This window comes from Aphidius gifuensis, linkage group LG5 (genome assembly GCF_014905175.1).
Source record: "Aphidius gifuensis isolate YNYX2018 linkage group LG5, ASM1490517v1, whole genome shotgun sequence".
NCBI lineage: Eukaryota > Metazoa > Arthropoda > Insecta > Hymenoptera > Braconidae > Aphidius > Aphidius gifuensis.
Genome location: NC_057792.1, coordinates 15404361 through 15923093, shown reverse-complemented (window position 1 = coordinate 15923093; position 518733 = coordinate 15404361). Strand labels below are relative to the sequence as shown.

The 518733-nt window shown below is 23.9% G+C and overlaps 23 protein-coding genes, 2 long non-coding RNA genes and 2 other non-coding genes across 61 annotated transcripts; 16 read left to right on the top strand and 11 right to left on the bottom strand.

The window, feature by feature from the left end:
* The first annotated feature begins 2032 nt into the window (after positions 1 to 2032).
* LOC122857857 (short coiled-coil protein B) lies at positions 2033 to 3229 on the top strand. Its single transcript, XM_044160300.1, has 4 exons — positions 2033 to 2565; positions 2709 to 2828; positions 2917 to 3003; positions 3069 to 3229. Exons 1-4 carry the CDS (start codon positions 2487 to 2489, stop codon positions 3209 to 3211), a joined length of 429 nt encoding a protein of 142 aa, XP_044016235.1. The 5' UTR covers positions 2033 to 2486; the 3' UTR covers positions 3212 to 3229.
* Positions 3230 to 3765: 536 nt separating this feature from the next.
* LOC122857856 (fibroblast growth factor 1-like) lies at positions 3766 to 5335 on the bottom strand. The gene is made up of 5 exons (XM_044160299.1): positions 5201 to 5335; positions 4714 to 4920; positions 4276 to 4466; positions 4111 to 4214; positions 3766 to 3968 (listed from the first exon to the last, which is right to left on the bottom strand). The coding sequence occupies exons 2-5, from the start codon at positions 4911 to 4913 to the stop codon at positions 3780 to 3782; spliced, it is 684 nt and encodes a 227-aa protein (XP_044016234.1). The 5' UTR covers positions 4914 to 4920; positions 5201 to 5335; the 3' UTR covers positions 3766 to 3779.
* Positions 5336 to 6078: 743 nt separating this feature from the next.
* On the bottom strand, positions 6079 to 52822 carry LOC122857855 (transcription factor SPT20 homolog). 7 transcript variants are annotated; one of them, XM_044160293.1, is made up of 17 exons: positions 52350 to 52822; positions 40781 to 40905; positions 15729 to 15880; positions 15453 to 15641; positions 13760 to 15367; positions 13243 to 13632; positions 10732 to 11037; positions 10169 to 10396; positions 9724 to 10073; positions 8840 to 9242; positions 8703 to 8756; positions 8284 to 8612; positions 7773 to 8028; positions 7358 to 7557; positions 7093 to 7268; positions 6865 to 7029; positions 6079 to 6727 (listed from the first exon to the last, which is right to left on the bottom strand). In XM_044160293.1, exons 3-17 carry the CDS (start codon positions 15777 to 15779, stop codon positions 6705 to 6707), a joined length of 4728 nt encoding a protein of 1575 aa, XP_044016228.1. In that variant the 5' UTR covers positions 15780 to 15880; positions 40781 to 40905; positions 52350 to 52822; the 3' UTR covers positions 6079 to 6704. The 7 variants fall into 7 exon arrangements, with proteins under 7 accessions (XP_044016228.1, XP_044016233.1, XP_044016226.1 ...); XM_044160298.1 differs by lacking the exon at positions 13243 to 13632 and having other exon boundaries at positions 8840 to 9218; XM_044160291.1 differs by lacking the exon at positions 40781 to 40905.
* A 2009-nt stretch (positions 52823 to 54831) lies between these two features.
* Positions 54832 to 54903, top strand: Trnam-cau. Its single transcript has one exon. It is a non-coding gene; the product is annotated as a tRNA-Met (tRNA).
* A 21251-nt stretch (positions 54904 to 76154) lies between these two features.
* Positions 76155 to 80093, bottom strand: LOC122857854 (transketolase-like protein 2). The gene is made up of 4 exons (XM_044160290.1): positions 79794 to 80093; positions 78284 to 78429; positions 78005 to 78194; positions 76155 to 77931 (listed from the first exon to the last, which is right to left on the bottom strand). The coding sequence occupies exons 1-4, from the start codon at positions 79898 to 79900 to the stop codon at positions 76491 to 76493; spliced, it is 1884 nt and encodes a 627-aa protein (XP_044016225.1). The 5' UTR covers positions 79901 to 80093; the 3' UTR covers positions 76155 to 76490.
* Positions 80094 to 80389: 296 nt separating this feature from the next.
* On the top strand, positions 80390 to 85013 carry LOC122857853 (cleavage and polyadenylation specificity factor subunit 1). Its single transcript, XM_044160289.1, has 3 exons — positions 80390 to 84484; positions 84555 to 84684; positions 84770 to 85013. The coding sequence occupies exons 1-3, from the start codon at positions 80473 to 80475 to the stop codon at positions 84954 to 84956; spliced, it is 4329 nt and encodes a 1442-aa protein (XP_044016224.1). The 5' UTR covers positions 80390 to 80472; the 3' UTR covers positions 84957 to 85013.
* Positions 85014 to 85405: 392 nt separating this feature from the next.
* Positions 85406 to 86534, top strand: LOC122857851 (dynein regulatory complex protein 8-like). 3 transcript variants are annotated; one of them, XM_044160288.1, is made up of 5 exons: positions 85406 to 85526; positions 85669 to 85788; positions 85852 to 85972; positions 86033 to 86243; positions 86516 to 86534. In XM_044160288.1, the coding sequence occupies exons 1-5, from the start codon at positions 85466 to 85468 to the stop codon at positions 86522 to 86524; spliced, it is 522 nt and encodes a 173-aa protein (XP_044016223.1). In that variant the 5' UTR covers positions 85406 to 85465; the 3' UTR covers positions 86525 to 86534. The 3 variants fall into 3 exon arrangements, with proteins under 3 accessions (XP_044016223.1, XP_044016221.1, XP_044016222.1); XM_044160286.1 differs by lacking the exon at positions 86516 to 86534 and having other exon boundaries at positions 86033 to 86349; XM_044160287.1 differs by lacking the exons at positions 85406 to 85526; positions 86516 to 86534 and adding an exon at positions 85571 to 85586 and having other exon boundaries at positions 86033 to 86349.
* A 19-nt stretch (positions 86535 to 86553) lies between these two features.
* LOC122857850 (delta(3,5)-Delta(2,4)-dienoyl-CoA isomerase, mitochondrial) lies at positions 86554 to 88198 on the bottom strand. Of its 2 annotated transcripts, none has more exons than XM_044160284.1 (6): positions 87969 to 88198; positions 87725 to 87866; positions 87413 to 87629; positions 87060 to 87340; positions 86866 to 86992; positions 86554 to 86796 (listed from the first exon to the last, which is right to left on the bottom strand). In XM_044160284.1, the coding sequence occupies exons 1-6, from the start codon at positions 88015 to 88017 to the stop codon at positions 86698 to 86700; spliced, it is 915 nt and encodes a 304-aa protein (XP_044016219.1). In that variant the 5' UTR covers positions 88018 to 88198; the 3' UTR covers positions 86554 to 86697. The 2 variants fall into 2 exon arrangements, with proteins under 2 accessions (XP_044016219.1, XP_044016220.1); XM_044160285.1 differs by having other exon boundaries at positions 87926 to 88023.
* A 738-nt stretch (positions 88199 to 88936) lies between these two features.
* LOC122857849 lies at positions 88937 to 90587 on the bottom strand. Its single transcript, XM_044160283.1, has 4 exons — positions 90540 to 90587; positions 90363 to 90459; positions 89788 to 90272; positions 88937 to 89683 (listed from the first exon to the last, which is right to left on the bottom strand). The coding sequence occupies exons 1-4, from the start codon at positions 90573 to 90575 to the stop codon at positions 88967 to 88969; spliced, it is 1335 nt and encodes a 444-aa protein (XP_044016218.1). The 5' UTR covers positions 90576 to 90587; the 3' UTR covers positions 88937 to 88966.
* A 1604-nt stretch (positions 90588 to 92191) lies between these two features.
* On the bottom strand, positions 92192 to 94647 carry LOC122857848. The gene is made up of 4 exons (XM_044160282.1): positions 94149 to 94647; positions 93937 to 94060; positions 93364 to 93848; positions 92192 to 93260 (listed from the first exon to the last, which is right to left on the bottom strand). The coding sequence occupies exons 1-4, from the start codon at positions 94284 to 94286 to the stop codon at positions 92556 to 92558; spliced, it is 1452 nt and encodes a 483-aa protein (XP_044016217.1). The 5' UTR covers positions 94287 to 94647; the 3' UTR covers positions 92192 to 92555.
* Positions 94648 to 94739: 92 nt separating this feature from the next.
* On the top strand, positions 94740 to 126993 carry LOC122857845 (serine-rich adhesin for platelets-like). Of its 3 annotated transcripts, XM_044160281.1 has the most exons (7): positions 95855 to 95953; positions 109993 to 110308; positions 111527 to 111658; positions 113520 to 113662; positions 114335 to 114779; positions 114853 to 115179; positions 115261 to 126993. In XM_044160281.1, the coding sequence occupies exons 3-7, from the start codon at positions 111641 to 111643 to the stop codon at positions 123691 to 123693; spliced, it is 9366 nt and encodes a 3121-aa protein (XP_044016216.1). In that variant the 5' UTR covers positions 95855 to 95953; positions 109993 to 110308; positions 111527 to 111640; the 3' UTR covers positions 123694 to 126993. The 3 variants fall into 3 exon arrangements, with proteins under 3 accessions (XP_044016214.1, XP_044016213.1, XP_044016216.1); XM_044160279.1 differs by lacking the exons at positions 95855 to 95953; positions 111527 to 111658 and adding an exon at positions 94740 to 95071; XM_044160278.1 differs by lacking the exon at positions 111527 to 111658 and having other exon boundaries at positions 95161 to 95953.
* Positions 126994 to 128083: 1090 nt separating this feature from the next.
* On the top strand, positions 128084 to 128999 carry LOC122857844. Its single transcript, XR_006374265.1, has 3 exons — positions 128084 to 128592; positions 128693 to 128802; positions 128898 to 128999. It is a non-coding gene; the product is annotated as an uncharacterized LOC122857844 (long non-coding RNA).
* A 41-nt stretch (positions 129000 to 129040) lies between these two features.
* On the top strand, positions 129041 to 130493 carry LOC122857843. Its single transcript, XM_044160277.1, has 3 exons — positions 129041 to 129177; positions 129273 to 129754; positions 129843 to 130493. Exons 1-3 carry the CDS (start codon positions 129129 to 129131, stop codon positions 130476 to 130478), a joined length of 1167 nt encoding a protein of 388 aa, XP_044016212.1. The 5' UTR covers positions 129041 to 129128; the 3' UTR covers positions 130479 to 130493.
* Positions 130494 to 132701: 2208 nt separating this feature from the next.
* On the bottom strand, positions 132702 to 134332 carry LOC122857842 (cell division cycle protein 123 homolog). The gene is made up of 6 exons (XM_044160276.1): positions 134045 to 134332; positions 133872 to 133976; positions 133567 to 133795; positions 133368 to 133490; positions 133044 to 133300; positions 132702 to 132971 (listed from the first exon to the last, which is right to left on the bottom strand). The coding sequence occupies exons 1-6, from the start codon at positions 134258 to 134260 to the stop codon at positions 132942 to 132944; spliced, it is 960 nt and encodes a 319-aa protein (XP_044016211.1). The 5' UTR covers positions 134261 to 134332; the 3' UTR covers positions 132702 to 132941.
* A 2383-nt stretch (positions 134333 to 136715) lies between these two features.
* LOC122856480 (PAN2-PAN3 deadenylation complex catalytic subunit PAN2-like) lies at positions 136716 to 141710 on the top strand. Its single transcript, XM_044158152.1, has 10 exons — positions 136716 to 136773; positions 136941 to 137571; positions 137651 to 137864; positions 137957 to 138090; positions 138994 to 139090; positions 139192 to 139414; positions 139550 to 139716; positions 139825 to 140029; positions 140116 to 141605; positions 141696 to 141710. The coding sequence occupies exons 1-10, from the start codon at positions 136716 to 136718 to the stop codon at positions 141708 to 141710; spliced, it is 3234 nt and encodes a 1077-aa protein (XP_044014087.1).
* Positions 141711 to 147637: 5927 nt separating this feature from the next.
* Positions 147638 to 191931, top strand: LOC122857841 (phosphatidylinositol 3-kinase regulatory subunit alpha). Of its 4 annotated transcripts, none has more exons than XM_044160274.1 (15): positions 147638 to 147815; positions 148363 to 149136; positions 149210 to 149326; positions 149461 to 149547; positions 149614 to 149661; positions 175154 to 175263; positions 180758 to 180892; positions 182080 to 182347; positions 183017 to 183115; positions 185376 to 185561; positions 185650 to 185775; positions 185959 to 186178; positions 186424 to 186666; positions 187333 to 188337; positions 188417 to 191931. In XM_044160274.1, the coding sequence occupies exons 3-15, from the start codon at positions 149242 to 149244 to the stop codon at positions 188694 to 188696; spliced, it is 2892 nt and encodes a 963-aa protein (XP_044016209.1). In that variant the 5' UTR covers positions 147638 to 147815; positions 148363 to 149136; positions 149210 to 149241; the 3' UTR covers positions 188697 to 191931. The 4 variants fall into 4 exon arrangements, with proteins under 4 accessions (XP_044016209.1, XP_044016208.1, XP_044016210.1 ...); XM_044160273.1 differs by having other exon boundaries at positions 147645 to 147815; positions 149213 to 149326; XM_044160275.1 differs by lacking the exon at positions 147638 to 147815 and adding an exon at positions 148112 to 148162.
* Positions 191932 to 195114: 3183 nt separating this feature from the next.
* On the top strand, positions 195115 to 319667 carry LOC122857839. 5 transcript variants are annotated; one of them, XM_044160268.1, is made up of 17 exons: positions 195115 to 196644; positions 240447 to 240569; positions 253642 to 253812; positions 256416 to 256560; positions 285401 to 285528; positions 289627 to 289734; positions 290951 to 291124; positions 295087 to 295183; positions 295549 to 295701; positions 297359 to 297496; positions 298417 to 298622; positions 299783 to 300124; positions 300976 to 301040; positions 301467 to 301671; positions 302098 to 302246; positions 302329 to 302457; positions 315268 to 319667. In XM_044160268.1, the coding sequence occupies exons 1-17, from the start codon at positions 196443 to 196445 to the stop codon at positions 315502 to 315504; spliced, it is 2772 nt and encodes a 923-aa protein (XP_044016203.1). In that variant the 5' UTR covers positions 195115 to 196442; the 3' UTR covers positions 315505 to 319667. The 5 variants fall into 5 exon arrangements, with proteins under 5 accessions (XP_044016203.1, XP_044016201.1, XP_044016205.1 ...); XM_044160266.1 differs by having other exon boundaries at positions 289627 to 290412; XM_044160267.1 differs by lacking the exon at positions 195115 to 196644 and adding an exon at positions 213504 to 213634 and having other exon boundaries at positions 289627 to 290412.
* Positions 220961 to 221032, bottom strand: Trnam-cau. Its single transcript has one exon. It is a non-coding gene; the product is annotated as a tRNA-Met (tRNA).
* A 3954-nt stretch (positions 319668 to 323621) lies between the features above and the next one.
* On the top strand, positions 323622 to 329012 carry LOC122857838 (glycine receptor subunit alpha-4). 3 transcript variants are annotated; one of them, XM_044160264.1, is made up of 9 exons: positions 323622 to 323938; positions 324076 to 324148; positions 324757 to 324888; positions 325590 to 325767; positions 326269 to 326495; positions 326855 to 326937; positions 327435 to 327746; positions 327832 to 328041; positions 328531 to 328703. In XM_044160264.1, exons 2-9 carry the CDS (start codon positions 324078 to 324080, stop codon positions 328590 to 328592), a joined length of 1275 nt encoding a protein of 424 aa, XP_044016199.1. In that variant the 5' UTR covers positions 323622 to 323938; positions 324076 to 324077; the 3' UTR covers positions 328593 to 328703. The 3 variants fall into 3 exon arrangements, with proteins under 3 accessions (XP_044016199.1, XP_044016198.1, XP_044016200.1); XM_044160263.1 differs by having other exon boundaries at positions 323623 to 323938; positions 327832 to 328037; positions 328531 to 329012; XM_044160265.1 differs by lacking the exon at positions 324757 to 324888 and having other exon boundaries at positions 323624 to 323938; positions 327832 to 328037; positions 328531 to 328770.
* Positions 329013 to 333730: 4718 nt separating this feature from the next.
* Positions 333731 to 396166, bottom strand: LOC122857836 (potassium voltage-gated channel protein Shal). 5 transcript variants are annotated; one of them, XM_044160262.1, is made up of 7 exons: positions 393610 to 395813; positions 369664 to 369826; positions 351617 to 351799; positions 346504 to 346656; positions 339287 to 339370; positions 336706 to 336962; positions 333731 to 333854 (listed from the first exon to the last, which is right to left on the bottom strand). In XM_044160262.1, exons 1-6 carry the CDS (start codon positions 394722 to 394724, stop codon positions 336831 to 336833), a joined length of 1830 nt encoding a protein of 609 aa, XP_044016197.1. In that variant the 5' UTR covers positions 394725 to 395813; the 3' UTR covers positions 333731 to 333854; positions 336706 to 336830. The 5 variants fall into 5 exon arrangements, with proteins under 5 accessions (XP_044016197.1, XP_044016192.1, XP_044016195.1 ...); XM_044160257.1 differs by lacking the exon at positions 339287 to 339370 and having other exon boundaries at positions 393610 to 396166; XM_044160260.1 differs by lacking the exons at positions 333731 to 333854; positions 336706 to 336962 and having other exon boundaries at positions 339287 to 340577; positions 393610 to 396166.
* On the top strand, positions 373934 to 374873 carry LOC122857837. The gene is made up of 4 exons (XR_006374264.1): positions 373934 to 374027; positions 374241 to 374322; positions 374410 to 374756; positions 374826 to 374873. It is a non-coding gene; the product is annotated as an uncharacterized LOC122857837 (long non-coding RNA).
* A 4065-nt stretch (positions 396167 to 400231) lies between the features above and the next one.
* LOC122857835 (rho GTPase-activating protein 190) lies at positions 400232 to 412647 on the bottom strand. 9 transcript variants are annotated; one of them, XM_044160255.1, is made up of 22 exons: positions 410848 to 411542; positions 409730 to 410640; positions 409455 to 409664; positions 409312 to 409323; positions 408899 to 409085; positions 408696 to 408811; positions 408410 to 408562; positions 408104 to 408342; positions 407262 to 407634; positions 406922 to 407173; positions 406651 to 406829; positions 406380 to 406563; positions 406057 to 406247; positions 405596 to 405802; positions 404922 to 405164; positions 403731 to 403910; positions 403325 to 403377; positions 402862 to 403252; positions 402634 to 402765; positions 402491 to 402541; positions 402319 to 402415; positions 400232 to 402242 (listed from the first exon to the last, which is right to left on the bottom strand). In XM_044160255.1, exons 1-22 carry the CDS (start codon positions 411016 to 411018, stop codon positions 402044 to 402046), a joined length of 4731 nt encoding a protein of 1576 aa, XP_044016190.1. In that variant the 5' UTR covers positions 411019 to 411542; the 3' UTR covers positions 400232 to 402043. The 9 variants fall into 9 exon arrangements, with proteins under 9 accessions (XP_044016190.1, XP_044016189.1, XP_044016191.1 ...); XM_044160254.1 differs by having other exon boundaries at positions 401692 to 402242; positions 406057 to 406265; XM_044160251.1 differs by lacking the exon at positions 409312 to 409323 and adding an exon at positions 412402 to 412647 and having other exon boundaries at positions 401693 to 402242; positions 405398 to 405802; positions 410848 to 411666.
* A 4376-nt stretch (positions 412648 to 417023) lies between these two features.
* LOC122857834 (kin of IRRE-like protein 2) lies at positions 417024 to 481601 on the top strand. 2 transcript variants are annotated; one of them, XM_044160245.1, is made up of 13 exons: positions 417024 to 417471; positions 459736 to 459863; positions 472621 to 472804; positions 473668 to 473803; positions 475308 to 475510; positions 477334 to 477600; positions 477674 to 477782; positions 477852 to 478038; positions 478242 to 478380; positions 478457 to 478644; positions 478723 to 478856; positions 478942 to 479173; positions 481387 to 481601. In XM_044160245.1, exons 1-13 carry the CDS (start codon positions 417426 to 417428, stop codon positions 481492 to 481494), a joined length of 2061 nt encoding a protein of 686 aa, XP_044016180.1. In that variant the 5' UTR covers positions 417024 to 417425; the 3' UTR covers positions 481495 to 481601. The 2 variants fall into 2 exon arrangements, with proteins under 2 accessions (XP_044016180.1, XP_044016181.1); XM_044160246.1 differs by lacking the exon at positions 481387 to 481601 and adding an exon at positions 479842 to 480241.
* Positions 481602 to 493311: 11710 nt separating this feature from the next.
* LOC122857833 (protein Hook homolog 3) lies at positions 493312 to 496211 on the top strand. Its single transcript, XM_044160244.1, has 2 exons — positions 493312 to 493528; positions 493617 to 496211. The coding sequence occupies exon 2, from the start codon at positions 493745 to 493747 to the stop codon at positions 495857 to 495859; it is 2115 nt and encodes a 704-aa protein (XP_044016179.1). The 5' UTR covers positions 493312 to 493528; positions 493617 to 493744; the 3' UTR covers positions 495860 to 496211.
* Positions 496212 to 497498, bottom strand: LOC122857831 (dehydrodolichyl diphosphate synthase complex subunit DHDDS). The gene is made up of 5 exons (XM_044160243.1): positions 497292 to 497498; positions 497067 to 497228; positions 496852 to 497000; positions 496592 to 496776; positions 496212 to 496527 (listed from the first exon to the last, which is right to left on the bottom strand). The coding sequence occupies exons 1-5, from the start codon at positions 497450 to 497452 to the stop codon at positions 496285 to 496287; spliced, it is 900 nt and encodes a 299-aa protein (XP_044016178.1). The 5' UTR covers positions 497453 to 497498; the 3' UTR covers positions 496212 to 496284.
* A 609-nt stretch (positions 497499 to 498107) lies between these two features.
* On the top strand, positions 498108 to 506201 carry LOC122857830 (bromodomain and WD repeat-containing protein 3). 2 transcript variants are annotated; one of them, XM_044160241.1, is made up of 9 exons: positions 498108 to 498588; positions 498730 to 498788; positions 498877 to 498906; positions 499150 to 499209; positions 499733 to 499883; positions 499971 to 503734; positions 503803 to 503977; positions 504078 to 504218; positions 504313 to 506201. In XM_044160241.1, the coding sequence occupies exons 1-9, from the start codon at positions 498546 to 498548 to the stop codon at positions 505293 to 505295; spliced, it is 5406 nt and encodes a 1801-aa protein (XP_044016176.1). In that variant the 5' UTR covers positions 498108 to 498545; the 3' UTR covers positions 505296 to 506201. The 2 variants fall into 2 exon arrangements, with proteins under 2 accessions (XP_044016176.1, XP_044016177.1); XM_044160242.1 differs by lacking the exons at positions 498108 to 498588; positions 498730 to 498788; positions 498877 to 498906 and having other exon boundaries at positions 499155 to 499538; positions 504313 to 505364.
* A 1888-nt stretch (positions 506202 to 508089) lies between these two features.
* LOC122856479 (neprilysin-2-like) lies at positions 508090 to 510751 on the top strand. The gene is made up of 6 exons (XM_044158151.1): positions 508090 to 508192; positions 508421 to 508492; positions 508664 to 509131; positions 510099 to 510224; positions 510318 to 510337; positions 510422 to 510751. The coding sequence occupies exons 1-6, from the start codon at positions 508132 to 508134 to the stop codon at positions 510749 to 510751; spliced, it is 1077 nt and encodes a 358-aa protein (XP_044014086.1). The 5' UTR covers positions 508090 to 508131.
* Positions 510752 to 518733: the final 7982 nt, after the last annotated feature.

The window sequence follows — 518733 nt, the reverse complement described above, 5'->3', positions numbered from 1 at the left end:
CCTGGGTAATGTCGGGAAAACTGTGCACATTTTTTTTTCCGGGATTCAACAAAATGAGTTAGTTTTTTATGCATGGATTGACGCCTCTACTTGGCTATTTGCTGAGAAAATTAACCGGATTCCATTGGATTATTGGAATATACCTTGACATTTTCTACATGGCTTTGCTGAGAAAATTTTATTGAATTATTGGAGACTACCTTATGACGTTTTCTACATGGCTTTGCTGAGATAAAATTTTATTGGATCATTGGGGTCCTTGACGATTTCTACATGGCTTAGCTGAAGTGAATTTTATTGGATTATTGGGGTCCACTTTGACGATTTCTACATGGCTTAGCTGAGAGGATTTAATTGGATTATTGGAGACTACCTGGACTACCTTTGAGAATTTTGCTGGTTGCTGTAATAAGGTAAGTTCCTCTAGATCGAAACTGACTAGTTGTAATTATTAACCTATCCCAGAAAAGTGCTTTAATATCCTTGAAGTTACAAAAAATGTATGCTATATTTTTTGAAGCTTCTTGTCGTTCCAAACTATATATTATTTGATTTGTTGTTTAAATTTATTTTGACTGATTTTTTTCATTAATTATATTTAATTTTTATTCCAAATTAAATGTCGTTAGTATAAAAGTCAAAATGAATTGACCCTGTCTTCCTCAAACAGAGTAGACGGGGGTGATTAGGATTTATTATTATCTATCGTGATAATTTATAATAGATAAATTATCACCCTTTTCCAATCCCGATGTATGTTAATATGTAAGGTTTTTTTATTTGATATTTTACGCACTTTTCCAATTACTAATGTTTTACTAATATTTCAGGATTTTGTTTTTCAGGATTTCAATTGTTTCAAGTTTTTTATGTTTGACATGATTTTAATATTTTGAAGATTTTATTTGTTTCAGAATTTTCAAGACTACGTCATCTGCTGTTCCTTGAGAATTATATTTCGAATACAAGAGGATCACTTATTCAAGATTGCATAGTAAACTGATGGCATACAGAAATCAAGCCTATAGAAATGTCTTATCACAGTGAGTGATAATGGCATAGTGAATTAAATTAAATTAAACTTGAAATGTCCTATCACAGTGAGCTGTGATAGTGGCATAGTGAATTAAATTAAATTAAACTTGAAATGTCCTATCACAGCAAGTGATAGTGGCATAGTGAATTAAATTAAATTAAACTTGAAATGCCCTATCACAGCGAGTGATAGTGGCATAGTGAATAAGCCGTCATTGTTTATATTTTTTTTTCGTTTTTTTATTTTAAATTTGCGTCGACTACTGATCAGTATTTGCTGCTATGCGAGCGCAATCGAAACATTTAAAACCGTTAATCGAAATAATTCTAGATACCGTGCGAAAAGCGTTTAATTAAAGTGGATTAGGTCTACTGGAGAAACCACTAATAAAAAAAAAACGAGTCAATGTCTTACCTCTTGGGTGGCTGGGAAAAGACACGCGGAAAATAATTAATAATTTATTTGTAATTTAATAATATTTAAAACCACATTTTATGGATTATATATATTTTTTTTTTACACTATTACCTGAGTAAACCTATTTGAATACATATATAATAAATCATTAACTAAAATTTGTTTTTATTTATTTTAGGCAAAAAAAAAAATTGAATAGAACATTTTATTTGATAAGAGAAATTAATGAGTTTGTTTTTTTCATAGCTGACATGATTTATCATTTATTTATTCCGGTTTTTCCAATTAGATTGTACAACATATGACGTATTAATATTTGATTTTTGACCTTTTTCCTTGATGATTTTTTGAATAATAGATATTATTTTTTTTTAAATGTTCTACTTATACTTCAAGTTCATTTGGAGTAAATATAAGACGGTCTTATTTATTTAACATTGCTGAACAATTTTAAAACATTAAATAATCTTTTTTTTTTCAGCACAAAATTCAAATAGAAAATTAATAATCCCGCTTTATTATACATCCAACATGGCGGCATTTCACAAAAAAACTTTTTTTCTATTTCAGCCATTTTGACATTTTAATTTACAAAAGGAAAACAAAAAAAATAACGAGTCATTTTTTTAATAGTAATCAGCAGATTATTGATATTAATTAACAAATTATTATTGATGCTAAAACAGTATTTATAAAGTAAAAAAAAAATAAAAAATTCAGTTGTAATTTGCGCCACTAGAGCCAAATGTCAGCCACTTTGGAGTCTTTGGAGTGTCATATTTGGAGCTGTCATAATATTTGGAGTGTCATATTTTTAATTTACAAATAAATAAATAAACATTAATTTATAAAACACAATAATTTACTACAATATATAATTATTAAACAAGTTATAAATTTAATATTAATTTTAGAAAAAAACAAAAAGGGAACAAAAGAATTTACCAAGTTGAAGAGAAAAAAATAATCAATAAAAATATTGTTAACAGTTTTACTGAATAATTGGAGTACTGAGAATATTATTGGCGACGTGATGTCTGCGTCAATGATGACTAACGATAAACTCCAGGAAGATATGAGCAGCATCCCCTTGGCTGATGATGATCCTCAAGGTAATTTAAATTTTAAAAATAAATAATAGCTGATGTTGATGTTAAAATAAATATGACCTACTTAGTTAATGATCCCACTATTATTAAAAATTATTTAATGAATCATTGTTTAATTATAAGCTAATATTGTTATTTTATTTCAGTGATTATTCCTGAGGAAGATATTCCAGACAATGACTCACATTTATCTGATCCATTTGGTCGAGGACGCAGTATGGATTCAATTCCATCAACTTTCACCAATGGAAGTTGTAGTCCAAATAGTATGTATTAATTATAAAATTAATCTTCAGTTATTTTCATAATGATAGTAACAATAATTTTAAACAATTTTTAAATATTTATCTTTAGGTTTAGATCCTGATATAAGCCCAGATGAACAAGAAGAAAAAGCAAGATTAATTACACAAGTTTTAGAATTACAAAATACACTTGATGGTAATGAAAATTATTATTTATTAAATACACATTATTTTTTATTAATTATTTTTTATTAATTTTAGATTTATCACAAAGAGTGGATAGTGTTAAAGAAGAAAATTTAAAATTACGTAGTGAAAATCAGGTTTTGGGACAATACATTGAAAATCTTATGTCTGCATCTAGTGTATTTCAATCAACAAGTCCAAAATCTAAAAAAAAGTAAATATATTTATTTGTTTATATTATCATATTTAATTTTATTATTTTTCTGTAATGAAATCATTTTTTTTTTTTTTTTAATGAAAATATTGAGCACTTATCCATGACAAATTGCTGATATTTAAATTGATATTTTAGCAATTACCAAAGATTTAAATTGCAATAAATAATTTACATATTTTTTACTGCCAGGTGTGCTTGATATTAATAAAAATAATAATTATATATTTATCTAATAATAAATCTCACAGTTGGATATAATTTTAAATTAAAAAATTATCTAAATGTTTGTAAATTTTATTTTAAATTTTACCATAAAAAAAAACGAAATAAATTCACTATTTTTTCTGTTTTTTAATAATTTTTTTTTTACTAAATTTAAAGATTTTAATTATAAATTTAATGTGAAATTATTATCATCATCAGCACAATACAGATAGCACAATTCCAAAAAGAATTAAATAAAAAAAAATGAATTCCATTGTAATTAAGTGACACAATGTTATAATTATTATAAATAAATAAATAATTTGTAAAACGACATGATCAATGAATTTTTACTGCTGATCTTATTAGCTTTTTCCAATAACTAAAAATTGGATTGCTTTTTGTCCCCAGACAGTTTTTCCTCCTGGTTTTGTTCTTCCATTTTTTTTTAGTCCAAGCCACCATCCTTCTGATGCATATTTGTGAGATCTAAATGCCTCATATGATCCAATACTCCACTGTTCCCACTCGGTGTTGTCTTTATCCTCCTTCATCTAGAAAAAACAATTTTCACTCAAATATTTTTGTTGATTGATGATCTTGTGATGAACAATCACAGCAATAAAATTATAATTTTTCAAAAAGCTATTTACAAATATATTTTGATGATAAATATTATTGTAATTTAAAATTTACCTCGCCATATAAATGTCCTTGTTTATTAAATGCCAAATAATGTCCAGTTTCTGGATTTTTAATTTTAATTATTCCAAGGGTAATATTAAATACTTGAAAATATCCTGAATAATAAAACAAATATATAAATTTTTTAAGCAATAAATTAGTAAATAAAAGAGTTACCAATTTGATCGTTGATATTGATAACACCACGAACACGACCAGCTGGTGAAATTGAAAGATGATAACCAGTTCGACAAAATAATTTAATTAATTCACATTTATATGCTGGATTTTGAATTGATTTACGAGGATCCCAAGCAACACAAGGACGTATTATTTCAAGAATGTCTTTTGTATCATAAACACCTTTCCTAAAAAATTAATATAAAGCCTTTACAATTTACACACTTGAAAATTGTACAGATAAATTAAATTACTATTATATTTTTAAGCATTTAAGCATTTAATAATTAATTTTATTTCTCTCAGTTAAATTTAATATTGAAATTATAATTGATTCATCAATTTAAACTGGGTCAATTAATTTTCTCATTGATCTAATTGACTGATAATTGAATAATTAATATTTATTAAAGTTTATTTTTAATTTTTACAAACCCATTTTCATCAAATGTCACTGTTGTTGTTGAGTGTCTTGTTGTATTACGTTTTATTCTTGTTTTTTTAATGTTATTATTTTTTTCATCACTTGATGAATTTGAATCATAACTATCATCAGTAGCTGAATCATCAATGTCACTTGATTCTTCATCACATGTTGGTGCTGTTTTATTTTCTTGTATCCAACGTAAACTCATATTGTCTCTGAAATTAATTATTTTTTAAACAAAATAAAACAAACTGTTTTTTTATATTTTATTTTTTGTTCTGCAGTGAGATCAAGTAGTGGTATATTGATGTTAATTTTTCGAAATAAAATATAACTGAGAATAATTAACAATTAGCGGTTGTTTCGGTCTGTTGATAAATACGGTAAAATATTTTAAATAGAAAGCAATGAATTTTCATTTTACTGTGTTTGTAATTTAAAAAAAAAAAAGATTAATTTTACGAATTTGGAAATTGCATTGTAATTTTAATTTACTTATTTATTTTGTTTATAATTTATAGATAAACAATTGTTGTTGTTATAATTGAATTATCACAATTTGAATAGAAAAACTTTTTTAATTGTTATAAAAATATTTATTGACGTTGGGTGAGATGAGACTGAATGTTAAATTAATACTGGACCTGATGTCTAGCTCGTTTTAAATACTCAATCGCCCACTCTGTAATTTTTTAATTCGTTCTGCACCGTTAAACTTTGTAATAAAGATGAATTTAAAAACGTGTAATAATAACTTCATCTATTTATAGATAAAATTGAAGCTTTTGTAAATATACAATACCAAAAACCAATAGATAAAATTAACTTGTATTGATCCCAAGTTCAATAACTCAATTATTTTTTTATTATTATTTTTCAAAATAGAATATAAATGCTTGCAAGTATCAAGGTCATCTGGTTAAAAATTCAATCAGTACTTGTTTTTATTCATCAATCAACTATCGAATATTTTGTTCATTATGAATTTTATTAATTCTCAGCAACATTGGGACAATGTAACTCATTCATTTCTTCATCAAACCATTAAGATAGCCTCTGAAATATTTAAAAAATTAATTATAAAATATAACTAAAATCATTGAAAATAAATTAATGCATATTTGGTTATTTTTTTGAAATACTATTGAACATTTATTTTTCAAATAATAATATAAAATTTCATTTTATTTATTTATTAACATGAAACATGACATTATACAATATATTTCACAAAATTATTTATCTATTTTTAATTAATTAACTTGACACTTTGATTTAAAACAATAAATTTTATTGTTTTTGCAATATTTTAAATTGCAAAAACAAATAAAGAAAAAAGAAAATTAATTTTTTCTATTGTAAATTATTTAACGTTATTATTCCCTCTTTTTACAACTAATAATTATATCAATAATATATTTAAAATAATATTACCTTTTATAAAATATTAATAATAAATCGTGATTTGAAATTATTCCAATAAACAACGAGTGTTAGAAACAAAATAATAATGAAAAAAACATTAAAATATATTTCTTCGTTTGACGTTTTTTTTTTTTGTTAATTTTAAAAAAATATCAACGAGAAAATATTTATTCTTGACCTTCTGTTAGTAGTTATAGTTGAGGCTTTTTTTTTTATAAATATCACAAATATATTTTACAGTAATATACACAATTGTTTTTTTTTTTTCGTTAAATTTATCAGCAATAAGATACTTTAATTGCCACTAAACTAATTACAATTTATTTACACGAAATATTGGAATATTTTGTATATTAATTTACATCAATAGAATATTATTTGTTTTCAATTTTAATTTTTGTTTATTTAACTAATTATGTACACGACATTGACATTTTCATTTTAAAAATGATAAAATTAAAATTTAAAACAAAAAAAGAACAATTATTATTTGATATATGAGCCTTAAAAAATATAGTTAAACTATATATTCAAGTATTTCAGCTTGGATCCCCCATAAGACTGGATATTTTATCTACACACAGCTAAACTTGACACCTGCAAGTTTAAATTGACTTTAATAACTTGAATAATAACTTTAATTAATAGAAAAAAAAAAGCTTTATATTGCTTTTAAATTGATTTATTTATTGTAATTAAATATTATAGTTAAATAAATATATTTTTTTTTGTACCGTCATCGCTTGAATAGCAATTATGGCAGTGAAGTTTGTGATTTCGTACGCGAACATCTGTTCCTATGAGTCCATCACCAAGTTTAATGTGACAAACACAACATTTAAAGCATTCCATGTGATAAAATAAACGAAGACTTTCAATAATCATTGCTGCACCTCGTCCTAAATTAATAAAAATAAAACTATATAAAGCTGTTTTTTTTTTATTATAAAATTATTATTTACCTAATTCATCACCACAATGTGAGCATTTTTTTTTTCCACTAACGCTGAGCATTTTTTCTTGTGAATCAATAGCAGAAGAATTTGTTGATTGATTAATTTTTTGATGCATCATTGCAACATGTTGAGGTCCATGATGAGCATTTGGCAAATGTTCTTGACTAACACTGTGCTCTAATCTTTATTATTAAAAAAAAAATAATTAGTTTAAAGTATTTTTTGGTTTATTTAATAATTTTTTTAAAAGTTTATAAATATATTTATTTACCTTCTACGTATTTGTGGTCGTTCTTGAGCTCTATTTTGCATTCTTTGAGTGAGTGTTTGAATGATAGAATCAGGTAACGGTTTACCATCAGACCTTGTTGGAGTTGCAATGTACGGAACAGATGTTCCCGTAACATGTTGTTGTGATTTTCTCACAGGTGAACGATGAATTTTCTCAGCAATTCTACGCTGTTCTGCTTCCTAAATAACAACATAATTATATAAAATTAAATAATAAATGCATCGTTGAATAATTTAAATATTATAACTACAAAAAAAATTGTAACTAAAATATTTAAAAATATAAAAAAAAATCATTCAACTAATTATTTAACAAATTAATTTAAAATATAACAATAAAATTTGTACAATGAAACCCAGTTTAGCATAAAAAAAAAACGAGATAACAAATTTACCTGAATAAGCCAATGCTGATAATTAAAATCCTGAACAACTCTTGGTCCATCACTTTTTCTTCTCTGTACCCACTGATCACTCTTGACAATTCTTGTTCTTGGAACAGCACTTAATGCTTGAAGTGTTTGTTTACTCATTTGTTGTTGCTGTTGTTGTTGGCCAGAATTAACAATTGATGCAACAGAAACACTGTGTCTCAATGTACAAGTGTCAACTTGTTGTGGAATATTATCAGCCGATGGAATTCTGCTATTTCTGTACATTTCAGAAGGCACAAGTTAACATAACTGATTTAAAAAAAAAAGCACATACAAGCAAAACGATGTCGAGTGTTATGCAAGTCACTTGTTAAATGAATGAACAGACCGGAAATTAAAGAGCAAATCTAATAGTACATATATTTCCTGGCTACACTCCATTGGAGGAGAACATTTTTACCAAATGACAATTAACTTTTTGCTTATATTTTATTATTTTTAATATTTAAAATTATTTTAAATAATAAAATACCTTATTGTTGCATCACGTTGAAGTTGATCAATCAATCTAAGTGGTTTTGCTGGTGGTGGTGGACGTCTACGTTGTTGCTGTTGTTGTTGAACATCTTGAAGTTGTAAATTTGGCATGGATGAACGATAATTCAAGGCAGATATATTCTGGTATGTTGGATTTGAATTATTTGGTGATGCATGAGCAACATCTTGCAATGATGCCCACTGTTCTTGTAGTTGTTCAGCAAGTTGTTGTTGTTTTTGTTCACGATATGCTAAATTTGTTTTTTGACGTTTTAATGCTTCTTGTTCAAGTTGTAGTAATTCACGCTCAACACGTAGTACTTCCTGAAAAAAAAATATTTAAAATATAAAATTATTTATTTACAAAATTATATTATATTTTTTAGAATAATTTTTAAAAATTAATCAACTTACCCCAGTTGCATAATCATCATCGTTATTATACTGAACTGCAGTTAAAATATTTTTCTATCAAAGAAAAAAATTAATTAATTAATACAATTGGTAAAATGTAATTTAATAATAAAAAATTAAATTATTAAAATACATACTTCTTGATCTTCCATTGATCTAGCTATTTCTTCTTGTCTAAGAATATCAACAGATCTTTTTTCTTGTTCAATAATCTCATCATGAATTCGTAACTGATCATTTTTAATTCTCAATTTTTGTTCTTCATCTCTTATTTTAATTTCTTCAATTTTTTGTATTTGCATTGTTATTTCTTGTTGTTGATGTTGATGTTGTTGTTCTTCCTCACGTAACATGTCTTCAGTATTTTCCATTATTCTTGTATTCTCATCATTCATTCGCATTGTCTCTTCTTCTTGACGATGTTGCATCTCAGTCTCATGTGCACGTTCACGTTCCAACTGCATTTTTTCCTCCTCAAGTTTACGAAGCTTGTGGGCTAGCTTCTCACCGATGTCACTGTGTTCCAAAATACTTTCACAACTTGTCCATCACCATACATAATTTTTTTTTTTTTTTTTTTTTCATTTATATTTAAACACTATTTTATTAACATTTATTTTATAATTTCAAAGTTTTTTTTTTTTGAAATAAATAGAAAAGTAATTACAGAAAAGTTTGTGGAAATTGGCAAAAAGTCAGTTTATTTTTTAAATAAGAAAGCAATTTTATCCTAAAAAGATAGCTTTATTTAACTGACAATTAAATTTTTTAACATTCTACAACAATATATATATTTTTCTACTTTAAAAATTTAAATAGCACCCATACACCGATAATAATAATAATAATATTATAAAGAAAATATTTTAATATTAATAAATAAATTTGTAGATAATATTTGGAATTTTAGCATGAAATAAACAGAATAGTAGAAGTGAAAAGATAGATATTCCAATAACTGTGATGATTTTAATATAATTTTGTTTGTTTGTTTTTTTGTTTTGTTGTTTTATAATTCTACCTGTTTTGTTCACGATCATTTCCATAACGCCATTGTTCTTCCTTCTCAAGTACTTCAATAATTTCACGTTCTTTTTTAGTTATTTCATCTTCTTCAGATGATGTTACACTTGCACCAAATGGTTCACTACTTTGACGACTATGTTGTGACATATCTGGACTAACTGGTTGTTTAACCCAATCTTGACCAAGTTCAACACCAGAATCTCTTTCATGACTTGAATCTTGTTCATAATTACTATCAGTATCATATGAACGACGATGTAATTGTTCGATTCTTCTTTCTTCAGCTAATATTGATGCCATATTTGGTGGTTTTGCCAAACTAAATTCCAAATCATCATCGTTTATCTGTTAAATTTAAATATTTTCATAAATATAATTTAATAAGACACATGTATTATGCTAAGTGGCTATTAATATTTAATTTTAAATGATTTATTTACCCCTTCAATACCAAGAAAATCAGAACGTCTTGTACGTAATTCTTTTTTAATTCGACGTGTTGAATTTAAACGTTTTAATGGTTCAATTTGTTGGTTTTCATCATCACTAAAATCAGTTGGTGGAGGTGGTGGTTTCTCTTTTGGTGGTTCAATTGTACTTGGTGGTCCCAGTGGAAATGACAAACTTGTTACTATTTCTTCATCACTGGTCATATTATATTGAGGTATCTGTTACGAAACAAAAAATAAATTTATAAAATATATATTTTATAATTAATTTCAAGAAAATAAAAAATTATATTTTTTATTTATAGATTTATCACTTTTTTTTTTTTTTTATTGTTATCTTACGTTGAATAAAAAAAAAAAAAAACCTTCATTGAGTTATAAAAAAAATTTCTTATCAGTTGGAAATATTAAAAATGATTTTGGATTTTTTTTTTTTCTTTTTCAACATTAAGTTGAGTTGTAAAAAAAATATATATATATAATGTAATATTATTTAGATGAATTTAATTAATTTTAAATAATGAAAATTAAATATATTTAAATAATCAACTCACTTGTTGAGACATTGACGTCAATGATTCATTAAAATTCATGATATTTGCTTGTAAAATTGGTGAATTAAAATTTAAATGATTAATTTCATTTTCACAAATTTTATCAATAATATTATCATGATTATTTGTTGATGAAATATCAATTGGCATGTTTATTGAAATTAATGATTCAACAGTATGACTTGAAACTGGCAGCTCACAAACTCGTGGTACTTCTTCTTGCTCGACTGACGACGTTATTTCAACTGGCAGCTCAACCAACGTTTCATCGACTTCCTTGTCCCCACAACCGATAACAATCGATTCCTACAAACGTAAAAAAAATATATAAAAAATATAGATTATCATCAAAATACATTTCTCATAAATTTCTTATTATTTACTTTTTTTTTCATTTCAAAACACAAATAATTTCGTAACGCTACATTCTATGCAAATTTTTATTTAAAAAAAAAAAAAAGTTATAAAAGTTTCTGGATTCATTCAATGGATCTAATCAAATTCCAGGTGTGTCAGATTTAAATCTCATACTAACAATTGCATGCAATTTGATTTATTGTCCAATTTCATGGCATTTTATTATTCAAAAAAATATTCAAACCAAAAAAATAATAAATAAATAAAAACATCATCTAAATTTCAACAAAACAAATTACTTTTTTTTTAAAAAAATAAACAATAATTTTTTTTTATTAAATTTATTAAGTGTCAAATGAAATGTTGACAATGTGTTGTATTTTTTTAAAATGACAAATGGAAGTTAATGAAGGTCGTGTGTCAATAAATTAGAAAAAAGCCAAACAATAAGATAAGCAGCACAAACATCTACATAAAAATTGTAAAAAAAAAAAATATATATTTATGACAATAGCAAGATTAAAGTATATATAAATTTAAAATTATGAATAAATAAATAAATAAATCATGCAAGTGTGAAACGCAGTATCATCACGTGCTGCAATTGAGCATATGCCGGAAAAATAATAGCTTGTTTATTTCAACATGTGATGATGATAATTATAAAAATATAAAAAAACATATCAACAACATCTGCTGTACCTTATTATTTCATAGATATCATAGTTTTGAATAATGATGACACTGATGATTATTAATTTCCTCGTTTTGTTTATTTATTTATGTAATTTTTTTTCTAAAAGCTGATTATATTGATTAATAAATCAATATTTTAATCAACAGATTATTCAGTAATCTCCATAGAGGTTTTATTTTTACAATAAAAAATTAATATGAATATTAAATCTTGATGTTAAATGATAAAATTAAACAAATTAAACAAAAAAAAATGTCGTTAAATAAAGACCAAAGTTTATCACTTGATAAGATAGTAAAAAACATAATTTTCATTATTTTTTTTTTTACTATTTTTATAGATCATTTAAATAACTTGTTATTATATTTTTTTTTGCATACAATTTTTTTTGCAATTTAAATTTAATTGTTAATTTAAAAAATAATAAATTAGTTTTATTAAAAATTATTATCAGGTTAATGAATAATTAAAGATGACAAAAAAAAAAAAAAAAAAACAATTTATTTTCTTTATATATAGAATATATTTTTTAGTAGTTATTATTATTTAATAAGGTTGCTACAATTTATGACAACAACCTACTAATATTATAATTTATGCTTTAAGCATTAATACACCTTGAAATAAATAAATAAAATACATTGGCAGATTTATATGTATATTAATTTCCTCTTTAACATATGTGAGGAAAGAAAGTAAATTATTAATTGAGGATTTGGAGGACAATTCCAGTATTTATCACAATATTATCCTGAATATAATCTACGTGGTTGTTTTTTTTTAATTTTTATTATTCTTCATGTCAGCAAGTTCTAAACAATTGCTCTATTTACATTTTTAATAATTATTTTTCAACTGGATAAATACGAGGTTTATCTACTATTGGCAGTTTTTAAATAATTATTTTACTGAATAATATAGGCCTGTATTTATTTACAAATAATCATGAGCAAAATTAAAGAAATAAAACACGGTTGTTCCAATTTAATATTGTAAATTTCGATTTAGAAAATTACACAAGAATATTTGCCAATTATTAAAACAAAAATTATCGATAGCTTTTTATATTTTTAACATGAAAAAATTAATAATTACGTTGTCAAGGAATAAACTAATTAAAAAAACGAAAAAGATAAACAAGAAAATATATATATTAGAATAATTTGATGAATATCAACAAATTGAGTTGTAGTTTAATCAAAAAAAAAAAAATTAGAAAAGGCGTTTAAACAAGAAAATCCAATTAAAAATCGATTAACAAATCTTGATTTATGAATTTTCATGTAATCTTGATAAATATAAATGGAACAACCGGTCTTGATGATAAAAATAAAAAATAATAATCAATGCAATCAAGATTTTTGTTGTTCATTGCTTCTAACATCATCAACCATGATAAATGGTGTGACAATTGTCGGTGATGTTTCACCCTGTGGTACAATAATTTTTTCGCATACCTCAATTATCGTACGTCTTCTTTCACAATAATTATCAACATTTTTTCTATCCATTTGTTTATCATCATCTTGTATTTTAATCGACGTACATTTATTTGTTAATTTTTGATTAAATATTTCTTGTAAATTATTTTTTTCACTTGTTGTTGATGTTGATAATAATGTCGTTGTTGTTGAATTATTATTATTTTTCGTTGATGTTGGTATTTTCGATGGTTTATTATCATTTAATTTAATACTATCATTAATTGGTGGATTTTTACGTGGTGGTATTCTTGGACTTTGATAAATAACTGTACGACCATTTGTTGTTTTATGACATGATGAAGATTTATATGAATAATCAAGATGAGATTTGTTAGTCGACATGATTCCAGTAACAGCAGTATCCTGGATAATAAATTTAAAAAAATACCAAGACCAAGTGTTAAACATTATACCCACAACCATTAAATAAATAATATATTTTAATATAAAAGCATTATTTAATAATAATAGTAATATTGAAAAAACTTACCTCATTTATAACTGCAAGTTGCATATCATTATCAACCTGTTGATCTTGTTTATTATCTTGATAATTATCATTTGTATCTGTTATTTCAGTTTCAGCAATTCCATAAAGATAATGTTGTTCAATTTTTTGTGTATTATTATCAATATGTTCATCATCAATTGGTTCATCAGCTTGACTAACTGAACAACTAACATCAGCAGTATGTATACCAGAATCTTCTCTATCAGTATCATTTAATAATTCACCAGATGATATTGAGCCAGGATATCTTCTAACATAATCAAGCTCTTCAAGACTTTGTACTCTTTCAAATGTATCAGGACCACTTGATGCATCAGCATCAAGTGAATCTAAACTTCTATGAAATGCTGTACGTGATGCACGATATTCAGAATCTGGTGATGAACTTCTTTCACTTGGTGTTAAATTATCATTATTAATATTATTATTATTATTAAAATTTATCATTTGTTTATCAATTGATTTTTTTTCATTATCATTTGTAATATTATTAACACATATATTTGATGATACACCAGATGATGTTGATTCATCACTACTTGTTGTATATTTTTCAAGTGTTGATAAACATTTACGTATTGGTATAACTGGTTCCATTAATAATTCATCAATATTTTTATTATTTAATAGATTATTTTCACGTTCACATGTTTTTATTTCTAAATTTGTTAAACGTTCACGTATTGAATTCATATCACCAGATAATCTATTTATTTTATTTATATTTTCATCATCTTCATCTTCATCGTCTTCATCTTCACCTTCATCTTCACCATCATCTTCATCATTATTATATTTTTGTTTTTCAAGAAATGATAATCTTTCTTTTATACTTTTTGAATTTGTTAAATCATTTGTTGTTCTATTGCTACTGCTATTATTGCTATTTATAATTTTTGTTGGTTTTTCAAATATTTCACGACGTTTATGTATATCAATTTTAATTATTGATGTTTTATCATCGTTATTTGATGAATTTTTATCATCAAATATATTTATTTTACCATTTTTTTTACTATCAAGCTGTGTATTAATATTAATAATTGAGTGTCTTGGTAAATTTGGTGGTACTCTTGATACATAACCACGTATTGCATTTTCATATGTATATTCTTCTGGTTCAGGTGAACTTATTGTTGCTGTTGTACCGGAATCATATTCACGTTGTTCATTATCATTATTAAAATCATTAATTGTTTCTGTTTGTGTATCATCAATAATTGTTGTTGATAATGTATTATTATTATTTTCAATAATTGTATTATCAAATGAATTATTTTTATCAATTTCACTGTCTCTATCACTTAATACACTTTGTGTATCATCATGTGTATCACCACTTATTGAACTTTTTCCACTACTTGTACCAATACCAAGATCACTTAAATCATTTGAATCTTCTTCATGATACATTGCCAAACTTAATTTTCTTCCTCTACTACCACGTTCTTCCATCATTTCAGAAAATGTTTTACTTCGTCTTCTTTGTCTATCATGTTCTTCAAGTTCAAGTTTTTTAACTTCAACAACTCTTTCAATAATATGCTCTTGTCTCTTCCTTCTGCTACTTTTCCAATTGTCCAAATTCTAATTTTTAGAAAAAATCAATAATATAATTTATATTTTTTACAATATAAATTATAAAGAAAAAAAAAAATTAATTATATCTTACCGATTGCCATTCTTCAGCTTCTTCACGTACTTCTTGTTTAACTTTTTTAACTTCATCAACTTTTGATAATTGTTCATGTGCTGAACGATACAATGAACATGGTCCAACTTTAACAAATTGTAATGGATTTGTAGCTTGTTTTGGTGGTGTTGTTAGGGTTGTTTTTAATTTTGGTGGTTCATGGGTCATCTAAAATAATTAAAAACGAAATTTAATAATAATTATTATTAATTAAAATATGCAATTTATATTTAATTGATAATTAAATATATATACCATTCGTTCGTTACGCCGTTCAGTGGCTTGTGGTACTTGTGAGGATGGCATTTTTACAAACCTCCTCCTCTTTTGCAAATAATTATTCTCCTCCTTCTCTTCAATGTATCAAGATTCTTTGGATTGACGTGTCCATCCTACACTTTCAGCCTCTGTAAAATATTAACAGGAAGTTTTAATAATAAAGCTAAACTTGTTTAATTTATTAAAAAAAATTTAATTAAATAATATTTAAACTATAAAGAAAATTAATAAATATATATATTAAAAATTGTAACTGTATTAGATAGTATAGAAAATATAAAGGCGTAGAAATTTTTCATTTATTGCAACATGTCATCACATTTCTGATATATTTTTTTAAAATCATAACACGTGTTAATGTCTAGTTTATATTAAAATATAAAAAATATCAATTTTACAATAATTTAAATCAATGATTGACGATGATGAAATATCTTTAGTGTATAAATAAATATACAATTATTTAAAATTAATGTTGTTGTTTTCGTATTAATTTAAATCAACAACTACACAACTTTCAAATTATTTTATAAAAACATATATTACAAATTGAATGACATTTATTAATTATTAAAATTACAAAAATTATTATTTCTAAAAGTAATATTTTATATTTTTTCTAATCGAAAAAGATAGTAATTATTATTTTTGTATATATCGGGGTATATTGCAACGAATTTACAAAGTTATTTTACTCAATACTTTTTTTAAAAAATACACAAGATCTACGTGTTTCTTTCCTCTTGTATTTATTTTTTAAAAAATATAAATTTTCTCGCCAACACTTGTTATCGTCAAGAGCTGCAATGAGAAAGATTCTCACTATGTACCAAAGAATTTTCATCGTGCAAGTAATCCTTATCAAAAAGAAAAAATAAAATTATCTTTTATCTTGAAAATGTTTGAGAGTGAATAATATGTTATTTGATTAAGTTTTTAAAATTAAAAAAAAAATTATTTTTAAGATAGTACTTAAAGACAATTGAAGGTGAATAATAAAGAAAAATTATTATTATTTTTTTAAATAAAAATATAAATACAGAGGTTTTTCTGTACTTTATCACGCAAAGGCATAAATTTTTTAACGTCCTTATATATTAATTAAAGAACCTTGAAAATAATAATGATATTTTTTTAATTTTTTTCATATTTACATACTGGTACTTTTTTATTTTATTTATTTTCAATTAAAACAACATGAAAATTGTGTAAATAATATTTTAAAACTTGAGACGAATAAAAAATAATATTAAAAATAGCTTTTACATTTTAATTTATAGAAATCAATGGATAACTGTCAAAATTAATTCAACTCATGATGAAATAAAATAATCAAAATAAAAAAATATAATCCAGTAGCAATTTTTATTAATTTACTATTCAATTTTTTATAATTTTATGCTCAAAAAAAAAAATTATAATTTAAAAAGAAATTTATTTAAAACTATCAATTATTTCATATTCATTTTTTTATAATTTTTTTTTTTTGTATGTCTGCTCATTGTCTGATGAAATCGTTGGATAAATTCGTGACTAATGAAAATTAAAAATAATATTATTATTGTGGTTGTAGATTTATTTTTAAAAAAATATTTAAAATACAAAAAATAAAAGAATTTTTTTAATGACTTTATGAATAAGTTTTTGAAAAAAAAAATATTTAACATTAATTTACAGGTGAGTTAATTACTGTGATTAATTTTTTTATTTCGTGATAATATTACATTGATGCTGGCGTGAATTGTTCTGTCAGAACTTTTTGCTTCCGTTATTTATTTTATTATTTTGTAAATGAAATTTTTTTCAATAGTGGTTATTCTAAATATCAAAAAAAAATTATTTTTATTGTTGTAAATAATTGTTATATAAGCAATGAAAAACTGACAATATTTAAAGTAGGTATCTTAAATTATATTATGGTAAAATTTAAAGCTCAGTGTGTCAATGATTTGAATAATATAAAAATAATATTAATTGAAGCGTGAAAATAGTAAAATTATTATTTTCTGGTCTCGCGATTTCTAGGTCTCTTCCAAGACAATTTAACGCCTCTTTTGCTCTTGCCAATAAATACACAATTCAAATATAATATAATACAATATAACAAGCAGTTGAGAGATTTTATTTATGTATTATTTTATAATACAGGTTATGCGTATTACTGCATCCATGACGAAAAAATATATATACACTATATAAAAAAGACAAGAAAAAAACGAGTATATATTCATCATGATTGAAATAATTTTCAGTATCTCAATTGGTCAATATATTTCGATTTGCTTGGTCGATTTGATTATCGATAAAACAGATACATCTATTTTTCATATTCACAATTGTTGACTATCAATGTCAAGCCATTAAAAAAATAATAAAAATAGAAAATAACGAATAAAAAAAATGAATTTATGTTAATAAATAGGCCAGTGATAAAAAAAAAAATTATTAGCTCCAATCATCAGTGACTTAAAAATATAATCAATATTTATTTCTAAAAAATTTTACATTTATTTATTAAAAAAATCCATAAAATATATTTTCAATAACTTGGCTATTTTTTTGAGATTATTTTCCTTTTTTTTTTTACTGTCTGACCATAATGTCATAATTCTACTTGATCTGGTTGTCACGGTCAGATCGCATCAACTGTAAATAATTTTTAAAAAATGATCAGGATCTATTAGAGCGACATATTTTGTTGATTTAACAAGCGAAATATAATACCTGTGAATAAAAATAAATGATAAAAAAAATATCATATGGATATGAAGATTAAGAGGTGTGTGTTTGATTCGCAAAAAGATATAAAGATATATTTTTTATTTTTGATTTGATTGGTTGTTAACATACCTGTCGAATGAGACAAACTAACGACTTGGTGTAAATCATAGCTGATATAGACAAGCCAATTGGCACCCTTATTAAAATAAAATAAAAAAAAATTTTATAACAAATATTTATCATCCATGTATTTTGAATTTTATTTGTAATTTTTTTTTTTCATTTTTTTATTAACGCATCGTATTAAACTGACGCACACAAATAAGCCTATTAAACACCAATGTCTTGTTGTTATTCAACACATGTGAGTTTGGTTGATTACAGCCCTTCACAACCGGCCCATCCTTCTACGTATATAATTCCTGTTCAGGACGTAATCGATTCCCACTAAATCTCTGTTCTCGAGGCTGTCTTGTTATTTCTTCAAGATAAAAAAAATTAAATTAAATAATAAAAAAAAAAATAAAAAATTCATTATTATTTTTATTATTTATTTTTTTTTTGTTTTAAATTTTACACGTGAATAAATTTCTTTATTCGTGATACATGATTATTGGAAAATAAAAGAAAAAAATTACGATGATCTGTGTGTGTTTGTCTGTCGATAGGGTCAAGGTATTTTAGTTTATAAAAAAAAATTTTTTGTAATACAAGTAAATTGATGAAATTACATTTACATTTTTTCTGGAAAAATATTATCATATTTTATTGAAATATTTTTGTTAATAATAATTATATAGGTGAGGATAAAAAAATATAAATTTTTATTTGACATTTTTATGAATTAATATGATAATAATTTTTTTTAATTAAGTTAGTTTGTCAAATTGATTTATTATCTAGAATTTTATTGTTATGTAAATATATATTCAACAGGTTTTGAAAATTTATTTTAAATTTAATTTGTCCTTGTGATTATTTAATTTAATTTCTACGATAGAGTGTAATCAATATATTTTGTATACATCATTTCGATTCAGCTAATTGTTACAATTAAAAAAATTTTTATTTAATTTATTTATTCCAGTTTTAAAGATAAAAATAAATAAACTGTCAGTTTATTACCAAGAAAATTGTTGATCTAAGAAGAAGCCTTGATAACAGTAAATCGATGGCCTCAGACTTGAGACATGATAAAAGTAGTCGCTTTAACGGTTTAGAACGATTTATCGCGTGTTTGCGTATATTTGTTTTTCTGTCATATTTTACACACAGTCATTCGAGTCACATCAAAGTCAACTTGCTAAAAAAAAAAAATAAACTTTTTTATTTTTTATAAATAATATATATTATCAATTTTTATATATTATTATTTTTTTTTATATTTAATTTTGAGTTTTCATCAAATACGTGTAATATTAATTTTTTTTTAATTTTATTTTTTTGTATTATTTGGACATCAAAATTATATTGGCAATAAAAAAATTTAAAAAAAAAGATTCATAAATGGACTGCCGGAATTTTAGCCAATGAATTTTTTTTATTTATTTTTATTATTGCTGTGTTATTGCCGGGGGAATATAAAATTCTCGGTTAATCATTTCAGCACAACGTAATATTTTTTAAAAAATTTTATTTTATTTTTTGATGATAATGCAACGAGTTGAAATATCCAATATGCCTGATTATTGAAACGTGCAATAATAATATTATTATTTTTTTTTGAGTTCTTTATTATTGAGTACTTTATACTCTTGAAATATATACTATAAATTATTATGTTTAATGCCCAAAAAATTTCAGCACGATGATCTCGCAAATAAAAAAAAAAAAATATTATTATGTAAAAAAAAATAAAAAAAATTTCGATCTTATCTTTTCTTCATCTTGTGCGCCCGTAAAAAATCAGATATTTTCTTGATTTTTTTATTTCTTATATATTTTATTATTAAAATTTGTATGTTTAATTTATATTTATTTTTGAATTGTATTATTTATCTACCACAACACCGCAATGAGTACCGATGGCATTACGGGATTTGTTTAACCGCAAATTTATAATGAAAATAATCAAATTACCGTGAATGAAAAAAAAAAAAAATAATAATTAATATTATTAAAATATATACAAATTAAAAAATAAAAATTATTTTGAAATATTTTATAATTTTTTTTTTTTCCTCTAAATAGATAATGTATATAAAATATTTCAACTTTTAATTTACTAAATAATTGTAATTTAAAAAAATATATTTTTTATAAAAAAAAAAAAAAAAAGAATTTTATGCTTATGATAAATAAAGACATGCCTTAAAATTTTTAAATACAAATCAGTAGCATAAAGTGTATAAATTATATTGCACAAAAGCTCGTAGTAAAATAATTTCGAAAAAATTAAAACATTTATATATTTTTCCAGGCGAATATAGTTGCATTTTTAAAATTTTTTTTTAAGTGAGCATATATATTTTTTATATGTCTACCTATGTATGTAGATTGCGTATGCATAATACAGTGTAAGTGAGAATAATAAAAATGTAAATATAAAAATAATAAAAGAAAAAAATAATTTTTAAAAAGAGCGAATAAGAAAAAATGAAAATAGCGAGACAAAAATGAAAAGAAAAAAGAAAAAAAAATGACAACAGATATAAAAGGATTAAAAAAGGATGTATATGTGCATTGAGGACCAAGAGGTGTATTTCGTTTTGCATCTTAGAGGGACAGAGAGAGAGTGTACATATACATAAAAGAGGAACGAGAAAAAAATAAAAAAAATAAAAAGTTGTACGAGAAGATGCGGTGGCTAGGTCACGGTCGGGGCGATGCCCTCTTCCCTCAGTTGGAAAAAATAATAAAAAAAAAAAAAAATTAAATATATATATATACTCATCCTCGTGATCGTCGTCCATGTCGTTTCATCTCTCTTTTATATATAAGCCTCACCAACAACCAACAACTTCATGACTATATTTTTTATTTTCCCTTTTACTATGCACTATACTCTCTCGCGGTTTTTTTTTATTTAAATTATTATTTTATTTATTTAATTTTAATATTCTCATGTTGTAGTGAGTAAAATTATCCTTTAAAAGTAATTTCAATGTCAATATTTAAAATTAATAATTATCATTGTGATAAATAATTATAAGATTTTTGTTTTTTAGATGAAACAAAAAAAAAAAGATCTATGCTTTATATTTAAAAAATTATTTACATGTCTATTATATTTATTTATAAAAAAAATATTTTATTATAGATTATTGTATTTATGATAATATTTAATTTGTCATATTGTTTATTTATTTATATTTTTTATTGATATCTTTATAATAATAATAATTATGATTTTAAATGCAACGGGAAAACGACGATAATTTGCAAGATCGTAAACCACAGGATACATGAGCTAAAGGTAAATTTTTCGTTGGATCGTTAGACGATATAACAAATGTGATCGTAAATGATATTACATACACTCTAATATAATAATAAAAATAAAAAAATAAATATGACATCAATGTCCGTAAGTTTGTTTCACAATTTGTTGATTTATAACTTTTCATTGTCAATCTTTATCATCAACTTGAATATTTTTTATTTCATATATTTATCATTTTTATTATTTGCAATTTATCAGTTAAAGTCTTAAATAATTTTATTTATTTCCTTCATCTATACATTTTTAAAATAAATATATATTTTTATATAGAGAGATCAAGATTATTCAAAGACATCTTGTAAACCACAATTTCGACGTAATCTTGATCATGAAGATTGACACATTGACTATTTAATTGCCTCATAAATAAAAAAAAAACAATATATATTTAATTTGTCATATTTAAACTTCAATAAATTAAATAAATAAATATTTCAACTGATTAGTAATATCAGTGATTCATACTTAGTCACAAAGTTACGATAAAAATTATTAAAAAAATCAATAATCAAATGACTCAGCTTCAAAGCCACCTGGACAATTTAAAAAACCTTAATTATTAAATTCATGTAAAAAAAAAAACAGCTATTAATTTATATTTATAAAATAATTTAATATCATTCACGACGTGTTAACTAATAGCCTTGATTAAATTGTCTAAAAAAGGTGCTTAACTTAAAAATAAAATATTAATATAAATTCATAGATAAATCTTTGTTTGCAATATTCAAATGGTATATACATGATTTTACGTGTGATTATAAAATATAAATACACATTGATATTGGCTTCAAGTAAGCATAATTTACTTCTATATATTCTAGCAACATGATACACTATTTAAAAAAAATAATAAAATATTAAACAAGATTATAATATAAAAATAAACATTGATCATGTTTAGTGTTTTTAATAAAAACATATATGGATGTCATGAATTGCGTATATTGAAAATTACTAGTTAAAGATGTATATATTTTTTAATTTTTTTTCATCATTATTAATAATTATTAAGATGATAAATATATATATAAATTTAATACAATGTTACATTATAATTTCTTGTGGTAGTATTGAAAATTAACACAAAAATATGCGACACAAATTTTCATAATTTATGATATTGTTTATTTCTTATTTCTTATCTTTTTTTTATATATAAATAATTATATTAAATAATTTTTAATTTAATTATCATGTTATGTTAATAATTTGTATTTAATTTTTTGCTAGTTTTGGTGACATTAAATTGAATATAATAAATTAGAAAGGTTATATTATATCAGTCTAGACGAATATAATTATTTATTTTAATTCAAGTTGTTGTTGTTTATTTATTTTTAATTTATATATGCAATTGCAAAATGAAAAAGAGAAATGTTTTATAACTCGCGTGAATCACATATATTTAATTTTCCATCCATTACTCATCATTATCAGATTTGATCATTTGCAAGGTCGTCACAATTTATATATGGTCATAATTAATGAGATCAATTTAATGATTTTCATTTATACATTGTATATTAATATATATGTATATAAAATAACGATTTCTTATAGGATCAGTTACGATGAGAGAGATTTTATAAAATATGTATATCTAGTTTTGCTATTTAACTTTCCAATTTATTATAACCAACTTTTAAAGGGCTTATCAAGATTTTTATTTTAATTTTTAAATTATTATATTATACATATATTAACTAAAATTATAATTTAAATAAAAATTTTTCATGTTAAAAATATTTAAAAACACATGATAAATAAATTTTTTATTTATTTTAAATATTTTCTGCAATTAATTTTCAATTTTTTATGTTTAATTAAAGAAAATAAAAATAATCAGTATGTATATTAACATCTTCCTAATTAACCCCAATATTATTTAACAATCAAAAATTAATTTTTTTTTTTTATCTCATTTATTTTTCAATTCGAGAACTTTGATCTTTGATGTGCAGCATTATTAGCATGCACACATATAAATTCCCACAAAATAAAAAAAATAAAAAATTCATATAAAAACAAGACAGAGTATTATACTGTCAATCTTTAATAAATGTACAGTAATACAAAAGCCGATTAACCCAGATTTCATACACTGAATTTAAAAAAAATAAATATATAAATATCATAAAAAAGGGTTGCTATATTTACATAAATATATTTAATCTTTATTTAATAATCCAACTTATATATATTCCGTTAATGCAATATTGATAAAGAAAAATATGCGTCGATTGCCAATATATAAATCAGTTTACATTTTTTTTTTTTTTAAATAAAAATTATCATTTAATATTTGCAAATGCATCCAAGTATTTTTTACTCATGCAAGATGTTCATATATTCATATGGATCCATTCCCATCAAGCCATACAAAATGAGTGCTCATATAATAATCCTGACTTCATATATACCCATTAATCGATACTGCATCATCACAGATTTCGCTGCATTTATTATCTATTTTTTTTCAATTAAAATAGAGAGTAAAAAATATTCAAAATAACTACATCATCACTTTGTAATTGTGGTTTAATCATGCTAATGTTTTAATGATTGTTCCATGTGAACATATTGCCCCTGAATTTTCTAAACTTTTTTTTAATAATAAAGAAAGCTCTTAATGTTGATAGCTAATATTATAAATTTTCTATTTAAAAATCAACCATTGAAAATAATTTATAATTAATTATAAAAATGTATATTTATTTTGGTATATTTGATGTCTTTAATGATGTTTTTTTTTCTCCACAGTCATGTGGTATTTTAATTTAAAATTAATTAACAATTTTATGTAAATTAAAAAAATATAATTAAAAAAAAATTATCTTCCATCGAGGATGAATTAAATAAAATATTTTAAAATGATAAAAATGTTTTAGTATTTTTTGTTGGAGATAAAAATATATTTTTCAGTGAACATCTTGATGATGGCTATACCGTCTCAAGCTCAATTTCAATGGAGATCAAAAAAATAAAAAAATATATTTATGGAATTTTTGACGCGTGTGCATTTACCACATGGCGTAACGTTTTTTTAAAATTATATTTTAAAAGTGTATTATTCAGTGATGTATTTTAACATGAAAAATGTTTAACAAGATAATATTTAAAATATATTTTTGTGTGTGTGATGCTTCGTGGTGGTCAACACGTATTAAATTCATCGACATAAAATACATATATATATACTGTCATGATCAATTATTTATTCCCGAGTTGGCAGAATAACCCCTCAAGGAATAAATAATAAAACGATGCTTGAAATAAAATGTAAAAAAAAATTCACTGTACATTAACCAGTCAATATATATTTTTCCTGATGTTATAAACCCTAATGTTTTAGCATTGTTTATTATTTTAACGATAATAACACGTGACGTTTGATTTAACATCAATGATTATACCGACGAAATTGTTTATATAAATTTAAAAACCATTTACTTTTTTGTTTATTATTTTGCCAAGATCTTGAGACAAAGAGACCTTGAATTGCACTACAGTCAACATGTGGCACAATTTTTTTTTGACATTGCTATAGGTTTCACGTCATTGACTAGATAATGAAATCATTACCAAGAATATTATTCAAAATTGTGTACATTACCTTGACAATAATAAACAAAAGAATAAAAATATTACAAAAAAAAAAATATTCAATTATTTACAACAGCTTTTGTGTTATTTTTTTTTTAAAAAAAACAAGAAAATGAATCAGATGTTGATAAAAAAAGTTTCAATAATTTTTTTACACTATTTATATTTTTTTTTTTAATTCAATTTTATAACGTCATCAATTTTATTAATTAACACACTACTGATTGTCGTATGAAAAAAAAAATTATCATAAAAATGAATCAATTGATAATAGAATTAATTTTAATAAAATAATTTTCTTGGTAATTTAATTTTTAAATACACTCATTGACATGCATGTTAATATATTGTTTTGAATATATAACAATAATGACTAGACAAATACGAAAAAAAAAAATATATAAATATATTAATAAACAAGCCTTTTTCTTGTCTAACAAATTATTCATAAAATGACCTGGCATTTTGCCTATCGTGAATTTCCTTTCATTCATACTTAATATTATGTAAAAAAAAAAAAAAAAAAACACTGTGTTATATTAAACACTAATAATAACAATAAACAATATACATTAAACTAAAGATATATATTATTGCCTGCGTTGAAAATAGACTCAATTTTATATGTATTATAATTTTCTTCTTGAGTATGTATATTTTATTCATTCGATAAAATCATTTGTCTTTTTAATGCCAAAGGGGTCATGTACCTTTCTTTTTTTTTTTCGTTCTTATAATAGTACAATAAGGGATATAAAAACATTTTATTTTCATCAATATTATTTCCTGTCTATCATTTTGATACAAAGCACAACTAGACCGTGAATTTTATTAAAATATGTATTTATTATTAAAATAAACCACGAGAACAAAATAGACAGGTGATTGTAATAAAAACATTAACCACAAATAGGTGAATTGTATTAAATTCTTTAAGAAATATATATGTTTATTTTATAAAAATAAAAAGAAAAAAAAATTAAGTTATGTGTGTCAATGTAATTGTAAAAATAATTTATTGATATATTAATTGATGAATTATGTCAATGATTATTTATTATTGTTTAATCAGCAATTGTTTATGACAATTGATAAATTTTTTTTTATTCAATTGACGGGTGATTTAATAATTTATAAATATAATTCACTTGTCTCTCACTGTGATACTTGTTGAGCTTTTTTTTTTTAATTTAATTTTCATAATTTTATCTTGCAAATTGTTGTTGAATTAATTTATTGTTATTTATATTAAATATATGGTTTTTTTTTTTATTGTCGCCTACGTTTGCTAATCGATATTCTTTGTACAAACTCAACTTTCAAATTGAATATTATTTATTTATACAGACTTGGTAGATGTTGCAATGAATTTAATTAACTGTAGCTGCTGTCTTGAATTAAGAGATCATTTTTAAAAGAGAAAATTAAAAGATTATAATTTTTTTTTTTTTTTCTTTTATTTTTGAACGGTACTCACATAGGAATTAAAAATATTTTAGAATATTCATCACAGGATGTGACTGAATAAAAGAGATAAGAAAAAAAAAAATTTTAATTTAAAAATTAAATGTGAAAGCTGCGTATTTATCAATAGAAAGCATTATGTATTTTTTTTTCTGTTTCATTTTATATTTTAATTATAACACTATGATTTAATATTAGTGTTTTTATTTGTTTTTTAAAATTATCAAATTTTCTTCGATAAGAAATATCGAAAAGTTTTGCTGAAAATGATTAATTTAATTTTTCATTTCTACAATTATTTAATTGTATACAAGAAACATCCGAGTAAAATTATATATATATTTTTATTCTACATTTGAATTAATTTTTTTATTTCACTACGTAGAATAAAAGCACATAAAAAGTACATATTTTTGATCAAGAGTTCAATAGGATAAGTTGATTATTAAAGAAGTTGTGTTAACTTAATATCAAGCTAGCACAACATTGTTACAAAAAAAAATTATTTAAATAAAAAATAATTGGAATAAAAAATTAATTTAAACCTATAATAAAAACACATAAAAAGCACATAATTTTGATCGAGAGTTCATAAGAATAAGTTGATTATTAAAGAAGTTGTGTTAACTTAATATTGAGGTGGCAAAACATTATGTAAAACACTATATTAGTTTGTGCTAACTTTTTAAAAGTATTATCAATTTCAATATAATTAAAAATAAAAACAACTATATTTAAAATTAATAATTAATTAAAAACATATATATATAATTTAAATAAAAAAATAATTTAATTTTAGAGATAAATTATTTATAAACTCAAGGACAACTGGTCAAGAAAATTATTATATAAATAATAAAAAGTATCATATAGTAATGTAGCAAATAATTTCAATATCAGTAGTAATTTATCTCGATCACACACACACACATTAATGAAGTGTCAAATGTTTGCCTCAAGCCTCAAAGATTTTGTACACACACACACGCATTTTATGATACAATCACCTCCAACAGGTGCGGCTCTGATTAATATTATACATTTTTATTTAAAAATATATATTTCTATATATTAAATATATTCAATATTCCTTTCTTATTTTATTTTATATTAAAAATAATTTTAAATAATATGAACAATAGCTATATATATTTATCATCAGTGTGTAAATTGAAGGTAAAAAAAAATTGAATGAGAAAAAAATAATAATAGAAAAAGTAAGTAGCCTGAATTTATTACAATCACTTGGGCGTATTCATGTTTTACTGACACGCCAAGTTGAATAAACACAAGGTAACATACGAAAGTAACTATCAACAACAACTCTTGTATGAAATATATTTTAATTTTTAATTTTTTTTCTATTTAATATATCTAGGTATATTTATTATACTATCATCGACATGCTTTGTTATTTTTTTTACTTAGTTAAATTAATGTTTAAATTGTTTTTTAAACCGGAAGTTTTGTTGACAAATCATCACGTCAAATAACACTAGTCGCACTTGTTGAATATAAATATATCAAACTACACAAGATATTTTTTTTATATAAATTAAATTATTTATTATTTTTATCATGAAAATATATATTATTGTTATACTGCTAATAGTGCAAAAAAATATATATTTAATAATTTTTTTTTTCCTCATTTCCGGTATTTTTTTTTGAACATGATAATTTTTATTTTTTGCTCTTACACAAAATTGAAGACGTAATCTTAGTGAGTGTATGTATACTTTGTTCTATTCTTAGGATAAATAATTCACGGTGTCTTTTGTGTCTTGAAAGAATTTTTTTTTTTTTTTTCTTTTTTTTTACGCCTCATCATTGTTGAGAGACGACACAAGATGACAAGATGAGAACAAAATACAGAGGTTGTGGCCTAAGAAAATAATAAAACAAATTTAAAGAGAAAAAAAAAAAAAATCATCAAGTTACACGCAAGATATTACGCAATTTTGAATATTCATTTCTCGGATAAAATAGCAATGATAATAATAAATAAATAATTAAATTATGTCTAGGTTTAAGTTGTGATAAAAAAGACAATTTAATTTTATTTGTGATTTGGTTTATCTATGTTGCAAGAATAAATATAAAAGAAACAATATCATTTGTTTTCATAAATCTAAACTCACATGATTATTGACCAATACAATTATTAATCTTCTCATTGTTTTAAATATTCACAGTGTATTGCAAAATTTATCATACAAGAAACTAGATATACATAAAAAAAGCGCATTAAAAATAAAAAATAAAATCACATGCAGATAAATATTTTCAGCTTTAAAACTAGGCTAAGTAATTTTATTTTATATTTTTTTTAAACAACTATTATTCTTACTTAATAATTCATTTCTTTTTTTACCTCAAATCACCTTGAATTTGATGCAATGTTTATCAACAAGTGCAAAAAACACATCACCAGTTTAAAAAAAAAATATATATCTATTGTTGATAGTAAAAAATCCTTGACACTAACCTGAAACATAAAATAAACATAAAAATTAAAAACAACGTTATATTATACTCATTAATAATAAAAATAAATAATATTTGTTTAAACATAAATTTTCATCAAGTCAATAAAGTAAGATTAACAATAAATATTGCTATTATGATTTTTAAAAATAATAGAAATAAAAAAAATAAAAAAAACATAACATGGTCAATTGTTGTTGATTTATTTCATTTGTTAAATGATCGTAAAAATATAAATACAATCATGTCAATAAATAAATACTGGATGGACATTAACAGACTCTTAATTATGCAATTTTTTTTTCATGTTAAAAAGAACATTTGAATTATGAAAAAAATTAAATTGAATAATTAAAATGAAAACAATTGTATATTCAATTTTTAAAAAAGCTTTTAATGTGTGTTATCCAACCAACACTTTATACGCATTTATTTTTTATTTTTAACTTTTTGTATTGTTTAACAAAAGGTGAATTGTCTTGTGTATGTTGTGGTTTTTATATTTGTGTATTATTATCTGTGAATTAAAAAAATTTTTTAAAATATTTTAATATGGTTCGTTGACCGCTTGTGTGTGTATTTTACAAGATGGTTTATCTCATGTGAGCTTCATCTCATCTCTCAGCATTTTTGTCTGGTTTTTTTAATGACAAAAAAAAAATAAAAAAAAAAAACAGAAACACCTTATACCTGTTAATGTCGTAATGACGAGATTCCTGATTTTTATATTTTTCAACTACTGGTAATTTTTTATTGAAAAATTTTTCTTGTTAATGATGATGATGGTGACACAGAGTAATGATTTTGAATATTTTTTTTATTTATTTATAAATATTTGTAGGGCTTGAGATTATTATTTTAATATAGCTTGTGTTTAGCTGTTTGAACATGAATTTTAAATTCCAATATAATGTCGTTTGTTGAAAGATACTCTACAAGGTACAAGTTTATCCAATTTAGATATGCATTTTTTTTTTTTTTAAATATTAATACATGTTACGTAAAAAAATAAAGCTTGAAGAATGATCGTGTGAAGTTGCTTACGAGTCGTATCGAAAAAATACATTAAACTTTTCCGAGGAAAAAAATTTCACCTGTGTTTTTTTGTAGAAAATGTAATTACCATTTTCACCGCTAGGATTCGCAGGTTTTTCACAAGAAATAATTGTCAACTGATTGTATAGATAGTCATGTGAAAGATCATTTCGTTACACTAGTACTCTTTGTACTCTTGTGTCCCTGATCTGCGTTGGATCGATAGCATCGATAGTGTTACCAGTGCGCTGTTTTAAAGACATCACACCATCCTTGACTACAAGGTACAGTACTAATTCGGCTAATTCGAATGGTACCTTGATGCTGGTTCGGTTGATCCGATAGCTGGTAGTCAAATGTACGTGAATACGTACGGGATGGGGCAACACGATCCAACGTGGACTTGTAAATATTAATCAAAAAATAAATACTTCTAGTCTTCTACTCAACTAGCAATGATCATGGATCCCATCAATGCTATCAAGTCAAAAAATTGATCAGGAAGATTGAATAATGAACCTAATGAACGCAAAACTTCAGTGGAATTTAGGCAGAAATTAGCTAAGTTTGATGATTGCTGATGAAATGATTTATAATATATATAAATAGTAAAATATAAAAAAATTGATTTCGCGGGCTTTCCAGGTGAAAGGACCGGAAAGTAACGGTGGAAGTTTATTATTATTATTTTTTCTTTTATATATTTTTAAACGTCCCTGACCCGTGTGTGCTTCACACGATGTTGTGTATGTGTGAATGTATATCATGTGCAATTGTAATTTGTACATGACTACTGTGTAAAAATATATAAAATAATTTTATTTCTATTTATTTGTTTATTTATTTTTTTTTTTTAACCGGAAATTTTAAATGGGACCGGAAGTATCACTGCACCATGACAATTAATTATCACCTTACAATATACAGATGATTTGTGAAAAATAAAAAAAATAATTATTTTCAAGTTACATTTCAGTTTCACTTATACTTGTGTTTCTAATTTTTATGAAATTATATTATATAGGACAACATGTGTGTCTTGAATGGTTTATTTTTTAAATAATATTTCAACGAAATAAAAAGTTTCTCTACTTTTTATAATAGAATTATAAATATTCATCAAAAATGATTTAAAAAATTTCACCTCTATTTTTAAATTTGTAGATCAAAAAAAAAATTATAATAAAATGATATTTAATTTTTTTTTTTTTTGAACAGTTTGAAATAGCTTTATCATTTTTTAAAAATTATTTAAAAATAATCATCTACAGATGTTGTTGGAACTTTTAGAAAAGTTTTGTGAATCATTGTTTATTAATTTTTTAAAATGAAATTAATTGAATTAAAAATTTAAATCTAAATTTAAATTATATACTATTAGTTATAAATAATTAATATTTTATTTTTGTTAATAATAATAACTACCGAAAAAAAATCTAGCGTAATTTAAAAATTGATAAAATTAAAAAAAATGAAATTATAAAATCAAAAATTCTTTATAAAAAAATAAAAACAGTTGAAATTAATTTAAAAAATATAATTCAAACCATCAAGTACTAATTATATCAAGTACTTTTTTGACAAAAGATAATTAAAAAAAATCTGCCACGAAAATATGAATTCAATTTAAAGAGAAAACCTCATAGAATCGTTTAAAAAAAATAATAATTTAAAAAATTTTTACCAAACAAAAAGTAGCAAAAACACAAACTTGCTTATAGTTTTTTTTAAAGCGGTAAAATACAGGAAAAAAAAAAAGACCAGCTATATATATAAGTAATAAAAAAAAATAAAATCTGGCCATGCCAACGATTTTCAACGGCAATGTACGCGAGGATCAGCATGCAAATTCGCTGATGGGTTATACATATTGAAACGGGAACGAGGATAGAATGTGATGATCCATACTACAACAACGACAATCATCCACATACACATGTAATGTATCAAAGCATATTTGTATATATATATATTTAATAATATACGTGCGGCAATCGTTAATCAAAGCAAGTAACATCAAGCTCTGATGCCAACGCGGAATCAAAAAACTTTACGAATTGCGTAATTGCAATTGGCAATAGTATCTATAAAAAGTATTTCTTTAAATTTTTTATTATCTGCATTATTTTTTTTTTTTTTTCGCTCTTTTATATTCGCAACTTAAAAAAATATATATCTTCAATTGCTATACGATCTTGACATGATTGCATTGTAAAATAAAAATAATAATAAAAAATAAAATTATAAATTTCCAATAAAACGCATATAATTTTAAAATACATTTTTTTTTTTTTGCTCTTTTTGTTCTTTTTATAGTTATATAAAAAAACAAATACGTGGAATTTTATTTATTTATTGATAGTAAATGAAAAATATATATTTAAAATAGAAAACTTGTTATTTTTTTTTTTGAATAAAATTTCAATATTTTTTTTTGATTTGCAAGTTAGATCACCAGGAGGTCTTCGGAAATCACAAAATTCCATCTTTTGTGAAGCCTTGGGGTAAAAAATAAAATAAATAAATATGGCCAAATGTGCATTGAAAAAATATACATTTAAAAAATCATATAAAAAATTAATAAAAAATAAAAAAAATTCATTTTCAAGCGTATATCGCGTTTTTGCGTTCTGCATGTATGATTTTATGATTTATCGATGACGCCATAAATTCCATTGGTATTTTTTTTTAAATTTATTTTTTATTTTGATTAAATCGTGAGCTACACGAGTGTTTTTTTTATTTTTTTATTATTATTTTCTATTCCTATCAGAGGAAAAGGAATTAAAAAAATTACTCTTGAATTATATTGGTTTTTTTTTCAGTGTGAGATATACTTGAGGTAATTTGAAATCATTGGCAAGTGTAGATGCATTGGTATTTTATTTTTTTTTATTTATTGTTCTAGGATAGTTTTATTCAGGTGTTGTTTGAATAATAGAATTATAATATTATGAAAATTCCATGCAGAAATATTTTTTAAAATACCAAATTTCGTCTGAAAATCATGGCAAATTATATAAAATTCAAAAAAAAAATAAAAATAATTAAAATTAAATTCTAAAAATTTCAGGATAATTATACTCGAGTATTGTTTAAATAATAGAAGCATAATTTCATGAAAATTTTATTTAGAAATATTTTTTTTTAACAAATATGACTTGCAGCAAAAAATGAATGAATTATTAATCTGCAACTCACGAGAATTATAAAATTGCAAAAAAAATAAAAATAATTGAAATTAAATTCTAAAACTTTCAGGATAATTTTATTGAAGTATTGTTTAAATAACAAAAGCATAATTTCATAAAAATTTCATTTAGAAATATTTTTTTGTTTGGGCTGTCTTTGAAAAAAAGTCTTTTAAAATGAAAACTTTTAATCATACTTTAGTTTTGTTATTAAAATTTTATGATTAATTTATTAAAAATGATGGTTTGAATTATTTTTTAAATAAACTCATCGATGTTGAGAATGATATAGATATAGTTGAATAAATAAATCAATTCTAACAAGAAAAAGATAGCAAAAAAAAAATAAAAATAAAAATGTTGAAATACATGGTCCAATTTGTTGGATTAAATTTCCAATATGCGATTAAAAAAAATATAGTGAAAGACAAACTATCGTATCACGTAATCAATAATATACAAACTGCTTATTTGATCGTGAATCTAACAATTGCCCCTTCGATTGAAATATAAGAGAGGAAAGTAAAATGAAAGAGTCTTTGTCTCGGCCTCGACCTTCCAAGGCCACGCACTTCATATACCGGACCAAAGCCGCACACAATATTAAATCATAAATTTATTTCTACATGTATATTCATATCGTGCTAATAAAAATATACATCTCCTGCTGTTTTAAAATTTTCCACACATGCAAATAATATTATTTATACACTTAAATATATATTTCACTTGAAGAAAAATTTTCAAAGTTATCGTCTACATGTGTTTAAAACATTTTTCGATTTAATTTTACAACCAGGATGTTGAAATTATTATTTTAAATAATAAAATAAATAACAACAATCAAAATTTTCCATATTAAAAAATTAATTATATATTCAAGTAATAAATTATTAATTAATTATGATTTTTTTTCCTAAATATTTCGAATTATTTAAACTTGCATTTGATTGATCATTTAGTTAGAGAATGTTTTTTATGGTGAAAAAATTTTTTAATCTACTTTTTAAATGTACAAAATATTTGTTTATTAATTTTTAAAATTTATAATTGTTTATAAATTTTACCCAGCTGTTAATTTGACTCCAATCCATTATAAAAATATTTTTTTTTCAACTTGGACTTTATGAAAATCGAATATTACTAAGGAAAATATTTTAAATACTGATATAAAATTAATGGTAAATTATTAGTATACAAATTCAAGTCAAATATGCATTTGGTTATACAAAATATATACCTGGATCGACATTGATTTGAGATCGATAAGCGTAACACAGTTTGACGTCAAAGCAAGATTGAAGGTCGAAAGTCGACTTTAATTTCCACCTGGGAAAACCTCAGAATAATATTATATAGGTATATATTTTTTTTTATTTTTTAAAAAGGATAATAATGTGAAGAACACGAAGAGCAATCTTGGTAGATATTCATGATGATGATGATGATGATGATGAGGAGATTCTTTAAGAATACCTTTCAAATTTTCGTGTAGTAAAATTAAAGCATCTCTCTCTTTTTCTTGACCACGTTATGCGGTTCCCCTTTCTTTCATCTCCCTTTCTTAATTTTATTTTATACTTTTTTCTTTTCTCCCTTTTTGATCTTTCGATTTTTATTTATTACTCCTTTTTTTTTTTTCATTTTAATTTAAACTTTACAACGGCCTTCAAATCGTTGAAGGTCGCTCCAAAAGTCTTCTTTCACGTGGTCCCCATTTTAACTCGTTTTTAAAAATGTTTTTAAACAAAAAAAAAAATATTTAAATATATTTAAATTAATTAATTAAATAATATTTACTCTTGACACAATTAATTTGATTAATTATTTGCATTTTTTTTCATTAATAATTAAAATTAAAAATGATTTTGCAGTATATTAATATAAATTTTGATTTTTGAATTGTTAAATTGAATAAATATTGTATATTATTATTAATATTGACATTAATATACAATTTAAATAAATTATACGGTTAATTATTTAACTCCAACACGAGGAGCATCATTTCTTTGGCTTTTTTTTCGAGTAATTTTATTATTTCTTCCCATTTTTATGGCGGCCTTCAAATGGCCGAATGGAAGGTCGGTCTGAGTCTTCTTATGGTCCGTCTTGCCTTTTTATTTTAAAAAATTTTTACTTGTCTTTCTACACCATGCAAACGAAAAGACGAATCACGCCAGGATATCTTGAAGCACCATTTCAAGCCATATGGCTCCAGGAGGGATTTAAAAAAAAAATAACAAAAAAAAAATCTTCCATTTATCCTTCACGCATATCATGACCTCCAAGAGATCTCTCTGTAAAGGCTAGTCTTGGTGCGTCTTTTTATCATCCCTTCAATCATTAAAGAAAGAAAAAAAAATTCAAATTCTTCTACACGAAGTACGAATAACTTTCAATTAAATATTTAAAAAAAAAACAAAGTACTTGCTATCAGATAAAGATGTACGAATTGCATTTGATCATGCGAATCATTCTTGTAGTTGCAACTCAACAATTAATCATTAATATATCGACAAGTAGAATTTTTTTTTTTTTGTTTATCAATTGAAATCAATGAATTAAATCTTTATTATCATTTTAATAATTAATTGTATTTAAATTATATTTAAAAAAAGAAATTTGTTAACAAGGGTAAATTCGACCTCGACGTGTCATCGTGATTCGTGACTGACGTGGATAAAGACACGCGATGTGGTAGGTAAAAGTGCATTCATATACACTTCATCAACAATAAATATACACTCACTATCAATACCATGCTAAATTTTTTATTCCCAATAATCAAAAAAAAATAAGAAAAATATAAATTCTTCGATGCAGATTGCAGAAAAAACACTGACAATTGATGGAAATAATTTATGATAATAATAAAAATGTAAAAGTAAATTTAAAAGTAAAAAAGTGGCAATTATTAAATACCCGACAGGCGCCAACTGATGAACCTGTTGAAGGACACAATGAATTTCATAAATATCATTACAACAAAAATAAAAGTCCAACACTCTGCATTCAATCACGATTACGAAAAAAAAAAATATAAATAATGGAGTAAAAGAGAGGAAAATTGTGTTTATTGGTTTTATGAGAAATTGCAAAATATATTGAATGGTTTGAGAGAGGAGGATCGATATCGTGGGAAAATAAATTGTCCAGCTACAAGAAAAATTTATCTAACGATAAAATGAACGACATTGTCGGAATTATTGCATTGAAAATAGCTAACAGGTGATATCATGAGAAAATTTTTATTTTTTTTAAAAATATATTTATATAAAACATGATTATTAAATATTAATAATTATGTACCTGCATTTTAATAAATTTTTTAAATTAAATTAAATTCCTTAGCTTGCAACTTTGTTTCTTTATATTTAAAAAAAAAAAAAAATACATTTGACAGGATGAAATTTGAGACATAATTTTATCGTGTTGTATAAACACAAGAGGATTATAGAATTAGCAAATGAATTTTTAACACATTTGCATGTATATCAAATTGAAAAAAGAACAAAAAAAAATAAAAATTCCAATGCTGAATATTATTTTATTTTTTGTTATATCAACCTTGGAAAATTTCAGAGTTTAATTTTTTAAATCACATATATTTTACGGTGTGTTTATTGCCAAACAATATATTGCAAAATAAATATATTAATTTGTATTTTAAGATGGCCTTAAATGTTGATTAATTAGTCACAATAATTTCGATTTAAATGACCATAAAATAAATTAAAAATTTAAATTTTATTTACCTTTTTTTAAAAAAGATAAAAATATATTAATTATGAAATAAAAATCTAATTGATTTGTTATAATTAATTAGCTTTGATAACTTGAACAAACATATTATTTATTTATTTATATAATCAATAAATAATATAACAAAAAATTATTACAAAATATATATTGTATTAATTTATGTGTATTTTTTTTTGAAGAGAATAATATGTTTTTGTCCTGTTTTACACGTCTCTCCATCTAAGGTAAATATTACAAAAGTGATATATACAAGATACAATGTCTAGTATGTGTATATACAATATGTCTGCAATGTTTGTGCTAACGAATACCATATAACGATATCTAAACGAGACGCCAATGATGATAATATTATGTACAAATACAAACACTATGTGACGCGATGCAACGTGTCTTTTATACCCAACGGCAGTATTTTTTTTTTATTCAACTTGATTTTTTTTTTTAAATTATATTTTCACATTGATTCTAATTATCGTGTGAGTTTATGAGTATTTGAAAATTTAATTGTTTTAATCAATTAACAAATTTATTTCATATTTTTTCGAAAAAATTTTTAGCTATTTCGATTGGTTTTTTTTTTCTATAGAAAAATTTCGACAAAAATCGGAATAATATTTTTTTGTCGTAAAGAAAAGCCATGTAATTTAAACGAAAAAAAAAAAAATTAATTATTCATTGCATGTAGCTTTAGTAAATTTAGAAAAATTGAAACTTTTTTTTTTTTTCTATCATCAAATTCGATTTCTAATATAGTATAATTAATCGGTGTTTATTTAATTATTTAGACCGGACAAAAATAAAATTAAACTAGTGAATAATTATTTATTATAGTTAACTATATATTTATGTAATTATTTGAGTTTATTATTGTAACCGTTCTCAACGACTAGACATACAAAATAAAACATTTACAGATACATCTTTTCACAAGAGAGTACATATACTAAAAGTTCAGACAACATCTAGTTTTCTTTCCGTTGAACGGTACGATTCAACTTTTATTTCCACAAAGTAACTTTCTTGGAAGGTAATATTGCAAAGTTTTGTTACTTTAGAAGTCATTTTAAAACCGTTAGAATTATTACGGTGAACAACAATCAGCCCGTCTCGTTGACGTTTTGAGACTAATTTTTTTTCTCATCCTTATTCTATTTGAGTAGTTTTTTTTTTTTCTTTTCATATATATTTTTCAAACATTTGAGTCATAAGAAAATAACATATATTAACTGTTAATATTTTTCAAAAAGACACAAATTATTGTATAAATATAAATTAAGTGAAATAGATGCAGAAAAATTAAAAGACATTTTGATAATATAAATGAAATGAAAAAAAAAATAGAAAAAAAATTGTTTTGAAAGGAGTTTATTGAACGGAAATGTTGGAAGCGATATAGGGCAATGACTGGTAGGCACTCGGGTGGTACTGAAGTTTGTATTTGCCGGTGAAAGTTAGCATGTATTTGATGAAGAATCAAAAGCGAGACGAGCAAGATGACGACGACGACGACAACAACAACGTTTGCAATGAGTATAGCCTCTTGCTGCACTTGTGTCATCTTTAATTTTTTCTCAAGTTAAATTTATTATTATATTATTTTTATTATTAATTACTATTTTTTTTAACCTTATCAACCTGCTCCGATTCAGTCGCTTTATGTTACGTTATTTAATACTCGCACATAATATCAAAAAATAAAATAATAAAAACAACAAAAGATATTTGTAGAAAAAAAAAATACACACTGCTTTCTCAAGTACGCACAAGACTTGAATTACAAAATAAATTATTATTACTATTATTTGCACTTAATTTTTCGAGTTAAAAAATTATCTAAAAAATTTAATTTGCAATTTTTAAAATTGATGATCAATCTAAGTGTATAAAATTTAATTTTTTTTTATTTTTTCAAATAGGAATAAAATAAATGTGCATTGCAATTATATAAATCTTCTGTAGGTACTTGCAAATTACAATATCGTATAATTAAAAAATAAATTTAATTTAAAAAAAAAAAAAAAAATCAATCGCATTTTGAACTTCCTGATTATTGCAACATAGTAAATTAATTAATATTAAAACTAAGCAATATATATGTTTATTTATTTTTTATATGGAATATAAACATATAAATAAATCGATTAAATTACAATTTAATATTGAATGAGTGATATTTAATTGATGGTCGATTTTAAAAGGCGTGAATTACGTAAGGGGCGTCTGCGAATGTAAATTGGATGCAACTGGATTTTAGCTGCACCCTAGTCGATAGTTATCCAATGTGTTTTATTCCCACGGCTATTCACCATACTTAGACTATAGACTATAAACAATTTCTTGCTTTTTTTTTCAAGATGAACACCAAAATCACTTGTATATCCAAAAAATATATAAAAATAAAAATTTAAAATGAAAAAAAAAAAAGGTTCACGCTGCTTGATGATGATGATGGTCGATGGGAAATTTTACCGGTCTAACTGGAATCTAATTCAACCCCCCAAAATCATTAAAAAATATAAAAGAAATTCAACATAAAGTTGAAATATAAAATTTACTTTTTTATGAGATTCTTTAGAATTCAAGATTGGAGACACATTGATTCCTATTTTTATATTTTTTATTATATTTTATTTTCATCTATTTTATTACTGTTGGAATGTTTTATTTATTTATTCATTTTGAGGGAGGTCTTTTAAAATAAAATTAAATTTAAAAAAAATAATACTGGCTGAGTATAAACGAGGCTATCCGCTATGCGACGCATCGCGAGACTCAGATATCCATTCGTTAGTATATAATTAGCTAGAAGTCGAGAAGATGAATTTACTAAATGCAATATTTTTTTCAACACTCGTGAGAATATATTATCTTGAAAAAAAAATATATATATTTAAGCTTAAAATTATTAATAAACGAAAAAAAAAAAAAAAAAATTTATTAGTAAAAAAAATGTATGAAAATTCATTAGAAATAATTTTTTTTTTTCGAAGTAAACGTTGTAATTTTCTATTGCAAATATTCATCTTTTTCAATATTTATATTTTAATGAAATTATAGATAGAAAATTATAGATTAATATTGACATAGAAAATAAATATGGGCGTATTAAATCACGAAAATGCCAAGGGGTTAATATTAAATATAAAATAAAAGAGAAAATATATAAATACTGTATCAAATTTATAGTGAAAAAAAAAAAAAGGAAAAATATGTATATTTATTTTTTCAATGTTCAATTATATTTTATTATAATCGAGACGCATTTTATTTGAGCTTCATTACAAGCTAAATAATATTCAAGATGTGTATTATACCTGATTATTGAGAGAAAATTCTATCGCGTGATGGTGTATAATCCAAACGAGGCCAACAAACTATCCACTAATATAGCATCCACACACAATTGCCAATAAAATTATTTAAAAATTTATTATTCTACCTGAAACAAAAGAAATATAAAAAAAAAAATTAAACAATAAATCATTGACAATTTAAATACATTTAAATTTATTCAAAATAAATAAAATCATTTTTTATCTGACGTTTCAATTTCGAAAAGAAAAAAAATATATAAAAATATATATTTGTATAAATGTTTTTTTGTGTGTGACACATTCTGAGTTAATCTTCCAAAAATAGAAATTACAATAATAAAAAAAATAAATAATATATAACTCACAAATGATTGCAACTTGATGTTTTTTTTTTTTTTAAATTGTAAAACTATCGAAAAAGTAAAATATGACTCGTCGCCTACACAGGTGTCCTATTTGACTTTTCATATAGGAAAAAAAATTAAAAGAAGAGATTTAAGTAAGAGAGAGAGAATATATTACCATTGCGATATATATTAAATACAATATTTATTATTATTAAAATGTCTAACACACTCCAGTAGCACACTTATCCACACCAACACACTTTAATATTTCTAGAAGAGACATTCTCTTATCTAAAACGCCTACTCAAACTATCCTGCAAATCCAACAAGGAGCGAATGTAACTATCAACATTTAAACTTCATTTTTCATATATATTATCAATTTTTATATTTTATATATCAACAAGTTGTTTGTAAATTTATATAATTTATCAAATAAATTAATTGACTAATTTTTATAATTTATTATTTGTCAAGGATTTGATCCTTGAGGAGAGAAAAAAAACAAAGTTAAACAATTTATATGTTAATTGTTGGAATGTTAGTATATATTACTTGACAATAATATATATTTTTTTTTATTATTATGTGAAAATTAGAGTGCATTATCAATGCCACAACATTAATCCATTTTATAAATTCCAATGTTGTACGCGTCATCATCAAACTTACATGTTATTATGACATACAAAAGTATTTTTTTTTTCTTTTTTTATTATTTACGTGAATTTTTTATTGTGTGCACCTTTCACCTAGCAGATTCCATTTACAAAATTTACGTAAACGTGTATGTGTATTTATCATACTTGTATGTGTTTTATATATTTTTTTATTTTTATTTTTGCAAACAACAAAGTGAATGATTTTAAAAAAATTAAAAAAAACTGTGTGAGGTCAAATTTACTTGATTTAAAATTACTATTATTAAACATTGAAAAATAATAATAATAATAATTGTATTTTATATAATTACTTGTAAAAAATTAAATTAAGAAAAAATTAATTTTAAAAAATTTTTCTTACAAATTAATTTTTGATTGTTTAATAAATTTTATAATTTTTTTTTTATATTTATTGTTTTATTATGAAAATAAGTGAATTCTATTATTATAATTTTTAATTAATAATGTAATAATTTGTATAAATTATTATGTAATAATTAAATTAAATAAATTTAATTTTTTTTTCTCTTTGTTGGATAATTTTTTTGTTTGATTTTATAATTGGAGTATTGTTATAATTGGAGTAAATTATTATCGACTATTTTAAGATTAATAGTGTATAAAATAAGAATTGAAATTGTAAATTGTATTATTGACAAACATTGTGGCACTAAATAAATATATAATTTTGATTGGATTAGTTATTAGATCAAGATTTAATTTGATGGCTTCACAATGGCACTTGGCACTCATCGATTGCATATTTCATAGGTCATTCTGTTGTTAAATATAGTGTCACAAACCACTACACACATACTAAACATAGTTTTAAAAAAATATATATATCATGAAGCTAGTGGGGAAGCCAGATTTTATCTACTGGCAATCTTCCACTTGACTGATTTCTAGCTGTTCTTATTCTTCTTTCATCAGAAATATTTTATTTATCATTGTGACTGTTGGTATTATTATTATTTTTGTTATACAATGTTGTTACATTCATGCTCATTGTTTTGATAAACATGGCTTTTTTTAATTTAACACAATACTCATGAGTCATGGAGAATTTTTAAAAAAATAAAAAAGAATAATACAATTCAAGTAGCTGTATTTTAAATTGTTCTTTTTTTAATTTAAAAAATTGTATTTATTTTTTTTTTTTGCAAGTTTTTATATTCAGTTTGTGTATATGTTATTTATTTTTATTTTTTTGAGTATTAGTTTGACATGTGGAAGAGCACACATGTGGATTTTTATGTCGTGGGAAAGTTGAACCTGTTAGATAATATATTGCATCAAAAATAAATTCAATTTGTAACTTGCAAGATTCACTTTTACATATTTCGATTGTAATAAATAATTATTTTAAAACGTGTTTATTTATTTTGTCTAATCTATAACTTGATTATCTCCGCAGATAAACTATATTTAAAATAATATATATAAATAGTCGAAAGAAGGAAAAAACTAATTATACATTTCAACAGAAAATTTATAATAACTTTAAATATTATAAATAAATAACTTGTTGATTTGTTTTAATACAAAAAAAATAATTAAATACAGCAATGTTGTTTTACATTGTTTTGTGACTGATTGCCCTGTTACAAATATATATATGTAAAGTAAAATATAATAATTATGAAATAAGAAAATGTAAAATTAATAATGAATTTTAAAAAAATCTAGATAATTATAATCAAGGTATTAAAATAAAACTGACGTGGCAATAAATATGATAAATAATTTATAAAATAATTTCATAATATTTTGCAATAAATATATAATTAAGTAAAATAAAAAATTTAAATTAAAATACAAAACTATTATTCAAAAAATATTAATTTTGTTAGAAAAAAATAAATAAAATACAACTTACTATATAGAAAAAAGTAAATTGATTGATCAATTTTAAAATTTATCAATTTTCATATAATATTTTTGTATTTTTCATTACAATTTTATAGTTTTTAAATTTATTTTTTTATTAAATCTATGTGTGTGTGTGTTTTAATACTTTGTCTCTCAATGCCGTTGAAAAATTGCATAACGGTTGAGCGCCCCTCAAAAGTACATACCGACATACACACAAGTACTTTAAACGTCTCGGTGGAATGATTTTTTTTTTACATGCGTAAAAGACATAATTTTCATGATGACTATCCTCACGCATCCTCAACTTTAATATTAATATGAATATAAAAGCAAAAATAGTTGGAAAAAAAAGCAAAAAAAAAAATCTAAAAATATTATAAATAAATAAATAAATAATAAAATTAATATTAATAAATTATAAAGAAAAAAAATATTTATTTATAAATATATTGTTGTCGATTGACATGAGAATATTAAATAATTTTTTTTTTAAATTATTTAAATAAAAAAGTAAGCATAAAGGTAGGATGCGAATATAAATTTTGAAAAGAAAAAAACAACAAAATTGATAGAAACAAATTGTACAAGTTTTGTTGTACGAGCATGTTTTACACTAGGTGTGTAAATTATAAAAATTTATATAGTCATGGTGTTGATTACATAATTTAAAAGGGCAAGAGGGGGGACATTACAAAGGGGGCGCGGACTTAATACACAAATACATTCACCAATAAATGTTGGATTTTATTATTATTATATTTTAAATTACACAGTTACTTTGCAAGTAAATTCACAAGAAAGTGGCAAAATTTTTTTACACTCTTATGTAATTTCATTACTCAAATTGTGGATGTTTATAAATATTTTTTTTTTTGTAATATATTAATAAAGATATTTTAAAAATAATAATTTTGATTAGGTGAATTAAATATTTGTTTATTTAATTTACACACAATCTCAATTTGTTTGTAATAATATTTTTTTGCTTTTTTTTTTAGTTAGTAAATGTATAATGTAATTTTAAAAAGTATAATTTTTAAAAAATTAAATACATTCATTTATTGTAATTTTAAATTACAAATTTATATATAATAATAAAATTTATTTTTATATAAAGCTTTAATTTTAATGTTGAGAAATATTACAAAATTACAAATTTAAAAAAAATAAAATGAATATAAAACAACAACATTGAGAAGGAGTATAATTACGCCGAAAATTACAGGGTTTGTATGAGATCTTTTTGAGAATTTTTTTTATTTATTTTTTTATTTCAAAATATTCTTATGTCAATTATTTGTTACTTTGAAGTACTGATGGATGGAATAAATAAAATAAGATATATTAAAAATTATATAAAAAATAGTATGGAAATTTTTGGAATTATTCAAATGCACAGCGGCAAAAAAAGAAAAAAAAAAATGAATAATACACACAGGTGCTTACGAGACTCGTGCCAACGATATCGCGTGCATTTTTTCTTCAAATATAATATTATATGATGAGGAACCAGGGTCAATGACCAGTCAACATGCACTTGCATTTCGTGAAATTAGAATTAAACTAAGTGCAATTGAAAATTCAAAGACAGACTATACAAAAAAAAAAGCGTTGAGATTTATTTTTTTGATGAATAGAAATGGCTCTTGAGCAATCTCAGGTATACAACTATTTTTTTTTAAATATATTTTTAGAATTGAAAAACATATATGAGAGAAATCTATCGAACATGTATGTAGGAGTATATAAAGAAAACAATAAACCCAAGAATTCGTGTGTTTGCCGTAGAAAATTGCAGGTGTCCGCCAAAAAATTTTAAAAGAACTCAAAGAAATAAATAAGAAAAAAACAGGTCAGTTTGAAATAGTTTGGGATATTTTCCCAGGCATAGAACAGCTGCCAAAGTGCATTCCCTGATCCGAACCTCATTTTCTTTTAAAAGTAAAAGGAGAAGAAAAAAAAAAAACACTTCAACCCCCAGATTTTTAAAATAAAAATTTACTAAATATATTTTTTTAAATTAAATTCCGGAAGTATTTAAAAATATTCATAATAATAATTTGAATAATATTTTAAATAATAAAATCACTTTCTCTAGTCAATAAAAGTATAAAAAAAATTTATTACCATTTAATAAAACTTGAATTTAATATCTCTCCTCGAAAATCATAATAAAAAAAAATAAAAATATATATAAATTTAGATTACGAGTTTTTATGATCGACAATAATTTTATTTAACTTCTAAAACATTTAACAAATGTACAAAGAAATCGTCACTGATTTTTCCTGCTAGTAATTTACTAAACGAGCAACGCAACAAAAATAAAAAGCGAATAAGTACATCAAATTACAATGATTTAAACAAATTAACAAATAAAATCCGCGTGTCTCGTTGTCGACTGTCTTGATACAGATGAGAAAAAAAAAAAGAGAATTTCTTCGTCTAGTTTATTACACAGCAGAAAAAAAACTACAGATAAATGTGCTTTTGTAATTTTTTTTTCACTATTAAATATTTTTTTTGCCATTATGTCTAAATAATATACGGAAATGAAATAAAATTTATATTTAATATATAAATGACAATAAAGTACATAGAATTAAAAAAAAAAAAACTGAACAATGGCTTGAAAAAAAGGGCAAAAAAAATGTATTTTTTCCCATTTTTTTTATAAAATAAAAAGGGCATTTAATCGAAGGTAGAAACGTGTTGTTCAAGAGGGAACTTTAGTCATCCATGTCGACGACTTCCGGTATCGCGTGTGCACACGAATAAAAACACAGTATTTGAATCCGGGTGGCCAACTGTTGTCCTCACTCTTTGACAATACAAACGGTATAGTATATAAAAAAAAATGTAATAAAAATATAAAATTTATACGTGAAAAATAAAATAAAAAAAAGGGATGAAAATAATAAATACAAGGTATAATACGAGAAGCTTGTTGTGAAGGCATGATGGGCTAGATATTTGATACTCTCCTCTCACATTTGCGATTCAGTCTGTGACTTTAAATCTCACATCGTCGTCTTTGTCGTCATGCTTATCGATTTACACATTTTTTTTTTTTTTTCAACTACATATAACCCTTCTATTTACATCAACTTTAAAACATATATTAACATTGCATTGTTAATTATTTCATATCAAGGACAAAAAAACAATTTAATTAACTCGAAAAAAAATAATTAGAACGTGTGATTAAAAAGGTGAAATTTATTATTCAAAAAAATATATAAAATTTTACTATAATTATCTGAGAATATTCTCGTAATTATATTTTTATTTTTTGAAATATTAATAACACTCTATTTTTGATTACTAAATGTTTTTTAAAAAATGAGATTTTTTTTTTTTTCTAATAAATTGTGCAATATGATTTATAATAATTTTTAAATTGATTTAAATTGAGCTGTATTAAATTTAAAATATTACGAAATAGCCTTTTAAACTATTGACAAATAAATGTCAATTTTTCATAAATAAAAATTGAAATAATATTTAATTAATAAAGCTATTTTTAGTTAGCTTTTCAATAAGAAAAATTATTATTTTACTATCGTTGATCTTATCAATGCGTGTACAGGTGGATTTTAAATATGAAAAAAAATAATATATATGTAAAAATACATGACCTTGAATAATATTATTGAGTAAAAAAAAAAATTAAACTGGTGAAAGTAGTGATGTATTTTTTATAAAAAAAAAATATAACCAACGCACAAAAACGAGTGATATTTTTTCACGCAATATATTATCATCGACATGATCATTCTTACAAAACACGAACGACATTTAATTTGTTATTTTATTTTTTTTTTAATGTCAACGACAAGCGTGAATAAAGAAAAAAAAAAAAGGTACGATTGTAAAGAAAAAATCACTTGATTAATGTGAATATTTGAAAGAGAAAAAAAAAAAACAGGTAGACCATCAGCACTGCCAGCTTTTGTGTTACCATACGGTGCTTTTTCTGACGAGCCTGACGAGAGCCATTTTCACTGAATAGTTCACGGTGTTTTCTTCTTCATGAATATAAAATTCACTTGTAAAAATTTTTTCTCATTTTTATTTTAAATGTATATTCGCATACACAAAAGCTAGATTTGATGTTTAATTTTTTTTTCTCTTTCATCTTGAATGAGAAACTGAATAATAAAAAATTGTACAACCCTGTTTTTTTTTTTTTTCTTTTTCTACTGTACAATTACACTTTTATCCCAGGATTATTTTTCCATCTTTGCGGTTTTCTCGGCTCGTAAAATTGCGCAAAAAATAAGAGAAAAAAAAAATGTAAAATAACCTCGAGAATTGTCTCTTTTTGGTACAAAACTTCAGAATGATAAAAAAGAAAAAAAATGTAGGTGAAAGGAAATAATAATTTTTTGGATATATAAAAGAAGGTTAAAGAAAAAAAAAACAAATAACCGCAAGTTTTAAAAATAATAATCAGACTGTGGTATCATTATTTTGAATGTGATGAAAAAATAAAAAAATGATGATGTTGAATTGAAATTTAAAGGAAGATTGAAAGTATATACAAACGAGTTGCATTGTACAAAAAAAAAAGAAATATTTACTTGGAAAATTGCTCGATATCTGCAGATGAAATATAAGGCTTTCTAAAATAGTATATCGATATATTCAAGAGAAGCTTCACTTTCACCCAATGATAAAATCGATATAAATTTTACTTTTTTTAAATCTCAATTTACTATAGTAAATTTAAAACGCGTACTAGTGATTTTGTAATATACTAACAAGTAAAATTTATAAAAATAAAATAAAGAATAAAATCATTGAGAGATATATTGAATAATAAAAATAGATAAAATATATAATCAACAATAAAAATCTTTCATGGATTATCTAGATCGCCCTTCATGATCAAACGTGACTCGTTAAAATATTTTATATCAATACTAAAAATCTTTTTTTTTATTTTTATTTTTTAAAATTGTTTTCCTTGACTTTAAATACTCCAAACAAGATAAATAAATAATAAATAACAAATGAGAATTTATTTAAATGATAATAATCATTTTATGGTTTTTTAAAATCTATGGAATTTTTTTTTTTAATATATTTATATCAAGCTCGATTCCAACTTTGAATTTACTAATAAATAGCTTTTATTTTAATCTAAATTATGGGCGAATTGATTAGCTGACAATTGGGTATTTAAAAATTCATAAAAATACATTAAAAATTCGGTTTAAAGTCAGAAGAACATAGTCCAGTTGACGTATCATTAAACTGTGCATATTTTTCAAGTTCATTTCGTCATCGAAACACATTTACAAATGAATATTTTTCAATTAATTTTTTTTCCATCTAGCCAGTTTAAATGTCAGCTTATTTTTACAATTAATTTTCATATAACTAATCTTAAAAATCAACAACAAAAAATTAAAATAAACTATAAAAATCATCTGCAAAATGAAAACAATCAGCTACTAAAATTTCAAATACAATTAATTTTTTTCTGTTGTTAATCATCAAGATCAATCACCAAAATTAATCACCCAATTAAGTTGACATCTCAACCAACCCATTGCAAAAAAAAATCAGTGAAAAATATTCATCCATAAACGTACGATCTAATGGTGAATTTGTAATTTTTTTTTTTATTTCGTCACCAAACGACAAATATTATTCAATAACTATTACATTCCCATTAAAATTAAATTATAACATTTATATTTCATTAAACTATAATTTCATACAGTTACGTTAAATATATTTAAATAAACCACATCGGCTAATCATCAAACAAAATTATATAAATATACATAATAATATTTGAAAAAAAAAAAAAAAAAAATGTTAAAACTCGTCATATATTTCAAGTCGTCAAATCGACCCTCTTATTAACCATCATATTTTTTTTTTTAATAAACATTTACCTATATTATTATTTATCCTGTGTTTTATATTAAAAAAAAAATTTTATAAAATTGTAGGTATATTATATTTATTGTATGTATGACTTGCAAATTGCTCCAACATTTCAAGTTTATATCGAGCTCTCTACCAACCGCACTCTGTGTCTAACCAAGAACTCAATAACGGAACTCTTATATATCCATCGACTTTTATTTTATTCTTCTCTCATAATACCTATGTACATTCTGTCCCTCTTAAACATACTCTACTCATTTTATTTTTTTTATTTTTTTGTCTTCTTGTCTCATCAGTGTGTACACACTCAGTACATTTGTGAAATAACTGGTGCTCACGCAACTCGATCGTCGTCAACAAAATGTTGACAAAAAAAAACAACATAAATATCTACAAACACGCATTGGTATTTTTATACTAGTATTTCTAATCATTCTAACCATTTCTGTGTGTGCAAAGGGGCTTTATGTGTCCCTGGAAATTCACAACCGGTCAACTAGAAAAAAATATATAAACTTTTGCAATATTTTCTACGAGAACTGCACACAACGGTATCACCCTTTAATTTAATTTTTTTTTTTTTTCATCATTGCTTTGTATGTCACTACGTTAATTTTCATTTACTCGGTAAAATTTGTTACTTTGTTTGTTATTAATTTATATATTTAATTGAACTTTAAAAAAGCGAAAAAAAAGTACAATTTTTCTTTGGATTTTAAATAATTAAAATAACAGGAACTTTCGGTCAAAATACCACAGAGTATTTATTACATTTTTATTTAAAAATAAAATAAGCCAATTGGCAGGATTTTTTTATTTTGGTGTCCAATTTTATCGTAAATATATACACGTGCTTCCTGGGCATTCAATTGGTTTCAATGAGAGACCGGTTTATTTATTATTTTTATTACCACAATGTTTTTTAAAATTAACACTTTGTTGGGTATTTTATTACTGCCAAAATAAAGGGGGTTAACAATTGTTACACCCTGAGATGTAAATGATAATAAGCAACATCTGGGTCGCACAAATTATTGTCTTAATGCTTTTCTTTTTTTTTTTTATAAATTTAAATTATTGATAAATATTTATTTTTAAATAATGATGATTGATTTTTTTGTCATAGATTTTTGTTATCATTTTTTCTATCATAGATTTTTGTCGTTTGTGGTAATTTAATTTTTAATAAGGTACAACAAATTTCATCTGATCGAACGGTACAAAATGCTACCGGTATTTTCGTTGAATCGAGACCCAATTAGAGACATTATGGAGTTTAAATTATTTTTTTTTTTTTACTCAACTTTTCTTTTTTTATTTATTTATTAACTGGTGAGAATAAGTAGGATTGAATTAGCATTGAATCGTGTGTACAACTGTGTTTATTATTTGAAAAAAAAATATACAAAAAAAAAATGATAAAACAATGCTTAAAGTGTCTGATGGAAAATATGTTGCACCAATTTATTGTGACTAAACGGTATTATGACCGAGCGAGATCGTTAGACACTGCTCTAAAAAAATAGTATAAATAAATTTTTTTTTTATATAAAACAAAAAAACATTTGTAATAAAAAAGAAAATGACACGTTCAAAATAGCTTGGAGGCAGAAAATTTTTTATTACGATAACGCCTTTGAGAGTTGTTTTGTATAAATAAAAAAAATAAAAAAAAAAAAAGGAAAGTTTTATAAGCATCAATGTTTTCCCTTGATTTAAAATAGTTAAATTTCATTAATTAATTACCAGTGTAAACAAAAAGATGAAGATAATATTGTATTTTATTTTCTTTTTCCCAATTGAGTTGGAAAAAAAAAAAATTCTGAGAATAAAGAAGAATAGGAAATTAAACTGCAGGGGTTTAAAGTGAGATTGGGATTTTTCATCTGTGCAAAATTGCTAAATTTAAAGAGAAAAACCATCCAAATTTCCCGAGGGTAAAAAAATATTCATTTGTTCAAATGGCGCCAGTTGAAATGTCTAGTCGTAAATATTTTTATCTTTTTTTTTTTTTTTTCGGCAAGGCCAAATCTCACAATAATCCTAAATTTTTCGAAAAAAAAAAAAGAAAAAATATTTTTGTATTTCGCTATAAAAACAGATAAAGCTCAAATTTCTCCATTTTTTTTTTTAAATTTAATTTTACAATAATCTAGGCCAGTTTTAAATAAAAAAAAAAAGTTAAATATTTTTTTATTCAGATGAAAAAAAAAGAGGAAGAGAAAAACCACAAACTTCAAGAAGGTCGATGAACTGTATTTTAAAATTGAAAAAATAAAAAAAATATTTTTTTATAAATAAATAAAACACTAGATATATTTTAACTTTTTTTTATCCCAATCTTGGATTCTATTAATTTATTCTAGCTAATATTATTTTTATATCGTTATAGCTATCAAAAAATAATTTTGACGTAGAAAAAAAAATAGATAAATTAAACAAACAATCGTGACATAACTCACTTTTTGTTATGAATAATTTTTCCAATAAAAAATCTATATCCACAATAAATTGCACAAATAGATATCAGTACGGTACGTATTCACGATAATAAAAAATACAACAAGACCTTACTCAATAAAGAAAAAAATGAGTAAAGAATTCAAAAAAAAAAAAAAAAAAATGGTTGACAAATGAATAAAAGTCGTGCGAATGCGCAAAGCATCCTCCATGATTTTAATCCGACTCCATTCCAATTTTAACATCTAGAAATTTACATCCCACTCTTAATCATAGACATAAATTAATAATAATAATAAATTACGGAAATAAATATATTACCTTCAAATAATATCCTCCAGACTCCGTAATATCCAAGGACTGTATAAATATTTTTTTTTTTAATTATAAATATTTTTCAACGATTAAAACAAACTTAAATATCAAGGATTAAATTTCCTTGATTAATTAATTAACAACAAAACTCACAAACAATATTAAAGTATATATTAACACTTAAATAAAAAGTACAAAAAACTATTTCACTTTGTCATTTCAAAGTGTGAATAAAAAATTACGACGAAAAAAAAAAAAAACAAAAGAAGTTTGTTGTTTTTTGTTATTTCGGAGGCGAATTTTGTAATTAATTTATGAATATTTTTAGGATAGATATATATTTATGATAAGAATTTAATTAATTATTTGTTTGTATATTTTAATTTAATAAATAATAAATAATAATAAATGTTGGGAGAGACGCGCAACAGACATTAAATTAACGTGACCGAACGAACCGGCTTGATGTTGCTGACTGCAGATGAAATTGTACGGGGGAATTTATTCCGACTACACTCGGCTATTTTCGGTAGAATACGATTTACTATTGGATAAAGTAGGGGAAATTATATGCTCTCTCTTTTTTCAATATAATAATAATCATAACATGACTAGAAAAAATAAAGCACTAAAACGAAACAGTAATTTTGGTAATTATGATTTTTTTTTTTTCTTTTCGAATTTTTTATTCTAGTCAAGATAGTTCTAGTTTCCCTAAATATTAAATGCTCAATTACATTTGTTATTTATTTTTTATTTTTGTTTATAAATGAGGTAATAAATTTAAATTAAATTAATTGAGATGCAAAGAGAGAAGACCGAAAGAAAATTTAAATTATTATTTATCTATTTTTTATTGTTGGTTGTTTTTTTTTTTTAAATATTTTATTTTTATTATTTTTTGATAAATAAGTAGCAATTAATTAAAATTATAAACTTTTATTTTTCATATAGTTTTTTGTTAATTTTCTATGTCTTTTCGTATTTATTCCAAAAATATTTCATCGGGATAATTTACTCTATTGTTGTTGTTATTTAATGGCAATAATAATAAAAAAAAAATAGACAAATGATGATTGGAAACAATTTAAATATATATTCAAAATTTAAAATTACTTTATCCGCAAATCCGCAATGTTATTTTTTTATACACAAATTACCCTAAGGATTTTATTCGTAATATATTTTTCATAATTTTAAATTTTTTTTTATTTATAGGTTCTTTGTTCTCTTGATATTATTTCCTCTCCAATTAATTGCTGTCGATCATCTGCAGGATGTACATCATTTCCGATTGAAATTTATAAATTTTACAATAACATATTATTATTATTATATAAAGTTGAATCAAATGTTTTCTTCAATCGACACTTGTAAGTTGTAGGTCATGATTCATTTTAGGCAATTTTTCTTGGCTAGAATTTTCTGATGGGAGTATTTAAATTTTAAACAATATATATAATAATGATAGTTGTCTTGTTCAAGTTTATTCATACTTTAAGGTTTATTAATAAATTCATGACGATTTAGAGATGGTTATATATATTGCCTGCAGTTGAAAGCACGCGTTTCACTTTTGTGTATTTTAATCATAGAGCTGCTGAAATGCATCATTTAAAACACAATTTAATAATTAATATTTATGGAATTTTGGTATGCAGATTAACAATAAATTTATTAAAATAGAAAGACTACTAAACATCGTGTTTGACGAAAATTATCTTGTGTTTTTTTTCTTTGTAGTTACTGACTTGGATGATTGAGAGGTCAGTGTTTATAATTTCAAAAAAAAAGTATGTTGCATTCTAGTAAAAATTCAGTCAAGAAAAATAATTGTCATATAAAGGGTCGTGAGATTTCTCTCATAAATTTATATTACAGTAGTTATAATTTTCCGGAAATATATGTACAATTATTTACATGATACAGACATCATCGTCGAGTTTATTGTCAAGTTTATAATAATTGATAATTAAATTTTCATTTTAAAATTAAAATAATAAATGAAACGTAAACTAGAATATTAAATAATCTGGATATATGAATACGTGAATAATCAACAATTCTGTCATTCAACTTTCTACAGTAGCAGTAGATAATAAAAAAAAAAAATTATAAAAGTGAAAAAATTATTTATCCAGAACACTTGCCAAAAGAAAGTTTTTTTTTTTTTAAAATATATAAAATTGTATAACATCACGTGTTTGTAATGAAAATTGTTGACAATACAATTTAATATTCGACTTATGCATTCAATATAACGAAAGTAATTTTATATTTCACGTATATTTGAATTTTAACAAAAAAAAAAACAAATAATTATTTTTAAAGTGAAACTTGTTGTTTTAGATAACAGGCAAAGCAAGCATGTAAAAATGATAAATTTTTAATGTTTAAATTTAATTGTATGTGGGATAATTAGGACTATTATGTTTGAAAATTATTCGTCTATTTTATAATAGACAAAATTTGCCTATTTTCCAACAATAGCAGAGTGGCGCAGTGGAAGCGTGCTGGGCCCATAACCCAGAGGTCCGTGGATCGAAACCATGCTCTGCTAAAAATATAATTAATTTTTTTTTTATTTTTTAATAATCCCTGTATTATAAATTAAATAACAATTTTAATACTCGTAAAATTTTATCAAATTAATTTAAATTATCTAGGCCAGTATTTTTAGAAAATAAAAATAAAATTTAATATTTTTTTTAAATGATAATTTATTTATTAATAACTACCAAATAAATCCAATGTCAAATGAAACAATATGACAAAAGAAAAAAAAAACAAATTAATATTAAAATAACAATGAAAAAAAAATCCAATGAATTGAAATTGAAAAAAAAAAAATGAAATAAAAATTTTTTAAATTATTCATAAAAAGCCAGATAAGTCAAGATAAAAAAAAAAAAAATTATCAATCATAAACGTGTAAATAAAGAGTAAATAATTGCACGTTATTGTAAATATTATTATTGTAGTTGACATTGGTACATTGGGAGTTCAGTAGAGTTCACGAGCATAAATACCACACAAAACCATATGGCATACCAAGCATTGTCCCTCACAAAAATTTGCCTCACCTTTATTATATCCCTCTACATGCATTACATCCACAAGTACATACTCCCTCGACATACATCAAGCACGCCCAAATAAAAAATATTTTCGAAACAAAATAATAAATAATAAAAAAAATCACAAATATAAACCTCTTGAACAATAAATTTAAACATCGCATATATCGTTGTATATTAAAAATTAAAAAAAAAAAAAAAAACAAAAATATATATAAATTTTAAATATATTTTTTAATATACAAAATATAATCGTACAGTAATTATATAATAATAATTTTCCCCAATGTAATAGTCGTTTGTTCAGGCACTTTAAAGTGTTTGCCAATTTTATACATATACATACAACTTTAACATCGTAAAATATTCACATATATATACCATGAGGGATAAAAAAATAACTGTTAATTCTTTACTGTTTTAGTTTAATTTTATTTATTTATTTATATATATATTTTTTTCTCCTTCTTTAGTGGTATAAAGGTTAATATTTTTAAATGATGGCACATCAAGTTTAGACCAGCGGTCTATCATTAGTCAAAAATTGATAGCCTCAAGTCAACTAAACACAACAAAGTGTCTAGTAATAAAAATAAAAAAATATAAATAAATTAATAAATCATCAATAATAATAATAATAACAAAATTGTAAAAATAGTATGAAAAAATAATTTAAAAAAAAAGTCTTTTAATAATTTTTAAATTTAAAATTATTAAAAGACTAAAAATTAATTTTCAATAGAGAAAAATTTAATTATAAAAAAAAAAAATTTTTTTTAAATAAAAATAAATTTTAAATTAATGATAAATATTATTATTATTATTATTGTTTTTAAAATTTAAACAATTTTGAATAAATAATATATGCAAATTAATAAAACAAAGATTTTTATTTTTCACCAAGTAAGTATATATATAAAAAATAAAAATATAAGAAAAAAAAAAGTTTATTTATTTTTTTTTAACAGTCTAAAATATACCGTTATAAATTTTAAGTTTGCTTGGACCAAACACACCCACAATATACATATATGCACTCATGTAGGTAGTGATTCTTCGTGACGTTTAAATGGAAACAAAAGTGTCTGCGACTACACATGCTTGAACGGGTGGATAATTAATTTTGGGATACCTCGAGGACCCGTCTGGCCTAGATATACAATTTTTTATTTTTTTATTTTTTTTATCCCTTTTTGCTATAAAAGATCATTGACCTAAACTATTATCTTCTTGGAAGCAAAACCATAGATCTATAAATTGTTTTTGCAAAACAATCAAATGACCTATATATTGTCAAAAAATAAAACAAAACTATTATTTCTATATAAAAATAAACTCCAGTAATTTGTCCTTGAATTTTTTAAATTTTTGACTACCTTTTAAACTACTGATTTTATAAACAAAAAAAAAAAATTCCACAGGGTCTATATTTGCAAAATGTCCAGGAATCTGCCTCCCGGTTTGAAATTTTTTTAAAAAATTTTTTCCTTTATTCAAATATACACACACAGCAAAACAAAAAAAAAAAAACCTAATTTATTGATCCCATTTATAAAATTACTTTGAATATCAAATTTTTTAAATTTTTTTTTAAAAAAGCACATTATTATACCTTAAATCCTTTTTTCCACTCAATTTAAAATTTAACAAAAAAAAAAAAATGATTATTAATCGCATAAACACGTATTTTTATATTAATAAAAAAGTAAATTTTATATATTTAATGTAAACTCACATAGTAGCATTCTGTAAACACGTTTTCAGCTTGATATTTATTTACATTTTTATTTATAAATAAATATAAATTTTTTTAAATTCAAAATAAAACAGAGTGTGGTAGTTGGCGTGTTAAGAGCAATTTTCTTATCGACATGTCCCAATCGGGCCGGCGGCAGGCGTGTACCTCGTGTTGGGGCCTCTTGGTCTAGCAAAAGAGACGAGAAAATATCGTCACGCCATGTTGAGAATTTATTTGTATATGTATAAATAAATAAAATGTTGATAATGGTGGTTGTGATGCGCGAGGAACGTGTCATGATGATAAAACAAAAAAATAAAAATCCTCAGGGTTGTATATGTTGGCTGTCGATGATGATGATGATGATGGTGATGGTTGTGGTGATGTTTGACCACATGAATATATTTATCCTGATAGTGATGATGATGATGAAGGCAGTCCAGGACATTGGATAGCTTGGATAATCCACAAGACCACAGAATGCTCCAACAAACTTCCTGGTTTTATTGATCTAAACACTTGTCAGCTCTGGTGACCCTCTCATCTACAATCAGGTATTATTTTTTTTATTTTTTTTTCATCTATGATTATTATTTTACTATCAATTCTATCCTATTTATATAAATTTATTTTTTTAAATCAACTGCTAACACAATGTCAACTGATAAATAAAAATATTTTTAAAATTAATTTTTAAAAAATTTGAAAGTTTAGAAATTTTGTATAAATTATTTTGCCATAATTAAGAATTTGTCAATTAATTATATTTATTTTTGCTTAATTTATTTATTTAATTGATGTTTTTATTTTTATTTGGCAATTTGTTATTTATAATGATTTTAAATAAGTACGTTAGATTGCAGAACTCACTGATGAGCCGTGGATTAAACGATATGTAATTCGTAACGATGTGAGCTTGGTAATAAATTTACTAATTTAGTCTCGAGATGAAAACACGCATATCTTTATATCCTTTTTTTTTTAACATTCATCTATCTTTATATTTCGTCACTGGTAAAAAAATTTTTATATAAACATAGTCATCTTCGTCATCGTCAACATTTTATGTGTAATAATATTTTTGTGATACTCGAAGATGACGAATGTCATGTGCTCACTTTTGAGCACGCTATAATAAATTTGCGCAAAAAAAAATATAAAAAAATATACACTTACTTTTTTGTTTATTGAAAATCTAAATTTTTATAAAATTATTTTAGCTCTTTTTTGTTGATTAATTATTAATTGAGAATTTTTCAAAAATTTTTTGGAAAATAATGACTTGTTTCTATATCGAAAAAAAATGAAATAAAAAAATTTTTTTGTGTTTGAAATATCAAAGTAATTATATTATTGAGAAATGTAATTTGATGGATATTATAATAAATTGATTTCTGTGGCCTTAAATATAGCAAGATGATTTACAAATAAATTATGGGTCAAAAAAATTTCTACAGCATAAAATTAGATGAACATTATTGCCACATTTTAAATCAATTAATTTTCGTTTTAAATTTTTCCATAAACAATGAAAAATAAATTATTTAAAAACTGTTAAAAATTCTGTTAAAAAAAATCTCAATTATCAAATTTCCATCACGTTATTATTCCAAAAATCTAGTTGAAAAAGAAAATAAAAAATTGATATTTATTGCGCAACTTGGTGAAAATTCAAAAAGCGTCACAACGAATGTTAGGAATGTCCGTTCAACTTACGCATTTATAAATATTGAAAAAAAAATTAGCAAGCTATATATATATTTCAAAGTGGGAAATACATCGACCCACTTCCCTCGAGGTAAATCCTCACGGCGCCTCAGCTCATCTCGCGAGATCTGGACTGCATCATCATAATCATCATCAACACAAGACCATAGCTAGGTCAATCAGTCAAGTTTGATTGCACATGTGTACACAAAAATACACATACTTGATGATAAAAAAATAAATAAAATTTATCATATACCTATATACATATAAACCAGTAGCTATATAGTGATACAACACACAAATCATTAACATGACGTGCTGAAGAATATTTTTATAAAAATGTACATAGAGACATTGGTTATTGCGCAATACTGTTGATGTTGATGATGATGTTGATGATGATGATGATGATGTTGATGACCAATGAGACTCTTATTTTATCTCTCTCCAGTGCGTGGCAAATCACTGCGTGTTAAATGCGTCTCGGTATTCGGTCTGCTTAGATGCTCATAGCATAAAATGACGCCCAAAATAATTTATTTCACCTCTTTTTATATATAAAAATACTTAAATGCCACACAACAGTTGCTATATATATATTGCATAAGCTGAAAATTTATCAACGAATTCATTGTATACATTTAAACTGCAACTTGACTATTATTTTAAATAACAAACAAATATACATTATAAATATTTGCATATTATGAAAATTATAATTTTCATATTATAAAATATTTTTAAATTTAAAATATCTTGAAATTTTAGTTTTATTTTAGTTTTTTTATGTTAATGTTAAATGAAATTGGGTAAATTTAAATTTTATATTTATAAATAATTAAATTGTTTATTTTTTTTTGAAATTTATTTAATAAATTGTTGTAGAAAATTTTACAATCGTTAACTAAAATAACGCCGGTGTTTGAAAGAGGGCTTCCAACTTGCCATACGTTTGCCAAGAATTTACCATCCCTGAGGGGAGTTACTGAGTGAAAAAAAAAAGAAATAAATATATATTCAAAAGCACGCCAAAATAGTTTTTTTTTTATTTTTTTTTATGTTTTTTAACTACGGGCTTGTGCCAAGGGCTTCATACAAAATCCATATGTTGGTGAAACTTCATTTTTTAAATTAAATATACTTTTTTTTTCTTATTATTTTTTGTCTAACATCCTACTTGAAAATAATAACTGATTCTATTGAAATTCAAATTTTTTAAATATATATTTTTCAAACAAAGAATTATTATCATTTTTTCTTTTATTTTTTTCAATTTCAAGTGTCATCACAAATGTGTTACAAAAATTTATGAAAGAAATATGTAATTAGCATTTTTTAAAAATAATTTAAATATGATAAATGATTTTTTTTTTTACAGAAGCAATTTGGTTTATTTGTTTTAATAATTTACATTTATTTTGTAATTCCTTTAAATATTTTTTAATGACAATTGACAATATCTCAATTGAAAAATTGTTTAAAATTTTCCAAAATTTATTCTAAAAAAATATTTTCACGTAAACCATTAACATATATATTTTTTTAAAAATATAATTATCCAATTTATATATTAAATTGTACTTGAAAACAAAAAAATAACTACAACAATTTAAAAATAATTGTATAAAAAAAAATTATTATCTTAATAGTTAGAAAAAATTAAAAAATTTTCTTTTTCTTAAAATACCAAACAACGTATTGTACAAAAAAAAAAAATATATATGTTGACTTTCTAAAAATTATTTGAAGTAACTATATATACTCTCATTTAAATATGAAAAAAAAAATCAGTTATTTTTTATTAAAATAGCAAAAAAAAAATGATAATTTCACAATGAATTTTCTCATATACAAATAATTTTTGTTTTTTTTTTTTTAAATACTTGTTTCTTTAATTTACTCAAAAGTATAACTAGAAATTTTTTCATTGTCATAAATCATATTGTTTTTAAATATGATGAAATTGACTGTGTAACCCAGATTTATTTATTTACTTCCTGGAAAAAATATATCTGTTTGCTAAATGAATGAAAATATATATCAATTTGATTTTTCCACTCACTGACAACTTATTTATTTAAATATATATGACACTTTCAATATTTAAATATTTAAATAAACAAAAAACATATATTTATTCATTTTTTAAATATGTATTTATATGTATTTATATTTAAAAAATAAAACTGGAATGCAGTTTAATAAATCAAATTGTTTCGAGATGTAACTGAGACACAGCAGAGTAACACAACTCCTGTCTGACTCTGATGGGCCTTATCTACTGTCCCCTTTTGCTCCATTTAAAATTTACTTGAAAATAAAAAAAAATAATAACATGAAAATATGAAAAATAATACTCATATCTTTTATGTGAATTGAGTCATATACTAAAAATGTCCTTTCAAACTTGATTTCAAACCCGTTACAATATTTTCATTTTTTTATTTTCAAAAGAATTTGCATTTTTTTTAAATTTCTCCGTATTAAGTTTATAAATAAATAATAAAATTTAAAAATGTATCTATTCTACAACAACGTGTAGAAAAATTTATACATACTTTCGATTAATTTTTTTTTTTTTTTCATAATATATACTTTCCCTTGTGTAAAATTATAAACATGAATTTTTTGTTTTTTTTTTTTTCAACTTGAGCTTTGTACTTCGATATTAAAATAAAATAAAAATATATATTTACTAAAAATATATCTATAAAATAAACAAACAAAAATTATAAATAAAATTGAATTATTTAAATTAAATAAACGTATTAGTTTGATTTTAAACATAAAAAACTCAAATAAAGGTATTTTCTTTGAATCGTGATTAAAAAAAAATATTAAATAATTATAATTATATTATTAAAAAAAAAAAATAACTGAAAAAATTATATCTACTGAATTAAATAACCAAATAAATAAAATATAATAATATAAAATATTATTTAAACAATAGCAAATATAAATTAAATTAAAGAAAACGATTAAAAAAAAATTTAATAAAATTATTATAACAATTGATTTATTCTAATAATTTTAATCAATTTAAAATATTAAATTTATCAAAATAATAAATTAAATTAAATACTCAAATAAATAATAATATTGTTTATTTATTTTTATTTTTTATTATAATTGAATTAAACATAGTAAATGTAAATAGCTCATGATTACTTCCTGAATTATTTTTCAAGTTGTAATGGCCATTGAATCGATACAATGTTTGTTTTCAATAATACAAACAAAAATAAAAAAACATATTTATATTATAAACAATGTATATATAAGTCTGAATGAGCCGAGTGTAATATAATTATCAGTGTGAAAGTAATGTGAACGAGGTCTATCTCGAGGTATATATCAATAAGAGTCTATGTGTGTTTAGACATTAAAATTTAAAACGAGCCACACAATTGCCTATCACCATCAACTGTGTCAGAATTTAAAATTAAATAAAAAATACATTAATACATAGCAAGACAATAAAATACACACAAAACAATGACTCTTAATCTTCTTTATAATTACAATTAATTACAAGTGTGTGAGTTGAATATGTTGACAATAGAAAATTCATTTAAATCATCTCAATTCAACAACTTATTTATATATTTAAATATAATTGTTTTTTTTTTTTTTAAATTATATTTTCACTTGTTAACAATGACTTACTTGTCTCATAAATTAATCAATTATTTTTATTATTATTATTCTAAAATTAGATAATATTTTTTTTCAACGTGAAAATTCATCAACAAATTTATTTTGAGGATTGAGATGATTTAATTATTGTATTTAATTTTTCAACAACAAACGTTACAGTTGGAAATTCATATAGCGGATAATATTCAGGGGCTTTTTGTGCTTTATATATATATACCCACAAATTTTTATGATTTTCCAGCTTTGCGTTTATTGTCAAATGAATTAATTAGAAACAAAAAAAATATGCGTTTGTTCTATATCGGCTGTACCAATTGTTGGCGTTAATGACCAAATTGTTGAATATTCTTTTTATTCAATTATAATTTATTTATTTATACAATCTATCAACACTCGGACAATATGCAATATTTTTTTATTTTAAATAATTCACTCAAGCAAAGCAACAACAACTTCCCTTCAAACAAAAAAAAAATCACTTTCTCCAATTGTCGATTACAATCGATTATTTCTCTCTTGTTTTCTATTAAACAAGATTGATATTGCGCAACAATACAAAAATAATATAAAGTAATATTTATAAAATAAACAAAAATAAAAAAAAATAAAATAGCCAAACGATATAAACTGTATAAATTGCTTGAGGTTAAATTTTATTTCATTTGTAAAATATACATCAAATACAAAAAGATACTTTGCTTTATTTTTTAATCAGGAAATAATTTATTTTCAATTTATTTTCATTTATCATTGGCTTAATTGACTCTCACGTTTTTCTTTTAAACGTAACGACAATTTTTTTTTTTCTTTATTTTTCTATAATTCAAGTTAATTTGTATAGCTGTATGATGATTTTTTATATATATAATTATAAAATCTCAGATTTATGTGAGAAAATATTGTCCTTCAAAAAAAATCATTGTTCCATGTTGAGATTTAATGGTTTATAAAAATACAATAATTATGGCAAAAAAAAAAAAATGAAAATAAAAATACTATTTCATCTTCAGCAGTCAAATTATAATAATTTTACTTTCACGTTATTTTTTAAACAATAATAATAATAATTTTATATAGTTTAAGAATTTATTTAAAATAACCACAACATTATTAATAAATTCTAATATTCGTCGACACGTTTTGACATTTTGTAGATTTATTGCTGATAATTCACTTTAACAGCATTAATAGTAACTTATCCTTGGAATTTATATACATTTACAAAAATGCTTTAAAAAATTTTTAATCTATTTATTATTTTATATTCATGTTTTATAAATTCATCTAATATAATTTATCAATTTTTTTTACATCTTCAAAACAAGACAATATATAAAAATAATTTTTCTAATTTTTATTTCTATACAGCCTTAAAAAAATATAGAAAATATTTATTTGAATATATTTATTTTTCATTGGACTACTTATGTATTTTTCTTGTGTCAATTTTTATATTTTGGATGAAACAACAATTGCATGTACCGGTCTAACCACCCACCCACCCAAGCGTACTACAATCGATAAGAGCTGCATAATATATATAAATAAATGAATAAGAGTAATAAGACGAACAACTCTTTTTAAAAAAAAAAAAAATAAATGCGTGGGTGAATAAATGTGACCTCTTTTATGCGGCAATCCATTTGAGGCTAATCTTTTTCAAGTCCAGCTGCAACACAACCATCAAAAATAAATAAAATAAAAATATTTATATACAGCTTTTCAATAAGATGAAAAATTCTACACGTTTACAGTGGCTCCATTAATATCTGATATCCTCTTCTCAATCATTTGGCTTCTTCAATATATTTCTAGATACATTAAGTATTTGAATTTTTATACTCCATCACTTATTTCTATTAAATTTATGAATTGCATTTCATTCATCAATAACCAAAAGATATCATGCTTGAAAGCTAATATACCCACACACTTTGATGTTAAAAATTTCATTAATATAATTCAACAAATGTATATATTTTTTTTTTATTAAAATAAATTTATATATGATGTGTGATATGTGGTTACAACTTACACGTATATGAATTGCGATCAAAGAGGTCCTCATCTATCATATCTTTGCAAAATACTATTCCGTTAGATCCGCCTTCTTTGATATAAAAAAAATTACATATACATACACACAAAGTGATAAATTTATATATATTTTTATGTTGGTTGTATATAAATAAAAGTGTTGATTTAAAAATTATTTTTTAAAAGGATATATATAAGTTGATCCCACGCAATTTCTCTTGATGGTGTCACAATCACGCTGAAAAAAATGGAACAAAAAAAAATAAATGATCGATATATATGAGGCTTGATCACATTTGACTCGGTCATCTACCAGTTTGTTGTAGGGTTGGATATATTTATTGAGCTTATTATTATTAAAAAAAATAAATAAAGAGAGGAGAAAATATTTAATCGACGGATCGGGCACGCGCGACTAACCACAATGAATAACCGTTATGAGACAGTAATGGAATACACGCGTCTTTGAAGGACGACATGATCAACCGGAAGGATAGTTCTTTGATTATATTATTTGATTTATTATATATATCGTTTGATACTTTATTGTTCATGTATATGAAATAAAAGACGGAAGTATTTTTATTGTATTGATTACATCGGTAGCTCAATAGACATCCTAATCAATCGATGAAATCATGATGTTCACTTTAGATTTTACTTGTGCTATATCAAGCATAGAAATATAATTTTATAGATCATGAAAAAATACATATAAGGTCTTAAAAAAATATATATATATTTGCTTAAAATAAATAAAATTATAGAATTGTATTTTTTTATTTTTAAAAATATTTCAAGTTTTTTTTAATTATTTGTAAATTAAATTAGGTAAATACCTAATTTAAAGAGCTTTTATTTTAAAATAGACAACAAACATTTTTGTATATTTTTAGGTATTTTCTTGATAAAAGGTTTGATTTAATCATGAAGAATTTTTAACGATTATTTTTATTTTTTTTTTGGCATCAAAAATTCATCAGTTACGCACTGATAAATATATTTTAATTATTTAAATTAAAATTTTTAACATACACATAAGGTCAAAATCAATTGCCAACATATTTTTAAAATAATTTTATAATTTATATTCATGACATCATTCAAAGGGCAATTGAAAAAGAAATTTTTTTTTTTATTTTTACGACGTCAAGAATGACTTGAAGTCAAATATATCCCTAAGCCCACGGATTAAATTCAAAAAAAAAAAAACTAATATACATAAAATATAAAATAATAAAAAATAATAAAATAAATAAATAAATATATATGCATAATAGAGTACTCCCTATTTAGTTGTTATTACAATCATATAAATATGTACACGACTAAATAAAATTTCATAAATATATATACATGTAATAAAATAAAAAATTTAGACATAAAAAATAAGTACTCTCCTAATACACTATAAAATTATTATAAATAAAATTTTTAAAATATTTAAGAATGTATAAATTACGCCCATGTGTGTATACGATGAACAACCAACAACAATATATTGTTAACTTTCACCCCTCGCACAAATGTCAAGGTACCTAATAACAGAAATAAAATAGAAAAAAAAAAAAAACAAATTTAAATTGTTAACAGTCCATTGTGGTTTGTTCATATTACGCAATCATTTAATTCTATTATATATCATTTTTTTTATATGCAATTTATAGTAATATATTTGCAACAAAACAATAAGACATAAAAAAAAAATTTGTGGTTTAAATTACGAGATTGCTCGATTTTCATTTAATCTGCCAATTGAGGTGTAATAATGTATAAAAAATATTATTCAATATAACAAGAGGGACAGTGAGAAAATTATTTACTTTTTTTTTTTTTTTATTTCTTTGGGAATTCAAGAGTAAAATTGATATACGTAATCGGTAGCATTACCAAGTCACGATTGCTATTTTTTTTTTATAAGAAATACAGAATGTTGTGAAGGGAGTGGCAAGGTAGAAGTTTGTTGTTAAATTGATGTTTATCATCAACAATTTTACACATCTTTCAGTGTAGCACAACCAACACCTTGCAGAAGAAAATAAAAATAGATTTTCAGGTTAATAATCAAGAGATAAATTAATATTATAATCAGATAATTATTCTCAACTTTGCGTCAAGTAAAATATTGAATTTTTAATTTAATAACAATCCCTGATATTAATTTTTTAAAAATACTTTCATATTATGCAAACAAAGTATATTTATATTTTGTATCTAAAATTTTTTTACTGCGTCAAGTATCAACAATACATTATGAACACATCATCAACAATGATGAATCTTTTACAGAGACAAAAGATTTTAAGTGAAAGGAGAAAAAAAAAATAATAACCTTTCACTCATATACATATAAATATTAAAAATGTATTTTAAAAAATTATAAAAATAAAAAAATTACAAGATTATATGAATAAATATTTAAATAAATAAAATAATATATTAATTAATTTTTTTTTTTATGTATTTATCATAAAATATATTTACACAATGACTTTGATTTGAATTTAAATAATAAAATATTTGCGCGAAAATTTTTAAATGAACGTAATTATAAATAGAAAAGGCGCGACAGCGTGGAACCATAAATGCCACTGAAATACATTGAATAGTTCCGTAATACTTATTTTATATATATACACCACTTGAGCACCGAAAAAAAATTACATTGAAATTTTAATTCAAGTATCATTTGTCTGTTTTATTTTATTTTTATTATATCAAATTGTTTTTTATGTATTTTTTAATTCAAGCTGAGTGACCAGTTAGTTGCTGATGATGGTCATAATGCTGTGAAGACACTTGGCCCATTTTTTTACTTTTAAATAAATTAAACTAGATCATCCCCGTAAACAATAATATACATCGATCCCCAGAATAATATTCTATCACAAAAAAATAACAGTAAAATGTACAAATATATTTTTAATATTTAAATTTAGAATCTAAAAAAATATATGCACACCCTTTTGATTTATTTTGATATAAAAAATAGCCAATTAGTTCAGTAAATACGTTAAATCTGTCGTGATGCTTCGTTACCTTTCACCACGACAATTTTCAACATTAAAAAAATACAAAAATAATAATAATAAAACTCGAATAATTCACGAAACATTTTTATATTTAGTATTTGGTGCAATTATAAAATAAATCAAATGATGAATCATCAATTTGACTTGTAAGAATTAATTCAATTGAGAAAAATCAATTAAGATATTTAAAAAAAAAAACTAATGAAATTTAATAAAATTAATATGGAATGATTCATTTTTAATTTATCAATTAATTTCATTTATTAATGTGAGCAGCAAATAATTTAATTAGGACAAAAAAAAATCGTTTGAATTTGTAATAAAAATTTTATTGGGATATATGTATATTAAGCGAATAATTAGGACAAAAAAAAGAAAATAAATGAAGGAATTTGTGCATATAAAAAGATTGAAATAATTTACAAATTCCGTGGGAAAATTTAGGCTCAATTTCACGTGACATTATGAAGACACACGATGTACAAAATATAATTATGATAATATTACTTTTGAGTAATAAAAAATATATTTAAATTTTATCTGTTTAATTTTGGTAATTTTTCACTCGTCAATTCCAAAAATATTTGTCGCCTACGCATTTGTTACGCTTGTCGACATAAACTAATACTTGCACAAAAACTAATCCAAGCATTTTCAAGCCAAGTTATTTAGAACACATTTAACTACAATTTTATTTATTTGTATTTTAAACAATTAATTTTTAAATTATTTACTTTGTCTAATTTTAATCATTGTGGTAATAAAAAATTTCAAATTAATAAATTATTTTTCTTGTTTTTTTTCTTTAACCGCACAAATAACAATTTTTTTATAATGATTTTTAGTTTAAAACACTTTAATTACTCGATATATTAATTGAGCAATTTTGCATACTTTGCAGACACCTATATTAATAAAGTAAAAGTTTTTCACTGTATAAATATAAAATTTTAATTGAACATGAGTTTTAGGAATTTTTCGTTGCGAGAAAGTTTACTTTCTCGTGACACTGTTGATAAATTTTTTTGAGGTATTTTTTTGTTATTTTTCTCATTATTTTGTTTAACAATTACATTAGATGATAATTAAGATCAAATTTTATTTTTGAATGATTTGGAAATTCGTTGACCTTTTAATGTTGTTTGTTTTTTTTATTTTTTTGGAAATGTTTGATGCACGCGGAAATTTCAAAATAACGTCACGATTGTGTGTTGCACGTGTGTTCGACATGTTGGAATTTATTGGCACAACTTTTATTTTCCTTTCAATTGATTATATGTATTTTTTAATTTTCTCGATATATGAAATTGTAAGTAAAAAATCACCCGCGGCATTATTTGAACCTAGGTCCGTTGATGCCCAAGTTTTTGAAGATAAAATACAAAGTAAGACACAAAACAAGTGATTATAATCAATTGAGAGTCAGACATTGAGTCATGCTTGGCGACAATCAATTATCATGACTCTTTGTGTCACCAATAATTTTCCAAAACTTGTTTCTCTCTCTATTAATCAAATGGCGGGAAAATAAAAATTTTAAAATTCATCATTTGCCAAGATTATGTAGCTAAGAAAAAGAGATTCAAATTGTCATCACATTCTTAAACAAAAATTTTGACAAAACAAAATCATAAATTATTCATACTAATTTTCATTTTGAAATAAAAAATTTTAAGCCTCAAGAATTAATGACTCTTGTCTTCAACTAATTTTCATTTTGTTTTTTTTTCAACATTTTTTTCTCATATAAGTATATTTATAGTTTGTACAAATTACTGAGAATATTTTCAGTTAAATTTTCAACTTGATTTACAATCTAGTTATCAAGTAATATTAATTACAAGAAAAAAAAAAAAAAAATTATACACTCTTTGCATAAAACACATGAAAAAAACATCAATATTCTTTGCTAATTTTTTTTGACCAAACATTGATCATTAAAATCAATGATTAAATTTTTTCCTTCCAAGTATTTAAATTTAAATAATTATAGGTTTAGAAAGTAAAAAAAAAAATTATTTTTCAAAGCAAATTTAAGTAGATAAATAAATAAATAAAAAATGATTATACTATTTTTTTTTTTTTCTAATTTTAACAATAAATATAGTTAGTCTTAAAGAATGTATTATTTCGCGGTGTTAAAGGACATATTTCAGGATAAAAGTAACCGTTAGAAACCATATTTGGAATGGCAAAGAAAAAAAAATATAAAAAAACCATATATCCCAGAGTAAATAACGAAACAATGCCTCGTTTAGCTGGATTATGTTAATTTGCTAATCCCTCACGATTCCTTCCAATCATGGACTTGTTTTTTCATTTACATTAAAACATTGTCAGAATATTTAAACAAAAAATACATTTAAATAATTAATATTCAAATAAATAAATAAATAAATATTAAGTTCATTAGCATCATCCAACAATGTTAATATTTATAAAAAGAAAAAATTTTAAAAAACTGTATTTTTACGTGGTTTAAAAGGACAAGAAGCAGCATGAGATTCATCATGACGCTGATGAACACGATGGTACCTTTAATGCAACATGATGTACGTTTCTGAAGCGTGGATTTCATTACACTCACATTTATATTTTAAAACAAAATATAATATTATACCGTGTGGTAGGTCTTTACTCTTTACTTGTAGCTTCAAATATAAACGATTATTATAACTGACTTGATGTTATTAATTTATTTATAAATTAATTTTTTTTTAATTTTGTTTGATTTTATATTTAAAACATATATTGACTATTGTTTTTTAAATTATTTTTTAAATCTTTAAATAATTTATGTAAATTATATTATTTTTTTTTTTTGTTTTTAAATAGCTAGGGATTTCAAGGAGGCATCCCAACTGTCGTGTTATTTTATACGTCGATAGTTGCATATTTTTTTAGTAATAATGTGCTTTGTGCTTTCAGCACAATTTATTCATCATGCACGTGCGTATAATATTAAGACACTTGCTTTATAAAATTTCCAAAACAATCTCAAATTACTAATGTTTTTTTATTTTTCTATTTTTATATTTTATATTGTTGGTTTTTATTTTTCGATACCAGAAATTCTTACTGAGTTAACCTTTTTTTTTTTTAATTTTTTTTTTACACAGATCCAGTTTGTAGACAAAGGTACACCACTTTCTGTAGGATTTTTATTTTTATTTTGTCAAGGGGAACTTTGCCAATGCCATCTTGGGCAATATATTGTTTTTTTATTTTTATTTTGTTCGTGTCGTAAATTGTATAGTCGAGTGTATATACTGTAAGTAACATGGACCGATACGCACAATGTTAAGTGTTAAGTACATGACATAAAAGACAGTACAACATTTTGCATTAATACCACAATATTTTTCTGCTGGAATAATTATTATTTATTTTTAATTAATTCATTTATCTTATTTTTGGTTTTTTAATTATTCTGTTATTATTTTTTGACTTTTTTTTTACTCCGATAATTGAATTTACTAAAAAAAAAAATTTGAAAAATTAATTTTTAAATAAAAATAAATATTACAATAACGTGTTTCGATGATTTTTTTTTTTATTATAAAATTTAAAAAATTCCAGAGCTATTGCAAAATAGCATGATAAAACATTATTTTTCTTTTTTTCTTCGAGAATTGTTGAGTGATCGAAAATTGAAGACGATTACGTGAAATCAAGCTCATAGTAAAATTCATTTTACCGGTGCATGTTGTTACAATACAAACACATTGTATTTTATTTTCTGCTTCCACTTTTATTTTCTATTTTTATTGTTTTTTATATATACAATATTTTTTTAGCCGATCTTTCAAGCAACACTTGTTTTATTTTTGTTATTTTTTTTCTTAAGAAATATACCGTTGCACGTTAAATCGATTGAAAAATATAGATAGTAAAAAGATCAGGCGTTGATGATCAGAAGAGAAAGTATACACTGATTAGACACCTAACACATCTCGTGAAATCTACAGATGGATCGCGTGTCGATCAGCAAAATAATTTTTTTTTTATTTATTTTTCATTTTACCAAAAAAAGAAAAATTGTATTTCGTTTTTGTAGTTTTAAATTGCCAATCCGGAAGTTATCAATTCATGAGTATATGTGTCCAAGTATACTACTCGATTTTTATAATTTTTAATTTTATTTAAAACACGGGGTGAATAAGACGCCGCGCGCGAGATCTATGACCGATGGGTGTTCGGGTCGACTCCGCCCATATTGCTGTTGGTATGCAATAAACGTGATTATATCATAGACACCCAACTATGAACATAGGTCTCATTGAAAATTAACAAATTGCTTTAAAATTGTTGTTTTTTTTTTATTTTTTTCATCACCTACGATAGAGAAATTTTATAAATATATAAAACATATATGTTATACAACTTCTGTATTTTATAAATTTGAAAAAAATATATATATCATGAAAATATTATCAATAGCAATTATAATTTTATATTAAAATATGAAATTTATATTTTTAACAATTTAATTATCAATTTTTTTATTTTATTCTATTTATTTTCTTTGGTGTTATTGTGTAATGGTTATAAACCCAAAATACAAGTATAAATTTTTTTAATGATTATTGTTAATTTTGCATTGTTATTTTTAAATTTTAATTATTAAAATTTTCCGTATAAATAAGTTGATATTTTAATTAACAAAATGCAAAAAAAATTAAATGAAAAAGTCAATTTTTTAACATAGAATTATTGAATTATTTTTGCAATGATAATCTGTAAAATGAAGGAAGTCATCGCGTAATGACACATACCCCAGATAGTAAATAAAAATAAAAAATAGATAATTCTAAAAATTTATGTATCATTTCAATAAAATTTAGAAGCTTTTTTTCTATTTTTTTTTTTCAACATTCCTCACAACTTGATTTTTATCAACAAAATGTGGCTGGTTAGAGGAGAGAACTCGTTCGAAGGTAGAGATATATAAATTTATATTTTTTTTTTCTTTCAAACATCACTGTGTTGCATAGAAAAGATATCAAGACGAATCAAGATTAAATAGATAGAAGAACTGATCAACCTCAAACTAGTTTATCCATATATTTTATAAAACTTTAAGATACAAAAATTTAAAAAACATAAACATGTGAAATAGACTACGTTAAACTCATTCAACTACTTGGTCCTGCCAATAAATAAATAAAAACATTTAAGATAATCAAGTAAATATATATATCTTCTCGTGCTTGCAATCTTCAAACGTCCCTTCACATCACGCCACGCGCTTAAAGTTCGCGTGACCAAAAACCGAAAGTTTTTTTTTTCCTTTTTTTTAAAAACCATCTTACATTGTTATGTTGTACTTTTGTTTTAAAAAAATAAAAAAAATACTTTATCCTCTTCATTTTAAAATTCTTCCGGTAATCGTGGGAAGATAATACCCCAAGAAATAAAATAAAACAATATATATTTAAAAAATAAATTTACATCTTAATTTTCAACCCTTTGAAAGAAAAAAAAAACAACTTAGCCTCATGACAAAAAAAAAAAAATACCTCCAACTCTTTTTAAACTCTTTATAAAAAAAATTAATAAATAATATGATAAAATGACATTTATTATTAATTATTTACAATAATGACTTACAAAACTCTTGTAAATCAATTTCTTGTTATTTTAGTTTTTTTTTTTTTTTTAAATATACGCGCGCGTGCCTGACTACTGTGCCAGGGTTGACCCCTTGGCAGTTTGCTGTGATTAAATCGGCTTTCTCTCCGACCCCCGTGTGTGCTTTTAAATTTCATATATATTATGTATATACCGTAAGATATTACACAGTATTATATACAAAACAATATATATATAAATAAACACGCGCCTTTACGCTAAAACGTTATACACCGCAATCGAAACAACGGTGTGTCTCTCCCGAGTCTCAACCGACCCGTTGTTCATATATTTACCCATAAGATTATTATATAAAAAAAAGACCATTTTCAAAGCAATGTTACAATGATACTTTAAACTTCCACACACAGACAAACTACTGAAAATTATCTAAATACTTTTGCAATTGTAATATTTTTTTTTTTTCATTCTCATTCTCATTCTTGTTTGGACATAACTGTTTTGTAAAAATTATAATAACAAAATTATCCTAACAATTGCATTGTTTTTATTATTAACCTATTAAGTAGAAAAAAAATTTATATATTTGTCATACATTAAACAATATGGTCACGAGTGTTTATTGAAAAATCTACACTTTATGCTTTTAATTTTAAAAATTAAAATTAGGCATTCTGATTAATTTTTAGAATTTAAATGTCAACTATTTCAAAATTTGAAAAAATATATAGTATAAATATTATCAAATAATTTTTTGTTTTTTTAATTATAAAAAAAAGTTTAAAAACCAGCAAATTTCATGAAATTGAGTTTCTGCGTTAATTAAATTATTTTATAATTTCAATGGACCACAAAAAATCTTGTCTATTTATTTATATATTAATATAGGTAATAATAATGTTAAAAAAAAAATAATATAAAAGTTTTGTTAAAAATAATTTAATAAATTTAAAAAAACAAAAAATTGGCCATCCAATATTTATTTTTTTTTTATTACTTTTTTTTGATGATGACAATATTAATATTACTATTATTATATAATAATTTTTTTTCTATTCAAAGACGTATACAGGGGCCTATATGCAAAATCCGCAGGTTCTCAGAAAACGCACGAAACTCAAACAAAAATAAAATTCTTGAAGATGATTTTAATAGTATTACAAGAGATATTGAATTGAGCGATATTTCTTGTAATACTATTAAAATCGTCTTCAAGAATTTTTCACCATCAGGAATTTTGGTCATTTTCCCTTTATTTATTTCGCAAAAATTATGATGGTTTCCACAGGATTGGGCAGTTGAGGAAATACCAAACTAAGCGATATTCTTTAAATTATTAATAACCATAAAGACAAGTTCCTTTCAACGAATGTTATCGCAAATAGCGAAATTTAGCGAGGGGCTATTCAACGCCAGAATAAGTGACACCACGACTACGAAATGTAGTCAAAAACACAAGTACTACACTTCCTACACCTTATACATATTTACAATGACTATACACCAACAAAATATGATGACTACACTATTTACTAAATTTCAACTATATTATTTAAGTTTTTTATTAAGTTTAACAATATTTTATTTTCACATTTCTCCACGTTAGTATTTTTCGGAGAAAAAAATTTTTCTCCTAATTTCTCCGCATGGGTCAACATGAGAAAAAATCGGAGTAATCACGGAGAAATTCAAAGTAATCGCGAAGAAATTCGGTAAAATATTTTCACAAAAGTTGTAGTAAAAAAAGTAAAAATACCGTATAGCTAAACGTGACTACACTTTGACTACATGCTACTGCACCATGACTACACTCAGAATGACACTATGACTACACCAATACATATAGCCCCTCGAAATTTATAGATATAAATTTGAAATTTGCAAGATTAATTAATTTATTATTTATAATTGTCAGAAGAACTCACCAATATTCTTTGGCTACTTTTTTCACAATTTGCATAATTTTTTTTCTATTCATAAATTGATTTAATATAAAAAAATATATATATATATACCTATAGTTTGTTTATTTTTTTTTCAACGTTTGGAGTGTATTTAAAAAAATTATTTATAAATTATTTTCATGTAAGATAAACTGATATTAGCATAATTAAAAAATTGAAATTATACAAATGGTGTATTTAAAATTACAGACGAGAGAAAATGAGTGAGATCTAATCTAAATTGCGCGTCTATGTGTATCTTGGTTATATTGATTTGCATATATGTTGTATAAGCACCGAGAATTTTATAATAAAAAAAATATATTAACAAGAAAGCGCGTGCTTAATTAACTAATGTAAATCATTAATTCAACATAGGAAAAGATCAAAGTCGCTTCTGTATACAATTAAGCATAGATTATTTCGATTCAAATTTCAAAGCGCATCAAAGAGATCAAAAAAAAAGTTTCTTTTTTTTTTTTTCATTATTTAAATGATATAATAAATTAGCAAATTTATAAATAATATAATTATTTTTGTTGATTTAAATTAATCATTTAATATATCAAATAATTGTTGAAAAAAAAATTATTTACTTTTCGATAATCATATGGTAAAAATACAAGTTTATTTTTATTTTTTTTTTAATCACCCAATTACTGTGTGGGGTTGATTCTCGCGAGTTATACCGCGAGAAGAATTCGGCCATGACCCGAGCAGAAAAGGGAAGGCCATGACCTACGCGACCCTTACTGAGGAATTAATTGGGATGAGAGTACCGATCCTGAGAGCGTCGGTACTTTAAGATATGTATAAAAAAAAAAAAAACACAAAAATTACTGTGAGAATAATACTTACATTAATGTTGAAAAATATATTTTTCATTTGTTAATAAATGGATGATAATTTATCATTATTAACAAAATAAAAATAAGCAGTATCAAGCTTGTTTTTTTTTAAATATATTATAAGAAAATTTGTATAATTTTCTAATTTTTTAAACTTAAAAAATTATAAAATTTCTTTTTTTTTTCTTGACATTAATTTCCTATCAATAAAAAAAATATAAAATTAATTTTAATCTGTAGGTTAATAGCTGGATTATATAATTTATAAATAAAAAATAATTTTATTTAAATTACAAGAGCTTTATTTATTATTACTGTTAATGAAAATAATTTTGTATTATATAAAAATATTGTAATAAAATTTTTCTGGAATGTTGTATTTCCGAAAATTTAATAATGATATTTATAAATTTTCATATGAAAAATATTTAATTACAAAAAGAAAAGTTGAATAAATGGGCAGTTGAATAGAAAAAGTGTTTAAACTGTTTTAACAATATTATAGATAAATTAGTATTTCAAAATTTCTTGAACAGCTGCAATAATAGAACGTGAACCGATACCAAAGGCATCAACAAGAACACTTGGTGGTCCAGAACGTGGTACTTTTGGTACAGCAAGTTTTTTAATAATAATATTACGTTCAAGTGCAACAGCAGATGCAACAGCTTCACCAAGACCACCCTCTGGATAATGATCTTCAACAGTAACAATTCTTCCACCACATTCTTTGGCATTACTAATAATACTTTCAGCATCAATTGGTTTAATTGTAAATGGATCAAGTACTCTAACATTAATACCACTTTTTTCAAGTTCTTCAGCAGCTTTTATTCCTTCATGAAGTGTTATACCAGCACCAATCACTAGCACTTTATCATCACTTGATGATTTGATAACTTTAGCTTTACCAATCATAATTTTTTCATCATTTTTATATAATATTGATGTATTTGGTCTTGATGTACGAATAAAGCAAATGCCTTTTGTGTTTGCAGCAAGTTCAACAGCACGTTCAGTTGATACAGCATCACTTGGATAAAATACAGTTGATCCAGGTATTGAACGGAATAATGCAATATCTTCAAGACCCATTTGTGATGGACCATCTTCACCAATTGATACACCACAATGTGAACCAACAAAATTAACATTTGATTGTGATATTGCTCCCATACGTATTTGATCAAATGCGCGTGTAAAGAATGTTGCAAATGCTGATACAAATGCAATTGTTCTATCACGACATGCAGCACCAGTTGCAACACCAACTAAATTTTGTTCAGCAATAAAACATTCAACAAAACGATTTGAATCAATTGTCTTTATTTTATCAGCAAATGTTGAATTTTTAGTATCACCATCAAATGCAACAACACGTGAATTATTTTTAGCAATTTTAGCAAGTGCAGTACCATATGCTAAACGTGTTGCAATTGAATCACCATCTTTATAATTTGGTGGTGTATCAAGTTTAACATTTGTTATATCAACAATTGGTGCATCATCAACAATTGGTTTTTGTGGACGAAGACCAAGTGGTCCATGATTTTTAATAAGTGATGTTAAATGTTTTATAACTTCATCTGATTTACCACCAAGTGCTTTACCATGCCAATTTTCAAGATCTTCAATATTTGGAAAATTTTTACCCTTAAATGTTTTTGCAATAATTGCTGTTGGACGATCTTTTGTTGATTGTGCTTCATGGAATGCTTTAACAAGTTCTTCAACATCATGTCCATCAACAACAATTGCATTAAAGCCAAATGCATCAAGACGTTTACGATAAACTTCCATATTATGTTGAATTGCTGTTGGCTCACTTTGACCAAGTCGATTAATATCAAAAATTGCACAAAGATTATCAAGTTTATAGTGTGATGCAAAGGAAAGAGCTTCCCAAATTGAACCTTCAGCAGATTCACCATCTCCAATCAAACAATAAGTTCTAAAAAAATTATGATAAATTAATTATTTTAATTAGTTGAATATTTATTTATTTTGTAGCTTTATGTACTAACCGGTAGCTTGCTTTGTCGAAATATTTTCCAACATAAGCCATACCAGCTGCTACTGATAGACCTTGTCCCAATGAACCAGTTCCAACATCAATAAAATTCAATCTTGGAGTTGGATGACCCTCTAAATCACTATCAAATTTTCTCAAATTTTGTAAATCAGATACTGGAAATAGGCCAGCCTCTGCCCAAGCTACAAAAAATAAATTACAATTGATTTAATAAATTATTATTTTGTTACAAGATGATAATGATGATGATGATAATTAATTTGACAATTACCGGAATAAAGAATTGGAGCAGCATGACCCTTGCTGAGAATAAAACGATCACTGCTTGCATCACGTGGCTCAGACAATTTGTATCTCATGGTATTGAAAAATAAAACAGAAACAATTTCTGCCATTGATGAACATGATGTTGGATGACTGTAATTAAAATAAATTAATTAACATAAATTATTTGTCATTATTTTTGGTAATTTAAATTGATTTTTTAAAATGTCATTTGCAATTTGATTATTTAAAAAGAAAAAAGTGCCTTAGTGACGATATCATGCTCACGCGATATCATGCCAATATCAAAAGGTCAAGTGTATGAAAATAAAATATAAAAATTACAATTCAGCATAAATTTATCACTAAAAAACATTGAGTTTAAAATTTTTAATTACAATGAATTTTTTAATTTTATTTTTACAATTTACCCGCTTTTCGAAAACTCAGTGGCTCTTATACTTAAAGTACGAAGATTATGTGCCATGTCTTGTAATTTTTGGACTCTATAATCTACCATGTTGATGATTTAATTAATAAATTTTAAAAGTTTAATTAAATTTGTAAATAAAAAAAATTTTTAATCACAGTAACTGGTTGACAACAAAGCTGAGAATAATGTTAATTGTCAAACGAGAAACTAAACTGTCTAAAGCTCTTCTCAACAAAACCTAGATTATAAAAAAATTATTAATAATAATATTTATCAAGTCACTAGGTCAAGATTAATTAGAAAAAATAAAAACTGATAATGTAGATATTATTTTTGAAATAACAAGCACTTATTTAATACAACAATAAAAAATAAAATTATTATTTATTTATGAAATAATTATCGTTGTTTAAAAATAAATTTTCTAGTTAAAAAAAAAATCATGATGAGATTGAAATTAGTTTAGATAGTTGATAAGAAAAGAGTGGAAGTAGAAAAAGAAAAAAAAAAAAAAAAAAAAACTGGTGATGTCGGATGATCTAGACAGCCAATCGAATTTGTGGAAATCATCAACCATTTGTGAGGCTTTCATGATAATTTCTAACTATAATAAAATTTCATGAATTAAAAAATAATACTAATTATGTAATTAACAATTTTTTAAATATATATTTTTAGTATTTATTATTTGTAAAATTATGGGGTTTTATGATTTTTTTTTTTTCTAGATAAATAGGCTTTTTTCTTTGACACCAAGGACATTGTCATTAAATATTGAGTCAGCAAATTTACAATCACTTTTATTTATCTAAAATAGAATAAAAGAAAATATTCAAAATATTATTTATTTATATTATTTAAAAAAAAGACAATCATCGTTGAATTTATTTTAAAATTAAATTAATTATTTAATCTTTTGTAATTTATTTTTGGAGCAAATTAATTGAAATAAAAGATAAAAATTAATCAACAAAATGCTGGATATTTAGATGAATAATTCAAGTATTTAATAAATAAAAATTGCAAGTTGTTAGACAAATTGTTGATCTAGTTTTTTTTAATTCCAGATAAATGAAACACTTACCCAGATTTACTGGCATCAGTAGCGGTGACTGAATCAATTCTCAACTTGTTGGCAATATCCTTAAGTTCTTGAATTGTCTTGGCTTCGGGTTTGTGATAGTTTGCCATGTTTATTAATTTTTTTATTAACAAAAATATATATCAATTGTTAATAATTAAAGTGATAATTGATAAACAATTAGATTACAAATAAATGACCGGCTAAATCAGGCAAAATTGTATGATCCACGCCAACTGAACAGTGAACACAAAACACAGTGACCTTTGATGATGATGATTATGATGATGAAAAAAAATATCTGTTAAATAGCGCCTCTATCACCAACTTTATAAAATGTGTGTTAATAAAATAGAATTCCTCAAATAAAATGGTCGCCCAATAAATAAAAAAAAAAAAAAACAGTCCGGCTTGGATTTTTTTTTTTTAATTCAACAACCAAATAACAACAACATAAATAAAACAGTGTATGGTTTTATTTATAAATAAATAATTGCTCAATAAAGTTACCAAAATAAATATAAAAAACTACAAAACTCCACAATTTTAATATGTAATTAAAAAAAAAAAAAAAAATATTAATTGTTTGTGTTTAACCTCAAAATAAAAACCATCAAGTTTGTTTATACAAAAAAGTAATTTACAATATTATTAATTAAAATAAATTATAAAAAAATAAAAAATGTATTCAATTTGTAAAACAACACATCCAGCAACTGGTGTTGAACATGCAATAACATGTTGTTTTTTTAATAGAGGTGAAAAATGTTTAGTTGTAGCTGGTGCAAATGTACTTCGTGTATTTCGTTTGATACCAAACATAGACCTGACAAAAAAAGAAAAATTTATTGATCCACGTACAACAAGAATGAAATTAGAATGTCTAGGTCAATATAGTCTTCATGGTAATGTTATGTCAATGCAATCAGTAAGTCTAGTTGGTTCACAAAGAGATTCATTACTACTAAGTTTTCGTGATGCAAAACTGTCAGTTGTTGAATATGATCAAGATACTCATGATTTACGTACAGTATCATTACATTATTTTGAAGAAGAAGAAATGCGTGATGGTTGGACAAATCATCATCATATACCAATTGTTAGAGTTGATCCAGAAGGACGTTGTGCTGTTATGCTTATTTATGGTAAAAAATTAGTTGTATTACCATTTAGAAAAGATCCAACACTTGATGATGGTGACATTGATATTAAACCAACAACAACAAATAAAACACCAATATTATCATCATACATGATTGTATTAAAAACATTAGAAGAAAAAATGGATAATATTATTGATTTACAATTTTTATATGGTTATTATGAGCCAACATTATTAATATTATATGAACCAGTTAGAACATTTCCTGGTAGAATTGCTGTACGTCAAGATACATCAGCAATGGTTGCAATATCACTTAATATACAACAAAAAGTACATCCAATAATTTGGTCTGTATCAAATTTACCATTTGATTGTTATCAAGCTGTACCAGTTAAAAAACCACTTGGTGGTACATTAATTATGTCAATTAATTCTTTGATTTATCTTAATCAAAGTATACCACCATATGGTGTATCATTAAATAGTTTAACTGATACAAGTACTGTATTTCCATTGAAACCACAAGATGGTGTTAAAATGAGTCTTGAAGGTGCACAAGTTGCATTTATATCATCAGATAGACTTGTTGTATCATTAAAAACTGGTGAATTATATGTATTATCATTATTTGCTGATAGTATGAGATCAGTACGTGGTTTTCATTTTGATAAAGCAGCAGCAAGTGTATTAACATCATGTGTATGTTTATGTGAAGATAATTTTTTATTTCTTGGTTCACGTCTTGGTAATTCATTGTTATTACGTTTTACAGAAAAAGAAGAACAAGAAGATTTATTACAAATTAAACAAAAAAAAATTAATAAAGAAAAACATGATAATGATATTGAAATAATTGATATGGATAATGATGATGATGATAATGATAATGGTGAAAAACCAGCTAAAAAAATAAAAAAAGATTATCTTGGTGATTGGATGGCATCAGATGTATTAGATATTAAAGATCCAGAAGAACTTGAAGTATATGGTAATGAAACACAAACATCAATGCAAATAACATCATATAAATTTGAAGTATGTGATAGTTTATTAAATATTGGACCATGTGGACAAATATCAATGGGTGAACCAGCATTTTTATCTGAAGAATTTTCACATGAAATTGATCCAGATATTGAGCTTGTAACAACATCTGGTTTTGGTAAAAATGGTGCATTATGTGTATTACAACGTACAATACGTCCACAAATAATAACGACATTTGAATTACCTGGTTGTCAAGATATGTGGACTGTTATTGGTCCACCAAATATAAATCAACAACAACAACAAAGTAATAGTAATAGTAATAGTAACAATAAAGATACTGATGGTACACATGGTTTTTTAATATTATGTGAACAAGATTCAACAATGATATTACAAACTGGTAAAGAAATAAATGAAGTTGATCATAGTGGTTTTAGTACACAAAGTAAAACAGTATATGCTGGTAATATTGGTAAAAATAAATACATCATACAAATAACTGAAAATTCAGTAATACTACTTAATGGAAAAGAAGAAATACAAAATTTATTAATTGATATTGATTGTCCAATAATACATGCAAGTGTTGCTGATCCACATATTGTATTATTAAGTAAAGATGGACAAGTTATATTATTAACACTACGTGAAGTACGTGGTACACCAAATCTTAATTTACAAATATTAGATTTATTACCAAGACCACAAATTGATAGATTATGTTTATATCGAGATGTTAGTGGTTTATTTACAACAACATTATATGAAGAATCAGATATTGATAAACAAGAAGAAGCTAAAATATTTGATGAACCATCAGTTGTTAATGATATTGATAATGAAGATGATTTATTATATGGTGATGGTACAAATTTTCAAATGCCATTACCAAAACCAATTAAAATACATGATGATTTACCAAAAAAAAATTCAACATGGTGGCATAAATATACACTTGAAATAAAGCCAACATTTTGGCTTTTAATATATCGTGAATCTGGTACATTAGAAATTTATTCAATACCCGATTTACATTTATCATATTTAATACGTAATTTTGGTTATGGACAACAAGTATTACATGACAGTATGGAATCAACAAATGTTAATATTAATCAAATAAATGAAATACCAAATTCTGAATTACAAGTACGTGAATTATTAATGGTTGCACTTGGTCATCATGGTAATCGTCCAATGTTACTTGTACGTATGGATAATGAATTACAAATATATCAAGCATATAAATATCCAAAAGGTAATATTAAGCTACGTTTTAAAAAATTAGAACATAATATAATACCTGGACAATTAAAAACAATAACAAAACAAGAAGATACACCAAATGATAATAATAAAAATGTATTATTAATGCGTTATTTTAGTAATATTGCTGGTTATAATGGTGTATTTATTTGTGGTGATTATCCACATTGGATATTTTTAACTGGACGTGGTGAATTACGTACACATCCAATGGCTATTGATGGACCAATTAAATCATTTGCATCATTTAATAATATTAATTGTTCACAAGGTTTTTTATATTTTAATAATAAAAATGAATTAAGAATTTGTATATTACCAACACATTTATCATATGATGCACCATGGCCAGTTAGAAAAGTACCATTACGTTGTACACCACATTTTGTAACTTATCATGTTGAGAGTAAAACATATTGTGTTGTAACAAGTACATCTGAACCATTTAAATCATATTATAGATTTAATGGTGAAGATAAAGAATTTACTGAAGAAGATAAATCAGAAAGATTTATTTATCCAATACAAGAACAATTTAGTATATGTTTATTTTCACCAGTATCATGGCAAACAATACCAAATACTAAAATTGAATTAGATGATTGGGAACATGTAACATGTTTAAAAAATGTATCATTAGCATATGAAGGAACAAGATCTGGCTTAAAAGGTTACATTGTTATTGGAACAAATTATAATTATGGTGAAGATATAACAAGTCGTGGTAGAATTATGATATTTGATATTATTGAAGTTGTACCAGAACCAGGACAGCCATTAACTAAAAATAGATTTAAACAAATTTATGCTAAAGAACAAAAAGGACCAATAACAGCAATAACACAAGTATCTGGATTTTTAGTATCAGCTGTTGGACAAAAAATATATATTTGGCAATTAAAAGATAATGATTTAATTGGTGTTGCATTTATTGATACACAAATTTATATACATCAAATGTTGAGTATTAAAAGTTTGATACTTGTTGCTGATGTTTATAAATCAATTAGTTTACTAAGATTTCAAGAAGAATATAGAACATTGTCATTAGTTAGTAGAGATTTTAGAGCATCTGAAGTTTATACTATTGAATATTTAATTGATAATACTAATATGGGATTTCTTGTTGCTGATGGAGAAAGTAATTTAGCATTATTTATGTATCAACCAGAATCAAGAGAAAGTCTTGGTGGACAAAAACTTATTCGTAAAGCTGATTTTCATCTTGGACAAAAAGTCAATAGTTTTTTTAGAATTAAATGTCGAACTGCTGATCCATCTGATTTTAGAAAACAATTTACTGGTGCTGATAGAAGACATGCTACTATGTTTGGTAAATTTATTTTATTTTTATTTATAAATTGTGATTTTTAATTTTGTTTTTATTTATTTATTTTGTTTAGCTACGTTGGATGGAAGTCTTGGATATGTTTTACCAGTTCCAGAAAAAACTTATCGACGTCTTTTAATGTTACAAAATGTTCTTGTTACACATTTATCACATACTGCTGGATTAAATCCAAAAGCATTTAGGTAAGCTTCATTTAATTATTATATGTTAACTTGATGATAATAATATTTTTTTTAATTATTTAATTATTGTTTTCTTTTTTTTAAGAACACACAAAAGCCATATTCGACTTCAGGGAAATCCAGCACGTGGAATTATCGATGGAGATTTGGTGTGGAAATATATTCAATTACCCAATATTGAGAAAACTGAAGTAGCCAAAAAAATTGGCACAAAAGTACAAGAAATTGTTGAGGATATTATAGAAATTGATAGACAAACAGCACATTTTTAATTTTTTTTTTAAACTAAAAAATTTTAAAATTAAAAACCAATTGAAATTTTTTTAAAATGTATATAGGTATATTTTTTAAATATTAAATTTAAAAAAAAATAAAAATTAAATTGTTGTACTTTTTTTAAAATTATTATTATTATTAATAATATTTCCATTATTTTTTTTGTTCTTTTAAAAAATAATAATTTTTGGTTATAGAAAAAAAATAGTAAATATTTAACAAACAAGCCAGGTACGAATCGAAAAATTTATTTAACATTAATCATCATATTTACTTTGTGGTAATTATTATTTTAATTAATTTTATTAATTTTTTTAAGTAAGAGACACGAGCAATCTATTGATGCTTGTCAAAAGTGTCAAAATTAAAACAATTTAAAGTTATGTTGTGATTTATTTTGACATAATATTAATTATTAAATTAATTTAAATATAAATTAAAAATTTTAATAGTAATCTATGTTTTTTTAAATATTAACTGGCGCTTTTTGTAAAGAAAGAGTTAAATGAATTTAACGTCATCACCAAGAGCAAGCAGAAAATCTAGAAGAAGTTCAATTCGACGATGTGAGTATTGATTAAACAAAGTCCATGTTATTTGTAATATTTTTTTGTAATCAGCCTAAAGTTTGTATTTAACATATTAATAAAAATTAAATATAATTATAATTGATGTATAAATAAATAATAAAATTATTTTTGTTTAAAGTGTCATCTCTAGAGCCTACTTTACTGGAAAAAAGAATTGCTGATGCATTTGACGTGTTTGATAATGCTCGAAGTCATGAAGTTGATGTTCGTGAACTTGGAACGATCATAAGATCACTTGGTGGGTTTTTTAAAATACAAAAATGTATTAAGTACTAAGAAAAATATTACTGATAAATTACAGGATGTGTAATAAGTGAAGCTGAGCTTCAGGAAATTCAAGTTGAAGTTGAAGATGTAGAAAATAATTGTGTTACTCAGGAAAGATTTGTTGAATACATGTCTAAAGCTATTCGTGAACAAAAGTATTTAAAAGATATAAATTAATTAATATCCTTTGATTTATGAAATTTTATTATTTAAAGATTTAAACCAGCTGAACCAGAGGATCTTCTTCGAGCTTTTCAAGTATTTGATCCTGAAAATCGAGGATACATTATGCGATCAGAATTAGAAAAAGCAATGATAGAAATTGGTGAACCATTTAGCGAAGAAGAAATTAAAGAAATGATGGCATTTGCAAGTGATCCATCATCTAATAAAATTAATTATGAACACTATATTAATTCTTTAATTGTAAGTATCATATTTTGTTGCTTTTTTAATACCAAAATTAGAAAATTATTCCTACTCCTTTCCATGTTAGAATAAAATTCCTGATGATGAAAATGTTTATAAAATATCTGAAAACATTGAAGCACGAAAATCCAGTAATCCATTTTCAAATAAATCCTCAATTTTTAGACATTTATCACAAAATTAAAGTAAATTATTTTATTTATATTTAAATAATTATTATTTATTTAATAATTAATAATTAATTAGTTGAATTATTTTTTTAATTTCAGGTTGATTAAAAAATTGCAGGAAATAATTAACAAAAATATTTTAATAATAAGAAAAAATTAATTTATTTAAAATATGTATAAAAAAATTTTTTCAAAATTTAATATAGTTCTAATTTAGTGGATAAATAAACATGTGAATAAATAACAAATTACATTTTTATCTTTTAAAAGATATAAATTTTTTACAGTTTAGAAAAAACAGGAGCATCACCTTTGGTTGCTTGTGCAACAGCAGCATTAACAAAATCATCACTCTGTATCATTGTTTGATTAATATTTCTCTGTAATAAATAATAAATAATAAACAATTATTATTTATCCATTAACAATAATTAATTTATGTGACTTACAATATACTCTAGACCATCTTCAACAGAATGATCTCTGGCATGAATCAAAGTTCTTTTAGTTCCCTGAACAGCAACTGGACTTTTAAGTGATATTTCTTCAGCAATTGACAATGTTTCAGTTAACAATCTGTCAAAATAAAATACCATATTATCAATAAATGAAAATATAAATTTTTATTAATATTTATATTTACGTTTGATTGTCATTGAATAATCTACTGATGAGACCACATGATAGTGCTTCTTCTGGTGTCATTTTTCTTGCAGTAAATGCCAATTCCCTGACGAGACTTTCTGATCCAATGATTTTTGGTAACCACTGTAAAGCACCAACATCAGCAGCCATTCCAATGTCAACTTCTTTCAATGAAAACCAAGCATCTTTTGATGCATAACGAATATCTGCTGCACAAATCATGTTAAATGCACCACCGATACAAAGTCCATTTACTGCTGCTATTACTGGCTTTCTACACTGAAAGTTTAATTTCATTATTGTAATTTTATTTTAATGCTAAAAAACTATTTTTAATATTTTTTAAAATACCTTTTCAATTGATAAAAATGCATCTTGATATATTTTAATTTTTTTTTCAATCATTCTACATCTTCTTGCAACATCATCTTCATCAACTAAATTTTGTCCAAGACTCATGGCATCTTGAAGATCAATACCAGCTGAAAATGCTTTACCAGCACCTGTCAAAATAACAACACGACAATCTGATGAATCTTCAAGTTCTTTAAAACATGCTCCAATTTCTCTATAAAACAAAAAAATTGATAACAACATATTTTTTTGTATTTATTTTCTTCAAATTATTAAAACAATTATTGAATTAATTTTCCATGTACTTACAGCCACATTGTATTGTTAAGAGCATTCAATTTTTTTGGCCTATTCAATTCAACTTGATAAACAAACTCTTTAGGTTTTGTTATTGATATTGTTTCAAATTTCATTGTTGACATACTGGATAATGACTGATACGTATTTGCGTCTGTAAAATAAATTTATATAAAAAAAAATTAAATACAATCATATAAATAATGAATTTACATTTAACAATTAATAATTTGTTTAATTTTAATTGTCTAGTTACACTTGGATGATTGTTGAAGCACCTTCAATGACTTGGCAATAATATTCATTTTTTTAATTTTATTTAATTTAAAATTGACAGGTGATAATTATAAATCTATGCAAAAAAAAACTATCAAAATATAATCACAACAAGTTGATAAATGATGATAATATTTACAAGTTGTTTTTTATCTCAAAACAACAACTCACAAGTGTCATCCGTGGATTTAGTCAACGAGATTTACAAATACTCCGTCAACATAGCCTAGTTCTCAATATCTAAAATATAAATTTGAGAATGATTATTAGCAAAGATGATTAATTAATTTTATATTAATAAATTTGAATAATTTTAACCTGGAGGATTCATTAAGCTGATAAACAAAATTTGTATTGTGGCAATAACTGCTTTTAATGTCGACTCTATTTTTACTACATTTGTTTCTATCTAATGTTTGTTTATTGCTAGTTATCAGCTTAAAAAATTAGCATTAGATTCATTATTAACACGTTCCTGGCTACGAGGTGAAACAATTGAAATGATTCATTAAAAATAATTGAAACTTGAAATTTATATAAAATATAATTTAAAAGATATAAAAGTGAATCTATAGTTTTTTTTTTTAAATAAAAATAAATTCAGTACTAAACCAAGGGTTGACTTTTTTATTATTGTTTATTTACTTTTATTTTTAATTCAAATTTTATCAAGTACAATATAATTTCTAGGTCTATTATTTAAATTGCAAACAGTTGTTATTTAATTTTCTTTTTTTTTAAGTCATTTTCAAAAAATATATATATATATATATATCATATGTATATTATATATATTATATATAATATAAATTTTTGAAAATTGATAAGGCATATCATAAAATTATAGAACCATAGAGTTATGCAATTGATTTTTTTTTCTTAATCTATTTAATGAATGGTATTTCGTGTTATATTTCAAAATGTAAATAGTAAATTTCGGAACCAGTGCCAAATGAGAAAACCCGCGATTATGAGATTTTATTGTGCTTGCCCTTTTGAACTCGCTGTGAGCCCACTATCTGCAGCGTGAGCACTTGTACCGACTTGTACCATTTTTTTTTTCATTATCTTACGAACCATACGCAATTCAAAATATGGTGATTTATATTGTTGTATATCTGGCATAGCTGCAACAACTATAGGTGCAACACACAAGATAAGACGTCTTTCTCGCTTATTTGATATTGCTACTGCTTTTTTTACTAACTCAGCAGTCACATTTACGCCGTAAACAGAAAGCACGTCTATCTTTGGTGAATTTTCAAGAACTGTTAAGACTGAATCATCAGTAACTTCATCGCTGGTTGGTAAGAATAATTTTACCATGTTTTTCAGCAGTTTGACTGAAGAATCAGTGATTTTAGTATTGCCGTAAAAAATTAAATATTGTAAATTATCCATCTTTGAAAGTGCTACTACACCATTATCAGTTACCACGGGACTTATCATCTTTAATAATGTTAAGTGCTTGAAAGTATTGGCAATAGTATACAATGTATCATCTGTTACTCGACATCCCATCATATTCAATACCTTGATATTTATGAATGGAATTGATACAGTAAGAGTCCTTCTAAGGTATATAGTATGGTTAGAATATACAATTTTATTGTCTGACAGATAATCGAATACATCAAGAGAAATTCCTATACCAGAAAGTTCCAACTTTTTCAGAGCCTTTAAGTCACGAATCACCTGCAAAAAAAATTATATAAGTATATTATAAATATGTGAAAAATAAAAAGAATACTTTTGATTTTATTTTATTTTTTTGCAATAAATATAAAGTTGTAACTTACATCATTGATTACTTCTGAAAAATCAGGGATATTTTCTAATTCATCAAGCCAATTTAACAGATTTAGATAAGTCAATGTATTAGCAACGTTTTTCAATGAATTGAATAAAGCAACAGTGGGATACTCCTTAAAAGTCTTTATATTTTGAAATATAATTGTTAATGATTTCAGTTTAGATAGACGTGTGAATGCATTGGCTAGTAATACTTTGTCCATGTTGGTGAATCTCAAGCGAAGTGTTACGAGGTTTGGACACGATGCATTGATAACTGGCACTATGTTACAATTACTATAAGCTGTCAAGTCTAATGTTGTTAAATAACAACCGTATTTATAAAGCAGCGATATTATAAGACAGAATCCTCCATCGCTTGCTGGATATTTAGCCAAACAATTTGGATACTCATCATATCGCCAATAAATTAGTTCAAGTTTTTGAAGTTGATAATCAGAATCATCAAAGCCTCCATTCCATTGTTTGCATACTAAAAAATAAAATAAATACAAATATATATTACTATTACGAAATAATTTTTAAATCAAATAAAATTGATATTGAATTTATAATATCATACTGAATGCAAGTTTTGGTCTTTCACATATTGACACATGTGACAATGTTTCATCCAGGCAATTATCATTAACTGACATTTCATCTTCAATTTTAATCATCTGAAAAAAATGAATAATATATTTATTTATAATATTTGATCTACGAGCATGTTTTGACTGCAATTATATTTTAGACTGACCTTCGGTACTTCAAATCGTGATATTAAAGCTTTCATTTCATCTGCATATTTTTCCCAAAAGTTTAACCCGTTGAACGGGAAAACCGCATGGTTTTCTGTGACCTTATCCATTTGGTAAATAACAGGAATTCCGCCGTCCAACACTTTTAGTTGGATATTTTTTTATCTCAATATATGTTTATTATAATGAAAGAGATTAAGATTTTTAAGCTTTATGTTTTTTTCCAAAGATAACCAAAAAAACTAGCATTGGCCACAAATTCTCATTCACTAATTGTTCTTTAATCACCTAAACTCACAGATCATCTGTGGACTATGTTTTTTTATGCAGAAATATTTTTTTTGCAACCAAACTGAACCAAACTGTTTGCAACTAAAGGCAAGAGGCAACAATCAAGACCAATTAAGATACCAATTCAAGACTCGAGAATGGAAATTTGAAAAAGACACCTTATAATAAAGGTAGATTCACACTCACTGTCGTCGAGCTGTTCTAAGGCAATGTGAATCTACCTTTAAAAAAGTGAGAAAAACAGAGAAAAACAGAGAAAAACAATCGTGCCACTTCGGTAATACTCGGTTATAAATCAACCAAAAAGACTAGAGAGTAGAGACCTAGCCAACGAGATTTACAAATACTCTGTCAACGTAGCCTAGCTGACAATTCCACTTCATGAATATATGAAAATTTTTGTATTCTTGGTTTAGATAAAATTTTGGTGCAATGCTAATTTTATTTTCCTGATTGTTCCTGATCAAATACAGCACAGCCTCTGTTATTTAATTAGGTGTATCATTGACATTTTTTCCTGTAGAATAATCGCTTGAAAAAAAAAAAACAAATATTTTTTAGAATCAAATTCCAGCAATATTTCTTTTAATATTGATAGTCCAAATTGAGCTATTAATTTCAACATTGAAATTAATAAATAATCCATTTTTTATAAATAACATCAAATGGTTTTCCAAGTTAACAGCAGCTTCTTCTTCATCAACATTCATCTCTCCTGATGTCTCATCGATTTTTCCATTATTAACAAATGTTTTTAATGATTTTAACTATTAAAAAAAAAATAATTAATTGTTACAAATAAAATTCTCAATTGATTATTGTTGATTTTATAATATCTAAAATAAATATAAATTTAAAATGATTATTAGCAAAGATGATTAATTAATTTTATATTAATAAATTTGAATAATTTTAACCTGGAGGATTCATTGTGCTGATAAACAAAATTTATATTGTGGCAACTGTTTTAAATTTCCACTCTATTTTTACCACATTTGTTTCTATCTAATTGTATTTGATGTTTGTTTTGCTAGTTAAGTAATTATAGATTTTAAATTTATTAAGCTGGCAAGGTTTACTTGGTGGTTATCAGCTTAAAAAATTAGCATTAAGTTCATTATTAAATAAATATCTTTTGGCTGGATTGAGAATATTTTCACCAGTTGATGCATTAAATAAAGCTAATATTGTTATGAGTACATTAACACGTGCCTGGCTAAAAGTTGAAACAATTGAAATGATTCAATAAAAATAATTAATACTTGAAATTTATATAAAAGATAATTTGAAAGATATAAAGGTGAATCTATAGTTTTTATTTTTTTTTTTAAATAAAAATAAATTCAGTACTAAACCAAGGGTTAACTTTTTTATTATTGTTTATTTACTTTTATTTTTAATTCAAATTTTATCAAGTACAATATATAATTTCTAGGTCTATTATTTCAATTGCCAACAGTTGTTATTCAACTTCTTTTTTTTTTTAAGTCATTTTCAAAGTTTATATATATATATATATATCATATGGATATTATATATTATATATAATATAAATTTTTGAAAATTGATAAGGCTTATTATAAAATTATAGAACCATAGAGTTATGCAATTGATTTTTTTTTTCTTAATCTATGATTATTATATTTAATGAATGGTATTTCGTGTTATATTTCAAAATGTAAATAGTAAATTTCGAAACCAGTGCCAAATGAGAAAACTCGCGATTATGAGATTTGTGCTTGCCCTCTTGCACTCGTTGTGAGCCCATTATCTCCATGAGCACTTGTACCGACATGTACCATTTTTTTTTCCATTATTTTACGAATCATACGCAATTCAAAATATGGTGATTCATATTGTTGTATATCTGGCATCGATGCAACACACAAGATAAGACGTCTTTCTCGCTTATTTGATATTGCTGCTGCTTTTTTTACTAACTCAGCAGTCACCTTGGTGCCGTAAACAGAGAGCACGTCTATCTTTGGTGAATTTTCAATAACTGTTAAGACTGAATCATCAGTAACTTTATCGCTGGTTGGTAAGCATAATCTTATCAGGTTTTTCAGCAGTTTGACTGAAGAATCAGTGATGTTAGTATTGCCACCAAAAATTAAATATTGTAAATTAATCATCTTTGAAAGTGCTACTACACCATCATCGGTTACCAGGTGACTTATTATCTTTAATAATGTCAAGTGCTTGAAAGTATTGGCAATAGTATACAATGTATCATCTGTTATTCGACATCCCATCATATTCAATACCTTGATATTTATGAATGGATCTGATACAAAAAGAGTCTTTTTAAGGAATATAGTATGGTTAGAATATACAATTCCATTTTCTGTCAGATAATTGAATATATCAACAGAAATTCCTATACCAGCAAGTTCCAACTTTTTCAGAGCCTTTAAGTCACGAATCACCTGCAAAAGAAATTATATATATATGTATTATATGTGAAAAATAAAAAGAATACTTTTGATTTTATTTATTTTTTTTTGCAATAAATATAAAGTTGTAACTTACATCATTGATTGCTCTTGTTAAATTAGGGATGTCTACTAATTCATCAAGCCAATTTAACAAATTTAGATTAGTCAATGTATTAGCAACGTTTCTCAATGAATTGAATAAAGCAACAGTGGGAAGCACCAGAAAAGTCTTTATATTTTGAAATATAATTGTTAATGATTTTAGTTTGGATAGACGTGTGAATGAATTGGCTAGTATTAGTTTGTCCATGTTGGTGAATCTCAAGCGAAGTGTTACGAGGTTTGGACACAATTCATTGATAACTGGCACTATGTTACAATTCCCATAAGCTGTCAAGTCTAATGTTGTTAAATAACAACCATATTTAATAAGCAGTGACTTTATAAGACAGAATCCTCCATCGCTTGTTGGATATTTATCTAAACAATTTGGATACTCATCATATCGCCAATAAATTATTTCAATTTTTTTGACTTTAAACCAAGAATCATCAAAGGTTTTTTTCCATTGTTTGCATACTAAAAAATAAAATACACACAAATATATTACTATTACCAAATAATTTTTAAATCAAATAAAATTGATATTGAATTTATAATATCATACCCAATGCAAGTTTTGGTCTTTCACATTTTGGCACATACGTGAATATTTTAGCTAGGTAATTATCATTAACTGGCACAACTGGCTCCACTATTTCATCTTTGGGATCGGAATGAATTTTAATCATCTAAAAAAAATGAATAAAATATATTTATATTTATAATATTCAATCTGGATATGAGCATGTTTTGACTGCAATTATATTTTAGACTGACCTTCATTATTTCAAATCGTGTTGTTGAAGCGTTCATTGCATCTTTATATTTTTCCGATAAGATTAGATTGTACGGGATAAGCGCACGTTTTTCTGTGACGTCAGTCAACTGGCGAATAACAACAATTCCACCTTTCATTATAATCACTATAAATACAACTTTTAGTTGGATATTTTTTTATCTCAATATATGTTTATTATAATGAAAGAGATTAAGATTTTATTAAGCTATTTATGTTTTTTTCCAAAGATAACCAAAAAAACTAGCATTGGCCACAAATTCACATTCACTAATTGTTCTTTAATCACCTAAACTCACAGATCATCTATGGACTATGTTTTTTTATGCAGAAATATTTTTTTTGCAACTGTTTGCAGCTAAAGGCATGAGACAACAATCAAGACCAATTCAGATACCAGTTCAAGACTCGAGAATGGAAATTTGAAAAAGACACCTTATAATAAAGGTAGATTCACACTCACTGTCGTCGAGCTGTTCTAACGCAATGTGAATCTACCTTTAAAAAAGTGAGAAAAACATAGAAAAACAGAGAAAAACAATCGTGCCACTTCGGTAATACTCGGTTATAATAATGAAAAAAAAAATGGCTGCCACGAGAGTGTACGATGGTGATGTTGACGTCGTTCGCCAAATACCCGCGTCCACTGTGTGTCATCGTGATATAAATTTTTTATAAGAAAAAAAAAAAAACAATTTGTTTATTAATAAATTTTGTGAATACATGTGAATTGTTATCGTGTTGATACTACATGTGGATTAATTGTGATAATAACAAGATATTAACAGGGAATAAATCAACACACACAAAATACAGTTTTTTTTTTTTTTTTTTTTTATCTTTTTTTTTATTTTATTATTTTTGTGTGTTATAACGTGAAGGTGAAGGAAAGCACGACAGCTAGGTGAGTGTGTGTGTGTTCATAAATTATAAAGATAGAAAGAGAGAGTATTTATTATTATTTTTATATATTTTCGTAATATTATAAACAATTAAAATACATTTAAGATTAGTTGTTGTACACAAGTTTTGGGTTTCATGAAACTTCGTGTCAATGGACGGCCATATTAATCTGGAACCCCGCCGTCATTGAAGTTTATATATTATCATTATTATTATCATTATATATTATTTATTATTTTTTATTTTTTCGTGTGTTATTGAGGGACTTTAATAACGAGTCAATTGTTACAATTGTTATTTTTTAATATTTAAATATACTTGGTGATATACAAGACTTAATTAATGCTTTTAAAAAAATATTATATTTTTTTATTCATTTTATCTTGGTGATTAATCTGGGGGCAAAAGGGCAAGGTTCCCCCTGCCGCTTTCTCCTTTTTTTTTATTTATTTTTTTTAATTATTTATTTATTTTGTTAATTGAATTTTTTTTTTTTTTATTGACATTATTTGTTATTGTTAATGTAGAGGAAAATTTAATTTGGCAATTATATCTATTTTTAATATTATTTTTATTATTTATTTTGGAGTTTTTTATTTTATTTTTTCGACGGCTACCAACGACTCCTACAGATGACGTTGCGGGAGGATGCCAGTGCGTGTTAAAAAAAAATATATAATAATCTACATCAAGTGAACATTAAATAATTATATTTTTAATAATTTTTTTTTACAACAAATTAATTATGCACTAGTAAAAAAAGTGTTTATATTATTTTTGTTTATTTTTTGTTGTTGTTTTTTTTTTTGTCGTTTGATCAAGTGATTGTTTCTATTTTTTTAATTATTTAATTGTGCAATTGATGGACATTTAAATGGACCTCGTGAGTAATAAATATATTTTCTACGTAATGAATTATGAAAGATAAATTTTTATTATTCTTGTTTGAATTATTATGATGGTTTTAAAATTTTTTATATATTTTTTTTTTCTGAGGCCCCTTTTTCTGGTTTTCCTGTACTATCAAAAATTCATTTTTTATTTTAAATTACATTTTATTATCACTCGAGCGTGTTTCCTGTTACCTGTTATATGTTTTTTTTTTTATTAAAAAATAAACGTATTTTCTTTAATTTCCCAGATGTCTTGAGAATGCAGCCAATCGTTAAATTTATCTTATCATTAACGTTCTAATATCGTTGAAAGATTGTTTATAAATTTTTTAATTTAATAAGAAATTATATTTTTAATGAGTTTATCTAACTTTAATTTGTGCTTTTATATTTTTGTGCAATTTTTTTATCTTTAATTTTGGGTAAAACACATTACGACCAAAAGATAATTTGAGTTATGGCCATCTTATGTAAGATGTATAATACTTTTACTACCAAAACTCAGTTGTTTGTGTGTTTTCGTGTGTATATGTTGATATTAGGATTTAAAAAATAAAAAATATCATTTCAAGTTTATGCTCTTGGATATTTTTTAACATGTTGGACAGGTCTTGAGTCATCATAATAACAATTACATTTTATTATTCTAACGTATACATTTTAAATGACTAACAAAAATTTATACTTTTTTTTTTTATTTTATTTTTCGTCAGAGGAAAATTAAAAATAATAATATATAGTATGTACATTGTGTTCACCCATATTTTGCATTTCTCATTTGCCTATTTTGTATATTTTTTTTTTTGTTATTTTTATTCTCTGTTATAAACGTCAATCAACATTCTCTCTCCCTCCCGCAATTACGAAAAAGTAATATCGTCAATTAATTGATTAATTAATATCCAACAAAAATATAAATATTAAAAAAAATATATATTTAAAATATTGTTTATTTTATATAAATAAATGAAATATTTAATACTTTTCTTTGTCAACATTATCAACTTTAATTTGAAAAAAGTTGAAAAAAGTTTTATGAAAAAAAAAAAATTGTATACACAAAACATTTGATTATAATATCTAAAAACAACAAATTATTATTTTTATCTATCGGCACTTTGTTGTTATTATCATCATTGATACATTTCAATTGAAATTTAAAATTTTTTTTTATTATAAAAAAATGAATATTGCAATGTAAAAGGATAGTAAAAAAAAAAAATAAAAATATAATACTGAAGAGCTTGGATTACGTGCTCCGATCCAATCACAAGGATTACAGTCATCTTGGTATTCACTGTCTTTTTTCATCCCATCATCTATCTGTCTATAGAATATAGAATTATTTGGTCCCTCTCTTCTATTCATTTATATTTCACAACGGGTCAGCCAAGGATTATTCATATACAAAAATATAAAATTAAAAAAAAAATTTACAATATTGCAGTAGATAAAATAATCAATTTTTGTTTATTTTTAATTTATTAAAATTAATTGTTTATCTTTTTTTTTTTTAATAACAAATTTAATCTATTTAAAAAAATTAAAAAAATACATTTTTTAAATATTTTATTATATCCCAAGATTTGTTAAATTCACATACATAACTTTTCTCATTTTGCAAGATTATTTTCCGGGTAATAAGTACCCTCATGAATTTATCTTTAAGACGAATAGTCTCTTTGGGCTGGTCTACAATTCAATAGACGTATATTATATTTTAATATCCTCATAAAAAAATTTTTTTTCCTCTATTCACAATGAATTTTTAACTTGCCTCTAATATTTAAAATTTTTTTTAAACTAATTTTTCATTTAACAAAAAAAAATACCTAATTAAATTACAAATTTTTATTTTTATAAAATTTATAATTGTATATGCAATTTATTTTATATAATTATATTTATAATATTCAACTTATTATTATTTTAAAAATATATTTTTAAGCTTATGCATTAACGTCAGCACACAGACACACATCGCGGGTCAGCATAATCCGTTTTATAATTAATCAGACAATATGTTGGATATAAAATTATTATTTTCTCTCATCCACATACATGTGTTCAAATGTACATACCCTAATATTGGGGTTTGAAATTCCTGACATAGTATTTGCCACCGCGTTAGTTCACATCCATATGCACCATTGTCCTGGCATGTGGTAATTAAATTATTATCATCATCATTATTATTTTTTTTTTTAAATGTCCCCATATTTTCTTCAAAAATCAATGCTAATAATATAGATTTTTATTAAACATTTATACAAAATTTTATTTGGAAATTGTGTGTCCCGTTACGCCTGAATACATATATAATTTTTTTTTTTTTTTTTGTAATTTTAAATTATTTTTCTCTTGGTTGACTTGGTACTTGTTTCTTCTTCTTCGTTCTGCACGCTTTGGTTATAAATAATGCACCGATGAGAAGCAACGACACACACAAAAATAAAGTAAAAAAAAAAAAAATGAAAATTTATAAAAAGAGAATACGTTAAAGGATAGAAATATATTTTTATTTTTCGAAAGAGATAGAAAATGAGAGAAATAAAAAATATAAAAATCGAAGATGAATCGTGGATGGAATGATGAAGTAGATGTGTATATAAAGAATAATATGTATTGAGATAAATATATATATATTTGTGTAAATAATACATACACGTATTGTCATGGGGGTCTTTTTGTTCTATGGCCTTGTCAAGATGAATGTGTGCATTGTTGAGGCAAATAAAATAACGGACGTTATTCAGACAATTTTCACTCACTATTTTGCATCTTATAATCTCTTATTCTCTCTTATACTTTTGCACATAAACCCATTCATTTTATTTAAATATATTAAACTTACTATAAATAAGTGATATTTAAATTTTTATATTTTAAATTTCAACAGACAAAATTCAAATAATTATTCAAAGAAATATTATTCTTTAATTTTTATTGTTGTCTGTAGAAAAGATTAAATTTATTGTTCAATTATTTTAATTGCTCAATGATAATCTATACTTGAAATAATAATTTTTTAATTACAACTAATTTTAGTTAGAAAAATTACAAAAAATAATCAAGAAATTATTTTAGAAATTTTTTGTAGAAATTTAAAGAGCCAAGTTGATTGCAAATTTGAAGAAATAATTTTTATATATATTTTTGGAGTAATAGACTACAAAAAAAAGAGTTGAATATTTTTTTAAACTATTTGTTGATGGGTTTTTTAATAAATATTTAGACCTCCTGGTTAAACAGTTGATTGTAAATTTTGAATAATAATAACAACAAATGAATGGTTTGGAAATTTAAATCCCCTTTTTCTAAATCTTTTATTCTTGATTCGATACGTTTTGGTATATTATTGCCTGAAGGCAATGATCCTTTTTTTTTTTTTTTTTTTTATATTTTGGATGTATATCTGTTTTGTACAGCAGTGGTTAAAATGTTCCCTCTTGTGACGCTTCGTATGGTTTGCTTGCTCGATGACGCCATGTGTTTCCAGCTGGACAGTAGGGGATTTTATATCAAAACTAGCCAAGTTCCGGGGGGATGAAAAGACAAAATTTATATATATATGTCTTCACTCTCTCTCTTGTTCAAAACTTATTTTTCCTCTTTATTTTAGCTGTCTGTTTAAAAAGCTAAAGGGTGCGACAAGGCAAAATCTTATCGAGGGCTTATAAATTTGAAAAAAAGAAAAACTTTTTCGTAACATTCACTGAAGAATTTAAAATTGGACAAATTTTTTTTGATTAGTTAAATATACTTGTTCATTGTTGTTGAAAGTGAACAACAAATATATAAAAATGAAAATATAAATTAAAATTTTATCTTAAAACAAATTAAATTTGAATATTTTATTGTTTTTTTTAAAAAATAAAATTATAATAATAATATATTTCAAGATGTATAAAACATTTGAGATGGATTTAAATTTATTTTTAATGTTATTTTTTTTAGAAAAATGTTGAATCATTTTTGTCGGTTTAGTGCCAAGCAGACCGCACACACAAAATACCATATTCTAGGGTTTTAGAATTTTGCAAACGTCAGCCTGGTAAAATACCGCAACGGTGCATGTTCAAAACGTGTCTATGTCAGTGTTTTGTATACATACATATAAAATTGAGAGTGAGTGGGTGGTTTGTTGGGTGGTTTGGTTGGTTTGTCTCATAGTATACCTGTAACACCACCAAAGCTTCGTACTGATACATTTTATATATATATATTTTTTGTCTTCTTACTTAACTCAGTTATTTTGAAATGTGGATAAACCATCTACTCTCTTATTTCACATCTCATATTTTGTTGGTTTTTTTTTAAAAACATCTCTCTGTTTTTCTCTTGATACTGTCCATAAGCATTTGATCATACTGCTGGGCTTATAATAATCCTACCTTGGTGTGACCTTAAAGGGGACATATCCCCCACGTGCTTCAATGTCTGGAATTTTATTTTCCTCTATTTTATATATTTTATTTTGTTATCACATCTTTTTTTTATTTTTCTTTGGTCAACCCCTCGTACACACACTCACACTAAAATTTTTTTTCGTGACATTGATGTGCCATTATACATGAAAAATAATTTTTTTAATGATAAAATTTAAATATATTTTTAATCTATGTTTATAATTTGTTTGTTTATTATATTTTTTATTTCATTTTTATTAACTTGGTTTTATTTTATTTTTTTTTTTCATGAATTGTAGGATTTTTTTGATATAAAAAAATATATATTTATTTGGGATTTAAAGTAATAAATTTATGAAAAATCGATAAAAGATTTATTTGAATTTGTATCTAGTATTTTAAATTTTCGTTTATCAATATCAATGTAAATTTTATGCAATAACTTGAAGATAAAAATAGTTGTATACATTGTAACATGTACGGTTTATTTTTTATTTGTATTTTTTTTTAGTCTGACCCTCAGTTGAGTTTTTCTTTTTTTAACCCTTGAGTGTCTTTATATAATCCATCTTGTAGTTGTTATAGTTGTTGGCATATTCATCTCGTCCGAGGTTTTTTCATTGTTTTTAAAGTCCTTGATGAAACCGTTTCTAGGTGGTGATATTTAACGACAGCAATGCCAAGGGGAGGTAAAATTTAAAGCAGATAGATGTCAATTTTATCTCTCCCTTAATATTATAACATATGAACAGTATTTTTTTTTTTTTTTTTTCATTTTATTTCCATGATATCCCCTATTTGATATTAACATAAATTTATGACAACTCATATATGCACTTTTTCTCATATGTAAAAAAATTTTTAACCTTAATTTTTTCAACTATTTTTTTAAATTTATTAAAAAAATTTTTCATGCATTATGATTTTTTTTTTTTTTTTCAACTAGAATTTACTTTGATATGTATCTAATTTTTTTTTTTATTTTAACTTTTGTATGCTGCTCTTTTTTTTTTAAATATATATTTTTTTTTGTGTTATTTTCCCTATTTTTATTTCGACAAATAAAAATAAAATTCATAAATCTGTCAATCGACCATTTTCACGTATTCAACTGCATTTATATTTTTTTTATCATAAAAAAAAAATATATAACACAAAAACGGAAATATAATATTTTGATATGAGCTTTTTTTTGTGATAGAAAATTATTTATTCCCATTTTTTTTTTCTATTATTTTTTATTTGATATTAAACAAAAAATAAATTTGTTTTTGACGATGTATTTTAGATGATATAAATTTATAAAATTATAACAAAAAAAAAATACTTTTATAATTAAAAAATTTGAAATAAAAAACTACTTGTTATTCAGTGAAAGAAAAAAAAAAAAAAAAAAACTTTTTCCATGTATTAATGTCACACAAGAAATGCAACCAGCAATGTTACAAAGTTTTACATGTTATTGTATATCTTTTAGATTTAACAACAAACTTTACAACACTCATGACACATTGCAAATGCGTGTGTGTGAAAATTTGTAATATACAGTACTTTGTTGTTTGTATTTTTTTACATTGTCTATTTTTTTTTTTTTGACAAATAAACAAGTGGCCCAGTCTTTGGTATAGAAAAGTTTCTAAAAACTTATTTATCTTCTTGACTTTTTGTATATAAATATTTTCTCTGTCATACATCTTCATCCCCTATTTAATATATGCACATGCATATGCATCGATGATCGACAAGAATGATCCAGTACAAACAATCATAAAAAATTAATAAAATATAAAAGAAAAATATAAATAAAAATATATACAAGACAGTGTTACTCGCCCTGGTTACGACTTTGTAAATGGGAATGAGTTTGAGAATGATAAAAGTATAGTAGCAGAAAAATTCACAAGAGTTGGAAAAATGCCGGAAAAGTAAAAAAAGAAAAATATAAAAAATAGTAAAAAAGAGATAGAGAAATAAAAAAAAAAATGAAATAGAATAAAAGAATAAAACGAGTAAAGAACTGAAGAAGCTTTCTGTGTGAAAAATAAGTAATGCGAGTGAGTGAGATAGGGTGGTAATGGGAAATTCGCTGGTACATGTACACAAGACATGTTGATGCTATGACGCTGAATTGAACGAAAAAGCAACCAGGGGAAGTTGCTCGAGGGACGGATAGAGAGAAATAAAAATAAAAAAAAAATAGAATAAAAATTGAGGGTAGTATAGGGTAGTATGTATATATATATACTGTAAAAAGAAGTAGTACTGGTAAGGGACATAGAAGGGAAAAAAAAAAAAAATGTGAAGAGGGTGAATTTGTGAAGCGTAGACTCGCTGTCGGGCGTTTCATGCATTCAAAATTGGACACGAAAATTCCAAACGTTTTTCGATGCAAAAGCACTCTATTATTTATTTTTATTATCAAATTTATATATGTGAATTATATAAACGTTGTAATTTATTTTTACAAACATTACAAATTATATATTTATTTTTATTAAACAATCAGAAATTTTATTTTATTTTCTGATAATTTTTTTTGTTTAAATTTTTATTTGATATTATTGCTGTGGTATAAAAATAGAAAGGATGTTAATTGAAAATTTATACAATCAGTATTTTTCAATTAATAAAATGATTTTTTTATTTTTTTTACTCAAAAAAATTGCTTTTTTTATATTAATTAAATAACTGAGTTTTTTTTTTTTTCATTGTTTTTATTTCAACACTTGTTTATAGAAAAAAAAAAAAATTTATTCATGTTCGATTTTATGAAATTTTATATATACACATATTATATATGTAAAATTTGTTTTATATATTTTTTTAAAAAAGTTTTTGTTGAAAAGTTACATCTCAGGAAACTCGTTAACATCCCTCGTGGTTCGTATCGTTTTATAGTTATTTTTTCGAAATATATACCACAATCGCATTCAGGGTTAATCGCATGCCCCCGATTTTCCAACAAATATATATAAAATATATTTTTTTTGATTGTGTATATGTATGCTTAAGCGAATTTTACTTCTGATTTTTTGAAGCGATAAATTTTCAACAATTCCGAGTTGTTTCTGCATGATTCACTTCTCTTTCGACAAAGTCAACGAAACATGTTCAACAATAAATTGCACGAAATAAATTTTTTCATTTTTACAAACTTAAATAAATAATCAAAAATATATAACATACCTTAGCTGTATTTAAAATTTTATAATTTATTTATTAAAATTTTCTCGACAAAATTACAAAAATTTAGTGCTGTTTTTTTTGTTATTTTTGTAAATCTGAAAAATTGACAATAAAGCAGTAAATAAAGTCAGATAAAATATAAAATAAATGTATAATTTTATACTCAATCATTTTGAACAATATTAAAAATAAATAAAAAAATATAAAAATGGTCTGACCCTCGCGTGTCACACGCAAACTCAAACTAGTGAAAGTCACAAACACCCTTTTTTTTTTTTATTTTTTTTTTCTTTTCTCTCTCGTTATCGTGTCGTTTTGTACCGTGTGTACGGTTACTAGGTTTTTACTGCAACGCATATTATGTACTTTTCTGCACGCATTTTCATTAATTTTATTTTATTTATAAATATACACACATATTTTTTTAAAAAACCTATTTACAATGAAACATTTATATTTCGTGATTTTACATGTTGATGATGAAAAATCGGGTCACCCTTTTTTTTTTTCCACCTCAAAAATGCCGACAGATCTACTTTAATATATAAATAATAATAATAAATTTAAAAAATATAAAAAGCTCTTTTATTTATTTTTTTTATTCTCCATTCTTTTTAACAGAAAATTCTCGTCTTTGTGGAATCTGGATTAAAAAATGTCGATAATGCTGAATATTATTTTTTTTTTTATTTTTTTTTCCCTCTTCATTTCTTCTTCATTTATACTGCAATGCCGTCATTATATGTATAATTATATGAATAGAAATTTTTTTTAAAAAAAGCACGTAATGACAAAATTAAAAAAATTAGAGTAATTTTTTTTTTTTTAAATTAATTTTATAATATAAAATTTGTAATTATACTAATAAACTAATTTACATAAAAATTTTTTAAATTAAAAGGTTTTTATTATTATTTATTTGTTTATTTAAAAATATTTTTTCATATAAAAAATAAATATAAATAAAGTCATAAAGTAAAAAAAAAAAAAACATAAAAAAGTTTTTTAGTTTTTTCATGTTTTTCTTAGACATTAGTTTTGGGTGAAATATAAAATATAGAAGGAATGAAATTACATTGAAATTTTGAGGGTTGAAAAAACTTTGTCTATTTTAATACATGTATTATTATAGATGGCGTTAGTATCATCTTGAGTGGCCTCGTGCCCTCATCAAAAAGCACGAAACTCGTCTGGTGCGCAAGCTCTCGTAATTTTTTTTTCCTCTCTATTTTATTTTTTTTTTTTTTCAACTTGCTATTGTTCTGGTATTACATCTCTCTCTTTCCACCCTTAAATGTAACACACACATATATAAAATACACTGACTCAGTGAGGTGGAAAAAGCAAGAAAGACGGATATCCGCAGTAGAGAGTTGCGATGTTGTATGAGGGTCGAATGTTAAAGGGCATGATTTAAATTGAAAAAAAAATTTAAAAAATATATATTTTTATATAAATGAACAGGTGAAATTGTTTATTTAAATTTGAGACAATGAAAATATTAAAAAAGTATTAATTCATTCGTTTGTTTTCATAAACAAAATAAATTATTGCTTTTTTTTTTTCGACCGCTAGATTTTTTTTTTTCTCTTTTAATCTATTTTTTTTAGATGAAATTACATACAAGAATAATTTTAAAAATACGAAAATTAAATTATTTTTGTTTATGAAAAAACAGACGGTATAATGAGGGTATTTTTTTATTAATTTTTAGAGCTAATTGAGATGGAGAAAATTTATTTGAAATTGTGTAAATTTTACATGTACATGAAAAATAATAATTGGCAATTACAAAGTGTTACTTGAAATAACGACATTTAATTCATCATGTGTTTAATATTTCTTGTATATTTTGTAAATTAAATTACACTTGAAAAACTTTAATAATTAAAAATAAAGTTTTTAAATTAATTTCTTTGAAAGATTTGTATTTTAAATATTTATTAAATACCATTTTAAATAGTATTTTTTTAAAAATATATTCTCTAGAATCGTTTAAAAAACATCAAAGAAATGTCCTTGTAAAAAAAATTTATAAAAGTTAAAAATAAATAAAATAATCTTTAATAAAAGAAATATCTACTTGTTCAACAATATAAAATACTAAAAATAACTAGAACAAGATTTTCCAAGATATTGTATTTCAAAAGAGAAACATTTTCCCCAAATAAAAAATACAATGAAAAATTCAAATTAACTTTATCAAAGAAAAAAGAATATTCCTAGAATATTCAATTCAACTGTTAATATTAAAAAATTAATTTTATATTTATCACAAAATTTTGATGTATATAATTTCGTAGAATCATGACGAATTCAATGATTCTCTTTCGTAAAAAAAATGACTAAATACCAGTAAAAAACTAAAAAGAAAAAAATTCAGTGCATTGATGCACTTGAGTTGGTTATTCGTAGAAGACGAGTAAATTTTTTATTTAATTTTTTTTGATAACATGATGTGCATGGTACAGAAATGCATTTGTGTAAAATAATATATACATATACAATACTTGAATGAAATATGTGTGGGTGTTGCATACAGTTAAAGGGCGTGCTCTTCTCACCCCTCGACATTTTCATTTCTCCATCTATTGGAACTTGGTGCTGCTGTTGTTGCTGATTTAACATATATATGTTTACATTTTACAAATTGCAAACGTTGCCAAGTTTAATGAGTAATCTAACATTGAGAAAATTTTAATTATCCATTTGCAATACATAATGTATATATTTATGTAATATTATAACATGTACATGATTTGGTAAATTCAATATTTGAAATATTGAATTTATTGAAGTTGCGTAACTTCAATAGTTACAATAATAATATATCAAATTATTAAACATATTTTTTATATCAAATAAATGCTTTTATATGTACAAAAAAAAATAATTAAATTTGATATTCAATTCAATGAAAAAAAAAATATTTAAAATTATTTTTTAATAATATTTAAAAGTAATTTTTTTATTTTTAAAATTTAATTTATTAAGTAATTTAATTTAATTTTGACAATTAAATTTATTTACTTTACATAAAATACCCACAGTTTGTATAATTAATTTTTATTTAAAAAAAAAAAATTCAATAGTTTATTATGATTTATTTTTCATAAAATTAAAAATAAAATTGTTCAATTGAATTTATTAAATTTTTTTAAATTCATAAAATACCAACAACTTGTATAATTATTTAAATTTTATAATTCAAATATAAATTATTAATTTTATTATTAAATTTAAATTTAAAAAAATTTTTAATATTTTATTTTCCAAGATCAATCAATCTTGATGGTTTTTTTTCTCAATATTACATCGTTTTTTTTCTTTTCATTATTACTACGAGAGTAAAAAAAAAAAGCTCAACATGATGAATGACGATATTAAATATAGACAAGAATAATAATTATTATTGAAAGTAAAAAATATTTAAAAAAAAAATTAATAATAATGACAGGCAATAGGTATTTTAAAAATGTAAAATTTTCGACGTTCAATTATTGGAAAAAATGTCTTTTCACTTTATTTCAGTTCAATTTTATTTAACGTTAGTGCTTACCCAGACGAAATAAGCAAACTAAGATGAAAATACTTATTATGATAATGATAATAATAAAATTTCAACGTATTGAAATAAAATTCAAAGTGTGACACCTCAAGACTTGTATAATTCAGTCTTCAGAGTGTATAGTTACTTTGATGATATTATTATTATTATTTATATTGCACTAGACCTGAAATGCAGTTGCATATATTTTTCCCTGAAATATAAAAGACAAAAGTATATATATATATTTTTATATATTATAAAATAAATAAGAAACTTTGTAAATTCAAGATGAAAGTTTGAGTACATATACAACTTTTTTTTCATGCTTGCGTTACTCGAAAAACTTTTATTTATTTATTTCTTTAATATAAAAAAAAAAAAAAGTTTACTTGTTTGTCGTTGTCGTCACTCAAGATTTCCCAGACAAAAAAAATTTACCAGCATCATTGCATGTTAAAAAAAAATTACATGCAATTATAAAAATTAAAACCACAAAAAAAAATTTGTTTTTTTTTTTTTCTTTAATAAATGATTAATTGTGTTTTTAATTATTTGTTAAAAAAAAATATTTATAAATTATAATTTTAAAATAGTGTACAATATTTATTTTATTATTTATTACTATTTTAATATTGTTTATTTATAAATAAATAAACAAGTTATAAATAAATTTGTTAAAATTTTTTTTTCTTAATTTCAAGATTTTTCTCTTTACATTTTTTTTTTCTAATTACATTATTAGTAGTATAGAAAAAAAAGCTAAATAAATTTAAAAAAAAAAAAAAATCAAATAATGATAAATTAAGATGGAAATTGTGTTATTTATTTTTTTTTTTCTATTTTTTTAATTATTTCATAGCGTGCTGGATCACATGATTCATTCCCGTCACGAGCATATGAGAAAATTTGTTAATTCTCTAGGATTTAAAGTTGGGGTGGTTGTTGAGAGAGAGAAAGAAAGAGAGAAAGAAAAAGAGAGAGAGATGAGGCTAGAGGGTGATTAGACAAGTCAGTTGCAAAAGTAAGAGAGACAGATGATATATACATTAGACCTCGAACATTCACCCGGACGTAACATTAATTAGTGCAATATTTTTATTTTCTCTCGTACGAAATTTCATATCTTAAAATAGTGAATGAATGAACAATGAAAGCTGCTTTTTCAACTATGATAATATATATATTGGCTTTAAAAATTTTTTAAATGTTCATTCCCCTGGATCGATTGAAACCACCCAAATGAATTTAATTAAATTTCATATATATAAATTATAATTATTCAAACAATTAATTTATTCAATATTTTTATTCAATTTACATATATTTTTTTTTTTTATTTATCTACAATTGTTGTACAGCTTGGGTAATTAACAAGCTAATTAATAATAATATTTACTTTTATAGAAATTTTATTTAAATAAAATTTGTAAAGTTGATAAAGTTTTTTTCTATTTCATTTTTTAATTATACAATTAACAAAGTAGCTTTTTTTTAAAAAGAATAAAATAAAACAGTTTGTATTAAGTGATTAAATGAAAAATAAAGTATGACAAAGTCAGAGGGTTGATTTAACTTAAGGGCGGTGGTTTATTGTATAAATTTTTTATTTTTACTTTGAAGATAGTTTAAGGCAGGCTGATCTTGTTGGTAATTTTTATGTTTTTATTGGAAAAAAAAAAATATTGTCTCCAAGAAAGGATCTTCTACATAGCCAATTAAAGAAGAAAAATGAAAAGAAAAAAAAAAAAATTGCAAACGTTGAGAAAAGTCATGAGTTTGGTAGTGGTAAAAGTTGGGTGAACGAAAAAGATATGACGTGAGGCTTTGAAAAGAACGCTGGAATATTCTAGGGGAAAAAAAAATAAAAAAAAAATAAACCCTCCGGGTATTTTATACTTGAAGGTTCACTTATAAATTGCTTAGAAAAGAAAATAATAATAATTGTGCTTGGTTATCATTTGTTGAAAAGTACAAAATAGAAAAGTCTCAATGTTAAAATATAATAAATGAAAATGAAAATAAAAAAAGTTTAAAGAAAATTGGATAAATAAATACACCAATAAATTTAACATGAATTGAGAAATATTGTTCTTCATTTTGCCAATTTCATTGGTACAAATAAACTAAAATTTATATTGATAAAAAAATATATAAATTTCAAACAAACAAAAAAAAAGATAATTAAAAATTTTATTTTATATCAAGTTGATAATTCAATTCCGTATTTACGGATAAATATTTTTGACTTTTTTTTTTTGCAAAAAGTTGGTTAGAATATGGACTTATTTGTGTGATAAATTTTGATAATTAATCTTAAAGAATAATAACGATAAAAAATTAACAATTAAAATAAAAAATGTCTGTATCTGCAATCGTATACAGCAAAAATAGATTTTTTTTTATTTTAAAATTGTTAATTTTTTGTTATTATTTTTCAAGGCCAGCTATAAAAAATTATTGGATAAATAAAGTTAGCTTTTTAACTGATCCACTGAAAAAAAAATCAATCAAAAAAGTCTATTTGTTAATGCAGAAATGAATTTTTAATTTTAATTTTTTTTTTTGCTACCGTGGTCTGCTGCGATATGTAAGCTGACTCCTCATTTATAAATTTAAATTTCGTTCCAACCTTTAAAAATATACTTTTTCATTTGATTTTTTTTGCAAAGCGTTGCTTACAATACGGACTTATTTACCTAATAAATTTTAATAACAAAAAAAAAGCTAACAATATTAAAATAAAAAATATAAAAAAAAAAAAAAAATAAAAAAAAACCAGTTACGTATTTTGACGATAAATGTTATGTAAATGTAATTAATAATAATTAAATAATATAAAATATATTTTATACTAATTAATTGTATTTTTTGTTTTTGTTTCCAGTGTAAATTGTCGGCGTCGACATTAGTGGATAGTTGCTGATGTCCGCCACGAGTCTTGCCCTATCATCACCTGGACGTTGCTCGTGGCCACGAGAAACGGCACGTCCTGATATTGTTGAAATTAAATTAACTAACCTGCCAAAACAACCAAAAAAACTGTGTAAATATCACAGTTATATCAATAATAATAAATTTTTCATAAACAAATATAAATTATTATTGAATAAAAATTATAAACAATATAAATTATCAAGCTTAACAAACAGCATCGTAAGACACAACTCTGAATGTCTTCGCACATCAAAAAAGTGTGCTCGGTAAATATATTAAATATTTTTTATTATTTAGTTTAAGTATTATCCTATTTAAATATAATAAATATTTTATTTTGTTTAATTTAATTTTATATCTTTTTTTAAACTTAAAATTTGTTTTGATAAAAAAATTTTAAAAACTAAATTAAACTCTTTACTTAAAATAATAATTATTGTAACATTTTTTTTTTATTTAAATTAATATATTTGATAAATGTTGTAAATATTTTTTATGATAAATAATATCAAACTGTCGAAAAAAAAAAAAAAAGTAGAGATGAAACTTTGAATTGAATTGGAAAAGTTATGTTAAATGTAGCCAGTTGGATCATCTCACGTATGTCCAATAGAAAACCAAGATTTTATTTTTATATATTTTTTTTAAACTTTAACTTGGTTTCAAACATCCCAGTACCATCATCATTCACCACATTTATTATTTATTTATTTTAAACAATTTATCCACTAACTGTTTTACACGATTTAAAAAAAAAAGTTTTTTATTTTTAAAAAACTTTTCACTCATTGACACAAAAAGCAACATTTAATTTTCATTCGTCAGTTTAATGATCTTTGAAAATACAAGCTCTTTAAAATTCAAGAAATAAAAAATAAATTAAATTCATAAAAAAAAATAGTACACATCATCTTTGGCAACTTTTCTTTTTCGTTTTATTTTTCATCTCGATAAAGGCAAAACGTTGTGTCTCTCTCTTCAAGTGCCCCAGATATTTTTTGAATTTATTATTCTCACTTTTTGCTAAAAAAATAACAACAATAGTATTTCTTTTTTTCAACAAAGGAAATATAAAAATATTATCCTTTATATAAATTTTTTTCATTCATTAAAAATACATTATTACACAAAAAATAATTATTTCTTTTTACTTATGTAGTATCATAATTAATTTACATAATATTTATGAAAAAATTCTATCAATTATCTTGACTTTATTTTATAATTTAAACAAAATAAATTATTAAGAATACTACAGGATGACAATATTTAAAATAATTTAAATTCAAAAAAAAAAAAAAAAAAAAAAGTGGCAGTGTGCCAGCACGTTGGAGCAACACTCTCGGTTTTTTTTTTTTCCACAAGTCACATTCTTCAATTACACCTTGTTTTTTCAAGTTTTTTTTTGTGCCTTAATCATCATTGCTGATAATGATACTTCATGAAGTAAAAAAAAAAAAATATATCGTCTATGTTTTTTTTAGCGTAAACTCGCGGGCGGATTGGATCACCCATACGATGGATTATCATTGTAAATTTACAAGGCTGCATTTACATCGACGGATTATTTCTACGTACACAATACAATCAACATTATAATGGTCTTTATACTCGTGGTAGGCATTTGTATTTTTTTTTTTTCTCAACTTGTTTTTTTCTCATTTAAAAAATATAAACAGTATTTTTTTTACAACAATTATTAAAATATTTTTTAAATATTGGTTTTTAAATTACCATTCTTTTTTTCCTCGTTATTTTTTTTTTTTTTCTATTATTGTTATTTCTATTAATTTAATTATCTTTTATTATTTGAAGGAGAGATTTTTATCTTATAATTAATTTATTGTTCAATTTTGAATGTTTTTTTTTTTCTATTTTATTTTACTATGAATTTTTATTTTAGAACAATGCAACTGAGATGTTTGTTTATGTCGAATTAATGTTTTATCAAACTTGTCAAATAACTGTATTCTCACAATGAAGTTTTGAAATTTCATGAGTGAGGTTTAATTTACAGTACACTAGGGAAATTGTTAATAGTTAAATAGCATGTTTCAAAATTGTATAAATTGTACAGAGATGTACCAAAACATATCAGATTAAATATTTCTATTCGACATTTTTATTTCTTTTTGTTGGAAAATATGAAAATTAAATTTATTATCTAATAGAATCTATTACGAGATATACTATTTATTTTATTTTTACACATAAATTGTTAATATTAAAATTTGAAAATTATTTATTTAACTCATATTTAATTTTTTTATCTAAAATTGTAAATAATTTAAATAAATTTAAAAAATTATATCAAATTTATAGTTAGATATTTCAATTAAATCATCATAATTATTAGAATTATAAAAAAAAAAATTTCTTTTTATTATTAATATTATTTTACATTTTTAAAAAAGTTTTATTTTTATCGTAAAAAGTTTTTTAATTATTTGGAGTTTAGTATCTGGCTTTTGAAAGTGAAAGTCATTTATGGTAATTCAGGATAATATCTTTTTTTTTTTTTTCTTTTATTTTTTGTATTATTTTATTTATGGATTATTTAAAATGATTTTTCAACTTTTCTTATTTTATTCAAGTTGATGAAAAGAAAAAAAAAAAAAATTGAAATTGTGTTGTTGCGTGATTTATTGCGTCAAGATTATTTTTAGATTTAAAAAAAAATAAAAAATATATTTTAGTTTGAAAAGTTTAATTTTGTAATGAATTGTTGTCGATGTTTATAATTGACATTTTGGCTGGTTATAATTTTCAAAGTCTGTATTGGAGATGAAAATGCTTGGTTAAACACATAATATTATTTGCATCAAGTGATGTTTGTATCTTAGGTCAGGATATAATTTTGTGCTTGTCAGTAATATTATTCTGGAAATGACAGTATTTGTAAACCGACACTTGTTACAATAGACATGAAATAATAAACTTTATTATTATCATTAAGATGCTACTACAAAATTCGCGCATATCCATTAAATAAAAAAAGTAATTTTCCATCAAATAAACAGCTTTCCTATTTAATTTTCAAAATCATTTTCACTCAAGTCAATTTAAAAATAAAAAAAGTACATATATATGTACATTATCAGACTAAAACTAGGCTTGGCAATTGTCCAATAAGTTTATTTTTATTATTTTTAGTGACAGAGTTGACATTGGCACTTGAAACTTACAAAAAAAAAAAAATTCGCCTCTTTTTTTTTTCTCTTTTTATTTATAAATATTATTTTTATTTTTGTCTATTATTATTTATCAATTTAAATTCAACCAAGTGATTTTACTTTGTTGTCAATTCAAGTTATATACACAATCTTATGGAAAATCATTTCCAGATGTTTGTGTAAATTAACTGAATAAAATTTCAATTAAAAAAAATAAAAATTATTTTTATGATTTTATCATGGCTTGCTTAATAAATTATGTAAATTTTATTTAATTTTAATAATTAATGTAATATTGTTTCAGGGGTTTGATGCGACATTGAGTGACAGCAGAAAAAAATACGGCGACAAGGTGAATATACTTCTGTCAGCCTGGGAGCATGTCACCAATCACATACCTGCAGCAGACTCCAATGAAATAGATGAACTCATAGAATGCGTCTACAAGTAAGTACTCATAATTATTTATAAATAACCATTTTTATTAATCATCATAAACACATTAAAATAATAATAATAAAATAGCAAAAACAAAAATATATATCACTGTAAACAAAAAAAATAAAAAGAGGTAAATTATCGTTCCATTTGATATGCAAATTTTTTTTGAATCCAATTAAATTATGCAAAAAAGGAGCCACATTCAGTACTCCAATTCAGCAATACACAGCGTGCTGAGAATCTTGACTAAAATAAGTTGCGACATAACTTTTTCCTTGTTTGCTATTTTTAATATTCAACTCGAGAGAGAATATCCTCTTATAACTACACAGCTAAATATATTTTTTGTTTTTTTATTTTTTTCATATTTTCATAACTATCTTTATTGTTATATATGATTTTTTTTTTTTATTTTTATAAAAATAATTTACCTTTGATTTACTGGTATTACTCTTGAGCAAATGATAAATTTTAATTTCCCCTTGGAATTGTTGTTGTGAATTTTATTTATAATTCAAACATTAACGAAAAAACAAAAATTTTTTTAGTTAAAAATAATATGATGATGATATAAATAATGATGAATAATTTTAGATTAATTTAATATAAATATTATTGTTTTTTAATGAAAATACATTAATGTATATTTTAATTTTGTTTATGTTTTTTTTTTTTTAGACACACCCTTACGTTGATACTGCGTGGGGAGTGGCCGCAGATAAAACCAGTTTCAAAAACTCATCTAACTGTAACATTACAAAGATGTATAAATCATTTGGGTGGTCATCCAGCAGTATCACGTTGTACAAAATTATTGACACTTGTACAAAATCCATGGGCAAATCCAGTACTTGTAAATATTATTGAACAAAAACCAGATTTAGATAATGAAGAAGAATTTTGTTGTATGGAAAAAGGTGAATTATTGATGATGAGACTTAAAATATTATGTGAAGATAAATGTGAGGATATTGCTGTTAACATTGCTGCAGCATGTGTTAGAACATTACAAAGAAATGATCGTTTAAGATCATTATCTGATCCTCATGATGTTACATTTATTATTGATATTTACATTGTTCTTTTGTACAAATTAAAACGCACTCATGATATATTCGCTCAAGTAAGTTGTTTTAAATAAATAAATAAATCGTTTATTTGTTTATTTATTTTACATTTTGTTCTTCTTGTTATAGTTAAAATTAATGGATTTAAGCGATGGTCTTGAATTAGTTCAAAGATTAAGTGGTGAAAAACCAACAAAATATGGTACTGCACGTGTTTGGAAAAATTCATTAAAAGCTGCTGAATTAGTAGCACAATATTTAGTTACAGCTGGTATGGTAAGACTTGTTGCTGAAACTGGTATAAATATATTAGAAGAAATATTTAATTCATGGGCACAGTTACATGTTAAAATTAAAGAAAATGATCCAGATTTACCTGGTATGATTAAAAAATTAATTGAACCAGCTGAAAGTGCACAACATATTTATATATTTTGTGGTGTACTTTTAAAACACGTAAGTTTTACAAAAATAGAAAAATAAAATCTAACAAATTTAATATGTAATGTAATATAATGTAATAAATTTAATTTACAGTTTGGTGATTATATTAAACCATTGACAATTGAACTTTATATAAAAGCATTGACAACTGATATGAATGAATTGGAAATTCAAAAAGCTAAATCAGATAAAGATAATGTACGTGAAACAGCAGTACGTTTGAGTTTACAATTTTTAAAATTAGCTGATATTGTTAGTGGTAATATTGGCATATCAAGAGAATGTGTATTAACATCATTTTCATTAAATCCAACACGTTCATGTTATGATAGAATATGTGAAATTGCTATTGAATGTGGTAAAGTTAAACCAAATGATGAACAACAACAACAGAAAATAAATACTGATCCAAATATCAAAATTGAACAAATAAAAAATGTAAAAATTGAAACAACATCATCAACAGCAACAACAACAACTACAACAACAACAGTATCAAATTCATATGATAATAAAAAAAATGTATTATTAAAAAGTTTATTAACAAGTCCACCAAAAAATGATATTAATATTTATCCAAAGATAATACAAAAAAATTATCAAAAAATTGATGATTTATGTTTTAATAATTGTAGTGATGTTGATGATAATGGTAAAAATAATAATACAAATAATGTTGATACTGAAATAGAAAATAAACCAATATATAATAATGATAAAAAAAAATTAATTGAAAGAAGTCTTGATGAATTAATTATGATTAAAAATGATGATATAAATTATTCATCAAATTATGATGAAAAATTTGTGCCAAATCAATCTCTTGATGCTGATAAACTTGGTTTATCACCACAATTATGTGATGATTTATCTGTTGTATTGAGTAGTCCACGTTATCATATGTTAAATTGGGTACTTGATTGGAATGAATTAAAGCTACGTTGTGAGGGTTATCTTGATAATGCTGAAGAAATGCGTAATACAAATAAAGAATTAAAATTTTTAAATATTGATTATTCACAATTTAAAGATTGGCCATCTGAAGAAGATAAGGATATATTTTATGGTATTGAAAAAGGTTATGAACAATGGGCTGATATACCATCTGATCATTCACAAAAATTTGATAATAATATTAGTCAAACAAGTGGTAATAAAAGAACAACATCAGCAAGACGTATTATTGATGATAGTAGTGATTCAGATGGTAGTTTACGACAAGTTAGAAGAACAAAACATAAAAAATTATCAAGATTAGTTATATCATCAGAGAGTGATTATGATAGTGATGATTGTAAAATAAATAATAAAAGTAAAAATAATAAATTAATAACAGCAACAACAGTACCAAATTCATCATCATCATCATCATCAACAACAACAGCAACAACAACACTATCATTAACAACAAATAAAAATCGTAATAATAATATTAATATTAATAATAATAAAAATAATAATAGTAATAGTTTAATATCAGATGATACAGAAGATACAAATACACAAGATAGTCAAACAGATAGTTTAGGAAGTGATGGTTGTCGTCAAGATAACAATAAAAAATTAAATAATAAATTGTGCAATAATAAAAAACAATTAATAAATAATAAAAAAAAAATTGGCATTGAAAGAGTATCAAGATTTCATATGATTGTTGATGATAATTTATTACGTAATAATGATGTTACAAATTCTGATATTAGTAATGATATTATAACATTATTTTCAGCAGATTTAGATGAAAATAAAAGAGAAACAATAAAAGCATCAGCATTTACAGCTGTTGCACCATTACTTATTGGTGAAAAAAAAAGTGATCCAAATGTTATAAAACGTTTACGTGAATGTCGTAAACCAACAAGAATTGGTGAAATATTACAAAAAAATATATTAAATGATAAATCTAAAAATGATAATAATACAACGGCACCACCACCACCAACACCACCACCAACAACAACAACAACTACAACAACAATAACAACAATAAATAATAATAATAACAATAACAATAAGAGCAACAATAATAATACCAATAATAATAATAATAATAACAATACGGGTAATAATGCAAAATTTGCACCAATGTTAAGTACATTAAATTTAAATCCAACAATTTTATTAACTCGAGCTGATCAAATTGATAAAAAAAAAATAATAAAAATTAAGAAAAAAAAATTAAGTACTGGTGATTTATCAAATGAATTAATAAATATACGAAAAACATTATCATTTACAACAACAAATAATAAAAATTCAATTGGTACATTTAATAATAATAATAATAATATCAATACTATTAATATTCATAATATTATTAATCATAATAAGCAACAACAACAACAGCAACAACAACATCAACAACAACAACAACAACAACCTAATAATGATAAAAAATTGATAAAAAATAATATTAAAAAACTTAAAATTAATAGCAATAATATAAATAAATTAAAAATTGGTAATAGAAAATTAATAAAAACAAATATTGGAAATAAACAAAATTACAATGATATTATAAAAGCTGTTAGAGATTCAGATATATTAGCTAAAAATGTTCCTGGTTTAACTACACTTGAAATGATTATACCACCAAGAGTTCAATCAACTGTTAATGTAGTACAATTATCACGTAACATTCCACAAAGTCCAAATACTGGTATAATAAATAGTGGTAATACACCACCAAGAAATAATAATAATAATATTAATCGTACAACAAGTATTATTGGTAATATACAATTACCTGGTACACCAATGTCTGGTGGACATGACAGTGGTGTTGGTTTGAGTCCAGCTGGTCATACACCACCATTATCATCATCATCATCATCGAGATTACATGATGTTGGTGATGAAGCAAATCAACCACCTGATACATCACCACTAAATGAAACAGATAATAATAGTCCACGACAAATTGTTATAAATCAACGATTAATAAGAAATAATTCACCAAATAAATCACCATCATCATCTTCATCATCATCGTCATCATCATTGTCATTGTCGACAGCAACAACAACAACTACACCATCACTGTCATCATCAACAACAACAACAGCAGTAACAACGACAACTACAATACCATTGGCAAATGAACAATTACAAATTGTTTGTAATCCAGATGGATCATATCAACTTGCATCAATTAATCAAAATTCAATTACAAATAGAGCTAATACATTGACATTACAAAATCTTGAAGATGGTACTATTGGTTTTACAAGACAACAAATTCATCAGAATAGTAATAGTGTTAGAAATGTATTAGAAAGAATAACAGCTGCTAAAGTTGCACAACAACAACAGCAACAACAGCAGCAGCAACAGCAACAACAACAACAGACAAGCCAAAGTTCGGGTTTGCCAAAATTTCAACAAGCATTTGGTAAAACAATATATACATTGTCAACAGATACAGCAACAACAACTCCTTCATCATCAGCATCTACGACAACAACAGCAGCAACAACAACAACAGCAACCACAAATGATACAATAACACAACAAAAAACAACAAATTTATCAAAAGCAGTACAAACATCAGTATCAAGTACACAAACAAATAGTGGTATTAATGTACAAACAATAACAAGCATTCCAAATTTACAATTACCTGGTGGTCGTCAAATATTAAATATTGTACCAAGTACAGCAAATAATTCTAATATTACAAATCAAAATGCTAGTCAAACATTGGCTCAACTTGTACAGAATGCATCATCTGGTGTAATATATACACATAAAATACCAGTTACAATATCAAATGCTAGTCAGTTAAATTTAATACCACATACAAATACAATAACTGGTAGTAGAACACCAGTTGTTAAATTAAATATTATTAGAACAGCTGGTGGTGGTAATACATTGAGAACAAATATTGGTGAAACATTACAAGCTGTATTGACACCACGTTTACAACAACAACAACAACAACAACAGCAACAGCAACAACAAAGACAGGTACAAGTACAAGCACAACAACAACAAACTCCATCACAATCAAATTCAGTTAGACAAAATATTTTAAATTCAACAATTGAATCACCAAATACTACTGTTAGTTCAACTACACTTGAACAATTACGTGAATTTGAAAGTGTACTTGAACAAGTTAAAGAAAGAAGTACAATACAACCACAACATCAAACAACACCAAATAATTTATCAACATCAACAACAGTACAAACACAAACACCAACACAACAACAACCAAAAATACTTGATGGTACATCAGCACTTGCTCAGCAATTGTTATTATCAACACAGTCATCATCATCATCATCGTCAAATGAATTTACAAGTAATGGAGGAAATACCGTATCATTTCAACAACAAGATGTTTTTCCTCAAAAAGTTGCACTGGCATATATCAATCAAAATACAGGACAAAAAATTGGTAATACAACACCAGTTGTTGTTGTTACAAGTTATTGTCAACCAGCAGCATCACCAGCATTATCAGTTACATCACAAAGTTCATCAAGTCCATGTGTAACACCAGCACCAACACCAATATTATCAATTGGTAAAACACAATCACCTAAAACAGGTAAAAAAACAATTCAAAAAAATATTAAAACATTAACATTGTCAACAACAGCAATCACAACAGCAACAGCTACAACCACAACAACAACAACAACTCCAACAACAGTTACATCATCAACATCAACAGCAACAAGTGCAGCAACAATAACAGCAGCCGGTGTAGTCGCGGCAGCTGCTGCAGTTGCAGCTGCAGCAGCAGCAGCAGCAGGAACAACAACAGCTACAACAACAACAACAACAACAAGTGCATCAAAATCATCACCAATACCAAAACCACAACAAAAACCACAAGAAGATGAACAAACAGCACAAAGAATATATACAATACTTGCTGAGTATGCTGAACAATTAAGAAATTCACCAGATTTAAATAATAAACCAGCACCAAGAAGACGATCAAATCCACCAACAAATCCAAGTCAAACATCATCAAAACGTAAAAAATCAAGTTCTGGTAAATCAAAATCTGGACAACAACAATTAGACATGAGTCCAAGTGCTGATGATCATGGTAGAACAATGGGTAGTGAAGATTCATCAAGTGGAATTGTACAAATACAAGATAGTCCATCTGGTTATTCACCACAAGATGAACCAGCAACACCATCTGGTACAATTGATTCATCAAATGATACAAGAAATATAACAAATGATTCAAATGATGATATTGAATTACCAATTAAAAGAAGAAATTTAATATTAACTGAACAAGGAAGTGGACAAACACGTGCTGTTATTTTACAAGATGGTGTACAAACATCTGGTGTATCAGTTAGTGAAGCAATTGCATCTGTAACTGGTAAATTAACAAGTACTGCTGTACTTGTACCTGGTACAAATTATATATTACCAATGAATTTAGTAAAAGGTACACAACAATTTACCATTGTATCTGGATCAAAATTATTAGCAACAGTACCAGGTGTTAGAACAACAAATAATAGTGGTGTATCAAATGCACTTGTATTACAATCATTTTTAAATCAAGCTAATAAAATAATAACACAACCTGGACAAATTAAACAAGTTAAAATTCCAAATTTACAATCATTAACAACAAATCAAACAACACAAATTATACAACAATCACAAAATACAATAACAACAATTGTACCACAAATAAGTACAAATACAAATACACAATTTACAACAACAACAACGACAACAGCATCAACAGCAAATGATGGTGTTAAACGTGAAATAAAAAATGATACAAAAGATGGACATGATGGTAAATTAATAAATAAACAAACAAATACAATATTAGTTAATAAAACACCAACAATAAATTTAATTCAACGTAATATTAATGATATTAGTGATAATAATCAACAAATATGTGGTGTTATAACAAGTTCACAAAATTTAACACTACAAAATACACGTTTATTTAATACAACTGTTGGAAAATTAACAAGTTGTATAAAAAATGAAACTATTAATTCATCATCATCATCAGCAGCATCAGCAACAACAACACTAACAACAACAACGATAGCAAATGAAACTACTACAACGAAAGCATCATCAACAACACCAACAACACCACCATCATCATCAGTTAATGCAAAACAAGAATTACAAAATGATGATAATAAAAAATTATCATTGCAAGGTGGATTAACACTGTCATTTTCAACTCAATCTGAAACACAAACAAATGGACAAAATAAAAAATTAAAAGAAACAACAATAGCTGAGTTAACAAATAGTGATAAAATAATAACACCAAAAGGTGTTAAAAGAAAACATGATGATACAGGTATTGATGAACAAATAAAAATAGCAAATAATAAAATAATACCAACAAGTAATATTCTTGTAACATCATTACAAAATAATATGACAAATAAAATACAAACAACAATTGTTAAAAAAATTGATACATCATTATCATCAAGTATGGATACAACGCCAAGTAATTATATTGTTTATAATGAACAAAATCAATCAGATAATCAAGATACATCATTAAAACAAACAAATTGTGATGATAATAATAGTAGTAGTGGTGGTGGTGATGGTGGTAAAATTGAAAATGGTAATGTTAGTGTTATATGTGGTAATGCTAGATTACAAGAAGCATGGCAAGATAAATCATCACCAGATCAACCATGGCGTTATAGTACATCAACACAAAATCAAATGACTATTGAGCCACATAAAGTATATACACGTGATGTTGAAACAAATCAAACAAATGATATACAAACAAATAAAAATGATAATAATATTGAATTAACAACAAGTGGACAAATATATCAAGCAAATAGTAAAAAGTTTTTCATCAATAATACACCAATGGATACATTTCAACAATATACTATTAAAACAAATATTATTAATAATAAAAATCAACAACAACAACAGCAACAACATCAACATCAACAACAGCAACAACAAAATAATATTAAAAATGAACAACAAAGATTAGCAATGGAACGTGAAATAACATTACAAAAAAGTTTATCTGAAGAGTGTGAAGATTTAGGTGTTGGTATACCAAGTACAAGTGATTTATTTCCAGAAGCTGATTTATTTTTTGATGCAAATAATTCACCTTATGATCATTTATCACAAGATGCATCATGTAGTCAATCAATTAAAGCATATAGCGGTTCGTATTTTCGGTCGGTGGATTCCTCTAGTGGCAGCAGAGATACGAGTCCAATTGCTGATGTCAAAAATCATGACAAACGCATAAACAATGCCAATAAAATAAATAAAAAAAATAAGAAAAATTTATTAAATTGTAATAAAATTGATGACTATAATGATTCTATATTAACAAATGAAAATATATGTTCAAGTATTGATGATAATATGAGTCAAGATGATGATGAAAATGATGAAGAAGAAGAAGAAGAAAATGAACAAGTATTAGAAAATGAAGAAGAATATGAAATACAACAACAACAACAAGATAATAATGATGAAGATGAAGATGAGGATGATAATAATCAGGATGACGATGATGCAACAAGTTCAGAAACATATAGATTATCACCATCACGTTTACCATTACTTGATAATGATTTTTCGAAAGATGATACAAATCATTTAAAAATATCAAGATCAAATGATTCAAAAATTGGCTCACCATGTTCCTTATCAAGTATACCATCAACAATGAAACTTGATGATATGGATTTAGATTGTGAAAGTTTACCACTTGATACAAGTATTAATAATCAATCATCTGGTAGTTATATTGATGATGATACAGAATTTATGGACACGACAAATACAACAGATGATAATAATATTGTAACAATGTCATCATCATTATCACCAATTGCTGGACCATTATTATCAAATCATAAATATACATATTCAAATAAAAAGCTATCACAACAAAAAGATTTACTTAGATCAGAAGAATATTTAGCATGGGAATGTCCAATGAATGACAGCGATGATGATGATAATGAAGATGATGATGTTGTTGTTGGTGGTGGTGATGGTGGTGATGGTCTTACTGATATTACTGATAATGTTGATGGAAATAATGATGAAGATGAAGAGGAAGCTGAAGGTGAAGACAATGATAATGTTGATTCAAGTTTAAATGAATCTTCAAGTAGTCAACTTGATGATAATATTATTACAAATGGCATTGAATCATCATCAACATGTAATTATATAAATTTGAATAATACAAATGAAACATTAAATGATACTGATAATAAAAATAATAAATTAATAAATTGTGTTAATAATAGTGAATTAAATGAATCTAGTATTTTATCAAGTGATAATAAAGATTCTGATAATTCAGATGATGAAAAAAATTGTCATACAACAATGAATGACAGTGGTGATTGTCTTGCTAGAAGATCAAGTTTACGTGGACATGTTAAAAAAGGTTGTACATGTTGTAATGGTTTACCAGATAAAAAAAAAAATAATCATACAAGTGAAAATAGTAAATTTAAAAAAAAACAAATTATTGGAAATAAAAAAAGATAGTCTTATTATATAACAATGTATTCTATTAATTTTAATTTTTTTTTTTTTTTTTATTATTGTGTAAATGATGATAAATAATTGTTTTTTTTTTTTTTTTTTTTTCCTTGAATTTATGTCATTTATATTTTGTGTTGAAAAATAAATAATTAGGTGTTGAGTAAAACAACAAATTACAGATTTTTAATTTTAAGATATTGATAATTTAATGTTAATTGAAAAAAAATTAAGTTTAATTAAAATTTATAGCTTGATTAATTTAAATCCAATGGATAAAAATTGTAAATAATTAGTAAGCTTGATCAGTGTATATCAGACTTTGCCATCAAAGGCGCAAAGAAATATTTACAATAAATAATTATGATTAACTCAATGCGCAACGGAGAGAGAAAAGAATAAAAAATAAATAAAAACAACAAAAAAAAAAATAAAACAATATAAATTTAACTAATGTTCTTCTTGATATTTAAATTTATTCAATAATTTAATAGCATGAAGATTTATTAGATGTTCTTCATAATGCGTAGTTAATCGTTTTACGTTTAGGTGTTATTGAAAAATAATAATAAATGATTGAATAAAAAAAGTTTAAATAAAAAAAATCGTAAAAACAAAAAAAAAAAAAAACAACAATAAAAAAAAAAAAACATTGTGAATTATTTTTTAGATTTAATTTTGATTAATGAATGGAAAATTAATAATTTTAATTTAATTTTTAAATGATTAATTAAAAAAAGACAAAATCACGTTTGAGAACCGTTAGAAGAAAAAAAAAAAAAATGCAATCTAGTCAGGCGGTGAGGCTCGGGTTGATTTAAAAAAAAAAAAAATTAAAGAGAATTAATTAAGTTATTGAAAGAAAATCAAATTAATTATTATCATCATAGATTAAAATGTATTTTCCCTCGGGCCAACCAGAGACTTTTCTTTTTTTTTTTTTTGTTTTTTAATACCATTTTAGTGTTAAATGATGAAAATTAAATTTTTTTAAAAAACCGTTCCTCCCTTGCTCTCGCCTTTGCAATTTATCAATGTGATTATCATTCACTGATTTATATTTTTTTTTAAAATAATTAAAATACAATTTTTAAATAAATAAAATTCGTTAATAATTATTATTTATCCTTTTATTATTCAATTTTATTTTGCAGCCATAAAAATACTTTTTTTCTTTTTTTTTTTTTTAAATTCATATTTATTTATTTATTTATATATTGTTTGCTTGTTTTTTTTTTTTCTTTTTTTTTCGACAAGTGGCTAAATTGTTGAGAGCAGTTTTACGTCATATTTTGTAAAAATTCATTGTGTACATTCAGTAGGTAAAATGATAATTTAAAAAAATATATAAAATTCATAAGATGTTATGTAAATGTATATCAATCATATATCGCTGCACTTTAGTACAAAAATATTTTGTTTTTTTTTTTTTTTATCAATTTTCATCGAGGAAAAAAATTTAAAAGAAAAAAATTAATTTGTCATGAATAGTAAATTTTTTTTCTAAATACTGCATTTTTTGTAAAAATATTGACTTCATGTGAATTAATTGTTTAATTCAATATGAAAAAAAAAGAAAACAATCTAATAATAAGTTTTTTTTATTTAATTTATTTTTTAATTAATAATAATTTATTTACTTTTTTTTTTTTAAAATAATTTTGGTGACGAGAAGGAAAGGAGCGGTGAAACCTGTTCCAAATTATCAGTCATTGAAAATAATATTTAAATAAAAAAAATTACTTTTGTTACTTAGTTTGATTATTATTGTCAAAATAAAAAAATTATTTGTAATATAAATTTAATAATAAAGATTAATAATATTGATAATAACGTGCAAATGTAGATACGCGATTTTGTGTTAACATATTTTTTATTTTTTATTATTTCCTATTATTTATAATTGAAAAAACATATTTAATTAATTTTAATTACTATTTTGTGTACTTTTATTATTCATTTTTATTTTTTAATCAATATTTTCATCATATGAAAAATATTAATTCAATAAACTTTCTATTTATCCATGACCTTGTTTTTTCTTTTTCTTTTTTTTTGATTTAATTATTTCTTTGTGCAATTTATAAAAATAATATTATTTCTTGCATTTGGTTATTTATTTTTTCTTTTTTAATTTTTAAAAATAGACTGATTATTATTTACTTATATAAATTATTATTGTTTTTTTCATTTATTTCTCTGTGGTTTCATCGCCAGTAAGTTTTTCGTTTTGTAGAAATTTAATTTAAAAATTGGAAAAACTTTTTATCATAAAAATAAAAAGTATATATATTAAATTAAAAAAAAAAAAACAAATCTTCTATCTTCCTGTACATTAAAAAAAATAGTTAGCAACATCTCTGAGTGTATAAAAATAAAAAAAACAAATTTAAAAAAATCATAATTTTGAATGTAATTATATTTGCAGTTATAGATTCATATTTTTCAACGACGTGATGAATGAGAAAAAAAAAAAAAAAACGTAATGCACAAATATTGAAAATGAATAATAATAAATAAAATAATATTAATTGAAAAAAGTGGTGAATGATAAAAGAGAGAAAAAAAAAAAAAAAACAATTTGATTTCAGTCGATGAAAAAGAAAAGTAAAAAAAATTTTTCGAAATCTATTTGTTTAGTTGTACCAAATGCATTTAATAAAAAATAAAAAAAATAAAAAAATTTGAATATTAAATAATTTAAAATAAAATAAAAAACAAGGTATATATAATTTATTTATTAAAAAATAAATAAATAAAAACAGAGTTTTCCAAGGCTAACTCCAGATACTTAAACTGCTTTAAGGCCAATAATATTAAGAAATTTTTTGTAATGTAATTTATAAAAGTTGATGAAATATATTGATAAATAAATATTAATAATAATATTGTGCATTTTTTTAGCACGAAAACAACAGTATTTCAAGTGTTTGTATTTGTCATCGTGACAATAAATAAATTGTCAAACTAAACGACAAAAAGAATTTAATAAATAATTAATTATAAAAACTAAAGAAAAAAAAAAAAACATTAAAACGCTTCTGAATAAGTCACGATGGACAATACAATAATCAAGCTATGATAATAATAATAATAAATTAATACAAATAAATAATAATAATATTAGATAATTAATATGTACGTCTGTATTTAAATAGGTTAATAATTAATTAGCACAAATGAGTAAGCGAAACCAGGTGAAAGTGGGTATGAACTTTTGCAGATGAAATAATTTTTTTTTTTTATTTCAATTTTTTTTCTTCTTGAATATGATTAAGAAAAAAATAATAAATGAGCACAAAATTGCGGTATGATGCTTTGTAATTGAAGATGAATAAAATGTTGATGAAAAAAAAAAATAAATATGAAATATTATTTGAATAATTAGACGACAATTTTAAATACTAATTGTAAAAAAACAAAAAAAAAAAATTATATATTATATATGAAAAAAAAAGGGTAGCAATGATGTATTGATTTAAAAAAAAAAAAATTATTATTAATGATTGATTTATTAACAATGTCATAGGACATAATCAACAAGACACAATGTTTATCTTATTTATTTATTTAAAAACTAAATAATCATAAAAAATTTAACATTTTGAAATACCAATGTGTATATAATATAAATATTTATTATATACAAATAAATAAAATATTCGTAGTAAAATAATAATAATGAAAAATTTAAATAATTTATCAAATGGTACCAAAATTGATTTAAAAGAAAAAAAAAAATATATAAATCGTAAACTTGTTTAACAGCCAGTAAAAAAAAATAATAAAAATTCAATTAAATTTTTAATTGACATAAAGACGTTAGTGAAATAAAAAAAATACTCGAAATTTAAAAAAATGACTGTACAGAATGCTAAACAAAAAAAAGGATGAAATTTAAAAAAAAAAAATACATGTCTGATATCATATATATCCTTTTTTTCAAATGGAAGTATTAAGGGTTGCATATTGTAAATAAATGAGACATATTTTCTATAATAAGACACGTTGTTCACTAAGATTAACGGTCTCGAAAAAAAAAAAAAAAAAAAAATTTAAATAATAATTATTATAATTAAAAACGTAATGCAATATTATGGTAATTCTTTCAAGACTGTAGGATAGTGTTTCATCAGTTTATGTAAACGTATCAATAGAAGAGGATCCAACAGAATATAAATGAAAAAAAAAAAAAAAACAATTGTGTATTTAAATAATTTTTTATGTTTAAATTTAATTATTAATTCCTATCCATTAATTAATTATCATTATTTGTTTATATGTTATTAATAGCTAGCATGAATTTTCGATGGAAAAAAAATTATTATTTTTGCAGTATACATATATTTCGACAACGAAATAATTTATAAATTTTTATTTCGATTTATGTATTTTTTGTTGTAAAAAGAGTTGAAATGTTATTTTTATTTTGGATTATTATTTATTTATAAAATATAATTTATTATCGTTCTGGAAATTCAATGACTGAATCATTAGCAGATGCAGCAAGATAGGTCTCTTCTTCTTGGTAGAGATAAAGCTGAGGTGAAGGACAAGCAGTACCACTCGTAAGCTACTAAGGATTCTTTCCATTTTATTCTGATTCTTTCATTGGTAGGTGGTGAATATGTAGCACTCAATAGCTGTTAAGTAGTGTTACCAGCAGTTACCAGCCCCATACACGTATATACACGTTCATATTACTAGTTGTAACAGCGTTACAGTTCAGTTGGATAGCAAAATACGATTTTAAAGAATTAAGGTTACACACCACGTGGCAATTGACTTCATCCCTGAACTAACTTTTTTAAAACGTTAATTACACAACAGCTTTATTAGACATTTCTATATATTAACGAGTTGTTGAGGTTGAATACTATTTTATTCACGTGAATCGGAAAAAAGGTATAAAGTGCAATCAATTTATCAAATTGTTTACATTAAATTTTTGAATTTAGTATTTGATGGTATAATAATTCATTGATTTTTTTTTTGTTTTTTAAAGTTAATCGAAAATAAAATATGAAGACTAATCCAAGTAAGATGGATATGGAGACTGCAGATTTAAGTCCTACCGAATGGCTTGAGGAATTCATTAAAATTTCGAAAGAAGAAGTAAGTTTTAAATTATATATATTATATTTTTGTAGCTACTGTTAATGTTTATTTTTAATTAAATTAAATAATAAACTAATTTTTTTTCTATACAGCTTGAGTTATCAAAAAAATCCTCAGATGATAGACTAATAATGGTATCTCATTATGGGCCTGTTGTATATAATAATGATAGTTATTATGATGATGATGATGATGATGATGATAATTATATTAATGATGATGATGCTGATGATGGTGATGATGATGATAATGATGATGATGATAATTATATTAATGTTGATGAAAATAGAAAAAAACTATTAGCACTGCAGTATGATTCGCGTATGATTCGTATGGCTTCTCTATTTGCTAGTCAACCACGACTCGAAAAAAGTAAGAAAATAACAACACTATAATTTTTAATGATAAAAAAAAAAACTTTGTATTACTCTAAATATACTAATGAAAATATTTAATTAATTTTTCAGTATGCAAAGATTGGAATAACGAGTTTCTTTCTTCATGCTTTACAAAATATTCCTTTATTAGCAATGATGAAGATTCAGTTAATGAATTACATGAAAAAGCAAATGATCTCGAGTATCTAATTAATCTCTGTGGGAGTAATTTAACTCGTCTAGATGTTATGCAATATCCTACTTCTCAAATAATGCCAATAATCAATGCTAATTGTCCAAATCTTGAGAAACTTAATTCAGCATTCAAAGAAATAATGAGTCAAGATTTTGAAAATGTTTTTTCTAATATGTCCCACCTTAGAGAGCTGACGATTGAATATAAATGTGAAACATCAACTCTACCAATGACTTTAGCCAAGTCATTAGAACAAATTGGTGGAACCTTGAAAAGTTTAAAACTTTCTTATGACTTTCAAGTTATTGGAACCTGGAAAACTTTAGAACTTTCATATGAACGAAAAAATATGTTCTTACCAGATTCATTGGCTTCGGTAAGTTTAAATTTTTAATGAACATTATATATGTATTACAATAAAAAATATTATTTAATTTTCAATAAATTATTTATTTATTTTTCAGGTATTTCCTCGACTAATTGCTTTGAAATATTTAGCAATATCTGGTTTTGGACTAAGTCAACTATTAGTCCAGTCGATAGGTGATATGAAAAATTTGGCTGAACTAAGTTTATTCTCTTATTGGCCGAAAAAACATCCAATGCTTGATACCCGAATCAATATGTATCCAATTGGGAATTTGAAAAATCTCGAGACGTTACATATTCTTTGTGATTATGGTGTTACAGATGAATTTTTGATTAATCTTTGTAATAATGCTAAAAAATTGGAGGATTTACATATAATTGGCACAAATATTACTGATATTGGTATGAGTGCAATTGATAATTTACAAGAATTAAAAAATTTCGATATTGGTTTGAATGGTACTCGTCCAGGATTAAGGCACAATGAATTTATCACTGATGAATCAATTCAATGTTTATTCAATCAAAAATTGTACTCCTTTAATATATCAAATTGCATTAAAATCACTGATAAAGCGGTAATTAAACTTGTTGACAATTTACCAAATTTAGAATATTTATACATTAGAAATACAAAGGTAACTCGTGAAGCTGTCAACAAAATGTACAAATTAACAGAACATCGTCTAAAACCATTACGCGTATTGGAAAATATTGAAAATGTCGATTGATTATTTTCAAATCATCGGTGGAATTAAATAATGTTTGGTTATTTATTTTTTTTTTGTAATTTTTAAAAATAGACTGATTATTATTTATATAAATTATATTGTTTTTTTTTTATTTATTCCTCTGTGGTTTCATCGCCAGTATTTTTTTTCATTTAAATAAATTTTCGTTTTGTAAAAATTTCGAAAAACTTTTTGATATAAAAAAACGTAAAAAAAAAAAAACTTTGTATTACTCTAAATATACTAATAAAAATATTTAATTAATTTTTCAGTATGCAAAGATTGGCATAACGAGTTTCTTTCTTCATGCTTTACAAAATATTCCTTTATTAGCAATGATGAAGATTCAGTTAATGAATTCCACGAAAAACCAAATGATCTAGAGTACCTACTTAATCTCTGTGGAAGTAATTTAACTCATCTCGATGTACACGGTTATCCTACTTCTCAAATAATGCCAATAACCAATGCTAATTGTCCAAATCTCGAGGAACTTGATTTAGAATTCAAAGAAATAATGAGTCAAGATTTTGAAAATGTTTTTTCTAATATGTCTCACCTTACAAAACTGTCGATTAAATGGCAATGTGAAACATCAACTCTACCAATGACTTTAGCCAAGTCATTAGAGCAAATTGGTGGAACCTTGAAAAGATTAACACATTCATTTCGCTTACAACAAAATGATATGTTCTTACCAGATTCATTGGCTTTGGTAAGTTTAAATTTTTAATGAACATTATATATGTATTACAATAAAAAATAATATTTAATTTTCAATAAATTATTTATTTATTTTTCAGGTATTTCCTCGACTAATCGCTTTGAATCATTTAAGTATAAATACTTTTAAGATAAGTCAACTATTAGTCCAGTCGATAGGTGAAATGAAAAATTTGGCTAATTTAAAATTATACTCTTATCAGCCAAAAAATCAGTCAACGTTTGATACCCGAATCAATATGTATCCAATTGGGAATTTGAAAAATCTCGAGTTGTTATGGATTGATTGTGATTATGGCGTTAGAGATGAATTTTTGATTAATCTTTGTAATAATGCTAAAAAATTGAGGAATTTAAAAATAATTGGCACAAATATAACTGATATTGGTATGAGTGCAATTGATAACTTACAAGAATTAGAAATTTTTAATATTGGTTTAAACGATTTTGGTCCTCGATCAGAAATCAATGAATTTATCACTGATGAATCAATTCAATGTTTATTCAATCAAAAATTGTACTCCTTTAATATATCAAATTGCATTAAAATCACTGATAAAGCGTTAATTAAACTTGTTGAAAATTTACCAAATTTAGATCGTTTATTCATTAGAAATATAACTGTAACTCGTGAAGCTGCCAAAAAAATATCTAAATTAACAGAACATCGTAAAAAACAATTATTGGTATATGAAAATACTAAAGTATCAATTTTCAAACCATCGGTGTAATCAAAAAATGTTTTTTTTTAGTCTAAAAAAAAACTGAAAATCAATCAACATATATAATCAATATATGTATTTTTAATCAATATATATGACGACAATTAGCATAGAATATGTATTAGTAATTACCCAACTGGCAGGACCAAATGTAGGGTCAATCATTATAAAATCATTTACATGATTCATTCAAATTATAAAAAGTTAGACGTTTTTAATATCAATTTTTAACATAATAATCTTATGAATCATCGAATGAATACACATTGGAATAATTGAGAGCTCTTCTTGATGATAAAATTAAACAAAAAATTCGAGCATCTACAATGCTATCAAGTGTCTTACAAAAAAAGTAAAAGATTAATATTTACATCGGATTTGTTTTTTTTTTTTTTTTTCGTCATATATAATTACATTTAAAACCCCGTTGAAATATTTTTAAATAAATAGATCATTAATATATACCATTATTATCAATAATTGTTATTATTATTATTATTTTTATTACAATAATTATCATTATTAATTTTGTATATGACTAAAACCATCGCAGAAAAGAAGCTTCGTCCAGAGGCCAAATCATTCAATCATTTTTTATTAATACTATAAACTTTTTATTTTAATTTCTATCATTTTTTTTTTTAATCAATCAATCGATTATTTATTTCTTTTTTTCAAATAAAATACACAATTTTACAATTCACATTTATACAAATTTACGATACTTTTCGGTTTTAAATTTGTAATGAATAGTGAATCTTTTTTTAAGTACTGCATTTTTTGTAAAAATATTAAGTTTCATGTGAATTAATTGTTTAATAATTTTTTAAATTTTCGATGGAAAAAAAATTATTATTTTAGCAGTATATACTTATTTCGACAACGAAAAAACTCACAAATTTTTATTTCGATTTATTTTATTTTTTTGTTGTAAAAAAATTGGAATTTATTACAAAATGATTTATAAATTGAATAAAAATTATCATTATATATGTACAAAATATTTCATTATTATTTTTTAGTCATCGATACGTTGATTTTGAACTTCCTGGAATAAAAATTGACAATATTATTATTTTTATTTTTGATTATTGTTTATTTATAAAGTATAATTTATTACCGTTCTTAGAAAATCAATGACTGAATCATTAGCAGATGCAGTGAGGTATTCTCTTACTTCTTGTGGTGCACAAAAATGATTACTTGTATTTGGTTGTATTCCCATTTCTTCACCAATAAAACGTAGCTCAGGTGGATTTTCAATCTTGTCAAGTTCATCAAAGGTAAATAATGTTTTTTTAACAGTTCCTTCATCAATTAAACCAAAGTCAATTATTTTAACTTTATCTTTTTTATATCTTATTACATCAAATGTATCTAAAAAAAATTATTTATAAAAAAATTGTTGATGTTTATAATTAATAAAAATAAAAATATTACTTACAAGTATTTAAGTCAAATTTATTTTTTATTTTTTCATTAAAAAAACTTGTTATGTCTGTTTGAATATTATATTTTTCAGTTTCCATGTATTTGTGATATTGTGAAAGATCTCTTTGAGAAATTCCTGATAAAAAAAAGAAACAATTACTCCAATTTTTACAATGCAAGTTTTAAATTATTAAAAAATTTATTTATTTTACCAATAAGCTGCTTGTTGATGACCAAACAACGAAATTCATTTCCTGGATTAATGTCTCTCCATTGTTTAATAACTAAACATGATTCAAGTGGTACATCATTATCATCATCATTTAAATTTCTAATGGCACTTATGTCATCAGACACTCTGTCTGAACTTTTTAAAAAAAGATATACTTCTTCTAGTGTTGTACATTTAAGAGTTTTTGTTGGTGCAACCCAAATTGCATCCTAAAAAAAAATTATTAATAAATATAAATTAATAAATCAACATTAACAAGTAGCTTGTTTTTTAAATTTAATTTACAGATGGTGTTCTCCAATTTGTTTTGATAAAAACAGCATCATAAAAATCAATAGCTTCTTGAATTTTTTTGCTAAACTCTGGAAATGTTGGACGTGTCTTTTCATCCTGAAAAATAATATTAAATATACTTTAGTTTATTATTTAAATTTTATTAATGTTTTGATTTATGTTACCTCTGATTCATCATCATCAACAGCTGATCCATCAACCCATTCTGTGTTATTTTCTGATGGATTTATTGCTTCAACCGGCAAAACAATTGTAGTGTCATTCTCAATGTAATTTATAACATCATTTGGCAAACATAATATTGTTGATTCTAATGAATCTTTTTCAAATTTCGAATACCATGATGTTATTGAACATTCAACTTTTGGGTTACCAATCATTTTAATTTAATTAAATATAAACAATGATTATTAAATGACTATTAATTATCATGTGAATTAAAAAATCACTTGTTATTTATAAAAAAAGTAAATAGATAAATTTTTAAGGTTATGTTATGAAATAATATAATAATAATAAAATATTTGATGGTGGATCACATATTCACATTACTACATTGCCGACAGCAATGTAGTGACTGTAAATTCCAACTTTATTATTTTTTTTTTTTTCTCATTATGAAATAGAATAAAAATAGAATAATAAATTATAAATAGGGTAAAAGGATAAAAAAAGGATAATAAATATTAACGTATAAATTATAGTAACACCCATTAATTACGTTGGCGTAAATAACATCAATTCAAGTTGTTAAATTTATTTATTTTTTTTATTTAGAATATAATTTATTTTTTTTTTCGAAATTTAATTTTTCTTACAATAATAAATAAATAAATTAATCTTCAAATAAATTGGAGTTTCCCCTGATGGAAATATTACTCCGGCATAAGACTGATGCCGGAATAATTTCGTCAGTATGAAATTAGTACCGGCAAAATTATTTCGGCATGGGATCAATGAAGAAGACAAAAATCCAGCAATAATCTCATGCCATACATTTTAATTTATATATGCCAAAAAAAATAGAAATTTCGTAATTTTTTCTTTTTTTTACTTTTACCTATAGTTTGTAACAATGGTGCCTCAAATATTAATTTTTGCCCTGTGGCGGTTGGACTGCAGATTAAGGAAAAGTGCCCCTCCCATATTTTTTTGAATACAAGCAACGAGTTTTTTTTCCAAAAATTGCAGATTATCGTCTCTTTCGAAGTCCATCTATCCAACAAATATGTATACAAACAAGTGTTCAATGTGACAAATTTATTCCAAAACAATATACTTGTTCGGAGATTAAAGACCAGCCCTCTTATACTGAAAAGTTCTTGCTGACATATTGCCTTCAATATCTTCTTATTGAAGGTTCTTTTGTCTATTTTTTTCTTTAGTTTTAAACCGCCAAAATATTTATTATATCAATAATATTTTATTGATTATTTATTTTTAATACATAGCTGATAATATTTTTAGCAGAGACAAAATAATTAATAATGAAAACTATCGAATTTTTGAAATAAATAAAAAATTAATTTATTGCGTTTTTTTAAAAAGATTATAAATTATTATTCATAAAAGTTGGTTCAATATCATACTGTTATTATTAAAATTTTTTTGAAAATTAATAAATGTAAATATAATAAACGAAGAAGCTACACAGAAGCAGATAAATGACTTTTTACAAAATGCAAAATAACATGCAATATATGGAAATCGGTAAATAAATTTTCTTCAAAGGGCCCCAGGAGCCTGTTGAAAAAAATATGAGGCTGGAAATTTATATTTTACTTCGTCAGTACAATCAAATTAAAAGAGTCCGACCATCGGCTCTCTTTGAATAGAGATAAAGAAAAGCACAATAGATTGCAATGGATGTATGTGATTTTTCATGTTTTTTCTTCAAAGACAAAAATGATATGAAAAAAAAAAAAATTCCTTAACCTTTATATCAATTTATTTTAAAATTTAAAATTATTGAACTATGATACATATAAGTTGACTTGACTTGATATACGCTATTGTATAATATGCTAAAAAATATACTATTTAAAAACTCATTTGTGAACTCGAAAAAACCACGTGATTTATTTTATCAAAATTTAATATTATTTTTTATATTTTTTCGATAACTAGATTGATGATTTAAATGATAATATTTTTGTTAATTTCAAGCATCCAATTGAAGTTAACTGACGAAGTATATCTTGGATTGTATTGGACTATCAAGTTTTAGCGATTGTCAAAAAAAAAAAATTCTTTTTCACTATTGGAGCGGGCCTTTTTTGACTACGCCCTAAAATTTAGTTTATCTTTTCCGCTGAATTTACAGCAGCCCTCTGCCCTGCAACACTACCCTCATTCGTACTGCAAACCTTGACTAGTCAGGTGCTCCTCCGTACTACTCAAATTTTTTTGCAAAAAAAAAAAAAAAGTTAATTAATAATAATAATTATTATTATCATTATTATTAAAATATAAAAATATATATACTTCAATAAAATTATAATTTTTAATTTTTAAACGTTAAAATTATCAAAATGAAAAGGTACAATATTAACATGTGAACGCGCATATTTTCTGAAAAAATTTTTTTTTACCCTTCCATAAATTAGCTATATAAAAGTGCTAGTGTTAATTTAATTTAATAAAATATTTTTTTTATTATTTAAAAAATGATTTACATTGTTAACTTTAATACCACTTTCTTGTACTTCTCAACTAAATATTAAAAACATAGTTTTTCAACAATTGTATTCAGAAGTGTATATTGTGAATATGATTTAATATAAAATTGCAATAAAAAAAAAAACAATCTAATTTATTATTATATATTTCAGAAATATGGTTTATTCAAATTCAAACATGGGACATTATAATGGTGCCGTTTATGCTAATGCTGGTAATGAGCAAAACTTGTTGTGTGAGTGAGACAAAAAATAATTATTACCAAGTGCCACGTGGTCCATCAATATTATCATTTTTTTTTTTAAATTTTTCAAAAATTATCATTTCAATTTTTTAATTAGTTTTCATGTTTAAATAATTTTTTATCTTTTTATTTTTCAGGGAAAAAAAAACGAATTGTTAATAGATATATGCCAGCAACTACAAGGCCTTCAGTACTTGGTAATGGTGGTCATCATTTTGGAGTATCAACAGTTACATTTGACACTGTTGAAGACTTAATGTGGACAGGAAATCAGCGTGGATATGTGACATCATACGATGGCTTTGATTTACAAACATGTACTGGATCTTTTCGTGTTCATCCAACACAAGAAATACGACAAATTAATCCAGTTAACGACGGAATATTATGTTTAACCCGAAAAACTTTGAGATATCAAATACGTGATCATGACATACCATTATTTACTCATAAATCAAAAAATATTATTGACATGCAATGTATGCTTCAGTATGACCAGCGATTATTAATGGGTGGTTATCAAGAAAAAATTGTTGATTTTGATTTAACAAGGAGTGAAGAAGTTGGTTCAATGTATTTTGATGTAAATGGTTGTACAATTATGAAAAAACATCATAAATTAATATGTGCTGGTAATGTTTTTGGAAAAATTGATTTACGTGATCAAAGTACATTATCAATTGAACATACAATTAAACCATATGGTCGCTCATTGAATGATTTTGATGTACAGGGAAATTATCTTGTAACATGTGGCTTTAACAACAGGTATTTTTTAATAATTAATTTTTTATATTATTATTTTATTAATATTTAATTAACATAATGTATTTTTTTTTTCTTTTAGTCCACGGGGGCTTTTGGCTCATCCTTATATAATTGTTTATGATTTGAGACAAATGAGAGCTCTTATACCAGTGCCAACAATGGTTGCCCCATATTTACTAAAATTTATGCCAAGCTATTCAAGTCGTCTTGCTGTTGTTTCACCTCTTGGACAAATGCAATTACTTGATACAATTCATGCTGAGGTACAATCACCTGTGGCTTGTCTTTATCAGGTAAATATACAAATATTATATGAAGATATATATTTATTGTCACAAAGCAATATTAAAAATTATAAAAATATTTATTTGATTTATTTTATCAGGTTGCAACAGGTGGTGCTACGGTTACATCTTTTGATGTATCACCAACATCAAAGAATCTGGCTTTTACTGATGTAGCTGGCTTATTACATTTGACATCAATTGCAGATAATCCACAGTTCGACACCTTCTCAAGGTACATTTAATTTTTTAATACTATATATTTTATCAATTTTTATTTTTCACATAAGTGGATTCTCTTGGGGTGCATGTAATATTCTTTATGTCACAAGGGCAGTGGGAATAATGTGTGAATTTCCAAAGCGTCGGAGGAGTAGTGCGTTTTTTGGAAATTCACACATTATTACCACTGTCCCTAGTAACATAATAGTATATTCTGATTTATGAAAATAAAAACGGCCATGATTCCTATAGTAATTAATAATAAGCGTAGAGTTTTCTGATAGAAACAAATGATAAATTTTTTTATTAAAGCAATTATTTACTTATTTATTATTATTATAATTTCAGCTGATTTTAACTTTGATATAGTTTTTTATTTTCATTTTTACTTACACCTATTTAAATGCAGCTGAGCATTATTATTTAAAAATTTAATTTGTTCATAAATAATTATTTAAAAAATGAATTTTTCTTTTTTTTTTTTTTTTTTAATCAAAAAGGCAAGGGTAAATGATATTTTTTTTTATTAAATAAGAGACAAGCGAAGAGCTGAGGGGCTATTCATTGGTGTAGTCACGTTTAATTATGTATAGTATTTCCACTTTTTTCACTACAACTTTTGTAAAAATATTTTTCCGACTTTTTTCGCGATGACTTTGAATTTCTCCAGAAATATTCTCAAACTTAATAAAAAACTTAAAAAATATAGTTGAAATGTAGTAAATAGTGTAGCCATTAAGATTATTTTTTTTTTCCAATAACTAATACTTGGCTCAGGTTAGGAATTTTTTTGAGAGTAGTTGGAACCTGTAACTAATTGCCTGATAAATTTAAAAATAAATTTTTATAAATTTGCGCCACCCACATATATTAATTTGAAAAAACCTAATGTAAAAACTTTTTTTAATTTATACAGCAAACGTCTGAAAATGAATTCAATGATTTCAAAGACGGGAAAGAACCTGGAAACAATTGGCTCTGGATTCAATCGACCGGCATTTCGACAAAACCAAGTAAGGAAAATATTCTCTTTTATAAGAATCCTTCTTTTATTTTATTTAAATTTTTAAAATTTCAGCTTTATAAAAATCAATTGTTTTTTTTTTTTTCATAGATACCTTATAATTTGGATCAACGTCGTGGAGTAGTGCCCAAGTTCCCCGGTGAAACAATATTAAAAACAGAGTCCGGCAATATTAGTGAAATTCCAGATAAATATGTAAAAAAAGAACACAATTTTACTAATTTTTCTGGACTTGACGCAAATTTGCCGAATAGTTATTGCAACCCAATGCTACAGGTGAGTTTATCAAACATTATTTTATTGTATAACCCTGGTGAAAATTTTTCTCCGATTTTGTAAAATCAGACAAAAATCGGAGAAATAATTTTCGCCAGAAGATAAATAATTTTCAATAAAAAAAAAAAAATGATATTTTTGTTGATTATTTAGTAACTAATAATATTGTAAGTGGGATTTTTGTTTCGGAATCTTGATGAATCCAGAGGTTCTCCATGTCAGACTGCCAATCTTCTTCGAGCATTCAAAAGTGTACCAGAGGCTGCGACACTTGGTCTTCTCCAGAATGATTTTCAAGCAGGTGCAAGTAGGAAAACCAGTCTCCTTACGCTTATTCAGGTAAATTTTATTATCCATATTTTTTTTATTTAATTCATATATTTTTCTATAACTGAGTGTATTTTAATTGTCTTGAAAAAAATTAATCTATTTTATTTCTTTGAACAGACCTGGAACAGATTTATCCTACACAAAATGCACTATGAAATACTGGAGAGTAAAGAATGCCAACTGGAGGAAGAAGACGAGACGGAAATTAGTCGTTTGTTTGGTGCTGAACAAGTGGCTATTTATCGCTGTCTCAAGTGCGCTCGACAAATTTCCAGGGAGTCAACTGTACTGCTCAGCGATTTGATATATCCAGAGCTAAAAAGTAAGTTCTTTAATTAAAAAACAATAATTATATAATGAATTGAATGTTTTTTTTATAACTTCTATAAAATTATATTTTTGTTACAGATGAGGAAATTGAATTTACCACAATATTGGCAAGATCATTAAACTTGGAAAAAAAAAAGCATTCGTGGTGTGATCATTGCCAAAAATTCAATCCGACATTGGAAAAACGGAGCACGACCAAACTTCCTCAAGTCCTTTCTCTAAATTGTGGTCTTGAGTCATCGCAAGGAAGAGATTTTTGGCAAGCTCAGATGGATATAGCTGCACAAAAAGTTATGAGCAGTAAAAATCCCAGTCGACTTCAGCCAACATCGATTGAAATGTGTCGATATGGTAAAAATTGTCAGAGAACGGATTGCAAATTTGGTCATACTGGAAAAAATCAAGATCCAGTAAGTCAACAGTCACTGAAAAATTTGTATTCTTCACATTCTTGGGTTCCACATTCTATTGAAATATCATTGGACGATTATGGTGAATTATCAATTGAAAAACTCGATGGAAATAACATTAAAATGGATAATGATAGTTTATTGAAAAATGAAAAAAAAATAGATAAACTACAGTATACATTGACAGCAGTTATTTGTTCAATTGAAGATCAAAAGAATGTGGAAAAAAACCATCTTATTTCATCAATAAGAGTTGGTCCAAATTATCATGAACGTTCAAATGGTAGTGCTGTTGCACAATGGTATATATTTAATGATAATAATATAACAGCAGTAGAACCACAAGAAGCTGTATGGTTTGATTTAAATTGGAAGATACCATGTGTATTATATTATACTGCTTTATCATCACAAAAAACAGCAGAAGAACCATTTGTAAGTCCATTAACACATGATGTATTTAGTAATGATAAATGTGTAGCACGTAATCCAACACGTGATGTAACATTTACAAAATTGACAAGTGATGAAATGCTAAAAAAAGGTGAACTCGTTGGTCTTGATTCTGAATTTGTAGCATTAACAGAAAAAGAAACAAAATTAGGAGATGATGGTAAAATGACAACAATAAAACCAAGTCATATGGCTGCTGCTAGAATAACATGTATACGTGGTCAGGGACCACTTAAAGGCACTCCATTTATTGATGATTATATTCATACGCAAGAACCAGTTGCTGATTATTTAACAAAATTTAGTGGTATATTACCTGGTGATCTTGATGCAAATTTTAGTAGTAAACATTTAACAACATTAAAATCAACTTATCAAAAATTAAGATATTTAGTTGATAATGGAGTAGTGTTTGTTGGTCATGGTCTTGAAAATGATTTTAAAGTTATTAATTTAGTTGTACCAGCAGAACAAATTATTGATACTGTAATATTATTCCATTTACCAAATCGTCGTATGGTATCATTACGTTTTTTAACATGGCATTTTTTTGGTAAAAAAATACAATCTGAAACACATGATTCAGCTGAAGATGCTCGGGCAGCACTTGAACTTTATCATAAATATTTAGAACTGCAAAAAAATGATACACTGGATAAGGCATTAATAGAACTTTATCAAGTTGGAAATAATCTTCAGTGGAAGGTAATTTTTTTATTCAATTAAATATTTTTTTATTTCTAATTAAATTTTGTAATTATATTCTTATAATTTATATTTTTTTTTTATTTCAAGGTTCCGGAAAACTGATCCACGGGTATGGACTTATTTGAGATCACATCAATTATTAAATGCAGATAATTAGCTCAACGTTGAGATATATCAACTTGCAATTTTATGGACTTGATTTGTTTATAGTTTTTATTGTTAAATATGTGAGGTTTAATTTATTTCATTTAAAAATATATTTTTTGTTTTGTATTGTGATATACACTAAGGTTAAAAATTTAATCTTGATTTTTAGTTTCAATCGTTACAATTATTTATAATTGTTCAAGTCAATAGTATTAATATCCATAAGCTTGGATTATAATTGTAAAATGAATTAACTATTGTAATAATTATTGTAAATATTGTGACATTTTTTTATATCACTAGTATTAATATTTTTAAATGTTTTTTATATTTTTGTATATAGGATTTTGTAAGTCTGTTTATATGTTGTATAGGGTATATATTTTTATTTAAGAAAATAATTGATGTGTCAGAAATAAAGAAATACGTACGTAGAAAATGAAATAGTTGTCGTGCACTGAATTAAATTATAATTAAGAAAAAAAAAAATAAAAAACATCTCATGTTTTATTACGCAAATTTTAAATAATTATTTCTACAAATAATTATGAGTTCTATTATATTTTCTTTATCGATTATAATTTTGTTTTTTATTAATTTATAAATTTAAATAATTTAATAAGATGAAAAAAATACTTATAAAACAAGTTGAAGAAAAATTCTATACAAATAAATAAATAAAATATTCGAAGTAAAATAACAATAATGGAAAATTTGAATAATTTATCAAATGGTAAGTAGCAAAATTTATTTTAAAGAAAAAAAAAATATATATTATATAAATCGTAAACTTGTTTAACAGCCAGTGAAATAAGAATAAAAATTTAATTAAAATTGAATTGAATTATTAAAATTTTCAATAGTTGAATATTATAATAATTTACTATTGTCATTATTAAAATTATTATTTAATATTCAGAGTAAAGACGAATAGTCGAATAGTAACGAATTATTTATCATTTGATTTATTGAATATTCGTATAAAGACGAAGAGTAGAAAGGTAACGAATCATTCGGCTATTCGACTGTATGTTTTTAATTTTTCGAATTAAAATGATTTAATGCATTTAACAATTGTTCTAAATGGAAGATAATTGTGAATGATTAACCCAAGCATGAGATAATTTTTTATTTATATTATTTTAATCAATTTATTGAATACTTATTAATAGAATACACAATATAGTATTAATCTTATACTTGGTTCCATTTAATAACAACAACAAAGTCATATTTACATTTATATTAATATTTATTGATTACATTTTTCACCTTATCAATCATGAATAAATAAGAATCAAGTTCAATTAATTAAAAGAAAGAAATAATTACAAAACAAAATCATTATTTATTTCATATTAGTGGTTTTAGGAGTAAATTTATTTGGATAAAAAAAAATAATCAAAATAATAAATTTTCAAGTTAATTTTTCTATTTTTTTACACTTCTCTTTGACATATATCATTCAATGATAAAAAATATATTAAATGACTATTAATACTATTCAACTACTATTCCGACATCTAAAAAGTTAGCACACCACAAATGTAAAGTTAGAATTAAAATTTTATGCTTTTTTGTGAAATTTTCGTGTAGGAAAATCGAGATTTTTAAATTATATATTTTATAATGTTGTGATAGTTTAATATTAAGTTAACAGTCTTAATAATTATTTAATTATAAAATCGATCAGTTATAAAGTACAGTGTCCTCAGTATGAATCAATTTATTTATTTCTATGATGATTATTGAAATAATTTTTTAGCACAACATTTTTAGGAAAAAAAAATATTTGAATAAAAAGTAATTTAAAAAAATTAATCAAACGTAGAATAAAACAATATAAAAGCACATAATTTGATCGAAAGTTTATTAGAATAAAATAATTATTAAAGAAGTTCTGTTAACTTAATATTAAGCTAACACAACATTGTATAAAAAAAAATATAAGAATAGAAAATATATAACATAAAAATTTTTCATTCTAACTATATATTAGTTTGTGTCCAAATGGTGTGCTAACCTTCTACAGGTTATTCTGACATGAAATATGAGAATATATTTTTTGAAAATTTAGTTTTTTCGATTATATATTCAAACGAGTTTATGAAATTACTATTAAAAAGAAATTACTTTAGCCAATATTAGCTAGTTTTAAAAGAGAAATTTTAATTCTTTCATATATTAAAAAATAAAAAAATGAATATTTTTACCAGACTTTTTATTTTTGAAGTACTAATTACTATAAATACTAAAGATATTAAACTAGAAAAATAATAAAAATTCAAAAAATTTTGATCCGAGAATGGCATTTAAAAAAAAAAAAAAATATCAGTTAATGGTTGAACTACTATCAAAAAATAATTCACTTATATCAATTACTATCATAAAAGAATCAAAAAAAAAAATTATAAATTTTTTATTCAAACTTGGGGTAAGTTCACAACCTGAAACCGAATCTTTTCTATATCCAAAAAATTAAGGATTTTGTTTTGTAATTATTTTTCTTTTCAATAAATTAAACGAAATCTTTTTGATTATTCCAAGATTGATAAGGTGATGAAAGAGTGCAATCAATAAATATAAATAAATGTAAAATATGGCTGTATTTGTTAATAAATGGAACCGTGTAAGATTAATACTATAATTTGTATTCTATTAATAAGTATTCAATAAATTCATTGAAATAATATAAATAAAAATTATCTCATGTTGAGTTCAAATTCTACAATTATTCTATTTGGAACAATTTTTGAATGCATTAAATCATTTCAATTCGAAAATTAAAATATAAAGTCGTTAATAGTCAAATAATGAATTATTCGTTACTATTCGACCATTCGTCTTTATACGAATATTCGAAAAACTCAATAGTGAATAATTCGTTACTATTCGATTATTCGTTTTTACACGAATATTCGAAAATTCGAATAATTCGACTATTCGAAATGTCGAATAATTCGATTCGAATTACAGTCGAATAGTACTATTCGATTCGATTCGATTCGAAGACTATTCGCACACCCCTAAAAAAAAATATATATTATATAAATCGTAAACTTGTTTAACAGCCAGTGAAATAAGAATAAAAATTTAATTAAACTTTTAATTGACATAAAGGCTTTAGTAAAATAATTATCATTATTTGTTTATATGTTATTATAATAGCTAGCATGAATTTTTGATGGTAAGAAAATCATTATTTTTGCAGTATATATTCAGACGATGAAAAAATTTATTAATTTTTATTTTGATTTATTTATTTTTTGTTGTAAAAGAAATTGAAATTCATTACAAAAGGGCTTATAAAATGATTATTTATTTATTAATTCCACTCGTAAGCTAGCTACTAAGGATTCTTTCCATTGATCATTCTGATTCCTCCATTGGTATAGCGAATAGCACTCGATAGCTGTTAAGTAGTGTTACCACCGTTTCCACCGTTACCACTTACCAGCCCCATACACACATACATAGTCATAAATTTATTTTATTCAGTTGGATAGCGAAATACGGTTTTAAAAAAGTAAGGTTACACACCACGTGGCAATCAACTTCATCTCTGGGCTAGCTTTTTTTAAAACGATATTTACACAACAACTTCATTAGACATTTCTATATATTAACGAGTTGTTGAAGTTGAATACTATTTCATTTACGTGGATCAGAAAAAAGGTATAAAGTGCAATCAATTTATCAAGTTGTTTCCATTAAATTTCTGAATTCAGTAGTTGACGGTATAATAACTCATTGATTTTTTTTTTTTGTTATTCAAAGTTAACTGAAAATAAAATATGGAGACTAATCCAAGTAAGATGGATATGAAGACTGCAGATTTAAGTCCTACTACCGAATGGCTTGAGGAATTCATGAAAATTTCGAAAGAAGTAAGTTTTAAATTATATATATCATATATTTTTGTAGCTACAGCTGTTTATGTATTTTTAATTAAATTAAATAATAAACTAATTTTTTTTTATACAGTTTCAGTTATCAAAAGAATCCTCAGATGATAGAAAAATAGTATCTATAGCAAATGATGATGATGATGATGATAATTATATTGATGATGATGATGATGATGATAATTATATTAATGTTGATGAAAATAGAAAAAAGCTGAAAGCACAATGTGATTTACGTATGATTCGCATGGCTCCTCTATTAGCTTGTCAACCACGACTTGAAAAAAGTAAGAAAATAACAACACTATAATTCTTAATGATAAAAACAAAATTAGGTATTACTCTAAATATATTAATGAAAATATTTAATTAATTTTTCAGTATGCAAAGATTTGAAGAACGGTTTTCTTCGTTCATGCTTTAAAACATATTATTTTATTGTTAATCGAAATGATTCAACAAATGAATTCCACGAAAAAGCAAATGATCTAGAGTACCTAATTAATCTCTGTGGAACTAATTTAACCTATCTAGATGTCGCAGATTATCCTTTTTCTCAAATAATGCCAATAATCAATTCTAATTGTCCAAATCTTGAGGAGCTTTATTTAGGATTTAATGAAATAATGAGTCAAGATTTTGAAAGTGTTTTTTGTAATATGTCTCACCTTACAACACTGTCGATTGAATGGCAATGTAAAAATTCAACTCTACCAATGACTTTAGCCAAGTCATTAGAAGAAATTGGTGGAACCTTGAAATGTTTAAATCTTTCATATAGTATCTCCCCACAAAATGATATGTTCTTACCAGACTCATTGGCTTCGGTAAGTTTAAATTTTTAATAAATCTATATATTACAATAAAAAATATTATTTAGTTTATAATAAATTATTTACTTATTTTTCAGGTATTTCCTCGACTAATCGCTTTGAATAGTTTAAGTATATGTACTTTTGGACTAAGTCAACTATTACTCCAGTCGATAGGTGAAATAAAAAACTTGGATGATCTAAGATTATATCAGCCAAAAAATCAGTCAACGTTTGATACAGGAATCAATATGTATCCAATTGGGAATTTAAAAAATCTCGAGAAGTTATATATTCTTTGTGATTATGGTGTTAGAGATGAATTTTTGATTAATCTTTGTAATAATGCTAAAAAATTAAGGCATTTACATATAATTGGTACATATATAACTGATATTGGTATGAGTGCAATTGATAATTTACAAGAATTAGAAGTTTTGGATCTTGGTTTACATGATCGTGATCCAAGATCGAAAAAAAACGAATTTATCACTGATGAATCAATTCAATGTTTATTCAATCAAAAATTGATCTCCTTGGATATATCAAATTGCATTAAAATCACTGATAAAGGGGTAATTGAACTTGTTGAAAATTTACCAAATTTAAATTGTTTACATATTGAAAATACAAAGGTAACTCCAAGAACTGTCAAAAAAGTACAGAAATTAACAGAACATCGTGAAAAGTCATTATGTGTAATTGAAAATATTGACAATGTTGATTGATTATTTTCAAATCATCGGTGGAATCAAATAATGTTTTTTTTTATTCTAAAAAAACTGAAAATTAATCAATTTTTCAATATATTGAAAAAAAAAAATTATCTATAAAAATCCTTCAGTTTATAAATGAATAAATAGAAGAAAATATTAATAATAAATAAACACTTGTTATGTATAAAAAAGTAAATAATTAAATAGATAAATAAAATAAACATAAAAAGTTATTAAAAAGAGATTTTTATTATTCAATTTGTCGCTGTTTTTAAATGACCTCACGTTTTGCGGTGTTCTGCTATTTTAAGGAGACTCTACATGTATAGTTTCATAAAATAACCGGTAGATGACATTACTTTGCCGGCAAAATAGCGTCATTTAATTTTTTTTTTTTCTGTGTCGTCACACAATGGCCGACAATCTGTAATATATTTATTTCTGTGTGTGTGTCTATCTCCCCCGTACTCTTGTTGTGATTACAAAAGTCAAAAAAGATTAAAAATAAACAATAATTACTGTCGTTTATATACTAGTATAATAATTATATAGTGCTATAATAAATTCAGGAAAAACTGTGCCTTTTTATTAATTTTCTTCATTATTCAACAAATTATTTTAATAATAGTAAGTAAAATAATATTTTTTTTGCTATCCCAAGCGTTTCAAGATTTTTTTTTTTTATTTTTTATTATCTTCTCTGTGTTCTCTCTTGATATTACTCTTTTTTTATTCCATGATTTTTTTTTTTTCTTCATTATTATCATTCAGTTGTTAATATCCAGTTTGATTTTTTTTTTTTTAAATAAATAAATTTATCTTCCATTTTACTTTGGCTTTGTTTCAATAGCATTTTCTTTTTTTATACCTGTATTTTTTTTTTCTTGTGATTATTGTTTGAGGTTAGTTTTTTTATTTTTTTTATTGTTGGCTTGATTTTTGTGTGATGCTGTAGCATCAATTTGATCATGCTTGTAATAAATTTGCAAATAAATTACAGTATAAAATTTACAAAAAAAAAAATAATATAAAATAATAATAGTATTATTTATAATTTTATTTTAAAATCAGTGTAAATTCTCTTTGTGTTTTTATTAATTTGACAGAAAGAAAAATAAATACTCAATTTTTTTTTTAGCTAAAAAACTAATTACAGTGTTTCAATTATTTTCAGATTTCAAAAAAAGAAAGATGCTCAATCCTTGTGATGATTAGAAAACGAAAAAAAAAAATCACAACAATAAAAAACAGTGACAATTGAAGATTAACAAAAAACCAGTGAAAAAAAAAAAAAGTTTTAAAAATAAAATCAAGCACTGACAATTACTTAAAGTCTGAAATAAAAAAAAGAAAAACATAATATTAAAACAGTTTATACGATAAACTGTAAATGCATTTAACAAATGACAAATTTCTTTTTAAAAAATTTTTATAAATAAATCTTGGCAGGAATTTGTTCAGGTCAATTATTGCGAATAAACATGCAATTAAATGAATAACATATTTGAAAATATACATAGTGAATGAAAAATATGTTGGAGTACTTCCAGAGGTCATTAAACTTTTCGATGATTAAGTATTTATAATACTTGAATAATATATCCAAAAAATAAAACATACAATGGATTATGAAATTTTGTGACGATCAAAAAATGACAAATTGATTAATCAAAAATAAAAAGCAAAATCATAAACAGAGATCTGACTGATAGTATATATTTTTTAAATAATAATATAAAAAAAAAAAGCAAACAAATATGCTTGCCCGGTGATTTTTTAAAATACAAATCAAGTATATTATTAATAATTAACTCAGGTTTATTTAAATCAAGATGTGCAATTAATCATTTCATTTTTAGTTTATACTTTTAACTTGAATTATACAAAAATCATTGTCAATATAATTAATCTGGAGTCGATAGTACTCATACATAATATTTTGTACCTGGTGAGTTTTTTTGTTTATATATTTTAACATAAAAAAATATTAAATTTGTAATTTTTTATTGAAATAATTACAGCAGTTTTGAGCGGTACATTTGAGAAATTCCTCATGCAAAAAGGAAACATATCATCGCATCCTGACGGAAACAAAAAAGATGAATCATCATATGTCACTATCACAAATGGACCATTTGGTAAATGTTTATTTTTTTATTTTTAATTACAATAATCACAAAAAAATGAAGGAAAAAAAAAGAGATAAAATTTCCACAAAAAACAATCATGTCTTAACAATAATTTTGATTAATTTTAAATTTTTTTTTAACAGTTCATGAGGAAAACAACAAAATATCCAAAGAATATCATCACAATCTCTTCAATGTATATTTTGTAACACCATTAATTTGTTTACATTGTAAGTAAAATTAAAAAACACGTTAATAAATGAACAAATTTAATGAATAATAATTTTCGATTACAGGTGATGATTATATATGGGGTACTGGCAATGTTGGCGTAACATGTACCGGTGAGTTATAAATAATAAAAATAATTAAATATATAAATAATCTAATCAAATACATATTGATTAAATTCAACAAGTTGTATGTCTCAATCGATAAAGTAAAAATAAAAATAATATTTCGAGAAGGACACTGGTTCAGTGATCTCTTGGGATTTCATTGTCTCATTCACAGACGTTAATTAACATTAACATTATAATCAGATAATATTTTAAAATACAATAAGACAAATAACAATATTCATTTTTTTTTTCATTTGATTAATATGTATTTGATTAAATTTAATCTCAAAATAACATCACACAATCAACTATTGCAATTGTCCGTTAAATAAAATTATACAAATTTAATTTTCAACAAAATTAAACCAATGAACACTCGTGTTAATTGTTCATTAATATTTTTGGATATGTTTTAAGACATTTAAATTATTACAATGTGGCTGTAAATTGACATATGCAATTGTATGCCAAAATAAGTGTCAACTTATATAACACAAATTATTTTCTAACATAACTCAAACTGTTTTGCTTATTTTGTCTAATTTTTTTTGGACTAAGTATATTTTTTTTTTGCTTAATAAATAGTTATTAAGCTGAATGAAGACACTTAATAAACAGTGATAAATTTGTTAATGTATTTAAATAGTACTTATACAATTAACAAATTTGTTGTCATTATTAAAATGTTATATATAGTAGTGGTTGTATTTAATTACAACATCTTGTCCTTGGACATTATATTTCGTTGCATTCTTGGCTTCCTTTGTGTGTAATGACTAAAGATATTACCGGAGACACGCTCAAAAAGCTGTATATCTTGACACGTGTATCTCATTCGTGCCAGATGTCGAGAGTCATTTTTGACTTGTACGTTTATCTACCCTGTCGTATTTTTTTTTATTCTTGACTTTTAATTATTTTTTTTCATTGCCTTTTTTTTTTCTTTTTCTGCAATAGTTATTATTTTTTTTTTAGGATGTCTAGATATATTTTTTTATATTTTTTTTATCAATCATAAAAATAGAAAAATAAGAAACGAAATTTCAATGGTTTTGCAAGTCAAATAAATATGTCATGTGTTCATTGGCTTAGACAATATTTAATCCAATTTTTTAACGCAACATCATGACCAGTTTTACAAATGATTATTCATCGAGTTTTCTAACTGCTATTTGAATATATATTTTTATTTTTCTTTGTTGGTTTTTTTTTTTTTCTTTTTGCTTTTTTCATTTTCTTAATTTTTCTTTTTATTTTAAATAGAGTTGGGAACAAATTTAAATAAGATGTTGTATGTATTCACTGTAGTCTTTTTTTTTTTTTTTTTTTTCGAAACTGTATTTAGTTTTTCTTTATTTTCTCATGGATTAACTTGACATTAATCACGTAACCAGTTGTATATGCTTCAAAGTAATTCTCGTCATTCAAGTTAATATACTCAACTGGTGTATTTGTCAAATTGCCAATATTTTAAATTATTTCATAGTTTTAAAAATTAAAAAACTTGGCAATACGTAAAAAAAAAAAAAGATCGTGTTTTTTATTTTTTTTTTAACTTGAAAAAAATATTTTTTTAAATTTCTCAAGTAAATTTTAAGAATTTTTTTTTAATATTCTAAAAAAACATAAAATCAGAGATAAGTTTTTATTTTAAAAAGTCGTAAAATAGGTATGGTATTTCATAATACACATACATACAAATACATATATATTATTTTTTTTTTTTTTAAATATATTTTACGTCTTTTCAACCCCGTCATTTGGCTGCCAAAAAACGGGTTATTTTCGTCGTCTGCGTAAAATGTGTATGCAAAAAAAAAAAAGTAAAAATTATGTAAAAAAAAAAATACAAATCACACTTATTTTACACCACACACACACACACAAATATATATTTTTTAAAACCGTCAAAAATAGCAGGGTAATTTTTGAGAACAAAAAAAGTAAAAAAAAAAATGCAAAAACCCCAGTAACATAAGTCTACACGAAGAAAAAGTAACAAAAAAAAAAAAGAAAAAACTAGCTAAAAAGTAAATTAAATTAAAAAAGTTAAATTTTTTAAAAAAACTTTATGGTTTTTCTTTGTTGAAGCATATTTTTGAATTAAAAATTATGATTTTTTTCATGCCATTGACGCTTGATGGATGGTTTTGCATATATATTTTAAAATATCAAAGAAAAAAAAAAAGTAAAACCAGGTTGCACTGGGTTATGCAGTTGTCCGTGTGGGTGGCGACACTGTAGCATGGTAACCCAAGACAAATCATCATCATCATCATCAAGCATCATCATAAAAAATAAACCATATAATAAACCAAAAAAAAAAAGGGAAAATATTCGCGAATAGTCAGACAATGAACCAAAAGTACTTTTGTGGTGTATTACAATTTTATGTCTGTTAATATTTTATTTTTTATTACATATTTATTTATTATTATTATAACATTGTTATTACTTTTTTAAAATATATATTTCTTCTTCTCATTATCTAGCTTTTTTTTAATTCGTGCCTAGACCACCAGTTTCTTTCAACTCTTAGCAACCCTCGTAATACCCTCTTTTTATTTTTTTCAACTCCTTCTACTATCATTCTCTCAACACTTATAAATTCCCCACCTCCCAACAACTCCCACTTTCCTCCCTGTTCTCGTTTGCCCACTCCCTCTTTTATTTTTATTTTCCTCTTTCTCCTCATCACCCTCAGTGCTTAACGCCTTGGCCCCACCGTCATCGTACGATCCAGAAACGCCTCGGGTCACCACAGCGGTCGAATGCAATTTCAAAAAGCCAAGTGCCCAACCATCAACCAACTAATGTTTATTTTCTTCTTCTTCTTTTTTTTTTATCTCTTCATTTTTTTTTTTTTTTTTTTTTTGCTCCATTCTAATAGAAAGAAATTCACTTGCTTCATCTTCTTTTTTTTTTTTTTTTTATTATTTTTTCTTTACTGAAACTTTTTTAAAATACTCTTTCTATTTTTCTATATAGATATATATTTTTTTTCTTTCATCTTTTTTTTTTTTTTTACAACGTTGATGGGTCATTAATTTTCAAAGAAGGAAATTTCAAGATGCCTATGTATACTTGCGTTTTGTGAGGCTTGTCGGCCTTGCTGTGATTTCGCCAAGATTATACATTGAAAATAATATAAAAAGAAAGAAATTAAAAATAATAAAATATGTGTTTGTTGTATGATGATGATGATGGTGTGTATTGCTTCATCAAAAGTTGTGTATTAATTAAAATTTACGGGTATTACAGTAGCTGTAAATATAGTATATATTTATTATTTATAGGCTTTTCATTTTTTTTATTATTTATTTTTTTTTCACTGATGAGATGTGAATTACTGCAATAATCGGGTTGATCTTGTCACACTGCGTGGGCAAGATTGCTTCCTGGTTATAATTTGTTTTATTAATAGGTCACTGAGAGGTGACTCAAGGTCGATTTGTCATGTCATGGAAAAATCACTAAAATGATAAAATTAAATTACAAGATAATAATAATAATAATAATAATAAAGCAAATAAATAGTAAAAATTATATTTAAAATATTTCGACACTCATTGTGCATGTGTAACTTACGCCCACGATGTAATAAAATCAAGGACAAACCAAGAGAATTTCACAAAAAAAAAAATATATATTTTTTTTAAAATTATATTTTATGTTTATTGCATGAGACAAGGTTTTTAACAATTCAAAAGAATGCATATATTAGTTGCTTGATTAATGACAATATGTGCAATCTTGTGGCATTGATATTGTCACTCAAATAAATATGCATATAGTTTTCTGAAAAAAAAAAATAATAGTAGCAATTTTGAGGTAGTTTTGTCCTTTCAATAACGTTATATGCAAGTTTCTTTAAAATTTTTTATTATATACATTTTTAAAATGATTAATTTGTTGTAATTAATTATCGAATGATTTATCGTTTAATTATGAAAATGAATTATTTTTAAAATCATCTTTTAGTGTGTTTATTAATGGCATACGAGTTTATGAGTATCAAATTTTTTTGCTTGGTATTTAAAATTTAGATTATATTGTTTTATTAAAAAAAAATTACTAGCTAAAAATTAGTGTACAATAATTGCTATTGATAGAAAAAACAGAAGGAAAATTGACTTAAAAATTTAGCTTAATTTGTTCAATTGATTAAAAGATTTAATAAATTTTTTAATAGCTAATATTAATTGGCATTTTATTAATTAGCACAGTGATAATAATGGCTAAATTAAATTTTAATTAATTTTTTTTTGAGGGATACAAACATACTTTAAATAATAATTTTGGTTCTTGCAAAAAATCAGTAAAATAGGGGTTACGCTCGTATATGGTCAGACAACTAAATTTTTATTAAAATAAAAAAAAAAAAAAAATACATCTTCAAGTAGAATAGAAATACATCCATAAATACATTTAAAATTTTCCGCTTTTTAAAAATCAGGAAACTAGGGGTTACCACCGTATATGGTCAGACAACCATCGTGTCTCTAAATTTCGATTTCGAAAGCTTCAAATGTCTCTCCAAGTAACATAAAAATACCATAAATAAATTGTAAAATTTTCCACCTTTTTAAAATCAGCACAGTAAAAATTGAATGTCAATTAAAAATATATATTATTTTATTTATTTATTTATTATATTAAATTGAAGAAAAAAAAAGGAAAAAAAGTTATTAAAAATTAAAAAATACATAGATATGAATTGGCTGGTTATCCTCGATGAAAAATTCTTGTATATTTACAATTTTATTTTCACAATGCCATTTACATATTGTTTTTTGTTTTATTATTATTTTTTTATTTATATCATACATTGATGTAAAATATGTAAATATGTTTTTATATATATATTTGAGTATTTCAATTCATATAATATTTTTTTATATGTATTTTTCATGTTGAATTGTCCAATCGAGGGCGCCAGATTGTCGCTAACGTCATCACACACAAAATGTTAAAAAATTTGCTACTGAACTTGCGCTCTCTTGGGACAATCTTTCGTTAAGTTATTGCCACGGGAGGCGTCCTGACATCGTATCTCGTTAATCTTGTTCCGTGGCGGTATACTCTTCTCCTCAAGGCGACCGAATTCCTACCCAAGTCTTATACTTTTCCTCTCTCATACATCTTTTTTATTTTCTTTTTTTTTTTTTTTTTATTCTTACGTATTTTTCATCAGTGCTTTTTCACTGATTTTTTTTTATTTTTCATTTTAAAGATTTTTCTTTTGTTTGTTTGTTTGTTGGAAGTTTTTTTTTTTTTTCTCTTCTTTCATTTTTAACAAGAGAGAAAAAGGAGTAAATTAAATTTCATCAAGATAATTATTTAAATACGATTAAAATATTATTATTATGAGTAGAAAAGTATCGTCATTGTGAAAAATGACACACCTGAAAATTTAACTTATGAAAATACAATTTGTGTCAAGTTTAAAGAGAACGATTTAATTTTCAACTCACTGAGCTTTCTCTTGAGTCTTGATGGAGATTTAAAATTATATTTAAGTATTAAAATTAACGCAAAAATCTCTTGAGACAATTTGCGATATGATTTTATTGTAAAATTAAAATTATCTTGATTAAAATTTTATGATTGCAATATTATTTTTTGAATACTTTTTAAACTATTGGCTATTTAAAATGTCATTTTTACTATTTTTTTCAATATTACTTTCTGACAATAAACCACGATTATTGAATCTTTAAAATTATTATTATTATTTCTACTGGCAAATGACAAAAGTTGAAATTGTCGCGTGATGAGTTCATAATTTATTAGCATAAATAATTGAACGCAGTCTGGCAATTTCCACGTTAAATATCATTTTTTTTTTTTTTTTCGAATTGAAAAATGCAGTTTTACATGGATAATTATGAATAATCAATTTATCTTTTGAATAACTAAAACTAAAATTATAAAATCTAAAAATTATCAAAAAAAAAAAAAAAACAAAAAATCAATATTTATTAATTTTAAATTAATCACAAATAAAACAAAAAATATCATCAACTTGATTTTCGTATTAAAAGCTAAATAATTAATATATCTAAAAAACCATTAAAAAATTTAACTATCATTGTAAATTTTTTTATATCCCTTAACATCAATCTAAAATCAAAAAATAAAAAAACAGTTCAAATAATATCATTAATCAAAATTATTATTATGCCTTTTTTTTTATTTTATCAATCATTTATTATGATATCATTATTTAAAAATAAAAAAAAAAACTTTTTTTTATCTTTTGTCATGTTGAATTTTCTTTGTCTCAATATTATTTTCATATACGCTTGCGCAGATTTACTATTGAGACAAAGTTCCCCGGATATTTGGTGTGATACAGCACAAAAGAGAATTGTAAAGGGGTGGAAAAGAGAGAAAGATAAAAAGGGTGGTTAAAAGAGAAGAAAGAAGAGTAGTGGGACAAGAGGTGAAGGGGGAGATGTAGGGGGGTGGGGGGTTGGTAAAACATAGTAGAGAGAGGGTGCAATGAGAAACAATCGAACAGGGTCGAAAGTCCCCTCTTGTTGCTACGTGAAACCCAGGAGAGCTGTCTCGGGGGTGAACATCGTCAAAAACCCCTCACTACCCTTAAACCACCCCTCATGACTCTACCACTTTATCCTTTATTTTTTATGATTATATATTATTATTATTATTATTTTTCTCTTCCTCATTTTAGCCTCTTGTATATAGTAAGCCTTGTTCGTCATTCTGTCGACTTGAAATCCCTCTTATTCCCTCTCTTATTCACCAAAAAACCTCATTTTCAAAATGGACTACACTCCATCCTTCCTATGATCTCAGGAAATTATACCACTTCCGTTTTTCCATCAAATCCCTCTTTTACTTTTTTACTATTTTTATTTATTTATTCTTTTTTTTTTTTTTACCCCCGTGTTTCTTAAACTCCATATTCTTTGGGTTTTTTTTTTCTTTTCTTTCTGACTCTCTTTCTCTCAATTCGTATTTCGTCCGACAAGGATCCATCTCTATTCTCGTATATATATCTCTACACAGTGATCTTTCTCGACAATCTTTTCGATTTGCTATTCCATTTCCGTTTACCGGTATATTTACTGTTTCATTCTTTTTCTCACTTTATTCTACTCAAATATATATCTAGTTATTTTTTTACCTTAAAAACTCTTAAATTCATTCGTCAGATCGATAAGCACAAAAAACAAAATTTAACTAACACCTAAAATTTTTAAATGACGAACTAATATTTCTATGAAATTTTGAAAAAAATTATAAAATAGCTTTTCATTTTTAAAATAATCATACCTGCTTTTTTAATATGCATTTAAAATTGTGATTTTTTTTTTTTAAAAAAAAGAAAGAAAGTTTTAATGTTAGATATGTATGCATTCTTGTGTAATATACCCACATTCATATAAAATAACTTGAATGTCTTTTTCTACATGAATATTTTGTATGTGTATTTGTAAATGTGTCGGAGCTTTTTGATATCCATATATATATTTTCATTTTTATAAAGGCAGTGTATATGAGTGGACACGTGACGTTTTTTTTTTTTTTGCTAAGAAATGAAAAGAGTATAAAAAAAAAAGTAAAAAATTCACAGACTTGAAAAAATTGTAAAGGTAGACAAGAGAGAATGACGATGAAGATAGGAAGCGAATATTTAGAGTCGTTGGGGATCGTCTCATCGTGAGGCGTGTTCCCCTTCCGCGGTTTGTTTCATTCTTTTTGATGTTTTTTATCATTTTTTTTGTCAAATATTTTTTTTTTTTTTTTACACAGTTCTTTAATTTTTTTTTTTTCAACGTTTTTGTCTTCAACAGAAGATAGAGAGTGAGAAACGAATATATACATGTACATTTAATATTTCTTTTTCTATCTTATTGTCGTGTCGTCGTGGACTTTCGTGTCTGCCGCGCTCGTGGCAATTACCGTGTCACGATGGCATCATGCCTTCTCCCCCTTGGCCTCTTGTTCAACTCGCCCCAAACCCGTCTCCCGCCACCCCTTTTTTTTTTTTTTTACATACATATATTCCTTTTTTAGAGTCTGCACGATGACGTTGTATGTATACCACACGCCTGGAATTACATACCTGGTTCATACGTTAAATTCTCAACTTGCAAACACCAAACTATACATCACCAGCTGTTTCTTTGTTGGGCACATATATGCACACAATAATTTTTTTTTTTTATTTCATATTTTTTTACTATATACATATATTTTTATTATTAATACTATTTTTTTTCTTTTTTTTTTTTGCAACATGGCATTATTTAAATTATTGATAATATTTTAGGGATGATTTTTTTTATTATATTATCCGAGGGTTAAATTTGCTGAGTTGTCGAATTTTATCGAGGATCATATTTTATGATTATATTCATTTTTTTTTTTTTTTTTTGGAAATTTAAAAATAATAATTTATTATTTTTTTTTTTTTTAACTTTGAGATTGACAGGAAAAGATATTTATATTTTTTTTTACAACAAATGAATGATTGATATTTTTAAAATTAATATTAATTGTTTTTGTTTTTTAAATGAAAAAAGAAGCAATAGGGTGTGTATTATTTTTTATTAATCAAGAAAATTAAATAATTTATTTTTTCCATTTTTATACTGGACCGTGACGCACTTGGACCTAATCAAAATGAGGTCGATTATTCGTACGGATCTTTTTTCTTGTAGATAGTATAAAATAAAAATAAAATAAATAAATATAAAAAGTATCGTCGTCTATGCTCATCGATGGCTCGATCTCTTGTGTCGATATAGCCTTACATATGGGCGCACTTATATTATGCATATAAATATACATAAATAAATATATGTTGATAATCCAGATGTGTTGTATACGAGTGTGTGTATTCTCATATACACATATATATGTTTGTATGAACCCGGGGCTCGTAACTTTTAACCTTAATCGATCGAATTAAATCCATCGACCTCGAGAAAACGTTTGCCTGCCTCCCCCGCATTTATACTGCCTCAAGTGTACATATATTTTAATGTATGTATTGTTGTTTGTTTGTGTTAAGCTTTAGTATATATACATGAGCTCAATGTTATTTTATGTATCCAAGAAGATAGGTGACCATCTTCTTCTGGATGTATATCTTTTGTAACTTTCTTATATTCTATATTCTTTATCATCTGCATCTTATAATATATTTATCTTTCGCAATCTGTTTCGGTATTTTACGGTATCACTCGGTCGCTTCGGGTCTCATATATTCTCTTACGGTCTCTTACGGTCTCTTTTGCTATAGCGTCGTTTCCCTTCTTTGCTGACAGAATTTAACATTTTTTTTTTTCTACTTTTTAATTCAACTTGAAATGATTTTTTATTTATTTATTTTTTTTTTATTATCTTGTGATGTCTTTTATATATCCCTTTTTTTTAGATCTTCTTTTACTTCTTTTTATTTTGCTAAAAAGATACGAGTTTTATATGATCGAGGACAAGCGGAGGCACTTTGAGATATACTCTCGATCAAATCAGGACATGGCTTTTTTTTTACTTTTATTTTTTTAATTCACTGACAATTGTACTTGCATTTTATGAGCTATGAAAAAACACTTTGCGTCCCTTCATTACAATGTTAATCGGAATTTATTTTATTTTAGTGGGTGTATTTACTTTAGTTGTATACACATTTTATTATTATTATTGTTTTTTTGTTTTTTGTATTTTATTGTTACTGTTTTTTTGGTGGGAAGAAGCTTGAAAACATGTTGGTGTAGTTTCAATTTTTATTACGGCGAGACATGTGCTCACAAAAAGAAAAAAAAAAACATTTCTTACTCTTTTTGTTTTCATTTTACAGGGGCACTTGTATAGTTGAAAACAACCGAGAAATTAAGTGAAATCATAATTTTTTTTTTTTACTGTCAAACAAGTTTTTTATATTTCAAAGATGATTATGATGATGAGTTTATTGAATTTTTATTTTTAATTGTGTAAAATTTTTTTTTAAAAAACGTGATAAAAGTATTTAACAAATTTCAAATGAAAAAATTAATACAATTTTTTTTTTTAATAATAATTAAATTTTTTAAGATGTTATTTAAAATAAAAAAAGTTAATTTAAAAACTGTTTGCTTTTTCAATCAGTAGTTGGAGTATTTCCAAATATGATGAATTCCACAGCTGCCAATTCAAAAATCACTATTGCCAAAAAAATATAAATTTATACAAAAAATAAAAAAACATTCCTCATCGGTTTTATATATATGCACATCATTCTTTGTAAAATTAAATTTTTCATATTTTAAAAGTAAAAAGAAAAAAAAAATAGAAATATTATTGATTTATTATTGTCCTTGAAAAATTTATATTTCCGGTTGAAAATTTTGAATAACTTTTAAATTATCAAAATCCGTTTAAAAATTATGCCATCTGTTTCTTTTTTTAAATAATTTTATTGTTCAATTGAATATATTTGATCCACACCCCCTGCAGATTTTAAAACCTCTAAAATAATCCAGGTGTTTTTTTTTTTATATATTGAAAATCAATTTTAACATACCTATCAAATAATTTTTTCAATCGAATACCTTTCAATAAACACGGTACTAAAAAAAAAAAATTCTATTCTAAAAAAAATACAATAGGTATTTATTAAGCCTTCAAAAAAAAAAAGAATCAATTTTTGTTCTTCAAAAAAACTATAAAATCTATTTTTTAAGTATTTAAAAGAAATAAATTTTTTTATCGTTAAACAATTTTTTTCTATAACTATCTAAAAATAATTGGCAGTTTTATTTTAATGATGTCTAGTCACGTTAACAATTTGACTAAATCTTTATTTAAAAAAATTTTAACGATTAAAAGAAAGTAAATTAAAAAAAAATATATATATATTGCGACTATCATAAAATCAGACATTTAAAAAATTCATATCACGACTGTCAACGCCTGAGATTCAATCTCGCCCCTTATTTCCTGGAAGGCTGGAAGCATCCAGAGGCGAGAAAATATTATCATTTTATCTCACCGTCAGAGTCCTTCCAAATCCTCATAAAAAAAAATAAACTAAAAGAGAAAAAACCACGATATAATACACAAAATTAAAAAATAAAAATTGTTTTTTTTTTTTTATATATAAAACTAATCTCAATTGAAACCCAACAAATCAACATAAAATTTTTTTAATATGTGATAAAAGTTGATGATTAAAAATTCTTTGACAGGTGTATAATACATAAATATATAAACGTAAAATTATTAAACACATTGACAAGAAAAAAAAAATAAATAAAAAAATTCACATTTCACTGCCAAGGCACACGTAATATGCAATGCCAGAAACACTGCTTGAATTTTTAAGTAGGCATCAATGTCTGTTTATATTTCGTGTTGTGAATTAATTATAAATAAAATGGTGACAATTTATTAATTCATATATTCAATATCTCCTGTCATTTTTACTTTGTTTAATTGACACTGATATTATTTAAAAATTTTAAAATCAAATCGTAATTATATTTAAATTAAAACAAAAAAAAAAAATTGAATCCATCAATTTTCCACGTCATTTCTCGATGATAAATAAAAATAGTTTTTTTATTTTACACTGGTTGTTAATTAATAGCACTTGAAAATATTAATTTTTTTTTTTAAATTGCATTTAGTAAATAAATTTGAGTATGCGCATTTTATATTTTGTATATTTTTTTTGTCTTCGACCGAGGACTCTACATTGCATCCTTTAATCGTCATGCTGGAATCATTATTCAAGGTCAAGGTCATGCGCACCATTGAGAATAATGAGCGTGTATTTATCATGTGTCTAGCAGTCTGATATATATTGTGTCAAATTTGAATGAGATGTAGACAAACGTCATTTAAACATATCGCGATGAGTTACGTTATTTTAATTTTTAATTTTTACTTGAATATCATTTTATAATTTATTTATAAAATAATAAAATTATAAATAAATAATAAATACCAATTAAATATAATATAACAACTCTTTTTATAAATATTATTTTTTATTCATCACTATCATTCAAATCTATGCTTAATTAAAAAATTATATGCAAATTAAAAAAAAAATTATACAATATAAAAATAACTTGAAATTATTCAATATATTAATTTTTTTTTATATGAAAATTATTATATAATTGAAAACTTATTTTATTAAATTAATTATTATTATTATTTATTTTTTTTCAATGAAATTCACATGTATTTTCTATCAATATTGATATCTCAATATCAAAATTTGCTATTCAAATTATTCTTGTATATAAAAATATAATTAATTTTTCCTTTTTTTTTTTTATCATATGTCAGTTGTGTTTTTTTTTACGACGTAATAATATTGAGTCATTATTTTTTTTTTTTATAAATAAATTCTGCTTTTGTAAATACATATACTATTATGTTGATTTTTAATTAAACACTGTGCATTTAATGTGCAAGATGTCACTGGTTGTGAAAAATTATTTTAATTAATAAAATAAAATCACCATTATATTTAACATGCTCTCAATTAAGTCAGACCATTGATTTATATATTTATTTTTCAAGGATGAACTTGAACTGCAGTATCATTATAACTTATCTCGTTGTATTATACTACAATTAAATATCGATTAATTAGAATTTAATAATAATGATATACAAATCTATCAAGAAAGTCACTTGATACATTATTATATAAATAAATAAATAAATAAATAAATAAAAAATCAAATCACCGTTTTAATTAAAACTTGAAATTAAATTTGAAAAATAAAAAAACTAATCTATATCTAAATAAAAAAAAAAATCATTTCATGTTTTTCAACTTGTACAAACCAAAAGAAATAAGAAAATTACATTTGCCGGAAATAAATGCGAATAAATGAATGTTAAAAAAAAATGAAAAATAAAAAAAAAAAGAGGAAAAGAGGGCGAAAGACGTTGTACAGAGAGAGAAGGGGTCAAAAGGAAATGAAAGTAATGAAAAAAAAGTTGCATAATCATAAAAATGAAATTAAAATTTGACCAAAATTTTACGTGGTTATATTTAAATTCTAGAAAAATTAAATGAAAAATATAAATAAGGAGTGGTTAAATAACAAAATAAAAAAAAAGAATTTGTTAATTAAGTTTGTACTCGGGTGTCTGTACATGTCGGCACTGATATTAGCTTTAAAATATATAATAAAATTTTATATAGCACAATGATGATGACCTTGATTGCGTAGACATTACTTTACCCATCAGTAGAGTATATAGTCTTATCATTACATCTCATACGCAACTTCATCATATACATACATCGTCATTACTTTAATGTTTCTATCCTTGTGACTGCCGCCAATTAATAATATTCAAAATTATCATAATAATCATTATAATAATTAGAAAAAAAATCAGAATAAATAAATACATATTAATCCCGCTGATCATGATGATCATGATGATGGAAAAACTAGTTTCATATATAAATTTTTTTTTCTTATTAATTTAATATATTTTTTTCATTTTTTTTTTTTTTTTGCTTTCATCTTTTCTTAACACACACTCATCAATCATTCAAATTTAAATTTGAATTCACAAACTTGGCGATGACTCAGAATATTATTATTTTTTTTTTTTTGCTCATTTTATTTTACATAAAAAAAAAATAAAAATTATTATTTTTTTTTATTTTATTTCTATTTGAACAAGTTGATAATTGTAAATTCCAATGTGCTCGTAAACTATAAATAAATAAAAAAAAAATTGTTGTCTCATGCCCTGGGAATTTATTGTATCGAAGAACAAAAGAAAAATATATTTTTAAATAATAATAATAGTGTATTAAAATATGGGGATGTGAAGTGTGTTTTTTTTTTCATTTTGAATATATTTTTTTGCGTTTTCAATTACATTATTATTAGTATTTTTAAAAAAGATGATAAGTCGAGTGGTTATCATCAACGCTCCACTGGTGTTAATTGTCTCGCATTATATTTTCTCAGTGTTTTATGCTGAATATGCCATCTAGAATAATATGTCGTCGAGAACAAAAAAGCGAGAAAGAAAAAAAATTTTAAAAGAACAAAATAATAATAATAAAACCAGAGGGAAAAAATATGTGATTATTTTTTTGTTAATCAGCACCAGTGCATCAAGATGTAATCCATATTGTGCGCGGTATTGTGCGTGTCAAAAAAAAAAAAAATAATAAATAAATAATGAAAAAAGCAAGGGTAAAACAAGTGCTAAATAAGTACAAGAGTATTATAAATATATAACATGAGAACTGGTGCAATAATTCACTTGTATTAATCATAAAACATTTTGAGAAAATTTGTTGCTGCATTAAGTCGGGTCGTGATCTGAGCAATAACATGGCTTTTATTTGTGAACAATATATACTTTGGTATTTGACTTTTGTGTGTCTCTCTATATATAAATTTAAAATAAAATCCAGCATAAATATTGTACTAAATCTTAATTAATTCGTATTTATATGCCTGTAGCAAAGTTTAACAGGCATAACGCGTAATTCGGTCGCACGTTTAATACCCCGCACATATATACACACAAATAACATTAATGAAATATATAAATTAATTTATAATTTAAACATAATACAATTTTTTTTTTTTTTTTACTTTGCAAACATGTTTTATCTTTTTTTTTTTTCCATATCATATCTTATATTTATTACTGACTTTGATTATCACCCTAGTTTACAACGGGAATTGTACTTGACTGCACTCAACTGGTATGACATTCTCTTGAATTTTTTTTTTCCCTTTTCTCTACATACCCTTAAAAATATTCCATTGTCTCAATCATCACACGAATTTTAAGCTTTTGAAATTCATATTTTTTAAAAAATAATAAAAATTTTATTATTACATTTAATATTAAACATAAAAAAAAATAAATATATTGATAATATATTTATTTTTTTAATGATAAATAATATTGTACGAGACATTTGAAAAAATAACTGAGCTTTTTTTAGTGTAAATTTTTATAGTATTAGTATATTACCTAATCATTCTAATTTTATTATACAAAATTTGTTTATTAATTATGGGATATATTTAGGCCTATGTACCTAAACACAAAGATATAGCCTTATGTACTCTTAATAATGTACATAGAGGTACATAGGCCTATATAAAGACTTGTACAGTGCTATGTACATTCCTCATTATTATTTTCTTTATTAACAATAGGATGTGTATATTATTATGTTATATATAATTCCATGTACTCGTACAGACAAAAATATAGACCTATGTACTATTAATTACATACATAAGAGTGCATAGTTCTATACATAGACTTATACAGAGCTATGTATTTTTTTTTATACATTAACATAAGCACATCTATTATGTAAATGTACATAGACTCTATATACATGTCTAAATATATTTTATATATTTTTTTTTTTATCTTTTTTTAATTACTTTTCAAATAATAAAAATAATGAAAAATAAAATAATAATGTATATGATATTAATTAAATGCTGATTAGGTATTAGATATATGTTATATGAATTTCACATTAAATTACGTAATACGTACAGTGATATACCCGCATTGAATTAAAATCCATTTGTGTCTTATTTTGTTGCGTGTGGATCTAGTGATCGATGTTGCTGGATTAAATCGTATATATGTTTAATAAACATTGTGAGAGAAGAGGGTCTATATCTGTCGATATTTATATATATAGGAAGTAGAGAGCAAGAGAGCCACATAGATAAAGAGATAAAGTGTGAGAGAGAAAAAGAGAGAGAGATAGAGAGAATCAGTGGCGGCTTAGGTACAACTCGTACCAAGTTAAGTATCGATCGACTGGAACTGCTTGTCTATGTGAGCAACAGAGATATTCTACTCGTTCCATTCTGATGTCTCGCCGGGCTCGTCGCCATAGTAATTAGCCCCCGGGTGCGTTTTCGCGAACTCACCTATTCCCGGGGCTGCAACGGTATATACTCAATCATATGATCATGTCACATACAAATGTCTCAAATTATTTATTGTTTTTATCTAAATCCATATATATTTTTTTTGATATTTTATTTTCTATTATTGTCAAAAAATAGTATTAAAAAAGTACGGTATATTTTATTAATATTAATAAAATGAATGAACGTTTATTTTTAATTTAATAAATTATAATTTTATTAGTTAATTAAAAGCTTTTAAAATTAATTATATTGTTTTAATGAGAATAAGGAATAAAATTAATTTTTAATTTATTTAATTAGTATTTTGCTAATTAATAAAATATATATTTGATTTTTTTTCAAATTTAGTATTCATTTTTCATTTATAATGCTTGATAGATAAATTGCGATTTAAATATATGGTAATTGTATAAATTGAAGGATTACAGTGTGAATCATCATCATGGTATATTAAATGTAACATATTTATTATCAAGGGTGAACCATATCACTCATCAAATTTTGAATTCAATGCTTATCGGATATGGCTATAATCAGTTGGCCTGTATAAACCAACAAAAACCCGATTTTTTGACTCTGTTAATACGTCTCCCTTATTTTTTTTTTTTTTATATATATACCCAGCTTGAATTTAATTCGTAATTTACGATTGTTCACAATAAAAGAAAATACACACTCTCGATAAAGTACTCGGGGGAAAAAAAAAAATAGGAAATAAGCCAGGATACACACACAAGGGTGAGGGGAAGAAAGAAATAATAATTATATTAAAAATTTCTTTGTTGTAAATCAAAACTGCCCATTTATTTATTGACTTGAAAATATTTTTTTACTTTTAAAATTTTTCTTTTTAGTATTTTTCGGTTAATTCCAATTTTAGTTTTGAATTTTTTTTTATTTTTTTAAATTTTATTTTATATATCTATTTTGCAGGTAGCCTGTATGCAGTTTAATAAATTTTTGTAATATTCCAATTTCGGTATAGACAACAACAACACGCGAGAAAAAAATATATATTTTTTTTTTCATTGGTTTTTATACATTGGTTGAACGTGATATATTTCATATCATAACATTTTTCCAATAACACTGATATCTACATAGATCCGAGTCGCATCTCTCGATAACTCGTTAATCTTTTTTTATTTATAAAAAAATTTTATTTATATTTAATTTATTTTTTTAATAATTTAAAAAACAATATATTTTTATTTGAAAATCAAATTTGTTTTGACTACAAATATGATAAGATGAAAATATGAAAATAAAAATTCTTTATGCTTAATTTAATATTTAAAAATAAAATTGATAATAATTTATTTTTAAATAAATGAAAAATCAGATGAGGCAATTGATGTGCAATTTTCAATTGACGCAGATGTTGTTTATTATGAATATGAAGAAATTATTGTTTTGATTATTGCAAGCTCATGCAAGCTCTCCATCACATTTTAAAAACAAACAAAAAAACACAAAGTATAAATTAACACACAATATATCACGTATGAAAACAAAAAAAAACAAAAAAATAATGTAAAAAGATTTTTAAAAAACCATAAACGGTGTGTGATTGAAAATTGTTTGTGCGCAAGTTATATTATAAAAACGGAAATATCCGAATGATATTCGAGTAAAATTCGTACTTGCATGTTGCTACTGGTGATGATGGTGCTGGTAATATTGCTGGTGGTGGTGATGGTGGTAATGGTGGTGCGGTCTCATCGAAAAGATCTCACTAGAATCGATCCAATACTCAACCCAACTACATTACAATATACATATCTATATTCTCATATTTTTTATTGACTCTATTTTTTTTATTTTTATATACTTTTTATTTTCTTTGTTCATTTGAGTATACTAGTTTGGTATTATTTATTTTTTCATTTTATTCAATCAACAAAATTGACTATTTTTATTTTCACAAAATTTTGTGGTTTAGAATTTATTGATGATCGTTTTAGTTGTTTGTCGATAAGAAAATATAGCATTGCCATCTTAAGAACAAAAGAGACAAATAAAATTTATATCTATACCCAATGAAAAAGAAAACAAATGGATTATAAAAAATATAAAAAAAGAGACATCATTTTGCTTCTGTACGTGATTCTTAAATCTATTAAATTTTATGATGTATTTATATATATTTTTTAAAGCTTTATTATTTTAATAAATAAAATATATATAAAAAATTATATGAAATAATAATAAAACGACCCTATCCAACTATGATATTTCGACCTTGATTGTAATATATATAAATATTTGGTGAAACGCATGCGCATTTTGTGTTTGATCATCTCTCAAACAAGGAGCAACCATACAACCCATTCCAACATCTTCAGCCGTGACCCCCTGGAAAGTTGCTTTTCACTTTCATGCCCTCAACACGTTTCACTTATTTTTTATTATTACTCTTTTTTTTTTTTATTCTATTTCGATATCGTTATACCTTTTGCAAATTACCAAAACGTTACAACAATCATCACATGATTTTTTATTTATTTTTAAATGTGATAAATTTAGCATGTAATATACAGTAGTTGAAAACAATCAGAGCGGAAAATATGATGATAATGTTTTTTAAATTTTTTTTTTAAACAAAAAAAAATAATAATTTAATGGAAAGATATATAAATTTATCTTTCACATGCATATGCTTGTCGACACTTTGAAGTTCTGCTCTGTCAAATTCAACTGTCCAGTACATATGAAATGAAAAAAAATATAATTAATTTTATTATATTTTAAAAATAATATTATTATATATAAATAAGAGAAAATTAAATTATTAATATAGAATTTTATTATAATTATTTTCAATTAGTTTTTATAAATTTCTTTTTTTATAGTTAGTCTCTTAAGTACATTTAATCATAGTAAATAAAAGTAGGTAAAATAAAGCAAATACTAAAATCCTCCCTGAGGGTGATTTGAAGAGAAAAAAAAAGTTGTTATTTAAAAAAAAAAATAATAATAATAAATTTCGTGAATTAAAAATACAAAAGGTCTGAATAAAATTTTAGAAAAAAAATGAATTTTGACATTATCAAAAGAGCTTGATTTTTCTATGAACAAGGTCACAGTAGATTATCGTAATCCTCAGGAAAGAAATATATAAGAGTAAAAATAGAAAAAAAAAAAATAATTTTGAAAAAAGAAAAATGTATATGTTGAGCCCTAGGGAGTGTATAAGATCGAGTGATGTCTCGATGGAAACTTCCAACGAAGAATTCACGAGTAGTGCATGTTGAAGTGCAAAAAAAGCAAAAAAAAATTACAAGAGAGAGCTTGAGAGAGCGAGAGAAAGAGAAAGAGGAGTAAAAAAGTGAGAAAAAGACTTTAGAATCTCGTGATTTCAAACAATCGATATGGTTGCCAGCTGGGCTTCGTTTTTCCCGGGGCACCAACCAAGCCCATCACGTTACTGTACGTAAAAGGCCACGATTTCAACCGAGAATATACGAATTTTCCACGATGTTATATGTTCGGTGGAATACGGTGAGTTAATTCGTTCGTTGATTCGCGGCACGAACTGGACTATTATCCGAACATCGCGAACCGGCCGGTCAGCTGTAAGTCGAGCTGACTCTACCGCAGAAGAACTGCTCCGAAACAAGCCGGGTGTACGTGGATATATAAAAAATTTAATAATTTAAAATATAAAAATTGTTTTATAATATATATTATTTATTTTTTATTTCAATTATAAATTATATAGTAGTGTTAACTCACATGAGCTTTAATGTAACACGCCAAATGTATTAAAACAAGTCTGATAACAAAAAAAAAATTATTAATACAATGGTAAATATATAAAATGCAAATATCTAATATAAAACATAACAATTATGATTAAAAAAAAGAAGAAAAAAAAGAAAATAAATTTAATTAATGAAAAATTTGCAGTAAAAAAAAAAAGAAAATCATTGCAAAGTGTTTTTTGACATGAAAATTAAATTTACATGATGATTTTTGTCTTGGGGGCCAAAATAACAATAAATACCTATTAAAATCATTGCTAATTTTGTGTGTATTTGAACAAAGAAAAAAAAAATATATACAGCTATCAATACACGTGAAAAATAATTTTGAAAAATAATAGAGAAATAGACAAAGGGCAATAGAACAAGAGAGATAAAATAAACGATAGAGTGATATAAAAGAGTGAGTAAGTGAATAAAATTAAAAAAAAAAAATTGAAATAAAGAAATAAAAAAGATTGGCAGCTAAAGAAATGCACATAGAGTATAAAGAGTGAGTGAGATATGAAAAAAAAATAAGCGGTATAAGAGAGCCAGCAGGCGAGTGCAAGTGAGATAATACAAACGAGTGCGAGCAGTGGGTCTGTTGGGTGGTAAGGTGGGGAATTAACGGGGCAAAAAGGGGGTTAGAGACGAAAGGAATAATAAAAAAAAAAAAAAACGATAGAGAGAGATTCGATGAGAGAGAAAAACGCTAGATTGTGAGATAGAGAGAAATAGAGAGAGCTGGCAGGCAGGCAGAGAGAAGACGACGACAACGGCTGTGCTTGTGAAGCTGGCAGTCCAACTCGCACGACCTCGCGACACGGATCGGAGCAATTTTGCTCGTAATACACTTACACAAACACACACAGACACACGAAAACGCGAGAGAGAATAAAAACGTAAAAAAAAAAAAGTGCACAGTGTCTATCCAGCAACAAAAGAAATTAACTAAAAAAAAATATATATAATTACTGTAACAAAGATAATAAATGATATGAAAAAAATTAATTTAATCAAGTTACATCAAATCCAGAAGAAATAAAAATATAATTACAATTTATATTTATATATTGAGAGCTAGAAAAAAAAAGGATTATTATTTATTATTTAAAAATCCTCATTGAGCGTGTATAACAAAATGTGCCTGGATTTTGGAGCATTCGCGGTGGTTGGTTGAAACATTCAAAAAAAAAAAATTACACATACATACACACCAATACAATATACACTCTGTGTTTCTAAGGGAAAAAATTGAAATAAAAAAAGTAGTATAATAAAGAACAGAAATATAAAAAATAAAAAAAATTACCGGTGAAATAAAAAATAAATTATTTAAACGTGTGAGAGTGCGTTATAATATATATATGTATATGAAAAGAGAGAGAGTTTTGCGTCAAGAAGACAAGTTTTTGTGTGTATATATATATATGTGATTAATACAGTAACACACAAGGGAACCGGCAATATTATACCTCGAAAACAGGCTGATCGGAAAAATTGAGTAAAGTACTTGCAGACACGATCCATATTAAACGCTCGTGACAAGCGTGAATAGCCTTGTTTTAAAATGAAATTATTATAAAAAATTTTTTAAAATAACTTGAGATTGACAAAAGAATGATATTTTAAATAAACATACTTGATATGATAATTGAGTATTGTAAATAGTCAGATAAATTGTGATGAAAATTTACAGATAATATTAATGGAATATTTGACCTGAAACAATGATAGAAGAAAGGATTTATTACAAAAAATTTGTGCTAAGTCTTATTAATAAAGACAAGTGTGTTTTTAAATGAAATAAAAATATTAGGTGAAGTTTTTTTTGAAAAATTATGTGATTAATCAATACATTGATTATATCATTGTTTTATTTAAATAAAAAAAAAATTATTTATATTTTTTTTACATTTTCCGACGAGTGCAAGTTTAAAGTGAATGTTTTTTTAATTTTCAATTTTATATTTTAAATAATTTTTAAAATTGTGAAGTTTTCATTCCATTGGATAATTGATTAAATACAACAATTGAAGATAATGTATGATTAAAATTATTATTTTAAAATTTATATATCAATGAAATTTTAGAATCGTCCAAAAAAATTTTTTGATATCACAGTTTCACTGTGTTACCGACCGGTCGTTGCATCGCGCGATCGACCGATAATTTTCTGGTTATATACAAGGCACATAACCCAGGGTGGCAACAAGCTTCCAACAATTTAAATGCATCTTAAAATTTCAAAAAATAAATTATTTATAAATTGTAAATATTTTTTTTTTTTGTAATTTAATTTTTAAATATTTACAAAAATAATAATTTCAAATATTACTGGAAATATTAAATTATACATAAAAGTGCATTAAGTTGTTGTGTGTTATCAGTGTACCACTTAATCAGTGTGAAATAATAATTAAAAAAAAAAAGATATATCACTCAATTTTAATAGCAGTTACAAAGTCGTACAAAAATAAATAATATAAATTCAAGAATCATCAAGGAATCAAGCAACTCTCTCAAGACTGGGCTTATATTTTTTTTCAAAATAATTTTTTCATCTTCATCTTGAATCCACTCCACTGTGTGTGTATGTGTGTTGTGTCGCGTTTTAAATATATTTTTTTCTTTCATAATTTATATATATTTCTCAAGATTTTTTTTTTTTTTTATGACTTTGTCTCGTCTCTCTGTTACGCACTCATCCTCAAGTCTGCCTCGTATCAAGACAATTTGACTGTGGAATTATTGCTACACACAAGAAATCGACTGTGAGTTAAATTTGTATATTTTTTTTTTAATTTTCGTTTCATCGTGTGTGTGTGTAAAAAGGGGATAGGCTGATATTAAAAAAAATCTAAAAAATCAGCAAAAATCAAGAAGAAGAAAGAAGAAGCAAGAGAAAATATTAAGGAGTGGAATGAAGAGGCTACTTTTTTTGAGGGACCCATAAGCGATGACCTTCGAAAAATACACGAGGCTGTTGGAAGAAGAAGTATCTTTCGGTTTCCGTGTCGAGCACGCGACCAAAGCGGCGCCAAACTCAAGAAAATAATATATATAAATATACGTGGCTCATTTGAGCCTTGAAACGGTATATCCTGTCACTAATTTCATCCATGCTTTAATGCTAAAATTGATAAAACCTATAAACATATATCAAATAAATAAAACACAATTTTTTTTACTTAAAATTTCTTTCATCTTTCTGCAATTTTAAAAAATATTCGAAATTAGCTATCAAATATATATTGTGTCCATATTTGTGATAAATTTAAAAGTTGAAGTAAAAAAAAAAACAATGATTTGTTTATCAATGATATTATTTGAAAATAAATATTTGCTAAAATAATAGATAAACAAAAATGAGATAAGATAAAAAGAATGAAAAAAAAAGTATATGCAGACCCTTTAACGTGCCTTGGAAACGAAGAGATTCCTCTCGCATATCATCTTGATCGAGACTGTTCCTCTTGTTACCTCTGTGGAACACTACGCAAGAAGAATTGTATGTACCCCGCCTTTATTAAACCGGTTTAACTTGGCTTCGTGAAACTCGCGTTAACATTGGTCGCGTTGTGGGAAGCATGAGTCCATAAAAAGAATGATATAAAAAAAAAAAAAATAATAAATAAATTATATATAAAATAATAATATTTAAAAAAAAAAAAAAATAAAGGTAATAAAAATTTACAAGAAAGAAACGGCGTTACACAAGAGTAATCGAGGAAGAAAAAATTAAAATATTACACCAAAAGTAGTGATACAACAACAAGACACAAGTGATGAATTTAATATTAAATTTTGCTGATTAAAGAAAATATTTAATTAAGAAGAAAGAGTCAAAATTTTAGTAGAAACGAAAAAAAAAAACATTGAACTGAATTAATTAATAAATTAATTAAAAAAAAAAGATAAAAATCATAATTAATAATGCAAATAAAGATAGAGATTTATTCAACAGTTAATAATTTGATAATAATGGATGAATTTGATGATGTTTATCATGATAAAACTGTTAAAATAGTTTGAAATAAATAAAAAACAAAAAAAAAAAAATAATAATACCTGATTAAATAATCTAATGACAAAAGTATTGTACGTAATTAGTAATGAAGCAGGCGAACGATTCGCCGAAAACTGCCCAACTGCAGTCAATGGTACTGACAGTAAGGCAAGGTCATCAAGAAATATACAATCGTCATCAGAATCAAATTGAAAATACAATAATTGATAATAATAATAAATCAATAATAATAACAAAATCACAACAACAAAAAAATTGTTCACCTAAAAAAGAAGAGCATGATTTGAAGAGTAAAACTTCAACTGTCATGTCACGGATGCTTGCAATTGATGCTGATAATTATATGCTACGTAAAAGTTCAAATAATAGCACAACAACAACAACATCAACAACATCGTCAACACCTACAACAACAACAACAAATAATAGTAATTTGCCAATGTCAACAGTTCCAGTAACTGTAGTATCATCATCTTCATCATCATCATCATCATCATCATCTCCAGCATCATCACCACCTTCAACATCAGCAATAACAATAAATTTATCATCACGTGGTTATACAAACAATAATTGTCAACAAATTAATAAAACAAAAAATATTCAAATAATTGATGAACAACAAAAAAATATATCATTTGATAACTTGTCATGCTCTTCATCACCTGGCAATGAATTTGCCCAATCATTTACTTCCTCAGTTGGTCTTTTACATACCCAACAAAACCAGTCAATATTGCATGGTAACAATGTCGACCAACAGCAACATCATCATCATCACCATCATAATCAACGCAATACTACAAAATCACGCAGTATTGCTGGTGGTTATCAACAAAATCGTCGTATAAATAATCAATCTCAAATGAATAATTTAAATACATCATCATCATCTTCTTCAAATGAAGCCAGCATTAATAATAATAATAATAATAAAATTTATAATAATAGTAATAATAACACCAATAGTAACAACAGCAATCATATTAATGAAGAAAATGGCTGTGTTTCACCCGTCCTGTTCACAAATGATAAAATCAACGACTCGTCCACTTCCTCTTCATCATCATCATCAGTATCAGTAGCAACAGCAACAACAACAGCAGCATCATTGACGTCTTTGTCATTTAACAATCAGAATAATAATATCAAGAATAATCAGCCATTGATTGGCAATAATCTTGATGAATTAAATACACTGACAAATAATAATAATATTGTTGTTAATGATAAATCATTAAAATTGGCCGGAATCCAATTTAACAATGATAATACATTTAATAAAAAAAATGATTATTCAAATAATGATATTGTTGATATAAACAATAAATATATACCAATATGTGCACGTTTATTATCATTTCATCATGATATATGCTGGTGTAAAAATAGTTTTAATAATAGTTATGAAAAAAGTGTTGTTAATAATAATAATAAATTAACTGATTTATCATCGTCATCATCATTATCATTGTTGAATATTGATGATAAAAAAATTGATAGGGATATTAATAATGATAATGATATACTTGTTAATTGTGAAAAAAAAATTAACAATGTTATTATTATTAATAATAGTAATAAAAATATTAATGATGATTTAATACCGAGGGATAATGGCAATTGCAATAGTCATAATGGTTTTATGAAAAATAAAATTTTTATAAATGACAATTTAAATGATGATAATAATATTAATATTAAAAAATTAACAATTTATAATAAAAGTGATTATTGTGATTATAATTATAATAATTGTTGTTGTATGTGTGGTACAATGTGTTCTGTAGACTGTCATGCCTGTTTTCACATCGTATGCACGGAATTCAGTGGTCAACATCTGTGCAAATGGGATACCAAGGGTCATGCGCTTCCCGGACAATTATTTGACAAGGACAAGGTCAGTAAAATAATATTATCTTTATATTTTTATAATTAATCAATTTTAGATATTATTATTTTTTATTTTTTTGATGAAAAATTGGAAAAAAAAAAATACAAAAATTTCAAGTAGATAAGGTCAGCTATGGTCAGCCAATATTGAGATTTTCGTTTTCGGAGAATTTATGAAAAATTTCGGAGGATTTTTTGTAAGGGATAGTTTAAATAAATTATAAACAATTGAATTATGTTTTTTTTTATAATATATTGAACGTGGAGGGGAGAGGGGGGGAGGAAGGTGGTTATAGAAGAAAAATTTAAAATTATAAAAATTTGTTTCTATGTTTTTTTTTTATTTGGTTTGGAGATTAAGAGTAGTAATAGAAAATTAAAACTATATTATGAAAAATAGGAAGGTAAATAATTTAATTGACTATAAAATGAATTAATTTTTTGCAAATTACACCTATAATTGTGGGTTTGAATATTTTTTCGTTACCCTCTTTATGATTGACTAGACCTCTGTATCATTGTTATATATTTAATCGCGTTCATTGAACTTTTTAGCCAGACCGAGGCCACATTATCCTTGGACTACGTTGTCGAGACAGTGACAAATATTTTCACTGTAATCAAACAGTGTCATTCACACTGCAATTAGAACACGATCAATGTTTTAAAACAGTTGTTGCAATCATTTATTAAATTGGTCACATAAATTCAATTTTTATTTTTTTCTATATTATTTTTTCATTGTCTTATCACATATGTGAGTCTACTATATATCCACAATTTTTTTATTTTCTATAAAAATACATTTAATAATTTATTATCACAATTTATAAAAAAAAAAAAAAAAAAATTCATTTTATCATTATCAGTGACAGCTGTTACACAAAGTGCGTTAAAAAAAGAAAAAAAAAAGTTTTAAATTTTTATTGATATTTTAAATACAATAAATATAAAAATATATATTTATATAAAAAGTAATTAAATTTATTGAATTTATTTTGTGAAATTATTATTCAAGTGAAAGAAAAAAAAAATAAATATACATATACTTTTGATAGATTTAAAATTTTATGAAGCATGCAAATTTTTTATTACGATAGAGATAAAATATACTCTCTTTTGATATTAATTTTGTGCTCATTTAAAAAAATAAAAAAAAAAAAAAAAAAAAACCAATAATAAATTTAACCAACCGGATTGATGATGAAGGAGAGAGATAGAAAATTGAGAAAATGAGTTTTTAAGAGAGTGATAGAGTTTTGGATTTTAACAGTTTTTACAGGTTGGTGCGTTCAAGCAGAAAATAGACGACGATCGTTACGAAACTAAATTGTGAACGAAGGGGGTTTTATATGTATTTTGTATATACACATAGTCAGAAAGCAGGGCAAAAGATGGCTAGTGCTTATAGTCCAGTTTTTTATTATTTTTTTTATTATCATTATCATTATTTTCACGTCCCTTGTGTTTGAGTTTTTTTTTTTTTATATACCCCCATAGCTTAAAAACACACACGTGTATTATTATTTTATTTTTTATATTTTTATATTTTTATTTTACCCATCAGACAATTTATGGACCGCCCTAGAAAGCTGTAAAACTAGTGTTGTCGTTAAAACTGATGATTTAGACCTTACTAAAATTCAGCTTCCATTCGATTGCAGTTATATATATCGTTGTTCAGAAGCATTATAAAATAAATAATAATAATAAATTAATATCCTGTAACAAACTGCTAGCGCGTGCAGACTATCGTACATGACACATGTTTTAATAATAAATAAATAAATAAAATACTGATGAAACACAAATAAATATTATAAATAAAAAAAGAGCTTTTTTTTCCAATTTTTAATAGCTCAAATTCATTTATGGTAGTTTTAATGAGATCGTTAAATTTTTAAATATATATATATAAATTAATAACTCGTTGGTTAACTTGATTTTTTGAAATTTTATTAATAAATTTTTAATTTAATGGGTTTTAATTATTTATTATAAAAAGTATTTATTTGCACTAGTCTTGTGAAATTGTTTTTTGTTAAAAATATAAATTTATTCATGTATTTATTTAAAGATTTATTTATTTATTTAAATATTTATCTATTTATTTATATGTATTTTTTTTTTTTTTTCAAATATAAAATGCAAGTTTTAGAGTTGTATTAATATTTAAAATAAAAATAATATAAAAAAGGACCTACTTATGAAGTTTAGATAAATTGAGAGAGACACATGTATTTATCCAGACGGGTATTATATGGATTATAATAATGGGTCTGTCCGACTCTGATGGAATTTATAAACTTGACTGTATAGGAAGAGAGTCGGTTTTCTAGCCTGATATTACTTTTACGATTTGCCAATTAGCATTTTCTTCGTGTATCAGCTATATACACTACTAAAATAAAATAATAAAAATAAAAAAAAAAGTCATAAATTTTGGATTAGTATTCCGGTGTTCTCGTCACATCGAACGGTTTGCTCTTTTATTATTTTTTAACTTCTATAAATATACTCTTCTTCTCTTCTTCCCCTTACAAAATTTTTTGTTTTTTTTTTTTTCTACTTTTTTTTTGGCAATAATTTTTTCGCCTTCGGGTTTCACTTATTTATTATTATTATTATTATTATTATTATTTTAAATATTAAAAAAAAAAAGAAACAACTTTCTTAAAAATGTTGAAAAAAAAATTTTTTTTAAATAAAAGAGGACAAATAAAAGATAGATAATTTATATTTTGAAATATAACAAAAAATTTTTTAATGATAAATTTTAAAAATTGAATAAATAAAATTTGATTTTTATATTTTTAATAATGCAAATATAGATATTGATTAATTTTGATACTTTCATGTACGCATTTACCATACAAACGAGTTTTAACTGATTTAAACATCACGTCTTAAAAACATTGAATCACGTACATTTATCGTTTGTGACTTGAAGGTATCATCTAAATTGCACAGTTGGGGATATAGATGGAGCTTGTGAGCTTTAAGCTTTCTCTATAAAATTTGATTGAGTTAAACATAGGTTTTGTTTGTTTGCTTTTACTACTGTGAGATATTTTAAATTTTCATTAACGTCTGCAAACGAAAATCTCATCAGCTAATTGTATTAATTTTAATTTGACGTTATTACTCAGCTTAATGAACATCAAATATTATTTATTTTAGCCATTTAATTTATGCAATTTTATTCAATTTAATTAAATCAATTATTAACTTGATGACTTGTCCAAAATTTCATCTACAAAAAAATAATTAAAAAGCTCAATTTTGATTGATGAACATTTTTTAATTACATTTATTATTAAAGTCAACTATTATCATCGAAAAAAAAAAATTAAATATTTATGAAAAATTTAGATAAATAATGGAAAATCTAAAACATACAATTGCTATGGAAATACAGTCTGTAATTTAAAGGTGTTATTAAATTTTTTTTCATTTTCTAAATACAAAATTAAATATAAAAAAAGAAAATGGTAATATCGTTTGTAAAGAAATAATTTAAATTTCCATGAATGCCACACTTGAGAGCTCTTCCCGCGATTGTTTTATCTGTTTCTTGGATGAGTGTCGTCACGGTCGTTGCATTTGAGGTTGCACCAGGGACAAAACGTGAAGAAAAAAAAAATAATTTATATACAATGTATATATAAAAAATCAAATTTAAAAAGTTGAATTATATTAATTCAGTAATATTTATAATAATATTTAATTTAATTATTATACAATTTAATAATTTATTAGAAAATTATTTAAAATTCAAATAAAAAATAGAATTAAAAATAGATAAATTTAATAAATTTAAATAATAATTAATCCAACTAATTAATCAATTGATTTATTAAACGGTTAATTTTTTTTTTTTATCTCAAATGAATAAATAAATGCGAATAAACAAAAAGAAAAAAAAAAAATTAAATTTCATTGTCAAGTTGCATATTGAGGTAGGAAGGAAAAAATTTTTTTTTTAATTTTTAATTATTATTTATTATTGTTTAAACATTAATGTTAACACTCGTTAACTCTTTCAGTCTGTTGCCAGTTGGCAATGAGTATAACCAGTATATTTAATGTCCGTAAATCCGTCATTCACATTAAACACAACTCCGATTATTATCAACCAAAAAAGGACCGTGATTATAAAAAAATTTAAAAAAATCCAGTAATTGTTTTTATTAAAATACCATAAATAAAATTATCATTTTCTTAAATTATTAATTATATTTTTCAAAAATAATTATCCTAATAACTATAATAATCATTCAAATTAAAGAAAAAAAAAAACAATTTATAATTTTTTAACACTTGTTCATAAAAAAAAACCAAAAAATATATAAATATTTATTGTAATTAAAAAAAAAAAATTTAATTTGTAATTTTATATACTCTCAAAAATATATATATATTTTTTAAAATTTTTTTTTAAATTTTATATTTATATATAATTTATTGACTAAAATAAAATTTTTATGTTTTTTTTATTTGATGATATTTATATATATTATTTAAAAAAAAAAAAAAAAAATTTGTAAATTTCAGTAGCTGAGAATAGTATATTTATGATGATAAAAAAAATAATTTTAAATCATTTAAAATATATATTCTCAATCCGTTATATAGCAAAGCCTTTCCAATTCTGTGACTTCGATATCTCACTGCAAACAATCGTGTTGTAAATATGTCACTGGCATTTGTGTATGGGTGGTAATGTGTGTGACCTCTCTTTTTTTATTCATTTTATATTTTTTTATTGGTATATTTTCTTGTCTTATTTGATGGTCTATCTAGTAGTAATATAAACTGAGATGAAACTGTATCGTATCTCAAAATACAAGCCACTTAATATCATTCACATTGCCAGAAAAGTGGACACGATTAGTGTCGTCCTTCACGAGGCAAATTTAATAGCCAAATAAATTATGTCCTCTTATACCAGTCTGTATTTCATCGTTATCGTTTGTCATTTACGATTTTTTTTTTTCAACATTTACTGTATACACATGTCTCTTTAACTCACAATCACTTATATACATATAGTGCTTTCCTTTTTTTTTTATATTTTTTTATTACTTTATCATAATTTTAAATTATTAACCAACACTCATCAACTGCACTTGATAATTTAATTTTTTTTTCTTTCAATTAAAGATCGTCAAGGCTGATACTACGAAGAAGCCTCGATGCTTAATCGATTTTTTTTTATTACTTATCAATATTCTCATATCATTCATATCATTTGGCTTCTTTTGTTTTATATACTTGAAATTTTTTTTTTTTTTAATCATTTTATCACTACTGATAATAACCAATCAAATTGATTTTTTGTTTTTTTTTTTTTTTTCTTTTGAGAAGAAAAAAAATTATAAAAAAAAATTTATTAATCACTTGAGACTAATGACACCAGTATAATAATTATTGAAAAAAAATATATTTGATAAGTAATATAATGACAATAATAAATAATTTGATTTTATATGTATTTTCAGCCTGTCAGTGAATGGACAAGTTTAAATGTTGTTGAGTGGATGTCTGCACTAAATCTTTATCGATATGCTGATGTATTTAAATCAAAGGACATTAAAGGTGCTGATCTTGTACACTTGGATAAGGATAAATTGATGGTAATAATAAAATCAATTAACTATTCTAAACTAATGATAATTTTTGAAAACTTAAAATATTTAAGGTCACATGATTAAAATTATATTCAAGGTTTTTTTATTGTCAATTTGATTATTATTTACATTGCGTATTATGAATACAGTATAAACAGTTATCCCACGCGATTTTTTTTTATCCCATACCTAGACCATTGCTCCAGAAGGAGAAAGAGACAATTTATAAAAAAAAACATTTAAAAAAAAAAATACAGAGGAGTGTAAGAGAACGGGATTGTTGGCCAATAATCTCGATTCAGCACGATGCTAAAGAGTATTTTTATTATCTTTTCTTTCTATTCACTTGGATGTGTTCTCCTCCTGAATGTTGATGTCACAAGTCCCATAGAATAAAAATATAAAAAAAAAAGGTTTTTTATTTAAATATTATTTGATGTATAAAATTGCAAGGCGACTGAGGTTTATTTTATTTTTTTTTCTTTCTTCCTTTTTCATCAGTGTAAAACTTGATTAACATACTAATCGTCTCGTAAATTGTCATCTTGAATTTGTATATATTTTCCGTGTGTGTTAAATAAAAAAATTGTCTACCTTCATCTTTCACATCCCTTCCTAATTTAAATTTTTTATTTATTTATTTTTTTTCTCTTTTTATCTTGAATAATTTTACCAAAGACTTGTCCTTTCACTTTATCTATATACTCTTTTACCTTCATTTGAAATAGTATTTTTTATTTTTATTTATTTATTTTATTCTTTTGTATCTAACCCCTTGGTACACTCGTCTCTTTGCGTTCACCGTGACTTCATTTTGTATCACGATCTTTTACCGGCGCAAGCGAATGTCACGTTTCGTTTGGTCACAGCAAGATATCTTTTATCCCATTTTACCTACTATCTCATCAAAAATTCTCTTTTCTTGTTATTCTTTTTTTTTTCTTTTGTTTTTTTTCATTTATTAGTTATTGTCAACCATCAGCGAGACTAGCAATTTTCTTTCTTTCAATTTTACATTTTTTCTTTTCTTTTTTTTTTCCATTTCATTATTTTATACAATGTATTTTATACAATCAATATAAATATATAATATATATATTTATACAATATTCAAACACCGTGTAATCTAATCGAAAAATAAAAATTTAAATATATAAATTAATTTGGTTGTTTGATTTTTTGTTTGCTTATAGAATATGGGAATTAAGGATGAGTTCCATCAGAAGAATATACTGTTGTGTATTGAAGAACTTTGTCGACCAACATCATCATCATCTACAATCGATCGTGGATCATTGGCGAGTGATGATGACACTAGTTCATGTGCTGATTCAGCAATTGGACTTGGTAACACTGGTGTTAAACATGATCTTGTGCCACAAAGTTTCAGTGTATTAGAAAAATGTGATAAATGCAATAAATATCTTCGTGGATTGTTGCATCAAGGATTTCTTTGTCAAGGTAATATTAATTTACATTATTTTGTAAAATTTTTAATACTCAAACAGTACATTGATTTTTTATTATTTTATTCATTTGTTTTTTAAATATATAGAAGATGAAAAATCGATAGAAATATTAATTTCAATTATTTCTAACAATAGAAAAATTTAAAAATATTTCTATTGCTCAATAACATGACAAAAGTAGATTTTTAATTTATAAAATTTGGACATATGATGTTTGCCTGAATACATTTTTATTCTATTCAAATTTATATATCAAAAAAAAGCAAAAATTTCAATGAGAAATTTAGGGATAGGATGTCTGACCACATATGTCTGCAACCACTGATTTACTTGTTTAATGCGGAAATTTAAAAATATATTTATCTTGCTTAAAAATATGTGAAAAAAATATTTTCAATTTAAATTTAATTAAAAATTTCGTAGTACAAATAGTAAAAGAGATAAGGAGAAAAAAAATAAAAATAAAAAACTAGTTAATATATCATTTAGAGTATAATTTGAAATAAAAAATAAAATTTATGTTTTTTGATCTAGTCGACAATAGATGTGCTTTTTGATATTTTTTTCATAGAATAATATATAAATATAGAAATTTATAATTATGTATTATTTTAAAATAGTTTTTTTGAATGTATTATTTATCTATTTTATTTTTTTTTAGTCTGCGGTTTGGTAGCCCACAGAACATGCTCAGCAACGGGTCTTCCTGCCTCTTGTCAACCACCAGACGGCGAAGGTCGACAAAGCCGAATAATTTCAGGTTCGAATAAAAAATAATAATTAAACAAAAAATATATATTAATTTTTATTTTCCACAATGTAAGATATATTAATTATTTTTTTTTTTAATTTTGTCAATTTTTATAATTTATTTTTTCATTCTTAAAAATCATATATTAGCTGCGCTTTTTTTTGGAGGGTAACCACAACAGATATTAAGTGTAATTCTACATTAATCACTATGACTAAAGCCACAAAAAAAAAAAAATTTAATTCTTCATTTAAACCACAAATATAAAATTGCAAAATTATAATTATCTTACATATTTATTTATATTTTTTCAACCAACAAAAACCACATTGCAAGTTTCTTAAATTTTTCCTCATTATTAAATTCATGTAAATAAAAATATGATTAAATCAAGATAAATTTAAAAAATAAATAAATATTAATTTTTATACATCTATTATGACCTTCACTTGAATAATGTTAGATAAGACCAGATAAAACTCGAATGAAATAAAAAACTATGTGATATTTGATCTCTCTTTAATTTAAAAAAAAAAATACAAAAAATTAATTTTTTAAATATAAATTTTAAATACTTAATAAATAATTTAAAAATAAATTATCTTTAGTTTTTTTTGTTAATTAAAAAAGAAAAACTAACGTGATGATTAAAAATTTTTATTTTTAAATTTAAAGTTAATAAATTTAATAATAGTTTTAATACTGTGCTAGTAATTTTGATAAATTAAAGAAAATATATTTTTTTATTTAACGAGAAAGAGAGAAGACAAGACTAATACAACAACTTTTAACGAGTAAATTACATAAACTTTATTGGGTTTTTAAAAAATTAAGAGGGTTAATACAATTCGCCTCTTGTAATATAATATGGAAGATTTTTTGAAGGACAAAAAAAAGAAAAATAATTGTTTTAATAAACGTTGCATGTATGTTTTATTCAAAAATAAATATATACAAGTTATAAATATAATTGACAAACAATGTATTCAACAAGTAAAAATAATACTTTAAACAAAAGAAAAAAAAAACATATTAAAATTTATAAAAACACGTGGTACATGAATGATAAAAGTTTATGTCATTTTCGAGTTAATTAACACACAAGTGGCGCCATAACTAGTGCACATAAATTATTACTTATTTATTATTTTAATAATCCTTTTTTATTGTCTCTAATAATTTATATATTTTTTTTTATCTTGTAATTTAATTTACGTGCAATTGACGACAAAAGCCATGGCATTTATTCAACTTATAATCAATGTAATGTGTTATATTTTGAGGCCAAAGTAACAATAATAAATAAAAGTTATGTTTTTTTTTTTTAACTTGGATTATCATTAGTTAACAACAATGCACATGTTAATTTAATTTGATATATAAAAGAAATACGGTGATAAAAAAAAGAGCCTTTTTATTTAAAAAAAAACATACGAGTTTTATTTTTATAAATTAAATATTATTATTTATATTTATCAGACATTGATGATTTTTTAAAAATAATATCACTCGTTTAATTTATAGTGAGATATTCAAATTGTCGTCATCATCATTTCGTCAAACGATGCATGCATTACTCTGTGTGCTAAATTTATATCTTTCTCTTTTTTTTTTTAAATATTTATTTATGTTTTTTTTTTTTTTATTTTAAACTCAACGAATGGCGCAGTCAAGTGCATATAACCGTAGCTGAAGGGGATATGTGGGTGTCGAGCTATAGAAATGAATTTTGTTTCTTTTTTTTTTTTTTTGCCTCGTTGATGTATCCAAACTGTCGGCTTGAACCGCATAATTCATGCAACTAACAATTGAAGTAATTCAGTGTATATTCATCATGCGACACAGATACACAAATGAAGATTAAATATTTATTTTTATTTTTTTTTATTGTTTAAATATGATAGGTTGTTTTAAATGGAAAAAAAAAAATAATCATCTGTAGTTTAGACAGATATGATTGAGGCCATGTGATTAACACAACTTTATCTTACTATTTTTAATATTTATTTTTATACTTTCTGTTATTTATTAGTAAACTTGAAAAGAATAAAAAAATTCATATGATTGATTACTTTGTATTTATTATTATAGTAAAAATTTAATTTACATATTTATTATGATTTCTAATTAATTTGTTCCATTTATTTATTTTTTTTATTACTTGATATTTTAATTATAAATTATAAAAAAATATATGACTTTGAAATATAAATTACAGCAAATTATTTTAAAAAATTTATTTTAATTATTATTATTTATTTTATTATAGTTTTTGGCCTTGCACTCTGTTCGCAATTTGACATTACAACAAGACAAGCACCATTTCTGGTTGAACGATGTACTCGAACTCTTGAAGAACGTGCAGAATATGATTCAACACTTGATCTTTACAAGGTCTATCATAACAGTCCACCGAATGAACAGATTATTGAATTACGAGAGAAACTTAATCAAGGTAAATTATCATTAATAAATAAATTTAAAAAAAAACAATATATTATATAATATTTGAATGCTAATTTATCATTATTTTTTCATTAAAGATATCAATGCTGACATCAGTTCATACAGTCCCCAGTGTGTTGCAAGTGTACTGAAAAAATTTTTACGTGAATTACCAGATCCAGTTATTCCTGTTCAGTGGTATGACAGATTTTTAAAAGCTGCTGGTAAGATAATACATGAAATATTATTTTAAAAAAATAATAATAATATTTAATTTAGTTAAAATATATTTGTAATAATTAAAATGTAAATTAATTCATGAATAATTTTTAATAATTAACTAGTACAATTGAATGACATTAATTGTGTGTGTGTATATACATTTGTTTTTTTTTTTTTTTATAAAGATAATCTTGCTGGTGCAAATACCGATGAACAATGTGCTGCAAAATTAAGTCAACTAGCAAGTGAACTTCCGGGGCATCATAAAACTACATTATATTATCTGATGACACATTTTTGTCGTATTTGTAAACTACAACATTCACGTGGATATACTGAACCACCAACATTACTTGTACAAGTACTTTGTCATATACTTCTTCGACCACCTTGGGAACAAATAATGTTAGTATTATTAATTATTTATTTTTACATCATGACATTAAGTAGCTTATATTATTTAATAATGTCAATACACTCTTGTGTAATATTAATTGTTTTATCGACAAACTTCTCATCATCCTCTTCAACAGCCCTTTTTTTTTCTATTGCTACTTGAATAATATAATTATTTAGTTTACCTTGTTATTATAATTAATTGGTTTTTGCTTTTTTTTTTTTAATATTAAAAATTTAATTATTTATTACAGAAAAGTTGTACATAATACAGAGGCACATATACGTATTATTGAACTGTTATTACTTTATGGTAATTGGGGTGAAAAACTGCCGGAATTTGCAAGTGCACCACAACCACCACCACGAAAAGTATCAAGACCACAATTTCCAGTTATTGAACGATCTATGTTGGTTGATGAAGATGGTGGTTATGGTGGTTCAATCAGTAGTGAAAGACCCATAAGTACTGATTCAAAAGATTTTCAACAACAAAAGTAATTATTATTTTTTTATTTAGTTAGAAAATGTTAGTTTATTTTTTAATACACATTTCTTTTTAAATGTTAAAACACTTTTATTTTTATGTATTGTTATCATTAACACTTGGAAAATTTATTAGTCTTTTAGCATGACTCATTTTGTCATTCATAATCACTTTTAGAATTTTTTTTTAATCGTGTGTGTGTGTGCTTGTGTATTGATAATGATATATCCAAAAGTTTTAGCTAGTGATAGATGATTAATTTTTATTACTAATATTACAACTACGCAGTTTAAATATTTATACGTGTGAAAAAAAATATAAATAAATAATGAAATTATATTTAAAGTTAGTTAAAAGTTAAATTAACAAAAAAAAAAATTTAAATAACTGATTAATTATTCAATATTATTATTTATTTATTTTGAAAATTGAAAAAAATATAACATTAAACGAATAAAAAAAAAAACAAATTATTGCATTGTTTAATGAAATTTAAATTTTGACCTAAAAATTTAGCATATGAAATATGAATTTTTAAAGAAATATTAAAATTTTCAAGTGTTTATGAATATATTCTTTAAAAAAAAAATATATATATCATTGTTTTATTTTTTTTCAACTAATAATCTTGATGTCAAATATGATATTAATATTGTTTAAATATATTTGTTTACAGACCTCGTACATTGCAAGAAGCTGAATGGTATTGGGGTGACATAACACGTGAAGAAGTTAATGATAAAATGATGAATGCACAAGATGGTACATTTTTAGTTCGTAATGCATCATCTGGAGGTGGTGAATATACTCTAACACTACGTAAAAGTGGATCAAATAAGCTAATAAAAATATGTCATAGAAATGGTAAATATGGTTTTTCCGAGCCATATAATTTTAATTCAGTTATTGATCTTGTTGATCATTATCGTAATTGTTCATTGGCACAATATAATTCAATACTTGATATAAAATTATTATATCCAATATCAAAATACCAAGTTGATGAAGATGTTGCATTAATAAGAGATGATGTACCAAATTTAGTACGTCGTTATCTTGAAATATTTGATGATTTAAATGTACTAGAAGCAATGATGCATAAATATAATGATGAATATAAAAGAATAACATATGAAATTGAAATAAAACGTCAAGCAACTGAAGCATTTACTGAAGTTATTAAAATGTTACAATTACAAAATACATTACAAGAACAATTTAAAGCTGAAGCACAACCACATGAAGAAGATAGATTAAAAAAAAATTCTGATGTATTATTATCACGTTTACATGGTATGAATATTAGTCAACAACAATTATCAATGGATTTAGAAGCACAAATAATTGAACATCGTAAATTTGAACGTGAAATACAACAAGCTAAATTTGAAATGAAACAAGTTATTAGACAAAAAGATATACTTTTAAATTGTTTATTACAAAATAATGTGTCATCAACAAAATTAGCAACATTAACATTACAACATGGAAAAAAATTATCAATTGATGAACTTGGTATACAAGATATACAAGAATTTGATTTAAGTATACATGAAGATGAATCAACATGGCAAAATTTTGATTGTTCAAGATTAGATGTTGATCGTGTATTAAAAGGACGTCCAGATGGTACATTTCTTGTTAGAAAAGCACAAACTGGTCAATTTGCATTATCAATTATGTAAGTTATCATAAATATATTTTTATTTTATTATTTATTAGTTATTAATAATAATTAATATTTATTTATTTAATTTTAGGTGTAATAGTACAATAAATCATTGTATTATTTACGCAACAGAACGTGGTTTTGGTTTCGCTGAACCATACAATATACACGAAAGTCTAGTGCATCTTGTAAAACATTATGCACAAAATTCACTAGAAGAGCATAATGATCAATTAAAAACAACACTTGCATATCCAGCATATGCAACTGAAGAACAACTTTCAAAATTATATGAACAACAAAGAATAATAAATGCGCTAAATGATAATCAATTTGAAATTGATACATTTGATTTACAAATGAATGATTAAATAAATTATTTAAATATAAATAAATATATTTAAAAATACATACATCACCATTGAATGATAGGCTACGTTTTTACAACAAAAAAAGAAAAGAAAATAAATACTGTGTGATTTTTTTTATTGATAAAAAGTGATTTTAAAAAAATGCTTAAAAAGTAATAACAACGTATGAAGTATATACGTTAACGTACGCTTTAGAAAAGCGTGAATTTAAAAAAAAAAAAATATAAATAATTACCCCGTCTGTCTTGCCACTTCAAGTCAGTACTTCCGTGAAAATTAAAACAAGTAAAATAAATATTTAAAGATAAGTTTATTCCCTATTAATTGCTAAGTATTATCCATCACATCCAGATGGATACAACAAATTTAAAAAACAGTCCAGTGCATTCACATTAGTGTAAAAAAAAAATATACTGTAACGTCTTTTAAAAGCTGAAAAGTTTGAAACAACTCATCGCCATCCTTTCAAATTCATTCTCCATTGGTACAACGAATTTTTTTCTGTAGAAAAAAAAGAAATTTATATTTAAAAAACACACAAGACGGAGAATTATTTATACGTAATCTAAGTGCTGTGCCAGCCCATGAAGTGCGCCCTGAGTGAGTTCGCAAAATGGGTTTTATTGATATACATATATAATTAAAAAAAAAACTTTTTTTTTTTTTTCATTTTTTTTTTTTCTCGTAGATTAACTATCTGTGATTTTCAATCGATAAGATGAATGATGGTTTTTTTTTTTTTTTTATTTTTTTCGAATATTTGTTGTTTCTTATATATGTTTCTTGCTATTAAACTTTTTAAATCACAAAATAATATTAATACTAGATAATAATAGGAAAAAAAAAAAAATATGTAAAGAAAAATTATAAAAAAACAAAAAAAATTAAGAAAAAATTTAAAAAAAAAAAAAACAATTGTCCTTGTGTTGAGCACAGGGGTTTTAGTCGTCGATATATTAATACTTAAAATATCGCTTCAAATGTCAAATAAAAAATAATATGAGAAACATAAAAAATTTAATTATAAAAAAGGAAAAAAAAAAAAAACAAAAAAAATTCTAAGCGTATAGTGATGGTAGAAAGATAAAAAAAAAATAGAGAAAGGAGACTCGTCTCGTATCTCTTGTAATCAGAGCAATTTTTGTATTCATTTAAATGATTAATCATGGACCCAACGTAATTGTTGTAAATGTCCAATTTTTTTATACGGTTAATCCGTGATAATAATATAGAAAAATGAGTGAATGTGTGTGTGTGATTGAATGCCTGTAAAATGACGAGAGAAAGAGAAAGATATTTGATGAATTTATATTCATATTATAAAACAAAAAAAATATATATATTAAAATGATATATTATATATTAATAATAAAACAAAGCATGCATGTTAGTACGCACGTAAATATTGCCCTAAATTATGTCATCAATTTTAAATAACAAGGGCTGGCGTTATTTTTTTTTTTTTAAATAATTATTATTGTAAAACGCCAATTGTGCTATTTACCTAATTGTTGTGCACGACGTAGAATAACAAATTGATTCCTTATCTATACTGGATTGATAATCTTGTCTTTTATGTTAAATTTTTTATACAAAAAAAACATTTTTCTAAAAATTTATAAAATATTTTTTTTTCTATTCATTTTCAATTATTTTGTCAATGTTTTTTTATTATTTAAAAAAATATTTTATTGACTTTGGTTTTTTTAATTTTAATCAATGATGAATGTTGTGAAATTTATTGTTTATCGAGCGGTCAATAAACTTTAAATTTACATTTACATACAACAAAGATTATAATTAAAAAAGTTTAACAAGTATTTTTTGTTTTATAAAAAAATTTTGACGACAAAATAAATCAATTAGATTATGTAAAAAGCTGAAAATTGTAAATAAAAAAATAACAATTAACATTATTTAAAAATGAAATATAATAACATGAAAGACATGGATTAATAATGAAGGCAATGATGATGAGATAAAATGAAGAAAATTGTAAAAAATATAAAAAAAATTATATAGACAATTAATTTTTAGAATTTAAAAGTAAAAAAAAATGAAATTAAATATAATAGAATCATGATTTAATATTGAACATGCTCGAAGAATTGTAATATATGTAACATTAATTAGATTTAGAAGCTCGTTTATTATTATTTTTCTTTTTTACAAAGTTACGTGCAAAAAAAAAAAAATATGAGGGGGGTGGGATTGGGGGAAAAAAAAAGAGATAAAAATTAACAGAGATTACACACAAACGTGCTGGATACAATTTAATAAATTTATGTAGTTGCAGGCAATCTGTTTTTTGACTCTTTTTTTTTCTTTTTTTTTTAACTGAAATATATAAATAAATAATAAAACGTATGAAAAAAAAAATAAACAAATAAATTAATTATATTAAATAAATAACAAATGATGTATTAGCGCCACTTTAAATAGTGCTGGTGACGACAGTGTTTCTCGAGCACAAAAAACGAGCGTACTACAATTTATAAATGCATGTGAGTCTCTTGAAGGTGCTCCTGTGATAATAATAAAAACAAAAATAAAAAGTGAAATTAAATAATGAAAGAAAACTTGAGTCAAATAAATTGAGATACATAATTTTAAATTTAATCACTTTGATGTAATAAGACAAAAAAAAAAAACTAAAAAAACAAAAAAAAAAAACAAAATGAATTATGAGTGTGTGTGTTTTTTATTATTGCTGGTGCAATCGTTCATGATGTTTCTCAAGTCAAGTTAATATTTTTCATCGGCTATCTGATTATTATAATATAAAAAAAAAAATAATAAAATAAAATGAATAATCTCAATAATTGATGTCGATTAAAAGACACATTAATAATTGAATATTAATTTTTCCTAAACTTTATTTTTTCCTAAACTTTATAAATATATATATATTTTTTAATTTAATAATATTATTAACATCGTCATTTTGTTAAATTTCGAAAACAAATGAGCAACATGAAAAACTCAATTATATTTTATAAGAAATTATTCATTTAAAAATTTACTCCGGCTGGTTCGGTGAGGATATTTTTTTTATTTTATTTTTTTTTTTTATTTTATCATTGAAAATTTTTGTGGAAGCTGGAGATATAATGAAAATTTAAAATTTTTATCAAAATGCTTGAGGCTAAAATTTAGATATACCATTGGGACATGTGTTGCCACAACTTGATCAAAAAAAAAAAATTTTTTTTACTTATTTTTGTGACTGGGGTTTTTTTTATTTTTCTTTTTTCAATTTTATACTTTTTTTTTTCTATTGAATGTGTTTATCGATGACGATGAAATATGCGAATTTTCGAAAATTTTTATTCACCTTATTATCATTTTAAATTTTATTTGAAATTTTTTTTTTTTTTCTATCTTGCCTTGGGTAATATCATAAATGTAAAATTTTTTTTGTAAGATTAGAAATTTTTTTCAAAAAAACTCAGTAGTTGCAGTAAAATTTTTAGTACAATAAATTGTCTGCTTAAATTGCAATATTTTAAATAACATCTTGATGTTGATTGCATAATAATAAAAAAAAAAAAAATGAAAATTAGATAATAAATAAAAAACAAAAAATTAAAATATAAATCCAGTTTATTGTAAGAGAAAGCTCTGGTGTGTTTGCATTAATAATAATTTGTTAAAAAATTAAATAAAATTTTCATAATAAAATGTAATATTCTGATAGATAATAATAATAATAAAAATAATTTTATTTGATTTTTAATAATTAATGTAAACAGAGCCGAGCTTTGAAAAATTAATTAAACTGGGGCCCAATTAAAATGAGAAAATAAAAAGTCACTATTCATTGAAATTTGTAATTGACAATATTATGTCAAATTTTAAAATTAAAAAATAAAAAACAAAAATGTATTTCATGACGAGAGTGTGGACTGATTGTCGACGGAAGAATGAGTAAACGTTGCCTTAGCTTTTTGTACAAGTTAAAAGTCGTGGAGAATAAATGTTTCTGTCTGCCCGAATGAACGATAGCTAAAGCAAGTGACACAAAAAAAAAAAATCATCAATTAAAAATAAACGGGCACTTTTTAAAAAAACCGCCGATAAAAAATCAGAAAATTACGTAAGCAATTGTGCATTTACATTTAAAAATAAAAAACCAACAGCAACAAAATAGAAATAATTAAATAAATAGACGATCAAATAATTACAAAAAAAAAAAAATAAAAAAATAAACAGTATCGTCAATTGACGAGACTAAATAAAATGTCGATAATTTTCTTTTTTCTCTGTATAGGTGTAATTTTTCAAAACAAAAAAATAAATAATAAAAACAAAAAAAAAAATATATATAATAAAAATATAAATAAGTAAATATGGGTAATCTCAATTATCAATGTGTACGAGAGCTCAGTGATAAAATGTATGTCGAACAAGAAGAGCCTTGCAAGAAAATTGTGTTAATAAATTGCATAAATATTGATTAATAAATAATCAAATCATGTTAATGTGAGGCGCAGAAAAATTACAAAAAAGATAACAAAAAAAATTACAAAATTATAATATAAAAAACAAAAAAAAAAAAACAATAAAAAAAATAATTAAATTAATTAAAAAAAAAACAAACAAAAAAATGATAACTGTAATCAACAAATAGCAATGAAGACGTCTAATTAATAATCATAGCTGAACAAAAAAGAAAAAAAAAATATATATATATTTAAATGTATTTAAATCCATGGGTGTGTACTGAAAATCATGGATGATATGCAAAATTTTTTATTTTTAAAATTGAAAATGTTCAAGCTATTCTAGTGATTATTTAATTTTATTTAAAAAAAAAAAACGAATGGGTTGTTTATTTTTCGTGTACACTTGATTCGGCGTATTTCATCATTTATAAAAAATAATTATAATAATAATAATAAACGGCAAGATGGTGAGATTTTGTGTCTCAAGGGATTAAATTTTGACACCATCGTTGCTTTGTATTTGCAATTCATACTGAAACAGAAATGAAAAAAAAAAAAAAGAAATGGATAAATGAAAAAAAAAAAAACAAGAAATAAATACTAATAAACGTCAAAAAAAAAAAAAATTAATTAATGGTTTTGTGTATTTATTTATATTCATTGTTCGTGTTTAAAAAAAAAATTATTTATTATTTTTTATTTAGGAGGATCAATAGTAATTGGCTTTGCAGATAAATGATTTCGACTGATTTTTTTCTGCAGTTTCTATTCTGATGAATTTCGATAGCTGATTTTAAAAATTAATAATCATTTTTTTTTGCATCTCTTTCTACAAATTCTGACAGTGAAAACTATGGAATAAAAAAAAAATTGTCGTAAAAATCATCTCTGTTTCTTAGATATACTTTTGACTGAACTTTTTATGAATTTTCTTTATGTTAAAGTTGGATTGTTGACCTTGAAAATTACCCAAGATGTTCTCAGCATTTCTTTGTGAGTTCTTCAAAAGTCTCAGATACACAAAAAGTTCCTATGAATTTTTTGTGTCAGGAAACTCAGAATGACCAAGAGAGTATTCGGAGCTTGGAGCAAACACCTCTTCCCAGTTGAATTAGGATATTTTTTGACAAACCTTTAAGTCGTATTAGGAACATAGGATGAGCAAGAAAGTGTCCAGAGTTTAGGGAATATATTTCTCCATATTCTATACTTCTAATAGACTTGAGATATTTTTCTAGATCTTGTCCAGGTTTTTTCATAACTTCTCGAGAATTTTCAGAATATTTGGCTTGTATATCTACAGACAGACGTTGTCAAATCTTTTTTTTTCCATCAGTCAGTGTTCAAAGTTTCTCGCATAAATAATTTTAAATATTGACCTTGAAAATTAACAATAAATAATCAACTACCACTAATTATACTAGTTGCTTTTTATGTTCACAGATAAACACTGTTTTTTTTTTATTTTTTATTAGTATATACATTGGGTCGATTAAAATGCAGACTTTCATATACGAATTAAATGAAATTTTCAATCAGTATTAATTTTTGATGACACTCGCTTCAGCCGCAGCGTAAAAAAAAAAAAAAATTGTATTTGTATAAGGTCAAAAGCAAGGGGGATAAAAAAACGTACGGATTTATAATGCGCTGATGATAATGCGCAAGAGTGGGAGAAAGAGGCGCGAAGGCATTGCCGAGGGTAGGTGAGTTGAGCACCTAACCGATTTTGAAACAGTAGTACAACACTATCGTTGGTCGGCCAATGTCATTGCTCACCGGTTCATGAAATTGCATCCTCAAAAATTTATAAATAAATGTGTATTTAAAAATTAAAAAATTATTAACAACTTGTAAATTAATTATCATTTATTTAATAAAAAAAATTCATTAATTTTAATAAAAATTAAATAATAAATTTTACAGTAAAAATAAAACAAAAATTTATTTAATTTTATTTATTTTAATATATTTATTTCAAGTGAGGATTGTTGAATAAAAAAAAAAAATTATAATAATGAAAAATAAATGCAAGAAGGTGTTCACAAGTGTTTAAGTGAAGTTGGGGGGGTTGATGTGTTGTATGTATCAGGTGAAGTGTGCTTCGTGGTAGTCAAAAAGATTCTCAGACTGGCACGAACAAGTACCATAGCTCAATTTTTTTTTTCTTTTATATTATTTTTTTTAATTTTATAACAAACTCCTGGAAAGCTTATACAGTGAACTTTGAGTTATTGTCTATCTTAATTTTTCATTCTCTAAAAAAGGAAAAAAAAATAGAAAAAAAAAAAAAAACTCCACATAGTTTTTTAGTCAAAACGTTTTTGCCATATTTTACTTTTCCATTTCTTAATTCATTTTTTTATCTTTTATATTTTATTTCCAGCTTTAGTTGTAATTTTACATTATTATTTTTTTTTTTTCACTGAAAGAAATTTTATATTTTGGCTCTTGACTATACCTCCGGGTGAATTTTTTAAAAGGGGGTCTCAGTGAATTTTGAGTAAGTGCCCTTCTCTGCAGCAGCATAATACTCACGTTCACATATATTTCTTGTCTACCATATATCGCATATTACTCAGACCCCCATCATTCCATTTTATTCACATACATGTGAACAAGCACCATACAAACTCAAGTGTCAATTTTCTTTTTTATATATATACATATATTTTTCCCTTTGAATTTCTACGCTCGAGGGAATCATGATGATCATACATGTACACACTTGAAACTCAGACGAATTATTTCGATCGTGCTTTCTTAACAAGTGAGTGAATTGTAAGTCATTCTAACGCTTTGCATTAATATTTTTTTTTTCTTTATCCCGTGCATATATCATGAAAAATAAAAAATAAATTTCAAGTGAATTTTTTCCGTGTGTAAAGAACGATGGTGTCAATAAAAAGACAAATGGAAATTTAAAAAATCAAGTAATTTATACACTTTTATTTTTTCTTCATGAGAAATAAAAATACAAGTTATCAATCGGGGAAATGAGTTTGACGTGGACGAACATGGACAAAATTGAAATTAAACGGAAGCTGAGGATATATTCGGAAACGAACTTTGCAATATCCTTAATTTATTAAAAATAATGAAAAAATAAAAATTAATTTCATTCAAAATAAAATAAATAAATATATTTTATATTTTAATGTGATAATTAAATATTTTATAAATTTTTTTTTTTTTATTTTATGCAACGTTGTGTTATAAGTTTGATTTTTTCTTTTTTTTCTTGGAAAAGTGTTTCTTTATTTTTATGATGTTAGAGCCTTGAATAGTGAGTGAACGAGTCATGTCACGTGCTGAAATTATCTTGGCACGCTTCGTGCAAGCGTTACAATATTTTTTATCATTTTTTTTGATAATTTTAATTGTAACAAAGTGTACAGTTAATGCCAGTGAATTTCCCGAGAGAGAATGTTGTGATCCAATATATCCAATACCAGAACCAACCAGTAAAGCACCCTCAGTACCAACACCAACTGGAAGAAGTGGTAAATTTATTTTTTCAAAATTAATTCATTATATTACTCTTCTTTTTTTTAAATTTTTTTTTAAACTTGTTATATTTTTTTCTTCTTCTTCTCCTCTATTTCTATCTCTATATCTTTTTTTTTTTTAAATGTATTTTCAAGTTTTAAACGATGCGAATTGTTTAAATTATTTTTTTTTCATTTTTTTTTTTTACCATTGGCGTTAAATGAGCTTTTTGATAACTTTAATAGAATCTACAAAAGCGTAGTTTAAATTAAGTTTATTCAAACTTAAACGATATTTTCTATAGTTTAAATGTATATTTTTTTAAATATTTTTTTTTACATTTAAAAAAAAAAAATGATATTAAATTATTTCATTATTAAATTTTGTCGAGAAAAAAATTAATTTTTACAAAGGATTTAATTAAAGTAAAAAATTTAGTAAAAAATAAAATAAAATTCTTAAATTAATGATAATAATTAATTGCTTTTTATTATTATGTTCATGAATTTTTTGTGAGGAAAAAAATGAATCGTCGATGAGACAGACATAATCGATGAATTTTTTCATTCACCACGTGTTATATGGCTGACCTAATTTAACAAATGATGTATAATATTGATATTGCAATTTAAAATGATGCTATGAATTGATAAATTGTGATATTTATGTCACAAAATAGTAATAATTTATTTGAAAAATAGAAATAAAAATATAATAAGTAAAATTAAATGAAAATAATAAATAGAAAAAAATTAAAGACTAATTTAACAAGTGTTTAACTTTAAATGTCAATGAGTTGTGCTCATTGACGTTGAATCATACGACACAAAAGTACATCATGTGAATTTTTAAATAAGTAGAGGGTATTTTAACATGACCTACATTCACAAACGTATCCTTTTAACCAGGTCACTTTAGGACAATTTTCAAACGCCTGTGGCTCGAGTCTTTTCATCTCGTTTTTATTTTTTTTCTGTGTTTAAAAATTATTTTATTTTTTATTTTTACTGACGTCAGAATACTCGAATAATTTACCTCGCTTTTGTATATTTTTTTTTTTTATTATTTCTAATAGTTTCCTTTTTTTTTTTTTGTTACTATTGTGTTTCTGAGATGATATTTAGATCAGCTGTATATTTTTTTATTTATACCTGTTAATTTTAATGGTTTTTAATTGGAAATTTTCATCAACGTTTGTGTCGATTTGTTAATTATAATTTTATTCAATGTATATATTAATTTTCATATTGAAATTGTCGTGTTAATTTTATTTAATTTATTTTAATTGAAGGTTGGTTCAATTGGCAAGAGACAAGTTACATTTTTAACAAGTTATATTTAATTTTATTTAAAAAAAATTAAATAATGTTAGATATATAATTTATTTTATGTAAATTAAATTATAAAATCAATTAAATATAATTTAAATATGTTTTAATAATAATTATAACATGATAAAATATTTTTTTTAAAACTTTTTTATAAATTTTTAATTATTTTCATCATCAGTTATAATCTAAAAACTTTGAAAGCTTCTATCGATATCCTTAATTTTCTTTGACAGTTATTTTTTTTTTCTTTTTAAATCTTTTTATCTTATTTGACTCAAAGTTTTCGTTGAAATTAGAGTATCCCAGAAACAAACAAAAAAAAAAAATTATTTTTCCCTGTCAGATTTTTAAAAGTTAGTTAAAAAAAAATCCAGTGTTTTTAAAAATTTCAGCTAAAGTGATTATAATAATTTACGTAATTTTTTTGTAATTAAAATTTTGAAAATTGAAAGAATTTTAAAAAATATTTTAATACGAAAAATTATTAAATTTTTTATAATTTTTCAATGGTTTTATTATGAAAAATATATTTTGTTTTCTTTATAAATTTTTATTATTAAATCGAGATAGGTGAATGTAAATGAGAAATATGAATAGACTGATTTCTAATTAAAAGTTTGAATTAAACTTTATTCTTACAGATAAAAATAATTTTCATTTTTTAGATACTTTCAACAGAAACTTTTAGATACTCGTTTGTTCTTAGAATGTGTCAATATCACCTTTTTTACATTCACCATTTTACAATCAATTTTTTTCTACACGTTATCTTTAGTAAAATAAAATTGTTATATTTTTTTGTCTTATAATCTCAAGGTTTTGTTTTCAAAGCAAAAGTTTTTCAACTGTAAATCGAAAACATGTTTTTGACACTATAAAAAATATATCTCTCCATGTAACTGTTATCTTTATATTTTTTTACTGTGAAATAAAAAAATATTACAACAATTATTTCAAACAATTTTTCTCAAGCGAGAATAAAAATAGAAAAAAAAAAAATTGTATAGAATTTGGGAAAATCGTTTTTATTTATTTAACAACAAAAAATATAAAACCAACTGATTTGTCGATCAGATTGAGAGGGATGTTGGAGTGTACATTGTGAAACCAGTAAAAAAATAAAAAAATAAAAAAAAAAGACAGTAGTATGAGTCGGAGTTCAGTCATACATCCAACTTTAATACCAACAAAGTGTCCAAGCCACGCGATGACTAGTTCAACTTGGCATGATGATTGTTGTCATTGTATAAATTGTTCTTGAGGGTAAATTACAAGTTGACAGATAAAAAAAATAATACAAAAGTATATACTCTCGTCATCATAATTTTTTATCTCGATAAACAAATTCAACCAAAAAGTATAACCATTTTTTTTTGTCGTCAGTTTTATATTATATATATTTTCATTTGAAATTATTTATTCAAATTACGAAATAACACACCGATAAAATTTAACCATTCGTAAAATAAATGAATATTGCAATAATAAAATAATTAATAAAATATAAAAACAAATAATTCATATAGCTTAGTGAAAAAGTATTTTTTAATTATTGATTTTTATTTTAATTGAGGATTTCAACCGAAAAAAAAATAAGTTGATTGAATTTTTTGACGTATTTTTCAGCCAAATTGTAGTAATTGATGGCGTGACATATTTTTTTTCTTTTTATATTGTTTTCATCGTTTGGCTCGTAATTTTTTTTTTTTTTTTGGTGGTGGTGTTATAGATATACTGTATTTACAAATTGTCAGTTGACGTGACAAAATTGTTGTGGGTATATAGGTGTCAGATTATAAAAAATAAAAAAAAATAAAAAACAAGGTGGTACTTGGTTGAGGTATACTTATGGCATTGTTTTTATATTTTTTTTTCCAAGTATAGATATTGAATTATCGAACAGTTTATGCGTCAATAAATTCTCAGAACATTAATCTTTAATGAGATTGTTTAGTTTTTATAAAATTATCAGCATATTAAAATTAAATTATTTATAAATTTGTTAACCATTTTGTTTTATTAATTTAATTGGGACACAAATTTACTTGTTGATAATACTAAAAATAATTCAAACAGAAAAATACGGGTTATAGCTGTTATTTTAACGTTTGAAGAGGTTTTTTTTTATTTATTTATTAAAAAGAGGAAAAAAAAAAAATTCTGTGATGATGGAAAATATGATCAATGCTTATGAAAGTTTATGAACATTGTTGAAACACGTTGCAATATTCTTACAACAAGTATGCTAACATTATTTATGAAAACATTGCTGGTGCATGAGTACAGTCGGGACAGTCTCAGTGGGTCGTGCTTTATGGCTCCTTCATTACCTCGACCTTATTAATTTATTCATTCATAGACAACTGCAAAGCATCACTCGACTGCCTGTAGAGAAATTTTTTTTATTTACTTATTTATTTTCAACCTGATTTTGTTATTAACCTCAACTGAAAAATTATATGTCATATGTATATATCTTTTATATTTTAAGACAAGTAAGATTTATTTTTTCGATTATTATTCCTCAATTCGTTATTTATTTGAAAAGAATTTAAATTCAAACTTTCAATTACATTTCTATATTTATATATATATTTTTTTAAATTTATTTTCAATTTATCGATGAGCTTTTGGCAATTTCAATGTGATTACTTAATTTATAGGCATTGTTTATTCATGTAATTATATGAAAAATATTTATTTATAGAAAAAAAAAACTTCACATATGAGTATTGTTGTGTTAGTTTGAAAACTCGAATATATCGATTTCACATATGACATTAAATTGAACACACAAATGGGTTGTTTATCTAAAGTGTCCCTTTGATTTTAATATGACCACAATTTCTGATGACAAATTGTTTTGTTAATAGATATATTTTTATCACAATTACATTGTAAAAATAAACCTGTTTATTCTTTTAGAAATAAAATAAAAATAGATAAATAATTATTTCAAAATATTTCATGTGTTTATTTATATAATACAAAAACAATACAATTATTTTATATTTATGCTTTTCCTATAAATATAATCATTTTTATGTCAGGTAAAGGGAAACTATAAATATTCAATTATAAATATTTTCATTCAAAACGATAAGAAGATAGATTAATTATTGATAAAAATATGAAACAAATTTTTCTATTTAATTTGATGGGAAAATTTTCCATCATTTATTTTTTTTTCGCATAAATAAATAATATTTATAAATTTATTTTTGACTTGAAAGGAGCAATGCAGGTTTGACCAGTAATAAATGAAAGTTTTAGTATCTTATAATCGATTGAAAAGAGTTGGGGATTTTATCTATTAGCACTTTGGGGCATCGATCCATTTTTATTTTTTATTTTTTTCTATTATCATTGAGTGTTTGTCAATGACCTTTTATTCTACTCATTTTTTCTACACTATGAATTATTAATCAACATTCAACATATCAACATAAATAAAATAAAAGTTTTTATTTATTTAATTTCTAGTTTATTTTTTTTTTCACCCCATCAAAACATCTCATTATACTTTTGACAACACTTATTAAATATTCAAGCAAAAACCATTTCAATTAATATGAATTTAATCGATATTTATTATCATAAATTGGAGGTTAAAATTTATTTTAAAAAATTTAATATTTAATATTCTCAATTATCTGTCTAGATGATGTTTTAAAAATTAAAATAGACACAATTTTATAAAAATCTAATTATATATTAAATTTCGATATTTATTATTACAACTTGATAAATTTTTCTTGGAAATTTTATTTCCATTTTCATTAATCTACATATATTCATTTCGAGAATTTTATTTTTGTTGTTTTCCCAGTTATTTTATTATTTGAAAAAGTTAACCAGTGTCAGTCGTCGAATTACAAGAGATACTTTCATCAAAAAGGGTAAAAGGCTAGTGAAGGAAATAAACTCATCACTATATTTTTTTTTTTTTTCTTGATGATTCACTGTACAAAAGAGGGATGCAATCGAAAGCTAAAAGTTTTTCTTCAACTTGATCGAATTAACTCAGCCTCAAGACACTGGGCTCGAGTAGAAACCAGAACATGATCTTTTTTCTTTAACCTTTTTTTTTCCCTTTTCTACTTTATTATTATTATGTTATTTTTTTTTTCTTATTTTACTGCTACAAAATTCGAAGATATAGAGGGTGCCAATACACTACATTGTCGAAAGTTCCAATGTCTTCATCTACACGTGGCTAAGCCAATTTCATTTCCGCTACAATTTATTTTTTTACTTCTCTCAATTTTCAATTTCAGTAAAACAAAATATCAGAATAATTTCATTTTCGAAATAATAATAAAATTGACAATATTTTCTACAAATAACTTGTCAATAAAAACACTTTTATATTCGACATATATATTTATTTTTTTTTTTATATTTTCACAATTACTTTGAGCTTGGAAAAACGTGATCACTTTTAATTTTTTTTTTTTTTTTTTATATCTATCTTAAAGAGCTTTTATATAAAAAAAAAAAAAAAAAAAAAGTGCATGATAGAAAAATATATAAAAGTCAAGAAAAACGAAAGACAGAAGCCACCTTACTATCAAAACAAAAAATAATAAAATAAATAAGATGTATAAAAATATAAAAAAAAAAAACAAGTCTCGAAGAGTAGATACTTGGTATATAACTATATAAAAAAATAAAAAAAATTTATATATATGTAGTTGTAGAATCTTCGGTTTCTTCGCGATTTACGAGTTTCGTGGTGTATTTTTGAGAGATTCTGTTGCTTTTTTCTCTCAGCACGTTCAGTTAGAAAAGAATAGAGTGATGTTCGGTCAGAAAAGCTAAAGTGAACCAATGATGAAAAGAAAAAAAATAAACTAACGTGTTAAAAAATATATATGTACATTTTTTTTTTTCATTATTTTTATAGGTTTTTTTTACCTCGTTTCGTTTTCTTGCCTGCTTATTTTACACACTTGCCATGACTCGAGTTACGATCGAAGAAATTTTTTTTTTTTCTTTTTTTTTCTCTCGTAGAAACGTTCCATCTTTTTCTGGGAGATCGAAAGGAACATACGTTCTATCAGCTAATCATGATACACTAGATTGTGGAGAGAAAAAAATTATTTATTTCCTAAATTTAAAAGGTATAAAAAATGGAAAACAATTTTTGGATAAATTTATTTTTTCTTATGTATAATATTGTCGTGAAATTTTTATAAGTGTTCTTGGAAAAAAAATTGACTTACTTTATGGTTGACTTACCTTTATATTGATTGAGAATAATTTTAAAAAATTCTGCGAATATATTAACTTACCTTGAAGTCAACTATTTGTAGAATAAAAGTGGCTTTGAGTTGGCCCACTAGTGGAAAACAAGAAACGATTATTGATTTAACGTCGACTACGGCCTCGTCAGGGTCAATGGAAATTTATATGTGAATTATTTATTTAAAGGATAAGAAAATTTTGATAACTGCGATTGTATTAAAAATATATTTAAAAAAAAAAACCCAATATTAAATAGTAAAATTTATTTTAATTTCATCGATAAATTTTCGGCGATATTTGCCTGTATATAGAGAAATTTTTTATTCACTTATTTATTTTTAACTAGTAAGGTTTATTTTTTTGATTATTATTTTTCAGCTTATTATAAAAAATAATAGAAGTATTTTTAAAAAATTGAAATTTAAACTTTCAATGTAATTTTCCATATTTATATATTTTTTTTTAAATTTATTTTCAATTTATCGATGAACTTTTGGCAATTTCAATGTGATTAATTAATTTATAGGCATTGTTTATTCATGTAATTATATGAAAAATATTTATTTATAGAAAAAAAAAACTTCACATATGAGTATTGTTGTGTTAGTTTGAAAACTCGAATATATCGATTTCACATATGACATTAAATTGAACACACAAATGGGTTGTTTATCTAAAGTGTCCCTTTGATTTTAATATGACCACAATTTTTGATGACAAATTGTTTTGTTAATAGATATATTTTTATCACAATTACATTGTAAAAATAAACCTATTTATTCTTTTAGAAATAAAATAAAAATAGATAAATAATTATTTCAAAATATTTCATGTGTTTATTTATATAATACAAAAACAATACAATTATTTTATGTTTATGCTTTTTCTATAAAATATAATCATTTTTATGTCAGGTGAAGGGAAAACAATCGATAACTATACGAAATAATTTTTTATATATTTTGATGGAAAACTTTTCTATTATTTATTTTTTAACTCATAAATTAATAATGATATTGATAAATATATTTTCGACGTAAGAGATGTAATACAAGTTTGACTAGAAATAAATAAAGCCAATAGTAAACCAAGTCTAATTTTCTACATAATATCATTACTAAGGAAAAATAAAATAAAGTTTAAATTAAAAAATTAAATTTATTAACATGGTGTATATTTATGAAGAGCTCTAGGTCTTATTTTCTATATTTTTACATGTGGTTTTACTTTGCTAATAATACGAGGTCATGTATACATTGAATTACATTGGCAAATAACATTGAGTCATGTTAAATAATAATTTAAAAAAAAGTAATATTTATATATCTAGAAAAACAAATGATAAAACTAAAATATGAGCTACATTTTCCAACAGTAATTTTCAACATAATAATTTTAAATGAATTATAATTTTCTACTCTTATGTATTTTATATTATTGTTTGATTTATCTTACGAGAAAATGTGTACACACATATCTAAAAATAATGCTCAGATTTTCTGTATATATATTTGTTATTAAACCCTTGGGAAAGTTGAGAGAATCGTAGAAAATCCACCAATAAATATCATTGAATTTTCCTTAGACATTTAAATAAAAATAATAAATAAAAATTTTCTACTTTAATAATAATTTATAATCTAATTAATATATAAATTATAAAATTCATACATAAAAAAAAAATCGACTTATTTCAATGAATAATAAATTATTAATTCTATAAAATTTAAATTAATTTATAAAAAATATAAAAATACCTAATTAGTTTTTAATTATATCAGAGTAAAATAAAAAAATAAAAAAATTTCATTTATATTAATATAAGTTTATTCAGGTGGAAAAAAATTTTTTTTTTAGTTTATTCAGCATTGATAATAATACTAAAAAACCATTAAATGAAAATGAGATAAAAAAAAAGTATATGTATAAAATGGTAATATAAAATTTTTTTTTAATTAAAAAAAAAATATAAATTAAAAATAAACATTAAAATAATTATGAGTAGGGTAAAATTCAAGTTGACAAAGACAATAGGAAGATGCAAAATTTGCATAATCTGAAATGCTTAACGAGGCTGATAAGTCAGTCTGAAACGAGTTCTCACTTGGCTGACGAAAGTCAACCGAACAAGTAAACCAAAAATGAAAGATGTTTGTTGATTTGCCGTTGGCATTCATTAACGATAAAATGAGATGAAATATATTTAAAATAATTGCATATATACATTGTACATCTCAAGATTTTCATGTGAATTTCATGATCTTCTTTACTTTGTTTGTATAATATACATTACATTTATATAATATTCACAAAATCGTATAGCTAGTTTGGTATTTTCAACAGGAGGAAGAACTAAGCAGCAAGGATTAATGTGAACTATGTATCTTACATATTTTAAAGTTTAATTTTTTTCTCCATTTACTTAAAACTTTGTCGTGTTTTACTAATAATAAACCACTGTATTCCCAAATGTATTGTACAAGCGGTTGTTGACGAATAAATTTACCAATTTTATAATAAATACTTTGCAAAATTCATAGATTATGTTTAATAATTTCATTTGAAAAAATATTAGAATAAAAAATTAACAGGTTAAATTTTCAGTAGTACAAGTCAAGCAATGTCAGACGCATTTTGAAATATATTTTTAATGTACGTTTATAATTAGAGATAAAATTTTATTAAATAACAAAAATAATTTATTTTAGCTATTTATTTATTATAATTTTATAAATATATTATATATAGTTAAAATATATTTGAGTATATTAAATATATAATAATATTAATTAAAAAATTTATCTAAAATTATATTATAAGTACAAATTTTAATTCATATTAATAAAATCATTATATACTTAAAATTTTTGTATTATATATATTAAAATTAATTATATTATGTTATTATAATATTATTGAGTAATAAATTTATACTTATTAAATATTTAAAAATTAATTAAATTAATTTATATAATATAAATATCATTATTAATAATTAAATTTACATCTAATGTATTATAATATTAAAAATATAAATAAATATATTATATAAAATCAAGAATTAATTAGAAAATAGTAGAGTATAAATGAACAATTTATATTAATTCATTTTTATTATTTATATAAACTTTTAATTGTTAGTTTATAATATAATGATTTATAAAATAATTCAATTAATTATATAATTGTATTAATCATATTAAATTTTGTATTTGAATATATACTGTATTCATGATAATAAATAAAAATTTTAGTAAATATCATTATTAATTATGATTATTATCAAATCTATAAATTATTAATATAAATAATATTATCATTGATATTAATTCATATATAATATTATTGATAAATTAAGTAAGATAAATTATCATTATAAAAATCTGATTATATATTAAATAAATATGAAATATTAATTGAACTTATTATTTTTAATTCTTTATTATATAAATAATTCAATAATTGAATCTGCATTTGTATGTATATCTGTAGAAAATGAAAATAAATAAAAATTAATATAAATTCTAATAAACTCGAGAAAAAAATAAAAAAAAATTATCCATCTGTTGTAATGAAAATTTTAAATCTATTCTTCCTAATATTGTTAAGGGATAACAAAGAGAGATAAAGAAAATAAATATATTAATATTGAAAGGGAGCTTAAATACGGTTACGGACAAAAACTTTTGATTGGATAAGTTCAGTTTTATCATGGGTATCTTATGTTTTTGAGTTTACGCTTGGAAAAATATAAAATGAGTTGATATCTGTATGATTGAGTCAGACCAAGGGGAAGAATATATTATATATATTATTTCAAACCCTACTTTTTATTTAAAAACTTACAAATTATTTTCACACAGTAATACAAAAAATGTCGGCTTGAAATACAAACAGGTAATTTTATTCTAAACGACGTTGTTTTAATAAATTATTTTTTCCTTTTTTTTTCATTCATTCCAAATTGAGATAAGAGTCATCTAAGTAATCATTTTAACCTAAATAATAATAATAAATTATGTAAAAAGAAAAATAATAATTAAACTTGTATTTTCAAAGTTTTAAAATTGAAAAAAAATATGAAAAACAAATTTATAATTACAAAATTCAATTTTTATTATTTTTTTATATTTTTGTTTTTTTTTTTTTGTTATAAGAACTGTGACAACTAATTAGTTGACTTGATAATTTATATAAAATTAATTTCTTGTTAATTTATAACGTTTTGGAATTCATTTAAAAAATATTTAGAATTTTTGTAATTTTTTTTTTCAAGTATTTATACTCTTCATATAATGATACTCGAAAGTTTTAATAGCTATATTTTTATTACATGATTTTTTTTATTAACTACAAAATTTTATATCATTTTTTAAACTTGAACACAGTATTACGAATACTCGAGATTTTTATTTACCTATTTTCTTCTTGTTCAGTCTGATTTGAAAAAAAAAATATTATTTTTTTTTTCAATTCAGTGCTGTCGTATTTTTCGGTATTCATTTCTCATGCTCTATATTTATATTTTTTTTTTCTTTTTTTGATCATCATTATTATCATTGTTTTTCTCTATTTGCCACCAAACATTTTCTAGTTGAGTGTGGCCATCGGAATTGCAAGCTTCTTCAATCGACTTTATTGCCTCGTTCACGAATGTTGCTTCTCTCGACAAAATTGCAAGTGCTTTTTATTATTTTTTCGTGTTTTTTTTTTCTTCTTCAAGTATAAATAAATGTAGGACAGCCATGACAGTTATTTATATACGTTTCGTATAATTTAAATTTATTAAATGACCTATTAAATTACTTTTCTCACGTCGAATTAAATAATCTAAAAAATCCTAGTCAAAAAAAATATAAAATATATTTATAAATATTTTAAAATAATTTTAAACTGAATAATTTGAAGCTTTATGAACTCGATAAAATTTATTATTTAATGAAGGGAATATAATAAATAGAAAAAAAATTAATCGAAGCCAAAAAAATTACTAAAAAGAATAATTAAAAATAAATGGAAAATTTTGTTTAAATAATTATAAACTTTAAACTTTTAAATAGTTTAAAAATTTTATAAATTTGAAATTAATTTATTAATAGATATATATTTTAATTAAAATTATAAATTGAATAGGAAATATAGAAAAATAAATTAAATTAAATAAAAAAGTAAATTTTATTTTTATTATATCGATTCTGGGTTAATTGGAGAGTTTCTTTTTGTCAGTTGAATTGAATTACGAGGATCTTGTTATAAAGTAAGAGTATAGAAAGCCAGTTGCGTTCGATGGGACTTGAGCAGAGATAAGAACCCAGTGATGCTGGTTGGCATGATGAATTCTACGGATTTAAAGAAAGAGATGACGAATGCATCCAACAGTATCAATTTGTATTGAAGCATAGCATAACAATAATAATAAAATAGATAAAAAAAAATATACATGGGAATTCAAGCTGAGTGATTTTATTTTACTGATGATGAATATTTGAAAAACTTGTTGGAGCACAATTCAAATGAAAATAAAAATAAATATAAAAAATATATTACATCAGTACATAGGAAAATTCAAGTCTAATATTTTTATTTATTTATTCATTTTTTTTTTCGAAGAGATTGTTGATAATAATATACCGAAAAAATTACTGTCAAAAAAAATTGATTGATAAAAATAATAGTAAAATAAAAAAATATATTATTAATGCTTTTTTTATACGTAAAAAAAAAAAAAGAAATATTTTCTTGACATTTTATTGAGACAGGATATTTGATACGGTCGTCAATAAATTTTTTTTATTTTTTATTTAACGTTTGACTATAGCAGTTTTATCATTTGATTGAATAAAGTAAAAAAATAACTGATTTTTTTTTCTGGTGTAATTTGAGATTGTCAATTTTATTTACCTACAATATAAACGTTATTGAATATCTCAAGTTTCAAAAATATCTCATTCTTTGTGTATATATACACGGAGCTTTTTTTTTTTCACCACAGACCGAAAGCTTTTCCGCACTTTATATAATCCTTCTGATTTTTTTTTTACTTTTGTCCTGTCATTATGATCACTCGTTATTTCGCATTTCCTCTGAAACTTCCTGATGGAGTTTCTTAAAGTCACTCAACTCGTTTCAAGCAGATTTTTTTTTATCCTTTGACAACAACAATAGAAAAAAAATTGAAGATTAAAAAAAAATTAAAACTGGTTGATACAGAAAAATAAATGAGAGTTTATTGTTTGAAATTTTTTATTTTTGTTTTATTTATTCATTTATTTTTACACACATTTAATATTAACAAAATTAACTGTAAACTTTTGAAGTAATCTCTTGAAAATATTTTATATAATATCAATTTATATCGTGCAATTAATTATTGGTATTTATTTTATTCTAAAGAATTGCTATGCTCGAAATTTATCCAACCATTTAGCTAATTAAACGATGTCACAAAGTCTTTCAACTTCTGTTTTTAATATAAAGATTTATTTTGATAATTATTTTCATTTAAAAAAATATATTTTTATATAATGCAAGTCTTGAAATTAATGTTAATATGTAGTGTATATTAATATCAAAATGCAAACAAGATAAAGTACATCCAGTAAAATTATAATTTTAATTTATAATTTTTTTCGTCCAGTGAATTCACAGTGCTTACGTGTTTTCACCTAATTAACATTGCTTAACATATATATGCCAGATAAAAGAATATATTATCTTTTTTTTAATTTAAATTATATGTAACTGCAATATCAATAATGCACCAAAATAAAAACATAATAAATAAAACAAAATATAACAATTAAAAATATTTATATTCATTTTAATTATTTTAATTTATTTTAACTAAAATAAAAAAAGATAAGAAAAAAGTAGCTTAGCATACACAATTTTATATAGATAAAATTTGAAAAGAAATATGTGAAAAAAAATTTTTTTTATATAATGAGAAATATTTGGAAAAGCGCCCGTTTTTTTTTATCTTTTTTTTTTGCAATGAATATAAAATAAATAGTGTCAACATGTGGTTTTACATCTCTTCTCTTTTCTCATTTTACATGTTTTATTATACAATTAAAAAAAAAAAAAAAATTCATATAAATTTATTTTTTATCTTTGTGTTATATCGGTTTATTTACTTTTTCTTTTTCGATAGCTTTTATATTTTTTATTTCGTTATTTTGATTGTCGTGAATTCTATGTAGAAAAAAAAAAGTTGTGATATAATATATGACGAGTTTATACATATGTCAGTGTGCTTAAAAATTTACAAGTGTCGTTGGTAAATATATAAACAATAATTTTGTGGTTTTAATGTTTTTTTATTTGTTTTTTCAACGAGTTAGATGGGTATTGTTGTGTTTTGATGTATGACAGGTGACTTATGCTCTTTAAGAATTAAAAAAGCCTTGTTAATTGTTGTTATTTTGATGTTAAAAAATTAAATGAGTTATTTTTTTTTAATTGTAGTATGTTGTTGTTAAAAATAATATTTATTTGTAATTAATATTGATTGCACTGTGTTTGTTGTTGATAATGATGAAGTGTATAATTATTAATAACAGAATAATTTTGAATAGATAATAAAAAAAAGAGAAAACTGAAGAAAAATTCAATTAACAATTTGATATTGTGAAAATGAAAAATTTTTTCAATGGAAGATGTATCATCGTTAGTATTTTTTTAATAAAAAAAAATGATGGAGTATGATAAAGCAACATTTAATTAATATTTTTTATAAAATGAAATTCTAAAATATTGTATTATTTTAGTTTTTAATTTTTTATAAAATTACAACTCTTATTTACTTGAGAATATAATTTTTTTTCTATATTTCCATTTGAAACAATATATTAAAATCAATATTTTTATGGTTGTTAAATTTGATAATTGGAATTAAATATTTTATTAAAAAAAAAAAAAAAAAAATTCGTATGATAATTAAAATTGAAAATTAGTAAATAATAATACTATAAAAAAAAAAAAAGAAAAATAGTATATAATTTTAATGAATATTATTGCACCCATAACTCTTTGTCAAAAATTTTAAAATAAAATACTTGAATATGCAACAAGTGGTTTGATTGCTGGAAAACAAATCGCTCGGTTATATCGGCTGTGCTGATCGAATGCAATATAAAATAATTTGTCAAAAGATATTTTTTATTCTGTCACATTGTATATTTTTTTTTCTATATCTCTATATGTTTTATCACTATTTCCATTTTATCTAATCAACAGAGCAAAAGAAAAAAAAACAGCTAATAAAAAAAAAATTTTTTTTATGATAAATTTTAATTTTTATTTGATTTAAATTTCTGTTTGACAATGTCTTGTGTTTTATGAATATTTAAATAGTTAAAAAAAATACTTATCTATCATTTATTAATTATAAATAATTGCTTTGAAGTATTAAAATTAAATATATTAATTGGACGATTGAATTAAATAATAAGTTGGGGCTTTAAAAATTGTTGTAAAACAACAATGGGATTTGTGAGTTATAAGGGTGATGATTATAGATGATAATTAACGCTTGTATGATGAATATAATATTATTGAGAAATACGCATGTCTGATTGATCATGCGTTTGATGTCAATATGACATTCCAAGCATCGTTACTCAATCGATTTAATCCTGGTTACAAATTCCATTCGTGCTTGAAATTGTTGTCCATCTGTATATATGTATTTCAAATTCATCCCTTTCAGATCAGTGGCTTATGAATAAATTTACATAAATAATAATATGCATTATTAAAATTCTCATCAATTATTTATTATCATATTTTTTTTATTCATTTATTTATTCAATTTGTTTATAATTATCTTGATGGACAAAAAAAGAAACATTCAAATTTTAATAAATATTCATTTATTTATTTAACTACAATTTCAATTTTTTTTCTGCTTAATTAAGTTGAACATAAGGTGTCTGCTTTTCTTGTTTTTTATTTTTGTAAATTTGTTTTTTCATTTTTATGTGTGGATAATAAATAATAAATAAAAAACAAGATGAAAATCATTTTGACATCACACACTAATGAGAATGAGTTTCACTTGTAAGTGCAATATAACATATATATTTTTTTTTTTTACATTTACTTTTATCTCTTGTCTTTAGTCACATACTTTTCAGGCTTGTGAACCCTTTCTATTCACAAGTCTGAAAACCACAAGTGGCTCATAGTCTAGGTGTTTCCACTTACTTTGTATATAGTTACATGTCACACATGTGGGGTGAATAAACTTCTTCATCAACTACATTTTATATATATATTCTATTTTTTCATTCAATTGAAATAACAACAACTTGCTAGAAATATTTTTAAATATTAAAAAAATTAACAACATTGAATTATTTGTAAATTAGAAATGAATCTAAATAATAAATATTTTTATATTAAAACATGTAAAATTATTTACATTTTTTTGTCTTTTTGATTTATATATTTTTCTGTATAAAAGTATTTTTTATTTGTATTTTTGTCTGACTGTATGGCTAAGAGGTGAACACTTTATAAACGTCTGGAAAAATATTTTTCTCGTTTCTGTATAAAAGTAATGTAGCGTGATAAAGAAAACTTGAATGTGCAAGTGTGCTGCTTGTGAGATTGTATACCGAAGAGATTCTTGATGAGTGGCTCATTAATTTACCATGATAATTAAAGCCACTAATTGCCTGAGACATCGACAATAGCTCAAGTGGTTTTTTTTACCCCTCAAAATCAATTCATGAATCAACATTGTTTTTTTTTTTTATTTACTTTGTGATCTTGAATCTTTTTTTTTTTTTATCTATTAACAATGAATGTAAAAAAAAAATTCTTTTATATTCATTTTATTTTTTTAAAAGTATTTATTCAAATAAATTTTATTGTTTAGATGGTTTTATTAAATTGTTTTTATTTTTTTTCTTTATAACTTTAAAATATTTATAAATTATTAATTGATTTTTAAAAATATGATAATAAGAGTATTCATTTAATTTTAAATTTCTCAATTCACTTTTTATTTTGTTAAAATTCAAATTTGAATTATTTTTACCGCTCTTTTTAAATTACTTCATTTAGTTTTTTTTTTCGTCACTACCAAACAGCGCTATTCTCAAAAAGTCGAAAATAAAATCGATAATGTCAGCCATCTTGAAGTTAGTGTTCGAGTCGTTGTCGCGTTCACGCGTTAAATATTTCGTCCTTATTTTTTGTCATTTTTGTGTTACTTTTAAGTGCGAATCAATTATAAAAATATAAAAAATCGATAGAAATAACATCAGTGATAATTATGAACATATATAAAAACTAATACAAAGTGATTTCAGTGTTTTTAATTATTATTTTTGTGAAATGCGTCGTTTGCCGGCTCACGATTGTCATCCGTGTACTTGACCAGCCTCACTGTTGCTCCTTTTTTGTGCCTGCTCACCATGTAATGTATTTTTTATTTTATTATTTATTTTATTTTATTTTCTATAAATTAATTTAATAACTTATATTCAATCACATACAATTTTTTTATCTACGTGTGTTGTCATCTCCCCATCGAGCGTCATGTTTTTTTTTTTTTTTTTATACATCGGTGGAACGCTCCGCTCCGCGGCACCTTTGTATTTTTTTAAGATATTTATTTATTTATTTAATTGTGCAAAAAATATTACTTAATATTACTTTTTCGGATGTGTGTGTAGTACAATTGATTTGATTAATTTGTATAAAATTATAAACAAATAATTCATCCAATAATTTTCATCTGATTTTTTTTTATTTGTAAAAAAAAAAAAACATTAAAATTTTTTGCTTTATGTTTTCGTTTGTGCGCATGTGTAGACCGGTGCCCCAGATGTTTTTATTTATTTTTTTTTTTTTTTTTACTCAAATTTGAATTATTTAAAAAAAATATATTTTTTCATCCTGTTTAGATGTTTAATTTAATATTCATTTGATAAGGTTTCACATGAAGTCTTAAAAATAATTTTTGATATATTTTTTAATTTCCTAGTTTTATCAAACTTTGACTTGCCATCCGAGTTTTTAGTTGATGTATATTATAAACATAGACATACATATACAACATTACATTTAGGTCGATGTTATAGCTCGTATAAGTACTACCAAAACTACCTACCAAGTAAACAAGTATCTTCTTGCATGCAACCTGAAAATAGTTAAGGTTGTCTTTGGAAAGTGAGCCTTGAACTTCTCTTGACCTCTTTTTATTTTTTCTTTAATATCATTTCTATCTAAAGCTCGTTTTTATTTTTTATTTATATCCTAAATTTACATCATTCTCAAATTTATCATGTCGCTTTTAATTCCACACGTATTTTTAAATAATATATATAAAACAAAAATATTTTCGATCGGTAATCTGACATTATCCCTTAAATTCTACTGACTTTTATCAGCATTAAAAAAGCGTATTCTAAAAATACTTATTAAATTTAAAAAACACAAATGATTATTCTTAATTTTGAAAATAAATCCATCCAGTTGTTTGATAAATAAATTCCATCAACTTTTTCATCATGATGTAGAATACAAAATATTTTTTCCTCCGAATAATATTTAAAAAAAAAAAATAAATCTTCATCATTTTAAATGTTCACTAAGGGACTTATGATGCCAACACTGGGTCAACTATTATATTGACCTTTTATATATATATATTTTAAAATTCCATCACGTTTTATTAGCATCAATCATTTATTTCACCAAAGATTTGTCTGATGCGTGTGCCATATTCACAGTGTATCTTGACTGAATATGAAAATGACAAAGTGGTATTCTCCCGAGACAAAAAAAAAAAAAAATAAAATACCCACTGACAAGCAAGTAGGTGTCGAGGGGAATAAAACTACAGATAAAACAAAAAAAAAAAGGGGGAGAAGATTGAGTGATTATGTAGACTTGCCCAAGGGTCTAGACTGCTTGAAATTGTATCTAAAACTTTTACTGCAGTGAGAGAAATTTGAGCTCTTCATATATCAAAAATATATATACATATAAATGATATATAAATGTGTCTATTGAGTGTCCTGTGAGGCTTTCATGCCACTAGCATTTTTCTCGTTGGCGATTATCTTATCGTACACCGGCGATCTGCCAAAAGTCAGGGAACTGCATATACCTCCAAATAAACCAACAGCTCCAACAGCTCAAAAAATAAAAGGGTGGGTTGTGGATATAGTGACGCTAGTATATAGTTTTTCAATGGTCGTGGTTACTTGGATTGGTTATAATGCCAAGAGTTAAATATATCAAGGACAAAAAAGAAAAAAAAAATTAAAATATATAAAAATAGAGCTGAGTGCATTTGTCGATGAGGACATCGTGTTGTATCGTCAATTTCGTTGAATTCACTGCTGCAGTATACTATATACATTTGTGTAAAATGTGCGCAGAATAATGTAGGCCAAGAGTGCACTGAGGCAGGTCGTTCTCCATTAGAACCCAAATAATATTTCACTCTCGGGAATTTTGAAAAAAAAAAATATATTAAATTTGTTTTGCAATATTTTTTTTTCTTTGGCCATTTTTTTTCATAATTGATTGATTAGTTTTTTTTAAATTAAAGTCATAACTAATTTATTTTATTTAATGATAGAAAATATAATTTTTTTTTTAATTTAAAAAATAATGTTTTAAATTATTTAAAATTTTTTGAAAAAATTAATTTTTATTAAATTATGAATTTAAACAATAGCTAATTTAAATTTTTAGTTGTGGGAAATTTTTATTTCTTATTTTTTCGAATTGTTTTTAGTTAGATACAGTGAGTTGATTTTATTTTTTTTTTTTTCGGTGTTGAATAAACACACTTGATACGCTTTTTTATGTTGATATAAAATAACAAATATATAATGTTTATTTTTGTCTTACACATGATATCATGTGTAAACAAAATATGCACAAAATGTTTGTTAATTAACAATGAAGGGTTAGCAACAGTAAAAGCCCCCAAACTTTTGGCTTCAAAATTTATATTTACAAATAAGTTTGTGTATGTTTTCGGTGGTCTCATTAAAGCTCTATTATTATAGCTTATTTTAAATAAATAATTTATTTTTTTTGTCTTGTAACTTTACCGTATATTATTTTATTTTTTTCTAATTTAAATAGTTGATTATACAGCTAGCTAAAAACATTAAATTTCATAAATAAAAAATTTATTTTTTTAAATCAAGCTTGACCAGTATTTCTATATATAATTTTTTTTTTTTTTAAATTCATTTTCGTGTTCTATCCACTTGCTTTTATTTTTAATTTTTATATGTTTTTGTATAGTGTATATAAAAAAATTAAAAACATTTCAAGATTTTAATTAACTCAAATTACACCTTTATGAAAAAATAAAAATACTAATGATTGAATTTTAAATGTCGTAATTATGCAACAACAATTAAATATAAATTTTGAAAAAAACAATTATAAATAGAAATAAATACCAAAAAAAAAAAAAAAAGCTTCAAATTTACGAGTTTATACAGTTTATATTTTATTTAAATTTTTTTTTGTGGTTTATAAGAGGGGTGGGTATTGGAGAAGGATAAGTTGAGGTTTGTTTAACCCTAAAGTCTCGACACTCGTGCTTATAGAGATTCCAAAAGAGGCCTGACAGCCACGTTAGCCACATGTACAAATATATATATATTCACATGAACAAACTAATGTTGGTCTCACGCGTGTATGCCTCCTTGAATTAGCCGCGTGGCTTTTAACAACAAGAAGATGGCTTAGTAGATGAAAGAGAGAGGGTATACAGGATGGTGGTGCCGCAAAATTAATTACCGTATTAATTAACAATTTGCCTTTAGCCCCCGACAAGGCTATCGAGGAGTTCGAGGTAGGTAAGGATTTTGTATAGAGAGAGAAAGCACAGATTTCTAGCTGTTGTTGTTGTTGTTGTTGCTGATGCTTCAAGGCTCATTGTGTTTATGCCACATACATACACAAACTCCATATCATATACCAAAGTCTTTTACTCTTTTGATTTTTTAATTTATTTTCAAGTTTAAAAGTATATTTGAATTTATTTATTCATCATGGCTTATATTATTAATTTTCTTTTGTCGTAATTTTTATTTAATTAAATACACACATACTGGGGTAGTTTTTTTTTTTTTTTTACATGACTGAATAAATATTCAAAAGAGTTATTTATAAATTGATTAAAAAATTGTTTTCAAAGTCAAAGAAATTTTTTTATTCCTCGTGGGGTTTTTTTCTGTAGCAGTGTAAAATAATTGTTTAATTTTATTAAATTTTATCTCCGTTAGAATATTATTTGGAATATTTTTTTAATTATTAAATTCGTTTTGTTATTTTTAAAAATATATCAAGAAAATATTGACTTATCTCTCTCGTTGTGATAAAAGATAATTTTCTTTGAGCTTTAAAGTTTTAATGATTTTTCTAAATTTTTAATCTCGATGATAAATTTCACTCAGGTTAAAACTCAAACTGAATTATTAGTAGATCAAAGACTATAAAAAAAATAAAAAAAATTGTGTATAATACTGAAGACACTATGAAGATGGATTATAAGTTTTGGGTGAATAGTTAACGGTGAATTTTAACAAGCTTTCGCGGATTATAAAAAAAGGATTACCAATAATTTTCAAACATAAAAGTTAACATTTCGGGGTTTCAGATTAGTTGTTTGTTTTTTGTCAAACACTAATATACTATTGTTGTAATTGTACAAACATGAAAATAATTTATAAACAACAATATTAATAATTTTTTTCCTCAAAAAATTATTTTAAAAACTTATTAGAAAAGAAAAAAAAAATTACAGTTAAAATTAGTAAAAAATATTATAAACATTTTTTTTTAATTCTCAAACAACATCAAATAATAATAATAATTTTAAATAAATTTTTCAACTGTCTTTAATTTTGGTATAAAATAATTTCTAAAAAAAAAAAATAATCTTTTTTTTATATTTGTTATACTTTGTATTCCATCGTACCAAAAAAATTTTCAATTTATTTATTATTTTATTATCATTATTATTAGTTTTTTTTTTAATCGAAAAAAGCAGATTGAAAATGTATAAAAGGTTTCAATCCATGATTCGGGTGAGCTTTATCATCCCTTTTTTTTTTTGTTTGTTTTTTTTTTTATTTTTTATGATCCAACTATTCGCTACACTGGTAGTATCCATTCCCTGAAAATCTAGTACTGTGTATAGATGACTAGTACATGCCGAAAAAAAAAGAAAAAAAAAGATTTTTGATTTTTTTCCGGTGCAGGATAACTCGCAGTCTTGAATTCTGGTTGACTGTATATTTTTCACAATGGCGAATGATCGTGGAGATATAAAATCGACGCCCAGTTTGTAGAATTGCACAATGGGGTCGCGAGTTTCTAGTAGATACTGAAGAAGTAAACTAAAGATAGCAGGTACATTGGATGAGTATATAGAAAAAAAAAAAAAAAAAAGGAGACGATTGCAGGGAGCAATGGAAAGCTTTAATGGCTCGAAACTCCGGTGGGTTCTAGATATAGGCAGGTTTTTATCCGCTTCGGTGATTCGGTAATTCGCGATTGCCTTTCTTTCTTTCTTTTATTCTTTCTTTGCCATATTATCTCTACATTTTTTTTTTCCCTTTTTTTCAGTTTTTTCGTTTTACTAGTCACCCTTTCCATCTTTTTTTTTTTTTTCGACGAACTCTAGCCGCCTAATTTGTCGTCTCTAATCCGTTCGGCAAACGACTCCAAGACCCATTGAATTTTCCACTCACTAAAAATATATATACATATATTTTTTTCGAATACTTTTATTATCATTTTTGATAATACATTTATTTTTTTTTTTCAACACTTTTTGTTTTATTTTGATTTTAGTTTTGACGTTAGTTTAATTATAGTTTTGACATGTATACAGTGTTATTTTTAAAATACAATTTTGACGTCTGTTGATGGTAAACAATATATGGCTGAAGGCAATAGTATAATACTGAGTTGATTTAATTATGCCAACGAAAATTTGTTATAATTGTTATATTTTGATGAGGCCTTTCGGCGATTTATCATTAATTCTGACCATTAATTATTTATCAACAAAAGTTACGAAATTTTCAACTAGACTTTTTCAAAACGTGACAGTAATTATGGTACTTACTTTGTTGATAATTACACTGGATATTGTATAAATTTAACGACTGTAAAATGTTCAATGTTTAATTATAAATTAAAATTACAATTTTAACGTGATACGTGGTTGTGTTTGAATCATGAATTTACATCTGTCTCCAAAGATAGACCACCAGATTACTTTACGTAAAATCTAAACTCAAATTCCAAAATCTAACAAAAGGTGCAAGTGAAAATTAGATAAATATAGATATAGAAGTATAGTACAGTTGAATGTATGCACAAATGCAAGCAGTGACTGGAAAATTGGCTCGTAAAGTACACAAAAAAAAAAAAAAAGAGTTATATTATTTGGTTTTATATCCTAAACTATAGTGAAATATATTCCAGCTTCTTGACAGAGCATTATCTATTTTTCACTTTATTCTATTTTTCTATTTTTTCATTTATTACGATAATTTTATTTCTATTTTTTAATTTCTATTTTCCAATTGTTAATTTTATACTGTCAATTGTCACAAAATTAATTTAGCAGTTTCAATAAAATTATTGGAAAAATAAAAAAAAAAATCGTATAGTAAATTTTAGTGTCAACGCGTGTCGTCATTATCCTAAATTCTAATTATAGAATAATATAATAATTTTTTTTTTTCAATTCTTTTATTGATTTATCATTACTCTACCTATCAAATAAATTGTTTTTATATATTTTTATTGTTATTTGATTTTACCAATTGAATTCTAAAATAAATTGAATTTTCTACTTTAATTTTATCGTTAAATAAATTATCATTATCACGTGAAGGAATTTAAAATAATAACCATAAAGTATTTTGGTTTTTTTTATTTTCTAAAAATATAAAATTATTCCATCCTTAACAAATATCTTTTTTCCAAATAAAAAATGAGAAAATGTCAGTCAATTATGCAAATAAAAAAAAAAAAAAGATAGATACTCGCAAAGTAATTATAATTTAATTCGTCATTCATTAAATATATTTCTATCAATTTACTTATTTATTTCTTATATATACATATAAAAATAAAATTTATATTTTAATATATTGTAAGTAAATAAGACGAAGATGAAGCCAGGAAACGAGCAAGCTGCCAGAGGGTGACGGCAATTCAAGCATCGGATATCTCGTTTCAGATTATTGCGTACCAAGAATCTATTTAACATCGTCAGTTTGCTCTAGTACATAGCTATATATATTTGAGTTGAGTAGTCGATAGAGCATGAAGCTGGTTTATATATATTACCATTGAAATGGCATTACAAAAAAAAAAAAGAATAGTATGTAACAGGGTTTGTCAGTTTGTGGGTATATCGTTGAATTGCACGTCGCATTTGTCTTTTTTTTTCAAATCATTTTACCAATCGAACCTGGAAAATCCACTATGTGCTGGATGCACATACATTCACATGCAGCTTTTGAGATAAAGATTCGATACTTTCTTGATAGATGACTCGGCTTAGTTTCCAGTTCAGCTCTTGGTGGATACCAACCGATTATTTTCTTTTTCTTTTTTTTTTTTTTTCTTTCATCTACTATGTCTTGTGGTGTTTTATTTTCAAATATATATATAGAATTTCGATTCAATAAATTTTTGGATTTAAAATGTTACCTTGAATGGAAACAAAAAAAAAAATTTCTAGCAGAGCATGGTTTCGATCCACGGACCTCTGGGTTATGGGCCCAGCACGCTTCCACTGCGCCACTCTGCTCTTGATGTTTGACTGGTCATTCGAAATAGGGGAAAAAAAAATTTAAGGGTTTGTAAATTTTTGCTGGTTAACAAAGCATGCTTGCTTATGGTTTATGGGGTTTAACACGATCGAGAAAAAAGTGAAATTGAAATGATTGTTTAGGGGATATAACTGTTAGACGTAAACTTGTTGTTGAGGGTTGGTTGTCTTGTGGTGTATTGACCACGGTGACTTGTTGTTGGGGTAGAAAATAAAAAAGTTATTTTTGCAAAACTTTATCACTTGTTTAAACAAGAGAAAATAAACTCAGAGACGACAGTTGACTAGTTTGGATTATCGTATCTATACTTGAAATGGTAGTGCACGCAAAGATTACAATCTGCAGACAAGTATACCAATCTAACTTACTGCGGAGATTTAAATGCCCGGGACTATATATACAAAGAAAAAATATATCTAAATTTTTTCATAATAACAGCTTAATTTTATTTATTTATTTATAACGTATTTTTTTATTTTTTTTATTTTAAACATTTGCTATTTATTTGATTGATAAACTAAAAATAATTTAATGAATTATTTTATTTATTTATTTATTTTTTTTTTTGTTTTATTTGAGGGATAAGAAAATAAACTTATCACTCAGTAATAAAAATAAAGTTTTATATATTTTATCTTGTTTTCAAGTGTGCTTGTATCATTGTACATCTTTCATCAATCTTCAAATTATATACATACATGTCCAGCTCCTCCCCTAATTTTTTTTTTTTTTTTTTTTTACAATCTCAAATAACTACTAAAAGCCCCTAGAAGTTTCGTTTATTCTCCCCTTTGTCTAACTCACTTTGATTCACTGCATGACACTTATTCGTCATCGAGAGGGTCACAACCCCACTTGAACTTTTTGTCAAGTGATTTTCAACAACGAACAACGTCACTCTTCTCACACTTACCTCTTTTTTTATTTGCCACAGTGTCTATTAACAAAAGACTATGAATTCTTTTCTTTTTTTAAATCTTCAAAAATTTCGAGAACAAGTTTTTTTCTATTTTAAATAGTTTTATTATTTTATTTAAAAAAATTAATAATAAATTTTTTAATATAAAACTATTCAATCCAAAAATACAACAATTTGTTATTGAAAAAAATGAATAGTCGTCATTATATTAATTTGAATATTAGAACCTTAGTAATTATTAATTTTCAATTACAAAAAAAATCTTAAATAATTGACAATAATTTAAATATTTTTATATACCATTATTGAGAACTAGATTGTTAAATAAATTTCAAGTTTGACTATCAATATAAAAACAAAAATAAACTAGGTTTTTTTTTTTTTTTGTTGAAAATTATTTATAAAAATTAAATTAATTTAATAAATTTGTAATTGAAATTATTCAAATCACAACTAATGTATATTATTGGCACTAGTGCAGACAATAAATAAATAATTGAATTATGAAAAGTTTTTTATAAATCATTAACTCAATGTATTGATTATATTATCTATTAAATATAATATTTAATAATATTTAATAATATTTAATATAATTAAAGTTTGTTGCAAAGTTTGACATGTATCTTTGGAAATATTTTATAATGATTCAGTATATCTTTCTTACATCTTGACAACTCCCAATTGAGACGTAAATATATACCATAGCCACAGAGAATATGTATATATAGTTTCAACTTGAAACTTATGATGCATCTCTAGGGAAAATTGAGTAGCAACTTTAAGAGTGTACAATAAATATGTATATAACACTATTTTTTTTTGATTATATTATTATACATTCAGAATAATTATAAAACAATAAAATGATTAAAATAATGATTATAATCATTAATGATTTAAATAAAGATTATAAATATTAATGATTTTTCAAAAATAAAATATTATTTTTACATTTAAAATCAATTTCGATAGGTGGTTTGTTTTGTTATCACTGTTCATTGTAAAATCAATCAAATTTCGAGTGCTTTTGATACACCCACTTGTCCCCACAATTCAACAACCCCCCTTGCTTTTTTTTTTTTTACTTTTTTTAAATTTCTATCACACAGTACAGAGGTCGCATGATTAATGGTTTTTATACGAGGGTGCCTGCATGAGCACGGAAACTATTGCTTCATTAGAAAGTCAAATGTTTTTTGTTGACCTCAATTTGTTTTCTTTTATGTTTTTTTATATTTTTACCTTCGTGTTTAAATAATAAAAAAAATTATGAAAAATAAAATTAAAAGCTAACACGGATTTTTAAATAATGAATATTATATTTCAATTTTTTTTTTTTTTTCTTCTTTTTAATTATTTTTCTATTCAATGACTAAGATCTTTTTTTTTTTTCTTTTTGTTTTGTCATGTGCATAGTTAATTTTTTTAATTACAAAAAAAATATTTAAAATGATAAAATTTGGAAAAAATAAATTAAAATGATGAAACATTTGTTTGTATAATAATTTTGTTGATAATTTTAGTCAAATGTAAATTGATGATTAATTAATGTTAATTGGACTTTGTTATTTTATTGAATTTAGTTTGAAACAAAAGCATCAAAATAATGAACAAATGTTTGAATTTTAACATTGTAATTCAAAAGCCAATTCTCTGTCTATGTTTCATTTGTTAAATTTAGGTCATTTCTAACTGCATTGCCAAAATCTCAGAGGAGTTTGTGTCTCTCTGTAATGAAGTGTCATGACTTGAATCATTAATTAGCATTCCAACAGTAAATTTAAACTTTGATTTATACATTTGTATATTTTTTTTCCTTCATAATAGACATCAATTCAATCACTTTTCATTTCAACTATTCCTTTTCCTCTGGAATGTTGCAAAATCAAAATAAAAAAAAGCTTTACATTGGCTATAACAGTTGGTAGTAAACATTTTTTTTTTCTTCTAATAATTTGTAACAAGAAAATTTTCATAGCTCAACAATTTACAATTTTTTACATGATTATTTTTTAAATTTTTATTTCTTTTAATTTACTTTTGTGTTCTACTTTTGATTATGTGATTGAGATTTTTTTATTCACTATATGAAAGTAAATAAAAAAAAAACAGATAGATAACTATAAAAGCTGAAAGTCCAAGAGAGAAAACTTTGTTTCATCGGTCGTCTGTGTGATGAAAACCTTCAGTAACTTGAAAAACTTTAAAAATAAAAAAAAAAAATAAAGCCAACTATATATATAGTAACAATTTTCCATCAACTTTTCTGTCCTTTAAATTTCAAATTGGGCGTGGAAGTTGTTAACCGTGGCATTCACAATTTAGACAACGAGAGAAAAATAAAATAAAGTCAAATACTCACCAACGACGATAACAAACTTTAACTTGATACTAAATAAATACAGCTTTTTTTTATTTTCTCGTAAAATAAAATTAAAAAAAAAAAAAAACATAAATAAACAATAAAAAAAAAGGTTATTTATAGATTACATGTTTTATTTTTTTTTCTAAAATTAAATGTAAGAAAAATAGAGTAAAACTAGTGGTTTAAAAATTTAAATTAACTATTTAAATTGTAACTATAATAATTTGAGTTAATAATAACAATATATATTTATGTTTTTGTTGGTGACAAACTCGTAAAGCTGTTAATTAAATTAAATTGTTGTGTTTATATATTAAAGCTGTTCCTTATAGTATAAAGTTGACATATCATCGACAGCAGTGTATATTAAAGCTCCTTTGTCATGTCCATTTTGTGAAAATAATTTTCAATTTAAACATGTCTTGGTATACATAAAATTTACCTTTCATAGTAACTGTAGTAGTGAGTTTCAAAAGATCATGTATTTAAGTTAATAGCAATGTAACTTGTTGAAAATTTACTTCATGGTCCACCTATATATTTCCTGACATTTCTAAGAATATCATGTTACTTTGGTGTCTCATTTAAACAAGATTCTTCGGATGCATTTGATTCAAGATTACCTGAAACTTGATAGCACTCTACTCAGTTGATATGTCTTGAAAAAAATAAATAAATACATCTACAACTTTTTGGTGAATTAAAATTGAAAACAAAAAAAGCTCAATAATTATTAAATCAATTATTAAATACTCTTATATATTTTTCTAACATAATTTACAATTCAGTAATATAAAAATTTGATCAAGATAATTTTTTGTCAAATAATTATTATAATTTAATTCATGATAAAATTTTTCTTTTAGATTTTTCTCTATTTTAAAAGTAAAAATAGGTCATTTGTTTTTTGATTGTTCAATTAATCGTCTATAGTGCCAAAATTAAGGGAGTTATTTTATGACAACCTTTTTCATTTTCACTCAAACCCTTGTCATTATTAATGATAAGAAATCAAGATTCAAGTGAAACGATTATGTCACGCATTGAGAAAACTTTGAGGGTTGTGTTGTTATATATTATTACAAGTCAACTTGATTCGTGCAACAATTTGTCCTCTACTTCTCTTCCATGTTTTGTTACCAACAATTTTTTTTTTTTTAATTTTTTTTCATTTCTTTATCAATTTTTGCAATCTTTGTATTTCACTTTTACTATATGTATATATTATTTTCGTTATTTTTACCCTCTTCTCTGTACTTTCTGTGAACAAACTAAAGCGCATCATTAAGACGCGAAAATTGCCTTTACGTGGGTTTGATAATAATCACGTTATAAAATTTTGCACGCAATATTTACTGATAAATTGTTGGTTGTAAATAAAACTTGTATAACTGTTTTTATTTTTTTTTTTTTTATATATATAATTTTAATATTTTTATAAAATAATAATGATAAAAGAAATAAAAAAATTTTTTATCGTTGAATTTTGAGAGGTAATTAACTTCGATGTCTTTTATTGTAATCATTTTTTATTTATGTTTTTTTGTTTAATGGCTTTCGTGATTTTGCAAAAATTAAATTGAGCCTTATTCTTATTTCTTGATAAAAAAAATAATAATAAAAACTAACATAATCAATATAAAAAGTTGGCTTTAAATTATATTTTTAACTATTCATAAAAAAAAAAAAAATTTCATAAGGTCGTTGGCAGTTTTTCTTTTTTTTATTCCTAAATATAAAAATTATTATTATTATTAACTAGTATTATATATATTTAATATACTCAGTTTATCATAATGCAGTTATACAGCAGTAATAAATTAAAAATTCACATAATTGCATTTCTCATAACAATAGAACAATGCTACTTTTGTAAATTTAGATATTTAGTATGAGATTATTTGAAACTAATTTTGCTCGTATATATTAAATGAATCAAAGATATCATTGTAATAATTTTACAATGATCTAGTTATTAATCCAGTCAAATAATAATGAAAAAATATTATTTATAAATAATTACATTGATGAATTAAAATTTATAATTATTTTACAAAATTTAATATTTTATTTTGGCACATTGTCAATAAAAAAACAACAAAAAAAAAATAATTGTAAAACCTTTTATTCACATTTAATTTAAAAGAATTAATAGATGAAAGTATTTTATTTTATTTTTTACTATTTTATTTTTATTGTAAAGAATTAAAGACGAGGGAAAAATTCTCGTTATGATCTTGATACTGCTGATACATTTGGACATCAAATTTTTGTTGTTTCAATTTTTTTTTTTCTTTTGATTTATAAAAAAAATAAATGTATGAATTTTTTTTTGTTCTTTTTTTATTGTTGTTAGGCTATATTTAATTTTTTTCAATTCGAATTTGGATATATTCAATAAGAATATAAATGGTATTTGTACAATCGTTGGGGGTTGATTGATAAGCCGATTGCGTGGTGGCTGCCAAAAGGTTTTCAAGTTATAGATCTTTGTCCGGTTGATCATTACTTGGCGAATTATATATACACACTTGGCTCGTGTTACTTGCAAATTGTTGGATGATATTATGAAAACGTGACCGACAAATTTTTTTTTTTTTTTTATCCTACAACAGTTGAATTTTCAAATCGAAATAATTTGTGATGTAAATTTTTGCAAATCACTTGGTGGTATCACTTGGTAGATTATAGATTTTTTTATTTTAAATTTTTTTCTATCATTAATTAGTTAACTGATAAAAATCAAATTTATGAATTTGGGGCTTGAGGTTATTACAGATAAATTATCGATAAATTCGGAAAAAAAAATCTAATATAACACCTGAGTTGTTTTAAAAAAAATTCATATGAGTAATTAACAAATTTTGTTCATTAAATTATTAATTTTTTTATTAATCAATTTACGGGTAAATGACGTCTTATAAAATTCCGGTCACAAGATTTAATCATATTTATTAATTAGCTCTTGTTATAATTTTGGAAATAAGCTCAAGTTATTTTTAAAATCTAAAAATAATTATTTAACACAATTATAAATTAATTATTGACAAAATATTGAATATCAAAATTAAATAACTATAATTTTTCCAATTTTCTTTAAGCTGGCAATTACAAAGTATTTATTTTTAATACTATAATTATCGCTAATTCATCTTTTTTTATTGATATTTATTTTCATTTTCGTTGGATGAAAAAACATGTCTAGCTTAAATTTAAAAATTCATCAGACAATTTATGATAAATTATATAATTTTAATGTAAATACTTTGTTATGTATTTTTCTCTCACCAAGGTTTATATTTTTTTATATTTAAATTATTATTTTTTTTTTTTTAACTTGAAAAACTTTTTCTATTCCATCGATCAACTGGTAGACTTTTATAAACCACCCTTTTACCACTGGTACACATATTTATCCTCCTCAACCAGCTCACTTGTCCTTGACGATCACCGTGAGTTCCTTCAAAAATAATGGAGGGTAAAATATATAATCATCATCATTATCCCTCGCAACATAATTTACCAGAATATTATACGAATCATTAACCGTCATTTGTTTAAATAGCTTCAATGATAAATTTATAATAAACGTTATCACTCATCCAATTAATGAAAAACCACCTTCAGTCATTTTTTTTTTTCATAGCAAAACAACTTCTTCATTATTTTTTTTTTTAATTATATTTTTATGACAATAATATGCAGATTTTATTTGAACTATTTGATGACATTTTTATAAATAAAAATTACAATTTAAATTTATTTTATCTACTTTGTTTTTTTTATTTTTTTTCTTCGCTGCTTTTATCCGCTATTTTTTACGGTTTATATATTTTTTTTTATTTGATAGTTTATGGGTATTTACTCACTAGAATATGTCGACGTGAAAAAAAAATCTAGTCAATTCTTTTTTGCGTTGAATCGTTATTCATATATCAAGTTTTTGTTATTTCAGTAAATTTAAAAAAGTAAAATAGCTTTTAGTAGAATTTTAAAATATTTATAATATATTTGTTTTTATGAAAGATTTTCTTTGAAATAAAATATATATATTCTTTGTTATTGTGGTTTTTTAAAAACTTCGTTTTAGTTTTATGGTATTATTTTTTTTTGTTTTTATATGGTTTTTTTAAATATATGAGAGGGTATTATTTGGTTTATTTTGTTATATACGATGTGATGCGAGTCATTTTCATCCACAAAATTAAAGAAATTGAAGTTAATTGTCTGTCTCTAGAATATTTCTTTGTTACGAATTTATCTATTTCACAACATTGAACTCGTTTATCATGTCTGACACGATTAAACTCGTATAAAACTTTTGTTGGTGTTTTTATATACATTTTTTTTCTTTGTTATAAAAATTTTCTAATGAAAACTTCATTGTGTATTTAATGATATATATTTTTTTATCATGTTATTTAATTTACTAATATTAGTTTCTTGTTAATTTCATTTTATTATAAATAAATTTTCAAATAATAAAAACTATTTGAAAATATATTTCACAATCAACGACTCAATCAAAATAAAAAAAATTGTTGAAATATTTTTTTTAAATAAATTAAAAAGAAACAATTTTTCAATCTATTTACATTATTATTTTATTTTTATTTTTAAATTCATTTAGATAACAATAATATAGGTAAAAAAAGTTGATAATAATTTTTTATATTTATGCTGAAAATAATCTTAAAAAAAAAATATTAATTCTTCTATTTTTATGTTCAATAAAAAATTTAAAATAATCTGATTTTACGTGACGTCATATTTATAGTTGATAATTCGTGAATATTGATTTTTTTTTTGTCTGAAAATATCGATTTAATTAACTGGATTATAATAGAAATAAAAAATATTTTACATCAAAATGAAATGGCGAGTTAATGTTAGTTTTTTTGAGATGAAAAAAAAATGTATATTTGAATAGTTACAGTGTTTTACAATATGAGCATACTTCAGTGATAATTTTCCAACCAAAAAATGTAATAAATGTTGAAAATGAAATCATAAAATATTTAACAAATTAATTTTATAATTTATGAAAATTTGAGTTAACATACTTGTCATTTTACTGAATAATGAGGTGATATAAATAATATCATAAAATTTTTAACGATCCTTCATATATTTACCAATATTTCATTTTCGCTTGTAACATCTATGACCATTTAGGGTTGCTTTACAGCTGAGATTAATTTTTCAAGTAAAAATTACCATAATATAAAATTATGCATGAAAAATTTTCTGGTCAGGTCTCTGCGCCAGCGTGTCGTGACATTATTGGCATCGGCATCTCGCAAACTCTTCCTCATCTCGCATAAATCTTTGAAAAAAAAAAGTCTTAAAAGAAAAAAAACAAAAAAAAATATATTCAAAAGAAAAAAGCTACTAAGATTGCAGTGTGAGACAAAATGATGAGAGTGCAGAGAAAAACCGATAAAATGAAAATGAATAAAACAAAATTAAAATTTAGGAATTTCGCCTGAGAAGAAAAGATATCAAAAAGTTTTCTTGGTGAGCCCGCATATGACAATTTTTTGTGCCGAAAAAAAAAATTTTCCATCGAATATGCGAAAGAAAGCATAGGCAATATAATTTAAGATAAAAAAAATAAAAATCTAGAGATGTGTTTAAAGTACCTGACAGCCCGAGAAATTCAAGTTTATATAGCCTTTCAAAAATCGACAGATTTTTCTTTCATTTTTCGTGAAAAATGAGCGATAAACTGGCCAAACTGTATCCAAGCCACAAATCGTTTTTTTCTTTGTTTTATTTTTTACTTTAAATCATGAAAATATATACCTATAGCTTCACAGTGTATCAACTAGTTTGTCAAACTTTTGAATATTTATAGCTTACAAATCTGATGGGTAAATTCACCGTAGTTTATAATATCGATTCTCAAGGCATCCAGAAAATTGGAATCACTTCAATTACATCAGTCCCGTTTCGAAACCAATATATACATCAACTATAATATAAAAAAAAAAATATATATACCCATAAAATTATTGAACTTGTTAAATTTTCAACAAGCCGAAAAACTTTTAGGGAATTTAAAAAAAAAAAAAGAAAAACCGAGTTATAATTTTTATTTTTTGATGGATATTTTTTTGTATTTTTTTCATGAATAATTGTCATTGAAACAATATATATCTATATGAATAAATTGTCAGCTAGTGTAGAAAATAAAAAAATAGAATTATATAAATCCCAAGGGTTTCATTCGCCTCTTTCACAAGAGCATTAGATCTTAAAGTTTCACTGCAATTTCAGGATATGTGGGTTGACAAGCACCTGAACGTCTTGAGGGAGTTCTTTCAAAATATCCTCATCTTCTTCTTCTTCTTCCTTTGCAATTCTTACATCAATGCATTCACTACAATACCTGTGACTTTTGTACAACTTACCTTGTCAAACTTGTAAAGCCACAGTTTGCCCTACAGCATCGTAAAGCGCAAGTCACTAACTTGTTCAAGTGTTTTTTTTTTCCCTCTTTCACACTGTTTTTTTTTTTCTTTTTTTTATTATTTTTTTTTCTACATAACGACGATGCATTGCCAACGATTATTGTTTTGTTTTTTGTCTGCAAAGTAGTGAGCACCCACTCATGCAATTTTTTTTTTTTCCTTTTATTTTTTTGGAACTGTGTGAGGTTCTGTTGTTGTTTTTTTTGAAGCTTTATATGTATGCCTACTTGTGGCTTTTTTTATTTTTGTAACAGATAGTATAAATTTTTGCATTAATTTTTAAAATTTATCTGACCACGTTGTTCTGGTTCTTGGTCATATCATTAGTGAATAAGCTTAGTAAAAGACTTAAGTTATAACGATACTAATCTTCTAGCACAATTACCCTAATTTTCTTTTGTTTCTATAAATTCAATGAATTTCAATTATCTCATTCTCATTTTGTATTCAATAAATTATTCATATTTTCATGTATGAATATTGAAATTTTAATTAGTTTTACATTTGATCTTGTGGCATTGTTTATTTTTTTTCTTTTTTTCTTTGAGAGAAATGTTAATTGATAAAATGTAATATTATTCTCAAGGTGTTAATTTATAATTTTAATGGTAATTTGATTATTATGGTTATGCAGAATTTATTATTAGACTGACACAAGATCAATTGGATAAATTTGAAATATTTTTTGACTATCTTTTTATTCGAGGTCACACATAAAATTTCAATGATTCTTCAAAGGTTTATTTTTTATTTTATTTTAGCTTTTTTTTATGTCTTTTGGATACTTGTCAATTCTCATTTCATTTGACCATTTTTAGTGGATATCTCTTTGAGCCCTTTTCTCTTTTGATATATTTTTATGGTTTGTTTTTGTTTAAAAATAAAAAAAGAAATACGTTTGAAAATATTGTTGGAAATCAAAACACGTTTGAAATATATGGAAAAAATTTATTCTCTAGATTTAGATAGACTTTTTTTTTTTATAGAAAAGTAAAAAATATTTTTCTCAAATTTAACTGTGCTTTGTCGTTTTGACACGTATGCAATTTGGATTTTTCAGAGCTACTGTATACATTTTTATTTTTTGTAGCCTTTTTCTTGACACATTGTGCATTGGTGTCAAGATGTCAATTCAAGAATGATGCTTTTTATATTTTACAAAATTGCCGAATAAAATTGAATGAAAGAAAAATATTTTAATAAAATATTTCCGGTACATCTATAATAAATTTTATATTTTAAAAACTAGTGTCAATTTGTGAAAAAGAAATTTTTAAATGAATATTTCCGGCACATTAATTATTACTTGATTTTTCAAATACTAAAAATGTCAATTACAATTTAATAATTAAATTATTTTTTCATAAATTATTTTTATCTGCAGTAAATTCATCGAAGTAAATTTATTCAATTTTACAATCACTCAATCATTAATTAACCGTAACACAAAAGTTATTTAAAAAAAAAAAAATAATAATAATATTAATGATAGATTTACATCTATCCATTTTCATTAAAATTTTCACTTCATTACAATTTTTATGCCACTCTATTGTTATAAAAATAAAATGAAAAAAATTTTCAATAATTATATAATATACTCATTGTTGATTTGACATAAAATTAATGCTGATAAGAGATCATTTGACATTTTCAAATGTTCAACACAGCTGGAGGCAATTGCAGCGATAAGCGATAAAAATTTACCAACATTTCCTAATTAATTTTTTTTGTTTGCTTTTTTTTAAACATTTTTTAACAAAATTTTTGATTCGGTTTTATTTCTTTAAAATGTATAGAAAAATAAGAACGTTTGCAAATTTTTGTAGGTATTATATTGAGTTATCTGTGTCAAAAAAAAGATGAGTAGTTATCGTAACCTTATCGAGTATTTTTTTCGTGCTTTTTCTCTCTTACCTAGTCTGTTTTTTGAATTTCTTAATTTTTTTTCATCTTATTTTTATTCTTCTCCACTGAAAAAGCATGCTAAAGCCAATTTGAATCTCGAAACTCGCATGGGGATACGATTGGAATAGTGTGTCTTGTAGATTCCAAAGTTGAATTGAGACAGTCGAGATTGCTTTATAGCTGAATGAAGAATAAAGAAATGGTCGTGTCGTCAATATCCACGGGACGTAAAAACTTTTCTTGCCATTTTGAGGTTGCAGATTTCTTCGAATCTTTTATTTTTTTTATTTAAAAAATGAAGTCTGAAAATCCAACAAAATAATGTGATGGAAAAAATTTGAATAACAAAAATGAATGAATAAATAATTTTCTTAAACAAAGAAAATAAAAAATATTATTTCAAGAGCAACTTGGGTCAATGTGTTTGTGAAAAGATTGATAGGCAAAAACGTTGGCCAGTTTAATTTACTTATCCGGTTTTAAAGTTAACGTCAAGATGCTTTCTTTTCGTGATTGAAAAGTCAAGTTTTTTTTTTCTTTTTCTCTTTTATTTCAAGACAATATCTCTACACATTATCTAAATTGGCTATTATACTTTATTTCACTAACATATTATAAAAACAAAAGCCCGTTAAATTTACTTGCTGATTTACGAAAGAAAAAAATTAAATAATATTAATTAATTTATCATGCTTTGTAAAAGCTGTGTACAATTTTTTTTCTATATCGTTATTCATCTTTCATGATTTATCAGATTATTGTAAAAAAAGTTTTGGAAAATTCAGGGAACAGAGAAAAAAAAATCAAGCAAATGAAAATATCGATTTCCCTACATCATCGAGTCTTCCTGACAATTTTCGACTAAGAAAGATAAGATTGATCTGACATCTGCTCTGATTTTAGAATTTCGTATATCTTTTCTCAGTATTTTTCTCCCTGAAAAATCAAACTTTTTTCTTCAAATTTTTTTTTTTTTTATATTATTTATATTCATCTTGATAAAAAGAGTATCCCCATTGATGAGCCAAGACGTTTCATCAATTGGCTAAAATATCAAATGAAATTCAAGCTAGCTGACAATTTTTTTATTTATTCATTTTCGTTTTTTTCTCAACGATAACTTGCTTAATCTTCTTTCAACTGTCTTTAAAAAATTAAACTTGTATTTAATCTTAAAGTATTGGTTTTTTTATTTTAATTTTTCATAGTCAATTAATATCTCAAGTAAAAAAATATATTCCTTGTTTTATAATTATCGTTAATTAAATCAATTGAATCTTGAAATTCATGCACGATTAAATTCATCTTTGCTCTTTTCTATCATTTTATTTTTTTGTTTTTTTATCGCTCAATTGAAGGACACAAATTCTCTCAGTATCTGATCGTACTTTTCAAACAGTTTGATTACGCTTCATTGAATTGAATCCTTTGATATAAAATTTACAGAACATAAAAGTAGGACAAAATACGGTTGTGCTCAATCAGTGGATAAAAAGAAAAACTATATATATTTTCTACTTTTTTTTTTTCCCATTGATTATGTACTACAAGTTTATTGAATTTTCTTCAAAGTGATTCAAGTTGAATGTTATGTATCGTGAAGATGATAACTCACTCGTAAAATAAAAAAAAATTTGTCGCAAGTCAAAAATATTTTATGTTTATTCAGACAACACATGCAAATATCAACAAAAATTATTCTGTTTATTTTCATTATTTACGTAAACTAGATTTTTTTTATGCTAAAAAAATTTTTCATTTATTATTTTTTCAAATAATTCTGTTTATTTATTTATATGATTTTTTTTTTATACATAATAACTTATTAGCATTCATCAAAAGAAAAAAAAAAAAAAAATACTTCAAGTTCGACTTTAAGGATATAAAGCTAGGAAAAAAAGCTACTAGTTTTTTTTTTTTTTCAACTTTATAATTTTTCTTCTTCACTCGACTATTTCAAGATGAAATAAAAGTTTTAAAATTTACGATATAGATTTATATATATATTTATATAAAAAAAAAAATAAAAAAATTCAATTCGATACAATCTCAATGGACTTTTCCATTACTATAATTTTTTTATTTTTTTACTTCTATATCCATGAGAGTACTTTAATGAGATTTTCATTTTTTTTTATTTTTCACATGGCTGCTTTTTAGTTGAAATCATTCGACAAGTAATTACGAAATGCTTCTCGTTTAGCCCCGAGTATACATAAGACAGTTTCATCTGTATATCTAGCAACACAGGTAAATCAAGGTAAATGCATATTTCAAAGTTCAAATCATCTTCATAACCGTATGATATTGAATCACATAAATTTAAAAATACTAATTAGATATTAAAATAAATTCAATGACATTATAAATTACTCTATAAATAATTTTAAAAAAGAAAAATTTATTTCTGCAATATTAAAATTTAATTGATATCCTCAAATTAAATTATATAAAAAACTTCTTGATGGTCGTGAAGTATGAAGGGCTCTCAAATTATAAATAAATTTATTCAAAAAAAAAAAAAAAATGATATTGAAATACTATATTGAACTTTGAATTAATAAAAATACGTTAATTAAATTAGCTATAAATATCCAACAATTTTTCATAATTATAATTTCAAATTCAATAAATATTTCAATGACTAAAATAATAACGTGATTAATATAAACTGTCTTATGCCAGGTGTTTAATTTTGAATTTTAATTTTACGGGATAATATATTTATGTCATCATGTGATATATTTTTTATGTATATGAAGTGGATTTAAAACCACACCAGTAATAAGGTATTTTAGTACGATCGTCATAAAGAACTTGTGATAAAATCGATCCTCGATATCGTTGTTGAAAACCTTCTGGTGCCCAATCATATACGCAAACTTTTATATACACTTTTGGCACCAAAGCAGCAGTAAATACATAAATACTTAAATATATATCATGACAATGCCTGTCGTGACTTGTGAATTAAAAATATAAATAAATAAAAATGTTGGCTAAAAGAGAAAAACGAAATTGTGCAGGAAAAAAAGTTAGTTAGAAAGAGAAACGTCAAGGGACCAAGTTAAAAAAATTAAATAAAAAATAAAATAATGCAAACGAAAGTAGAAACGGAAGGTGGTTGAATAGAGTGCGTGCACGAATTTTTATGTTGTCAAGTTGATTTTGTGTGGGCATTTATGAAGGGAGAGAGAAAAAAAAAATTAAAATACAAAAAAATTAAAGTCATTCTACTCTTGGATTATTGTGCCTTGAGACTTTACGACAAATCGATTCAGTGCTTTGCAATTAAAGTCAACCAGAAAGCGTAGCGTGTACACACGGCCTGTGTGATTCTTATCTACTATGTGATTGGCCGTTTGCGGTAGTATTTGCAATATAAGTACTTGCAAGCTCTTTGGGGAGAATTTTTTTTTATATTTTTTTTTCTTTATTACAGTAAAGTTACATTCTTTGCAATTTTCTGACAATGATGGCGTTTGAAAAGAAATTTGATAAAAGATTAAATTACACAAAATTGAAAGACATTGAAAAAATAATAAAAGTTTAAATTGAGAGAGAAAAAAAAATATATATTAAAAATTTTTAAAATATTATATATGTTATAAAATTATATTTTATATATTTAGAAATATAATTTTTCAAAATTTATATAGCACCTAGAATTTTGGTATGTCTAAAACGTAAATTGACGGTAATTTTATTACGTTAAATTTGGTTAAATATTTGTGCTTGAGCTATCACAATGTATTAAATGTCCTTGGATATAATACATTGCATTAGGGTAAATGACAGCATGCACCTTCTGTAATTTAACAATTTGCCAATTTTTAAATTTTAATTTTAAGATTAATACTTCGACTAAATTTTGAATAGAAAAAAAAACTACTGTGATACAAAAAAAATGATGAAAAAAAATACTAGCCCTGAATTATCACAAAAAAAAAAAATATTATAATTTAATTATTAGAAAAAAAATAGACATTTTTAAATATCAACAAAAATTTAGTTAATTGTTTATGTTATTTAATGATTTTTTTTCTTAATATACACGTAGATTAATAAATAAAAAAAAATTGCCTGACTTTTGCTTGACCTGTACTACTGAAATTGGTAAAAAAAAAATATAAAAGGACTTTAATTTTCATGATTTTCAAAAATGATTGACGATAAAAGATTAGACTGTGATATTTTATTTTTCGGATGATAATAACAGAAACATTATGTTGAAATAACCAGGTACAATGAGTAATTGTAAAGCCAAATCATCTGTACGCTTGATAACATTTTATCTAGATAAGCAATGCTTCAATAGTTCGCAAGTCTACACATTGAAATTTCATGATGAATCGATAATTGAAAATCAGTGTTCCATGTATCGACCTAAAATCGATATGTTAACATTCTATGACCTGGTGAATATATTCCTTTATTTTTCGTCTTTATATATATTTTTTTTTTTATTCACATTATTATTATGATATCGTACGTGGTCATTCAGCCGAGTTACAAGTCTCGTACAATTTGCACGTTGATATACTAGGCGTTTGATATTTTACGTTCGCGTGCATTAAGCAGATTTCATAATAACGGTAAATCACATGATATTTCACCCTTATAGCGTGACACTAGTTATCTTGAATATATATATTTTTATAAATATATTTTTTCTCTCTTAAAATAAGAACAAAAAATATTTACATGTATTTTTTTTTTCACACAAAAAAAAAATTAATTGGTAATTTTATTTTTTGCAAAATAAAATTGTTCTTTATATTTTAATTATTATGGGTAAAATTAAAAATTAGAAAAAAAATTTATCGCTATGATTTGTGAAGAAATTAAGAAACTATTTATTTTAGTATATATTTTTTTTTTTTGGACGGTGTATTTTATTGCTTTGTGAGCAAAATGGATTACACATTGTGTCAAGTTTTATCCAAATTAATTTACTCTGTAAATTTTTTATTTTAAGCCGGGTTTTTTTTTTGATAAATCTTTAATACGAAAATGGAAAAAACATGTCTAGAATTGCTGATAAACACAGTAAAAATTTATAAAATGTAATAATTTTTAAACAAGTTTGTTTTAAAATAGAAAAAAATATATCGATAAGTTTTGTCATGATTAATTTATAAACGAGTTTCAGTGTTAAATTGGTCAACATTTTACAGTAAAATAACAATTGAAAAAAATATAAAATAGATAAAAGCATGATGGAATGTTCAGTAACATGTCTCGTTGGCTTTATTTTTCAAAAAGAATTCAACATAAACTAAATGATAGAATTACAAAAACATTTTAGGTAACAAAATAACTTGTTATTATTTTATTGTTACTAAAAAAAGCTTTCATCAAGCTTTTAAATTGTATATTTTTTATATATATATACTCCAGAAATTCATGTGATATTGTTAGTTATTCCACGACAAAATTTATATATAAATTTCAGTAAATTTCACCGTAATCGAACTGACAATAAATTCCGAAAATACAATATATATATTTTTTTTTTTTTTACAATTATAATAAATTATTAATAATAAAGATGTACATGCGACTAAAATACAAAATTTGATTTTTTTGGTATTCCATTGGTTTTCTTGCCGCGTGTTTTTCGCATGATAAAAAAAAAATAAAATCAGGCCGAAGATGAAAACAAAATACAGATAAAAAAATGAGAGTAGAATGAGTAAACGAGGATGGATTTAGTGAGGGTCAGTTTGGGTCTAGTTATTGGAAAAAATTCACGTATAATAAATATATATACGAAAAGAGAGAAAAAGTGTTTTTTGAGCCAAGAAAATTGCTCAATGTTATAACAAAAAAAAAACCAGACAAGACTAACTAAACTGAGTTACGAATGACTCGTGATATCGGTTATCTCGTTTTGTCTTTTTCAAACAAGATTCACACCCTTCACTTTGTACATATATATTTTTTTTTTCTTCTCACCACATTTATAAAGCCCTGACCTTTTTTTTTTTTTTTTGTATTTTTTTCCGGCGTAACTCTTGCGACAAATGTTCTGCTTTTTTCTTGGTCGTCATGGTAAGCTCTATATTAACTGTGGCTATTCTGTGGATACCGATGACCTCAATCAATCACATACGATCTGGATAATTTTATTGAACAGATACACTTGTCGAAAATATGTTTAATGATTGTCGTCGTGGTGAAAAGAATTTCTAATATTTTTTTTCTATTTTTAATCCAATAAAACGTACAGTGATTAATTAATACTGACAAAATAAAAAATTTTATTAAATATTGATTAATAATATTATAAATAATTCAAAAAATAAATATACAAGTAATTTAAAAATAATATTTAAAATTCAAATATTTGTACAAGTTTTAATTGGAAAAATAATTAAAAAATGATTTTTTTTTTTAAATAATGTACTGTTAAAAATTCAGCTCATTAAAATTCTGACTGTATCAGTTGAAAATTTCCCTAAATGACTGAAATAAGTCAAAGTCAAACCAATATTGAAATAAAATTTATTCAAACCAAAGAGACAAATTGAATAAATCTCTGTTAATTTTTTTTTTTAATTTCATTCAATTAATGGTATACAATTTAATAAAAAGTTTGTCATTATCTCTCAATTTGTGAGCCAACAATATATCGATTTGTGCTTTTTTTTTTTTCTTTTTAAATTATAATTACAGGAGTATTATTATTTTTCAATTGAAACAGAAATAAAGAAACATTTCATTAACTGGATTTAGATGTTTTTCTTTTTTTTTTTTCTATTTATTTTTATTTTTTTGTTGTGCTTAAGTAGTCTCTTGATAATAAAACTTTTTGAGCTTTTGTGTGAGTTTACAGGTAAAAAATAATGTAGCTTATATTTTATGAATTTTTACTGTTAAAAAAAATTTATAATTAATTGCAGTTTTGAGAGCTTTTTTCATCGAACTTTCATTACTAACTTTGAAAAATTTACAAGGTTGTTCATTTTTTTTTTTCACTGTTTTTAAATATTTTAGTTTATAGTATACTACGAGAAGAGAAAAAAAATATATCTTGCATTAGTTATGAATTTTTTTTTTACATAAAGTTTTCGTCTGTGAATTATCATTTTATTTATTAAAAAATGAGAAAATTATTTAACAATTATAAAATAAATGCTTCTATTTTTCTATTCAATAAAATAATAAATTTTATATTGAAATTTTAAATGAAATATAGAGTACTAAATGAATTTTTAAGAATTTTTTATTTTTAATTTTTATATTTGAGTAATGAAGCAAAATTTTTTTCAATGCTGTATAATTTAACTGGTCAAAAGTTTTCAACGTTAATAAAAGAAATGCTTTATCACAAGCATCTTAAATCACAACAGACGGTTTCTTTTTATTATTTTTTTATTTTTTCTTCTATCTGCTACCCTTTATTCTCGGTTATTATACAGGGTATATTTTTCTTCGGTTTTTTTTATTCAACATTTCAACTCTACAACTGGTTTATTAAATCAAACAATTCTTTTCATTTACTCATCTGTTTTGGAAAAATAAAAAAAAGTTAATTTACTTTTTTTTTGTTGTTGTTAATTTATTTGTTGATTTAAATTTGTTGATTCAAATAGTAAATAGCTATTTTAATATTAATTTTCAATTTATATTTTATTTAATTGTTTTTTTCTTTTTTCATTGAGTCGTATAAATTTTTTTTAAATAAATTATATTAATATTTTTCATTTTAATTTTTACAGGATCAAATATAAAAACAGCTGTGGCAATATTAAATTGTCTTTTTGCTCGACAATTGTGCTTTGAAGATCCTTCTTGCAGTGCTATTTTGGAAATAATACCACGTGTTTGTGGTGCTGAACTTGGTGAGTTGATAATTTATTTTGTTCTAATATTTTATTAAAATTTAATTAACCAAACACTCAATTAACAAAAAGATATTCATTATAAAAAAGAGAAAGAAAATTGTAACGTTGAAAATTTACATTAGTTTATTAATTTATAATTATTACAAAAATATATTTGAGATCATTCATTCGAGTAAAACAAATAGACAAGAATAAAAATTTATTTGAATTTTTATAAAAAATATATAAATTTAAGTTTCTAACACAGTGATTTATAAAACAAAATTGGTATTTGTTATTTTCAAGACCGTAGACGGTATTTAAATACCTCTAAATAAAATTGTTAAAAAATTCAAATGATTTTATAATGTATATTGTAGCCAGAGTAGATAACTTTAAACTTGATTATTTAAAAATCTATCGTGCCTCAGTTGAATTATCCTTCAGACGATGAGAAACTCGGCAAAGTTTATTATACGTTTTTAAAAGTATACTAATAAGCACCGTTAAAATAAAATAATAAATAACAAAAAAAATTGCATCAAGTAAATTTGAGATAAAGAACAAGAAGAGTCAGTCAAAAAAAAAAAAAAGATAACGTAGTGGTAAAGTCTCTGACAGAGTTGCTCATCGAGATAAATTAATAAATAAAGTTAGACAAAAGTTCACAACGCTTCGGGGAAATCGACGTTGCATTCAAGTTATGTATTATTTTTATGTCTAAACATTGCTATGAATTTTCACAAAACATTATAAATATTATTTTTATTTTTTAACCGTCAAAGTGATAAAGTTACCGAGTATTCTTGATTGTTTAAAGAATAAAATAAAAAATAAAATACAAGTCTAAATAGTTATTTAAAAAACCTATTTTTTTTCTATTTTTTTCTAAACAAAATTGACCCATTAAAATGACAAAATAAAATATCTGATAAAAAATTTAATAAACCTTGTAAATAAAATATTGATAAAGAGAAAAAAATTTTTTTTTTAAACACTTTTATTTAGTATCAGTTAATCAAAAAGATTATTTATTAATACTGTGAATTTTCACACTATTATCGTATGTTTTGTAATCCTCAATGGTAATATCCGATATTTTAATTTTTTTTTTTTACTATCGTTGAATTTGCATTAGGGATATACGTGAATATCGATTAGTATTTTTTTTTTTTTTTATTCATCGTCATTATTATTTCTATTCAATACGATCCATCCAACTGAACGAGTTCAAATATCGATTTCTAAATTTCCGGCTCATTTCCGAAGAACTCGACCTTTATATATACACACATTGATAATTCTGTCTCACTTTATTTCTTTCTCACTCTATTTCGGTTTATTTTGAAAGCATTGAAAATGGCCTGAATTTTTATTTTTTATTTTTAGTAATGCAGGTCAACTGGAAGCAACTATTTTGAAATGCACACAGTTTGCTCTATGCTGTTTTCTCAAATTATTTTGTCTCTTTCTAGGGCATATACGATTCGGCTCGTTGAACTTATTGCCAATGGCAATCGATTGTACGCGTCTCTCGTAATTCGCGTTTTCCTGCTGTTTTAAATATATCATGAGCTATTTTGTTATTTATTTTTATTACATGTTTTTTTATATTTATTTTGTTTTTTCTTTATAAATTTTCATTCTTTTCACACATTAATAATTCTTTTTTTTTTTTTTAAATTATAATTTAGTTATTTATTTTTTGTGCTTTATATGGAAAAAGTTCTAACTTATATTTCGAATTTAATGGAAAAAATTGATTGCACATTTTTTTTTTAGAATATATTTTTTATTTGAGGAAATTTAAAAATTTTAATAAAAAAAAAATTACGATTTTTATTCAATTGTTTTATTTGGACACTGAAGGATATTAAAATTTTATTTTTTTCAAATTAATTTTTATCATATCGTATTTGAAATTTAAAAATAAAAAATTTTATATTTTTTCATATTTAATTTAAATAATTATTCCTGCTTTGCAATTTCTCTTTTAAATAAAATACTTTGAGTTTAAAATAAAAAATTTTATTTTTAGTCATTTGTATATGTAACTATTGAAGTTTCTGAAAACATGAAATATTATCTATAATCCAAACAGCAAACAGTAATATTATATATATGATACTTTTGGTTTAGTTTCTCTTTGCCAATTTCAACTTTAAATCCCAAAAAGACATTCGCAAGATTTTCAACTCTAAGTCGAGTAATAACGTCTTTCATAAATATTGATAAACCTTGGATTTTATAAAAATATAAAAAATAAAAAATTTAATTTCTGTCTGCAATGAGTTTGTGCATAATTAATGGTAAATTCAAAAAAACCATCAGACAAGAGATAAAAAAAAAAATATTAAATTAAACACAAACAAAGATGAAATGCGGGCATGATAAATAACAAATTGTGAAACTCATTAGGCAATCGTCTGGTTCTATTTGTATAAAATATTTTTTTATAATAAAATTTTAAAAGTTCACTACAAACTATTGCAGCTGTTGACAAAAATACAACCATCAATTTATAATCAATTCTTTATCAATCATAATTAAAAATGAAAAAAAAAAAAACAAAAAAAAAATGTTTTTTTTTTACTCTTCTAGTAAACAGAGACAACAACTTGTGCTATTTTTGGAATGATATTTTACGAGTTCATCTAAAAGTTATTTTAAATTGGTTGTAATTTTAAATGAATTGACATTTTTCTATTAATTGTTGCATCTTAGTAGTACAACTCAAAAAGCACGTGTCTGACTATATATTGGCTCATTCTACTTGTATTTTTTCCACTCCCTCACACTTTTTACAGTATTTAAAATTTTTTAAAAACAATTTAAATAAAATAAATGTAAAATATAATAAATTATTAATTAAATTTATTTTTCATCAAATTAAAATATAATTTATATGAAGTTTTTTCTTTTACTTTTATATTAAAGAAAAGTTTTTAAAGTTTATCATTTATGTTAAAGAGAGAGAGAGCGAAGTTTTAAAGCTGCTAATTTCTGGCCAATATTTTACTGTCCAATTATCCTTAACTGTTTTTTAATTAATTGTAATTTTCATAATAATTATAGCTCTGCAGAGCGATTAAAAAAATAATGCTTGCCTATATTTATTCATGTTTTCACATGTACGTGCTCATTCATGTATGATATTTTTTGTCATTGTTCTATTGAAATACTCAAAGCCCATGTCGACATTTCCAGTCAATGATAAATCATTGTTACAAAACAAAAAGAAGAATAAACACAATAGACTATAACATAGAAAAAAACAATATTTTTTAAACCAAAAAAAAAGATAAAAAAACATTTCTATAATCTTTAATTCTAGTTGAAGTATTTTTTAAAATTTTCCATCAAGTTTATTTTCTTCATAAACATCATCAAAAGCTGATTACTTCTTTAGTAAATATTAATTATTTATTTCAAAAAGAGCTTATTAAAAAAAAAAAGTTTTTTTGATGCATTAAGAGACATAAAATTGAAAGAAAAAAAAAAAAAATGTCAAGAAATTGTTTGTACATTTTATTTGCTAAAGATAGAATGAAAATAAACTTTTATGAAAATAAAAAAAAAAAAAAAACAAATAGCGAAATGATGGTTAGATGGAAACTATCCATCATGATATAACTTGTGTGTATACAAAGATTTCAAGAAACTTTGGATTCATCGAAGTGAAAGTGGCGTTGGTGAATTGGATAGAGAATGTTATATTACGAAAGATCCAAAGGATCGGACAGACAAAGTTTTTGATAGAGATGTGAGCAAGGTTTTGTACGTTTATTTGGATTTATGAATCACCGGGTATATGTTACGTATTTCCTATAAACTTTTTGGGGTCTTTGTGGACGAGTAAAATTGTAAGGCTAACCTTACTCTGACTCGTAGAGAGGATTTTCACGATACTTTAATTAATTATCATTTATTATTATTTGATGATCGCATTTATAATCCGTGTACAGAGATTTAATGCTTTTAAAATTCAACGAAATAACCATTTTTATTATCATAATATATTTTACTTCTTCAAAATGTCCTTTATTTAATGGATATTTTAGAAATACTGTGCAACAAATATTTATTGTAAAAAAAAATATTGAAAATAAAAAGACCAGTGGAAAATTATGAAGTTAAAATTTTTTAAAAGTTTAAACAATTTTTTTTACAATAAATATTCGTTGCACAGTATTTCTGAAATATCCATTAAATAGAAGACATCTTGAAGAAGTAAAATATATTTTTTGTGGGTTTCTACTGATGCATTTTTTTATAACAATAATAACAATAAACATCTGAGGTGTCGCGCGGTCTATCAAGAGCTCGTATATGTTACCGATTGTTTATTATTGTTATAAAACAATGACCAATCAAATGTTAAACCTTGTCAAACTAGTAACGAAAAAAAATTTACTATATGTGCTACATAAAAAAGTTTTTTCTTCAAAAAATATTTACCTAAACTTTTTTTTTTTCTTTTTATTTATTTATTTTTGTATTTTGTATAGCTTTTGTCAATTTTACTGTGCGAATAAAAAAAAAATTCATGAATAAATCAAAACGTAAAACACGAGTGTTGCAGAACGATGAAAAAAAAATTTATATATTTTTTTTTTACTGCTTACATGGAAATAGACATAGTTATAGTAAGGGTGTTTGAAAATTTCAATTTTAGAAACTCAAAAGAATTTTTACCCCTTGCTCGAATGTTATTTTATTATTATTTTTTTTTTTTCGTGAATTCCATTAAACAGCAGGACCTTGTGGTGGCACGAACTACACTTGGTGCATGGCAAAGAAAAAAAAAAAAAGAAACTTACCATGTGTAAAATAAAAAATAATTCATATTATAAAAAAGTAAAAAAGTCGGAAGGAATTGGTTAAGAACAGTCAGCCCGTTGGATTGTTTCACCTAAAATTTCACTTGAAAATTATTTCTCTCTTTCAGTGAGAGGTAAAAAGTCTGAATTTAAAAAAAAAAAAAATTCCAATACTTAAATATTTCATTGCTCTGCTCTCCCACTGCTTGAAATAAAAAAAAGTTTAAAAAATAAAAATAGAAAACAAATTCATATATTCATTAATTTAGTTTACAAAATATATACAACTGATTTTGGAAAATAAATTTTGAAAACTTGATAAATAAAAAAATAAATAAAATATATATGTTATTTTATTTTCTACGAGCTGGCTTGCTTTAAACTACACAACAAAAACAATCGTATAACTTTTCTCACTTTCGATAAAGAGCTAAAACTTTTCAAGATTTATATATTACACAAAAAAAAAAAATAGAAAACAAATAAAATAGATAACTATGCAAAGTTGGTGTTGACCAACAGTTGAGTTGTAAATCTTTGATTAAAATCTTGAGCATTTTTAAATAATAATAGTTTTTTATCAATTTATTTATTACATTTATTATCACCTTAAAAAAACATAAAGATAAATTAATAAAATATATAAATAAATATACAACAAAAAAATAAATAAATTAATAATAATTTAATTTCGCTTTTGTTTATAATTTTAAAGTGAAATTTTTTAAATCTACTTGTCAGAAATTTAAGTATAGTAATAATAATTTTTATTATTACAATTTAGTTGGATGAAAATAATAATAATTATTATTTAAATAATTGTATTGATAATTTGAATAATTTTAACCTAAATACATTGGTAAAATTATTATATTGACAGTGTTGATAATTAGATAAAGATTAAATTGTTGAGTAGTCATTTTTAATAATAAAAAATATCTACAAACAAGCTGATGAAGTTTCACATTACAATTGAAAATTAAATGTATACATTTCTAATGCACCACTGTATGTTATTGGTAAAAGATAGTTTTCCAAGTGCACTTCACTGTATACGAGTTAAATTCATACAGAATGAAGGGTTTAAATATCAAAATAATAATGAGAATAAAGTAGAAACCAGTTATATACATACGATAAAATGAAAACTTGAATATTTTCAATAAAACTTATTCATATACAATGAATCAATTGTAATCAAAGTTTAAATTAACTATTGATATTTTGCTTAAAACTTTGTATTATATCAGATTATTAAATTAATTAAAATTTATAGATTTATCAATTATTAAAAAATTATATTAATTAATTTTTATTCAAATTTATATAAAAAAAAAAATTAAGACTTAATTAAAAATATATATTTACCCTAATATTTATTTTTTAAATAATTAAATTTGTTATTTTTTGAATGACGAAAGTCTTTTATAAATATAACGAAAAAAAAATATAAAAAACCGATAAGAGTGGAAAATACATAGCACTATTGTTCTGCAAGCGTTGTTATATACAATGTGGATATTGTTGTTGCGGCAAAGCCTCTTCGCATCACAATGCTTTACGACAAAAAAAAAATGAAAAAATAAAATAAATAAAAACGACCCACAATAGTATACATCAGGTGTTTTTTTTTTTTTTTATATTTTAATTTTATTTTTATTTATTTTTTATTTATATTTTATTTTTTCTTTATCCTTGGTTTATACAAGGGTGTCTTTATTCATTCTATCTTTGTTGTTCATTCATGCAATATAGCTCGTGTGCTATGGCAGTAAATGAATAACGCCTCTAGCACTAGCATCCTCAGCACTTTACCATGAACGAGCAAGATGAGATGAAAAACGAGAAAATTATTTGCCACTCTCTTTTTCGTATGTGTATACATATATTCCCTTTTTTTTACCTATTTTATTTATATCGTTTCTATTTTTGTTTATCTTTTTTTTTTTTTTTTCTTTCATATCTTGTTTTCGATTTCTTCACTGTTTATTTATTATGCTATTCCATTTGTCATGGCTATCGAAATACGAAATTTCAACATTTCAAAATATGCTGAAATTTTCATAAATAAAAATTATTTTTTTTTTATTGTATTCATGCTCTGATCTCACGACTATATTTTTTTTACGTTTTATTCATTGTGATGTTGCGGTATATTTTTTTTTCGCGAAAGTTTTTTTTTTTTTTTCATTTTATTTGAAACGTGTTTGGGTTAGTGTGTTACCCCTCGGGATATGTTATCCACACGCGCACGTGATGAAAACGATTGGTTGAAAGTTTTATTTTTTTTATTTTTTTATTCTTTCCGGGTCACAAGATTTTTCGTGTATAATACGCGTTGCGAAAGAGCAACTGTTTGAATGTAGAGTTACAATAAATGGGATAAAAAAAAATTCATGGTGATTACAGAAGAAAAAAAAAAGAGGAAATAGGAGTGTTGAAAAATAGGGTAGTTGGTAGATTGCACAACTGCTGTGCACAATCCATGGCATCTGCGATTTTAAGATTTTATTTCATATCTTTCTTTTACTTTCCATTGAAGCAGTGCAATAGAACTTGAAAGCTTGTATTCCATTTTTCTCTTCTTTCGTTTATTTTGTAATTTTATTTTATTTTTTTTTATACTGTCGCTTTGTAAATGTCACATGACAAAAAGAAATGAAAAAATAATTTTGTCATTTTGTCCAAACGACTCTCTTATCGGTCGGCAATTTCCGAGGATGCGCGACACTTCTGTTGGGTGGTACCATTAAAGTGATCGTCTTGTTGCAAGACCTGATGTTTTCAAGAATACAACAACTACTATACACACTGTGTGTCTAAGGACATTTACCTTTAAGTGCATCAACTGAAAAATGTTTTTCTAGAGTATACAAACATTATGGTCTTGTTGGATATTGTCCTTGTTGATGTTAACATGGCTGACTAAAATTTTATCTACACAAAAAGTTTTCTAATAAGCAAAATTACTTGATTTTATCGTGGAAATATTTTATATCAGAGTAAATATTTTAAATATAAAAAATTAAGAATTGTGTGAATATCAGAATGCATGATTTAGCAACTCATTTTTTCCCTTTTTAATAAACAAAAGGTGTGAAATAAAAAATATAAATAAAAAAAAAATGAGGTGGTATAAAAAAGAAAAATTATAAATATTTATTTTATGAATTTATTTAATCAACTTTAATTAATTTTCAACTTGTTAATAATATTTAACGCTATTGTTATTTAAAGATTTCATGTGAAACAATGGTTTATCTTTTTTAGATATTGATTTTTTAAAAAATTTTAACTAAAAATATAGTTAGTCAGTATTTTTACAATAATATATTTTATTCAAATTGAATTTTCATCAATCAATAGTTGCTTCCAATTTAAATAATTAAAGAATTTTCAAAACTATTGCATCAAAAACTTTCCAATAATTATTTATAAAAAAAGCTGCACTAACTTTTCATTAGTTATTTAATCTGAAAAACAAAAATAAACCAATTCGTTAAATAAATTAAAATCTTTCAAAATCAACTTAGATATGAAAATAAAAATAATGGATTTAATTTATTAATAAAAAGTTAAATAAACAAACAAATAAATTTATAAATAAAAAGTTGGTAAAGTTGGTTACTTGTAAAGTTTGACAAGTTGCTAGCAACCGAGTCGAAAATAATTTTCATTTATTCAAATGTCCGTTGATATGGCTTGTCTTTAAACAATAATTAAGTAACAAGTTATAGATAAATGTACATTTCAAAACAATAAAGTTCGACAATAGTTTTAGTCCACACGGAGTTTAATGTTCGATCCAGAATTTGTCCCGTCAGTTTCATTTGGCCACGTTCGCTGACTGGGGAATCCTCTCCAAACTATCAACTACAGAGACAATCCATGCGATGTTTCAGTTATATCCAAAATCAAAATATATATGCACACAAAAAGCTTCGGCAAAAGTAGAGACGCCAAACGATTAAGTGTCTCAGGATGATAATTTTCCAGATACCTAATCACAAGTTATACTCAAAATCATTTCAAAACAATTGTTATCATTATAATGGTTATTTCACAAACAATTTAACAAAAACAAATAAAAAAAATTTATACACTTCATACTATCTGAATGATGACGATAATAATACATTCACATTATTTCAATGAATTTTGATAAAAACAATGTGTACGTATTTTGTGATATATATGTATGAATATTTATTGGGTCCAATGAAAATCGATGCTATATTTAGTTTGTATTTGTTTGTTTAACGTTTAACCCATTCATTTTAAAACCACTGATTGTACAGGATATTTAGTTTCGTCTATTTCAATGACTTTCCATGAGCATGCATCATGGTAAGCCACAAAAACAAACCACAATGCATGATCGTTCAACAGTGTTTGCCATTTTTAATTCTCATCAATTTTTTATTTATTTATTTGCTACTCTTTTTTTTTTTTTTTGTTATTGATAAACGTTTTTTTATTTTTTTTTATTTTTATAATTGTTGTATAGGTGTCAAACGGAATTCAAGTAGAACAAGTAAATACATAGTCAGGCGTATTTTTTTTCTGGATTATCTATGTGGCATTACAGTGCCACATGTGCAATTATTTAAAAAAATTTTTTTTTTGAATGTTAAACAGTACTCTCTGTACAACGTCAAAGAAATAAAATTTTTATTTTTATTTTTATTTTTTTTATATACACAATAAATGAAAGAAAAAAAATATAAAAATAATTATTTTATTATTTTTTATTGTGATAGTTTAATCGATCATTTATAATATCAATTAACTTTTTATTTTTTTTTATTTAATAGTATGAAATTTAATTTAAATCTTTAATAAAAGTTTTGATGGAAGATCCTGTCAAGATGTCTTGTTGATGGTTAGATCCCTCGTCCACAAATGTTTCTGTTTATGAATGGTGCATTGTATGTGTTATCAGTAGAAGGTTAGTCTGTTCATATCAAACAACCATATATGTACATTTATTATATGAGAAAATTCAACATGAGATGTGGTTAGATGATTTGTCCTACGATTGTTTCAAAATACCATCAACATATTCACATATAATTCTACAGTGGTTATGTCTTCTCACACAATGATTCCCAACTTTTACTGCATATATGCTTTCGGTTTATGGTTTTATTCACGTTAAATTGTAACTGTTATTTTCGTATAGCCATGTTTTATCCTTTTTTTTTTTTTCGAGTATTTTTAAAGACCAACTTGCACTGTTGAGTCACGTGTATCTCACTATTCCTGTCAACTTGAATTTCTCGATAAAATATTTTTATTTTTCTGTTTTTTTGGTGCGTTAGGTAGTTTTTTTTATTCTTCAGTTATCTATTATAATGATTGCTTCTGGAGAACAAAACTTCTATCTTAACGAAGACTAAATTTCTGGTAGAATTATTTTTAACCATGCTGTTTCGAATAATTAGTACCTTGTCGAATTCATTTTCAAACTTCATCCACAAAGAAATGACAAGATAACGATCTTATTGTTTTCTCATTTGATCTGTAAAATTTGTTCAGACTCGAGAAAATTTTTCCTTCAAAAAGTTATTTAGCCATAATTATTTAAGTCTATCAACAAAAAAATAATTTCAAAACTGCCTTTCAATCGATAAATGCATCCAAGAATATTCCTTCTTCTCATCACAGATCTCAGAATAGTCAAAAAAATAAAAAAGTTTTTTTTAAAAAAAAGGAAAAACCTAGCAAGTTGTAGAAAAAAAAAAAAGTCGGGATTTACATTGGTGAGTTTTCTTACAGTTCAATGGATTCTACAACGATTTATAGAGCTGAGCAAAGAAGATCCAAGAGATTAGTTGAAAAGAGAAAAGAAATACTAAACTTTGAAAAATAAAGTTTTATGAGACAGAAAAGTAAATAAAAAAAAAAAATAAGATCAACAATGTTTAAAAAAAAAACTACTGATTTTTAAATGATAAATTTCATTGAAAAAAATTCAATGATAATTTAAAAAACAAAAGAATAAAGACAATATTAATTATCAACAATAGAATAATTCAAAAAATTTTAATAATTTACATCAAAAAATTGATATTTAAATGAGATAAAAACCCAGTAAACAATAATTATTAATATAAATAAATAAAATAATTCAAAAAAAATAATAAGCAGTTCGATATTTTTTTTTGAAAATATAATAACGAGTTTTGCGATAGTCATGTCGAGATATAAGTAACGAGGCCAGATGTCGTTGAGGGTGGGTGGGTTAGTCGTTGCTGAATAAAAAAATATAAAAATAAAAAAAAAATGATAAAAGCGAGTATACTATGCTTTACAGTTCCCTTGCCTAACATTTTCAATTCTTGTTCACGTGCGATATTTATACATAATACACATACATTTGCTAAATAAATATATATGTGTGTGTATGAGGGGGGGGAGGTGTATGTGTGTGTGAGAGTCACAGCATATTTTAATTTCATAAAGCCCCGTGAACTCTATACATGTTGGATCCAATTTCGTACGGATCGTGCTCGTGTTTGATCCATGAAATCGACCTGAGCTTTTTTTCTTTTTTTCTCCTTATTCTTTTTCGTCTTCTGATTTATATTTCGGTTTTTTTTTTTTTTTTTTTCTGTGCTTTTTTTTTTACAACGTCATGCCTCAATGACAAGTACATCTCTACTCATTTTTCTTACTTGCTCTTTCAAATATTTTATCACAACAATTCGTATGTATTTTACGTTTTTATTATTCAACATATTTTTCATATTGTCTTTTCTACATTATGAATAATATTTATATTTTTATTTGATATACTCATATGTATTTCAAAAATTTTTAAATTACTTATATAATTTCTCCTTTTTTTGTTTGTACTCAATTATTTTTAAATTTAATATTTATACTTTTTAGTATTTTTTGTAATTAAGTTTGACTAGGGATTATTTTACTGCAGTTTTTTTTTTTTATTTTATAAACACAAATTGATCATTAAAAATAATTTTACATGGTTGTAATTAAAAAAAACAATCAAATATAAAATCAATTGATAGAAAAAAAAAAAAATGTATGTCTATTAATCCGCTTGATAAAAAAAAAAAAAAAAAAAACTTTATTAAACATGACATTCAATTAAAATTGAAAATAAATATATAAATAATAAAAATATTATAAAAAAAAAAATTAAATTGTTTGATTTTTTTAGCAACATGAAACGTCGTTAAATTTAAAAAATTCCAAGATATTTATTAGTTAAAAAATGACGTTTATAAAAAATCCAGTCACGCTATTGATATTATCATTTTATCTGCAAAATTAAAAATAAAAAAAAATACCCTAAAAGTTATATTGTTTATTAATTTTTAATGTTGACTTTTACTATTTCAATTTTTAAATGTTTTTTTTTATTTTTAATGTTCTTTTTTTTCTTCAAAGAAATGGTAATATGTTTTTTTTTTATTTATGCTTGTTTATATATTTCTGTTTCGTGATTGAATTTCATTTTCAAGTTGGAAAGAAACCAATTCAATTGTTAACTCTGGATTTTTCGCTTGAGGTCAACCAGGGATTCATCCAATATTCGATTGTGTGTTTATATGCGGAAACATTTCAATAGAAATACATGTATATTTATGTATATGTCGACATGTGATTGAACGTGCGTGCGATGAGTAACAATATTTTTTTTTTCATACTGCTGAAATCGCGTTTTTCCTTGCTGTGATTTTTTTTCAATCATTCATCAAACCGAAACTCATCAAGCATAACAATACTCACAGAGACAATGGATACATCTTGCTAATCAACATTGAAAGAAAAAAAAAAAACCCTTTTTTTAAAATTAATTTTATTAAGTAAAAATAAGTTAAATTTTAAAAACTTTTGTGTAATTATTATTTTGTAATAATTTAAACAATTATTATTTAAATGTAAAAATTAATAATGATAATTGATTCATTAAAATATAAAATAAATAGAGAAATGAAATTTTTACCGAAAATTTTATTGCAGTTAATGTTTAACTTGAGATAGAATGAACTTTCAATTTTCCTTCAAAATGAAAAGTTTTTCATCTATAGAATAAAGGTATAATAAAACAAAAGGATATAAAATTTGTTAGATAAATTTAAGTGAGACATTTGAATATTAACAATTGAATGAAATATAAAATTAATTTTTAGTATTTATTTTTAGAATAATTTATAGAATATAAATGAATAAATTTAATATTATGAGAGTTATATAATTATATGATAATTTCATTTGGATATATTATTTTTATTTTACAGTGGCATGTTCAACAGTGACTGTAGCAAAATGTCAAGCAGCATTAAAAACACTGCAAGCATTTTCATTTTTTCGACCAACATGTCTTTGCAAGGAGCCTCACATGGATCCAGAATGCAATAGTTTTCAAAATTTTCTATTTGATCATCCTTGTATATACGTCATGAAAAAAGGTAAGCAAAAAAAACAAATTAAATCTTTTTTTTTTCAAACAGAATTTATCATTTCAAATTTACAAATTTAAGAGTTTCTAGAAGATGTATTTCTGCATCAGTCAAATCTTTTTCTTTCAAAATTATTTATTAACAATTTCTAAAAATTTAAAAGCTTATTGATATAATTTTTTAAACAGAATTTATTACACAAATTTCCATTAGCAACGATAAATTTTTCTAGAATGAATTTATTATTTAAAAATTTGCAATTTAAAAAATAGTTTTGAAGGAGTATCTGTCAAACAGTCAAAATAATATTTTCTAAAATTATTAATTAGAAACTATTGAAGATTAAAATAAATTCTCAAAGTCATTTGGACTCTCTCATAAAATAAATTTAAAGTCATAAAATCATCAAGCCTCTTACAAGTCCCTTTGAATTTTTCCAAAAAGAATTTTATAATTTATAAAAAATTAAAGCTCTTTTTAATAAATATTTTTGCATGAAATTAATATAATTTAAAACTATGAATACTATTTTTAAACATAAAAAAATATATTCGATTAAGAACAGTAGATGATGTGTTTAATTAATACCAATAATATTGATGAACTGAATATAATCCGATATTCTAATACAATTATAACAAATTCAATGTGTTTTATACATAAAATTTACGATTCATGAAGCGAGTATATTACAAGTAACACAGAGTATATAATCAGTCGACTGATGAAAATCTGTGGAATATCACAATTTAAAGAGAAATAGAATATTCAGTGCAATAAGGATAAAGATAAAAATAGAGAGAGGGAGAGATAAATTCAGTACAAATAATGTGCATGAAATCTCTGAAGCCTTTAATCTGTTTTTCAATACAGATATACGATTTATTCAAAATACAACTATACTATACTGTGTCGTTGAATTTGTAGACTAACTAGTATTAAACACATTTATCCTTTTTTTTTTTTATCTTTATCACCTAGTACCTTTCATATCATCAATACCAAATGCATCAAATCGTTGAACCAATCAGTATCACTTCCGCTTTTATCTCATTTACATACAAGAATAATCCGAATTTTTATTTATTATTTAATATTTGATGTTTTCAAAGCACAGATTAACAACAACTAAAATAAATATTAATCAATAAAATAATGTAATTTAATTGTAAACTTAATTAATTTTATTTATTAATATTTATTTTTAAATTTTCTCTTTTTTTTTCTCTCGAAGAATGATACTTTTTATTCAGTCCAGAAAATTATAAAAATATAATTTTTTTATGAAATTGTATATTTAAATAATTGTTGAATTATCTCTCATTTAATTCATGGGTTTAAATACGAGTGGAAAATTTACTATATGCTTTATCAAATTAACGTTTCAATTACACTAATTTTACATACAACTTTTTAATATTCAATTTATTTTTCATCAATTTTTATGTCATATGTTAATTAATTTTTCAAAAAAAAAAAAAACTTTATTTTGTATTTTAAAATATCATTTAACCTTTAGCTTGAAAATTTTAGTTTAAATTTTTTATTTAATTTTATTTTCTTTTTCAAGAGTTTTGAATTTTTGTTTTCAAGTGTATTTATTATAATTTAATTTAATAAATTAATTAAATTTCTGTATTTGACTGACAATTTTATGAAATATTAATTTTATTTATTATAACCAGTATGTCGTTGATTATATTTGTCACCAATCAATAATAATAATGGTTCTGGTTTTAAAATTGCATTTAATTAATAATAGAAGGTCAATGTGGTTGTGTGCGTTGGCCCTTCAAAATATATGTATAGATATATTTAGCATCTCTTTTGTTTGTTTTCATTGGTTCAATATATGTGCACGCCACGTATTTTAATCCGCAATATGGAGCACTCATTGGTTGAACAATCGTGGTTCGTATTAATTAATTAAATCGTTCCAATTCAACTTGAAATCATGCGAATTGTTCAATTGAAAAAAAAAAAAACTATTGTAATATAAATTTTAAAAAATACTTAAAATATTTCAATTATCTTATTCTAATTTTTTTTCCAAAACGTTTGGACAAAACCAAAGGAACCTTAATATAATTTTCGTATCCATTAGTTATATTATTTTTATTTTTCAATTTAAGATTATGAAGAGAAGGATTCTGGTGTCTAAATAACTCCTCAGAGTCCAGGTAAAATTTTCGTACGAAAGAAAAACGGCTGAACATTGCCTGAGGAATTATTTTGACAACAGAAACCTTCTCATAAAATTTTAATTTACACTGGTTTCTATACGTTCAGTTGATAATTAACACTTGGGAAAAACATACGAATACTAGCGGTGAAATTAACAACTCAATTTTCTATACAAAATTATCTATGGAAAATTCTATTCAATATAATTTTCATTTAAAATATTTTATTTCAAATTCAAAACATTTACCTACACAAGCATACGTTGTATAGTATTTTGTGTACGACGTAAACTCTGTTTGGTAGTGTGTATGCGCTCACACGCTCACACGCAACTACCAAAGAACTTGATTGTCTCATCAGTAGCGCCTCTATAGAAATTACAGAACATGAGCAATGAGCTATAATATTTTTTTTTCGATTATTTACAGACAAAGATACATATCCAATTGATGCGTTGATGACTTGTAATCATGCACTGAGTGTATGCCAACGTGGGAAACCATGCTTCAAACTTTTTGAGGATTTTAAGTCAAGTTGCAAAACTCGTGATGGTAAATGCAGAATGGAGAGTCGGTGAGTTTAGAAATTTATTTTTTTTTTTTAAATATTATTTTGGTGATATCATATATCTTTGGATGAGTATCTTGAAAAGAAATATCAAAAGTCAGATTATCGTTTTGCCTTGGTGGGTTTATGACTTAAATAAAATTTATCCTTTTTTTTTTTTTTCTCTATGAATATATTTCAAGATTTGCACACACATTGTATACTTTTGTTAAATTTAAGTTTAACATTTTTATTTTATTCTTTCACTCAGTGGAATTGAATGTATTCATTTTGTTTGATAATATATATTCATTGTATATATGCTATACGTAAATGTTAAATAAAAAAAAATGCATATTTCTATGCTTCAAGTTATAGTGGCTTACTTACGGTCAATGCTTCGAAAGTTTTTTATTATTTTTGTACGGAAATTAAAATTTTGCATTGTCATTTTTATTTTTTTTATTTAAAAAATTTTGTTTTTATATTAAAATATTTTTGTTAAAACTATTAAAAAATTATTGTTTCTTTTTTTTCTTTTTTTTATATGGTTTATTAAAATTTATACAGGCTAATATTAAATTGAGATAAATTTTATTTTATATTTTTTTATAATTCATATTACTTTGAGCATTTAAATGTAACTTGGTACATTATTAATTTTTTTTTTTAAAACAAAATAAATGGGTTTTTTTATTTTCTTTAATTTTTCAATTTCGTTTATATATATTATTCAATTGACGGTAAAAGCATCGACGAAACAAACGGAAAAACTAAATATAAAAATAGATCAATTTTTAATAACTTTTAAAGTTTGACATTTATAAAATTTTAATATAAAAATGATATTTTTTTTTTTTTTATATTATGAATTATTAAATTTTAGATGACTTAATTCATTTGAATAAATTTATTTTGTCTAGATCATATGCCTTTTAATAATCAATAAATTTTCATTTCAATTTTTTTATGTATAAGTTCTTTTTCTATTTAATTTTGATTATAAATGTTTTTTTTTTTTTTCATTTATCGAAATTGAATTATTGACGTAGTTAAAATACTCGTTTCGATCGGGTCACGTTTGCTCATTCAAAAATCTTTTCATCACATTTTGCATAGTAAAAAATTTATGAAACAGCAAAAATACTGGTTAATGACCCTAGATTGGCTTTTCGAAATCGTTTTTTTTCTGTAAACTTTAGACAGTTGTATTTTATTTATTTTTTTTTGTTATATTTTCATTTTGTTACGATAAAAAAATATTTGAAATTTTGTGTTATTCGCTTTGCTTATTTTCAAGCAAATGATGATTGATGGACTCGTAAATTTTTATATTTTTCACTGTGTTTTTATTTTTTCATTTTTTTATTATGATTAACTTTTCGATTGTACTAATCACGAATAATATTCATTTCATTCTATCGCATCATAATTAGAAAATAATATTTAAAAAAATATTACAATATTAAATTAATAACATTAATTAAAAATGTTTAATAAATTATATCAATTAACGTATTATAATTTTTTCTGAACAAATACTTTTAATTATTATTTAATCATTAAAAATGACTCTTTATATTTTTTTAATTCGTCCATTATTGCTCCAAAGAAAATATATAACTTTTGAATTTCCCGTATGATGAAATAATTGAAAATAGAAATATGAAAACTCCATCAGCACAAAACGAATTCATGCTAATTGTTTTTTCAAAATCATTCTCTTGATATGTCCAAATTCACCACTTCTGTTTTATTCAAATGTCATTCTCATATTCTACATATATACTGTATTTTATCGTATAACACTATCAACTATCTATCTCTCATTTCTAGTTTATTCTACAACAATTTTCTCATTCCTATATTTTATGCTATTCTCTTGTTTAACCTCTTTCTCTTATCCGGCGAAATATAATAGTCTCTTCTCTCAAACGACCCTCGTCCACATGACGACACAATAGTCCGGTGATTAGCAAATTTGTCAACATATGATTCGAAATACAATGAATGAGAAAATTCAGTTTGCTCAATCGCTAAATGTTGAAAATTATTCTTTTATCATTATTTCAAATCATCAATAAAATTATAATTAAGCGAAATTAATATTAATATTCAATTTATTTTAAAATTTAAAAAATTTATTGAATTAATTTTTGTGATTGAAAAATAATTGTTTAAAGAATTAAGACACTTTTTTGATGAATAAATTTATTCAATATTTTTTTTTTAATTAATTCATTTTATTTACACTGTCTATATTCAAAAAATTTAAACTATTTTCTAAAGCCTCCGAGGTTTTTTAGTTATATTTGTTTACTGTGTAATTTTTTTGTTGTTTTTTAACAAAAATTCTTTGATAACTAAAGTGTTAATTAGTCAAAAAGTTTTACAAAATTTTATTTACTTAATTTGAGGTAATTATAAAAACTAATGTTTGGAAAAAATGAATAGTTATATATTGATACGCAAATAACTTGAAAGAAATATGAGTGGGTATGTGTTGAGTAAATATATTGAAGGAAAATTAATGGAGCGTTGTGATTCTATCCCGGGCCTTTGGTAGAACCTAGTGTTATATTTGTGGCTAACCCTCAACTGTTGAAATTGACAAATACCGATCAGTAGTATAGAGTTGTTACAATCAGCCCTCCAATCCAAACATCATGGGTCAATCCACTGGGTTTCAATTCCTCCCTGACCCCTTTACACTTCAACCAATTCAATGTACACATAGCCAACTATTGTCTACTTCAGACACAATGATCACGAGTTTCTGACAAACTGAGATACGTCTTGGATCCAAAGCAATTCTATATTTAACCTTTCAAGATATATCTTTAGTGAATTTTGTCATTTAGGAAATTTAATGATATTTGTTTATCAACATTATCAATTTGAGACAATTTTATTGATTTTCTTTTATCATTTATCAACAGAATTTGAATTTCCAAATGTTATTTCAAATAAACTTTAGCAATTTTTTTTCACCAATATTTAAACATTTCAAAAATAATATTATTATAAATAATCATAAATATACTAATTAAAATTATAAAAATGAGCTTTATTTTTTTTTTTAAATTTATTATTAATGACTGAATATAAAAAATAGAAACATTTACTTATAGAAAATATTTTTGGAAATTTAATGGAACTAAATTTGTTGATAATAAACATAAAGTGCAAATTAAGCATAAGTTTAACATACGTTTAAACATACAACGTGGCATTTGGTAACAAGTTGATTCAAATATTTACTAAAGTCAGTACAATCATAAAACTTTTGTACTTCCTATTATACATTTATAGTACATAGTTACACTTAAGAACCCTTTAGTGTTAGTTAAATAGTAATATGTGCGCTTATACAATTTTGTTAAGTATAGAACGATGTTTATACAAGTTTATTTTTGTAAAATGTCCTGTGAGATTTACCTTATGACATTAGAAACATGATATATCATTGTTCAATTATTAGATAAGTAATGCTCCAATTTAAATTTGAAATCAATCACAATTTTTGCATTGCAATTTTAATATTATCGAAAATATTTTATTAATATTTTAGAAATTATAATTAATACTGTTTCAAAATATTATTCCTGTTTTGAATATGTGTTTTCTAAATTTTACTTGAGATAAATTTCATATTTCCTTGTGTGCATATATGTGCTCAATCAGGATTTCAATATTTGTCTGATTTTGAAACAGCTTACTCTGTGTTTACATATAATTATAGTTATTATTATTTTTTCTATTTAATTCTGCATTTTTTAATCATTTTTACTATGTTTACTAAATTTATATCTCAGGTTTTCTCGTGAAATTTTAATTTTCCATCAATGCTTATGTTTATTTATAATTTCTTTGATCATAAAAAAAATAAAAAATGAATTCGTAAAAGAAAATTCATTCATAAATATATATTTTATTTTTAAAAATAAATTCTACTTGATGATAATATTTTTTTTTTTAATAATCACTCGGTTTTTCCACTGGTTGAATTTTTTATACTTACAAAATTTCTTCTCTTGTGAAATTTTAATTTTCAACCAATGTTTATTTTTTTATTTCTTAGAAACATTATGAAGTAATAATTTTAAATCTTTTATTTTTTGCAAAGAAAGTACAAATTTAGCTTATTTTGTTGCGACATTATTGTTCATTTTAAAATATATTTCTCAAAGTAAAAAAAAAAATGAAAATAATACCAGAAGAAAAAAGCTTATAAATATAAAAAACTTCTTATGCAAAAAATGAATAAATAATTCATTTCAAATTATATTTTTATTAATCATTCATTCATTAATTAATGTTTTTCTACAAAAGTTTATTGATAATTTTGTTGAACACTTTTTTTTTTCTCGAATTTAAGTGATAAAAATAAAAATACTTCATTCTGTTGATCAACAAATGACCTATATTCCTCAAATACAATATTCGAAACCTTATCATTTAATTAATTTAAATTTTATTTATAATTCCAAATTAAAATATCATTAATTTTTGAAATATTATTTTATATAACAGAATAAAACTCCCAAAACAAAAAAAAAAACAAAGTAGATTTATTTATTTTAAATGTGAAATTCACACCTCAATAAGTTGAACCACTCTTGGATAACCGCTATGAATGCAAATAGACAAGGTATCGAGAGCTTTTACATTTGCATTGTGACTATTAATCGACGAAGCAACGCGATCTCGTGAATTGTATTGAGCTAACGAGGAACTAGAAAGCATCACGTTGTGTATTTACAGTGGTAACAAGCCTCTCCATTTGTGGTATTCGAGGTTTAGATTTGTATAAACAGCGTTAAAAAAAAACCTATATATATACTATTTTCAACAATTAAATTCAACACTTGACAATAAATATTCTGCATCATTAAATTGTCTCATTTGATCTATCATTAAATATAAGTAAAATACAATAAATTATTTATATGAAAATAATTTTTTTTTCTGTTAAAAAAAAAAAGACAAGGATATATTTTTCGTTTTTATAAATTTTAACATGACCTACATTGTAGCAATGAATAATTTAGTATCCAATGTAGGTGAGATAAAAAATTTTACACATAATTTTAGCTTGAATGAGATATATTTATATAATCGATTATAAAACTGTTTTTCAAGCTAAGTAGTTAGTATTAATATTCTACAATTTCATCAGATACTTAATAATTTAACTAAAGATAAAAAGGATTATAAATATTCGTAAGAGCTTTTCATATCATGAGATATTTAATGATCCTGCTTTTCTACAACTCAATCAATAAATTGAAATTGCTGTTTTTTTTTAAATTTTTATTATGTCACATTATTCTGTTTCATATATTTTACAAGAAAAAAATTATTCTATAGACATTTTATGAATAAAAAATTAAATTATTTTCTGGTTTCTTTTGATTGATGTACATGGAATTGAAAAATAAAATTACAAGCTCATAGGTATAACTGTAAATGTCAGGAAAAAAAAAAATATGGAAAGTAAGAAATAAAAAAAAAATTAAGATAAGAAATGGAAAAGCGACATGTGAAGAGGGTGACTTGATGAGATATATATGTCAGTAAACTTTGATAAAATGTCTTTTCATTTTTTTTTAAATTTCGTTTCGACACCACACTGTTACTGCTATTTTTTTTGTTTTAATTACTTTTGCATAGTTTCAATAACCAGCTTTTATCCAAAATTTTCATCTGGAATTTACAATTCACTGAGTTTTCGTATGTGGTTTGTCAGTAGAATAAAAATAAAAGAAATCTTTTATAACTTTCATTAAATCACCATTTTTTTTTAACAATAAATTTGATATAAATTTAAATTTTTGAATTGTTAAAATTGTTTAGAAATTCAAATACTTCTCTTGAACATACACATTTTTTTTTTTTTGGTATTAGCAAGTTGAGTTTATCAATATTTTACAGTATTTTTTCAAGATTTTGATGGAATTATTTTTCACCCTTGTAAAAATGTGAGTTAAAAATATATATAAATGGGAAAAAAAAATATAAAACACATAGACCAGTTGATATTTATATTCCAAATGAAAAAAATATTCATCAGGATGGTCGGACATGGACCTGGGTAAATTTCAATCCTGGACTCGTCCCATTTATTTTCTTTCATATGCATAATGCAGCATTTTGTTTTTTCTTTTCTTTCTTTATTTTTTATTTTTTTGCGTTGTTTTTTTCGTGCTGCTGTGTCCTGTTATAGTGGAAAAGAATTTAAAATCACCAGAGAAGGATTGAAACCATTCGCTTCACTGAGTTTTGTAAATTATTTTTTTTTTTTTGTTTTTCATACATTTTTTTTTTTTTTTATTAACACACAAAAAGTCGGTAGATAACACATGCCTAACCTACTTCCTGTTAGAATTAATTAATGAACTGAAAAATCCAAACATCTGCTATCTTGAATATTTAAAAATTTACATTCACTGTGTGAATTTGTTTAAATGCTTTTCATCTAATTTTTTTATTTAAAACATTTTAAATTAAACAAAGCTATTCCAATTATTTTAATTATATTTAATTATTTATATATTTAAAAAAAATTAATTCTACTTAAATATAATTGATTTTAAAAATTAAAAAAGTTTTTTTTTTTTTTTAAATTCATTTAAAAAAGTATTTAAAAAAACAAAAATCTCCAATAAAACGTTTAATTTAAAATTAAATAATTTTTGATTAAAATTCAATTTTATTAATTTCTTAATTCGTTCAATTTAATCTATTAAATTCTTAACAATTACTTCAATTTATTGAGATATATTCAACTAAAAATAGTGAGTTTCAGTGAATCAGGTATCAATTATTTATAATTTTTTTTATAAATTTATAGATACATATTTGAGAGATAAAATTATTTTAAATTATTACAATCAATCAATAATTACATCAACCATTAATGAGAGCTTTCTCTTGTCTTTTACGTATATATAATTAAATTAAATTTGATTAGTAAACATAGAAGTAGAATCTCTCATGTGTGGTATTTGTCAAGTACTTCAAATATGGACATGTGCGTAATTATGCGTTAAATCAAGCATGTACTCAGCTTAACTCAACATCATTCAACTAAACAACTTACAATATTCATATATAATTAATGATTATATTATTTAACAATTAAATAATGATAATTATTAAACCACTATATGGTAAATCAATTACACTTTAAATGACCTCCAAATCATTAGTGTCGATTTCATCATAATTAAATTTAATTATCATAAAAACTGCTAGGATAGACTTGGAAATTTATTCTTCGAGCAAATTCCAATTATTTTTGTTTTTCAAACAGTGTTTTTAGACCTTTTTAAATTCAACAAATTTATTTTCATTGATTAAATCATTGTTAATCAATATTAAAAATATACAATGTATAATAAATTTGTTATTTTTTTAATCAGTTCATTAATTAATTATTGAGACAAATCTGGAGTTGTGAAAAGAAAAAAACAGCTGAAACTCTTTTACTCTTTGCCTTAAATTAAATATAATTTTAATAATTTATTTATAATTATTTTTTGTTTTAATAATTTATTTTATTTATATAGTATTATATTTAAAAAATTTTAAGCACTGTCGATAAGTCCAAGAGAGTGTACAAGTTCAATCGAAAAAATTCAAGTAGTATAGGTAATTCTGTAGTCAGCCACTTACTTGTCTTCTCATAAAACCAGATGATTTTTTTTTTAACTAAAAAACTTTTTGCTAATTAAATTGTAAATTGACTGAAAAATTTTACAAGCATATTTTTTCTAATTTAAACTAATTATTAAAAAAAGAAAAAAAAAATTCGTACAATGCTGTTTTATTTTTACAATAATAATTGAAAAACATAATCAAATAATTTTTGTGTCATACAACTAATAATCAGGTAATTAATTTGGACTGTCTAATAATACAATATGAAAATAATATTATAATTATTATTTTTATTAATAATAATGAGGTGGTTGCAGGTGAAAATTTTCCAATGATAATGACTAGATGAATATATGAAGTTATAATCAAGTATCTAGATGACTATAACACCGTAGATATCTTTATGAAAATTAGTTAAAATACATATCCATTGAAGAATATTCTCTGAATATATATATTGATGCAGCTAGTATTACAGGATGTATATGATTATCGTTTATCGATTATTTCATAATCAGTATAATCACTTGGATCAAACTGCTTTCACTATCCCTCCAAGTGTATCATGATACTAAAACTTTTTAAGATGTGTTATGGATTAAATCATCTTATTTTATCATCATGGAATTATCTCTTTCAACTTTGTACTAGTCAGAATAATTCAAGTAAATGAAAAAAATATATTATATACTAGGTAAATGAATAATGAGCTTACATTGTTTATTTTTTTTTCTTTTCTATGAATTTTGAATTATACAATTTGCGTATTTTTTTAAGCTCAGCTATTCATAGAACAGTTGAAAAATGAAATTTTTATTTCTCTGTAAACATTTATGTGATATTTATTTATTTATTCAATTAAATTTTACGTGTCAAATATTTTATTTATCATCAAAATATATGATATTTTGAAGAATTTATTTCGACGATGTCAACAAATATTTTTTTGTCATTTTGCTAATGTTTCGAGAAGGGATTTTAGAACGTACATTTAATCTCTTTGACTCAAATCTTATTTCCTAATAGACATGAAGATTTTTCTTATTTTATTTATTTATTTATGTTATTTCTAAAATTCATTTCTTGACTTGAACTTACACTCAGCCGTTATAATTCTGAACCTTGAAAGCTCTTGAAATAATCTTGAAAAAAAAATAGCAAAATAAAATGAGATAAAAGTTTCATGTGTTTATACACCTTGAAATCACTTTTAACTTTCTTTGTTAAAACTTTAGATTAATGTTGTTTTAATAATACTTTATTTTTAATAACAATAATAATGTCTATTTTTGATGATGTTATTTAACATTATTTTTCTACTAACATGTATTTTTTTTTTTTAATTTAATTTTTTTTTATCCAATCACAATTTTAGTTAACTGTTAAATTTAAAAAGTTTGTTTAATTTTGTTTTTTTCAATATAAATAAACTAGAGGTTTGTTTTTTTTTTTTTAAATAAACTAAACTCACAAATTAATAAAAATTATTTGAAAAAAAAAAAAAAAAGAAAACAAAAAATAATTCAAACAATTTGCGTACTTTATTTTGAAGTATATAAAATATATATGTATATTTTCATATTTAGCATTGAGATGGTTGGGCTTTACGATGGGAAACCGGATATCCGGGGCTTGGGCGGGATCGGAAAGCAGCGGTGGGCTTGGCTTACCCGGAAATCCCGCGAAGTCAGTGGGCTTTCCGGCATGTGCCTTCTGCCAGTGCGGTGTGACTCAATTTTTTTTTTTCTCCATTTTTATTTTCAAGTCTTATTTTTTACTGTCACACTTGAAAAATCTTCTTTTTACAGACAAACTTGATTGACAGTATTTATTTATTTCTCTCTTGCGAATTGAATTATTTTTCTATTTATTTGCTTACAATATTTTTCAATTAATTATAAAATTTAATAACATTAAATTTTAGTCAGCAATTAATTTAATAGTTTTATCTCTTTGAAGTTTTCAAGTATTTTTATTTTTTACTGTACACACGGTTAAATAAATAGATGAAAAAATTAATCATAATTTATTTATTTATATTTTAATAAATCAAATTAATGTAATTGATGATTTTTTTTTTTTTTTTTATCAATTTTAAATGATATAAAAAAATCTACTTAAAAATTTATACAATTGAGTGGTTTCGATTTGATAATACTTCTATAAAAATTGGTATATATCCGTTTCCTGCAATCGTCCTTGAACAAAAATTGGGTTTGGATTCTTCATGACCTTTAAGAAGCCTTCTTTGATCGCGTTACATCCATACTCGTTTCGGGCTTTATCAAATCCTACCTCGTTTTTCTCCAGATAAGATTTAGATAACTTTATTGGAAATCAATAACCGTTTTTATTTTTTATTTTCTCTACTAAATTGGTACAGTAAATTACCCTGATTTGAATTATACAAATAATTTCAATATTTATAATATTTTATCAACAAAATATTAGACTTTTTTTAATTTGAAAAAATTAGAACAAACTCAAGTTTTTAATTTCAAATTTATTTTAATTTATAATAATTACGTTGAAAAATTTGAGTTTGAAAATTATCAAAATTTAACGTATAATTATAGTGATTTTTAATTTGTGATAAAATTACAAGTCATATAAGTTTATTTATCAGTTTGTCGTGGTAGCGTAAATGAGTAGGAGTTGATCGGATAGACTAACACCAAGTCCAATGGGATGGTTCTTCCGTTGGGTGTAAAATTTATCACGTGCACCTGGACAAGCGGACACGTAATTAAGCTAGGCAGATAAACATGCAATTACAGAGTTACGAAGGAGACGAAGAAATAAGTTTTGCTGAGTGGTAGTTGTGTATATAGTCAAAAAGATAGTTTCAGATTTTCCAACACACTTGTGACAAAAAAAAATTTATTTTAAAAAGAAAAACCATAAATACATAAAATAATTTAATAGATAAATAAACTTTTAAATGACACTGATAAAACAAAAATTATATTAATTAATTAACTTTTTATTTTTTAATTTAATTTAATATAATTTCTTTTTTTTTTCTTCTTATATTTAACTCGTTTTTTTTTTGTTTACCATATCAGCTTTAATTTAATTTTCACAACAATAAGTGTTATTTACAAAAACAAAAATTAAAAAAACATTTATAAAAAGTGTAAGTGTCATTGTAAACAACGAAAACCATTCTTGCTATCATCTTACATCGTATTTTCTTATTATTTATATTTATTTTTGCTTTACCGTATGAAAAAAAAACGCGTGTCTTCGAAATAAGGGTAGTAGAATTTCGTCGTGTACTAAACATAAATCTTAAAAAATAAAAAAAGCGTCGCGAAATTGCCACGGGCCTGACACACCGCTCTGAAAAATATGTCACCGTCTCTTTTTTCCTTCATCGTTATTTTTTTTTATTTAAGAAAAAAAAAAAAAAGCGAGTAAGAGAGATGTGTCTTTTTTCTTTAGAGTTTTACTTTTTTTTCTCAAGTTAAAAAAACACGATGACACTTACTTTTCCTTAGAACAGTCTGCATATATTGACTTGACAATATATGCATCACAAATCGTGAAAAACACTGAGATAAAAAGTTGTTGTGTATTTTGTGATATAGGATAATACGTCTACAGTAATAAAACGAGAATACAAAATTTAAATATGTATGTCAAGAAAATTGGGTAGATAAATAAAAGATAGCATCATCATGTATTTTTTTTGTTTATATTTGAAATTCTAATTGTTGATTTCGATGATTATCCGGTGAGATTAGCGCTGATAAGTTTGCTTATTTTATCAAAATAATAGGGACAGTATAAATACACTGCTAATTGTTCAATCAAGTCACTCTAATTTTGTGCTCCATTCATTTTATCGAGTAATTGGAAAATTTACTTAATAATAGTCATTATATATTGGTCAATAAATCAGCTACATGTTATTCATGTTGACCTAATTTTCTTCTCATAGATAAATATAGAATACAATTTGTACTCAAGTATTTGTACTTTATATTAAAAAATTTTTGACATTTGAATTTAATTGTAAAATTATTAAAATTATTGAATTATAATTCTAATTTCAACCTACATAATTTTTTATCTCATTTATTGTTGATTCAAATAATTATTACCGCAATTTTTTTTTATTATTAAAATCCATAAGCTGATAGAAAAAATAATAATAATAATAAGTTGATATATTCAATTTATAATAACGTCAAAGAAAATATATCAACTGACGTTAATTAATTTTTTTTTATCCATATTTGTATAATATTTATTTTAAAAATTAATTATCTTATGTATTCGTTGATATTTAATACATCACATGTGTCGAGTTTTACGAAACAAGTGAATAAAAATAAAAAATAAATAAAAAAAAAATAGTTGCCACCTCAGGCAATGAAGGTGAATTTACTACTGCAATGCAGTGTATACCAGGGAGAATGATGAGAGGGTATAAACCAAGAGAGAAAGAGAGTAAAAGATAGAAAATGAAAATGAAAAAAAAAAAAGACAGGCCAGTCTTGATGCGGATCGTTGAAGCAGGTATTTCTAGCTGGATAGCAAGCCAACAAATTTACACTGTATATATTTTTATATATTTATATGGAAAAAAACACACTATCAAAGAAATCTAGTTTGATTTTTAGTATTTTGTATATATATGAAATTTTAAAAGCACTCTTAGATTCATCTTAAAGAGACAAGTTTTGATTTGCTTGAGGCAACATCTTTCGCGTGATAAGACACGATTTAAATCTACAATACCTTGTTCATCCATGACTTGAGATCATTTCTTCTATTTATATGTGTATATTTTTTTTTTTTTTCTACAAATTTACTCTTTACTTTCTTCTTGGTACCTGTTTTCTTCCTTTACTACTTTTTTGTCTCATTTTTTTATGTACAGATCTTTTTTTTATTTTTTGAATTTTTGTCTTTCTCTCACTTGACTTTTACATCATACATATTTAGTGTTTAAATATATAACATATTTTAATATATCTATTTTATATTTTAAACATTTTTTTAACACACATTTATGAGTCTTTAAAAACCACTGGGATTTAGGGTAAATATGGAGCAAATGATTTTTGTGACCCTTGAGATATGGAAGTGTTGAAATTCATGTCAACTTGTTATTGGATTTATTTTTTATTTAACTATAATGTTACCTAAAACATTTCAAAAACAAGTGTAATCAAAATAAGATTTTTGATACATGTATTACAGTGGTTTTCGTGATATGAATATTTATAAATTACATACAAATATAGTTGCTCGTTTTTTATTTTTATTTATGATTTATGAATATGTTTTTTTGATGATTTTTAAAGTGACGCTGTTATTTGAATATGAATTTTAATAATTCTACTTTTATGCTTCTATCTTTTATTTCTTTTGTGTATTTCATTTTTTAAATTTTAATTCAATTATCACAATTTCAACTCTTATTTTTACTGTGACACCTGTGACACTTGGAAATTTTTTTTTTACAAAGAAAAACTTTATTTACTATTTCAATTTTTAAAGTTTTATATTTTATTGGTTGCCAGTATTTATTTATTTATACCAACTTATTTATTCATTCATTTATTAAATATTTTATTTGCCGAAAATATTTCTAAATTAATTATAAAAATTGAGTTAGTTGATAATTGATTAATTTCTTCTCTTTGAAATTTTCAATTATTTTTACTGTGCAATGTACTTTTTAGATATAATATATTATCAGCCATAAAGTTAAATGAATTGATCAATAAAAAAATAATAAAATTATTTTCTTATAAATAAAATTCATCTAATCTATAAAATGGATAATTAATTATTTTTAATTTTCAATCAATGATATAAAAATATTTATATATTTAAAAATTAAAAAAAGAACTAATTTAAAATCAATCTGTAATAATTAAAAATAATTTTAAAATTGAAAATCAAAATGATTGACATAAAAAAAATTGAAGTAGGTAAAATTTATTTTACAAAAATTTATATTTGGCTTTAATTACAGAATGATTTTTTAAAATATAAATAAACTCAAAGCCTCAAAGTGAATTCAGATGTTTTTTTATGCATGTGATTTTGATGGGCTATAAAAAAAAAGTATTTCATTTATCATTTTTTATTTTTCTAAATATAACAAAAATTAAAAATGTAATATTTAAAAATATAGAATGAAAAAATTATAGTCATACTATTTTTAAATGTAAAAGGTGAAATTTAATTTTTATATTTTCACACTTAACATACACACTTAGTTTTTCTTTTACTCTGTATTAAAGATCTAATAAAAAATTTTACGTCTAGTAATACATAACCACAATAACTTTAAACCGTGTGAAAATTCAAAATTTCATGATCGTGGTTTTAAAATGCTGACTTTTGCCACTTGAACTATTCTCATTCAACCAAAGAAATTCAAAGTTTGTATGTCGACAAGAAAAATAAGTTTTAAAAGTATTGCGAATACGTTAAAAGCTTTAATTCCTGGATATCAGCCAAGATAAGACTTTCAAAAGTAAAAAAAAAAATAAATAAAAAATTGATATAATAAAAAGATAAATGTTCAAAATTAAATTTGATATTTTAAACTCATAAAATAATTGTTCAAATGATGAATTTTTATTTATTTTTTAATATTTTTATTTTATTCAACAAATATATGATTAAAAGTTCAAATAATACATTTTCAAATGAATGACATACGTCGAAAACAATGAAAGTGCCTACGGGTTTTATCATCAATTTTTTAATTAAACAAAAAAAAAAATAAATGATCGGTAATCAGAAGTTTGTTAAATTAAATTTTATGAATTTTTTTTATTTTTGTTTTAACGATTTAACAAGTCAATTCAAATTAATAATAGTTTTTTTTCTTAAATATACAGTGTTTTTATTTTCAAAATAGTTGAGATATTTAAAGAAAAAAAATTTTAATATAAATTTTATATGAAAAAAAAGACAGGTCAATTTTTTATATTTTTATTTTTCATATTTTTAAATAATTCAGAGTGACGTATGATCGAAAAAGAAAAAAAATTAGAATACAAAAATTTCGTATAAATTGTTAGTATATTTTTTGAAATTTATAATTTTAATTTTTGTTTAATTTTTCTATTAATAAAAAATGAAAAAAATAATAATCTAAACAAAAAAAAAAAAAATAAAAATAGGGTAAATGAGTGCTGGTGTTATTTGAGCACAAAATAATATGACAAACACATGGATTTATTTGAATTTGAGTTTTATCACGTGATCACACTGATATTATGCTTCAACAAACTGACACTGTCTCTTTTTTTTTTTTTTTTTTCGTACAATGTTGTATATTTTTATGCCCCAAGAGATATAAATCTGACGATCAATTTTTATATTTTATATTTATTTTCACTGAAATATTTACTTTTATCTTTAAAATATGTATTTTCACCTTTTTCAATTTGAAAAAAAAAAATCAATAAAACACAATATTTTCAGTGAATATTATTCTTGAACATAAAAATAAATCTGTGTGTCAATTTCTTTATTTTTTTTTTTTTATCTTCTTATATCATATATATTTAACAAATACCCAATATTAAAATTACCTTTCGAAATTCATTTGTATGATTTTAATTTTACTGTAATTAAATTAATTTTTAATTCAATTTACAGTCAAATTTTTTTGCTTTTTATTCATTTTTTTTTTCTTTTCATTTAAATTAATAAGTAAATTAAGTAAATTTATTCATTGATTTACTTGTCTCTGATATTTTATTTATTCATTTATAAATTTTAAATAAAAATTATGAGAAATTAATAACTTAAATTAATTATTTATGTTGTGTTTATAAATATTTTATTATATTTAAAGAATTTTAGATTTAGTGCCTATTTAAATAATTTTTTTTGCTCGAAAAAATTATGTAGTTCATTTGTTAATCATGTCATTTCAATTTTATTATACATTTAATTATAGCAAAATAATATCTGTCGAGTACCATTTTTATTTTGAAATCTATATCTTGAATATTATTAAATTTTTTTTTATTTATTTTTAATGTAATCTATTTATATTTTTCTTGTATTCAAAGTTATTTCATGTTGTTTGTAAAACGGATATCGAGATGTCTAGTACGTGATAAAAATACACAAATGAATATATAACACTTTCATGCAGATGTGTTCTAACCCATTGAATTCGTTCAACTTGTCTGTAACTAAAATGAGAAAATTTATTATGTACAATGTGTATTGTCTTTGACATCGATGTCTAACATTGTTCAAAGACTCGTATTATTATACTTACAATTTTTCAACTAAAAAACAACAAAAGATCCACGTCAAATGGTTATTCAATTTTTAACCTATTTTTTTTTATAACATTTTTTTTTATTCGATAAATCATATCATCCAGTATAAATTAAGGGCGTTAATTAAATTTTGCATCTACTTGGATTATTTAAAAATAAACATGACCCAAATACAAATATATTTTTTTTATCTATCACATAATTTTTACTAAAAATAGTTTGTTATTTTATCGATTAACTTTACAGGGCCTTTGATATTTTTTTTAACATGTCGATTGCATCCTGGTTAAGTGTTATCGACTTGACATTTTTTATTTTTCTCGTAACTGACAAGAACCATTGAAAAATTGTTATATAAAAAAAAAATTAATAATGTCAGGTTTTCAATTTTTCTTTTTCGATGTGAAGGTCATGTGATTATCAATGGTTTACGAATCAGTGAATTTTTTCTGCTATCCATTATCTATTATTGTAATGCCAAATAAGTTACACGAGGGTCACTGATTTTAAATGCACTCACATCTTTGATCATGAGTTAATATTCAAAAAAAAATATTGAAAAATTAACTGTAGAGTTTTTAAAGTTGGTATTATTTATTATTGTTTTTTATTTTTAATATTTTTATAATTTTTTTCGAATACAATTGTGAGAAAATTATATTTTTTTACTCCAAAAAAAAATGAGAATACAGTTGGCTATTTAGTGTGTCTTGATTTTTATTAAAAATAACAAAATATTAAATTAAATTTCAAACTGAATTTCAGTTCAGAAACAAGAAAAAAAAAGTAGTAAAAAATTAGGAAACATGCATCGTTTTTTTTTTTCTCTTTTTTTTCATATTTCATTTTCATTGCCAAGTAGATTCTTATAACGAGCAAGATGCTGGAAATGGGGGGTTTAAATTTTTTCTTTTTTTTTAAACAGTTTCAGCTCCAACCAGTGTGACCCAATTTCGTTTCAATTGGCCCGATGCTCTCTTTAAACATAAAATTGTGTTTTTTTTTTTTTTCATTAATTTTGGTGCAGTGAAAATAATCTTTAACTTCAATATTAAGTTAATTATTTCACATAATTTCCATAAATAAAATAACTATTATTATTAACGAATTTAATTATTTTAATATATCATTTCAACCCCAACTGACTCATTTGCGTTTTAATTGAAAAACAAAATAAAGAATTGTTTGTATTTTATTTAAAAAAAAATTCTTGATTACTTTTAAATGTAAATGACATTTTTAATATAATTAAATATCATTAAATAGTAAAAAAATATTTACAAAAATTTTTGTTAAATAATTCTAATATATTTAAATAAAAATATTCCAATTTAGAATGAAAAATAAAATTATAATTTAATTATTTATAAAATAATAATAATTTATAATTTAATTTAACATAATATACATGATACATTATGCATTGTCATATCCGTCAACGTTATATTCAATTTGAAGCAAACATATGGTGTTATTTTTCATCCCTCTCAATTAATCTAACCAACCTCTATTCTCTATTTTAGCTTAATCGCTTATGAATGCATTTCAACAGTGGGTTAATTCAAACAATATACAATTATTCAAAAGCTTAGATACAAATTTTCTGAGATCAAACATATTCACAAACAAAAGCACAAAACAAATTTTATTATTATTTTAACTATTTATTTATTTTAATAAGACAAATATCCATCACAAAATAATTTAATACGCTTTTCTTAATTTTAACAATTATATATTTTATAAATTTATTACAACAACGAAAATAATACAGAGTGACGGACAACATGTTTATTTGTGCACATTTGTGTTATCTCTCATGCAAAACATACTCATTGAATTCCCATGGTCTTTATTACTGACATATATACTTGAATCCTTGTTTGTATAAACCACTTTTACACAGTGACGTTTACAATCTTCATTCTTGGTTTGAGGATTTAATCCTTAATAATAATTAAAAACGATTGTATAAATATAAAAATTGATTAGTCATCCATGTAACAATTGCTTTTATTATTTATTAGTATATACTAAAAGTCTCGTATTAATTGCAAATTAATAAATCGAAAATTTAGATGCTCCAGTTTATGTTGTGGCATTTATATTGTCGATAATTTGATACACATATTGGTATCAACCAATTGTTTCACAATGTACTTGCTAAAGAGAAATTTAACTATAGATTAACTTCAAATTTACACTTAATTATTTATACAAAAAAAAAAACTATTCTAACAAATTCATAATAGAAGTTGTTTTTTTCTTTTTGTTTTTTATTATTTTTGTTTGAAGATTAAAATTTTTACTGATAGGTACTTAACTGCTTGGGAGTTATACTTTGTTGTATTGTTTGTCATCTGGGTAATTGAATTTCTAAAAGAAATGAGAAAAAAAAAAACAAGATATATACTTTAAATGGTGAACGTTTAAGTCTTAGCATCTTATGGCTTTTGTGTTTGTTGTTTCAAAAGGTTTACAAGTGAAGAAAAATAAATTTAAAAAATAAAAATACACAACAGTTTTAAAGATAGAAAACGAAGAATTACCGCGCCAAGTGATGTTCGATACTGAAAATATAAAAAAAAAAAAGCAAAAAAAATAAAAATAAATAAATAAGTTTTACTGGTGTGTGTACAAAGTGATGGTATGCCAGTGAAAAATTGAATGTACGTGGTTTAAGTTTGAACAATTCGTTAGTGTCTAAACTTGACAATGGACCAAGAGGTCGAATAGAAATTTTTAAAATAGATAAATATTTATTTACGTTACTAGTAAACCAAATAAATAAATAAATAAATAAATATACTGAAGTGTACATTATTCATTATATAAAAATAAAAAAATACTTTAGATATTATTTATTTACTTTTTACCATTATATATTTGAAGGATCTTGTGAATATATTTTTATATCTTTTTATCCACTGTGTCCTTTTACCATATTCCACTTTCCGTATTGAGTAACACGATTGTGCAGACTGTCGATTTTCAAGACGAATGAAAAGGAACATGCATACGTGACGGGAAACGATATACACACACACATACCAAGACCAACGTTAAGACGATCACGTGAAACGACTTTAGAAAAAAAAAAAATACCATATACGATCGATTTAGTTATTTACGGGCAAATTGGATTGCGCACGCTATTTTTTTTTTTTATTTTTTGAAAAATTATTACAAGCTACATGTAGGTTTTGTTAATATATACTTTGCCTTTTCAACGGCTTATCGATGCGTCACTTTGTAATGTGATACGACACATAGAAATATAACTTGAAATATTTATACCATGAAAATACGATGGTACAAATAGTCAACTATCTTGTTGTCAGAATATTTTTTTTTTTCTCTTCTCTTTTCAAGGATACGACGATGAAAAAGCCATCTCAAGTTACATATTACTTTATCCATGTTATAGTATTGATATATGTACCATAAAATCAAGCGTGAATATTTCATACAGTCATAGATAAAAATATGTCACATATATCAATAAATTTTATACTCATAATTTTATATATTATTTTTTTATTTTTATATTAAAAAAATATAAAACTATTTTTTAAATTAAATGTATAATTTTGAAAATCTACTTGTTGAAAATTTAATAAATTAATTATATAAATTAAATAAATGACATTTTAATATGAAAATAAATAAAATGTTTATTAAATAAAAATATAATTTCAACGTTAATTACAAAATCTTGGTGAAATTGTTGAAATGGTAAGGTTGGAACAGCTGGCACTTGGATATTACTGTTGTATATAGATAGACGTGTGATATTATGATGAATTGACGGTACTATGGTATCAGTGAGTGTTGTAATAAATATATATACATATAGTTATGATACAGTAACACAGTTTGATATTTACTTGAATCAACGATGCGCAAGTGACGACAGGAAATGGCGAGCTTGCGTAACGTAAATCGTTCACACAAGAATTCATCGTGTGTACATTACAATAATACTATTATATATTTCAGTTAAATTACATATTTTGATATTATACACAGGTGTTACATAATTGTGCTTGAATAATCAAAATCGATGATATAAATAAAAATCATTTTTATATTCAAAAAATAACAAAACATATTTTAATGTTTAAAAAAACCAAAAAATATTATATTGTAATTAAATTAATTGCTTAATTTTTAAATTTAATTAATTGAAATTTGTGTTGTAAAATTTATTTAATAATATTATTATCATATTCAATATACAACAATTATATCATTTAAGGATTGAATGATTTTAGATAGTCACAAATGAATTAGTGGCATTTGAGTTAGTGGCTAGTATAATTTTGCTTCTACTACAAGTTTATTACTAATGGCACATTGTAGATGTAAATATGTGTATGACCATTTGAAACATCATCAGTAATATTCATCATTATACCTTGTGGTACCAGCCATGCATATAGAGACAACCACTCACACACACACACAAACAAAGTTATCTATATTTTCCATGTTATTTTGACCATAAAAATTATAGTATATCCTTCTTTTGCTCATCATTTATTTCTCCACCTTTATCTATCTGTCCTAAAATTACATCCTTCTATCCGCATAACAGTCTATGAGCCACGTGCGCCAGCTGCACTGCAGAATTCTGATAGCACGTATGTGAAATAGTCGTTTTCATTCGTCTCTTTAGTAGTAGCAACGTTATCTAACAATTCACTCTTCTCTTCTCTTCTCTTTCCCCTAACATTACCTCATTCTACAAAACTATTTTATATATATATCTTCTATGCTTGATGATTATATAGGTAGTTTAGCTTGATCCATGAATCGATGAATTTACCGATAAACCTCATATCCTCAACTGATTCACCAACCAACCAAAATATACCCGAGATTTGATGTATGAGTAGTCTACTAATCCCGTTTGGTATATTTTGAATTTACAGTTTGATATGCTATATTGAATATATACATGTATTCATGTATCTATATCATAAAATTTAGCGTGTGGTATTATTAATGGTATAGGAATAGTTTTGTGGTTTTGTCTCTTTATTCAAAAATGTATATTTGATAACGTAACTATTTGCGAATTTGATAGATTTAAAAATATTTTGCTTTCAATTCCATGTCCTCACTTGAAATACGATATTACCTGGTCTATCCATGTGTAGTTTGAACGCTTCAATTTAGGTCAGTTTGACGGAAACAGTGAATTTTGTCTTTCTCTGTTTTACACACTAAAATTGTATTCATTTTATCTCTATTTTATATCCAATCGTTTTGGTTGAGTTTCAACTAGAGATATTCAATTTGTAAACATACCAAGTATATACAGCTGTACGACAATGTTGCTTAAATTCTACACACACACACACACACACATGGATATTGTCAATTTTGTTGGAGAGGTGGGGAAAATAATGATGGCAATTTTCATTCAAAGTTGAACCAATGTAGCCACATGTGGGCTACACATGTTCGGTTATTCCTAATCAAAAAATATATTTATCGATTTTAACTAGGATTTAAGATGTTTCCAATATCAATTTAAACTCATGAAAAAATTTAATTTAATTGCTAAAATAATTCTCAATCATTTTTAAACCATTGTAAATTTTATTTTCATTTATTTTAATTAACAAAGATTTTTTTTTCTTGTCCATATTGAACGTTCTAAATTCATGTTTCATATGGATTTGTTTTTTTTTTTTCTTTTTCTAATCTATAACTATTGAAAAGTATACAAATTTTTTCTTTACAAGTATGCCAATTATTATTACTGAGCATTGAGGAGCTGTATCTTTTTATGATAATATATTTTTTTTATATTTTTTTTTACTTTTTAGAATATATATATTTATTCTCAGCGTATTTTATTCTCGAGGGATGCATCGACAAATGGTGGTAGAATTGGATGAGACGTAGAAAAAGATCCTCTGCCTCACGAAAACTTTTTTATACATATAGAAGTTTCATTTTATATACTAGTGGTGAAAGGAGTATTCTCTGTTTCCCGCGGGAAAAAAGATAGTATATATATATTGGTGTTGGGCTTCGGTACTCACCGATTTTCTATGCGCTCATTCAACCAACTCAAGCGCTTACTTTTGAATTTTCATTTGTATTTTTATTTTATTCATTTATTTATTATTATTATTATTACAATATGTTGTATAGAAAGATACCAAGTAAACCAGAAAATTTGAGATATAAAAAGTATTTCATAGAGATTCAACTTTGTATATATCTCTTGAGTAAATTCAATTTTTATCCAAGACCATTCTCGGGTGTAATATAATTTACTACTTTTGTAATTTTAACGAAAGATTAATTCTCAAACAAAGCTGATAAAATAGTATTAGTATTATTACACTAATGAAGGGTTCTGTAAATAATTGTAATAAAATAATAATAATAATTTGTTTCCACTGAGGATGATAAAAGTTACGAATATTACTGACAATAATCAAATAATCTTTATGGTTTTTTGCTTTCAAAAAATTTTCACGAGTAATCAAATTTTGTGGATGGACAAGATGAGGGTTTTGTGAAACTGTTGAATTTTCAATAGAAGACATTGAAAGAGTCAAGCAACACTGTGTAGATTTAACGATGCTAGAATATCCTTTGTTAGATGCCACTGAGTGGTCAGCAGTAACAATGCTTGCGGTCATATAGTTGTGGTCACCATATGTGTTGGAAAAGGTGTCGTATCAACCTAATTTTAACTATTAACAATATATACATGAAATACTGGATAATGATACATTTAATTATTATACTATCTGTAAATCATTTTCTCTCTGTGCATGTTTATATTTGTTTAAATATAAATTACGATCAATTAATTAAACTTGAATATTGTAAATTGCTTATTTTATTAAAAATGGTTAATAAATTTTGTAAAATAAAATTAGGAACATGTAATTAATTATATTGAGACTATAATAATTGGAAAAAAAAAGAATTGAGCTTTATTTCAAGTTTGATTAGAGTGATTGAATGTGCATGTAGAGAAAATTTTATTAACGAGTAAAGCTCAACGCATGTAGCTAGATCAGTAAAGATTGGTTCAATGAACAGACCAGATGAGCTCATTAGCACGTCTAACCAAAGGATTGCAAAGAGAAAAAGAGAGATAGGGCTTGGTTGACTGTATAAAATTCAGGGAAACATACGAGAGATATAGCTAAAGTGTTGAGGCCGTTAATTTGAAATTCAACGGGGCGTAACCGCTGGTCAGTGGTTTTTACAGTCAGTCCTTTCCAACAGATAGTTGGATACTTTTGATAACCCATGGGAAGTTGTTTTCGACAAAATGTCGAAAAATTATACTACCCTATTCTAACTTTTACAATGCATTCAACGAATAAACATACCAAGTGAATTACATTTATTTTATTTTTTTCTTTTTATTATTTTTATTATTTCAATGACTTTTGAGTGTGAAAATATAAAAATAAATAAAATTAAGGTTAACATTTTATCTATTTTAATGAACGAAAATTAATTACATATACTCATTAATTTTAATTGAATTTTTTTATTTACAATAAACAAGTATTTTTTTATTTATAAAAAAGAGAAAAAATAAAAAAAAATTGAAGATAGAAATAAGATTATAAAAGAATCTGGTCATCTTGATTTTTTTTTTATTTTTAAAATAGTAATACTTGTGAATCTTCGATATTTCATTTTAACATTTTCAGAATATAGAATTTGAACTTCCAGGTCATAGCATTCAAGTTGATGCAGTTTCCGGTTGTAAGCTTTTTCCGCTCAACGTTGTGTGTATCTCAACACAGAGTATTTTTCTATTTTTGTATATAAGCGTATCATAAATTCGACTCAGCATAGACCAAGGTCTATATGTGTACAGCAACTCTCACTTTTTTTTCTTTTATTATTTCTACTCTTTTTATTTTATTTTTTTTTCTTTTCATCTAACCCATTCTCCACATCATGACCATCCTCGGCAGCACTTGTTTTATGCTCTTCGGACAGAAACCTGGTTGGGTAATTCTGCAATGCGGTTGAAGTTACATATAGGTACGGTTTTCCTATCCCAACCTGATCTCATGCTTTCTATACTCACAGAGATATTCTATACCATCCAATACCAACACATTATAAAATTTCTCATACATGTAAGTTGATGCTGCTTTTTACATGAAACAAAAAACAACCAAAAACCGTAAAATGTTTCGTACAAAAATTTGTATATTCTAGAGAAGTTATGAAGACTTTTCAAAAATTTAAGAATAAACTTGGTTAAATATTTTTCGTCTTTTGCATTTTGAATCCACTGGTAAATTTATTATTTATATTTTATAGCTAAATTTATTTTCCATATACATTAAATAAAACTTTTTGAAAATTCAAAAGAATTTTTTTTAAATAAATTTCACGCACTAGTAGAATAAGTAAATATATAGTCAGACGCGTAATTTTTAAATCAATATTAACTGTAGGGCTGAATTGCTTTGGATATTTTAAAATAATTAAAAACCAACAATCCATTTTTTTTAAATTAAATTTTACATTTTATATTTTTAATTAAAAAAACTAAATTTTAATTATTTTATTAATATTTTATTTTTAAAATATAAACACAATGATTGTTTATAAAATTTATAAATTTTTAATCAAAAAAATTGCATGTACTTTTTGTAGTTTGTATTAATTATAATTGTAAAAAAAAAAAAATTATATTAATAATTATTTAGATTTATTTATTGCTGAAAAATTAAATATATTTAAAGATAATAATGCTAATTTTCTCTTGACCATGTTTATATAACAAAGAGGTTGTCGGTTGTTGTTAATCTTGATATAATTTATTACGGTTTAATCAAAAATATGGGCGGTAGCATGTTGATACATGAAGGAGAGTTGGATGAATGGGTTTGCTGAAGACCCATGTACCAGTAACAAATTATCTCGCGACAGATTCACTCAGTAATTTAACTTTCAATATTTATATTTAGAATTAAAATCAATTTTCTGAGAAAATATATTCAGCATAAAATAAAGGTCACATGCTATTGTCAATATTTTCATAATCAGAATAAACTAACGGCCGCAGATAACTTTCAAAAATATATTGTAAAATATTTCTAATAATTAAATGTTAATTTTGATATTAATTTGAGATTAATTCGATGAAGCTTCGCGATATCTTGCTATTAGAATTTATTAATAATCCAAAATGGCTAGTTTCAAATTTTATACTTTTCAAAAAATACTTTATTCTGTTGGGTTTTTCATAAATAATTTATTTATATAATAACCGTCTTAAATTTTTAATAAATATAGAGTAATTTTTTATTGTTAGACAACAACGAAAAAAAAAAACTAATATAATTTCTTTGATAGCAGCCGAGAACAATTATAATTCTGGAATAAATGAAGAAAAAACTATATGAATATAAGAAGTAACGTTGAAACAAAAAAAAAAAATTTCGTTCTCAAATATAGCCGACCTCTTGTTATGACATTGAGGTCAATGGCGTACTTATAGGAAAAAAAATAGACGTGACGTATCACTTGGTACCTTAGTGTGTAATTATTCACGTTTTTTTTTTTTTTGACAAAGATTACAAACTAAAATTCATAAAATTCTTTGATGCTCTATTGCAAAGTGTGACAAATACGGCAATGACTTGTCATGTAAAAATTAATTTCATCTTGAAAAATTTTAGCATGCACTTTTATATCTATATATTTATTCAATATATTTTCAGCTTGAAAAGAGGTCGTTATTTTAAAAGTCATCGTTATAATCCAAGCTTCATAATATGCTCCAGTTATTTCCAAATAAAATGTCTTAAATTTTTTCATAATTATAATGTTAAAAATAATATTTTTTAACGATTTAAATTATATTGAAACAACACTGAGCTAGAGCTTGCATTTAAAAAGCATGAAAGTTAATTTAAATTTAATTTTTAGTTTCATTTACAGTGAGTAGTAAAAGATTGATTGACATATTTCGATAATAATTTATTGACAGAATAAAACCACAATGTTTTGACTTGTTGAGTTGGTCAAAGCGTAGCGTTCTGTCACTGATACTGACATGAATCAATTCAGCATAAGCCTGAGCTATTAAGCCCACGTGCAAGATGAAGATTCGCGATATAGTTATATACCCATTGATTATTATTATGCATCCAAACATCAAAACCACTTGGAGATGTTGCTGATGGTATCTTCAAAGTCGTCCAAAAGTCATTCCAACTGGCTTGTTGCAAAATCATCGTTAATAATATCTCACATGATGGCTAACATGAAACCCTCACCTGACGAAACAAAATATTTAATATGTTTGATAAATCGATGATAAAAAATGATAAGGAATTTTTTTTTTTTTTCATTACAATCGCGTAATTTTTCAGTCATATCGCGTATTCTCGTTCACTTTGATTTTTTTTTCTTTTATTTTATTTTGCACGTGCCAATAGAAGTTACAGGAAATTATGTCTGGTTGGTGTGTCGGTGTGTGTATAGTATATGTATATGTAAAAGTCTCGAACGGGCTGACTACCCATCATAGTTTGTGGTGCTAGAAATTTTCATGACATCCAAGCGTTATACGACACTTTGAATTTTAATCAAGGGGAATGCAAACTTCAGTCACCTTTTACCCTCATTCCTATCACTAAATTCAACCCTTTTTTTTCTGCGTTATTTTACAAGGATCTCATGAAGTACTTTTATGAAGCCTGTAACATGTAGTTTAGAGGTCACTATATCATATATTTATTTATAAAATTCTAACCTCAATTCAACAACTAATATGGTTATTCGAATTCGAGTGGTTTTATACGAATATTGCTTTGGCATTGTATACATATATTTTGCACATATATAATACATGAGAATTCAAGCACTTTGATAAATCATAACACGAAATGTTATTGGCTGAATTTTCAACGAAGGTACTTTACCGAAACCAAACAACTGGGTTTTGTGAAAATCGGTTATCTTAGATGTATATATATATTTACAACATGTTACTTCATGTATGTCTATATATTATACTTTACTATACTTGAAATTTAATTTAAACTTTCAAATTTTAAGTTGCTGTAACTTTTTGATATACGCATTGAGTGACTAATATCTGTAGATGATGGATTATGATTTTATGTTACAGTTGAATTATTTGAAAAAAAATTGAATGTAATTTTAAATTAAATAATTTATTTATTATTATTTTTTATTATTAATAATTTATTTTAGATGGTAATAAATATGATTTTCTTTAATTTTTCTTTTTGAAAGAAAATTGAGTTTTTTTTTTTTGCATTGTATTGTTATTTTTATACTTGAACTTGTTTCATTTTACGTTACAAGATTTTTAGAATTGTATTACTATTACTTTGGTTGAAAGTGAACATTTATTTTTATTACTATTGTGGGATATTATTTTAAAAAAGAATATTCTAAAGAACAATCAATTTTGAGATATAAAATAAGGTATGAAAAAAAAAAAATAAATAATATTACAAATGGCATTTGTAAACGACTCATGCCAATCTTATTCAAGTTTAAGTTTCAAGTGTTTCATAAATCTTTCTTTCACAGTAAGAAGAAGCAATATTGTGTTTTCTCTTTGCAAAATATACAGAAACATACTTTAGATAATTTTAATTTTTTTTTTTTTTATCTTGACGTGCAATATATAATCAGTTTAATTTTACTTGGAGGCTTGCTGTGATATGAAAATTCTAACCATTTATAAAATTTCATTTCTTTGCTTGAATTTATAATTTTTTTCAACAACAAAAGCTTTGTCTTTTTAATAAATTTATCATTAAATACCTATTATTTATTTTTCAATAAAAATGTTTGAATTTATTCTTTTTTAATTTTATTTACTTTTTTATTATTTTTTATTTTTTATATTAATATAAATAGTCACTTTGAATGTTACGTAAGTGAAGTAGACACGTGGCATTTTCCTCGTAATATTAGAATCACTATATTATCTAGGAAAACCACTCAAATTTTCTATATTAATTAAAATATAGAGTTCATATTAGGCGCAAATTAGAGATCTCAGTTTTTGATAGAAATAAAAATTTTTTAGGTTATTAATTAAGGCTGTTTTCTCGTCCCATTACCGAACTAATATTTATGCCACGAGGGGCCCGCATAGCAATAACGCTATTTTTCATTCCCGTGTCCTGAAATTTCTTGTGGCGCTACTGATGAAAAGTAGTATGTGTGTGCGTGGTTACACACTAGCAAGCATGCTTGTGACCATGTCTGTGTGCCACGTTCCCGACAAAATTTTTGAATTTTGAGGTTATTTTTTTATTAAACGCATTTAACAAAGAAAAAATTAGTATTAATATCCATATATTAATATAAAATTTGTTGTATTGAGCCCTACAAACTGATAGAAATTTCAAAATCAACTTTAAAATATAAATTACAAAAAAAAATAAAAGATTTATGAAAACATCTAGTTCTTAATTTCACCGCTGGTATTCGCATGTTTTTCCCATGTGCTTATTGTTAACTCAACATATAGAAACCGTGGGAAATAGGTTTTCCACAACGTACTCTGATCTGCGTTGTGTTGGACTTGTTACAAGTGAAACGGCCTACCCGGCTCCACACCATCTACGACTTCAAGATACTAATTAACCTTAGTAGCTTGCTAGTCAAATCGGTTGATCCGATTGGCTAGTTGTCATTCGTACTATATGGGTAACAAGTCTTTAACACATTCAACGCAGATCACCTATAATTAAATCAAAAATAAAATAATTCTTACACGTGATACATATACCATCTCAAAAAATGATCTAGTTCATAATCATCTTTGTTTAATGGCAATCATGCAATCATGGCAATCATTTTGCAACTATCGGAAATCATTGAAAAATTGAATCACAGTCAATTTATTTTATAATTTTGTGAATTTTCAGAGAGGCTTGCCATGATGCCTGGACACAATTGAGATTATCACCAATGTTTGGATGTATTTGTCCTGGAAATCAAATTAAAAAACGATGTGACAAAATATTTTCTACAGTCAATCATAATCCATGCATTGGTAAGTTATTTATAATACTATTTTTATTAATCAGTTGTTTTAGTAAATTATGCGAATCGATATAAACTCATGACTGAGTAATAATAATTGTTATTAGAAGTATTCGTTATCATACCGTTGAAGTAATTATATATCACCTCATTGAGACTGTTGGTGTTGTGTTTGTAATGGAAAAAAAAATATATCATTAGTTGTTAGTCATTGAATAAACGAAAAAAAAAAATATAATTTTCATAATAAAAATATTTTTTTATTATTTTAATTGATTAATATTTTATGCATTATTGTTGTAAACTATAGAAAATAAATTAATGATCCTGGTGTGACCAATAAAAATTTGTTATTTAATAATTAAAAATAAATTATGTATTTTTGTAGAATTTTAATAATTATTCTTATATATTTTTTAATATAAATTATTCATGTATCATGTTACAAATCGATAACAGTATGGTAGATGATGATAATAATTTTTTAAAATAAATTAGATTATCATGATATCCATTTAATGACAAATAAGTGAATAATTTAAATTATAAAATTAGTAACTGATATTATCACTTTGATTGTTTGATGTTTGTTCGATAGGTTTTGTAATTACCATCTGGTCAATTCACTGATTTTCAAACATCAAATTATTAAGCAAACAGAATAATGATTTTCATGATATAAATATCATATTACACAAACCAGAATCAATGATTTATCATAATTGCATAAAATGATAGTTAATTACATAAATTTACCAACTTACTTGGTTTATATAAATACGCTAAATCATTTTTTTTACTGATATATAAAATTATATATATCACCAGTTTAACAATTTTTCATATAGTTTCATATTTTTTATTTTTTTTCACATAAAATTTACAAATACAAAATTGAAAATTTCATGAATTTATATATATGATTTTTTTGTACAATCAAAATCGTATTTTACAAAGATCATTGAAAAAAAAAAATCATTTTTTATTTATCATTGAACAAATTCAATTCAGTTTCTGCCACATTTATATCGATATCATCGTGATATTATTATTATTAATATTACTATTTTTTTTATTTCTTACAATGTTGAGCACAGCTGTAGGGTATGAATATGAATGAGCAACATCCATAGCAATCTCAACGGGATAAGTTTTTTTAAAGAATTTACTTTTATCGGAAAATGTGTGGCTTTTCGTTTGGGTCGGAACCATTTGGGGAATCGAAAAAAAAAAATAAATATTATGTCGGCTCGACGGGGGGATAGATTCGAAGAAACTAAGATAAATACAAAAAAAAAACTATAAAATTGTGGATGAAAAAGACAATGAAAATTTAGTTATCATGGGTTGTGTATAAATTTTAAAATATTGATTTTGAATATTAAATTTATTCACATTCTTTTAAGAGTTTTTTTTTTTTAGTTATTATTTTATTTATCATCCATTGCGTCAATAAAATATTAACAAGATAAATAATTAAATTTAAATTTACTCACTAAAAAAAAATTTAATGACACAATATTTAAATTTCATGTGTAGAATTTTTTTTTTAATAGGTCGCTTTAATTTTATCATAATAGAAAGCTCCACTGATCAATCGATGGCTATAGATTATGAATAATTATATAATGTATTTAAAAAAAAAAATATTTTGCAATGCGTCACGTTTGCACGAGTCACTGTAGTATATACCAATTTAAAAAAAAAAAAATTCATTCTACGCATGGCTATTGAACAATTAAGCTTCTGGATTTAATTTTACTTTAAAATATGCTTGAAAAAAAATATTTTCATGATGTTTAAATGAATTTTACTCTGACATTGTTACACAGCTTCTATTGATTTATACACATTCAATTTTAATTTTCAATTATTTTTTTTTTTACATTTATATAACTGCAAAATCATGGTCAAATTCAAACCCCAAGTTATCCACATGCTCTAATTATTTTTACTATGTGGAAAAAAAAAAATTTCCAGGTCTGTTGAACAATTATATTTCAAATAAAAAATCATGAGAGCAGAAGGATAAACTCCTAGTTGAATGAGAACAAAAAATTAATATAAAAAATACATGAAGAACAAAAAAAAAAAAAAAAAAACTAATAATAAAAAATTGCGCTTGATGTAGGTTTTTGTTTTCACTATTGTTTTATTTGTTGATTTTTTATTTTCGCTGTAACTGACAACCATCAGAGTACTTAAAAATATTTAAATAAAAATGCGCTTATATGTCTGCATGAGCTTTTTTTTTTTTGCCCAACTGCATGTCAATGTGCTTTTTTTAAAAAATTAATATTTATATCTTTAAATTTATTTATTGTGCTTGCAACTTTTAACGATGAAATTTGTATATTTTTTTTTTTTTAATTATGTGTTGTTGTTTTTTAGAAAAAATATAACACATATCATTTTCATACTCAATCAAAACAAGTAATAGGTTATCATCAATAAATCATGTTGAAAATAAACCCAATTAATTAAATTAATTCTGAGACTTTACTAAAATTGAAGTGACAATAATTTTAAATTGTCTTGAAGCTGGGTTTTAATTTCTACATGACAATTAAATATCACAATAATTCATTTTATATTTTCTCATAATAATTTATTACTCTTCATTTTAAAATTAATTTTAATTAATTAATATTTATTTCAAAGTATTTTTTTTTATCTTTTATTTTCTTTTATAAAAAATATATATTAATAAGAACTGTGTAATAAATTTGAAAAGACGATAATTTACTAATTTATACAAGACTTTATGACAATTTCAAAAGCATGAATAGTTTTTTTTTTTTTCTGCAATTTTACTCGTCAAGTTTTCATAATTTTTTCATCTCAAGAGAATTTAAAAAATTCTTTTTTTATAAAGTAAATAAATATTTTGTAATATAGTGTTGGTGAGTTATGACTCAAACCAAAGACCGAAAATTTGTACAAGTTGATAAAAGCCCCGGGGAGACCTATGGTACTATTCAAATTTGGATGTCCTTCATTCACTCTTATAACTCAATTGAAAGTGCAGCAAAATTTTAAACTTGAAAAACAAACTTTTCTCTGACACTTTATGATTTTCTAGTTACTAAAGAAAAACAATAAAACTTGTTGTTTCATTAAATATTCATTATGATCGTGACGTAACATCTTAAGTACATAATTTTACAAATTTTTTTTCTTTTATTATACTATTTTGTTATATTCTTTTTCGATTTTATTGTTTGATTATTTCTTTGTTCTTTTGCGATCCAAAATTATCTTTGACATAGTCTTTTTCTTTATGTATATAAACCTTTTTGTTGAGGTTTTTTTTTTTACTCTATTTTTTACCATGAGAAAATTTAAAAAGCAGGTAATTTTTGACCGTATATATATTCACGAGAAGCAAACGAGGTCGTGGCTCACGGGAAAACCAAGTGAGTCGTTCTTCATGAAAATCCAATTTAAAGCTGACTGAACTCCTCAGGTTATTTTATTTTTCCTTTTTTTTTTTTTCACGAAATCAAGTACTCATTCTTGTATGAATTCATTCATTCATAATTTCTCTTATTAAAAAAAAAAAACAATGAAAAAAATATGTACATATTTAAAAGAATATTTTTTTATTAAATAATTTCAACTCCATCAATTTCGAAAAATATTATAATCATCATCATCATCATTATCATACATATAGAAAAAAAAAAATTTACAAATTGCACGAAATTCATCATAAAAGTACACTGATAAAATTTTTTAAAAATGTTTTATCAACTCATTGGGTTATAATATAAATTAATAAAATTTATTTGTCAATTTTTTTAGTATTTAAAACTCAATTACTCAATCTAAGTAAATGAAAAATTTGTGAATTAAAGAAAAATATAAAACTTAAAATTTCATATAAACATGAATCAATTTTTAAAATACTAAAAATAAATAAATAAATTTTAAAGCCATTAAATTATAATTCAAAAATATAAAACAAAAATTTTTTATCAGTGGCATAATAAATATATTAGCTTGTAAATATTGATTAGAATAGAAAAAAAAAATATATATATATATATAAAAAAAAATGAAATATAAATTTCGTATACGCCCGGGAATCATTTCTTCTGTGTTTCAGACTATCTGCCTTCGTCCGTGTCGGTTGATCTATCGGGAACGGATTCTGCCCTATATCCATACGACCCCCAACAGGAGAACTTCCAAGAGATCTGGTTGCCCCCAACCAGTATGTATCCCTATTTTTTATTCCCAGCGACATCGCGTACCTATAACGATCCAAATGACAATGATCGTCATCGTCACGGTCATTATGGTTTACCAGAACAACCGGGTATATATGGTACCATTAAAAATAATCAAAATAATAATTATGATACACATCAAAAAAAAATAACAGATGTTAATCATAATAAATTAAATAATATAAATAAACAACAGCTATATTATCCTGATAATAAAAATATAGGATTAGAACGTGATAATAATAATTATTATCCTTTATTAGTATCTTCATCATCAGCTCCTTATTATTTTTCTACAATATCTACAATATTTTCTACCTCTTTACCAAATTATCCAAAGCATGAACGTGATCCTGTACAACGTCAATCAATTAATCCTTATGAGCATGATAATAAAAATAATATGCACAATAAATTAATGCACAATCGTCATGATAATTATAATTATCATGACAATTATCCAAATGCACCATCCAACGTAGAAAACAACAATGACCCAGCACAATCAGCACACCAACAATTTGGCACCAACGTATTTGCACCAAGACCTATCTTCAATCGGATTAATGAAAATGATGATGATACATTGAAGAATTATTATGGTCTACCAATTGATCAACTATTTAATCTACGAAAAGCTTTTTATGGCTTTGTTGACCAAGGTTCGTGAATGAATCAATTTATGAAAACGTCAATTCAATTGGTCAATTAATATTTCAACGATATATTCAAGTATTTTATTTATTTTCATGATTATTCGTGTGAAAAATAAAAAAACTATTTTTTTATTTTATTTTAATTTGATGGATTAGATTTTTATATTTACTCAATCATTTTTTTTTTTTAATTTTTTTTCATTTATATCGATGATAGATTTATTTACTAGCCATTATCAATTTTATTTACGGAATTTATTTTTTTTAAATGAACCTTGGATCGATGAGTGTTATAAAAAAAAAAATTATTTATTTATTAAATTATTAGTTATTTGATGGTATTTAAATAATGAGATTTTATAAAAAAAAAAAAAGAAAGAAATAGATTATTTTTAAAAAAATGCTGTTTGAGATTTAAAAAAAAAAAAAATTATTAAGTTAATTGTGTGAGTGTTGCAATCTAATTTAATATTAATATTAAAATATTGTTTAGGAAATTTAAATTAATATTTAAAATTGAAAAAAACAAACATATAATTTACAGTGAAAATAATATCAAATCCTGATAATTCAACGAGTTATGAAGTTATGGAATCACAACTTGAAAATCCATTAATTGATACGGATCATCAGGATCTTTATGCACTCAAACAATTGGCATTACCTGGTCTTCGTCATCGGCCTTATCATCGTCAAAATCACACTGATAATCAAGATGGTAAGTCATTCATTCAATTTAATTTTCAAATTATTTTTTAAATTTTTTTTACATCTAAGTTAATTTATAATTTAAAATACTAAAAACGTCATATCACAATTTGATCATTTACTTTATACATTTATATATGTTTTTCAATTATCGATTTAAAAAAATATTAAAAGAAAATAATAACCACCAATAGAAAATGCAAAGAAAAAGAAAGTAAAAACATTTACATAAAAATGTATTGCATATAAAAGTCAAAACATACCAGGTAAAATTGACGAAAAATGTATTAAATTTATTTTCTATAATCATTAATCAGTGATAATAAAATTGAATATAAATCAGTATACTTATATTTAACAAAGAAGTTAATATATATTCTAGATGAAAGGTCATCTACATAATACGTCTTATCTCGAGTTATACAACTATGATGGTGATCATACAATTTACCATCAGTAAAATTGATCACGTCTATTGTAAATGATACTGACTCATGATGCTGCTTTATATACACATTTTATATATTGTTGTTATATGATATAACCCAACTTTATCTTTCTTTTGTGAATTCTAAAGGTGCTGATAATGATGACCAAGCCAAGATCAATATCAACTATTTATTTTATTTTTTATTTGCAATGAAATAAGTTTATTTTTTAGTCTCAAGTAAATTTTATAATTATTAAATACAATAAAATTTACAAAAGAAAAATAATAATTTAAAAATTAAATATTAATATTTTATTAATTTTGCTCATTCAATTTTTTGTTTGTGCTTTTATTTAAAATTATTATTATTTTTTTCTATCATTTTGTATGGTAAATTTAAATATCGAATCTTATGGGAAATAAATTCCAATGAGAGATACATATGCGTATTTTAGAATTTTCTTTTTTTATTATTTTATTTGTTTTGTTTTTTTTTGAATTTTATTTTCATTCTTCCACGCTCGTATAATCTACAAATCTTTGTTGAAGTTAATGGCTTTCGATTACCTAGTATACTGGTACCAAACTTTTATGACTTGGTTTATTATCAAAAAAAAATAAATAAAATATACATAATGTTTTGCATTATAGATACTGTTTTGATCAAGCTAAATATAAAGTTAATAATGATATTTACTTAATGATATCGTTAAACTATGAGAGATATATTTTTTTTGAATATTAAATTTCATATCAAAGAAATTTTAATAAATGATATTCATTGTTTTTATTTTTTTTTATTGAACAAACTTACTAGAAAATGATTTATCACAAGATGGTTTAATTTAATTTAAACTCTGATGATAGTTGTCTTATTTTCACGTAGTTTTGAAGATCTTATATTTGCATCCTGTCGTGATTTCACTTAAAGACAACTGCTGACTGTGAGGATATAGTTACTGTGATAAAAAAAAAATAAAAAAAAATGAAATAAATTGTAGACGGGCAACGCCAAAGGCATCTTAAAGTCTTTCACTAAAATCATGAAAAACTTTTACTTAACTTTTCATCATCTTTTTGAGTTTGATATTTAAAAAAAAAAAAAATTAGTGATAGCGTTTATAAGAATTGTTTTTTTTTTTCTCAGTTCAATTTATCATATTTTTTTTTTTTTTTTTATATACTATCATTAACCCCAAGAACTTTGTTAAATTTTTTTCTTATTTTTTTAATTTTTTAATGATTAGAAATACTTTTTAAAAAGCTTATAATAAATTCGTATATTTTAAAAAATTAGATGATTTTTTTTATTCAAATTTTGTAGATGTTTTGTCATTTTCATAATTTTTTTTTTTATTTTCAATCAATATTTAATTGAATTTTTTAAATTTAAAACCTCAAAAAATTTATCATCTTACTCGTTAAATTTTTTTTCTACTAAAAATATATTATTTAATTAAAAATAAAAAATATTTTATTGTTTTATTTATCAAATTTTATATTGATATTTTCAATCCACGTATTTCAATTAGCTGAATCATGATATAAATAATTTTAATTAAAAAAAAAAAAAAATACAAACAGCAATTTTAACCAACAAACGTTTGTAGAATAAACTAGACAGGTTATTTTGTACACAATTTTTTATTTCAAACAACAAAAAATGAGACAAAGTAGTCTTATGAAAACACAAGAGTTCATGTGGTTTTTTTTTTCTTATTTTATTTTTCATATTTCTTTTCATCCCAAAGCTTGCAATTCTATAACAGCTTTTTTTTTTTTCTCATTTTCAATACTTTTCTATTTATTTTTAAATATTAATATAAATTTTTTTCTTCATATTGCCTACGGTTATCGAGCAACCTATATTATCCCCAACACCATCTGTATTTTTGACAAAAATATAATTGTCTTTTAATAAATATCAAGGTTGTACATTAATAACCAATTGTACAACAACCCTTCAGGTAATTTAACTCAAGTAAAATACAATGATGAATATATTGTTTCATAATGGCAATGAAGCTTTTTTTTATCTTCTATATTCAAACAGAAGATTTTAATCGAAATAAACACAACTGTTTTGTTTATTTATGTTGTTGTCTGGTTGTGTCATTTATCACTGTATTTACTTGAAAAACAATGACATATAACTACTAAACACAATGGATTCAACTGTTATTGACTTGAATAAAAAATAAAAAAAATATATACATATTTAAAAAACAATAACAACATAAATAAACACAAGATAATTAGACTCAACTAGACACATAATTTGAACTCTTTTATCATTTTTATTTATTGTTAAAAATAAGATAAAAAATTATAAAATTATTCTAGCTAAAAGATTCAAAATATCCTCGAACGTTGCTGAGATTGTTTTCATTCAGAACTTATTACGAATAATTTTTTTTTCTGTAATGGTTATAAGGGTTGAGCTCTAAGTGGATAAAATTCGATTTACCATTACTGGCTTTTCCATGAATACCCATTTCGGTAAATAGTTTCGACTAAACCCCAGTGTAACGAGAGACTTTTAAAATTCTTTACCATTCACTTTTCTATCGTAGATTTTTTTTATTTTATCTATTAAACGAATATTACCGTATATTAAAAAGCTTTTATTTTTATTTTATATATAGGGGTATTTCATTGATTGTTTTACGTGACAAATTTGTTTGTTTTTTTATATATAATTTTTTATTTTTTTTATTTATTCATTTAAATTTTTGTCTGAGACCTGAGTAGGTACTTTTTGATTTTATTAATGTAAATTTGCCCGGATGATTTTGTATTCTCTTTAGAGTTTGACAAGGGATGAAGACGAATGAAAAAAAATGAGGTGGAATGACTTACTTATAAGCTCGTGACACTGGGGGTTTTAAAAGGCTACCTTGAAGAGCATGAAAAATTTGAAATCATGGCTTTGACTTCTTGAGACTTTTATTCTTTTTTTTTCAATTTTTTATATTTTATAAGATGGCTTTTTGCATTATCGTTGATATGACCTATAAAACCAACAACTATTTTTCAACAAAAAAAGTAAAAATTAAATTAATTAGAATATTTTTTATTATGTATAACTTTGATACTATTATTTTTTATTTTTTTTTACATTATTATATTTCAAAATTGATAGCCATCTTTTTCTTGATATTTTATTTATATTTTATAACTTTGATGTTTGATATTTTATGATCAATTACAGTGTTCATAGAAGTGTGGTTAAATCAATATTCAAACTTTTAACAAACTTGATGCTGATATCTTTGAGATAATTGCATTTTGAAGGTTCAATGAAATGAGAACTCTTGAAATATTTGACTAATGATTTCCACTTCATTTATATTATATTGGATGAATTTATAATTGATAATATGTCCATTTTCATAATTATTATTTATCTTTTTTAAAGAATAAATAAATACTATTTATTAATTTTTATTTATTTTCAATTTTCAATAGAAGTAAAAATTTATTCAATATTATGTAGTGAATTTATAATTTTTTATCTCTGAAATTTGTTTGTTTTTTTTCAGATTATATTAATACTGGTATTGATACTGACAAAACAATTTTCCAACCGATGAAATTGGTACTTACTAGTACATGTCATCATGCCTATCAACTGTGCAAGTGAGTTGAAAATTTTATATTTAATTATAGAAATCAATTGTCCCTGTTACACACATAAATGTATAATTCAAAAATAAAATTTTCTGTCTGACACTGTTTGACTTATGATAATCATATAATTACAAAAAACAAATTTAAAAAATCAAATTTATTTTCATTGCGTACCCCTAAATTAAAAAATAATGCATTTGAGTCTGACAATTGCTTGACTTGTACTACTGAAATATTCAATGTACAAATTTTTTTTATATTAATTTATTAAATATATTTATAATACTAAACAGAATATTGGATCAACTATTATAGTATTAATAAAATACTTTTTTTTTTTCTATAAATAATTTATATATTAAATATATTTTTAGAAATGACTCCGAGTGTCAGGGACTTCTTCAACCAGTTCTAAATCAATGTGACCTGGCAAGCTGTTCTCGTAATGAATGCATGAATGCTCTCCAAAATTTTTACAAGAAAGCCAACGATTTGCACTCAATGGAAATTGCATTTTGTCTCTGCAAGTTAGTATAATATTTTTAAAACTCATCAATTTATTAAATTTATTAAAAAAAAAATTCAATTTGACACTGAAAAAAAAAATAAAATATATATCAGGCTATAAAAAAAAAGAACATAAAAGCCGCAGAATAAAATTGACAAAACCAGTAAATTTTATTGCTACATGTCAGAATTTTTTTTCAATTAATTCTCCATTAAATCCTAGAGGAAAAAAAAAAATTAATGGTCCTTTTAAATTCTACATGCTACCAATTAGAGTACTGATTTCTTCTCTTTTGTCTTGAAGAGTTTAAAAATAATTTCTCCGTCAAAAACATTTTATCTATTTTAAAGGATTTCTTCAATACTGGTCATCATTAGTTTGTTTAATTTCAAAGATATATCATTTAAATATTAATCATTAAATTTAATAGCCCTCGAATAGTAAGTGCAGCTTGAAAAGGACTTTTCTCTTTAACTTTTTTTTTTTCAAAATCCGTCTGATTAAAAATATAATTGGCCCATAAGCTTATTAAAAACATAAATACATATTTTTCAATATTTTATGTTTGAAAAAAAATCATTAAAAAAGCATTAGGCAAATTAATTATAAATAATTTTAAAAAAAAATATACTCGGTATATTTTTCTGCTGTTTAATATTAATTTAAATGAAATTTGTATGTTGTATTTTAAAATTGATGAAAAAATTAAAACACAATGCCAATGAATAGCATTGTCTTGAATATTTTTCATCTTATAGTTATTACAAGAATCGTCGTGAATTGTTTAGTTTGCTTTGGGGCTTGTAAGCTCGTTGTTTTTTCATTTTTTTTATTAAACTTCATTCTTAGTTTGTGCAGTCTACCAAAGAAAAGAAAAAGTCTCTCTTGAGAGATATATACCTGAGTCAAAAAGTATCAGTGAATTATATATTTCTTGTTACTTCTTCGATTTTTTAAAAAACGATACAATGAAAAAAACAAAACAAACAAGCAAAAAAGTAGAGACACAATTTTTTATCTCTTTATTTTTTCAAGTTTATTAAAATAAAACTTTGGATTATTATATTGACAATGGTACTTGAAAAATAATTACAGTATTTTTAAGTTTTATTAATATGTATTGTAATATTATTTAATTGTACATAAAAGCACTACTTGCATAAAAGCTACAGACTTTTTATACAAGCTTTTTATTATATTTTCATGTTGATTACTTTTTATTAAATTTATATTTAATACAACGAGATTTTTAGGCTCTTTATATAAAGCTTTTCAAAATGAACGAGGATATTTAAACAATAAAAAAATAATCATAGTAATTTTTTTTAATTTGAATTTTTAAATGAGTAACAAAATCAAAATGGATGCAATCCTAATAAAATTAAAAGGTTAGAATTAACATATTTGTTTTCTTGCTCAAGCAAACTATAGTATATAAATAATTGTTAAATTGTTGTCTAAAAAATGTTAATGAATAAATTACCGTAGCATAAATTATCGTACCGTATAAACATGACATAGTTATAGTCTTGAAAATTTTAATTTCCTGAAAGTAATTATCAAGGAGCTTTTTAATTTAACATGGATATTTTTTTTCAAATTGATTTTTATTTTAATTTAAAATTTTTATCTTTTCATTTATAATCTATTGTTATTTTATTTTTTTTTTAATATAGAAAAACTCAGGACAAACAGGATGAATGCATAACTGCTCAAGAAAAAATGCATCCAGTTTGTGCCCAAGGTCATGATCTTGTGGAATTACCAACTTGTCATAGTTTAGCTGAAGCTTGTCGTGAAGACAAAATGTGCAGGTTTGTTATTCTTTTTTTTAATTTTAATTATTTATAATTAGTGAAATAATAATGACAGGATAATTATAATTTTATATTTTAAATAATAATCAACTTTTTTTTGTGAGCAAAATTTGATTCAATTCTTGGAAAATATATTATAAATTATACAATTAAAAAAGTAATATTAAAAAATGAAAAAATTCAAGTATCCTCTCGTCTTCAATTTTTTAATGCTGTATGGTATTGATTTTTTATCAACTTGAAGTTTACTTTTTTTATTTCTTTTTTTGTCTATCAATACCATCACTTTGATTGACTCGCTTTTTATTCAAATTTTAATATATTTTTTGATTTTTTATTAATTTTCATTCTCAAAGTGCTTTCCAATTGATATACCATTTATTAAATAACTTTTTTTTTTTCCTTTGTAATAATGTTGTTGAATAAATATGATACTCAATGGTATCAATGATATAAAATGAAATTAAATATAATTGTGGTAAATAGAAAATACAGATGAATAAATTTTATTCTGTATTAAAATTGAAATTCAAATTCCAAGAAATTTTATAAACAACAAACAAATAAAAATAAATTAAATATTTTAAAATGGGAAGTTAATTATAATTAAAAATAAAATTTAATGTAAATACTTTGTTAAATTAATTAAAAATGAAAAAAAAAAAAATCATTATCGAGACAAATATTAGAACGTATTTAATGAAAATGAACAATCTAACTAATATTAAAGAAATTATTGACAGAATCAGGTTAAATGCATTTTTTTTTTTTCAAATTTAAAATATATTATTTAAATTTATGATACCTATATTTTTTCCAATAATGAATGAAAACTAAAATAATTTTTAACATTATATATTTTAAAAATTGTAATTATAATTTTTGTATTTTTTTAATTTTGTTGTTTTATGTACTAGAATAAAATTGGAGCATTATGAGCAAAGTTGTGCTGTAGATAGTATGACAAAGAAGTGCGCCGGTCCACCAGCAGATTGCAGACGAGCAATGCTTGGTATTCTAGGCACTGAGTTGAGGTCAAATTGTGCTTGTAAAGGTACTGACCTAACGCAGCTTTATGATTGTCTTGGATGGCAACGTTTACTCTGGGTCAATCCATGCGTGGGTAAGTTTGATAATTAACAAACAAAAAAACACATCAACTTACTGTATTATTTTGCTCTTCAAGTAAACAATTTGTCGTGTATATAGTTTTAAAGTTAAACTTTAAAACAATATAGCTTGTTTCACTTGTCATCTTGGCTGAAAACCTTCCGGCGTTTTATACATTCAACTGTCGTCAAAACAACAACTCGACAAATGATAATGTTTGCTTATTTCTAATCTTCAAAACATTTATGCAATTTGATTCTTAAAATGAGACTTAAAAAAAATATTAAAAATTCTCATTTCAACGTAATGACACTCTTCATGTTTACTTAATTTAAATTCGACTTCTTTTTTTTTTTTATTGGTAAATTTTTTACTAGTTCCTATGTCAAGTTTTGAAAGTTTAAAAATTTTTTTTTTTTGTTTTCAAAACTCCAATCTTATTAGCAGGTCACCTGGAATATTCTTGTCATCTAGCTATTCAATATTCATTACAAAAAAGATAAAAAAAAAAAAGCCAGTCTTTACGAGTAATGAAAAACTCAATTTTTATTTTATTTTTTTCAAGTCATATAAAATTTAAAATAAAAATTATTTGAAGGTGGACGACCTTTATTATGTCGAAAGTTTGTTTTTCGAATGGCGAATAAATATAAAAGTAAAATGAAAAAAAAAAAAAATTTAAAAACCCTATTTTTTTATCAATTAAAGAAGATAGAAATATAATAAAAAAATTAGTATTCCAGAATTGGGTTTGAAGATGAATCGCAATTACGACTGTAAAGTACGAGTGCAGCCTCGTAGGACTTATTGATCAAAAAGTTGTAAAAGCATAGCCTGAAACTGAAATAAAGAGAAGTTGTTAAAGAGGTAGTATAAGAAAGGGATAAAAAAAACTAGGCATTTTTCCAGGTAGATATGTAATTTAGATAATAAGAAACTGCTCCAACACAGAAGATGCAAAATTGTGAATTTTCAGACTGCTGTAAAACTCATCACTATCATACCCTAAATCGTTTTTTTTTTATTTTTCTTATTTCTTATCTTTTATTTATTTAACAATGTCTCTTATCAACTCTAAATTCAACTATATAATTAAAAAAAAAAAATATAATAAAATTAAACAAATAAATCTTAATAATGAAAAAAAAATAAAAATACTTTTTCTATTTACAGTTGAATCCCAGAAGGATTTTCATGCACGAAAAAAGCATCATCATCATAGTCATTTAAAAACTACTACTTCAACAGAGGTATGGAGTACGTCGGCAACATTTATCGCAACAACACCAACAATTACAGAGACAGTAGACGAAGACAATGTGATACCGGAAGTTACAAAAATACCATCGTCTACATTTGGAGAAATAACTTCAATTGTTGATAGTAGTAGCAGTAGTAGTAGCAGCATTAGTGCTAGTAGTAGTAGTAGCGGTATTACAATAAGTACTACTACAGCTACAACAACTGTTCGTTATACAACACCAAGTACAACGACAACAAGCACAACACCACCACGTAAGTGAAAATATTTTATTAAATATTTTTATTGTATTTCTAAATTTTTATTTAATATTTTTTTTTAATTTTATAAGTCGATGATTAATTAATAAAATAATAATAATTGTTCAAAATTATTATTGAAATAGTTTCTGATTTTTATTATAAAATGTTTTTGCTAAACTTGTGATAATATAAAAAATATTTTAAAATTGAAAAATTATATAAATCAAGAAAAGCTAATAGTCAGGTAATGGATAAAGATGTTGGATCAAAGGATACGCTATTAGTGTCTAGTAAAATTTTCAATGTTGACACAAGTTGTCGAAAAAAAAAATAAACAGACAAAAAAAAATGATGAACTGTTGACTTAAACGTAAAATATTTCAAAAATTTGTCAAACAAAAATAAAGAAAAAGGAAAAAAAAAATATATGTGTTTTCTTCTGAGTCCACAACAACATTTGTCGATTTACTCTTTCGAACCATGTCTTGGAAAATTCAGTAGGACAAACACTTTGATCGTTCATTCGTGCAACATTGCGACAAACACATTGCTTGTGTTTCAACGCCAAAGGCATTGGCCCAATCGCACATACTTGACAAGAAACATTCAAAATAATGAAAAAAAAACAATATTATAAATAAAAATAAATTGCAAACGAAAAGTAAACACTGTCTAAAAGAAAAGAAAGAAATCAAAAATTCTAAAATATATAAAAAATAAATATACTAAAAAAGAAAAAAAAACAATAAAAAATGCAGCAAAATATATACACTTTTAAAATTGAAGACTGCATTAAAAAAAAAATGAAAAAACGTAATATTACGTATGTACATATTGATGTTATAATTTTTTTTTTATTTCAGGTTTTTGCGTGGTTCAAAGGCCAAGGCAAAATCACCAATACATACGTGAAGGCAAAGGAAAAAGGGTAAGCTTGCCAAGACTTCAATTTTCCGTGAAAATCAAATGTCAGTCGCAACATTCAAAACGTTTATATAATTTTTTTTTTCATCCTTCTTATTTGCCTATGATTGAAATATATTTTTTTTTTTCATTTTCATCAACTGCATATTTAATAAAAAAAAAAATATATTTTTTAAAAATTAATTTTCAATATTTAAATTTAAATTTAATTTATAACAAAAAAAATAAATTATAACACTCTATTTATATTTATTTTAAAAAGTTAATTTTATATTTTTTAATAAAGGCAATTTTTTTATTAAAATGAAATTTATTAATAATGATATATAAATAATAATTAGTTATTTATTTTTAAAACAAATAAAATACAATTGCTCGAACAATTGTTTCTCTTGAGACATAAAATATATTTCACTTGTTTATTTTGCAGTTGTATCGTGAAGATGAACCAGAGTGTTCAGAGTTATGTCAATGTGGTGAAGGTGAAGTACTCGTATGTAACACAATTTGTGTTGAATCATCACCATGTAAAACCAACTTTGCCTTTTACAATCATGCTGCACCAGCTTATCAAGCTTATCGTGGACGATGTTTGTGTTACAGTGGTCGTTTTATATGCATGCGACCATCTCCTGGTTAGTATACAAATATTAAATTAAACATTAAAACTTCATCTATGTACATATATATAAATTTGTTCATAAATCTAATATCAACTGTATGTACATAGTTACATTGAAAGTTTTTATGTATTTTTGAGGTGAATGTATATTTGTAAATTGTGTTGATGAGAAGTATCACACTTGTGTAGTTACTTTGTTTATGCCCAACCATGTTTACAATGTTTATACAAACAAAGTGGTAAGACATGAAAAGGGTGACGAGTACGCGTGTCGTGAATCCTGACATTTGTTGTTTGTGTTATCGCGTGAGAGACAACCACTGTACTCACTTGTCTTGTATAACTTTTTTGTTTTTGTTTTGTATTTATTGGATAATGTGTTTATACTGACATTTATTTAATTTTATTTATTTTATTTTTATTTTTTTTCTTCTTACAGACTCGTACAGTATTCCACATGGTGTTTTTATGTTTTTGGGATACAGTGAAACTGATGAAAATTTACTTAAAACACATAATAATCAAACTGTGCTGGATGCAGTTGATTCACTTGATCATTTTATCAGAGATAAATCAGGACATAATCAGGTTAATAAATTTATTTATTTAATTATTGATTTAATTACAAGATTTACTAACTTGTCTTTTTTTTTTTGGCATTTATTTTTAGACTGTGTGCACCCTTTTTCTTTATAATATGACGAGGGAAAATGTGATTGCGGTTGCTCGTCTTGGTGGAGATAATCTAACATCCAACAGCACTCCAGCAGAGACATTGCGACATCTGCTACGTATAAAGGTGAGTAATTTATTTTTAAAAAATCATAAATTATATTTTTTTTTTCCATTAAGTAAAATTATTTTTACAATTTCAATAACAGTTAGTTATTCAACTATTTATATTCATTCTTTTGATGAATATTTTTGTGTTTAATTTTGCTATATTTTATTTGAATTTTCATTCATTAAAATAATGAATTATCGTGCAAAAAAAGAAAATAAAAATTGTTGGATGTTTTCTAGCGTATTGAAAATGTTTTAAAAAATATCAATTAGTAAATTAAAAACTCGAAAAATATTTCTATTATTTTTTCTTTTGACTTTTATTTATGAAAATTAAAATTTTAAAAAATATTAGAATTTTTTTCTATCGCATTTTTTAATTATTAAATTAATTGACAAGTGTGGAGCTTTAAAATCACTTGCTTTTTTTTTTTTCAATTTGTTAATTTGCCTGAGCACCCTGAAATAAAAAATATATTTTCCGGATAATCTGCCAATTTTTAAATATCGATTAAAATTTCGTCTCCATCCATGTCAATAATTACAAAACAAATATCAATTTTTCCTGCTTGAAATATAAAATTTATTCAAATATAATCAAAGCAATTAATAAATTTTTATTTAAAATAATAATTTTACAAATTTTTTTATTTAAAAAAAAATTACTTTATTATTTTTATTCTCATTTATTCAAAATTTGATGATGATTTCAAAGCGTGGGACAATGGCAATCGACGTAAAATTGTTTATTTATGTAAATTAAAAGTTAAATCAACTTTTATTTTTTTTTTTATTTTAAAAATATAATGAAAACCGTGAAAAATATGAATAATTAAAACAATTTCAACTCGCTCAAAATTGTGATCACTATATATATATAAATTGATACTTGTAACACATTCATAAATATATTTTTATGGTCGGCCTCAATTCAAAAATCCTGAAATTGTCATCGAAACTTTGTGGATTAAACAGTGAAACAGAAAATTCAATTTCATCGAGATTCAACTGTATTCAATGTTGCTGAAGATACATTTGAATATTTCCTATTTATTTATTTTCTATTTTCTACTATTGTTTTTTTTTTTTTTTTATTATTAATATTCAGCATTGTTCTGATATTCAATGGACAGAATAACATTATCCATTCAATTTAAATTTTCTCCCACAACATAAACAATAAAAATAAAACTTTATATTCATCATAATTTTTATTGGTTATTGAAATAATTAAAATAATGCCAAGATCAATAATAACTCATCTTCAAATATATTTCTTAAAATTAATTATCATTTCGAAATGATAAATAAAAAATCATTAATTCCAATCGAAAATTATAAATAAAATTCTCCGGAAATAACAGTTCGTCTTTTTTAGAAACTAAATTTTATATTTTTTTTCTTTTACTACATTTTTTTTTTTTTCTTTTGCGAGGGTTTTTTTTTTTTCCTTTTTTTACATCAAGACTTATGCCCAGAGGTTTCAGGATAGTATGGGAATAGTAGTTTCCGTACATGACAAAGACTTTGTGAACACACATACATACTATCCACGTATTTATAACCAGAGCGTGACTCGATCGAATTCCCTTTTCGAAATTCCTCGGCCTCTAGAATTGTTCTGCTAATTTGATTCGCTTTCAACAGCGTTACTAAAATACACTGTGAATATTACATTTTTCCAATACAATCCAGACTGAATTAAATCCTTGATATATTGACATGGTTTCATCATTCAATATTGCTGCTGTCACAACAGGAAACAATCTATCGATGCTATATTATTTTTAAATTATCTCATCATCCAATTAGCTATCATAAAAATACTTTTAAAATACACCAACTCATAAACTATCAAATAATCACTAATAAATTTTTATTCACCAACACATTTATTTTATTAAAAAAAGTCTCTATTATTATTTTCATTTTCGTGCACATTAGACGCAATATCTTGCGTAAAATTTCAGTATTAATAAATCTTTTTAATGAGTCACAATAAACTCGTAAGTTTGTTCATTAACTTTTTCGATAATATCAAATAAAATAACCGGATTAAAGTGGTTAAATAAAACCCTCCATATCAAAGTAACAAACATTAATAAATATAATTATTATTTTGACAAAAAAATTATATAATATCAGATTAATTTAAATAAAAGAAATAAAAAATAAAAAAACAAAAATAGAGTTAATAAAAAATTATAATAAACTTGTAAAAAATTTTATTATCTTGATAAAATTTTGTCTATTAATGTTTGTTAATGAAAAGAGAAAAAAAAAATATTTGAGATACTTTGTAAGATTAATTTCAAATATAAATTTGTATAATAAATTTTCTTTTTATGGATTTAAAAAATTTTAGCATTAAACAGAAAGTTTTAATAATGGTAGTGGTATATTATTATCTGTATTTAATGTTGGCCTTCAGGCTTACCCGTTAATGAGTATTTAAAAAAAAAGAAAAAGTAATTATAGCTTACAAAGTGTTGAGGCCGAGGTTATGATAGCTTGACCATTATATGTGTAAAATATATTAATTAACAATGTTCAAGTGGGCTTTTCATTCATCCCATCAATCGATAATTTTATTCGCTTCAGTATCACTTTATTTCATCACTGAAACTTTATCCTCTTGATGCAATATATGTAAACTATTTTCATTAGTATTTAAACAATTTTTATATTATTTGAATAATTTTTAAAACTAATTCAAATAGTAAATATAAATTAAACTACATATTTTTTTTTAATATTTATTTTTTATTATTCAAATTACTTGATCATTTGGTTTTGTAATTTTATAATCTACTTGTTTTTAAGATTTAATTTATATACTAGAAAATTTAAGTATGTAAAATATATTATTATTGAATCTCTTAATATAATATAATCATAATTTTAAATTATTTAATTTTAAAATTATATTTTTAGTTTAAATTTTGAATAATTAATATTTAAATTATAATGAATTTATTTAGTCTTCTACCTAAATCTAAAATAAAAATAACAACTAATCAACACCCTTATTTTTAATAATGAAAATAGTAATAATGAAATATTAAATTTTACAGTAAAGAAAAAAAATATATATTTTCGATAAATTGTGTGCATGCTCTATTTTCGATATCACATTATAAAATTTTATTCGCAAATGTCACGACAAATTATGGTGACCTGTTTGCCACGACATATCTCGTGACTTGTGCTACTTTTACATCTCCTTTTTTTTTCGTATAAATATATTTATTTTCTATATAAGAATTTTTTTTACAAACAAAAAGGAGAAGAAAGTTTGTAAAAAAAATATATGTGTATTTTAAAAATAAGATGTATATTATTTCTTCGACAGTTCCATCAATTTGAAATTATTATCCCTCTATGAATTTTAACAAGAATACATTTCGTTTTTTTTTTTTTTTATTTAAATCAATATCCATTTTTGTTTTTTACTCAAATAAACAAATTATTAAATAAAATATTTTGGTTATCGAACAAAAAAATAACATAATAACAAACTGAACATAAATTCAATTCACATTGTAGTTTTTTTATTTTTTTTATACTAAAAAAGCGAATGAATAACTTGTTTTTTTGTTGAATAAAAAAAAAAAAAATCGAGTGGGTCGACGGTCGAGTAACGACACCATTTTTCTACCCGTTTGCTGGCGAAATTCGTGAGGGATACTTATCTCAACAACCATGGATTTTCCATAAGATATTCCACCACCACGATAGCAGATCGAAAAAAAAATAAAAAAATATTTCAACAATGTGTTGACTTCAAAATATATAACTAAAAAAAAAGTTTTAAATAGTTTCTACTTTAAAATAATCATAAAAAAAAAAATAACAAACAATTACTATTGATCGTTTTAAAATTCATATCAGTAAAACTCAACGCAAGCTCATTATTTCATAATAAGCGATAAAAAAAAATCAATTTTTATCAACACCATTGCATTACACCCAAGTAATTTTGTACAAAAACAAATTAAAATTTTTTTTTTTATTTTTAATTCTCAATTGTTATACTACAGTGAATAATAATCGTTCACAAAATCAATTCACTCATTAATTAATTATGCTGAGTATAAATAATTACAGTTGTTACAATAAATTATTATCAATTATTATTCATTCATTTCATTGATAATTCAATTTTCATAAATAAAAATTAATAAATAAATCAATAAATTTAAATGATTTATAAAATTATTACATGAATAATTTAAATATTCAATGTAATTAAATTTTATTAATTAACGAAAACACATTTTATTTTAAATTTGTAATTTTTTCAATTTAAAATTTAATTTTAGTAATTTTTTTAATTCTAATTTCCATGATAATATATTGAAATAATTTTTTTTAATTGCTATTAATTACTTGCAATAATTGTACACATACAAAGATAAAAAAAAAAAATAATTTTAATCTATTGTTTTTGGATCTTTGTGGCACATGTGTACCTATCGCAAGATACTCGACATCGTTAGTTAAACATGTCAGAATGAGTAGGAAGCCCACACGGCCGACAGGGATGATGTTGAATAAGGAGGTACAAGATAAATGTCATGAATGGTACAAGACATATATATATAAATTTGTGTATAAAACGAATCCGCAGTCTTGAGTATATGCGGTGCAGGAAAATTCGATGAAAAGTCACAAAACTCTTTCCCCTTATTTTAAAGATCGATACTCGAGACATTTTACGTAGGTGCTTTTATTGGCTTTATGCCAATGTTGGTTGGCTATCTATGTAGAACACCTGCGCATATATTCACAACCCTTTACTGCGCGCATATACTTGCAATTCATCTGTAGAAAAAAAATTTTGTGCACTTTGACTTTGTTATATATCAGCGAAGAAAAAAAAATTAAATAAAAAAACCAATTGCTATTTATTCAAAGAGAGTGAGAATAATACTCGATTATTTTTTATTTTTTTTTTTTTCTTTTCGTTCGATTTGTGGTATCATTTTTTTCACCTCGATTTGAACAAAATGCTGTGTCATCATTTTACTAAATTTATTTATATAAAAAAAAATTAATCCATTTATTTATTTATCGGGTAATATGACACATTGAAATCACAACTTGTCTACAATTATTTTAAATATTTAGTCAGCAGTTGTAAAATAAAAATTACATTTCATTTTTAGATATATATAAAAATAATTTATGAGAAAATATTTATTATTAAGATACTTAATTATTTTCATTCATTAATTATTTTTGATGAGAGAATTTTAGTAAATGTAAAAAGTCAGTTGTATGAAATACTCGACATGTCTCAGATTGAAATTTCTTATTACATTAAAAAATAAAATATTAACTTAAAAACTAATTTTTAAGTTAAAATTATGAATTAAATTTTCGAGGTATTTAATTATTTATCTTACTTTCATATTTCAAAAAATTATTTCATTCAATATTTATGACGACAAAGCATGAAAATTATAACACTCAGTTTATTTATTATATTTATTTTTAAAATTAAAATTTCCAATAAGCGAAAAAGAAAAAATCCGGTGAGTAAATAAATTAAATTTTTTTATCGTTTATTTATTCATCGTTTTTTAAACAACAATTTTGAATGGAGAAAATTCAATAAACGACAGAAATAAGTAGTAAAAATACCTGACCCGTTTGAATTTAAATAAAATACATTTTTTATTGTTTTAAAAAAAAAATATTTAAATAAATCCCGAGAATATTTACCTCATTATTCACGAGTTTAAATATGATAACAATATTAACCCTCATAAAAACATTTATAACATATTATTTGAGAAACCTAAATGTCACGTTAAGCATAAAAAATAAACATCTATATTCATGACAATAAAAATGTAGAGTGTTTATTCATTAAAATTTGTTAATATCATATAGATATGAGTATTATTGACAAAGAAAACAACTAAAATTTCTGTACTATATTAAGATTGAATAGCATTTATGTTATGAATACACTCATCTATGATAATAGATCGAGGTCGTAAACGTTAATGACAGGTACACGTTTATACATATCTATATTGTGCATACAAGTGTTGAACAGTTCAAGTTAACAATGAAGTTAAGACTCAATGTTTGAATTGATTATATTCAAGATATATCATACCATTGAAATGCAATCTTAACGTATACACGTTTTGTATTAAATACCTATGCTATTTAACTATTGTGACAATCAGAATTTCATTTCAACTGTATACACTATTTCTACATATAACTTTACTGCGATCGAATCATTTACAAACAAAAGTTTATGCTCAATTTTACAAATGTTATCGATCATGTACTATTAAGCTCTTTTTTTTTAACCAATACCGTTTTTTTTTTTTTGAAAAATAGTACTCTTGTTCTATTATCGACATTTTGCCTACGTGCTTGGGACGTTATTAGAATTCCTTTCCACACCACCAATCCAAGACTAGCTGTTTTTCATCTGACAAAAAATTTTTTACATTATTTCTTTTTATTAAAAACATTTTGCTTATTTTTAAAAAATTTAATTTGAGGGTTTTTAAAAAAAATTAGCTCATTAAAATTTAATATAGATCTATGATAGGTTTTTAATTTTAATTATTTGTTGAATAGATATAATTATTATTTTATTAATCAGCTGATGAAAGTAAAAAAATTATTTATTGAATAATTAAATTTTGTTTGAGAGCTTTTGGTACATATTTGAGCGATAGAAATATCTAAAATATACTAACATCAGCTCATTTAAAAGCTGCTTTCATTTGATGATTATCATTTGATAGTGAGTAATTATAAAAAAGTAGAATTAATTAAGTGAGTTGAATAGTCATTAGTATTTTCAAATGCTATTCTGAAGCTTGTAATCGCTAGAGGGTGGAAATTGGATACATGATTGCTACTTGATAGCCAAGGGGTTGACATTAATTCGATGAATTTAACAGGAATCGAGATGTGCGATATATACACACTCGTGTTATATAAAAATAATATATGCAAATGATGGTATAAATATAATTTTATATTGTATCAGTGAAAGCAAGTGAGTTTCGCACGTTTATTGTCGTTGTAAAAAAAAAATAAAATAATATAACAGTATATGAAATCTTTTTTCGAGTTAAAAACGAACACAACGATCTTAGAATGAGCTCCATAGAAAAAAAAAAAAAAAAGGCCGTCTGGCACGCGATTCAAACACAAAAAAATAATAATAAAAAAAAAAAACGCGATCCTCTCGTGCTGCTTAAAGGTAAACGACTCAAATACTCTACATCCCGTGTGAGCCATTTTTTTAAGGCTTTAACCATTTATTTTTATTTTTTATTTTACACAAGATTTAAATTTTATTTGTTTGTAAATTTTATTTATTTTTTTTTTTTTTAAATTTTATCAATCTCTTGGGCTGTTATTTCATACATGTATTTTATTTTTTTTTTATTTTATACGGGACTTGGGGCATTTGTTCAGATCGGCTTACTTTGTATTCACGAATATCTGATTTTTCGATCAATCGTTTTGCAGACACTTGTATCAGCAACGTTAATAATTTATTAGATTGTCGAATATAAAGTGGATTTCAATGGCAAACTGGTTGATTCAAGTTGAGCTGCTCAACTTACTATAGTATACAAATTTTTTCATTTTGTATTTCAAAGAAACTCCTGAGCCTTTTATTTTTTTGAATTTTACTTTTTTTACTAGACTTTTAAAAAGTAAAATAAATGGCTCAACATTTTTTTGTATTTTTTTTTATCAACAACATATTAAATTAATTCATAATTATTTTCAAAAAATACAAATTTATATACATATCTATTTATTGATATTTTTTTAAGATATTATTGTAACATAAATTTTTTTAATAAGAAAAATTAATAATCCATAATGATGTTTACGTATTATTAATGTTTTTTTTTTTTTTAACTTTATAATATGGTTAAAATGGACAATAATGAATCGATGATAAATATTTTTTAATGATCGTTGATGACAAATTATAAATGATTGACTTGTGTGTATAGTGTAAACTTTGTGAAACAAGTAAAAGCACACAATGTATAAATACAAGCTGGGGAAGTTAGTATATATTTGCGTCAATATGTTCAGCTGTCTACAATTACCAAACTGTCATTTACTGTATATTGTTGACATAAACATCATTATTTGATGCGTGCCTATTTCAACTATGATGCTTTTATACGTATGTATACAACATCATGCGATTGAGAATTATTATTGGCTGACTATACGTTGATTATTCTACTCGACTCAATCACCATATGCACTTGTTGGCATAATCAGTACAATGCAATCCAGGCATTCTCTTGGGATTTTTTTTATGAACAAAAAATTAATCTAAATGCTTTGAAAAATTTACTAAATATATATATTTAATGAGTTGCGTGTTTAATAATTTTGAACGTTGAAAATTTTAAATTATCAACATTTTTTTTCTCGTCATTTAAAAAATATAATTAAGACATTTTTTTTTTTTTTGTTTGATTTTATCTAATGATTTTCAGCGTGATATAATAAAATTAAAAATATTTTTCGATTTATTATATAACGAATTAACATTTTATAAATTTGTTTTATAAATTTTTTTATTGAGTAAAAAAATGCTAGTTATTTTCATGCGGTTAATATGTATTTTAGAATATATTAATTAATTATAAATTTTGATCAGTTTTAAATAATGGCAATTTGAATAAAATACTTGAATCAAGAGATAATAAATTAAGGCGAGTTGATGTATCAAGTGATCTTGAGCAAGATCAAAGACAGAGAGCTGTTATAGTCAAAATAGTTTTACCTAATAGTCAGCAATGAGTTAAATTGAAATTTAAAGGTTTAAGTATATAGATTTTCATTTGTCCATAGACAGTGTACCTCATAAATGACAAAATCCAATGAGAAATGAAGTTTAGTAGGAGGTAAAGCTTTCTCTCAAGTACAATTCTTAATTGCATCAAGTATCGAGGCCAATTGAGCTCTTCTAATTTTATTCGATCAATGACAAACAACTAAACACAATTAACTGTAACAAAGCTTGTCTCAAAGTCCATTTTTTTTATTTTATTTTTTATTTCCTTTTCTGCAAAACAAAAAAAAATAAAGTCTTTTTACGTGAGATAAAGAATTTGCTTGACAATTTTGATGGTTTTATTTGTCAGTAATATGCTTCAGGGCAATTTAAAAGAAGTTGAAAGAAAAAAAAAAGGAAAAATACCATCTACAAATGAAAAGTGAAAAATAAAAAAAATAAAAAAATGACAAACGAAGATTGTCGTTAGCTTGTAAAAAATTTAAATATCATTTTGAAGTTTTACAAGTAGCCCTCATGAAAAGGGTAGTTTCTTGAAGCACAAAAATTGTAAAAAAAAAAAAGTAGAAAAATAAGGGGTAAGTGTACTGGTACCAGTGGATAAAATTACAGAATTTTCGTACCAGCATGTACCCCCACTCAATCAATAACAAAGTCCAGACTTTTTGTAGTTTTTTATTTTTATTCGTCGAGACGACGACAGAATTACAGGTTTTAGAAAACTTGGGAGAGAAAAGAGGGTGGGTTACAAGGTTGAAAAATAAAAAAAAATATAAAAAATAATTTAAAGTAGAAAGTAAAAAGGTACCGTCAATGCTAATTATATAACTGTATATTTAAAGTTTTGAAATGGCTAAAAAAGTATTGGGGATAAAATATAGAAATAAATGAAAAAAAAAAACTATTAAAATAAAATAAAAAATGCTTTGAAGCCTGAAAGAAAAATGAAAAAAAGGAATAATGACATGCAACGCACCAACACATGATGGTTTGTTCGCACGTGAAAAGGGTCCAATGGTTTCAAGCCTTGTCACGCAATGCAAATGAGACTTCAAGCTTCATGGAAAACTACTTGTACTTTTTACTTATTTTTTATTTTTTCACTTTCTTGCTCATTTTATAAATCCTTTTCTGTTTTTTTTTCAATTTTTTGGAATGTTTTTTTTTTATTTTTTTTTGCTATTCAACATTGCTTCATTCATGAACGTTGAATTTAACCTTTTTTGTATTCACCAAGCATCAGGATTTTTATTTCAAATGGCAAAAAACGTAACTAATCTTAAATCCTGCTAATCGTCATCCGCTTGAGCTACTTGAAAACCATCACGAGTTTCCGCTCTTAAACAAACTCTATATACTAACTTAAATGTGCTTCATTTATATATAAAATTCAACTCTTTTTAAACTTTACAAAGTAAATATATTTTATTTTTTTTGTTTTTACTACAAGCCATTATTATTGTTTATTTTATAATATGAAAAATATTTATTTATTTATTATTAAAAATACTGTCTATAGACAAAACGAAAAATTCAAAAATACTAATAATTTTTTAAAAAGTAAATTGTTTTTTTTTTTCTTTTCAAATGTTGAACTGTTTTTCATTAATTAATTTTTTTTTTAAATAGTTAAAAAGCAAATAATTTTGTTTTTTAAACAATAACTTTTTTCATTTTTTATTTTATAAAATGTAAAAACACTGTTTATTCATTAAAAAATAAATTAAACAGAAACATGAATATATAGCTTGATAATTAAAGAGGAAAAAAAAAAAAAGTTTAAGAGGATGATAATATATTGGATGATTGATACTGGTCATTTGGTAGGATTGTCATAATAAATGACTGTACAATGTTACAGCACCAAGAACATGAATACCATACCTTCATTGCCATTCTCGTCTCAGCTGACTTGGAATCATTACCTTCCGGGTTCCGAGCCAATTAAGCTGTCATTAATAAAATATCCTTACTCGACATTCAGGATTATGGTGATCAGTGAACACTGATTACCAACATACCTTCACGATTATTATGATAATACCTATTATCAATTATTATTGATAATAATTTTGACTTTAAAATATTATCATAATACATTTTTAAAATTCTCATATTACTTAATAACAATAATCTATTATCAAAGTAAAAATTAATAAAACGTAAAATAAAAAATTTGCATTATTATAATAAGATGTTGTTTTTGAAATATTAAAAATTTTCATAATCTTTAATTTATTTTTTTCATGAATAAATAATTCCAACTGAATAATTCAGTTTGATTAATAATTAAAAATTTATCAAGCATCATTTGTATTTTTAATTCTTCTATTTTTATTTAAATTTTTATTTCACTTATTTCTAATGTCAATAAAAAATTAAAAATATAAATAATATAAATCTTACATCTAGAGAAAATAAAAGTTATAAATTGAAATAATGCAAGCATGTGAAATGAAGATTACAAAATGGTTGTTGAATTTGACATTGTAAAGGTTAAAATGAAAATGCAATGTTTCCAGTGTGAGAAAGTGTTAGATGAAATGAAAAAAAAAAACATAAATAAATGAAAAGAGAGATAGAAGAAATAGGACGATGAGAAACGTAGAGAGGGTTGAAACGGGTGAAATAATTTCCTGCATCCGGTGAAGAGGGTAGTATATATATGCCAAAGAGAAGGGGTTACAATTAGCACGGACGATATGTAAAATGAATTATCATCCAGAGGCTTTGGCAGAGTGCACGTTATTAGTGGTCCACTTTAAAAAAATGTCCAATTCAATTATTTCAAATATAACAGATAGATGACTATCTCATTTATAAATTTAAATTGAAAAAACAATTATCATTACATTATGATTAATTTAACCCTTTTCTATACTGCAATTTAAACATAAATTTAAATAATTAAAAAAAATATTTTTATTGTATATTTTATAGATAATAACAGTTAAATTATTTATTTATTTTTTTGATTTTATAAAACACATTTGTATTTTTCTTGTATATATTTTTCGCTTTTATAATTTTTTTATTTCATTTATTCATTTATTTTTTCAGTTCCTATTTAATAACTTTTCCATGCCGTTTTAAAACGCAAATTAATCCCGGAAGAATATGATGGACTCTGAAATAATAGGCCCGATGAAGTCTCGCGGCAATCGCACAATGATTCATTGCTGAGGCAAAAAATAAAAAAAATAAATAAAAAACCAGGAAGTTGAATTGGTGAATAATAAAAAAATATAAAAAATAAATCAAAAGAATAAAAAAAGCACCCGTCGATTCAAATTTTCCATCTAGACAGCCGGAACTCAGTATGCTCTCTCTGAATTTTCCAACTTTCGTTGAAAAAGTTGAATGGTAGATGAATGAAAAAATAAAAAAAATAATAAAAACAAGAAAGCATACAGATTAACAAAATAAAGAAAAATAAAAATATACTGAAAAAAATCATAGCATTTTGGCCTTTTGCTGAATTTAAGCCGGAAATTAAAGATTCAACGAGTCGCGATTAATTTATCTGGATAACAGACTAGAGAAACAAGTAGAATAAGAACGATTGGACCATCATCAAAAGTGAACGAATAAAAGGGGTTGATAAATAAGGTTGTGTATGTGTTAACGAATGAAGTAAATTAGTGAAAATTGATGGAAAAGAGGTTATAAGGGTCAGTGAATATAATGAAAATCGATGAATGAATTTTGTTGACTGACGATGGTCCAGCATCGTTAAGCTACATCTACGCAAATTGGATAAATTTCAATTGAAAATTTTCAAGGTTACATCAATTTATCAACGTGACATTGTACAGCCTTTGTAAAAATTATACCTGACCTACATGAATTTCTACTTTAATTAATTTATCATTGATATTTTATTTTTTTTCAGGTGAAAATAAATAATATAAAAAAATTTATTTACCCTTTTTACCCTTTATATTTATTATTACAATTTGAATGTGATAATAATTTTTTATAATAATGAAAATTAATGTATTATTTCAGGAGGAATGTGGAGGAAGATTGCAAGATCTCAGTGAAAAAATAAACAACAAACATCAAGAGGTACATACTCATCCACTTTTATCAATATTCAAAATGGCAGAAGTTGAAGTTAAATTACCTCCCCCAACAAGTGGAAAATCCCAAATGTCATCTCAATTAATATTGATAACAGTATCAATATTAATTGTCAAATTTATTAATTTATTAACAAATAATCAAGTATGTCAAATATCGTGACAACTATTTTAAATAATTAATTAAATATTAGATTACAATTGTTATCTGATAAAAAAAAAAACAATTTGCACTCATGATTATACTTTCTAGTAAATGAAAAAAAAAAAAATTATAATAATTATAGATGATGGTTAGTTAGTGGAGTGTATAAAATAAAAACTGTGAAATAAGTAATTAGAAAAAAATTAAAAAAAAATATATATTTAAATGATAATGTATCGGGAAAACAATACTGCTGATGAAAATCGAAAAATAATTTTAACGAGTTGTTTAAATTAAAAAAGAAAATAAATTAAAAAAATATTTGGATTGCTAGGGAAAATAAAAATGAATATTGTAAAATATTAAATACATATCCGAGCTTTTTTTGAGATTGAAATATATAAGAGCTTTTTTTTTTGTTTTTTTTTTTTAATTTTTTTTTTGTGAGAAGGGAAAATGAGAGAATCAAGGAAAAGTGTACTCGGCATCGAGATGGCTAAATCGAGACTGATCCTTGAAAGTATATATCTACTTTTTATTTATTTTTTTTTTTTTTGAATTGTCGTTAGGCAAATTACCTCGAGAGGGTAGTCATGTGATAATTTCACCCTCGTTCAACCAGAAAATTTTGTTTATCTTATCTTCGTTATTCTTCGACCTTGGTTATCACTACCACTACTACCCTCAACGACTTTGTAAAAGTGTAAAATAGGCTTGTGCTTTTTTGATTTAAAAAGTAATTTTTTTCTTTTTTTTTTCCTTCTTTCAAAATCTTTTGTATCGTGTGTATTTTATCGAAACATTATACCCCTGGTAATTTACGTAAATTTGTAATTTAAAAATGAAAAAAAAAAATCTAAAATGACAAAAAACAACTTTTTAATGTAGAAAAAGAATGAAAAAATTTCACAAGGTTTTTTAAAAATTTTTTTTTTAACTAATTCTTAAAGTTTTTTCACGAACAAAGTTGTAAATCTCGTGGAAATGCGTTTTAGCCCATGGCGTCGATTCAGTTGGACCCGAGATGAGTTATTCGATAGAATTTCCCCAGAGTATCTGTACGTGCCTGGGAAAAATAAAAAATCACAGTAAAATACCGTTTAAAAAATTTCAAAATTTTTATTTTGTACAATTTTTTCATTCGATTTTGTTTATTTATTTATTGTTATATGAAATCATTCAAAGCTGAATTTATAAATTACAATCATCGAATATAAGGAGTATTGCTAATGTGAAAAATAATACACTAACATCATTGAAAAATATAAAAAAAATAAAACTAAATTTTAGTGTGTGAAAATTAAAGTAAATTTGAGATATAATATCTTGAATTGCGTTATGTTGTACAGATAAATATAGATTTTAAAAATATTGAATAATTAGATAAAAAAAAGTAATAATAAATTAACTAAATTATTATTGAGTTAATCCACACATGAAATAACAAATTAATTAAAAATATTTTGATGATTGTAATTATAATTTTGCTCTAAATTATTTTAATATCAAAATATAATCAAACAATGTTCCTCAAACAAATTCCAATCACTTATCATTAATAAAACAACAATTAAAAATTGTTGAATAAAAAAAACGAGTGTAAATAAAATTTTAAAAATGTTAAAACTGTAAAAAACACCAAAAATTATAATAATAATAACGACAATGTTGACAAAATAAAATATTACATAATTAATAAAATGCATTAAGATAATAAAATAAGACAAACATAGCAAATATCTACAATAATTCAAGTGTTGAAGAAAAATAAAAAATACATCGAAAAGTAAAACTATAAATATAGCATGAAAAAACAATATATCATTGTTTAATGGACAAGCAACATTTTCCATGTACATATATCAAAGTAAGAAAAAAAAAAAAAAAATGTAAAATCCAAAAAGATGAGCTTCGAATTAGATGATCGATAGCGTTGGTCAGCCACTCGTGAATTCATAATGATGCATCATTCGACAAGCAGCAAGTATCTTGCACAAAAAATAGTAAAAAAAAAAAAAAAAATCAAAGATGCCTGTCAAAGTAGAAATTTCTTACATCAGTCAGACAAATTTTAAACTGAAAATAATTTGTTTTATTAAGACTGATTTAAAAAAAAATGTTTAAATATGATTTTAATAAATAAAAATAATCACAGAATAGTTGTTAATTAATTTTTATTGTATTATTTTTGAATAAATAAAATTATCAATGTATAAATAATTTAAGATAACCATGGTTACATGTTATCTCATAAAGCTAAAAGTCTGGATAAATTAGATTCATGCGACACAGTGGCATGTGTGACATGGATATCAGAAAAGCAATAATGTCCAAAGTTTATGATGTTGAATAAGCGAGGCATGATGACAACAATACAAAGCCAAACCAACACACACACAAATAATATACAGACATAAATAAATAATATGAAGAAAAGTAATATCTATATTTTTATCATCAGCTTTTAGCTATTTCAAAAATAAAAATACGAAAAATTATATTTTTATTTCATCAAAGTATAATTTGTTGTTTATTGACGTATAAAAAAAATATTATTGGCTATAAAATAAAATCTATATACACAAAACTAAATAAATAATGAGAAAAAAAATAAAATAAATATCAATTTACAATTGAATTTTTGTGAGGGTAGATTGTATGCAGTTTAAATTAATTTTTTTTTATTTTTATTTGAATATTATATTTGTCAATTTAGAGAGATCAATGTTGTGAGCATGGAATAATGATGAGCCAAACGATTGACATTTTGTATATAATTTTTAAAAATAGAAAAAGAAATTTAATAAATCTGGGAGAATTATTTATTGATGTTTATTTATTTATATTTTTTTTCGGTTGTGTAAGCTTTAAATTAAAATCTCAATCATGGTTTGTTAATTATTTTAAAATGCTGCTCAACATACTAGCTATCAGTAAAATATTTTTTAAAGTTTATTTAAAAAATTGTGGAATATTTATTATTGATTTTATTTTTTTGTATTTTTATTTATTTATTTTTAAAGCAAAGCAATAAACTGGCAAAAAAAATTTTATCAGGTATTATCAATGACACAAGGGTTGAGGGTTGACAATAGGTCCTATGTTTTTCAAAATTGGATAAATAAAAATAAACAAAAAAATATTTGTAACTGATAAACGACCATGATATCTGTGAATATTTTTGTTTTTAAAACTTCCGTTAACGCTTGTTGTGTATTTTAAACTTTATTAAAATATTTTAACTTTTTTTTAACTCCAATATAAAATCAAAATAGAATATTAATATTATAAAATTGAATTTTTGCATATCAAATATCATATCAGTATTTCTTTCTAATTGAGTTTTTAAAATATAAAATATAAAATGATAAATACCGTAACTGACAGATGAAATTCATATCACATTTGACTGATAAAAATGACACTCGATTTAAAAAAATCAAGTTTTAAAATAAAATCTAAAGATAAATACAATTTTGTTTTTCAAAATAATAAAATTAACAGTACGAGTATTTATACTTTTTTTTCAATTTAAAAATATCATAACTATTTTGACAAACTGTGTCAAAGTGTATGATAAAATAATAACCATCTAATAACTAATTTAAACATGAAAAAAATATATATTATAATGTTAAAGAAACACATTTACGTGTCAGCGAAAAAACTTGAATTTTTACTTGAAAATATCTTGAGAAAAATAATAAAATGTACAAAAACACATAAAAAAAAAAAATCGAAGTCGATGCTAAAAAGGGTCCAGAATACATTCAGGCGGAATAAAGTTTAATAAATAGTAAAGATAACAGTAAAGCTATGGTCTTTTAAATCAGATTTTAGTGGTATTTCTATATCACCTAGTTATTTCGATTCCATCGTAACCCTTCACCATGCATAATACCGTAAAAAAATATAAAAAATAAAAATCAATATCTTTTACAATAAAAAAATAAAAAATAACAAGTATTCATAATTTTTTTGTGAGAATGAAAAATGATTTTCTTTAAATTTTATTTATTTATTTTTATTTTAAGACTGCACGATAGCGTGGAATTTATAAAATATGCTGACCTAGATTGATTTGGATCATTTAGTAATAAAGTATTTAATTTGATAAATGCAATTTTTAAATTTTTGGAAAAAAAAAAAATAAATCAAATTAATTGATGACTTATTTTCATTGGTGCACACTTAAAATAGCATTAATAGGATCAAAAATAATGAAAATAAAAATATAGTGTAAAAAAAAATTAAAAACAAAAAAGATAAATTATGTGATTTTATTTGTCTGATTAAAGTCGTTTGTTGAGTTTGATCAAGATCATAAATAATTCTAGTGTGTTGACCTTTTTTTTTATTTTACCACAAACATTGTGTGTGGGTCATTGACATTGCATGGAAGATGTTGTAAATGTGGTCTCTTGAAAACTTTGTTTTCAAAACTTCATTGTAAAATAACAAAAATAAAATAAATAATATAAATTGAGAAGAAAATAAAATAACAAAGAGACAAGACTTCAACGAAACACAGTAAAACTTTCAAAAGAAAAAAATTTATAAAAAAATAAAACAAAGCTAACCGATATCGCGTGAACTAAAACAAAATGTGGAAATGTAATGCGTATTTGTAAGTTGAAAGCTCGAGAACAAGTGTCACGCGAAACACTAAAAAAAAAAAATATAAAAAAAAAGTATTCAACTTAAAAAATGAATGCAAAAAGAAAAAAAAGTCAAATACTCTGTATAAATAGACACAAGAGCAAACAGCAGTATGTATCTAAAAAGATGTAAAAAAAAAAAATTCTAATTAGAGAAAAACACAGTGGTTCCAATTGAACATATCATAGATCCTCTTTTACAAGTTTAAAATAAGAATAAAAAATTGTAACAAAAATAAACCTAAAAGAGGATCAGCCAATTAAACTGAATATTATCCTAATTTAAATTTAAGTTGTTAATTTTTTTTTTTGCTATGTTTATTGAATGAAATAAAAATGGAAGCACAGTGTATGAAAATTGCAATTCCGTGACACGTTCGACATAGTCATTTTCCATAGAATTTTACTATACTATTAATTAAAATTTGTGCTTTTTTTTTAAATTTATTATATTATTATTTTTATGATAATATATTTAATCATGAATATGATTACTCGAACGCGTCACGATGATGCAAAGGTGACACATAAAATGTGGTAGGGGCCAGAATTTAATTAGCCCGTTGTGACATGTGGTATACTAAAAAAAATAATAAATAATTTTAGTATAAGCTCATTTATAGTGTAAGCTCTACTGTACCGATCAAGAAAAAGCTCTTTTACCAACAGAATGTAAATTATACCGATAGTTGTTTCGGAAAATTTTTTTTTATAAATGTGATATTTTAAAATTATCGTTAGATTGGTACATCAATTGCTAAATTACTGACTGAGAATAATTCAAAATAATTTAACTATATAATTAAAAATTATTCATCTGAGTAATATTTATCAAAAAAAAAAAAAAAAAAAAATTTATTATCTCAGAGCTTTAAAGCTTTTTTAGAAATTGAAAAATAAAATTCTGTACTTTGAAGCTCTGACTAAAAAAGAAAATTAAATTCTTCAAAGCTCTGAGAAAACGAAAAATTTATTGCCTCAAGCTTTGAAAGAAAAAAACTAAAAAAAGTTGTTGTATTTGTTGAAAATCTAAATTAGTATTTTTGTTTAATTTATAAATGAAAAAAATTTGTTAATATTAATTGTTTAAATAGTCATTGAAAATATGAGCTTTATTGGAAATTTAGAAAAAAAAAAAATTACATTTCAGAGTTTATATATTAATTGTTCAAAAAGAAAAAATAAAATTTTAATTAGAAAAATAAATTGATTGATCGGTAGGTAGACAAAAGCTCAATCACGTTATCTACATTTTCATCTACCAATAATTAATTCAACATGAACTCACGACTAATCATGAAAAAAAAAAAAAAAAAAAAGAAATAATATATATTTTTTATTACTAGAAAAAAAAAGCCATCTGACCCCGGCCACTCGAGATTGAAATAAATCATGAATATATTATTCAAATCATCTAATCATAAATACGCACCGCTATAAATAAATATAAAAAAAAATTATAAATAATGTGACATGATAAATAAATAAAAAGCCTATTTGTATTTTATAATTTTTTGTGTAAAAAATGAAAAATCAATTTTAATCATTCTTTTTAAAATTGATTTTCCATGAGTTAGGTTTTAATAGATATACCAGAGTACCACTTGAAATACTCAAATATTTGTTATACTCTAATATAGTTTAAATATTGATAATAACAAGAGAAAGAAAAAAAAATATATATATAAATAAAAGCTCTCTATAAAAAGCTCCAACAATCAGTTGAATCAATAAACACTTGATACTTTGCAAATTAATCAATAAATCACGAGGTATTTATTTAAAAAATAAATAACCACATGGGATACTAAATCCATAGCGCATTAAAAATAAATATACTGTACTAACATGTATGTATATAAAATTATGAAAATCAATATTATAAAAATAGTTAAATGACAATGTATAGTTGAAAAGAGAAAAAATAAGTAAAATAAATATTAACAATTATATAAAATGAATTATATTGTTTGGAAATCAATTGATCTAGCCTAGAGTCATTGACAAATAAGTTCAGTGGACTTGTGATTGACGAGTGGACATGTATTATAATAATATAAATAAATAAAGAAAAGAAGAGAAAATAAATATATAACAGTAAGATCAATATGAAAAATAAATAAGACTCTAATAAATATGAAATTATACAAGTGACAATTATAATGTGAATTAAATTGTGAAAAAAAAAACCAAAAAAATGAAAATAATAACAAAAGTTGGTAAACAAAAATATAAAGTAATAATAAAAAATGAAATAAAATAAAAAAAAAAAAAAAAAAGAATCAGGTGCTCTGTAACCGAAGCATTTGTGGGTTTCCATTTATTACGCCCCACTTCCACCATAAAAATCAATCAGTCTTCTTCTTTTTCGTTTCAGCAGTTTCAGGGGATTTAGTTTTTTTGCGCCAATGAACAGCAATGCCAAGTAATGAGAAATAATGTCGCAACAATAAACTACCCAATATAAATTATCCAAGCATTTAAAATTATATTTTACTATAAATAGTAGTATAAACTTGTTTTGATCAGACAATTATTTATTTTTACATTTTTTTTATACATTCTAAATAATTTATGAGTTTTATGACTTGTGAAAATTATTTTATATTAATTTTCATTTAGGCAGAAGAGCTTTTCTTTTGCCTCATCTCGTAGTAATATTTTTTACATAATTTTAGCGTGTTGAGGGAAAAAAAATGATCGATTTTTAAAATAACGACTTGGGTTTCTTTTTTTTTTTTTTTGTGTACTGGAATCTTATTATAGAGACTGACCAAGAGGTGTGAGTTAAACACCAAGACTAGCCTACATAATAAAACGGCTAACCGTACTTGACTAGATCAAGTCACGCAATCAATTTTTTTTTTCAAATATTTTGATGATTAAGTTATTTTTAAAAATGATAATAAGCATCATAAATTTAATATACAATAAATGAATAAAGTTTTTTTTTTATTGAATAAATTAATAATATTTATTTGGATAAAAATTTTTCAATATTAACATTAATTTTCTTCTAGTTATTGATAAAATAAAATTTGAAAATCGTTATATTTAGTAACCCCGTAATTTTAATTGTTTAAAAATATATTTTCAATAAGATAATAATAAAGTATTTAAAAATCACTAAAAAATAAAATAACCACGTAATTATTTAAAGAAAAAAAAAAGAGGGGAAACAACGTGAACGAGAACTCCAATAGAGCGAAATGGAAGACGAGGCTTTAATCAGTTAGTCGATAGACAAATTGGGTTAGTTAGCCGATACCTCAATGTTCATATCCCAGGGCAGTTCTGAGTTTAGTTTTAAACATCGTTGGTTGTACATCCGGCAATACAACTATCATTGTAACATCAAAACATTTTATATTTAATAAAAAAAAAAAATAATATCAAGTCAAATTGTGCCAGTGAAAAAAAAAAAATAAATAAAAAACACTGTACAAATTATTTCTCCAAAAAAAACAAAGGATTAAAAAACAAAAGTTGTTTTTTTTTTTGTTTTGTAGAGTAAAAAAAATTAATAAAAAAGAAAAATATACAGTGAATGATAAAAAATCCAGATGAACGTGACCAAGCACGCCTGTCGTGATTATCATCAATATTTCCACGACGGGAATAATAATCAAAAATTAGAAATTAAAAATAAATTATTATTCAATTAAATGTAATTTTAATATTCAGTATTTTATATTATCATTAAGTTAATTCCATATGCCGGTGAACTCGTGATAAGGTCTCAATCAGAGCATCGACTAAACCCCGGAGTCGACGACTTGGGAAAGCCAATTGGGGTGAGCGTAATGCAGTTTTTTTTTTTTTTTTTTCTACTTTTCATAATAAGCTAATACAATTACATCTTAATCACAATATATATATATATATATATATATTTTAAGCTGTTTAATAATAATTTAAATTAATTTAACAGGCATGACGAGATATTCCTTGATGGTACTCTACTGTCTCTACACCCTCGTCGATATGGCATCCCTTCACTTTTCGTGAGTAAATGTGAAAAATTTTTTAAACATAATTAATTATCAACGATAATATCATCATATTTTACATCAATGTTATCTCCTTTGAAAAAATAAATAAAAACATTTGAATTTAAACAAAAAAAAATGGGTGGTTAATGAAATTTTGATCTTTAAAATGATATAATCAATTCAAAGTAATATTTCTGGTTGAATTATTTTTGCATATATGTAAAGTAACGACACTAATACGGAAGTTCTATCAATGTCTAACATTTTAATTAGTAAAGATTAAGTGACTCGAATTTTTTCAATACACCCTTCATTATGTCTAGCTTGCACTGTCTGAATTTTATGAGATTTCCATCGGCGGTTAAAAAAAAAAGGGAAGAACTTGTAAATTTTTGACTTTTGACTTTTAAAATTATCTGAAATTTTCTATCTTTTATAACTTAAATCGTCTTTCTTCGAAGATAAACGAATAAAGCTCTCAAAAAAAAATTACAAGCATAGTTCAAAAATAAAATTGATTAATTAAATAAAATGATAAAATCGTTGATAATAATTATTAATTATTAAAATAACCCTATCGTTTTTCCTATAATCCTCTACTCGTACTGTTCGAGTTTCAGCGAGAAAATATGCGAACCGGTACTTTCAACGGAGCTCGAAGAATGGCATATTAAAGTTGATAGCCTATCGTCTCGCACAATTCGTCTGTCGGCAAGAAAACGCGGATACAGATTTTTTCCTAAAATCGAAAGGTAAAATTAATTTTTACCCACAATTAGAAATTATTATTTTATTATTTTATAACTAATATTAAAATCAATTTAATATAATAATAATAAAAATCAATAAATTTATTATGATTGACATATTTTTAAATTATTATTGAAAGGTAAATTGATGTGCCAATGTCATTTATTTAAAATTTAAATTAACTCGTCATTTATTATAAATTATTGGTTGCATCACGTGTCAATGTACCTATAAATCGATGAAAAAATTTAAAACAAGAATGTACCGAGGGTTATTTTATGAGGCTTCGATAATATCACACGTAATTGATTTGTATCGTAAATTTATGCGGAATAATGATAAAAATAAAATTAACCGAGTCAGTATCATTGTTTTTATAAAAAAAAAATTTCTATTAATTATATTTAAAATTTAAAACAATAAGCGTTTTATTAATTGTTATTATTATTAATGCTTTTATCAAAGTACACCGTCGATAATAAAGTTTTATTTTGTCAAGTGTTGATTTTACAGTTTTATAATTTTAACAGTTATCGGCATTTTATCGTCATTAGACGTAGACATTTTCCTTCATACAGCAAAATAATTGATTGATTAGAAATTTAATCGAATAATTATGTTAATAGAAAAATCAATTTTTATAGTATATATTTATTGGGCTTTTAATTGTTGTTGAATTATTTTATTGTTTATATTTTTCTAGGGAAATTGAAGGCGAGGAGTATGGCAGAAAAGAGGTATCACTGTCATTGAGGGATATTTTGCCAATAAATCCAAAAGCATATGATAAACATAGAGCACCAAAATTTTATGGACAACCAACAGTTGTTTATTTTCATGTCACTGTACTTAGTCTTGACTCAATTAATGAAGAATCAATGGTACCATTTACATAATTAATACTTTTTTTAAATTTTTTCTTTATTGGAATATTTTTTCTTTATTAGAATATTTTTTCTTTTGGTTTTTATCATAAATTATTTTGGAAACTAGATACTATTTCCGTAATGTAAAAGGATTTTTTTTTAACGCCGGAAATATATGGGTAAATGTTTGCTAAGAGGGTCGATGATTTTTAGTGTGACATCTTGAAGTGGCTGGTTCAAGTATTTGGATTTGACCTAGTTCGTAGTATCGCTATTTTGAAAATTAAATATTATTTTTATTTTTCAAATAAAGTACCAGAGCTATCAAGATGAAAACACAAAAAACGATATATATATTTTTTTAATCAAGTAGGGAAGATTTATTTTTAAAAATTTATTGGAAAATATGTTGATAATTTATTTATTTAAAGTTAAAGAAAATTTAGATAAAGATAAGTGATTGAAATATAATTGAAAATTTAGTATTTATATTGTTTTTTTGATTTCTGTTGTTAGACATACGTCGCTGACATTTTTTTGGCTCAAAGTTGGCGTGATTCAAGGTTGAGATTGCCAGAAAACATGTCAGAAGATTATCGAATACTTGACGTTGATTGGCTGCACAACATATGGAGACCAGATTGTTTCTTTAAAAATGCAAAGAAAGTTACATTTCATGAGATGTCAATACCCAATCATTATCTATGGTTATATCACGATAAAACATTACTCTACATGTCAAAGTAAATAACCATTATTTATTATTTTTATCAATATTAAATTTTTTGATTCATGTTATTTATCAATATAATATTTTCATTCACAATATTTTCCATTTAATATTTACTTCTTTTTATATCTTGTATATTAAAAATGATAAAATTCAAAAAAATTATTTTTTCAAGTGAAAAAGTCAATATATAGTCAGCCAGGAAATATAATTTAAAAAATAAATAAATATTTTCTCAAAGTTTAAAATTAAAGTAAAATAAAATGAAAAATTCAATCGAATATTTTTCATTTTATTTCGAAAATAACATTTCACTTATACAATCCTTGAAATTTTTTTTTATTGGTTTTTTTTTTTAAATTTTTTTTTCAGGCTAACTTTGGTCCTTTCATGCGCAATGAAATTCGAGTCATATCCTCATGACACACAAATATGTTCCATGATGATTGAAAGTCGTATGTTGAAACAAAAAAAAATGAATTCAGTTTTTAAATAAAAAATAATAGTAAAAGATAATCTATTTGACAAAATATTGGTAGCTTGTATTTAATTAAAAAGTATTCTAAAAAAATCTGACATATTTTGTCAGTGACATCGTTAATATTCTTCAATTTTTAATTAATATGATTATTAGTAGTGCTTTATTCGCCACAGAAATTTAATATATTATGCAACTGTAATAACCAGCTCAAAGTTTTAGTCCAACATCATTAATATTCGAGTACAACTTCAAGTACAATATCCAGTAAAATCAATTTATCATAATCCTTCTTATTCATATTCCAAAATATATTAATTATAAAATTAAAAAAATTGTATAGATAATTTATTGCTCTGTATATTTTTATTTAATTAATTTTATATTTTATTGTATCATTGATTTAATTTTAGTTATTGAAATTGGTAGTGCTTTATTTTATTGTTCAATTAATTTGATGAATAATTTTTTCAGTTTCACATACAACTCAAGATTTGGTATTTCTTTGGAATATGACTGATCCACTTGTTGTTAATCCAGATATTGAATTGCCCCAGCTTGATATATCAAATAATTATACAACTGATTGCACAATTGAATATTCAACTGGAAATTTTACTTGCATACAAATTGTATTTAATTTGCGACGTAGACTTGGATATCATTTGTTTCATACATATATACCATCAGCATTAATTGTTGTTATGTCATGGATTGCATTTTGGATAAAACCAGAAGCAATACCAGCAAGAGTTACACTTGGTGTAACATCGTTACTTACTCTTGGTAAATATATAACTTTCTTGCCATTCTAATTAATTACTTATTATTAATTACTTAGTGCTATGTTTAATTTTTTTTTTTTTTCTAGCTACACAAAATACTCAATCTCAGCAATCACTACCACCAGTGTCTTATGTCAAAGCAATTGACATATGGATGTCTTCATGCAGTATATTTGTGTTTCTTTCGTTGATGGAATTTGCTGTTGTTAATAATTATATGGGTCCAGTTGCAACAAAAGCAATGAAGGGATACTCTGATGAAGATCTCCGTGAATCAATTGATGAATTCAAAGTTGGTATTTTATACTTTTACCATTTAAAAAAAATATACTTATATATTTTTTTTACTTTATATATTTGAATTGTTTAAAAAATCATTTAATAAACATTTTAAATAAAAAATTATGTTAAAAGCTTTGTTAAAATTTATAGAACATTTAGTAGAAAATTTAAATACAGAAATTTGATAAAACTTTATTGATTAATTGTTGGGGAATATATTAAGCTTTACAAAATAAATTTGATTAAAAAATAAAATAATATGGGATTAATGTGATAACGGTGGATAAAATAAAGGATGATAAATTGGCAAAATAATGTAACGAAAGCCTACCCGCATTATGTTGAAAAAAAAAAAGTTAATGAAATTTTAGCAGAAAAAAAAATGTTTTTTGATTTTTTATTAAAATACTATTAGGTTTTATTTTTTCTGAATATTTTTACTGTTAAAATTAAAATACAATGACAATTGAAAATGATAATTATTGATTGTGATATTTTTACAGACACCAATGAGACCAGAGTCAAGAAGCAGAAGTCCAACACGACCACTCAGTGTTCAGTATGATACTTGTTGTGCAGGAAGAGCAACTGCAATTTACATTGATAAATTATCAAGATTTTTTTTTCCCTTTTCATTCTTTATTCTAAATGTACTTTACTGGACAACATTTCTTTAAAAAATTGTTGAATATAAAATTATTAAACCATTAATAATGGCAAAATAAAAATAATTAAAACAATATGCCAAGTTAACGAAATTAATATTAAAAATAAATATAAATATTATATCAATTAATTTATTTTAATTTTTTTCTTTTTTCAATAATAATATTAATTAATTTATAATAATAGACAATGCCATGCTGTATTGTGGCTCATGTTTTTACGTCAAATATTATTGTTATATTATTATAATTTGATTTTTAAGAATTATTCATGTTTAAATCTTGAAATATTTAAAATAATAAATTGAATTTTTAATTCATTCAAAGTCTTTTTCTTCTCTTTCTTGCAGGTGATTTGTTTTTTTTTTTTTTTTCAATTGTTTTCATCAAGTTTTGAATAATCATATTAATTTTTTTTTGAAGGTACTACTCGAGGTAACAATTAAATAAATAATAATTATAAATAAGAAAAATCATCGCGGTCGTTTGAAATAAAATATAATTGTAAAAACTCAGGCTCGTCATCATGTTTAAGATGTTAAAAATAAATTAAAATAAAAGAAAAAATAAAATTAACTAGAAATCAATATTATAAAAAAAATTTTACTTTGTTAAATGAGTGGCTATTATCGTTCAGGTTTATTATAAAATTTTTCAACTTTCAAATTGTAAATTACCGACTATTTTAATCACAATTTAAATTTGTACATACTCTACTATTAAATTAGAGACCTATTAATTAAAAGATAATAAAATTAAGGTCATTGAATTTTATTTAAACTTTTCCTTTTATATTTTATTTATTTTCATTAAATTTTTAACAACTAACAATTAAATTTTTACATTTATTAAAACTATCTGTTTCTTAAATTTCTCCTATTATTTAATTAAACAAAATTTGCATTTATTTATTATTTTTATTATGAGAAGAAAAATATAATTTTTAGTTCAAATATAAAACATACAAAACAAAAAAAAAACTGAATAAATTACTTGCGGTATATTGGCATATACGTGTTAACACCCAGCTCAATGTTTTCATTTTATTTTTTATTATATTTTATATTTATTTTTACAATCCCACACAAGACCGATATGTCGATTAATTAATTTTCTTATTTTAGAAAAAGCTCCCACTTACCTGCATTAAAACGCCTCCATTCCCGGCAGAGAAAAAAAAAAAAAACGATACCAATAAAAAAAAAAAAAAAAGCTCCTTGAATGACATGATGCAAGTGCATGTTAATAAAGTTCAGATATATTTGGATTTTCAATGAATCATGCAAAATCTTTTGTAATAAAAAAAAAAGCTAAAATTAACCTCATAAAAATTCATTTTTAAATTATGTTTTGCATAGGTCTGTTAATTTTCATATCAAGCATCATCTCTAGACCTAGTTATCATTCAAGTATATACTCAGTTTAATTTTATACTTTAATTTTATTATTTTCATAAGCGGTGGTTCAATTTTAAACTTGATTTTTCATTGTAAAACTATTATTTCATTTTCATTTAAATTTTAAATTATCGTACTGTTTTTTTTTCCTTATGTATCTCGTAAAAATTTGTATATTCAATATCATCGAATCAAATATAAATAATTAAATTTCATAGAATAAAAAATTGACCTAGATATACGTTAAGGATAATCATACTCGATCCACTTTGAACAATGATACTTATCGTTTTTTTTTTTCTTTATATCTGCCTTGACTCGTTTGTTATCGATTTTATCATGCGGGATGCCGATCGTTTCCGGTGGCTTAACGAGCACTCTTTCATGTCATCTATCTTAAAAAGGAAAAAAAAAACAAACAAATAAATAAAACAAAGAAAAAAAAGTCAGCAACTGTAACGACACCATTATTGTTTTTTTTTTTTTTTATTTGTTTTACGTGAGGATACACTTGTTCGCAAGAAAATATCACCAACAATTTATCTTCTTTTGTACCTGAAATAAAAATAAAAATATAGCAGTGCTTTTTTTTTTGAATAATTACAAGATCAATAATTAATTTCACTATGTACATCTTTATTTATCATATTTTACCATATTCATTAATGCATATATTACAACTCATCAAAAAAAAAAAAGTCGACAAATGCAATTACGAAAATTGTAATTATCGAATATCTTACGTGCTTGATAAAATAAGTTTCGATAAACTGTCGATAGCACAAAAAACAAAAAGATATTGATTAAAATTTTTCCTTTTTTTTAAAAAAAAAGTTTTTGAATTTATACAGAGAAATATTTGCAAATTGTATTTGCAGTTTATTCCCATGACAATTCATCAATACTGTTTTAGTTTTATTTATTGGGATTTTATTCAAATGCAATTGTGAGTTTTTTTTTTTTTTATTTTGAATTAACTTACTCGTCACAAATTGGATAATCATAATTTTTTAATTTTTTTGGTGGCAGTTAATTAAATACTTTTCAATAATACAACAGTGGACGATAAATATTTAAATTTTGACGTTATTTTAGTTGAGATTAAAATAATAAAGTCAATTGTTTATTTAATTATTATTATTTTTTTTTGAGTTGCATCGGAGGCAGTATGACAGTGAATTGAAATTGTTTTTTTTTTATATTTATTTATTAATTAAATAAATTATTTATTTCGTTTTTATTTTTTTGGTATATTTTTTAAATTTTTCTTATCTTTTTCGTTTCACTTTTACACATTTTGTTTTCATCCATCCAAAATTATATTGCCGAAATGTTTATTTATTTATTTCATTTATCTATTTAAATTATTTAAAATTTTTTCTTTATTTTTCACAGATCTATAAGTCACAACATCGAGATAATTATTTAAACGATAAATTATGTCAATTTTAATAATGAAAAATATTAAAAACTTTAAAGACAATTTTAATTTATTTAAAGATTAAATAAATTATTAATTTACTTAAAATTATTGACTAGAAAATAATATATAACATGGAAAATATTTTTTACATTTAAATGATAAATAATTAATTATTATAAAATAAGTTTTGATTATGTAACTTGAGGTGGAATTATGAAAAATAAGTATTTTTTAAAATAAAATTGTGACAGTAGATATGGAACAATCAGGCCTAAATTATTATTTATTTTTTTTTCTAATTCAAAAATTACATTTAAAAGGTACTGACAATTTACAAGACTATTATTTTAATTATTTTTTCATTATATTTTTGTTCCTATAATTTTATTTTTCATTTAATTTCTATATTTTTTCAAAAAATATATTTTCCATTGCTGCCTTTTTCGTGTTCTCCAACCTGGAATGTAAAAAATGCAAATAGCAAAAATTCAAGAATAATTTAAAATTCATAATTGACAAAATAATAAAGAAAAAAAAACAAAAAAAAAATTCTCGATGTACGAAAAAGGAAGCAAGGAAAAATAAAATTAAAAAAAAAATAAGTAAATTTTTTAAAAGCCAAAATCAATTGAAATTCGACGAAAAATGAATAGCAAAATTTGTGATTAAAATATACATACGCTATTTTATAATCACCCAATTTAGAAAAAAAAAATTTCATTTTTAAAAATTTACGCATCCAGTGCATAGTAATATTTTAATTACCAATAAAATTAAAAAATAACAAAGAAAAATGTTAATTTATCTAACGCCGATCATCGATTTATCAACTGTTTTAAACGGCTTATCGCAAGGAGGTACTTCGAGCACGTTCAACGTTTGACTAACGTTTTATTATCATTAATATTATTAATTAATATCGATGATAAACTAACAACTTTTATAGCACTCAGACAATTGTTATTATTTAATATCATTTATTTTCTAATTTTTTTTGTTGTTAGTTCTTCATTTATTTATATATTATATTATTTATTATTCTTTAACTTTTTTTTCTTTTTAATTTTTAATTAGCACACGGACTTTTTTTGACAATCATTCGATAGTTTACAATTTATTAAATTTTTTAATCTCATTATTTTTGATCCCAACTCAATGCCTACATTTTGCGGCAAAATAAAATAATATTTAAAATACAGAGGCTTCTGAAATTCACGCCATATATTTTTTTTTTAAATCAAAATTTAGATATTATTTTTATTTATATACACATGTTGATTTTAATTGTTTTATTTAAAACAATAACAGAATAAAATTAATTATTAAATTAGTTATTTATCCCTGTATTTCAAATATTATTTTCCATCACTCAATTATAATTTTTTATATAACAATATTATTATTTTATTATTATACATTTTTTAATTATTAATATTATTTACTTTGGAACGCTTTAGAATTTCATTTAAATTTTTTTATTGCACTATGCATAGTTCTGTAATTTTTTTAAAATTTATTTATAGATACATTTTTTTAAATCTTTATTTTCCATCATTCCCTGAATGTCTATCTAATTAATTGAACCATTATAATATTTTATGAATATCAGTTTTAAATTTCATTAATTTATTTTATTTTCTATATATTTTGACATTTAACAATAGTCTGTATATTTTTGACAGACAATTAAATTAAAATTACAAGCTTAATTCTAAATAATAAATTACAACAACTTTTTAATATTTATATCGTTATTATTTACAATAGAATCACGGGATTTCTTAGAGATTATCGAAACAAGAGTGATATTTTTTTTTATTTTTAATTATTTAACTCAAAGTTTAAAAAAAAAATTGAATAATATAATCTCATAAGGACTAGATGCGTTTTTAAAACACAATTATTTTAAATATAATTAATTTATCTTACATCATACAGTGTATTAAGTTTTAATTATTATTTTTTATTATTTTTTATTAATTATATTTCGTTTGGATTATTGTATAATCCTGGTATCTGTCATCGCAGAATAAACCGACGAATTTTTTATTTTTTACATTGAAAGAACAAGGGTATTAAAATAAAATATACAAATGAGCTTTTTTTTTTTTTTGATAAAATTATTCTGCTCTATTCTCGTTTCTCTCTGACCCACGAAAATTTCATCTCCAATTAATTAAAATTAATTGTTTTAAATTAAAAATACTTTAGGCTATTGATATATATTTTTATCATTGGCTTCATCAGCTTAGAAATGACAATATAACTTAAAAATTTGGTATCTCGTTTGCTGCATGTGTCGTGAAAATCGATTGAGCCAATCATCCCTCAAACGTTCTCAACTGAAAAATAATTAATAATACTTTTTCTATTTTTGTCTAATGTTTAATTATTATTAACCGGATGAAACTTTTTTTTTTAATTGTTTTAAATAAAACATCATCATCGTAGTGAGTATAAAAAAAATCATTGGTCCAAATTTAAAATAATCGATAGTATTACTGGACGAGGTCAAGTGAAATAAATGAAAATTCATTGGTAAAAAAAAAATGAGGGTGCAGGTATATAGAAAATAAAAATAAAAATTCAAAAAGTGATAGAATATATGTAGTTGAGAGATTGGTAGTCGACACAAAGCCTCCCTCTTTCAACATTAAGTGATAAAAGTATGTTCATGATAAAGGAAAAAAAAAGTACGAAAAATAAATGAATATCTAAAAAAAAAAAAATGATGAAAAATATATGTGTTTTCAATTTAGTTGACACTCTGAAATGCGGTCATGAGGTGCTTCAATAAGAAAAGAAAATGATAAAAAATGATTGCTCAATGAAAAACCAAATGATGGTAATAACTGTCAATTTTTTTTCTCTAACAATTTCTTTTTCGAAAAAATATTTTTATTTATTTTCTTTTTATTATCTACTGTTTGTCCAGTGACTTTGATCAATTGTTTTCGTTTGTTTTTGTAATAAATTTCTAATGTCTATCACATTATTAACATTGTTATTATTTACTCATTTGATTTTTCATTTTAATTTATATTTTCTTTGTCATATTTATTTGTTATTTTTAAAAAATTTTTAAATGAGAATATTGTCAATCAATAGAGAACACATATTGAGATAATGAAATACAAACAGAATTGTGTTGTTCGTTGTAACACTTGATTCTACACCTGCATTTATCATCTGATTGGTATCGCTATTTTATTGTTTTCATGATGAATAGAAACATAGACAAGACACTGCCTTTGAAAATTCACCCAACTGAAAATTCGTATCAGAAATGAATGCCTTTTTTTACAACAGTTAACTGATAACAAATTGTTCCAGAAAATTTTTTAACAATGAGCAACTTTATAAATAATATTATTTATTAAATTTTATTTTTTTATTTTTGAGAATGTATTTTTGAGATCTCTATTCAGCTGGTTTTTGCTGACTCTGTTTCAACTGACACGTGATACTTTTTTTTTGTAGCAAAAAAAAAAAAGATGGATTCATGTCCGCAATGACAAATAGCTTTCCCCCAGGCCTTGGAAAAATTGAGGGTTGCTTGCTCTTCCGACAAGTATTTCTTTTATATGTATTTTTCTTTTTATAAATTTTTATCAAAGAGAAAAAGAATAAACTGTGTATTTATTTATATTATTTTTTTTACACGCGATATCAAGTTCACACGAGCAGAATAAAAAGAACACAGATATAATGCTTTTTTTTTTGTATATTATGTACAAGTATTTAATTATTTATTATTTTTTTAATATCTTGTAATCTTTAACTCGTTCACGCAACGATAGCCAAGGTATTTGTGGAGCCAAGTCCCTGAGGGTGTCATACAGGAAAAATAACACGCGATCGTTAACGATAGTGTCAAGGTTATTATTATTTAATGTTTATAAATTTAAAAATGTTTTAAAATCCATTATTATTATTATTTTTATAATAAGCAAATTATTTAAAAGAAATGAATTTAATTTTTTTCTTTTTCAGATTCTTGGCTGACTAAGCGTATGTTTTTACTACTGAATATTTTTTTTTAATGGTATTTTTATAGAAAATAGGTTTTGAAAAATATTAAATTATTTTTAAATTGTAAAGAATATTATTGCAAATACTATTACAGTGTGGTTATAATTTTTTTTTCTAATTTTGAAAAAGAAAATTTAATTTATTAAAAAAAATTTAGTAATTATTTAAAAATTATTCTAGATTTTTTTTTATAATTTATTTTGAGTTATTGTGTTATTGCAGAGATTAACAAATTTGCTTTTGACATTTTTTTTTTTTTTTAGTCAGATCAGTTCAAGATATACTTGAGTTCACAAAACACCCTCAATCTTTTTCTCATTTTTTTTTTCTTTCTTTTTCATCTCAAATATTTTTTTATTTCATTTTTTTTTTATATCAATTCTGCTTCTTGATTCTTTTTTTTTTCTTTTGGCTACACAGGGTATTTTTATCTTGACGTTGTTGAATCTCGTCATGATTGGAACTTGACGCAAAACGAAATGGCCACTCGATTATCGAGCCAACTCATCTCGTTGCCCTCAACGCTGGCATGCGCAAAGTTTTCTCAACAACTCATCTTTCTCCTCTTTTCTCAGGGTGTTTACTCAGGGACCACAGTCAGAGCCGATGTCAAGGTTTTCAACGATTTTTTATTTCTTTTTATTTTTCCTTTTATTAGAATAAAAAAAAAAAGGTTTATTCGGTATAAAAGTTTTTCAGCTTAACATGTCATTACATTATCAAAGTATTAAATCTAAAAATTGACAAAAAAAAAATTGTAAATCATATATTTGATCAAATTCAAAAAATATTTCACAGTTATCTTGGTTGTTAATTCTGTGTCATTGTCTTTTTCATCATTTATCTTTCTTAATATTTTTTTTTTTTTCATATCTTCATAATCAAATCACATCCACTGTGTTGAAAATATATTTATGAAATATTTCATATGAATTTCTACGTCCCCAAATAGCAAATGATAAACTACAAAAATAATTTAATCCAATAGACAAAATAAAAAAAATAATGATATTAAAATTAATGATAAATTAAATGTTACAAATTTAAATATACTTTTTTAAAATTATATAATATGGATATTTTTTTTAATCTCACTACGATGATGTATAATTGTTTTTTATATTGAAAAACAAAAAGTAATTAAAATAACAGTAATCTCACCGTTAAAATTGGCCAAACAAAAAATTAATTGTTTGATTAAACCAATAATTAAATAAATAATTTATGTTGTTGGCAATGTTGTATCATAATAATTATGATGTGTTGTTGATCAATCTGAATTGTACTCATGCAGTCTCCGTAACTGGTTGTGGTGATTGACCACCAGTTGTTGTGATGCCTTGCATGTTGGTTGTTGTTGGTGGAAGAGCTTGCAATGCCTGCATATCGCAGTTATGAGAACCACGTTTCTTAAGATCCTGCAACAATTTTTTTATTTTGTTTTATTCTTTGTTTTTATTTAATTTTTTTTTTCAATTATTCATTTATTTTCTCTACTTGTTTTTCATCCTTGCATATTTTTTTTTTCCTCTCGCTATTATTTTATTTATTTATTTTTTTTTTTTGTTCTCTTATTCATCTTCTTTATTTATTTATATATATTTTTATAAATTTTTTTTTGATGATTTTATTTCAATTGTTTATTTATTTGTCATCTTGATGAATTTTCATTTTTATTTTAAACAAAATGAAAGACTGAAGAAGAGAATAAAAAAAAAATCATAATCTAAAAATAGTAATATTTAAAGTAATAATTATAAGGAGATAAAATTTTTAAAATAACACTTTAATCATACTTGTTAAAAATTTAAAAACTACTTAATTATTGTATAAATGAAAAATAAAAAATTGAATAATTAATAAAAAATTTAGTTATTAAAATTAGATGCAATAATTTAAATAATATCTACAGGGTGTTTTGTTAATAAATAAATATTTAAATATTTAATAATAAAGTTTATCAAGTAATTTAAAAAGCAAATTGTATTTATGTATTTATGGGTTGAAATATAATGAGGTAAATTTAAACAACAAATATTGAATTTCTACAATCTAGTTAATGAAAAATTACAGCAAAATATTGAAGAAAGGGTTGAGGCTGGTTAAATAAATATATATGGATATAATATTAATGTCATATTTGGTTTGTGTAGCAATGGACAGTATAAGCGACCTTGCTGGCTTTTAAATATTTACGAGCTTACTGTGCAGTGCAATGTAAACGTGACTAGTGCAACTTGAACGTCATTCGACTTTGTAAAAAAAAAAAAAAAATGAGTATGAAGTAGATAAAATTGAAAAAAATAAATCTAGTAGCTTGTTGAAAAAAAAAATATCATTGAATAATTATTAAGTACTGGTTTAATGTTTTATTTTTAATTAAAAAAAAATCAAAATCGTGCAAATTTTGAATTTTGAAGAATTTTTTTTTCCTTGAGTAAATTTAGGTAAAATAAATTTTTCTATCAATTTATTAATTTATGTCATCTTATATTTGCTTTGATAAAATTCTTATTTTTTTAAATTTTGATAATTAATTTTTCTGTTGGATTTAAATCCAAAGATAATATTTTATTTCTGATTTTTTTTCCAACTCGATGAACGCCAAGTGTACGATAAAATAAATAAAATAAATAAAATAATTTTGTGAATGAAAAATAATTTACATTTTTTTTTTTTTTCACAAGCTTGACCTTCATTGGAATAATCAGAAATAAAAATATCGTATTTTCAAATAGCCCAATATAACGATTTCCAATATATGAAAATAAAAAATTTTCTGGTTATTTATTTCGTATAACCTCTCAGTTCAATTCGTTCAGAATTAATATTAAAAAAATATAATAAAATAATATATCTGACAACAAATAAAAATATACATTGAAAGATGCAATTGTGCTTGATTTTTTTATGTTTTTTAAATTGTTATTTATTTCTCCTTACAGCCACAATATTATTTATTTATTTATTCTTCTAGTTATTTTTTCAGCAGCTATTGTTTTACTGCATTGATGATGGAACATATCCAGTGTGTTGAAAAATAAAATAACAGGCTATAATTTTATTATATTTTTTTTCGTTTATTTATTTAGTTTATTTATTTTAAATATATGTGTATGTTTGTGTGCGTGTGTGTGCAAGTGAAATGCAAGCACAAAATAAAAAAGAATAGTAAAAATATTTCATGAAGCTTGTTCCATTTGAATGAAAATAGAGTGCGTCTCTAGTGATTTTTTTTTTTATGCTTGTCCACTTTTTTTATTCATTTATTTATTTATTTTTTTAACATAGTTGTTTGCCAGTCTGCTGTGAGAATCAAAGCTTCCCATGCGTTAGGATTATATCCACATCAGTTGAATGTAAGTGGAAGAGAGCTTCATGGATCAGACAAGATGAGATAAAAAATAAAAAAGCTCAAGACAAAAGGCGCACGCGTAGCACACACAGTGATAGAAAAAAAGAGTTTATTAAATTTAATAAATATAAAAAATCAAAGCACACAAATACAATCAATTTTTTTAATTTTGCATCATGATTAATTAAAAAATATATCATTATCATAAAAAAAAAAAAAGCCAAGCTTTTTTTAAAAAAAATTAATATAACTTTGTTTCATTTCTTTTGTAAAATTAATCAATTTTTATTTTCTTTTTTTTGTTATTGCGTGAATTGAGTGCAATAAGCTTTCATTATTATCAGTGCCATATTTAATATTTATTTTTTTTATTTTTCGGTTTGTTACCTTTTTTCGCACTTGTATACGATCACCGTAGACAAGCACGATTTTGTCCTTTGTCTCGTTCGATGTTAGTTGATATGGAAGACTCTGAATATTTTTTTTTAATTTTAATTTTGTTCCCAAGCCATTCCATTTAATTAATTATTCATTTTTATTATTTTATTATTATTTTTTTAAAATTATTTTGTTTTATTTAGCCAATTTGTATTTTATCATTTTTGTAGTTAATTTTTTTGTTGAAATTATTTTTATTATTGCCATCCAGCAAATGTAGAAATTATAAATTCATCATGATAATTTTATTTATCAAAATTTATTATCATTTCATTATTTTTGGTGGTATATATATATTTTTTAATTATAAAATTGCATTATATTAAGCAAATTTTTTTTTCATTTTGCATACACATGTTGATGTATTTTTTTAATCATCATTTTTTCATCCACAGAGTTTTGATTAGTGATGAGTTGAATATATAAGTGGAGAAAGAGAGATTGTGCGAGAGGAGAGAGATTAAAAGAAAGAGCATATGATTGAGACAATGATCGAAAAATAATCAATGATGATTTACAGTAAAAATGACAATTATTGTTCAGTTATATCCAGTTATTTTTTTTGTGGAAGCCGCAGAAATAGTCAAGTGATGTTGAATGACGTCACGATGGTGTCAAGTTGATAGTGATGATGATTATGATGATCATGAGAAGTCAATGATGATTGTGATGACAACGTTGATAGACACGTCATGATTGCACAAAAATATAGAAATAGAAGAAATTGATAATATGCGATACATGGTTTTTTTTTTTAAATCTAAATATTTAAAATAATTTCTATCAAATCATTTCATGCAATGATTTAATTAATTTATAATTTTTCTTTTCAGCTTCAAATTAAATATGCATTTATGTATGTCAATCTCTGCGAATGTGTGCGTGTGTGTTTATGCATTATCTAAAAATTGAAATGTAAATTTTTTTTTTCATTTATTTTCTACTAAATATAGATCATCTTACATTTTTGTTTTCAATTTTATATTATTTTCAAATTTTTCATTTGGTTAATTTTCTTTCAATTGTTTGTTTATATATTTTTTGTTTTTAAATTATTATTATTATTTTTTTTTTATTTTAGTTAATTTCAATTGTGATGTAATGTTTTTTTCATTTTTTCATTCTCGATATGACGATCTCAAAACGAGGCCTCGACCAAGTAGGTGTCATCTATTCCCGTTTGTCCTGACTGATCTGGCTGGGGCTGGGCCCTCGTTGCCGGAATGTACTGATTGTACGCCTGCTGAAATCCACATCACAAACACACACTACATTGTTGCACGTCAGTCATCCCTAAACTAACGATTTTTTAATTTTCTTATTTTATAAATTTAATGAATTTGTTAAATTAATATTTTTCGTTCATCTATATTCGTTTTTTTTTTTTTCATTTAATTATTATATTTTATTTTGAGGATTTATTTTACACTGCCGATCTGCCGCAATTATTATTATCGTTTTTGTTTTATTTATTTAATTTTAATCGTCATCAAATAGTACATCGCAAACAAAATTTTAATAAACGGTTTGTAAAATTAATTGGTCAGTGTCGTTAATGATTTTGGTTGCTATAGTAAATTTGTTGTGCGGTCTCACACTCAACTGAGTTTTAAAAAAATTTAATTAAATTTATTCTCTGTTTCTAATGCTTTGTGATTATTTGCTTTAATGAAAATACTCGAATTTATATAACCCCTATATTGTAGATACCAGATAAAATAGTACAAAACCATGTTGATAATTAATCGAAAAATAAAATATATTTTTCTACAGTAATATTTCGAATCAAAATAATAATAAATTAAATAAATTTTCAAAAACTATTTGATAATACTCAGAAAATTTAATAGTATAAAAAAAAATACAATTTGATCCTTCAATTATATGGTAAAATAGGTTTTATTCAAATGTTATTTAATTTAAAAATATAATTGAAAAATAAATAAATAAAATAGAAAAAAAAAAATGTTATTCAAAAGCACAGAATTGTATATTTGATTTTCGAAATTATCATTATCACTAATTAGCTTGTTAATATGAATGAAAATAATGAGAAAATATAATGAGAATTTGTATCTCTACGTCACTAGACATTGTGCAATTTTTTTTTTTCGTAACAAACAATAGTAAAAATGAAAAAAACGAATGAATATTCAACAGGGAAAGTATAATTAAAACAAGGAAGTTGTTCGGTAAAAGTTTGTACTATTTTACCAGGTGTCATCCTGACATTTGTAAGCGTTTATAACGACAGAAAATATATTTTACAAAACTATTTATTTAATTAAACGTAATATCATACTGGGATTTGTAACTAATGACAAAAAATATAATTAATTTTGCTTCTTAACTTTTTTTAATGTAATTTCAAGTTGGTTATTATTTTAATTTTTTTTTACCAGTTGTATTTTATCATCACCGTTTAATTATGCTATGAGTCAGACTACCAATCATGTTTAAAAAATGCTTGGCATCTCAAGTTTATTTGTATTAAAAAAATTCCAATCGCGTTACTATCAAGGAGATCCGCAACACGGAAATAAATATTGAAAAAAAAAAAATCATGGATGTTACGTCATGTATTAACACAACTTTTCGTCAAATTTATTGATGTTTTATTTTTAAAATTGTGGGTTAAAAACTTTTTCAACAAAAATAAAAATAAAAAAAAAATATGATAAAAAGATAGAATCATCTTTATGAATATATTGCAATCTTTTCATCGAGCACTTATATCACTCGCAAGTGATAAAAACATACATAATTTTCATTTTTTTTTTCTTCGTTTTTTATATTTATATTCATTCAATTTAAATGTGTGTTTTTATTTTTTTTGTAATTTTATTTTTAACATAATATTTTTAGATTTGATATATATTATTTTTTATTTTTACTTTGTAAATTATTCAATGTATTCACAAGTCTCATCGAAACTTTATGAGATGGTTTGTTTGAATTGTTAAAGCCAAATTTAAATCCACAATGAATAATGTTAGCAATATGCATTAACTGGGAAATAAAAAAATTTGAAATTTACTATTATTGTATTACATAAATAAAATTAAAGATAAAATAAATATATAAAAATAATTATCATTTTTTAAAAACCAAATTCGAATAAATAATACCACGTTTTTTCGTTTTTTTTTTTTTGTTAATAAAGGGTATAATAATAATAAAATTGAAAAGAAAAAAAACAAACGATTTCAACTACCATACGAAATTTTAATAGTCACTTAAATTTAAATATAAATAAAATTTTAAACTTACTAAAGAATATTTCGATTGTGTACAATTTACAGGGCTTTAAATTAAGACATTGATTATTATTTATCTTCTACAAACGTGGTCCCCATCAGTCCTATCAATGGATCACAGAGGATTTATTTCCTTTAAATACATTTGTATATATATTTTTTTTTCTACCAAATTGATTAAGATTAATTTACGGGAAATGAGAATAAAATATCTAAATAATTATTGACAAGGGAATTAATAATATCATGTAATCGAAAAATAAAAATAAAAAAAATTACATTAATTGATGACAATATAATGTTGAAAAAACATTTATAAATAAATAGGGAAGATGGAAAATAAGGGGCAAATGACAAAGTCATTTTGGAAAAAAAACACTCAAGATTCAATTTCGTTATCTTGCCTGACTCATCTGCAGTGGATGCCTCACTGAGGTCTCTCGTTGTTCCTTCGTCTTTGCATTATTCATAAAAGCAACTCATGTTACATTATAATACGAATACAGTTTATAAGTTTTTTTTAAAAAAACACGAGTGGTTTTTTTTTTTTTTAACATTCGGTTACATTAAACTAAAAATTATTTTGTTTTTTATTTTTAATTTTGGATAAATGATATATTTTTAATTAAAGAAAATATTTTTCGATGGAGAAATAATGTTAAATTAATTGTCAGGTACGATTTGGTAGATTTTAAGGTGAATTTAAGGGCTTAAGGCAGCGATGATATTTTTTTAAATCTAAATTATTATTTTTATGTTTCTACTATGATATTGCATTTAAAAAATTAAATTGTCATACGTGATATTTTTTAAAAAAATAATAAATCTACTAAAATTATTAAAAGAAAAAAAATTTTAGTAATTATCTCAAATGAAATAATAATTTTTTAATATAGATAAATAAAAAATTATTTTATCTTTATTTTTAAGAAATAAAAAATTGATATTAAACTCCCGATTTTATTTCATTTTAGTTACACAACTTTTATTTATTTATTAAATTTATTTATTTACTTTATCAAAGAACCTGAAATTCATTATGATTCTTCAGTAAGTTGAGACAAAAACTTTGTTGGCCCGTGTACATTTGAGTTTCTATGTATTATAAAAATAATAAAATGAAAAAAAAATAATAATAAATAAATGAAAATAATAAAAACGAGTGAAATGAAAAAACTTCAAAGCATATTGCAAAGGTTATACTCATTTCAAGAATCCGTTTGTCATTATTATTTTCATCATTATAAAAAATTTATGTTTTATTTTATTTTACTACTTTTATAATTAAAGCGAAATAAAGTTTTAACAGGTACTGAATTGAAGACAAGGATTTTCAAATATTAGAAGATATTTTTTCTTTATGATAGTATTGAATTTCATTTTACTTTTCAATTTATTCAATATGAGAGAAGAATATTAATTCATGTGAAATAAAATTTAGACGTGAATAGAATTGCAACATGGTCATTACTATAATTACCCAAGATAAATTTGAAAAAATGTATCAAACTTTTTATCAATCAAAATCTAATTAAACCCCAAAGCAATCTAATATATTTCCAATAATTTAATTAACGTTTAAATGACCTATTATTTAATTTAAATTTATTAATAATTATCAAGATATTTATTCACAATTTTTTACTACTAAAATTATTATCATTAATATAATTTTTAGGCCTATAATCTCATGAACTATCAATGAACTTTTATCGATGCAAATGTAAACTATCATTAAGCTTTATTATTTTAAATCTAATTTAAATAATTATTGATTTTAATAATATATTTTAAGAATTGCTTTAGTTGTTATTTAATTATTCATTTAATTTTCCATTTCAAGTCTTGTATTAATCATTTAGCTATTTTTGAATAATTCAATATTTAATCGAAATAATTCAAAGTGAAAATTATATATGTTCAATCAATTGTAATTAACTATAATTTTTTTTTTCTCTCTAAATATTTTATTGAAGGTTTTTTTCAACTTGATTAACTATTATCAATACTCAAAGTACAAATGTCCAATGTGATCATTAAATATTCAATGATTTATTGAAACGAACTTTTTTAGAATTTTCATTGAAACTATCTGGGTAAAAAATGAATTCTTTATGTCATCGATCAAAGAAAAAAAAATTCAACTAAAAAAAAGAAACATCATTTGGAAGAGTCATTTGTAAAAAATAAAAAAATAAAATAAAAAAAAACTTTTATGGACTAATGCAAGTGTCATGAATTTTTACGTTGAAAAAGGGTTGAAAAAAAAAAGAAAATTCAGTGCGCACTGACACAGGAAATTACACAATTTACGAGCTTTCAAAAGGGCACTGTGTAATACTTGCATATGGGTCAAAGAGAGGGAGAGATTTTTAATGGCTTTTGATGAAAGCTCTGATATAACCCATCCGAAATATTATATGCTTTTACTTAACATCCAGATCAATATCATTATCAGTCGTAATAAATTTATTTATTTTTTATTTTCATATAAATTTTAATTTAAATAAAAGGAAAAAGAAAAAAAACAATAAATTTATATTTGTGCTAACGATAATAATTATTAAAATATAATAAACAATATCTATTATTTTTTTCGTAAATTATTTGATTTTAGCCCGGGTATATTTGTGCAATAATAGCTATTAATTTATATTTTAAATAAAAATAAATAACAACTGGTAGACCACAATTAAATTAATATTATAATTTTTTATATCAATCGAACTTTCAGCATTAATTAGAGGCTAATTAATTTAAACCGATTAATATTATCAAAATTATTTTACGGCGTGAGTATGATTTATCATTGACATGTCATTGTTACGAGATAAATTTATCATAATGATGGCATCAACCGATTTCAATTAAACTTCAATAGTATCTTCAAAATTTAAAGTTAAACTAATCAATAAATAATCAAAAAATAAATAAATATCATAATAATAAATTGTAAAATATTTATAGCAAGTACTAACTGATATGTTGCGCGTAATTATCAATTAATTGGCACATTATTGAGATTGATTACTCAACAACTGGCATTGAAACCCTTTTTTTAATATTTAAATAATTTATTTAATAAATTTTTCTTTTTATACTACTAAAAAGCTCACTTAATTATTTATCATTTGTGCTTTATATATTTATTTTAATTAATACTGATTTTCTTCTTCTTTTTTTTTATATTTTTAAAATACGTTTTTCAATATATAGTTAATCAATTATTAGCTAAATATATTGTATTTTTAACCTCAATAGTTATTCTCTTATTATTTATATTATTTCTTTTGAATTTTAATTTTTATTATTATTTTCGTGACGAATGCCGGCCGGCGGATTTGTTCGTCATTGTATACACGCTTTTTACAATTATTACCCTGTCTTTATAATACGCGATAATTGTGAAAATTAATTAAAAAGACTTTGCATGATATATTATTTAAATAACTAATTAATTTGAAAATAAAAAAATATATAAATTAAATTTAAAATAAATAAAAAAAAAATTTATCAAATTGAATTATTCAGTTTTTTTTTTTTCATATATTATTTTAATTAATTATTTATAAATCATACAAAGTCTCTTTGTTAAAATAATAAATATACGTATAAAAAAAATGCGATATTATAATTGAGTTTAATAATTTAATATTTCAAATATTTCTCTTTGATATTGATATAATTAAATTAGACCCGTGTCTCGTTGTAGGGACTGGATGGTTCGCTTTGATTAAATCGATTACGTTCATTTTCACCGGGTATATTAAATGCAACTGTCGGTACTGCTGCCAAATCCGCGTAACGCGTTTTTCCCTGTAGTGGCTGTGATTGTTGCGATTGGGAGGATGAGGACGGTGGACCCTCGCTGATGGAGGTCCTCGAGATGAGAATTCGCCGACCGCGTACCTGGTAACGTTGTGAATAACAACGACCGCAACATGACTGCAATAGACCACCACGTGAAGCGGTACTGTGAGCTGGTGATGTCAATGGGGAAGGTGAACCTGGCCGCTTTGGTGCACCATTATATGGTACATCCATCTCCACAAATTCACGATCCTAAAAATTAATAATTAATTATCATTTTCTTTTTTTTTTTTTTTCATTTAAAAAAAAAATCATTATTATTAATTAAGCTTGATGAATGATGAATTTAATATTAGCTTTTTTATAATTATGATATTTTGAATATTAATTATTTTATTAATTTTTTTTTTTCTATTTTAATTTGGATAATGTGTCAAATAAATATTCAACATTTATTATAATGATGTGGATTAATCACTCCCAACAGCCAGATGTATATGTATATAATTATTTTACATTTAAAAGGATCACTGTATAAATACTAGTTAATGTGCTTACAGTGCATCAACTATTTACACTTGTGGTTGGAATAATATAAAATCACCAACCACTCATGAATTTTATACAAATTTAACATATCGAAATAAAGCACTAAAATCTAAATGTACCACTTTAATTATAATCACAATTATAAAAAAAGCTCTACTAATGAGAAATTAAATTTGAAAAAAAAATAATAATGTCATGAGCTTTTTGTTTCATTACAAAAAAACTCTGCTATCTTTGTAAAATTTTTATATTCTCCTAACGGGCATTTAAAAAAGAGATACACTCAAAAGTAGATAGAATAAAATGAAAATAAAAAAAAAATAAAATAAGTGGAAAATGGTCAAGGCTGGTCAAGAGTCTGTGTAAAATTGGTCGTAAAATGAATCTCCCTGAGGGGTTGAAAAAAAAAATGAGATAGATCCATTTAAGTACCAGTGAACAAAGTCATAGCCATTATCAGGTTGGATAGTACTGAAAAGTACAGAAATAGAAATAGAATAGATGAGAAAATAAAGATAAATATATGTTCAATATAAAGTTTAAGTACTCAGTGTGAAATTTTCAAACTTCAGCAAGTTGACTATCATCAAGTTACCCACTTGACTCAAATATATACATTAAAATCACAGCTCTAGTTACGACTCATGAGCAAAGTGGTACATTGGTTCACCTCATTCAATGTAACAATTCAACTCAGACAAAATAAAAGAGACAAAGTCACATACATGTATATGGCTTTTGGATAATATTCTCTGCAAACTTATCTGAAGCAGCAGAAAGGTCGGATTAGATACGAATTCTAAATCTGCCATCTGTAGTCAAGTAATGTACCATCATTGGACAAACGTTTTTCGAAATTATAGGCTTCTAGAAAAACTACAAAAAACATTGGCAGAAAAAATAAAATACGATAAACTAACTTTGAATGAGCCAGTCAATAAGCTCCACCAGTCAAATCCTAATCCTATATACAATATTTTATTTTTTTTTCAATCTTTATTTCAAAACTGATAGAAAATCCTGGAAAATAATGATGTAACTTTAATTTTTTTGTTAATTAATTTTTGAAATATTGAACTGTTCTATTCAAGATTTATTAATTTATCGATTATGTATGAAATAACTGGAGCAATTATCAAAAATCCACATGAACCGAGTTCAGCAAGTTTGTATGAACAAGTAAATTTGGATTAACTTGGTTTAGAATGATTTATTTATACTCTTTGTCGACTAAGTTAATTTGGTTAGTTGAAGATGTACTTTAATCATCAAAAAAAAAAAAAAAGTTACATAGATTTGAAATAAAAAAAAGTAATTTTAATAAACTTTAATAGATTTAACAAATGTTTCTTCAACAAAGTTGATTTGAATGAGAATTTAATGATATAACATTCAATTTATGGAGCACACAGAAAGATGATGAATAGCTTTTTATGATAATAATAATATCAGTATGAATTTTCTCATAATTAACATCTATTTTTATTATTTTTATTTAATGAAATTACAATTGCGATAAGCACATCTCATCATCACGTAATAAACGAATTAATTAATGATAAAAATTTGAGTTAAAAAGCTCATTACAAAAAATAGAATGTGAATTTTATGATGTAAGAAATTCTCGATATTGTTATTGCCTGGATTTACCATGAATTTAGTTGAAAAAAAAAAATTGAAAACGTGTTTTGTGACACAAAAACACATCGTTATTTACAGCTTTATTTTCATCAGAACAATGCTTGATGTTATGAACATAATATATTCCTTGAATTCTATCAGAATGAGATAAAAAAAATAAAAAAAATATTTCAATCGATCAATACGACTCTGTGCTATCACAATATTTCATCCTCATTTATTTTTTTTTATTTTCACTTGTATATCAAAGCTGCAGGTTCATCTTTTCTCTTGATAAAAAAATATTGTCACAGTGTATATATGGAAATGATTTGACAATCAGTATTGATCTTGTTAGGCTCAGAGCACGAGTGAATACAAATTGCTTTGCATATTTTCCGCCGTTTCTTTTTTTATATACTATCTGAATTTACTTAAAACTTTTTTTTTGTTCCATTCTTTAAATAGATTATTTTGGCCTTTATAACTACGTCACAAGGTTTTTACTATATACACAATAACACAATTGAAGTTAAATAAATAAAATTCAATTTATACATGTTATTGTAATAAAAAAAAAAAAAAAGTCGTATAATGTATGTATATATTGTGCGTGGGTTTTTAGGAAATGTCTGTTGAAAACAAATAATAAAATAACAATTCAGATGTAAAAAAAAAATTATTTTTTCATGACACAGACCGAGAGATACGTTGGCATTAAATTTATCTGATCTTAAGAAAAATAAACAATGAAAAAGAAAATAAAAAAACAAATGTTTAAAATAATTAATAATAATAAAAATACGATACTTCAAATTCAAGATTGACAACAGATGCGAATAAGAAATAAAAAATTCAAAATGACCCACTTTATGATGAGTCAAAGAAATAGGATTAAGGCAGTGTGTCAATGATCCAAGAAATATTTCTGTCTCAACAATTTTGCGTAAATTCAATACCTGAGTGAAATAAAGATCTACTAGATCAATTTTTTAAAATGATTTTTGTCTATCGCAAAATCGAGTATACAAAGATATATCAGAGATCAATTATGAAATAGATCATTTTTGGATAGTTGTATTGATCGTATTGGAAATATTTAATTTTTGATTAATTTATGGATCTACGTTGGAGGGTTGAAAATTTGTTACTCCATCAAAGTACGTGGGAATGTACACCATGTACACATGACAACCAGCCCTCAGATCTACCGATTAAGCATCGCAAGGTACTAATTTTATCAGTAACCCTGAAAAGTCATGGATGGCGTGATGCCTTGTAGGCTAAGTCACTAGTAACAAAATCAACTCAACGCAGATTCAGGTACAATTGGAAAAGCCATTTTCCACAGTTTCTATTTGTTGAATTGACAATAAGCACTTGCGAAAAACATGCGAAATCTAGCGGTGAAAATAGTTACTAAAAACAATTTTCTATTTAAACTCGAAATCTTTTATCACATCCAAAAGAGATAGGAATTCAATGAAAGTTTAATTAGTCTTGATGATTATTGATCAACTGGATTCAAGACTATTACAGTAATTAACCGAGCTTGTCAAACAGACATAAAACACGATATGTTGCATGGTGATAAAATACACAAACAACAAATGGTCCAGCACAATGAACCACAAATAATCCACTACTTGTATCTTGTCACATTGTCACATTGAGATAGGTAGCCAATCTCATTGTCTATTGATAAATAATTTAACTATAATTTTATGATTAACACATGATGACATAACAATTGTATAATAATCACTCTAATCACAAATCATGTTGTTAAATTTATTTAAATTATTTTATTTATTTTATTTTCGTAATTTAATTTGTGTTTACATTTTGTTATGTTGATTGTTTATTTGTTGGTTTGTTTTCATTATTGCATTTACGTCAAGATAAACAACCTTGAGGCAAGATAACAATTGATTTTGGCAAGATAGTACATAACCAAGTGCATCTGACATCCAGCAATTGCAACAAATTTTGTGAAACGCATGCCAAGTAGAAGCTTTACTGAATTTATTTTTGTAAAATAGCATCAGTGGTTGTCTTGATGATAAATCAACTTGAACATCATGTCAATCAATAAAATAATTAACATACAAATATTTTGTAAATTAATGTTGTATTGTCAGTATTAATTTTCAATAATTAGCCGATGGATTATTCTGTTTGTGTATACAATACAACAAAGTAGTTTTACTTTTATTTTTAGTTTTTGTTTCGTTGGGAAATTCGAGAAATTCATAACAATATTGTGAGTCTTACAATATTGACGATAATCAATCACGTCGGATTTATTTTTTTTTTGTTATTTTTTTACATCATCTTGACGTTTATTTATTTATTCTAGAAAAATATTTTTCAACTTTATTAGTTTTATAAATTTTCAACTGATAAATCATTAGTTTAAATAAACTTTGACATGATGTGATCAGTTTGACAATTGATAAATAACTTAATTGGATATTCAATGAAAAATAAATAGACGAATAATAATAACTATTAATTGAAAAAATTAAAATTTTCCAGTGAACAATTATACTTGTAAATGAAAATGTTATTTAATATTCAGCTTGGATGATATGTCAAATAAATATTTGACATTTATCATAATGATGTAGATTAATCTCTCCCATCAACTAGATATTTAAAATGATTTTACAAAAAAAAGTTAGTATATGAGTACTATATTTAAATGTATTTGTAGTACGTCAATTATTTACACTTTTGGTTAAAATAATATAAAATCATTTCATACCAACGAGTCATGAATTCGACAAATATTAAACATATCAAAGTGAAACGAATTATTCAATATGCATACTTCAAACTCAATGAGACTCTTGACATCGACAATTTCATGAATTTATTATAAATGAGTGTGACAAAAGCTGTATTTAATGTATGACTGTTGTATCAACTCAAATATAAATTGATAAACAATTTATCTCTGTGTATCTGTAAATTATTTTTTAATGAATGTTAGTATATTAATTTTTTTTGGATGATTAAGCTTGATTATTGATTATTTTACCGTTGTTTTTTCAAGACAACGTAGAAGATGATGATGTTGAAGCTCAAATATATCCTCTTTATAGTCATCCGTTTGAAGACCACTAGCTTGAGCAGCAATTCTCGCTTCAGCAGCTTTTTTCTTGTTGACAAATGCAGCACCACTTGATGCTTTTGCAATTCTAATTCTTGCAAGTCTTGCTTTCTGAAACATGAAATTATAATAAAAAAATTATTAACTTATTTTTAATAAAAAAAAAATTAGTTTATAAATTATTATTTTTATTTTATTTTTCTAACGGATAAAAATATTATTGAGCTTGCAATTAATTTGGTTGGTTTTATGTTATCAACAACAAGGATACTTTATTTACTTGAAATAAAAAAAAATAAATAAAAGACAGTATAACTGAAATTGCACCTGACATTTATTGGTCGTAATTCTCAACTAGGATAACAATTAACGTGATCATGGAACCGAAAGCCGCGAAGGTACACAACTTTTATTTCGGTTCATGACACTATCCACATGTCGCCACTAAATCAATACAAGCTTCATTGATAAAATAATTGTAAAATAAATTTAAAAAAAAACTCAAATTAATTGCTTAAATTGACAGTTGAAAAAAATTTTAAAATACAATATTTATATAAAATCGATTACTAACATATTAACGAATTAAAATATAATTTTTTTTTCTTTTGATTGCCAAGTTTTGTTTTGACTTATAAAACAATAAAATGTCATTAATTTTATTAGTTAAAATATTAATTAAATATTGTCAAATTATATATTTAATTTATCCAGTAAATTTTGAATAAAAATATACAAGTTGATGATTTTTGAATAATAATAGTTACACAAAATGTGCGCATAAACAAAATATAATTTGCATAAAGCTTTTGTGAATAATATAATATTGAGTACAGGTATGATGTAAAAGGAGTTTTGTTCCCAAAGCGAATCTTAAGTGGTTACATGTAAAATGATTCAGTATCATTAAATTTATACATAGTAAAGTGTATTTGTTTGATATTTTCCGAACAGAAATTTTCAAATTTTTAGATTGTATATTATTCTACCTCAATTTAAATATAATAATATAATCATGGAGGATATTTTAAACAAATACAAACGCTGAATAAAACCAACAGATTGAAATAATATTCTGAAGTGAAGTTCAAGGCAAGATAAACAGACTGGAAAATACATAGCCTCCAGCTATTTTTTTTCTCTGTAATTATAGATAAAAGTGTGTTTGTTTTTTTGTTTCATTTTTTAATTGGATACTATATCGTTATTTATTTATAATAAATTCTTTGAACTCTAAATTGTTTTCTATATAGAGTTTCGTATTTTTTTTTTTTTTTTTATAACTAACATTTAAAATTTAAATATTCAAAGAATGCTTTTCGTTAAAATGCATATAAGGTTAAATCAACAAATTAATATTTCATAAAAAATGTACATTTTTAAAATAGTTGAAGGAATGTTTTTGGAAAATATTTATAATGCATTGACATAAAGTCTGTCTTATCTCTTATTAATTTGACTGTTTACGTGACATGTATTTATTTATATAATTGCACAAGGTATATGTACTTAGTTGCCATATTTGTGGTTGGCCATGTGCAATTTGTTAAATAAATAATCATTGTAGACTTAAACAGTTATCTGGGTTATAAAGTAAATTTAAAAAAAAAATAAAAAATGAATCATAATTAAATTATTTGATATTATTATTTCAAAAAATAAATTATTTACATGGAATTTATTTAACTTTAACTTTTCTAATAAACTTGTTTTTCAATAAATTAATTTATTATAATTATAGACGTATATTTTATGAGTATTTTTTTTTTAAATTAAAATAATCGTGTCATGCTTGCAGTCAATAAAAAGTAGTAATAAATAAGTGTCAAGTTGTGGTGTTGATTAAACATGAAACCGTTTAAAATCGAAATGAAAACCTTTTTTTTTATTGAGGTCGGTGAAAAATTAATTATTTTTAAGAATAATTATCGATAAAATAAATTGAACATTAAAATAATAAATAAACCTTATATTTTTTTTGAATAATTAATAAATAATATACAATTGATTTTTTTTACTTTTTTTTATTAATAATTTTTCTTTACATTATTTATCTTATAAAAAATAATTTTTCTGATAAAAATATATATCTAAATTAAAAAGTTTATTTGTAATTTTTTTTGTTCTTTGTATTGTTAAATATTTATTCCTTATTTTTCAATAATATTTATGATAATATGTTCAACTTGAACAATGTTGGTTTGTACCAAACTCCATTTACGAAATAAATTGCTAGTAAAATTTTTTGTTTCAAATGAACAAGAATCATTTTCATCGCTCGAATATTCTTTTGTTAATAGCCAAGAAAATGATGATGGATTTTCGTCACTAGAAGTTGATGAAAAACTCCAACTTGATTGTAAATTCTTGATAAATTTTAATGATTTATCTTTAACTTGTTTCAAGAAACAATATCCCTTTTTTTCTCCTGGAATTTTTTCTATATCAATTTTTAATGGTTTTCCAATTTCTCCAAGTATTTCTATTTCTGTAACTAAAAATAAATATTCAATAATTAATAATTTAAATATTTTAAAATTAGTTTCAAATGGTCTCGAAATATAATTGTTTTTTGAGAAGAAAAATTTAGCTTACATGGAACATTGGGCATTCCACTGTCTGACATATTTCTCGGAACAATATTGATGATAATTTGTTCTCGTATATTAAAACCAGTTTCATTATGAAGAGATATTTGATTGAGTGTCCATTTACCAAAAAAATCATCAGTAAATTCTTTTATTTTAAATGAGCATGTATTTTTTTTACCAGCTGTATATTTTTCTGTTGTTATCCATTCTGGTAAATATGATTTATTCATCTCTTCTTGAATTGTGTTATTTTTTGAAAAATAATTCCATTGTAACAATGTACCATTTTGAATTGTTTGATTTAATTGATTCAATTTATGATACAAATCACATGTTAGAGCTTGTCCATATAATCTATTTCTCAAATCAACTTTCAATTGTATTCCAGTTCTTGCTGTCAGTGTTATTTCTTTGCCTGAAAATAGATTAATACTAAATGTGTTTTAATCAATTTACAGTACTGTCTATCTATTTAGATAATTTGATTAATTTATATAATCAATTTAGTTGTTAATTCAATAAATTTAACTTACCAGCATTGGAAAGATAAATTGAGCAAAAAATTACGAAAATTGTTGGCAAATACATCTTGATATATATTTTTATTTTACGGTAAAAACTAGTCTGATATAGTTTTCAAAAACAGACATGCTTATATACTCAAAAAAAATTGATGTAATATGGTTTTATTGACGTCAATAAGATAAAAATTAAAAATAAGTAAAGACTTCATATTTTGGCATAATTTATAACTCACTGATAACTCATTTAGAGACCGCATTTCGTGGTTTAATTATCATCACACACGTGTGTGAAGTGTTTACTATTTAAAACTCTGATAAAAAAAAATCTAGTAAAGGATTGTTGTGACGTGATCTTATGTTGTCATACATTAAGCCGTCATCAAGTAATATATGCTAAAAATTAAATTAAAAAAAAATTTATAACGTAGATTAAAAAATAAAATATAACCAAGTATTTAAATACGTTTAAATATTAATGATATAAAAAGAATAAATTGATTAAACATTCGTTCTTAATTTACTGACAAAAAAAAATTGATATTGACCTTTTATTTTTCCCGGAAATTAAACTGAGCTAAACTTTTTGCGTAAAAGAAAACTACAGTGCTAAAAAAAAATTCTAAATATCAAACTGATTACCTTTTTAGAATTGAAATTATCAAAACCATAAGGTTTAAATTTTTTTTTTATTAAATTCATGGAATTAAATTAGGGAATAAATTCATAAACCTCGTCATACTTAATGTTAACTTCTAAAAAATTTATGACATAAAAAATTATAAATTAAAAATTTGATTAAAATTTTTTCTTCGCAATTGTATAAATACAAAAACAAATATTTGACATTAATCTTCAACGAGGATTTAACAAAAAGAGTTTTAATTTTTTTTTACATGATTATTTATTTTAAAAATTGAAATTTTATCATAAATTTATTAAATTGATTTCCAATTTAATTAGACACATGTATCAATATTTATATGAATAGAAAATTAATTTTTAAAAATAAAAAAACAACGAGTTAAAGGTCACGTGTTATATAAATTTATTTTTCATATGTTGGAGTTTTTTTTTATTTATTTATTCTATTATTGTGAGAGAGTTTGAACACTCAATGTCATCGAGAATACATATGATGGAGATTCGTGATATGATGATAAAATCTATGCACGTATAGTACTCGTGCATTAGTAAGAGGTTAGTTGCACCCTATTTCCGGTACATCCTACACCCTGATTTATGTATTATGCAGTCTTCATAGCCTCAACTGTCCACGAAATATCCACACGTTTTAGTTAAGCTATATAACACGTGGCATAATTACCCCAACAGTTTCACTAATATTGCCAAAAATAATTTGACTGAATATTCCAGTGTTGAATATGATTGTCAGTAGATGAGACAAAATAACACGAATAATAATTCAATATTCATGTTATAATTCATCACGTATAGAGTAAAATTATCATTGATGATTCAAATCAAAATTTCACTAAATTATTTTATACTTTCATTAAAAATTATTAAGAATAAATTTATCAAATTTCACAATAGTTTTTAAATTTTTTTGTTAATATTTTTCCAGATTCGTTTGAAAATAAATTTAACGACATAAAAAAAACTTATTCAAAAAAAACACCATCTCAATATTAAAAGAAAAAAAATTCATTTCTTCTATTTAAAATTGACTTTTTTACTGCGACATTATTTACCGTCATGTCCATATTAAATTGGAGTCTGCATTAGATCAAAAAAAAAAAAGAAAAAAAGCACTCAAATATAACTTGTCGAGAAATAAACTCAACTTTTTTTTTTTTTTTTTCTTTATGAAACGATGATTTATCATGAGAACAAAAGAAAATGCATGTACACCAAGTGCGAAATAATATCTCTATTTTTTAAAATTATTATTATTATTATAAAGGTAAAAGAAAGTTTAAAATAATAATAATAATAAAAATAATAAAAAGTTTGACAAAAATAAAAAAAAAAATTATATAAAAACTACGTAATATTTTATTTTCATAATGTTTATTCATATTATTATTATTATTTGTTTTTAGTTATGTAGATCCCGAGGCGAAATTTCAACAAGTATAAGAAAAGAAAATTTGGATATGTGTGAATCATGGTTTATGTTGTGAGTTGTTACTGTTGGTGATAATAGTACTCCTGACAAAACATACTGTCAAGACAGTGTAAATTTAAATGTACTTGTGTACATGCGCACAACAAATCACAAATCATTAGTTTCTCATCTTTTTATTTTTTTATGTTTTCATCTTGTCATCAAATTTAATGAGCTGACACTGATTCTAAAAGGGTTGCAAGATAATTTCAAGGGTGTCAGAAATGTAAGATGCCAAAACATGAAAAAAGAAAACAAAAAAGAAATGACTGCTTCGAGCAACAGACATCTTGTAATATACAAGAAAAAAAAATTAATAATAAAATTTTGATGTTTATTTTTTAATTTTTAATCATTTTTCAACAGGTAAATTTTTTAAATTATCTGAACAATGAGAATGATTATACCTGATAAATAAAAAGACTGTTGAAGATTATGAAATTTATTTTAATTTTTTTTTTTCAACTTAGTCAAAGAAAAATGTATTTAACGATTTTATATAATTTTCAGAATTTATTGCTAGACCAAATTGTAATGTAAAAAATAAATTAATTTTTTTTTATTACTGACGGTATTGACGGTCATATGAAATTGAATTGTGTAATAAAATTCAGATATTAATTATATATATAAATATTAATCGTACAATCTACGATAAAATTTGTAAATCAAAAATATAAAAAAATTCTAAATAAAAACTAGAGTTAATAATTTATAGGATATTTGAAAATAGAATTAAAATAAATATATATATAGAGTATTGATTTATAATATGATTACAAATAAAAACAATGAAAAATTGGTTGATAAATTTTTTAAATAGACATTGATGGATAAATCATGACGTAATTTGTGACCTGAATGTCAGTTATTGCAAACCAAGATAAATTAAAACTCATAAAAACATATATTTAAAAATAGAATAAAAATATATATTTGTCATAATTGGGTTTTTTTTTAACGGTTCTATTATTGACACCGGTTATGGGAAAAATTACAGAGTTACAGTGAAAATGAGATGGTTATACAGCTACAATCGTGTGGTACTGCAGTATATAAAATAATTGAGTAAAATTTATATGAAATTGTAGAATAATGGTTGTAGAATATTGATAGTAAATTTAAAATGTAAACTTTAAAATCGTCAGTTGAATATTGAATTTGTTTTAAATATATGGATATAGAGTGATGATTCAATGGCATATTTAACGGGTGAATTCAAATGATGCAGGTAAGCCACATTTCTCCCAACTCACCCTTTGAAACCACCCCTTCATACCAGCACTGTTATCTCTACTATTCTCATCCGGTTTTGGTCGAGTAGAGGGAGCATCAAATGCAGATTTACGAGTCAACAGAATGGAAATTCATAGAGTCAAGAGTGTAAGAGAAGAAAAAAGTTGAAGAGTAAAAAAAAAAAAAAATAGAAAAATAAATAAGATGGAGAAAAGAAACTGAATTGCATCAATTGAAAAATAGCCGAGCATAAAATTTACACTTTGCGAGATAATTTATTCTCCCATGGTGGTTTCTCTATTTTATTGAAATTTAAAAAAAATGTATATTACATTAAATTTTAAAATTTCAACATTTATTTTAATGACATAAATTTTATCTTTATATAGATTTTGTAGATTACAAAAAATTAGGTCATTTTTTATTTCTTGTAATTTTAAAAATTGTAAAAATACAAAAATTTTAAATCATTTTTTTTTAAATTTTTTATTATTTTATATAATTGACGAATGATTATAATTTTTTTAAGTATTTAAGTATTTTTTAAGTTCATGTTTTTTGAAAAAAAAACACATTTTAAAATTAAATTTTCAACAAAAGATATTTTAAGCAATACAATATAAATATTTTTTTTATTGTCATCTAGGTATGTAAAAATAAAAAAGCATTGCAATAAAATAATATCAGTAATTTTTAACTGCATTCTAAAAAATAATTTATCATGACATAAACCTTGATGTGTCAAATATTAAAATAAAAAAAAATATGAATATATATTTTTATTTCTTCCTGTTTTGGTCTAATATTGCATATCAAAAATTTTATATGCAAAAAAATACAGAATATTTTTCTTATTATTATTGTAATAAGTGCAAAAGCTATATTTTTATTCAACGAATATTTTTTTAATTTTCTTTTTATAATTTAATTTGCATAATTTTCTATTCATACGAAATATGCTAAATTCAAAGTTAGATATTTATTTAGTTATTATGTTAGAATTTAACAGCCAGTTGTTAATTCATACACAAAGAAAAATTGAATTTTTTAGTAAATTTATTTTGTGGGTATATTTATTTAAACTATAAGAAAATATTTTTATTCATATTTTATTATTGAAAAAATTAATAAAAATGCAAATCTATAAAAAAAAATTTATATTTTGTCGTTTTTGATAACATGATAAGAAAAATATATAATGCGAAAATTTACGAGCTAGTTTTTTTTATTTTTTTTGCCATTATTATGAGTATTATTTATTTTTTTTTGTTTAAATATTAAATATCAAACCAAGGAAATGAAAACTATCACTAAATTGAACTAATGATATTTATTTTTAATATTAAAACTTATATATAAATTTTTTGATAATGAATAAATAAATGTTATATTTATGATCTATTTATTTTTGGGTCATTATAAAAAAATATAATAAACTATATTAATAAAAAACAATTTAATTTATTTATTTTCTAGTTCTCATATGAAAAAACCCGACAAATAATAATACGTGCGTGGTAAATTATTAATTTATCTGTTTAAATATTTATCTATTCGTTCAAAACAAAACTGTCGTTTTTTTTTTTTTTTTTTTCTTTTGTTAATTTACAGTTGAATTATCATTATCGGCGTTAACAGAAGTTTTTTTTTTAGTGCGCAATATTTGTTTACAAGGCAATAAATCTTGGAATTTTACACTTGTTATTTATTGCTAGAACGAAAATTTTAATACTATTTACATTATTGAAACACAAAAAATGACGTCAAACACTTCAAAAATTAAAGATAACAGAAAAAAAAAATTCATCATTTATTTTTATTTAGTTTAACCTGTATTTATTTAAATATATATTTTTTAATTTTAAACGTTTTATTAAAATATGATAAAACCTTTTATCAACTACGACACGTTTTAATAAAAACAAATAAATATAAAAAAAAGTTTTAAAAAAACCAGATGACTTAGTTGATAACAAATAAAAATAAATACAGCTATTTCAAAAATACATTAATACGTTCAATTTTTAAAAAGAAACTAATAATACACAACTGATAAGAAAAAAGTATATAGAAACAAGACTCGTGACCCGAGACACTATTCAGTTTATTTTTTTCGTCAGGGAAACATTTATTTTTTATATTTTTATTTGTTATATAGTGTCTAAATATTTCATCAGCCACTGTGGTTGTTAAAAGTCTATCTTTTTTTTATATTTAATAAATATATTTCTATATTTACAACTAGACATTATAACTCAAATATTAAATATTTTATAATCCATCAGATAAATTATTAAACAAATAAAATGAAAAATTTCATTGTATTATTTGTTTTATTTTTTGCTACTGGTATTTTTGGTAATCACAGATATCCTGATGTCTATCAAAAAATTATACAAAGAAGTAGCCATGTAGCTTATCAAGTGTATATTCGTGACTTTAATGAACCTGAAAAAACACCATACGGATGCAGTGGTGCTATTATTGACAGACTTCACATTTTAACTAACTCTGCATGTATCAAAAATGAAACTAAATCATATTCAATTGGTATTTACACAAATCCTCGGTTCAATTCAAATGCTTCTATTTTTGGTCCTCTATATAAAGTTGAAAAAATCATTCGATGCGAAGAAACCGATGAGGAAACTTGCTCAAATCAAATGATCATTTTAGAGGTAACATAAATATTTAATATTATTTAATAAAGCGTTTTATTTTATATAATTTAATTACTTAATTTTTTTTTTTTTTTTCCAGCTTAAAAAACCAATAAATTATTCTAAATATCAACAGCCAATTATTATGGCAGAAGTATTCACTGAAAATTTATTTAAAATTGGTGAAGTTATGAATGAAAGTAAAGTAAATTTGACAAATCAACCACCACTGTTTCATGGAATCAAATTAACTATGAATTTCGATAATTTAAATGGAATTCATAAAAAAGAATGGAATTCATCTGTAAGTTAATGAAAAATTTTTTTTAAAACAGTAATTATTAAAAATTAAATTATTAAATTTTAATAGATTTATCCTGGTAGTCCAATGGTATACAAAAATAAACTTATTGGAATTTTCAATGGAAAAATTGACAATTCATCTTCGATCGATTACGTACCAATTGTTAAATATAAAAATTGGATTAAAAAAATTATTAAACAAGGTATTAATATTTAAAAATAATGGTTTTTTTTTTTTTTTTTTTTTTTTATCTAATCAAGGTACTCAATTGAATGAAAATATTTGAAATTTCAACAGGACACAAAGTTAATAATATATCACAAGATCAATCAATTTACCAAGTTTTGGTTAGAACCAATGCCCCAGAAGAATTTGGTGCTATGGAACTATGGAATGGCGTTATTATTGACTCGACTCATATTTTAACTGAAGCATATTGTTTAACAAATGTCAAAGGAACTCAAGTTATGATTTTTTCAAATATAAATCTTCCCTATGATGAGGCAATAACAATTGATGTTTCAAAAGTAATTCCACATCCAAGTTTCGATGGTAAAACAGGCAAACACAATATTGCTATTTTAGAGGTATAATTATTAAATAAAATAGTAATAATAAAAATAAATAATATTTAAATTAACTAATAATGTTTTTTAATAGCTTAAAAAAAGGATAATTTTTTCACCAAATTTGCAACCTGCATTTTTACAATATTCTACACTGAAAAATGATGATGTTGTCTCACTAAATAAATGGATATTGAGTTTTAATGGATATCATTTTGGAAAAGCATTCCTCCTAACTAAAGAAACAAATATAACGTCAGTCAATGATGATAATACTATTGATTTAAAACTTGAAAGTGATACGGTATGTATTAACAATAATTTACAATTTACAGTAAAATAATAAAACATAATTGAAATCTCGTTATTATTCCAGTATGTTGGTCATTGGAGCATTGCTATGAAAGATGGAGAAATTGTTGGTGTCAATTGTTTGGGTATCGATAATAAAAATTATCGATGCATGAGTGTTTCCAATTACAAAGATTGGATCGTATCAACAATCAATAATTCTCAAGTTTATTGATTAAAGAAAAAGTGTCTAATTTTTAATTCTTCAATAAGAGAGAAATAAATTCTTCAATATAAAATTAATTTAAATTAAACAAACAGCTATAATAAATGCAACAAGTAATTTTGAATATAAAATTTTAAGAAATTAACATTGTTATTTAAATATTTTGATAATTAATTATTCAAAAATTTATCTATCAAGCTGTATCTTTATCTTAATTTATACAACAATATAAAATGTTAAATTTAAAAATTAATATCAAACTGTTTAATTCTTCAAAAAATAAAATAAAAAAAAATCATTCAAATCTAAGTTAAAGTTTTTGTTTAATTTTACTTGTACAAGTGAATTATCGTAATAATAAAATTCATAATTATTAAACTTGAGTACTTGTAAAATAATCTTCCAATTATTTTTTTTTTTTGACAAATTAAAAGAAATAATTTTCGCAATGAAATGAATAGTTAAATTTATTATAGTCGCATAAGGATAAAAAATAAATAAAACCATAAGATACATAGTTTATCAACAAGGGAATATGCAATTGTACTTTTTTTTCATTTTCTTTTATTTTTAAAAATATATAACTATACACCAAAAACGCAAGGGAATATGTCCCTGACGTTCGTCTATAGCGTTTACATGGAAATCTCGTTAACCCTGTTTCTATCTGAACGAGCAACGATACCAACTATGTATCTTGTAAAGTTTACTTTTGATCCACTGGGAAAAAAACAAAAAAGAAAATAAAAATGTTTTTGCTCTGCTATTATTTTTCTGATATCTTTAAAAATAATCTCAACATCTCAAGATATTTTTCTACTTCAATCTGATATTGAAATTTTTCCAAGACTTCAAAGAACCATTTGCTTATTTTTTGCTACATTAAATATATAGTACATTCTACTACAATGCATATTTTTCAAATTCCACCTGAATCTTCAAATATTAAGAAAAATATTTGAATGAAATAACGATACATTAGGCAAATTGTTAATCGAAATTTTTTTTCAATTTTATTTCCCTGATAGTGTCTGACATGCAACAAATAAAATACCAAAAAAATATATAATCAAACTCTATTGAGTTTGACAGTTGTCAAGAAATATCAATTGACAAATTATTTATTTAAAAATATTTTTAATTTGTTTTTCTTTTGTGTAAAAAAAATTTGAAAAAATCAAAATAAAAGAGGAAGATTATTTGGGTACTTGGAAAAATATTAATAATTATGTTTACATAATTGAAATTTAATTAATTTTGGTAAAAAAAGGTTAATTCAGACAGTTGAAAATTATGTAAATCTATTTGATTAAATTGGTGGTTGATATTTGCATTGCAAACGGAAACAGACTGATGAAACACAAGAGCTAATTGTAAATGCAGATTGCTGGTTTTATTTTGAAAGGTAACAAGCAGCTCAACTTATCAAGTGAGTAACGACTTAATAAATTTTCGATTAACATCAATTTTCAATTTTTATTTTTATGATTTTCATATTCTAGAATAAAAAAGGGAAATGTACAAAAAAATAACAACATGTAGGCATGTCGAAAATTAAATCAAGTTCAATCTTTAAATGACAAAAAAAAAAAAAAAAATATATAACGAAATGATGGTCAGGTGTTTTACATATTTCATAATGTTTTTATTTAATTTTTAAATTCAAATATCATACTAGCAATTTTTAAAACAACACAAACTTAAAGTTTATTATTGTCGACATAAATTTATAATACACTCAGTTTTGAAAAATTCGCTTATTCGTTGAAAGCTTTTGTTTCAAATTTTTTTTTCCATTTCACAAATGTGATAAAACGTTTTCTAGTTTACATATTTGTTTAAATAATTTTTTTTTTCATTCGTTGATTCATATTTTTCAAATTGAAAAAAAAGTGAAAAACTAATTTCAATGTGATAGATTTGTTGTTCATACGAAAGCCCACGTAAAATGGTAACGGAAATTGTAGTGAAAATAAAAATTGAGTGAGAATTCTGCGTGGTCAGTAAAACGATGCTACAATGTAAACTGCTGTGGTGGCACTCCAACAAGATGATTATTTACCAGTTTTCGAATGGTTTACCCTAGTTCTGATCGCATAAAAATCAATAACTTGGCTTATAATAAAAAAAATAGAAAAAAAAAATATCTCATCTTCGATAGAAAGCAAATAAAAAGAAAAAATTTATGTCAATTATTTTAACTGCCAAGTAATCAATAACATGAACTACTCAATTAAATATTCAACTATTTTCTAAAATTAAATATTTATATTAATTCATCATATTTAATTATTCTTTCGTTTAAAATAAGTGTACAATAAAATTCAAAACTGCTTTAAAACCCCTCAAACTTTTTTCCGAGTTATCCATTATTTTTTTTGAATATTATATTTCATTTAAATTTAAAAATAATAACAAATAAATATACTAAAATTAAAAACGTGTATTTATTTAAAACCCCGCGAAATTTCCGGGCTTGAAAACAAATATTTATACACGCGATATTATTTTACAAATCACGTGATATTTTTTAATTAAAAAAAAAATTAAATTTTTAAATATCAAGTCTCGTTTAAAATAAATGATAATATTGTAAATTTTTTTATGATTAAATTGTTATGAATATAATTAAATTATATATAAAATATATATTTGTGATTTTTTTTAATTTCATGTTTAATTCAAGACAGAATTAAAAATACACTTATCGTAAATTTGCAAAAGGTTAAAATAAAATTAACTCGTGTTACAATGAAAAAAAGGTCACGCGATAACGAATATCTCATTTAAACAGAAACATAAAAATCACTGGTTAAAATATTTTAAGCAATTACGGTTTACAAGCGTGTTTATCATGATTTAAGGTGTCTCGTAATCGGTCAAATCACATTTCATCATGACATTTTAGACGGTTTAAAAATTTTATAACATCATAAAAAATATTATGAGAATGCCGAGGTAATTACTCAATTAGTACTTTAGTTAAATATTTTTTGTGGGTAGCTCAAAACTACCATAAAAAAAAAAAGAAAAAAAAAAAGTATATGCAACTATTTAATTATCATATAAAAAATTTTTTAATACAAAATTTAATAGTTTTTTAAAAAAGTAAATAGTTTTTTAAAATATGAAAAATAAGTATAAAAAAAACAATATCTATATTTTATTTTTCTTGGAAATTGAACAATATGAAAAGAATTTTTATTAAATGTATATTTGAAAAAATTGGAGAAATAAATTTTGTTGAAATACATTGTAAAGTTGAAATCGTTGACACATCGTGTTCCCTCAATTTGAAATAGTCGTTGGGTCAACTGAATATTTCAAAACGAAAATATCAGTGAAAGAGCTTAACGAAGCCATAAATGAGAATGTCAATGATGTATTCATCTCAACAAAAAAATATTTCATGAATCAATTTTAGATATATGTATATTTTTTTTCTCCTTTTATCAACTTTCTATAATTTAATCAAATTTAAAAATTCATTATTATTTTTTTTCTTATTCGTTGTAATACAAAACTTATCATATAAAATGAGCTCTTATGAATAATGAGCGAGATATTTTATCTTTCTTCTCATACTCCTACTTGGTATAATGTATCTATCTCATATTACTATTTTTTTTTAAAGTGTAAATCTATGATGATGTAAGAAATAATAAAAAATATATATACAAATTTTAAAATAATTTGTATTTTATCTTAGTTAATAACATTTTAACAAAAAAAAAATATTCAAACTGTTGTCTATTTTTTTTAATTTAAAGCAATCAATATTAATTGGAAAAAAAAATATATTCTATCTTTAAAATTGATTAAAATATTTTTAAATAAAGCTCTAAAAAAATATAAAGATATTTTAACATTTCATTATTCATTTATCCAATTGTAATAAACTAGATTGTTATCAATGATAAATTTTTTATAAAATAGGTTTGAAATAAAATAAATAAAATAAATGTAATAAAAAAAAAATCCCAACAAAATCTATTGCTTATAAAGATAAACTCATTGGCCGTGTATCAAGATTTAAATGAAGCTCTTGGGAGTTTTTTTGTCTAGCTACAATTTGTTAAATAAAAAGTGTATTTGTTAATTTAAAATAGACATAAAATTCTTATCACTTTATCAACTGTACAAGTATTCATACCAAAAAGTATTAAAACCACAGAGCGTAAAACCAAATTTCAGGTCAAATTAGTTTGTTAAATTACAAAGTTTATCTCGAGAAAATTATTTTAAATATTTTACTAGATTAAACACATTATATAAACCAAAAAAGTAGAGTTGTTTATTTTCAAAAATAAATTAAATAAATAATTAAAATTTAAATTTAAAAATAAAAAAAATTATTTCTATAAATTCTTAAAATATATTTAGTGCATTTACGCATATATGTATTATCATCAGATGTAACAACTCAAATTTTAAAAATATTTTTTTATTTTATTGAATGTCATGTTTATAAAATAGTGGTAATGAACTAAGTCATATATCTTTTGGATATATTCCAAAATAAACAAAACTAATGTCTAAAGCTTCGACATTCGTGACAGGATTCAGTTTACAATATATACCTTGATATTTTTATTTCAAAATATATACTATACTGAAGTTGAGAAGTACTTAAGACACCAGAAATTAAGTGGCTTAAAAATAAGAAAAAAAATTAAAACAAAGTAAAAAAAAAAACATAAATCACAAATTAATTTCCTGCTTTAGAAAAAAAATAAAAAAAAGACTAAATAATAAATTTTACAATCCTTTGAATATATTTAAAATTACTAAGATTTATTTAAAAGTAGTCCTGAAAAACTGATCGATCAATTTTTTACCATAAAGGATGTGCAATAAAAAAATCAAGTGATATAAGTCAATATTTCGTCGGACAATTTTTTTTTAATACTCAATTTTAATATCTACATGAATGATAATGTATGAAAAAAAAATCCTAAAACATTGCCCATTATATTAGAGTATTCAAAATCCGTAAAGTAATATATTTTATTTTTTTAACATTTAAATTTTCATCATTAAAACTGGTCTTTGTATTACATCTGCAATTTTCAGTTGACGTAGAATTTTCATAAAGGATATCAAGTCGTAAAATATTATAACTTGAATATAAAATTCATCAGAGTGAAAGTTAAGACTAAAAAATACTGAATATAATTTATGATGCCAAGAAAATTTTTATTTTTCATGGAAAAAAATATATTTGCAGATATTGTATAAATACAATATAAAAAAAGAAAAAATTTGTCGCATTATTTTTATATTTATTTCTATAAACGATATATTAGTTTATTTTTTTTTTTAACAAGTTATTTAATTGAACAGTCGATCAATTGACAAAACCAATTCGGTTATCCTCAGGCTGTTAAATTTTTTAAACCACTATAAAGCTCTTCGATCGAAATTAGTCGAGCATCACGAATTGCCAACATTTAATTTCACCTACTTCTTTCCTCACAAAGACGAAAAATAGAAAAAACTTTAAATCACATAAAACCAAAATAAATAATAGTTAAATTTTTAAGACTTTATAAAATACTTTCCTGGTTTTTTTCTTTTTTTTTTCATATTTTGCATTGAAAAAATAAAAACATAAAAAAGTTTAATTTAAGATTATGAAATTTAAATATTTAAATTATATTTTGGCTATAAATTGCATTAAATTTATTGCCTATTAACGATAAGCTATCAATCAAATATTATCATCTAATTATAAACAACATATTGTGATTTTTTTTTTTTTTATTTTAATCGAGTTTGAGTGAAAATATTGTGAGAATTATTGATTAGCTGTAAGATTCAACTGTAACGAATTTTGGTGATAATGTATCGAGGATAAATTCAACCCCTAAAATATATCGTTCCAGATGTTTGATAACCTTGTTAAATTACTGTAATATGTTGAGGGTATAAATTACTTGGTGTTGCTGATGAGGGAAATAAGATTGACAAAAAATAATGATAAAATTTTATAGTGTTCACTTTGTTATTACTGTTCAATAATATACTATTACCTTATGATCGTTAAATTATTTACTAAAACGACTCTCATTGACTATACACTGTAATAAAATATTATTAAATTATCATTTATTTAAAGCAACTGAAACATTTGTAATCGTAAAATGTCTTTTTTAATGTTGATTTATATTCTCATTCATTTTCTTTATATGAACGAATTGTAAAGAATATTTATAATTCATTATTAAAATTGACATTTTCTGAATACAATAAAATTGCAAATTCACATTTATGTAGTTGAGAAACTTTAAATATTTCAAAGAATATTAAATTTATATTCAAAAAAAAATAAGCGACTTGAGGAAAAATTTTAGCACAGTGAATTTCATAAAATTTTGATTCAAACTAAGCGTTTTTTTTATAGGTCCCATGATGATTACTCAGTTAACTTCATCACATTAACATTTATCTTATCTCTTGACAAAAAAAAGAAAAAAACAAATGTGTACTTGTTCTATTTCTTGTATGGATTTTTTTACCTAGTTTTTTTCTTTACGATTACATAAAAACGGACACCATAGCTTTCAGGGCAATTTAGCAAAAAAAGCATTTTTCTTCTACACTTTTTTTTATGTGTACACTAATCCTGAGTATTTTTTTATTATAATTTTATTTTATTTTTCTAGTTTGTGTATTTATTTATTATTTTTATTTATATAATGGTTTAAAACTTCTCGGCAACTCTATGCAAGAGTGAGCATGTCTGCTTTTGAAACAAAGTTTTTGAGGGTATTTCAAGTTTAACAGAAATATTTTGACACCATGTTGTTCTGATAATATGAGCTTTAGACCAGAAAATAATTTTTTTATTTTTATTATCAAACTATGTTTTGAGTATTATTATTACTTTTAAATTTTTTAATTTGTTTTTGTTTGTTTTAAAATTGAAAACATACGAGATATAATATGTTCAATTGAGTAGATTATAAATTTACTCATCTGTATTAATCATCGTCTTTTGATCAGTACATACATCCATAAATTAAATCCGCAATATCTTTTCAAAGTTAACTAATTATTACTGTGCTATGATAAACTCTAGACGTTTCTATTGTCCTTTTGAATTGAAAACTTTGAACAGCAAAAGGCACTTAAACGTCTAAAGCACGATTAAAGTTTTATCAACTGGAGAATATAAATAAAATAATTTAAACAATAAAAAAAATTTTTAAATTAATTTTTCCTAGTACTCGGAAGTGGTATATGTATATTAAAATTAAATTTGTTTTTTTCTTTTTTCAAATACGTTTTAAATAATTGGGAAAAAAAAAAAAAATTTAATTAAAAAACTATTGCTAAAAAAAAACTCTAAAAAACATTTTTAAAAACCCTTATTTTAAAATAAAAAATTTACTTCAATTTTTAATTAGTTTATAAATTTTATTAAATGAAAAAAAATTTAAAACTCACCCTTTGTGCTTTTCTCTTATCAGCTCGTTGATTTTGGTGATAAATTCGACTGAAATTACTGACAATAACAGGCACAGGCAGAGCTATCACCAATACTCCGCTCAATGAACAAACACCTCCAACAACTTTACCAGCAATTGTTTCAGGAACCATGTCACCATATCTGCAATAAAAAAAAAATAATTGACATTAAACAGAAATAATTTAAAAACATACAATTTTATTTATCTAAATAGAATATTATTTTACAGAAAAATATAAAAAATAAATGTGTATTGTCACAAGGAATATAAAATTTTATACATTTTATTTCCAAAAGAGAATTGGAAAGATGAAAAAAGTAAGTGCAAAAAGTACGTGTCCAGCAAGCAGGCAAGCTCTATAATGGTCAACTGCAGGTGCCAACATTTTATGGCACGTAGACAGAAGTTGTTTGAATTTTTTTTTTATCTATATCTTTTTTATTCGCATTAACTTATTTTTTTTAACTTTTATATAATCATCTTGATTTCTGCATGACTTTTGTACTAAAATAATCAAGGTAATTTATTCAGAAATTCTATTGCCAACTTGAATTCGAAAAAAAAAAACATTGCAAATAGAATAATAATTTCTTTTCAATATGTCGTCTATTTGAGGTATAAAATTCTTTTTTTTAACATAATATTATTATTATTATGAAAGCTTTCAACAGGAGTTAATTCCATGCCAGGTAAAACAATATTTTTAAAATCGTTCAAGTTGATGATGGTGTTGGCTTGGAATTTTTTTCATTTATGAATAAAATTTATGAACTAACATTTTGTCATTACCGTTTCAACAAGAATTTAATAACTTTTTGAATAAGTGAGACATAAAAATCAACTAATAATATTCACTAATGTAAAAATAATGGAAAATATGGAACTTGAAGGATCAATTTTAAATATTCGATAATATTTTATTCCATAAATTTTAAGAAAAACTTTCCTCGATATTTGTTTTTTTTTTATTTTCTATTTAACAACGTTGAAAAGTACATAGAAGAAAAAAAACAAGAAAAATTATATTAGTGAATTTTAAAGTGGGTCACAAGTTTTCTACAATCAAAGAATTTCTTGGTGTACTTGCTCAAAGTTCATTCGGAATATTCAGTTTAAGAACAATAATTTATAAAAAGTCATTCGCATAATTTCAATAAATTTATATTATTAATTACGGTTTATACTGGTTGATGTAAGTTTTGAAAAAAAATTTAAGTTACGTAAAATTATTTAAATTGTAATTACACATTTAAAAAAAATTTTAAAAAGTTTTAATTATAAAATGAATAAAAAACATTTGTTATAACTAATGGGAGAAAATTTTTGATCCTTAAAAAATTTATCATATTCAATTTATAAAATCTAAAAGCACCAAAAATAAAAAAAGGCATAAAGATTTTTTTTTTTTTTCTCGTCAATTTATGTCATCCGGAAACTTGATGAGCCAACCAAAAAAAAAAACTCATTTAATCTTGAAAATTTAGATCGTGACGGACTTTAAATTTGAATATATTTTTCACTAAAACATTTAAAAAAAAAACTAAAATGATATACAATTTTAAAATTTAAAGATTTGAAAATGAAATTTATCGATGCATAAAATTAATAAGATTTCACACCCAGTGACCTACTCAAGTCAACAGAATATTATATATATTAAAAAAGAAAAATTCCGCAATTTGAGTAGGCAAAAAAAAAAAAGAAAAATATAAATAAAAAGAAAATATGAAAAAGTTAAAAAATTGTGGCTTTATCGGTAATAGTTGTGATAGTACGTGACTCGATTATCTATATAAATGCGACGTCTTTCACACTTGAATGCGTTTCGCAAAGTCTTGAAATTGGCAACGTGATACTTTTGAAATTTCATGATGATATCATTGATCCAATGTGCATCGACCTAAAAAAAAAAATATCAACTCAAGACACTTGCGATATTATTATGATAACCAACCAACCATTAAGAAGAAAAATAATATACTTCATTAAAAAAGAAACTATAAAAAATATACATTTAAAAAGCCATCAAACTATTTTTTACTCATTTTATTTATAAATAATTTTTGATTATGTTGCTAAATTTTTTCAAAATAACAATAATTAATTCATGAATAATTAGTAATCATGAACCGAAGGACTATTTATTAGTGTAGTCATGGTGTGATGTGTAGTTATGTAGTATTTAGACTTTTTTGAAGCATATTTTTTCTTGTTTTTTATTTATTTATTTAACAACGAATGCAAAGCTAGAAAATTATAAAAATTAGGAATGTATAAAGCAAAACTCCCTGAATATTATCTATGAATTTTCAACCGAAACGTTTGGTTGTTGAATAAATAAATACAGAAGGTCAATCTCTCATATAGTACAGCTGACAGAACGAACGTATATATTTTTTTTTCAGATATGTTTATTTCATCACAAATGCCCTTACATGTATATTCAAATTAAAATTACATATATAAAGTGCAGAATATTCGATGTTTTAATTAGTGTACATTATAAATTCCCGAGAGTAATGTTCGTATGCTAAAGCTCATGAAGCTCTAGAACAACTCAGCAGTATGAAATACTGTATATATGAGAAAATAATTGAAGTTTTATGTATATCCACATATATGCATTTGAAGCAAAGAGAATATGTCGTGTCTGTAATTCGATAAAAGGTACTTGACGAAATGTCGGAATACGTGAAATTAATTTCTACTGTGATTGATCTCAATCGAACACAAAATATCCCTCAGTCACAACACATGTGCACGCCTGAAAATTTTACTGGTCGTTTCCGAAACACCATCAATTATCTCTAAAAATAAATCATCATTGAAAAAAAGTGATATTCTTATTGACTTATAAAAATGATATAACATTTTTTTTTTTTACATTTGGTTAATTTTTATAATTATTCAGTAGAAATTTATTTAAATTATTAAAAAAAAGAAATTAATAATTTTTTTTTCTTTCTTTCAATTAATTTTTACAAAGCTAAAAAAAAATTATATATACTGGTAATGAAATGAATAACATGCGTACAAGTAAAAATAGAAAAAAAAAATTTTTTAAATTAAAAATTAATTATAAAAATTCATCGTTTATACGTGGAATAAAATTTCATGTCCGTTTCACGTGTTTCTCGATTATTAATTATTCTATCATGCTCGTTAGCCGACAGATTGAAAGCACACTTTTTGTACTTTATTTTACTGCTTGTTGAAAAATTAAAAAAGAAAAAAAACATGTAACAAGTAATTACCTTTTTAAGGTTAAAATAAAAATCTAATAAAAGACGATAAATGAAAGGAAAATGAAAAATAATAAAATTCAATGATATGTGATTAATGAAATTTTAAATTTTTTGTAAAGTTAAAAATGAAATTATTTACGACAAGTGTTTGTAAATAAATAATAATAAACCAGAAGAGAGAAAAATCATTTTAATAATTTGAGTTAATAATATATTATTGCAAGAGTGCCAGATAGATGAATGGATGAATGATCAAGATGACGATGATGAAGATGAAGAGGATACAAAATATTTCATATAAAACAGTGATTCTTTTGTTCAATGCAATATATATTCAATATTTATACCGGAAATATAAAACACCGTGACCACCAGCAACCTTACTATTTGCAAGGACAACTTACGACCTTATGATTCTCGTAAATAAATTTTTAAATTATTTCAAATTATTTTATAATTGAATATTTATTTATTAAAAAAAAAAAACATAAATAATAAAATTGTTTTAAACAGTGATTATTATTTTATTAGGTAATTTAAAATAATTTTTTTTGTTTCACATTTTTAATGGAATAATAAATGCAATTAAAGATAAAAGATTAAAAATTTTAAAACATAATTGTTGAATATAGAAATAAAAAAATTATAGGTTTATATTTTAATTTATAATTTTAATTTTTTTTTTTTCTTCTTCGGGGCCCATTAAATGACGTGTCTATTTTTTTAATGATAAAGCTTAATTTATGAAGAAAAAAAAACGAAAAAAATTAGAAAATAAATATTAACGCCTCAAGCAAAAGAGGTCGAGGCTTTAGATAATTAATAACATATATAAAATGGTTTTTTTTTTTTTTTATTTTTTCTGAAGTCAATAGCCTTGTTTTTTTCTAATCTTTTTTTTTTTTTTTTTTTTTTCAAATATTTAAATTATATTTAGAGACGCTTCGAACAATACCTCCACTTTTGACAACTGATAAGGAAATAGTATATATAGACAACTCCCGACGAAATAAAATATTCTGTTATTTTTTTTTTCGATTCAACTACAAATGCTGGGAAGTCCATCAAACATATTCAAACATTGAATATTAAAAACGTAATTATTATTAATTTTACTCATTTATTAATTTTTTATTTTCACCAAATTTTATTTCATCTGTTTTTTTTTTTTTTTTTAATTTGTAACTTTACAAGTAAAATATGTAAAAAAAAATATGAAACGAAATTTAATTTGTCGAAACTGAATTTAATTTAGAATAACACATTTTTTAAACTCATAAATAAATAAAAAATTTATATAAATTTTTAGTTGTGTCTAAATATTGAAGCAAATAAAATGGGAGTCATTAAAGGATTTTTGCTTCTTTTAATTGTCGCAGTTAGTACTGCTGGTACGTATTAAAATATTTATAAAACTTAAATATTGTATTTATAATTAATTGACAAATAAATTTTTCATAAATTTATTTCTGCAACAGTTGGACATATTTCGAATAACAACGATCAATTTAATCGAAAAAATAAGACCGAATCGTATAATGAAAATCCTTATCAAGTCTATATTCATCAATTTAACGATTCTTCATTAACATCAAGTGGATGCAGTGGTGTTATTATTGACTCATTATATATTTTAACTCATTCATCATGTATAAAATCTCCAATTGAATCAAACAATTTAGTCGTCCTCACAAATCCTGTTCTTTTATTTTTCGATGAAAATAAAAATCATGAAATTATCGATGGAACAAGTGAACACAATGTCACCGAAATAATTCCGTATAAATCAAAAGAAAATGAGTCAAAACAATTAACCATTTTGAAGGTAAAATTAAAATAATTCAAATTACAATAACATTTATTTAATATCAAGTAAATTTTCTTCTTAATCCAGCTTCAAGCACCAATCAAATATCCAGCATATAAAAAACCAATATTATCATCAACAGTATTTAATGATTCGTCATTTACAACTGGTGAATTTATAAATATAGATGATAAAAAAACATCAACTTTATCAAAACTATTTAAAAAAATTCGTTTGACATTGAATTGTGATTCAGAAAAATGTGATTATGATCAAGAAAAAAATAAAAAAAATGATAATAATCATAAATCAAAAGTATGCAGTAAAATAATATTTTTTTTTTGATTTTTCTCAATTATAATAAGTAAAAAAAATAAATTTTTTTATTATAGATTTTGCCTGGTAGCCCAATGATACACCAAAATCGTGTTACTGGTATTTTCAACAAAAAAACTGTAAATTCATCTGTGATTGATTATGTAAAAATTGACAGTAATATATCATTGTGGATTGATCAAACTACAAGCCGAGGTATTTAATTAAAATAATAATAATAACATTTTCCATCAAATTTGAAAATTATAAATATAAAATTGTTATGTAAAAACTTTCAGCATTTAAAATGAATGATAATGTAATTCATGACCAATCAATTTATCAAGTTTTTGTTGAAACATCACATCGGGATTTATTCCTTAATTTCGAAATCTTCAATGGCGTTATTATTAACTCAAATCATATTTTAACTGAAGCTCATTGTTTAATGTCTAGCGTTGATAATATACAAGTCTTAATTCCTTCAAGAGCACATTATTCACGTGAAGACTTTAAAAGAATCAATGTTAAAAAAGCATTTAAACATCCAAAATTTAATGCAACATCAAGCGAAAATAATATTGCAATATTACAGGTAAATATGAAAATTAAAAAATGATTAAAAATGATTTATAAATTAATCACAAAAATTTTATCAAATAGCTTGAAGAAAGTATAGATTTTTCATCAAATTTACTACCAATTAGTTTACAATTTCTTGAATTTGATAAAAAAGAAAATTATATTGTTTCAATTGATAAATCGATACTTCCATCATTTCCAAATGCTCGTTGGTATCAAAATTTATATTTCAAAAGTCAAATTATAATGGTAACCAAGTCTAACGATAAAGAGTTTGAAGGTGTTGAAATTGGAAATAATAATGTTGATTATGATAATAAATTATCGGTAAGAAAATATTTGTTTATCATTTAAATATTTATATATAATAATTATATTTTTCAATTGTTATTTTAGATTGTTAAGAATGCAACTTATGCATTAATGGATGGAATACTTGTTGGTGTCAGTTGTTCATCTAAATTAAATAACGAATATAAATGTCAAAAAATATCTAATTACGAATCTTGGTTAAATGATTTGGAACTTTATTAAAAATTCATCAAATAAAATCCAGCTATTTTTTTTTTTTTTTTATTAAAAAACAAAGAATATTATCAGTTAAATTTATCAAAAATAAAATAATAAAATATAATGATAAAAAATAAAAATTATACTGTAGAAAAAAAAAAGTAATGCTATTTCAATATTATGACGAAATTAACAAATATTTAATTACGGTTTTATGCTATAAATTAAATGTCACGTGGATTGTTAAAAAACAAAATTGTATGGATTATAAAATTTATATGCTTATGTTTGATTTAGAAAAAATTTTGGTATTCAATAAATCACCAAAATAGATAAAATAAATGTGCGTATAATTTATTTTTTTTTTATTTTGAAATTATTACTTGTTTGTTAGCTGAATTATTTGAATAGTTAGCTGATAAAACTGTCATTTTTATTTTATTTTTTTTCAGTAGATCAAAGATAAGATAAGATGTTTCGAATGAGTGATAGTCTTTTTGTATTAATTAATTTTTAGACGTCATCATCTAGAAGTTGGGTAAACAATTAAAAATAAAAATGAGAACATATATTTTCATTTTTATTATTTATTTATGAAATAAAAAATAAAAAATTAATTTATTTTTAATTATTGTCTGGAAAATTGATGGAAATTTTACTCGAAATAAAAATGTATTTAGAATAATTCATTGTAAATTAAATTTTTCATTTAAATCTTTAAAAAATCGATTAAAATTTTGTCATTAATTTTCCATCAATTAATTATCCAATAAAATAATCAAATTAAAAAAAAAAATCATAAATAATATTTGTTATTTTTTTTTAATCTCAAATGTTCGTTCATTTTACTTTTTTTCCAACACAACCCATCAATTTTTTTTTCGAACCTTTTTTCTTCACGATTAAACTGACATTAAATTTTTCTTTTTTTATTTATTTTTTATTCGTTTATTTATTTTAAACGGCCTTGATACGCAAGGTCAAGGAGAACCATAAAAAACAAAGTAATCCAGTTGGTTTGATAGTTACAAAAAAAAAAAATATATATATCTTAAATATTTGTGAATAAGAAAAATATATTTCCCTTATTTTTATTTTTTCATATATAGATTACGTTGAGGAGGGCAAAAAAAAAAAAAAAAAAAAGGGCAAACCAGGCATACTGAATTTATAAATCTAAATATAAATTGCACACGACTTGTTGTATGCCTAAAATAAACCACAAGATGAGATTAGAAACGTATGGTAAGATCTTGCAAATATATACGTGTCACAGACCTAATGTTTAAAATTTTAAAACCGAGGAAATGTGAACAACCTGCGTCATACAGTCGTCTGCATTGCGTGATATTGATGTTATATATAACATCTCTACACAGTTAATTTATTAATTTCAAAGCTTATGAATATTTCACAACACTTTTAAGTGTAAAAACAAACAATGTTATTTTTATTATACCAATAAAATACTCATTAAATATTTTAAATATTAAAAAAAACAATATAATAAATACATAAAAACAATAATTAATAATAAATAAATCAAATTTTCATTTATATTTTCTTTGATGTTTTTATGTGAAAAAAATTTTATATTTTATATTAATGAACTCAAATGGTTTGATCATTTATGCTTGAATTTTTTTTAAATTCATTTTTATGATTTATCGCATTTAAAATATCAACTAGATGTTATATTACACATGCTGATGTATAAAATTTTTAGTCAAATGTATATTTGACCCAATGGGAAATTTTAGTATTTATATTTAAATTTAGCAAGTATAATTTAGCTAAAATTATTCATTCAAAAAAAAAGCTCTGCTAATAAAAGTAATTCAAATATATATATATAAGTTTTTGAGACAACAAAAAATATATTTATTCAACTTTTTTTTTTATCATGAATAAAAGAAGAAAAGTTTTAAAAGAAGCCATTGATACTTTTATGTGTAAAAAAAATGTTTACATGCTTCAATAAATTCTAATGCATACAAAAATCACTGAGGATATTGAGGATTATATCGATTTATTTTTTATGGTTGTTCTATTTTTTTTTTTCTGGTTCCTGATAATTTATTTACCTATTTTTCTATTTATATATTTATTAATTTACCTATTAATTTTTCATGAATAATATTTGAATTATTTTCAGACTTCATTGACTAATTTTCTAGATAAATTATTTAACTGGCATATTCAAAAATAGAAAAAGAAAAAAAATATTATTTAAAATTTGTAGTTCATCTCGCATCACCCTGGGATACATTGACTTTTAATTTTTTTATTTTTTTTCTGTTTTATTTGTATGTCGTACGTAGGCGTGTGACAACGTTATACTGCCAATTTATCAGCAAACACACCTTCATATTGAAATATATATATTTTATTTATTTTAATGCATTGTTACTTGATTTTGACACGAGTTTATTATTTTTTTTTTTCAACAAAATGTCATGTTACAAATAACATTAATAAAAAATTTACTTTGTAATATTTGTTTGCCATGATATTAGCCAATTTTATTTAACACTGACACATATTTTTGTTGTCGTTTTATTATTTAATGCTTTTTTCTTATATTTTTTTTTGTATTTTCATATACAAACGAAAAAAACATTATAAACATAATGTATTATCCAATGAAGAAAAACGTTGAATTATTATTATTTAAACTAATTAGTTTTGTTCAAAATAAACATTATAAAATGATGAATATATATACTTATATTGAATTGAATTAATAATAACACATTTAAAAAATTCAACAAAGACGTCAAACAAAGTAGATGGATTTGTCAAACGTTAAGCATGAATTTGCTAAATACGAGACGAAGGATTTTTATTTTAGGATTAATTTTAAAGCTTTTGCATAGTCTAATGAACAAAAAATAAAAATATATACGTGTGTGCTTGTATTGTATACTGTTTTATGTACTTTTTAAGTTTCATAAAAATGCCATTGTTAGTTGACCTAATTTATATTTTCTCTGGTTATATTATTATCTTGTCGCATCATTGAAACACTTAAAAATATAATTTTAAAACATATATGGTTTATTTTTTTATTGTGTATATACGTGCTGTATAATGACCTTATAACATTAATCTATCATCAAAATGGGTTTTTAAAATTTCAAGTAAACAAGAGGATAAACAAATTTGAGAATGAAAAAATTATTAATACATTTTTCTTGATGTTTTCTTTTACAAAGAGAATTTATTTTCAAGTCATAGATAATTTAAAAAATTATTTAAATATTGATGGAAAATTTCAAATACATTTTTTAAAATTTTTTAAATAATTAATTTTATTTTTAGTACTAAAAATTAAAAATAGATAAAATTTAAATGTGAATTTTCACAATGTCTTTTTATGACTGTTTTTTTTTTTATTATTTTAACAATCCATTTACAAGTGGTTTAATGGAATTTTTTATTATAGAATAAAATTTGAAAAAAAAATAGATAGATAGATAGAAATTGGCTCCGACAACAAGCACCTGGCTCAAAACAAATTTAGATGGCTCTCTTCAAAGAGTTTACCAAGGTTTAATAGTTAAACTAGACACGTAAGCAAATAAATGGTTGAAGAGGGCAGGTGGTTACAACTTCTGTTTATAACAAAATTAAATAAATTCAAAAACTCAGCCAAAATATATACCGATCCCAGTCTCAACAACAAAATTAGATTTAACTTTACTCCTTGAATTTTTACCTGTTATTGAGAATATTAATTGATTATTTATTGATCATTTTTCATCTATACTTTATGTAAATTTAAATAAAAAATTTAAATATATATTTTAGCACAAATACCAGTCATCCAATGCATTATATTCAACGTATTTTAAATTCTGAATAACATGAAATTGTTAAATCTCATCAAGTTATTCTGACTTGATGAATAATATTATTTTTTTTTCAATCAAATAAATAGGTTATTTTTTATGATATTAAAAATAGTTATTCTACAATCGTGATCAAATATGAGCCAGTAGAAATATCATTTCAACAATCAGACAGATAAAAAAAATAAATAAAAACAAAATACAATAACATAGTATCACGAACACGCAAAATAAATAAAAGTAATTCAAGGAAACGCAGTGCATGAATAATCATCTACTAGTTAAAAATAAAGCTAGAAAAATAAGAAAAAGTTTGTATTTATATATATATATTATTTCTAAGGAAACGTTGATTGAACGAGGTATATAAAATACAGCAGTTAGATAACTACCTCGTGGGAAGATTCACACACAAAAAAAAAAAAAAAAATAGATAAAAATAAAAAAAAACTTTCAGATTAATGTGATTTTCTGAAACTGCGCATTCAGAAATGACGATGGGCGAGAATAAAACTGTGAAATATATCTGTGGGTAAGTCCTCAACGAATGTACAGTCATTATGGATAATTTTCTTCGCAGCCTCGAGGGCCTGGCACTAAAACCAAAGTGGATATCCAAAAAAAAAGAATAAATGGAAGAGAATGCAAAGAATATAAATAAAAAAATAATTTTTTTTTTTTGTTTAAAATACAGCCAATAAATGACACACATATGTTCATGATGAATAAATAAATAAAATAATTCATTTCGATAAAAATTTATACACTGAAAAAATAATTTCAATTAATTTTTTATTGACTTTTTGAGGTGACGTTAGTTAATTTTAAAATTTAGATATGTTAATTTAACAATAAAAATTAAATATTGCATTTTTAATTGCAAATAATAATGTTTACTTTTGAAATGTTTTAATTTCAACAAAAATGCTTCAATTCAAACTGACGCTCTTTGAGTTGTCAATGTTAAAAAATTATAAAACAAGTTGAAAAATAAAAAAAAAAAAAGCTCTACTAAACGAGAAAGCTCAAACATAATTTTATAAAATAATAATATTAAAATAAAATATATATTTCAAATCAGAGAGATACCCCAGAGATATTCAATTGGGAATTGTACAAGGAAAGTCAGTGAGTAAGCACTTAGCCAAGTGTATTATACAGGTAAAAGGGGTTTTGTATGAAGACAAGAATATAATAGACCGGTCATCCGTGGACAAAATAGTATACATACAAACTTAATAAGACACGTCAGCTTTTATATACAAAGTAATTGAACCATGACAACTTGCAAGGTTAATAAGTTTTCTAGTTACGATGTGTTGTTGTTGTTAATAAAACCACGATAATTTATTTTAATTTTTTTAATAAACATAATTTATAAATATATTTTATAAAAAGGTCAGATTATAAAGTGTATTAATATATTTTAATCGTCAATGTCATGAAAAATGTCAACGAGAATTAAAAGATACAAAAAAAAAATTAAAAAGAATTAGAGATATATTTTTTTTACGAGAGAATATTGTAATATTATGTAATTTTAAACAAAGGTGTTTAATGAAAATATTATTTAAGAGGTAAAAGCACCACCAAAAGAGTCCAAGTCAAGCGTTAACTTCCGTCTCCTGAATATGACGTTGGATAAGTGCCAAAATGCTTCCAATTTGTTTGTGTGATGCAAGTTAAACCAACACTTCATTCACTACATTAATACCACAAAAATGTAACCAAAAAGAAAAAAAAAAAACAGCACAAGATCAAAAACAAATCTCAAAAATTTACTTCTATTATTTATTTACTTTTTAATAAATAAAATGAAAAACCTAAAAATTAATTATATCCTAGCTCATTTATTATAATTTTGAACGGGAGGTTTTACTATCAACTGACATGGGTTCAGTGAATTTTATTAGAAAAGTTTAAAGTTGATTATAATAGCAGCACCTTTATCATGACCTACCCTAAAATATATATACCGATCAAAATTATTATTATAATCTACATTATAAAATCTTGTTCATAAATCTTGTATTTACAATCTCATTAAAACTTTTTTTTTTTTTAATTCTTTTTTGATATCTTTAAAAAAAATAATGATAACATTTTTTATTTATTTTTTTTATATCAATAGAGTGAGCTTTAATTAAATATTTTTAAAGCTATTAATAATAAACGGACAAAACAAAATTTAATAATTAATTTGAAATAAATTTGTTTCAAAAATATAATATAATATTTTCCTTGTTTTTTTTTCTGTTTTAAATACTGAATTTTTTTTTTTTTTTAGACATCATGAGGATATATATGCCTTGCTCCAGAATTCTGTCACCAGTATATATGTGACCCCGCCCAAAAATCCCTTTGCAGTATCAAACCAAAAGATCGATACTTATAAAGACAGAAGGTAAATGCCTTACGGTTAGTCTTGATATCAAGAAAAAAAAAAAAACAAATAAAATGGCAAAAATATCCTGAGTATATTCCCTTGTGTAAGAAAATAGATTGAGAAAAAAGTGATTGAGCTTATTCTTAGTGTATATATTTTCTTGAGGCTATATCTTTAGCCCCCTTGTGTTTTTTCAAGTCGACGAGTTGCCTCAAGCAATGGCGAACTCAAGCAAGTGGATTCGACCAAAATTTTATCGTGTGTTCAATACTATTCAGATATCTAAAAACTTCATCTCAAAACTCCTTTGAGATATATTGTAAATCATCAAAATTCTTTGTTATTTTATTTTCAACTTCATAAATCATTTTACGTATTGTTTATTTTATTTTAATATCACAAAATTAATTTAGTTATTGTTTTAATTGAGATATCATGTAAAATTGTCAAACAATTAAATTATTTTTATTTGTTTTTATCATTATTAACAAAACTTCATTTATATGTAAATGTCCTTTTGAAAATACCATGTTTTCTAATATGTATCATCAACTAAATTCGTTATAACTAAAACAATTTCAACACGCTATACTAAATATCACGAAATGCAAGTCTCTTGTCATCTTATCACATGAACTTTTCGAGACTCTTGATAAATAACATTATAACATGATAACAAAGCTCCAAGCTAAAAAAAAATAAATATACATTCATCTATTATTTTATTTTATACAACAATAAATGTATAATAAATTATTTTTAATAAGCTAAAATATACAAAACATGTATGGTGAAGTTGAATTAATATTTAAAAAAATTTCCTTGTAATTATTTGATGAGTTAATTAATTATTAAGTCATGTATTATGTTGATTAAATTTTATGATACCTAAAATCGATTGAAAATTGGTAATATCAGTGTAGACTTGTTAATGATTGTTAGAGCTAAGTGGTGTAACTGCCATTAGTGTCAACATGAACATGTCAAAATTGGGATTTTATATAATTCATCTGTATACATACAAAATAATGTGCTCAGTGTGATGATCTATATATTGAAATTATCAAAATTTTATTGCACATAAAATACATCTATCGATTATATAAAACTGATTCAACTAAACTCGTTAAATTTATGAGTATTTTAAATTGATAAATGTTATTTAAATACTAAATAAATTGATTACTTTTAAATGTTATTTATTTAACAATTATTTTTCATTTATTATTTTTTTTTTTTTTATTTAATTTTATATGCCAATATTTTTGTACCATCAAAAAACATATGGATCATGCTGGCAAAAATACACATCATTTTCTCTCATTGGTATAATAATATCTCTCCCACAGGAGTCATAAATTTGATCAAAAAAAAAAAAAAAATACTGGACAACTAAGCACACATGTTAATCTGATTTTGAAAACGCACATTATCGATTTACGTTTTGGGTTTTATAACAAAATGCGTGAATATATTAACTTTGAAAAAAAAAAAAAAAAATACCTCGAGAATGTAAGCGCCTACCGGAAATCGATTTTCTCCGGATGTAATAAATATTTTCACATCATTTTATCGTATTTTTCCATAAATGAAAATATTGAGATAAAAAAATTTACAACATATTTGCAGGGTCATCAAATTATCACACCAGTAAATTTACCAAATTTATATTCGACAATATTCCGTTCTGCAGGTTTATGTTTATATTTAAAATTGGAGTAAAACAACTATTTGTTTAGGTAATAATTTTTTTATGATATGTAAAATGACCTGAAAATAAAACCATCACTACTACTGGAAAAATTGTTGATGAAATGAAATAAACATAAAAAAGTATAAAATTTTAATAATGATTAACAGTAGACACGATTTTATGAGACAAAAAAAAATAATTTTCAACCGACACCCTCAAAGTGAAAATAAAAATAAAAGAGTGTAGTAGGAAAAAAAAAAAATTTAAAAGTGAAAACACTATTTCAATCTTAACGTCAAAGTTTTTAAACTTTTGATAGATATTTTAAAACTTTTAATTAAAATAAAGTGATCAGTTTGACACTCAAATAATTTTTTTTAATATTTTGTATTTTTTTGTTTATATAAGAGATTAAAAAACAACATCAAATACAAAGGTGAAAGCTAAATTATAAAGTAAATTTTTGTTTATAAAGATTAAATGAAGAGAATACACAAAATATTTTATCATTATTTAAAATAAAGTAAAAATGTCTTAAAAACCTGAACACAGACAAAACTTCTGAAGTTTCTAAAGTCGATGATTAACAAAGCTTCTTTGTGAAAATAGAATATACAGAGATAAAAAGAAGAAGAGAGAAAATAAAAAATTACAACTGCCTCGGGGATGCTTTATCGGTTTTACCGGAGACGAGCCCACTACGACCTGGTTTTCTACGTCACCTCGACGCAAAATCAATAGCTAACGAGGACGGTAGCAGTTAAAAAAACTCTTTTCCCATACTTGTCACTTTTAATAAATATATCTATAATTAAAAAAAAAAAATAATATATAATTTTTATTTCTCAGCGTATACCAAGAAATTTACCATCTAATTTTATACATTTTTCTAAAATAAATTTATAATTTAATAAGCAAAGATTTAATTCAAGAAACAATCCATCAAATATACATTTAAATAAACAATTAAAAAAACCATTAAATTAATCAATTAATTTTAATTGATAAATATTTTTATTATTTAAATAAAGATGATAAAATACACCTGTATAAATTTTATGTCTCTCCGCTGAATTGACAATTGAAATGTGAACAATATAAACTTTAAACTATCGTATTGTTGAAAGGAAGCGGTATAAAAATAAAAAAAGAGACAAGAGTGGTCGTAAATTACTTAGAGTGCAAAACAAAATATAAAGAAAAAAATTTTATTTTGTAAATAAAAGTTTATCACTGTGGCATTTTGGCAAGTATGTAGAATTAAATACAAAAAAATATATTTAAAGAGATGAAAAAATTATCGATAAAGAAAAATATCTTGATGAAGGTGAATATGATATTAAAATATTAATAAGGTCAGTGCACAATTTAACCACAAGGTTTTTGTTCTTATTGGATATTAATTATCTTCAATGTGAGTTAACATAGGTAGTGGGTTTCTACATCACCCCCGGATTATTAATTTTCAGCAATTGATTTTACAAGATATAAATTGCAAGAGTAATGCATAAATTATATTGCAATGATAATTCAACCAATCAGACAATTTACAATGACACGAAGAACAATCAATAATATATATATTTTTGAATCATTTAAATAAATTTTTTTTATGTAATCGAAATTTTTCGAATAAAAATTGTTTGGATTATTGAATCAATAGACATTGAATAATATTGGTTTCTTGAAGGGATTCAATATCAAAGAACATTTCATATAAAAAGATGAAAAAATAAAAAAAGCTTAAAGCACACATTTAAACGATAATTATGGTTCCAATATTCGGCAAAAGCTAAAAAAATTTTTTTTTTTTTTAGATCAACATCATAATATCTGGCAAGTTTCCAAGTGTAACTGCAAGTGATTCAAGTAAGCCCAGAAAAGTGGAAATTTAAGTTGCAAAAAAAAAAGCCTAAATGAAAAAAAAAAAGATGTATAATGCATGAAAAATAAAATAAAAATAAACACAAAATGTCTAGACATTATGTCGGGGTTAAACTGTCCAAAATCACATACTGGACTTGAGGGATTTGGTGTGATTTGTCAGTTAACTGTTGTCATGTTTTCACCTGGGTACAATTATGTGAAAGGGTTTGTCATTATTGACTGATGGGATTATATGTATAATCATTAGAACCAAGGAGCTTTGTAATTTGACCTAGATTACTGATGATGCAATCGAAACCAAATCTTTAAACAAAAACACTGTACCAATTTTTTTTTTTATTTAGCTATGCTCGTTTGAAAAATATATATCCTTTTTTTGGTTTTTTTTTTTTTTAAATGTGTTGTTGATGCGTTTTTAATTGAATGAAAAATTAGCACACTGATTTGCTCAACAGAAAAAAAACTGGAGCTACTTCTAGGCATTATCTGATGATACTGATGACGTTGATAGTTTAATACCGACAAAATAAAAATATTTAAACTACAAGTGAATCGACTTGGCATAAATTAAATGTTATTTTTAATATAAAATAAAAATTATCAATAATTAGTTTATTTTTAGCATGTAGAAAATAAAAAAAAAAAAAACCCCAATTAGTGTCAAAGTAATTTTTTTGTTTTGTCCAAGTAAAAAAAGAAATTTTAATAATTTTACATACTCTTATAAAATGCCTTAAGCTATTTTCAAATAGTATGACCTCAGCAAGGTTTTCTTTGAGTTTATATACTTGTAAATATAAGCGACCTTTTGATAAGATTCTCAACTGGATTTTTCATATGAAGTTATTATATTTACATCGTCGAAGCACAATTTCTGTAATATGTGAAGGTTCATTATGTACCTCATATAATTATTGTTACTGTCAAAACTATATATCTTTATAATTTAACTTATAATTAATACTTGTGCAGGTAGTTTGAAAATTGACAAAGTTCAAAGACTTTAACAACTACTCCTATGGCTATCACATACTAATGTACAACTTCCAACATTGCCTCTCAGTTTCACACAGAATACTTGACAGTTTACAATTTATTTTCAAGCATTGCTGTCCAGTAATTGGACGATAAATTATTATTATTATTTATTTTTTTTACTTACTTTTAGATCACACATAAAAAAATCAACAAACACGTAATTATTCTGTTTTTTTTTTTCAACAATATTCATAATTTTCTATGATTAATTGTCTTTGTCTTTTTTGTACTCATAAAAAAGTCTGATTAAAAAAAAATTCATTTAAAAATTTAATAAAAAAAAGCAGAATCATTAAATTTGTGAGTAAACTGTTTTTTTAAACCAGAAATTTGAATAATAATTTTTATTATTATTTTTTTTATACAAAATAGCAGATGATGAAAGGTCTTGACATAACAAACTTTTTACCTTTCTTTTAACACTGATGGGGTTGGTTTTTTTTTTTTTTTTCATAGTTATTTAAAGACACGAAAGAAAAAAAAAATAAAGTTTTTTCAACTGGAAAAATAAATGATGTATTTACAGATCATTATAAAAAATTATGATAAAAATAAAATGATAAAAATAATATTTTTTATTTTTTATTTAATATGAGTGAAAAATTTAATTTATGATAAATAAAAAAAATATTTTTAGATAGTAATTATTAAGATTAAATCTCTCGTTATATTTTAAAGTTAAAAAAAAAATTTAATCTTTTATTATTAATTATGATATTATTGATTGAGGTATTCAACGCGTTCAACAATAACAATAATATTTGATGAATTTTTTTTAATTAAAAATAAGATATTAATTTGATTGTATTTGTATTTAATAATTTTTATTTTAGATAATTGAATAATGCAATTGACCAAGTGTAGTCAGACATTAAAATTGTACAATTATTGTTTTCATCAGAAAACTAAATACTTTTATATTCACCTGAGTTATTTAACGTGGCTTGTTTTTTTTATCCAATTTTTCTGAATAAAAATATACACATAAAATAATAAAAATAAAATAAAGTGAGTGGAAATTATTCATTATTAAATTTACCAATTGATTTGGTAATTTAAAATCCACATAGATGAATTTTTTTATTTTAGATTTAATCTCAATTTAGCTGTTTAGCCTTGATATTATAAAAAAAATTTTGGTATATTTAGTCATTTGATTGGATCATTGACTTCTAAACTTTGTATTGTTGTATCAGTCTGAATATTTTTTTTAGTATAATTATAACTTTCCGAGTATTCTTTATTTTTTACTGAAGAAAAAAAACAAAAATATTAAAAAGTGATTTAAGTTCATGGTCATGTATTTTTGACATCAACACAAACTGATATTTTGAATATTCAAATTTGTATTCTTTATTCTATCGTGAATATTATAAAATTAATGATAAATTTATGTTAATTTATTACAGATTTTATCAGGTAGCTCAATGATATACATGATGTATGAAAAAAAAAAGTTATTGGTATTTTTATGAAGTACATATTGGTATTTTTTCGCCATGGATTTTCGATATTATTGAGTTAGATGTTGTAAAATGAATTCAAATAAATGAAATATTCATGAATTTATCTATAAACAGCAAGAATTTCGCATGTAATTTTTTATTTTTAGCTACAGTCAAACACAACGAAAGAAATTACCTGAAAATTTCACAGAATATCGTAGAAAAAATATTCAAGAGTTTCCCAGATAAAAATTTCGAAAGAAATAATTTTTCATAGACAAAAAAATTAATTAAGCTGCAGAAAATTATCACTTTATCTTGCTTTATGGATAAAAAATTCAGACATTAAATTTAATTATATAAATTTATTTGTTTATTTATTTTTTAATAAGACAATTTTCTAAAGAAAATTTTGATATTGAATAATATTTGTACAAACTCGTGGAAAGATCCTGCAAGTGAATGAAAAAATAAAATAAATGTAAAAATATAAAATAAGTTTGAATAGTCATGTACAACTAGACAGTAAGATTTTGTAGCTTTAAATATATTTTTTTCTGACATTGAAAAATAACTGCAATATTTCAAAATGTACACCCAGAATATTGCATGAAAGTTAAACATAAATCACGACAGTTGAATTGTATTTTCTTTAACTTAATTTTAATGTTTTTATTCACTGGAGTTTACAGTTTTTTTTTTTTTTTATTTCACAGAATTTCCATAAATTTTTCATACGACAAAAAAAATACTATTGGAAGAAGGATTAAGTAATTTATTCCGGAGTAATTTCCGGATTTTTTAATGTAATTTCTACGGATTTTTTATGTAATTAAGCCTTTTGGAGATTTTACGAAAAAATCAAAAAGTATAGACGTAGTTTGAACACAATTTTTTTGTCACAAATTTAATTAATGAAATTTTCATATACAGTTTTTGAAACAAATGTCTATATTACATTTTCATCATACAAAAATTTTAAACCAAAAAAAAAAAAAAAGAACATTTAAATTTTGACTATTTTTTATTTGCTTTCATTCAGTACTGAAATAAAATTTACTTGAAAAATAAAAATCAGTATATATAAAAAATAGAACAACTAAAAGACTTTTGAAAAAAATTTTCCAGTAGTTTAAATAAACTTTCAAATGGTTTTTATTCTAAAAAAAACAGTCATTTGATGGATTTTAAATCCGTTTTTTTAGATAGATTTAAAGTTGAGAAGTTTCTCAATTGGAATGGCCAATACTTCCACCAACTCATATAGATAACAATTCAATAATATTACTTTTCAATCAAGACCCAATAAATAAAATTATTAAATTTTTTTTCTTCACCTTTACTTCGATATACATACTATTTCCAACTGTCTGTTGTTAAATTTAACTACAAAATTCTGCGAATAAAAAAGAAATAAATAAATAAACTCACAGTTGGTTCGAAAACCCAGTATAACTATTTAAAATTTTTATCTCTATTTTTATACAACAAAGCATAAAATTTTCGACTAAGAAATTAACCAAAAAAGAAACCAATAAATAAATAAATAAATTTAAAAATATAAAAAAATATACAAAGCTTGGTATAAGTATACAAGACCTTCACCCACTCCAACCTACGTCAGAAAAAAATTATTTTTTTTACAACCACCAACCCCCATTAAACCTCAAGTTAAAAAAAAAATATCCCAACAAAAAAAATAAAATTCTCTACGTTAAACAAAATAAAAATAAAATTACAATTTTAATTTTTCAACAAGAAATTAAAAAAATATTTATAAAATATTACTTTCAAAACCACCAACCCCCATTAACTTTTAAAATAAAAATAAAAAAAAACCCTGACAAAAAAAAAATAATATTTCTCTGCAATATATTTATTAGAAAAAAAATAAAATAATAAAACATAAAATATTATCAAGTATAGAAATAAATAATTGAAACATCAGATAAAAAAATATAAAATTTTAAAAAATAAATAAATAAAAATTAATAATAAAAAATATTTCAACGTTATATCAAGGATGGCTATACACATAAATATAGGTTTATATATGGCAAAAAAAAAAAAGAAAAAAAAAACAACACCAAGGGTAGTTGGTGTATAGCCCAGTGACCGCAATGCCGTGTGGTAGTATTTTCTATCCTCGATTTTCATCCCCCTTGAATTAAAATTGTATATGTATGTGTGTATCATTATAATATGAACATAGTGGATACAATACACCTGTGCATATATGCGTGTGTTAAACCGCCTGATGTGTTCCACGACACCACACTAGATAAATAAATATTTCAATGTATTTATATATACTTATCTCTATATATGTATTTAAAATATACATGTGTAATAATTTAGTAAAATTATATGGATTAATAAATGAATGGAACGCGAATGTGGAAGAACACAGAGTTAACCACAAGACGACCATAAACCAACATCTTTTCTCAACTCGAAAAATATATACATAGATATATTTGTTTGTCTATTAATATGTATGTCTATATTTATTTATAATACACTCGACACATGTATATGCACATATGCAAGTTCATACTGTGTCTATTCGTTGTATATAAATCCATATATACTTTTTTTTTTTTTTTTTTTTTTTTCTATATAAAAAAAAAAAGGAAAAGATATCTTTTCTCTTTTTACTCCTTTTTTTTATTTGTTTCTCATTTTAAATGAAATGTTTTTTTTATTTTTATTTATGCTCGTGTGTGTGTGTACGCTAGAAATGTTTGTGCTCATAACTTATAGTTATAAAATGTGTACTATATTCAACCATTTATTATGCAATACTAGACAGTGGGAAAATACCTTTTGGCTTTGTCAACTTGAATATATATATAGGTAAAATTCTCTATCCTTTTTTTTTTATATATTTTTTTATATGTAGAAATAGTGGAGAGGGTTGATGAGGTGTTGCAAACTTGACAATGTTTTACATTTAAAAACAAGGACGTTAAGTTAAACCACATAATTTGTGTGAGTTTTCTATCTTACTATTTTTAGAATAAATTTTTGCAACAACACTCATCATAACTATACACAACTACTATATTTTAAATTGTCTTTTTTATATATATAATATTTCTTTTTGTAAATGTATGCTTTAGATATTATTTTAGCCACAATTTGTCATTTGAATTATTATTTTTTTCATTTATTATTTCAAGTCATTTATATTTTTTATTTTCATTTTTTAATCACTTATTTCTAATTTATGTTAAACGTTTTATTTATTGTTCAAGAGTATAATAAATTTTTTTTTTTTTTTCAAATGATTATGTTTTAAAAATAATTATTAAGTAATTATGCAAATTTAGTTGTATGTGTATAATTTGATTGGCTATTGATAGATGAGAGAAGTGAAAATTATTCACTTTATTTATTTCAAATTGTAAAATTTTGAACCAGTTTAAATTTTGGAAATTTAGACGCGTTTTAAAAAGAGTATAACAATGCAAATATATATACATGAAAAAAAAAAGAAAAAAAGGAGCAAAATAACCATGCAAGGAATTTGCTCTAGAAAGCACCTCTGAAGCACCTGTTGATCCAAACGATTAAAGTTTGAAGGAAGAGTGACCGACAGTTGCCATTTACAGGACACGCGAGATAGAAAAAAAAATTAAGCTTGAACAAGTAGCTTTCATTTCAATTTTCAATAAAGGAATCTATTAAATTTCCAAGGTACTAACTACATGTAACCTACAGAGAAAGAAAAAAAAAAAAAAACAAATCATTAACATCTAAATGCATCTTGTAAAACCATTCATCATTTTTTTTGTTTTTTTTTTTTAAATAAAAATTAAAAACTGCATCAAGTAAAAATCATTTGTCACTATTTCTTCTCTCCTCGGAAAAAAAAATTAAAATTAAAAACTCTATTAAAAAATAACAAATGATTATTTATTTATTTTTTAAATAAATTTAAAAATACATTTGTAATCTAGGTTTAGAAAAAATTAAAAATATATACACGACTGACATAGATTTTTGTAAGAGATAAAAATAAAATAACGAAAGTGAGAAAAAAAAAAATGGAAGAAATAAAAAAGATAACGTTCAAGTTGTGTTTTTTTTTTTTTGTTTTTATTTTATTTATTTTTTTCAAGTAACTTTTTTCAAGCATAAAGCTCTCTGGTTTACTCCATCACGTTCATTTTTATACAGTTACAAAAATAAACTTGGTAAAAAAAAAGAAACTTTATTATTCTAGCCCTTCGAGATCACACACAAAAATATAGTAAATGGATATCGTCAAATTGTGAAACTTAAAAGCTTGATTATTATTAATAGAACGTAATAAAATAAAAAATGTAAAATCAATCGTATTTTGATATTTATATAATTTTTTTTAATTTAATCAAAGAGTTTTTTAAAGCAGGTCAAATGTCGTTGGATAAACCGAATGAAAGCCAAAAGTTTTGTAGTTGAATACAAAATATAAAGAAAAAAAAAATTTGTAAATGCACTCATGCAAGACACGTGTCCTCTCTGATAAACTACTCTGCATTGCAGCAGGCACAAATTCTCGAAAAAAAAAAAAAATTTACCACAAGTGAAATTACAATGTACAAACTGTTAACAAATATTTGTGGAATATTTGACGTGTTAAAAAAAAATATACACAAAAAAAATGTCACACGTTTCATTTAAAAATTTGACAGTTTGTATTTTTTTTTTTTCATCTTTGAAATAAGACTTTTGAATTAGATAAAAACTGCATTTGTAAAATTATTGACGTTGAAAATAAATAGAAAATAAATTTAATAATAATTTTTCAGTTTTTCAAATTCAATTTAAAATATTCAATATGAAATATATTAAAAAAAAAAATTACATTTTTATTCTTATCTCTTGTAAGGAAAAAAATTTTTTTTAAATTAAATTTTTAATAATAGTTTTTCAAGAAAAAATATACAATAAAATACATCTGGATATTTGCGCCCTCATGTGCTTTTTGAATGGTTTTTTTTATTACGAGAGCATTGAAGTACATTTAGAGTGGAAAAAATATAAGATGACGTTTCATGCATGACTAGGGTAAATCCATATAAACACAATAAATGTGTTATCAATAATAAAAATATAACATGTACATTTATTGTGACAATAAAATAATACAAGAGTTAAGATTTAAAATTCAACTTACCCAAGTGTTGTCATGGTGACAATGGTGTACCAAAAAGCAGCTGGTATTGATGTAAAGTTGGTCCCCTCAACATTTTTTTCAGCATAAAACATAACAGTGGCAAATATAATAATAGCCATTGCCAATGAAAATACAAGAAAACCAAGTTCAGATGCACATGATTTAAGTGTATAACCAAGGATTCTAAGACCCTGTGAATGACGTGAAAATTTAAATATACGAAATACCCGAAATACACGTAATGTTACAAATGCACCAGATACATCATCATTATCAGTTATACCAAGTCCAATATAATATGGTAATATTGCAACAACATCAATTATTGACATAACTGAACGAGCAAATTTACATCTACTTGGTGCTGCAAATAAACGTAATAAATATTCAGCAGTAAATATCATAACACAAGCTGTATCAAGACAAAAAAATACAATTTTATAACGTTCACCACATGATAATGGACCAGCACGTCCAGGACGTGTACCACATGGTACTGTTTCAACAACATTTGCTAATACACTAACAGCTATAAAAAAACCAGTAACATAATAAAATACAAGTGCTGCTGTTGATGTATGAGGATTTTGAAATGCACGCCACATTTTTTGTCGTAAATCAGTTAATTGTTGTAAATTTTGATCACCATTTTCACTTAATTTATCATCCATTAATCTTTCAGCATTTTCACGTTTTCTATCACGATAATCTTCATAACAACAATCACCAATAACATCTGGTAATATACCAAAAAATGATAATTCTTCATCATAACTTGTTAAACATTCATGTTTTGGATAATGTAATTTACCAGTTCTATAATAATTAAGTATATGACGAAATATATCTGGATCACGATCAAAAAAATATTCTTTACTATCTTCATCATAAAAAAATTCACGTTCATTTGAACCTAATAATGTATCTGGATATTTTTCTAATGTATTACGCCATGTTTCAAAACGTCTACCACTAACATTTATTAATAATTTTTCATCATCAGCTTTACGTCGATCTTTTGGTATTGGCGGCGGCGGAAGTGGATGAGTTGCAATCGGCACCCAACCAATCGCCGCCGCACGTGCAAATGGCAGCCAAGCTGCCACCGAGGCCATATTTGATGGTGGAATTACAATTATTTATTTTTTTATTAAATTATTTTTCAATTTTTTTAAATTTTTTATTATTTATATTATTATTATTATTATTAATAATATGTTTTTTTTTTTTTTTCAATAATTTCAAAACAGGAGCTTTTTATTTTTCACAGTATTTTTCAAATAAAAATTGATGATAATATTATTTTTGCTTTATTTTACGATGATGTCGAATTCCACGAGTACAATTTCTCTTTGTTTTTCTTCCGGGTGATGTTATGCCAATGACGATGACAACGTCAGACGTTGATGGTGTTACACTGATCATAGCTATACATTAATGTTATATTTTTAATTTAAAATACAACAATATATTTATGATAATATTTGAGCACAAATTATTTTCAATAATAATACGTTATAAACATACACGTGATAATAAACAAAACAACTGGCCAATTGTATTTTGGCAGCGTGCCGTTTACCATCATCGATGACAAGCTTGCAAGCTTTAGTTTTGTTTTTTTATTTTTTACACAAAATATAAATGAAAAAAAAGCACAACAATCAAAACAAGTCACTTAAAAGTTCACTGTTTACTTTTTTTATTAAATCCAAAAAAAAAAAGTATAAAAAAAGCTTTAATTTATTTATTTATATTAATTAAAAGTTGTTTGTTTGTTTGATCTTTTTTTCTATTTTTGAATATAATTTAATTACTTTATTTTATTTATCAAATAATAATGATAATATGTTGGATATTTTATTTTTTTCTCGTGTTTATTACGTGAATATACGCTGAGATATTCACATTTTGATTTAACTTTTAAGTCAGCATGTTACCCACTTGTTTTCCACGAGGTCTGCCAAATTTAGCCGCCACACGATCACACAAATAAATCACACTGAAGAACCCAAAACAGTTATACACCAGACAAAACTATCTTTATTTTTTTATTTCTTCTTTTTCTATCTTTATAAATATCAATATTCATTATTTTTTTTTTTCATTTTAAATTTGTATATTTTTTTTTTCTAAATATCATTTATTGTCAAAAATAGAAAAAATTTATTTGCAAATTAATGTCCTTGACCGACACACCATAAAATCAGCCACAGAATAAAATAAAAAAAAAAAAAAAACATAAATTAACACTCCAAAAAAAAAACCGATTTAATCAAAATATTTACAAATCAAAAAATAATAAAAATAAAAAAAAAAAAATAATAAGAAAAAATAAACTAAATAATTAAACTTCAAAAACTTGATCAATTTAATTTTCTCATACTTTTAATATTAACATTTTAATTAATTATATAATAATAATTATTATTGTTTTTTTGAATATTATTTAAGGTGTTATTTTGTAAACTGTTTGCCGGGTCCTGGGAGTCGGCCTCAGTTTAGCGAACGAACGCTCTCGTAATGATATTATCTAGCTCATGGCAGATATCGCACTGACGCAGCCAACTGACAAACGGGCGAGGTGGACAAAATGTATATGCGCGCGTCAGACCTAATATTCCCTGCCAGTTTTACCAGTTTTCCGATTACTTTTCTCTTTTTATCTTTTTCATGTATCACTGTGTGTGTCTCATAAGACTCCCTGCAACTTCAAAAAATCTCTATCTATTTTTTTTATTATTTAAATAAATTTTCATCAAATCTATAAAAATTAAAATTATAAATAAATTTTTATGTATCAAATTATTTTTATATGTCCAAAAACCAAAATGAATAAAAAATTAGTTATTTGTATTTTTTTTTTTTTTTTTAAAAAAGCTGCAGTTGACACACAATTTTGTGCTTTCAATACATACATATATATGTATTAAATGACTATATGATAAACTGGTATATAGGTGTTTTGGAATGAGATTACAACTGCCGACAGTTGTAAGCTCCAGTGGCGCTTGAAATTTGGAAGGGAGTTAAAACATAGGGAGGTTGATCTGACTGTTACATATATGGGTTTTGGCGAGGGTTGATGAAAAAAGGGAGAAAAGCTTCTCGGCTAGGTTAAAATTGGTATGGGAAGAGAGAATACAGATATATATATGTATATAAAAAATTATATTCCCGTACACACCTTCTAACCCAGCTTCAACGAGGCACACGCAACATGAAACGTTATAGTACCTCTTGCAAGCACTATCCCCAAAGACCCAAATTGATTTTTACGGGATTGAACGACAGTGGCGACCCACTGTGGTGTTTAACTGTCAGTATGCCATTCGTTGCCCGGGCAACCCTTTGTCCGATGACGTCATAACCTTAGTCCATCCCCTGAACTCTTCATATAATATACCACCCTCACTCAATATACAACAAACTCAATGCCGCTGCAATGATATAGGCTTTTTTTTTTTATTTTTATTCTATCAATATATATCTCATGCGTGTAAATTGAAATTTACTTGTAATTAAAACACTTTCAATGACACGCTAAATTTTTGATTTATAAATAAATAAATTATTAATTAATAAAGTAAATATAAAATTATTAATATAAGAAAAATGTTTTCTTTTTTTTTTTTGTTATATTATTTTATTTTAATTTCGTTTTATTATTTTATTTATAGTTTAATTTAATTATTATTTATTGTTGGATTATTATAGATGTATAGGAAAATATTTTTAGTTGGCTAGAAAAAAATAAGGGGTTGTTGTTGATGCTGCTTCCGACAGGTCTGACTAATAAAGATCTGTACTACTGCCGATGAAAGAGCGCTCCCTCGAGGATTAAAGAGTAGTCTGTTTTTAATGTTTTTTTTTTTTAAATTTATAATTTATTTGTTTTATTTACTTTTTCTTTTCGTTGGTTATATATTTTGCATTCTTGTTTTGGACTCTTTTCTCTCCAACGACTAATGAACATGAAAAAATAACCTCGAAAAAATAGAAGAGACTTTTCATTGGGCCACTGTGTTGTTGGCTTGAAGGGTTAATTAAATAACGAGTGTTTTGTCGAGCCAAATAATTAATCTTTAAAAAAAAAAATAATGCAAAGATAAAAAAGATATGTAATAAAATGATTTATTTAAATAAATTGCCTCTGCTTTTTTTTTTTTACGATCGGTAAATTGAGGACAAAACACGGAGAAATATTTTACGGAGATCTACATCGATTAAATCTATTCAAATAAACATGAGACGTAATATAGAAAAGATAAAATAAACTTTAAATTGTTATGAATTAAAATTTAAATAAAATAAATTAGGTTATTAAAAACTTTGTTTGTTTGAAGTTCCAGCAAGATGAGGTACGATAGCGATAAGAGGCAAGAGACAATACGTGAGAATATTGAATGACCGAATTGAAGTTTTCTTCTCAACTTGCCAATCGTATTTATAATAGAACTCTTGGCATACATATTGTACATTCAACTAGGCTACTGCATTAAAAAAATTGAGATATCAAAAATGACCGAAACTTCTCCGTATCTTGAAGACCAGAAAAACTTTAGCAATAAAAAAAATCAGGATCCATAGACAGCAGTTTGTATAATATCAAAAAAAAAATATATATCTTCTTTTAAAAATTAAATATAGATAAAAAATGATGATTAATAAAAACACATTATATCAAATTGTACATAAAGACGATTTTTATTTTTAAATATTTTTTGGACATCAATAATTTTTTTTTTTTGTTATTATTTATTTTTAATATTATTTTTTTTTGTTTTTTTTTTTACTTCGTGTGATTTATTGAGATGATTTATTTTCATTTTTAGTCATTTGTTTTCATTGATGGGTATTTTCCATCACGATTATTTAATTCGATTTTATTTGATGATGGCTGTTAATTATTTAGAAAATACAAAATACAACAGTAAATGATTCAACTGTCGCATGATCGATCTCGTTAAAAATTATTTAATGAATTATTTAAACTAATAATTTTGCTGGTCAATTTATTTATTTTTTTAATGATAATCTATTGGAAATATTCTAGCCTCATGATCATTTTTATTCATTCGTATATTTAAATTTTATTTATTCTATTTTGCTGGTTAAAAAAATCTTTTATTTTTCATCATCTTCTAGACACTGAGAGTTTGTTAAAATCAGTGCAATATTATCAAGCTTTTTTTTTTTGTTTTTTGTTAATTTAAATTTCTATAAAAGTATTTGAAAAACTTTGTGTGAATATTTTATTTAAAAAAAAACGAAAATCCCGACTTTTAATTTTCGATAGAGTATAAAATTTCAAAAACGAAAAAATTTGATTTAACATACGAATTTTTTAATTGAAAATACAAACTGGAATATTAGTTTTTGTTTTTTTTTTTTTTGTTTCAAGTTCTATTCATTCTTCAATTTTTATAATTTATTAGTGCACACACGTCACGTTCGACCGATGCAAAAATTCAGTTGATTTTATTATTTATAAAATTTCTTGCTCATTTATTTTAATTTTCACAATCCCTCTCGTATACCTTTCGCAATTTTTTAAATTTTTATTTTCATACACACATACATACACATAATTGCTACAATAATTAAATAATTCGACATAAATATCGGTCGAACGTAAGCAACAGTATATACACATTAAAAAGCATCGTTACATTTTATAAATTTGCGTATTGCAATTTTATCTTGATTAAAAAATTTTAGTTTTTTTTTTATCATTCTTTTCTTTTAGCGTAAATTGACAATTGTTATTATAATTTTTTTTTTCTTTTCATTCTTTAAATTATCATTTATAAATAGACACAAATTAATTTTTATTTACCATATTTTTTGCAAATAAAAATACTATAAATAAATAATATTAATACTGAGTACATTTTCTTTTTTTTTTTTAAAAGAAAATTATTTATTTACTTTTATAATTTCATATTCTATACATCTAATATTTTTTTTTCTTTTTTTCGTTTTGCTTTTAAAATCAATTGGTTAAATTCTGGAGTAATTTAGATTTTATTTTTTTATTCTTTAAATCTTGCAAATTGTCAATTTACTTTGACAGTAAAATTTTCATTATTAATAAATTGTTAATAATTTTTTTCTTTCAATTTTAGCATATTCAAATTTCTTGGGGTTTTATTTATCAACATTCCACTTTGTTTTTTTATAAAATAATTATTTTTAGTAGGCTTAGATTGATCACTCGACAATTACAATGATTTTTTTTTGTAATTCAATAAATACCAATAGACATTATGGCAAATCTTTCAACAATGGGGTTTGAAAAATTAAAATAAAATCATAAACACAAAGGCCAAATATATTTTATCACTAAGCAGTAGTAATTATGTTTTTTTTTTTTAATTTTATTTAGGCATTGAAACATTTTTAAAAATTTTTCTTTGATTTATTTTGTTGATATATAAATATTTCTATTTTTTTTCATTGACAATAGTCAAGTTGCATAATTTTTTTTTTGTATTTTCTTCCGATGTATTACTGAATTTTTAAAATTTTCAATTTACTATTTTTCATTTTCACAAATTCAGACATACAAACATCGAATTATAATTTTTATTATTTTTTTTTTTTTGAATTTTCATCTTGCTCTTTTTTTTTTTATTTCTATTACATTGTTACACAGTATTATATACGTACGAATGTATAAAATCTCGTCTTACGAAACTACACGAAAAAACGAATAAAAAGCCGTCAATTTTTTTTATTTTTTTTTACTTTTAATTATTTAAAAACGACTCTTAATTATAAATTCATCATTTTTTTTTTTCTATATAAATATTAACACTGATTAAAGCATCGAAGCATCTACCCTGCCTCGAAGACGTAATACTCAATAATAATATTTTTATTGAAACAACAAATAAATAACATTAAAAAGTTTTCCATCAAAAGGGTGTAATACAATTTTTATTTATTTTATTCGTTTTAATTTACGTCATCGAGGTGGTATTTTGAAAAAAAAAAAAACATTCCAAATCTATTTTATAATTTTATACTTTTTTTTTTTTTTTCTTTATACTAAGCGAAATTATTTTATTGTAATAAAATTTATTAAATTCGGTGCTAAAACAACACTGAAATTCATTACACGTTTTTCTATTAATTTTTTAAATCTCAATACTTTGGAGGCAATTATTTGTGCGCCGTTACTTAAAAGACTAAATTTCAAAAAATTGTTATTTATTATTTTTTAAATCTGTAAAAATGGTCGTCGAGAAAATTTTACTTAAATTCTTACAAAAATGACAAATTGTCCCTGATTATTTTATTTCAATTATTATTAATATTTATTTCAAAAATGAAAATGTTGTGTATAACTATTTTTTAATGATAATATTCGTTGAAAAATTTTTTTAATTAAACCTGCAGATGAAATTATGAATTATGTACATGATCAAAGTGTTTTTTTTTTTTTTATTTTTCTCATTTTCATTTTCTATGGATTGTCCAAAAAAATGTAGAGTATAAAATATCTTCCATTAAGTAATTCATATTATTTATTTTATTATTATTTATGTATTTAGGTGTCAATTGATCACCAATAAATTATCGTTTATTCCACCTGACTTACAACACTCACTAGTCACGTATTATTTCATTTATTAGACGGAATGATGTAAGCAAATATTGTATATCACTGCCGTGCATCGATCAAGTACTTTGATAAAAAAAAATAATAATAATGATACGATCGGCATGGCACAACCTAATAATGTGTTTTTTTTTTTTTTCTTCTTTTGCTTAACGACAAATCTCATCCCAATTTTAATTTAATTTACATATTCTCATTCTTATTTATATAAAAAAAAAAAAACTTAAATTTAAATATTGATGATTACTTGATTTCCCTTTAAATCGATTAATTTAAATAACTAAAAGTTTAATACAAATAATAATAATATAAAAAAAAATACACCAATTTGTTATTTGTCATTTTCTTAAACTTTATGATTTATAGTTTTTTTTTTTTTTTTGATAAATTTATTGCTCTGGATTTTAAAAACCAAATGCAATGACTAATTAATTATGTTTGACAAATTAATTTTTATTTATAAATCTTTGAATTGTTAATATGTTTTTTTAGCTGGACTAGCGAAAATATACGCAGTTTTTAATTTTTTTAATTGTATAATAATTTAAAAAACAAAAACCAAAGTTTGTAAATTCTTATTTTATTTTATTTTTTTTGTTAAAAATTGATAAACTTGGTTAAATTTTTTTATTGTTATTATTTTTGTATTGTTTAAATTGATAAATTCCGAAGCATGATGAATTGATTCAGCAGCTTTTAATAACTGAATATAGTTAATTTTTATACACTGGTATTTAGGTCCTTGTTTCACAGTCAATATTTATAATTCACATTGATTATTATTTATTATTATATAATTTTTAAATATTAAACCATGACAATAGCTTCTTTGTCACAAAATAAAAATGGATACTGATCAATCATTGTTTGAACGACATCTTCAAGATAGGGCCTCATTGCTTCAAATCTTCCAAGATCATTAAATTCAATTCGCAGTAATGTAGGCCACCAACATATTGCCAAGTTTTTGCTATCCATGCTATTTAATTTGCAATTTTCAACCACTCTATAAAATTAATTAAAAAATATATTTAATTAAAAATTATTTAATGTAATTAATAATATAATTATATTAAACTTACTTGACAAAATGTTGAAAGATAAATTTAAGAACATCAAAATTAACTGGATTTAATTTACTGAGCATCAAACGGAGAGCAAGTAATCTGCAACTTCGATCTTTAAGAAAAAAAGAATATATAATATTTAATTAAATTATTCATTTACTTTCAAGATTTTTTATTAAAAACTTACCTTCCATATTCATACAGGTAGCAGACATTGGTTTACTAATACCTCTTGCACCTATTTAAAATTATGAAAAAGAAAATTAATTAATTTATTTTAGTTGATGTAAAAATGATAATATAAAATTTGAAATATTAATTCATTATTACCAGATATATCTTCGAGTTCAGTCATGCGTTCTTTGTCAATAAGAGGTGGTAATCTTTTTGAAAAGAAATCTTTTAGTGCAGTTGCCACAGCATTGACAGGAATGTCAAGCAAATGAATATCAACATTTCCATCTGTAATTTAAAAGAAATGTTTCATTAATAATTTCAATCACTCAGGGGTTTTTGTTTCATTTTTTTTTTTTTTTATTTAATTTGAATATTACTGACCTTCTTCAAACTTTTGAAATAATAATTCAACATGAGCACGGTTTCCTGGTACCCTATAAATTCCTTCTGAATCAAGACCTTCATCTTCAATAAAATTAATACATTTTTCCAAAAATAATGGAATTCTATTTGTTTCACTTTGTGCAAAATCTTCAATTAATGATTGATGTGATTGACCCAACATTGTTACACCACCACTACTACCACTTCCTTTAGTTTGTTTAATTTTTTCTTGTTTCTTTTTTTCACGTTCTTTTTCTTTTTCAGCATTTTTCTTTAATTTTTCTTCTTTTTGTCGTCGTTTTTCTAATTTTTCATCTTCTTTTGCTTTTTGTTTGTCTTTTTTTCTTGCTAATTTTTCACATTCTTTACCCTTTGTTAATATTCCAAACTGTAATATTATAAATTTTAATTATTTATAAAACTTTTAATATTTTTCATGAAAAATCATTAAAATACTTACACTTGGAGAATTCATTTCACGTGGAGATGAAACATCAAGACTTGATTCATCATCTGTAAAATTTTTATAAAATTAATAAATAAAATAATAAAAATAATTTTATTTTAAATTCAACAACTACATTTAAACATGCATAAAACATTCATTAGCTAAAATAATTTTATTTAGTTATTGATGCATAAATAAAGCTGATATTAAATAATATATTCTTTTTTTTTTTTTTTTAATAAACAATTAATCGAGTGTAAAATAAAACTTGACGTAAAGTTTTTAATGTTTTTTTTTTGTTTGTTTTCATTTCATTTGTACGTAAATTAAATAGATTTTATTTACAAATAATAAAATAATAATAAAGCAATATTGTCAAACAATAATGATGATACATTGATATTATTATTTGACTCACAGGACACACTGAACATATCCTGGGTGACATGTTTCAGGTTGAATGGATGCTGTAGGGTTGCAGCTGAATTTCCATATGTCTTTCTCACACTAACCGACGCGTGTTTATTCAGTTTTATTCTTGATCTCGTGCCATGTTCAGGCTCACTTGATTCAGAACTATCCGGGGTTTCACTTGATACTAATAAATCATTTAGTATCTTAAGCAATTGTATTTCTTTTTTTTGTTTTGTAATTATAGTTTATATTTCAAAGTGAAAACAGGTAGATTTTTTTAATTTTAAATGTAGATTTTAATTAAAAAAATTGTTAATGGCATTGCATACGGAATAACTTACGTAAAATTTAAAATATTTACGATTATTATAATTTTTATTGTATAATAAAATAAAATCAAAGTTGGGATGTTGATTATTTTTTTGGGATTTATTAGACATTTAAAAACATCCCTGCTAAATAATATTTTAAAAGCAATTAAAATTCATTAAAATTCATTTTTTTTTTCCTGAGAAAAATTGTAAATAGTCTTTCTGTGTTTTAACTCAATAAACTTCTTAAAAAAGTGCTACGTTTTTATAGAGTCTCCTAGAAATATTTATTCAAAATAAAATTTTAATTTACCAAAGATTCATTTATTGTTTTTTAATATAATTAAATCCCTTTTAATTATTGTTTATAACTAATTTAAAAAAATAATCTTACAAAATAATCTTCCATCTTTTTAAGACAGTTCTTAAGACGACATTAAGTAATTTACATTAATAAAAGCTTCTATCAATTAAAAAATCAAGTTCTCGACAGTAAAAGCTCTGTGTATTTTTTGAATGAAAAAAAAAAAAATCTATAAGCTAACTTTTCAATTAGTTTCAACGACATAAATCTTCTCGTATTTTCAATAAATTTTTCTGTATGCGGTGCCAATAGTGCTACCATTGAAATTATTATATCTTGAAAATTATCGACAACCTGTCTTTAAATTTATTAAATAAAGAAAATTAAATCCATCTGCCACAAACTAATTTTTTTCTTTTTTTTTTACTACCACACAATCAATAGTTTCCAAGAAAAACAATTTCAAACTTTACTAAAAATTCTACAATTCATCTCACGTATATAATCCCTTTAAAAAAATCCTAACAGTTATTTCATAAAAAAAAACATTAAATTAATATTATAAGTATACAATAATTACCTCGTTCAGTTGGATCAATACGCCAATTTTTATCCTCTTTGATGCTGTAGTTCAAGCCAACAATTCCATCATTACCACCCATACTTGCAAGAGATGGTACTTTTGGTGTTGCGACTGGTATTGCAGCACGTTTTTTACGTATTCGTTTATGGGTTGCTGGTTTTTTTATGGATTTAGCTAACACATCAGTAACACCTCTTTGTCTTTCTAAAGAACTCCATTCAGAATCCGAATCACTGTATGCTGTAAAATTCACAAGAAAAAAAAACAAAAAATAAAACAACAAATAAATTTTTAATTAAAAAAAAAAAATTGTATTTATATATTATGTTTGTATATATATCCTGGGAACTCGCTCAAAAAACAAATGAAAATTTTAATAAAAAAAATCCAAAATAAATGAATAAAATTGATAAAATTAAAATAAAAAAAAATAAAAACAAAAAAAAAAAAAAAAAACTAAAAATGCCACTTACATCGTTGACCTTTTTCTCGTCGATGACGTAATTTTGTTTTGTTATTTGAAATTGAATCTTGTACAAGTGCATAAGTATATTCACCATCATAAGATGAATAAAGATTTTGTACAACATCTTTTGGATGAGCATATTCAAGATCAACGAGTTCTGGTGTTGCCAGTGGCGCGTGTCCCATCACTTTAGAACCATGCTCACCTTTTTCACCTGTATTCATTCGTGCAATTGCATCAGTCACATTGGAAAAATCTTTGAGATTTATTTTTCCCGGTTGCTTCAGTGTTTGACTATTTCCCTTGGGTCGTGATTTTGTCTGTGGTATATGACGTCGTCCAGTGGTGAATGAACGATGAGAATATGTTGACACTGCCTCCTGATGATGCATGAACGTGTCCTTTACCCAACCTGAATAAATATAATTTTTATTTTTTTATTTATTTGTTTTTTATTTCTTCTTATAGAAGGTTCATATAGAATCCTTGAAAAAAAAAAATAAACAAAAAAAAGAAAATAATCAATTTCTTAAAGCAGATAGATTATTAAAGCTTTTTTTTTTATTTATTTATTTTCTTTTTACGATTGGGCGTTGGTGCTAATTTAGACATATGTTTTAACTTTTTTATTTTCTAAAAATTTATTTTATTTAAAAAAAAATTTACCTGTTAATTTATTTGCAAAATCACCACCTTTTAAAAGCTCACGTTCTCTATCTTCTCGGTGGAAATCAACTTGACTATAAATATCACTGTCATCACTTGGTGTTGCACGATGATTATTAAAATGATCATGCATTCCATTATCACCCAAATCACCATCAGGTGTTAATTGTTCATAAGATTCTGAGCCACTTCTGAAAGTAACAGACATGCTGTTTCACATTAGATTTTTTAATTTAAAAAAACACAAATGAATTGACATGGCAATGAAATATATATAAATAAAAATAAATAAATAAATAATAATATGTATTAAGATGTCTTACCCATCATCTGGTGTTTGAAGATGATAACTTTCATGTCGTGGTGGTGGCATTGGATGAAGTGCTGAATACTCAAGTGTTCCTTCACCGCTGTCATTTAAATTACCAGGTTCTTCCATATGAAATGCTTGTTCAATTTCTGGTTTCTTTTCCCAAACTTCTTTAAAAAATGGCGTATAAAATGCAGCTAAGCAAAAAAAGAAAATAAATTTAAATTAAAAATTTATCAATAATTATTTATTGTTTATTTAAAATTAATTAAAGTAATAATTACTTTTTTGTTGACAACTAGATGTTGATGTCATAAAATGTGCTTGTAATCTATCAGCAGTTGCATTACCTTCAGTAATCAACAAATGACTTAAATCACTACTAAAAAATGCATTAGCACCACCAGTATCAGTAACAGCCATTATTTGAATTGGTAAATTTGGTATATTCATGGAAAATGCACTACAACAATATGAAAAAAAAAAAAAAACATAATATTTCCATTAAATTGATGTAAATATATTAATAAAATAATTAATGTTTATTAAACATACTTCAGTGTAGCTAATGAAGCTTTTCTTTTTGTTGAATAAACAAGAATAAAACCATGTACAAGTTCATCACGAAATGCATTTGCACCATGAAAACTTGATATAATAACTTCAACACGTCTTTTTGATTCACCCAAAAATGTTTCAAGTACAATTGATTTTTCACCACTTAAAAAACAACACTGATGACTAAGTAATGGACCAAGTACATTTTCAACAGAGTATGGATCACCACAAAACATACACATTATTATCCTAAAAAAGAAATATTTATTTATTTATTTATTGAATATAATTTTAATAAATTTAAAGACAATTAAAAATATAGTAAAATATTTTATACCTTATATCAGGTTCCAAGCATTCAATGACACTTTGATAAATATTTAAAAATCCAGCACGATGATTAATTGATTGTATTAATTGTTGTAATGCATCTTTTACAAGTGAATTTGGAAAACGTCTGTCTTGTTCAATATCTTCAAAACAAACATCAATAAATGGACATTGTAAACTATCAGCAAGATTTTGTCCTTCTTCTCTTAGTCTCATTGATTCTAATTCATCAATACTCATATCAGGAATAAACATTATAACTATTGGAAGACCTTGAAATGGCAATCTATCTTCCTGTTCTAAATTTGATAATAATGTTTTTTCCAATGATGAACGTATATACTCAAATGAATCCTCATTCGCATAAATACAAAATGATCCTAGAATACAAGACATAAATTTATTAAATACTTTAAAATATATTTTCTCGTGAAAAAGAGTTAAATCGTGATAACCACCTTGTAGAAATACGTGGAATACATAAGAATATTATATACAACGTAACATGGAATTTTATTAAGATTGGTTTAAACTTCATTTACAATAAATTTACAAAAAAAAAAAAAGCAGTCAATTGGTTTTTACGACATGTATAAATTTTTATTTATTTTTTTCTACTATAAATAAAACTATGATCATTTTAAAATTACAAAAAAAAAATATATAGTATTAAATAAAAAAATATATTAATTTATTTTTCAATTCAAATGATTTTATTGAATATTAAAAATCAACTAGATATATCTCGCAATGAAAAAATAAATAAATAATGTATATTGTTAGCACGTAATTGTATTTGTGTTTGTGACGTTGTTAATTGAATTAGTTAAGCGTAAAGTAATGACTCACCATGTGGCATAAAATCCGATGTTGTGAATGAATTGTGAGGTAATCCAACATCACCATCAATGACCCTGTAGCCAAGTGTATACAATTGACAATCAATTTCAACTTCATCATCATCTGTTTGATTTTTAATTTCATGTGCAAATTCATTTCCAAGATCATTACAACCAAGTATAACCAAATTTAATTGATTATTTTCAGATGTTAATTGCCATTGGCTACTGTGATTCCATGAAGAGGGTCTATTCAAAAATAATTATGTTATATATGACAATATCAAATACAATTATAATATTTTAACACAAATACCTGTGTGCTTTTGTTCCAAGTATTCTTTCAATAAGTGAATCCATACAATTTGGAAATGCTGGACAATGTTCACGTATTGGACAATGAACAAAACCAAGATGTTGAAATAGCATTAATTTACGATCTTGATCAAGTCTATCTAGTGATTTGTATCTATAAATAATTCATTCAAATATTTTTTAATTTTTCTCGTATTTTTTAATAGAAAAAAGTGCATTATTTTTTTCATTTTTTTAATAATAATAATGATAATTACAAGGATAATAAAATTAGAATGTTAACTCACCTAAAATCATCGAGTAAGGCATCAGTTATTTCTTTAATGTCATCTTGCGTAATTGTGCCTGATGGTGCTATACTCTTAAAATGGTAAAACAAGTCAGCATGCTCTAGCAACAACTCCTAAAATAAATTTAAAAATAATAATTATTTATTGAGTTTGATAATTTTTCTTTTTATATAAATATATATTTGTTATTTTTTTTTTACTTGAAAATTATGCTTGGCTCGTTCAATTATTTCCTTCTGATGATTATCATAAATATCCTGACAATCATGTGGTGATAATGCTTCAAAACACTCACGTCCCATAAAAAGAACTCTAACTTCTGATAAATGTTTACCAGGTGTTACGTATCCAGTTTCTTCAAGAAGCTGTTTAAACTGTTTTTTCCATCTAATTAAAATTTTAAAATATTAATCATTTAAACTAATAATAAAAGCTATTACAATTATGATGAATTTTTTAATTTAATAAATGTTTTTTGACTTATTTATTTCATTATAATTTATATTAAATTATTATTTTATTTTATACATGCATTTGACAGATGTCAGTACTTGATAAATTTGATTTTTTAAAATATTTTAATTAAATATTATTATTGTTAATTAATTATTACCTTTTTGGAAGTCTGCATTGTGTTAAAAAAAAGTAAATGAACCACCAAGAATAAAGCAAAAAAGTATTAGTATATAAAATGAATGAAAATTAATAAAGAATACAATAACGATTATTATAAAATTAATATGAAATTAAACATACTCTAGTCTTCGTTGCTCTTGTTGAAGTGCATTAATATGATTTTTAAAAACAGTTTCAGCCTCAGGTGTTTCTAAAACTTCATATGGAATTTTAGTTGTATTATTTTCACCAAAATCATAATCAACCCAGGAAATATCTTCAGGACATTCATAAAAATGTTGATCAAAATCAGGATGTTGTTTGATAAATTGCTGGACAGTAGACCATTCTCTAAAAATGAAAATTTTTTTAATAAAAGTTATCCAAATTACTTGAAGGATTAAAAATAAACTTACTCATTTATAATAGCTGCAATATCTGGACAAATGTCATGTAATATGTCCGGTAATAATTCCAAATAACCTTGTACTTTTTTAGCAATTTGTTCATCTTTTAATTTTTTAATATGACGACGAAATAATCTTTGTGTTGCATCAATACCAAATAATTCAACAAAATTAATAAATTCTTTATGTTGACCAAGTTTTTTAGATGATTGTGACCATAATGCACGATAATCAGTAACATGTAATTTAATTAATCTTTGTAATGATTCAGTTGATGTATCAAGTAATTCTTTACGTGCTTTAGCTGCTTCAACAAATGGTACAATTTTACTACGTATTTTAATTTTATCAATAATTTGTGCTAAGACTAGAAATGCAGCATCAATATTAATATTTTCATGTGCTGATGTTTCAACAAATGATATTGTATTTTTGTACTCTTTTCTCATAACAAGTTTTTCAGCTTCTTTAACATATTGTTCATTAGCATCATCATTTTTAGTTGTAACAAGTACAATTGGTTTTTTAGTTTTAATTAAATTATTAAGTATATTTGATACAAAATCAACTTGTTTTTCAATTGAACGATTTGGTACAATACTTACATCAAATATACATAAATAACCATCAATATTTAATTTACCATCTGGTAATACTTTTTGTTCATATTCTTTTTCAATACCAAGTTGATTTTTACATATATACATTAATTTTTCAGCACTTGTTATTTTTGTTGATGAACAACGTTTTGGATATGGCTCCATTTTACCACCTTTAAATGGTTGAAATGATGCATCATCAATAAATTCAGTATGTTCAATAACTTGAAATTGATATTCAGTACCATCTTCAGCAACTTTAACAACATCACCCCAGTATAAAAAATGATCATTGTTAACAACACGACCACTAAAATCCGACTGTTAAATATAACATCAATTAATTGTTAATATCACAATATTATTATTTACAATTATAAAATTATTATTAGCAGCTAATAGCTATGTGTTTTTTTTATTAGTAGAAACATTAAGATTAGATGATTTTAAGTAATAATTTATACTTTTAATCTAATGAATTATTCAAGTTGTAATTATATATGATAAGTGAAACACATTTTTTCTTACCTGGGATAATACTGATATATGATCAACACTGTAATCATCGCTGAGTGATCTCATAAATCTGTTGCAAAAACATGATTTTCCAACACCAACCTGTCCTTTGTCCTTTTCAGTACCAGACAATCCAACAACTGCTATATTCATACACTTTAAATTATCACTTTTACGTGCCATGTTTACAATCAGCTAATTATAGATAATTGTGGATGTCAATTAAATATTTTTAATGATTTTTTTTTTTTTTTTATCTCTTTGATAATTTAATGTTCATCAAAGTGACCATGAGTTTTCATAAAAAAAAAATAAAAATAAAAATAAATAAATAATATTTAATTATTTTTGTGTTTTTTTTATTTTGTTTTTTGGAATCTTTGGTCAATTTTCACAAGGTATTTCTATTTTTTTTTTTTTTCTATTTTTTGAAAATAATTATTTTTCAAAGGTTTATAAAACAATGATGATTTTTCTTTGGCAACATTTTTGCCAAACAATTAAACATCCATTTTTTAAATTAATTAATAATTATTAATTTTTATTATTTTATTTTTTCATATTTCATTTTTAATATTATCACAATATTCACTTGACTGTTTTTATTATTAGCATAACTTTTTTATTATTTGTATAAAATATTCGTTGCATTTATTCACTTGATATTTATTATATTTAATTAAACAAAATTATAATTAAAAAAAAAAAAAAAACTTGTAATTAAAAATTTAAAAAAAAAAAGAAACTACTTTTTGTTTTTTTTTTAATTTGGAGTATTGAACTGTTGAGTGCAATTGTGAACAATAATTTGTATGTTATGGCACTGGTTATCTGTAATGAAAAAGAAAAAAAAAAAATTAATTAACAATTAAATAAGCCTTTTTTTTTTTATAAAAAAAATAAACAAAATATTTAAAAAACAAAATTCAAGCTATCTATGACACTGTGTAGACAAAGAAATGAATTAATAAATTGATTTTTCTAAAATGATGGATTGGATAATGGATACCACTGATTTTTTTATATCAATGAATAATCTATCATAAAACTAGCAATAATAATAGTAGTAATAAAAAAAAAACCATACTGTCATAGACATCAAAAGTTTGAGAACTGAACAATGGTCGTTTTCACGTCAAATTTATCACAAGTTAAGTCAATTACTTAACAATCATGCGCAATAATTTACTTTTATGTTAATTATATTTATTTAAAATGAAAAAAAAAAAGTTAACAATAATCATTAAATTCATGTTGAAATAGAGAATAAAAAAAAATTGACAAATAATATTATGATTGTGACAGGCAGGAATAGATCAATATGCATTGTACACAAGCGTAACCATTGATAATTTACAATTACAATATATAGAAAAAAAAAATTACTAAAAGAGTTTGTTAAAAAATAAAAATGAGTAATCGAAAATTTCAGATAAATCAAGCATTTAATTGATTTTTTTTAAATTTCATTAAGTCAAATGATGTGTTATTAATTGAACACAATTTTGGAGTATTGAATGAGGGAAAAAAAAAAAAAATGCTTTGGAGCAGAATTGGTGTACTGACCTGTCTGGCACGCCAGCCGGTTGTAAATTGATTATTTATTAATTAATTTAAATGATAAACGTGCACAATTATAAACACACACTTGTCACAAATAGTATAAAAAAAATAATAATAAATTATGACAGTTAAGTATAATTGTTGTATATTAGAAAAGTTTACTAACAATAATGTAAATAACTTGACGTCAAATGTTGAGAACTGCTCCACAACGGAGCCATCTTGGTGGGTGGGCACACACGACGTTTATGTTTTTAGTTTGAGTAGTACATGGAGCTTTCTTTCACCAAAATCTTTACCTGGATCTCCAGGTAAACGCCATCTGATAAAATATAATTGTTGATAGGTAAAAATTATATTTATCATCAACAAATAATAGTCGGTAATTTTTCAGCGAGATGGCGCGACAAATTTTTTCTTAAATCTAAAATGGCCGCAGTTTTGTTACAGTGAAATTTGAAAATGAGTGTTGTGTGCAATGTCGTGACTTTATAGACTTATTATTGCAACAATAATTGTTAATTGATTATAAATTGTTGTTAAATCGATTAATTACATTGTTCTGAACAGATTGTGATATAAGTTATTGCTGACTTTTGTGAATTTTGACAAGAATTTCATGGACATGTCAATGGCGTTGAAGCTGACAAAGGACAATATTAGTTTGCTAAAAAAATGGACAAATGGTATGTAAATATCATGTTATTTTATTGTTATTAATTGTTTAATGCATAAACAAACATAATTATGTAATTTTTATCAATAATAAGGCCAAAAAATATTTAATCTTTTGAGATTAGGTTGTCGTTGTTGACAAAGACAATTAATTTATCAATTTATTGATCAAATATTTATAAATATTTGTTATTTTTAGCATTGTTGTAGCCTCCCTATTGTATAATAATGATTTTTTTATTAATAACAATAAAAAAAATTATTAAATACTTCAATATCAATTTTGCATTGTTTGAGGACTTTGTCTGTTTTTATTGTCAGTGCTTAGTGCTCATTTATTCACTTAGAGACTCAATTTTTTACTGTCTATTTGTTAATTTATTATTTGTTTATCAATTTTTTATACATTTACTATTTATTTATTTGTTAAATTATCATTTATTTATTTATTTACCACAAATTTATGATGTCACTTTCATCACTCTTTTTTTGTTGTAAATAATTACTCCAATTTAAAAAAAATTTATAACATAATGTTTATTTAATATTTTTAATGTTTACAGATACCAAAAAGTGTGGCTGAAACGTCTAATGTGTCACTGAAATTCATAAAACACAATTATTAAAACTGGGACTAAAACAAATGCTTAAATTTCGTTGTCATTGAAGCCAAGCATATTTTTCATTACAGTGAGTTAGTTTATTTCATTTTTTAAAAGTAAGGTATAGTCTCAAACTTGTCTAATAATAATTTAATAATTTATTGTTACAGTTGCATCAAATTTATACATTAGTCTTGCTAATGAATGTGAAATAAAATATACAAAAGCCTCAAAGATGCAGATAATGAAAAAAAAAGAAGGTGAAAAGAGAGCTGATGCACTATTTAAAATAATGAAGACAACTGAGGTTGTTTCGATGCTAAAATATAACATGAAAATTACCAAGTGGATGATGTTAATGTTAAAAGTGTCATAAGCTACCTCGACTTTAGTTTGTCTTATCAAGTGCTTTAAAAATTAAGTGAATTGTTTATAAACTATTTGATAATTCAACTATCATGAAATACTGGTACACTTGAATCACCAACAAAATGCATCAAGACCATCTACATGATATTATGCTTCAACAATGATGAATCTTTGTACCACTTGTTGTTGTTATTGGTAAACATTCACCTGTTTTTTTTTTGAGCTTTATCAATGTTTATTAAAATTTTCTTTGATAAGCCGCTGTTGTTGCTCACAGTTGAATCACATGTTGGGCTTTGGAGTTACAAGAAAAAACCGCCTCTGCTGAAAAGAATGCTGAAAATATTATCAACAGCTGGCTCGAGCTCCTCTCTTTTCAAATTGATAAATCGTTTTCAAATAATAATAATAATAGTAAACTATTTTAAAAATATTATAACAATAAAAGTGAACTCAACTAATTAATAAACTATATAAATTCTTTTGTGGTGTAAAAGTGGTGATAGTGATGGTGAAAAGTGATCATTGTTTTGTGCGTGAAGTGTTTGTGTTGTGTGTGATGCTTGAAAATATAGTGCTGATCAGATAAAATCATCATGATTCATAAACCACTACATGGCGTTGGAGCATTTTGATGACCAGCGTGGGAAGATGAACATCCTCTAAAAAGGTAGGATTTTATTTTTTTATTTAATTAATAATTATATTGATATAGTTGCATTCATAATCTTATTTGATCAAAATCATTTATAATATATTCTAAAGGTCGTTCTGCTTCTTTTTAACTTTGATCAATGTATTATCTCTCAGTCCGATTATTTTTTTTCTTTTACTAAAATTATTATTATTATTTATCTAAAATTATTAAACTAAAGTACTAAAATACTGTTTACTAAATAATTTATTTTTATGTATAAAATAAAAATTATTTATTAAATCATATATCAAAGTTGATGAAAGTTAATGAAACGTATCATAAACTTTTCAAGTTTGCGTAATTATTATCAAGACTCAATTGAGTCATTGCATATCCTGGAATAATAAGATTAACTTGACGCAAAGCTAGTCAAGTAGTTTATATTTAATAAAGTCATCCAAGTACACTCTTTTTTAAAAAATAAAAATAATATTAATGCAAAAGAAAATATTGCACATAGAGTTTCGTGGCAAGATATTCTCTTGAGTTAGAAAAAATCAGAACAACACTACTGATTTTCTAGAAAAGTAGTAGACAAAGTTTCGAGATTAAATTTACGTGGCTTGTCTTACAAACATAAAATAATGAAAATATATAAAGACAATGTAATTTTCTTCTCCTATTTATTCAGAAAATTATATATTCATAGTAAGAAAAAAAAATTGACGGGTATTTAAAGCTTCATTAAAATATATATGAACACAAGTTTATTAATTTTAATATTTTTCTCTTTCAAATTATAAAATGATAAATTGATAATGTCTATGATAAATAATCTTGATTTAAAAATATTTTTATACACCTTATTTCGTGTTAATATTAATTAAAAATATTACATTAATTATTTTTAAAAAATACCTATTCATTTCATCTCACCAGGTGGATTTTTTTTAATGATAATTTACTGGAGCTTTTTTGTAATCTTTGAATAGCATTAAAAAAAAGTTATAAATTTAATATCTCTGATTCAATGGGTATACACAGTTCATCTTGTACATTATGCAATAAAAATTATGATAACAAAATAAATAAAATTTAAAATGACGGGATGTATATACAGTTGAAGTTGTTAAAAAAGAAAAATTCTCGTATGTTTTTTTTTTGAACAATATTACGAAAAGCTCACTTCAAGCCAGCAAAACTTTTATAAAAACTTTTTGATTCAAACCATAATATAAAAAAAGATGGTTCAATAATACCAAGCGTATTTTTGTTAAATTATTTTCTTCAAGACAGCTTTTTATATTTGGAAAATATATCAAAAAATAAACCAAGTGTTCTTTATTGTTATTTTTATTTATTTTTTAAATGTATATAAATTTTACATTAAAATAAAAAAAATACATAACTTTGACACAGGATTTTTGAATTCTTAATCAAAAAATACAAACGCGTTAGCGAAAAAAAAAAAATATATATATATATACATATTAACCGAAGCAAACAGAGAGACAAAGTTCTTTAAAACGGATAACGAGTTTTCTCGTTGAAAAGTTCAAAGAAAAGTAGAGTGTATAAAACTTGAAAAATAGAAGTAAAAAAAAAAAAATATACGTATTTATAAATAGAAAAAAATATTTAGCATGAGTAAAGAGATTGTCTAAAAAAAAAGTTTAGCTTCATAATTTCCCACTGGTCTTTTGATTTCCAATAATTTTTTTTACAATAAATATTTGTTGTTGCACGGTATTTTTGTAATACCCATTTTCATTATCCATTAGTTTCTTCTATGATTAAAAAACAAATGATTATTTTTATAAATTTTAAAGCCCAAATTTTTTTTAATTTGAAAATTTGTAAAATTAACTCCGAAAAAAAATTACTCTCTATACCTATACACCCTCTTGTTATTTATTTTATTTTTTTTTGTAAACTTAAAAATGTCGAGAAAAAAAGATAAAAAAAAGAGTGTTTTTTTTCCAAAGTCTTATATTTGTAAGGTAAAGATTTTAATGAGATTGTGTGTATAATAAAAATTCGTTTAAAAGATGTTAAACACAAGGGAGATATTTAAAAAAAAATAATTTATTATTTCTATCAAATTTAAAAAAAAAATAAAATAACCCAGATAAATGGCAAATTGGTTGTATCCTGAATTACCACCACGGCGTTAAAGAGAGGGCATAAATTTACCCTGGTGCAAATACAATTTTAAGGGGTAGTTATTTTAGGGGTAGCTTGTTCAGTGGTCCACGCAGTATACGATACGACGAGCGCAGCTAGAGTGAGACGCGCAACATTTAATTCAGTGGCAGAGTGCTAACGTAAAATCGCGCAACGTCAGTCGGTGGCGAGACTTTGCCCGCGTATATTCAACAACCCTTTAAATTCAAATATTATATAATTATTAAATATAATTAAATTATACACTTTGCATATATCAAACTACATCATCAAAAATATTTTAAAAGTTTTCCCTTATTTTCCAACAATATAAATTAAATTTCAAAATTAAAAAAAAAAAAAATTAATCAAAATTTATAATTAAAAAAAAAAATAAAAAAAAAAAACATTTTTAAAATGACAAAAATGTTATTTAAAAAAGTATAAATGTGCTTTAAAAAATTTGTGTTTAGTTATAACTTTCAATGAATTGGATTTACTTATTTTTAAATAATTAATAAAAAAAAAAAATTGTACAATTTTTTATTCCATTAGCATTTGATGCTAATTAAGAATCAAAAATGTTCCAGATTATATTGCTCATTCAAGTGGCGCTAGTCTTCACTGGTGAGTTTATATATGAAATTATTAAAGTGAAATTTCATTATTATTTAAAATAAAAAAAAAATAATTTTTAATCGATATATGTATTTATTTTAACAAGTGAGCATGATAATTCAATTTATTGTCAGTTGAAATAACAAATTTTTGTTTGTGTCAGAGTTTCAATTTCATGTGAAAAGTATCAATTTCCTGATCATTGATTTTCATCAATGTGGAAAGCGTGCCACAGGCAAATCAAAGCTAAAAATTTTTTATTTTTATAAATTAAATTTAAAAAATTAGTTCAGGTCAAAAGTTTCGTGATGTCCCATCAAACAGCTTCAATGCAAATAGTAAAAAAAAAAAAAAGAGAGATAAAAAATTAGACTGACTCATTCGAGACAGATAGTTGATTGCAAAAATATATACCGTAACTCGTTTGGTTCTCTAACACGTGTTTTCTCAAACGCTTGAATTAACAGACCCCCCTTTTTCATCCCCCCAAACTAAAAACATACTTCAACTGAATAATCCCAATCACCGCTCGTAATTTAACTCTGTATTCCCGCGCTTTTAAACTCGACTTTACTAACAACCTAGCTTTACTATTTGCGTTTGAAAATTTTTTAAATTTACGAAAATTAAATTGCATTATACAAAACTACATTAAGGCTGTATCAAAATTTTTAAGTTAAAAAAGTTTTATACTATTTTCTAAATTTACAAGTAAAATCTATATGTTTTTTTTTTTTAATTAAATATTAAATCCATTCAAATTGTTAATTAAATTCACGAATCGACAATTTTTTAAATCACCAAGCTCAATATTTTATAAATTTTAATTAATTATTATTTTTGCGATAATAGAATAATTAATAATTGATTTGAAAAAAAAAATAAAATAAAAAGGTCCACCACAAATTCGATCAAATTGTCAATCATGATAAATTGTCCTATCGATATTTGGACTCGATAAACTACATCAACTTTAAAAACTTTTGCCAAAACTTTATCACAATCCACAAATCACAATATGCAATGGTCCCGCTTGAAAGCGCGCTTTCGGGGCGTTTCAACAAACACAAAAAAAAAATAAATAAAAAAAATAAAAGCTGTAAATAAAAATAAAAAGTTCAACAGACTCCCAAGCTTTTAGGCAAGTTTGATTAAAAATATCTTCAAGTATATAGTCTTGATAAACGTAAACTTTTTTTTGTAAATTTAAAACGTTATTGTATTCATGATAATAATATTTTTTAAATTCATAAAAAAAAAATTTCAAATTTAAAATCAAATGAAGAAAAAAAAAAAAGTTTTAAACGAATATTTAAAAAAGTTTTAAGATTCGTGACTAAAATTAAAGATAAACAAAATGGCAACCAACTAGTATAATATGCTGATGAATAAAAAAAAAAAAAATTGAGAAAATGAACGAGGGAATTAAAGTAGGTAGAGAGTTAAGTCAAAGGAAGTAATTTTTTTTTTTTTTTATTCTTTTTCCCTCGTAACTGTATAGCGTATGGTAGTATTAAATGGAGCGTGTCGTTGAGCTGATGAAATGGGCGTACTTTAGTAAGCAGTTTTGGAAATCATTTATTTCTTTACGATTGTGAAGTAGAAGTAAGTTAAGAGAAATATATATATAGAGATAGAATGAACGAATCAAATGATTTTAGTATAAATCAGACTCAAAGTTTGATGGTATTATACATATAGTATACAGAAGAGAATGAACCAGAAAACCGCTTCATTTATATAGAAGGATTGAAGGTCCTTGTTACTGCACAAATTGATGAACTCATTCTTGATATTCTTGATTTATATATATATAACAGCAAACCAGTGACTCTAATTGAAACTCATTGAACTATATTTCTCTTACTCTTCAGAAAGATTAATATTCAACTGAAATACATATTTATTTTTATTCTTTGTTTAATGTTCAAAGACAGCTCAATGAAATGTAATTTTTGAATTTTAATGTTTAATTAATTTTTATTACTAAAAATATATCATTTTTTTTTTTTTTTTTATTTATTCTCGATGAATATTTAAAGAAAAAAATATTTGTTTTCGGTTTAGATTCAAGATTTATTTATTATTTATTTATTTAAATTATTTTTTTCTCACTTGGATTTGGAAATTAATTAATTCATTTATTTGTTTATTTTTTATTTGAAACTCACCAAAGTTGCAGGTTATTAATTAAAAGTTATATAATTTTTTTCCTTATCTAAACGATGACAATTGAAAAAAAGCTCATATTATCAAAAAAAAATATAATTAAATTTGTCTGTTGAGTTTTGAATAAAAAATAAACAAATAAATAAATTAAATTCAAAAAACTTGCAGGTTATTAATTAACTAAAGTTATGAAATTTGTTTTTTCATCTAAAAAATGATTAGATATAAAAAATAAGAGAATAAAAAAAAGGTATTTAGACAAACAAATAATATTTTAAACTCAATCTCAAAGTATTATTTCAAGTTATTCAAAAGTCAATCTATATAGCTATTATTTGTTTGTTATTTTTAAAACCTCAATCCTTGAAAATCATCTACTTTACATTATCTCTCTTCAACAATTCCCCGAAGAAACCACTAAAGTTTTTAGAATACAAAATTTTCAACGTCAGGGCTTAAAGAGACATACTTTTCTCATTCATTATATTACGTATAAATCTTTGCTTATTTAAACTCTCTTATTCAACAAAAAAAATATTATTTTTCTTTTCTTTATTTACTTGAATATAAGTAAAGATGAATTTTTTTCAAGAATTGCTACTTGAGAAGTCATTTCGTTATGTTAATTAACTTGGTATTTTCGTTGAGTTAGTTCTATGATATTCGTGCCTTGTTATTGTAGTATTATTTATTCCTCCTTAAATTCTACAAGTTGAGATCATGTGTTGTGTAACATGTTTCATTATGTCATTTTTTTTTTTTATTTTTCTTTTACTCAAAAGCTATTCAAGCTTTAAAAATTTCTGTACAATTTTACAAGTTATAATTTATCAAGTAAACTTTAGAGAAAAAATTTATTAAAAAAATATTTATTCGATTTTTTTTCAAGTTATAAATTAATTTACAATGAATCGTATATAATTTCTGAAACTATTTGAAACTTTTTTCAATTATCAATGTAGTGGTTTTTTTTAATTTCATTTATGATCAAAAATAATAAAATTGATTTCACAAATGTTTCAAACAATTGGTAGAATTGGAATTTTATTAATTTGAAAATTCTGAAAATTAATTTAAAAAAAAAATAATTCTATATAGACTTTTATGTTATTTATTTGTTAGTTTATTTTTTTTTTTTGTAAACTTTATTTCCTCTTAAATTTCACGAGATGTCATCACATGTCACATGATTCTTTATGTTATTTTTTTTTTTACTCAAAAGCTATTTGAGCTTTAAGAAATTTACTAAATAGAACTTCAAAACTATAATTTATCAAATGAACTTTGAATGAAACTTTTATTGAAATACTATTTTGTAATTATAGTCATTTATCTTTTATAATTTATTTTTGAATGTTTAATTAGTTTTTATATTATTGGAAAAACATAGTAGCTCAAATTCACATTAATAAATTTTTTTAATTCGGCATAAATATTGTCAGTACTGTTAAATATATAATTATGAACTTTATATTGGTTCAGTTAATTTTATATTTAGTTTTTATATTTCAACCTTTTATGAGCTTATGGATTTTGTAAACGATTTTTTTTTTATTATTATTATAAAAATGTGACTCTTAACCAGACAGCTGATTTCCCATCATCATAAATGTTGTCACGTCGCTATATAAATTTAAAATGGATTTGAGTGAAATACGTATTTACACATGTGATGTTTTATGTTCACGTTCATATCAACCTATATTTATTTTATTTTTTTATATTTTTTAATTCATTTTTATTCTGCAGAATTGCAAAATTTAAATGGCAAATTGACAAATCAGCTGTCAGTGTATACAAAAATATTTACAATAACAAGTTTATGAATTATTTTTATTTTTTTAATCACGTGCAAACATTTACAAGCTTGTATTTTTTTACTAATATATAAATCATTACGATAAAAATATTTTAATATAGAATACAAAAATAAAAACAACTTTACAGGTGTGATATTTTGTGTACAATATATTTTCGAAAGTTATAGATGCCACAAAAATAAAAAAAAAATTAACATAAATATATAGAAGATGAAAAGATAAAAAAAAAAATATCATAGCTCAAGAAAAAAATGAAAAAATATAATAAAACTAAATAAAGTTTTTAATAAAACATTTTAACTTGAAAATCGTAAAATTTTTTTATGATTTTTTAGCAGCAATATTGGATAAAGCGTACGTGTTATGCATTCGTTTATAGCAACCATAAAGCTTGAATAAAAAAAAAAAAAAAAATCTGATATTATAAATTAACAATAAACTATTTTTTTTTAAATATAAAATTTTAAATTCAATAAACGAATGTATTTTAATTTTTATATCTCGTATATATAGAATTTAAATTAATAATTTATTAATTACTTAAAAAGCAATTATCCATTGACTGGAATTGCTGGCGAAAAAGCACATATTCAAGCTCATTTAACTGAGTGTCTTTGTCATTTTATTCAGCTAAAAAAAAAAAAAGAAATTTAAGAGTAAATTGTCATTGCACCGTTTAATAATTCATATGTTGTATATGTTTTTGACTAATATGGAATTAAACTGCATGAACAAAAGACAACGAAAGGAAAAAATGAAAAATAAAACAGCCAAACAATGTAAAAAAAAAATATATGTATATGAAAACAATGGAAAATGAATATGGTAAAATTTTAGAATTAACATTACGCATACTGTAGAAAATATATTATATCCTTTCTTTGGAAAAAAAAGAAAAATCATGAAAAAAAATTTTAAACAAAGCTTGACTCTTTATCTTAACGTTCACAAGCAGTACGTTTTCTCTGAATACAAAAGACCAAAATTGCGATCACATTTTATTATTATTATTTTTTTTTTGACGGTTCATTTTCAAGCTTAGAAATTTTTTTACCATGCATAGCGTAGAATCAGCGAACGAGAATAAATGCCACATAATCCAGTGGATTTTCTGATTGCATTTTTATTTTATTTTATTTTATTTTATTTTTTTTCGACTCATTGTAAGCTGAAATATACGATTGAAGCATTTTTCAGGTTTTAGACATGTATACATGGAGCTTTCTGAATTGGAAATCAATCACTTGTAATAATAAAGGTGTTGGATAACATCCACCACCATCTTTTATAGATATATATATTTTACTCTGATTTTACCATGTGTTGCACTTAACAGAGAAATAATAGATTCTTGGTAGGATTCCATATAAAATATTGTAGCAGATGTTGAAAAAGTATGAATTACGTAATAATATTCAAGCCACATTTATAATTTTTTTTTTTATTGATATGTATTCATATTATTCATATATTTATATTTATTTATTTATTTTATATATTAAAAGTTTTATGGAAAATCAATTGAATATTTATGTGAATTGGTAAATGTGTTTTAGATTATGTATTCTAAAGATGAGCTTTTAATGTTTTGTTATATATTTATAAATATTTAGTCATTCAATTATTTATTAATGGTTTAATTAATTGATTTGATTGAAAAATTTACGTCAAACAAGTGAGAGAGCTTTTTTTTGTTTTTTTTATTTGACAACTAATTTATTGTTTTCATTGATTTTAAAAATAAATAACAAAACATTTAAGCATCAATGTGAAACACAAGTCATACTTTTTTATTAGATTAATTTTCAATGCTGTATATGTAATTTTTTTTTTTTTTTTCGTAAAATTTAAAAAGAAAAAATTAACTTGTATATTTGCATTGAATTAACGATGAATAATATTTGACTTTGTTTAAAGTTAATAACAAATAATAGATACATATTTTGATGATATATTAAGTTGTAATTACAAAGTCGTATGAGTATTTTGTATATATATAGTGTGATGATGTTTGAAGAATTTTAAGTGGCTACCCAGATGGCTATGAAAGATGTAATTCACTATAGTATAGTGAAGACTTTCCAAAGTTACATTTTAAACGACCTTGTTACTAAAACTTTGATACCTAAATCAAATTATACACTGGGTCTTATATTCATACTTATAAAAGCCGCTTTTCATCAAAAACATTTATTTTAATCATAACTCAGCAGCATGTTAAATATCAATGATCATTTAAACCACAAAGCTTACTTTTTAAAATGGATAAAATTTTTTGACCTCATCAGTTTTATTTACATCAGGGTAATTTTATTTCCAAGTGAACAATATGAATTATTATAATAATAAATATAAATTTAGGTAGACGAATTTTAAACATATTTTATACTTTTTTTTTATATTTATTTTACCCTAAAAGACATATCACTATACAGACATTTTTATAATTAATTAAAAAATACATCATTTCATTGATATTTGGCAATAAATTTCAATTTTTTCGATAAAATATTTAATTATTAAAAAAAAAATAACATTTATTTTACAAATTCCAAAAAAATTCAGAATTTTTCGGTCTCAATAAATTCTCTTGCTTTAACTAAATAAAAAACAGAAAAATTTAAAATTAAAAAACAAAAAAAATTAATTTTTATCGATTTAATTTATGAAGTAAATTTATTTTAATAAATAGTTTAATATTCAATTGTGATTTTAAATCATAGCCATAAAATACTAAGTAAAGCATTTTAACAAATAAAATTGAAATTTTGATTTTATATATTAAAAGTAAATAGGATATAAAACAATACGTAAAACGTAATATATGTTGGTCATTTAAAGTTTGGAATTTCGGAAATAAAATACAAATGTATGTAGGGAATGATTTCGACGAGTATATACATCAAGAAGTTGATGAGTCAGTTGTATATAACCACACTTGTTTACGATTCGATAAATAGACATTTGTTTTCCTACTGGTATAAAACAAGATGAAAGTTGACAACGCATTTAAATACAATAAACATACTTCGACAATGGCGATGTACAACTGATTTGTATACAAAACTTTAACATAAATATATTAAATAATAAATTATCGTAAAATCAAAATAAAAAATTCATTTGATATTCGTAACAATATGAGATTATTATTTTTACTTTTAAAATTTTGTTTTATTCATTTATTTTTTACATAGTAAAAAATTTAATACGCGAAAATAAAATTCATGTTTTTTTTGTCACCAATCTTATTATGTGCGACAAATATCTTATCTCGGTATTTATTATTTTTTTTTCCATTTGTTTTTGTTAAATGTCGGACAAAAAGTGAATAGGAAAAAAGTTTAAGCAAAAATGTAGATAATGTAAAGAAAAAAGTAGAAAAAAATTTCTATCTCGGCACGAAGGTGAAAGAAATAAAAATACTTAAGCTTCAAAGTATGTTTTTTTTTTTTGAAAAGTTCAAAATTGCAAGTGTTTTTTGTGTGTGTTTATTTTTTCACGAATAACACACGAGGTTAACTTATATATAAAATGAATAAATCCTGAAGAAAAAAAAAATTTTTTAATCTAAGAATTATATATAAAAAAAATTTTTTAAATAAAGATCATTGAGGTAGTCATTATAAACTGTTTAAGCTACTGGATAAATATTTTAATTTTTATTTCAAACAAATTTCTGAGTAATTTGTAAGGTTTTTTGAAAAATTGTTTAACTAAAATTGAGGTCAATAGATTATTTATTAAAATATAAATTAATTGAAAAAAAGAAGCAATTAAAAAGCATTAATGAATTAGGAAAATAATATTTGTTATATTCATTTTACACTGAAGTAAAAATATTTTAAATAAAAATAAAATTTTTTGTGTTATAAAAATGTTATCTAGATACATAAAAAACATATAGAAAATAAATACAATATCGAAAAGATGAATAAATCTAGAAAAATATAGTGAAGAGATATCAGAAATACAATATGACATCAAACTTTAAAAGTGACAATTTTTTTCATTCATTTTATTTTCAAGTTTACGATGGTAAAAGAAATTTCAGTTTACAATGCTTCATACAATATCGTGTTATTTTTATTTGAACTTAAAAGAAAATAATAATAATAATATTATTGATTATTGTATCAGTGCATACATGTATAAATAAAATTTTAATGTATTTTTTTATGGTTGAGTGAAAACAGCCGCAACGAATTTATGTTTATATAATAGCCATAACCTATATATATCCGGTTCACGTATTGATATTGAGGGCAAATCAGTGAATTTAAATAGCGTCATTGGGTCAATGATTACCAAAATAAATACTATTTCAACAGCAATTAAAATTCAACATGTTTTACGTTTATAATTTAATTGCTAAAAAATCTGTTGTTAAAAATTATTTATTTATTTATTTTTTTTATTTTTTTAAATGGTTTTTAAATTTTATTAAACATTAACAGTTTATTATTATACATTATTTTTCAAAGTAAAAATTTCTTTATGGAAAATATCAAAAAAAAAAATAATAAGACAAAAAAAAACATTTAATTTTTTTTGATAAACTCTTTAATTTAAAAATTGCAATTATTAAATTACTAATTAAAAGTAAATAAAACATTAATCGATACACAATTATATATTTAATTTTACTTCATTTATTCTGTAACGAGTTTGAAATAATTTCAGTGAGTGGAAGAGTTTTTATGACGTAAATCGACAAAATTCAAGTGGAATAAGTCAATATATAGTCAGACTCGTAGTTTCTAGATGGACTATAGCATTTTGATTATTTTTAAAATTAAAATTTATCAAAAAACAATTAAAAATAAACGTCTTGCGTAATATAAATCATATATATTTTTTTTATACAAAAAAAAAAGTAAATTATTGGTGGCTTTATATAAAAACTCATGTTGAATTTTTTTCATAATTACCACATAGGTATGAATAACTTTTTAATTTAAGTGTGAATATACTTGAAAGTTTTTACAGAATATTCTTCATTGTCTACATTAAATATTGATATTAAAAAAAATTATTTTTCTATACATGTATCGTCTTGGATAACCGTTCAACCTCAAACATGTTTTTAATTTTCTTTTTTTTTTTTCTAAACACAGTTTCATTATCGACATACAATATCTGTATATATTTATTTCAATCCTCTATTATTGTATGTACGGATTCGAATATATCTCCAGATTCAATTTACGCTCAACTCGTCACCGAGACAATAAAAATCTCCCTCTAGGTAAAAAAGAAAAAATAAACAACAAAGAAAAACCCATCAAATCATTCCTGAAGAAAAAAAAAAAAATTGATTTTGTCGAAATTATAAACACACATGTATATTTGAGATTTAGTAAATAACTTTTTAGATGATGTTTTTTTTTTTTTTTTGTTTCTAAGCACTTGTTCAATTTAAAAAAAAATTATAATTATTCAGTCCTTAATTTATCATTTCCATTAGGCATATTATATAAAAAAAAATATATATACTTTTTTTATTAACATTTTTTATCGCTCGAGGTAAATTTTGACATTGGCTGTAACTTTTAAAACATGTTTTCTTTTAAATAGAAAATGAATGAGAATTTTTTTTACTGGCGCATTTATAACTTACACATTGATACTTGTACATGTATATTTTTTTTAAATTGTTGAATAGATTTTTATGATGTATTTTTAATTCAAAATAATCTTCATTGAATATTGCAACTTTTCGGTAATTTCTGCATGGTTAAGTATTTCATAGTCTATTGTAAAAACATCCCCATTTCACATAAAGGTAATATAGGTTGAAGTATTTCAATAGACATGTGTCTGAACGAATAACATCACGAGAGGTTACATCATAGTGAACTAAAGAAAAACTAAAACAAAGAATATAAAAATAAAAAAAAATAAACTCTCATTCGTCGCAGTAATAACAAAGGGTTGATATTTTTTATCCATTTTTTTTTTTATTTTTTATTTTCTATACCAAAGCTTCTGTATTCATGTCGATACATTTATTGTATTATTTTTACACCAGAATATACTATATATACATGTATGTATTTTTAACATATTTTTATTTCATATTATTTTTAACGATTATACATAAAACTAAATATTTAAACTATTTAGTTTTTTATATCTACCGTGTGTTTTTGAATAGAAAAATTTAATGAATATATTTAAAAAATAAAAAAAAAAAAATTCAAAACAATGATTTTAAAAATATATAGTTTAGTTTATTGAAGTGAGATGACCGAATTTAGTAAAATGTCATTTTTAAAAAATAGAATAATATATATCTCGTGGTTACGCAAAAATGGAAATGGGGTTAATGGACTTTTAGCATCAGGATTTATTTGCCATTCCAGAACAAAACTTTGTTTTCCTGTTCCAAACATTTTCCATCATTTTTCCATTATTTATCTTCCCTCTTTTGTTTTTTAACATTTTTATTTTTATTGTTGTTATTATTTTTTTCTCTCTTTATCGTTATTATTATTGTTATTATTATTATTTTTCTTGTTTTCATTAATTTTGATTATGACGAATAGCCTTTCATGATGAAAGATCTGTTTAGAGATGATTTTCATCCATCTTTTTGACACCGATGGAAAAGTGCAAATAACGTAATAGCATGAAATGGAGAAGTTGAAATAAAAACAAAAAAAAAAGAAACAAAAGATATATACACTTGAGTTGTCCCCCGAGGGTGTGATGATTCGTTTCAATGGTAAATACACACGCGGTCTTTTTTAAAACGTGTCACTTTCTCAGTTTTACTAAAGAATTTTTTGTATAAACCCCTCAAGGGGTAGGTGAATTTTTTTTCTTAGTCAAGTAAACGGAAGGTGCTTAAAATGAGGAAGGAAAAAATTCAAAACTCGGTGGTAAATTCTGGGCAATGAAAATAAATGTCTAGGATTTTATAAATGCTTTGTGAAACTTTTTTTGGACTTGAATTTGAATTTTTTATAATGTGTTTTAATTGTGTAGGATATTTTTACAAAATATAATGATTTAAAAAAAAATATTTTATTACTATATATTTAGAGCTTTTGTGTCAAGAGTCATTCGCGTAAAAAGTCGGGAAAAATGAAAATAATTCGGAGAATGTTTACAAATTGAGTTGTCTTAATTTTTTAACTGATGATTTTCTTTTTGTTTTGGGAATTTTTTATCACTAGCTATTTTTAATCTTGTTCCTGTTGCCAATCTTATTTTTTTTTCTGATAATATGATTCAACAGTTGATATTGTTACTTGTCATCTTTAAAAATTAATTTCTTTTCTTTGATCAACATCAATAACATACAATCTACCATTAGCCCCAGCAACTGCGCAACATACGGATATGAAAAGTTAATATAATAACCTAACAATTTATTTAAAATAACTTTTTATTTTATTTATATATTTAATCTTGAATATGCATTTTTATCAAACACATTTAACCCAGGTAACTTGGTAATTTTTTTTTTTTTTTTCATCATAAAAATAGTTAAACTTTATCGATTATAATAGAGATTTAAAAAAAAAAAAAAAATTCGTTTACCATAAATATGATGTATAAAAAAAGCTTTAATTTCTTTTTTTTTTTTATTATTTAATTATTTATTTTTATTTATCTTGAAACGTTGATTACATCGTTTCAATTTATTCATGAAAATAGGTCAGATTTTATAGACCATTATTGATGATTCACTTTGGTAAAGTAATAAATTCAGTTTCAATTGCAATGTTTCTTCAGGACTAACAAGTAGTTTCTCCGCGAAAGTTTTTCTCGTTTATTTTTTAATTTTTTTTCATTTTTTATTCAAATCGATTGAACGTAGACAATATGTATTATGTAAAAGTGTAAATTATTTTCTTTGAGCTAGCAATAATTCCTTGTTTTATTTTTTTAATAAAGGTTATGAACAATTACTGAAAGATTTTTCCAGGGCAGATGGTATTTTATAATATAGCAAGATGATGTTTTGAATTATAATCTTTTTTTTTTTTATGAAAATTCTTTTTCACGATGAAAATAATGAGGGTTGGTGTAGTTTTTCCTATCTTTCTCACTCTTATCATTTTATTTTGACTATATATATTTTTTTTCTTTTTTTTTTTCCTGTTTACTAAAGCTCTTTTTTATGATAAAAATATACATACACAAGTCAAATGTTAAAAGAAAAAAATTTCATTATAATGCTTACGTTGCTGATGTTGATTTTTTTTTTTCAAGTTTATTTGCATGAAAATGCGTGTGTTAAAAAAATTTTCAAGTATCATTAAAGAATGATTTATAACATTTAATATTACTGGATAAATATAAAATGTGAATTTTAATATAAATGAACATACTGGTTATATTTTCCAATAAATTAATCAACTAAATTATGTAAATTTTTTTTTAACGAGTTTATTTTTTTTTATATTATTTTTTCATATGAAAAAAAAAATTAAAATTAACACATGTGTAAATTTCTTCACATAATGAAATTAAAATTATTCAAGTTGTTTATTAATTTACGTGAGTGCTGTACACTTTCCTTAATATTATTTTTTTATCTTTTATTTTCATCTATTTTATTTTTATTTTTATTGTTGCTAGAAACATCCAATCTCGTTGATTTCCGGTACGACCGAATGAATCGTAGGACATTGACTGTGTGTCAGTGTTTTATATATTTATATATATAGACAAGTGGAATTTCTACTTCCCTTGTAAATGTGCAGGCGTTGTTTCGCGAAATAAAATGAAAAAAAAAAATATAAAAAATAAAGGGATATGGGTATATGTGAATGAATGAAAGGATGGGAAGTGAGACAGAAGACAACGAAAAGCTCAAATACATAGTAGAATTTTACCGTTACTTTTTCGTATAGATACTATACATTTCTTCCGTTCTTCGATTTATGACTTTGCTTGAAAGCTTTTTTCTCTTATAAATTTAACGTTAAAAATTTTACTCACACCTTGGTATTGTATGAAATAAAAGATTGTTTTTTTTTTTTTAAATACTTGATGTATATTAATCGACCGATAAAAATGAAAATAAATGAATAAAATTTATTTGTCATTGATGTGATTTATATTGCAGTTTATTTTTAACTCTACTTTTTTTTTTTTTTTTTTGTTATTATTATTTTAAATGAATATTAATCGACGGAAAAATATTGAAAATTTATTTTTAATACAGTACATTTGTGAGAATTCAAATTAAATATTTATTTTAAAAAATACAGAGAGTAATTATTTTTAATATAAATTTTTATCTTTGAATATAGTTTGTTGTATTTTTAGTAATATTTAATGTACTCTTGAAAATTTAAATTCAATGTTTACAAGCTTTCATCAATCTAAAAATAACGAAGCAATTAATTAAAGCTCTCTACATAAAGTTCCACAATTTTTTCAATTTTCTGGATAGTAAAAAAAATATATATATTTACAAAATACCGAGTTTATTATTTGAATTTTATAGTCTTCATCAAATCAAGTTAATTGCTAAATAAAGAAAAAAGTTGTAGACCCAGACATACTCAAGGGTTTTTAATGCAGACCTAAAAAAATACAGAAAAAAAAAAAAATCATAACAAAGACCTTCCTGGGTCTTATAAAAGTTTAACTAAAAGTTTTAATTCCCTTTGCGTATGTCTTTGATAATTAAGTTGTCTCATAATTTTCCGACTTTTACATTTATAATGAAAAAATAAAAAATAAATGTAAAAAATACTGTCATCAGTCCACATTATTTTGTATATATTTTTTTTTAATTTCAAAATTAAAAACAAAAAATATATACAGTGAATGAAAAGACCGAATAAATACTCGCAAAAGTCATCACAACAGATCGAGCAGATGGGTTTTGACAAGATCTCGAATACTGTTGTTGTATTTATGAAAATAAAAATATTTTAAAATATATAATAAAAATAGTTAATAGAACTGTTCGTAAATTATGTATACATGTTATGTGAAAAGTCGATAGACGACAATGGAAATGAATGAATAGTGTAAAGTTTATATATATATTTACGAGGAAAAAAATTTTATCCTCTTGCTAGTCACCAGCTTTTTTTTTCTGTTTTTATCGTCACCTCTTCATCCCTTAAGCCTTTTTTATTTTATATATTTTTTTTGCCTTCATCGGGCCACGCGAAAAGAAGAACGGACGTGACATCGCATTTCCATAACATTGCTGCAAATTGTCAATGCAGCCAGCTTTAAAAATAAAATATGCACTGCTGTTCTCGTGCATTGTATACAGGTCCAAGGTGGTGGTTGTGGTATAGGTACCAGTGGGGGTTGAACCACACGGTAAAAGAACTAGGGATAAAAAAGAGAGATATAAAAAAATATATATATAAAAATTGTAAAAATCAGGACAAGAGGAGAGAAAGAGAGAGAAAGAAAAAAAAAATAGAAAATTCTGTGATTTAAGAGGCTGTGCAGACGAATAAATTTCACCAAGTCCAACGGTTGGAGATGGTGGTAAGGGGTTAGCTTGAAAAAGGTGGAACTTTGCATGCCAGACAAAAAATACAGTATAAAAAAAAATTAAATAAATAAATTGCGATTAACTAATGAAAAAAATAAATTTTTTTTTTTTAATTTAAATTTATTTTTTTTATACTTCTTTGAAATTGTGGAGGAAAACTTCGATAACATGTTTTCATATTTTTAAATTTAATATATAAACAGACATTTTTATACTGTTTATATATTTATTTATTTTTATTCTATTTCAAATCGTAAGTTTTCTCAATAAAACAAGATTTTTGTGATAAAAAAAAAAAAAAAATAAACAAAAAAACTATCCATATATTCTCTAGAATAGGAAGTATATTTTCTAAAAGGGAAACTCCATCTGCCTCTGCGTGTGCTTTGAATCAGAAAATATACAGAGTGGTAGAGGAAACAGACCAGTCGAATGGAATAAATACAGAAACACGATTGGTCCAGTTTGTTTATCGTATTTTTTTATTTATTTTTTTTTACTTTGTGAATTCGAGAATCCATTAGTAATAAAACTTGCGTGCAAATCATATTAGTGCATTTGATGTTTTACAATTTATTTTTTTTTCAATTTAAAAAAAATATAATACAAATTATTATTAATCATTTTATTTATAAATTGAAAATTTAACAATAAAAAAGTTATTACATATTTATTAAATTCATAAAAAAAAAAAAAATCTTTTAAATATTTAAATAATTTTAATTGAATACTCTATCAATTAAAAATTTAAATGAATAAAAAAAAAAATAATTAATTTATTGATTGATTTTCTTTTAAAATTTATTAAAATAATTAATTAATTAATTTTTTTGAATAAATAAATAGATTATAAATATTCATCAATTTAATCATTTTATTTTTACATTAAATTTTTAAAACTTTTTATTTATTTATTTACATAAAAATATTATTTATAAATTTTCGAAATAATCATTTTTTTTTTTTTTTCTCGTATAAACTTCAATTATAACCAAAAAAAAAATTTATAAAATTAAAAAATAAATATAATTTATACTGTATGTTGTGCGATTCTGCACTCGACGTATTTCCACACATTGTCATAGACCATAGACTGTTTCCATACATAGCTGACGATGCGTTTAATTAAACCGACTGTCACCCGGTCTCTCGGCATTGTTTTGAGTCCTCTCTATTCACTTCATATAGTCCTCATTTTTCTCCTCTCTGCCCTTGCCCATCAACCAGCACACTAATGCTGAAAAATTTTCTTCTTCAGTCCACCACTATAAAATTTTCCATTGTAATGCGCATATACACAAAATTTTTATTTTTTTTTTTTCATTTTTTACTTTGTAGTATTAGATGAGGACAATGATACGATACACATTGCTCAGTTGATGACTCATGCATATTGTGTCTATCCCCTTTTTATTGTCTCATCAAAAAAAAAAATCAATGATGAAAAAAAAAAGCATGCTTAAAAAATATAATTATACATACTAATTATAACAACCAAATCGTCAACCTCCTTTGTAATTCGAGTATAAAAAAAGTATGAATGAGTTATTTATCAAAAATAAATATAAATTGTATTTTAAAAATAAATAACAGTCAAACGTGCCTCACCCGAATTATGGCGTTCCCGATGATAAAAATTATTATTGGCTTTTGAAATCGACTAAATTGATTAAATTCAAAATAATTTATAACGCCTTTAAACAGTTTCTAATATTTAAAAAAAAATTTGAAGCTTTTTACATTATGAACGTTTGAGTATTATTTAAGGAGAGGATATTATCAATTTTTTAGAATTATAATTATTGTTAAATTTGATTAATTATAGGCTATTTTTAATTTTAAAAATTTGATAATTAATTTAATTAATTAATTCGATAATTTATATAGATTTCTATATTTGATAATTTAAAAATTTTGATGTATTTCAAAACTGTCTAAATTATAACAAAACAATGTGTATTTATTCTCTTTCAAATTATGTCGTTGCTTTTTCCACATATGCGGGAAAAATAATCCTATAATAGTGGATAAGGATAAGGAGGTCAAATTACCGTGGTAATACCTATTTGATCCGATATACCAGCTATGTTATGTACAGAATCGTGATTGACCACACAGTGTGCGACGTCATGCGTCAATCGAATCTGGCGGTTCAATTCCACAGCACGCATACCACAACTTAATTTAAAAATTTAATATATACAAATTTCATAAATATAATTATTGATTTTAATAATTGGCTTGGATATTCCAATTATTCCATTGTAATAATTTTTTTACATATACGTATAATTTTTATGATTATTTTAATATAGAAATTCAAGTTGAAAAAAATTGACATGATTTTTTTTTAAGTATATTTATTTATTATTCTTTTTTTATTTGCTTTGTTTATATTTGGGCTGTTTGTCATTTTTTTTTATTTTTTTTTTTTGGCTTTGTCATTGTTTTTGTTTGAGACTCAAGAAGGTACTTTCGGCCTCGGTGGGTTTCAACACTCAACTGTCAAGCTCACCCCTTTCCTTAACCACCTCAGAAACGAGAGTTGTTGACAAAATGTATATAGGTATATATTTACTTTATATAAAATTTATGTGAATACTTAAATTGCGTCTGCACGTTTTTCTACTAAAATAAACGCATATGCACTTATTTATTTAACAGTACTTTTCAACATTTCAAATTTTTTTTTTTTTTTTTTTTTAAAGCAATTTACAATTTTTTACTTTTACGAATCTTTTATAAATACTATTTTTTTTTATTTTTCGTTAATGAGATTTTATTTTTTAAAGTTTTCATATTTGTTTGATTATGTAAATTTTTTTTTTAAGGGAGTACTTTTAAGATAATCAAATGTTTGGACTTGTGCTCTATATCAAATTTTTGCCTATACTGTCAAATCAGCTCACAGCCTTTTTAACATCTTACTTGTGTTTGTGAGAATCGAGATGCTTGTTGACATTTAGTTGTAAATTGTTATAATATTGGAATATCATTTGATTATTTATTTCATTAGTTAATATAAAATTTGTTTAAATAATTGCTTAATAAAAATTATAGTTTATTTATTATCGATTTTGTATGTATATTTATATATATAAGTAAATATTTGTCGCTATATGTACTTATGTCAAATATTTAAATATTGCAAACTTTTCTAACATATTCTGATTCTAAAAGTTCATTTATTTTTTTCCAAAATTTTTAAATTATATCAATTTTGACATATTTTTTATCAAATTTGTAGAACTTTTTTGTTAAACTAAAAATATTTTATTATTTGTTAAACGTAAAATTCATTTTAGACTCAATTTTAATACTAGATTTTATATTTAAGATTTAGATCATTTGATTTATATTATTAGAATTGTAATAATCGATTTTTAAAGCCGGTTCTTTTACATTTTTTTTTTTTTCGAGTGCTTGAGCTTTTATTTTGCTATTTTTGTTTTTTTGATACTTTCTTATTTATTTGAAATAAAAACAGGCTCAGTGAGAATAAAATTTTTTTATTATTTGAAATTGTAAGTATGTGTTTGTGTGTGTATGTTTTTTTTTATTTTTATATTTGAAAGATAAATAAATATAGAGGAGAAAAAAGAAAAAAGTAACATTTGACGAAATGACATTTTCATCAGACTGATTTTTCCTCCGGGGATTTTTCAGATAGACAATAGAGTTGAGGACTTTTTTATTTTTTATCTGAATTGAAACTGAGGTTGTGATTGATAATGAAAAATTTTTTTTGATAAGGTTAATCCATGTGGATAATTTTTTTTACTTTTGTTATTTATCAAAAAATATAATAGCAAAAGAATTATATTTTTTTTTTATTTTATGAATTTTTAAAATATAATTTAAAAATAAATTATTTAAATTTACAACGAAAATTTTATCAAATAATGCAGTTTGAGAACATTGGATTTTTTGGTGTACATAGATTTGATGTCAGAAATTCAGAATGGAGCTTGGTATAACAGTAGATTACAGCTGTAATATTACATACTAGAATTTTGAGCACAAAAGTTTATAAAATATTCAGCTTACTATTTTTTTTTTTTTTCACCAACGAATTTTTATTTCTCATCTCATTGCTCATTTTATTTATTTTTCGCGACGAAGATATCAATAAAAGTCTCGTTTCATGGATGAACACTCACCCTTATATATTTTTCTGCATTATCAAAACGTCCTCACAACTGATATGACAATTTTTCAAATATCCAAAACGAAAAAAAAAAAAAACCAATAAAAAAAAAACACATTTCCGATCAACATTTACTTTCCTTTACGATTTGTGATATCTAAATTTATGATTTTACGACCTGAAGGCTTTGAGAATTTTTTATATTTCCAAAGAGTAAATTATTGTCAACAAAATTACCAGTAATGCAATTTTAAATTATCAAATTACAATATTTAAAAACCCAAACGATAAACAAACTTTAATAAAAAAAAAAAAAAAAAAAGCTTAAAAGCTTTTCTCCAATTCTATATTCGAAAAATTATTTTTCTATTTTTTTTTTTTTTTCATTATTGTAATTGTTAAATAAATTACACTTTTACAAAAAGAATAAATAAATTAATTGCAATATTTAATTATTAGAATAGAATTTAAAAAAAAAATGGAAAATATTATAATTATTATTTGTCTTTTATTTTGTTTTCAAATGCTGTCTTTTGTTAGTTACTAACAAATTTTCATTTACCCATTGACGTTTATAACAAGAAGCAAAACTTTGAAAACAGTTTTGGAAATCTTAGTTTCTATTTGAGTCTTATATAAGCGTTTCATTTCAGTGTATATATAGTTTCGTTCTAGTGAATATACCACATAGACATCAGAGTAAATGCAATTACCCAAACCTATGTAGTAAACAAAGTTAAACTTGTGACCGGGGCTTGGCCCCCGAACTGTTTGTATTATGTATCTATACTAGCGCGTCATTGGTGCACAATTTACATTGCAACATCAAGCGAACCATCATCCCCTTTGGCACTTTTTTTATTGCAAAACTATTTCTCTCTTCTTTCACCATCATTTATACGTGTTCTATGATAAATATGTATATATATATAGTTTTAGTTGAATCCCTCATATATGCAACATCCTTTTTAATACTTACTTTGTCCTTCTTCATCATTTGATTTGATAAATATATATATCTATCTTTTCATCACTTACTTGCGACCAACTCAGACACCTAGACGTTTACCAAGTATTCGATCGAAATGTATAACCAAGTTCTAAACTCTTGTGGTACCCACAACCACTATCAACTTTAGACACTATCGTAACTATATTCTATATATACCCTTAGATACCTCACTTATACTTCTAGACACACTCACGAAAAACAAGATTTACCACTTAACGAGATCCTTCAACCGTTCTGGACCAACTCCTTGGCCGTTATATATATGCAACACCACCATCATCATCATATTATTCTCTATATAAATTTTATATCCCCAATATTATTTATCATATTTAATTGATATTCTTATATTTTTTTTTTATGTATATTTAAGTTTATACATTAAAGAAAATATTTGAGTATTTTAGAATGGAATATTATTTATTTATTTAAATATTTTTTTTAAATTAATTGAATTTACATTTAACTTTAATTGTTGTTGCTAGTTATATGTTTGTTATGACTCAGGTGTATTTTTATACAATTATTTACTTTATATTTATGTGTGTATAATGTATGTATATTTAACTTGAATTAGCAGTTTTAGTTTTTGTTTATTTTAAAGTGATTCAACTTTTTAAGTTAAATCTATGCTCAAGCTATTTACATAAATTTATTTATTCACAATTTACAAGTATTTATCGTAACTTTATATTTTTATGTATTTATTGGTGTATCATGTGGGTACATAGACATCAATTAATTGGACACTTTGCCAATATCGATAACAATCACTCGTGATGTCAATACTTTTTAAAAAAATTATTTTCTTTTTTTTTTTTTTTTTGTGTATATAATATGGTGTAAAAAAAATATAGATCATAATAATAGAGCTTACACTTTTTTGTGTACTATAAAAATGTCAACAAATTTTTTATCATGATTGTAATTAAAGTGGTTTTAAAAATGAATGATATTTTTTTATAAATATCGATTGGTATTTAAAAAAATTTTTTCAATTAGGAAAAAAAAAAAAAATCATAATGATTTATTAATTAATACTATCAAAAATCATCTAAATTTTAAACTGAGTTGTTTTATTTTTTCAATCAATTGAGATTATTAATTTTGGAAAATTAATTAAGCTGAGGGTCAACCTCGGGGGTATTGTTTAACCAATGAATGCAAAAATTTAAAAAAAAATTAAATTTAAAAATAGCTTGAATAGTATGATCATGTAAAATCGATAGGTAAAATGTTTGGTAATTCATCGATAGAATATCCATGATGATTTTACCTTTATCCTAACTAAATTTGTTGACCCACGAGGCACCCAACAGCATTATCAAAACCAAACAAACGTATGTGTGGTTCACCACATACACGATGTTTGAAAATTTCATTTAGTACGTAAATCCATACTATTTACAAATTTATAAAAAATATTCTTCATTTAATAATCATAATATTTTTAAATATTTTACATAATGGATTTGTAAATTATCAGATAATTTTCATTATTTTTTTTTAATCAACTTGAATGTTTGTTTGTCGTTTAAATAATTTACTGATAATATTGCCAATCACATTAGTCGTAATTTTATTATACTCTGTATGTAATAATAATTTTATTTTTTGTTGATATTAACATGTTATTTTTTTTTTGAGTAGATTGTAGATTATCATTCTAATGGAAAATATAATAACATTGATTTATAAATCAAAAATAAACAAGTGGTTTATCATAAATTTCGAAAACATATTTTTTTATTCTGTGAAAGTCAAAAAATATATATTTAAATATTCGCATATAAATTGCTCATATATTTTTATACATATTTGATTATTTTTTATTTGCATTCAATAGATGGTAATATATGATTTATCATTTTAAATCAACTTTGGAAAGAGCTTTTTTACATTTATTTTTGTTGCTTGAAGTTATTACTGAGTATTCGTGATATGCACATTGTTGACAATGTTATTTGAGTCAATAAATAAATATTAAAATTATTTTTACATAATAAAAATATACAAAGCTTGAATAAATAATTTAATTAAAAATTTGTCTTGAAAAAATTATAAATAACTTTTTGCATGAGTAAATAAGTAATCAATTATAAAATAAATTTTTTAAAAATATTTTTAATATTGAAAACATTCCAGTCTCAATTAAATTTTATGAAAGTAAAGTAAATTTTATTTTAATATACAATATGGAATTTTTTTATTAAATTCAAATAACTGAGTTATTCATATAAATGTTTTTTTTTTATTTATCATTGTTATTATTATAAATTTTATTTTTCAAATTGTTGTTTAATGTATTATTGCTGTAGTCGTTTAAATCAAAGTACCGTCTGTTATTTTGTACTCGAGTCAAAAAATTGTCAGCCTGACTATTGTGAGGAGCAGCAGTAGTAGTATGAGTCAAAAAACTATCAGTCGTTCAAGTAGTTTAAGTCGACAAACTGTCAGCCGTTCTTGTAAAATTTTTTATTTTTTTTATTTTTTTGGTATCAATGAACTTTTTAAAAATGGTTACATTTTTTGTCACAGTAGTTTAAGTCAAGGAACTGTCAGCCATTCGGTAAGCATAAGTTCAAAGTCTTATTCTCGTCTGTATAACTTTGAAAGCCACAAAACCTACATCTTGTATAAATATTTTTTTCTTTTTAAAAAACTTTTCTACATTTTGTTTTTTTTTCTTTTTTATTCTCAGATTGCAATAGAAAATTTTTTTACTCACGACGAGAAAATATATCCTGATACAAATCCATGAGTTACATTTTTCAAACTTTTTTTTTCATTAATAAAAAAAAAAATCACAACAAGCAAATGTTTGTGTGATGCGCTTGAAAAGTTTTATATATGAGAGTGAAATTTTATCTGGCAAATTATTTATTTAAAAAAAATTTTACGTGTTATAGAAGACAAGTTACATGTAGATAAGGCCTGTGTGATATAAAAATTTGTTGTAGTAGTTTTTTATTCATGTATATTCTCACCCTCGACGACTTTTATCATTATTATTTTTAAAACGTTTATCAAAAAGAAAAATAAATATAAGAAATATTATAGCATACACACACACAAGTACTTTCAGAAAGCAATAAAAAAACTTCAATGAAAAAGCAAAAAATATATATAAAAATGCTGAAAACAAAACAACTTGACACACTTACTTTGTGCCGTTTGTGGTGGACAATGTAACGTGTATTAAAAGTCTCTAAATAAAAAAAGTAAAGTTTACATACACATGTGACATTTTTACAATTGAATATTTTGTTTTTTCTTTTACTTTCAATGTATTTTTCATTTATTTATTTATACTGAATTTCATTTCGGCCCCTTTTTACACTTGTAACCCCTCTTAGCCTCAGAAGAGTTGTGTATATTTTCAACGAAAATTGGATAGTTTCGTGATGTATCGTTGTACGATATAATCCCTCCTGTCCTTTTCATTTCTATTTTCATTTTATCCAACATGAGATTCCCCGGCGGCTGACGAATCCCATGTTTTTTTTTATTATCATTTTTTTTTTTTTTTTCTGTTCAGTATAATAATTTTTTTTCTTTACACAATTTACTCAGGCTGGTAATATATATTCTTTTTTATAATGTCACTTGATGAGTAAATTTATTTTATAAATTGTAAAAAATTAACCCTCGCGAAAAAAAAAAAATGATATTTTAATTATTTTTGCTTAGAAAATTTAAATTTATAATAAATTTATGAATTTTATTCAACAAAAATAAGAAGAAATGAATAATATTATTTTTTTTTTGATTGAATTAAATATTGTATATGACATTGAGTGTACTTTTTCAAAAGCTTTGTACTTTTTCAAGAATTGTGTAACAATATAAATTGTCTAATTATCTGGTGCGGAATAATTGGACAAAGAGATATAAGTTTTATTATTTTTTTTTTCTTATATTTTTAAATGTACATAGAAACTCGAGGTAAATTATTACAGTTAGTGTGTGGCAATGAAAAGTTAAGTGTGCCTGGTTGAATCAGACAAAAGACGTCTTAATTGCTAGCAACTGCTAGAGGTCGAGTCACACCATTTATAAGAAATTAGTTATGACCAAGCTAGAAAAGAAGAATAAAAAAAAGTAAAATTCTCATTTTTTATTATACCTATATAAATGGAAAAAAAATAAAAGAAAAAAATATAATAAAAAAGAATATCTTTTTATAAACGAACTCACTACGAGCAAAAAAAAAATGAGAAAAAAAAAAAAATGATAGCATCTTTCAACACTGTTGAACCTCGATAGAATAAAAGCATTTTTAAAATAAATTTTATATCTATATATTCCTTCAATTGTGTAGTTTCTTGAATCGTCTTTACTATTCACCTGAGCAACGAAGAATAATAATTACCTTACTCGACTCGTCTTGGTAATTTTCATTTTCTTTTTTTTTTTCCAACGTAAAAAATAAAATTAAAAGGATATATATATATAAGATGAAAATTATAAATATATAGAGAGAAAAAATATATTTAAATTTTCTTTGAACTAGGAAACACAGTAACTGTAATAAAATGATCAATAAAAAAAAAAATCATAATAAGACTAGTAATGAAAGCACATTGAATGAGAAAAATCAAATTATAAAAAAAGGTTTTTTTTTTTTTATTTTTGTAAAAGTTAATCGAGAATGTAATAATTGAGAATTTCATGTATTTTGGTTAGAGGTAAAATAGAGTTGGGTATTAACGAAGCATACCAATTAGAGCAAGGTTATAATAGAGTAAACAGTGTTGTTTAATGTTTATGAGAAAAGTACATATATGAAGATGAAGAAGAAATAGACAAAGCTTGATGCTGAGAAAGGTATATGATTTTGTGAAAGAGAAAATGTATAAGGGATGAGGTAAATCGATACTATAGTAGTTTATCCAACGATGCAGAATTAAATTTTATTTCGGTTCGGTTAAGATGTTAATTTGAATTTGGTTACTGAATATCTAAATAATAAGATTGCAGAAGTTGAATGTAAAGTAGGGTCAGAGTAGGATCTGCTGGATTGTTTACTGATTGGACATTGTTATCATAATCCTTTAGAATATTTTTTTTTTTATATATAGGTATTTTATTTTATCATTAAAATAAATATATTTTATATTTATTTTTCAATTTTACTCAAGTTTTTATATTGCTTCAGTAATTTTATAAAATTTTACATAAATTTTTATTCCAGTTTTTTTTTAATTGAATTATTATTTTAAAGATTTTTTTGTTTTTTATACGAGCCTTTTTTATAATTAAATAAATTTTGAAAAAGCAACAAATTATTGTTGAAAAATAGAATAAATATTAGGGCAAAGTTATACTGTGGTTTTGAAACAATTCAACCGAATGAGAAACCTGCTCAAGAGTTGTCGAGTGATGCATACAATACATACAACTTATCGAGTCTCTCAATACAAATATAATCATTCAACTTTAATATGCACAACACGAATATAGATTTTTATATATTACAAAATACACGACATGTTAATTTACAGATGATATCATATTCTGAATAAACAACACATGACATTGTTCATACTATTTCAATTCACTTGATGAAATAATTTTTATTACACTATGGAAAAAAATAATAACACGCCTCAATGGTTTTTTCAAAATTATTTCCCTTATTTTTTTTATATAATTAACATACATATTTTATTTTTTTTCGCACACTTTATTCCCCTATTTGTTTTTGCGTGTTGATATATTCAGTTTTTATTTAGTCACGTATTACTCAAGAATTATGAGATTACATGCCACTCAAGATTAAAATCCGTAAATAAAAAAAAAAAATTTTTGTATAATTAAATTTTTTATATATTAAAAAGAAATTAATAAATTACAAAACGTTTTACAAACAAGATTGTCATTATTATTTATAAATAATTCATAAAAATGATATTAAATTTTTTAATGTTATTTTTATATTTTATCATGAAATTTAATGGACTGAAAAAAAAATAAAGGAAATGAGTCATTGACTGAAATTTTAAATGGTTAATAATTTTAACGCTTTTGTATCCTACGATCGATTTAAAAAAAAAGAAAAAAAAATAGATAGATATATAGTAAGTTGCCTGAGGTTCGTTTATTAATTCAAAGAATAAAATAATAAGGATAAAAAAACAAAAATGCAACTTGTATAGAAAAGGGCAGCTGTGGCTTTCTTAGTATCTGGAAAAAGCGAGCTCATTAAAGCGATAAAATTAATTTAAAACTCATCCCCCTTAGTCTTTTTATATTCCTTGACTGTAGTTTTTCTATTTTACTCGATTATTTTCTAGCTATATTCACAGCACACTCTACCCAATTATACAACCATTTTTTTTTTCCGCCCCTTGTGTTCTCAGCTCTCTTTTCATACCCCCCTATTTTTATTTTTATCACAGAATCTAATTATTTTTAGCAGTTCATTGAAGCGCAATGCTTCTCGACACGCGTAACTTTTTGATTTGTTCATTCAAGACTTCTTACGAGTGATTTTAGTTTTTTTTTTATTTTTTAAAACTGATTTTATATATATGTATTTAATAAAGTTGATTTTCAATTTTTATAATTTATTTTCATTTATAATTACTTCATAAATTTTTTTTATACTAAGAGTACTTGTTTTTTTTTTTTTTTTAATTAACTTGAATTAAATAAAATTTAAGTTTAAATTATTTTTTATTCGGAAAAAATTAATTAAATATTTATAAATTGTGTATGAAGATTTTACATTTGAAAAAAAATTAAATAATAATTAAATTTTTTTATTTTTCTACATGTAAATAATTTTTTAAATATAAATTATTATTTTTTCCTTTTTTTTTTCCTAATTTTATAAATGTATTAAAACGAAAAAAAAAAAAACAAAATTATGATGAAAAAAGTATTACGTTTCATTTGAATTTTAAAAAAATATTAAATAAAAATTTTTTTATAATGAAAATGGGTAAAGGGTAGAGTTAATTAATTTTTTTTACTTTGTTCAAAGGAAAATGTAGCTGATGTTCATTGTTATTTATTTATTTATTTATTTTCGTTTATTTTTTATTTTTTATCAACTAGTATTTTATACTAGTGTCATTTGGTAATGTTCCAATCTTCGTGTTTCACTGTCAACCATTGGACAATTAACGTAGACCGGAAAATACAATATTGGTATGAGTAAATTGTTGTAAATATAAAGGTGACTTGTCTGTTGTGCAGACAGTAACAATTACCGGGCTATTAGTCCACCTCAAACCATTATTACCCAACCTTCAACAAAAACCTCATATTCCAATTTTCTTCTTTTACCATTAAATCTTGGATCAACAGCCTTATAATTTGATTTATTCCTATCATAATGTTTTATATTTTTTTATCTTCAATTTATTTTTTCAAATATTCTCTCGAGGATATAGACTTTATATTGTTTTTATTTATCTTGTTTTTTTTTTTTTTGACATTTTACATTCTACCCATCGTCTTATTAGATCGCAACCCTCTATAAAATGTCAACGTCTATCTAACTTTTTTTTTGTTACTCTTTTTTTTTCTTCACATTCGTGTCGTCGACCGCAAAACAATTCACCGCTCGTATTTATCGGGCACGTAAATCCACCTCAGGCGAATCACACACACATACACAACACAGGATATTTCTATTTTGTACAGGTGAAAAAAAAAATACAAAATGAAACAAAAAATATTATTTTTTTTATTTAAAAAAAAATATACGTCACAAAGAAAACAATGAAAAAAAAATAAAAACACATTGGCGTTACTTTCTGATTCTAGTTGTATATTTTTTATCCTCAGGGGATTAAAGACATTGTGGGAAAAATAAAATAAAATAAAAAGAAGTGACTAGTAGGTCGATAACAGTAAAAAAAAAAAAACGACAAAAGCAAGAAAAATTACAATAATATCAAGTATTGTCTGAAGATTCTGTTTATGAATATACTTGTTTTAAAATAAATTTGCAAAATTATATTTAGGTATGAAATGTGATAAACTATTTAGGCTTGATTTTTTTTTACAAAAATATTTCGAATGTAGTATAAAAATATATGGTTAATTTAAAACACTAAATGGCGTTGATTTCTACTAAAAATAAAATACTATTTAGAGGCCTGTTAATCTCATATATTTTAATTTATTTTTAAATATTTTTAATAATAATTTTTCACATTTATTAATTTGATAATTTTATTTGTATCAATGATAAAGTTATATATTAATTTTAAATAAATTAGTTACAATTAATAACCTCAATTGGCATAATAAATCATATAGAAAATATTTCTAATTAATAATTTTAACCATTGAAGTTAAAGCTCAGAATTTCAATGGTTAATTTATTTTCTGTGAATATAATTTTGTATAAATGTGGTTACATTAAGTTGTATATGAAGAGAGGTAGCTAAAACAAAGTAAATGAATATACATAGTTTGAAATATACGAAGAGGTGCTATGGCCTCTAGGCAAACTTTAATAGAAACATTAAACGACCTTTGTGGTTTAAAGTATGGGTATATGAAATATATTGTCATAAACCACGGAGAAATGAAAGTCATCAAGTTTGTTTGAAATTTCAAGACAGGTAAAATAGAAAATACATTTAATATGCTGTGTACGTAAAACATATACACTTTGTTTATAATTAATGAGACTTAATGAGTCACACAAGTGTCCTGCAGGACATGTAAATATTGTTTTATAAATATTATCATTTTTTAGTCTGCTACTTATAATTAAACACTTAAAAAATTTATTTCTTAAAATATTTTTACTCTTTGTTATAATTTAACCTGATGAATAATTTTTTTTTTCACCTGTTTTTTAAATATATAAATTATTTAGAAAATAAAAAAACTTTGCAGTCAATAATTCAAGGATAAAGAAAAAAATTTTTTTTTCTCTTATATTTTTAAATTATTAATATACAAATTGTTATAGTTTCCGAAAACCTAATGATTCCCATTGAATTTGTACGATTATAATGAAAATTAACATAATGTTCGACCAAGTGATGATCCCGAGTAAATACACTATTGTATTTGCATGAATGCTCGTTTACCGGTACCGAGCAAACCGGATAACCGAAAATTAATTGTACAAAATATTGTATTTGTTTTTATATATACATATATATACACACTAATTTAACAATGTGTGCTATTTCTAGAGTTTATTCATCAGATTAAATCATCGAGCTACTGTAATTAATGATAACTATTTAATTATGTTTTAAAAATTTTAATTATTTAATATTTAAAATCACTGTTTAAATAATTTAATTATCTATTAGTTATTTTTACAAATTGCTCGATGACTAATTCTCGTCGGATGTTTTAGCAATTATATTTAAAATTGATTGATCGATGTATTAATCAATGCGTATTATTTTTTTTTAGTAATAAAAAATGAATGAACATTGATGTAATATGATGGTTTATTAATTAAATGTCATGAATTGAGATTGTCATTTATAAATTGAAAAAATTTAAATAAATTTCTAATAGGAAACACTGTGCAATATTCTCACAGTTTAGTTGTATTCACTGATGACAACGCGAATGTAATTAACGTTAGTTGACATTAAGCACTACGTCATATGACGAGTCACGTAATTCAAGGTTTAAATCACATGTATATCAGGGTGAACCATATCGGTGTTTCTATCCTCTGGCACACTGTTTAACAATGTGGAAGTCGTCGATTTACATCTGCACTATGCATATATCCATCACGTCAGTTGTACACAAAATCTTTTAATATTTAGCAATGTGTTACCTGGATATTATTTAGATACAAACATCTCATTAAATTAATTTTCATTCATTTGAATAATCAAAAAAATATCAAATTATTATAGTAATTATTTATTAATTTTGATTAAAATTTATTATTCAAGAAAATAAATTAAATTTTCATGTTTTTAGTCATTTTTTCATTAATTTTTTTTCGTACAATTTAAAATTGACAAATGAAAATTTAAAACAGTGTTTTGATTATAATATGAGTAGAAAAAATATATATTAAAGATTTAGGTAAATCATATTTAAATTTTGGCTGATGAATTTTATATTAAATTTTATTTTTTTTGTTTATTTATTATTGATAAATTTATTTAAATTTTAATGATTAAAATTATAATATTTTTGTATAATTTATCTTCAAAAATATTTTATTTTTATTAATTCAATTAAATGTCAATTTATTTTATGAGTTTCGTATAGTTTTCTTAATTAAGAAATATCTCTGTCTATCAATTGAAAATTGCTTTTGCGATAGTCATTATACCGTTGTCAACTGATGCCTCATTTTACTTGCTTATCGGCTCATTGAATTTTCACATTGATAAATACGTAAATTTGAATAATAGATATAAATTGGTATAAATTAATACAAGTCTGTGTTATTATCAAATCATTGACAGATACATTTTATTTTTTTTATTTTTTTATAGTTAATAATTCAGTCAAATTTTATCTTGTTTGAGTTTCAAATAAATTATGCAAAATGTTATCACTAAATTTATGCAATATTTTATTTCTCTTTGACAATATTAACATGTTCAAAAATCATTTTGCATTATTAGATTTATAAATTAACATGATGTCATTATGAAAAAAAAAAGAAACAAGTGTTAAAAAATATTTTAGTTTTATTATTTAACTGTCAAAAAAAAAAAAAGAAAAAAAAAAAAAAAAAAATTTCAATGCTCGAGAGGCCAAACAAAAGAAACTAAAAATAAAAAAACCAACACCTGAAAAACCACTCTCTATATTATTGTTCATAAAAAATAAATCACTTCAAAAGTATGTCTGACCATTGCTTGACTTGGTTCACTTGAATAAAAATTTAAAGCAAGTTAACTTACATAATTTTTATTTTTCAAAAAAATTTTTTTTACCTAAAAATATAAATAAACAATAAATAACTGATAAAATTTATTATACTGAAAATAAATGATAGCATAAAATGCTGACACATATTATTACTATTATTATATTTTTTTAAAACCCTAAAAAATTCTCTCATTTAAACAACATATATACAAAAATTGCTAGGAGTGTGTTTGTGTGATATAAAAGCCTTGAAGGCTTTTATACGCACGACCATCGCATAAATGTAGATACTACAAACTCACGTTGCTTCGGTTATTTATGTGCATATATATACAGTACATATGTTGACACAGCTATACATATATATACAAGAATATTATGAAAAAAAGCTTTTTAACCCTTAGCAAAAATATAAGCATACATAAAATGTATATATATTTTTTTTTGTTTAAATAAAAGTATTTTTTGTTCATTAAAAAAAATTAAAAAATTATTTAAATGATACTTTTTTGTTGATTATATGTTAAGTGATAATATTAATGATATGATTTTTATTTTGAAATCGAATACGACTACTTTGTTTAATTTTGTTTTAAAAAAATATATGTATATGCATGTTAGATTAAATAATTAACATGATAAATTTAGCATATTTGTTGGGTTTAAATATGTGAATTTATAAAAGATATTTAGTTTGTACATGTGAGAATAGTATATACATGATTTAAATACGGTCTAACGCCATTTTCAAGAGGTACTGGACTACAACGTAAACCACCTTTTATTTATATATGCATCGTTGAACACAGTGCTAAGCCAAAAAGGGGATCAACGTTATATACTTGGCCCCTTTTTTGACTTTGTGTGTATATTAATACTCAACAAGATGTATATATATTTTATGATTTTCTCTATTTGCAATGGTAGATAATTTTTCAAGAACTTAATATGTAAATAAATATATGTATTCATATGATCAATTATTATCATATTTTCATATCAATATTCAGTTTCAAAGGTTAATGTAATTTCAAAATTTAATCATATACAATAATGATAAACACGGTGCTTTTTCATCAAAGCTTTTATGATTATAAAAAATTCATTTTGTAATAACAACGCAAAAATTAATATACAATTAAATTCCTATTATTTATCTTATTTCAATTTTATTAAAAAAATTTTTAACTTTATTTTATAACGAGTAATAATTAATGTTTTTTTTTTTACATTACAAGACCGATATTTTAAAATGAAAGGTAATTAAAAAAAAAAAGAATTAAATCTACAACTTTTCCGCGTTCTGTTTAATGTAAATTTTTATTCGACATTTAATATTTTAGCTAAAAATAAAAATAATAATTTTTAAATAGCAAGTTAAATTAAAATACAAATTAAAATCATTATAGTGGTTTATTTTAAAATGTATAATTTACCAACTACATAAATATTATTTTATTTCAATAATTTTCAAAATCAATAAATACCTGTTTTGATATGACAAACTTGATTAAATTTTTTAATAGCGTATTACATACCATCTATTATAATCAATATTGTCATTTAATTTAAACATACAAAAATAATAAATTTAGTTATTAATCAAATTAATAGTTTGAATGATGATAATTTTAATGATTTGAAAAAATTATTAATAAAAATTTATTAATGATAATGATGAATTTGTTATTAAAATTAATTTTATATTTATGCAAATTTTTATTTAGCTATTTATAATTTTTTTAGTACTTAAAAAATGCTTTTACAAAAAAAATATAATTATTTTTGAAAGTTTTATTATTATTATTAATTTGTTATTTAATTATTTATCAGAACTTTGCATGTTTTAAAGCTGACAAGGTGTTTTTAGCCTTACAACTAGAATATCCAACGTGTTCAGAATAAATTTATATATTAACACATAGAGCTTTTATTCTGGACTGTGGTTGTACACAAGATGATAACTTGTGAAAATACATCTGTTATATATTCAACTCTCGACTATTTCTTTACCAACTGAAAATAGTCAAATCCTCGCTTTGTATAACACAATTCTCAGGCATTACTTTAAAATATATATATTTATACTGAAATACTCAATTCAATGAATATTGAATAGTAAAAGGATTTCAACGGATTTTATTTTAAATTTTTTTCATTTTATAAAATCCGATTGTTGAAATATGTATATATTTATTTTTAATGTGAAATTTTATTTAAATATATTTTATGTTGTATTTTAATTCACCCTGAGGTATATAAACATATTCAAAAAAAAAAAAAAAATTATTCTATATTTTTGATGCTATCAATAGTGAAAATTTATTTGTCTTTTTTTTCATCAAGATTATTCGATATTTTTTTATTGAAAACTTTTGTTTGTTTTTTCTTCTTTGCTGAATATATTTTTGAAAATGTCAAAATGTAAAATAAAATATATGTATTAACATTTCACATATTCGATAACAGTTTTAAAATTTTGAATAAAATATTCTATTTTGTGCCAGATAGACAGGTGTATTATTCAATTTTATTTTTTAACTTTTTTTTATTCACCAGTAACAATGTGGTGATCTCAAAAAAAAAATGGGGCTTTTCGTCGAAAGACGACTGTAGTGACTGAAATAAAAATACGCGACTAGAATAAATATCTTGAAGTTTTTTTTTTTTGTTGTAAAATTGCAACAGTGATTCTGTCAGTATCGTAGCTTTTTCGAAAGTAGAAAATTCTAGTAACAGACACAAAAAAAATAAAATAAAATAAACCAGTATAACAGTAATAATAACAATAAAAATAAAAGGGGTGGTTAGAGGTTGAAAGGGGTTGTGTTAAAAGTAGAATGTTCTGTTAAAATATATATATACATTTTCGTTATCTGAAACAAGTTGAATTTCTTTTCTCTATCAGCAAATGATAACGAACTTTCTATCCATTTAGAAATTCCTCATGCGGCTAAATTACTCGACAATTGCGAATTAGAGGGATATCGTATAGATCGATTTGTATTCCAACAGAAAATTCGATTGGAAATTTTAGATCTAACCACAATACCATAAAAACTAATTAAACATTCTCAAGGATATTTGATTAATTTATTTTTCAATTAAACATGTTGTTAACAATATTAAATTATTTTATATATAAATTCATTTTAATTTTGTTTGAATACAATGATACATAAATTATATTTCAATTAAAATTCAATGTTTAACATATATAAATTTTTTAAATAAACAAATTTTAATGAAAATTAATATTATTATTTCATTAATAATTTTATATTCAATCAGTGTTTGCAAAATTGTATAATTTATTTTAAAAAATATTCAATGTATAATGAATTTTTTTTTTTTTTTAATATTTACAAACTTTTTACGAAAGTAAATTTAATAATCTAACCATCGGCATATTGTTTGTTCGACCATATACGACCCCTTGAACAAGCATTCAACACTTGGTATATAAAAAAAAAAAGAATTTTTTAAAATTAAATATAAAATTTCAACAAACTTATTTGATTTACTCTCAGGTTTTTACTCGTTCAGATTTTAAATTTTTTTATTTTTATTTCCATCCCTTAAAACCATCAAAGCGAAAGTTAAAGATGAAAAAAAATGAAAAAACATATTTACTTACCACTACACAATTATGAAGTTTTTAAAAAATTAACAGTTTACTATTTTTTAATTTTTTTTTATAGACAAGAGTATTACTTTGTTTTGGTAAAGTTTGATAATTATATTTTCAAAAATATATATTCATACAGTTCAGTGCACTGAAATTTCATTTTAAAATATTTGTTAGCTCTGTTTGTTGTAGATTTTTATTTTTATATTATTTTTTTTTTTAAATGCAAGGTCGATATTTACTGGGAAATAACTTCGATGAGCTGAATATATTTACTTTAACAATAACGCTGCAAGCAATGTTTCTCGTTTCTATATTTTCATTTGAATTTTTTTTTATTTATATATTTAGATTATTATTGTTCTTAATAGAACAAACAAACATCACATGGTTACGCGATTTTAAAAATTGAACAAGACAATAAAAAAACATTTTAAAATCCCATTGGACAATTTACAAATCTCTAATGATCCTAGTAAATAAAATATCTTTTATATTTATCTTAAAATTTATTGAGTAAAAAAATAAAAGGAAAATTCTTATTGTTGCAATAGCACGTAGCAATTATTGTACTCGGAAATTCACTCCAACGAGATTGCTTTTGTGAACTTGGAAAATTTTGTTAACTTGAGATTTATTCTTGGTATTTTTTATATATTTATTTATTTATTTATTTTGAAGTTTATTGCATTATTAAAGAAAGAAAAATATATTTCTATATATCGAAAATAAATTTTTATAATTAAAAAAAAAATAGGAGAATTCGTTCTTTATTCATAAAAAAAAAGCTTTCAAAACAGACAAAAATAAATTACAAGTTGTGGAAAAAAATAAAATATTTAATTACGAGATTCATTTTATTCATTAACTACTGGAGTTGGAAGCAATTTTATTTTCCGGAGGTAACTAAATTCTTAACCGGTCAAATGAAAATATCTCATTTCTTAGTAACCCCAGGGTATCAATGTACTTTTTAGATACCAGCATTATTTACTTTTTTCATTGATAAATAAAAAAAAAAAAATCACTCTAAAACTCGGCATTCATTCTACACATTTCATTTGATTTTCATCTATCAAGTTTTTTTTATTTTTTTTTATTTGTTATTTTATTTTATCCAGCAAGTCCATTTTAGTTATTTCTGTACCATTTCTTCATTCCAAATGTCGATATGAGTGTAAGCTATACCTCTAAAAAAAAAATAAAAAAGATCCTCTGATGATTAAAAAGAAAAGAAAAAATAGAAAAAACAAATCAATGAAACTGATGGAAATTGAAATTAGTAAAAAGCTTTTTTAATGCAATTTTTTATGATATTTAGTTGATGAGTTTGTGAACAGTGATTAGGTAAAATCTAGACCATTTATCTGGTTCTGGACACTGGCATAAACAAACAAATTAATCTGTGTTGTGTTCTAGACACATTGCCAGAGTTACAGTGACCATATGAAACGTTTGTTTCATAGTTCACTGGAGTTCCTCACATTGTATACATGTGCAAACATTTATTTATTTATTTCAATTTCTCTTGTTTCTGATTGTTGAGCATATGGTTATATTTTACGGCTGACCTCTTCAGGTTATAACAATGATTTTACAAACCCTTCAGGTCATTATCACATAAACGATAAAAAAAATATACAAAGTGTTTTTAAATTAAATTATTCAATTTAAATATTTTTCAAAAGGTAAAAAAAAAAAATATCAAAGTACTTAAAAAATATACAATTTAAATTTACAACGAAATTTAATACTGTAAATTTTTATTTTTTTTAAAACGAAAAATTAATACAAAGTGGAAAAAATAATTTTTTAAATTAAACAATTTTTATTTTTTTTTTATTTCCTTTTAAAGTTTATTATTTTTTTATATATTTTAAAATTAAAAAAAAAAACTACCTCAACTATATGAAAGAAATAATTTTTAAAATTCGTTAAAATTATTTAAATAACCATTAAAAAAAAAAAAAGAATTATCATAAAAAAATAAATTTCATATCGTATTAAAATTTGATTTGAATTTTTCAAAGATGTATTTTTTTATAATGATTGTTTTTAATTAAAAATCTTTTTTATATAACCATGTAAAAAATTTAGTGGATTATAAAATATTTGATTGAATTTTTTTTAATATAATAAATAAATAAATAAATAAATAAATAATTATTGCAGCACAATTAAACATAGAAAATTAATTTAAATAATTTTTAAAAAAAACTAATGTTTCAAGTGTTTTTTAAATTATTTAATTAATGTTTTTTGTCACAGTGAAAATTTAAAAAGATTAATTGTGAGTATATATAGTGACTGTTATAATGACTCTACAAGGTTGCACAGGTTGTTCAGTAGTAACCTAATTTTCTACTCATACTAGATACAAACCTATTTAGCCTGGGATGCTGCTGAGTCTATTTACCATGTTGCAAGACCTGTATACAATTCAATACTAGTGAATTATCACTTCTCTTGTCTACATCATTCTCACTATACTGTATTTTTTATTTTTATTTTTTTTTTTAATATTTATTTTTCTTGCTGATGTAATTTAGCTTCATTGATTTTATTCATTCAATTCTATCGTAGAAATATTTTTTTTGCATTTTTATTCAAATGAAGCGTTGAAAATTTTTTAAGTCAATTGAAAATGCAAAGAATTAACAATTGACATTGTATGTTTAAAATTTTATTATTCATTTAAAATTTCCATAAATATTCAATCAAAATTTTATAAAAATTCAATCGATATTTTATTCAATTATAAATTATATTATTTATTTATGCTATTTATTTTAATGTCCGACTATATCATTACTTGCACTACTGAATTGAAGAAATTTATATCAATTGTTTATTTAATTTTTTTTTTAAGTTTAAATATTTATTTCAATCTCAGAATCATTCCTGATTTATCTGCTTAATTTATATTTTTCATTTTAAAGCTTATATTTTATCAAGTTTTTTTTTTTGCAACAAATATTTCTTCAAAGTCTCAAACGTTTGAAATAAAAAATAAAAAAGAAACTAAATGATAAAAAAAAACTTGGTCGATACATTCTCTTGAAAGTTTTGTCGAGGGATTCGTCGAAATGAGTTGAAAAAAAAAAAAAAAAAAGCAGAAGTATTTTTATAAAGAGGGATCAAACGGAGGTGGTCTTGGTCGACGTGCGGTCGTGATGTCTCTTTATCAGTGTCTTCTCATGCTGACAAAAAATAAAAATAACAATTTATAAGTAAAAACAAGAAGAAAAATATAACGCAAGCTTTGTATTACTATGTGCAAAAAAGTTTGATCCTCTTCATCCTCGTTAGTATAAGGATTGCAGATGCTTTGTTATATATTTTTTTATCAAATACCATAACTTAAATAAAGCCACAAAACTCTTTTATTTTTTTTTTGTTTTTCAAAACATACTAGTTTTGTGCAATACTCAGAGTCAAGAGGAACGCATTGCAAAAATAATTCTTCGTTTTTTGCCACACGTTGTGTATATTGATAAAAAAAAAAAAATAGCAAGATGCTCGCTCCAACAATAAGAATACAATTCCCATATAAAATTTACTTTGTAAGATACAATGTAAACGTGGTTTCAAAGTTTCACCGCATTGCGACATTATAACAATTTTTTTATTATAAGTTTTGTGGAAAAAAAAATTTTAAAAAAACATCGAAATATATTCTTCAATAATTTTATCAACAAATTTTATTTTATTTATTTTTTAATAATAATTGGAATTTATATATGAAAAAATTCAAATATTATTTCATTAAAAAAAATTGTTTTTTAAAATTTATATAAAAATGCATTATTGTGAACTTATTTGTCGGATTTTCTTTGTTTTTTTCTTTTGAATCATCAAGTTTGTCAGACAGTAAAATCCCTCGACAAATTATATGTATATTACCTTGTCCCGGTTCATAACATCGCCATAATGAACTCTAACCCAAATGAAAAATAAAAATGAAAAAAAAAATGAATGAAATTTTTGTTCAGTCGGCTGATTTTTCGTTGATAAATCTCTCAAAATGGCAGAATGAATACATTCACAAATGAGCTGAGCTCATGGTTTATGACTCTCGCTGAACACCAATGTGTGAAGAGTAATACTGGAATGAGAGTTAATAAATGGTAGGATTTTTAGAGGTAAAAAAAAAAAAAAGGAAGAGGATCAGAGTGCAAAACGAATATATATCGAATAACAAGAGAAAGAGAGAGAAAAGCATTGGAGTGTCCCAGTTGAAATCTCGATTATGACGAATTGTGGTGGGTTTATTTTGGTGTGAACGACCTCGGTCAAGTTTTCATCCCACAATCACCGATTCCCCGTTCTAATATAAAAAATTTAAAAACAAAAAATAAATCAAATATAATCTATCTGAATTCAACAGCAGCATGAATTTACTATTTATTCATGAAAATATAAAAAAAAATATAAAATAATTCAAATAAAAAAAATTATTTATTTTATTTTTAAGAACAATTAAATAAACAAGTATTTTTTAAAAATAATTTATGAGATTAAAAAAAAGCTCATCTTTGTAAGGTTAATTTAAAAAAAAAAAAAAAAATTATATTAATAAAAGAATTGTTAAAAAAAAGCTCTATTCTTTATTCTTGAAAACTTATGACTACCAGGTAACAGTATATAAAAAATTTTACTAATGAAATTTTTTATTTTTTTTCTTCATTTTCATGATGAAAATTTTTAAGGTTATTTAGGGTCACCATATGATAGTCAATTTTAAATCCATTGAATTTTTATATAAGCGCAATTGAATGACTTATATTTATTACGTGATTTTGAAATCTTTTATATATTTATCCTATGGAGTAATCTGTTATACAAGTGTTCTATCAACTTTAGCCGTCACTCCAATGCTGTCTTCTCAATAAGAAAGCGGATAGGCTTGGATCGCAGCAGATAATAAAAATATAAAAAAAATAAAAATAAATAAAATCCGGTAAAGTAAATCCTTAGTTTGGTTCAATCGTTTTTCACAATAAATTCTTCTCAAACGAGAATCCACAAGATCTGTTCAATTTATTTTTATTAATATTTTATTTATTTTTTTATTAATTCTTTATAAGATTTTCTTTGAAATAATAATAATTAAATAACACCCTAATCTTTCCAGCAATAGTAAAAATTATTATGATAAAATTAAAGAATTAATTTATAATTTTTTATTTTTTTTTTGAACAATTATTACTTAAATTTTTATTAGTGTATGACTCGAAATATATTTAATACTATAATTTAGAACAATTTAAATGTTATTAAAATAAATAAAAAAAAAACTTTTAATGTCAAAAGATTGACTGTATTTATTTTTTTTATTTTTAATTTTATTTTTGTACACGTGTCACGTGAAAGAACTGAGGAAATTATTTTTATTATTATTATATTTCCTATGAGACTTGACTGCTTCACCCCAAGTATGTAAGAGCCAACTCGTTCTCGACCTTCATGACAGATAAGTGCGAGACATATCGTACTCTGTATGACTGGCTTCAAGCACCCAGAAAAGAACGTTTGAGTAGCGTGACAAGGATGTACTTCAGCTACTCCACATTTTGTTAGTTTTTTTTTTTCATATAAATTCGCAAAATATCATTCATGCATTATTGAAAAAAAAATATACATCTTTTTTTCTTTTTCTCTCTTTCTAAATTTTATTTTATAAAACAAAATTGCTACATTTTATTGTAAAAAATAGATAATAGAAGGGTAGTTAATTAAGGATGGCTTAAAGCTAATTTTTTTTTAATTTGACAATATTTAAAGAGCAAAAAATTAATATTACAATTTTATTTAGTCTAATTCAGTCTAAAATCAACCGTAAAATTTTTTTTTTCTTCTCAACTATAAATAGATAAACAGAATAAATTAAATATATATTTTTTTAATTGAAAAAACATTAGAAATTGTTTATAAATTGGGTTATTTTTAATTGGACCAATTTTCAGAACAATAATATGATCCTCAGTTCGCCAAACTACTCAAGTATTCGTACTTTCATTCGAAACCTTTGACACAATTTTTTTAATAATTTCCAAATTCATATGTCATTCAATTATCTTTTTCAAACAAAAAAAAAAAAAAAAATGAAAAAATCTTTTAAAAACAAAAACAAAAAAATAATCATAAAGATACGAAATGGAATCAAAAATTCCATCAAGGTTGTAACGTATTTTGCACAACTACAAAATTGACGAGATAAAAAAATAAAAAACAACGTTGATGATTTGATAAATTACTAATGGAAATATACAGCACACATCTCGTCCAGTTCTATTTGCATAACAAAACAAAAAGCAAATATAACGTACACGAAAGAGTGTATATGTATGTCTGCAAAAAAAATAAAAAAATATAAAATTCGCACAGAGAAAAAAAAATATATAATAATAGTAAAAATAAAAAAAAATGAAAATAGTACACGTTGAGGGCAGCTGAATAATTTCGATATCCATTATGCGCATGTGAAAGAGACTTTATTCAAAAATCTCCATCTGGGTAAATCAAATATGTATGTATTCAAAAAAAAAATAAATCAACATATAAGAAAAGTGTCAATTGAATTAATAAATTTTTATCTAAAAAATTGTATTATTGAAAAATATTATATGAAAAATAAAACTTGAATAATAATACTAAAATTATACGTGAAATAATAATTTAAAAATTATAATATTTAAAAAATAAAACTACTTATCGTTTTGTGAGTGATTGGATAAATTATACTGATATTTTCCCATGAGATTGGTGGGAATTCGTGGAATTCGTATATCCTCGTTTACTACCCCAAATCCTCTTTACTCTTATCTAATCAATTAGTAATTCTACGATCCAAGTTTAAACTGAAATTCAAGTACGGATAAGTCAAAATTGTTTTGTAAATTGTATAATAGATTTTTTTTTTAATTATCATTCAATTTTTACTGTTAAATTATTAGCTTAATGGTTATATTTTTTTAGAAAAATTAGATTTTATTATTTTTTTTTAACATAAGAAAAATCAATTACAATTATTATATTCATGCTGTAAAAAAAAAAAATAAAACAAATTTTTAAAAGGGTTAAAACATTAAAAGTAAATCAATATATTTAATAAATTTTTTTATTTGGATATATTCAAGCTTTTTGAACATATTTCAATTTATTTTATTTTATTTTTCCATGAAAATTATTGTTTACAAATGACTGATGAATTTTTAAAAATCAATTAAATTATTTTCTATTAAATGAATAAATTTTAATATTTATTTAATTATATAAAAAAAAAACATGTAAATATATTTTAAGAATTTATGGATATATTTATTCAAAATTTAGCCAATGAATTTAATTATATATATTTATTATTGCGGATGTTGTGAATTTCCTTTATCGTGATTTTTTATTTTATATTTTCCTGAAAACACTTTAGTAAAAGCATTGCACTGAAATCCGGTATTTATCGAATTCTTTACTCTATTTTTATTTGTTTTTCAAGCTGATGGAGCAAACACAATTACCGCGTTAACCGGATCTAAGCATACCATCAGAAAGTTGATAAAAAAAAATATTAAAAAAAATATATACACATTTATATGTATATAGAGTGAGATCGTATATTGACAATTTATATATATATATATTTTAAATAAAAAAATAAATATGTTTTGGAGATGATTTAAAAAAATTTTCAAGGTGTCAAGTTTTTCTTAAAGTTTTGATTCGATTCGATTGCTATTGGCTGAGTAGCTCGACTAGGTATGAAACCACTTTTGTAAAACATCGATTACATTACTCTTCACTTTAAGACTTAACTTTCAAACTAACTTTTCTCTTATTTATTTTTATTTTTTTAAAGGTTTAACGATTGCTAGTGAATCTTCAAGTTTGACACGCAATAATAAATGACTTTGTATTGACAATAAATTTTTACATTTTTCAAAAAACTTTAACAATTAAATTGTAAAATTAATTTTGCTACTATATATAATAACTTTTAAATATTATTTTTATTGTTTTAAAATTATCACAAGTATTTAAATGTTTCACATTTATCATAAAAAAAAAGTATAATGACTTTTGCAATTCTTTTAAATTTTATAGGTTTATAAAATTTAATTTTTTTGTTTTTCTGATACTAGAAAAATAGCAATGATAATTAATTTTTTTTCATTTAATTTTCAGTTTGTAATGGCATACAAAATTTTGAAGAGACTCCACAATATACTGAAGTTAATCCAGGACAAGATGCTAAGTTAGTTTGTCGTGTTCTTGGCAAACGTGGCGTTTGTATTTGGCAAAAAGATCAAAAGGTATGTCTTCAATAAATATAAATAGATTATAATCATGTATCATGTAGATAAGACACAAAGAAAATACTCAAACTACCCACTAATTTTATATCCAAAAACTGTGGCAATTCAATTTGAAATTATTCCAAATAATAATATTAAAATTCAGATAAAATATTAAGTTGTAGCAGTTGAATTTAACGGTAATTTTCGTTTAGTCGACAAAAGTTCAAATCGATGTTATACTTGCCCAGGAAAAGGAAACAATTTTCCTAGTTTCTCACACTAAATATGAAAACTTGGATCATTGTTTCAAACTTCAAAACTTGACTTTTTTTATTATTTTACTTTTTCTTTTTAACATCTCTTTTTGAAATTATATTCTGGAGATGGGAAAGTCCTGTAGCATGCTTACTATAATATTAAAATCATTATGTAATTTGCAATGACCGCTAACAGTTTAGATATTAATTAAATTTTTCCAATTATTAATTGAGATACAAATGACAAAACAAAAATTTAAGCAAAATGTTTTTTTTCTCATTATTTTTTTATTAATTTTAATTTAATTTTATGAAGCTTATTCACGAACATAAAATTGTTATTTTACACGATGGATTAATAATAGTAATCAAGCAATGTTAAACATGTTTTTTTATTTTTTTTTTTAAATACATTTATATAATTTAATATTTAACTGTTGTAGTAAAATAACACTTCAAAAACATGCACATTTTCACCTCAAACTTTTTAACATTATATAAACAGGTAATGCCATTTTATGATGAAACTCGATGTTTATGTTTTCAAAGTAATTTTCCATTTACGAGTAGTTTTAAATGTCGATCAATACGAATCTATGGATTCTTTTGAGTAAAAAAAATAAAATAAAATAACAGTTGTTGAATAACTTGAGCATTAATTAATTAATTAATTAAATACAAAAATATTCATGCATTGAAATATATTTTTTATATTTAAAAAATACAAACAAACAAAATTCATTAGTTCTTTGATAAAGGATAGAATAATATCAAATAATTAAAATATTAAATTCAAAGATTTATAAGATCTTATTTCTTTCTTTGATTATTTATTCATTTATTTGTATATTTTTTTTGTTGATTCTATGGAAACAGTCGAATTCTGTTGTTTATTAAATTAAATAATAGCCTCAAAGACGATACTTGAGACGAATTTCTCAAAGCTATTTATTCAACCAAGTATTACATTAAAAATTTATTTTCTTGATTCAAAATATCTTGAGAATTATATGAAACTTAATACTCACTTTATTTAATTTAATTTTTTTTTTTCTTGCCTTACAATCAAAAATGTTATTTACTGAAAAAAAAAAGAAAATTCTCATTTCAAGTTGATTACTCAGTTTTTTGTAATTACTGGAGATGAAATATATTATCTTTCTTTATTCAACAACTCGTATCTTCATCAGTCTTTGATCAAAAAAATTCACTATCTAGAATATATATATTTTTTAAAAAAAGATACGTACAATTTTTTTTATTTATCAAGATCCTTTGTGAATAGTATTTTTTTGTACCTGAATAAAAATTATTTCCATCACAAGATGATATCTATTTTTCATTCATAAATTTTCAATTTTTCATAATTGTCTTGTCATGCGCATAAAAAAGTTCATTTATTTATTAGAATTAACTGTTTTAGTAAAAATCAATAAAACCATCTGCCTTCTGTAATCTACTCTTTATTTTTTTCTAATTATTTAAAGAAGAAAAAAGTAATAATATTCAATTTAGTTAAATTTAAAAAAAAGGTTAATGTCTATAATTGATGATCATAATTGAATTTTATTCAAAAGACGCATGTGGAAAATTTTTTTTTCAAATTATCCTTTTTTTTTTTGACAATTCATCCTGCTGTAATTTGGAGAAACACAATGAATGTAATGGCCACGACCGATTTTATCATAAAAAGTACAATGAAAGTTCATTCCAATCGTATCAAAAAAAATAAATAAATAAAAGATAATGATAAGAAATTCTATTGTTCAAAATTTGTTTCAACTTTTATCTTATTTTATTTTTTTATTTTATCATTTTGTTATATTGAAAAAATAAATTTATCAAGTAGATGACGAAGTAAAAAAAAAAAAAAATTCCATTTTGAGTATTAAAAGTCTAATAATATTAAAACTAAATTATTATTAAAATTATCGTGTAAAATAAATTTAAAATAATAAAATATAGATTCAATAATAAAACAAAATTAAAATAGAATAATAATTATAAATTTAATAAATACACAAATTTATGATTTTTACTTTATTTATTTATTTTGTTTTTTACTTCAAACAAAAATGATATTACGAAAACATTTTTTACCAAACAGAACATTTTTTTGTTGGATTCATATTGGATCCAAGTGGACAATTGAAATCGTTTGTAAACTCTGGTATATTAGATAATGCACCAATTACCCGAAAGTTAGATGGTGGATGTACATAAAAAAGATAATTATTCTTTAAATATTTATTTGAATTTTTTTGACACAGTGAATTTGCATAACTCATCCAAAATAACTGTTTTGGAGTGTACATCAAACCAGGAAGTTTTTTATCATTATTTAATGATCTTTCATAAGCTCGATAAGCAGCTTTTATTCCACTGTTATCTGCAACGGTTTCACTTTGAGTAATAGTTCCATTTACCTTGAAAATAATTAAAAATTAATAAATAATAATTATACTTGAAAAAAAATAAACAAAATTGTCTTGTAATAATAAATAATTACATTTAATCCAACTTCTGGGACTGTGAAATTGTTATATTGTTCAATGATGCATTTGGACATGTTATAAAAATTGTTTTTTGAAAGTGATGTCCACTGTGAATCGTTCCAACGACCGTATGAATCATAATTTATTCCATTAATATCAAAACCATGTGTCATTTCGTGCCCTATCATAGTGCCCAGAGCACCATAGTTCATGTAGTTTGGTTGTTCAATATCAAAAAAATCACTTTGAAGCATTGTATATGAAATCACTGAAACAAATCAATCAAATATTTTATAATTTCAATAAGTTTATCAAATGTCATCGTCATAGAGTCAAAAAAGCGTAAATGGTAGTATGTTTTTCAACCTATACATGTATATTAATATTACTTGCTCTTTTGTTGACATTGACAAACTTATTTTTCTTATAAATAAGTTGAAAAACATACTACCACATAGTAGTTAGACATATTGACGTAAAAAGCACTTATCAAAAAATATTTACTTATCGAATTTGAAGTATGCACGAAAAATGCAAAATCTGTATTAAATTTTGATCCAATACCAGCCCAATAATTATTGTTACTATTTAGAAATTTATTATTTCGTTCAAATAGCTTTATCCGTTGTATTGCATCATTCAAGTTCTCATTGTCGAATAATTCTAAAGTTGTATAAAATTTATTGACTTTTGCATTATTAGTAAATTTATTTATATATCCAATTACATGTTGAGATGACATAAGTTTTTTCAACATAACAGTCTTTGTGTAGTCATCAATCCAAGTAGCATTATCAATCATTTTTAAAAAAATATCTTTAATTTTGAAAATCATTTTTTCAATTTCATTTCTTGTATTTGTGAGTTTAGAATAATTATAATTTTGAAAATAAATAGCTCCCACTGCAATTGGTAGCTTGGATGAAACAACATTAGCACAATTTTGGCTTTCTAATACACGAGCAGTTTTTATATTGTCTTCTGCATATTTCCATATAATGTAATTAGCTAGAATTTTTTTAATGTTTTTTGTTGAATTTAATAAATACTGAAATTTTTTCATGTAACTAAAATTAGTGATAATAATAGTTGTTGATGACTTAGCTGGAGAACCACGAAGATAATTGATATATTCTTGCCAATCGAAAAAAGAATAATTATTCATCAACTCACTGAGTGACATTTGAACTACATCAAAAGTTGGATTTGAATTTTGCACTGTTAAAAGTCTTGCACGAGCTAGTTCAATCTCAAAATCAAGAAGTTTTTTTAAATCATTTTTATAATTAATATTATATATCGAGGCATTCATTTTTTCTGCTAATTCAATCATGCTATTGTAGTATTTATTTACTTGAGCATTATTGAGACCTTGAACTAAATCTTCTGCACTTAATTCAGATTTATACGGCTCCACAACGATGGGATGACCATCTCCAACAGAGTAAAATTCAAAAAAATAATTTTTCCATTGTTTTGTATTGCCAACTTTGAACATGGTTTTATTAAAATCAAATGCACTTTTATTCCATTGAGATCCTTTAATGACAGGCCAGTTTCTAATAGCTTTTTTAAATTTCCATATGGTATCTTTTTTATTTTTACATGTATTGTATAAAGTCCTGGCAAGCTTCAAATATTTATTCTCATTTATTGAACTATTTTTTTCAAGTATCATTATAAGATTGTCATCAACTGTTTTTTTAAATTCAGTGAATTTACTTGTGTGATTTGACCCGTCAATTAATACTGTGGAATTTAAATAACCTCCACAGGTAAATTTATAAAAGTCATCGCAAGGATTAACACTTGGATCCATGTCATGCAATAGTCGTGAAGCTATAAACATACAAATAAAAAAAAAAACATTATTTTCATCAGTTTTGTAGAAATATTAAATAACATTTAATATCAATATAATTTAAAAAAAAAAACCAATAAAATAGTTTTATCATTGACTTTGGAATTTAAAAATAGATAATGACCATAAAAAATTTTTTATTCTTACCGACATTATGACAAACAGGTGTTTGACAAATATCAGAAACATTGTTACCAGTAGAAAATGTTTGATTACCTGTCGAATAAAAAAAAAAAAGAAATATAATTACTCATCTTTAAAAATTGAACATTATTTTTATCAATTATGAAAAGATTAATAACTTCAAATAACTATTATATAATTAATAATATTTTTTATTCAGTTGAAAATTTTGTATTAACAATTTTAAATTTAAAAACAACAAAAAAATCTATTTTATATCATAAAAGAAAATATTACAGATAGTTTTTCTGTTAATTACTTACCAAAAACACTGCCACTCAATACAAACACAAGTAAAAAAATTACGGATACTGTTTTCTTCATTTTTTTGGAGGCCAATTTTTTTTATAATACGATTTACTCGTTAACAGTTTTAGTTTTCTAATAAACTTTAGGATATTCTACGCCTCTTATATCAGTTGACGACTCACTAATACACTAACGACATGTGATATAAGCATGAATCGTCCGGAATAATATTATCTTTTTGTTTAGAAACATAAAAAAATTTTTTTTCATTCTATTATTTTATCATGTTTGATAAAAATAAATTTATCGAATAAGTGACGCACAGGAAAAAAAAAATTATTAAATAATGATAAATTTAAAAGGTAGTTAAATAAATTTTACAATGTACAATTTTGTTTATTTTTTTCTATTTTAATTGGTTAATTCATAGTGACAAGTTGAAAAAACATATAATAGCCATCGGCAATGAGAAGAGATTTTACGCCACTTGAACTTTTGGCAAGATTTTTACCATCATAAAATTTTTTTTTTTTGTTTTATTGGCAAAAAGCCTTATTTTGAAAAATCGAAATTTGGCTTGGTTCATAAGCGTCTACTATCAATATCAAAAACTCAAAGTATATGAGGGCGACTATCCAAATTGTCGGTTACACAAGTACCTATTCATTTTCCATTGAAATATATATATTTTAGTATTTGGTTACAAAGCATCTCTATCAATTCAACAAAACAAAAAAATAAAAATTACATATTTTATTTTATATCTATATATATTTTATTTTTAAATATAAAAGTTTGATTATTATTCAATATAAAGTTTTGAATAAAACCAGATTAAGTATATAACAATTCATACACGTGCAAACAATATAAAAAAAAAAAAAAATAGAAAAGTTTGCATCCTATCAAAAGTTTGTCTAACTTATCGTCAAGCGTGAATGTAACATCATCAAGAAAAAAGAGGATGTCTTCGAAGAAATTTATAAAATTGATGTTAGAAAAATAAAATAGAAAAAAATAAAAGAGGGTTATTTGAACAAGAGATGAGAAATTTTTATATTGGACAGTTGAAAACTTTTGTCGACAAACCCCTGCTACATAATCCATGATGTATACATCTTTCAGTAAATTTCTTGTGAAGAAAAAATAAAATAGGATATATGATTTAAGCTAAAACTTCCGGGTTTTAAAAGTTAATATAATCATTTGGTTTCATCATAAGTGGCCAACAATGTTTTCTTATTCTATTCAACCCCAGTAAAATACGAATGAACGAATTTTTGTATATTTTATCCAACATTATTCTCAACTGTATAATTTTAGACGGTATATATATAGCTTATTAAATCAAAATACCACAAAATGTCTGACACTCATGTCAGAATAAATTACATTTTTTTTTTTTTTTTTCCATTCAATTGAAATCAATAAAATTTATAATATTAGCATTTTTTAATATTTAATGTGATTGAATAATATTGTAAGTGTGATAACAGAAAAATTTTATTTTATCAATTTTCATTAATAATTTTAAATGATAATAATTCAAAATTTATTATTATTGATTTAAGAGGTTCATAGGACGAGAAATTTTTAAAAACATTTTAATAATTTCATAAATAAATTTAGGAAATTAATAAACGAAAAATTTAATTAAAAAAATAATAACAAATTTACTTTGGATTTAAATTGATGACTAAATTACAATAATGACTAACCTTTTTTTTTCATAATTAATTAATGAGCTGTCTGGTAAATATAGTATAAAATTTTTATAATATAATACATGTCAATTTATGGGATAAATTAATAAAGCCGTTGCCACATCAACGCATCATAAAGTTTTTTTTAAAAGCCATCATCATGAATGGGAAAAAAATATTTAAAAAATGAAAAATTTTATTAAAAAAAAAAAAGTAAATATTAATAATCGATTAATGTACATACCTACTTGAACTTTCTTTTTTTTTTTTTCTCATCGTCTGAAGTAAGTTGAACGCATATAAAAAGAGGCAAGCGTAAATGGAATGAAGTTCGTTGACGCAAGCTTTGGAATGGGTCATAAAGCCCCACAAGCGACGTTGTTGCACATAAATTTCAATCAAGCGTGATTTTAAAGACCCTGAGGCGAGACTATATTTTTTTTATTTTATTTTCTTTCTTTTTTTTTTTCATCTTATTCTTTCTTGTGTATGCTGGACAGATTGGAGCTTTTTTTTACGGATTTACTTGGGGTCTTGTGACAGCTTGAGAAGACAATATTTATTTATTTTTTTTTTTTCACTTAATTTACTGGCTTCGATGACACAATAAGAAAACAACTTTTTTTATTTTTATTTTGTGTTTATAAATATTATCAGTCTCATTTAAATTTATTAAAACTTTTTTTTTTTTATTTTTAAAAAGTATTTTATTTGCAATTGATGTTTATTTCAATACGATTTCTTTTAACTTGAAAATAAATGTACATGTGTAAACACACGTCTGTACTTTTCTCTATATGTTTTTCCATAATTTTATTTATTTATTTATTTTTTTATTGTGTATGCTGTTGAAAGTTGTATTATGCATGGATAGAAGAAACAAGCACAAAACTGTGTGGTTTCATTGGCAGTAACATACATAGTATTAAAAAAAAAAGAAAAGAAAAATTCTAAGAATTATTATTTTAATTCTGAGAGTAGTCACTAGTCACTATTGAAAATATTTTATATTTAAAACTAGCCATATGCAATATTATTCACGACATAATTTTCTCATTTTATCAATACTTTTAATTTTCAAACTTTTTAAGTCTCGACGTCCAACATTGGCCGTCATTAAACACCATCTTTTTTTAATTTGTTTTTTTTTTTTTTTTTTTTAATTTTTTCACATTTTTAATCATGATAAACTACCTGGATTACAAACCCCGTGCACTATGAACTTTTAACATTTCTCAATTAACTTTATCGTTCATATATTTTTTTTTTTTTTCATATATTATTTTTTCTTCTAGTTTTAAAAGTTTTTTCATTAAAATTATATACTTTTATATGTACATTTATATAAATACTCAAGAAAATAAAATTTCATTAGAAAGTAATATTTTTAATAAACAAAATAATATCAATGTCACAAGACAAATAAAAAATAGAAAAAAACTCCTACTAGAAAAAAGAGGAAATTAAAAAGAATCATATTTAATATTTTTTTTTTATTTATTTAAACAATTTTTATAATAATAAAAAATACTAGATACAATCAGAGGTGAAAATAGTTGATAAAAAAAGCTCGTGCCCAAGAGAGTAAAAGAAAAAATAAATAGCCCACGAAAAAAAGAGATTTAAAACAAAAAAATATAAAATGAAACGAGGTGAGGTAATTCAGAACAACAGCCTGAATGTTGATAAACTCAACGATTATGCCGTATGCTGAATGAGCCAAATATTTGCTCGAAATACACTTATATATATACAGCTTGACTTTGGTGGTATTTACAAAAGGTTGTGAGAGAAGTACAGGAGGCTAGATTGCACATTATTCAAGCCCTCTTTTCATCCAGCCATCTACTCAATGCAACGTTTTGGACCAACAACACATATGCCTCTTCTAAACTTGCAATTGCTCATTATGTTTATTCATTTTTTTCTTTCTATCATCAGATTTATAAAATTCCTTCTCACAACCGATATAAATAATAAATATACAAAATTATCTCAACTCAATAAATGTGTGCTAAATCGAGTTAGCAAAGGTCAAATTAAAGAGCATATAACTCAACAAATATAGCCCCTTAGAATTTATGTTTGTTACGATTTTTCACCGAAAACTATTTTGTTGCAGTGTCCTCAGAGATGATACGTATATTAATTTATGTATATATATATAAATATAAGCACTTGGATGAAAATATGTTTCACTAGTTTCAAACTTTATTGCAACACTGTATATGTAAACTGGTTCATTGCATTAATTTCCATATTAATAAGTATACATAATCTGTTTTAATGACATCTGGATTACGGGAAATGTCGGATTATATATGTTTGTTATACCACTTGAACTTGGTATAACGCACTTATAATATTGTTATTTTAAAAAAAATAAATAAACAGTCAAGTTACAGGCGATGTAACGGACGCATATTTTTTTTGTTTTTTGTTTATTTATTTAACAACAAACGCAAAGCTGGAAAATTATTATGAAATATATAGAGCAAAACCTCCTGAATATTATCCACCATATAAATTTTCAACCGAAATGTTTGTTGTTAAATAAGAAAATAAAGTAGCAGTCTCTTTTTTAAATTTAATATTTTATAAAATATTTTTTATTCCATATTCGATTAATAATAAACCCTTCTATAAAATTTTTTTCATAATTAATTAATAAATTTATTTTCTTTTTTATTTTAATTTAAATATTGATTTTATTAAGTTCATGTAATATTTAAACAATTAAAATATAAAATATTATAAATCTATTTTTTTTTTAAAGACAGTTTGTCATTAAGATAACAAAAAAAAAAATTCCAGGATCCATGTCAGCAATTTATTTTGGTACTATAGTGTATCTGATAACGCCTGTGAATATTTATGAAAAATGTAAATAAAGTAGAGAATCATTTTGATTCACGTTGGTGCTTACAGTATCCCCATGGGATAAAACTCTCTCTCTTCCTTTTTTATTTGCCTCTTTACGTCTTATATATTTTTCAGTGAGTAACCATCTGCTTTTTTTTCATCTCTTTTTCTCTGTACAACGACAGTTTATATAAGCCAAAAAAATATACTTATGCATGTAAATGTATATACCGTAAGAGTGTATTCTCTTGGGAATATATACGATGACTCTGATTTGGAGCAAGTCACATGGGACTATACCTCGTTGCTTTTGATTTAATTTTAAATATTCCATATACCCACCTCATCTGTCATACACATATAATATATAAAAAAAAAAATACCTAATTACCATTATTAAAAATTATTACAACATATTTTTTTTTATATTTAAAAAAATTAATTTGAATAGAATTTTATTAATTTTCAATTTAAATAATTTTCTATTTTATTAAGCAGCTAGCTATAATTGCAAATAATAATTACCACAAATTTTAAAATCAATAAAAAACACAATTTTACTCGAATGTATATTTTTTTTTGTTTTATTAAATATTTTTTTTTTAAATAAAACAACTCAAGTGTTCTATTACTGATGTATTAATAATTCAAACGATATAAATAAACATACTTTCGCTTACGAGTTACTTTTAAAACCCCTTGAAATTTAAAAATATATTTTTATTTTTTTTAAATTGAATTTAGTATAGGCATGTAGGGGTTGATTTTAATCGATAGATTTTTTTCAACATTTTTATAAATGTAGATATATTTAAGTTTATATTTTTTTTATTATTTATTTTTATTTTTTTTTCTTGAGTTGGCTTGGTACACGATATATTTCGTCGAGCTTTCAATGTGATTGCCGAGTTGCGTTTGCGGTATATATGCTTGTATATATCAGAGAGTACAGAAGTTAAAGAAGGATAGAAATGGGTGCCAAAGGGGTGATTCAAGCTTTTGGCCCCATTGGCTATGTACCTTGCTCACAAGCGTTTGTAGTGCATACCAGGAGAGATGGATGGTTGTATGTGTTGCTGTGTGAATGAGAAAAAAAAAAAAAAAAAAGAAAGAGAAGGAGAGAAGAACTCTGCGTCTGCGGGTACATTACGTTGATTACTACTCATGGCCTCTGGAGAACAGAATGAAACAGAGTGAAATAAAAAGCAAGGATGCACACACAATACTTGAAGATTTCATACCATTCAAAAAAAAAATAAAAATAAAAATAAACAGGACCAAAGAGGGATGTTACATAGTTTTTCTTTTTCTTCAACTTCCCTTTTAATTTCTGTTTTTATACTTTGTATTTCTAGACTTTTTATATTTATAAAGAATAAAAATTAAAAAAGAAAAAAAAAAGATTCATCATTCTTATATTCAACTCACGCGTAAATTTATTTTGTCTATTGTATTTTTAGTTTTTTTTTATTTATATTTTATTTTTAAAATATTGTTTATTATTAAAAAATTAGTTAATTAAATAATTATTATTTTAATTTGATAATTAGTTTTGTGCAATATTGTGAGTTTATAAATGAATTATTCGTTTTATTTTTTTATTATAGATTTTACTTGTTGTATATTATTAATAAATATTATTTTTTAATTTTATTAAATATTTTATTTTAATTAAATTTACTAGAGTGGTAAATTTAATTTTTCAGCATCATTGAATATCGATAATATTTTTTTATTTTTTGTGTAATTAATAAGCAGAGTTATTTTGTTATTTAATTTTTTTATTTTCGCTCGTTTGATATGTTTATATTAATTAGTTAATTAATCAATTAATAAGCATGTTTCAAATTATATACGGATTATGCACAGGATTATTATTATTACTTGAAAATATAGTGAGAAACTTTGGGTTAATGCGTGTGGCTCAAGTAAGACGTGTGGTTTTACTTCAAGTAGTGCAAGTAATGATATAGTCAGACGTGCAAATCATAAAGCAAACAAATTATAATTCCAAGAATTAAGATTAATTTTTAAAGTAATATTACATTTATTTTGGATTAATAATTAAATAAATATATACAATTAACGTTTTTTTTATTTTCCTTTTGTTTAATTGCATTTCATTTATTTATATAAAAATATATCTAAAATTTAAATTCTATATTATTATTTTATTCAAAACTGAACTTGTAGTTATTTATTAATTCACTGCAAATAACTAAATTAATTTTTTCATTACATTCTTATTTATCTTGAGAAAGAAATAGAATAATTTAATTATTTAAAAAAATCATTAACAATGTATTTTATAATTTAAATATAAAATACTAAAAATAATATCAGATATGATAATAATAAATATCTCATTACTTCACATGTCAAAGTATAAAAAATAATAATAATATTATCCATTTGTGAAAGTGCTGTTGAATTATTTTAGTTGAGATTTTTTCAGATTAAATTTAAAAAAAGTTTTTTAATATTTTTCGTTGAAACTTGATGATAGATATATACACTGTATTGAAGTCTATCAGTATATGAAATAAAAATAAAAAAGTATACCACGTACACACATGTGTCAATGCCAATGTTGAAAAATATAAAAATATAAAAATATTATACACGAAAAGAATTTTAATGGTTGAAAATAAAAAAAAATGAAAATTCTGTATGTGACCCATCAGCATTATTTCTCGATAAATGAATTGGAATATCAAAAAATATCGTAAATGTATATATTGACAATAGTAGACTATGTTTACCATAAAAATCGGTAAAACCCTTTATTTTATTTTTCATCACTATTCACACAGCTTTATTTTAATCAAAAAAAATTACAGTCATTTTTACAAAACTGACATTAATCATGAAATGACATATTTTCATTATTTATATATAAATATTATTAAATCACGTATCAAAACATTGATGTCCATTGTTTAATAAAATAAATTTCTCATTTATTTACACACATGTTATTTATACACTCTCTCATCATCATCATCATCATCAACATATTTTTATTTAATTTACATTTTCATTACAGTTGTTATTTTGTATTTTTTAATTGAACTGGATAAACAAAAATTTAAAAAACAAAAAATTCAAAACAAGTAAATAGATAAAATATATTTGACTAAAAAAAATTCTGTTTGTTTTTAGCCAATTGGAATGCATTTACAAAAATACGAATGGGTTGGATCACCGGATATGGGTGATTGTTCATTGTGGGTAAGATCAGCAACACTTGAATTTGATGATGGTCTTTGGCAGTGTCAAGTAACAGCCAGTGATTTTACGACTCAAGATGCACTTGCATCTGAACCAGCAAGGCTAGTTGTTCGAGGTAAAATTATTTAATTATTTAAATAAATAAAACACAAAATTAATAGACTAATTCATTTAAAAAATTTCAATTTTTCATAATAAAAATATAATTAAACATTATAAATTCAAATTAATTAATTAATTGATTTAGAAAATTTTTTTATAGTTGTTTAATTTTAATAATAATATTTATATAAAACTTTTTTTTTTATTATTACTTTAATGTGTGTTAAATAGAGTATAAATTGTCATTTAAAAAAATTTGACACATTTGTTATATGATCCCATCAGAGGTACTTTGGCTTTTGAAAGGTTGTGACATTGATAGATTACACTAGTCTAAAAATGACGGAATACATTACTTGTAAATAAATCATTAATTATTCATCATATTATAGTTAGTGTGTTGGTGTATGTATTTACTACAAGATGCTTCGTAAATTGTATAGTCATCTGTTGGATAAATACTCTTTGCTGATAGTTAAACTTTTTTGTTTTTTTTTTTTTTATAAAAAAAATATCTATTGAACGTCTGAATGGATCATATGCATTGACGATAAATTGATTGCTTTAGTCAATAATTAAAATCATATCTATTCAAAAATAAAATGCATAAAAAAATTATTTCTATTATATTTTTTTAGAAATAACTATTGATGTAAATAAATTAATTTTATTTGTACAATTTTTTTATTTAATTTATAAAGTAATATTTATTTGATGTAATTTAAATTTACAAATAAATAAACTATTTATTGTTTACATAATTATAAAATATAATTGAAAGAGATTTTTTTTTCTACTAGAAATTACAAGTGATAAATTAATTTGATACTTGATTGATTAGTTAATTAATTTTAAATTAATTATTTATTTTTTCAGTCAGTCCAAAAAGACCACAAATTGAATATGCCGGTGCTGTGATACTTCCTGGTGGTAATGTAACAGCAAGATCAGGTGAAATTGCAACATTGACTTGCATTGCTAGATACGGAAATCCACCACCTTTAATTAAATGGTTTGTTATTAATAATTAAATTTCAATTAACAATAATATTAAAAAAAAAAAAATTTATAATCATTTCAAAAGAATTAGAATAATTGGGTTTTTTAAGATTTCTTTTTTTTTTTTATTTTTTATATTTATAAATTGGGGTAGACAGATGGAATTGAATAAGTTACGCTTGGAGAGTTTAATTTTATCGAGAGAATTGTGGCTTTCAAACTATCTTGGCTACCATGAAGTTTATATAGATATTAGTTTTTTTTTTTTTATTAAAGTTTTAAAATACAGGGGTTTATCTTGTCATTATAAAAATTCATCTGTTTGTCTTTTTATATTTATTTTATTTTTCTTATATTCTTTGAATAAATTTTCTGTAAGATTTTCTTATGGCAATACTCGTGTCAAACATAGACTTCTATCTTCATGTCTATGAATAATCATGACTCTGTTCTACATTAAAGCTCGGAGCTTGAGTTAAAGCTTCATGCAGATTTTAAGATTTTTTTGTTTTCTTATTCATATTCTAATAATTATTTTTGACTTGATAAAAATTATTATTATTATTCTTAAAATATAATAAATGTCATCTGAATTTTCTCTGAATTTGATTTAAAATTTTGATATTTATTTTTTTTTATTTTTTTTACCATGTATTCAATAAATTTTCGATTTTTTTTTTTCGAAAATTTCATTCATCTGCATTGATTTTGATTTTATTGTTGAATTAATGTGGTTTTTTTTTTTTTTTTACTTTTTATTACAATTTTTTTTTTTTTCTATACACTCTGTTTTCGTTTTATCCAGTGTTTGCAGTTTTTCTTTTCAACTTCACGCAGTTGTTCCACTGTTCGTTGCATTTTTTTCGTTTCAATGCTACATGTGGAATACGAAATTTTCTGGCAGACATTCGTTGTGTGGCCCGGTAACCATTCGTGCTTTTAAATTCCCCTTTCATACAGAAAAATAAAGAGAGAGAATGAAACAAAATTAAAAAAAAAAAAAAAAGCTGAATGAGAGAGAATAAAAAAATATCCGTCAGCATCGACCCATACAAAAACACCTCAACGGCCTTTACATATACACTTTTATCACAAAAATACTAATGGAATTCTTCTCAAAGGATAAAAGAGATTTTGCAATCGAACTCGTATATATTTCTCATGTAAAATCGACTTGGAATTTTTTTAAACAATTCCACAATATTCAGAGATGAAATAAAAAAATATAAAAACATGTCATACATTGCACTGAACATTTTTTTTATTTTAATATATTACTCAACTAAAAAAAAAACCTAAAAAAAATTGTTTCATGTATATATTTTTTTGTCATTTTATTTTCTTGACATTTTTCTAGTATTTTATTTTGATTAAAATAAAAAAAAATATTAAATTATACCGTTGGCTTTGACTGAATGTCGGCAAATGTAGAAAAATATTTTTAATTTATTTTTTCCATTAAAAAATAATAATTTTAATTAAACAATTATTGATGTAAATTTTGTATGAATATTTAGGTATCTGAGAGACGTCGAATTGAGAACAACAAGACCACAGGTTAATGCAACTGAGATTGATAATCCAAGAACTTGGTCAACCAAAAGTATTTGTGATATTGAAGCTGATCGTTCAAGATACGGTCATTCGATAAGATGTGAAGCAATACATCCTGCATACTCAACTCAATCCTCAATCATTGAGGTCAGGTTCGACGTGAGATGTAAGTATTTATTATAATCAATTATTTATTAAAAATATTATTCTCCTCACTATATTCCTATTGATAATATATTTACGTATGTATAACTTTTTGAAAAACAAAAATAAAAACGTAATTTAATTAATTTTAAAGCGAAAAAATTTCCAATATTTTTCAATTATCTAAATAACTTTTTTTTCATACGAAGTAAATTAATCAATAATTACCTTTTTTTCTCTTTTTATTTAAAATAATAATAATGATAATAATTTTTTAATTTATTATTTGTTTTTGTAGGGTTGAAATTAATTAATTTGATTTCATAAAAAATATTTTTAATATATAAAAAACTTTGTAAAACAAATTAATTATTATTTTCGAAAAAAAAAGTTAAACAACTTTTAGATATGAAAAATATTTAAAGTTGAGATATAGTATAGTAAAAAATTTTTATCTGTCAGTTGATATTATTACAGTGCTATTTGATATGGTTGAAAATGTCTTGAACAGTGAAGCACTTTTATAAAATGATATTTGCAAGCTTCATCTAACTTCGCATCCACACTATTCTTGATTTATTTTCTCCTTGAGATATATAAAAATACCAACTCACTTTTATACATATACCAGGCACACTTTTACTCAACTCTAATCGCCATCGATCAAGTGGCTTTACTACGTGACCACTGACCAAAATTCACTTACTCTCAATTCAAAAAAAATAAATAAAAACACTCACTGAATAAACAATCAAATTGAATTAATATCTTAAAAAAAAATATATATTTTTTTTCTTTATTTATGTTATTTGTTTCATTACTTCATTACTTTGAGTGCCTGAATAAAAATAAATAAAAAAACTTACCTGAATAATGATTCAAAGTTGAAAAAAAAAAAAAAAAATAGAATAAAAAAATTAAAATTAATTAACTTTTTAATAAAACAAAAATTTGTTTTTCATATTTTTTAATTACACATGAAATAACTAACAAGATCAATTGATTTATTAAAAAATAAAAAAAAAATATTACTTGTTTTTTAAATTTTCCACTTAAATTCATCCAACATGGCAAACATAGAATGACCTAAATAAAAATTTAAAAAATACATTCATATATATTTTTATTTCCATTTAAAAAAAAAAAAAAAAATGTCACTAAATAAATTGTAGAATAGTAAAATTTTGCTGACGAACCTTACTGAATTTTGGGTGCATTGAAAAAACAAAGAAAAAAATATATATAACAATCAGCTAAAAAATTCTGACCTCTGATGCACTTCCGGTCTCACACCACATCACGTTTCTAGATGTGGGTAATCGAGAATGGAAGCTGGAAATTGTGAATAGCTCAGCGGGTGCTTATTCGCGCGTATTTTGAAATCATTGCTACGTGAAATAGACAGCTGGAAAATATATATATATATTTTACGTATCGTGACCAATTCTCCTCTTTCACAATTCGTACAAAAGCACTCTAATTTTATTTTTTATTTTACTCCCATCACTGAAAATACAAAATTTATAAAAAGTAAATTTAATTGCCATATCGTGACTTTTGATTTAGTATATTTTTATGTTAAAAGAATAAATTTAAATCACTTTTTTAATATGATATGTCATATACAATTGTAATTACAATATTTTTTTTTATCATAATCCCCTTATTATATGAAAAAATAATTTTAAAATGAATATTTAAAAAAAACAATCTAAATTATTCATCAGTAGATAAATTGCAATTATAAAAATACTATGATAAAAAAGCTCCACATTTATTCCATGTCTATAAAATAATTATAGCTGATTAAAATGTTGAATTTTTAAATGTTGGATAATTTTAAAGATGCACCAGAAACACGTCTTGTTGGTGTGCCAATTGGACAACTTGAAGAAGGACGTGATAAATTAGAAATACGTTGTTTATCAAATGCAAATCCAACAGCATCAATATTATGGAAACGTACAAAAGGAATTGATATGGAAGTTGTTAGTATTGGTGAAACATTAATGTATTCACCAATTCATCGTAATCATGCAGCAACATATGTCTGTGAAGCATCAAATACTGAGGGTGAAAGTAGTCCAGTATCAATTCAAATATCAGTCAATTGTAATTAAATAAAATTGCCATTAATATATTAATAATACCTATATCAAATATTAATTATTATTATTATTTATAGATCCACCAAAAATTGATTCTGTTGGACCAGATAGATTATCAACAGCTTTACTTTATTCTGGTGCATCATTTGAGTGTCATGCTGATGCAATGCCACCATCTGATTACAGGTAATTTATTTTTATAAAATTAATAAAAATATATATAATAATATGGAATTTAAATGATGAATATTTAAGATGGGAACAAGTATTTACTGATGGCCGTATGCCAGCTCAATGCGGTCGAGGTCAACGTCTTATTCTTACAAATGTAACTTATGAGCAACAGGGACAATATATATGCATTGCATCAAATAGTATTAATGGAAAAGTTCGTGAGGTTAAAAGCACACCAGTATCACTTGAAGTTGTTGGTGCACCAAGGGTTTGTATATTTTATTTAATAATATTATTCCCCTATGTATTTTTATACAACTTCTTTTAACCCTAACATTTTTAACATTCAAAATAAGATTATCCATAATCCTATATGTTATTTGACCTTTTACATGAAATTTAATATTGTCGGTTTTCATTTGGATTATTTGTATTTATTTATTTACCTTTGGTTTTTTTTTTTTTTAACAGGTAGTGAAGCCCCGAATTAATGAAAAATATATTGTAACAACAATTGAAGGTAATCCAGCAAGATTAGAAATACGATTGTGCTCAAATCCAAAACCAAGATTAGTTGCATGGGAATGGGGAAGTACACGTCTTCATGCTGGTTAGATATATTTATTTATTTTTATTGTTAATAATAATAATTGGTAATGATAATTAATTTTATAATTAATAATTAGGTGAAGTTTTGGAATCAAGATATCGTGCACTTGATTTAGAACCACTTGTATCAGAAGATTGTTTTGCAGCAATATTAGAATTAACAACAACAGTTAAACAAGATCAAAGATTATACTATGTAATTGTAGAAAATGACAGAGGAAGTGATAGACGTGCATTAATGTTACGAGTTGATGAACCAGGACAAGTAAATAATTAAATTAATTAAATTTCAATTATTTATTTTATTGTTTTTTGTGGTTAATTATGATAAATTTAATTATAGATACCATTGGTGATTGGTGCTGTTGCTGGTTTTACTGTTCTTTCAGTATTAATTATGGCATTTATTTGTTTTTTACGATCAGACAAATGTTGTGTACCAAGAAATACTGGACCAACACTACAACAAGTACACTGGTAATTTTAAATTTTAAATACAAATTAATATATTTAAATAAATAAAAATTAATTTATTTAATTGTTATTTTGATGATTAATATAGTACAAAAGCATCAAATGCAATGATTGAAGATCCAAGACTGACAATGGACACAATGGAACGTGTTGAACAACAATATGTTTCTGAAAAACGCCAAAATCATATATTAAAACCCGTCCCAACACAACAATATCAACAAGACTGTTATCAATTAAATAGACATGAACCAACACATGAATCTCATTATCAGAGGCATCATCATCAAGGTTTACATGGACCTCAGTATACACTCCAGGTCAGATAATTTATTTGTCATCAGTTGGTAGAAAATTGTCTCAATGATGGAAAACTTGTCTTAATAATTATTTGCTTTCATTTCTTTATTTCTTTTGATCTAAAAAAAAAATAGATATTTAATTTGTCGCATGATGATGCATCATTTTTATTATTTGAATAATATTTTTAATTATGAAAAAAAATTATAAATTGTGTCACAGTTGCTTGTCATTTGTATGACCTAGAATATTATAAATTTTAATTTTTTATATCATTTAAAAAAATGGGCACACTTTGTGAAATAGAATTTCAAAATTTTGTAAATATTTGATGATTGCATATACACTGATTATAAAGTAACACGTTCATATTTAAATTTAATTAAAACCCTAGAGACATATGTGCATTTTGGTGTAGTATTATTATAATTATAAAATGAAATATTCATTGTTAATTTTGATGCATGTGATGTAAATTGTTCCTCTTCATCTCCTGGACCTTACTTGCACCAATTTTAATATCAAAATAACAATTAGGATTTATTTTTATATAATAAAATAATTTAATCTAATTATGATGGAGTATATAATTAAGATATTTTTAAAAATAAGAATGGGAAACGAGTCCAGGAGTTTTGAGGGTTTTTTTTTCCATATACCTGGAAGAAGGTAAATTTTTTGTTTTCAGCGTGGTACCGGCATCAAGACAGAACGACTTAATGAATCAAATTCAATCCGGAATATTTCGCGACCTCGTTACAGGACCTAGGACAATGATATTGAGTCTAAAATTGGACTCCAAATGACTCAATATAATAAATAATTAATTTTTGTAAAATTATTCAAATTTGCTTGTAAAGCACGTCATAATATTTTTCATTGAATTAACAATGAAATCATTCATCAAAGAAAAAATACAAAATTTAATAAAAAAAACTACATCGATTCTTTATACAAAACTCTGATATATTTTTGTTTGAAATTTACTCAAATATATTCAAGTTTTGCTGAGGAAAATAATCAATAATAAATCAGAAATTTTAATCTAAATTTTTTGTGTATAATAAAGTACCTGGCTACAGAAAAAAAACAATTGTAAAACTTGGTGCTAAATTATTAATTTTATCATCAATGACTTGACATCATTGTCATTAATTTTTATTTTCTTTTGTGATATTTTTTCAACTATATAAATTTTTTTGAATATACATAATTTAAAAAAACGAAATTTAAAAGAGCAACAATCAATTGACTCGTGAGATTTACCTGAAACTAATTCAACAAAAAATAAGAAACAAATCTCGTTTTTGTGTTCAAATAACATTTGTTCATTAATCCAGTCTTATAAACAAAAAAAATATACATAATTATATATAAGATGATAGGTTTATAAGTGTTTTAATTTTAAAACACAAAAGTAAAAACTACAAGTGTAAAAAAAAAAGAAAAAAAATTATTAATAATATTCGTATAGATGATAATAATAATTTAACACCCTCCTGTCCTTTACCTTGTAAATTAATCAATTTAAATTCCTCATTATCATCATCGTGAATTTTTTTTGTTCATAAAACGACTATGCATAATTATCATAGTCGATTGTGAACTAGTTGATAATAATTTTTGCATCATTTTAAATTACAACTGGAATTATCAAATTATAAATTTCAAAAGAAAATAAAAATATTATAAAGAGAGTTAAGATAAATATTTGTAAAAGTGAAACGTTAAATTATTATAAAATTGTGATGTAATAAAATAATTTCAAATATTTATTTAATTTTAAATAATCATTTTTTTAATTGAATTTAAATTTACAAACAAATTTGTTATTATCATTTATTTTTAAGAATAATTTAGCTGTTTTTTTAAATTGAATTATTTTATTACATCAGAAATAAATAAATGCTTTATAAATTAAAAAAAAAGAATAAAAAAAAAATAAATAACTTGACTGTATATGTTACAAATTTTTATGAAATTAAAATAATCACTATCCTGAATGTGCATTTGAATACCTGCTGGTAGATGAACCTATTTTGAAACCTTATAAAATTAAAGTGAATCCAAATAATTATCACAGTGACGAGCCTGATTGATATGATCCTGTAGATAAAAAAATTTTGAATAAAAAAATAGAGCTTGCAAAAATTTTAGAAACATATTTAATATAAAATTAAGATATAATTTAATAGACACTTTAAAAAAAACATGGTAATGAATACATGTGCAGACGGAGCAGCTGTTTTTGAAGCCAGAACGTCTTGCAACATTGAAGCCACATGCCAAAAAAGATAAATCACCGCAGTATACAACATTTAAACCAAGCATTAATCACTGAAGAATTTGTTATCTATTTTATATTTGTCAAATTAGAATAATTTTAAAAAAATAAAAAAAAAAAATAGCATTTAAATCAAAAAAAAAATAAATTCTTTTTAATGCAAATTGAAGTTGTTATTTTCTATATTCTCAATGTGTTTTTTTTTTTTTTTTGTTTTATTTTTCCTTATTGTTATTAAATAAACATTGTATTTTTAATATTTAATAATATTTATTATTTATTTAATTAAAATGTTTACAAATAATAAATAAACATCAAGGTAATACGTAAATATTAAACTCAACAAAAAATTGTAGCCAAAATTTGGTGTAATTATTTTTATATTTCTCAAACAAATTATATAATAATGTTTTTTATTTTTGAGATATGTGGATCCTTTATGAATTTAATCATATACAAATAGACTCTTAAATGACTCGTTTCGAGTAAATCCTAGAACAGCTTTTTGACAGGAATAAAATTCGAAACATGAGCAACAAATTTAGGTATTATTTAGTACATGTATACCGTAAATGGAAAATTTATATAATATGCTCGAAAAACGAAAGTAAATTTTTATTATTTTATTATTTTTACCCTTGTACCTTATAATATATAGTTAAAAAACCCTTAGCTCAAAAACATGGTGAGCACTATAAAAATATACAGCTCATATTGACATAATCCTTATAAATTTTAAAAAGACCGTCAATTTACAAATAGCTGTACACGGAGAGAAAAAAATATTATGTTTTAAAATATTATGCTACTGTAGTACCGGTGGATGTTTTCGGATTTTTGATAAGATATAATATTTTTTTTATATTTTTTATTATTTATTTTATATATTTTAATAAAGGCACATAGTAAATTAAATCATTTGTAATCAAACTATGGAACAAGATTTTTTTTACTGAAGACATAGTCGAAAGTACTAACGAAATCTTTTTTTTTAATAAACTGTAGATACAAAGTGCTATGTGTAAATTAATGTTTATTATGTTAGCATAGTAGAATTGACAATTGACGCTCGTTAAAATAATCATTCGGTACCTAAATTCGAACAATGTTATTTATACTACTCATCAATTTTAAAAAATACGATTTCCGATTTAATTTTTATTGTCTGTTTTATATTAATTACGATATTTGAAGCGAATTTTACTATGTTCACATGGTAAAAAATGCAGAAAGACGAAATATCAAACAAAAGAGTCAATTTTACATTAATTCCAGTTTAGTCCCGTAGCTGAGCGGTCTAAAGCGTATCCGACACCACGTCAATAGATACTTCGCCGGTTCGATCCCCAGTCAGAGTGTGAAAAAAAAAAAAAAAAAAAACAAAACAAAACAAAAACTTTCTGCGTTAATAATACAACAGAAAAAAAAATGACGAATTTTTAAAATATTTTTTTAATCAAATATATTTTTGACTATACAACATAGTACTTTTTATTTTAAACATGGCCATTTTTACGATTGAGTATTATGATACTTACTACGTCTGATTAAAATTCTCAAACATAGTAAAACTCACTGTTTACATGATAAATGTTGCTAAATTTCCCAAAACATCCACCAGTACTATAAAACATAGTAAAATCCAGCGGTTTTTTTTAGTAAAACCTAATATTTTTTTCTCTCCGTGTAATAAAAAAGTTGTAATAAAAAAGTTCAAGTTCGAAAAATTGCATCGATAATTTTCTTCATCTTTGTATAAAAATTCGAATAAACTCAACCCATTTATTATTTTTTTAGTTAATTGTAGACTGAATATCAGCTACTTTATAATATTTTTCCAAACTGTCGTTACATACACTATCTTCTGTATCTACATATTGACCTTTGCCAACTAAACCCAAATCTATCGATTCATGTGCAAACTTGATTAATTTTTTAAAAGCAGATTTATTTGAATGTTGAAGTTGTAATTTCCACATAGAATACGGGCTTAATATTGGAGGATTTTCTTTTATTTTACTATAAACATTATTTTCATTTGCATATGTTCCAGACTCTGATATCACATGATGACTAATCATTTGTTGATCGTGATTTATGATATAAAATTGATTACCACATTTATAATACGAATCACCCAGATGTGTCATTTTAATAACAAAAGGTTTTAATTGTGTATTTAATTCTTGTTGTAAAGTTGTATTTGATAATTTAAATTGTAATCCTATTTCGTTAAACTTCACTGCATTGTGTTTAATACCTTTCACAATATCTGCTTTGATTGTTATCGCTTTTCCTTTCAATAATTTTGATATTTCTTCATGATATTCTTCATGTTTCCATACAAAAAATTCTCCTGGTCCTGAAGAGTCACTATGAAATACTGTTTTACGATGAAAATAGTTATCTATAGTTGGATTAAGAGTACTAGAATGTTTAACCACTGTATCACTGAGCTCTGTTATTCTTTTTACAGCTTCATCTACAAAATCATTCAAGTTATTGTTAGTATAATTCATCTCAAATTGACTCAAATACATATCTGCATATGGAAATATATCTTGTTCAAATGCACTCATAGCATGAACATATTCATTCAAAACAAGATTTGATCTCAATATTAGATCTAGTTTATTAATAGCATTTCTGTACTTTTCATTGGAAGTTGACTTTACTTCTGAATTGATATCAGCAATATAATTGGTTAATTGTTTTTTTTCATAAGCATCTTGAATACGGTCATACATTTGAATAACAGTTACTACTCCATATTCAAATTTTTCTATGCAACGTATCAAACTGACTTGCACATTGAAACCTTGAGTCATTTCACGTATTTGAATTTGAACATCTTTCAGAATACTTTGCATTTTCCATTTACTCACATCAAGTGCCATATGAGACTTTCCATTTAAATTTTCTCTTGTTTCTGTAAATAGTTTTTCTATAAATTGAATCATAGGAATAATAATATTATAAATATTTTCTTCATATTTTTCTAATTTATCGATTTTTTCATTTACTTTTTCTATATCTTCATCTAAGCCTTCAATATGGTCTGTACTATCTTCATTAAATCGCAATGCTTTGCAAGCTTTACTCAAATGCTTTTTACTTTTTTTAATGACTTTTAATTTTCGTTTAATATTTTTATTATTATCAGATTTATTATTTTTATCATTATCTGATTGTTTACTCTCAAGCTTTTTTTGTTTTTTTTCCAATGATTTTTTGAGTTTTTTTCGTAAAGTCTTCATTAAATCAACTGATGACGAATTGCGAGCCATATCATTTGGCGTTATTTTATTTACTTGTTCTTGTGTATTTTCAATTTCATTTTTAATATCAGACATATTATTTTCATTTGGAAATTCGTTGAATTCCTTCATGACATCATGTAATTGTTCTTGAAAAATTTTTTTTTCAATTTTTAATAAATTCGTTACCATTTCAATAGGCCTACTTACACTGTCAGGTAAAGAAGTTACTTGAGTCTGAGTGACTTTCTGACTTTTTTTTCTAATACCAGATTGAGCAACTTCAGCTACTAGAGCTGTTCCCAAACCAACTGCCACTCCAACTGGACCAGCAAGAGATAAGACTGCACCTGCAATTTCTATACCACTTAACATTGTTTTTGCAATCATTAATCCTTCTAGTTTTTTCTTTGCTTCTTCTATTTCTTTTTTTTCACTTGCAGCAATATTTATTAGACTGATCGTTTCTTTTTCCAGCAACATAATATTCTCATTTGTTTCCTTAAGAATTCCATATATTTCTGGTAGTATGTCGTTATTTATGAGATCATTGGCCTCGTGTATTTGCTTTTGAATTATTTTTTGATAATTTTCATTGTATTCATCAATGTTTACTTGTTTGAGATCATTTTTGTACAGTGTTATATGTTTTTTTACTGATTCGAAATAGCTAGCAACGTTTACCACTAGATTTTTATCTGGATCATTTTTTATGCCATGAATTTTGCTGAAAATTGTTGTACGTAAATATTTTAATGTTTGATACTCCTCATTATTTGTGTCGTTTCTCATTTTTTCTTTATAATGGTTAACTCTGTTGAATAATGACTCATAAAAAGGTAAAAATGATATTTTTTTATGTAATTTAAAAAATTGTTGTTCCAAGCTATGAAATTCATCCAAAAATCCTAATGTATCATAAAAATTACTGACAAAAATTGATTTTGATTCGTTTCTTTCTAATAAATTATAAAAATCAATTAGTTCTGATTGACGTACGTTATCTATCAAGTTTTCTCGTAAATAACTCTTGTAATTATTTATCGGATAAAATAAATTTATGAATTTAACTTGATCTGGATTTAGTATTCCTTCTTCATACTTTCCAGCTATACCAGGAGCATTACTTTTAGGTCCAGTATCATTTTGAGCAGGTTTGTATTTCCATGTCGTTTCATAATGCGTGCTTCCAGTATTCATAGCACCCGGTGTAATAGTTACTCTGACGTGCAGATCTTTCCCCAATGTTCCATTTTTACCAATATCACCTCCATGACCATCTGTTCCTATATCTCCTGTATTGGAACTTATATTTATTGGCCATGCATCATTAGAAAGAAGTGTAAGGAATATAACATTTCCTGGATGACCACCATAACCTCCTCTTCCTCCATGACCTCCATCACCTCCTAAGCGACCATTTGAACCATAAACAGTGTAAATATCTTTTTTATCAACACTCGTCAAAGATTCAAACCAATTTTGTGGACGAATCTTCGTTAATTCGCACTGGAAAGTTTGACAGAGATCTTTATCCATATCTGTATAAGGGCCTAAATTATTATGACCAGGAGTTACTCCATCATATCCTTTTCCACCATCACCACCAGATTGCCCTGGTCCGCCTCTTCCTCCATTGGCGGATATAGTAAGACCATAAGCATTATTAACTTTTCTTGAAATTCCCAAAAAATTTTTACCTGGACTTCCAGGTAATCCTGGTTTACCGTGTTCTCCATTTGTTGCATTACCAATGCCATCTTGAGCTTTTTGTGTGTCATGAGGTTTACCTGGACTGCCATCCAATATTATTTTATGAGTTCCTTGAACGTCCCAAGTTGGTGATAAAATAATCATTTCTTTTATTGTTGGATCATTGAAATCAATGTCAATAAATATTTTTTCTAAAGCAAAAATATGTATTGACTCTAGTGGTGTTTTACAGTTATGTTTTTTTATGTCACTTAGTTTTACATATTGTCCTTTTATGACTAATTTATTGCGTAAATCAGAATCACAAAATACATTTATGTCAGATGTTAATGTTAACTTTAATATTTTATCGAGAATTAGCCACTGAGACTCATCAAGCGTGATATATTTCAGATCATTTTTATACTCAGGGTAACATCGGTTTATAAATTGTTGTGATATGATGTCTCCTGCTTTAGTGCTCTCGTTACTCCAAGTTACACCAGTCAAAAAATTATAACATACTTTAGGGTCAAGCTGTATGTCATAGCTAGACAATCTTTCATGTAGACTAATTATAAAGTGATAAAATTGTTTTGAATTATCAAGATATCGAATGACATTATTAAGACTATCTGCACATCTAAATGAATGAGTCTTTGATTCTCCCTTTAAAGCATAGAGAAATTGTAAATAAATTCCATTTTTTACAGAATTTGATAAAATATTATTCGCAGAAATTATATCTTTATCAGTGATATTTAATTCGTAAATATTATCTGAAATTTTTTGTATACATTTATCTATTTCGGTGTTGTCATTTTCTGTTTTTTGGATCTCTGATAATTTGTAGTATGTTGATTCTATGTCATGATTTAAATTTTTGATAGCGTAAAATTCTTCCTCTTTTTTGGAGAAATAATTTTTTATTTTTGTTCCTATATCATTGATATTATTTTGTATCTTATTTTTCAGTTGATATTCTACATCAATAATATTTTTATAAATACGATTTTTTGATTCATTCAAATATTTTACAATACTTTGAAACGGATCTGACGATATAGAAAGATCAGAACTATTGAATTCATTAACACTAACCTTAGCCAAAAATTTCAAATATCGTCCTTGATCTGAGATGACTGAAACTTTATTTCGAATTATATCCAGATTTAAAAAATTCAAGCTGCTACCGATCATTGTTGATAATTCTTCTGCACTTTTTACATTTTTTATTTCTTTTATGAGATTCAATATTTTATCATATCCACTATTAATATGAGTTGAAAATGATTGAGCTTCAATTACATTGGCATCAATTGTATCCATGCTACTTGAAAATAAATTAATTTTATTAAGCATTTTTTGTATTGAAATTCTGTAATGTTCTTGAACTAAATTTGCTATGTCAGCAACACTAGACGAGATGTTATTTTTTATTTCTTTCACTAAATCGAGTACATAAATTTGTGAGTCTGCTGATATGGTATAACCAAAATCATCTGAATTATCAATTTCAATAAATTTTGTGTTGTTGTGTAGCAACTTTTCTAGAGATTTTTTATTATCTTGAAAGGTTTTCATAGTACTTAAAAGTCCAGCTTTGTTTGGTTTTTTAAAAAAACCAATTTTTGTATATATTTGATCTTCTGTTTCATTTGTTGTTAATAAAGCATTTATAAATTGAATCATATTGTTGTTTAAATCTGGCTTTTTTATAAGTTCTTGTTTAACTTCTTCTAAAAAAGCAGTAATAGTGGTAATAACTTCATTATTTGATTCATTATTATCAACCTTTGTTGCAACAATTGCAATACTGTCTTGATATTTAGTTATATTTTTAATCATATTAGTGGCATGTTTAAGTAATCTCATGAAATCTGTACGGTCATAACCACTTTGCACAGAAGAATAATTAACCATAAAAACAAATTTAATTTTTTTGGCAATATCTGTTACTTTTTTAATGAAATAAGTTCCAGCTATATCATGTTCAGCATCTCGAGTATCACTAAAGCCGGGACAATCGTAGATCGATGTGTTTGTTTTAACATCGATAACAAGATCGGGTACTTCAGTATGTGAATTAACGGAGGATGTACCAATTTTGGCGTGTTCGTCTATTATAATATATTTACCAGTCTTAATCCCTCTTGAATTTAATACGGCTACAGATGATAGATTATTGCCAGCCATAAATTGAACAAAAGTACTTTTTCCAGCGCCTGTGTTGCCCAGTACTAACACTATATTTGCATCTTCAGCATATTTAACTTGTCTTTCACCTTCGTTGAGGCGATTTAAAATAGATTTTACTACATTAGTCTTGTTATCGGTAACATGATCATTACTTCTTTTATAACGAATATCGTCCACTTCTTTTTGCAGTACAATATTATTTTCAGCAATGTTGACACCATATATTCTTTTGCCATCAGCCAGTGCAAATGCAATGGTGCATAATCTGAAAAAAAAATTTAAGTCGTTTAAAAACATAAAATATACTTATATAATACTTATGAATATACTGTTAATAATTATTAAAAACATTATTATTTATTTATTTTACAAAGATTAATTTCATATTTAGGTTCGTTAGTATCATAAAAACTGTCAAGTGATAATGCGGTCATTAGTCTCGTATTTAAAAAAAAAACAAAGCAATAAATAATGTATATATAATAATAAGTATCAGCCACGCTTTATCTCTTTAAAATTATATAAAAATACGTAAAAATTATGATCGGATAGGTTTTGTAAAAGTATCAAGATATTAACATATGTCATAACATATAGCAAATATTTTCTGTTATTTTAAAAAATTTCCCAAAGTTTTAAGTTATTAAATTTTTAATAAAAAAAATTAACAATGATAGAGTGATTGCTCTGTTGTGCCCGTAATAATTATGCACAAAAAAAATCAGTATAAGTACAGCCATCTTTATCGAAACATTCCATAATTAAATTAACAATTAAATATAAGTTAAAAATTTATATTAATACTTCAAGTTTATTGATGTATACTTACATTAATGTGGTCCTCAGCCACATATCGACGAGCTTAATATGTAATAGTAATAATTAAAACCAAAAATATAAATATAATAAAAAATAACAATCACTTATTTTCATAGTGTTTGTTATAAATTATTTGAAATTAAATTTTTGTTTAATAACCTTGTATTTATACTTTTGTTGGTGATGATTAAAAACTTATATTTAGTAATTATACTTATTTACTATTGGAAGACTATTCTACCCAAATGTAAAGTGTGATGTGAATTTATATGATTAACGACAGGTATATATATGTGCTACCTGTTGTAAAGTGGTGGGAATACCCCCACATCTATTTGAAGAAGCAACGTTCGCTCTGCCTCTTATCTCGTGGCTGGGTCACAAAGACTTTCTGGTTAAGTAAAGCAAAAAAAAATTGCTCCAATAATTATATCCCTTATTTTTTTCCCAATTTTATAATTTTAGAAAAAAGAATCACCTTCGACTTTTTTGATAACAACAATGGATATTTTTTTAAAAACGAATTACAGCAAAATTTCGACGTTTTTTTAGTACTCTATTTATTTGAAAATTTGATATTGCTGTGGTATTATTGAAAATGTGCAAAAGTATTTAGTTGACAAATTTTTTAAATTTTTATAAAAAAATTAACCAAATAGACTTTGAATTTATTCTTGATAATTCCAAAAATAATTATGTAAGCACATCATTTAGAGAAATACACATCAAGGTCTAATCAATTATCAACTTGATAATACGTTTATTTTTACTTGGACAATTGATAAATAAAAATCCCAAAATAAAAATGCAAACCATCGTTTTTAATTAGAAATATACATATATTTTTTTTAGATATCAGTTATAAAACAAGTGTTTAAAAAAAGCTGCGGTTATCAAATTTATAATTGATTAGACCTTGATGTGTTTTCAATTCTAAATTATATTTATTTATATTTTTATACGAAGAAAAGTAAGCCTTATCATTAGTGGTCATGTGATTAAACTCAAACGAAAATAGATGTAATTAAAGTTTTTTTAATATTATCAACTTGGATAAAGACGCCTTACTCTCCCGGACTTTTTTCAATCAAATTAAAAATTTCAATTTCTCTGACTGTATTTTTATTCTTTCTGCGAAAAAATTTATATCAATTACACGCCATGTTAAATTCTATTTAAAATGTTCATCATCAGCCCACGAAGAGGGTAAAAATTTTACAGCTTGTACTGTCATAATTGTTATCAAAATTTTAAAATAAACTATGATCAATTTGCAAATTGCTGTAATGAAAATTTTATCAATAATGATTTAATTTGACTGTTCTTTTGAGTTCATTTGAATAAGCTCAATGCCTCTATTTGATATTTAATATTAAATAAAAATATATTTTGATAATTGATTAGGCCTTGACTCTTCTCATTACCAAATTTATTAATATTTTTATATAAGCTTATAAAAATAAGCTTGATCGTTAGTGATCATGTGATCAAACTAAAAAAAATAGACGAAATGTTTTTTTAATTGCAAACTTATACATAACCAGGTTGTATAATTAAAAAAAAAAAATATTTTATATAATATTTTTATTATATTTATAAAATATCTTAATTTAATTTTTTTTTATTTTATTTTATACATTTTATTGTTGTTTAATAAACATTGTATTTATCCTATTGAATAATATTATTTATTTCACCAGCACACATTGTCAAAATGTTTACAACGAATGAATAAAAATTAATTAAATTGATAAACTAAATAAAAAACAGTAGCTATAATTTGGTGCAATTATTTTCATATTCCTCAAAAGAATTTTAATTTTTAGCCATTGATATGTACAACGACTTTTGAATTAATTTTTTATAATCAAACAAACTATATAATAATTTTTTTTTTATTTTCTAGAGATATGGTGGTAAACGCAGGTGCAATATATAAAAAATAAATATTTATTAATAATTTTTTCCAAACGGAGCTTGAGAGTTTGTTGATAATTTAAATTGACCATGTTTTTTTGTTGCACCTTCACCCATATATGTATTTTCTCTTGGACGACACAAATCGACTTTTCCTTTTTTTATACAATAATGATACTCTGCAAGGAATGCATGTGGATTTTTGATAGATTCAATCATATACAAATAGGCTCTTGAATGACCACAGAATACTAAAATTCAAAAGAAAAGTGAAGTGAAAAAATATATTAACAATAGTATAACAATAGTAAAAAAAATATACCATTAAATGCAGAACATCCAGGCTGTCCACATGTTCCTTCATTGACATAATAATCAGTATGACCAAGTGTCATTGTTGCACCCAAAACACCAGTACAAGTATGAATAACATCAACAAATTTCGCATCTTCTTTGTGAAGCCTATTCCCATCTTTGTTAAAACCTGGTCCTGCGGCATCTAATGCTGTTATTCTACCAATTTTACCTCCAAAACGATGTCCAATAAAACCAGCAAGGTGAGCACCAACACCAAAGCCAACAATATGAAGATTATTTAAATCAAATGATTCATGTTTCATGATTTCTAAATAAAGTGAAATATCAACAGCAACCTATTGTAAATTTAAAAAATATTAATCATTATCAAGTTTATTTAAAATTATTATTATTATTACACTTTGAAGTCCATTAACAACTGCTGGATAATTGTAACTTTGTGAAATTGAATCCCAATCAACAATAATGACATTGTAATTATCAACTTCCAAATAATTGTCACGCATATCCATTAACCAACTTTCATTATGTTCATCTCGCCATCCAGGAATTAATAATTTTATTGGAAAAGCCAAATTTATATTTGAGTTTTTTAAATTTTCACCAGATTCATCGAGAGTAAGTGTATATCTATTTTTTGGATTTAAACGTGTATACAAATTTAATTTCAATGAATAAACAATACCAAAGATGTTGACTGGAATAAATAGAAAAAAATATTATTATTAATATAAAAAATTTAATTATTTCATATACTTACTGATGATAGAAACAAAAATTTGTAAGTGCATTTTTAAAAAAATTTATTTATCGAATTATTAATCTATATTATTTAATTTATTAAATTATTTAAGGTGGTAAAAAAATTTTTTTTCTACTTTGAAGTGTTCAATTGTACTTGGCAAACTAAAATAAAACATAAAACATAAAAACATACATGTTATTGAAATTTAATATGCGTCAACAAAACTTTTTTATTTGAAAAATAATAAATAAATGAAAGATTATTTTTTATATCGTATTTTATTGTTTTTTACTTTGATGTTTTATGGACAAGTATTCTTGAAAAAAATTAATTTTTTTTTCTATTTAAAATAAAAATATATTTATGAAGATTTTTTTTTTTGCTATTTTAAAGCGGTTAATGATACTTGTCATATACAATAATGAAATTTTATTATTTTTAATATTTTTATTTTTCACTGTGGAATGTTTCATGGACATATTGTATTGAAAATAATTTTTTTTTATTTTAGCAATCAACATTTTTATTGACTGGAATTTATTTTTTATAAATAAACAAAGTATATTAATATTATTATTAATGTTATTTTGTTTTTCGAAATTTCGAAACAAGACAAAGCTATTGCGGTAAGGTTTTTTTAAATTTTCTTATAAAAAAATCGAGTTCAATTACTCTTTCGTATCATTTAATTGACTAGTGTTACTATCGAGTGATATCTTGCTCATCATATATGTAATACTAAAATAAAGCTAGTTCTTACATATTACAAAATAGATAGTTAATTAATTATCAATATAAATTTGAATCAGCGAAAGAATCTCAATTTGATTTGAAAAAGAATTGCGTAACAAAAAATGGCGTTGATTTTGTTTATCGACAGAGTTAAAATTACCAATATGAAAAACCATAGATGTCGTAAACATGAAATTTTTATTTTTCCCAAATGATTTATCCATGTCATCTTGCATAAACTTTCATAAAATGTCACTTAGAAAATTTTATTAATACTTTTACACTGATTTTATTTATATAAGTCCAATTATTTTGTTATGAAAATAAAAAAAAATCTATCAAAATTACAATTTAAATCTGCATTTAATCACTTCTTCCACTGAAAATAATTTTTTGTAACAAAACACAACAGGTAAATTCCGACTTTCATTTATTTTTCATATCAACAAACAAAAAAAAAAAAAAATAAACTCCTATTATTATCAATCAAATTATTTCAGGTCAAATTGATAAAAAACGTTTTACATTAAAATGCATCAAAATAAATAATAAAAATCCTTTGATATTAATAATAAAAAATAAAAAAATTATCAAGTACAAATAATAGCAAAAAAATTTCATAAATATAATGAATAATCAACAATTGGAATGTTTAATAAAATGGCTAGACACATTTGATCTTGATGTGGGACATTCAACACCAAAAGAAATAAGTGATGGTGTTGCTTTGGCATGTGTACTTGGTGAAATAGCACCAGAATGGTTTACATCAGTCTGGAAATCAAAAATAAAAACAGATGTTGGTACAAATTGGCGTTTACGTGTTAGTAATTTAAAGAAAATAATTGAAGCTGTTATTGAATATTATTCAGAATGTTTAAATCAACCATTATCTGGTTATATAAAACCAGATGCAACAAAAATTGGTGAAAATTGTGATAACAATGAGCTTAGACGTCTTGTACAACTTGTGCTTGGTTGTGCTGTTAATTGTACAAATAAACAACAATATATTACAAAAATAATGGGAATGGAAGAAACAGTACAACAAGCAATAATGCAAAGTATACAAGAGCTAGAAGGTAGTATGCATGGACCAAAATTAAGTCTATGTGGTAGTTTAAATTTTGAATCAATTGATATACCAGATAGCTCACAACAAAGATTAATTGCTGAATTACAAGTAGCTGTTGATTTGAAGGATCAATTGGGACAAAGATGTCATGAGCTTGATCAACAGCTATCATTATTACAAGAAGAACGTGCTGCTCTTATTATTGAAAATAAAAAATTACAAGATAAATTAGAAGAATTTGATAATCCAGATAATTCAGTATCAAGTTTAAAATATTCTGGTTTACGTAAACAAATTGATACATTAAAAGATGATATATATAAAATTGAAATGTCAAGAGATGATTATAGATTAAAAGTTGATTTATTAGAAAAAGAAGTATTTGAATTACAATCAAAACAAGATGAGCTACAAAAAATTGTTGATGAAACAAATAATTTAAAAGATGAAATTGATGCATTACGTGAAACAGCTGATAAAGCAACAAAATATGAACTAACAATTGAATCATATAAAAAAAAAATGGAAGATTTAAGTGATTTAAAAAGACAAGTTAAATTACTTGAAGATAAAAATTTTGAATATATGCAATCAAAAATTGAATATGAAGAAGAAATTAAAAAATCAATTGTTGTTAAAAATCATCTTGAATTATGTAAACAACAACTTGCTGAAGCACAATATAAACTTGATGAACAAACAAATAAATGTGATAAACTTGAATTTGAAGCTAAAAAACTTGAAGCTAAAATGTCATCAGTACAAAGTGAAAAAGAAAGATTAATTATTGAAAGAGATGCATTAAGAGAAACAAATGAAGAATTAAAATGTACACAATTACAAATTGCTGAAAATTCATCAACACCAACAATGATACATGCTGTATCAAATGCTGAATTAATACCACCAGAAATTAAAGAAAAATTATTACGTCTTGAGCATGAAAATAAAATATTAAAGCTAGAACAATCTGGTAATGCTGAAAAATTACCAACAGTACAAGCATTACTTGATGATTCAGAAGAACGTTTAAATACATTAAGAGCACAAAATCGTAAATCAAATCAACGTATTATTGAACTTGAAAATAAATTAGAAGATATTACAGAACAAAAAAATTATGATGATAATAAAATTGATAATATAACATTACAAAATCAAATATTACAATTAAAAAATGAAATTAAATTATTTGACAGTGAAAGAGAACGTTTTACAATACAAATTGATGAAAAAGAATCATCATTATTAATGCTCAAACAAAAAACAACTGTATTACAAGATAGCTTAACAAGAAAAGAATATGAATATGCAACACTTGAAGATCGTTATAAAAGATATATTGAAAAAGCAAAAAGTGTTATTAAAAGTTTAGATCCAAAACAAACTAATTCACCATGTGAAATTATTGTATTGAAAAATCAAATTTCAGAAAATCGAAAAATTAATGAAGATCTTGAAAAAACAATGAGAGAAACAAAAATATTACGTGAAATGGAAGAAAAATTAATGATATCAGCATTTTATAATTTAGGATTTTCATGTCATCGTGATGTTGTTGATCAACGTCTTGCTGCTATTGGTTCTGGTCAGGGTAATTCATTTTTATCAAGACAAAGACAACCATCAGCAAGACGAACAATTCATCCAACATATAATTCAAAGTAAAAAATTATATTACCTTCAAAAAATAAAATAATATATTTATAAAAAAATTAAACAAATCTTGCCTTTGTTATGTATGTAAATAATTAAAAAAAAAAAATTTATTATACAATTCAATTGATAAGACGATATTTAAATATATATCAAGCACAAATGAACAAATTTTTTCGAGTCAAAATATGGCAATATTAAATAATAAAAAAAACTTTATATTATATATCTAAGATGACTATAGAAAAAAAAAAAATACAAGATTTTTTTTTTTCCTTAAATTGAAATAGTATTTTTAATAAATAAATAATTACTGTTAATAAAAAATCATATAAAAAAATAAAATTTTAAAGAACAAACAAAATTGTTGTATAATTTTATTATTTATTATTAATTTTTTTTTCGTACAAATAAATAAAATTTGATATTTATTATTTTCAGGATTTAACAGCATTTTGTGATGCTAAATTTTCTAAAATAATATGACGTTTATCGTGTAAATTATTAACATATTTATTAGCACACGTTGAAAAGACAGTTTGATTATAACTGTATTTTTTAGATTCAGATTTATTTAAATCATCATAAGAACGTTGATAATGAAATACAGCTGTTAATAAATTCCAAATATTAAATTCTGGCCAAAGTACATTTGCAAAATAAATATACGAATGTGATATCTATAAATAACATAACAATAATTAATTATTATCATAATATTAATCTTAAAATTAAATAACCAACCTGCCATAGTAAAAAATCACTGAATCTAACTTCACCAGATGTACGAATTAAAAGATCTGGTGGTGGTGATTGATATGTATACATGCATTTTGTAAAAACATCTTCATCAATATCAGCTGGATTTATTTCTTGTTTACAAACACCATCAGTAAGTGTTTTAATTGTTTCAGTCATTTCATCACGTGCTGTATCAAACAAAATCGAAATCAAATTAACAACAAGTACTTTTGTTGATTATTCAAAATAAAAACACCACTCACATGTATAAGCAAATGCAACATTTAACATTGCTTTATTGTTATCTTTGGTAATTGTCATTGCTTCAGCCATAAGTTTACGTAATCTATCTGGTATTAATGACATATTGCCAACAATATTAACACGTACACCATGTTCCATTAATTTATCTCTGTTGAATTATAAAATTTAACATTAAATACTCCAAAAATATATTGATAATAATAATAAATATTACTTTTCATCCAATAGCCTTTGAAATTTTTCAACAGCCAATTCAATAAGATCATCAACTTCTTTTTTAGTACGTTTAAAATTTTCAATACTAAATGCATAAACAGTTACAATTTTAATTCCCAAATCAAGACACCATTGTAAAGTTTCAGCAAGTTTATCAAAACTGTAAATAAATTATAATATTAATTTATTAATTCATCTTTTTGTTAAATAATTTTTTATTTACCCAGCAGTATGTCCTTGTAAACCAGCAACATTTTTTTTATCAGCATATCTTCTATTACCATCCATAATAAATGCAACATGTTTTGGTACTTTTCCAGTTTTAACAATTTTAACAGCTAACATTTGAAAAAAATTCAATGTTGAATCTCTTATCCACGACATGTTGCTATCAATAAAATATATTCACAGCAATTCACACCAAATAATAGAAAAAAAAAAAAACAGGTGGTTCTCACACACAAAATATCAACACCCAAAAATATAATTTAAAAAAATCACCAAAATAACAACAAATACCTAATTTTAAAATTAAATTTTAATCTAAAATTATTAACAATTATTTTAAACACTCATTATTACAACAATATCAAATTAAATTCATTTATTTTTTTTTTTTGATATTTTCAAGTGCATAAAACAGTGACAGCATGACATGACATCATCATCTGTCTGACAGCTCCACCTAACTGAATAAAAATAAATAAAAACAAATAATTTAGAAAAAAAAAAAAAACTAAATAAATAATTAACTGATTAATATTTTTTTTCACAACAAGTAATATATAATTAAAATAAATTAATTAATATAAAAAATAAAATATTTAAAAAAATTTTCTATATAATTTTTCAGGGTGTTATAAAATTTATCCGCTCCTGACATACCATATTCCGATGGGTTATAAGAGAGTGGGGTTTGAGCCAACGCACCAACGCCAACTTGCCAGTGCTCACTAATACAAATAAAAATATAAAAAAAATATATATATGTGTATACTGTTGATGTGTTTGTGTGTGTATTCTCGAGCCAGCGTCGATTATTCTTTGGACATTTTTCATTCGACATGTATTTATAAAATTTCTAAATATTATTTATGTACATTAATTAGTACATAATAATATGAAGTATGTGCTGTCACTTTGTTAATAAATAAATAATGATTTTTAATAATAATACAGTTAATAATTTGTGGTTTAAAAATTATTTATAGTGGGGGATATATATTTATTTTTATGAGGTTAAATAGAACTATTTTTTTCACCGTATTTTTTTGTGTTAATAAAGAGCATGCGTATGCGTTGTGCGGTCTAACGAGAGAAAAAGAAATTAAATAGAGAAAAAAAAAAAACGAGAGAGAGAAAAAAATAAAAATGAAAACTCCAAGTGTGTAATATTAACACTATGACTCGTAAAAAATTATATTATTAGTGTGTGAAAAAAATAGTTTATTTTTTTAAATATTAATTAATTGTTAAAATGGCGCTTAGTTTAACGAGAAATGAAAATATTATTGAGCCAGGTAATATATAAAATTTCTTTTTTTTTTTTTATTATTATGTGTGAATGGTTGACGGAGTCAGTTGAAGCATTGAGCATGTGAATTTGTGTGAGTACTAACCCAGCGTTCTTTTTCATATATTTTTGTTGTTTTTTTTTTTAGAGCTGTACTTTTTGATCGCTAAATTTCTTGATGCTGGACCACTTCGCCAAACTGCTGAAGTGAGTAAATCAATATTCGAAAATTAAATTATTATTTACTTTTTTTTTTACAAACAAAAAATAACAATATTTATTGTGTAATTCTCAGGTTCTTAAGCGGGAATTGGAAAAAGCTAAGGTAAGAATTTCTGGTTGACGTTTTTACCGGGCTCCACATGTTTTACACGTGCTTGTCAAAACATTAAAAAAAAAATTTCAATGTCAATGACATTGTTGTTTATTATCATCAACAATACGTAAAAAAAAAATTTTTTTTTCCATAGAAAAAAAATTTTTTTTCATTTTATATTTTCATTTTTTATTCATCCCTTAAATTTTTAATTAATTAATATTTTTAATTATGTTTATAATTTTTATTTAGATACTTCCACAACGATTAGATTGGCAATCTAATTATCATAATCAAAGTTTTGAGGAATTGGTAAGCAACCATTTTGTACTATATATTTTTATAATATTAAATGAGATTATTGATGATTTACGAGGAGAAAAAAGTTTTTATTAATAATTTGAGATATAGGTGGTTGTTTGCGACCCACCGAGATGAAATCGATTTATTCTTTTGTTTACATCTGACTTGACTGAAATTAAATATCTCTCTCTCTTTCTCCCTGAAATTGTTGCCAAGCCTTTTATATCGTTCTCTCTTTTGTCTCCCTCTCTTCTTGTTACACTGCAAGGTTTTTTATTTTCCCTTTTTTTTTTTTTATGCTAACGCCATCTTGTGAGCCAATCAATGTGTTGGACTGTGTATGTATATTTGTTGGATGACACATGTGTTGCACAAAACATCATGGCATTGGTCGATAATTTTATTTTGAATTTTCATTGGCTCTTGTTGAGCACTACTTTATTTGGTATCGCTAAATACGCGGGAAAATTTATATTTAATAAAAAAACAAACACAATGTTTTTTAATTTTGATAAATATCTATAATTTTTAGGAAAGAAAATATCCACATATAAGCGCAAATCATTTATTACAAATATGCACAAGAATTGGACCAATTTTGGAAAAAGAAATTCCACCATGTGTACCTGGAGCAATATCACTTCTTGGAGCTGGAAAACAATCACTTTTACGTACAAAAGAAGGTAGTTTAATAATAAGAGTATTTTAAATAAATTTATATAGTATATATTTAATATTTAACTTGATAATATTTTGTATAATTTATTTAGATTTATCAAAATACCGAAGAAGCATAGTTTCATATTCAAATCGTTTGGGTGGTCAGCCAATTTTAGAACCAGCTGATATTATAAAACCTCATAATATTGTACAGGCAATACAAGGTCGTGAAAATTCTGGACCAATTAGTCGTCGTGAAGCAATACCAACAAGTTTTTATTCACGAATGCAATTATATCGTCATACACTTGGTCATTTATCAGCAGTATATTGTATTCTTTATGATAGAACTGGTAAATATGTTATAACTGGTGCTGATGATTTACTTGTTAAAGTATGGAGTACATTGGATGGTCGTTTATTAGCAACATTTCGTGGTGCATCAGCTGAAATAATGGATATTGCTGTTAATTTTGATAATTCATTATTAGCTGCTGGTAGTCTTGATAGAATAATACGTGTTTGGTGTTTTCAAACAATGTCACCAATAGCTGTATTATCTGGTCATTCTGGTAAAATAACATCTGTTAATTTTTGTCCAATATCATGTAGTGGTAATGTATATTATTTGGTGTCAACAAGTACTGATGGTTCAGTTGCATTTTGGTCACATATTAAAAAACAAAATGAACGTGCTGTATTTCAACCAAAACCAATACAATATCATGAAAAAATGCGTCCAGGACAAGCACAAATGATATGTGCATCATTTAGTCCTGGTGGTGCATTTATGGCAGCTGGTTCAGCTGATCATCATGTACGTGTTTATGCAATGCTTGGTGAAGAAGGACCAAGAAGAGTACTTGAAGTTGAAGCACATACTGATACTGTTGATAGTATACAATGGGCACATAATGGTTTAAAATTTATATCTGGATCAAAAGATGGTACAGCAAATGTATGGCAATTTAAAAATCAACAATGGATACATAAACGTTTATCAATGACAACAAAATTACCAAATGAACAAACAAATGATGATGATAATAAACAACAAAAACCAAAAGTAACAATGGTCAGTTGGGATTTAAGTGATGAATGGGTTATAACAGCTGTTAATGATAGTTTATTAAAAGTATGGAATGCTAAAAATGGTGAATTAGTTAAAGTATTACGTGGACATAAAGATGAAGTATTTGTATTAGAATCACATCCAATTGATCCACGTATAATATTAAGTGCTGGTCATGATGGACAATTAATGATATGGGATGTATTATTATCAGAACCAATAGCATGTTTTCAAAATTTCATTGAAGGACAAGGTTGTGGTGCAATATTTGATGCAAAATGGTCACCAGATGGTACACTATTATCAGCAACTGATTCACATGGCCATTTATTAATGTATGGCTTAGGTACAATTATAAATGATAAATTAAAATTAATACCAAAAGAATTATTTTTTCATACTGATTATCGTCCATTAATACGTGATTCAAATAATTATGTATTAGATGAACAAACACAAACAGCACCACATTTAATGCCACCACCATTTTTAGTTGATGTTGATGGTAATCCATATCCACCATTATTACAACGTATTGTACCTGGTAGAGAAAGATGTCGTGGTGAACAATTAGTACCAAATATTGCTGTTGGTGCAAGTGGTATGCAAGAAGTTATTGAAGGTATACCAGATCGTGGACCACGTTCAGATATTGATAGATTAATTGAAGCACTAGCACAAAGACGTAATATACCAGGACATGAAAATGATGGTGATGATACTAGTAATCGTGATGATAATGAACAATTAAATATACGTCAAATATCATCACCAAGAGCAAGTCGTCCTGGTTTAAGACGTGATGGTGATGTTGAAGGTGTTAGACAAAGTGTTGGTAATTGGCAACGTGATAATACAACACCATGGAATAAACCAATACTTGTTAAAACAATAAATCCAGCAATACAATTAACACAATTAAAATTATTACATTCAATGGCAACAAATGAATTAGATATATGGAAAAAAGAAATGAAAAAATCAATAGAATTAAAATATACAAATAATAATGATAATAATATTAATAATAAACGTTCATCAAATAGTAAACGTAAAAATCATGGTATTAGACATGGTTATAGAACACGAGCAACACGTGATAATGATGATACTGATAATGATAATGATAATCAATTAAGTGAAAGTTCAATGAGTAATAATAGTAATGATTCAACAGCAAATGAAGAAGATATGAGTTCTGATAGTACATCATCTGAATCAAGTAGTGAATATTCAGATTGGATTGCTGATCGTGGATTAAATTTAGAACCACCAAAAAGAAGTAAAAGAAAACCAGTTAAAAAACGTTCATCAACACCACCAGAATCAGATAATAGTAATGATAATAATAATCATCCGTGTCGTCGTAGTCAAAGACCTAAAAAAAAAATAATAACAGTACCAAATGGTATTGGTGAAGTACCAGAACAATTTAGACCATCTGAATGGTTAACTGAAGTTATACCACGTAAAGCACCATATTATCCACAAATGGGTGATGAAATTGTTTATTTTCGTCAAGGGCATAAATTTTATATTGATGCTGTTAAAAATAAAAAAGTATATGAACTTGGACAACGTTTTGAACCATGGAATAAAATTAAATTAAAACCACAAGAATATGTTAAAGTTGTTGGTATTAAATATGAAATACGTCCACCAAGATTATGTTGTTTAAAATTAGCATTAATGGATGATGATGGTTGTTTAACTGGTTCAAATTTTACAATTAAATATCATGATATGGCTGATGTGCTAGATTTTTTAGTATTACGTCAAACATTTGAAACTGCATTACAAAGAAGTTGGTCTGAGGGTGATAGATTTCGTTGTATGATTGATGATGGTTGGTGGATGGGTATTATTGAATCAGTTGAACCACTTGATGATGAATTTACAGAATCATATTTTATGTGTTTTCGTGTTAGATGGGATAATGGTGAATATGAAAAAATGAGCCCATGGGATTTAGAACCAATTGATCAAGATAGATTACCAAATGAAATTGGTGGTGCTGTACCTGTATCATCTGAAGAAATACAAGCAACATTATATCAACCACAATCTGAAGAATGGCCAATGGGTGATAGAGAAGCAACATGTCGTAGAATATCACGTGGTATTGATCAAGTTATGACACTTGCTATTGCTGAACCATTTATAACACCAGTTGATTTAAATATATATCCTGGTTATGCATTTGTTGTTGAATACCCAATTGATTTATCAACAATAAAAGCTAGATTAGAAAATCATTTTTATCGTAGAATAACATCAGCACAATTTGATGTTAGATATTTAGCAACAAATGCTGAACAATTTAATGAATCACATAGTCAAATTGTTAAAGCAGCTAGAATTGTTACTGATTTATGCTTAAGAATTATTAAAGAAACAACTGAAATTGATGTACCAGCTGTTTATCATCAATTAATGGATACATATCAATCATCTGATTCTGAACTTGATGTTGTTGATGATCATTCAAAACCATCAACAAGTAGACAACGTAGTTCATCTGGACGTTGTCTTAGATCACAAAAAGAACCATTTAATTGGAAAGTATCATGTAGAAAATTATTAGAAACATTATGGCAATGTGAAGATTCAATTCCATTTAGAGAACCAGTTGATAGATTAGAACACCCTGATTATTATCAAGTTATTGATACACCAATGGATTTACGTACTGTTAAAGAAGACATGTTGGGTGATAATTATGAAACACCATTGGAATTTGCCAAAGATATGAAATTAATATTTACCAATAGTAAATGTTACAATACAAATAAACGTTCAAAGGTAAATTTTCATTATTTAACTAATTACATTATCATTTATTTATTTATTTATTTATTTTATTATTTTAGATATATTTAATGACAATAAGATTGTCAGGATTATTTGATGAACATATGAAAATGATTATAAGTGAATGGAAATCAGCACAGAGAAGTAGTGAAAATGCCAAATCGAAAAGTAAAACGAAAGCAAATGGAAATACACGTCAATCTAAAAATCAACGATTAACAAATGGTGGTGCAGGTGAATACTTATTAATTTTTTATTTTATTTCTTAAAATTATGTTTATTAAATTTTTATAAATTTTATTTATATTTCTTTTTTTGTTTCAATTAAAAATAGGCCCATCTACAGCAAATGACATTGACAGTAGTAGTGATGAAGAAGAAATTATTATAGCTGCACTCGATGATGAAGATGATGATGACAATGATGGCCAATCAGCATTAACCGAACAAATACTACCAAATATCAATGATCCAGGTAAATTATATAAAAATTTATTTATCAACATAAATATAATTTGAAAAAAAAAATAAAATAAATATTAATATATAATTATCAATAATAATTTTAGGTCCATCGAGAATAACAAATGGTCATGTTAAAACACCTATTAAAACACCTATTAAAACACCAGGACGTTCAACACGTTCACAGACAAGTAAAAATCCAACACCTAAAAAATTACAAGAAATGAATAGTGATTTGAGTGAATCAGAAGCATCACTTGAAAGTGAAAGTAGTGATAGTGCACCAGCAAGACGTAAACCAGTACAACGTAAAAGAAAAACATCAATGACAAGTGATGATAATGCTAGTGATGATTCTGGTGATAGTTATAAACCAAGTTGTCGTGGTAAACAAACTCGTAAAAATCGTGCTAAAAATAGTAAAAAAGGTAAAATAAATAAAGTTAAAAAATCATTTGTCGTTAATGAGGAAGAAGATGATGAAGAAGAAGAAGAAGAGGAAGAAGATGAAGAACATTTAATTGATCCAGAGCATACTGATGATGAGGATGATGATGATAGTGAAGAAGAAATTATGAAAAAACGTAAACCACCAACAAGAAGTAAAAAAATTCCAGTAAAAAAAGATCGTTTACCACGTTCAATATCAGACAATGATAATAGTGATGATGAAACATCTGATAGTGATGATGATGATGACGATGATGAAGATGACAATGATAATAATATTAAAAATAATAATATAAAAAATTCATTACAAGATGTACAAGATTCAAATAGTAATGATTCAATGCTTAATGATAGAATGAGAAGATCACAAAATCAAAATCGTGTTGTTTATGGTGATTCTGATGCTAGTGAAGAAATTCAACATTCAAGACGTAATTGTAAAAGACCAAGATACAATGAAGAAAGTGAAGACAGTGAAAATGCACCAGTTAGAAATCGTCGACAAGTTAAAAGACGTTATTATGCTGAAGAAAGTGATGAAAGTATACCTGAACCAGGCATAAGTATAAGTAGTCGTGGAAGAGTTCGTAAATTAACACCTCGTGCACGTGCTTTTTTACTTGAATCACCACCTTAACAGCCTTTGATTTTAATATTAAAAAAAAGTTACCTGTAAATATATTTATCATTATTATATCATTTTACAAAAATATCGTAATTTTATTTTTTAAAAATAATTGGAATTTTTTGTCATAAGTTTTTTTTTTTTTCTTCTTTTAGTAAACAAAATTAATTAAAATAGTTTTTTTTTTTTGTTTTAAAAACAATATTTGTTAAACAAAGAAGAAGAAGGAATTGTTATTTAATAATCTAATTGTAATTTTTATGGTTTATTAAGAATAATTCAATTGTAAAAATTGTTTCGTTACAGCCACAAGTGCAAAACACATTCATTATTCATAGAATAAACACTAATTTATTATTATTATTTCTTTTTTTTTTGTCATTAAAATAATCATTGGTTAATAGTTTCAATATAATTATTTTATTTATTCATTTTTTTTTCATATTAATTTAGTGATGATTTTTTTTCACTAAATAAATTACTTGTAGTTTTAATTTACTGGTTAAACACTGCCAATGATATTACATTACCCAATTTTATCAATTTTTCTTTTTTATTATAAAAAATTGATAATACGATGATATTTAAAAAAAAATTAAATTATTAATTTTTTTCCTAACAGTTAGTTTTTTTTTTCATTTATAAAATTTAAAAAAAAATTATAACAAATCATTTGGACATGAATAAAGAATTTTAAATAAAAAAAAATAAAATATAATAATAATACCTCATTTTAAGTTACAAGACAATTAAAATAGATATCATAATTATTTGTGCACTTATTTATTTATTATAAACAATGATAATTGACAGCTTGATAATCGTGAAAAACGAGGCAGTGCCTTTAACAACAATATTACTGAAAGACAAAGTGTTTTTTTTTTTTTTTTTCGTTTTTCATTAATATAATTAAATTAACGAAACAATTGTATAATTATTGTAGAAATAGAAAATTTTAAAAGGGAAAAAAAAAAAACATTTCTGACGATTGAAATGATTAGTTTTAATTATGATAATAATATTTTCAATTTTCTCGTTAGTCTCAATAAGAGTCAATGCACATAATTAAGAAAAAAAAAAAATAGACTAATTAATCATAATGATTAAGTGAAAAAAAATCTGTGTCTGTCCACTGCGTTGTTTAAGTCTTGACTGTCTTAAGCCATTGTGATATTAGCTTTTTAAGAACATGTGGTCAAGGTATATAAATTAAATGAAACAAAATATTCAAGCTCATATTTTTGTAAAGCTTCAATAACAATAAGTAACAATATATATTATAATAAATAGATTAAATAACGAAAAAAGAAAAAAAAAAAAAACAAACGAAATTGTTCAATAATTAAAATATTACCTGTAATTTATAATAATTTGTGAGTGTGTTAATTGAAAATTTAGTGAAATCATTAGTCGATCCTTAATTTAATTTTAAAAAACAACTGTGTGCGTTAAGGGTATTTTAAAAACATAAAAAAATTTAAGTAAAAATATTAAATTTGTTATTAAATTAAATTGAGCAGGCAAACTAAATAAAAATTAAATTAAAAAAAACGAAAAATTTTTATTTTATTTATCTAACATCCGTGAATTAATTATGTGATTTTTGGTCTTCAAATTACTTGACAATTGTAATCCAAACATGGTATTTTTTTATAGTCGTCAACAACAACAAATATGACGTTGAAAATGGCTATCGAACGCTCATAGTTCAGAGCCCTGAATTTAAAAACCCTTTACAACCTTTTCTGTCTCTTTAAAAATTCCCATATTTTTTTCTAAACGCCTTGAATGCCTATGCAATAATTTTTTTTTAACAGTTATCACAGTTAAAAAAAAAGCCTTGACAAATTTGAATAATAAAAACCACTTGTTGCACCAATTTTTGCGTTTTTTAAAGATTTCAATTATTAGTTTTTCTAGCTAACCCTAGATAAGTGACCAATTTTGAGCCACCTGAGCTATTTTCAGCCATCATCATTCAATAGTAGATTAGTAGTATTATGATTATTATGATTATGCTGTTGTTGTGGTGCTACTGCTGTGTGTTCAGTTTCCTCATAGGGTTTAAAAATCACGAAAAAATAATCGGGGAACAGAATTTACAAAGAGGTATTCGAAATGTTTCATTTGGCGGGTATTTCAAACTTGATAAAAGAAGAACATAAGAGTTGATTAATTTATTTATTCTACTAAGCCGAATGATTATATAAAAAAAAAAAAAATCTATTGTTGCAAATAGCTTAATTGAAAAAAAATAGTTGAAATAATTTGGCTGATAAAGGAAAATTGTCTAAATTGGTCATTTTTATTTCTGAGTTAATACCAGCTATTTATTTAATTAATTATTTAATATTTTAAAATTTGAATTACATAATTTTTAATAATCTATAAAAAAACAATTATATTTTCATTGTCAATTTTTGTTATTTAAACATAAAATATTACAAAAATTTATTAATTAATTTGACGTATTTTTTTTTTGTATTATGAATATTATTTTTATAAAAATAAAAAACTGACAATAATAACAAAAATATCAATAATTTAGCTTTAATATTAACTTGTAAAATGGAAAATTTTTATTTTTCCGTGCGTCACATATCTGATAAATTTATTTTTAATATGACAATATGACAAAAATAATGTAATAATAAAAAAAAATATATATAAAGTTTTTATTGATTTGTTTTTGACACTCAATAAAAAAACATATTTTTATGTTTTAGTGAGTTGTCAACTGATAAGATTTTTGGTATAAATTGAGGTGTAAAATATCCTAAACTTTATTAGAAAACTAAAACTGTCAGCGAGTGAATTGCGTTGCGTTGAAGAAATTGACTGCGGAAATATGAAGAAGCCAGTATCCGTAATTTTTTTACTTGTGTTTTTATTGAGTGGCCGTGTTTTTGGTAAGTAATTAACGAAATAATTATCTATAATATTTTTTTTTAAATATAAAATAGATTCTTTTTTTGTTTTTAAATTTAAAATTGTTAATACAAAATTTTCAACTGAATAAAAAATATCATTAATTATATAATAGTTATTTAAAGTTATTAATTTGTTCATAATTGATAAAAATAATGTTCAATTTTTAAAGAAGAGTAATTATATTTCTCTTTTTTTTTATTTAACAGCTGGCAATCCACCATTTTCTACTGGTTATAACGTTTCTGATACTTGTCAAACACCTGTTTGTCATAATGTTGGTAAGAAAAAAAAAATTTTTATGGTCATTATCTATTTTTAAATTCCACAGTCAATAATAAAACTATTTTATTAGTTTTTATTTTTAAAACTAAATCGACATTAAATGATATTTAATATATTTCTACAAAACTGATAAAAATAATGTTTTTTTTTTATTTGTATGTTTATAGCTTCACGACTATTGCATGACATGGATCCAAATGTTAATCCTTGCGATGACTTTTATAAATTTACCTGTGGACGTTATTTAAATTCTACTGTATTAATTGACAATCTGAATTACACAGATAAATTTACTGAATTAAGAAGAAAGGTTTATGAAAATATTACCATGTTACTTGAACAAAATAGTTCAATAAATGAGTTTAAATATTTGAAGCTTGCCAGGACTTTATACAATACATGTAAAAATAAAAAAAATACTATATGGAAATTTAAGAAAGCTATTAAAAACTGGCCTGTCCTTAGAAGATCTCAATGGAATAAACGGTCACTTCGATTTAATAAAACCACATTCAAAGTTGGTAATACAACACAATGGAAAAATTATTTCTTTGAATTTTACTCTGTTGGCGATGGTAGTTTAATCGTTTTGGAGCCGTATAAATCTACATTACGTGAAGAAGATTTAGTTCAAGGTCTCAACAACACTAATGTAAAAAAATACTACGATAGTATGGTTTTGAAATTGAACTAGCTCGTGCAAGAATTCTAACAGATAGTGTTCGAATGACACTCAGTCAATTAATGAATAATTGTTCTTTTTTCGATTGGCAAGAATATATCAGTTATCTTCGTGATTCTCCAGTTAATTCATCAACAACTATTATTATCACTAATTTTAGTTACATAAAAAAATTGCAGTATTTGTTAAATTCAACAAAAACCATTAAAAAAATTATAGCTAATTACGTCATATGGAAACATGCTGAAGACAATTTACGAACTGCTCGTGATTTAGAAAATCAAAATTGTCTTGATATTGTTTTATCCAAACTACCAATTGCAGTGGGAGCTATTTATTTTCAAAATTATAATCATACTAAGATCAGAAATGTCGCCACTGAAATTGGCAATATGACTATCAATATCAAACTAAATATTTTTAGCATGATTATGAATGCTACTTGGATTGATGACGACACAAAGATTTATATGTTAAGAAAACATAGGTCATCCCAGCATGTAATTGGATATATAAATGAATTTACTAATAACTCGAAAATTAATGAATTTTATGAAAATTTGGAATTATTTGATAATGAGAATTTGAATGATGCAATGCAACGGATAAAATTATTTAAAAAAAAAAAACAATTTCTAAATAGTATCGATATTGATTGGAGTAGTATTGTATCGAAATTTTATGCAACTGATACATTTTTCCGGCATGATTTAAATTTAATAAGTAAATATTTTTTTTTTTTTTGATATATATAATTTTTTTTTTTAATATATAAATTAAATATAGGTCGAAAAATATACTGCCACTTTTAAAATACAGCGCTTTCTTTTTTTTTTTTTTTGACTATGGCAATGACATTTAATAAATTTATTTAAATTATCAAAAATGTAATTAATTTGTTTCAGTTATTTCATATGTAGTGCTTCAAAGTGATTTTTTCGATGTTGAACAACCAAACTACATGAACTATGGTGCTCTGGGCACTATGATAGGGCACGAAATGACACATGGTTTTGATATTAATGGAATGAATTATGATTTATACGGTCAGTGGGATGATTCACTGTGGACATCACTTTCAAAAAACAATTTTTATAACATGTCCAAATGCATCATTGAACAATATAACAATTTCACAGTCCCAGAAGTTGGATTAAATGTAATTATTTATTATTACAAGACAATTTCGTTTATTTTTTTCTCAAGTATAATTATTATTTATTAATTTTCAATTATTTTCAAGGTAAATGGAACTATTACTCAAAGTGAAACCATTGCAGATAACAGTGGAATAAAAGCTGCTTATCGAGCTTATGAAAGATCATTAAATAATGATAAAAAACTTCCTGGTTTGATGTACACTCCAAAACAGTTATTTTGGATAAGTTATGCAAATACACGGTGTGAAATATATACAAATGAATTTTTAAAGAATAATTATCTTTCTAATGTACATCCACCATCTAAATTTCGAGTAATTGGTACATTATCTAATATGCCAGAGTTTACAAAAGATTTTAGCTGTCCATCTGGATCCAACATGAATCCAACTAAAAAATGTTCTGTTTGGTAAAAAATTTATGTAAAAATATTATATTTATCACTCTTCTTGAAATATATATGTAATGATTTTGTTATTTATAATAAATTTAAAAATTAACTATTACAATTAAAATAAAAAACAAAATAAATAAATAATGTAAAAATCATGAATTTATTTATCAAAAATTAACTTCTTGCTCTTGCCCCTGACAAAACCCATGCATGTTTCGAGTTGCCAGAGTAGTCTCGTCAGTTTTAGCTTCAACGTCATATCATTCAACAAGTTCAACTATCTTCTATCAGGAACATAAAATAACCGAGGAAGTATATTCAGTGATCACTGCAGTGCCTGAATTATTAAATTGTCTAGGATCTAAGCTATATAAGGAAAAAAAATGGGAATTTTTGAAATGGTCAAAGGGGAGTAGGGGGTAAATTTTAATTGTTTTTAATTCTTTTGATTATGAAAAAATTGAGCTATCCACATAATTTTTTTTTAATACATTGTTGAGGATCTAAGCTACAAAAGGAAAATTGTTTTTGATTTTTTCACCTCTTTTTGACCACTTCAAAAATTCCTATTTTTTTTTCTCAACTAACTTAAGTCCTCAACAATAAAAAATAAAATAAAATAAAAAAATGATCACGTGGTATAAATTTGAATGAGAAAAAAGAAGGGTCATGTATTTTATCTAAGTAAATTAATTTTCTTTATTAACAATAGTATTAAATTTAATTGGTAATGTTTTTACTAGGTTCATTCGATTTAACGTGAATAATTAATTAAACAGTTGGTAAATTATTTTCATTGTTAAAATTAAATTTCATTATTTATAAATTTTATTTTATTGTTATTCATAATTTAGGGTTAATTTGTTATTGAAAAGCTATTTTAAAAAATCAATAGCTATCTTAATTTACGAAAGAATATAAATTTTCTATTTTTCATGAATTTCAAGGATTTTTTTTAGTTTTCTTTTTATTCTAATATCTACGTGTGATTTGAATTAAAAAAAAATATGTACAAAGTATACTCGTATTAATTTAAAGAGAAAAAGAATTTAACAAATTGTCTTTGCACGTGGTTTTTTTTTCACCTGAAGGTTAAGCTGTTTAAAATTTTTATTTTTCACATGGACAGCATATTGCGCAAAGCATGTTTTCCAAGTTTTACCTGGCGTTAACCTATGACTCATAGAAACTCATAGCCACCTCTAGCAATCCTAGACAAGTCAGTTCGTCGTGAGTCTTTGCGGAGTAAACGTGTTGTAAACATTCATTCGCTCGGAATTTTACGGTTTGGTTAGAATCATTAAAAATTATCGCGTACAGACAACCTCGTGGTTTTCACTGTAAAAAAAAAAGTACAAGTATTTAATTAAATTTGTTGGTTGGAAAAAATTTATAAAATATAATTTAATTAGTTAAATTATTTTATTTGATCTTAAATTTCGTGTATACAAAGTATTTTTACGTTATATCTTCTAAAAATTTTCAGTTCGTTAAAATAATAGTTGAAAATTTTTAAAATTGCCATGTGAAACTTCCTCGCGGTTTTCTATTATAAAAAAAAAAAAAAAGTAAACGTGTTAAATTAATACTTGTTGATCGGAAAAAATTTACGAAATATAATTTGATTAGTTAATTTATTTTATTTATTTCTATCTTCCACGCGGTTTTTTTTTTTTCACTATTGCACGTCAGCAGATGAGTCATAGAAAATAGCGACCTCTAGTCATCGTATAAAGTCGGCAGTCCTAGACAAATTTCGTCAGTCAGTCGTCAGCCTTTGCGGAGTGAGTAGCACCTAAATTTCTCGGGACGTAAAATCGATTTTAAAATTTTGGTTATTCGGCACTTAACTACTGCACGTGCAGCCTCGTGGTTTATCGGTAAAAAAAAAAAAATTGCGGTTATTAAATTTTCAATGATTTCTTCGGTAGATTAAAATAATTAAATTAATTTTAAAAGTGTAGCCTCGTGGTTTTTTAATTATTAATAAATTTTTTTTCGGTGAATTAAAATAATTTTTAAATAGTATTCGAAACGTGCACGTGCAGCCTCGCGGTATTTCGTCATAAAATTTTTCTTGATTTTCTAAGTATTTCATCCGGTAAAATAATTTAATAAACTTCGTTAAAAATATTTTAAAATACTACTTGTATTTTTGTGATAAAAAAAAAAAAAGTTCAATTTATTTTATTCAATTTTAGATATCTAATTTAGTCATTTTAGCCTCGTGGTTTTTAATATCAACCGATTCGTATTTTTAAGGTGTAATTCATTTTATCGAAAAACTTAAACATATGGAGAGTGGTCATCTATTATGTAGTATTATATTCTGGTAATAGGAAATTGTACACATTTTTTTTTCAGTTATGGGTATCACAATGAATGAGTTTTTAAACGTTTTACAAGGAGAGCAAGATGATGAATTCGATGACATAAGGCGCCTATGTCATTTAATTCATGATTTTGCTCTCCATGTAAAACGCTTCTAAACTCATTCATTGTGATACAAATTTCTGAAACGAAAATGTGTACAATCTTCTTGACATTACCCAGGATACACCGTGTGGAGCTCCTTCATAGTTGATATGTACTTTTTAAATTGTAAACCGTATGTTTTAGGTTTTTTTATAAAATAAATTACCCCCTACAAATACACATCGGTTAGAATTTTTAAAATTTGTCACATAAATAGAGTTTCAATTTTACAATTAATGGAGCTTTTTTTTTTTTTTTTTATCATGAAATAACAGGTAGTATTTTAAAATATTTTTAATCAAATTTATTTTTTTTTAAACGTCGTTTATTCCGGGTCAAACTGAGAAATTCGTTCAATCACTCGGGTGATCATCGGGATATAGTGAGTTTGGATGAAAATAATGAAAGTGTGATTGAATAAGTGAAAAAGTGTATGAGTGTAAAGATAGAGGTAAAGAGAAGAGTGTCTGCTGCTGTTTTTTGGGATTGTCGGTGCATGGATCATCATCTACATGGCTATTTGCTGAGAGGATCATCAACCAGGCTGCATTGAATTATTGGAGACTACCTTGACAACTTCTTCATGGCATTGCTGAGTGGATCATTAACCAGATTGGAATTGGGTATTGGAGACTACTTTGACAACTTCTTCATGGCTATGCTGAGAGGATTATTGGAGACTACCTTGACAACTTCTTCATGGATTTGCTGAGTGGATCATTAACCAGATTGGAATTGGGTATTGGAGACTTCTTCATGGCTACGCTGAGAGGATTATTGGAGACTATCTTGCTGTTTTCTTGATGATTTTGCTGTTTGCTGTCATAAAGTAAGTTCCTCTAGATCAAAATTGACTAGTTGTAATTTTTAACCTATCCCGGAAAAGTGCTTCAATATCCTTGAAGTTTCAAAAAAATGTATGCTATATTTTTTTGAAGCTTCTTGTCGTTCCAAAATATTATTTGATTTATATTGTTTAGATTTATTTTGACTGATTTTTCAATTAATATATTTTAATTTTTTGAGCCAAATTAAATGGCAGTAGTGTAACAGTCAAAATTAATCGACCCGGTCTTGCTCAAACAGAGTAGACGGGGGTGATTAGGATTTATTATTATCTATCGTGATAATTTATAATAGATAAATTATCACCCTTTTCCCATTGCGATGTATGTTTGTATGTAAGATTTTTTTATTTGATATTGAACGCACTTTTCCAAAATACATCAATGATAGAAGACTATACCTAATGCGATTGCTGCTGTTTAAGATCTCAAGATATTCTATGATTTTCAAGACTTGGTCGTTTGTTGTTTTCGTTGGGTCATATTTTTTTCGTCGACGTCCGTATGCTGATGGAAGATTGCCTGGACCAGTTCTTCTCGTGATTTCCGCTCTTCAAGATCTTAAGATATTTCAAGATTCTCAAGACTTTGTTGTTTGCTGTCGTTATACAAGAGGATCATTGGGTTTTCATTGACGTCCGTATGCTGATGGAAGACGAACTGGACAATTTTTTTTCGTGATTTCCGCTTTTCAAGACCTCAAGATATTTCAAGATTCTCAAGATTTTGTTGTTTCCTGTCGTTAAATAAGAGGACCATCGGGTTTTGATCGACACTTGCTGATGGAAGACTAACTGGACAACTTTTTCTCGTGATTTCCGCTTTTCAAGACCTCAAGATATTTCGAGATTCTCAAGACTTTGTTGTTTGCTGTCGTTATACAAGAGGATCATTGGGTTTTCATTGACGTCCTTATGCTGATGGAAGACGAACTGGAAAAATTTTTTTCGTGATTTCCGTTTTTCAAGACCTCAAGATATTTCAAGATTCTCAAGATTTTGTTGTTTCCTGTCGTTAAATAAGGAGACTACCGGATTTTGATCGACACTTGCTGATGGAAGACTGGCTGAACAACTTCTTGATGGGATTGCTGCTTCTTTTATAATATTTTTTATTACTTATATTTACTAAAACTCTGTTTAGTTTTGAAAAACATCAATATCATGGGGATAAGAGCAAGTTTTTGCCATTTTTCATTAATTTATAACTGTAGTTTTTTTTTACGCGTTAAATTATATTCGCCGAGTCGAGAGACGGTAACTTAGTACTAGGTTCATCAATACTGAAGGCTGTTGGGGACAGGACCGAGTTTTCGCGTAGAGTTCGTCACCCGTGGAAGTTACGATTTCAGGCATTGCCGTCACTTCGTCTAGCTTGCGGGGAGTCGGAGCAGAGTTGACGAGGTTATTTCAGTATTGCTTGTTCAATTTTACTTTGTTATTGTTTGCCGATAAAGTTTTGAATTACACGCTATTGAAATGATTTATTTTACTGTTGGTTCGAGTACTATCATTTGGACCGTATAATGAATAAACAATCGATGTTAATAGTTATATTTCATAGTAAATAGCGTTTTTTCACGGTAGTAGCTTTAACGGTAATCATTTTTCATGGGGCGATTAGGGAAAAAATTTTTCTTTTTATATTTTTAATTACGTATATTGACTTTGGCAAAACTATCCGCATGATGTTTTATATCTATAATAAATAAAAATTTATAAAATGAAGAGGGACAACTACTTGAGGGAACATCTACGTCACTATGCTGGCTGAAGAATACCTGGACAACTTCTCTGTCGTTTGCTGTTTTTTGAGGGTCAATTTTTGGATACAAGAGGATCAACTATTTGGAGCTATTGGATTTTCATCTACTCCAAGATTTTTCAAGATTTTCAACCCTTCATCGTTTGCAGTTTTTCCAGACTTCAAGATATTTTCGGATTTGCAAGACTCAAGATACCTCAAGACTTCAATGTTTTCAGGATTTTTTGGTTTTCAGCATTTTAAAATTTTCAACACTTCAAGATTATCAAGACTCAGGATTCCTCAAGATTCCTCAAGATACTTCAAGCCTAATATTTTCAGGAATTTTTTATTTTCAGCATTTTTTGTTTTCAGCATTTCAAGATTATCAAGACTCAGGATATCTCAAGATACCTCAAGATACCTTAAGATACTTCAAGACTTTAATATTTTCAGGATTTTTTTATTTTTTATAAGATATATATTTTTTTTTTTTTTACGTAAGCGTCGACTGATCAGTACGGAAAGCGAGCGAAAGGCGTAAGCGTGCGAAAAGCGTAAGCGTGTGAAAAGCGAGCGAAAAGCGTAAGCGTGTGAAAAGCGAGCGAAAAGCGTAAGCGTGTGAAAAGCGAGTGAAAAGCGTAAGCGTGCGAAAAGTAAGCGAAAATCGTAAGCGTGATTATAGTGGAGTAGGTCTACGGGAGAAACCACTGAAAAAAAAACGAGCCAAAGATGTCTTACCTCTTGGGTGGCTGGGAAAAGACACGTGTATATTATTGAAATTAATTATTTATTTATTTTTTTAAAGTTTGAGTCTGATTTAATAATACTCATTTAATTTTTTTGTTTATAACTAATACATTTTCGTAGGAATAATTTAAAAAATTTAAAAACTTGCAAATGATTTATTTTTTTTTCTATAACTAATGCTTAGCCCACTATAGAATTTTTTTTGCGATTATTAAAGCATTTTTCTCGACAAATTTTACCAATATCTAGCGTTTTTTTCAGTTTTTTTTTTAAATAAATAATTAGCAATAAATAATTCTTGATTATCATCAAAAGAATTGTATGGTGATTTGAATGATGATAATGATTCTGATAAAAACACAATACAAGTATAATAGAATAAAATAAATAAAACTATTTTTCGTGAATAAAATAAAATGAATTTAAAAACATACGAGTACTAGTGGTAAAACTAGCAACTGACTAATTTCTTTATAACTCTTTATGGTTTTATATGTAGAAAAATTTTAAATAATATATTATGAAAAAAAAAAAAAAAATAGCTTATAAATAATTATTAACACAATTTAATTATCAATATAATACTTCAATTTTTTTATTTATTTGAATTAAAAAAAAATATCAATAATATACGATTTAAAAAGAAAAAAATTTATCATAGGTAAATAAAAAATAGAAATAATTATTCATGGCGTTGAAATTAGCGTCTAAGTTAGCGTCTCGAATCTCCTGATCCAGGGATGATTTGGGTTCTGAAGCCCCAACGAGAATAAATAATTAAAAATGATATGAAATTCAATAAAATTTATTAGAAATTATAAATTAAGTTTTAATATACCCCAAAGAAGTCACAGATATAAAAAAACAACCCTCTAAAATAAGTTACATCTTATTTAAAGAGAACAAATTCAGGGGTTGTTGGCTAAATAATTTTTTTAACTATGATAGAGTTGAGCTATCCACATAATTTTTTTTTGATTGAATTGTCTATGACCTAAGCTAATTGTGGAAAAAAGTTTAGGAAATAAAATTACGAGGGTGGCTCAACCTTATCATAGTTAAAAAAAATAAACACAATTAAAATCCACCCCCTACCCCCTTTTGACCATTTCAAAAATTATAATTTTTTTTTCTAAACTAGCTTAGATCTTAGACAATTTAATAAAAAAAAAATTACAAGGATATCTCAACTCTATCATAGTTAAAAAAATTAAAAATAATTAAAATCCACCCTCTACTCCCTTTTGACCATTTCAAAAATTATAATTTTTTTTCCTAGACTAGCTTACATCCTAAACAATTTAATAAAAAAATACTATAGGCTTCGCCTACGTAAAAATTACGAGGATGGCTCCTAAGACGCTAATTTCAGCGCCATGTTTCCTCATAGGGTTTTAAAAATCACGAAAAATAATCGGGAAACATAATTTACCAAGAGGTATCCGAAATATTTCAATTGGCGGGTATTTCAAATTTCATAGAGGAGCAATCAATTAATTAAAAAAGAGCTTATGAAAGATTATAGAATACTGATGAAGGACTCCCTAGTTTGAACTACACTCCAAAACACCACACATAAAAAACAAAATAAATAAATAATATAAAATCACGAATTTATTTATCAAAAAAAACTTCTTGTTTTCGCGCCTGACCAAACCCATGCATGTTTCGAGTTGCCAGAGTAGTAGTCACGTCATCTTTATATTAGCGTCATATCATTCAACAAGTTTAACTATCTTCTATTAGGAACATAAAATAACAAAGAGGTATCCCTGCAGTGCTGATCCCTGACATAGCAGTAGCAGCAGCAAATATCTATTATTGTCTGGATAGACAAATACCTCCTTGCCTATTATATATTCCTAACAATGACACCGTGAATTTTGGCTCAGCATATACAAATTTCCAAGAGTTCTAAGTTCGAAATCTACTATCAGCGTATATTTTCTTGGATAAATTCATATAAGGGTAATGAAGGTCGGGGAAATTATAGGTAGCTATGATTTGTTTATGTGGGAAGCTTTTTCATGTATAGAGTGAAGGATTAACAAAAATTGACAACTAGGATTTTGTTGATATAAGGAAAAATAAAACAACGTGATTGTTTTTTTTTTAATTTTGACATAATTTCTAGACAACTTTATTACATGATATGAGGATACAGTCTACATTATGTAAATAATATGAA

Coding starts and splice junctions, on each gene's coding strand:
- LOC122856479 (XM_044158151.1), top strand. CDS start 508,132: ATGAAGAAGCCAGTATCCGTAATTTTTTTACTTGTGTTTTTATTGAGT. Junction 509,132..510,098: donor TGAAGAAGATTTAGTTCAAG/GTCTCAACAACA, acceptor TTTCATATGTAG/TGCTTCAAAGTGATTTTTTC. Junction 510,225..510,317: donor AATGAATTATGATTTATACG/GTCAGTGGGATG, acceptor ACAATTTCACAG/TCCCAGAAGTTGGATTAAAT.
- LOC122857834 (XM_044160245.1), top strand. CDS start 417,426: ATGTTCCAGATTATATTGCTCATTCAAGTGGCGCTAGTCTTCACTG. Junction 478,645..478,722: donor GAGTTGATGAACCAGGACAA/GTAAATAATTAA, acceptor ATTTAATTATAG/ATACCATTGGTGATTGGTGC. Junction 478,857..478,941: donor ACACTACAACAAGTACACTG/GTAATTTTAAAT, acceptor TGATTAATATAG/TACAAAAGCATCAAATGCAA.
- LOC122857849 (XM_044160283.1), bottom strand. CDS start 90,575: ATGAAAGCTTTAATATCACGATTTGAAGTACCGAAG. Junction 90,460..90,539: donor CACGATTTGAAGTACCGAAG/GTCAGTCTAAAA, acceptor CATTTTTTTCAG/ATGATTAAAATTGAAGATGA. Junction 90,273..90,362: donor AAGACCAAAACTTGCATTCA/GTATGATATTAT, acceptor TTTATTTTTTAG/TATGCAAACAATGGAATGGA.
- LOC122856480 (XM_044158152.1), top strand. CDS start 136,716: ATGGTTTATTCAAATTCAAACATGGGACATTATAATGGTGCCGTTTAT. Junction 137,572..137,650: donor ACATGTGGCTTTAACAACAG/GTATTTTTTAAT, acceptor TTTTTCTTTTAG/TCCACGGGGGCTTTTGGCTC. Junction 139,091..139,191: donor CGGCATTTCGACAAAACCAA/GTAAGGAAAATA, acceptor TTTTTTTCATAG/ATACCTTATAATTTGGATCA.
- LOC122857853 (XM_044160289.1), top strand. CDS start 80,473: ATGTATTCAATTTGTAAAACAACACATCCAGCAACTGGTGTTGAACAT. Junction 84,485..84,554: donor AAGACATGCTACTATGTTTG/GTAAATTTATTT, acceptor TATTTTGTTTAG/CTACGTTGGATGGAAGTCTT. Junction 84,685..84,769: donor TTAAATCCAAAAGCATTTAG/GTAAGCTTCATT, acceptor CTTTTTTTTAAG/AACACACAAAAGCCATATTC.
- LOC122857854 (XM_044160290.1), bottom strand. CDS start 79,900: ATGGCAAACTATCACAAACCCGAAGCCAAGACAATTCAAGAACTTAAG. Junction 78,430..79,793: donor ACTGATGCCAGTAAATCTGG/GTAAGTGTTTCA, acceptor TTTTAATTACAG/TCATCCAACATCATGTTCAT. Junction 78,195..78,283: donor TGCTCCAATTCTTTATTCCG/GTAATTGTCAAA, acceptor TATTTTTTGTAG/CTTGGGCAGAGGCTGGCCTA.
- LOC122857850 (XM_044160284.1), bottom strand. CDS start 88,017: ATGAATATTATTGCCAAGTCATTGAAGGTGCTTCAACAATCATCCAAG. Junction 87,867..87,968: donor GCTTCAACAATCATCCAAGT/GTAACTAGACAA, acceptor TTTATTTTACAG/ACGCAAATACGTATCAGTCA. Junction 86,797..86,865: donor AAGATGGTCTAGAGTATATT/GTAAGTCACATA, acceptor TATTTATTACAG/AGAAATATTAATCAAACAAT.
- LOC122857835 (XM_044160248.1), bottom strand. CDS start 411,018: ATGGCACGTAAAAGTGATAATTTAAAGTGTATGAATATAGCAGTTGTT. Junction 407,635..408,103: donor ATCGGATTTTATGCCACATG/GTGAGTCATTAC, acceptor CTTGTATTCTAG/GATCATTTTGTATTTATGCG. Junction 402,766..402,861: donor ATTTCAAAAGTTTGAAGAAG/GTCAGTAATATT, acceptor TTTAAATTACAG/ATGGAAATGTTGATATTCAT.
- LOC122857857 (XM_044160300.1), top strand. CDS start 2,487: ATGTCTGCGTCAATGATGACTAACGATAAACTCCAGGAAGATATGAGC. Junction 2,566..2,708: donor GGCTGATGATGATCCTCAAG/GTAATTTAAATT, acceptor ATTTTATTTCAG/TGATTATTCCTGAGGAAGAT. Junction 2,829..2,916: donor TGGAAGTTGTAGTCCAAATA/GTATGTATTAAT, acceptor ATTTATCTTTAG/GTTTAGATCCTGATATAAGC.
- LOC122857839 (XM_044160266.1), top strand. CDS start 196,443: ATGTCACGTGCTGAAATTATCTTGGCACGCTTCGTGCAAGCGTTACAA. Junction 196,645..240,446: donor AACACCAACTGGAAGAAGTG/GTAAATTTATTT, acceptor TAATTTTTACAG/GATCAAATATAAAAACAGCT. Junction 295,184..295,548: donor CATGCCTATCAACTGTGCAA/GTGAGTTGAAAA, acceptor ATATATTTTTAG/AAATGACTCCGAGTGTCAGG.
- LOC122857842 (XM_044160276.1), bottom strand. CDS start 134,260: ATGATTGGTAACCCAAAAGTTGAATGTTCAATAACATCATGGTATTCG. Junction 133,977..134,044: donor TTGATGATGATGAATCAGAG/GTAACATAAATC, acceptor ATTATTTTTCAG/GATGAAAAGACACGTCCAAC. Junction 132,972..133,043: donor TCATTGATTTTCTAAGAACG/GTAATAAATTAT, acceptor TTTTTATTCCAG/GAAGTTCAAAATCAACGTAT.
- LOC122857833 (XM_044160244.1), top strand. CDS start 493,745: ATGAATAATCAACAATTGGAATGTTTAATAAAATGGCTAGACACATTT.
- LOC122857848 (XM_044160282.1), bottom strand. CDS start 94,286: ATGAAAGGTGGAATTGTTGTTATTCGCCAGTTGACTGACGTCACAGAA. Junction 94,061..94,148: donor CACGATTTGAAATAATGAAG/GTCAGTCTAAAA, acceptor CATTTTTTTTAG/ATGATTAAAATTCATTCCGA. Junction 93,849..93,936: donor AAGACCAAAACTTGCATTGG/GTATGATATTAT, acceptor TTTATTTTTTAG/TATGCAAACAATGGAAAAAA.
- LOC122857830 (XM_044160241.1), top strand. CDS start 498,546: ATGGCGCTTAGTTTAACGAGAAATGAAAATATTATTGAGCCAG. Junction 498,589..498,729: donor TGAAAATATTATTGAGCCAG/GTAATATATAAA, acceptor TTTTTTTTTTAG/AGCTGTACTTTTTGATCGCT. Junction 503,978..504,077: donor ATTAACAAATGGTGGTGCAG/GTGAATACTTAT, acceptor AATTAAAAATAG/GCCCATCTACAGCAAATGAC.
- LOC122857845 (XM_044160279.1), top strand. CDS start 110,279: ATGTCTTCGCACATCAAAAAAGTGTGCTCG. Junction 113,663..114,334: donor CTCATAGAATGCGTCTACAA/GTAAGTACTCAT, acceptor TTTTTTTTTTAG/ACACACCCTTACGTTGATAC. Junction 115,180..115,260: donor GTGGTGTACTTTTAAAACAC/GTAAGTTTTACA, acceptor TTTAATTTACAG/TTTGGTGATTATATTAAACC.
- LOC122857841 (XM_044160272.1), top strand. CDS start 173,449: ATGAAGCAGGCGAACGATTCGCCGAAAACTGCCCAACTGCAGTCAATG. Junction 185,776..185,958: donor CAGATTTTTAAAAGCTGCTG/GTAAGATAATAC, acceptor TTTTTTATAAAG/ATAATCTTGCTGGTGCAAAT. Junction 186,667..187,332: donor AAAGATTTTCAACAACAAAA/GTAATTATTATT, acceptor ATTTGTTTACAG/ACCTCGTACATTGCAAGAAG.
- LOC122857836 (XM_044160262.1), bottom strand. CDS start 394,724: ATGGCCTCGGTGGCAGCTTGGCTGCCATTTGCACGTGCGGCGGCGATT. Junction 369,827..393,609: donor GTCACCATGACAACACTTGG/GTAAGTTGAATT, acceptor TTTTTATTGCAG/ATATGGTGACATGGTTCCTG. Junction 336,963..339,286: donor GTATACAAGTGCGAAAAAAG/GTAACAAACCGA, acceptor AAATTGTTGCAG/GATCTTAAGAAACGTGGTTC.
- LOC122857855 (XM_044160293.1), bottom strand. CDS start 15,779: ATGCCATCCTCACAAGTACCACAAGCCACTGAACGGCGTAACGAACGA. Junction 15,642..15,728: donor AACGGCGTAACGAACGAATG/GTATATATATTT, acceptor TAATTATTTTAG/ATGACCCATGAACCACCAAA. Junction 10,397..10,731: donor TGACGTCAATGTCTCAACAA/GTGAGTTGATTA, acceptor GTTTCGTAACAG/ATACCTCAATATAATATGAC.
- LOC122857843 (XM_044160277.1), top strand. CDS start 129,129: ATGATTCGTATGGCTTCTCTATTTGCTAGTCAACCACGACTCGAAAAA. Junction 129,178..129,272: donor TCAACCACGACTCGAAAAAA/GTAAGAAAATAA, acceptor TTAATTTTTCAG/TATGCAAAGATTGGAATAAC. Junction 129,755..129,842: donor TACCAGATTCATTGGCTTCG/GTAAGTTTAAAT, acceptor TTTATTTTTCAG/GTATTTCCTCGACTAATTGC.
- LOC122857856 (XM_044160299.1), bottom strand. CDS start 4,913: ATGAGTTTACGTTGGATACAAGAAAATAAAACAGCACCAACATGTGAT. Junction 4,215..4,275: donor CAATATCAACGATCAAATTG/GTAACTCTTTTA, acceptor TTTATTATTCAG/GATATTTTCAAGTATTTAAT. Junction 3,969..4,110: donor AAGGACATTTATATGGCGAG/GTAAATTTTAAA, acceptor TGTTTTTTCTAG/ATGAAGGAGGATAAAGACAA.
- LOC122857838 (XM_044160263.1), top strand. CDS start 324,078: ATGACGAGATATTCCTTGATGGTACTCTACTGTCTCTACACCCTCGTC. Junction 325,768..326,268: donor CAATTAATGAAGAATCAATG/GTACCATTTACA, acceptor TTCTGTTGTTAG/ACATACGTCGCTGACATTTT. Junction 327,747..327,831: donor AACATCGTTACTTACTCTTG/GTAAATATATAA, acceptor TTTTTTTTCTAG/CTACACAAAATACTCAATCT.
- LOC122857851 (XM_044160286.1), top strand. CDS start 85,466: ATGAATTTAACGTCATCACCAAGAGCAAGCAGAAAATCTAGAAGAAGT. Junction 85,527..85,668: donor AAGAAGTTCAATTCGACGAT/GTGAGTATTGAT, acceptor TTTTGTTTAAAG/TGTCATCTCTAGAGCCTACT. Junction 85,973..86,032: donor AAAGCTATTCGTGAACAAAA/GTATTTAAAAGA, acceptor TATTATTTAAAG/ATTTAAACCAGCTGAACCAG.
- LOC122857831 (XM_044160243.1), bottom strand. CDS start 497,452: ATGTCGTGGATAAGAGATTCAACATTGAATTTTTTTCAAATGTTAGCT. Junction 497,229..497,291: donor TTACAAGGACATACTGCTGG/GTAAATAAAAAA, acceptor ATTTATTTACAG/TTTTGATAAACTTGCTGAAA. Junction 497,001..497,066: donor CAAAGGCTATTGGATGAAAA/GTAATATTTATT, acceptor ATAATTCAACAG/AGATAAATTAATGGAACATG.